The following is a 567,878-nucleotide window of genomic DNA, read 5'->3' on the forward strand; positions in this document are numbered from 1 at the left end:
AGGCACCACTGTAGTTTCTGGTTGTCGCCTGTCTGGAAACGCTGCAGAGCTTTTCCTTGGCTGATCTGACCCGTCTTCCATCCCCTCCAAAGACCTCACAGAGGAGACGAAGCCTGTTTTCTTGTAAACTAAACCAGCATCAGCTCCTCTGCTTGGATCCTCATGGCTCTTAAAGCCCTTTCAAAGACCTAATCAGCCTTTAAGATGCAATAATATTTTCCTTCTCCTTGAAACCAAACAAAAATAAAAGGGGAGAGGGGGATAACGCTTCGTAGCTGGTGGTGTGCGCTCTTTATGGAGGCTCTCCAGCCACGGAAGGTTAATAATCAGAGGGAATGGAGGCGGATGGCTGCGGGAAAGGGGGGAAGGAGCAAAAAGAAATTGAGAGAGTGAGACTTTTATTGTGAAGCAGGCTGTGCTTGGCAGTTGGCTTTTGTTGGGACTGCTGCAAGAGCAGACATTTCTCGGCGGGGAGGGTGGGTATAGGATTTCCCTGCCAATCGGGAGCCGAGGGATGGGGGCATGGGCAGTGTGAGCAGAGGGAAGTTTGCTCTGAATTGAAGGCAGGGGAGGTGGGAGAGGGGAACCAAACCCAAACAAAATCCAAAACACACACAAAAAATGGAGGTATTGACACTTGTGGTGGAGTTGCTGCTAAGTTGGCCGGGTGGAGCCGTGGGCTGGTGGGAATGAATGGGCAGCGGTGGGTGCCCGTTGGTGCCGGGTGGTGATGGAGCAAGGTGGGGGGAAGAGGCTTCGAGTGCTTTGCTGGGGTTTCCTGTAGCTTCCTTTTGATCAAAATCCACAGTTTATTTGTTGTTGTGGTGTGTTGTTGCTTTTTTTTTTTTTTAATATTTAATTTCATCTCTTGATGCTGAGTTTTTGTTGCAGAGCAAGGCATGGAAGTTGTAAACCCGCTGCCGCTGCTAGGGAGGGATGTGGTTCTGAGATAGGGACCAGGAGAGCCCATCAAGTGCCACCTCGGTTAGTCTTGTCTTAGCACCCAGCTTTGTGTTATCTCACAGGAAGAAGGTGATAGTTTCTCTCTGGCCTCTCTTGGCATTGGCAATTCTGCTTGCCCCAAGCTCCTGCTAATTGCCGTGAGGAGGGAGGGTCCTGATTGATCTTGATTGATCTGATTGACTCCAGGGTTCCTACAGTGACTTTTCTTGTCGGTGGCAGGGAGAGCCTGGGTGATTTGGGGAGTGGGGTTGCTGCTTCTAAAGTCAAGAAAAACTGAGCATCGAATGGGTAAAAATGACCTGCTGAAAATCCTGAGGTTTCCAGTGTGAGTTAGATTAATAGCAGGAATACCAAGGCCTTTCCTTGTTGCAACACAAGGTGGGCAAACAATAGTCCCTGTTAGACTGAGGCTCTTTCTGTTCTGTTGGTGTCTGTGGTGAGGGCCGGGGAGTCCCTTCCCATGGTGGCAGCTGTGGGGCTGTGCTGGAGCCCCGGCTCCCTGCACTTCTCTTCGCATCAGGCTTGCAGCAGGGTAAGTCCATGAGAAAAATGAAGTTATTCCCAGTTTACAAGGAGTCTGGGTAGAGGAGAGGTAGGGTTTACAAGCAGATGTTTGCAGCAAGGATATGTATTATTGGCTTAGCAAATAAGTGAAAAAGAAAAGCTGATCTGTGTTCAAACTTCAGGGTGTGTTTTGATGATCACGTCTTGCTGGAAGCTGTTGGCCAGTGGCTGCTGGAGGTATGTTCCATTTCAGGCGACCTGATGGGTTGGCTGAGCTGAGGTTTCGAACGCTTTCGGCTTGCTTTTTGGTGTGTGTCTGAAGATCTGCAGGTGGTGCGCTTGGGACACGAGTTCCCTTTGCTGAGAGCATCCAGATGTGGTGTTTGGTGTTTGCTCGGGGCCGCGCAGCCCCTCATTGCCAGAGGAGCCATCCTTGGGGTGCCCTGAGCTGCGTGCGGGCAGGTTTGGCCGGTGGTGGGGGCTTTCCCAGCCACTGTCCCTTGTTCCCTCGGTCCCGTCAGCTGTGAGCAGCTCTGCAGACGGTGATGGCATCGAGGTGCAGGGGCTGCTGAGATCGGGGTGAAAACCCCGCACTGCGTTACCTGCGCTGCAGCTGAGCCCACCGTGAAGACAAAAACGATTGGGTGGCTGGAGACAGCAACACTCAACCTCATCTCCCCTGCCAGCTTTGGAGAGACACCAATGTGGGGAAGGGCGAGCTGCTGGAGGTGGTTTTGGAGCTGATACACCAGGCTGTGTGTGTGTGTCTTATCTCTTCTGCTTGCTTTATGGGAGATGGGCAGGTTGTTTTTAGTCTTTATCGCTCGGTGTGCTTTAAAGCGGGTGAACCGCGTGGCTCAGGCGCCAGCTGCTCTCCGTGCTGCCCCACAACAGCTGGTTTGACCTGGGCTTATTCTTCTCCTGCAACACGGCCGGCGTGCGCTGAACCCTTCACCCGGCCCGGCCTTGGACATGCACATCACTCTTTCCATGATCACACAGCAGCTTTGCAAGGCTTCTGAAACACAGAGCCATGTCAAAGGACCCCTTCCCTTGTGCGTGTTTGTGTTCTTTTAATACCTTTTTCCTTTTGCTTTAGTAGCATTTGGGGTTTTTTTTTGTGTGTCTTGCCACTTCAAACAAAAAGAGAAAGAGAAGTTATGAAGGCTGCAAAGCTGATGTAGCAATGTGACTCCAGGCGTGTGAAAGGCAGAGGAGATGAGCAGGTGTTCCCTTTTTAAAAAAAATAGATTAAAAAAGGGGAAAAGAAACATTATTTTCTATAGAATTAAAAATAGAGCTCATTAACTTTAATAAAAGGGGTGTTGGCTGTTGTGCACTGATGGTTTGCATTTTGTAAGTTACATTTGAATGAACTACCAGAAAAACCAAAAACCAACACTCAAAGCGTTTTTGGGCTGTAAACGTTGCTAAATGATGTGTAATGAGCAGTTTGATAGATCTGCCTTCTCCAGCCCAAAACCGACGAAGTTTTGGGGGAGCAGGGGTCACCTCCTCCACTTGACTTTCCTGACCATTTTAACCTGTTTGGACACACTCAGCTGGATTCCCAAACATGTTACACTTGGAAATTCCTGTCTGGCCACATCTCAAGCCAAATCTGCACCATGTCAGCCCTGGGCACAGTTCAAAGCTGCCCCTTGCTGCTCTTTATCTTTGACCGGCTCCCTGGCAGCAGTTTCCTTGCGGCGTTATTTCGCAGAACGAGGTTTGCCCGAGATGTAAACAGGATGTGTCCATGATTGTCTCTTGTTTTAAATGCAACATGTGCATGAGCATTGAGCTAAACTGTGGCGTTTCTCTTCCCCACCCCTAGCGAGCAGTGCTGAGTAAGGGAGAGCCAAGGAGGGACGCCTGCATGAAGACGGAGCTGCTTAAAGATATCACCAACAACAAAGAGGAAGGTGAGCACCGTATGGGAACACAGCTGGGGTTTGGAGATGAGCTCTGTCCCCTGAGGGTCTCAGGTGTGCTCCCATGAGCAGAGCGGCTCCGTTCGCCTCCTGTGTTTATTCTCAGCAGGGCTCTTCCCCAGAAGATGCAAATTTGGTTTTCAGTCCATCCATCTCCACCTGCCTAAAGAACAGAGATCTAATTTTCACTTCTGCTTTGGTGTGGCTGCGAAGTGCAAAGGATTCACTTTGAGCTGCCTGTGTGTGACTGGGTCTGACTGAACTCTGATCCCCGCCACGTGATGACCCGGAGCCCTTTTCCTCCCTCTGTTTTCCTGTGGGTTCTCTCTTGCTCCAGAGCAGGCAGCGATGGCCGCTGGGGTGAGACACCCCACACCTCGTGCCGTTGTGGGATTGCCTTGCGGCTTCTCTGTTGGCTCTGCTTGCTGTTACTTGGCAGGGTGCAGCACGAGGTACTTTCAAGTCTTTCCTGCGTGGTTGTCTGTGAGCTGCATGCACACAAATCTGAAGCTTTAATAAATGTGTCGGTAGGATTAGGAAAAACCCCACTGCCCTCTATCTCACCACCCCCCTCCTTTTTTTTCCATGGCTTTATTATTCCTTGACTAGCTACTTCCGTAGCTCTGCAGGGATTTGCTGTATTTTTGTTCTCCTCTCCATTATAGAGCATTAGAAAAGCACTGAACTGGCCCCATCAAAGTACCTCATGTTAGCTAGAAACAAAATTTTGGACTTAATTCAGATGTGTGTGAGTACAGCATTGCTTTTTCTTTCTCTTCTGGCCTGCATAATGTTTTGTCAAGCTGCTCTGGTTAGAAAGTAAAGCTCAGAACAGGCGAAATACAGAGTGCTGTGTTATATGTGGCCACTGTGCTTGCACATTAACCGGGGACACGTGAGTGCTGCTGCTGACACGGGTCGTGTATGGACCTCTGGTCTGGGCAGAGCAGAGACGATGTCTGAGATGTCCCTGGGAGGAGACTCTCACTTTGATCCCTTGTTGCTGGGCTCAGGACTGTAGAGCTGGTTTATTTAGTGCTGGGTTGAGCTTAAGGTAAGTGTCAAGAGTCTGTGGAGGTAAAAATCCAGGAGGAGGGTGGTAAGAGAGAGAGTTGAGCCAGGGAGCGTTCAGATTAGGAAACATTTCTTCCCCAGAAGGGTTGTGAAGCATTGGAACAGGCTGCCCAAGGGCAGCAGTGGAGTCACCATCCCTGGAGGCGTTGAACAGCCGGAGATGAGGCTCTCAGGGACATGGATTAGAGCAAGATTGAGGCTGTGGTTGGATTCGATGATCTTGAGGGTCTCTTCCAACCAAAATGGTTCTATGAATTCTGCGCCTTGGATGTCTTGCCTGATTTTGACTTGAGTGCTGTGTGTCCAAAGGAAGCCGAGACCCTTCCCTGTGCCGTGTGGAGCCTTCATGGGGTGCTCAGCTCCCCACAGCTCCAGCTTGTTGTCCAGTTCTGTTACTGAGGAAAGAAGGGTCCTAAAACGTGAACTGCATAGTCTCCATTCTTGTGGTAGCATTCAAGCTGTGTCCTGCTCTTCCCAAACATACCACGTGTGCAGAAGACAATGGTTTGTGTGGGCGTTGTGCTGTGGGCGTTGTTCTTCACTGACCTTCATCACCCAGCTGTGATCATTATAGGAACTGAATGAACGTCCCTAAATTCTGTTAATAGTAGTGTTTAGCGTTGGCAAAGAACTTACATTTTTGAGTCTTGCGTGATCATGAAATCATTACAGCAAACGTCTAAGATTGCACGAAATAGTTTCTTTGAGCCCTGTTTCCTCACTCAGGGGTGGGTGGCAACGTGTGGAACAGGGGACATGAGGGCTGGAAGAGCACCCTGAAGTCTGAGGTTTCTCTAAGGTTGCTTGAACAGTCATTTCCTTTTAGTGAGGAGGATGATCCCGGTACTCCTTAATATCCTGGGGTTGAGTCCCTGCCTGTGTAAAGCCCGGTGTAAGTTGCTCACTGTCCCCTTCTGTGTAAAGTTGCTCAATACAGATAGAAAAACAGCTGTGGGTGAGACTGTGCTTTGTTGGCTGTGGGGAAATGTTCCAGTTCAGTTCCACATGTGGGTGTGGGTTCAGGTCCATCTTTCCCTTTGACAGAGAGGGGATGAGGGCAAAAAAGTTACTGTCGTGCTTTATTAGGCCATATTGTCTTTAGTCTGACTCAGAGAGAAACTAATTACAAAGTGGTTTCTTTGCAAGAATTGCAAGTCATTTCAGTTATTCTCTGTGCTGCATCTTGCTTGACCTTTCAAAGCGAACCGCTCCTTTTTGATTCCCCAGCCCCAGAGATGGAAAGTTCCAGCACAAAGGAGCAGGAAGGGGAGTCGATAACAAAGTTCTCCATTAGTTCTCGATTAGCCTCTGTGTTCCTGAGACTTCACCTGAGGCAGCTGTTTACAAGAGCAGCTGTGCTGAATGAGACATGCACAGTCACTTTGCTCTCAAATAAACCTTAAAGGGCTTTTAGAGAGCGTCAGGGTTTGAGATTCCCGGAGGGGCTTTTTTTTGTCTATTTTTTGGTGGGTTTTTGCCCTGTTGCTGTAGATGGGAAGCTGATGCCGGTGAGGACGGTGCTGCTTTCCAACCTTTGCGTTCCCAGGTGCAGAGATGGCTGCGTTAAAAGGAGAAACAGAATAATCTCCTCGCCTCTCTGTCCTCAGCACTGGGATCCCCTGCTGGGAGTCAGAGCCAGGAGAGCAGAGCCGAACGGTGCTCAGGTGGTTCAGATGTGCACCCCATCCCATGGCAAAGGAACAGATTAATTTCCCGCAGGACGCTAAACTGCTGTGAGTCATGGCCGGTGTTCACAGAGGAGATGCCGAACCCCATTTACCTGACCTGTGTAATCTCAGGTTTGAGCATTCACAGGAGAAGTCGTTCTTGGTTTTCCTTGGCTTTTTCTTTCCTCCTTTTCCAGTGTCGACTCTCGGTGTGTGTGACGGGAGCTGGATGCGGTGGCACCGCGATGGTGTTTCAGGGGGCTGGGAGAGGTGGCACTTGAGTTTTTGGGTGGATATCGCCCACCTTCATGGATTTAAAAGGGAGTGGGGCGAAGATGACACCATCAATAACTCACCCCAGAGGGGAACTTTGCCCTGAAACAATTCCCTTCACTTCTCAGCATCAAAATGCTCCATTTTTTGGCTTCAGTGGTAGAGGTGTTGCTTTCCAATGGATACACGGTCTCCAGCCACCGGTTCTCCCCAGGCTGTAGTTTCAGCCCGTGTCCCTTTGTGATCCTTTTATGTCAGCCGGGCTTCTCTCTGCTTTACAATGTGTTTTATTTTCACTTTGAGGACGAAGGGGGAGTGAACTGTTGTAACACAAGGACTATAAGCAGGTGCATTTCTCCCTTTTAAAAGTCTATCCAGCAGGACAGCTGGGTATTGAATAAATGACTGTGGTATCCGTGGTGTTTTAAAGATGATCTGCAAAGCCCTTAAGGTAAAAAATCTGCAAAATGTGTGTGTGTATATAAATATAAATATAAATATGCAGTACTCGTACTGCTGTTCAAAATCATGAGCTTTTCATCTAAGCTCCGTCTTTCCTTAGTTCGGAGTTCGATGCTGAGCCCTCGTGGCTGAGCTGCCGTCGCTGCAAAATGATGGAAGATACCCACTCTACTGGTGCTCAGCACTGAGGTGATCAGAAAGATGTTTAAAAGTTCCACGTAGTGCATTTGCTTGTAAGATTTTGTATGACCGAATTTTGAGCTGATCATCTGGCTGTGCCTGCACGTGGAAAGTTTCTGGTGGCTTCTCCAGTCTCCGCAGGGACAATTTGGTTCCGTCTGTCCGGGGTGGCTGGTGGGGACCATCCTGCATCTGTTAGACAGGTTTTGGCAGGCTGAGCTGAGCTCTGTGGGCTGCAGGGCAGGACTAAAGCCAGACCTGGCTCTACTGGAAGGACTGGAACCCACCAGGCCAGGATGGTGCAGAGGAACCAGCCCTGCTGGGGTCAGGCCTGGGGGAGCAGAGCTGGGTTTAGTTTTGCCTAATTTAGGGGTTTGTTTTGAAGTTCTCATTCTAATTCTGAACTGGTCCAGCTCATTTCTGCTTACACGTGGTAGACATGTCCAGGCGGTGATTAGTTTATCCAAAGATAGATGTGCTTTTGAGCTGTCGTCTTCTCTCCGTGGGTTGCAAAGGTGGCTTAGGGGCACCCTGGATTTCGAGACGCCTTTTAGACACCTGAAATGAAATCAGTTGTCCTCATCTTGACTGACTTAGCTTTTCCTCTCCTTTCTTAAGATTCTGGTCTCCTTATGGGAATTTTAATTCAATTTTGCATGACTGTGATGCTGAGGAAAAAGCTTAAGACTGAAGCACTGCAGAGGGTCTGCCTGTGGAGCGGTGGGAACTCTGCATCGCTCTCCATGAGTCGTTAATTTAAATATGTTACTGGTTATTCTTTGCCACATGGAGTCACAAGCATAATTTTCTGGGTCTTCAGTTCCTTGTGTTACTAAAATGTAGCCAGCTCACAGAAGATGGACCTTTACTCAGGTTTGTTTCAACTTGGTATCAACTTCAGACACCTGCTTGGGAGAACGGGCAGCAGAAGGGAAAATAAATCCCATAGGCAGATTCCCCATCTTACATGTTGCTGGATTTTAAATTAATACTGAATACCTGGATCAGGTAATACCAGATGCTTGGATCGGGATGCGGACAGGTTGTGGTCAATGGGACAAGGTTTTTATTGCTGCATGTGGCATAGGGGATGCAGAAGGGAGCTCTGAGAACAACGGGGTGTTTCTAATAAATGAGGTTACGCTGCTGTGGACACAGGTGATATCTTTCTACCTTTCAATTTTTGCAATTAAGGAAGGAATAGTTGTAGATTAAGGACCAATGGAGAGAAAAGTGAATACGATTTTTACTCACTTGCAGCACAAGAGCAGAAAAGCTGTGGAACAGCACTTTCAGGAAGAAAACGTATTGCCATGAGGTGGACTTGAAAACAAGATTTTAGGGGGTTCGCAGTGAAGCTTTTTGTTTTCTGGTGATGAAAAGGTGAGATGAAAAGGTTGCGTCAGGAGCAAGTGTTTCTCTGGCTGTCTGGTGCTGTCAAAGAGCTTCTGTTGGCTGTTTTATTCAGTATTTCTCCATGGTGAGGTTCCTGCTGTCTCCAGTTTGCATTCCCATCCCCATCTATAGGCCATATTTCAACAAAAGTGTAAATATCTATTGAATTACGCCTATTCAGCAATGCTTGTGAGCGTGCACCTGGGACTTGGTGAACATGGTCAGACTCGCAGATGTGTCCTGTTGCACGAGGACGGAGCATCGAGTCAGAGGCAGAGCCTGCGATCCAGCTCCTATTTTCCCATTACCATACCAGGTATTTTGGTTGTGAAAAGCAGCCACAGGACTTTGCTTCACCCCGCGATGTCTGCAGTCATTGACAGCGGGGCAGAGCGGGTGCATAACCCCGTTAAATCAAAACCGTACCCCCGACAACAGCTGTCAAGTTCTGTGCGACTTCACAGACAGCGGGATTTCATATCTATGGTGTGTCAAACCTCAAGTCCTACAGATTTGGAAGCCGGTGCCTGTTTATAGGGGATTGACGGTGCTTCCGCAGTCAATCAGGTTGCACTTTGAAGAGTATGGGTGGGGGAAAACTGTATGTGGGGTTTTTAATTTTAGCCTCATGGATTTTTTGCCAAGTCCGTGACGTTTTCTGGAGTAACGCAGTTATTCTTTCCCCTAGGGCGGTGCTCTAATTTACCTTATTTTGGTTACCTTCGTGGCAGGTAGAGCAATTCTTGCCCTTTGCTTATTCAGTTTATCTAATAGTCAGCCATTGAAGTTATTTGACTGTTCTGCTGGGAGTGTGCGGTATTTAAATCAACAAATATTGAAGGTTTCATTCAGCCAGATGCCTATTGCCGAGCACTATAAACCTCCATCTGTGGGTAGGGATCTCGATTTTTGTTTTCTTCTGGCTCTGACTTTGTTGGAATAATTGTTCAAATGGCCACAGCACCGTCTTGTAAAGGCACTAAATGCAGGAAGAGAAACAAGGATTGAAAGAATGAGAGTGTAGCTGTTGGCTCCCGCTGCCCAAGGCTTTTCAAATAGTTAAATAACAGTGAAAAAAATAGCGCTTTATCTTCTCCCGGAGTCTTTGGTATCTGAAGCAAACCCTTGTGTGTCTTATCAGAGCTTTCAGTGCACAGGGAGTGGTCTGGATGGTGAGAGGGCAGCAGAGGGAGGTGGTGACTTTGGGTCGTGCTCAATTCCAGCCGACTGAGGTGGGGTTTGCGCCTCGACCCTCCTGCGTGTGCTCCAGCCAGCACCGCTTGGCTCGTTTTGGAGGTTGTTTTGGAATCTCTGAGCTGGCAGAGCCCATGTGGGACACAATTCCAGGCTGAGCTGCCCAGGTTTGGGGGGAACGGACGGTTTAGTGCAGGACAATCCTCGGGGAAAATGCCCCCAGTTGAACCCCAGGGAGGAGTTACCGCTTGTCATCAGGGTTTGAAGATACTTTCCAGTAAGGTGCTTCGTACCCAACATCTGTGGCTTTCATTTGAAAACACAGGGCAGGACCAGCTGTCCCTTTTGTAACTTCTAGTAAGGGCTGGAACAAGCCGAGCGCTGCGTCGCGTCTGGAGACCCCGACCAACCTGCTCGGAACTGAGCACTGGCCACGCGTCAGGGTGGAGGAGGGGTTGGGTGGTAGAAGTGCATAGACCAGTTCTAATGGGCCTTTCAGGTCTATGCAATAAATGTTTCTCTTATAAATCCCAGATGAGCGCCAAAAAATGGGGATTTTGGAGAGTAAAATGGTTGTTGCAGGAACTAGACTGCGTTGGTTTTAGAGATTAGATCTGCAAATGCTGTTTGTGCAGAAATCTGGATTGAAGTAGATCTTCAGATCAACCCAATGGTAAGGAGATGGGCTGAATAAATGCATTAAAAACGGGGTAGAAAGAAGCGGGTGGGTAGGCCCTCAAATAGTTGAGGGGGGAGATTTTTCTCCCAGTTGCCACAAACTAGAGAGGGAATTTGGTGCTTTCTGTGCAGAGCTGTCCCGGTGAGCTGTGCAGTGCTTGGGGACGCCAGCCAAGCCCTGCAGAGCTCGGCTTGGAATCGCTAACCCGGGGATGTTGGACTTGACATCTGGTGATGGGGATCTTGGTTCTTCTTCGTGCTTTACCCTTGTGTCAGCAGAGACGTTCAGAATATTGGGTTTTTGGGCTTCAAGAGCGGCGTGAGGTGAGATGCTGCACCCAGCGTGCGGCTCTGGTTTGGAGAGCGTCCTCCCGTTTGACTCCAGGCCCTTCTGAACACCGTAGGTGGAAATTGCTTTGATTCGAGGTGGTTGTAAATCAGCCCTACGTGCTTTGACAAAGCTTTTGCTGGTACTTCTTGGGATGCTTTTCATAACTGTCTGGCCCCTGGAAGGAAGATGATACAAGGAATCCCTAAGAGCGGGTTGATTTAATCGTTTTACTGAATGTGCCGGTGAATTGTTATCGCTCCTGGTTGCCCGGGGAGCTGCTAGTTTGTCATGTCAGAAACCTTTCTGCGCATCCCTGGTGTTCATCCTTGGATGTTTTTCCAGCTCGGGTCTGGAATCTCTCGTGGGACAAATTCATTGACGGGGGGAGCATGGAAATGTTTGTAAGGGAAGAAAAACCACCCTTTATACACAGACACTCCTGTTTTATCTGTGCGTGAGCTTTTAGTCAGTCTGCAAAAATCTTGCTGCATTTGCATCGTGTAATTATGTTAACCTAGAATTGCATCTAACGTGCTTCACCCTTGTGTTTACCTGGGCTGTTGCCTCTGAGATGACGCCGTGAATCCTGCTCCTGGGCGGCTTCATCCTGGGGAAAGGTCCCATCTCCACCAGACAGCGTTGGCAGGAGAGCTGGGATTGCCAGGGAGTTATTCCTCATGGTGTTTGGTGTAGCAGCAGAGTCCCGGTGTAGAAATGTGGCTGCCGAGCTGTGTCGGTGCCACAGCAACTCACCCACCCCAGCAGCTTTTCTCCTGTGTGTGGCATTGCGAAGGGCTTTGCCACAGACCTGAGCGTAAGATTGGGGCAGCCTTTTGTTTGATATGCGAGTTGTTGACATACGGTCCAATAAATGTAGTTATTGGAAAAGCTAAAGATAATATTTACCTTGAAAAATCCATAGTTGGGAATAAATGGCCACATCTGCAGCTGAGCCAAGTGACAATGAGTGCGCTGCTTTCATCTCACCCACCCTGATTCTCACCATCCGAGGATCCAGGCGAGCCGGTCAGGTAGGTGAGTGAGCAACCTAAATGGCAATAAATAGATGGAGAGAGAGAGCGAGAGAGCAGTTTTGCTCTTCGTTAGTTGCTGTAAGTAGCTGTACCTTCTCTTTGGAGTTTTGGTAACGCTTGTGACCCTTTTCTTTCTCCTCTCTTCCTCCTTATCCTCCCTCTTTCTCCAGGATTTAATGCCATGGCTGCAGATGAAAGTGCTACGGAAAAGCAAGTGGGGGAACCAAAAATGGCAGTAGACGGTGAAACCAACGGTTCCTGTGAGCACAGCGAAGCTGGCGGCCACCCAAACCCAGCGAAAAACACTCAGGACAATACGAAAGTGAGCCAGCAGGACTCTAGCGCTAAATTAAATAGGATAGCAGAAAATGGCATTTCTGAACGAGATGGCGAGACTGGGAAGCAAAACCACGTGAAAGCCAACGACTTCACACAGACTTCTGTCACGGGGAGCAATGGATATATTCTCACCAAGCAGATGGCACAGGAGCAGCCTCTAAGGACTACCAGCACCTTTGCTTCTCTCACCGGCCATGCTGCAAAAACCCTGCCAGGAGGAGCGAGCAAAGGCAGAACTGTGGGCTCCTTTTCTCAGATGCAAGCCACGATGCCGCCCAAGCTCGGAGAGGGCAGTAAGGACATGGATGCTAAAAAAGCCGCCGCTGCTAACACTGAAATCAAGGTCCACAGAGCACGGAAGACAATGCCCAAACCCATCCCTAGCCTGGTAATGTATCTACCCGGCAGTCGGTGCTGCCACGGTTGCTCTTGGCTTTCTTTGAGTGCGTGACAGGGATACCTTGGTGCACACGGAATTCGGAGCTGCCCGCTGAGTGGATTGAATTTTTATTTTTATGTATATATATATTTCTTTGTATTTTTTTCTCTTCCTATGGAAAGTTAAAATAGAGTCACATGGGTGCCATCAGCTCTCTTCCCCAATGTGTTTCTAAATATATAATTGATCGATTGCCTTCTCCGACAGATCTATGCGAGACACTAAACGGCCTTTCTCTCTTGGCTGTATTGCTCATCAGCCGTCTGCTCAAATCCAGAGCTGCTTGTGAAACAAATTAGATTTCTTATAAGTTCGACCCGAAGGAAATTAAGCATAGCGTGTTAACTTGAGGCTTCTCCTAAGCTTGGAAGCTGTCAAGAAGCTGATGTGTTAGGCAACTTGATTGCATTGCCATATCATTATAGTAGTAAACCAGATGATGTTTTCTCTCTCTCTCTGTGTTGCCTGCAGTAATACAACTTGTTCAGAAATCTTCACTCCAGAATCCTTAGGGTGGATTTAGCGTCACTTAGTAAAACAGAGCTCTGCAATTTTTTTAGGAGGCAGAAAGAGATGTGAAGTCCTCGGGTGCATTCATGTTATAGTAGGATGAACAAGAACGGGCCTTTCTTTGTCATCACCTGAGTTCGGTTCTTTCGGTTTTTATTTTGGTTCTTTTGCCAGAGGAAGGGAATAGACAGTGGAACAGGCAGATCTCCACTACGAGCACTTGCTGTCCAGCCTTGTGCCACTTTATATTTAGCTACAATGAGCTAGATCCTCTCGTTGTGCTGTGTCTAATGAGAGAGACTGGCTTTGAGATACCCTGCCCCTGGGTCAAGGACAGGACTGCGAGTCTCGCTTGGCACCGTGAGTCACGCACAGAAACACAGGGGAGGCTGCTGCAGCTTTGTAAAGCTCGGTGCGATGGATTGCTGGGAGACCAGCGAACGCAGAGCCATCCTCCGGTGTCACCCGTATGTTGCCGCTCAGCAGTAAGGTCTCAAAGCTGTGAATCGCTGTGGTCTGGAGCAGGGGAAGAGAGAGGAAAGAGAGGAAAAATAAAAGAAGGTGAGTGGCAGCTCGCCAGCTGCAGATGGGGAAAGGTGCCCTTGGCTGCGGCACCACCTGCGCCTGCGGAAGCAGGTGGGAGTCCAAGGAGCACGTCGAGATTACAGACCTCGCGGGCTCTCAGACACTGTGCCTGCCGCGGTTCCCCTGCCCTGCTCCCAAACCGCTCGTTTCCCCTCTGCCTTCCCCCGCTTGCGTTTGAATCCTCTCGTGCCCCTGCTGTGTTTTCTGGCTCGCGAGCAGGGGAAAGCCCAGATGCAGACGTGCAGCCTGATGAAAATCCCACGTAAGGCTGTGTCGTACTCAAACAAGGCTTTGCAACCAGAGCTGCCTCCTGGGTCTCTCCATCTGCCTGCCGTGCACCTAAATGAGGCCACGAAACCCCTGGACCCTTGGGGAATTTGACAGGGAGGGATCCCTTGGGCTGAGCAATTCAAAGACGCAATTCCCTTCTAAAACACGACTTGTAGGTTAGGGAGGGAGCGTTTTCCTCGTTCATATTTTATGAGACATCAAAAGAATATTTTTACGCAACCCCGTGGACTTCAAGGTCTGTGTCTAGAAAGCCGCGTGCAATGCTTGCGGATGCTGCAGCGCTCGGTTCCACGAGTCGCAGCGATGGTGCTGTTGGTGGTTACTTGCTCACACAGTAACAGCGGCTTCAAAAACCAAACCCTACGGTTGTCGGGCTGCTCCAGAAGGTGCATATCCTGTCCTCAGCACCGCCGGCCTTCTCCCTTGGGCTTGAAATAGGGAGAGAAACAAAATCCAGGAGCAGGGTGGTAGGAAGAGGCTGTTCCCGCGTTCTGCGCTCAGGCATCTGAATGTGACCCACGGTTTGATCTGATTTCTGCAAGACAATAAACCATCTGTTTTGTTCAGCCTTCCTGATAATTACTACCTAATTGTTCCCCATTGTCTTTCGAATTTACATGCTATTTTCTTTTGAGTAGCAGCTTCTTGCTCTAGTTGTCATTTTTCTGTCCTGATCATTTCTTTGTTGAGCTGCTCATACGAGACTCATCAACGCAACATTACGGTGACTTTTCGTGCACCAGCCTTTGCGTTCACTCCTTTTCCCCTTCAAAACTGCCATAATAGCAGGTGCTGTATTCCTGGAAATAAACTGTGGAAATCTCCCAGAAACTGATGTTACAGGACACAGTCATTTGCTTTGCTGATGTTTTTTAGAGCATTGTTGTTTTTTTGGTAACTTGTTCCTCGTGCTGCCTGGGAGATGGAGGGGAGGAAGGGGTTTTGTTGCCTGCAAAGTGTAACCGTTTGTTCCCCCCCCCGGCCCACTGGGGCCAAAAAATGATTGCCTGTAGTGCAATAGCTGTCAGGGGACCTTGGTGGCCTTTTCCTGCACATGTGGATTGGGCTTTGAAAGCAAGAAAATAATTTTCTCACAAATGTAATCAGCTTTTTTTCTATTTAGGAGTTGCTTCCTGAATTGGGATCGAAGCTGAATCTGAAACAGGTGACAATTTTAATTGATGTTGTCTCGGGTGAAGGTGGTTTTTGAACAGAGGCCTTGGAGAAATTTCTGGCAGCGTCATTTCTACTCCGCTTCTAATTAGTCAGCACAGTAAAACAAGTGCTGCACCTTCTGGAACAATGTCTTCATTTCCTTCTTAATCCATTTACAACCCTCTTAAGAACCCAGAAATTTCCAGGGCTGGGTAACAGACTGAAAGGCGAGTGCGTGTGTGTGTCCTGTGCGTGGAGAAGGCCCCTCCTAGAACTGGAGCTGCTGGTTTTAGCTTCACTAAGATGCATCTGGAAGGAAAAAAGGATGATAAAGGCAGTGAAAGCATCCCATAGCTATTGTATCTCTTGAGATAGGAGCGGATGGCTGTGTCGGGAACCCCAGGTTATGTTTCCCTTCATTCCGTGGTGACCACGAGGTTGTAGTTGGTGGTCTGTGGTGGTATTTCTTATGCTGCGCGGAGCAGCGGGTCAGGGGAACTGAACTGTCAGAAATAGTGCAAAGATGTGTGAAATCAGTATGTCAGGCTGCTTCACAGCGGGAGCCGAAAACGTAGGGTACCAGTTTACCTGGGGGAGACAAAGCCTGGCAGAAATGAGGAGCTTGGAGCAGAAGACTCATTGCTTATGTTGGTATTTCTACCAATAATCATCGCAATAAACCTTTAGGCAGCATTGCCAGTGCATGTCTGATCCCAGGACCAGTAAGCTGGTTGCTTTGTCTGAGCTTTTCCTTAGGCAGCCTTTGCCCAGCAGGAAACTCGCTGGGGCTGAACGGATAACGCACGGTTTTGAGAAGATGGTGCTGGGCGCTTGCAGGCGGGTCTGGGAACTTTAAATGCATCGCGGTAGTTGTCTCCATTTTTGCTTTGATAGGAGTGTTGCGCCCCAAATAGCCTCATGGTCCCAAATGCATGGTCCATCTTTTACCTTTGCTTCTTGTGTTTGAACGTGCCCGCTCTGCTGTGGGGTGTCGTTGTGACCTGGGCAGCGAAGATGCAGAAGATCTGTGCAAGGAAGGGCCCAGGTTTGCTGGAACCAGCTCTTAGCCAGTGCGATGAGGTTTCTAAGGAAAAATACATTTCCCAGTGATCAGCAAAGCCTCTGTGCTGGGGGGGGTTGGATCGGGAGCAGACAGAGCAGAGATGAGAGCTCGGTGTAGAACAGGGCAGGCTGTGCCTACAGGCTGCGCTTAAGGAGCTGGCAGAATTCAGAGACATTAGACATGGGAAAAGAATGAAGTTCCATCCACTAAACACTCTTACTTGCTGGAAAGGTAAAATGGAACAAGAACAGCAAAGATCAAACTGTTTTGTCTAGCTCAGCATGAAGAAAGATGGTGAGAAAGCAAGTGCTTTCAAATCTTTGCTGATCCTTTTTATTATAATCCTTAGATTAAGTATTTTATATATATGTGTGTGTGTGTATATGTATGTGTATGTACACACACATGTGAGAGAGATACAGGTGTTTCACTGCTGGCCTGCTCAGCCTCCCATGCCATCAGGGTTCCTGAGGGATCTGGTCACCTCTCTGCAGGAATTCTTGCCTTTAACATTCTATTCTATCTTTAACATTCTATTCTATCTCTAACATTGCTGCGTATGCCCCCAAGTAATCATCCAGATCTCGCACGGCTTCATTTGATTTAAAGAACTGTTTTACCGGAATTGCCATGCAAAACACGCAACAGTTGTCACGCAGCCCTATTGAAGGTTTTAAGTTTATTTCCACGTTGTAATTACAGGGGGAGAGAAAAACCCCAAGCTAATAACATACTATTCATTTAAAATTTGATTATGTTCTTCCGAATAGTCTGGCATGATCTGAATGTGAATTCTTCATGTTTGGGAGTAACGGCACATTTTACCACAGACCCGTTGCAAGAACCTGCACTTAAAGGCAAAACCGCAGCCCTGTGTCCCCTTGCTGCAGGCAGCCCTGCGTCACATCGGCTTCTCTCAAGCTTATTTTTCCAGTTTTAAGTTAAAAATGGAAAGCAGCGGATGTTCCAGGGGACTTGGGAGTTCTCAGAATAATCCTGTAGCCAAGAGTTACCGTTAACCTTTACATCTATAAACTAGGGACTTTTAAGAGGTATAAATAGTATTGGTGAGACTGTTCTTGGCATATTGTGCCCAGCACTCCTGATGTACATTTTTTAAGGCTAGAACCACCGGGAGCTGTCTCAAGAGTGATCCAATGTCTGGAGAATCGTCCTATGGACACTTAATTTGCTCATTCTGTTAAACTTAGTGAAGAGAAAGTTGTGGGGTTTTTTTAGATAAAGAACTTGGTCATAGTCCATCAGTATCTACTTGGAGCGAGAGTTCCTGATGATACAAGGCTTTTTAATTTAGTTGAAAAAGCGTAATGCATTTAATTATTTGACAGCGCGAGCAATTAAGCATTGGAACAACATATCAAAGGATATATGGTAGATTTGTCATCTTTGAAATCGTTAATCCAAGACTTGACGCCTTTTAAGAAAAGATGTGGCAATTCAGCCATAAGTTACGGGCTTGATGCGGGAATCATTGCCAATTCGATGGCCCTTTTATGCAGGTCATTTTTGATTATCATTACAGCTTTTCTGTCTGTGCCGGAGTCCTCATCCTGCCAGCAGCAGGCACATGGCACAGCCCTGATTAGGAGAACCAGCCGCTTCCCCATTTGTTCACAAGGTCACGTTTCTTGAAAGAGAGCCTGTCCATACCTGGACTTTAAACACTGTTTTTACTGCGTGCTTCTTTTTATTCCTTTCTTCCTTTTGCCTGGATTCCTCTTTCTGTTTTGCTATTTCAGCTGTTGCTTTAACAGTCCCGTAAGAAGTGTTTTCCTGCAAGCAGAGCAGCACTAAAACATCACCCCTGCAAAGCTCGTCATCGGTGCTCGCGGTTTTCTGCAGCATCTCTGCCAAACCTGCCTGGTAGCTGGACAGACAGATGTACGGAGAGGTGTGGGTGCAGCCAGATCATCTGTTAAATACATCAGAGAGCAAATCCAATGTAAAATGGCAAATCAGAGGGGCAGCGTTTTACCTTGCTTGCTGTTAATACAGTGGTTGCTGCACAAGGCTGGAGAGAGTCCAACACAGCCACGAAGAGTGGAGCATCTCTCGTGTGGGGAAAGGCTGAGGGAGCTGGACAGGAGGAGACTGAGGGGGGACTCATTCCTGGGGATCAATATGGAAAGGGGGAGTGTCAGGAGGATGGAGCCAGGCTCTTCTGGTGACAACCAGTGACAGGACAAGGGGCAATGGGTGCAAACTGGAACACAAGAGGTTCCACTGAAAGATGAGAAGAAAGTTGTTGGGGATGAGGGTGTCAGAGCCTGGCCCAGGCTGCCCAGGGGGGTTGTGGAGTCTCCTTCTGTGCAGACATTCCAACCCGCCTGGACACCTTCCTGTGTAACCTCATCTGGGTGTTCCTGCTCCATGGGGGGATTGCACTGGATGAGCTTTCCAGGGCCCTTCAACCCCTGACGTTCTGTGTGGAGCTGCAGGAACCCCGCTGAGGTGCTGGGTGACACTTTGCATTGAGTACAGGCTCAAATCGGAGCGGGTCCAAGCTGCCGTGGGGCCTGGGAGCCTGGCTCCTATGACAGGGAGTGCAGGAGCAACTACCAAATCCTCTTGGTTTTCAGTGGGAACTTGCAGCCTGCCCCATGTTCTGTGTTGGAACCACCAGATCGGCAGCACCTGCATTACCCGGCCTCAAGTGAGCTCGGACGGGTCTTTGCTGTGACAGCACTGTAGATGAACCTGCAATGTCAGGCAAATCCCTTCTTTGCTGGTGTTTTGTGGCACGCTAGGCTAGAGGTGGGAGCCTTTGCTAAGACTCGGTTGTGCCAAATACTGTCCAAAGGGAAGGATCCCTTCTCTTCCGAAAGGTCTCTGCAAGACCGTTCTCATGCATGCTTGATACGATGCCCGCGCTCAGGGCGTAGCTCCGGGAGCAGGTGTATTTGTTGCATTTATTCATCTTCTCCAGAGCCAGCAAAATGCCTGTGTAAATAGTACCTGATCCTTTCCGCTGCCTGTGGGTGCTCTGGCTCTCTGCCTTTCCCGTGCAGAGGCAGCAGCCGGCTGGGAGCGTCCTGCAGTCCTCAGGCAGAGTCACTTGTTGTGCTAGAGGAGGGGCCGTGTGCTTTTGCTTTGAGTGTGTGGTCCAGTCTTCCAGTGAAAGGAATTAAATATATTTTCTGTTTGTTGTTCTTTTTCAATACAGAGGCTCAATTCAACTGCATTTTGTTTTCCAGCATGCAAGTAAAGACCCCAAAGATGGGAGAGACAGCAGAGATCAAAAAGAATCCAAGGAGGAAGGCAACAAAACCGTCCTGGAGTTTGGGAAGCCGTTGCCGTTGCCCTCTCTCCCAGGCCTTCACCAGTCACTACCTCAGAACCAGAGCTATGTGGCCACCACGAAGTCACAGACAGGTAAAAAAAGACAAGAGTTCAAACCCCTAGAGCACCCACCTCCCAAACGTGTGCCTATGTGTGGCTGAGCTGGAGATAAGACAGCTCAACAAGGACTGAAACCTCTCTTAGTACCTTTTCCACATGGAATCTTCAGGGTTTCCTTTCCTGCATCAATAGGTGGCTGCTCTACACCTTGTTTGTCAGGTGCCGTTTCATCCAGCCCCTTCTCTGCAAGTGGCCATTGCGGTGCAGGTGTGATGCTTGTGTCCTCTGCATTCCCCTCTGGTCACCTCTGATGTTGTACAGGGCACGTTCTTGCAGTTCCCTCTTAAAGGAGCCTCCCAAGTGAAGTCCACTAGTTTTTGTTTTGTAGGGAACATGCTCCATCCAGCAGTGTGAACCCAGGTGGCCAAAAAGGCCACCAGCATCCCGGCATGCGTCAGGAATAGTGTGGCCAGCAGGACCAGCACAGTGACCGTCCTCTGTCCGGGGCACTGGGGAGGCCAAACCTCAAATCCTGGGGTCTGTTTTGGGCCCCTCATGCCAAGAAAGGCCTTGAGGTGCTGGAGCAAGTTGAGAGAAGGGAACGGAGCTGGTGAGGGGCTGGAGCACAAGTGTGATGGAGCGGCTGAGGGACCTGGGGGGTTCAGCTGGAGAACAGGAGCTGAGGGGAGACCTTCTGATCTCTGAACTGCCTGAAAGGAGCTTGGAGCCAGGGGGGTCGGGCTCTGCTCCCCAGGAACAAGCGCCAGGAGCAGAGGAAACGGCCTCAAGTTGCGCCAGGGGAGGTTGAGGTTGGATGTGGGGAACAATTTCTTCCCCAAAGGGCTGTGGGGCATTGGAACAGGCTGCCCAGGGCAGTGCTGGAGTCACCATCCCTGGAGGGCTGGACAGACGGACATGAGGTTCTCAGGACATGGGGCAGTGCCAGGGGTGGGTTATGGTTGGACTTGATGATCTTGAGGATCTTTTCCAGCCAAAATGATTCTATGATTCTATCAGGCACAACCACACTGAGGATCAGTCTTCTGCTAAAAATTGTTACTAGAGGAGACACTCTCTTCCTGTGTCGCACCCTGAAGATGTTTCTATGAATTCTGAGGGACTTCGCGTATCACCGCAACAGCTGGTTACCATAAACTGCATCCTTGTAAATAAATTTAATAGGATTAACAGATGTTTGGAGAGGTCTCTTCATAGGTTTTTGGTGAAATTTCATCATAGTGGGAGATGAAGAAATGCTTTCAAGGAACAGGCTGTACAGCTGCAAACGTGCTGACGTTGCCTGTTCCCTGCTGTGCTCTGTTCGTAAAGGAACCTGCACTGAGCATCCGTCTGATACGTGTTCACCAAAGGCAGCATCAGGCAGTGAGGTGTGATGACTGATTTGATTAGAAGGCCAAGCGGGAGACTTAACAAATTAAGATCAAATCAAAGGAATGAAAGAAATCAAACTTCCCTAGTAGGTGTGAAATGAGGTTAAATGGCAAAAGGCTCTTTATTTAAGGTACCATTTCCCTGTGTGCTCTGTGTTATTGTATGATCACTTTCATTGAAGCTGGTGTTATTAACCTTGCAGTATCTATTTGAGCAAGTTGTGTTCAGCCTCCGATGGCATAAGTGATACTACCAAACGCAGGCTAATTTAAGGACTTGATGTTCTGGGTGGTGATGCTGGGGCCAGAAGGATTGTGGAGAGGATTCTCAGAATTTGGATGGGTTTTCGACTCTGGCAGAAAGCTCGTTGTATGTTTGCACTGATGCGTGCATCATCTTTTGGTTGACTTGTAAATAAATCATTTGAGGTGGGAAGCCTTTTTCTCAGATTGTGCCCTCAGATGTGATTCCCCCACAGTACAGCCTCTGCTCTCCATCCTGAGCAAACTTTGGGTTTCCTTTGCTTCTCTTTTCCAGCTGCTGCAGTATCTCGGAAGAAAAAGCGGAGGATGGGAACCTATAGCCTGGTTCCCAAGAAAAAGACCAAAGTGTTAAAACAGAGAACAATGATCGAGATGTTTAAGAGCATAACTCATTCCTCTGTGGGTGCCAAGGTAAGGGGAGTGCTGAGCCCACTGGATGTGTTTGGTGTCACCACACTTGTCCCTTGTCCTGGCGCACCAACCGCATGGATGGGCACAGGAATACACTTGCTTGTTGCCATGAGCATCTTCTGTTCTGAGTCTGCATCTCTCTGGCAGCAGCGTTCTGCCCGTAGCAGCCTTCCTGCTTTGAAAATGGCTTTTTGAGACAAAAGTTTTCCAGTGAATGTTCCCCTTCTGTCCCGTGAGTCCTGAGGAGCTGGAGGGTTTTCAAGCATATCCCCTGTGGTAACCGTTTTGTTTTGATATCCTCAAGGTAACTGTCTAGTGTTGCTGCTTGAGGCTTTATGGCAAAACAACTGATTAATTAACTGATGCAGTTCTGCTTTTGCTGCAGCCCGTGCCCTGAAGTTTTGATCTTTGAATTCAAGGAGAACATTGTTAGGCTTTCATGGAGGGGAGTGAACATCCCTCTGTGATTTAACTTCCCTTTCCATTCCCTAGAAACCTTCTTGCACCTTTGGAGCTGCCTGTGTTTGAATTAGACCGCAGGGGTCTGGCTGAAGGCTCCTGCCCAGCCACGCTCCTCCCCTCAATGCTTTGTACAACCACCTGAGTCCAGAATGACCCCTCGTGGCTCCTCGGACCCCACATCAGCAAGGTTTGGTGACACATGGCAGGCTCTCAGCTCATTGAAGAGCTCTGGGTGGACACATAGCCAGCTTTCCCCAGCATTTTTAGGGTTCCTTGCACGGAGGTGTTCTGGGATGAATGGGTTCAGCTGCTCTGTCCTATGAATTGCTGTTGCCTTTGTGGCTCATGTGCTTGGATGACTTTTCAGAGCGACAAGGACCTGGGTGACGCCAGCCCTCACGTCAATGGGGAAAGCATAGATGTAGACTCCGAAGAGGAAGACTCAGATGAGTTGGAAGAGGAGGATGATCATGGAGCAGAACAGGCAGCTCTGTTTCCTGCAGATGACAACAGGACCTCTAAAGACAGCGCTTCCGATGCAGACAACGCCAGAAAGGTACTCGCGTGCCCTGTGCAGGGCTTGAGGGAGCAGATGGGTCTCTGCTTGTGCACGTGGGATGGGAGTGGTGGGAGTTGAGGCCATTTCTAGGTTTTTTTAGCCTGCAGGGTGGCAGAAAGAGCAGCAGGGGTAGTGAGGCTATTTGCTGACCATTTCCTGCTCCTCAGTGCACCTGTGAGCGTTACCCCACCTGCTCCCCAGTTTCAGCCTTGCTACATCAGCTGTGATCCACAGAACCCCCACCACATTTAGTTATGAGATTCACTGAACCAGCAAGAGGTGTCTTCCTAATCTTGTAACATCTGCTAAAGCACTAAAATGGATTTAGTTCATTTTTTTTTTCCCAAATCATGATACATAGCGTAGACATAAGGCTGCTTTTGTATAACCAAGGGAGTTAAGATTTGGTTGGAAAACTTTATTCTGGGGTTGAATTTTTTCCCCTTTACTGTCCCCATGCATGTACCATGATGTGCATCGACAGCCTTGGAGTTCTTGTCCTGGAAGGGAAATTGTGCTAGTGCATGTGCAGCTTGGAGCTGGGTGGGGACACAGCAGGACGATGTGGGGATGCTCTGCTGGGTGGGGGCACAGCAGGACGATGGGGGGATGTTCTGCTGGGTGGGGGCACAGCAGAACGATGGGGGGATGTTCTGCTGGGTGGGGGCACAGCAGGACGATGGGGGGATGCTCTGCTGGATAAGGACACAGCAGGATAATGAGGGGATGCTCTGCTGGGTGGGGGCACAGCAGGACGATGGGGGGATGTTCTGCTGGGTGGGGGCACAGCAGGACGATGGGGGGATGCTCTGCTGGATAAGGACACAGCAGGATAATGAGGGGATGCTCTGCTGGGTGGGGGCACAGCAGGATAATGGGGGGATGCTCTGCTGGATGAGGGCACAGCAGGATAATGGGGGGATACTTTGCTGGATGAGGGCACAGCAGGACGATGCGGGGATGCTCTGCTGGGTGAGGACACAGCAGGACAATGGAGGGGGATGCTCTGCTGGATGAGGACACAGCAGGATAATGGGGGGATGCTCTGCTGGGTGGGGACACAGCAGGATGATGGGGGGATGCTCTGCTGGATGAGGACACAGCAGGATGATGGGGGGATGCTCTGCTGGGTGGGGACACAGCAGGACAATGGGGGGATGCTCTGCTCTGAGTGACCTGACCTGACTGACTCACTCTGTTCTTGGGCAAATGGTGGCTGCAGATTGACGATGGCGAGTCTGAGGAGGAACAAGAGTCTGTGGAGTCTGGGGAGGAGGAGGAAGACGGAGATGAGTCTGACTTGGTAAGCCTGGCTGCTAAATGTGTCTTTCACCCTTTGTCGTGTTGATCATAATTTCCCCTTCGCGCTGCTGCCAGAGACAGAGCGGCAGCGCAAAGCGGTGCAGTTTCATGTCTCTCTGACAAAACTCGCTCTTTGAAACCACCCACACACAGAACATTATTTTCCACGAGGTGCTTAACCCTGATCTGTGATACAGTTAATTGCTTTCTGATGCTAATTAATGGGCTTTTGTTGTTTTCGACAAGGTGTTGACTGCTTGTAATCATTTGAATGTTAGAAATATTTAAGGGTGCTTAAATTCTTCAGAGTCAGCAGACTTGGGGAGTGGTAGGAGCCCAAGTTGTTCACAAACCCATGCCCATGTTGTTTTGACATGTCACCTCATGGCACCAGGTGAACCAGCAGCTCTTATCAGGGAAGCATACAAAGAACAGACAGACAGACGCTTTCCCTAGGATGTTGTCAGTTTAGTGCTAGGGCAAGACTTTCACCAGCTGTCGGTGATTTTTAGATGGCTGGTGAAGAGAACCTGTTTTGTTTTCAATTTAAATTGTTGTTCATTGATTGTCTCGACCCTCCGCCCTCCACTTTGTTTTAAAATTTTGCTCCCTTTCCACAGCACCTCAAGTTGAGGAGCCAGCATTTAAGGCACCCCAACTCTTCAGTCACCTTGAGAAAATTCTTGGCTTCATTTTCTTGATGTTTTGAGCTGAAGGTAGAAATTACTATAATACCAAGTGAATCGTTGGAGCTCTTCAGGGTCTTGTTCCTTGTGCTCTGACACGACAGGAGCCAGAGGGGCTGCCCCTTTCTTTGTGTAGCTGAGGCCAGTCTGTAGCGTTAGCTCAAACCAAGGCTTGAGCTTGCACTCAAGTCCAAACTCCCAGGTCGTATCTCCACATCCTAGACGGTGGTTTTTGCTCTGGTGAGTCAGTCGGTTCCCCAGACAGAAACTGGCTCAGACACAAACCTCTCCCCCACCAGCGGTGTCATGCAATTGTGTTAAAGCCACGTGGTGGGGCACAACTGAGCCCACGCTGGGGACGGTTATAGGGGCAGCGTAGCCACCTCGTAGAGCTGCCCTGGAGAGCTGGGGCTCAGCACCGCCTGCTCCCGGCTTCACCACTGTGATCACTTGGTGCAGCGTCAGCTCCTGATGAAGGTAGGGCCTGGTCCAGCACTGTGATGGTATCAGGAGTGTTTTCACAGGTGGCTGTGGGAGATGATGAGCACCAGGAGCTGGTGGTTTCAGCTGGAACGTGGGTTTTATGATGGGTGCTTTGAAGGCTGCCTTATGGGGGTGGGGTGCCCCCCATTCCCATGTTGATTTTGAGAACCCACCACAGACAACTGCATGTTTTTAAACCCAAACTCTGTTTAGATCCATATACATGTCTGAATATTTGCTACCCTGTACCTTGGTGAGGGAAGGGGCTGCTCTGCTGCTGTAGAGTTCAATTCTGCCCGGGTCCATTCCAACCCTGTAAGGTGGCTCTTCAGGTGCAAGGTGGGGGTTTTGTTGGCGTTTTCTAGCACGACTGTGAAGCGATGTCAATACTTACACCATTTTTTGGGGGAGAAGCTAAAAGTGTGCGTGTGCCTGTGTACTTGCGTTGCTGCACAGAGGTGCTCGGCTGCTGCCATGAGCGTGGTGGAAGAGAAAGTGAAGCGTGCGCTACTGAAATGGCAGGAAATACACCCACACGTGGGCTTGTGCTTCCTTTTTGGCACTATAAAAGGCATCTTAGCGCCCCTTGATTTCGAACCCCCGTCCTTAAGGCCTTTTCGCATCACTTAAGCCGCGAGAAGGCTCTTTCTCATGGGCGCAAAGGCCACTGATGCCAACATGCCTGACACGCACGTGGCCTCTCTGGTTCTTCAGAGCTCTGAGTCCAGCATCAAGAAGAAGCTGCTGAAGAGGAAAGGAAAGATGGACAGTCCGTGGCTGAAACCCACCCGCAAGAGGAGACGGAGGAATAAAAAGAAACAAGCCAGTGTGCTAGGTAACTAATTATGTTTCTTCATTACACAGAAATTAGCCTCCTAGGTGGGAGGGGTAAGGACCCAGGGCCCATAAGGTGTTGGCTGTCTGCGGAGCTCACTCTTCCTTGGCCAGGATGGGCTGTATATATGATCAGCCAGGGTGTGAACTTGCATCTCATGGGCAGTAACTGCTGGTGTGCACACTCTAACAGCAGAATAAATAGATATGAGGTGGCTTTATACTTGGCATGCTGGAGGAACATTTTGTTTTTCATGAACTCCATTTATTTTAGAGTATGCAAAAAAAAGACCTCATGGATATGTGTTCATGTGGATTCATGTCTCGTGAATTCAGGGAGTGGGAATAGATGCAGAAGAGAAAGGCAGAACCACCTCACAGTGATGCTTGGTTGCTTTTATATGGATGTTTGTCTATCTGAATGGAATGTGCGGGTTGTCTTTGGTTGTGTTTTTAATGACCTACCTCCAGGCCATCAAATGGTGTGGGTGTTGTTCACGTGGTCATTCTTGTTTGACCTAAGTTACCCAGCACTCTAAAGAAGGTTTCAGTGTCCTTTGTCCCCTGAAAGCTGTGGGGTGGGGAGGGCTGGGAGCACAGACTGGATCTGATTCTTCTTCAGGAAATGTAACAAGATGGGTATTAAAAAAAAGTGGGTACTCTGTGGAGTGAAGCTGTGCTTTCAGCTTCATTATTGAGGTTTCACATGTCCATTGCCGTCAAAGGGTTTATCCTCCTTTGTTTGCTGATTCTTTGCAAACAGGCGACTTGCTCATCAGCAGATTTATGGCTGCTTCTGAGCTAAATGACCATGTTTCAGCCTCTGGTGTGTGCCTGGAGTTTGTCAGGGGTTGTCATATGCAGGAACAGGAGTTGGACTCTATGATCTTCATGGGTCCCTTCCAGCTAAGGACATTCTATGATCTCGTTTGCTCCTCTTCTTCACAAGTCAGCTGCTTTCTCAAGAAGAGTTGGGGACCATTGATCAGAACAAATAGCTAATTCTTAATTTTAGAGGCAGACTGGTTTTCCACTTCCTCGATGAAGGTGGCAGCCAGTCCTTCAGGCTAACACAAGTCTCTTGGCCAAGCCCCAGTGGGAGAAGCAAACCAGGAGAGAAAGCGAAGCCAAGGGAGTGCAAAGAGACTGACAATTCCCACAAAGGCTCCGAGGGGTCCCCACGCAGCCTCCTCCCGGGGGGTATCCCTGCGCGATCTCTTCCCAGCAGCAGCTTTGTTCATTTAGAGCCAGAACTTGGCTTTTATGTTTTTCCCCTCCCATTAAGCTGAATGTCACCTGCCTTGTCCTCTTTGTGATGTACATGATGAGCTGGTTCTCCCTGCCTGGCTGGAGTGTTCAGGGAGCCCTTTGCAGCAGGTTGGAGACAGGAGGGTGCGCTGAGCCCGGGTTTCATCCCTTCCTTGTGCCATTTAAGCACAGCAGCAGGCAGACGCGCCTTTCAGAGGCAGAACTTGCCTTATTTGTTCTTTTTCTTTAATTGTTACCTGCATAAGTGGAAGTGAAAATTCTGTCTGATCAGACAGGGAAGGAAATAAGAGATCCATCATGCCATATATGCCCAGATGTTGTATATTCATAATTCTGCGTGCATCTCTACTTGTGGCTTCTCTGAAGAGCCTGCATACAGCCTGCTTGCTTAAATATGGCCTTTACACATGCTTGCATGCAATTCATTTATTGTATTATTATTATTTTTTTAGCTGTGTAAATACCCGTGTGTTTCCATGCAGGTGCTGAAGCTTATAAATCATCTTTGGGAAGCAGAGAAGGCCCTGGCCAGGAGAACAGCATGGAATACATGGAGGTGTCCCTGGATTCCCTGGATCTCCGGGTCAAGGGGATCCTCTCCTCACCGGCCGCAGGTCAGTGGGTACTGCCTGACCACCGAGCTTTATGGGGACCAAGACCCGGAAATGGGGGCTTTGTTCTACCGGTGACAATCGGGGTCCCGGCTGCCCCCTGGTGGCTGTGGGGACCAGACTGGCCACAGAGTGACCGGGACCCTTGGAGATGGGGAACCGAGTGGGACAGGCAAGCTGGGACATCTCCTTGGACCCCTCAACAGCTCACCCACAACTGCTGAGGGTCAGGATGGGCAAGAGTTACCAAATACCACAAGGACTTTCCCTCTGCTCGGATGTCTTGAAACAGCCCTTCTCTAGGCTTGGTTTTTGGAATCGGTTGGCTAAGGGAAACTCCTTGCAGGGTTTGTAGCCCTGGGCAGGATGCTGTGGGGAGGAGTGATGCCGTTGCTAAAGAGGATGAAGTTAATCGTTGAAACTTTGCGGCGAAATAACTCTCCTTTCAAAATACTTGAAAAATAGCAGCATGGTTCCTTCTCACTGGGACTCAATCCCGTAGCAGGTTTGGGTAGGGAAAGCTTGGGACACCAATGTGAAGAAAAATGTTGGAGGGTTTGCTTCTGTGATGAAAACATTGCAAAGAGTTGACTGTGTAGGATTAGAATATGAGCACAGGACTAAAAGCAACCGCTTTGTCGTTAGGCCAGCGTTTAGCAGTCGTGGGTAACGTAGTGATTGAGCTGAGTCCAGAGGCGGCACAAGAACATTCATGCTGGGCCCCCATACCTGGCGGTGAGCCCCCTCAAAAGCCATTATCCACCTTTAAATAGGTTTGAAAATGTTAAATATCTGAGAGAAAGGGATGAGGAGAAGGCAAGAGCGTCTCAACATCGTACTGCTGTCTTTTCCCTGGTTTGTTCGCTTTCCAAAATAAATATTTCTTGGTTGGCTGAGACCGAATAGTCCCAGGAATTTTGTTTTCCCATCTGTATAATAAGCCTCTGCAAATAGAAGTTTGTGCTTTCCTGGTATTCTCTATTTATCACTCCACTAACTATTCAAATTTCCAACTCCAGGTGGTTTCCTACAAATCTTCTGATGCCAGAACACAGTGTTGTGGGGCGGGTGGGGAGGAGAGACCGGGTGATAAAAATCTGTACGTCATCGTTGTTCTTCCTTGTTGAGGTTTTCGCAGAGTAAACTGTTCTCAACTTCTTATTCTTGATTTCAGCACAGTCATCTGTAGCGTGGCTGGACTTAGAAAGTACAGGATCCATTTGCAAACCCCAACTGTTATAAGAAACGGGTCTCTTTTACAGGGTGCAGATAATGCCTTGAAAGCAGGAAGATGCCCCAGGGCACAGGTGGTGTTTGATGGACTGATCCTTTTCTCCTGGAAGAGAATTACAGAGTTGATTTACTGGTCTTATCTACTCCAGGTCTTTCCAATGGTCCTGAAGCAATGGAAGTGGATGGGCTCCAAGAAGTTCCCCTCTGTAGCTGTCGAATGGAAACCCCCAAAAGCAGAGAGATCACCACACTCGCCAACAACCAGTGCATGGCCACCGAGAGTGTGGACAACGAGGTAGGAGCCTGTCTTTTCAGCTTCTCGCAGACTTTCCTGCTGAAGACAAAGACATAAAGACTAAAAAGCTGTGCTGGAAACATGTGCTGGGTCACACGGAGGTCTTTGCATCCTGCTAGGCTGGGCATGGCAAAGGGAACCGTCTCGCTCGCTAAGCTGGGGGCTGCAGCGCGCTGTGTGCTTTGCACCATCGCGAGGTGGTGCGCTCTGCGCTGGGTGGATCCCTCTGCTTGTCCTGGCCTGCGCGGCTGGATCGAGTTGATCTCACTGACGCACTTCAGGCCGGGTGGGCTAAAATACAATAGCATGAGCATATCCGATCAGAGGAGGCTCGGAGCTAGTTTCCCCTGAGTATGATGGTGATGATACAAACATTTCCGTAGCCAGCTCTTGAGTTTTGGGAACGTGGCATGCCCTCCACCTGCCCTGGCCTTCCTCTCTCCTGCTCTTCCCCAAGCATCTTCTGTTACAAATCTTCCTCTGTCTTGGCAACCCTGTGCAGCCCCCAGGTCTGGCTCACTGAAAATCACAGGATCCCAGAATGTCAGGGGTTGAAGGGACCTGGAAAGCTCATCCAGTGCAATCCCCCCATGGAGCAGGAACACCCAGATGAGATTACACAGGAAGGTGTCCAGGCGGATTGGAATGTCTGCAGAGAAGGAGACTCCACAACCCCCCTGGGCAGCCTGGGCCAGGCTCTGCCACCCTCATCAGGAACAAGTTTCTTCTCATATTGAAGTGGAACCTCCTGTGTTCCAGTTTGAACCCGTTACCCCTTGTGATGGCACTCGGTGCCTTTCAGTCCATCACAGCTGAGCGAGTTGGGCTCTGCTGGTTCCGGAAGGGTGGAAGTGGCAGGAGCGACTCCCTCCCAGTCTGGGAAGTGAGGCTGCAGGACAGGAACACGCTCAGTTGATCCTCCTTTTGCATTTGGATTTCTTTTACAATCTGAGCTGTGCTCACACTGCAGTGTGCTGATACTCGCTGGGAGTAGGACAAGGAGTGAAAACATCCCTAGTTCTGTAGGATCGCAGGAGAAGGGTGGATGGAGGGAGAGAGGGATAATCAGATTTGCAGCCCATCTCTGCTTCTGTTCGTACATGCTGGTACCTGTACAGAAGGGAATTTCCAAAGCATGGCAAAATCAATTCATTGAAGAGAGAATGCCCCGGAGACTTATAGGAGAGAGGGGGACCCCAGGATTTCTAAATAAACAAAAAGTATATGAAAGAGTTTCTTCTGGTGTACATGGTGGCTTGATAGTTCTGTCCCTGGATAAATCAGAGAGAGAGGTAGCAAAGGCCACGCTTTCTGTTAGATTCCTTTTCGTAATAGGATAAGTGACTCATAGGTGTTGTAAGAATATTATATGTGTGAATAGTGGCTTCTCCAGACTGTCTTGTCCTCGGAGAATGTTATAAATAATTATGAGCACCCCGCTGCACTCTCTAATGGTTGGAAATTAGCAGTTCCTCATTTCATACTTCTTTTATAGTTTCTAACAAACAATATAGTGTGACATAATAATGCAGGGACTTCCTCACCTGGACAGTGCAGCTTTTCATGTGTTAATCAAATTTCCTTAGCTCATAAGTAAAGTCAAGTCAATGGTCCCCTCCTGCCACCCCCGCAGCCCCTGGGCTCTGTGTGTCACCAGTGTCACAGCCACAGATAGACTTTGCAGCTGGAATTTGGGTAAGTTGGATCAGAGATGATGAGCCCAGGTTCAAATCCATTCTCTTTTGCTGTAGGGGTGTTCATTCTGCAGGAGAAGTGGAGTTAAACAGACTTAGAGAGGAAGTCTAGTTTTGTTGAGGAAAAGCAGCAAAGCAAACCTCTGCTAGCCCAGAGGGACAGTCGGTGGGCGACGAGCAGGCTCCGCGCTCCTGACTTCTGCTCGTGGTGGCAGCGCGCAGTAAACCAGGCGCAGATTTCGGTAGAGATGTTTCCTTGTAGCAGCCTTTCATGTTTATATTTCTGGATTATAATTGTCCTTTTCCAAGCACCTGGGGAGAGCCAAGGTTATGATCAAGAGGAGCTAACGGAACCCAAAGAGCGTCACGTCATGCTCACAGGTGGCAGCTGGGATGTGAAAACGTCATCGACGTGCGAAGCGTTGATCCTTGTAACGCTCACTGGGGAAAAGCGAACCCAAATTATGGAGCCTGCTGTCATTAACAGAGCAAAGCAAGGTGGTGCACGAGGAGGCAGCTTTTTAAGCCCAGAGCTGTACATTGGTGAAATCCTTCGGAAAACATGCTCAAAATATGACTTCAGGCGAGCTCTCGTGAACGCCTGGCTGTTCATTGCTGTGGTCTGGGCAGGGGCCAGTGCTGGAACCAGTACAGACGATAACTTTGCTGGCAGCAAAGAGCAATTATTTTTCGCTTTATCTTCCTGTGACTTCTACTTCTGAACAGTAACAAGATTTAGTGCGTATGGTCTTGTTCTCTTGGTCACCACCACCCGCTCTTCCTGGCAAAAGGCGAGCGTGTGTTGTGTGAGTCAGGCCCCTGGGACTGCCCCTGCTGCCGCTGCTTGGCTGCTGCCTATTTCCAGTTACAAGCAACTCGGGGTCCACATGCATGCTAGTTAGTAAATGATACGTTTCTTCCTGAAAGAGCATCTTTCACAGCTTCCTGCCGCACCGCTAATGCTATCTGGCACGCGTTTGAATTACTGTGACAAAACCAGGGCTCGTCGAGGCAGCGTGCAAAAAGAATCGTCTTCCGCACAAGCACAGAGAGTGTTCTTGGTCTCCAGTGATTTCATTTCCTTTAATTTCTCCTATTCCAGCTGGGCCGATGCACAAACAGTGTGGTTAAGTATGAACTGATGCGCCCGTCTAACAAAGTCCAGCTTTTGGTGCTGTGTGAGGACCATAGAGGGAGGATGGTGAAACACCAGTGTTGCCCTGGCTGTGGATACTTTTGCACTGCAGTAAGTCCCTGCTCTCAATCTAGGGAAGGGGGGACCTGGCGCAGGAGCTGGAAGAGCTGACGGTGGAGATGGTACCTAAAGGGGTTTACTGGCTGCCTGGCATCAGCTCCACCTCGTTCCACAGCACGTCAGGTGGTATTTTCAATAGGAATGTGTGTGAGGGTAGCTGCCATTGTCACCTTTACCATCCTGGAGACCCCAAGGGGTGTTACTGGAGGGTTTTCACTGGGATTGCACACAATGGAAGTCTTCCATTAGGGATTTCTTTGGAACGAGGGTGATTGGGTTTTTTTTTGTTTCTCTGGGCATATGAATCACATCAAAAAATGTATTACCTGGGTTTGTAAATGAATCTGTGTGCACAAGAGTGGTTCTGTCCCCGTCTGCTAATGAGGGTTTAGATGGGGAACTCGAGTGATGGTGCTGGGACAGGCAGTGTTGGAGATGTGCTGCTGCTTCTTCTACCTCTGCCACCGAGGATTTTAATAGCGTGGTTCGGTCCTTTAAGTTGTCAGCATCCTGGTAAAGCTGAAAAGCACCAGTCGAGGGCCTCACAGGGTGATGGGGAGGCTTAATTGTCTGATGCGAGTGTTTGTCAATGAAAGATGCTACGGTAGTTTCAAGCATTATTATAAATGTAATAAATGGAGCCATCCTGGGTTTTCCTGCTGAGTCAAAGATCATCTAAAAGATAAAATCCTCAAAACCCATGAAGGCTGAAATAGAGTTGATCAGATTGCTTGGGAGTACCGTGAATTAAGAAGAGTGGGTTTTAACTGACCTTTCCTTACACAGTCTTAGATCTCTGAGCGACATCTCATAGTTCATGCAGATGAAGCTGGGAGTGTTTGTCCATCACTAACAACACAGAGCACAGCAGGGCTTCAGGTAGCACTGATATCACAGGGCAGCCAATGCTGGGGTACCTTCAGTTCAGTTCGGAGGAGTTGCCCCAGTCTGAATGAGCAGTCGGCCACATTATTGGGGTTAAACAGCATACGGGGCTGGTCCAAGCAGAAAAGTCTCATGCTTTAGGTTATATTGGGGTTTGGTCCTTGAATATTTGTGCACAGCTTGGTTAGGTAGTTTTAATGCTGGCTGAGAATGCAGGTCTGAAGTTTTCTCTTCCAGTTTTGAGGGCACCCTTACAGTACACTGGCACTTCTGGAAATGTAAGAACTTCACGTGTTCGAGGAAAGAGCTGAAAATTGGGACTTATTGGTTCTGTTTCCCAAATGCAATTAAAAAACTTGCTTTGCAGTCCCTAACCAAGTGAGTTTTTTCCCCGTGACCTTGGTTTTGTTCTCTTCTAAAGAAGTGGCAGTGCTCGCTTACTGTATTGGAAGCGCCAGGGACGAGAGTGGTGCTGAATGAAGTATTTGGGAGATCTGCGGATGAGCATGTGCAAGGGTAAGGCACGTGCTGACCCAGGTGTGAACTTCTCCTCTGTGGTTTCTTTAGGGCACTTTCATGGAGTGTCAGCCCGAGAGCAGCATCTCCCACCGTTTCCACAAGAACTGTGCCTCCCAGGTCAACGACATGAGCTACTGCCCACACTGCGGGGAAGATGCCTCCAAGGCCAAGGAGGTGACAATAGCAAAAGCTGACACGACCTCAACGGTGTCACTGACCTACGAGCAGCAGAAACCAGCGACTGTGGAAGGAAGAGCTGACACCACAACGGGGAGGTGAGCCTGGGAGCAGCCGGAGATCCCAAACCTTGCACCAAACCGGGCTTTGCATTTGGACACTTGCGCTTCTCCTGGTGGAGCGAAGTGCTTGCTGGTCCTGCTCTGACAAGCCAAACTCAGCTGCAGGAATCTGCAAGCGTGTTTTGTTGTGCTCACTGTCACACAGAATCACACAGAATGTCAGGGGTTGGAAGGGCCCTGGAAAGCTCATCCAGTGCAATCCCCCCATGGAGCAGGAACACCCAGATGAGGTTACACAGGAAGGTGTCCAGGCGGGTTGGAATGTCTGCAGAGAAGGAGACTCCACAACCTCCCTGGGCAGCCTGGGCCAGGCTCTGCCACCCTCACCAGGAAGAAGTTTCTTGTGTGTTGGAGAGAGCACAACGTAGAACCATAGAATGTGCTGAGTTGAAAGGGACCCACAAGGCTCATCGAGTCACAATATCACAGTATGTTTGGGATTGGAAGGGACCTCAAAAGATCATCTAGTCCAATCCCCCGAGTCCATCTCCTGTCACTGCACAGGACAACCCCACAGTTCACACTGTGTGTCTGAGGGTGTTGTCCAAATGCTTCTTGAATCCTGGTGTCCAAATGCTGTCTAAAAGCAGCCACATGATGAGCTGGGGCAGAGGCCATGAAGATACGGGGGGTTTAGGAACTAGACCCATTCCTGCCTCTTATTCCTAGGAATGGAATAACAGTGGAATGAGTTGATGTTGCCAGGTCTGCTAAGTGACAGGGAAATTGGTGCAGTACCAAGCCACAGCGTTGGTGGGCACAGGTATAAAGCGAGGATCAAAATGTGGAGAAAAGCACATATCAAGCCATCCCTGTGTTGAACAGTGCTCTGACTTCCCGTCTGATCTGATCTTGTTCTGGTGGCTTTTATGACTGGCCCCATTTTCCTGGGTTTCATGTAGCACTAAGTACGTCAAAATGTAATCATAGGGCAGTGCAACTCCTTTTTGGGGCAAGTTCTTTTGGAAAAGGCTGTAAAATATGTTGGCTTGATGTTTCAATTTCACTTAAGCTTATGTGTATTTAAAATCCATTTCCTTTCCTTCTTTGGCATAAGATACACACTGTTGTGTGGTTTTAATGCTTGTGCTTTGGCTGTCTTTGATTTCTTCTCCTCAGTGGCACTGGGACGCGGTTATCAGAAGAAGACAAGCCAGAAAGTTCGGCTGCTGAGGGGTTTGACATGGCTGGGTCTTCGGTTTTCCCAAAGCCCACTACTAGCCTGACCCAGGGACCAGTTAAAGAAACTCTGGAAAGTGCCCTGATTGCCCTGGACTCCGAAAAGTAAGAAGAAAACCACTAGGTCTCTCCAGTTCAAGTTGCTTCACCTAGAGAAAATTGAGATTTAGCTTCTCTGCACTTTCGCTCCACTCAGACCTCCTTTTTGTTCACTTCGGTCACTTGTCACCCCCAACAGATTCAAGAGAACAGTCATTGCTCTACATGTCTGGAGGATTTAGTTTTTCACTGGCCCTCCAACCCCAGGTGTAACTACTGGGAGTTCCGATTTACAGTCCTAAGACCAGAATTTGTTGCTGTGTGGCACCATGTGGCCCTCATGAGAACAAGGCTGGCTGTGGTTCCAGCTGGAAGTTTCCAGATCTCCTTCTGGAGCGCAGTTCTTGGGTTTTGTTGGGACTCTGGAGCTGTACCGTAGGAGCAGACTTTGTCATGCACACGGGGTAGTGGTGGGGTAGGGTGAAATGTTCTTCCATTAGTATTCATTACACCTCTTTTCCCCTGTCCTGCAGACCCAAGAAGCTACGGTTCCATCCAAAGCAGTTGTACTTCTCTGCAAGGCAAGGAGAGCTGCAGAAAGTCCTGCTGATGTTGGGTAGGTGTCTCCTTCCCAGGTCGTGGTGTGTCTGGCAGCGCTGACAGCTCCTGCCAGAGCCCGGTTCCCTGCTTGACACGTTCCCCACCGCCCCTCGGGAGAGGAGCTGGAGGAGAAAGTCGCTTTTGCAAGGGATGCGTCATTGGAAATGGCTTCATCTTTCTGTGAAATGTGGAGCTGCTTCCCACCTGTTTCTGCATTTGGGCACGGTTTTAGCCAGAGAAGCTGTTTCTGTCCCCAAATGACCTATGTGTGATTTTTCCAGTCCGACAGAACTTTTCCTTTCCATGGAATGGGATAGTGAGGTATTTACATGCAGGAGAGAGGTAAAAAGATGGGAAGCAGCTTAAACTGAGACTTGTCAGCAAGAGAGCAGAAAGGAACAGCCCTTCAATACCCTGGGTTTGTTCTGGGGTATGTAGCCGTGTCACCAGATGACTTTGAGCTGCTGAGCTTGTTTATACCAACAAATATTCCGGAGGAATCTCCCCCTTTGAGGGACACAGTGTTTCCTTGGGATCATTTCCTTTCCAGTCCATACTTTGCAGTACATTTTTGGACGCTTTCTGTTCTTTTCGTTCATCAGATTCTACTTTTTTCTTCTAGCAAGTGTTAGCTTCATTGTTCGTGTCTTCAATAGCACAAAAACGTTATTCATTGATATTTAACTACGGCCTCATCATATGCAACATGTTATCACGTCCAGACATCTTTGTCTGGCTGTCATCACCACTGTCAGTCTTTGCACAGCTGTGAGAATCTCTGGGCAGATCCGGAGCTCGTGGTAGTTGGAGAAGCTCCATCCACTTTGCAGCCCTGTGTTTGCTGAATGCAACAAGGATCGCTGATATTAATTGCAGTTAATAGTGCTGAGACAGAAAGGCCAGGTGGTGCTGACTTTCTGTTGTTTCCAGCTTGTGTCGCTTCAAACAAAGCAGCATTTCATTTTCTTTTTATCCTTGTATAGTGTTTGTTGGTTTTGTTACGCTGAGATGGCCTGTGTAGAAATTGTAATGCCTTAAGGGTATTAAATTCCATGGTGTCTCTGAACCTCTGGGTTTGGGGGCTGCTGTGTATTGAATGTCCTGGGACTGCCCCGAGGTCTTTCTGGCTTGAATGTGCAGTGAGTCATGAGGAAGGCTGAGGATGGACTGGGAACCCGTCCTTAAAAAGCCTTTTAGTTGAGACCTGGTTCTCCTGTTATATTTTAATCTCTGAATTGTGCTTGAAAGCATCTCTGCTCTGTTTTCCAGTGGATGGAATTGACCCTAATTTTAAAATGGAGCATCAGAGTAAGAGAACCCCTCTCCATGCTGCCGCTGAGTCTGGCCACGTGGACATCTGCCATATGCTGATTCAGGTTTGTCTACACTTACGTTCTCCTGTACAAGCGGTTTTCCGTGGTTTTTTGTCTCCTGCCCCGCATGACTAAAGCACACTTGGAAATCAGCACTGAAATGTCCCTCCTATTAAAAAAAACCCCTATTTATTCTCAGGATTTGCTTAGGGAGGAGTAACGGAGGGTAACATGAGGTCTTAGAGGCTGTATTTCTAGCTGGTTCTCCAAGCAAGCGTTGCTGTTTGGATAATGAGCATGTGGGGCACAGGGAGCACATGGGGACATACACACCTGAGCGTGCCCTGCCCTGGGTGCTCTGCCAGGGTGCTCTGTGGAACCAGGATGGGTGGGACCTAGCGCACCCTGTCTTCCCTTCTGCCAAAACCTCAGTAACCCCAGCAGGACTTTCCTCTGCGGTGTAAATGTCCCGCACGTGAAAAGGAGAGAAGGAAAGATGCAAGTATGGCTTATTGTCTGAGATTTGGATTCAAACTGAGAGAGGATGATCAAAGACAGAGGTGCTCTCATTGGACCCGCTACAAACTGACGTCAAGAAAAGCATTTTAAAAGCGATATTTTTTTTCTTTTTTGTACTGGCATACATTGTCTGGAGTGACTGGAAGCGTGTTCTGTTTACCCTGTGAGACTGGAAAACCTTAAAGGGCTTTGAAGGAAGCAGCAATTCCACATCTTTGAAAATGAACCTGCTGGGATGTTGCATTTCAGCATCTGGAGTCAGAGGCTTTCAAAGTGCTGTTTGAAGATACAGCTCCAGGCCTACCCTGCTGCTCTCACTCACTTAACTAAGGGAAGACAACGGAATGAGCAAAAGGAGCAAAATTTGCGAAATATTACAAACAATTTGAACTGAGTATCAGTAGGGTTGGTTGGTTTCCAAAATCTTTCATCTTCTTGTCTCTTCCCTCATGTCTGGCTACTGCAGTAGCACAGTATTTGGCTGGGAATGTACCCAGCTTGTTAAACTTGAAATGCCTCTTCTCTGGTCTGGTTTAAATAGCTGTAGCTATTTAAAAGTAATCAAAACAAAGGCATTCAGTGGGAGGCACCTGGATGCGAAGGAGCCAACTTCTCGTGCCAGGTGAGCCTGAGTCAGCGCGTGGCTGCTGTAAACAGGTCTGCGCTTCACATGGATATATGCACGCGTGGCCTGCCAAGAATTGTGCTGTTTCTGAGATTTTTCTTTTGGTTTCAAGTATTGGGTGGGTTACTGAGCTAAGCAAAGAGGTTTTTTTACAGCTCCCACCTCTGTTGCTATCAGCAAGTTGTTCCTGTTGCTTGTGATGTTGGGAAGAGCTTGTTTTCTTCATTATGTCCGTAGAAATGATAGACCAGGGGAAACAAAGCCGCCGGAAAAAGGAGGCGGATTTTTTCCAAATTGTTACACAAACACTATCTAGAAAGTAGCAGTCCAAAATACATTAATAATTAGGAGTTATTTAATACCAGCTGTTGTATGCCCTGGCTGTAGAAGGCAGGAGAGCGGGCAGGCAGTGTGTGCTCATTCTCAAAACAGGCGAAGTTGGCCTGTCTGCTTTCCTGGTTTTATTTAATTTCCACCCCCCTACTTAATATGCCTAAATTTCAGGAAAAACCTTGCTACTAAGCCTTTACTCCCACACCCTTCCTCTGCTAACCAGGAATTATTATAACTGTCCTTATATTTGCCTCGGCCTCTCAACAGGCTGGTGCTAATATAGACACCTGCTCTGAAGACCAGAGGACCCCACTGATGGAAGCAGCAGAAAACAACCATCTGGAAACTGTGAAATACCTTATCAAGGCTGGAGCACTAGTAGATCCTAAGGTAGCTGTTTATTCCTTATATCTTTCTCCTGGAAAAGCCTCTCTGCACCATTTCTTTCTCGATAGGTTTGAAGTGCCCAGGCAGAGGGGATGTGGGCTTGCTGGTCTTGGCAAGGCTGTGGTTGTTGGCCGTACCATTGTAACGGTGCAGTGTCCTGGCTGGGAGCAGTTTGGGGCAATTGCTGCCGCTTTCTACATTAGTTTCTGCCACCAAATGTAGGGTGTATTTAATTTGACATGAGGCTGCTGAGTATTAGTGTCACAAATCCATTGTAGTGAATTTTGGAGTTTGATTTCAGAGTTTCTTTCTCTTTAGACTCTAATAATGAGAATTTTGGGGTGACATTTTAAAATGGGCTGGTAATTAGGTGCTTGCCAAGCCAGCAAAAATGACAGAGGAAGCTTTGCTTTCCAAAGGACTGACGTGCGGTTACTTGCAGTCAAGCTGCACTGGCAAAATCAGACCCCATCTTTAAACTCTACCCTTTAATTTAAACAATTACAATAAAGCGCAGCTGTCTGTTTGCCTTTAGCATGCTCTGCTTGCTTCATGATCTTGGAAAATGTACAGATCGTTTATTAGTCCCATAAATCAGACGCTATTTGGAGTAGAGGAACCCTTCCCATGTTAAGTTCTTATTGTTACAATAAGTTACAATACTGCTGCTGTTGGCGTGATCCTCGGCTGTCGCCGGGGAGTACGGCAGGACCAGGACACGCTTGTCGTGAAGGAGCCGGCAGGTCAGGAGCATTGCACAAGGTACCAAGTGCTGCCCAACCCAAGCCTAAAACAGATCCTTGTAAGCCTGGTTCCGACCTGGAAAGGGGAAAGGGCAGGACAGGTGGATTTGGGTTCATGCCAAGCACTGTCCTGAGTGTCTTGGAGCAATCCAGACACCTCTCACCTGATTTATTCCTGTGGAAGATAAAAGACAAGCTTTTATTTTGCTTCTAAAGGTAAAGGGAAGGAAAAAAATCCTGAGCTTGCAAAAGCAAATTAGAAGCCTGAGATCACGTCTGAAGTCTAGACTGGTTTATTATGTTAATTAATTTCTTGCACCAAATTAGTCATCTTTTCGAAAGCAGCAACACTGCAGTTTATTGAGAAATGGGGGCGTTTGCTGCTGCCGAGGCTGCCCAGCCCTGCGGGGCCATGCTGGGGACCCTGGGGTGAAGCTGTTGATCCTGTTAATAGGATGTAAAAGCCCCGCTCAAAACCTCCAGGAACTTTGTATTAAAATACGTCTGCTCTCTGTGGCGTTGAGAACCTGCCCTTGGCTCGTGCTCGGGGAGAGCTGTGGGGTTATTCAGACATGGCAGGAACTTCTAGGGGTGTAGAACCCCCTTTGTTAACCCAGGGAGCCCTCTCAGTGTAATCCTGACCCGAGGTGTCCCATCCTTGGTCAGAGCGTGTCCCCAGCCCTGTGCTATACTGTCCCTCACTCTGATGCTGCTTCTAGGGGCTTAGAAGGAAGGAGTAATTTTGGTTTTCGGTCTCATTCCCTGGTCTCTGGGCCTTTCTATGTGCTACGCTCTTGGGATATAAACACCTGATACCAATCAGGCTCCAGCCAGGATCTTTCGTGTGGCGTGTGAGTGTCTCTGTCATGAATCACTGCCTGTCCATCTCTACCAGATCCTGTATTCTCAGCTCCCAAAGGCGTTTTCCTTTCAGGCTTTGCAGTTTTTATCCCCCATCTCAGCAGGGATGGGCACGCTGGGGGTTGCTCTCTCGAGAGGCTCCTGGCCCCTTGTGCAGGACATCCCTCTGCCCTGCTGCCAGGTGCTGGGATCAGGCCTTGTGCTAATAAAACGCAGGAAAAAAAATGTATAAACAGAGCATTTCAGGTTGAGCCGAGCCCACTTCTCTGTTGTAAAGTGCAAGCTCTGCCTCTGTAAGGGGTTTCTGCCTCCCTTTGGCTCTCCAGCACATGGAGGAGAGTTGGAGAGCATCTGTTAGGGAAGGGGAGCGTTAATCTGCCAGGATTTGGGCTGGTACCTTCCCTTGGCTTTGCAAAGGTGTCACTTCCCATAGCCTTTGCATGTTCCTACTCTGCACAAGTTGCACCTCTGAGCTTTGCGTGAAGCTCCCTCTGCTCCCCACTGGTGTTGGTTGCTGCTACTCGCTCCCTTCCTGGCAGTGACCTGGGGGCTTTTGGAGTCCTCTGCTCCATCCATGAACTTCTCCGCTGGTTTTTGAGCATTGCTGGTGTCGTCAGATGTGGGAAAGGCTGGGAAGGGCTGTCCCTGAGTGCTTGTTCTCTGGTTGTGTCCAGGACGCGGAGGGCTCCACGTGTCTGCACTTGGCTGCCAAGAAGGGGCACTACGACGTTGTTCAGTACCTGCTCTCCAATGGGAAGATGGACGTCAACTGCCAGGTGAGGCCTTTTTGCGAGGGGCAGAAGCTGCTTTTCTCTGCGACCTGGGTCTCAGCAGCACGCTGTCTGTGCAGTGATTACTCAAATACAGTCCTGCTGCTGGCAGGGACCTAAACATAAGGTGACAGTGCCTTGGCATGGCGGGGAGGTGATCCCCTCCCCTGACCTAGTGGAAACTTGAATTCTGTGTGCCTCAATTTGCAGTTTCTCCTTGACCAAACTTTGCTGGTGGAGCCTGTTTCCAAGGCTGTCACCGTGCTCCTCATAGCAGGGGGTGGTGGGATCACAAATGAGCTGTGGGATGGGTCAAGCCTGACCCATCATCATAGAATTTACCTATTACTATGGGGTGAGGCCACACAGCATTGGGGTTCCTCATCCTGGGGTAAACCTGGCTCCCCCAGGCTGCTCAGGGAGCTTTTCTAAGAGCTTTTTACATGAGCTGGATGCTTGTTGTGCCTTTTGGACAGTCAGCTGTATCTGAACACCCTGGAGGTCTATTGCCAGTCTGCTGAGCTGCAAATACACTCCGGCCTGCTGAGGCGAGTTGGCTCGAATCACGCTGGGCTCTGCAGGTCCTGGGGGACCTCTGCCTGCAGTGGCGTGACAGAAGGAGAGTGATGAGACAGAAGTGGGGAGGGAAAGGATCTGGGGCTCCCAGGCAAGGTGCACACGGCTGTGGCTGCCAAGAGGCTTGTAAATCCAGCAGGAAAACGTCTTGTCGGCTCTGCGTGTCTCACCCTTTCCTTTTGCTCCCTAGGACGATGGAGGCTGGACGCCAATGATCTGGGCCACCGAGTACAAGCATATCGAGCTGGTGAAGCTGCTGCTTGCAAAGGGGTCAGATGTCAACATCCGTGACAATGTGAGGTTCTTCCTGGAATCTGTTTTGAAAGTTATCCACAGTTTCTCTTTGAAAACTGAACAAGCCTGAGAAGGCAGATTGCTGGGCTGAGCGTGGGGAGATGCGGTGGTGCCTTGACAAGGGTGGTTTGGAGCAGCGAGTGAACAGTGTCTGCTGGGAGAATTTTCCTCCATACTCTTTACAAGCTGGCAAGAAATTCTTTTCCTCCATCTCTTCTGACATAGCCCGTAGAGACGCTGTTCATAACGCTGTGGTTGTGGTCAGCTCTGCCTTGCTGCTCCCGTTCCAACTGGGTCTGCACTGCTGTCACTTGGACACTGCACTGGGCAGATCCCCCTGAGTCCAGACTTACCTGCTCCATGGTGATCATGGTCCCGTGTGCGTTGGGCACGGGTCAAGGTTGGGGGCATCTCTTGTGCCTTTGCGGGGCACAAGCTCATACTCGATGATCCTCATGGGTCCCTTCCAACTCAGGACACTATATGACACATTATATCAACACTGCTCCTCTTCTTTTTAGTTAATAGTGTGTTTCTAATTTTTTCCTGTCTGTCTCTAAGAATTAGAAACCCCAGCAGTACCTGCAAGGCAAGCCAGGGTGTGAACTGGCGTCCTTTGGCCTGTAGATGTGAGAGAGTTTTTTAGATGAAGAGCAATTGGCTTCCCCGCATTCTGCACAGAGTTGTTCCAGCAAAGCACCTACCCCGCCATCAGTTTCCCCTCTAGTATAGCTCATGGCAATGTATTTTTTTATGCGAGGCTGTGAGTGCATTTCTGACTTCAAGGGATACAAGCAGCTGGTTTGTATTTGTCTCCCTAAATGCTTCGGTTTGTGTGTCGGGTGCTGACAGGGGCAGGTGTTGGCACATTTGTCTGAGAAATGCTCCAGCAGTTCCCAAGGAGTCACTGTCCCCAGTGTGACAGCCCCTTCTTGGTACAAACCTCTGTTTCCTTAGGAGCTTGGATAGTTCACAGGCAGCTCCAGGTCTGATACTGTTGCTAAAAGCAAAAGTCAAGACAGGAGAGAATGATTTTTGGGTTGTGATGGCACTGACTGAACACAACTGACTTCTTTGATCTGTCGCCAAAGCCTTTGGCTACTGGTTACACGATCACACAGTAAAGATGAAAATCAAAATCAGCTCAGTCAACAACTTGCTCAGAAGCAAAAGATCCTCTTAGCAGATGTATGTATGGCACATCCGTTACCGTACCTGCCTCCTGATTGCAGCCACTAAGAAGCGATGTCAGTCGTGCTGGGGAACATCACGCTCTGGGAGAAATGGTTTTGATTGTAATTATGCTGCTGTTAGGCCGTGGCCGATTCGAGGCAAAGTAGCGAGTGTCGCTGTCTGACCTGTGTGTGCAGCAGCGCGTGGTGTGCGATCGACAGGATGATTTTATTCTGTAGATTGGTACGTGATGCTCATTAGGTTTTTTTCTAGATGTTGCCATAATGGGATACAGAAGCCGTATAGAAAGAGGTCTCCCCCCTCCCTGCTATATGTCAATACCTCCCCTATTTAAGGAAGGATCTAAGTTAAGTTGCAATGACTAAACAGTGTGCTTTATTTTTGCTTTCAAGAAAAAAAGAGAAAAGTTAGGTGATCATCACTATCATCTCACTGTTGTAATTGATGTCTGTAGAGCTTGTCATGGGGAAGGGTTGGAAGTGTGCTGCAAATTGCACTGTAACAGAAAACAGAGTATCATCGCTTAAAATACCGCCATCAAAAAGATGAGTGTTCAGCTATTTCTAGTGCCGCTAATGAGACATGAGTCCATACAGTATTTAAGAGATGCCTGAAGTCGGATTGATTGCTCTCCCTGTGGCTTGTGGTTCTTTCTAGCACCTTCGCATACCCTATAGCTTGTGCTGTGCTCTTCTCTCTAATTCTGCAGCGCTGGGAGACGAGCTGGCTTCGCTGTGTGTCTGGGCTGGGGAAGCGCAGCTTCTAGCCTCTTCCAGCACATTTGCTCGTGTCTGTCACCCCTCTTGTGGATTGATCCGGATTGTTTTGTGGCTCCGAGATGTGATTTGCCTGCGTGTCAGGCAGGCGATGGACCCGTTTGTGTGCAGCCTCCCCATCTTCGGTGTGCGGAGGCGGCTGGAGTGAGAACTCCCTGCTTGTCTGCACGGAGATTTCCCTGGCAGTCCCAGCCAGGAGGAGCAATGTAGAGAGGGAGACTGCAAGCCACATGTTGAATGCTGCAGGTGTAGCACTAAGGGTGGTGAAGTCCCAAAGCGATAGGATTTTAATGCACTAAACAGCCTCTGTTCTGTTTTCTTTCCCTCCAGGAGGAAAACATTTGTTTGCACTGGGCCGCTTTTTCTGGCTGTGTTGACATAGCAGAGATCCTGCTGGCTGCAAAGTGTGATTTACATGCAGTGAATATTCACGGGGACTCGCCCCTGCATATTGCAGCCAGAGAGAACCGCTACGAGTGCGTCGTGTAAGTTCAGCCCCGGTCCCGCCGCTTCTCTCCTTCCCCTGCTCGCTCCTTCTACCCAGCGCTGGCTGGAAGGCTCAGGAGGTCGTCGGAAATGCCTTTGGCATTTAAGCGCAAACCAAAATCGGGACAGAGGGTTTGTTTTCTCCATCACCCTGTTCCTAGGGAAAGTGGGTCTGAAATACTGGGTGCTGCCAGAGCTGGTGTAAAACAAGATCACAAAACATGGGGTGATCCTGATGCTTGGGCAGGGGGCTTGAGGGGCTGCGTTCAGCCTGGGCTTCCCAGCAGAAAAGTGTCCGGCATCCTTGATTGAAGCCTTTTCTTTCCACATATGATGACGTATTGCTTCATTACTGCTCTGGATAAAGCCATCGTGTGTACTCACCAAAAGCTGGTAAATATAAACAGGGGCCATGTCCAATACCAGTTTCCCATGGGACTCTTTCATTTCCAGCCTACTCTCCCCATGCGTTATCTTTACCCACCAGAGAGTTTCAAGCCTGTCTCAAGTTAGGCTGGTACCAGGTACTTGTCGTGCCTGAAGCAAGGTGCGGTTTGCCCAGAGCTCTTGTGAGTGCCTAGAGCTCCAGTCTGTGGCTTCTGCCGGTGCCCTCATGTAGAAGGATCCACTGAACTGTGTTTAATAAAGAAAACTCAGGTGATTATTCACTACTCTAGATTCTTCCTTCTCCCCTACGGGCTGGCTGGAGGATGTGATTCAGCTCATTTTCCCCTTGTGCGGTTCCTTATCCTCTCTTGCTGTTTTGCAGTCTCTTTCTTTCCCGTGGCTCGGATGTCACTTTAAAGAACAAGGAGGGTGAGACTCCACTCCAGTGCTCCAGCCTTAACTCTCAGGTCTGGGTGGCCCTACAGATGAACAAGACTCTCCGAGAATCATCTGCTGAGAAGCCTCCCCAGATAGAGAAGGTCGTGAGCAGGTGAGAATAGGCCTGGCTTTGCTTGTGCGTCATGAAATAGAGCCCTTGCACAGGGCAGGCTCGGGGCCTGGATTAAGAAAGGACTCTTAAGTGCATACTTAGCTTTTTAAACTGGTGTGAAGGTCAGTTTGAGCTTAGCAAGAACTAAGCGCATGCTGATTCAGACCACGGTTTGTAAATTCATCCTCCAAATGGAAATATTCTCAAGCACAAAGCACAATCTCTAAGGCAGAGTGGAAAAAGATGAACTCTGTTCTAGTCTGAATTGCTTTCAGGCTTTGAATACTCAGTGATCAAAGACAGTAATTCTGTCTCTGGATGGTGTTTGAATGGCCCCTTGTTCGGGGCAGCTTTTCTTCCATGACAGTTCTGTTTCTCCCACTGACAGAGACATCGCCCGGGGTTATGAGCGGATCCCGATTCCCTGCATCAATTCAGTGGACAGTGAGCCTTGTCCTAGCAACTACAAATATGTTTCGCAGAACTGCGTCACCTCCCCGATGGACATTGATAGAAACATCACTCATTTACAGGTGAGGGATCATGTCTGTCCATGAGGTTTTTCCTGTCCTGGTGAGTGCATTCAGGGATGTAGCAGTGCACTGCAACTCGGAACAGGTTTTGCATTCAGAGTGGGAATGTCTAGTCCTAAGATTGCCTTCACATCCCAGCTAAGGCTGTGTCCCGAAACTCCACCTCTTGCTGTAGATGTGATTATGCATCTCTTTCTTTCCAAGACTTGAGCTAAGCTTTGTGTTTGCTCTAGCATCAGCTGTCTGGTGCTTCCTGATGTGGCTCCCATTTATGCTTTTTCTCTGTTCTGTATCTGCAAAGTTACAGAGTTTTTGGGAGACCTTCCCTGTGCTGTGCTCCTGCTGATGGCAGCGTCCAGGCTGAGGTCTTGTGATATCTGAAGTCCTCAAAGGGCCGGGTTGTGAAACCAGAGGTGGGGAAGCACAGAATCATTTTGGTTGGAAGAGACACTCAAAATCATCAAGTCCAACCGTTCCCCCACCCCTGGCACTGCCCCATGTCCCTGGGAACCTCATCTCCACATCTATTCAACCCCTCCAGGGATGGTGACTCCAGCACTGCCCTGGGCAGCCTGTTCCAATGCCCCACAGCCCTTTGGGGAAGAAATTGTTCCCAAATCCAACCTCAACCTCCCCTGGCGCAACTTGAGGCCGTTTCCTCTGCTCCTGGCGCTTGTTCCTGGGGAGCAGAGCCCGACCCCCCTGGCTCCAAGCTCCTTTCAGGCAGTTCAGAGATCAGAAGGTCTCCCCTCAGCTCCTGTTCTCCAGCTGAACCCCCCAGGTCCCTCAGCCGCTCCCATCACACTTGTGCTCCAGCCCCTCACCAGCTCCGTTCCCTTCTCTAGGGTGAGGTGACCCCTCTCTGGGTGCAGCTCTCAGGTGGCTGAAGTGACACTCCCGTGCCCCAGCCTGGCTGTGCAGCAGCTGGTGGTGGGACTGTGGTGGCTTTGGGAGCACTGGGGACACAGCCAGCTGGAGCACATGTGGGGAGGAGCAGCCAGGGGGACTGAGACATTGTGGAACATCATCTCCCAGCTCTGGTCCCTCTTTGGAGCTTTCCTTGTCCTCCAGTGGGGAGTACAGCTCCTAGGGCATGGAGGAGGGTTAGGAACACAGGGGGACATGAAGGTGGGTCAGAATGGGATCCATTCCTGCAAGCTGAATTCTTTGACGTTCATTGCACAGAGAAATAAACAACGGAGTAAAAATGCCACTGAACCAATGGGGCTGGTTGATCTTTCTGGCTAATGAGCAGGAGGAGGCTCAGACGTGTGTTTTCTTCTCTGGCCCACTCACAGAAGTTGCTCTTTGAGTTGTGAGAGTGGTGTGGAGTTAACCCGCTGTCTTCTCTTCCAGTATTGCGTGTGTATAGACGACTGCTCCTCCAGTAACTGCATGTGCGGCCAGCTCAGTATGCGCTGCTGGTATGACAAGGTGAGGACACAGAACCTCCTTTGGGTCAGACCAGGGTCTGTGAGCTGAACTTTGTACACTTCAGGGTTTGTAATTGTACCTTATAACCAGTTCCTTGCACAACTCCTCTACTTTTTGTTTTAAAATGCCTAAAGTTGTAGTTTCAGTTTTGAGATAATACCAAAATGCACACTCAGGGAAGCTTTTCTAGTGTTATTATTTGTGTTACTGTCATGCCAACTGAGCCATTAATTATACCCATGTGATAGAGAGCATTCAATAATCCATGCGTGAAATCAGCTTCCATTTCAGAGCAACATAGAAAATGCTGTAATATGTAAACAAGAGAAGGGTAGTAGGGAGATTTTTTTGCCTGCCTTTATTTATTGTGATCCTTCCAGATGAAGGCAAAGTAAAGATGTCTTAACTGCAACATTGCCAGGAGCCTGATTTGTTTTGGATAAGTCTGCTTCAATCCTCCAGGGGGGTTTTGAGGTTAATATTTGGACAGGTTCTGCTAAGATCAGAAGTTCTGTGGATCTCTGCAAGTTTCTCCCAGGGGAAATATTGGCATCTTTCTTTGCTTTGTAGCCATTTTATTTACATGTTAATAGGTGATTACATCTTTCAAGCCTTAAAAGCCAAATTTGTTAAATATGATGAACAGTGCCTATCGCTTCTTTAATCCTATATGGTTGGTAAATAATTGGATTGTAGTTTTTTGGGGAGTGTTATTTAGGAAGATAATGTGGTTCAGAGAACTTGAGTCTATTTGCCTTGTAATGTGAAGTTTCGACTTTATTCCAGAGGCAAACTAAGCATCTGCTTCCCCCTCCAGCACTGCAAAATGATAATAATGATGATGCACACTGGGGTTTGTTTTGCATAGGACTGTAAGATTTGTGTGTGTGTGTGTGTGATGGCACGTGGGGTGATGCCAGGCAGCAAAAATCTAGATGTTCTCTTGCTGTTTGTCAGCTGTTGGTGATAGTGGTAAGTTTGTCACTTGCCAGGGCAGAGCAAAACCATGACAGAATTTGAGGTCTGATGCTGGTTTTGGGGAGGACAGGGAATGTCTCTACCTTGGGGTTCTCTGGCCTGTTTTGACACTCTTGGAATTTCTGCTCTCGCCCTGCCTCTGGTTTGTTGGGGTCACAGGAATAGACAACTAACCCAGTCTTGAATGCTTCTCCTCTTCAGGACGGCCGACTCCTGCCCGAGTTCAACATGGCTGAGCCGCCGCTGATCTTTGAGTGTAACCACGCGTGTTCGTGCTGGAGAACCTGCAGGAACCGGGTGGTGCAGAACGGGCTCAGGTGAGGAGAAGGATCCAAATGCAGCTTGTCTTGGAATCATTGAACAGTTTGGGTTGACGGGCCCTTCCCAGCTCCCCCAGTGCCCCCCCTGCCACGAGCAGGGACATCTGCACCAGCTCAGAGTGCTCAGAGCCCCGTCCAGCCTGGCCTGGGATGTCTCCAGGGATGGTTCAGCCACCACCTCTCTGGCCAACCTGGGCCAGGCTCTCACCACCCTCAGGGCCAACAATTCCTTCCTCTTGTCCAGCCTGAATCTCCCTCCTTTAGTTTAAACCATCACCCCTTGTCCTATCGCAACAGGCCCTGCTAAAAGATCTGTCCCCATCTTTCTTCTTGGCCCCTTTTAAGCATGGAAAGGCCGCACTAAGGTCTCCCCAGAGCTTCTCTTCTCCAGCTGAACACCCCAGCTCTCTCAGCCTGTCCCCAGCAGAGCTGTTTCAGCCTCGGGTCATTCCTGTGGCTCCTCTGGCCCTTCTCCAGCAGGTCCATGTGTGTCCTGTGCTGAGGACCCAGAGCTGGACACGGAACTCCGTAAGACAAGTACTACTTACCTTGGTAATACCAACAGCAAACTCCTGAGCTTTCCAGCTCTCTAGTCTCAGCTCACTCATAAACCCACAAAACCCAGGACTTCCCGAGATGATACAGAAGTTGGGGCAGGTGCCACCACGCAGCGGTGGGCTGCCACCGGGTCCCTGTGTGCTGCCGGTGGAAATGAAGCAGCAGCAGGTTTGATGAGCTCAATTAATATTTGCATCCTGCCCCTGCTGCCATCACGTGGGAACTGCGGCATTCTTTCATCAGCCTGACCATAAAACACATAAATGGCTTGTGGGTTTGTGTGAACAGCCTAGATGTAAATTCTCCTGTGGAGATCGGTGAAGAAAACAAGAGCAGCAGAAACTGCAAAGCTTTAATGCAGAAGATCTTTTAAGTTAGCAGTGTGTATTAGAAATATAGGCCAGCATGCCCAAACTTGGCTGCTTAAAATATCCCAACTCCCCCTGAACTGGATACCTGAATACCTGTGGGCCTTGGTGCTGCAGATTAGACCATTAGGATTTTGGTGCCAGACTAAAAATGCAAATGCTTTGGTTTGGACCTTTGCTATGGAGAAGTTTGCCACCGCGTGAAATGGATCAGGACAAACTTCAAAGGAATCCCACTGGAAAAAACGACTTCTGCACATTTTTGGTAGTACTGACGACACTTCTTTTTGCAAGCGTTGTAGTTTTCAATGACATTTTGCAACGTTAAAAATAAGTAAGGAAAAGGCTCGATGTGTTTCAACAGAACTTTACCCCTCTCTGGTTTTCCCTGCCAAGCTCCGCTGTCTATGTGGGTGTTTGCTTAGGAGCTGTACAGCTAGAGCCGTTGCTTTGGCATTTTTGCCGTGCTGAAGTGTTTTTCTGCAAAAAACCAGTCCTGCTGCTGTTGGCCCCCATGGCAGAGCCTGAACCTGAGCTTGGCTCTCTGCTCTGATGGATGAGGCAAAACATGAGGGAGCTTCCGTAAGCCTGAGATAGAGTCAGAACCAGTTTAACGTGAAGTCGCGCTTTGCCCCAGTGAAGGCTCCAGGAGCTGCGAGCAAATACAAAATGCACCGCCCCTGGTTTGAGCTGATGGTGCAAGGAGGGGATGGGTGGGGGAAGAGAAATACTGGGAAAAGCAACAGGGTGAAGTTAAGGTGAGCATCAGATTTCTCTTTATTCCGATAACAGCGCTGCCGAGTGTGGGCTTTGTTTCCCTGGGGGGCAGTGCGAGCCTTCCCCAGCCCTGGAGACTGTTCAGCCTGCACTTAACTCAAGTTCTGGCTGAGCAGGAGGCAGAATGACTTACAGGATGGTTTCTGTGCCTATAAACTCCATCAGTAAAATTCCACAGAGCAGCTATTACACCAAGAAGTTTCAAGTTGCAGCCAGGGAGCTGGATATGATGGAGTCGCTAAATGCACCGGCCTCAGCAGAGGGCAAAGGGATCAGAGCACTTAGCTCAAAGTGTTCTTGGTTCACTGTATGCTTGTGATGGGATTCTGGTACCCTAGGTGTAAATAATCACACAGAGCATTCAGTCCTATACGCTTATTTCGAATATTGAAATCATCCTGCTGCTGATGGAAGGTTCTTGCTTTTTTTGCTCATCTCTCTATGAAAATTCACTGTCTTTCAGTGGAGTGCTGCCATCAATGTGGCTTTGTTTCCTCTTTTCCAGGACTCGATTGCAGCTTTATCGGACACAAAAGATGGGCTGGGGTGTGCGAACAATGCAAGACATTCCACTGGGAACCTTTGTGTGCGAGTAAGTTATTCCGCTTTCTTTAGCTCACATGAATGCATCGCTTCCCAAGGGCCGGGAATCACAGAATCACAGAATCGACTGGGTTGGAAAAGACCTCAGAGATCATCCAGTCCAACCCTTGGTCCAACTCCAGCCCATTGACTAGATCATGGCACTAAGTGCCATGTCCAATCTCAGTTTAAAAGCCTCCAGGGCCGGTGAGTCCAGCACCTCCCTGGGCAGCCATTCCAATGCCTGACCACTCTCTCTGCACAGAATTGCTTTCTAATCTCCAGCCTCAATTTCCTCTGGCAGAGTTAAAGCCCATGGCCCCTTGTCCTATTGCTGATGCCTGGGAGAAGAGCCCAATCCCCCCCTGGCTAGAACTGCCCTTCAGGTAGTTCTAGAGAGTGCTGAGCTCAGCTCTGAGCCTCCTCTTCTCCAGACTAAACAAGCCCAGCTCCCTCAGCCTCTCCCCATAGGGCTTGTGTTCAAGTCCCTTCCCCAGCCTTGTTGCTCTTCTCTGGACCCGCTCCAGCACTTCAATCTCTTTCCTGACCTGAGGGGCCCAGAACTGAACACAATACTCCAGGTGTGGCCTCCCCAGTGCAGAGCACAGGGGAAGGATCACTGCCCTTGGCCTGCTGACCACGCTAGTTTGAATACAGGAAGGTTTGCTCGTCTTCACAGAGAGGTTTTCATGCAAATCAAATGGGCATCGAGCTGAGCGGAGGTTTCCTGACACCATTTCCTAATCTGTTTCATTTTTTTCCTCATCACATGGAGCTTTTTTTACCCCTCTGTATTTTGCTGGCATCTGTCTCAGCTCCCTTATCCCTCTTAATCACAGGTGATGGGGAAAATACTCTTGCGTTGTGCTGCAAATGTGCTCAGCTCCCATGTTCACCGTGGGCATGGGACGCTTAAGGCCAAGGCAACTTAGAACAACTTTTTTATATCAGATCTTTTTTCTTTTTCAATACTGACCTCTCAAGAGGTTTTGCAATGTCCCAGCTCTGGCTTTAGTCTGATTCAGCAAAACAGTAAAGCACTTGGCCTTAAGCGCATGTTTCGGCCCTGATTCAATAAGGTACTTAAGAACAAAAATGTTCAGATTTATGTCAAGTGAAAAAACTGCTGTTGAACCCCGTAGTTTTTAGACTTCAGACTTTTAGACTTTAAAATCTGCAGTGGATCGGCCAAGTATTTCTTCCATGTTAGGAGCTGCCAGACGATAAGGTGGTTTTTTCAGAGGTAAAGCTTAAAACTTTGCTGTTTGTAGGAGTATCTCAAGTCTGCCTTGAGGCTCAGAGGTCCCTGTGTCCGGGTTTGGTGTCCAGAGATGAGCCAGAGCCTGAACATAAACAGCTCCCAAAGACATTAACTTCAGCAAATCCTACTGGAACACGAACAGGAGGAATAAGTGGTGAACAGGGAAACGGGGCAGCTCTGCGTGATGGTGTAATTAACACAGATGGTGGTGTAATTAACACAGGGTGCATTGTAGAGCTGATGGGGTGCAGAGACCACAGTTGTGCTCAGCTCTTCCCCCCACTGCTGACACTGTTTCAATGGCAAGCGCTCTCTTCTTCGTTACCTAAATGAGCTGCATACTAAAGAGCTGAACTAAGTTATGTCTTGCCCATGCACTCTCCTCCTTGTCCCCATCACTTTCATACACACACGCTATTTACTCAACTCACCAACTCGCTGTCCTCAATCCAGCTGCACTGATGTCCCTGCTGTGATTCTTTATGGGCAACTTATAGACTTGGTTTCTTGTCCTCGTCTCTGGCAAGCAGCCCTGGTGCTGGTGATGCTCTGCTCGGGGGCCACTTGCACGCAGCAGCTCCATGGAAGCGCGTTTTGTATTAAACACCTGGATTAGAGCCCTTAGTGGGTGGTCGCTTTGTACGGAGGTTATTGCTCTGCTTTGGAAGGATGATAATTGCGTTAGCGTTAAGGATGGCTTTTATTCTGTAGTTTTTCACGTATGCGTGAGAGACAAATCCAAGATAGTTCTCACAACACTTTTATTTTGCAAAACTCTGCTGGTCCGGACCGTTTCTGTGTGTAAATGCCTTTCTTACACACATAGCGCTTTGCAGCCGGCTCCGTACTTCAGATACCTTTCAGTTTTTCTCTGTAGTCACTCCAAAACTGGTTTCCCTTTCCATTCTGTGTGTGCTTTTCCTCCAGCAGCTTCTGCAGGAAGCTTTTAGCAGCACTCAGAGCAGTTTGGCAGCCAGGAGCGTGGTTCCAGCAGCATGGTGGCCGGACAGACCCCCCACCATCATCTCCAGGGCTCCCCAAACCCTTCATCTGCTCCAGACCCTCCTACTAACGACCTCTGGTACCCTCAGCACCATCCTGGAAGCAGCAGCTCAGTGCCAGGAGGTGCAGCCGCATGGTCCCCCCTGCCCCACTGGGCTTCCCTGGCGATTTTGGGCTCTTGCGCTGGCAGATGCTCAGGACTTTGCTTGTGTGCAGGTTTCTCCCTGGCATCTGAATGTGTCTCTGCTCAGAAGTTGCTGTTGCTCCCCCTGTGCTGACGTTGCTGGGGGTTGTTTTCAGGCTGCTCCGTTCACGCTGGCTTGTCAGACGGTGTAGCTGTTCCTTCTGGAAATGACACAGCTGGTTAAAGGCTTCTATTGGAGAGGACTTGAATTAGCAGGACGCAGAAAACAGAGGTTTGTGAGGGTCTGGTCTGTTCTTTCCATGCACATCCATTATGTGGTTTCAGAATATTTGATTTCTGTACGGAACAGCGATGCTCTACTAAGATACCATCTGCATCCAGCCGGGTACTTTAGCCACAGAATTTCAACAGGTATTTTAGCCACGGGAGATCACAGAGCCGGGTATTTTAGCCCCACCATCAGTCAGAGGAGCCTCAGACGTCCCGTCTCCCACTCCACATGGAAAATACTGGAGCCTGTGCTGGGGACTTCTTGTTGCTCTTGATTTTTGCACGGGGCGCACTCTGATCTCATGGTGATGAGAGGCAGTGTAAAGCTCTGAGATTTCACTTGCCATTAGTGTGCTGAGCATCTTGCTGGGAAGAAGGGTACTGGCTTGACTTCAGGAGTCCTCCAATGAAGGGGCTGATGCTCCAGCTCTTTTTTGTGTGGGAACATTTGCCTCTTGCACATCCTTCCCTAACTTTGGACCTGGGAAATTAGGCAACTGTTTGTATCAGTAAGCAGTCCTGGAAAGAAAACGCGTTACGGGAATAGTCTTTAAAGGAGCATTGAAATAATAAAGTGTAATGAGGTGGTGTTTTTCAGTGAGTTGTTAAGCCTGCAGCGCTTGTCCCCGAGCAGGGGCCTCTGCGTGTGGCGTCACTCAGCCGTGTGTCAGCTGCCGCTGCTGCTGTGCCGTGCTACAGCCATTCCCTCCCTCTCTGGCCATCATCTTCCTATTGCTTTAGGTCACCAACCAGCCTGTGATTTCCAGTAACACCGCAGCCTTACGGGAGCCCTTCATAAATAACAAGAAGATGCGGTGGGGGCGAACGGGAGCATCACCCGCGGTGGCGGCTCCTGCTCTGGCAGAGGGACTTGGCCGGGTCGCTGGGCTTGGGGAACCACAGCCAAACGATCCCTCGTCCCAGAGTCCTCTCCAGGTTCATGTTTCGTGTGTCTCCTCTTCCGCAGCCCCGGAGTTAAATGCTGCCTGGAGTCACAGGGGGAAATGGATACAGTTGGTTAACACTGAGAATGCTTGGAGAGCTGCAGGGGGATGCTGGCGTAACGGCTGCTGATCATGGAAGTCTCTGATGATGCGAAGAATATTTATTTGTATCGCGAATCCATTGCTTATAATTAAAAAGCGTTACATTAAAAGCCAGGAAGACTTACATACTTACCTGCTGCGCTGTTGCTTCTCTCTGGTGTCCTCCCTCTGGCTCCATCCCTCAGGGCCAGAAATGTTGGACTTCGACAGCCTTAAACTGTTCAGGATGGAGATTGGGAGACACATGTGAGGACATCAGTGCAGCAGGGACTCCTGCAACAAGGGTTTGTGTTGAAACCAGCATCTGTCTGGGCTATGAAAGGTGCTGTATATGTTTATTTCTTCCCAGCAGGCCAGGCCAAGCAGCACATCCTTCATGGTGCTTGGAGGACCTGGTTGGAATCTGCCTTGCACCAGGTTTTACAGCAAGGAGGTTGTTACTCACATCGCAGCTCCAATTTATTCTGGTTTGAGAGAGACTGAGAAAGAAACCTGGATCCTTCCAGGGATCCTGCTGGGTTAGGTTAGACCTAAGAATTTTAAAACAAAACTTTTAAAGGTATGTAGTGTATGTCATTGGGCAAAACACCCTGGAAAATACAAGAAGGACAGACACAAACGTTTTGTTTTGGGATGTAAACAGCACAAGCATTGCAGTGGTGTATAGGAGAGCCAAGATGTGAGTCTGACCCTGAACATAAGGAGAATTGGATTAATGTGTTAATCTTGGCCAACAAAGCGATTTGCAAAAGGAAACATACTCCTCGGGAAAAAGTAAATCTTGTTGGAAGCAAGACTCCACTTTTAATATTAAAAGTGTTGCCCTGAAAAGATGGAGTTTGGAGCCAGGTTTTAGCTGCTGTAGGTTGGCAAAGCTGAGCTTGCTGGGTGGCTCTGAGCTGACCCGCGCTGCCGCGGCTGTGATCGCCGTCTGTGGCTGCGCCGTGTCCCTTTCTGTCCCTTGTCACCAGAAGAAATGGTTAAACCCAAGCTCGTGATTCTATGAACATCTTATTTCTGCCTTTCCCGTGTGTCCGCAGGTACGTCGGTGAGCTGATATCGGATTCCGAGGCAGACGTCCGTGAAGAGGACTCCTACCTCTTTGACCTTGACAACAAGGTACTGTACATGTCTCCATCCCGATGTACAGCGCCATCTGAAAGCCTGCGGAGAGAAGAACTGCATCCTCGCTGCCTTTTGGTCAAAATGAAGAGCTGTTTAGGTCAGGCTTAGGGTTTGTTAAAACGGGAACAGAGCCTAGTGGCGCTGGGCCACTGCGGTACGTGCAGCCCACAGCAGTTTGAATGCAAGATGCTCTGATAGCAAAACCATCTGGCAATCCTGAGTTCGGTTGTTCAGGTGTGGGTGCTCAGGTGTGTGTGTACGCAGGCTCGCAGCTCTGTTGATTGGCAGCTTTTTGAGTTCTTCATAAAAAGATGAGCTGGAAGACTGAAAAATAACCTCATTCAATTATAAAGGGATCCATCAGACACCCTGGCAGGGACCTGAAGCTTGTTGGGCGGGTGGTTGTCCCGCGCTGCTCTGCGGAGGGCTGTCTCAGAGCACAAACCTTACTTTGAAAAGTGCCATCTAAAGCTTTTTAAGCAAGGCCATCACTTCAGCCTTTTCCTTTGGAAAGGAGGGGAGAGGTGAGCTGGGGACTCAGAAGTGGGGCGGCTTCCAAGGAAAGCTGTAAAGCAGCCTGTATTTTGTTTCTGCCAAAAGCAAGATGCAAAGAAGCTTTGCTTTTTTGGTTTTGTCTTTTTTTAGTTTAAAGCAAAATGCATTCAGCACGTGAAAATGATAAATAATGAGTCTGTCTGAAAACAGAGGGGTCAAACGGTACGTAAGAAGTTGAAAAGCAGTAGGGAATTCAGCCTGGTTTGTGTTGAGGATGCTCATAATAGGGGTTGGACTTTGATGAGCTTTGAGGCTCCTTCCAACCCAAACCATTCTATGGATTCTATGGTTTCTCCTCTTCCTCTCTGGTTGCCCCTGTGTGGCTGAGTTTCCGATACCCTCGTAGCGAGGTGGGATGCAGTTTGTGCAGGTTGCTTTGGGACTTCGAGCGAGATGCTGCCCGTGGTAGTTTCTCCTTCCTGGAGAAACACATCTTGACTCTCATGGTGGAGACCTCACATCTCTCCAGATGGTCCCTAGATGTGGTGCTGGGTGATGTTGTCCTCACCAGCCACAGTGTTTCCGTGGATGGAAGTGAGGGGGCAATGGGAGTCGCTTATCATTAAAATCAGAGCTGGTGACGCTGTGTGTGACACAGGAGCGTGTGTGGTGGCACCTCCCCAGCCGCTGGGACATCTTCCCCTCCCGCACCGGTCGGTGTGCGATGGGCACAGCTCGTCCATTAACGATGGTGAGGTGCGTGCCCAAAAGGGACCTGGAGCACCGCTAATGGATCCTTTTGCTTTTGGCCTCTTTGCAACCGAAATTAGCTGCTGTAATTAAGCTCTCTGCTTTGCACAGTCATTCTCTGCTGGAATAAAAAAGCCCTGAAGGGGGTTCTTTTATTTTCAAGGAAGACAAAATATTACTGCTCTCTGGAAAGGGAATTTCAGTGTTCTCACTTTTATCTGCAAAAACCTGTGTTTTCTCGAGGCTCTGGCTTTGTGTTTTCTCACTGTCATGTTCAATTAGGGGACAGAACAGATGCCTGTTCTCCTATCCAGTGCCTTTTACCCATTAGATGCCTGTCTGCGCCAAACATCAATCCTGCTCTGCCAAACGGGCTGGGGGAGCTGCTGTGCGGTTGACAAGGTCCCTGTGCTGGTGGGGGCGCAGTGCTGTGCAGAGAACTGTGTTTGCAGGGTACTGTTGAATTTAGAACTGCGTGTGTGTTTAGTCCTTTTAAACCACAGCGGGTGTCCCGCTCTGGTTCTCCTTGAAACTCTCTGGAGTATCAGTGGAATAGTTTGGTCATCTGTTCTATTTAAACAAGTATTATTAATAATACCGAAGGCAAGCTTGTCTCATGAAGGATGCACCGTTTCTCCCGCAGGATGGAGAGGTGTACTGCATAGACGCTCGTTTCTACGGCAACATCAGCCGCTTTATAAACCACCTCTGCGAGCCAAACCTCATCCCGGTGCGAGTCTTCATGTCACATCAGGACCTCCGCTTCCCCAGGATCGCCTTCTTCAGCACCAGGCACATAGAAGCTGGAGAGGAAATCGGGTACGTGCCGTCCCCGGGGCTGGCGCCACCTCGCTCTGCCGCTCCAGGCTGGTTCCTCCTGTCCCTTCGCTCTCAGGCTGCGTCCCCACGTGCTCCATGCAGGAAACAGTCACCTTGCCAATACAATAGGCCCAGGGAGGATCGCTCAGCAAAGCAGATGTTATTAATGGTTTTGCAAGACCGGGTGTTCTACCTAAAGGTGGGCACACCTAATAGGGCAAAAAGCCCCTGCTTATATCCCCCCAAATTCCAGCTGCAAATTCCCTCCCCTATTCCCCACTGGTTGGTACTTCAGGGTTTACAGACTGCCCAACGCCTGCCTCAGTTTACCTGTCTCATTCATCTAATTCTAACACCCCTCTCCCCATATTGGTTAATTTAAAATCTGGTTTTCTGGCTCTTTGGCTACCCTTCCCCCAGCTCAACTTTTTAAATAGACTAATCAGTTTGCATTCCGGGATTAGTTCGAAGATACTTTGTTTTACATTAAGGATTCGTAGTCTGATGTGTCTTAGTCCTTCCCTGCCTGGGGTCGGGTGCCAGGTCAGTTGTAAAAACAACATTCCTCCTTACACTCCATCCCCTGAGGCTTTGCAGGAAACCAAACTGAGGACCGTGGTCTTGTGCTCCTTTTGCCCCTTGCTTTGCGCTGACCCCGTCTCTTGTCTCTCTGTTGCAGTTTTGACTACGGAGACAGGTTCTGGGACATCAAAGGCAAATACTTCAGCTGTCAGTGCGGTTCACCCAAGTGCAAACACTCGAGCTCGGCGCTGGCCCAGCGGCAGGCGAGCACTTCGGCCCAGGACACGCAGGAAAACGGGCTCCCCGACACCAGCTCTGCCACGGCATCCGGCCCCTTTTGAGGCTCCGCTCCCCAGAGACTGACTCGTTTTAACCCTATAGATCCACATACTGTCTCAATTTCCATTTAAAGAGAGAAAAAAAAAAAAAAGAAAAAAGGAAAATTAAAAAAAATAACACCCGCTCAAGGAAAGTCAAGGGTTGTGACACTTAGGGCTGTGCCGCCGACTGTTACTCGAGGAATGAGTAAAAGCAAATCCGCCTCCGTGATGTTGTTGTCCCCTCCGCGGTCCTGGAAAGCCGCTGGTTTCCCCAGTTGTGTGTGGAGGGGGCGGCCGTTGCGGTTTGATCCAGGGGAGCTGCCCTGGCCGCCGTCTCCCAACGCGCCGAGTGTTGTGGGAGCCAAGGGAGCCGCCCGCCCGCTGTTCGCTGAGCGCATCGCTCGGGCCACGTCATCTCCAGCTCACTCCTAATGAACTTGGAATACTTGATGGGACTTTCTCTCTAGGAGCCGAGGCGGGGGGAGCGGGGCGGGTGTGCCGTTGGGGTTCTCTTGGCACAGCCCCGGGGGCGGGTTCTGCTGGTTGGTTTTGGTTGGTTTGGTTGGATTTTCGGTGTTTTTTTCAATCATAATATCTCCAGGATGGGGCCTTTCCCCAGGAGCCACAGGGTGTTTTTAACAATACCCTCCTCGTTACCAAATCCACCCCCTATTTTCTCTTCCGATGAGAAGAAACCCATGAGTCCTTACAACCCCTTCGCTCCCTCCCGGGCTTTCTCGGTCCCAAACCAGCTCCTCGGCCGTTCAGTGTTCAGTCCCTGGAAGGATTTCCCCCCTCCCCATCTCATCAAGCGGTTTGAAGGGGATTGTACAAGACACTAACTTCTTCAGAACACCAGTTTTCCTTTTGTTCTTTGAAAAGCGATGATATATATAATATAGAGAACCTCGACTGGCATCCGCCGGCTGGGGCGGGCAGCACACAGGACATCACGGCGAGAAGATCCCAGATGCCACCAGCTCATCTGCTCCCATCACTTCTCAACGCTGGGCACCTTAGAGAAATTTTTAAGCCACACGCCATGAGGTTTCGATGAACTGATGTATTTTTTACCATGACCGAAGCATTGGGGACTAGCGTTAAAAACACACAGAAAACCCCTCAAACGTACAAAACGTCGACAAAAAAGAAACCACAGAAAAAAAACAAAACGGTGCTGATTCTGGTGTGATTTTTTGCTCACCACGTGAATATAAACTATCAATTGTATAAAAAGAACAAAGTGATTTTAGTATAAAAACGCAGGAAAAAAAAAACACAAAACCTTTTTTAAATGGTTAGTATTGTAGTGTGAATAAATTCGCCATCACCTTTTGTGTGGTGGCTGGGCAGGTCATCTTAATTTTGTTTTGCATATATCTTTAAATACTGTAATTAGTGCAGTAACAGGTTTTTTTTTGTTCATCTCTTCTAGAACATTCATAATGCCGTCATGTTTATTATTATTATTATTTTGTTTTCTGTTAATGTTTTTGGCAGTTTTGGAGGAGTTTTGGCTCCCATCATTTTCTTGTTCTGTTTTCAATGAAATCAATAAAAAAAAAAAAGGAAAAAAAAGAAAAAAGTGCTTTAAAAGGAGTTTGGTCTCTTTGTCTGTGGGGATGGGGCGAGCGCCTGCGGCATCCTTGGCCTTTAAAAGAAGATTAAGAGCGCAAAATAAGACTTTCAAGCAACAAGAAGCGGCGTCACTGGCTGTTTTGTTCTGGTTAGGGTTTGGTTTATCAATCTTGCCTAATTTAAAGTCATCCTGCTTGGGAGCCTGGGCTGGTGGTGCTGGTCCCCAGCGCTGCGCAGAGCTCTGAAGGAGCCCCGATCCCACCCCATCACCTGCGTGGAGGCAATTAACTGGAGTTCATTTAAAGAAGGGGTGAGGGGAACATCTCCCGCTTGCGATGAAACCCCGGAGGTGTTCCTGTCGTGGGAGGAACCGCAGGGCTCGGGGGGGTTTGGGCAGGGGTTGGGGCTGCTGCGGGGTGTGGGTCCCAGGGGAGCAGTTTTGGGGTGTCCTCTGGGGTGCAGGTCCCAGGGGAGAAGTTTTGGGGCATCTCCTGCAGTACAGGTCCCAGGGAGCAGTGTCGGGGTGTCCCCTGCAGTACAGGTCCCAGGGAGCAGTGTTGGGGCGTCTCCTGGGGTACAGGTCCTGGGGAAGCAATTTTGGGGTGTCCCCTGGCATGCAGGTCCTGAGGGGACGGTTTTGGGGCATCCCTTGGGGTGCAGGTCGCAGTGGAGCAGTTTGGGGGCATCTCCTGCGGTACAGGTCCCAGGGAGCAGTGTTGGGGCATCCCCTTGGGTACAGGTCCTGGGGATGCAATTTTGGGGCATTCATTCCCTGGGGTGCAGGTCCTGGGGGGAGCAGTTTTGGGGCATCCCTTGGGCTGCAGGTCCCAGGGGAGCAGTTTGGGGGCATCTCCTGCGGTACAGGTCCCAGGGAGCAATGTTGGGGCATCCCCTGTGGTACAGGTCCCGGGGAAGCAGTTTTGGGGCTTCCATTGTGGTCCAGGTGCCAGAGAGCAGTTTTGGGGTGTCCCCCAGGGTGCAGGTCCTGAGGAAGCAATTTTGGGGTGTCCCCTGGGGTGCAGGTCCCAGTTGGGGGCTGCCAAGGTCCAGGTACCGCGCACCCTCCCCATCAACCTGCATCGGAAAGACAAGCAGCCCTGAGTCACTGCTGGGGGCAGCTGATAAAAATGCTCATAAAAGGGAGGAAAAGCCCTGATTGATGCCAGTGGGGGGGTGGGAGGAGTAGGGGTGACTCTGTCCCCATCCCTGTCCCCTTCCTCATACCACCGGCAGCTTCAGGACCTCTCACGTGGATTTTTTCCCAGTGTCACACCAAAATCTTGGGGACATTCCCACCATCTTCAGCCTCAGCTCACCCAGCGCTCCTGCTCTGCCATCATCCTCCTTCCCCTGGGCGGTTTTATTGGTTGTGGAGAAGGTAAGATGTCCCAAAACAGCTGAGTCTGGCGGCCTGAGAGCAGTTGGTCAATAAAACACAGTGGCTGTAGGCTATGTTTGAGGAAAAATCATGGGTTTTGCTGCTGGAATTGCAAAGGGCGCAGCTGGAAGAGCTGGAGCTGCTGGGGAAAGCGAGCGGGACCCTGGAAGACACCCACATGCCCTCGCACGTCAAGATCATTTAACTACAGGCTAACGCTAATTATAACAGCGCCTTCCAATATTGTATAATTAAACATTATAATGAAAATAATATGCTTTAATTGAAGGTGAGAAGTGGAAAACCCCCAGAGAAATCTAATCTGAGAGCGTACCTTGCCCAAAATGAGCTCTGCTCCTGGCGGGGAGGCGGAAAACACCCGTGGGTTTGGCAGCGCTCGGGCTCCCGCGGTGCTGGTCTGGGTGCAGGGAGGATCTGAGGCTGCGGTGATGGGCAGAGGTGGAGCACGCACGGTCACACGAAACTCCCAGCACCGCTGGGCGATGCTTTTGGTTTTCTGTGCAAATGACCGCAGAACACGTATAGACATTTAATGTCCCACCGCATTTCCGCACGTGAGGGTGAGCCGGAGAGGGGCTGTTTGTTTCACCAGTGGGCCCTGGCTCTGCGGCTGTTCCTGGGATGGGGGGGACAAAGGAGCCATTGCTGCTCCCCCAAAACAGCCGGTTTGGAGCTGGGGGCGCAGGTTTGGGATGACGGCTGCTCTGCCGATCCCGCTCGACTGGGCCAGCGGCTTGTTCACGTGCTTCATTTCAAAGGACGCAGCGATTTTAATGTTCCTATTTTGCCCTGAATCCACAGCTGCTCTGTTGCTAATTGAAGGCTGCCCATGAGCCGCTGCTGCCCAACCCGCACTGTGCACAGCCCAGGTCTGCAGCTCTGGTTTTGCTTTTGTTTGAGAGAGACGTTTCTTTTAATGCAGCAAGAGCATCCGCTCCGGCCTTTGCTCTCGAGCAGCCAGTTGTCCCTTTGCTCATGGCAGGGAAGGGTTTTCTTTCCCTTTTCGCCCATTGCCCAGGGAGCCGCGAGGCCTCACAGCCGCGCTGGCTGGGACCGTCCCTTCGGCTCTGCTGAAGGTTCAAAGAAACATTCAATTGTTCGTTTGCCTTTTCCTGGGGATTCTGGCTCTCATCATGCGATGCTTTGGGGCATCCCCATGGTCGCACGGCAGGACCGCGGCTGGATGTGGGTGCTGAGCTCAGATAGGGGCTGGGGCTGAGCTGGGGGGATGTTGTGCATCCTGCAGCATCCTATGCTCACCCACATGGCTGGGAGGAGGGTGACAGGGCAAAACCCCCAATTTCAGGGACCTGGGGGAGACACCGCTCCCCTTCCACGTGTGGGACATCCCTGCTCCCTTTCTTCTTCCCACTGGGCCTCCTGCAGTGAAGCTCAGGGAGCTGCCGGCTTGTCTCTTGGGGGCTGCTGGGCACGGGTGGTGTTAGAAAGGCACCCGAAATGCCCCATCCACCGCCCTGCGCTGAACTGGCCCAGCAGAACCACAAAATGACCCTGAAATACCAGCGCTGATCTGGCTTCTCCTCTTTATCGACTCCCTCTCTCCATCGGGCAGCGCTGACCCCCCCCGCCGAGGAGCCGTGAGCGAGGGCGATGGGTATCCCGCGGCCCAGCAGCGGCAGCTGAGAGTTATAAAATCTCTATAAACATATATAGTTTCACCCCACGTCTCATTCCTGAGCCTTTGCCAGAGCTGGAAGAAATATTAGTTTATCTCGCCGATAGCACAGAATATTCCCTCGACTGCCGAAAGGGCTCCCTTATCGCCCTTTTAATTTCCTTTCTAGTGCTACGGGGCAGGATGAAAAGCCATGGGCACCATTGCTGCCGGCCACAAGAGCCTCGCACCGGGCTGAGCTCGGAGCTGGAAGTCTGTGGTGGGGACGGTGTCAATGGCAGGGGAGGTTGGGTTCAATCCCCTCATCCCCTCCCCAGGGAATAGAAATAATGGACTAAATCCCCAGAAAAAAGCAAATGTTACTCCACACTGCCTGCGAGCAGGGGTGCGGTGCTGCTGTGTTCATTGCACGGGGGAGGCTGAACAAGGTTGGACCCACACCTGAGCTCTCCTGCTCGACTCTGCCTTTTGATTTCTGTTCAACTGAAATGAGAGTCATTAAAGAGGACTCGGCACCTGACGACCACATTAAGAAGCTGCTGGGGCTCCCATTTTGCTGTTTATACTGGGCAGAAGACACAGTGGGATGACACCACCAGCAATCTTGGCTTGTACCAGCACTTGTGTGGCCAGCAGGACCGGGGCAGTGTCCAAACTGGGCAACAGAGCTGGTGAGGGGCTGGAGCACAAGTGTGATGGGAGCGGCTGAGGGACCTGGGGGGTTCAGCTGGAGAACAGGAGCTGAGGGGAGACCTTCTGATCTCTGAACTGCCTGAAAGGAGCTTGGAGCCAGGGGGGTCGGGCTCTGCTCCCCAGGAACAAGCGCCAGGAGCAGAGGAAATGGCTTCAAGTTGCGCCAGGGGAGGTTGAGGTTGGGTCTGGGAACAATTTCTTCCCCAAAGGGCTGTGGGGCATTGGAACAGGCTGCCCAGGGCAGTGCTGGAGTCACCAGCCCTGGAGGGGTTTAAAAGCTGAATAGATGAGGTTCTTAGGGACACAGGGCTGGGTTAATGGTTGGACAAGATGATCTTAAAGGTCTTTTCCAACCACAATAATCCTATGATTCCATGACATCTTGCTGGGCTATATCTGTGTGCCGTAGAAGGTGGGGAACAGCACTGCAGGGCCAAGAGAAATCGCAGCCACTGGCCCCGTGGCGAGGAACTCAGTACAACCTGCTGCTCCTTGCCAGGATGGGGCTCATCCCCTTGGCCCCAGCTGCCCGCTGCCCCACGCGCAGCCCGGCGAGCATCGCTCCTCCGGAGCTCAGCATCCAAGGGCCCTCAGCAGCACTTGCAGCAGGGAAATGCCCCTTGCGTGGAAAGCTTGTATTTGTGAGGAATAAATGCCCCCCAGACCCTCTGCGAGGGGCGGGGAAGTGGAAGGAAATTTGGGGAATAAAGGAGTCCCGACCATGTTACCCCTGATCAGCTCATGCTCAGCACTAGCAAAGGTGTCCAAAACACTTGGGGTTTATTGAGCAGCTCTTCACCATCCTTGGACGCCTGAAAGGTTTGCAGGTACCTAAAATGAATGCCCTTGTCCCCTCTAGACCTTTTGGGATCAGAGGGCTCACACCCTGAGGCTGCCAATGTTGTTTTTAAGCCATTACAACCTGATGTTTGGCTGGGATTAAATTGGTCACCACAGCAAACTTCCCCAGCTGACCTGGTAGGAACAGGGCACCAGCACGGTACGCCAAGACTTTGTTTAAATATTTGGAGCTCTGCTATCTAACAATAACATCCAGAGGTTACATTTGGAAAAGGGCTGGTTATTTTAAGAGGGATTAATTAGCCAACTTTCCCATCTTTAATAGTGTTGCAGGAATAGAAAGTGTCATACACATATGGATCCTACGCGCCCAGTGATCCACTGAGGGTGGGTTTGCAAAGGGCATAAGATGCTTCCAAGCTCAGGCAGAGCCAAGTGTGTTTTGGGCTGAGTGAGTTTTACTGGGGTGGCTGGGGAGTGGGACAGGGACACCAAAGGAACCACAGGTGCATTTTGGATGGTTTTCTCTTCCCCATGGAAAGGGGAGAAAGTGTGCATCTGTGCCTCTTTACACACTCATTAAGTCCCATCCCACACTGCTGCTGCCATTTGGGGATGATATAGAACAGCGGTGCTGGTGTTTGCTCTGGGCTCTGCTGCATTGGTACAGGGTCAGCAGGATGTAGCTGAATAAGCTGGAGCAGAGGTAATGTGGTAAGGTGAGGTTTGTGGTGTTGATAAGGTGGAAAATATAAAGGTGTTTTGGGCTAGAAGTTGTCACTGGGGGGTCACATTGTGCTCATCACTTGGGAGCCCAGGGAGGCATCTGGAGCCCATCGTGTTGGGGATGTAAAGCACCTGATGATCCTCTGAAGGAGCCTCCATCTGTGTTTTCAGGGCGAGGCTGATGGAAATGGTGATGTATTTGTGATTTGTAATGAGCTTTTAAAAGAAATCAGCAATCCCCGTTTGAAAAGCAGAACAACATGCAAGAAATCATTGAGGTTTTTCTTCCTTATTTCAGAAAATATAGTTGTAATGGAACAGCAGTGATGGGTAAATAATAAAAGCCTTTTGTGTGCCTTGCTCATACTAGATAAAGTATAAAGCCCCTCTGATGCAGGGCTCAGAGTGGGCAGAAAATATTCCACCTGAGCGACAGCAATTAATGCACTTGGTTTTGTCTTTGTTGTGCTCTGTAAATATAATTCTGAGCGGCAAATAAGCAGATAAGCTTCACCCAGACATAATAAGACGAATATCCTTTTCTTCTGGCTCTGCTGGGAAGAGAATTGTGCAGCTAGTTGTGCAGCTGTTGGAGGAAAATAGCTGGAATAAATTGCTTGGGAATTTGCAAACAGCAAACATGGTCTGCAACATTAACAAAATGACTGTATAAATGAGTAAAGAAGCACTGGGGAGAATATTCTTGTTTATATCATGAGCATCCCTTTGACAGAGTTTTGAGCTGGAAGAACTTTAGGAACTTTTGTGGCACGAAAGCGTTTTGTTCTGCTGGTGAGTGTCTGTTTTCCCTTCTGCTGCGCCCGGAGCTGCTTTTCTGCCCATGGTGCAAATCTCCTGGAGCAGACGCGTTTTTTCCGGGGAGAACGGGTCGAATTGGGTACTGGTACAGGATGCTGGAGCTTTACACCTCATGGTGGAGAAAGAGCAGGAATTGCTGACTCAGCGGATAGGTGATGCTCAGCATCAGCACCCAGCGTGTGCGCAGGGGCTGGAGCGGGGAGAGGTGCTGAGCTGCTGGTTTTAAATGGGAGCAAAACATGGGTTTTAGCAACTTTGTGCGGATGCGCTCTCTGCCTCAGCCATCCCTGAATTTAATCTGGGTATAAATCCTCTTCTTGAACTCAAATGTGGCTGAATTGCTCGGCTGTGAGACCTGATGCTGCTCTGCCCCAGGGCTGGTTGCATTTGGTGGTGGATAAGCAAACCCCCCCTGTCTCTTAATCACCTCCATACAAGGATGCTAATGAATAAGTAGTGCCATGAATCCTCTTACCCACTCTGTGCAAAGCATCCTCTCAGTAGCTGGAACTTCTCTCTTTGCCTTCATTTCTTACCCATAAAATGGGAACAAAACTTCCCAGCAGATTGTGCGGACCTTTGTGCTCCAGACTTGCCTCCAAGCAAGTTCATCACCCCTCCATGGTGCCTCCATCACCCCAAGTGACGAAAAGCTGAGGGTACAGCTGCTCCGGCTGGCCTGGGAGGGACCCTCCTGCTCCAAGGTGAAGAATAGAACAGGGATTTGAGGTCCATCTTGCAGAGATATTGGGTGAGATGAAGACCTGGTATAATGTTGGGTTTTAAGAGGCCTGAGCTGCTCCTATAAAACTAGCCTAGAAAACATCCTTCACTGTTTGGGCAGGGCTGTCTGGTGGTTGGTCTGGTGTGTGGGGGCCGGTTGTGTTGTGTGCTATTAGCTTTGTGTTTTTTGTGAAAGTCCTATTGCAAACTTCATTAACCTACTGCAGAGAAGGGAAGAGAATCCCAAACGGCCTGTGGACTCTGTGCAACGTCTCTGCTGGTAAAGCTGGTGTTAAACTCACAGGTTATGTGCTGAATTCAGTGGTGTGGCTGAAGAATCCTTGTTTCTCTGTGATAACGAGCAGCTCTCCAGTTCTCCCACAGCAGCACAGCGTCCGCTATTACAGATGAGTGACCTCCCCAAATACAGTGACCTCCCCAAATACAGTGACCTCCGCTTTGGGGCACGATACTTTACATGGTTTCTCTGTGCAAAACGTCAATTTTATGCAAACGAGCGCATTTTGCTTTCTGAGGGCTGTGTTTCTGGGTGCCTGGTGGGCGATCATCCCCATGCAGGTGCTGAGAGCTGCTTCTGTTTCTTGGCAGAGCGCTTGCCAGACCCTTTGCGGCTGCACGAACGTGCGGTTTGCTGCCTCTGCATTTGCCCTGCCTGCAGAAACCTGCCCTGCGGGTACAAGTGCACGTTGTTTCAGATGGTGCCTGGATCTCAATGCAAAATCAGGTTTTTCCATTTATTTGCAATGTCACCACAATTCTTCACAGATTGCATGCAGAAACAAGTCAGAGCAGGGGTGTGTGGCTTGGCTAAGCGCAGCTTTCCCTGCCCTTCCTGCATGGGAAGGAAGATGCAGCTGCCTAAGGGAAGGTCTCAGTGGAGAATCTTCCTCACAGCCCTGCCGAGGACACGCTGGGACATGGGGTGTTCAGCTGGAGAAGAGGAGCTCCAGGGAGACCTTATTGCAGCCTTTCTGTACTTAAAAGGGGCTGATAAGAAAGATGGGGACAGACTACAGCAGGGTCTGATAGTTTTAAACTAAAAGAGGGAGATTCAGGTGGACGGGAGGAAGAAATTGTTGCCCTGAGGGTGGTGAGAGCCTGGCCCAGGTTGGCCAGAGAGGTGGTGGATGAACCATCCCTGGAGACATCCCAGGCCAGGCTGGACGGGGTCTGAGCAACCTGAGCTGGTGAAGATGTCCCTGCTCATGGCAGGGGTGGCACTGGGGAGCTAGGAAGGGCCCTTCAACACAGACCACCCTGTGATTCTATCCTGGTGCCACCCCTGCCCTGCAGACCTGGACCAAGGGAACCTCGGTGCTGTGGTGTCCATCTCCTGCTGATGCTGGGCAGAGGATGAGGATGAGAGCACAAAAGGGGTCACTGGGAGCTGCTGCCCCACAAGCTGTGGGGGAGATGATCAGCCAGACCTGAGCTGTTCCATTTCTCTGGAACAACAGTTTTGCTGCATATTGGGTTCTGTTAAAGGAATTCAATTTAGAAAACATTATGCTGGGTAAAGGATGAGAAGAGCAAAACATTATGGCTAAATAATTTCAATTAACCATTCCAGACCTTTCTTGCTAATTCAGTTGAAATAAGTGCCGCCTGGTCTACAGACCTTCAGAACTGAGATCCCTGTGCAAACGCAGCTTCAACGTCCACAACAACTTCATCCAGCTGAGAGCTGGACCTAAGAACGCGCTGTTTTGATGTTATCAAGCCTTATTTCTTGAAGCAAAACAGAGAAAGAAAAATCTGGACTGTGAAATAGAGCTCAGATACCTCTTCTGCAGTCAGTCCTTGCTGCCACTTAACTTGGCACATGTGACAATTTTCAAGCTGTTTTTTTAAATCGGTGTAAACATCCAAGTAGTGCCTAGAACTAGACAAATTGTCTAACTCAGTTCTACTCTGGAAAAACAACCCAGCTCCAAATGCGAAGCTTTACCAGAAGTCTTTGGCAATCGATCATGCTTTTGAAAGCTAGCAGGTATTCATGCTAGAGGAAGTTAATTCACTGTTCAGATTAGTTATTCTTTTTCTTTGACCTTTTAAGTTGTTGCCCTTGGTATTAAGAAACCAAGTGGTGTCGGGATGTTCGCCTTACCCAGCTGCACTTCAGGCTGATTTTCAGATTTGGATGACAGAAATATTTACTCATGTTTGAGTGCTAGAAATTCCTGGGGTTTCAGCTCAAAAATCAAAGGGAGCCGCAACACAGGGAGGTTGGGAATTGTTGTAGGGCCCTGACCAGCCTGGCTGGGCTTCATCCTCACTGTATCTCTGCCAGCTTTAATTTCTGCAGGGAACGTCTTCCCTGAGCTTCCCAGCCAGCTCTGATTCCTCCAGTCCCCTTCTCTGGCATCGTAAGGAATCAACAATGAAGCATTGAAAATAGCTTTTTTTCCCAAGGTGTTTACATGCCTCCCCTATTCACTTGTCTAAACGTGTCTTCCTTCTGGTTGTTTTCCTTTCTTGTGTGAAGTCCTAATTTGGATTACAAATTCCTTGGGTCAAAGAGCATGTGGCGGCAGAAGTTCACGGACTGTGTGGTTATGGGCACAAATAACCTCAGAAGGCACAGTATAAACTCTCAGATCTTTCAGTGCCTTTCTTTTCTAGCATGGTAGAAAATCCTGCTTGCTCTCCTCAATCTAGCATCTTTCTATTCTTTCCCATTTTTCCCTGTTTTCACTCTCTAACTTCACATTTCTCTTGCTGCTCTCTCTGATGTGTCTTTCACCCATATCTGCTTGTGCAGGGGGGGGAAACAAAAAAGCTTTGATTATTTTTCCTCTTAGCAGGAAAAGCAGCTCTCACACGGGGCGACCTGAGCTTGTGCTGCTCGGACTCTGTTTGAGGACAAACTGTTGCTACTGCATGAGCTCTGGGGATTTTGCTTTTCCGACCCCCCCGGCTCCCATCACCTGCCCCACACTGCATGTGTCAGGTTACCCAGAAGATCGTGGGTTTTGATGGGCTCTGTGGGGTTGTTTTCTCTTCTCTTTCAAGAATAGCAGAGCTCTTGATGATGCTGGTTTGTGCATCTTTGCTCTGCTGGAGAGACGCAGGCCTGGGAGCTGTCAAGGAGCCTCTTTTATGAGCACTTTAAAGCAAAAAAAATGAAACTGGTGCCTGAGGAGTAGATAGAACTAATGAAGCTGTTTTATCTTTGCTGTTTGTCTGTACATGGGGTGGGGGCAAGGAGGATCCTACAGAGTGTTGCAGACACATGTAGGGTAAAGCAGTTAATAGGATGAAAATGAGATCAACACCCAGGACTTAATTAAGAAGCTGTTTTTATTCATGTCCCAGGAGAAAAGTCCCCCCAGATCAGAGATGCCAAACCCCTGCTGATCACAGGCTCGCACAGGCTGTGTCCTGCAGGCCACCGACAGCCCAGCAGCCTTATTCAATGTTATTTTCAACCGCGACCTCAGTAGATAACAAGAGAAGGCAACGAGGGAAGAAATGAGGATTCAGCCCAGTGGTCCTTCAGCTTTGGGAGCTGCTGCTCGGAGTTGTGTGGATATTTGGGGTTAGTCTGTGCAGCCCCCAAAATCCCATACATGGTTTCTTCTGTGCATGAGCGGATCACCTTCTGAGCACCGAGAGGGTTGATAGGGCTCCAAGGTGGGATGAGGAGGGAATGCAAAGAGTGCCTAATGCTTCTCTTGGGAAGTACTGAGCTCTTCTGCTTTTATGCCTCTTGCAAAGCAAAATGAGCTTGATGTGTTTATTTCTCAGTGAAGTGAAAAATGCAGCCGTTCCCAAGAACTAATCCTTTATTAAACTGTCTGAAGTAGGAACAGTAAAGACCTCGGTAAAGAGAAATATTCCAAACAGTGGACTGGGCTGCTCAGTGTGGTGTTGGATGTTTTAGGACTAAAGCAAACAACCAATTTTTGATTAAAGTCTTGAACTTTTATCTTGGTTACATATCAGATGAGGCACTTGGAAAGGCTGGAAAATGGATGGTGCAGAGCACACCTGGCAGTGTGAGCTCGGTGCTGGACCCGGTGTCTGCAGGGGAGGATGGACCTGGGAGGAAGCTGAAGAGCAGAGCTGTGCACAACCACCCCGGCAGGGAGGAGAGGCCTCAAACTGGGATAAAAGGCTACGCTCCTTTCAGGCTTTTCTATTCCCAGATAGTGTAAATCAGTCGCAGTGAGGCTTGCTGGTTTATATGGGATTGGTTTTGCTGGTAACTATTCCCCTGTTTGTGCCCTCTGCTGCTGTTGGTATCTGAGCAAAAGCCAGGTTTTATTAACGCACCTCTGGACTCCCCTTTGTTTTGAGAACTATCTTTTCTACAAATCATACTACTTTTTTATTTGGATGGAATTATCAACCTGTGTGGTTGTAGCTACCTGCTCGAGTCCTGTGCTCTACTCTCCCTCCCTAGAAATGGCTGCTGGCCCTGTCTCTGCTGTGTCCATGGTGGTTCAATGGGGTTCATCTGGGCTGTTGTCCCCTCCAGCTCTGTTGCCTCTGATGGCTGTTTAGAGCAGGGAGTGTTTCTGGCAGCTTTGTGAGCACAAGGATGTACCATTCCCCATGGTTCCCACTCAGCTCAGGCCACCAAAGCAACTGGTGTTCCTGTCAGGAATGCTCTGAAGCCATTGCCACAACCTTGCTGCCCATCCAGGAGATGCCATCAACCTTACTCGGCTCATACCTGATGAGTCAAGTCCCGCTCTCACTACAGCTCCTGGTGCTCTTAACTCTGTCCTTATTGTTCAAAAGTGTAAAGAGCTCAGTGTGCTGTACACCAACCACTTCTGCCCATCGACCTACTCCTGGTCCTGGTGGTCTTGACCTTCAGCCCTCATGGGGCTGCTCTGCAGCCTCAAGTGAATGTTCCCATGAGGACGAAGGGTGGCAATGGTGTTGGGAGCTGAGCTGACCACCCTCCTCACCAGCATTAACGCACATTTCTGTTCTACCCAAGTGATGATCCCTCTAATTTCCATGTTCCAGGAGATGATGTCAAGTGGATACTGAATGCCCCATTCACTGGCAGAGAAACGTATCCCTCCCCTGAACGCTTGCGAGCCGTAATTACTGTGTTTAACTTGTAGAGATGCCAGTATTTAAAATGCTGGCTGTACATTTGTATTTTGCCAAGGAGTAACTTGAATAGCGAACACCATAATTTGATGGGAACATGGGGACTCACCTCTTCCCTGGGAGGGTGGGGGACGAGGCCGTCACACCACTGTGCTCATGGAAGAAAACTGGCCTGGGGAGAGGAGCAGTCCTGGTCACATCTAAAGGTCTTTGAGCTCACTGAAGAAGCATTTAGAAGCAGCATTTGATCACGCAGTCTTGTTAGATGTCAAAAACAACATCAAACAGCTGGACATGAAAGGCAGGCTGCTCCTGGGACGTGGCCTTGCCTTCCTCGGCTGGGTGTTGAGTACCAGCCCTCCCTGAGTTCTTCTTTCTCCATGAAAGGTCCAAGTCTTGCAGCATATTGAGATGGGATAAATTCCAAGGAGAGAGAGAGATGTGGGGTCTGGATTTTTTTTTGATCCAGATCAGGAAATATTCTATTTTAAGACCATAAACAATTTCCTGATCCAAGAAAACCAAGTGATGGCACAGGAGTGTTTTCTCACTAGCAATAATGCAATCATGGGCTTGAAGAATTTTTTTTAAATACTTGTGACCTCCCTTTGGTTTCCCAAAGGTTTTCTTAATAAGGCTAGATTTTGTCTTGCAAAACACTTTAACTGCAGCCAGGGTGAAAAAGACCTGGAGCTGCATGTTAGTCTAACCAGTGAGGTCCTGGGGAAGGAAGCAACCAGCAGCACTTGAGGGGGTATTGTCACCTTTGGGCGTTGTGTTGTGTGTTTAGTGGTGGGACAACACCTTCTGAACGGTCCCAGCCTGGAAATAGTAGACATGGTCCCTGTGTGAGCTGGATGGTGCCCCTCACCACATCTTTGGTGTCACTGTCACCTTTGGGGGCTACAGCCCCATCAGCAGGCGTGTCCCACCACACTCTCAGTTGCTGTTGGGGATGAAAAACACGTTGCAGTAAGTCCTGACTTCATTAGGAACTGGGTGCCTGTTGCTGAGGCGCTTATGAGAATCCCACTGGGCCATAAATGCTTTTTGAAACTTTGCCTTAAAGTAGTTTTTTAAAATTGAAATGCTTTAGAGATGTTTACAGTGTGCTTGTTTTCCACAAGCTGGCAATAGGTTTAGTGCTTGTAAAGAGTTGCCAGATACCTTCAAGGCCCCTCTTCTGACCAGTGGATTCCGCTTGCTGCCAAAACTCAGACAAGAAAATGGGTGTTCTAGTCCTAAATCTGCTTTGCTTTATTGTATTTATTATTTGGAGTCCCTGTTCTTGCCAGTTCTTGCAACGTGGCATTATTAGCTCCAGTTTCTTCCTCTAATTTCCCACTTTTTGGCACTGCTGGGCCTCTTCTGTAGCACTACCTGCTGAAAAGTTTCTCAGCTTTGCTATGTTTAGACAGTTTCTTCTGTTTATGGGTCAGGCAGGCACATGCAGTTATATACAGCAAGGGTTTGAAATATGAACTCTTCAGCCATCTGACTTCTCTTGCAGTAAATGTTTAGGTTTGACACGTGCTCTGTTTGCTGATTAAAATTATTTTCTTGGTAATAGAAGCTCTCAGTATCTTCTCTAATGTGAGGAGGAATCATTAAGTCCTCTCAGTAATGCAAATAAATAACGCCTTTGGAGAGTCCTGAGTGCATCATAAATCATCAGAGTTGTGTTCCTGAGGTGCCACCTCCTCATGTCCTGGTGCTGAATGATTGCAGCAGGGTTTTAGCATGTGCTGGATACAGATCACCTGCTGGCCCCTAATGCCACCTGTAATGTCACCACCTGAAGAGCCTGGTGACGCTGTGGTGTCCCTGATACCTGGTTATGGGCTCTTATTGTTTTATGTAACCACTTTATAACAGGGATGGAGCATCTTGGGATTTTTGACTCTTTCCTCCAAGTAGCCCAATCATAGATAGAAATGCTGCCATTCCTCCATCTGTACTGAGGTCAAAGCACATAAGACCTGGCCTGACAGAATCCAGTGCTATGCTATAATCATATATATATACACATTTATGTATGTTTATTTTTAAATATATATCTTCATGCAGGTAGCAACATTTTGTTTGTTTGCTCTGGTGCTGTTAGAGCTTTGGGAGCCCATACTGAGCATCTGGGCACCTACCAGGGCAGCTGGGGCAAATATCATGGAGAAAGGTGTAACTTTTCCACTAATTACCCAACAGGACATAACTGTTGGGTTCTGAACAGGTCCTGTCATGCTCACTCCTCAAGTTGTAGCCTGTGTGCTCTGTCCTTGAGGTTTGTCTTCTAAGAAGACTGAGAGGAGCTGGAGGAACCTCTGCGCATTACCCCAGTGATGAGACCATCAAGAGCACTGGTGAGGGTGCATCACACTGGGAGTGCCTGATCCATGACGCCTGCTGGTTGTGTGAGCGTGTGGCTTATTGACTTGGTTTTGTAAAGGGCTGGATAGTGTCAGGTATGATCAGAGGTGGGTGTTTAGAGAGAGGAAAAGTTTCTGGTGGAAACTTGGAGCCTTAAAGACTTGAGGTGCTACCAAGGTTAGGGAGCAGCTGGGCAGGGAGGTTGCAGCTTTGGGTGGAGGTTCTTCAACAGCAAGGGGCAGAACAGGTGTCCCCAGGTAAGTGGCTTCACTTGTGTGTTTTTGAGAGCTGCTCTAGGAAGAGCTAGAATCCTAAAGATTTTTAGAAATGACTCATGTTGCGTATGATGTCCCCAGTTACCTACAGCAGATTCCAGTGCTGGAAAACAGCACATGGACAAAAATTCTGCCTTCATCCCTGCAAGTGACTGAATGGACCCACCATGGGCCAAAGTTGCTGTTCCCATCTTTTGAGAGGAAACTTGTCTTGTGCAGAGCAGAGGTGACTTGTCACTTCGGGAGGCTCAGCTGAAAGCTTTTCAGAATGCAGCTTCCCTCTGCTGAGACAGACTGGCTTGTTTAGTCTGGCCCATTTACAGAGTGGCATATGAGCATGGAGAGGAGCTGCAGCAGCAGCTCTGTGCTCTGAGAGCATCAGTCTGTGCACGGACCAGTGTCTCACGTTGCTTGACTCCAGAGGAGGAGGAGAAGGATCTGGACCCCTCTGCAGGGATGAGAGCCTTGGCTTCCCCAGGGTCTACATCCCAGGAGGAAGAGCTGGTGGTGGGCAGGGGGTGCTCTCCTCCCACCTGCTCCCAGAGCTTGTGGGAATTGGCAAGGAGTGGCCAAGTATCTGTATAAATATCTGAAGAAGCCATACACGGCCATGCTGAGGATGGACGAGCTGTGTAGCTCAGCACTGGCAACTGCCTAAAATCCGATGCCAGCCCTGAGGCTGTGTCTTGTGCTCCTGAGGGAGCCATAAGCAGAGCGGCTGCAGAGATGCTGCTGATGCTGATATCCCTGTGCCGGGCAGGAGGTTGTAAACCTCCTCAGGCAATTTCTCTTGCAAATCATTAGTGTTTCAAAAGTGTTGTATAAGCCAGAAACCTGCTTAAGGTTTCTTAAGCGTGGCTTAAGGCCACGCTTCTGCATGCCAGGGGTTGTGCTGTCTGGTGAGCGCAGGCAGAGCCAAAGGCAGAGGTGACAGCTGGGGCGATATGTGCCTGCAGAAGAGCTGCCTGCTGTCTGGGGGTGCAGGTCGGTGGTACCCACAGCCATGGCTGGGATGGGGTGAGAGGATTTTCATAGAATCCTAGAATCATTTTGGTTGGAAAAGACCTTTAAGATCGAGTCCAACCATTAACCCACCCCTGGCACTGACCCACGTCCCTGAGAACCTCACCTCTGCATTTGTTCAAGCCCTCCAGGGATGGTGACTCCAGCACTGCCCTGGGCAGCCTGTTCCAATGCCCCACAGCCCTTTCAATTCTGGCCGTGCTGGAACAGAGGGCGCTGGAGCCTGATAAAAATCCCGAGGCTGCAGCAAGCGGCTGCCACATCCCCCAGCTCCCACCTGCACCAGGGCTGAGGGACCCATTGGGAAGGGGAACCCACGGGGTGCTGGGTTGGTTGGGTGTGTGGCTGCAGAATGGCTTCTGCAGTGTAATAAATAATGGTCAAGGTTGTTGAACAAATCAAGTAGGGTTCAATCATATTATGCATATCGTTGTAAGAAGTAATTGCGTTTGTGCAAGTTTCATTATATTTTGTAAAAAAAATAGTAGTTAAGCCAATGGCCGGATGCCGGGCCCCAACCAAGCCAACGGCCGGATGCCGGACCCCAACCAAGCCAATGGCCGGATGGTGCAACAGATAACAGAGTGGCCGGATGGTGCAACAGATAACAGAGCTCCCAGATGGTGTAACAGATAACAGAACTCCAGAGGCAGAAACACCAAGCGACACCCAGCAACATCTTTCACTGTCGACTAGCCAACCAGGAGCTAACTCGTCAGGGTGTCCCAGCGCGTGAACAAGTGTATAACATATATAAGCACATACGAAAAGTTGAGTTTTGTGCCGTGGCGGAACTGAGCTTCCCCCGGTCACCCAGCGCTGTTTTGCCTAATTACCGCTTGCTTTAAATTCGCTTGCTCAATAAAATTAATTAATTGGCTCAAAGACTTGTCTTCATTTATAACATGCAGGATTCATCTGCTCCTTGACATTTGTGACGATGACGAGCAGTTTTCCCCTTTGCTCGCTGTCCCTGGTCTCAGCAGCGTGGGGCCGGGCTGGGGAAGCAGCTGGAGCTGCAGTGAACGGGTTTCCTCCGAGGCAGCTTCCAACCTTCTCCCCAGCAGCCCTGGGCACTCTGAGGGGTCCAGACCTTCGCTGGGGCTTCTGTCCCTTGTGCACCGGCTCAGGAGCAGCCTGTGCTCTGGTTCTTCCTCCCCAGGGTTTCCAGCCTCTCTCCATCGGCACCGGGAATCACCTCCCAGCGGCTGGTACTTATTGACAAAGGCAGAAGCACCTTAAAACGCTGGTGATCGTCTGCTTTTGTATTTGGGATTGACACTAATTCACACCCTTTTAACCCTTCTGTGCTGGCTTTATTACCTGAAAAAAAAAGCTTCAGATTGCTCGCTTACCTCTTTAGTGTGGTAATATTTGTCCAGTGACCGGGTTTCCCCTGTCCTGTGACCCCGAGGGTTGATTTTCAGCCTTTACCACCTTTCTGTTTGGCTGCAAACTGTGTGGCGCCCATCTTAATGAGGTGCTCAGATTCCTTTGCTCCCCCATCTGCAGTGAGCAGAATTGTGCCCCTGTGTCTGTTGCTCCTGGCCAGGACATGGCACTGCCAGGGATGGGGCACCCAGCTCCCTTCCGTGGGCTTGTGGCCAGGAGGAGCCGTAGCCCTGTTAGCACCTCTCAAGCCCAAGGTGTAGCAGCTCCCTCTATCCCATTGCCAAGGAGCGAGTCCCAGCGGGTTTTGCTTTACCCCATCTGTAGGTGTGACGGGTCTCCTGGGCAATGAGCTCATGTTCCGGGTGGTTTTGCTGGCTCATAACTCAGATTTTCTGCCACCATTGAGGGATAGCAGACCCCCTGCTTCATGTAATGTTTGTGCAATGAGGGTAAGTGATGTGCTTAAAGGATTAACTCCTCATTTTCCTCAGCCTCTCTTCACTTTACCATATAATCCAACAGAGAGAGGTAGAGATTGCTGTATCTTGTGTGTGACCACAAGAGATTAATTAAACAGTAAGCCCTAATTACTGAAGCTAAGGCTGACCGACTTACTGTGCCTTGTAAAATAGCTGGATACTTAATTTACACTAGAGTGTGGACATAACTTTCACCATTAGCTGAATAAACAACGAGCACTGAAGCTAAACGGATTGGTTGCCTGATAGGTGTACCATTATAAATGTGTACCATTATATAGGTGTACCATTATAAATGGAGGTATCTCCTGGCACAGGCGCCTGGCTCTTGTCTGCCTCACTCAGGCTGGCCAACAGATACAAAAGAGCGCTTTTTCTTTTGTAAGGGGGAGCAGCTTTACAATGCATCAACCTGCCTTAAGCCTGGGGAATTCCCCACCTGTCAATATTATTCAGCTTTCAGGCTGCTTATCAAAGCCGTTGGTGTTTGCATTTCACTGCAGGTTGGGGAAAAAAATGGGGAAGCTATTGAAAGGCATAAACCAAAACCCCAACTCCCAGTGCAAGGCAGTGGAAGTAGGGCATCTTAGCTCCTATTTCTGCCTTTCAATATCTTCCTTAATAACAACAATAGATTCTGAGAAGTGAAAGTTAATCTGTAGCTCCAGAGCTTTTTATTGTGTTTCTCCCTTTTTGCGTGCATTAACCTTTCAGATCATAGAAGGCTGTGGATTGTGCGGTGCTTTTTTTAAATTGCTATTATTCTTGCTTGCCACATAGTTCCTGATCTGGTCCTAGGCAGAGTAACAGCACAGCCACCCATTAACTGCAGCTCGTTGAGCACTTCATCAGACCTTCAGTCTGTCTTTTATATTTATATATGAGACGGATTAAAGGTTCTGAGTGGGTCTGAAGCTTTGCTGAACTGAGCACTCTGCAGAGGAGAAGTGGGATCATGGAGGGAATAACTGAAACAGGGAAAAGGTAAGCAAAGGGCATCTTGATGCCTGTTTCAAGATGGGAGAAATATAGAGATTTAAAGACCTCAGGTGTATCCAGGTGCCCAGGATTGTTAAGTGTCCCCATAGCAAAACCTGGTGAATCTCTGTGGCAGTAGCACTCGCTGCATGTTGGTCCAAGTAACTCCTGTGTCTGCAGGATTTTGGGAAGGGGGAGAAGTTCCCACTGCACTGACTTTGCTTCTGCCTATGTACCCAATGTGTGGCTGAATACGTATCTGCAATCTAATTCAGTCGAAACGAGTTAAATGCCCAATTTTTGAGACAGCTTCTGCCCACTTTTTAGTATGCTTTGTCTCTTTTGTTTTGTGCCATGTGAACTGAAGACCCCATACAGAAAACAAATCCTTGTTTTCTGTCATCTCAGCTCATCACTAAAATCTATTCCTTTTCCTAGCCTCAACAGACTAAAACCATCCTGAAACTGGGAAGACTTGGGATGTGCTAGTGAAAGGATTCAAAGATGGTTCGAGGAACATTTCCCTGCAACTGTGTTCTGCAAGAGGACACGATGTGTGAGTGCCACTAAGCTGGTTCTGTCTCCACCAGGATTTCCTAAGCCTGTATTAAAAGATGAAGGTGAGGTCTCCTATTGCAGCTGCAGCACCTTCGCTACTGCCATTACTCTATTTTGCTTCTTTGCATCACAGTGTTGCCTTTTGGGAGATAAGCTTGCCCAGACAGCTGTTTCCAGCTGTTCCAGAGAAAAGCCTCCTCTTCTAGTACATGAAAATACTGTGGAGGTTACCTGTTCCCCGACATGTCCTCCCTCAGACACATGGCATATGCAAGTGTGTAATTAATGATGTTGCATACATGAGAGACCAATTTTGCAAATGTTAGGTGCAGAAACACCCACTGAAGCTGCAGATATCTGGAAATCAAACCATCATCTTCCTTAGTTTTAGAAAATGAACTGCCACGGCAACAACCATCCTACAAGTGAGGAAGAAAACTGCTTTGCAGTATGTTATTGTTGTTGCATAATATTGTTCTTCAAAACTTTAGAGGACCTTGGGAGTCTGGGCCTTTGTCATTGGGCATCTCACACCAAAACCTGGCAGCTGTAAACATGGAACCATTTCCCTGTGTGTTTATTTCCCTGTATTTCATCTCTTTGTGTCTGAATAGCTTCTCTTGTCCATCACTAAGATGACAGGCCCTTGCTCCTTGATCAATCTGTATTCAATAATAATGGTGAAAGTAATCTAGTCAAAGTGGGATTCCTTTTGCGGTGTGATTTGACATGCACCTGGTGTGCTGGGAGCTCTGCATAATATACAGCAGATGTCTGCAGGGGACAAGTCCAGGCACTGCTGGGTGTACGTGAAAGGAACCTGGACACAGGCTGTCCTCAGCTTGTGTTGACCTTTGGGCAAGTGACTGATAAATGCTCAAACTTGTCTGACTTTCCTTTGCCAGCCCGTCTAACTCCTGCTCTGGACCAGAATAATCTTGATGCTCTATCAGTTTGTATGATGCTTCACACTCTTGGATTTCAAGAGTGATGCTCACCCAGAGCTCGGTCTGTACATCAGTTTGTCTAAAGTCAGATTTGAAAAAGTGTTTTGACATCTGCATGTTGAGAAGCATCTAGGCAGATTTTCAGAAGAGCCTCAGCAGAGGACAGACCTGAATCTTAATGAGGATTAGATGTCTAATCATTTTTGTACCACAGACGGATATGTACTGAAAGACAGGCTAAGGGTCACCACATTCCCCTCTCTGGTGATCAAGTCCTCGGTTGAGTAGAGGTCCACAGCAATGGAAGAGAAGATGTGAACTTGTTGCCTTGCCCCACTGTCTGGTTGGTCTTGGAGAGCGATGGTGTAGAAATAATCTTAGAAATGCCAAAGAGAATAAAAATATTAAGCCTGACATAAACCCAGCATTTTTTACCCCCCACCCTATCACAGTTCCCATGCCATGAGCAGCGGGTATGTGCAGCCAGGTTGCTTTCCACAGAGCAGAAACTGTGATGGTGCTGCTGGGGCTGGGATACCATAAGTGTGACGCTGGGCACCAGACAGAAGGCTTCCTGTCTGTCTGTACCATGTGGACAGCCTTGCTTCACTATGTCTTGTGGGTTTTTTTGGTAGTTACCCTTTGCTGTGAATTTTCTAGCATGTTGTTATTCAGCCATGGGTCCTGCTTGTTGAAGGACTTTCTGAGCTGACTGCCTGGTTATTCAGCTACCTGGGATGTGAAGCAAAGATGCCAGCAGACTTAACACAGTTGACTTCTACCACCAACAAGGAATGGCTGCTGGGTTTTGTGTCATGCTCCATCTACAAAGGAATTAAGTTCAAAGAACCAGAACAAGTGCAACTGCTCTTGGTCTCCTTGGGTTCACTCACAGCGGAGAGGTGATGTGGAGAAGACGCTGAGCTGGGACTCATGGTACTTGATTTTCCTTCCTGACCTGCTCTGTGACTGTGAGCACTGTGCCTCAGTTTCCCTTTCCTTCACTTGGACTGTTTAGCCTAAACTCTTGTAAATAGTAAGCTGGGTCTGCTCTCCTGGGCTGGGAGAACTGTGTGGTGCTGTGGACTTGGGATGGTGCTGGTCTGGAGGTTTGGGCACCCCTTGTGTAGAGATGGAATTGCTGTGCCAGCCGAATCCAACCCGGGGGCTTTGCCATCAATATTCTCAGCCCAACCAAGGAGCTCTTGGGGACAGGGTCTCTTACTCTCCATTTGTACAGCAGCTAATGGTAATTGGTCCCACTGGTTTAGGATGCTGTTTGTATTACAGATGATACCACAATCATGACACAGGAGTAAGAGCTGTATCTCCCTGAAGCTTCTCTTTTCCTTTGTTCATGCTTTTGTGCTTTTATTCTTGATAAAAAGTAACAGAGCACCTTTGTCACTGCCCTCCCCTTGCTGCCTCTTGCATAATGCTGTTCTGCAATTGTCTGCCAGACTCAAGCATGATCTTTAACAAATTTCTCTACCTGCATCACAGCAGGATTTTCCTCTAGCACAGCTGGTGCAAAATACCAGCATGTGAAGGAGGAGAGCAGGAATTGCTGGCCAGGAATGCCTCAGTAAGCTGCTTTTCTTGGTCTGGACTTTGCTGTGGGCTGGAAGGTGATGTGCAGTCTGGGTCTGTTTGTTTTTTAAGGAAATATGCTCTTGGGAGCTTCTCTCTTTGGCGATAGCCTTGGTCTACAGATTCAAGATGTGTGGGATTAAAGCGGCTGCTCTATTCCTCAACTTTGTGAATTTCGTGAGGCAAATAGCAGCCCAACTAGAGCTCTGTGAGCCCTGAGCTCACCTGGACACAGCTGTGCCAGGAAACCTTGTCCTTCCCTCTAAGCGGCACAAGGACCCAGGGGAGTCAGTCTGGTGGGCATCTTCCTCTATTAAAGGATACAATATTTTACTCCCCTGCTGCTGTTTCTGCAAATGTCCCTCTTAAGCTGCTTGCTGGGGGAGGCCAGCTGAGATGTTGGGGTTGTGTCCCCAAATTTTAGCCACCATCCCTCATATAGGACACCTGTGCTCATGTCTCCAGAGCAGAGCAAGCTGCAAGTCCAGTTCTTTGTGGTTCAACCAGAAACCTCCCCCAGGGATGGATCCAGACCGTCTCAGGACTCCCTGTGAGCTGCCTTGCTGGGTGAAATGAATGTTGCGCTTTAACAAATGCCCCTGGGTCATGTGCTTGCCGTGATCCAAGTGTCCCGGACATCCGACACACACAGACCTGTAATACTGTACCCTTTTCTCAGCAAGGCAGGCTGCTGCTTTCCAGATGGATGTGCTGCTCCATTAAACCCAGTCACCTGCCTCAGGCTTGGTGCTTGGGCTGGAGGTGAAAGTCCAGGGTGATGCTGGGTAGCCTGGCAAAACTGCTGGTGGGGGCAAAAAGGCTCCTGGTTGAAGCCAAGACAGCCAGTGCTGGTGAGCAGCGTGATTTATTCACCTCTCTCTTTGGGGCTTATGAGGAGGAACTGCTCATGACTACATCCACTTTTAGAATTTGCCATGAAATGCTCTTTGCCCTCCTGTAGTGGTAGATTATAGATGTCTGACCTGTTTCAGTGCTCTACATTTTTTGCTTTCTCTTAACTCCCCTGCTCTTTCTGTAATCTTAGAAAGCCCAAGTAAATCTTGATGCTTCCACTCTCAAAGCTAAATAATCCTTGCAATTGCAGTCTCTGTCTTTAAGGCTTTCAATGCTTAAGGTATGTGTGATCTTCTCTATGGTGGTGGTGGGGTAAAAAAACTCAAACCCCAAGCATGCAGATTGAGAAAAGAGCAACCTGTGGTTTAACAGAACATGCCCATGACATGCTCGCATCGTTTTCTCGCTGTCACAAACGCCCCCACCACCCTGCCTGCTGACTCGGCTGCTGTGTCGTGATGGGGAGTTTGTTCTGGGAGAGGTGGATGCTTGGGTGGCTCTGGGAGGAGAGAAGGGGATGTGAGGATCGGAGTTTGACTTGATTCTCAATACCATCTGATGCAAAATACAGCACTTTAGTCTTGTATCTTTTTTTGACTTTTCAGAACTGTTCTTCCCCAGCATGCATGGGGGAGGATGCAGACATGAAGATTTGTGGAAACCATTGTATTTATCTTTTCCAGATGCTGATTTCCATCAGAAGAGCTGGAGGATTATGGAAAATGGCATTTCCCCTTCTAGTGGCTAAAGAACCATATTTTTCCACTGAAAAACATCAGACCATAACATATACTAGTTTTAGTGACCAAAAACAAAGTGAAAAAACTGGACAACTAAATAAATCAGGTTTTCAGTTGAAACAAGAAATTAATTGCAGAAACGTTGAAATGAAAATGTCTTTAGGGGAAAGTTTAAAGAGAAAGAGCATTCTCCTGCCCTGTTCAGCCCAGGAGCTGTGAGCTCCCTGCACCCTCCTGCTAACTCGGTAAATAAATAAACTTTCCCTGATGATCCAGTTGTGTGAATCAGCTCAGCAGCTCTCAGGGGTGAAGGCTCATAGGAGGAAACACTCTCATTTTAATCTCTGCCCAGGGACAGGAATCCCAAGCCAGTGGGAGCTGGAACAACCTTGTGGTGGCCAAAGTGTGAGGCCTCGTTTCCCAAAGACTTAGAATCACAGAACAGTTTGGGTGGAAGGGACCTTCCCACCTCCCCAGTGCCCCCCCTGCCATGAGCAGGGACATCTTCACCAGCTCAGGGTGCTCAGAGCCCGGTCCAGCCTGGCCTGGGATGTCTCCAGGGATAGTTCAGCCACCACCTCTCTGGGCTTCAGCTTCCTTCTTCAGGCAAAGTTTTTTCCTTTCGGTTTCCTCTAGAAAATTATCTAAAATTGGGATTGAGGGGAAAGTTCTTTCATCATTCATGCACGTGCATGGGAAGGGAACTTCGAGACTGGAGATTTTTCTTGCTGACCTTGTTCCCAGGGCTTGCAGAAGCTGGGTGGCCATGGCTGTGTCAGGGTGGTTGGTGGCTCTGACTGTGTCTGACCCCCAAGGCAGCCGGGTGTGATGCACCTTCCTCCCTTGCTGCTTCCCTCTGTGGCTCTTTGAGTTCATGCTGCTCCAGGCTCGCCTTGGCAGCCTCTGGGGTTATCTTCTGGCTGTGCTGCAGCATGAGAAAGCCCTTCAGGTACAAATCTCTTGGGTAAAAAGCCAGTTTCTCCTGGAGAGTCACCCTTTGGATATTGCTAGCCCTTATTTGTGCCATTTGCAGATATTGCCAGCCCTCTCACTGCCTACTGAAGCCAGCAGATGTTACTGGTACAGAATTGCCTAGTTGGTGGGTTGGTTTTGAACTGAGGTGGCTTGGATGACTAAGTCAAAAACACATTCACAGTGGAGTCCAGGGTTTCCTTACTATGGGGGAAGTGAAAATGTCTCCCTGTTGAAAGCCCTGACTTCTCTGGAGAGTCCCTTCTAAAAGTTAAATGTTTGTATTCCAGATTTAGCCTAAATGCAGCAGCATATCCTCACCAGCTACTGCAGTGACTGGAACAAGGGGGAGTCAGCTTTCTGACTTGTGGTGGATGGAAGCAACAGAGGCTGTCGGAATAAACAGGATTAAAGGCTTTCATCCATAAATACGGGATTAAAGGTAACCAGTGCTCTGCAGGAGTCATTCAAACCAAGGAGAAACAAAGTAAGTTGTCCAGAAGGGCGCAGCTCTCTGTTCGAACGCAGCCCGTGTACACACAGCCCTGCACCACCTTCTCTGTGTGTGCTAGCATGTGCATTCCCCCTTCACCTGCATCCGCCGGCCTCGTGGTCACAGGGTCTGCCCCCCAAGTCCCCACCTTGGGCCCCCATTTCACACTGTTCCCCCCGCATTGCCTCCATCCTTCCCTGAGGCTCCTGATGGCACAGCTGGGGGGGACAGGAGCTCCGATGCTTGGCGCTGTCGGAGCCCGCGGCTGGGGGCACCCATGGGTGCAGCAGCTGGGCAGCGCACATCTGGGCAGCGGCGCGCAGGCGCGGGGGCCGCCTCGCCCGTTCCCCCCAGCCGGCGGCACCTCCGGCCGGGGCTTTGCGCGCCCGCGGAGCCCTGCGCAGCGTGCGGACCGGGGAGGGGGGCCGGTCCCTCCTTCCCCGGGGAGTGGCCGCGATTCTGCCGTATTTATCGGGCTTGGGCGGTGGCGGCCGGGCCGGGCCGGCTCCATCCTTCCCTCCCTCCCTGCCCGCCTCCCGGTGCCGGTGACTAGAGCGGGCGGAGCCGCCGCGGCCGATTGGCTCCGGGCATCACATGCGGCGGGGCCGGGCCGGGGCCGGGGCCGGGCTGGGCTGGGCTGGGCACGGCGGAGCGCTCCCGCGGCGGGCACAAGGCAGCAGCGCAGCCCCTTCCCAGCCCAGAGCCCCGCCGGACACCGCGGAAGGGACCGCGCCCGCCCTGCCGGCCACAACCCCCGCCGCCCCGGCCATGAGGTCCAGCCGGAGAGCCGGCACCTGTGCGGGGAGGTGAGCGGAGCCCGGCGCCTTCCTCCGACCCCCGGCGGGGGAGAGAAGGGGGTGGAGGAAGGGGAAGAGAATTTTTTTATTATTATTATTATTTTTTTTTTTTTAAATTTTTAATCTGTATATTTGGCTGCTATCAATCCCGATCCCGCAACTGAAGCCCCCGGAGGGAGAAGTGCTGCACGCTGTGATGCGTCTTCCTCTCGCCTCGGCTGCCAGTTTGGATTGTAGCGCCCGGCTCCGTGCACTGAGAGAATGGCTCGGTTTGGGGATGATCTGCCGACCCGCTATGGAGGTGGAGGGCCGGCCGGGGCTGGAAGAGGGAGCAGCCGGCAAGGTGGCCCCCAGGCCGGCCAAAGGATGTATAAGCAGTCGATGGCTCAGAGGGCCAGGACTATGGCTCTCTACAACCCCATCCCTGTCAAACAGAACTGCTTCACAGTCAACAGATCCCTCTTCATCTTCAGTGAAGATAATGTTATACGGAAATACGCCAAGAGAATAACAGAATGGCCATATCCTTTCAGGGAGGGTGTGTGGGCACCGTGGGGAAGGTGGGGAGGGGGAGAAGGAGACTGGGGGAAAGAGAACCCAGGCAGCTGAGAATGAGTGTGTGGTGCTAATGTAGATGTACATGTGTGATCCTGGGTGTGTAATGGGTGTGTGTGACATGGATGCGTGTGTCTGACATAACGTACGGCCATGTAGCTGGGTATCATAGGAAATTGCTTCTGTGGGAACAGCAGAGTGTGCTTTTGACTATGCCAGGGGTGTGTAAGACATAGTGCATTTTGGTGTCTGTTTAGGTGTGAGATGTACAGTTGCATAGATTTACATTTCCTGCAATATAAGTAAAATGCAAAGGATTCTCTGAGGTTTGTGCTAATGAATCCTGATTCTTATTTCCACCTTAGAACCTTTCAACTCTTCTTTCTCACTCTGAATAGAACATAGGTTAAAAATGGTGACACCTTAGCATTAAAGCTGCATTGGTAGTAGGGACTTTGATAGCTGAGGTACGTTGTGAAATCCCATTAATACAATCTTTGCCGCTAGGTTTTTAGTACATCACCCCCTGAATCCATTAGAATCAACATGAATCTTGTCACTTTGATTAGATGCGTAGCCTAGGCTTAGGCTGTGCTAAAATAAAAATAAACCAGAAAAGCTTTGTGGCAGAGGGAGGCAGTAAGTGGAGAGAGGGATCATCTGCTATATTGGAAAGGGGCAGATGCTTTCTGTCTCAGAACCAGCTCCCAGGCCAAGTGAGCTGCAGCGATCTTCCTCAGAAGGGGGCTTTGCTTGTAATGATGCACACAGTGGGGTTGTAAGCTGTGAGAAAAGGGAAGCAGACTATTTGAGGTTACCAGGGAGCAGACACAGTGTTTGTGTGTGTGTGTGTGTATGTGTACAGGAGTGCATTACACTGGTGATCTCAAGGGAGCTGGTTATTTTATTTTCATTTGATATCACACACCTATTAATCCTCAGCTAACAACAGCAAGGCCTCCTCCCAGCCTCCTAGCAACACTTCCAATTGCCACAGAGGCCAGATCCCCGTCAGGCTTCCCCAGTTTTTACTTCTTGAGGGGCTAACAGGAAAAAAAAATCAGTAGAGTGAATGCACCTCCTTTCCCCTGAACATACAGATGTATTTATCTTTCTGTCTGTATCACAGAATCACAGGGATTGCTCTACTTCCTCATCCATTTCTCCTTCCCTGCATTCAAGTCTGAATAAACAAGCTCCAAAGCCCTGGTGGCAGCCAGCGCATGGCGCTTCCTGCAAGGCTAGACGCAGTCTATCCCTCGCCTGTCTCTTGGGCCACTCGTCTGCGTCTTTCTTATGAAGTGTGGGGACAGGACACCCCACATCGCTGCGTGTCTGTGGGTTCGGCAGAGCCACCAGCCGATCGGCCCGGGTGGGGCGGGGCGCTGTCTGCCGTGCTGAGTGGAGCTGTCCAGGGTGCTTAGTGGAGCTGTCCAGGGTGCTGAGCGGCGCTCCCCGCGGTGCTGAGCCGAGCTCTCCACTGCCCTTGGGCCCCGCTGCCACCCGCGGCTCTGCCCAGGGAGCGCAGGAGCTGGGCACGGCTCAGCGCTGGAGATGGTGGCACAAGGTGAGGTGGTACCTAGTGCTGGCTTTGCCTTCTTTCCCGTGAGATCGCTTCCCTCCTACATCCCGATAGGACGCTGATGATTTGATTGTCACCAGGAGCGGGCATTGCAATCTAGCAGTAATTCATGTTTTGGACCTGCGTAGATGCTCTAAATCAAACTTTTCCAGCCCATTGCTTATTTACACTATGCACTCAAGTTAAACGACAGAATTTCTGAAGAACAAATCGGCAGATGGCATTCAGCTGTGTAATCTATTTTGGGGCACTTTAGCTTATCAATCTCATCTAAAAGTAATAATTATTAGTAGCTTTTGTTTCCTTTAGACCTTTTGCTTTCTTGCTTCCACATTCCTTGAGGAGGTCAGATTCTAAATCACTAACTCGCTCAAAGAAGAGAGACAGTTTCCTACTTTTCTTCCAAATATACCCCAGAAAGACCTGAGGAAGTCAAGGAGACTAAATGTCTTCAAAAAACATGAGAGATGCTAGAATGCTCAACTAATGTAACTGTTGAGGTAGAAACAGGATTTGAATGAGGTTCTCCTTGTGTTACACTGGTTTCTTCTTTAACTTCTGGTCCTCACTCCATTTGAATACATGATTTTAGCTACAATCATAGCCAATTGTATTGTGCTGGCTCTGGAACAACATTTGCCGGATGGAGACAAGACACCTATGTCAGAGAGATTGGTGAGTTTTATTTATTTGTTCACTTTTTATTTTGTTTCTGGTTTAATACAAAAAGCAGTCAGCCACCCAGTGTTGTGAGGGCTCATATCTTGTGTTGAAGATCCACATGTAAACAAATGGATATCGACCTTACAATCAGGAAAAATAAGTCAGTGACAACAAATATAACTCTAACCTCCTGATCCCATCTTCACAAGAATGCTTCATCACTCTAGTCAGCCCTGCCCAATTGCAGAAGAGATGGATCTCACATTATGATCAAAAGAGCAGCAAACTTAGGTTGTCTGTAAACCAAGATAGGAAGGGAAAGCCAAATGCTCGGAATTATCTGTAGGATCAAATGAACTTCTGTGATATTTTCCCAGGAAGCGGTAGAACAGCGTAACCTTTTAGGATCATATGTCTTTTAGCTATTTTCCTGCTACAGTGTATACCAAGGACCCCACAAAGCAAACTTTGAATTTAGATGATTACCGTTCCCTTTTAAAAAAAGAAACCAACTTAGAGAGGAAAATAATTTACCCACAGGCTTTATGGTAATGAGCCCAATTACCTTATTTCAAAAGAAAATATAAGAAGAGCTTCAAAATCATTCTTCCATTTATCATCTCTGTAGGAGAAATGGGTAATATTTGGTTCGATTTTGCTCCTGCTGCTAATGATCTGGAACATCTTTCATGCCTAAACACATTTATCCTGGTGCATGTTCAAAGGATAAATAAATATGGATACATATGTGTTTTACATGTAGATATTAAATTATGCAAACAAAGACAATATTAAGCTTACTGCCAGAAGCTAGAGCCTCTGAACGCTGGTTGCTACAGTTCCCAAGGTTGGTCCATACCAGTGGGCAGCTCTCACAACCTCATTCTTCAGAAATAGGAAAAAGTGTATAAGTGGTAGATCTAGAAAGGGCTTCAGGGTCTGCAAGTTGATACTGCTTGGAAACGTATCTGCTGATGCTTGCTGCCCACTTACATTGTGTTTGCTTAGTCTCTTTCTGCTTGAACTACTCCTAAGATCAAGAGATGAGGAAAAATTGAAGAAAATGCATGTATGTTGATCATCCTGATCTTAAACACGCCTTTGTATGTTTTGGGATTGGCGAGCAAGGGAAGCCTGGGTTTTTAAGCAAAGCATAGGTTTAGACCCAGGGTAATGATCGATTTGGGGAACATTTGTGTTAGTAAAGGGGAAAAGTAGTTTTGTGGATGTTCTGGCTTGGTAACCTTTGGGTGACATAATAAAATTAAAGCAGCAGTAAGTATGGTTAGCACATTGTTTCTATGTTCCTCTACCTTCAGTTCCTGCCCAAATCATTCCAAAGGGGGGCACTGGTATTACCTCCAAATTGTGTAAGACAACTGAACGAGTTAAATGCACGCACGGTCTCCACCTTGTTGGTGCTGCCTCGGTGGTGAAGGAAGAATTAACCCCTTTTTTTTTTGCCCTGGCCACCGCTGTGCAGTATTGTCTTTGATCAAGATATTATGAAGCCATTTTAACTACAGTACACTTGTAACTCTGAAGTATAAAGGCATTTATCATAAAATAACACCGTGAATCTTTACAAGTCATGAAGTATTTTCTGTGTTCAATGTAAGCTGAGAAGAGTAAGCATTGTGAATATGAAAAGCTGTTTGCTGGTTTTCAAAGTGAAACCTCAGACTGCTCCTGCTGCTTCCGCAACCTGTAAGTTGTTTCATTGAAAATGTTACGAATCTGTGCTAAACCAGAATGGCTACACATTCTCATACGTTTACATTTATAGGTTTGTTGAGTCAAATGATAAGTCCATGCAGAACAGCAGGTGCTTTATTACTGTATTTGGCAGGAATGAAATTGGCCTTTTTTTGGTTAATGATTTATGGATATACCTTTTCTTCGCTTGGGTTAATTAAAATCTTGTTCAAGGAAAACCAAATCTGCCCAAATACTTTGTGCCACAGATACAGAGACAAAAATCTTAAGACTGCCTGAGGGAGGAGTCCATATGAATGTTTTCATGATTTTTCTCTTCTGATCAAAGTTTTACTCTACATGACTCCCCAGAGACCCAAGATACGAACCTGCAGCGTGATCTGCACTGTTTTCTGCACTCATTTTACTTGTCAAGCAGAGTTAATTAAGCACATGGGAAGAGCAAGTGATGTCTCAGTATATGCAATATTTCAAGATTTGGAATGGTTGAGTTATAAGTAACATTTCTCTGTCCATTTTCTGTATGTAGGTTTTTTTGCATGGAAAGGCATTACTTGGCTCTAGGTTGGAAATTCTGGCCTAAAGTACCAGTCCGACGGTCGAAGCATTTAGTGGTGAACTAGAGCATTGGCTTCAATTCCTCCAGACAAGACAAATAAGATCATTCTTGCCCTAGCAGGAGAATGAGCTACCCCCCTAGGTTCTTGGCTGCTTTGAGCTGAGGGTGTCTCATGCTTTGGCTGCTGGGAGTGTTTACTTCATGTTAGTAACTATCCAATGGAACACAGATGCTGCAAACTTGCTACTGTCCATCTCAGCTGAGTGCCTTAGCCAATAGATTGTAGAGCCAGCCTCTCTCTGTCCTAATAAATATTGCATTTTTTTGTACACACTGGAGAGATGCCAACTGAAAAGATGCTGAGGGAGTTGTACTGAGTGACCCAGAGCCTTGCAGTGACAACTCCAAATGTGGGAATGTGAGCTTCACTTCTGAGCCCTGGATGGCCTTGCGGGTGGATGCCTTGCTCACGATGCTCTTGGCTGTCCAGGCTGAGCCACACTCATTCTCTCCCTGTCTCATTCCTAATTTCTCACTTTTTCATGAGAACCTTCAGTAGACCATGGGTTTATCCCAGCTGACAGAGACGATATCAGAACTTGCGGTACAGAATATCTATTTTCTGCCCCACCCCAGGGCACACCTGGTTTAAGACACAAGCAGGTCTGCAGGGTGATCATCCGTGTGCCGCTGTTGGGCTCTGAGTGTCTGGCTCCCCTGGGTGGTTTTGATGTGAGGACAGAACATAACTGTTTTCTCAGATATTCAGCACGACAGCTCTTGCATTTCACTAATGGATTTAATTCTCTATCCTATCCTCAGGCGCTTTGTGCAATCGTATGTGGCCTGTTCATGTTAACCTTTGCATGAACAAAGCCTTACACACCCAAACCTATCAAGGCTGTCACATCCAAAGGCCAAGGAAAGACATTAGGACTTAGACTGAGAATAGTAATGACTTTCCAGACTCAGAAGTTGTTTCTGATCTGAAACATATTGATTAAATGTGTGTTTGGCCCAGTCGCAAGCTTTGCTGTGTCCACAGCAGACAACCTGCTGGCACAGCTCTGGCTGCTGCCCAGATTCTCCACCATCCTTCCAAACACACACACACACCGATACTCATCGTCACCTGCTTTCCCACTCATGAACCCAAGGAGCAGCACAGTCTGAAGGGGCTGAGCGATGCCCTGGCAGCAGGATTTTGGAGGTGACAGCAGTGCCATTTCAGTGCATATCACCCATGTCCTTGCCTGCCAGCTCATTCCATCAGATGGTCATGCAAATCCCTTTTTCCAGCAGCAGGCACCACTACCTAATGGGGCATAAACTTTATTTTTCATCTAATTGTTGTTACTGCCCTGATTCCTAGACTAAATTAGCATACATTTAGATAGGCTTTAGATCCTCTTTCTATCCCCTTTTACTTCCTTGGCTATTCACTGCCAACCCTACAGATAACAGTTTTCCTTTGTAATAAATACCCAAGCCCATCTGTGAGCCTTCCTGCTTCCTTAGAAGATGACAAGAGCTTCTTTGACCCACTTCCTAGGAGCTCTGTGTAGTCTTAGCTTTGGGAAGAGCATTTTCTATCAAACCCTTGAGCACCTGAAGCCTGGCTCTTTAAGGCTGGCAGCTGTAATCGCAAGACACCTGACCTAGATTGAGCAAACGAGGGGTAGCAGAGTAGATATAAGGCTTCCACCAAGTAAGGAGGAGTGTATGTGGGTAAAGGTACTTTTTTTTTTTAATGTTAGAAGAGTTATTTTTAGAGGTGTACTAGTAGTTGTGGGATAGAAATATAGAAAGGGCTAGGAGGCCTTTGTTTGCAAAGGTTTTTTTTTATATTTGTTGAATTAGAAGGTGTTGTAAGGTTGAAGGGCAGGCGGTCTAGGCTGTTAGAAGGCTCCTGTGTGCATAAGGGAAAGCAGAGGAGCAGTAAGGTAATTTCTCCTCAAATCACACATGATGATTTCTGACCCTTCTCTTATTTTTCCCCTTGTTTTCTGTACTGGGTTGAAATCCTGGAGTTTCTTTAGCTCTTGCTGTGGGCAAACTGCTGGAAGAGGACTCTTACTGTAGGATTTCTGTTGAAGGTCCTAGAAGGTCTGATGGCCTTGCCTTGTTCCTTTTTCTCTGTGGGTAAACGGCGCTGAGATGGGGAGCTGGAGTTTCTCAGTTTGGTACTGATACCTTCTGTGTTTTTTGAGCAGTGCCAGTAAGGCTCTGGGAAGGGGCAGAGGGCTTGGAGCTGCTGCTGTTAGTGGAAACAGCTTCTTGGCTGCAGGAGGAGCTAGTTTTGGGTTGTAGGTGTGATTTTGGTGTGTAGTTTTATATTTTTTAAATTTTCCTGTTCAGCAAAAGGGTCTCTTGCTTTGTTTTGCCATCTGGCCACTCAGTGTGTGTGTGTGACCCACAGGTGACTGGTCATCTTGCCCAGCTGTAGAAGAAAGGGAGGTGGAATTGCTGGGGCTGTGAGGCTGGGAGAGGTGGAGGGGAGTATAGATATCACATAGGATGAAAGACAAGGTATATGGAGGAGCTGGGTTCAATGAGGTGTGTAGGGATATGATGTCTAAGTGTGTAAGCCTCTCTCGGAGGGCTGTGCTCTTATGTTGGTGTGGAAACCTGACTCTCTGTAACAGGTACCGTGCCTAAATCACAGGTCTGTGTGCTAGGGCTGGGTCAGTTGAGCAAGAGTTGCCATGTTTGTAAAATAAATTGCTGTACCCCAACTGATTGTTTCCTTGTTCTGTGGCCATGAGGCTTGACATTTATATTCTTCCTGCATTAGAGAAGTAAAATCACCTTCTGTCATTAGTAGAATTGCCAAATGTAAAGAACTGTGCGTCAAACAGCAACTCTATTCTTTAATGGTCAGAAATGCCGAAGTCACTGGAACAAAGATTTCTAGTCTCTTAATTTGGGTATTTTTTTCTGTTTTGGGTAGGCTGTTTTACTTCATTGACTTCAGCTGAAACCATGGATCTAACGCACATTTGAAAACTGGCTACAGGTGCCAAAGCTAATTAACATATTCTTGAAACTAATGCTCATTGCTTTCACCTCTTGCTTTGTTCCAGTTTCTTGCTCACATCTTCCAAATGTGAATGCTTCCATTTGGCACTGAATTTGTGTTGAAACTCTTATCAGTAAAGTAGAATACTGAGAGATCTGCTGCCACAGACAGAAAAAACAGGTTTAGTAAAACTGTGGAAATTAAGCTTGATTTTTCTCTCTAGTGTCTAGGACACAAAGCTGTGATCCCATAGCATACTGTGAGCCTGAGACACAAACCTTACTACTTCTGCTGTGAACTGAAGGGAATGGGTCTTTATTCCTGAACCAGATATACAGTGCAAGGAAAATAAATGCAGCTGCAGCTGTGGAAATAGTGGAGAAAGAGTGAAGGAAGAACTGGTGGAATAAATGAGAAATAAATCATTTCCTGCCAGTGTTTGCAAGGTTGCTGTGCTGTTACACTCCAGGATACCCTCTTGTTCCAGTTTCCCGGATGAAGTGGAAATCACGTGTTTTTTCCATGTCAATAACTATGGAAATATGTGTTCTTGAGTTTATATATACCCTTAGAGCAAAATTGCAGTGTTAAAATTCCCTCTAGAATCTTGAGTAAAGGTGGAAAGTGTGGGGTGAAATGATGAGAATCAGGGCAAATGGAATATTCTAGTGTGGAAAAAAAACCAGAACAAAACCCACACAAAATAAAAACAAACAAAAACCCAAAACCCCAAACAAATTTACCTTCAGGGAAATAATAATGAAGTTCTTCTTTGTGCTTAGTTCCAATAAGCTTAAACCTTTTGGTTTCGGCTCTGTCTGGAGAGCTGGGAAGGGTGGGAAGTTGGTGCATGTAGTAGTTTGTGACTCTTGCTGTGGAAGCACATGTATCTCCTTAATGTCTTTGATTTTTATCCTTTTCTAGGATGACACTGAGCCGTATTTTATTGGAATATTTTGTTTTGAAGCCGGTATAAAAATCATCGCTCTGGGGTTTGTTTTTCATAAAGGCTCTTACCTCCGGAATGGTTGGAACGTGATGGATTTTGTCGTGGTCCTCACAGGGTAAGTGACCTCTTGCCATAAGTTTAATGGGGACTCTTGCTTTGCTTTGATTTGTGTTGTTTTTTAATTGTAGGCTGGGGTGGGAGCAATTTTAGTGAAATAGTACTAGAAAACGGCATTTCTGACTTTACTGTCTTTGAATAATGGCTGTTGTGCTGAATGAGTTGCTTTAGAAGTGTTGTTTGAACCAACTGAAAAGAGGTTTTTGAGATATTTATTGATATGTATGCTGACACATGTCTTATCCAGGTGCTTACTGACATTTCTCAGACTTTGCAGGTTCTAATTGCCACTGGGTACTTGAACCTGATTTAAATCAATCTATCCTTCTGACATTACAGGATGACTTGAAAAGTCAGCATGAAGTGGGCTAACAAATTAGATTTATCCCATTTTTAAGCTATTACAACTCTAAAATCAGTGATATTTCTGCAGGAATGAATTTGGTCTTGCTAGAAAATAACTTTTCCAAAAGTAATTCAGAGGGGGTGCATGTCTTATAAAGGACGGAACTGCCAATGTTACCTGTGTGTTTTGTACCTGGTTTGAAATGATATCACTGATTTATTTATTGGAAATGCTTACAGTATTTTTGTTACACAGTTTCTATCTCTGTTTATGCAGATGAATGTAATGCTAGTGGGTTATGAAATGCAAACGTTGAGTCCGACAAATTGTGCTTTAAAACTCCAACTGAAATGTTCCAAAGGTCCACGTGAGGTCCTGATCTTGCAGCCTTCATCTTGGAAGGATTTCAGTTAGTTTTCCCCCCAGAAGGCTGCAGTCTGGCTCTTGTTATAAATATGCACTCATTTTGTACACCTTCTCTACTGCTGTGTGGCAAACATATATATTCTTTGCTCTGGTTAGTGGTGTAGAGTAGGATGCTGTTAGGAAGATGCTTGTGTACATATACAAATGTATTCATTAGGTACATTATCACTGTAATTCTATTTGCATTCCGTGTATCATGTGATAGAGCAATTGAGAGGCCAAAGGGAATTCTTTATGTATGGTGAAGAAGAAAATACATATTCAGGGCTTGATTCTCCTGCTGCTGGGGCTGGGTATTTAATCAATAGAAACATCAGTGGAGCTAAAAGGAGATTCAGATTTACATACTTGGAAGCAGAGGGGGCAGCAGGATGAAAAAGAATTAGCACAGATGCTACAATTATTCACACTGATGGTACGTTCTGATTCCTAGTTAGCACTGTGGCCTTTTGTGTGTTTTAAAAAAATAAATATATAGATATAAAATCAAGGCCTTGATTCTGGAAAGGACTTGGGCGTGTGGTTTAATTTATCCTTCAGCAAGGAATTCAAGTACATGTTTAATTCAGCTGACTCTGGCGTTTCTCTACTTAAGATTATACATAAAAGCCTTCCTGAATTACAGCCATATTGCTATTTGTTTAGGCGTGTTTTAGGTTTGTTTTTGTCATAAACACAGGCCAAAAATCAAAATAGAATATTTTATTTAAAGCTGCCTAGCCGTGACTGAGATGCTCGGAGTTTTGCAGCAGTAGCTGAGATATTGTGTGTGTGTGTCTCGTGCTCGTGGCATCGCAACCCAATTGGCGATGCTCTAGGCGTGACCCCCGCGTCTTTCTGGTGCCGGTTTTATTGTGAGCGCTGTTTTCAGCGCTCTTTGATCTGAGCGTAATTCTGGAATATCGGCTTGATTAGACAGCTGTAATAAGGAACCCTGTTGCCATCTGCAAACACGCGTGTTCTTTTGAAGTACAATCCCGTTAACGTCAAAGCTGCTGGTTTCCAATGGTGATGCTGGCTGGGCTCTATTGAAATTGTCTTGTACATGGACTTCCCACCAGGCAGGCGATGCAGGGGAGGCAAAGCGTAAACCCATTGACATCCAGTCCAAGAGTCATCTCCACTGGGGAAACCCACAGACCTCTAATTCTGTAATTCGAGGGCTGGATTCAGCCAGGCGCTTGAGCTCAGGCCTGGTTTTTGGTGTCTGGGGGGCCCTACTGAAAATAACAGGGTTACTCATGTGCTTGGTTAGTGCTTTCCTGAATCTGGGGCTGTATTTCCAAACCCAATAATGAGGCGGAGGGACCTATAGCAGAGAAATAACACTGAAAGATCTGCAGCTTCACACAGGGGATTGATTTAGTGTTTTCTCTGTAGCCTGTTGTTTTGCTCTGAATTTCTTAGCTCCTTATTATGTTCTCTCTGTGTTGCTGTGGGTCTGTGCTAGAAAGCAGGAGCTCCTCTTCCTTGGGCTCCCTTTGCTGGCCAGAAACCCTTTTGCCTGTCCTAACTCGGCTAACGGGGAATTCTGAGCAAGGCTGTTTATTGGGAGCATCATCCTGGCATTTCTGCATTGAGACTTCAAAGGCAGGTTGCTGAGGAAAAGCATTTACTGCTGACAAACCTGGCTCGTTCTCCAGAGAGGGGCTGGGAGGTGATGACTAAAGTAGGACCTTAATTCTTGTTTGTGTGGAAGGTGGTCTTGGATATGTGCGTTTCGAAAAAATGATCAAGGAGGTCCTGTAATTTATTAGAGAATAACAAAAAGGGTGGTGCTAAGCTTGTACTTTGTGTTCTTATAGATAGGTATGACATCGGTTTTTGAAATATCATTTTACTACTCTATCAAAAGCTTTTCTTTGCCATATGTGCAAGATACCTACTTGAAAATGTTGCTTCATGTCTCCCAGGCAGTGATCAGTGTTTGGTTTCTAAGCTCGGTTTCACATTGATCTTCAATATTATAGAGGGATTTTGATTTCTCTCTTTATTCTTGTGTAAGCATGAAAGACGATGAAAATGCGCTTCATGATACCACACACAGAGTTTGTATACCTGCTAATCCTGTTGAGTGCATGTTCTTAGGATGGTAAATGTTGAATGTCAGAAAATCTGATCTGATTTTCAGCTTTCAGCTAAAACCCAGGAAAGCCAAGAGCAGCTTGGCTCCCGTTAGCTGTTTCCATAGGAAGAAGGGCAGCCAGTGTCTGGGTGTGTTTCGGAGGAGGCTGAGGGGGAAGGCTCTGCATTTATTGAACTTACCCGGATGTAAATATTCAAGTGATCATGCAGTAACCCTTTCCACCTGTTTTTTCCAACTCCTTTTTCTGCTACTCAATGCCTGCACACTGGGATTATTGATAAATATGTATTTATTTTTATTTGCCTGCAATGATGGACATTTTGTTTGTCAAAAGGAGACAGCAGAACTTGTTAATCAGAAAATAAATCGGGGCTGTGTTACGTGCAGCCAGGATCAATATCCTATTGAGCTCAACTGGAATCTAACAGATAGGGGACCAAAATGGCTTGGTTTGTTCTAGAAAACACTCTCTCTCTGTTCCTTGCCACAGCAATGCTGTGGTGCCACCTTCTCATTTGCTTTCAAGGATTTGCTGTTAAGAAAGTCCTAGGAAAATAATGGATTGCTGCTCCTTCCAAGATTTTGTTTGCTCTGTCATTTTTTTTAGTTATTTCTTGTACACTCCTCCAGTTGTAGATGGGAATTGAGGGAAGCTGCCCTGCTGTGATGTGCCTGTTGCTGTTGTGGAGAGACACATATTTTATAGCTCCTGCTCATTTCATTTTCACGTTTTTATGGAACTGCATTTGCTCCTGTGATGACATCACCCATTAGCAGCTCTAAATCGCACAGAAATGCGATTTATCAACTGACCTGAGACTATATGATCTTAATGCACTTTTCCGAAGGGAGGAACAAAGGGACATTTTCCTTTATTGCCGTAAGCTGTCTTGGGGTGGAAACCTCAGAAAGCCACAGCTGTCTTGGGAACAAAGTTGTCCCAACATCCAAACCCCTTGGATGACAATGGATGGAGCTATGAGCCTGGATTCAAGACCTCGAGGTTTGAGATCTGTTCTTGTTGGAGTTCATGGAAAGATTTGTTTCTCCTGGTGTCCTGGATGCAATAGCCTGAAGAACTGCTGGACTGGGCTAAACTATAAACACCCTCTCTGGCTGGAGCTGTGAAGGGGAATAATGGAGAACAAGGCATGGATAAAGTGATCCTTACCTTCCTGATTCCCAAAATTCAGCTATCTAGGGATTTTTGAGGAGAATGTGTCTGATGCCTTTGAAACTATGTGGTCTAAGGGGACGGTTCTTCTTGGCTGTGTTTTGGAGCCTGTTTGTACTTTTGGCTTCATCATATCCTGGGTAATGGGTGTCATGGCTTAATTACATACCACAAGGTGCTGCTTATCCTTTTTTTTTATCACTAGCTGCCTGAGGTTTCCATTGGGGCTTTCTAGATTTTGCATAGTAAGGTCTGGACAGTAATAATTCTTTTTTTGCTGCATGTTTTATGAATCTCCAGCATTTCCCTGGTCAGAGATTTATTCTGCCCAACCTCCCTTGACCTGAGAGCTTGTCAGTGCACCACTGACATGTACTATTGTTTGGTCCTTTCCTAGTTCTATTGTGTCATCTTGGATGCAGTGACCACAATCATGTGCATTGTTTATTCAACACAAAGAGTTGCTAAAGGCTAGTAAAAATAAATGGAGCACTTGAAAGTATCATGCTCTGTCCTTTATGAGCAGAGTTAATTTTCTTGGCTCTCAGTCACCCTGGGGTGAACACTCTCGAAGAGTCCTGGTAGGTTCTTGAGCCAGTTGGATCAGCTGCCTGGATCTCTGGGTGGGATTGGCAGAGACAGCGTGTGCCAGGCCTGGAGCTGCCAAATGATGTGCACAGAGTCTCTTGTGCTGTTACTGATGTCTCAGGCTGTCGGGAACAAATTAAAAAAGCTCAAATTATCTTGATTGTCTGGAGGACTGAGAAATGTGCTCCTAGCTCCGGGTGATGCTAATCATTTGGAAGGTAACTCATTTAGTAGCATAATAAAGACCTGTTCATCCTTGATGTTAGCTTCACAGTTACGGGATCATCTTAGTATGTGGGCAGCCTGAGATGCTATTCCTGGTGCAGCGTATGAGGAGCAGCGGCAGCCTTGGTTGCAGTGATGGTTGTCAAAGGGGGAGGCATCAAAACCATCAAACCTGGTCTGTGCAGCAGGCTACAGACCTCTGATCTTTCAGTTCAAGGTGGACGTACCTCCTAGACAGGGTGTGGGGTGTGATGTGGCCATGAAAGGATTTGAGAAGTGAATGTCTGGTTTAGGGCTGGGATTCTGAAAGCTGTCAAATACACAGAAATAACTGTAGTTTCTTTTTTCTCCATATGCATGTTCCTGTGCATTCAAAGCCTTTGGACTAGGATGTCTGAATTATGGGATCCAATGTGGCTGGCTCTTGTGTGCTCCTCAAAACACCTCAATCTTCCCACCCACAAATAACCACAGAATATAACAGTATGAAAAGCAAAAGTAAAATGAAATTAAAACCCTTGGATGCCCTTCCAGCATTGCTTTAGACAGTGTGCTCGGTGCTTTGTCTATAAGCTTTAGATCTAGACACTTGGGGAATAAAGAGGCCAGGAGCAGGGAAACATGGATTTCTCTCAGCTTTTCCGATATGGAACTTTTGGCACTTGTGTGCTAGAAAGCAAAGCTGAGCAGCAACAGGAGTTGGGAAAACGGATACTTTAAGAGCGACAAGCTTCATCTTGATTAGTTATCACAAGGAAAACGAGTAAGCCTCTTTGCATGGTTACACAGTCTGGGTGGTGATGGACTAAGGCTGATTGCTATTAGCACTGTGCATGAGTCATGCTAAGAGCGAAGCCTCTACAGATTTTAATGGACCTGATCCTTGTTTTCAATTGTTTTTATGCTCTAATGATGGATGGATACTTGCTGGCTCAGAAAAGCTAAGGGTACCTTCTGAAATTAAAAAATTGGTCAAGGCAAAGGGAATTTACCTGTTTTCCTGAATGCAAAGCATTAAATGCCAATCTGGCTGGTGTATGGGGGTGGTAATGGAGGGAGAAAAGTAACCTTTTTTTTTGTTTGTTTTGGAGGCAGAGAAAATGAGTGGTTAGTAACTGGAAGGGAAAAGGGCACGCGAGGTCTCAGTCTGAGCAGTCTAAAGTAGTTTGGAGTTCTGTTTTCTGTCCTTTTGTCATCTGGGCTCTTGGGGAGCTGCAGAAGCAGTTTCCTTCAAAGGAGAAGATGCTCGGCAGGGAGGAAGGATTTGTGGGCTCTAAACCCACCTTGGCAAATGCCCCTATTTCCTTTTATGCATTTTTACAGCCAGTTTTGCTCAGTGTGGCAGCAGGTTCCTTCAGACTGGATCTTGCTTTCCCTCTGGGCTTGTTTCATGGAGCAAAGGGGGTCCCAGGCCATGCTGAGCCTGTTGGAGTGTTAATTAGGGCTTGTGTCTTTTTATGTGAGTTCTAGTGGCTTTTGCGCATTGATTTTGGTGGGGGTGGGTAGAAGCAGGTTGGGTTAAGCAGGTGGATGTGTAATTGTGTAGCTGGCTGGTAAATTAACAGGAGATTCTCCTGAGCGGAGGAGGACTCAGGGCTGTGCTTGGAGGAAGGCTGCAGATGGTCACAGGCTCTCAGGGGACCCGCGGGTGGGGACAGCCATTCCTCGGCAGAAGCCACCCTTGAAGCGCGGCTCTGCTCTGGTTGTGGCAAATGGGATCTTTCAGGTCAGAGCACTTCTCAAGGGCAAATAGGTAATGAGATTGACGTGCTTCTCTCTTGTTTTATTAGAAGTGACTGCAAGGTATTGAATATCTGGTCTGTGAACTGATAAATGATGGTGCTGCACAACAAGAAGGCAGAAAGTTGAGGCACGGACAAATAACTTGTATCTAAAGAGAGAGAAAACAAAAGCATTTCTTCAGGTTTCCATCTTGTGCTGCTTACCGTGTTTTGTGCCTGTTTATGCTGCTTTGAAGCTTTTTGTCCACAAAGAGGGGAGTATTGGATGTACTCTGAGGATGTGAATGTCTCCTTGGCCTTGATGCTGGGCAGCTGTACAGTAAAAGTGGCCATCGCAGGCGAAAGGGCAGTGTGCTTTCTCAACAAATCCAGGCAGGATCACTAGTCTGGAGTCCAGACAGCATTTTCAGCTTTTTATGGCTCTCAAAGGGAGGCTGGTGGCAGGGAAATATTCTCTCTTACAAGTGGACCAGCTGTACCATGTAAAGGCAATTGTGGAGACTGCAGGTGGGAAGAGGACTCTGAACATTGTGATCTGCTCCTAAAATCTGACCCTGCTCTGGCAATCATGTGGTGTGGGAATCTGCTTGACTGCTTGCTCTTCTCTATAGGTGGAAATCATTGCATACCCAGGTGATATTATAGCTGGATGTGAATACTAGGAATTCAAAACAAAAACAACAAATAAAATTGCAGTTATGAAGTGCTCTAATGTTCCATTTCTTAATGCTTCCCTGCTTAAAAACAAAACAAGAAACCCCAAGCCACCCAAGTCCTGTGTGTGATGTTGAGTGCTGTCTCATGATGAGATGAGGAGGAGTGTTCAGGATTTCTCAGGCTCGTGTTTCTCAAATGGTGCTTTTGCTGCTGTGTCCTGGTTCCCCAGCAGCAAAGTGCCTGCTCGTCTGAGATGGTAAGAGCTGGGCTTTGACTGTTGAAAAGAATGAGGATTTAGCAAATCAGCCTAGTTTTAATTGTAATCTAATACTGAATGCTAGGAGCAAGAGCATCATATTTGCACATGCATCCTTGCGTCCACAACTTAATCCAAAGGTTTTGGGTGTTTTGGGACGACTGCCTTTCTCAGGGCTCTCTGAAAACATGAGGGAAACTTAGTAGAGGAGGAAAACTCATCTTTCGTGTTGTTCTTGAACCACTAACAAGATGTGTGGGTTGTTCTGGCCAGGGCTTCTCTGCTGGAAGCTAGAACCAGGAGGATGAGTGACTCCATGTCTCTTCACAGGTAACTCAAGCTCTAGGCTCAGCATTTGGGTACCTGGAGGTGCTTTTCAATGCCAAGGCTAGGCTCTTGGCTTAACTTCAGCTCTCTTGGATCTTCTGTGCTGAAGGATCTGACTAATTCTGGATAGAGGGAAGTGATCTGCTCTGAATGAGTTCATATTACCAGTGGCTGCAGGATGGATGGGGCAGGGTGCATCGCAGGAGCTCCTGGCTGCATGGTGAGGCCACTTTTGTGCCATGGGGAAGCCTGGCACCTTAGGCTGAGAAAGAAACCCCGCTTCCTCTGTTTGGCACATGTCAAACCTGTAGCGTGAGCTACAGGATTTGGAAAGTTGTCTGATCTTCACTAAGGAGTATGGCCGCCTAAACAGTGCTCTTCAGCTACAAATGAGAAATCTTTCCTTGCTGGCATGGTCAGCAAGAGCTAAATCAATGGCTGACAATAAATATAAGGTTTTGTTTCCTTCTCTCTCCTCTATTTTCCCATATGATTGTGGTCAGGAAAACCACCTTTCATTGTCTTGATTAATAAATGAAACAAACTTATTTCTTTGGTGGAATATTGAGGAACAGGTTTCTCCAGTGGAAGTTCTTATTGTGTAAGTGCTGATGTCTTGGTTTAAAGAGCTGGCTACAGGGGTGTGTGTGTGTAGGTGGTTCTTGTGATCAGCTGTAGACTTTTAAAAGCATCCCTCTGGAGCAAGAAGTTCAGGTCACTCCTAAGTTAAACTCCAGGTTTTAGCTGGTAATGGGTTTAGCTGTTGGCTCAGTTCAAGTCAGTTCATGTTGGACTGTGTAAGATTTAAGCGAGGAAAAGATCAGAAGTAGAGATTGGAGCAGTGCTGTGGTTCAGTGGGAATAGAAATTGTACCTAGGGCTCTCCAAAGAGGAGAGGGCTGGTCTCAGCGTGTTGTCCTTATACCATAAATCTGTTTGGAGATGCTGTAAATGTTGTTCCTTATGGATATTTCTGGAGAGAGGCTAAAGTTGACTCCCCTGCTTTGCCTCGTTAAATGTGTAAAAAGTCTCTGTGAGGGTCTGCAAAAGAGACCCTTTAGAAATGTGTTGATGATCCATGGGGTGACGTAGAGAGAAAGGAATGAAGGACAGAAATTAACTCCTTAGAGGAGATGAAGACTTTTTCAGCTACAGAATGTCCCTGTGCTGAAGAGCTCTCAAACTACACTGGGAACCAGAAATACTTAGTTGGATGTAGCTCAGTTCTAGACTTAAAATAACTTAAATTTAAGCTCTCAATTTATTTTCTGGTTAAAAAAAGAAATAAAAGATGAAAAAGTGAAGACTAAAAGACTGAACTGTCTTTTTGGCTTAGTTCCCCATCTAAAACATCCTAACCAGCACCCTTGAATACAGTTTAGGCATGTGAGTTTTGGAGGAGGGCTGTGAAAATGATCAAAGGGCTGAAGAAACATCCATTTAAGGAGAAATGAAAAGGCTAAGAGAGTTAAAATTAGGAGGAAAGTCTGATAAGGGTGAGATAGATAAAGAAAAAGAGAGAGAAAATCATGTTTCCCTATCTATTTTGGCAAGATTAAAAAAGCATCAGTAAAGAAACTGAAGTTTTAGAACTTCTTTACTAGTGGAAATGTAATTAACTCATGGAACTCATCACAAGAACTTGCTTCAGCTGAAATGGTCTGTTTTGAGTCCTGGGACCAAAGGAGCCCAGAGATCATCTAGAAATTCACCAGAGGGGAAATGGGTTTTTGAAGGAGGGTAATTAGGCCCTTTTGCTTCCCGGTGCTCCCTGAAATAAGTTAGGTGGAAATGTGAACAGGCTGTTTCATAATTGTCCTTTTCTTTGTCTTGTAATTTCTTCTGAATCATACCAGAGACACGACTCCCGAGCAGCAATCCAGTCTGTTCCAGCATGACCTGTGAAATACAGCAATATATGTCAAGGCTAAACTTTGTCTTTTTGTACATGAAACAATATCGATAGGAGTAGTGGTATTCCATCACTTAATGTCTGATTTAAAGATCAAATGTCTTTTTGCAAGCTGTGCTACAGCTTAGAGAGAAACTTCAATACTCCAATGCTGCGTTAAGGTTGCCCTCAAAACCTGCAAGCCAAAGCTCCGGTGAAAGATCAGTGTTTGAAAATTGTCACTCATTTAAAATGAATCCAAGGTTGTTTCTAATAATGCAGATGTCACTTCGAAGATGTTCTGGTTTTGTAGGGGAGTGAGGCCTGGCACCATCAGGCCAGGTGCTACCGAAATGGTACCGCTCTCCTTCCGTGGTGACACGTGGCCTTGTCCTTGTTTGGTTGGAGAGGGCTCTCCCTGTCTGCGGTATCCAACCTCTGCAGAATTTGGACCATGGAAGAAGACTCTGCAGGTGAAATTATCACATCAGAGGGTGACCTAGGCCTGAAGGAGGCTTCGGTCAGACCTAAAAACACATCCAGCTGCCAGAAGTTGGGCACCGAAGCTCTCACGCTGGGTAGGAGTGTTAACAAACCTCCCTCCCAATGCCAAAGACAAATCTCTGCTGCTTTTCTGGCCTCCAGTGTTGGGTGAAGGGTGGTAGCCAACAGCTGTATGAAGTGGTAGTGACCTATTTCTGCACAGTGAAGAAGTGTGCAGTGTTGCCTGGTTCATTTGGTGGTGGATGGGTAGCACCTCTCTTGATGGTGGTCATATGTGGGTTTGGGGAAAAGATGAGATGGAAGCTCCAAGTCTTGGCTTGGTAAAGACATGAACCACTGTATCCTGGCTTACATGGCTACAGGACAAAGATCAAAGTGCTGAAAACTCCTTGAATGTGCATTCTTCTTTTTAAATTCCATTATCTTCAAAACCTCATAACCACATGCTTCAAGCCAATGATACTGCAACAGTCCAAAAACATTTAGCTGTTAACATTTATATGCTCATCACTGACCTATGCAGATTATCTCTACCTGGAGAGATATGTGTTAAAATTATCTTTGCTTCCAATGCCAAATCCCAGTCTTGTTTACCTGCTTCCTGGGCAGGGGCACTAGGAATTCCTGAAGTCCTGTGGTCAGACATATTAATATCTCCTGGCCTGGACTGCCTGGTGAATCCTGAACTTGTTCCATAGTTTAAATTTGTTTTTTGTGTAGTAATGAATAAAGTACTCAAGCAGGCTAGGTACAGTGTAGGTGGATTTGGAAATACTAAACTTGGCTACCAGTTGTGGACAATAAGACCACTCCATGATCCTCTAAGTGTTTTATTAAGAGAATACTAATTTTTTTCCATCCCAGGTTATAACATCAAAGCTAATTATAACAGGTGTAAAATGATGGTAACCCCTGACTTTCACAAAGGGTAAAAAGGACAAAGGAAGCTCAGCATGATCCCATTTCCTTGATTTAATTAGGAGGCTTGAAAGAACATGAGACTATAGCAGCTGATAATGCTGTGTCTGAGGCAGATCCAGGATAATACAGTTTCAATTCTCTTGCCCAGCAGATGGAACATTTGAGTGGGATTTTGGGTGTCCTGTTTTTCTTTTTTGCCCATGTCATTGGCTAATAAAGGATTTTAGGCCATTGCTTTTTTGTGTCCACATTTCTACTTCTAAAAATGAAGGTAATAATGGTACCTGAATTCGTAATGTACTAGTGAAAAATGCTGGTTGACAGTGTTGAAAAGAAGTGAATTTAAAATGTCTCAAAAGAAGTAAAAATAAGTCTTTAAAAATGTTGAAATCAAGTGAGGAGAATTTGAATCAGAAGTAAAATAGATGGTAACAGCATAATCTTCTAGAAATGCAGATGCTCACTCACAGTGAGTGGGAGAATTTTGCATGGAGCTCAGTGTTCGTGTACCACGGGGAATGTGTTAAAAGGATGGTGTGCCACACAGGGGAAATTGCAAATGTGGGTGTCTGTCAGATTTTAACCTGAGGAAAGATTGGACCTTTGAGGGAGGCGACATGCTTTGAGTCAAGATGTCCAGAAGTATTGTCACCAATTTGCTAGAGAATAAAAAAGAGTTGCTTCACTTTTGCCAGAGCAGAAGTGACTGAATGGAGAAAGAGGAATGTCATCTGTGGCAAAGTTAGCATTCAGGGTCATGTCTTGGCTTTAAATTGCTTGAACTATGGGTGGATTTTGAAGAGATGGCTCATGGTGCATATGGAGAGTGTATAAAAGAGACAAATTGGAAGTCCTTCCTGGTGCCTCTTTCCCCAGGAGGAGGACAGAGGCCGTTATGGTTTCCTGCAGCACAAGCCTCCCTGGGTAAGCTGGTGCTGCTGAAGCCACGGGCTATATAACACTTGCCAGGTTCAGCTGTTTGGCTTTCAAAGATCTGAGAAATCAACTAATGCCTCCTTGGCATGAAGGAGCCCAGAGAACAAAAGCAAGCAGGACATATGTTTTATTTTTCTTCTTTTTGAAATCTGGAAGACCTCCAGCTCATCAAATGGTATTTCTGCTTCTGATGCCCTGTAGGGCTGCCCTCTGGTCTTGCTTGTGTGGGCAGGATAAGAAAAACTTCTCTTGCAATTGCCAACCTCTGGTCCATAGCACTGGTGGGATCAATGTCATGTGAGATGGAATATGGGGAATTAGTGTCCCTTTTCCCCAGGTCACTGTGCAACCTCCTTGCCCATTAGCAGGAATGGAATAGCCCCCCTGCATCTTTGGAAGCCTTTGTTCCTAGGGAGAAAGGTTTGGGTGAGGCTTAATTTCAGTCTAATAGCCTGTTAAAATCTTCACATAGTTTCTTTGAGAATGTCATTAAAAATCAATTACATTAATGGGGCTCAGTTGGAGATGTTCTGAAATATGGATAGGATCAAGAAAAGTGACTTTGCAAAACAGGGCCCTTGGTGCTGCAGATATTTGCTCTGCTTCATCTTCTCACTTATATGTACGGACCAAACCTGATCTTTGTTGTTGTCAGCTCTGCAGCAGCCAGCCTGTTCAGGACCAAGCAGTAGATGTCAGGAACCACTGTGCAAAGCCATTGCCAGTGTGGCCAGGAGGAGGGAATTCTCCTTCACTGTTGCAGATGATGTCCCAACAGCACACTTGGGCTGCTTGCCTGAAGTTACCCCAGCATCACTGTCAGCTCAAGGAGCTCCTTCAGGCCTTAATCATAGAATCGCAGAATAGTTTGGGTTGAAGGGACCTTCAAAGCTCATCCAGTCCAACTCCTGCCATGAGCAGAGACATCTTCACCCAGACCAGGTTGTTCAAAGCCAACTGTAACTGTACAGTAGATGTCTGGTAGTCCTTGCTGTTGGTGTTCCAGCGTATCTATGACCTTACCATGTCATGGTGTGGCAAATGGTCCATGTTCTCACTCTGGTCCCAAACAGAAGGACTATCCAGTGGCTGGGCAGTGACACTGGGATGGATGGATTGAGGCAAGGCTGGGAAGGAACCTGTAGTAGCCACAGTGATTTGGGGTAAAGAAAGCACAGGAGAGGGACAGAGCATCTTCAGCAGGACAGAGATGAGGCCTTGTGTATGTCCCTGCTGGGCTCCTTCTGTCTCACTTTGAGACTCCCAGCTCTTTGCAGGGATGTTTGTAGGGTGGGAGGAGATGTGTGAAATCCAGCTGCCTTATGCCAGTGCTTCCAAATGGTGTGTGGGCAGCTTAGCTGCAAGCAAATGGTCGGAGGGACTCAGCCATGAGGCAAAGTCCCGTGGTGTTTGCAGCCAAGTGTCAGGCAGCGTGTGGGCATCTGTGTGAGATGCAGGGAGAGCCTATGAGTCTTGAGTGCTGCCTCTTGTCCATGAGAAGTTTTGTCTGCTAGTGAGTGCTCATCTTCACCAGGATCCATGGGTCATACTTACATTTGCTCTTACTGTACTCTACTGTACAGTTAGAGTTGGCTTTGAACAACCTGGTCTGGGTGAAGATGTCTCTGCTCATGGCAGGAGTTGGACTGGATGAGCTTTGAAGGTCCCTTCAACCCAAACTATTCTGCGATTCTATGATTAAGGCCTGAAGGAGCTCCTTGAGCTGACAGTGATGCTAGGATAACTTCAGGCAAATTTGCTCTTACATTTACTCTTGGGGATGAGAGACTTGAGCAAAACCAAAACAACCAATACATTCTTTAAAACACTGGCAGCAATGGTTTGAGGACCCATGTGGTTGCTCTGTGTGCCTTGATTGAAGGACTTACAAGGTGTGGCTAAAAAGAGCAGTCTGTTGCCTTAGCTAAAGTGTTGACGCAAGGTGACAGGTAGAAAACTGCTGATCTGGTCCCCTTCAACAGAGCTGCATCCTGTGCGAGGGCTTCAGTTGGAATGTTATCACCTTTATTATCTCGGGGCTGACATCTAAGAGGGCACGTGAGCTCCTCGGGCTCCCTGCCCTCCCTTGGCACTGCTGCTGCGTCCAGCCTGCTGGATGTGCTTAAGATGCTGCAGGCCCTGGGAAGGTGGCGTGGTGGAAATGGCTACCCAAATATCCAGGCTGTTTTGGCCACCTGAGGCTGGATAGCCGTGGTCTGTCTTTTGTGAGACACAGAATGAGTGTTGTTAAAGCTTGGGCATTAAGTAGTTGGCTCCTGCAGCATGGAGCTCAGCTGCAGTCTGTGCTGCATGCAGATCCTCTTCTCTTGTGCTATGATTAAAGCAAATTCAGCAGCATAAAACCCACCTCTTGCCACTTCCCACCTCATCCGGCCCCAAGTCTGGTTTGTGTGAGAGGAGGATCATGAAATCCATGAGCTCAATATGAGTGTAACATCGTGGCAGAGAGATGAAAAGGGCATTGCTTAGACTAACCCCAGCCAGATTGACGTTCATGGAGACGAGCCGTGTTTAAGGCAAATATCTGGGAACGAGAGATTTTTTTTTTAGCTTGTCTCTTGTTCATTTTCTCCCTGGCACCAGAACTGCAATTCCAGGAACCTTGGATATACTTGAGATCATTTCTCAAACATGGATAAAAGTAATTAAACATCTCAGCTTTCTCCTTTTTAGACTCTTCAAACCTAGATTTAAGATAGGGACAAAATGTACAAGCTGAGATCTGACATCCTGTTTCAGCATCAAGAAGGGAAATGAAAGGAGGACAAGACTACACAGAGGCTCCCGCGCTGCTCCTGAAGCAAGGAGAGGTGGTTGGTTGCTGCCAGGTGCAGCTGTTCTTACTGTTCCCCTCTTCCCCCCCATAATTAAGCAGTTAAATTTAGCTGTCTGATAGGTATGGAAATGTATGTAGCGCAACCACTTTGGCTGTGCAAATAGCTGGTGTTTTGGCTTGCTTGTAGCTCTGAAAATCAAGACAATTGTTTCATGCCATGAACAAGCACTGAAAGAATCGAGTTTCAGATGAAAAGCAGACTAAAAGGACAAGATGACTGGGGAAAATGAGGAGTAACTTTTTTGTCTAATCTAGATTAAGTCAACTTGTTGAGCTTTGAATATACTCAATAACTTCAGTTTTATTTGTGAAATTGAAATGCAACATCATTCCAAGCAGAAAAGACCAAACTCTAGAGGTTTCAGTTTATCAATGTTAACATACAAAATGTTCTCCATGTTCCTTTCCTTCAAGGAAATGTTTTGGCAAACTTAGTTTGAGTTACTGAACTGTTGTGGTTGACCTAAATCTGTGGTGGGGGGAATCTAACAAAAATTATCTGGCAAAAAATTTCTCTTTTGCTGCTGTAATACTCAGTTCCTGGGCAGACGGGTCCAGCAGGCAGAGTATCCTTAATGATGCAGCCTTTTGCTGAAATGTCTTTGTTAATGAGTCTTCCTGATTGCTCTGAGCTGGCTGGTGTGGAGTGATGGCCCAGCCTGCAGAAGCTGGACTTCCACCTGCTTGGGCTGACTTCAGGGTTGCACATCAGTGTTGGAGTCCTTGGAATCATTTTGATGTACTATGGGTCTCCATCTCCTTAGGAGCCACCCTGCTGTGCCCAGCCCTGATGGAATCAGCATTACAGGGTGGTCTGGGTTGGAAAGGACCATCCCAGCTCCCCCGGTGCCCCCCCTGCCATGAGCAGGGACATCTTCACCAGCTCAGGTTGCTCAGAGCCCCGTCCAGCCTGGTCTGGGATGTCTCCAGGGATGATTCATCCACCACCTCTCTGGCCAACCTGGGCCAGGCTCTCACCACCCTCAGGGCCGAACTTTTTTTCCTTATATATAGCCTGAATCTCCCCTCCTTTGGTTTAAAACCATCATCCCTTCTCCTGTTTCAACAGGCCCTGCTAAAAAGTCTGTCCCCATCTTTCTCATCGGCCCCTTTGAAGTCCAGAAAGGCCACCCTTAAGGTCTCCCCAGAGCTTCTGTTCTCCAGCTGAACACCCCAGCTCTCTCAGCCTGTCCCCAGCAGAGCTGTTCCAGCCTCGGATCATTCCTGTGGCTCCTCTGGCCCCTTTCCAGCAGGTCCATGTGTGTCCTGTGCTGAGGACCCAGAGCTGGACCAGCACTGCAGGGGGGTCTCACCAGAGCAGCAAAGCCATTGCTTGTGCTTGCTCCCATCACTTGCTCCCATCACTGCAGGCCTGAGATGCCTGCACTGAAGTGCACAGAGCAGGTGAGCATCCCATTGGGATGGTATGTGCTGTGCTACTGGGGTGCAGATGGTCTCCTTGCTCTGTTGAACATTAACTTGCATTCCTCTAGCACACCTGCCCTTGGAGCCTTTTACAGCCCCACGTGCGGCACACACGTGATGGGTGGTGGTGTAGCTCTGTTTGCTCTTGGTGCTTTGCTCCTGTGAGGTGCAGCACGGTAGGGAGGAAGGTTTGTGGTCTGCCTTGTCCTGGATGCACCCATGGCATGGCAGAGAGCAGATGCTCAGTGGGGATGCTCCTAGAAGCAGAGTTATCCTGCTGGGCACCTGGTCTATCTCCAGGCCGACTTGTACTGTCACAAAGCAAGCTCGATGCCCCAAAACCACGTTCTATTCAGTGAATACTTGGTCAGAAATGGGGAGATGTTGGAATTTATGCTATCTGGCAGCATGTCTGTACTGAGTTGGTCTTTGATCACCCCCATGCTTCTCTGCTGGGCTCCAGCTTTGTGTGAGGCTGCAGAAGGGACAGCGCTAATCCCATTTGCCGTCTTTGTTGTTTGCTGCACAACCCTAGGTCTTATTTGCAGCTCATGATCCAAACCATGGACTGAAGATGGGAATCTTCATTTCCTTCTAGGCCTTTTTTTTTACGGACCTCATTGCTATAGTATGAGTGCTTCACACAAACGTTAATTCACTTTTACAACACCCCTGTGAGATAGACTTTGATGTTCCTTATTTTACAGTGGAAAGGGAGGTGTAGGGATATGAAAGACAAAAGTAACCATTAATTTTCACTTAATACTTTCAAAGCATGTTTTTGGGAACAGTGATAGGCTCATTTCTCCTGTATGGGCTTGTTCCCTGTCAAGTTTCAGGGCATGAAGCCAAAATGAAAGATTTCTGGGGCTTTTCATAAGTCACTGGAGTTTTCGTACAGTCCTCTTTGATTTAGGAAGGGGTTCTGCCACTTCATCAGTCACTGAAGAACACTCAGACCTCTAGAAAACTTCACCTGAAAGCAGAAAACTATAAACAATAAAAAGAGGTGGGAGCGTTTGGCTTTAAGTCTACTGGTAACTTTATGTATTTCTTGTCTCATGATCCATAGATGCGTAGAGGAAGAAGAAAATCACGTAGGTGATGTGGTAAAGAACGTCTTAGTGGACGCTTTAGCTTAAAGATGACAGTTTATGCAACTTGCACTGAATGCTCATCTGAAACCTTCTACCACTCATCCCATCATTTAGCCTTGTTTGCCATCTGTTAGTGAAAAGTGACTTTTAAAGTTGTTGGTGATATAGCTGTATCGTGGAGGAAAAAAACCTTAGTGGTATTATTTCTTCACTTGGTATACTTGTACTTTAGGAGGAAGATGTCCAAGAATAATTGAGATGAATCAGTTTTCTATATGTGGCTTGTTTGAATATTTAACATCTGAGATCTTGTGAAGCGAAAGGGGCAAGGAACAAACTCTGTTTATTTTTAGGACTGGAAAATGGATGAAGCTGTTGGCCTAGTTCGTGTGCTCCTTCCAGGAGGAGCAAGGGAGAGAACAATCATAAAAGGAATGTGTATTTGTGTGGTGGGGAGTATTTTACATGGTTAATTAAGCTGACAAAACCAGTTAGTGTTCATATTGAATTTTTTCTGTTGCAGGGGGTGGGTGGAAGAAAGAAAGGCCTTGTGGAAACTTGGGATAAAATCTCTTCCTTCTTTTTGAAACTGATTTCATTGCAATTGTCAAAATTGAAAATTGTGTCAACTATATATACTGGGGAAAAAAAGGTAAATAAGGGAAGACCTTCTCTCTCTCTCTCCACCCCTTCACCATCTGGTTATAGTTGTTGCCTTAAAAGTTTACCCTTTTGACCAACTGGCTATAAGAAGAGGGGAGATGAATCTGTGAATAGAGCAGCTCTGAGAATTAACCCAGCACCTCACCACCTCCAGTCCATTTTCATTTGGGGAAACAAGGCTCAACTGTTCAAAGATAAAATACGTGGTATCTGTTTCCTTGGGCAGTAGGTGCTTCCTTGCTTTTCCAGCTGCCACAATATTAACATCTTGGGAGTTTTGTGAGCATTTTCCCCTCCTCTGTACCTTTTGTGGCTCTTCGCTCTGGTTACAGTGAATGATGCACCTTAATGCTACTGACCTGCAAACAAAAATTCAACTGATTGTCAAATGAGTTATAAATAGTAACTACAGCTTAATTTGGAGACAGGTCGGGAAGTCTGTGCTTTTGTTGCGCTTCTTCCAGTAAGATCTTGCTGTTACTTCAAAATTAAAAATAAGAGCAAGATACATAGAAAGGATGGAAATAAATGAGGAAAAAAATCTCCTTTCAGCTGAGACAGAATGGAAAATTTCTACCCAAAAGAAGAATATTTCTGGAAATGACAACTCAATGGCAATGTAATTCTCTAATGCATTCACTGTTAAGTGAGCATTATTTATATTGGAGAAAAGAAACACAATGTGGCATAAGTTTTGTTGCATGCTTGAAAAACAAAAAGAAAACCCATGAGCAGACATTCATAGTTTGCAAGTGGGGAGACTGGGATACAGATAAAGGATGAAGACTCCAGACTATTGCTCTTGTAATCTGCATTTTGTTGGTGTATATAAAATTAAATTACAATTACATTTGTTTCAAGCAGAAGTCCTTAGCAGGCATAGGAAAAGCTGTCTGAAACATTAAGCGTATATTCAAACTAGTTTTCTCGGAATGAAATCATTAGAAGTAAATAGCTACTGCTTTCTTGCTGAGGTGGGATCATGTTCTCCATGTCATTTTAACAGCAAATCTAACGCTGTTTTTGAGACTTTTTTTGGAGAGGCAACTCATTCTTAGCCATGTGATCCTGCAAACCGCTGTTGTTTTATGTTAATGCTTGGACGCTTTTTGCTCCAAAGGGGAGATGTAAACCCCAGCTGACTTGGTCTGGTTTGTGTGATTGACAGATGAATTCAATCCTGGTGCAAATCGAAGCATGAATTTTATTCTTCCTTCCCTTCCCTCAGCCCTTCTAAAGGTGTTAGCATGGTTTGGCCCCTATGGTTGTTTGCTACTGCTGTTCCTGTACTGTGGGCTCTGTGGTTGCTGGGACCTACATCTCCAAGGTCCCTTCCAACCAAAACGATTCTATGGTGTGGACCTGATATAGCTGCAGCCAGCATGGATAGTTGGGCCTGCAGGGTTCCTGTGTCCCATTGAATTATTCCCTCAGCGATAAAGGAGTTGGACTGGTAGCTAAAATATTTTCTCTCTTTGTAATGACTTTTTTGACTCAAAATTTATGGATATCTTTATGCTCATAAAACATAGAAAGTATATTCTCTGTCCTATTCCAGCATCTCTTGTGTAAATTGGAATCCATCACTTTGAAATGATATCATTGCAAATGGGGTGGAGGAGAAATAACGAAATATCTTGAACCCTAGTAACTTCAAATTAATGTCCTTTACTGCAGAGTAATTACTGTCCCATAAACTGATCCTTTGTACCTCTGAATTAGGCTTTCCAGCCCCTCATGCCACCAAGTCCTTCAAACTGTCCCTTTCAAGCTGATCAGAACCAAAAATATGCATAGACACCAGGTCCTGATAATTTTTCAGCCCTTTTAATTGGTTTTGCAGAACTGTTTGAGGTTGGGAGTGTGACTGGAGTGTCTCTCTAGGTGACTTTGTCTTGGGCACTGGCATGACTTGCAGTTACCCTGTTGCTTTTTAGGTTTCTCGAACAACATACCAATTTTGCAGCTCATTCTTGACCTTATTGGAGCAAATAACGTTGCAGTCATCCTTTGTTGCAAATATGTTCTACCCTGTTCTTACAACTGTGAACAGATGCTTCTAGGAACATCTCACAATAGGATTTTTGCTGATGAAAGGAGAGGAAAAACTCAAACCCTAGGTACAGGCCAACATAACTCCTGTCTTTATGTGTGTCAGGTTTGCTTCTGTTTCTCAGTGCCTGCAGCACAATGAAGGAGAATCTGGGCCCGATTATTTCATGTGCAGCTCAGAAACAACTGGTGTCATTGAGTGTCTGGAAATTTCTATCTGCTTTCTTCCAGGAAAGTCTCTTCTCCCACTTAACCAGATTGATCTTGTTGAATTCTAAAATTGCTCTCTTGGTTATAGATGGGGGACTGACTCTGGTGTCTGAAAGGAGCCTTAGCAACATGAATATCTCTCCACAATTTTTAGGATGATTACTCTGTCTTACAGGCTAACAATCAGATTTTTCTGTTTCTTTTGTGACTTGCACTGTTACGTTTTCAATTTGTCAATTCTTGTAGTATTATTCAATCTATTCTGTATAAATCTGAACCCTGTGACTGGTGTTTTTGCACCAGAAGAAGCCATGCAGACAAGTTCCCTCTTTCCTACCTCAAAATCTCTAAGGATGTGAAAGGTTGGGCAACAATTTGGAGAGACTTCAACCTGTTTGTGGGCTGATGAATCTGCTCCATAATTACCTCATTTTGTAATGACTAGTTGGTGCCAGAAGCTTCAGGAAAAATCAGATCCAACCCGAACTACCATCAGTCATTAACCAGGGACTGACCCAATCAACCAGAGCTATTTAAAAATTTAAATATAATCTCTTGGGCGTCTGTCTCCGCATGAATCTCTGGAGCCTGCAGATCCACACTGGGTGTTCTAAGAAAAGTTTTCAAAAAAGATTTAACTTATCCCTCTTATGCTTAGGATCACAAGCGAGATGACCCTGATGATCTAAGTAAATGAATGTGCTGCTGTTGGACCATTTCATCTTAATAAGGATCATTTAGCACTATTCTATTTTTTCCGCTAGTCCAAGGGAGTTCTTCAAAGGGTCAAGGAACTCGATGCAGACAACTGATGCCATCCTCCGAGCTGTCCTTGCCAGCCACCCAGCTTTAAATATCTCCGATGACACTGAAAGGCTCCCCGTGGGGCTGCGAGAATCCAGAATGAATGAGTATCCTTGGATTAAATGATGATTAAGTGGCTGACGAAACAGGATGAATGAGGTGCTGCAAGGCAAGAACTCCTTCATTATAACAGCTGACCTCGGGCCAGATTTCCTCTATTTCCCCATCTGTAAAAAAGAAAATCTGTTGCGTCATGAGTTAAGGCTGAATTTAATGCCTTATAAGCCAACTTGCTCTGGAGGACAGAGATCACCTTTCTGTTCGCAGCACCTACCCCAATATTTCTGCACTACCAATGATCCTTAGTAGAACCTTTCATACAATGGGCTGGGACATGAGGCAGGTTTCTCCAAGGTTGAAATCCTTTGTGTGAGCTGTGTACCAAGTCAAAATGGCTCCACAAAGATGTCCCCTGAGGAAGGTTTTCATGATCCTGATGGAGACGGTCATGCTTCCAGCTTCTGTGCATCTTTCATCAAGGAGCTTGCAGCAGCTGGCAAGCAGACAACTATCAAATATCTCACGAAAGATGAGAGAGAAACGTAACTATTACCCATCTTCTAGGAGAGGAAATGGAGGAGGGAGGTAGTAGAATAGTAACAAAGCAACACAGAACAAAAATGCAGCCGTCTTGATGTTTGATTTAGGCAGTTGCCTGCTTTTTTAGGAGCAGGGAGAGGAGTGGATACAGAACATGCTAAATTCCTCCTCCTCTAGAGCTGTGTGTGAAGATCATTACAGATCTTCCCAGTATAGATATAAAAGTGAGGCCCCAACCCAGCGAGGTCTCTGAGCCCACACGGCACTTCTAGCTGAACTGGGGTTTGTCGTTTGGGTGTTTTTTTTAGTCTTAGCCCCCTGGCAATGACACATCTTCGCATCTGCCTCCGTAAGCCTTCATTGCACCTTTAATTGCACATGGCTTCTTCTCAGCCTTCTGGCTGGGTCTTCAAAGTGCTGTTGTACGTTGTGAAACAGCTCCCTGCCATCCATCCCTGTGGTTGCATCTGTGTGCTACCTGAAGTGACTCTTACAACTTGTAAAACATCCTGGGATATTTTCCTAAGAGAGGTGCTGTACGCATTTAGGATCATAATTATTCAATCCAGATGTCTCACCTGCACAGTTTGGTTTTACATAAAACCAATTACTACCTGAATGATGAGAAAAATGACCCATTGCAGGCTGGATGAAGAATCCCTGGCTCTTAAAAAAGCTCAGCGTTGTGCCTAGGAGCTACTCGTTATAGAAATCTGACAAATGAAGTAAGGAAGTGGAAATGTGGTTTCTGATGGAAAACTCCTTTAATTCTTTACAGTCATTGTGCATTTGAACAATAGTGTTATCTGGGTATCTCAAACACAGCAGGAAGCATCTCTGATATTTCCCAAATGAACTTGCTGCCCCCTCCCAGCTTTTAAAAAGGAAAAAAAAAAAAAAAAGCATGCTTGAAATGGATAGATTACAATGACAAATACCAATGCTATTCTTTTGTATCAGTGCTGGAGATTTGTTTGCCTTTCTGGAAGTGACTGTTTCTTCCACAATCAGTTGATTGACTTATTCCTTCTGGATGATGCTATTTTCTTGAGCCTTGCATATATTTCTATCAGGCAGAAATAGCAGGTGTGATTCTGGTCTTGTTCCCTGGTATAAGTCATTGCCATCAAGAGAATCTTGTCACCCACCTGGATCAGTACAGAGTCACAGAGAGCCTTGTTTTCCTGTATTCCAACTTATTTTGGTTAGTTTGACCAAATATTTAATGATCCTTTTCTTCAAATGAAGTCAGAGGTCTCCCTGAGATTGTTCTAAACAAGCTCTACAAGCTTCTTCATTCAGATTTAAGGCTTTCGGCAGTTTTCCTTGCAGTCTAGGTGATACTTTCTGCCTCTTTGCACAGACCAGATGTCCAGCGAATCCATGGAAAAATCTGGGTTTGTTGAAGTGGTAACTGTTGACATGAAGCAACAAAAGGATGTGGCAATTTGGTGTATGGGACAGGGAAGGGCATATAGAGATGCTCAGAAGGGCTCAAGATGGTTGGGGCCAGCAGGTTTTCCTCAATACCGTGGAGCCTGATGGAGAACTCTGCAGTCCAGTTCATCCAGGCAGGCTGGAAGGGATGCAAACTGGGTATCAGAATTGCTTTTAATGTCAGATATATTTTGGTATAACTGAAAAATAACAGGATCTCTGCTTATGGGCAGTGTTACTGTCCTTTAATGTGTTCCTGGTGCTGGATAAATGTGGGTGGGCAAAGCTCTTCTGAGCTTTCTCAGCTGAAGCATCTTGTGAGAACAGGGGCTGTGTGGAGAAAGAAGAGATTGTCTTTGCCAGCTTCAGGAGAACTTGGTAGGAAAAGAGCTGTTGTTGCGAGCAACGATGTGTTTTCTAGGTTTGGGTGCTGGGTGAGTCTGACAAGAGGTGGTTACCAGGCTATTGGCCACCCAGACTCTTGCCTAGGAAAGGCAACACAAAGTCTTAGCTCTGGTTTAACTTCAGGGGCTGGTGCACATGAGGTCTCTTTCATTCTTGTTTTTAAACTCTGTTTCTGACATATTTATAAGAGCCGTTACAAATTTGTTGCGGTGCAAGCAACGTTCACCAGTTGTGCTGAACAAAGGGCCTTCCAGAAGGCCAAAGAGACTACAGACTTAGGGAAAGAAGCAATAACATAAGTGAGGAAAACATGAGATTTATTTTTTCATCTGTTAATACATTTGTTGAAAGATGGGAATTTTGACCCAGAAGTGGGGAAGAAAATTTAAAGTCTTTCATTTTGGGTGCCCCTAATTATATTGCCTTTTTGTATTTGAAGTGATACTCTTTGACTTTATGCTTTGAAGCAGCACTGATCTAAACTGTAAATAAAATTAATTAAATGACTCAGACATCATAAATCCATTACCTTCTGGTCAGGCTAAATATCTGGTTGACCTAACATGGCTTCTCTCAGATGCTTTTCCCTAGGAAAGCACTTTCTTGCAAACTTTTTTCTCAAGTTCTTCATTCGGATCATCAAACTGAAAAGTTCCCTTGTCCAACTCCAGGTGGCAATAATTATTTGTTTTTCTGTTGTTTCTACACTCAGAAATTTGATTTTTTTTTTTTTTTTTTTTTTCCCTTGGGGAATAGTCTGCAATCAGGATTTTCTGTTGCTGGTCTCCTGTGAAATGCATTCCTCTTGAATTAGAAGGGACCTGCCTGCTGGGAGGTACTTAAACCTGACAGGGAAACAAAGTCAATCTAGGAGAATGAGAGAACTAGGATAATGTTTGATTGCTTCCTTGGGCCAAGCCCTGTCAGGATGTTATGTAGAAATAAATGGTCCAGCATGATGAGAAAAACAGCTTTTATTTTGTTTATCTGGACTGATTTCACAGAATCCCAGAATGTCAGGGGTTGAAGGGCCCTGTAAAGCTCATCCAGTGCAATCCCCCCATGGAGCAGGAACACCCAGATGAGGTTACACAGGAAGGTGTCCAGGCGGGTTGGAATGTCTGCACAGAAGGAGACTCCACAAACCCCCTGGGCAGCCTGGGCCAGGCTCTGACACCCTCACCAGGGACAAGTTTCTTCTCATATTTAAGTGGAACCTCCTGTGTTCCATTTTGTACCCGTTGCCCCTTGTCCTGTCACTGGTTGTCACCAGCAGAGCCTGGCTCCATCCTCCTGACACTGCCCCTTTCCATATTGATCCCCAGGAATGAGTCCCCCCTCAGTGTCCTCTTGTCCAGCTCCAGAGCCCCAGCTCCCTCAGCCTTTCCTCACACGGGAGATGCTCCACTCCCTGCAGCATCTTGGTGGCTGCGCTGGACTCTCTCCAGCAGTTCCCTGTCCTGCTGGAACTGAGGGGCCACAGCTGGACACAAGATTCCAGGTGTGGTCTCCCCAGGGCAGAGCAGAGGGGCAGGAGAACCTCTCTGACCTACTGACCACCCCTTCTAACCCACCCCAGGTCCCATTGGCTTCCTGGCCACAAGGGCCCAGTGCTGGCTCATGGTCACCCTGCTGTCCCCAGGACCCCCAGGTCCCTTTCCCCTACATTTGAAACCTCTGTTGAGGAAGCATGTTGATAGGAAGAATATTCTGGTACATAAAGAAGTAGCATGTTTACAGTTTTCTGTAGTCTGTAATGCCAGAAGAAATACATGGAAAAAAAAATTCCTTCATGTGGCATTTGGGTGTTGCTGGTGGCAACTCCTGGCTGCTAAATTCAATTTAAAACATCTGAAGGTTCTACTGAAACAGTTCAGACCTCGGAGGGAAACAAAAAAGCAATGCTGAAAGGTTAAGGAGCTCCTATCAGTGTTTTCCTGGAAAACAGGTGGTGTTACAGGTGCTTTTGTGTAACAAAGAGAAGGTCGGGCAGTGTTCAAACGCTGGCGATCGGAAGGGGCTGCAGTCAAGCAGAAGATGCACCTAATCCAGGCAAGAGGCAGAAATGCATCTCTAAGCAAAGTTCCCTGGAGATGAAAGTGTAGGTGGCTCCTGCCCCATAGAGACCAAAGCCTTTTATTTTTTCTGTTTTCATTGGGAAAGTGTTTAAAAAAACCTGCACCAATTATTTCAAGTCTGTGAAGTTTAGAAGAAGGGACGTTTATATCGTTAAATCTCCCTGTTCCTACTAGGACAGGTGAATTGCTGAAGAATCATCTGAAGATTTCATTCCATTTTGTTTTTCCCTCATCACCTTCAGCCCCTGCATTGACGGGGAGGACATGGAGTCCCCAGTTTTCTCTGGATTTCGATGAAGCTGTTAGAAAGCAGCCTACTCTTCATCTTATTTTCCACAAAACGCTTTGAAGGTTTAATGCTCTTTGTGACAAGCTGCGTGCTCATCAAATGAGGCTCTGGTGAGGTAGGGGAGGAATGAGCTTCGAGGCAAAATACCACTCAATAGCCACCCCCTCCATCCAGCCAAGGATTCACGTGTCCCCTCTGCCCGAGAGTGAAATGGAGCTAAAGCCAAGTGAAAAATGATCGCACAGTTTCCAAAACAGATTCCTGGATGGAGTGTGTCGCCTGCCAATCACCGCCCTGAATGCGCCGTGTGCTTGTCGCCTTTTGTCTGGTCTTTTTTGGGCTGTGACTTGTGTGTGGTGATGGGATTGTCTTACAGCCTGTTTGTTATACAACAATTTGCCCAAGATGGCCCTGGGCCAGTTGTAGCTGGGCCTGGGATCCCTCGGGCAGGAGAGGAGCAGCTGAGCCCTCCAGCCTTTTCCAAATGCTTCTCTACCTGGGATTTTTTCTGAGCTCAAGTCTGTGTTAATATATATATATATTTACATGCCTTTTTTTTTCCCCCCCAAGTTGTGTTGAGCTGGGAGCTTTGACACATTAATACCCTTATTTTCACTTGTCCCACCAGTTTCACTCCTCAGCCCAGGCAGGAATGGAGCAGATTTCATCTGACTTATGATTTTAGGTTCCTCCTCCTATTGAGAATTTTTCAGTAACCCTGTTTTCAGGGTTTAGTCAGTTGTATACCCCACTGGGAATCAAGTTCTTCTTTCATTTCACATTAGATCTTCCAAAGAGGTACCATTTCTAGAGCTATTAAGGTGGAAAAGTAGGTTTTTATATATCTGTATCTAAATGCACACATGCAGTACTCCTCTCCCTGCCACCCTCACACACACAGATAGCTTTGAACTGAAATGCTTTCTTCCAGTGTTCCTAAATTCAAAGCACCTGAGGAGTGCTTTTAATTTAAGTGAATTCCTTGTTACAGAAGCGGGTCTCAATCACGGATAATCTTACCTTCCAATCATCGTGTCTGAAATATTTTAATTTAAGAAATTATTACATACCATTTAATTTTATTAACTTATATATCTGCATTTGCAAAGAGCCCATAGATGATCCAGGACTGCATTTTTACTAAGTCCTATACAAATATGAATTGGATCTGAAACCAATTAGAGGCTCAATTTCAACATGTAGGTCAGTCATTCATCTCTGGGTTGCCAGACAATATAGCTACTTTCTCCAGTACAATAGCTACACATCTGTATTATGGGAACGGGATTCAGAAGAAATTAAGCTTGCATGTAAGACTGTAATTGTTGCATCTCCGCTGGCAGGAAACACTAACAGCATCTGCTTTAGCACTGATGTATATTGTATTTGTTAATGGCCCAGAAAAGTGGGTTGTGAAGATGCAAGGGTCAAAGTCTCATGTAATTAGTGAGATCAGCCAAGACTGAAGGGTTTCAGCAGGCAGGCATCAAGCTGGCAGGATGATCTAATAGCAGGTGGAAGTCGGTGCTGACAGCCGCGGAGAGGCAGCTTATGCTACGGAAAGGATAATCTGAGCTTTTAGTTTGATAACAGCACCCTAAGTGAGTAGTAACCATGGGGAAGAGGGAGTGAGGTAGATCCAGGTGATGCTTTGGAGACTGAGTACAAAATCTACTCAATGCATGGCAACACTGAAATTAGTAATAAACATATTAGGATTAAAAATGTGTGTCATACTATCAACAAAAGACCCTTTCCTGAGCTACTCTCTCATCCTTGCATCTAATGGAGTATATGGAGCAGAAATAGATGTTGTCAAGATGAAAAACCAGTAGAACTAAGGCAATACTAATGAAAAGTCTAGAGTCAGTTAATGTAGAGAGATGACTAAATGGGGACATGAGAGAGGCAAAAAATAAATGATAGGCCAGTGAATCAGTGTCTCCTTTTCTTACTTATAAACCACAAGTAGAAATCGCATGTAACTATTGAAAATAGCAATAATAAAAGAACACGTGCAAGGAAGCACAGTGTTTGTGCAGAGGACACAAGCTGGAGAACTTAGTCTCTGGGTATTATCAACATTGAAGATCTGCATACGTGACATCTCAGGGCAGTCCAGCATTGCCAGTGCTGCATTAAAGACACAGACGTGGTTGTGTTTTGTGGCATTTGCAAGCCTGGGAGGCAGGGAAGGAGGAGAGTGGGAAACACTCTGGGCTTTCCTGCCTCTTCTCCAAAGCGGTTGGTCCAGGCTGCAGTCAAAGATGGATTCTCTGAGGCACCTCACTCTCCAGAACAGACCTTGCTGTGTGCAAGACTGTCTCCAGGCTGGGGTTGGATTTAAATGTGTTGTAGGCAGAAGGTTCAGCATCTCTGTGATCTGCTCCTGGGTGGTTCCTTTTCTCTAGCATTGAAATGTGCAAAAGAAAAGGTGAAGGGTGCTTTGTCCCCGCCGTGTGCTCTGTGACTGCTCTGGGTGGGTGCGGGCGGGCATGAGGGGGTGAGCAGGACCCAGCACAACGGCAGCATCCCGGGGGCTGCTGTGTCGCAGAGGGGCGGTGGGTGGCTGGGGAGGAAGCCTACCTGCACCTAAAAATAACGCCCAGGAGGCGGGTGGGGGATCTCCCCACCGGCACACATCTGTTCTCGGGCTGGCCCTGCTCCAGGCATCATTCTCATCTACCCCACCTCGATCCAAAGTGGCTGGGCTCTCTGGTTGCTGTCACGTTGAAATGAGCTGCGGGAGAGACACTTCACCCATTTCCTCGCCTAGTTTCTATGGTGATATTCCACTCAACTGTTTTCAGCAGGTCTGAGTTTATTTCCCTGCAGATAAGGCAGCCTATGCTCATATACCGCAGCCTGGGCTCTATGTCTTGGCAACAAGCCGAGGGTTTGTACCACTGAAATTAAATGGCTCTAGGTAGAAGGTATTTCATGCTGGCTGTGGTGATAGCTGGCATTATCTCATAAAATAATATTTTGATTGTTTATTGGTGCCGTTTGACATGCTAAGCTGGAAGGCTGGGAAGTACTCGAAAATGTGCATTCTCATGTTCTTCCTCTGTGCTCCCTGGTGCAGAAAGCCCGGTGACTGCCAGCTCTGGCTTGGTGATGGCTGAAATACAGTGCATGATGTGGGAGGGAGGAAAAATGTGTGAGAGAAGGTGTTGGAAGCAGTGGGAAAGGGGCTGTGCTGGGGATGTTCGGGCTGGTTAGATCTGTGTGGATTCCAGGTGAGTAATTCTCACCCTTTCCTTCCATGAAGAAGCTGCTGCTGTTCCCACCCCTGCTCCACCTAGAAGGTCTTGGGGAGTGGGCCCACCTGCATTTTTCTCCAGCATGGACTGAATGCTTTGGCTGCTGGCAAGGGAAGGGGATGAATGTCTTGCCACATGCAAGGGGATGATGGGCATCCCTCTCTTGGAGGCTGGTGTAGTCCCATCCAGGCTGCTTGCTGAACACCTTTCCTTATGTTGGCTGACAGGGCTACAGCTCATCCATCCCTGTAGAAACTGTCAGTTATCGAGATCCCCATGGCCCCTGTCCTTCACTCACATCCCAGAGAAGAAGGATTGGTGCCACTGCTCGGTGCACCACATACTGCAGAGGGATGTGCAGCAGCTCAGCTTTGACTGTGGTGTGATTTGGGAATGGAGACGTTCTCTTTAGCCTTCTCCAAAGAAAATATGGTTTCAGACTTGCCTTTGCACCAGCACTGTTGCTGTGACAGGAATATTCTCTCCCTTTTGTTGTGTGTAGTTGTTTGTTCCTGCCAGACAACATGACAAGTTTACTGAGGCTCATCTACCCTGGTCACACCAGCATGTTTGCTGCAGGAGGATGCAAATAAACTTGGGGGGAAAATGGAAACCCCCACCCCAGGAAGCCAGGCTGTGACCTTTGACAGGACCTCAAAAGTACAGACAATTATTTTAATGATTTAATATAACTTCCTAGAGGTGGGAGGGAAGAAGACATGGAATACTGCAGCAGAGCTCATGGCAGTGATGCTGATGATCGCGGTTTTGCTCTGAGCAGGAAAAAGGAGGACAGGCAGTTCCAAATGCCAGGGCTGTGCCCTGGGGACCAGGGACCCTGCAGTGCATCCTGGAGTTGGCAGTGCAGCCAAGACCTGGGAAAGTGATAATATCTCCAGAGCCACCTCACATTGCCCTGTGATCATTGGACTATCAGCTCACGTCTTCCTCATTCTCACTTCTTCACCTCCATGCCCTCGGGCTAAAGCCTGCTTCCAGTGCTGCCATCTTTACAAGTGTCTTGGAGCCTCAGTAATGCTGGCTTTTCCCGTGGTTTCTGTGTGAGCAGGCAAGAAAGCAGGTCTGTTGTGGGCTTAGACAGCATCTGTGCCTTCGCAGGAAATGTGGTGGCACCGTCAAGTCTCCTGCAATGTGACGCAGGTAGTTGGCTGCTTCCCTCATACGCTTCACACCTCTCAGAAGTATGACTGATCTCACTAGTGGCATTTGAACATACCCACCACCGAAGCTCTGGGCTGACGCTTCCAGCAAATTCTGTTCCCTTTCAAAGGGCTTAGAGAAGACCTGTGAAAACAAATGAAGATTTTGCTTAGTGAGTTGCAAAATTAAGCTCATCCCAGGCTCCCCCTGGAGATGCTGCCTGCCTCCCACAGCTGAGGTGACTGAGGATGGAGCATCTTCTAACCATGGGCTCAGCTCCCACTGTGTACGATCAACCCTCTGCTTCTTGGCCAACTTTGGCAGCCAGGGCCCCTGTGTGTGGAAGGGAGGAGGAAATCCTGCCCCAGGGTGAAGAAAGGATTTGGGGAAGATCACCGCTGTTTCTGGTGGGCTCAGAGCCCACTTGCAATGAATGTTGCGGGAAAAAACACAGCACACCTCAAACAGCCCTTGGCCCAGGGTTTCTCCCTGAAAGTCCTGACTCCATGGAGGCAAGATCTCATTCCTCTGTTTTTAAGCATAAAATATTTTCTTGGACCCAAATAGAAGATATTGATGTAGTGAGCAGGGTTGGGCAGTTCAGGAAACCTTCTAAATTTACTCCAGTCCTCCAGGACACTTATGGGCCCAGAGCACTCTCCAACTCCATGTTTTATAAGGAAAGTTTAGTACAGTTATGGTTATAGCCACTAAGCAACTATAGACAACTGACCTGTGTTGCAGTTAATTGTGCTGCTTTGGTTTATTTTTGTCCATCTCAGACTAACAGCTTGTATGTCTGACAGAAGCTTGCTTTTTCTTTTCCCCTTCCAGTGAAGGATTATTAATAGATGAGGCATCAACAAAGAAAAGACCATTTGAGAAATAAGATGGGACACTTGCTTTACAGTGGAAAAAAAACAACAGCACACACCCACATGAAACATTCTTTTCTTTTTAAAGAACATTGACAAGAAAGCACTTTTTCCTTCGGGAGGTGTTCGTATTCCCCAGAGTTCATGATTCAGCCAGCGTTTCTGCCCTCTTCAAATAGATTGAAATCTGAAGGACTTTTTTTTTTCCCCCCCTATCATACTTGAATGATTTTAACTTAGGCCAGATGCTGACTTGCAAAAGGCTGGGCTTGAGCATCATTTCCTTTTATCACTCGTATCTGAGACTTCTTGGTCTCTCTTCAGGCTCTAAATAAAATGGGACTAAACATAATCTTATACTTCAGGGCAAAATATAGTTACCTGAGGGGATCAGGAATAAATAGTTTTTCTTCTGCAAACAGCACTGATTAATGCAATGTGGGTTGAGGGTGGTGTTTTTCCAACAAGCAGTTATGGGCTGCCACTGGAAAAGGACTCCATGGGCCCAAGGTCTTTGCTTGTTATGTGCTGATGGCTCATTTCATGGGGCTTGGAAAGTGGATTCTGAGTAGCAAAGAAACTTTATCTTTAGGCTCTGGGATACTTTTGGAGTCAGAGCTGAAGTAGGACTTCACAGCAGGGTAGTACAGAGGAGTTACAAGTGTTTGTGGAGAAGGAACGTCCTGCCTCTGTGCGGGCGCCCAAAGGATGCCACCACTCATGGGATGCTGCTGCCCTGGCCAGGCTTTCTGTTTGGCCTCCTGCAAAACCCAAGTGATATATTTGTCCTCAAAACTTGGCCCCTGTGGTGCTGTAACGCACTTCCTCTCAGCTCAACAAGCAGATCCCAAATGCTCAAATGGTTTAGGAGGAGAATTTATTTTGTCAGTGCAGCACCTGCCCTATTTCCCTGTGGATCCTGTTGAAACATTCCTTTCATTAGACAAATGCTTGAGAGTATTGGGAGCACTGATGGGAAAAATGAAACATCACTGAGTTTAGCAGAAGAGGGTTTTTTTGAAGGCCTTGAGCCACCTTCATCTCAGCTACCAGGTGGGTAACAGCCTGGAGCTGATCTTTGCCAGGTGGCTCCAACACTAATTGTAGTCCTGGGACCAGCTGAGTGAGAAGGAGGATTAAAAAGGCAGAGGATCACTAGTTTCACCCCTGATGCCAAGGAGAGATGCTGAGGCTTGGGCACAGAAACCAGCTGAGCTGAGATCTGGGCTCTGGCATCACCTTTGGGGCTGAAGACGTGTTAGATGTGCAGCTGATGATGTGCTTGCTCCTCAATTCCTTCTTTCTATGAAAAGAAGGTAACAGTACATGTCTGATCTAAGTCTTGGTTGTGTCTCCTGAGAATACAGGTTTTGTGGGGCTAGATATGTGATTTTTGTGTGCAAAAGCCAGTGTCTGTGTGGGGTGTGATGGGGTGTTGACCCAGGTGAGTTTGGACCTCTTGTGGTGTTGCATGGTGTGACTGGTTTCTGAACCTCAGGCTGCAGTTCCTGTGCTTTAGCATCACTTGGATTCAGACTGCTGGCGGCATAGAAATGACTATTTATTTGATAGCTAAAGCTTATAAAGGCCTTATGGAAAGAGAACGAAGGCTCTGCTGATGTCCTTAATGGCAGGCTGTGGGAGCTGCGTGCTACGTGACGCAGGGAAGGCAGCGGTAGTGCCAGGTCTGCCTGCTGGAGAAGGTGGCTGAGTGTGAAACTGCTCTGTTAACCATCTCCCTTGGGTTAAACCAAACAAGAGCTGTGTTTCCTCATAGAACCAGAGTCTCACTCAAGCCAGGTCTCAGGTTCCCCCTAATTTGAGAGTGCATGTTGGAAAGGGGGAACACGCTCAGATCAGTGCCTGGTACTTCTTGATTTGCACTATAACTGCACATATAATAATTTAGTGATCTAGGGTCACCCAACCCTAGTGTTTTCAATTTTCCTGTTTACTGCATGTGAAAATAAAGTAGCCATAGGAGCAGCACATTTATATATCCCAGGACCTCCTGGCACGATGGGTTGTATGTATTAATAATATCATCTGTCCTGCTGGCCACAGAGAATTGGTGGCTCAAGTACCATTAACATTTTAAAAAGCCTCTAAGAAAGTGATATAAAAAGAAACATAAAAAGGCGTATTATACTTCTGGAACTGAAATGTGAATTACGCAGAAAACAAGAAGTATAAGAACTCCAAAAGTCCCGTTAGTTATGTATCTGAAAGGCGGAGATCTGCTGAGACTCCAGCCAGAAGTACGGGCACCAAAACTAATAGCTGGTGGCTATACCAGGACGTGCACAAACAAGGGCATGTAACAGTGACCATGGGATTCATAACTTTGCAAAATGTGGGGTTTTTTAATTGAACTTCAATCCTTAAGCTTATTAACAATTTTATTTCTAAAGTACCTTATTGGATGCTTAAGGTATTGCACAAGCTATAAAAACGCACTAATAAAGAAAATAGCTTCATAAAAAAGTACAGAAATGAAAAGAGCCACTAAAAAGGCGCTATCAGGAAGACAGCAGCTGTTATGAGCCATGTATTGATGTCAAAATTGTGTTGTCTTGTGCTGTAAAGACTAATACTCTGCTACTGGGAGCTCAGATACCATTGTGACAGTACCAGGGTAAGACTTTGGGTAGGACAAGACGGATGGAAAGGGTGACGTGAAAGCAAAAAATGCCTTGTCGAGGGACTTACAGAAGCTCTGCCCAGTGAACACAAAGCTGTCCTCTTGGTATTTGTCTTGAATTGGGGCTTTTGTGCTATTCTGCTTATTTAGAGGTAGAAAACCTGTGTTATGCACTCATCTGTCCCCATTCCAAGCCATTCCTGTCCTGCAAAGTTTCTGGTGCGAGGATTTCTGGAGCTAAGGCTCCCGAGCACCCGTGGTCTCCCAGGTTGTGATAAAGGTTGTGCTGTCCTCAATGTGCATTCCGTTACGTGTGATGGCAGGGATGTATGGATTCTGCAAGCTGGGCTGGGAGTGGAAAAGGTCAGGGACTGGGAAGATGTGCAAGAAAGTGGCTTATCCAGTTTCCTCTGCTGAGCCCAGAGACAGACTCGACTATTGCACAACACTGGTGGCACAGCAAATTGTGCCTTTTGTAAAAAAGTGGGTTTTTTTGATCAGTGGCAATTGCTATGTGATTTCTCAGAGAGAGGAGCAAAACATACCCCGCTTCCATCCCCACCTCCGTTTTCAGCCCCCAGTTTATTCTGCCTGGTCTATTTTTGACTTCCCAGAGTTACTGGGAGAACAAGATTAGTAACTGATCATTTATGCTGATTTTCTAAGTGCTGAAATGTCTTTCATTAAAGCTGTCATTCAAGGAAAAATGTTAAATTGTGTGTTCAGTTTCACCATGTGCTGCAACTACGGATGCAGCTTATATCCATGTCCCCGGGATGGAGAAATTTGGACGTTGCCGGTTGCGAAATTGCTTTGTCTTGAAAGGGAGGGGCAACAGAAGCAGCTGGAGGGGGTAATTGGTCCAGATTGTGTCTGATTTTATCCCTGAATGCTCTCCCGAAAGCTGTTGTATGCTGGAGGTAGTTGCGTGGAGCAGGACGTGGTGTGTTGGAGCGATGCTGTGTGTGTGATCCCTGCTTTTATGCAGCCACAGGTGAAGATGCTCTCACGGCCTGAAGAAAGCAAGGGCTTGTTTATCAGCACTGTTGACAAGAAGAGTCTACTTCTGCCTCCCAAGGCTGCTGAAAATGCTTCCCAGAGTCTGACTTAAAGGCATTTACGGTCTGAAGGTGGGGGTGTGCTGCTCTCCAGGATGGAGGTGGTGTGGAAAGATGCCAGCCCAGTAAAAGCTTTCAGCAGGGCTCCCCGGGGGCGTGCTGGGGATGGGAGGCTGAGAAGGGATCTAGCCTCCAGCTCATCCTGTTAACTCCTCCGTGCCCGATCCAGCATTCCTCTCCTTCTCCCTGGCGCTTTGGTGTTCTTTGAAGGCGTTTTCCTCTGTTTAGCTCCGGAGCCACGTGCGGCTTTGCCGATATCCCACCAGCTGCTCAGCCAACCTGCCTTGCCCTTCCAGACTCCAACAAGGGTGCTGGGGTTGTACATGGCAAATAATTGGGCCCAGCCTGTGATCATCTCCTTTATTCCCTTTGTAACAGCAGGCAGCATCTGCAGTGCTGAAAGGCTGCTGCAATTACCCACCTTGCCACCCGTAGCTTCTCTCCATAAGCTCCATTTTGATCCATGCTACTCCTGGCAACTTGTAGCATTACCTACCAGCGCTTTGATGTTCAGAGACTGAAGTATGTCGGAGGCAGCATAAAAATTGCATGTAATTATCTTTGGTCTGGGTCTATGGGAGCAAGGAAACATCAATATTGATGCGTGACAGCATTTATGTTTTATGTGCGAGCATATATATCTCCTCTCCTCCATATTCAGCAGGAGTTTTTGATCACTGCCTGTATGCTGCACCATTAGAGAGCTGCTCTGATACTGCTTCCTTTCCTCCTGGGGCTGGGGGCTGGATGCCGCGATGGCCCCCCGAGCTCTCTACAGCTGAAGGAGCCCGGTCCTGGGGGAACGGCAGTGGCCGCGCTGCCAGGAGGGAGCGTGGCAACAGCTTCCCAAAGTGTCTCTGAGCTGGTGTTTCTTCTCTGTCTGTACTTCTGCACCACCACGGGTATCGATGAATAATTCAGGCTGAAAGATGGGAGCGGGAGGATGAGTGCTCTTGTGGCTGGGAGAGGGGAGGTGGTGGGGAGAGGGGAGCAGCAGCGATCCTGCAATTGCTGTGGAGTGGGGAAGGGAGGGGGTCAGCAGCGGGGTCTGTTAGTGGGGTATATCCACTGGTTCCGGGACAAGAAGAGAGGGCATTGTGACTGTGGAGGGAGCTGGATCAACTCTCCTTCACCTGAGGATGCAGGGCACATGCTGTAGTTCCTATATACTATACATGAAGGGGTGGGTAGTGCAGGGAAGGGCTGGTTGTCCTTGGCAATGTTTGGGCACATACCACGCCACATGGGAGAAAATCCTTGGCAACTCTGGTTCTCCCTGATTTGGCCTTAAATCACAGCCAGGACCAGGCATTTCACACCTCACTGTTCTTCCTGCACCCAACCTGCAGTTCCTGCTCTGCCTTTTCTTTCCAGTGTTGGTTGTGTTTGGACCATGTTGTTTAATAAGCAGCTGAATCTCAGCAGGAATTTGTGCCCCGAATACCTTTGAAGGTCGTTCCCCTAAGAGGACCATGTGGGGCAAACCCTCCCAGCGCAAAGTGGTATGGGGGAGCACGGGGTAGTGTTTGTGCAGAAGAGAAACAGTGCATCCCTGACGGACCACACGTGGTGAGATGTGCCAGGGGAAGTACAGGGATGAGGTTCCAATGGGACCTTGTCACGTCCAGGTGGGATTTGCTCTGAACCAAAGCTTAGGAATGAGTTTAGACAAGTCTTTTTAGAAGATTAAATGACAAAGAGCCATGCACCAGAGGGAACCTGGGGGACAAGGGCATCATCCCCTTTGGGGCAGCGACATCATCCCCTTTGGGACAGAGTGTGTGCCAGGCAGAAAGCATCAGGGACGGTAGGATATCTCTGTCTGCTCACAGCAGCATCGGATGCTTGTAGTGCTGCAGTCTCAGCAGTACCATACCCAGCTCTGCCCCAAAGTAGAGGCACATTCAGGCTTCTAAACTCCCAACTTTTTGCAGCTTCAACAAACCTGGATCTTGAATTTTGTGCACTGGGGTCTTGCTGGCATCGCTCCAGTGTATGGAAAACAATCTGGTGCTTCTGAATGGGGCAAGGCTGGTAGGAGAGAGGCAGAAACTGATGGTGCTGCAGGACCAGAGACACAGACAGAGGCTCTGGTGGCTGTGGGTTGGTCTTCTGGTGTGTAATACTATGGATTGGGTTCCTCCTGGCATTTCATGATGCCTTGGGACAATGAAAGTATTTCTGTCCCTGTACTGGGCACTAATGAGGCCCAACCTCGAATCCTGGGGTCAGTTCTGGGCCCCTCATGACAAGAAAGACCTTGAGGTGCTGGAGCGAGTTGAGAGAAGGGAACGGAGCTGGTGAGGGGCTGGAGCACAAGTGTGATGGAGCGGCTGAGGGACCTGGGGGGTTCAGCTGGAGAACAGGAGCTGAGGGGAGACCTTCTGATCTCTGAACTGCCTGAAAGGAGCTTGGAGCCAGGGGGGTCGGGCTCTGCTCCCCAGGAACAAGCGCCAGGAGCAGAGGAAACAGCCTCAAGTTGTGCCAGGGGAGGTTGAGGTTGGATCTGGGAACAATTTCTTCCCCAAAGGGCTGTGGGGCATTGGAACAGGCTGCCCAGGGCAGTGCTGGAGTCACCATCCCTGGAGGGTTGGACAGACGGAGATGAGGTTCTCAGGACATGGGGCAGGGACAGGGCTGGGTTAAGGGTTGGATTTGATAGTTTTAAGGGTCTCTTCCAACCAAAATGATTCTGTGTTTATCTGATAAGCCATGCTGTGCATGGGTGTATACCCATGCAGAGGTCACGCTTACACCAGCTTCTCGCCCTTGAATATCCATCGTGGTGATTAAAGATCTGCCCTGGTCTCTGGGGAGCTGTGCCCATCTGCACGGATGTACCTGGGAGCAGCGTCTGGCCTGCCAAGCAAGCTTCACGCACAAGATTTCATCAGCTTCTTCCTCCTGCGCCTCGTTATTCCTATTCTCAATTCTCAGAGGAGTGATTTGATGAGAAATGCCACCGCTCTGGTATTTGTGACTGTGAATGGTTTCTCCTGGGGGAAGCTGCCATTTTGCTAATACCGCATCAAAATGGATTTCCTTCCCAGATATGGGGTAAACCACAGAAATAGCAAAAAAATAGACTCCCTCTTAGTTACTATGAAATTTATACTTCTCCATACATTCAGGAGGTGAATGACATTTCCTGTGTTTTTTTTCTCCTGTGGTCATTTTTAAAATGTCCTTTACTGAGATGGCTTCATGACTTTGTCCCTTTCAGTAAATACAGGGTGGTATCTATTGAACTAAAGCAGACGTGGCCAGGATACATCATCAGGTTGTTAGTGTCACCTCCTCTTTATTTTTAAAATTTTCCTAATTACAACTGAGATACCTGGAAACACTTTTTTAGCAGCTTTCTGCTCTTTGTTGAAACGATTTGCTTTGATGAGGATAATCCATTATGCTTCAAAGTGAGGTTGGGTTCTTGTAAGTAATCCTGTAAATTCAGTACCGCGGGGGCTTCTCACGCCGAACGAGAGCCGAGTGACTCAAAGGGGACAGAAATTTCTCTCAAGTTAAACACCAGTGGAGCTTCACAGGACGATCCTGACGGATTTCCTGGAGTATGTTGGTTCATTGTGACATTTCCAAGAAAAATCAATTAATTCACAAATTTTCTTAAAATGTAACAATTTTTAGTGTTAGACTCGATGGATTGTGTCCTCTCAGTTATCTCATGGGAGGATGATGGAGTTTGATGTAGCTGATCTCAAGAGCTTCTCTCTTTTGGTGGATTTATTCAGTTACTCATCAGTCCAATCTGATTGTGAACATTGACACTGAATAAGTATTGGTTTTGGTTTATTTAAAAAGCCTTTCTTCCCCAAGATGCATTGTTTTAAGGAAGATTACAGTTGATATTCATCTGGGTTGTTTAAATCTCTAAAGAAATAACCTTTTGCTTTTATTTTTTAAAAAAGAGACGGCTACCAACAGCTTTTATTTCCAACACATTGTAACCTACGTCTCCGCGCAGTTAAAAGCAGCCTCTGCTGCAAGGCGCTCATTGAAACTATGACCTAGGGCCCAGATTAAACAATCATTTTGCTAGTTTGTCCCCGTGTTGGCATATTTGATGTATTGCTGATCCAATTAAGTTTTCACACAGTGGTTGCATTGTTACTGCAGGACTTCTTTGTTTATTAACCTTTCTTAGTGAGAATTTCCTTCCATAACCCTCAGCAGATTGGACATATGTTAATCTCATGCAATAGAGAAGAAATGGTGTCAGGAGGAGGTGAAGGGGCTGCAGTTCTGCAGGAGCAGTAACCGGGGCTCCGGTTGAGGGATTCGGCAGTTTGTGGGCTCACAGCTGCTGTTACAAAATGAAACGTTCCTGATGGTAAAAGAAGTATATTTTTTCCATCTATCCTTCCATTAAAGCTTTCCAAGTTAGGCAGTTTGCAACCTTGAATCATCCGTATTTTTGTGGAAATAGATTTTTGCTCTCCATCTTGTCACTATTGGCATTTGGACTGAATTATGTTTGTTTGCTATTACTGTGGACTAATAAGTCACTGAAGACCTGGGATGTTGTTTCTGCTCCTTGACTGGCTGCTGTTTGATATGCCGGAGAAACTATATTGTGGGAGGGCACCTTGGCTCCCAGGGACACCCCGGTTGGTTTTTGCCTGTGCGTGCACCGCACCACGTTGTGAGGAATAGGAGCTTGTATTCCCCTGGGCGGAATTTGCAGGGTTGTAAAACAAGGGCCGGAGATGGGTGATGTGTTTCTCGTTGCGCGAGCGGCACGTTCGCTTACAGAGCCAGGAAGTGGATAGTGACTCGGGGCTCTCTGCTCCATGTCATTCAGGTGAGTGTGCTTAATAACACATCTGATTTACTCCTCCCTGGAGCCCGTACCTAGAACCTCTGGCTGGAGATGCACAAATCCCCAGGACTCGGGCTGCAGAGCCAGCAGCACCTCCATGAAGGGGAAAATCTCCCAAGTCTCTGTGCCTTTTCCAGCCCCACAGGGGAATAAATTTCCCCATGGAATCTGTGTGCACGGATCAGCTGCTCCTCACCGTCCCTGACTGTATTACCAGGACTTCGGCTGAGAGAATTTGAATCGCTGTGTTTGTGTGTTCTTGCTTTTAGTGTCCAGCAATGCTGCAATAATGGTCCCTCCAAGTGCAGGGGTCAAATGTTCTGGGTTTTGTTTCCTGGCACTGTTTTTCCTCTACAAATTCTGGCAGAATAAGGAGTAAAGCTGTTGTAAAATACTGGTGAAGCAAACCTTCCTCTTCAGGTGTACAGAACCTCAGGTAACCGGGCTCCTCTCTATCACAATTCACTATGCACCAAGCAAGGTGTTGGTATCAACTCCAAACCACATGCTCAACTCTGTCCCTAATCAGTGAAATCTTAGTAACGTACTTAAGCCAGTGGGATTTTCCTGTGGTTCAATGCAATGCTTACAGGCTTTGCTGGGTCGGGGCCTGCACCAATACTAACAGTGAAAATGAAAGTTGTTGATGCAGATTGCTTTCCATAACTTTAAACAAAACCCAGACTTATTTCCTCTTGGTTTTGTCTTGTAGCCAAAGTTTTTTGGCCTTTTTTGTTCTTCTGTTGCATCTACCCTGGAGCAACTTGCAACAGCCCAGGCTCTCTGCAGCTCATTTCCCCGCTTAGATATTTACTACCCTGCAACAACCCCTATAGGAATTCTTGCTTTAAGTAGCAACCAGAATCTTAGTAAGCTGTGAAGAGGGGGTGAAGGGTGTTTGACTTGCCGAGCGCTCTCTCTGACAAAGAACAAAAGTAAATAACTTCTTCAGGCTTTACTCCAGTGTTCTGCTTTGACTGCATTCTTTTTGAAGAACCTATGGCATCTATAGTATCGTTTGAGAGAGCAGACTTAACTTGCTGAAAGAAAAACATTGGGAGGGCCTGGAAAAGAGCAAGGCTGGCTCCCAAACTCAACACACAGCTCTGTTACATCACTTAAAGAGAATTTTCTTTTCTCTAGCTACCCCTAAAAATATGGATTAATAGTTCCAGCATACCAGGTATGTTGTTGCTTGGTTTGGGAAGCTGGTTAAGAGGGAAGATGCTTCAAACATCTTGGGCATTCTTGACAATTCAACATTCAACAGTTGTAACGTCAGACATGGAGCAGCATCCTGTTTCCTTCCCTTCAGCTGCTCAGCAGCTTTTCTGTACCAGCCCGATGCCGTAGGCAGCTGCCGGGGCACACTGAACCCCACGACACCTTGGGGGGGCTCTGTACCTATTAAGGACCTACAGTTCTGCCGGCACTGCCCTATTTTTTTTTTTTAATGCCTTAGATATTTTTAGATCTTGAGTGACAAATATAGTTAATGCATTCAGCACTGACGTCAAACCCAGAGCCAGTGGGTAGCTGGAATAGCTAACATTTTATTTAATCATCTTGGTAAGCAATTTTTTTCCCCCTTCCATTCTTTTTCGGTTAGAGAAAGAGGATCTAGAAAGGCAGTTCAAGCCAGGCCAGGACGTGAGTATAGGGAAAGGTTGGTTTGTTTTGGTCTCCAAGAGGAGCCTCATTCTCCACCTTGTTGCTCTTCAGGCAATAATTTATGCTGCAGAAGTGAGACTGAGATGCTGTCCTTTTGATCTGGCATCGTCAAGATGTTGCTCTTAATAACTGGATAGTTATGTTTGTTCCTTTTTGTGCCCAGTCCACTGAAGATATGAATTACAGAGCAGTTACAGAGCTCTCGTGTTTTGCTCTGAAAGTCTGTGGTTCAGACCCAGGTACATTGGTTGCTGGTATTTTAGCCGCCTGTCCCTACCTGATGCAGTGAGGGCTGGATGGAGCATAAGCTTTCCATAGGAACGATGGAGCTGTGACCTTTCCATGACATGAAGCACACGGAGAACTAGTGTGGGAATCAATCCAAGATATATTTGCACAAAAAGACAATGTCCACAGGCATCAACAGCAGCTGAGGTTGGCCCCAACCCTAGCTGTGGTTTATTTTTTGTATATAAAGTATTTGACTGTCTTTAGAGCTGGCCTTGGAGCTCAGCTCTGTGGGCTGACACTGAAGACTTGGCTGTTTCTGTGTGGACCATCCAGGCTTCATGGTTGACTTCTGCCTCTTTCTGGAACACATTCTTCCAAAAAGGTGTGGGAAGAAATAAATATTTAGGGGTATTATTATTTTGTCTGAATGCAAAAGTTCTTGTTGAAGTAGCACTCTTGATAAAAGAGATTGCCAGGAATGACGACTTCCAGTCATGCACCAGGGAGAACATAAGCACTGGCCTGCTTGATGCTCGAAATTTTCGTGTACAACCCCTCTTTTTAGTAAGTTCTGCTGTATCCAGTTCTCTCTTGGAAGGGCACATTGGGAGGAGCAGCGGATTCCGTTCAATTCTTCCGCGGGCTGGGTGGGAGCAGCAGCAACCTGTGTTTTGGCACTTGGCACCGCTGTTGCCGTAGCAAAGTGCTTGCTTTCCCTTTTCAAACACATCCACTGAGGGAAGGGGAATATGAGCCTCCCTTTGTAGGCAGCTGGAGGATTGAGCAGCTGTGATTGCAAGGTGTGCTGTGCTCAGACAGGATTAAATCACAAGTTCCATTGCATTAGCACTCAGCAGCAAGCTAAAGTATTGTAATACTGCATAATTAAAACTTGAAGACAGTGCAGGAGAGACACATTTCTACAGGTAGCTTTGGAGCTCACTTAATTGTTTTGTCTTAAAGCAGTCTGAGGATGTGCTAAAGCTTTGGCTGTGCTGAATGTATAGGTCTGTAAGTAAGGTTTTTTAAGTCATGTAGTACCATGAAATAACTGCTTGCAGAGCAGTGGGGTGATATCCATGGGGGTTCCAGTGGGAGTCCATTACCATTGAGCCAGGTGGTGAGAAGAACTCTCTGGTGGCTCCAGGTGCTGGTTTGTGCTTGGCTGGTCCTGGTTCCTGTTCTTCCTTGCTCAGCCTTTGCTTCTGGCTGTGCCACAGCCACTTGCTGTGAGCCGCTTTGTTATTCTGCTTGGGAACTGGAGGTTGTTTTACCTTGTGAGCCAGCGAAGCAGAGCTCTCTTGTACTTCTGGGGCACCCGCTGGCTAAATGCGAGGCTGACGAGCATCCCTGCATCCTCCTGGGAGATGGACCGTGTTTCCTGGCTCCCCCTGCTCTGCTGCTGCAGGGCAAAGCTGAGACACGCTGCACGCAGCCACTGCCACAGCTGGGTCCACAATGCTCTCTTATTATTGAAGGATATTGGTAAAAGTGACCCCTCACTGGCAGGTTCTGCCTGTGCCCAGGACTGTTTTTCCTTCTTTGAGCCATCCAGCATGTCCTTCCCCTCCCAGTGCCAGCAGCTCCCATTATTTCAGCCCTTTCTCTAGGCTCATTCTCCAGGTAACAATGTTCTTTCTCTGCAACAGTAAAACCAAGCTTGTTTTTGGTGCACAGGTATCTTTGTGCTATTATGTGCTTTTTTATCCTTTGGAAATCAACATCGCCGCAATCTGCATTCTAGAAGATTTTGTGGGGGATTTTTGACCATTAACAGACTGGGATCTGATCACTTTTTTATGGGGTACGTTGATCCAGAAATGAGGCAGTCTTATGATTTGTGTGTAGCTCAGACTGGATTTGGACCATAAACTGATGTTGATTCAGCCACAGAGCAATGACTTTCTACCCTAAATCAATTCTTAGGAAGGGTTCTGCTGGGACTCCTCTTTTCTCCCTGCCTAGTGAGCACATCAGGTAGGTGATCTCAACTGAAGCTTGCCAAATATTTTAATTTTGCCCTACTCTCGCTGTTGCAAAGCTCAGCACGTTCCATAGTGAAATGAAGGTCAATATCGAGCTGCATCAACTTTCTTCAGCTCAACTTAAATGGTTGAGGAAGGATTTGGGGTGCGGTGTTTTTGCACAGGGTCTTACAAGCAGAGTTTATAGTGCTATGAAATCTCCCCAGGGTTGGGGTGCCTGTAGGTGCCACCCTAGTATAATGGCAACTATTTGTCTGTCTCTAGGAAAAGGAATTGGGCTTGTTCATAGTCCTTCTGCTCTGCTGTGGGGCTGCATGGCCACTGCAGAACAGCCAGACCGATTCCCTTAGCTCAGACCTACGCAGCATGGCTCAACGTCTTCAGCAAAGTGCTCTACATGGTAATTAAGTCGCATATGCGGCTCTGTAAGCACGCCACGAAGTCAATACCTCCAGTTCCTCTGCAGACACCCCCTGCCAGGGTATTTATAGCACACCTGCTAGTGGGTGGTGTGATTCTTTCGTGTATTTTTTTTTTTTTTTAATATTTTCATTCATGAAGGATGAGGCTGCGCCGCCCACTCGGGAGCGATGCTGTCATCCTGCGCTGCTGCAGGCACCCAAGCTCCCATTCCTGCGCAGAGGTGCCCACTCTCTGCTGGGCATGGACCAGATCCCACTGCCCTGCATTGCTGAGGTGCCTCTTGGGGCTGTGGTTCTCACTCTGCTTGTACCCCCTTCTCCCACCTGAAAATCAGGGCTGCTTTGCTAAGTTCCAAGTTGTACACACAGAACCCCTTCTTGCTTAAATTTTTGTGACATTACTCCACCCCTTCAGCAGCTTCCCCAGCATCTCCAGCACCCACCCCTGCTTGCCTGCAGTCTCCCTCACTGGCATCTTCATCACCCCCTTCTCCTTGACAGCTTCTCTCCTGTTCCTGATGGACCCTGATGCTTTCCTTGATGCTTCAGGCCTACGCCACCTTCTTTCTCTTCCATGCTGTGGCCTTTCTAGGGAAAAATCCTTCCCTTTGCTTAAAAAGACCCACTCTCTGTAAGCCCTAACTGCTAGCTTTGCTTCTGAGCCCTCCACCACCTTCCCGAACCATGTGTGGGATGGGAGCTGGGACGGTTGTGGCTTTTGGGCTCTTTACTGTGCAGCTCAGGTATAGAATCATAGGATGGTTTGGGTAGAAGGGACCTTCCCAGCTCTCCCAGTGCCCCCCCTGCCATGAGCAGGGACATCTTCACCAGCTCAGGGTGCTCAGAGCCCCGTCCAGCCTGGCCTGGGATGTCTCCAGGGATGGTTCATCCACCACCTCTCTGGCCAACCTGGGCCAGGCTCTCACCACCCTCAGGGACAACAATTCCTTCCTCGTGTCCACTCTGAATCTCTCCTCCTTTAGTTTAAAAACATTACCCCTTGTGTTATCACAACAGGCCCTAAAAGGTCTGTCCCCATCTTTCTTATGGGCCCCTTTTAAGTATGGAAAGGCTGCAATAAGGTCTCCCTGGAGCTTCTCTTCTCCAAGCTGAACAACCTAACCTCCAACCTCAGCCTGGCCTCGTAGGAGAGATGTTCCATCCCTTTTATCTGGGTGGCCCATGGTGTCTCATGGGCCTGGTGAACATGGGAAAGGGATGCAATGGAGAAACTGCATCACCCAAAAGGGGTGCAAAGCTGTGGCTGTTCTCAGCGCAGGGTGCCAGACATGCCGTACAGTGTCTGACCATGAGCAGGTGCCCACATGCCTCCGCACCAACAGACCTCAGAGGAGCCCATCCCGCTTGTGCCTGGCGTCCACCCAGGCTTCTTCTCACAGTCTGAGACACGTGGATACCTGGACCAAACCCACTCCCTTCGCGCAAGCCACCAGCCCGCTGTCAGATGGTGGTTCTGCATCCCTGCTGCTCTGGGCTGGGCAAACGCCTGCCAGGCTGCGGTAGCCCTGAGCTGCTGGGAATACTGGAGACCTGCAGGTAGACGTGTGCTGGGCTGCTGCACGTGGACCTGCACAGCAGGAAAGCATCAGGGTGATATTTTTGGCCTTGCCCTTCCTTAGGGATAGGGAATGTCGATACAATAAAACTCACTTAAATGCCGAATGTGAGGTTAAGCATACTTGGAGGGCAGAGTTATTTTGTAGGCTTTGTAGACAGCTGCTGAGTGCACTGGAGGCTTTCAAGTGCAGTTTGGAGAAATAGATGAAATTTGTTGGAAGAATATGACCCCAATGCACAGGTGGCTTTGAAGGAGTAAACTTCTAGAATCACATACCAATAAACCCTCTAAATAAGGAAACCCAGGCATCAGTCTCTCTTTACTTTTTCTGGTGTCGCTGCAAACACTTCCCCACACCGCCCCGAATCTAATAAAAGAAAACATTTTGAAGAAATTAAGTCAATTTAAACAGTGTGTTGTAGAGTGAGCTCTTCTGATAGCTCTCCAGTCCGTCTATGTGCTATGGGAAGGGGGTTACTCAGAGCTGGTGACAAGTCTGAGCTGCTCTCCTGCTGACCCTCTGTGGTCCTGCTCCTGTTTCTGAAGCACTTTCTTCCATGTTTCTTCTATATTTCTTTACCTGGAGCCTCTGAGCACAAGGCGTTAGAATGGGAAGTGGGTACAAGGGACAGAGCTGCAGCAAGAGGGTTGAAGGGAAACTTTGAGCAGTTACAGAGCCAAGGCCCCTCTGGAAGATGTTTGGGTTTGGGTTAAAGGGTTTCAGGAACCGAGGGCAAATTCTCCCAAACACTAAGCAGAGCTTCAGCCATAGCAAGTGGTTTTAGGGTTATCAGGTCATGGCAGCTGCTTTCAACTTCTTTTAGTTCCTGATTCAGGAACATCTGGTGAGAAAGGTCCCTGTGTGTCACGAAAGCAGATTGAGCAGGATTTGGGTGCTCCAGAGCTCTGCTGAGCCAGATGAGTGAGTCTGGTGATATATGGACAGCGTGGGCTTTTTCTTTCTTTGTCCACATGTTTCTGGATCCCATCAACCAATCTCAAAGTGCTGCCAGCAGCTTTCTAGAAGAGAACGTGGGTTTTCTGTCTGTTAAGTGGCATCTTTCTGGGTCCCACTGACTGCAACCAAAAGAGATTTGTTTTCTTAAAATATTTTCAGGTTATGCCCAGCAGCCTAAGCTTATAGTTTATGCCTATTCTTGTGACTTGAAGAGTCATTTACTGTCGGTCAAAAGCAAGGAAAATGTTACGGCATCAGATGGGTAGCACTTTGCACCGGGGCAGTGACGGATTGAGCGAGCCCTGGGTTGTGTTTGATCTGGCACTTGCCGCCGCACGATCCTGGCTGGTTTTCAGCCCAGCACATATATGGTTTGCCATATTGCGCTGCAGTAAGTGGCAGCTCGGGTGAGACGTGGACGGGTTCCCAGTCCTGAACCTGCCCAAATGGGAACCGGTGAGCTCTGGCTGCTGGAACTCGGTCCAGCTACAAGGGGACGGTTGGGATGGAAAAATAAATCTGTGCCTACCCTCTTCCCATCCTCCAGAGGGTAATCGTCTTATGGGTCACTCCTGTGACACTGCTGAGAGAGCAAGTGGTTTTTGCTGGTCCAGAGGTTTGCAGAAGGAGGAGGAAGGAGATGGGCAGGCTCAGGAGTGGTCCTGGGAAAGCCGAGCCCTGAGCTGGCACCAAGGGCAGGGAGGTGAAGCTGCTGTCAGCTGGGCTTGTAGGTCTGGATGCTTCTGGATAATGTGACCCCCAATCTCTACAGTGTGGGCATCACCACTCAGCATCTCTCTGCTCCCTGGTTAGAACTGCAGCTGATCAAACTTCCTGTAGTTTTCCCTTCTCATTGTTTTGTTCAGACTTGCATGGATGCCCATGAGTTGCTTGTTTGGTTTTCTTTTTAAATAAAAGTCTCTTCTCTTTTAGTGCTCTTGTCTGCAGAGCAGGGTTTTAAATCAGGACTGTACTGGCTCAAAATCTAGAAGAAGAATCCCTTTTGGGACTCTTTTGGAATACTCTCTGGCTTCCTCAGCCTCGTCTCCAGGCTTGCGAGTGGGGCTGAGATGTGCGCACATGGCAATGGCAGCGAGGTTACGGGCACAGTCCCCGGCCGCTGAATTTCACTTCTGGTTTGATATCTCCAATGTAAGCTGTGAATTTCTGCCTGGAAGTGGCAGGCTGTCCTCCTGTATCAATATCATTCCGATCTGGTATTGCAAATCCCGTGCTATAAAAACATGATTAGGAGAGACACAATAAACAGAGCAGCCATCATTGAAGCCACATAATGCATTGTGTCCTTACCACACAAATTTTTCCATTTCCTTTTCTAATTTCTGGTAATTGAGCTCAATGAGCCTGTTTGGAGCTGATTTCTCCGTACAGTTTTCTTTACATCTATTTCTGATTTCTGGCCTCACTCCAGCTGCTTGCTTGATGGTGCATTTTATTTTAGCTTCTTAATTTGCTGTTAGAGTTGTCAACACCACGGGGCCCCCTTGCTGCTTTGCTTTGCTTAAGTAGAGTGCCTATATTTCTTAGATTAGTTAACCACTTGGTTGCTGCTAATATAATAAACCTTGCAGGTGTTATTAGAAGACACCTGCTGTGTTGGTGGCAGGTGAGTTTTAAGCAGGCAAAGTGGGTCTGCCAGGCTGTGCTGCTGGATGTGCCAGGTACAGAACAAGGCACGGATGCAGAGATAAATTCACTGGACTCATCCTCACGTGCTTTCAATTCTAGTGACGTCCTCGTGCAACTCGCAGCTGCCCAGCAACAGCCTCAAAGGACCAGCTGCAGATGCGGCTGTTGTCACTTCCCCCCATCCACATCCAGGTAATTGCATTTGAAAGGAATATTATGGGCTCACAAGCTAGCTGTTAAGTACAGATCGCTCCGATCGTGGATCTGAGGAGGTCAAAATCTCCCTCTTTCCAAGCCCGTGCAGTTGCGCCGATCACTGCAGAGCGACATTGACCTGCAGCTCCCGCGGAGCTGGCGCGCTGCCTTTGCACTTCTCTTTCGCTCTGGTTTTTGTTGATGCAACAGAAAGCGTTTCCATCTTCTCTTGATCCAAGTAACAGACATGATCAAATCAGGGTTGTGATGAGGCAAAATGAAAACATGAGGCACGAAACAGAAATGCAAACACTTTCTTTTGTGCTTTCCTTGTTCCCCTCTGTGGCTTTATAGGAGAACTTTTCCCAGCATGTTTTTCTTGCATTATCCATTTGCATTTTGCAGAGGTTGGCTATGCAGGCAAAAAGTAGCTGTTTTGCAGGTGTCCTCATACATTTTCACTTTTCCAGAAGATCTTTTTGACACAGTGCGTTCTCCTAGGCACTGCCGTGCTACTGCTGGTTGAAATGTCCCAGCTGGTCTGTGTTTGCTGCTGTCTGGATATAAAATACCGGTATTAGAATGTGTGAATCCCCTCTGGGCCTGATTTCTTTTGAGCATTCACGTTGGTCCTTTGGGTTGATGGTCATGCGACTAGCTCTTGACGGTGGGACCGTGCTGTTGCCTGGTGGCTGTATAAGACAGCTTATTCCATTGCTCACCGGAGAATCATCATTGAGAAAATAAAGCACATGTTTGTAGCTTGTTACTCAAATTCTGATCTGCTGCTTGGGCTGAATCATCACCCCTATGCATATAATCACTGTTTATTGTTTACCTTGCTTCCGAATTAATCAGTGAGTTGCTTTATAGAGAAGAAAGGAAGAAGCGGTTGTTTAACCTCGCTTGTGGCAAAATCTCTGGATTCCTCATTGCTGCAAAATTGCTTCTGCATCCTGGGCAAAATAACTTCCCTCACATTTCATACGTGGGGCTCATAGTCTAGCACACAGTTGTGACTATTACTGCACTGGAGAATGTCCAATTATGCTTATTTTTTGTGTTCTGTAGTAAGTAGGAATTAAAAAAAGCAGCTTAATCTCCTTGTGCTCTGTGATACACTAAGGAATGGGAAAGAATAACAATCTCTGCCATCATTATCTAGGTGTGGGGTGGACAAAACAGATGACCAAGGGAGATGTGGTTGCGCTGTGGGTAGGATTGAGCAGGAGAATGTAAAGCTAATGTACAAATTGCTGATACAAATTAGACACTCTCAGCCAATGCCATCAATAGCACAGTTTCTTTTGCAGCAAAGAAACCAACTGCGATTACTTTCTGTTTATTAGCCAAACGAGGATTTTGTAGCTGTTGTTTTTTTCTCCCTTGAACACAGACATCTGCAGAAGATGTACATCAGCCCACTTGTAGCTTGAATAGAAGAGGATTTTGAGCTTGATGATGATGGAAAAAAAGCAATGGGTAACAGTTTCTAGCTTTAGTTCTCTGCTGGGTGCTCGTATTGGCAAAGGCTGTCCACCCTTGGAGGCAAGTGGGTGTTGATTTGCATGGAAAGGAGGAAAGAAGATGAGGCTGGACTGCAAAGTAGAATAAAAGAATTGCCATTAATTGGAGAAAACCCTGGATTCATCCCAGTTAACTTGAAGCACTTGAAAGAGGTACCTACGTTAGAAGGTTGAGCGTCAGAGAGGAGTTCCACATATTGGAATTGCCCCAGGGGGCACCTCTGTGCATTGGGGGAGAGAAATCAGAGTGTGCGTGGGCAGCCGGTGTGCTGCGGGGTTATTCCGCCCCAATTTGTCTTTGCCAAACCCTCCCTAGTTCTGCTCTTCCCTTTCCCAGCCCTCCAGTGGGGTAACGACACTGGATGTGGCAGTAGAGGGACAGACCTCAGTGAGCTGGAGATCACAAAGCTAAATTAATTACTGCTTGGAAACAGCCTTGGCTTGTTAAGGTGGATTTTGCAGCTTGCAGCGCAGCCAGCGAGTCTCTGGCCATATGCAGGGAGTTGTAGACTTGTAGGGTTGGGGCTTCAGTTACCATCCCTACGCTTTTCCAGCCTGGTTTCCGAAATCTGAGGAGACTGCGGTGTGAAGCTCGGTGGCAGCGTGCCACGGAGCACGCCAGACGAGTGCATATTTACATCTTCTATGCAGAGCACACAAACCAGTTTTTACAGCCTGAGGTAAAACTTTAATAGTTGTTTGATGGTAAATTTCCATGTCAGCTGCTCAGGAATTTGGTTGCAGGGCCGAGCCAGGAGTAGCATATTGTAGCGGGGGGATTCCTGGTTATGTGAGAGCCACAAATGTGACCTGGTACGGCAGAGATCCAAGGGAAGAATGCGAAGTTTGAATGATAGCAGTTGCCTCATTCCAAGATGCAAATGAAACACCAAATGTTCAAGTTCAAGCTGGGGTGGCAGCTTTTTTTTTATCCCCTCTTAAAGGATCTGGCCACCCCCAGACTGGGTCTGATGTAGTTTCTTTCTTGAACATATTGAAGGCAGAATTCATCATCTTGGTAACTTTTTCCATATGGCTGTTATTCCTCATGGAAATAGTTTTGTGTTTGGCTTCCTGTTCCCTGGTCCTCCTTTCCCATGTCTGGTTTTTTTCTTTCCCCTGCTTCAATGTCATTGTGGTTCCTTTGCAATTCCTATCTTGAAAATGCGCCCGGGTTGAATTTAGGATGAAAAATTAGCAGTTAGGTACGCGCAGGGATGCTGTCGCAGCACACACGTCTCTAGCTCACTTGTTCGCTCAGACGTACTAGCTCCTCCACATGGTACCGGCACCGGGCTCAGTCATCCCAGCTTGCACACACTCATTTATGGCCTTTGCCAAGTCCTCAGCTCCACCTCGGTGTCAAAAAGCAGAATAATTAAATCCGCATCACCTCTGTGCCACTCTATTGTCTTTATACTAGCAGGTCTGTGTATGGATGCCTGTTGTCACTGGTCAGCTACTGAAAGGGAAAGAGGTTAGTGGGATTCTGTAGTTTTCTGAGAGCAAATCGAATCAGCAGCATGTTTTGTGCTCCTTTATTAGAGCACCGCCTCTGCCCTTGGTTGCTGGGCCTGGGTGGGGAGTTTTGATTCAGAGCTTGATTTTGATCCTTGACTGTGAATCCTGATTGAGGTCTTGCAGGTGTAACTGAAGCAGCCAAAGGAGGGGGGGAATTTTGGCAATTATGCTTTCACAGCCATCTCTTTTCCTTGATATTCTCAGGGACTAACACCTGATGCTGAAGTAGACTTGATCTTTGCTGGAGCAACCTCGACGTGCTATGTTGCTGGTGAAAGTTCTGCACGAGTGCCAAGGGCTGACTCCCAGTGAGCTGCTCAGGGCCAGCAGCTCTGGGCTCTGTTCAGCCTGCAGCATTGCAAAACGACGTTTAGTGGTGTAAATTGGTTGCCTGTGAAAGTTAGGAGCTGGTGCTAACTCTGGAAAGAAAGGAATAGAATACAGGCTGCCCTCCCACGCTCTGCTCTGCCCTACACCTGTATCTCAAACTACATTCATCTCGAAGGGAAGAGTTTGAGCGCTTGCTAAGCAGACTGAGAAACATCCATCTGAAAGCTCTGATGCTCATTTGATTTGTACTGTCGTGTTCATCACATCCCCTTCTCCAGTAGTGCTGGGCAGTGGCAGCACCCACTTGGTGCCAAACACTGACTTCATTGGGAAGTCTGGCAGATCGCAGGTCAAGCTCTGAATGACCAGATGGCAGCAAATTGCCTATTAGGTGAATAATTGTGTTTTCTGGAAGAGAACAGGACCTGTGGCTGACCTGTGTTCCCAAGAGGCACCACTTAGGAACCTTAGATATTGGTCCTGGAGCTGATGGCATTTGGGGAACGTAGAGTCCTCCTGGCTCTCCTGGATCCTGGATAAGCATGGTACCCCTGCACATATGTAACCCATTGCAGTAAAAGCACTAATTAATTATATTTTTTTTCTGTGAGGCAGCATTAGATGGGGCCTGGAGACCAAGGAAAGCTTTGCTTTTGGATTTGAACCTCTCCTGAGCTCCTGGCTTGTGGAGCCCTGAGGTTCGTAGGGGTTGTTGTGGGATACCAAGAAACACAGGAGGATACTGTATATGATGCTGAGCTCATTAGCACCACCTAGCAAATGAGAGTGAATAAAGTCCCTGAGAGAAGGCTGGAAAATATTTGAAGTAGATTAAAACCCCTGAAATGAGGAGGGAAGAATCACAAACTAAGTTGTCTTGGCCAGAAGCTGATTCATGTGGTAACTCCCAGATGGGGGACACTGAGAAACAGCCCAATTAGTGGCACAGGCTGATTGACAAATGCTCCAAGCCCAAGCAAGTGCTGCCAGGGCTGGGACAGAGCTGGGGTGCAGAAACCACTGGCTGGCCTGGAAAAACTGGGTTGGGTGGGTCTCTGAGGGATCCTCTCTTGACACCCAAGAGAAACCAAATGCATTTAGATCTTCTCTTAACACCTAAAAGGAATCAAATGCATTTAGAGCTTGTGTCATGTCCTCACCCAAAGCAGTTGATCTTTAAGAGATCAAAAAATAAATGGTTTATTTTGGTTTTTTCCTTGCTTTCTTGGCAGTCTGTTCCCATTGTAACCATGAAACCACCAGACTCTCCCACCATAGCTTTGACCAGCCAGTGCAGCCTATGTTTGTGTGTGGACATTTGCTGCCTTCTCAGCTGAGATGTGAAACGCCTGAGCAAGCCCAGTGCTATAGAAATTGAATATTCTTTAACACAAGGGAGAAGGGAATAAGGGGAATGGATGGCAGAAGCCTTTCCTGGGCTGTGCCAGCTGACATGCATTCAGCTTTTCCAGATAGAAGTGGCAGTTATATTGCCTTCTACCCAAGATGTGTTTAATCCATGGGAGGATAACACGGCTGCAGTGGCTATCTGGATATTTCGGAGCAACTTAGGGCGCTGCTGAGAAGGCAGCTGCATTACCTGTATCTTACAGACAATGTACTTGGTGTTATCCTTGATATTCAGCATTGTTCTATTAATTTCTCATATTAGCAGCTACTGCCCTTGTGCAGGAAGGAGAAGGGGTAAAGACAGATATGGGCTTTGCTGCTTTGCTGTGTGCTACCTTCCAACAGAGGGGCAATTCTCTCTAGATAGGGAGGAGAGCAGCTTTGTTTCCTACAAAATAGCGCTTCTTATGGCACCGGACCTACTTGGCAAATATCTTGAAGTGTTAATTGAACAATGCTATGTGCTTTTAACTTCCTTTACTGGAATATCTGATGATATTAATTCAGGCATGCAAGAATCCCTGGAAGTTGGATGAGTGTGATTGCTAATGCCTGTTTGTACACATGGGGAAACTGAGGCACACGCTGGCTAAATGCCTCCAAGAGCCTGTGCGTGGAGCTCCTTGCTCTAAATCACTGAACTCCTCTCAGATTTCCTTCCTTCCTCCTCTCTGCCCTGAAGTCAATAGTGGATTTTGCACTCCGGGGGATGGTAAATAATGGCTCCTGTCACTTGGTGTCATCCCCATGTGAGGACTGATGCCATATTATTGTGTTGCTGCGGCAGAGCCTGACACAAACAGAGGCAATGGACTGTCAAATATTAAAATGTGACCTGTGACTGTTATCTTGGTGTGCAGATGTGTTTGCAGACTAAGGTCCTAACTTTCTTTCCAGTCTTTACCTGGTACAGTAGAGCTTTCCCTGACTCTGCTAGCGCTTCCATTAGGAGCTTTTGTTTTAGGACATGCTCAGCTCTCACCCCATTCTTGTTAGCCAGACAAAAGTAATATTTCAGGAAGCTGTTAAGATCCCACGTTTCCTCCCTGAAGTGTCAGTCTCAGCCATCTGTACCCCTTCCCTCACCCAAACCTGACGCTCGTGCTTTTGTTTGCTTTGAATCTCCCACCCCAAGGCCAGAGCAAAAGCAGCCGGGTTCCTGCAGTGTGTACCCGCTGTGCATGGCCCATTCGCAGATACCATCCTGCGACCCACCGCACACACCAGCCTGACCGAGGGTTTGCTGTGGGGATGCACAAGGTGGGTCTGAGGCAGCTTGGCAAACCCCAGATCACTGCATCCCCCTGGGGCCGCCCGAAACACCAGCCTGACACCTACTGCAAGCATTTCTTGGCCTTCAGCAAGGACTAAAGGCCACTTTCACTGTTTCTAGTAACCACTGGAAGATTAGTTTAATGAAGAATAATGACGAGTGTGTGTTAATTGCTGGCTCTGTTTCAGCCTGGGTCAGTCCCTTGGTTCCTCGGGTTATTTGTGGTTGATCTGGCCGTTCCCTTCGCTGTGGCCTCCCCTTCCCTCCTGCTGCATCGGCTGGCAGCGGGGGGTCTCCCTAGAGCCCTCTGATGCTTCTCTCCTTGTGTGCCTCTAGTGAGCCAGCAGCACAGCACATTTCCCCCTTTAATTAGGTTAATGATGTGTAGGAGGCATCACGGCTGTTTGTTCAGCCCGGAAGCTCAGCCTGAGGCACCAGCGAGGGGACGTTTTGATGTTTGGATGTTGTGGGATGCGACGCTGTGCCAGAGGGACCCAAGCCGGCACGATGTGAGCCACGTACAACCACACAGGTGTGACACACTCCAGAGCCAATAGCCTGGGTGTCACCAGTGGGGACCATCCTGCCCTGGCTGAGGTGCCCCTGCTCCAAGCAAAGGTGACCAGTTCAACTACTTGAAAGGAGGTTGTAGCATGGAGGTGGTTGGTCTCCTTGAGTATCAAGTGACTGCACAAGAGGAAACGGCCTCAAGTTGCTCCAGGGGAGATTGAGGTTGCATCTGGGAAACAATTTCTTCTCCAAAGGGCTGTGGGGCATTGGAACAGGCTGCCCAGGGCAGTGCTGGAGTCATCATCCCCAGAAGGTTGGACAGACGGACATGAGGTTCTCAGGACATGGGGCAGTGCCAGGGGTGGGTTATGGTTGGCCTTGATGATCTTGAGGATCTCTTCCAAACAAATGTTTCTATAATTCTAAGAGAAGGGCTGTGCTCATGTGCTTTTGGCTCTGAAGCTACACTGAATAATGTGACACTGGTGGCATTGCACAGGGACGTGTCATTCGGCCCAAATAGGCACGGCTGCCCTCTTGCCTTGGTGTCCCATGCCACAGGGTGTACTGTGGTGACGTTGGAGAAATTTAGCTGCTCTCAGTTGTGTCATGACTAGAAGGTAAGTTTTAGGGTGTCTGTGCAGGTGTTCTGAGCCATGCTGGAGAAGCCTGACTCCTTGCAGATCCATCCAGTAGCTGCTTGATGCACCTACGAGTCTTGCTCCATTCGTGCTGAAGGTCAAGGTTAACAACAAGCTCCCAAGTGATGTGCCTTGATTGTCCCCTCTGGCCCCAAGATCATGATTATCGCAGGATGAACTCTTGTGGCATTTGGATTTGGAGTATTAACCAATTTCTCAAAGGTTAATATTAAGCGAGGATGATAAATAAGTAACGAGGCACACCGGTGGGGTGATGAGAGATGTCTGGGAAATGCCTGGGTCTTGGTGAATTATCCTTAGGAAGCACTGAACTGTGCTGTGCTTAACAAGCCCAGCTCTAACCACTGCTTAGTGTGTTAAGTGCCCCCGTCTCTGCAGGAGTTGTCTCTGGCTGGTAATTTATCCCATTTAGATTTATATGCTTTCCTCTGGAGACTTTATTTCAGTCCCTTGTGCTGGGCAAGGTGACAGATGATGTGGAAAGACAGATTGTTTCCCCTTCGCTGCTGGGCACCAGCTCACCCTCAGTTTGATCCCATGGCAAGATCCTGAGGGCAGGGCTGATGGATGTGAGGAAGGGCTTGGTGTTTTTATATAAATATATATATATAGATACTGTACCTGGGTTTGCGGTTTGCTTATAAGGACACAGATTTACAGTCTTGAGGGCTTCCACTAGCATGAGATTTATAAGAGTTTGTTGTTAAACGTGTCCTTCTCTTGCTGATTGACTGTGAATGGAGGAGCAGGCTGGATTCCTGAGACTTATCCCTACAAATACCTGCCACCCTGTCCTAAAAGACCCCAGGATTAAATTCCCATTGATGGCTGCCTTAGTTACCCTTATTGTTAATAGCTGAGATAGGAGACATGCAAAGAGTGCCTTAGAAAGCTAAATATGCTCTGGAAAGATAAGAAGATGAGGATTAGTTAACTTGGCTGTGTCACAGTGACTGCTTGACATCTGCTTTGTGTGGGATGTTGTGTCTTGTGACCAAAGTGGCTGTTTTGGGCCCAAAAAGCACCACCTGCTTGCACAGCCTCTGAAGGCCAGCTGACCAGGAGGGAGGAGATGCCCCCATCGGGTCCCTGAGTGGCCCCATGATAAACACCAGTCAGTGGTACTGAGGCCAGAAACCAGAATTTCTTGCCATCCCCTTCAATATAGGAGGTTGCAAATGATGCCATTTTCTGCCTTTTGCTTGCAGTTCTCCCTGCTTCCCAGCTGAGGGGTTGGGGAAAGCTGGGACTCCCAGTTCTCTGCACTGTATTCCTTTTTGGAGCCCAGATTATGCTAGTGGAGAAGAGCGATGTGTTATTCTTCAGTCTTTCTCACCATTGTCCCTGCATTGCAGCACGGTGTCTGCAGTGGGGACCAGCTCTGCCACCCCATGCCCAATGGTGCTACTGCCCTGCATGGGACATCTCCTCATACTCCTGGTGGCCACTGACATGTGGAGCTGGGCCAGGGGACCAGCCTGGCTCTGGACCACTTGTATAATGTGCAGAGCTTCGAAGTGGGATCTGCTGAGCCACAGCAGGGCTAAAATGTGGTCTCTTGCCTATAAATACAGTGAGTAGGCCCGTTTGCCTCGAGACAAGAATCTTCCCTCCCCTGGGAACATCCTAAACTTTCATGCCTGATGGAGCTGGAAGCACTAAAGAAACTAATTCCTCCCTATTAATTCCCCCTGGTCTTTCCTCTCCCCTTGCTGGGGTTTTTAACCTCAGCTGTAGTTTGAGTGCTCCTGTCCCAGCCAGCTCTCCCTGGGTGAGGATGCTCTGCTGAGGGATGCCCTGGTGGTGGATATTGGAGGATATTCCACAGATGGCTTCCTAGGAGAGAGGAAAATCTGAGGGTTCACTTGAAGAATGTTTTTTGCAGAGGTATCTGTGGGTGATTTCCTTCTGATAAAGACAGACAATGTGAAGGGCAAGTGGTTGAAAGACTCAGGCCAACCTGCCAGGCTCAGACCTTGTGTGTTAATTACCATCTGAGGGTCAGCTTGGAAGCAATAACCTCTCTGCATCACCCATTGCTGGAACCAAAACTGAACTGAATCTTTAAAAAATTATCATATATTCTCTCGATTTGGTGTTTGAAGTTCAATCCTTCTTTATATATATATATATATATTATTTTTTTCCCCCCCCTATCTCTCTCTCTCTCTAAATATATATATTTAGTTACTATTCTGTTAATCCAGCCCCCAAGAACTTGGTGGAGTTTTGGAGCTATGTCTCTCCCTTACCAGCTTGAAAGTATTTCTGTATTAAAGGCTCCAAGCTGCTAGTTCAATACTGATTCATTTTCATTCATTCCTGCTGCAAGGGATAAATGAAGTATGCTGAAGAGCTAATTATTTGGGGATGTTTTAAACTGTTTCTGTAGCCAGGTGTTCTGGTTCTTATTTCTCACTTGGCCCCAACTCTGCCTCCTGCCAGCTGCTCCCATCAGTGCTCTGTTCTCCTGCCGTAGGGTGAATGGTTTGGATTATGAAAGCAATGCTTTGATAATTGTTTTCCTGGATAACACGGCCTCAGTGGCTGAGGTAACATTTGCTGAGTCCTCGTGTTCTCCCCCCTGAGCAGCACGTCTGTCCAGGCCCTTTGCTGCCTTTCTGGTACCACGGTGCTCTCGCTGGGACCTCAAATTTCCTTCTTCTTTAGCAAATGATTATTTTTAGGAATGTCTAAATAGATTTTCGGCAGGAGGAGGCCTTTGTGGAGAGGAAGCGCTGTCTATCTGTAGCTCAGTATATCCGGCAGACCGGGTGTCGCTGAGCTCTGTGTTCACGTCGAACAGGGAAATGACTCAGAATAAAGAATAAACCTCCTGTTTTCTCCAGGTACTGAATGACAAGGGGCTGAGGTAAAAAATTATATGTGTGTGAGATGTATATAAAGATATATATATATATACACACACACATATAAAATCTGAGAAACTGGAAATATTGGTACTTCCCAGCACAGACATCACCTGAGGAGACCAGGGCATCACCATTTGGGTCAATTATAAATAAAGCTCCAGTCAAAGAAAGCAATTAAACCTTTTTTCCTTTTAGAAATGCTCTGAGACATGTTTCTGTATCTGCTTAACTCGTCATGCTTCTTTCTTGCTTTCATCCTCATTTCTTGTCTGTCTGGTAACAACAGCCTGGTTGTCTTTTAGGAGTTATTGCTTTTAGTTTGCAGGACAGTGCTTGGTGTCCTCCCAAGTATCTTAGGGATTAGAGGGGATATGTATTTATTGTGTGCCTCTTGCTCTCTGGCTTGCTGACTTTAACACCTTAGAATCCCCCTGAAACATGTGTCTTGTCCTGAGATTTGGAATTGATTCTTTTTCCTCCTGTTTCAGTGGCTTTCCTCGCCGGCTCATAAGTTTCACCAATAAATCTATGGGCAGCAGCTTTAATGTTGTCAGCTGAAAACAGGTTTAAAGAAAATATCTGTGTAAGGAGCCAGATCGTCCTTAGCTTTAATTCTGATATCCCAATCCTGAAATTATGTATTTTCAGTGGGAACAAAAAAAAAAGGAGTGATGAGATTGGTTTTGTGCTAGTTTTGCTCTGTCATCCCAAGGTGGATCTGCAGCAGTTACTAGAAGAATCCTCTGGAGATGGAGATGAATCATTTCCCAGCTGAGCGGGCGCTGGGAGAAGCCCGCAGAGCCGGGGGATGCTGTGCAGAAGGCTTTGCTGTCTTTGGTCTCCTCAGTAATAAGAACCCGTGGCTTCTTTTTGTGTTACTCCACACATGAAGATGCAGTTGCAACCCACTCAGGAGGCAAACGATCCAAGTAAACAACCCTTCCTATTTAGGCTTTACTAGCTGCATTCTTTCATTTGCTTTAAAAACCAGATTGAAATTTATGAGGCTGGTCCAAGCGCATGGTGGATTGTAAACTGTTCAGGGACAGTGTGTGTTGTTTGGGTTGAGTTTGCATGAAATCAACTCTAAGAGAGTCTGGAAAACCACAAGAATTCAGGAAATTCTGCTATAACTAATTTTCTGCTGAGTCTTTGCTGAAGGCTGCAGTGGACCCTGGAGGGTTATTGTTGCTCCCACTATTAGTCAGGCTGGACTTTGCTGCTCTTCTGGGGTATGTGGTGTCCTCCCCCACGGCCAGGAGAAAGGCAAGTGGTGCTTTGCCCTCTCTGTCTCTTATGAGGAGAGGCTGAGAGAGCTGGGGCTGTTCAGCTGGAGAAGAGAAGCTGAGAGGGATCTTCTCAGTGCTGATCAGTATCTCAGGGTGAGCATCAAGAGGATGGTCCAGACTCTGTTCAGTGGTGCCCAGCACCAGGGTGAGGGGCAACGGGCACAGACTGAAACACAGGAGGCTCCATGTGAACATGAGCAGAAACTTGTTTGCTGGGAGGTGCCAGAGCCTGGCCCAGGCTGCCCAGAGCGGGTGTGGAGTCTCCTGCTCTGAGACATTCAAACCCCCTGGACCCACCTGTGTGATCTGCTCTGTGACCCTGCGTGAGCAGGGCTGGGCTGGGGATCTGCAGAGGTCCCTCCATGCTAACCCCGAGAGTTGCCCGTGCCATTTGCTGGAGGATTTTGAGGATGGCCATATTACAGGGTGTTTCAAAAAGATGGACCCCATTTCAAAGCAGTATATATTAATATTTCAAATTGGGTCCATCTTTTTGAAGCACCCTGTCCTACAAGAGAAGAATTAGGCAGTGCCTTGGGGGTAAACAGAGAGACAGAGGAAGCCTGAGTGGGACAGCTATCTGCAGCTCACACACTTATTTAATGTGGTTGCTTTCCTTGCTTTTCTGCAGAACATTTGACCCCTTTGTAGCAGGTTGATTTCCTCCTTCCCCCTTATTTCATCCCAAGTGTTTCTGCTTTCACCCTATCACCTTCATTCCGGATAAAGCCTCCAAAGGCACTTACTGTTTCCTGCTCCTGATGCAGCTGTTACTGATCTTACTCATGGACCCACCTACATGGAAGTATTTTTTGGTGGCAGTAGGACCTGATTTCTGCTGTGGTCTTGCTGTGGGTGGGAAAGTAAGAGAGAAATCAGGGACTGTAACATTCACTTGGGAACAGCAGAGGGAGCTTGGAGATGGGTGCAGGATCCGGGCTGGGGGTTTGATGGATGTCTGGTTTGAAGGCTGCAGCTGGGGAGCTCTGCCATGGCCAGACAGCTTCACCCGTGTGGACGGCGAGGGAAGGGACAGGGGAGCTGAGCAGAGCTTTATTGCTCTCAGGGTGTGTGAAATCTCACAGGGGTTATACACTGCATTAACCTTTGTCTCCTCAGTGTTCTGGGAAGCTTTTGTACTTGGACCTCTCTGTTAAGCCCTAGAGCACAAGCTCAACTTAATGTCCTTAAGCACTTAGAGCAGAGCTCCTCTCCCAGGTCCCTCCGGGGGGACACAAGTGGATGTGGCACAGGCTGGGAGGGAACTGGGCACTGCAAGGGGGGAAATACAGGGAAAGGAGCCAAATGTCCCTGGGCTCCTTCTCCCAGGTTTCCATTGGCTGTGTTACATGGCCCTGAGCAAGGTAGTTAATGTCTGTCCAAGTTGGGAGAGAGGAGCTGACACCAAAACACCAGCAGTGATGCCAAGTGCTGTGGGATTCGGTGGAACCACAACCATGTGCTGGGGTTGGCACCTGGGGGAGACACGGGTACAACCCCGGGGCCCAGAAACGTCTGTTTGCTGCCCTCCATCCAGACCATGTTAACAAGAGGTTATCCTGCTTTATTTTTAATGATAAAAGTTTGTTGGTTGTTAGTGGAAACAGACCCTACACCAGCATGTTTTGCGTGTCAAATGGAGGAAATGATGTGTCTGAGGAACGGCTCCATGCCATGCTGAGGCTGATGAAAAGCTTTCTTTTCATACAGCTACCTTATATTGTTCCCAGCTCGTGTGTTTTGGGAGTTCATTTGTTGTTTTTCCTCTTTGTTAATCACTGCTGATAGCTCTTAGTCTAATGATTTAAGGTTTGGAGATTTTTTTTTTTTGGTTGGGTTCTTTTTCACTTCAGGATAAAGGCTGAAAAATACCCCGAATCCTAATCAGCCTGTAAAGCTGCTGGGACAAGCAAGGACCAAAGGGCTATGCAGCTTGTGTGTTAGTGCATGCACAAGGGAAATACCAGTGCTGAGCAATCCGAACAGCAAAAGCTGGCTGGGTTTATTGTATGTATAACATAGGTGCCGTCTGCTCCCCTGGAGATGTGCTAAGTCGGGTCTTACTCATGCCGCTACTCGCATTAACGTGGAATTCGCACTCAGCACTGATGAAGAAAGCAGGGCTTAGCGTGGGTTTAGCGTGGTGGTGCTTACATTGCTCAGATTATAAACCGCTTATGATGTTCGGCGTGCAAGTCCCTATGGTGGGGAGCCCCTGAGGCATGGGGGGATCCCTCCCTGGGGCTCGGCTCCATGGGATTTACTCACTGCAGAGCCTGGCTTTATGGCATAAGCTGTTTGAGGTGGTGGTGGATATGTTTGTTCTGTAAGACAGGGTGAGCTGCTGAGGCTGCATGTGTTGCTTTGTGGTTAAAGCATTGCGGATGTGCTTTTGCTGATTGGGGTGGGCTGGCATGAGAAATTACTGCCCTCGACTGCGGGTTCCTCTTCCCTCTTAGGAGGTAACATCAGGGGCAACCATAGGAAAATACACCAAGTTTTTTAAGAGGGAAAGGAGGGAGGTGAAACAAGGTCACCCAAACCCAGATCCAAAGCTTGCTCCTGGCTTGCTGTAGGCAAAGCAGAGCAGGTTGCTTAGTTCTATCTCAAGAGCGGGTTGAGCTGAGCTGCATTAAGAGCTGCATCCCCGAGGTGGGAGGATTGCTTCCAACTGGGTAGGAGTTTCCTACCTTGTCCTAGCGAGATCCATAAGAACGTTAGGGAAAATTAGGTGGTAGGCCAGTGTCACCTGGTTGAGATACAGCCCCACCCCATCTCCTCTGCTCTGGAAGCCCCTGGCTCCATCCTTCTTTAATATTTTAAATTTAAAAAATATAGTGCTAGAAAAAATTCATTGAAGACTTCACCACTCATGTCCACCTCCCAAAGCCACAGAGCAGCAGGGATGTGGTGTGAGCAGTGGGGTTTGGACCCCGTGGTGTGTCCTCTGCCTTCAGACCTTCAACTTGGAGTGTGGCTAATCAACAGGGCTATTTGAAAGGCAGCTGGTTTTCCCATTCTGTCTTAATATTAAATGAAGAACAGGTGTATAACGAGAGGAGGGTGGTGTTTTTTGAGTGCAGTGGAGTTTGATTCTGTGTGCTGAAGGCATCAGAATTAAAAAAGAAATGCTTTTAAGGTCTGAAAAATGGAAATGAAATGAAATGAATGTCTTCAGAGTACTGAGGGAACAAGGAAAAGGCAATGATGAATGAAATAAACTGTGTGGTGACAGGAGTGAGAGGAAAAAATGAGAAACAGGAAAAAGAACAGAGAGGACATAGCAAGTGTGAGAAATAATATCCCTGGCCTGGATCCGCGAAGGATTCGATTCCTGGCTTGATTTGAAATCAGTAGGAGTTGTGAGCATAAATATTGTTGTCATTCTGGCCCTCAGCTGTTTTGCTTAATTTTTGTTGCTATTAACGCTGCAGTTTTTTGCTCTGCTTCTGGCAACATCTGGAACACCAACACCCAAGAAAAGCTCTCGTGGCATGTCCCTGCTCAGAAAGGTCAGGGGACCCGCTGCTGCCCACCCATGGGGACACATCACACTCAGTGTCTCCAGCTGGCTCTGCTGGAAATGGGGGGATTTTACCAGTGCATTTCCAGCCTTCTTGGAACAGGATCTAACCATGATTTGTAGCCAATAATTAAAAAACCCCACCAGACAACAACAACAACCACCCAGAAACAACCAGAAAAATCACCCCCAACAGAACACCCCACATGATGAAAAAACATAACAAACAAAAAACCAACAACCCACCAAAGATGGGCAACAAAGATGCTGAAGGGAGTGGAGCATCTCCCATATGAGGAAAGGCTGAGGGAGCTGGGGCTCTTTAGCTTGGAGAAGAGGAGACTGAGGGGTGACCTCATTAATGTTAACGGGTATATAAAGGGTGAGTGTCAGGAGGATGGAGCCAGGCTCTTCTGGTGACAACCAGTGATAGGGCAAGGGGCAATGGGTTCAAACTGGAACACAGGAGGTTCCACTTAAATATGAGAAGAAACTTCTTCTCAGTGAGGGTGTCAGAGCCTGGCCCAGGCTGCCCAGGGGGTTGTGGAGTCTCCTTCTGTGCAGACATTCCAACCCGCCTGGACACCTTCCTGTGTAACCTCATCTGGGTGTTCCTGCTCCATAGGGGGATTGCACTGGATGAGCTTTCCAGGGCCCTTCAACCCCTGACATTCTGGGATTCTGTGAAATCCCAAACTACCAAATGAGAAGATGTTCCCATAAAGCACACCCAGACTAGCATCAGCCTCACTGCTTCTCATTGAGAAGTGCGATTACAGTTAATATAACTTTAAGAATTAAAACAACTGTTACAAGCATTCTAGAGAAATAGTTCATCCTGTTAACCCAGCCAGGCAACAAATATTTGTGCCAGTTCAAGGTCAGGCAGAATGTGGAGTTTCCATCATGGAAAAGTATTTTGCAATGTCAAAATCTATGTTTGGAAGGTGAAATGTGGATCTTCCAGCACAAGGAAAATGGTCTGTTTCAGATTCAATAAAAATACTTTTACTTTGTTTTCAGAATTTATTTTTGGTGTGACTCTTAATAAAATGAAAGTAAATGTGGTTTTAAAATAAGACTAAACATGTCCAACCCAATGATAAGACAGAGTGCAGCTATTTTCCTAAATGAAGTTCTTAGGAATTTGACCCATTCTAGCAGGAATTTTTTATATGATCAAATTGTCATTTTCTGTCAGAAAACTGTTCTTCCAGAAAATCTGCAGCCAGTTCTAATCAATATTTTCCTTTCTTGTGCCCTGGGCATCCTTGGAATCAAATGTTCTGGTACAGTTCATTGTAATGTTTTCCTGCTCTCTGTGACATAATTCAACTAAATTGCACCTGGAGCCAGAGGAAGCTCCTCATAACCCCTTCCTGCCTCCGAGCCGCTTCCACCGCAGCCTGCTGAGCTCAGCACAATCTGCATCCCTTGCTCGAAGCTGCTGGAAGCGCTGCTGTTCTCCAACCCTCGTCTGGTCCCCGCTGCTGCTCCCTGCCTGAACTTGAACCTTTTAATACATCCTGACACTGCAGATGGTGTTCTCAGGGACATGGGTTAGTGCCAGGGTTGGGTTAATGGTTGGGCTTGACGATCTTGAGGGTCTTTTCCAACCAAAATGGTTCTGTGATTCTGTCCTTCTTATCCAAACCCCTGTGGCATCTTGTTGCATGTGGTTGGCAGTTTGCAGGCTGGGTGCTGCCCATCGTGGTGGTGGCAACGTGAGGATAGTGGAGCACAAGGTTTGTGCTGGCCAGCAAGGCTTGCACCAGCATTTCTGTGCAAGGGGGAGCACTGACAAACTGTTGCTTTACTACAGAGGAGAGGATTGAGGTGGGAGCTGGGCTTGGGTCTTTGCATGTGGAAGCAGTTACAGGAGCGAATGGGAACTTTTGTGCTTGCTGAATTCCCTTCCTGCCTTTGATCCTTAATCCCAGCAATGGGGGTTTTTGATGCTGGTCTGGCAGCGTGAACACCCTGGCCCAGTTATAGGCATCTGGAGTCCAGCTCTGCATCTCCCCCGTGCTGCTGGAAGCCAAGCTGGGGAGTCCTGGAAGGCGATGCACAGTGTCTCCGGTGCTGGGAGAGCGGCTGCTGCAAGCCCCAAGGCATGTAGGCAGGGACAGGTGGGTGCGCGCCTCTACTGGCAGCCGTCCTTAAAGCCCTTTCAGTCCCCAGCTCCTTCTGCATGGAACAAACTCACCTGAGCGTGTTGGATTGTTGAGCCATACAGGAGATCTCAAAGGGTTGGGGTGAAATAAGCCCCAAATGGTGTGTGGCACCAGGCGCTGTGGTGGGGTCAAGGGGAGCATCTCTCTGGGGTGGTGATGTGGGCTAGAGTGACCTGGAAAGTGAGTAATTATTTGGCACCTATTGTTTTACCTGACATGTCTGCTGAAGACTTGTTCTGCACACATTTTCCTTATTACATCATTAGCTCCTGATGAACTTCAGCCACATGACAGGTGAGATGAATCAGGTCTGTGAAGAAAAGGGAAGGAGGATGTTGGGTAAATAACTTCTAGAACACACTTTCCTCTTCTCTGAGCCTTTGTAGCTCTGCTCATCCCCAGGAAGAGCAGAACCACGAGGATGGACCTACTGCCTGGTGGTGGAAGCCATGGGATTGGGAGAGATGGAGAGACAGGTCAGCAGCTCTGGGTCCAAAGCTCCCAGTGGAGCAGAGAGCGACTTTGCAGACTGGTCCCATCACTTGGGACATGGGGAAGCTTTGCCACCTTAGGTAAGACCAGCTCCTCATCCAGGTGGCAGCGAGGTCACCTCCTCCAGGGTGTCCATCACCTTGGAGCCTCTGCTACTGCAATGTAGCTCCCCTGGTGCGGAGCTCCAGGCGTGGGGTGGGCTGGGTCCAGGGGCCTCAGGGCATCCCTCTGAGCCTCATTTCTAGAGCTTGGCCTATTCTTTTCCATTTCTGCTGAACAATCTGAGAAAAATAAGCTCCAGCATGCTTGGTGGACCCTAGATACTCTTTTTTTTTCATGAGATGTGAAAATGTGTTGCTGCATTTTGCTAGTTTTATACATATTTTAAAGCTTGTTTCTGCTGACATACTGAGAATTACTGAAGTTAAAACACCATTTTGAACCACCTAATTTAGCAAACACCGAAAGGAAATGTTTGATTACTCCTTCAGCTCTTCATTTTTCCCGGCTGAGGCTATTTACTGTATTCAGCCCAAATTAGCCAGCACTTTTGGTTTCACTCCACATGCATTTTCCTTTGATAAAGTGTTTTTCAGAAGGAGTTCGCTCAGCTCTCTTCCATCCCCAATTTTTAAAATGAGAATGAAAATAATATTTCTCATCCTCAGAATGTGTTGAATGGGGAACTCATGTTATTTAGGATGCACACCAGTGCTTCTGTAAGGGAAACTGCGTGTGGGGGTTGAAGATGCTGTAATACATTCTATACAGATTTAATTTTCCTCAAGTGATATCTGTGTTCGTAGACAAACTAGGAATTTATGCATATGTGTGCTAGCAACATATTTATTTGTGTACCCCAAAAGGTGTTTTGTATGAAGACGACCTGTCTGGGGGTCTGAAAATCAGTAGCTGACTCTTAATTTTCCCTTGGGCAGCTGTAGAAGATGAGTTTCTCGTGTTGCTAATATCAAGGCTGAACCTTACCAAGAAATCTTATGTGTGTTTAAATTTTTATTAGGGTAATTACTGTAGAATAATTGAGAGTCTTGTACTGATTTGACCTGTATCAATTAATTTGGTTTTCCCTTCAGTGGAAGAGAATGGTGCTCTCCACCATCTGAGGTTTTAGTTTAAAAGTACGTTTTTCCGCTCCTTCTGATGTGCTGCTGTGATTGAGACAGAAAGAGAGGCGCTCTCTTTATGGATGGCTTTAATTGAAATCCACTTACCACACAAACGCTACAAATCTTCAAAGATGTTAGCAGCTACGAGTCTCTGCGTAGATTTTAGATATGTTTTTCTTTTGGTATGAAGTAGAAAACTGTGTGTTAGGCCGTTACCTGTCTCTGGGGTGAGCAGGGGGTTTGGGTTTGGCAGGGACATCTCTGCACTTCAGGCAGCTGGATCCGCTCTCCTGTTTAAATATGCAGCAGAAATATTCATGTGTCGCTTTGATTAGCCCTACTCCAGAATTAATTTGCCCCTTGTCAGTGCTCACAGGCGGCTGAGGCAGGTGTAGACAATTTTGGCATCTTCCCTGTTCCTCTTATCATTGCAGCCTGTGGCGTGTGAATGCCCTGACACGGGTCCCTGCGGGTCCCCAACACGTCACTGGTGCTGGGGAGGGGGTTGTGCGTCTCCCTCCCAAAATGTGCCCGGTCCCCTATGCAGGACATGTACCCCCAGCCATGTGAGGGTGTGCAGCCCTTGTCCCTCCTGCTCGGTCATTCCCAGTTCCCTTTATCAGCTTGTGGGGTTTCTTTGTGGGTCAGCCACAAACCTGGGGTGCTGCACGTGAATCCAGCTGCTCCTGAAACATATTGGCTTGCTTAGGGGTGAGGAATTTCAGAGTGATTTCAGTAATGCTGTGCTGGCTCGCAGGCACAGGAGCTGGTGTTCTTATTAGCCCTGTTATATATATATGTGTGCTATGTACATATATCTGCCTTTTGTTCTCCTTTATGCCTTTTAAAGATGAAAAAGCTCGCTTAGATCACCGCAGCTGCGTGCCAACCTGCTGTTTGGGGAAGCGAGGGGAAATGTTCGGTCACTGGCTGGGTGTGCAGGGTTTGTCTTGAAAGCTTTTATCCCGCTGGGTTACACGTTGTTTTTGCAAGAGAACTTGGAGGGGCTCAGGGTGGTGATGGGGTTCGTGTGAAGCTGGGCCATGTCTGGGATGGTGTGGGGATCAGATGTGCAGTGGGAAGGACAGTGGACCCTGGCGACTGGAGGGGACAAAAGCGAGTGGTAAGTTTAGGTTTTTCCCAGATGAAGCAGGGCTGTGACACAGTGGAACAAGCTGCCCAGGGCAGTGCTGGAGTCACCATCCCTGGAGGGTTGGACAGACGGACATGAGGTTCTCAGGGACATGGGGCAGTGCCAGGGGTGGGTTAACAGTTGGACTCTATGATCTTGAGGGTCTCTTCCAACCAAAGTGATTCTATGAAATGGCATCTGTGGGGCAATCTTCTTAGAAATGTTTGTGCTGGACTAGAAGAGATGGCAAATAGCAATCTACCTCTCCTCAGATTGCTCGGTGCCTCTTCCTAACCGCTAGTGTCTGATGAATGGGTTGTGCATTTTGCTGTGCTAAAGACCTCCTCCATCGTGGACAGGAGAGAGGGAGGGGTTTGGTTCCTCGTGGTGAGCAGGTCCTTGCCAAACCCAGAGCCTCTTAGCTATGTACTGCTTGGAAGCAAAATATGAACAGCTCCTCATTAAATGCCATTAATATCTAGAGCTGTAAGCTTTGGAGCAAAGGAAACCGCTCAAGCTGGTGTAACATAATTTATAAGGGACATTGGCACTTGTGGGCTGGATGGGGGAGACCAGCACATGGCTTTTAATGGGAATACTTGGCCTGGGCCACAGAGGGAACCTGGGGCGGTGTCCGACCCTCTGCATTGCTCCTCTGCTGAGTAAAACCTTGAGCAACAGTGTCCCCAGCCAGCACCGCTCTTCTCTGTGTGAATTATCACTGTTTCTTATTGCTGATGTTCTGTTAGTGGGGGAAGGCCCTCTCTTTGAGATGCTGTTGAGGTGCAGGGAGGGAAATGTGGTTCTGGCTCTGCAAGTCCCTTGCCCGTGTCCATCCGAGGTGTCTGGCTTGGCTTGCTGAGGAAGAGGAGCTGCTTTCCACGATGCTTCATCCCACCCTGCCCGGGTGCTTCTCTTCACAGTGTATCGGCTTTGGGAGGTGGCTGTAGAGGGACCATAAAGGATTAGCCTGTGTTTTGTGAGAGTTGAGGATCTTTAAGGTTGCAATACACGGTGTCAGGTTGGAGCTGTGCGGTGCTGTGCACAGTCTGAGAGCAATGGGAATGGTGTGAAAATCTCAAGTGCTGGTACTGGTGCCTGCGAAGGGCAAGCTTGTAGGCTGAGAGAACAAGGCACTGGGCTGTCCCATACTGGAGGGGTAGAAGGCTTCAGGTCAGGCAAACCAGAAATCCCTTAGGACAGGTGTCTCAGTCCCTGCACTCCCCGTGCTCGCAGGTCTCCAGCCCAGAGGGAATCCAGCAGGTTTGGTGCCTCTGTCCGTTTGTCCTCCAAGGCTGCCTGTGAACAGCACAACCTTGCAGACGTGGCTGGTCTTCAGTGATTTCTTTTTGGCAGGGAGAGAAGAGAAGGACAGGGTAAAGCTCTAATTATAAAGCTACTCTTGCCAGATATTTCATGCTCCTAATTGCTGACACAGGCTGGCCTGGGATGTTTTTCTCCATCCTTTCCTACTTAAATAAATAAGTAAAAGCAGGTTAAAGGATGCTCATGTTTCAGAGCAAGCTGCGTGACAGATGAGAGAGGAGATTTCTACAAGTGCTTTGGCCTGATCTTTTCATAGCTGCACTGAAAACCATGGGGTGAGGGTGGTAGGGATTTATTGACCAGCAAGAGTGGCAAGAGGCACCTTCAATTTTGAAGGTGCAATTTGACTTCACCTTCCCAGCCCAGGGAGGAGATGAAAGCCTGCAGATGAATCAATTATCTGAGCTGCAGGCGAACTCAGGCTGAGCGGCGGAGGAGGATTTGCTGACCTTGCACCCAACCGAGAGGCTGGGTATTGCGATGGAAGACGATCTGTCATTGAGGTGGGGGGCGCAGGAAAGTGCTGCTGCGGCTCGACCTGGCTGGAGGGAACAGCTTGCAGGGCCGGCGATGGGAGAGGAGAATCTGTCCCGGGAGAGACGGTGCAGTGAGGGGTTGTCACTTGTTTGCTGTTCCAAACTCACTCGTTGTGGTGGAGGTTCTGAGACAGGCTGTGCTGCAGGGAGGCACTGGCTCTCCTGGGCTTTTGCCTGGGTACCGAGCCAGGGGATAAGGATACTCGGAGAACTAATTTGATATATGCATTTTTAACTTGATGAAGTCTCATCAGCTCCATAGCCCTGGGCTTTTCAAGTGTCTGGCCCTGGTGTCAGTGCAGAATTCAATGAGACTGTGCCTGTGAGTTGGCAGCATCACACTGCCCGGTGAGGTCTGCATTGCCTGAATGAGAACCAGATAAATTCTGCTGGTTGATGATTCCTTTGCTACCGCCATTGCCCACCTGGAAATAACGAGCGGGACAGATCTCTGGGATAAATGAAGGGTTCGAGAGGTATTTCTGTAAGCACGTGGGGATCTAAACTGCCGCATTTGAAGGCAGAGGGGAAGCAGTGAGGGCAGGTGGAACATCACATTGGATTGCACAACTGATTTTATCTGCCTTTACTTCTCCCCCACTGCTTCATCCAGATTAATCCAGCTGCACTCAGCAACTACCTGGGCAGAGCTGTTTACAGCCTGAAAGTTTTAAACCTCAGAAAGCACTAAACCCAGCCAAATCCCGTCCCAGCTGCCCCATCTCTGTGCACAGCCGGTGGCCGGCTCCTCCCCACGCAGTTTCTGGAATGAGCTGGCTGGGTTTTTGGGAAGCGCACCCTGCGAAGCTGGAAAACGCTGTTTTGCTGGAGTCGTGTGCTGTCAGGAGATGCTGCTGGAAGGGCAGGTGTGGGATGCAGCAGCGCTTGCTTCCCACCCTGTCCTCCCGCAATGCGATCATCCTCCGTCCCTTCATCCTGGTGATGCTGTTTCGAAGCCCCGGCTCCCACACAACCCTTCATTAGGGAGCTATAACTCCCCCAAACACCCTCCTGCTGCATCAGGTGTCCTCAGGAGGGTCAGCGGTGCACGGGGAGGATGTTATGAGCTGTTTGGGATGGGGCCTGTGCCCTTGAAGGAGCTGGGAGGGGTGGTGCCAAGCTCTGATGCTGTGTGAGGACTCTGTGCATGGCTGTGAGGATGTAGGACAGTCTGAGGGGTTGAGGTTTGTGACAGCACAAGGGGAAAATGAAACACTGTGATGCTGGGTAGGTCATGAGTGCTATTGAGTGGAAAGAGACAGAGAAAGGTCACGAGGTTGTGCCAGGGGAGGTTGAGGTTGGATGTGGGGAACAATTTCTTCCCCAAAGGGCTGTGGGGCATTGGAACAGGCTGCCCAGGGCAGTGCTGGAGTCACCAGCCCTGGAGGGCTGGACAGACAGACATGAGGTTCTCAGGGACATGGGGCAGTGCCAGGGGTGGGGTAACAGTTGGACTTGATGATCTTGAGGATCTCTTCCAACCAAAATGATTCTGTGATTCTATGATCTGCTGGTGCCCAACAGAACACTGGTGTACAGCCGTGTCCATGATGGTTCTTCTGTGGTATCTAGAGATGTTGTCTGCTGGATGGTTTCTGAGGGCTGGGATCAAAGTCCTGGAACATTTTAAGTCTGTCTTAAAATGGGAAGTACTGGAGGTGTGGAGTAATGGCCCACAGACACTGAACTCTCAGTCCTAGGAAGATTAGTGCAAATTTTGATGTTGAGGAAACTCAGCTGAAATATGTTTTCACTTTGGGCTTTTTAGGAGAACTTTCTAAATCATTAGAGCAACATTAAGGGGAAAAAAAAAATCCTCTTCTGCAATGGCATCAGACAAACAGTGCAAGCTGTGGACACTGATCCGTCCGGGAGCTTTTGCAAAGTCCTGTCCTGCCTCTTAATTTGGTAAGAAGAAACTCTGGTGGTAATACTATAGAGGACACCATGTGGTCAGTTATGCATTGGTAAAAGACAGTAATTTTTCAAAATGTTCCCAAAAAGCTTATAATTAGTACAATTAAGTGTCTCAAGTGGTAATTTTATTCTACTCAGTAATCGTACGAAGCACAAAAAAGCCCTCTATGAAACAATGCACCCAACATATGTAAGCCGACATCTTGGTGTTGTGATCTGTACAACGTGTGCTTGTTTAAAATTATGTTTAGCTCATTCAATTCTGGGTAATTTATTGTCTCACAAAGAAGAGCCCTCGTGTTACTTCCACACTTAGAAACACGAGAGAGGATGGCTCATGGATCAAAAGTAGCTTTGGTCCAAATTCATGCACTGAGACCATTTGGGTGGAGTTGAAGGTGGGTGAGAGTTGGGACACCCATGGTCTTGCACTGAGGTCCCTCTTCCACTCTGTGCCTCAGTTTCCCTTTTCATTTGCAACCTGCCAGCAACACGGTGAGCTGGTGTGGTGATGCTGGCATGGCACTCTCCCTACTGCGTGAATCAGTGGGTTCACAAAATGAAAACATATTTTTATTTTCACATCCCCTTAGTCCTCCTGGTGGTTTGGAAACTGTCTGGAGAGCAGGATCCATGGCCCAGGTGCCTTGAAGCAAATCCTGGGGAGGTTTGGATTGTATATGAGGAAAAATTAATTAGTGGAGAGGGCTGTGGGGCATTGGAACAGGCTGCCCAGGGCAGTGCTGGAGTCACCATCCCTGGAGGGTTGGACAGACGGACATGAGGTTCTCAGGGACATGGGGCAGGGACAGGGGTGGGTTAATGGTTGGACTCTGATCTTGAGGGTCTTTTCCACAAAAATGATTTACAGTTCTATAAATACATATTTGAGACCGTGCTGCCGTGATTTGGGGTGCTCATGTCTGAAGCTGAACACCCGAGGTTGCCTCAACCAGCTCTGCAGTGGGACACGGGCACCAGCCGGGAGCTCTGACTTGTTCCAAAATCATGGCTCTGAGCTCCTTCCTCCTCAGCCTTGATCTGCTCAATCTCACACACTGAACAGGCAATTAATTTTTACATTTGCCAGTGATTTTTGTGGTGGTCGGCCTTGTCGTTGCAAACATTAGCTGGAAAAGTCGTTGTAGAAAGAAAGCACAAAGGTGGAAGAGGAGATAATTACCTTTCTAATATAATTACGGCTGGGCTGGTGAGCCTTTTATCTCTATCCATGTACTTCTGGTGGTAATACAATAACAGGCAAGGACTAAAATTTACTAGGTTATCGCTCGCCTAAGGCAGCCAGAGCTGTTTTCTCTCCACAGTGGGGAGGAGTTTGTTAGAGGAGATTTCACGTTAAATGACTGTGGAAGAGGATGATTTTGGAGGAGGAAAGAGCTGGGGGAGAAACCCTCTGTGCTGTTGAAGCAGCTGGGAGGGACATGCACCATCCCATGTGTGAGCTTGTGTCTGGGGATGGTCCTGTCCATGGCTGAGGTGCTGCAGTTCAATGCAAACTGGGCTCTGGATGTGGAGCACAGAGATGGTTTGGTCTGTTTGTGTGCTGGAAGCAGTTTCCCCATCAGGGCTGTTGTGTGTCCGTGCGTGTGGGTGCTCTGCTTTGAACCATCTCTTCTGCGGCTGCTGGAGGAGCAGGGACGGCAGCAGATGGGGATGTGAGCCTGAGGAGAAGCCAAGTGCCTGTGTTAGAGCAGCAAAGCAGAATTATAGAATCATAAAATTATAGAATCATTTGTTTGGAAGAGATCCTCAAGATCATCAAGGCCAACCATAACCAACCCCTGGCACTGACCCATATCCCTGAAAACCTCATCTCCGCATCTGTTCGACCCTCCAGGGATGGTGACTCCAGCACTGCCCTGGGCAGCCTTGTCCAATGCCCCACAGCCCTTTGGGGAACAAATTGTTCCCCAGATCCAATCTATCCTAATATCTCCCTTCTTCTCCCAACTTCTCTTCCTTTGGCTGATCCCATACAATGTGCCAATGCCATAGAAGACAACTCCTCAGTCCTCTCCCACCAGGAAAGCCCCGTAGCAGTTTTGCTCTGAGCAATGTGGTGCTGTCCCCTCCACCCGGCTCGCCCCAGTTGAGCACGGAGAAGGGGATGAGTGGGTTTGGACAGCTGATCAAATTACAGAGCACTGCAAAGGTCAGAGTGGTACCGTTTGCTGTTAGCTTTCACAGAACATAAGACACATTAAAATTCTGCTGTCTCATTTGTGTAACAAGAGAGGAAAATGAAAAGGGGGAAAAAAGTCTTCCCTTCTGTAATCAGGTCAGGGAAATGGAAATATTGTAAGTTTAATTATTGTACTTAGCGGTGGCTTCCAGGGGCTTGATGTAGCTGCGTGTGCAACTCCAGACTCTAATTTCTCTGCCAAGGAGTTAAAACAGTCACTGCCATAATGAATTCGGTCGCCTCAACTTTCTCCTCGTTTTAGGTTCACCACCTTGGGTTTGGGCGGAGCGTGCACTCAGAATCCAAGAGGTGATGGGGCTGGGGGGAGATCAGTCCTGGTAGGTCAGTTTGAAGTGATTTAAGATGGAATAAGATATGAGGATGAGTTTCTGGCTTAGGCAGAAGTGTGTGAGATGCTGAGGGCTGGGACAGCGATGACCAGGTTATACGTGGATTCAGTGCCTCCTCTAAAAGGGGTGACAGGGCTGCGTGGAACAAGGTGGGACAGCACTGATGTGCTCTAACTGGGGACCCGCTGCAGTGAAATGGCCTCAGTGGATGCACTGACCAAGCTGTCATTGAGTTGGGCTTTGCAGGAGGTGGGTTCAAACTCGTATATCTTTACCTGCACACTCAAATCACAGTGAAAAAGCTGTTGCCAGCAGTGAGCAGGTCTACCCAAGCAGAGCCTTGCTCTCCTTTCTAAAGCAAGATGCGTAAATATAAAGGGTGTAGCTGTGTGCCCCAGAGAACTGCCTGCTGATTCCATCTCCGTTGTTGGTTTTTGGAAACTTCTAGGCTAAAATGCTCTTTTTTTTCTGAAGAAGAGAAGGGCCTGAGATAAATTCCAAATGCTGACTTCTGCCACAGCCTGTAAATTTGGCATCTCCAGAACCCAGGTGCAAACTGTAGCACTCCAGCTCCTTCCTGTGCTCTTGGCAAAGACAAACTGATGTTGCTTGGCATCCTCCAGCCTCTCTCTCTTTACCTCCTTGCTTTTCTCTCCTTCCTACAACCTGACTTGTCCTCATTTGCTGGAAACTTTGCTGGAGATCTGCGTCCTGCACAGCCCTAAGACCTGTTCTTCAGGTGAAAGACACATCTTGCCAAGTATGATCCTTTGGAGGTGGATCTTGCTTGCCCCAGCATTGCATTCACTTCCCACCTCCTCTTTGAGCTGCAAAACCCACCTTGAACCTTCTGCTCTTCCTCAGCAACCTGTATTTGTGTTTAACTGAGCTCTCCTGCCCTCACCTCCATACATGTCAGGCTACTGGGCAATGTGACAAGTCAAGGGGCCACCATAAATCCATTGCTTCTCCACAAGTCACAAGAAACCAAGGGAGTTTCCTTGCCTGCCAGAAATGTGGTTTACTGTGACAAGCAGCACACTCATACAGATATCAAAGTGCCATCGGCAGCTGAAAAGGCGAGTGGATTTCCCTGAGGAATGGAGCTGGGAATGATGGGGGGACCTTGTGTCCCCTGGCGCACATGTGGCTCAGACCTCCATGGCGTGTCTTGATGGGCAGGAGCAATGAGCTCACTTGGGCAAGGGCCGATTCCCTCCGGGTTTTGATGGATGGCTGCCCATAAATGCAGATTTTTCCCCAACGAGTAACAGCAGAGGAAAAAAATCCTGGTTCCAAAAGTTTTATTTCAAAAGGTAGAGTTTCCCCTGGGAAGTTTCAACCTGGTTTTAAGTGGAAATGCCTTCTTTCAGCCAGTTTTATAGTATCTTTGCAGTTAAAAACAACCAAATAAAAATAAAGTCTGAAGTCATATTTGAAGTTAAAACAAAAGCAAAATGTTTTGTTTTTTTTCCCACTGGAAAACTGAAATTGATGTTTCCCTGAAAACAAACATTTTTAGTGGGAAAAAAGACATTCTTCAGCACAAAAACCTTCTTTGCTGAATGCTTTTTTCTAAGAACTAGCAATACTTCTTGATTTGCTTGAATTATTGCCACTATGATGCCACCTATTTGCATTTTGCCAGGGTGGCTCTTGAAGTACGAATTACACAGTGCAATGTCTTGTGCTGTTTCTGTTGCTTGAGGCAGCGCTTAGAGCCCTGAAACGTGATGGCGATGCCGTCGTGCTGGGCGCTGCAGAGCTGTTGGAGGCGTCTGCCCTGAGCTATGGACCAGTGCAATGAACCAGGGAAAGAATCAGAGCACGAAGAAAGCAAAAAGTTGCTAAAGACCCCCAAACAAGCTGGGGCTCTGATGGAAGACGATCTTTACATTTTTTAGGTGCTTCTCATGCTGGTGTCTCCCCAGACATCAGTGCCATGGGTGCATTTTATCCCCAGCCCTCTGTCAGCATCTGTTACCCCATCCTGAGTTTTTTGATGCAGGAATTACCAACTCAAGCTGTTACCTGTGTGCTTTGGGAAGATGGACCGAGTGGTGGCGAGGATGGCGGTGAGGGGGACAAAGCAGGAGCCCAGATTTCCGCCCCCCTGTGCCACCTAGCTGCCATATCCACAGCTGGAGCTGCCACGTCCACATCTGGAACTGCCTCCTCCTGCCGTTTCCAGGGCTACCAGAGGAAGGAATTGCTCATGGGTACGAAAACAGAGGGAAGGCAATGACTAAGCAAGTGTCAGAAACACTCTGGAAACTCGGCTGTGTCCTCCTTGCACCTCCCCTGGTCAGAGCTTAACGCGGTCTAGACAATGGTCTGCTCTGTGCAAACTCTCAGTTAACAGTGCTGATGGGCTGGAAATGTGCTCAGAGGTCCTTTCCTCCCTGTATGTTGGTGGGTGCAGCCCTAGAGCTGCATTTTTGGGGATTTTTTCTGCTTGGAGGGCATCGTATTAGGTCATTTAACGGAGAGGGATGTCATGGCCAGGAGAGGAACTGAATGGACAGAGACTTGAGCTGGGTGCTACAAGCCCTTTAGGGTTTAAACCAAATCAAATGCAAACCATCTCCTTCCTAAAAGTTGCAACTGAAGCAAGAGAGTTATATTATAAGGAGAAAACAGCAGCATGGAGTGAAACAGTAACTTGTTTTGCTCACTCGATGATTAAACTCAAGTCAGAGCTTAAAGCCGCTCTTGCTGCTCCTTGGTGGAGCTGACTCATGCGTTTTGAACACCAGGGATTGCCGGGCGCTGCTTCTGGTTTCTTTTTCTCTGCTTGTGCTTTTCTCTGTTGGCTCTAGAGGTAAGCCTGAGGTGATTTAGCTCCTAATGAAACACTTAACTCCAGTGCCGAAAAGCTAGGAGGGATTTCTGGACCATTTCACAGCAATAGGCTGCATCAACAAAAAGCATCTTGATGCTACTGGCCTCCATCCCAAAATCCTCGGTGCTGTATTCTCATGCGCTGCCTTGTCATTAAGCTGGGGTGGACCACAGGGTACTTCTCTCCTGCAGTGAAGAAATTCCCCACAGATCTCTCTTTCCTGACCCATAATTCAGGTCGACCTTCATGTCACCGGGAAAACTTGTCACAGCACATCAGCAGCTCCAGTGAACTTAGAGTCTTGTCTGCTGGGCTCTGCTGTCCGTCTGTATTTCAGGTGGCTGCAGCACATGGAGAAACTTGTCTATCTGGTCAGCAGAGTGAAATGAGGCTCCAAAACCCATGACTGATGCAAGGACAGCCCCCCCTGGAAAACTAATTTCCATCTCCTCCCTGTCGGCTTGTAACTGCCCGATGGGCCCGAATGGACAGCTCTGGAAATCTGGAAAACACAAACATTTGCTGCTGTGCTGGGACCTGGTATGTCAGGTTTTCAGCCCAGAGCATATATTTTTTAATGGCTGGATTACACAGCCCAGAAATGTTGAGCTTATGATGAAAACGCTGCCAGACTTTTATCTGCAGCAATTCCGGCGTTCTTAACGGCCCAGTGGAGAGCGAAAGCCTCTGTTATTCGAACTGTCGATTAATTTAAGCACATCCCCCTCTCCTGTGATAAAGATGTCACTTCCCTGCACCGGTGACATTGGTCTGAGGTCCTGCCAGCTCTGCTCAGGGGGACATGGCTGTGGTGCCATTGCTGGTTTGTAGGCGTCTGTGCACTCACGGTGGGTTTGGGAAGGGGATTTTCATGCTGGGGTGGGTGAAAAGGGATGGGGAAAGAGTGGGAAACCAGCGTGGGGAGGAGGGGGAGGAAAGCAGGACCATCAAACTGATGCTCAGAGACAGTGTGATCATGGGCATGTTTTGTATTGGTGTTGGGGATCCTCACAGTCATCGGCTGTTGTCTCCTGAGCGTGCTCTGTGTTCTCGGAACATCTTGACTCCAGGCCAGTGTGTACCTGGGTGTATCTAGTTAATTAGATTTTGTAGGCAACAAGTTGTTGTTTCTTCAGTCCCTTTATCCACGGACCTTGGTGGTTTTTGACTCTGGTGCAAATTAGCTGAGTGCTGCTGCTCTCTGACAGACACAGTCACATCCCACAGAGGGTAAGTTCAGGCAAACATACTCCTCTTGCTGCACGTCTGCTGTGCGGGGTCCTGGACGCTAGAGCTCGATCCCTATTTCCCCAGCTTTGCCAAGGAGGAGCTGCTGTGATTGCTCCTTTGGGGAAAAACAAGATTTAAGCATTATTAAAAAATGAGATTGTTCAAACAGTTGAATAGTTGTGGGCTCATTTTGGGTGGGGATGATCAGGTGAGTAACTCCCCAGCAAATCTGGGTGATGGTGACTTGGATGCCGAGGTTCTAGCAGCCAAGTGTAGCCAGAAGAGACTTTCTAATTAAGCCCTAAAGTTTCTGGGACTTCTCCCCTGGGATGGTTGTTCTCAGCAGGGCCCTGGTGTTGTGTATTCATTGCTGAAATATATTGTGTTGCTGCACGGTGCTGGGCAGAAACATGCTCTGAGGTTGCTGTGCTGCAAACAGAGCTCACCTGGGGCTGCTCTGAGCTGAGCTTTATGTAGGCAAGATAGGGGGAAAAAGGGAGTTTATCTGTCACCTGCATGAAATACTGTTCCCCAAGCACACATGCTGACATGGCTAAATGATCCTAACAAAGAGAAGGGGAGAAGTTATGATTTCTGTTTTAAGTATGGAAGGAATAAATTCTGACTTTCTTGTGTCCACAGCGCAGCTTGCAACAGGTTTAAAGCACGGTACAGATGGCTGTGTAATTATTGCCAACATCTACTCATTATATTAGATAAGGCCCTGGGTTTATTTAGCAGAAGCAGATGGAGGGAATACACAATATTTTAGATGTCTTGGCAAACTGTGTTTTCCTTAGAACAACATCGCATGTTTGCTGCGATAGTTCTGGCCAAAAGAAAAATTCTGAGAAAGAGTGCGAGTATCTTTGGGGAGTGACAATGAGGTGTGCATTAAATAAGAGATATTGTATTGCAATTCTTAAGATATCTAATGCCTTGTATGAATCTCATGTCAAGAGGAGAGTTTCAGCTTTCGTTTGGAAGTGTGTGTTTTTATTGTGTCTCATAGATTAAATATCACCCCAGCTGCCAATAGAAGCTGAGGAATCAAGACATATACAGAGCCTTCTTTTATAATGGTTTTATGGCTTTTAATCCAGCTGCCTACTTATTTCTAGAGTGTGACCACTGGCAATACTGCATCTCTGGGCAAGGGGCATGTACTGCAAGGTGGAAAATGCTTGGGGTTTGGGTCCTTCGAGGGCAGCACATTTGGATGGGATGTGTATGAGGAACATGTGAATCCCTCTGCCTGCTCAGAGCTCTCACGGGCAAACCCTCCTGCAGAGAGCAGTGACCTTGGTGACGAAGGGTCCCATGGCTGTGCTGTGGGTGGTGACCAGGCCCCTGGCCAGGCTTCAAGGGGAAGAGAATCTCTGTGCCCGCTTAAACAGGTACCTGATAGCTTTCCGGTCTTTGTCCTTCTCCAAACACTGGGCTATCAGAGGCATTTTGTGTGGGGACATTTGCCAGAGGTGGATGGGGTGCAGTTATCTTATGTGGTTGAACTCAACTCCAGCATCATCCAGCATGTCTGGGAAGGCAGAGATGAGGGAGTCAGCACTTGCCCAAGGGTCTAACGAAGTGGTGTAATGTGGTTGATACTTGGAGCCCATGATCTTGGGAAGCAGTCTGAGCCACTTAACATGCACGTGGGGAATAACAACAAACCCCGTTTCTGTCTAAGCCCCTCTGGAGTTCAGCGTTTGCTCTCATCCGCAGCTTAAGCAGTTTTCTGTGAACTAAATGCTCGGTGTATCATCTGCTTGTGATGGTTTTAAACTGGTGCAAAAACCAGGTGATTAAATGAACTTGTCACCCAGTGCCACCCCTGCCATGAGCAGGGACATCTTCACCAGCTCAGGTTGCTCAGAGCCCCGTCCAGCCTGGCCTGGGATGTCTCCAGGGATGGTTCATCCACCACCTCTCTGGCCAACCTGGGCCAGGCTCTCACCACCCTCAGGGGCAAAACAACTCTTCCTCATGTCTATCCTGAACCTCCCCTCCTTTAGTTTGAAACCATCACCCCTTGTCCTATCGCAACAGACCCTGCTAAAAAGTCTTCGAACCATTTTGTTTTGCTTTTCAAACACTAGTGTAATTTGATAGTGATGACATTTTCTGCTCAACTCCTGAACAACTACTTCTGGGGACTGGCCAAATGCAGAGGGTGATGTGGTTCTGGTTCCAAATAACACGGATTTCGTCAGCGCTCCCAGGGCAGTCTGGCAAGGAGGCTCTTGTTCGGTGGGTTCTGTAGGGAAGGAGGATTGGACACGTGCTTTTAGTAACTCAGATCTCTTCCCTCCCGCGGTGCCTGTGCTGCCCTGCTAGCCCACCTGGCAGGAAAACACATCCCCCATCCACCGACCAGCTGTCCTGTGCCCTTTGCCCACTTTCGAACCACCAGCTCTTAGAGAGCAGAGTCAAGCTCCTCCCGACTTTCTGGCAGAGAAATAACAAGTAGTGTCTAGTTCAAGGGGTATTTTTCATGCAGGCAGGATTTGAGGGTTTGTATTTCTCAGGGAAATGGCATCTTTAAATCAAGTAAAAAATATTTGCAGACTTGACATGAATTGCTTTTGCTAAAAACCAAAACACATTAAAAGTCAGAATACTTCATTTTCGAATTTGACAAATGATACAAACAATCCCAAATTATATTTTGTGTCTCTCTCTTCCTCCCCCACACCCTAAACGTAAAAATACTTGAAACATTTTGTTGACCCTGAAATTCCCCTCTCTTCCTTACAAATCTTGTTTGATACTTGAGCTAAAACCCTTCTTAGCTTGTCCATACGCAAGAGCCCATGGTGTGGGATGTGTGACCCCAGACATCTCCAGAAGAATGCTTTGGGCTCCTGGCTGCTGCTCTCCACACCCTCTGATACCAGGTACCAAATTCCGGGATGCCCATTTCTAAGAAGGAAAGCGATGTCTCTGTCTCTCCTTTGTGATGTTAATGGAGCGAGACTCAAGGTATGACCTACTTTCCAGCCACAACGAAGCACAGGATGGTTTTAACTCCTCTGTGCTCAGTTTTCCCAGTGTGAGCTCAATAAAATGTTTTGGACGTGTGCGTTTTCCTGCCAGCTGTCACCGCTTATTGCGGATGAGCCTCTTTGTCTACTCTGTGGTGTGGTATGTTCACATCTCTCCTGTGTAGAAGCAACAAGGACTTATTAGAGCAATTGCCTCATAGCTCAAATATCATCCTTCATCCTGACCAGAAGCCAAGCCCTCAACTCTCTGTAAAAGCACATTTATTTTGTTGCAGTGTCGCAGGCTGCATGTCTTGCTGTAGCAGGAGTGTGTGTCTGCAGATGCTCCTCTCCCTGTCTTCTCCCTGGAGCCCGGCTCAGGAATTAGAGTCAGGAAAGTAGGTTGCAGGTGGTTTGTGGGGAAGGAATCCTGCTCTCCTTTTGCTGTGTCTCCTCCCAGAACTCGGGAGCGTTTCTGCCATGTAAAGAGGATGAGAGAGTTCAGTTCACGTTCAGGCAGCTCGCTCTGTGCTGGGGCTGGTGGAAGGTTTAGTGCTGGTTATAAAAGGCTCAGAAATGTACATGTTTGGTGTGAGACCAAGGGATTAATTTGCTGTTTGTGCCTCTGAAGCAGAGCAACCCCTTATCATTGAATATTGTTATTAGTGTATTTTATTTTACCCTCTGTTCTCTTCATGTTATAGCTAAAGAGAGGTCTATTCTTCACCACAGTGAAGGTTGTTTTGATGGATACATTCAGGTTTGGGATGAACATGTTTATCTTGGCAAGGGGATCAGCCTGAATTGCTCTGAGTAAGCTGATGTTAGGGAAAAGGTTGGGACCTGATACACAGTGTTGTAGATGTGCTTTGAAGAGAAGGAGTAGGCTTAGGTGCAATATGCAGATACCAGCTTTGGTGGTTAGACTTGGTGTTTGTCATCTGAAGGAGAGGCAGGGAGCTGGCAAGTTGGGGCTTTTCATGTGGGAGGGACCAGGCACAGCTGGTGGGGAAGTCACTGATGTAGTGATGGAGCCAACAGATGAACCTCGTAGTGCCATAAATTAAACGGTGCAATTAGCATGCCAGATCCACTTATCAGCTCAGACCTGGCATCAGCTGTGTGTCTTTGGTAGTCAAGATAAAGCTCACACACCGTGAAATCAAACTGAGTGAAAAGGGGCATCTTTCCAACAGCTCCACTCATGTGCAGGTTTGTGCTGTGGCTGGGAGACCCAGGAGCAGCAGGACCGATGGCTGTTTTGCTGTGGTCCAACCATGAACCAGGCTTGCTGCGCTGAACAGAGCGGCTGCCGGTGTCCGAGGGGCTCCCGGCACCCCTTGGCTGGTTGCCTCTGCTGACCTGCCTTTGGGTCCTGGGCAAGGAAATCATTCAGACCACATCACCAGCTTTTACTGACCCATCTCTTCAGCGTGTGCTCTGGAGCTAAGGAAATGAAAAACACTCATTTTGATTTGGGGTGCCTCTCAGCAGAGAGATGCCCGCTCTCAGCACTTGCTGAATCCTTTTACAGTCTTTAGTGCGTGCAGCTGGTGTGGTTTCTCCCTGTGGGTCTTGCTCGTTGGCTTCAAGCGCTGCCAAGACTTTGTTGGTACATGACAGGAAAGGCAGGCAAGTCATGCCCAGTTGCCACAAGTTACCGGAGACCTTGGTGCCTCCTTCTCCACGGTGCTGCCTATTTGCTATTGATGCTTTGCTGGTCCTTGGGGGTCAGTGCCACAGGGCACCTAGATTTCTTACTGTGATGCCTCCAATAATACTCTATTTCTTGTTTTCCTTCCCTAAACCAGCATAACCTGGTGCCTTCCTCCTGCAGCTCCTCCACCTGCTGCCCCGGTGACTCCACCAGATCTCACCTTGCACAGGTGGAATCACAGAATCATTTTGGTTGGAAGAGACCCTCAAGATCATCAAGTCCAGCCAGGTTAGGGACCTTCTCCACTCCTGAGCAGCAGAGGAGGAATTGTAAGGAGTGGGTGGGCGAGGGTCACAGCACAGATAGAGACGATGGACCACCCCTAGATAGGGGAGATATCTTTAAACTAGTCAGCCAATACTTGTGAAGATATTTATTTTTCCCATTGGTTTCTGTTTCCTGGGGGTCACTGGGGCTTGTTAAAGGTTGGCAGCCTGTGCCCAAAGACTCTGGGAATGGGGTGATTTACTGGAGTTACCTAGATTTTGAGGTTGATGTTCCCAAGGTGTCTGCGTTTGGCAGGGTTGAATCTGTGGGTAAGAAGCAATGGTTACTGTCTCTTTTCATAAGACAGCTGCTGTACTGCTGGCTAGTTTTATCTTTTATTGGGGAAAGCTATCTGGTGGGTATTTAGCCTCTCTCCTAATCCCTCTGAAGAGATTGATTCGGTTCTTAGGAACGGGTGCTTGGGATAAAGTCTTTGAAAAAATTGCTGCTTCCACTTACTTTCTAGGACTAGGGTTTATAATAAATAGAAAAGCTACATTAAAATTGCCTGCAATTCATGCAACTTCTCCTCTGGCTGAACCTGCCCTGGCACCTGCGCTGTCCAGTAACGAGATCCCCTTGGAAGTGTTAATCGTTCCCGGTGATTAATCCCGCTGCTTTTTGCTGTGACTGTGTGTTATCGGCTCGCAAGCAGACGCGCTGAAGCTGTTGGACTTGCAGCCAGTCCCAGTTCCCTCCTGCACGTCTCCATTGTGATTTATAGACAGTGATGCCAGGAGATGATGGAAAACACGATCCATCACCTGCGGATACGTGTGTGCCGAGTGTGGCCTCCCCGGCTGCTCTTTGAGGCTGGACCCGCGTTGTGGCTGCTCCCACGAGTGCAGACACCTATAGAAACCCTGTATTTGCGCTCATCTATTCTTGGCTCTTGCTTGGGGTGTCTCCTGTATTTCTGTTCCTTCTCTTACTGCCTTGGGGGAGAAGCAAAAGCACCTCTGTCACCTGCTCCCCGAGAGACCATCTGGAAAACATTCAATAAATCCACTAAAAGGCCATTAAGGAGCAATGACAAGGTGGGGAGGATCCTGAGGAGCAGAGTTAGCTTTTCCCTGCTCTAGTCCCTGGGTTTAGAGATCTGGGGCTAAGTTTGAAGGAGTTTTGAGGCATTTTCCTTGGTCAGGGTTTCATCATCATGTAGCTCTGAAAAATGAAGCGTCGTACATCTTGCTGAACCGGCACACAGGAATCGTGAGCTCCGAGGTACTTTAAGAAACAGATTGCTCATTATTTATGTTAGCATAACGTTCAGAAAGGAACTTTCACTTCATTCTTTGCTTTCTTTTATACCCAAAGGAATAAGCTAGTTTTATAATTTATTCCAGGCTTTGCCAGAACACGAGTTATCAAGCACTTATCACAAATTTGGCCTCTGTCTCTGCAAACAGATGTCAGTCAGAGCTTGGTAGTGGAGGTGGTGATACAGAAAGCAGCATTGAATCAAATTATCATGAAAGTGGGGAAGAAGTGCAGCTGTCCTGAGCACAGCTGGGCTGGCAGGACCCGTGTCAGGTCCCCAGTGCCATGGGATCATGGGGGGTTTGATGGTCGGCCATCCTGCTCGCAGGAGGAGTTTATTTCATTGCACTTAAACACTTGAAGTGCTATCAAATACAACATCCTAAAGCTACCGGATCTCCATGTTACAATCCGTTAAGATGCAAAAAGGGCTGCAGATCAATTAATTTATTCTTCTTGGTGAGGTTATCTCCTAAAAATCTTCTCTTTTGCTATTTTTTCAGCTTTCACAGCTTTTCCAGCACCGGTTCGCCCATCACCTCTGTTTTGTTCTAGGCTGTTGGCTGTGCAGCTGGGGATGCTTCGTGCTTGTTAGACAGCTCCTTTGATCTCTCTATTTCTCTTATTTCTAATGATAATTCCCACCTTGTTCTGGCCTAACCCACAGCGGCTTCTGCAAGTTTTCAGCTGGAGTTGGGGGGAAAAGTAGAACAGAATAATAGTACCTAGCCAAAGGTTATCTAGGGGATCACAGCACTAATGATATGGGAATTAATGAATGATGGGGTGTTTGGCTGGGGGAAGGGCTGCCGTGGTTTGAGCAGACTGTTGGTAGCATCGAGCCTGTTACGAAGACAGGACTGGAACAAAGATTTCCAGCCACAGGAACATTTACCGGCGCCATAGAACTGATTGGTGGGGTCCCTCATTTCCTTCTATTTTGTCTTTGAATTTGGAAACAAAGCGATGAGTGTATCGAGCATCTCTTGTCTCAGCTTGTACCAGAAACCAGAGCTCCGCCTGATGACAGCACAAATCCATCTTAGCTCACTGGAGACTAATTGTGCTGTTAGTAGCAACATCCAACGTGGATGTTTGAGATTATCTTTTGACTTGAAGCGTGCGCTGCTCCCAGGCTGCCGAGGTTTATAAGTGAGCTATTAAGTTGTGAGGATGGAGAGAAAGAATGCAATCATTGCCATGGGTGCAAAAGATTAAATTAGAAGTCTCTGACTGCGATGGTTCTTAGTTTAAATTGTCTCCTGTTGCTTATGTTCAAACTGCTGATGTAATGTGAATTTTCTGGTCCTAAAAAATGTCGGAGCAGGTGTCTCAGATATAGATACTCTGCTCCTCAGGTCCTGGCTTGTGCTGCCTCTCTTGCCATCCAACACCTCAGCATGTTTTTTTCCTGATCTCCAGCACCTCCTGCTGATGGAGTCTGGCCCTTTCTGCACAGTGATGCTGCTCCCACTCCTCCCTAAGCCAGGCTTGGCAGCACTCAAGGACAGGGCTTATATCTGAGTGTATCTATGCCCTGAACGCTCCCTACACAACTGTGTCGCCCGCAGCTAAGTTTGCCAGACATCCTGCATAATACACATTACACAGTAAAACCATATGTTTCATTTGAAATACTCTCTTTTTGTAGTATTTTTTATGGCAGCCTGTTACCAGGCACTGAGAAAAAGGCTCCTGGGCAGGTGGAGGTAAATCACGGGTGCACACTGTGGGCGCTCAGCACCTCTGTGCGCCAGCGTGGGACACTTGCTGTGTCCCACTTGCTGTTTAATCCCCAGGGATTCAGTGCCCAGGTCTGGCAGCCTCCTCCCAGCTCTGGAATCCCAGGTTTCAGCTGGGTTTGCAAGTCCCTCTTGGGGAAGGGATGGAAAAGTGTTGGGTTTTGGTGGAGGTTGGGTCAGTCGTTGTGGTTAACAAAGCGCTGAGATCTTCTCCGGTGGGTACCAAGTGTCTGGGGGCTTGCAGACCCCATTGGTTGGCTGGGTGCTCAGCTGTTTCCACCTTGGTAAAACAACCTGGGGACAAACCTGGTAAAAACTCACAGCAATTGCTTAAACTCACTTTAAATGATGCTGTCGAGGAGGAGCTGAGAAGAGGGTTTTTAATCAGTACTGACTGTATGGCTGACTTGTGTTAGAAAAGCCCTGTCTCAAGTAAAGAATGTTTCAGTTGAAGCATCATAGGAAGTGCTGCAGTAACTCATGAACAGGGGTTTGCTCTGCTCTCTGTGTGCCTTGCAGGCTCTTTGCTTAAGGAGTTTGCATCATTGTGGCTTGTGGACATTGTGACAATAGCTTTTTCTTTTGCTGGAACACTAAAGGCATTTCATTTCCTCTGTATGCACTTGAATTTTTAAGAATCATTTGGTTTGAGGGCTCTATTCCTTATCAGGGTAACTGCAGGGTATCAGAGGAAGTATGTGCACCCGCTCGCTGGATATTCTCCTCAAATAAGATACTCTGAACAAAAGTTAATTTTGCACATACAGAGTAAACTGTTTACCTAGAAACTCCTTCAGCTATTAGGAAACACCAGTCATCAGTACGTGAATAATTTCTAGCATAAGTGAAGGGTTTATTTCCCTCTTACTGTACCCTGAGAAAGTGATATATGCTTTCCTGTAAGCACAGGGTACTGCTCTTCAGTGGCCAGACCCAGCCCTGTTCGCTATGTATAAATAGCCCCATAAACAGGCAGATATTTCACATTTTCTTATAAGCTAAGCAAGGCTCAGCAGCTCTGGAGGAGCATCTGTATTGACGATTTTCAGTGGATGCAATTTCTAATATAATCACAGGTACAAAGTTTAAAGCAGTTTGAACGTTTGCTGTTTTTACACAAGACTTGTCCATGGTTTGGATACAGGAATTTGCATTTAATCTCATCTTTTGCACCTCTCTTTGCTTTTACAATTAGGATTTTAGCAACTGCTGGGACCGATTTTGACCTGCGGACCCTGCGAGCCGTCCGGGTGTTACGACCTCTGAAGCTCGTGTCGGGAATCCCAAGTGAGTGTCATGATAATGTCATCTTCAGAGGAGCTCTATGGCTTTTGGGGTGTCACACGTTCTTTCTGAGCAACATTTTTTCCCTCTACTTCATCACGGTCTGTCGCTCCTGCCCTTGTGAGGTTCTGATTTTGGGTACAGCCTGCTAATTTCGCCACTACCTTCCCAAATTTTGCAGGTGGGCAGGAAGGGTTGGGGTTCAGCAGAGCCTTTAGGGCTGAATGGATTCTCTGGGATGTGAAGACCCAAATTCGTAACTTTCAGGCTCCCAACCCCAAGTGTGGATCTTCTAACAGCTTTTACCAGCTGAGCATCCTGCACTGGGGATTTTACCCCTTGGATAAGGTGAAATAATGAAGGGAAGGAGCAGGTAGGACTTGGTGCTGCCTACACAATGGGCAGCTTGATATATTAATATTTTAGATGCTAATGTGAAGGGTCTGAATGCTCCGGTGAGGAGCTACAACACATCCTTGCTGAGGCCCTGGAACCATCAATATCCCCACACTGTTGCTTACAACCTTGTTTTAAGCCATGCTGTGAAAGCTGAGCATGCTACGTTTTTTTCTTCCTGTACAACCTAGAGCTGCACTCATACACAAGCACGGTGTGTGCTTTTCTTCTACACTCTTAAGTATCTTTCCTCTCCAACAGATCTTCAGTCTTTATTTTTATGCACATACCAGATTGACCTTTGTAGTGCTGTGCAAGGTGGTGAGACAATGATGAGCATTCTCCATACATTAGGAGAGGTCACCGAGGTGTCTTTCAGCAGCTGCTTATCAATTAATTTTTTTGTTGTTATGTGCAACTGGACAATGTTATCTGACATTTCCATCTCTCCAGCCTTATCTCCCTTGGTTTTAATTGAAAATGAGTGTTGCTGCCAGTGGAAAAGCTGTGGATGGGTCGCCCTGGAGACAAGGGTTTGTTTCTGCAGAAATGGGGTGTGGAAGACACGGCAGCATCGTGGCTTTTTTGTGCCTTATGGAGGGGAGGCAGCTCCTGCACAGCTCAGTGCATCCTGCCCCCTGGACAGTGGGTACCGCAGCAGCGCCCAGCTCTGCTCCTGCATCCACGGAGCTGCCTTAAGGACCTGGCCCAGCTCCAGGATGAGTTTTAAGACTCCATCGGCTTCAGGAAAAGTCATTTTTTTGGTCTCTGAAGCTGGGGAGAGCTTTGAATCTGTGATTTCAACAAAAGGAGTCAGAAAAAGATAAATTTGCTTGTCTCTCTCACATCTTGAGTATATTATGGCTGTAGCATCTTCTTTATTGCACCCTGGGAAAAGCAGCATTGCTCGATATTGCCAATCCTTAGAACCCCCTCTCTCCTACCTCACCCCAAGCCCTTGTTCTCCTTCCCTCGCCATTTACGTGTTTTTCTTTGTCCCCACAGGCTTGCAGGTTGTCCTCAAGTCCATCATGAAGGCGATGGTGCCCTTGCTTCAGATCGGGCTGCTCCTCTTCTTCGCCATTGTGATGTTTGCCATCATCGGGCTGGAGTTCTACATGGGCAAGTTTCACAAAACCTGCTTCTCTAACGAGACGGGTGAGTGTCGAGCTTCACTCCCACCCCAACATATCATCTTGATGCTTCCAGCCCCCTCAGTTTGATCGGGATGCTTTCTATCCTGCTCTTATGTTGCTTTTCCTTTTCCTTGTCTATGTTGTTTGTATTTTTTCCCCTTTTTACCCACCTACATTCAGAGTTAACAAGCTTTTGTGCTCGGTCCACACAAGAGTGAGATGAAGGTTCTGAGGCCAGCCTCTCATGGGATTATTCTTTTCATAGCAGAAATGCAGAACCACATTCCTGTTGTTCCAGCTTGTTGAAGGGAGGGGGGTTTTGTTGTTATCTTTTTGATTCCTTGGTGTCCGTTTACATTTTCATCGGTTTTAGCTCTATAAACAGCTGCTGAACACTGAATTTCCTTGCAGGGTTTCTGGAGCAAGTTGCATGGGTATGAGAACATCGGGGTGAAACAGTGAGGTTGGGAAGACTGGGAGTGACAAAAAAAAGGGGGGGAACACACAATAGATGGAAGGCAAGAAGCCCTTTGATGGAGAAAGGGTTAAAGTGTCCTTCGAAGAGAGCAGGGCAAGGGAAATTGGGTAAATGTGTCTGCATGGGGATGAATGATTAACCCCAGAGATGGAGGTGGAGAGGAGTGATGCCCAGAGACCCTCGCTGGGACCCGCTGCTGTGTCTGCAGCTCAGAACGTATCCCAAATTTAAAAAAAAAACAAGCAAAAAACCCAGAACCCACCCATTTTTTAGTGTAATTTTAAAATATTCCTTTACAGCAGTGCTGATATTGGTTATCTGGACTATCCACAGACAAAAATGTTGGTTTTGTCTGCAAAAATTGCAACTTAAAGTACAATTGACCGTCTTTAAAAACACAGTCTTGTATTTTCAGTGATTATCACTAACAGGTGGTAATATCGATTTATTTGTATGCATTCAAATGATAATAAACCAGCATCCCAGCCAAATCTCTGGGAATCCTTCACAGCGCTTTCTAACAACAACATGGAAACAGTTCGTTATATTCAGTTCACACAGAGCTTTGCAAAATCACGGTGAATTTTTTTGCTTATGTAACATTAGAAAATCAGAACACAACTTGTAAAGGACAGTCAGGTGTTAGAGATGGCTTGTGAGTGGAGCACAACGATTCTTGACGAAAAAGAAGGAGTTTTCGGACTGGATTTGTAGGGGAGGAAGATCTTTTTGTGTGGGGGTGTGTTCATGGCGAGCAGAACAGGTCACAGCCCCCTGCGCTGCCTCAGCAATTACAGAGGACCAGTAGCAGTGACAATGCTTGTGTGCAGGGAGCACAAGTGCTCTTGGTGGGGTGGCGGGGAGAAAGCAATTGCCAACAGGTTTGTGTTTTCTAGGAGCACTTTCAGGTCTGTTAAATTGCAGCCTCAGAATGAGGTGGGTGATTTTTCTCTTTGCGTCCTTCATTTGCAGGGAGCAGCTGCAGGCTGAGCTATGAGGATCTTGCTACCCTCTTTCCCCAAAAATAAGACAGGGTCTTATACAATTTTTGCTTCAAAAGGTGCTTCCTTTTTTAACATGTATAGCGGCCTGGACACTATTCAAATTGATTGTTTTTTTTAATGAACTGTAACTAGGGCTTATTTTTGGAGTAGGGCTTATATTTTGAGCATCCTGAAAAATCATGCTAGGGCTTATTTTTTGGGGTAGTGTCTTATATTTGGGGAAACAGGGCAAGGCGCTGACTTTAGCCATTGGGCTAAAGAGAAGAAAGATTAAAATATGTGTGTGTGTGTATATATATATATTCCCCCCCGCCCCCTTCTCTGAAACTTAAATGGGAAAAGACAGCCCAAATCTGTTTGCATTCTCTGCAGACAAGGCTCTGACATCAGTGATGACTGAGAGATGGCTCTGCCAGGCTCGGGGACAGAGAACAGATTTTAGTCACGTGTAATGTCGTGTGTAGGTGACTCTCGCTTGCTGGGCGGCCCCCAGCTGGGAATCGGGAGTGCGGCCGAATAACCAGTGTGCACGTTGTGTATCTCTGCATCGCAGCACCTGGTATCTCGGTGGGGGGACACGGCGTGGCCGCGCTCATCCCCCCGAATCCCCTCGCTGGGCAGTGTGGGAAAGCGCCTGCGTTTACAGGCACCGGTCTCTGCTTTTCTCAAGGGCTGATGAGCTGGTTGTCGGATGAATTACAGGGATCGATTCCCCCCGCTCGGCGGGAAATGGGGCGATGGTGTTTCTGGAAAGGCAGAGAGCGGTGAGGTTTCCTGGCGCTGTGGTCCCTTGTGAGCGGAGCAGCAAGAGCATCCCGCAAAACCATCAGCCGAGCTTTTTAAAGCCTAAGTGCTCATCGTCTCCAAAGAGGTGCATTAATAAGGCCGGCACTGATACTGCGGGCTCCAAAGGCTGGCTTAGGGGTGGAAATGTGAACCTTGTTAAAGAGATGCCTCTACCAGAAGGTTGTATATTGGAGGATGATGCCCCAAATTGAGCAAACTCTTGGGATTTTTCCTGGAATCAGGAGCTGTACGAGAGGTACCAGCTGTTACTTCAGGACATCATGGAGGGAACCGAGTAGAGGTGTCAAACGCAAATATTGCTCAAGCCCTGGGTAGGACAGTAATAAACTGCAATCAAGAGGGATGTTGGGGACCAAAATATGGCAAAAGGGTCATTCAAGGCCTTTGCCACTCAGCCTGTTCTAAGCCAGTGAAAACTGTATTTGAATGAAAAATGGGTAAAAATGACTGGCAGTGCATGTTCCAGCAGATGCCTGACTTGTTTTCCTCACCTCACATCCTCCTCTTGCGCTGAGACATGATGATTTTGAAGCAGCTGAGCCAGCCCAAGTGCTCCAGGGTAGGAGGGCATCATGTTTGATTCCCAAATCCCTTGAGACTCTGTTTTTCTCTGTCATCTCCAGCCATGGGATAGGGGCACCAGTTCTGGTTTCTTTTACAGAAAGCAAAAAAAATTAAAAAAAGAAAAAGAAGAAAACAAACCCCCATAGTCCTACTTAGTAGACATGCATTGTATTTTCAAGAGCATTACCTGGCAACAAAAGGCCAAACAGAGATAAAACTGGACTCTCTTTCAAGGCACACTCTCAAACGGTCTGTGAGAGCCAGATTCAGTGTTTTCTTTTTGTAGGCTTGTCTTAGCAAGCCCTTGTGAAAGCCTGTGGTGACCCATATGGGAGCTGGAGAGAGATGCCCTGTATTAAGGTGTTGAGCCAACAGGAAAACATGTCACACAAACACACATAAATATATATATCCTGGAGCCATAGTGACAATTTTGTTTTCTCTCTGCAGACTTTGCTCTATGGAATGATTATTCCTAATTATTGTTAGTGCTGATCTTGTTTTCCCCCTGGTGAATCTGATTTTGTGCAGTTTGCCGCTCCGTTACCGTAACGTGTCACTTTTAAAACCCTTTAATATTCCCCAAATTGCATCTCTGTGTAAACAGGAATATTACTTGCTCTATTTATTTACTTTGAAAACCCAGCGCTTCAGTTTTCCGAACTGCTCTCTGTTGGTGCTCACAGCGTCTCTGGGGGGCTGCAACGCTCCAGACTTCACAGCTGACTCTGGAAGACGCTGACCACCCTTCTGGCCAGCCCTTGTGGTCCTTAGTGGTGACAGACCCTTCCTCCTTTGACTTCTTTGAGAAACCCCATCCCTGCTGCACACAAGGTTGCCAGCTGGACGCTTTCCCTGCCACGCGTACCTGCGCTCCATAGCTTTGCCCTTTTGAGCAAAAATATAAGGTTTACAGAGGAGCTGGAGCTCTTAGGCCACTCGCAGGCTGCTGTGGTGGCACCACGTTCTGCTGAAGCCAAGGGATCCTCATGCAGCTGTGGTCTCACATCTGTATCTGGGCAATTTTGGGCTGTCCACAAGCAGGTCTCACTTAAGCCACTGGTGTAAATTTGCCCTTTTGCTTTAATGTTATAGTGCCAGTAGTTAGCCCTTAGCTATGCTCTGTGAGGGTCTGTTGTTGGCTCATGTGTTTGGAGTGTGCACCATCCCTAAGGTCTTACTTTTAACATGCTGGTGTTTTTTTGTGCTATTTGTCATATATGACATGGCTGAACACTTGGACAAACTTTAAATTATAGGCACTGCAGGGATAGTTTTGCTCCACCCTGCCACTAAACCATCTCTTACAACATACAAAAGTGACTTTTACATGCCCATAGCAGCACGAGGAAGCCTGAACTGGAGCAGACGTCCCTGCAGTGGTGCAGGGAGGATGCAGCAGCACCAGCTGCTCGAATGGCTTCAGTCGGTGACTTTTTCCCGGTTGTTGTTCTCCGCAGGTGACGAGGTGGGAGATTTTCCGTGCGGAGAGGAGCCCCCTGCCCGGCAGTGCGAGAGCGGGACCACCTGCAGGGAGTACTGGCAAGGGCCCAACTACGGCATCACCAACTTCGACAACATCCTCTTCGCTGTGCTCACCGTCTTCCAGTGCATCACCATGGAGGGATGGACCGACATCCTCTACAATGTGAGTCTGATGGGGCATCTCCTGAGATGCTGTTACACAACGTGTTAGTTTGGAAATGATTGTTCTGGAGAGAAAAAGAACAATAAGTAATTTTGTTTGTGCGTTTTCCCCTTGTTGTTTAGCACCTCGCCCTGCTTTTTGGGAGGATTGTTCCTGTTTTCTTGAGGGTTGTTCTGCAGGTCCTGGAAAAGCCTTTGAACTACTGCTGTAGCCTGTGGTGATTTAAGGCTGCAGATTTGCTTACCTGCAACATGATGTCCTGTGTCAAGTGTGGTGTTAGCATCTGTAAGAATTGGTATGTGTCCCTCCAAGGTGCTGGTGTGCTCGGCTGTAGGATGGCTGGATGTGTAGGAGAAAGTTCTCACAATGTCTCATAGAAAATAACTTACTAAACTGCACAATATAGGGTGGCAAAGCCAGTGAACCAGTACCTAGAGGTTTCCTCTCCTGACAAGGTCTATCCTTCCTGACCAGACTTGTAGTCTACATCAATGAACAGCACCAGCTGGATGTGAGCACTGAGATCCAGTGTTGTTTTTGGAAACTTCAATACAATTTTACAAAGCCCTGTTGATCACCTTCACGCTTGGCATGACTCCATTGGCTGTAGAGAAGATACACCAGGCTGAATTTCCTCACCAGGGTCTTTGCTGGCTGTATCTCCTGCCAGCTGGGACCAGGACTGTCACAGCCGCTCGAGGTCAGAACCTCTTGATTGGCTTTACTGTTTCAAATTTTACAAAGAGTAGGGCAACCTCACCCAGTTAGCAAGATCTGAATTGGCTTCGCTGTCTTTCAGGCAGAGCGATGCTCTCATGTGTGTCTGTAATTTATACCTACCCTTTCGAGGCATCCTGTCTTGAGATGCAAGCACTAACCCTTGCTAACCAGCTGGGATTGGAGCCCTTCAGCTGGTTTCCAGTGTCTGTACCATATTCTGTTGCAAAATGTGGCAGCTGCTCTTTGGTTGCAGACCTGTTGTCCCCAGTTTTGTGATTTGCTTAGATCTTCACATGTTTCTGCAGTGGATGTAAAGTGTTATAACTCAGGTCTGGAGGATGGCCAAGCTGTTTTGTGCTTCTATTCTCTATGATAGTAAAGAACTTTATCAAGTACCTGAGCACGAAGGGGAGAGCGAGTCGTGTTGATAGCAATGTGTGGCTGCACCACCTTCTTCTGTCTGTTGACTGTAGAAGGAAGGATCATCTGACAGCCAAAGGAAGGACAAACTGACAGCCACACATAGATAGTCTGAATTACCCCCTGGTGTTCTAGTCAGAAGTGCCAATGTGGACAAATAACTAAGGTAGGTATTAATAATGTTTCCAGACCATTTCACTGGCTGGTAGGACTGCAGAGTGTTCAGTCTGCTTCATTATAGACTCTAGACCCATGCTGGGCTCTTTTGCAGGCTTTTCTGTGAGGGTTTCTGTAGCAACAGGAAAGTATTATTAATATCAACCACAGTAAATTGCAAGGTACAAATTAGCAGTGTTTGAAGTCAATATACCTGATATATTACCTTCTCTGTTTATTGCTCAGTTCCTCCAGTTCTTCCCAGTCTCTACCTGCTTGGAATAACGTCTAGAAGAGCCCATTTCCCACACTGACTGCTTGTCCTCCCCTTGCCCTGAAACTTCATCACACAACCAGTTACTCCCATTCTCATTCAGCAATCCTGCTCCATCCTTCTAGTGCCAATCGTTGTAAGAAAAGCCCATTAGCATCCTGGCTGGAATTGATTAATCAATATGTGGTGTATTAGATCATCTTCTCTCAAACTGCCTTTTGTACCACATGCAAAAACCAGAGCTTACTATTGGGATATCGATTTTGGGGGTTGATTTGAAGATTATTATAGCATCATTCTTGATACCCATTAATCTAATTGTAAAGAGATGACTGGATGAGATGCAGCTGGTATTTGTTGTACAATGTCAGGCCTTGCCCGAGACCCCAAGTTAGGGTTTAATGCTTGGCGGGTTCAGGTCTCTGGCAGGTATGAGGGTCTCTGCATGGTCTGTGTGTTGGGTGGGTGGTGAGGGTGTGTGTTGTGCTACAGAACCACTTGGCAGATGCTGCTCATGTAATTATTAGAGCAGACAGCTCTGCCCCCTCTCCCTGTCCCTGCCCCATGTGCTGTGTCACCCCCTGCCCGTGCTGCTCTGCTCTAGAGGAGCTGGCTGAGCTTTTGCAGGTTGGTAGCTGATAAAAGCCGTGAGTGGAGAAAATCACTCTGTGCAGCCCTTCACTTTTTCAGAGCTTCAGTTGTCTGCTCTTTTCTGGCTGCTCGGCTTTCGTCTTGGTTTCTTCTGTGCCCACTCTAAGTTCGACAAATTTAAAAATGAAGCAAAAGCCCAAACCACACTGGAGCAATGACGGAAAACCCAGCGTGGTGGGTGCTATAAAGATGCAGTTGTGAGGCTGTGCAGAGGCTGCAGCAATGCAATCAGCCCATCCTCACAGCACCAGTCAACCCAGCAACTGCACAGTAATGCTGCCCGGGTCAGTTGGGTCCTTACTGGACCCGTACTGGCAAGAAGCTGGAAGATGTTACATCTTGCCCCCAGAACTTGAACGGTCCAGTGAGCAAGCATGTGTGAGGGTCCTGTTCGTTGGTTTTGGAAGATCGATAAGTCAGGCAGAATATTTAGGCTCGGGCAACAGCTGAATGCCAGAGGTTATTGCTTGTTTAGGGAGCTTTGATTCACCACTTGGCTTTTCCACTGCTGAGGAGAATGGTTTTGGTGAGGAAACATTTGCAATGGTGGAGCTGGTTTCCCTCCTCAAGGAAACCAGCATTCCCTGGTGCAGGATACTCATCAGAGCTGAGCTATGAACCTACTTTCAATGTGTTGCTTAATTAAGATTTGCAAAAGGCTGTGGGACCACAAAAGGCAAGATATGGTCTATGTAAACTGTGATTATGCATCAGTAAAAAAAGAAAAGGCTGGTGCTTTTGTTCCACTAACTAGAAAGTGGGAAAAGCTGCTGCTCCTCAGGCTTAGCAGAGCCCTCCCTCATTCCTCCATTTGTGTGCCCGCTGTCTTGTGTTGGCTTGGTTTAGTTGGGGTAGGTTTTGTTGCCTTGCTTGTGCAGACCCTCTCCCTTCCTGCTGCTCAAGCAGACAGCCCCACATGGGGTCTATTCTTAGGGCTGAAATCCCTTTGATGCCAGGCAGTCTAGGACTGAGACTCATTACAGGGAAGCTGAGGTTAAGACCAGCTTCCTTAATGGGCCATTCATTTCCTTCTGGAAAATGGTGATTGTTTGTTTGATTGATTGATTGCTCTGCATCAATAGGGCTTTGTTATTGATTCTCTTTTCCTGCTACTCCATTTGCTGTGGGGTGTTCGGAAGAATTGGGTGTTTAGTTTGCAGTGGTGATGGCTGCGCTCAGCCGCAGGGTGAGGCGAACTTTGCCAGTTCAGCATTAATTTAACTCAGTCCTGAAAGCAGCTTGGAGAACAAAATGTGGGTCTGTGGTAGCACCAGGCAAGCTGAAGGGTTTGGTATAAACTGATGTTCAGGAAAGAGGGAGCTTGGGCTTGAGTGTGGCAGTTTGGCTCCGGTCTTTCCAAAGCAAGAGCTTTGTTGTGAAGGGTTGTTTAGTCGTTTCTAAAGGATTCAGATGACTTTATAGGCGGTCCAGATGCAGCCTTCCTACAGATTGAGAGAAAAATAGCATCAAAGGCTAGACTTTGCAGCAAGTAATCCACCTTGCAAATATTCACTCCTTCTCCTGTGATAAATGGAGGAATTATGAGGGAAGGGAGAATACAAGTTCACAAATCTCAGCCCAATTTTTCCTTGCTGATCCTCTGTTTATACTTTCACAGAGTTTTATTTTAATTAGGGCCAATGAAAGCTTTCTAGCAAGATTTTATCTGGAAAGTGATTTATGCTTAAAGCAAAAAGACTGAATCATCAGTCGGGTGAAGTGCTGTAAGAATAAGCTGGGGAAAACTCCTTCCTGAATCAGCAGCACGACAGCACCAGAGCAATTGCTCCAAACGAGCTCTCCTGGGGGCTGCAGATTTGTCAGCTGTGACCTGTTTCTACTCACAAAGCTTCAAGGGCCAACAAGTGATTTAGGAAAGTTGCTGTGTCCTGAGGACTGGGAAGCACCTTTTCTTCAGCAAATGAAATGCACTTACCTCTTGCGAATTCAAGGCTTCAGCATGATCTGAAACACATTGGTAGTCTTCAATGGGATAGTTTGGGCAGACCTAGCACTGCAGCTTGGAGCTCAGTGTTTTTTGTTGCATACTCAGTGGATTGGAAAGGTTTCTGAGCTCTTTGCTGTGGTTGTTACAGTTCAAACTAGCTGGTCTGTACCCCTCCATGAGGTGTAGTCACATCTCTGCAGTGAAGGTCCATTAGGAGCTTCCAGGGAGCTGAGGAATATGGCTTGTGGTCCCAGGTCTCCTGCAGAAAATCATGGGTCACACCTGGTTCATCTGAAGTTCACTGAAGTCTTGATGTTGGCTTTCAAAGAGCTGGGGTTTCACCTTTTATCTTTTCTTTACAGAAGTTCAAAGCTACATGGTGGAATTTGCTTTGCAAAATAGGGGCTCCTTGCAGGAAAGGAGAAATGTCAGAGTGTACGCTCACTCTCTTTTGATCTTAATGGCAAGAGATTTTCCTGTGTCTTCTATTTTTTGTTGTCAAATATTAGTGTCCAGTGGGTATTTCAAGACTGTGGATGAGGCCTAACCTAATATGCTTCTAAGTAGGAATGAGCAGTTCAAATAAAATGTAAGTTTACCCTAAATTGGATCCCAACTAGAACTTTATCTTCACTGAATTTAGAATAGCTTATGATTCACTTGGTATTTCTCTTTGAATTTCTTGATTGCTATAAAGGTACAGAAATGGAAGGCCATAATGTAACAGTTTTATTTCCAGCCCAGCACAGAGGTGGATGTGTTGGCGGGATGGCAAATGTGTTGGCGGGATGGTGAATGTGTTGGTGGGGATGAAGAGAACTTGTTTGACCCAATTGTTTGGAGACCAAAGACATATGCCTTTCTGGGGGCATTATTTACCTATAAAGTTGGAATCATTGACACTCGGTCTTCAGAAGTCAGAACTGTGAGCGGAAGAATCAAAGGTGATGCTCCTCAGCAGGACTTTGGGTGGGACTGGCACTGGCTGCCTGGACCACGAGTACAAAACCCTCCATGAAGGTGGAGGAGGATGGTGGGTGGGTGTGCAACAGAAAGCAGAAGGGAAATAACATAAAGCAGGATTCCCTCATCTTGGAGATTTGGATTAAGGTTTCTCTTGGCTCACTGCCTGCCTGTGCGATTCCTCCTAGGATCAAGACCCACCGTGCTTTCAGTCACCCTTAAACTTGCGAGTTAAGTCTTTGAAGGTGACTTAGGTGGCTTTTTGCTGGCCTTTTGCTCATGATTGTGCTTTCCTGTGAGGTTATGCACTTGGCTTTCCTGATGTGTGACTGTCACACCTGCTTTGGTACAGCAGTAAATGCAATAGCAAAGTCTGTGGAACTGCAGGAAGGTGGCTTTGAAATGGCTCTTCTCTCTTAACACAGCTAACATGCTGTTGTCTGCTGTCTGTTAGAAGTGACCTGAGGCCAGCCCACTAAGATACAAATCCAAAATTGTTTATAGTGATATTTGTGTGTCCTGGGGCTTGGCAGTCTGTGGCATCAGTGGCTGAGGAGGTTTGTGATGGGCTTGGTCTCCTGGGGTTAACTCTTTGTGCATGTGTGTGAGTATCAGCTCTCGTTCTGAGTTAACGTATTGAGGAGCAAAACTGTTTAGGCAGCAAAAGTGTGAGCAGATAGGAAAAGGGGAGGGGGAGGAAATGGCTGCTTTCCTTACAGTGTGTTAATAGGAAGAATAAGCACAAGGAAAGGTTGTGTTTTGCTGCTCTGAATCACACAAGAAGTTGGTGATGTGGTTTGTTTCTTTTACGCTGCGTTCTCTTTTGTGTCCAAAGGACAACCTTTGCTCCAGTTAAATGTGGGGTGCCAGGACTCAGGACTTGGAGAGCAGCATCTGCAAAACAAAGTTAGGGACGTGGTTTAGTGCTAGATCTAGGTTATGATTGGACTTGATGATCTTGAGGGTCTCTTCCAATCAAAATGATTCCATGATTGACTTATTATCTGTGATTTGCATTAGCAGCTGCACAAAAGCCCCATGAAAAGATGGACGCTCTGCCTTCACTTAGGCTTTCTGACACTGTGAGCTGGAACGCTCTCTGGGAGCATAGCATGTGGCCAAGGCTTCAAGATTTCCTGGGTCTTTAAAGAGGTGGCCATAGCCTTGGTGGAGATTTAATAATGCAGCACACAGTGGGAAGTGAGGAACAATAGCTGAAAATAATCAATAACTGCTTAGAGTGGTGTGAAGAAAAGTGCCACCACAGCCTTGTCTGTAGCAAGGAGCCTGTTCTGCTTTCCCTTTTTCTAAGAGCATTTCAGATCCAAGAGCGCGCAGCATCTGCCTCACAGCTGGTTTACACACAGAGTGTAAAATGTCCCCTAGGCCTGTCTGGGGGACAGATTACCCTTGGGACCTGGTGTTGAACTTTTCTTGTCACTGCGCGTTTGCTCTTGGAAATGCACCGAGTGCCAAGGGAGATGCCCAGGACCAGACGCTGTGTTATGGAGCCAGCAGAGCGTGTGTAACACGATGGAGACGGGAGCTGAGCTCCTCTGCTAACATGGATGTAATTGTGTGCTCTTTCTCCTGGCAGTTTCATAAAAGAGAAAAAAATCCCCTAATGTTGTTAGTGTTGAATTGCATTCACTATTGAGTTAGGATGACTTTAATCTGCTAATAAGAATCAGCCGTCTTCTACGTGCGCACAGAGGTGATGGATAACTCTCTGCTTCTCACTGCTGCTGCGGGGTTGGTGCTGGTTCTTGTGTTTTGGTACCATCAGTCTCTTAAAGGAAAGCTGGGCAGCGATGGCAGGACTGAGAATAGGCAGCCAGGAGCCTGGCAGCAGCTTTGAGTGCAGGATGGGTGCGATAGTGAATACCTGTGGGAGAAGAAAGGAGAAGATTAGACTGTGTATTGTTTGTGCAGAACGGGTGCTGGAAATCTGCAGAAGGCAGGGACTGACTTAAAGATCCTGGCAAGAGAAGCACAGAACTGATCAGCCGAACTATTAAGCACAAAACCATGTTTGGAAGCCCTATCTATATCCTTTCAGTGTGTGAAACCCATCCCGACAGAGCACACGGACTGCACACTGCCCACGTCCCATTTATACCTGTTCTGAGGTCTTGGATGGGTTGATGAATAGACCTTCTGCCAGCTGGTTATAGAGGCATGAATTTCACCCTTGTTTCCTGCTGATTTTAAGCCTGTTCCATCCCATTAACTTGTAACAACACATGTTTTGCCTGAATGGCAGGGATGATTGTTATTATGTAGAAAAATTAGTTGTCTTAGGTCAATGTTTCCTCATTTAGATTATCATTATCGCTTCTGTCTGATAGTCATCTAAGTCTCAGCATCTCTCTCAAGTCTCAAAAAGAATCACCTATTGCTTGTGCCCTGCTGCCAGGTAGAAACCTGGTGGCATAAGAGTAACAAAACATCTCTGTTCCCCAAAACCATCCCTAGAGCTCCGTGCCCAAACTGTCCTGAGCATCTTGCTCTTGCACAGAAAGTGGACTGGATTTCTTGTCTCCCTTTTCCCCAGAGAGAAACCTCACAACAGGCTTTAGAGTAAAATATTTGCTACTAATGAAACCTTGTCAGTTAATATAGACGAGATGGTGTATAATAAATCAGTGTGTTCATCAACACGCTTATAGTTCAGCTGAAAAATCCTTTGGAGATCACTGAGCAAGCAGCACAAGTTTCTCCTGCTTAACTGATCCTCTCTGCTGGCCCCTGTGAGGGGCAAAACACGTGGTAAATGGAGGAATCTGTACAAAGGTGCAGGATGATGAGCTGTCTGTACAACACTCTTGTACCAGTGTCAATCCTGCCTTGGCTGCTATCTATTTACTTATGCTTTGCTCCTGGATTTTGGAAGGTCATAAGACCTGTTTGCCAAAGGGCTGAACTCCCAGATTTTTTAGGGATGCAGTGTTACTGCATGGCAGGCTTTTGCATATTTCTGGAAGGTTTTGCAGCAATCCAAAGATATTGTAATAGAAGAAGTGGAGTATGTCTAAGGTTAATATGTCTTTGAAATATTTAGATACCAACATGGGTGCAATGCATGTCTCTGACCATGCTTGGGTCTCCATCTGTCTGTAAGCACAGACTGTCTGACCCTGTGCCCACATGGACGTTTTCTCTAAGACTAGAAGAACCGGGACATTTCAGACCCGATTCAGCAAATCACCTTGTTCAGAAAAGCACTCAAGCAAATGTGTAGAGCTGAGCAAGAGCTTAAGTGCCTTGCTGAATTTTCTGCATTTTATTTAATGTCTCAGTGAAGGTTTATTCAAAATGACTGTGGGGTTGCCACCTCCAGGTTTAATAGGAGACATTTGAGATATACAGCAGGAGAGTGACATATATCATAGAAACTTAAAGAGCCCCTTCAGCAGAGGAACTACTCTCTGAAAAGAAATGAACATCTCCAAACAACAGCTTAATCATCAGTGCTTGCCAAGAAGTGAAAACTCCAGCTGAAGAAATTCACTTGCAGCTTGACAGCGTTATAGCATCGAGGGTACAAGCAGCTCTCTTACATGCCCAACAATTGCTTTCCTACACAGGATGAAAACGGCAGCTGTGTGCTTTCAGAATGACACCAGTCTGCTTATGCCGTGACTGCTACATCTGTGCTAGGAGTGGAGCGGAATAACAAAACACTTCTAAGAAAACCAAAAGTGAAGACCTTACTTGCTCTTGTAGTTCCTACAGCAACTCAAAATACTGGCGGCGAGGTTCTCCTGCAGAAGGAGGGTGGTTGTGTGTGGGCTCTGGGAGAAAGTCTTTGTTCATTAATTCACAGACCATGTAGGAACAAAGGCAGGCTGCTGTAACGGGTCTAGTACCTGGTGCAACTGGCATCTTGGCTGTGGGATGAGCAGGATGCTCAGTGTGCAGGTGAAAGGCAGCTCAGGGGGTGTTGAGCTTAGGGAACCTCACAAATGGGGGGTATCAGGGCCATTTTTGGTGTTGTGTATACAGTAGAGAGGCAGAAAACAGTCTACTGGGGCAGGTATCCTCTGTGGTCAGTCCTACATGAGGGTATCATAAGGGTGCTACAACAAGGAGTAAGCTGAAGCTGTGCTTTGGCAGACGGTGCCATCATTCTCCTTTGCCTTCAGGGTCAGCACTAGGGACATTTGAGCCTGTTTTTGCTCTCCTTTTTATAGAATGGGTTGGAAGGGACCTTCCCAGCTCCCCCAGTGCCCCCCCTGCCATGAGCAGGGACATCTTCACCAGCTCAGGTTGCTCAGAGCCCCGTCCAGCCTGGCCTGGGATGTCTCCAGGGATGGTTTATCCACCACCTCTCTGGAAAACATGTTTTTTCTCCAACAGATCAAGTTCCCAGTGCTATATAGATTTTCAGATAGGAAATTTATAATCCAGGGTTTGTTTAGTTTGGTTTGTTTGTTTGTTTTCCAGCAACATTTTCATATTCTTGTGTTAACTTTTGCCAAAATCCAGCAAATCTTTTTGCGAGTCATCTGCAGAAGGAAAATTGCCCAGTAACTGTGGAAAGCAGGATAACTGCTCATGAAACAAGGTAAACTCTAGATCAAAGTCACCAGTCCAGACTGAAAAGTCATGCAAGACTGAGAGAGTTCATCTGCCTGGGTTCGTAGCCACGTAAGATCTCAGGATGCAGCCCAAGCAGCTGGAGAACTTGCATCAGTTGTTATGGTGGAGGCACCAGCTGTCATTCAGCTGGATTAAAAAACATATTTACTCATTTGTTTCCAGACAGAGAAGCGGGTAAATCTGGAGCAATTATTCTGTGCAGAGCTTGTAGTGCTGTAGCAATGGTGGTACCGGCCAGGGGTCAGCTCCTCACAGGGCTCCATCTCCATGGGAGGAACACAAGAGGACAAAACAGATGGTTCCATTTTAGTTTTGACCAGGTGTTTCCCAACGTGGCAGGTGTAACCTGAAGCATTTGCAACTGTGTTTTAATAATGGTTAAGTCACCTCCTCATCAACACAGCAAAAAAATCTCAATGTAGCTGCTTATTTTAGGGTTAACTTGTTTATAGCATGGCCTGGGGCAGAATTCTTGCTGTTCAGTAGGTCCTCTCCCAGCGAAGATTCTTAGAATGCGGAGGAGAGCAACGCTGGGCCAGCCTCATAATTTTCTGCAGACTTAATGAATTTACACTATAGTAAATATTTTCACACTTTAATTTGGAATTTCACAGTTTCTATTCAAATTTGGAACAATTTGGCAAGGCTTGTGGTTAAGAAAAAAAATAAATATCCCTTTTCCCTGTAGCAGACAATCCTTTTCTATTTAAAATCTCAACATAAAACCTCATCAGACATCTTTAGATAGAACTTACAGGATCATGACCAACTGTTTTTTGTTTTATCTGAAACAGGAAGACTGTAGTGATAAACTACAGTCCTGGGAAGTGGGGTTTGCATTGACAAAGGGCTGTTGGACTTGGGGATTGGGCATGTTCTGAAGTTTAATGTGACTGAGCTCTCAGCTCCAGCTGGTTCTGTGAGCTGTAGATATAGCTACAAGGAAGTTTTCTGCTTATAATTAACTGGAGGAGAGGCTGTACCACAGGAGGTAGTCTCGTTAGGAGACAAAATGAGAAGGTGGCCCAACCTAAATAGATCAACAGTCTGCGCAATCGCAATCCTCTGCTGAAGAACACACATGTGTAACAGCCTATCACTGAAATTTTATACAATGGAATCAAGACTTTAAATCATTTAAACAGTTTTCTGCTATTGAAAATTTCTTAGGAAACTTCTTGCCTGCAATGTTTAGAGTGAAAATCAGTGCTTGAGGTTTATAGGCTTTATTATTTCAGGAAGTATCTAGAGCTGCATTTAAGATAATGAGGAAGCCTGTGCACTATTCTTAGAACTGTCATTATCTGCAATGACTTTGGGCATTGACCCAATATTTCTTGTGTTCAAAGTCAGACAATGATTGAGTATTGGATTGTTTCAGTGTTCTGGGAATCAGTCCATGTGATTGCCTCTGTCTTGCTGACTTAGGGGCTGCAGAGCACAGGGGCTGCTGAGTGGCAGGAAAAGTTTGTTCTGCATCTGTTCACTAGACCAACAAAACCCATGTGTTGATCTGAATGCATCCGTATTCTTATCTAAATATCACATGGATCTATGAACAACCAAACCGAAGAGAACTCGAAATACATGTGTCTGTGTGTATACGTGTGTGTATTTCTCCCTCCTTACGACTTCAGGAGTACATTTGGGAATGGCTTTGACTCTTCAATGCAGGACAGACCTGAAGCCTTGTTGGTTGGCTTTGCAATGTAAGAAAAAGCACCAAGAGAGCAGTGAATTTATTCTAAGTGTAACTCATCTTACACAGGAGTCTTGTCGAGCAACGAATGACATGCAAAGCACCTTTGCTTTCCAAGAATTTCAAACTTAAAAGCAGTGCCTGTTTGTCAGGGAGCAACCCTTCCTCAGACTCCGCACAACCCAAGCACCTCTGTGCTAACCTGATGTGGGGCCCTGGCAGAACTCTCTTCTTGGAAAACAGAACTCTGTGTCCTCAGAGCAAAGAAACGTGAAGAAAACAGTGTGAGGCATCTGCGGTGCTGATTTGAATTGTAGAGTATCTTGGACTTTGGCTGGATGAATTGGCTGCCCCCTTAGCATCTTGGTTTGAGTCACATTTAGGTGAAACTATTTTAATTAATTGGGTTTACTGACTATTTGGCTTTTAGATTTATGATGAATATTGAATGCAGGTAGGGAAGGTTGCTCTTTGTTGGATGGTGCTTTTGAGGGCATTGAGATAAATGGGTCTGGCTTGGTGTGGGTGACCCTGTGGCACTGTTGGGTGACCTACTTTGGTGACCCTCATCAAGCAAAAGGATTTGCGGTTGCAAGTAGCCCATGAGATGCATTTGGGTGCCTCTGGTTATAGCTTTGATTTTTCTGGGCTCTGTTCATCATTGTGCCGTTAACTTGCCGTGTGACTTTGCAGAAGGTGCTCACGTACGTAAATTGCAGGTTCTAGATGGCTTCAGAGCCATAAGTGCCCAGAGGGGTTCACAGGGTGACCGGTTGTGTGGTTGGTGGGGAAATTCTTCCTCCTCCATAGGTCTGACCTTCCTCATCGTAAACATGCCGTTACCTTTTTCAAGCAGGAAATGCCTAGGCCAAATTTACATTCGTAATTAAAGTCCACAGCTATTTAAAAATAAATTAAAGGGGAGGAGTGATTAGGAAAAAAATGATTAAAAAAGAACCGTCCAGGCTGTAATTTTTGACAGCAAAAGAGCTTCCACGGAGCCAGGCAGGCACGCTCATGAATAAAGCAGCTCAGTGAGTCCACACCAGCAGGGGAAAGAATGAATTTTTTATCAAGAAATCCTGTTAGCATATTTATGTATTGATTTATTGGTGCCGTAAGCCTTTGGATCAAGGCATAAAACATCAGCGCTTTTGCCTTTTTGGTCTCCTCAGTACTGTAACGCTGGAGAAGGGGAGAAACAAAGGGAAGGATTTGCTTCTATTTAAACCTGGCTGAATTAACTTTATTACTACGTTCAATGACTGTATTTAAAACGTGTTCATACCCAGCTAGCAGTATCGTAGCAAAATCAAAATGCTGCCAGCTTCTAGGTTTTTACTTGCGAGTCTTCTGGTATTTGGGTTTATTTTATGCATCTGGATGCTGTCCACTGAAAGCCCAGCTCCTGGATTCGTGTGCTCGAGAGAACTATAGCTCCCTTCCTCTCTTATTTGGGACTTTCAAACCCCTGTCATTGGAAAGAAAAGCTAGAAAACTTGAATCCTAAAGTATAAAAAGCCAAAGGGCTATTTATCTAGGTGTTTGTACTTATTTTTCCTTTTGGAAAAAAGGAAAAGAAGCACCTTTCCCAATTATTCTTGCTGGAGTGATGATAATGTCAGTGACAATAAGACAGTGGCTTCTAAGAATACAGAGTGGTTACATGCATGCAAATTATGCTTTCAGAGTGATTTTCTGAAAAAATGCAGCTTACACCAACAATGCCAAAGGGATGCTTTAATTTTAGCACCCCAAGCTCGTTACAGGTTCGACTGGGCTCTTGGTTCAAGGGGATAAGACTTAGTGCCAGTCTTGGTGTCTCACTCCTCATCCATAACCGGTGCTGCCAAAGCTTTTAAAGTCTACAGCAGAGGCTCATTGTGTGTGGTCTCAGGCCAGGAGCGGTTTGGTTTTGTGAAATGCTCTGGATTTTGATCCTAGCAGGGAACAGCTCTGTGTTCTGCTTCTCTAAACAGCAAGTGGCTGTAGGGCTGGGTGCAAGTGACTTCTCTCTTTTGGGGGCAGAAGGATCATCCTTGTCTCAAACCAGCATCAATTTTGGTGTCTTGAGACTCAAAGGATTTTCAAATATTTTACATCTGATGCCCACTCGAGAACCAGGAATCATGAATGGAGCAGCTGGAGGAATTTAACAAGGTGGACTGTTACTACAGTAGTGCAGTAGACTAACCTCTATCCTGAAGGTAAAAAGGAAGAGTGGAGTGACTCAAAGATCTTCTGTGAAGGCAGAGGATCTTCTCAGAAACACCAATTAGAGTGTAAATGTGCTAGGAGTTTAGAGCATCTCTTCCCGGAGACTTCAGGTTGAGCAGGCATTGCACTCAGGACTTGATTGCCTTTGGCCAAGGTTTGATGTAGAAAGGAATGCAGAGGCTGGTGGGATCTCTGAATGCTTTTTGTACAACTGCTGGTCTTCAGGACAAGTACCCCATCCCACAGGGCCCCTAGAAAACACATCCTCTGCCATGAAATGCTTTCTAGTGTCCAAAACTCATTTGGGACCTACCCAAAAGGCACAGGAAGCACAATTGTAATGTGCTCTAGGAGAAGATCAGGGCATCCTTCGGTCTCCAGTTGTTGGCTGGACCTCAGATGGACCTTAGGCCTCCCTTATGCTTGTGTTCAGGAACTTCAGATGTAACATTTGGACTTGAACCTATTAAGTTTGTATGAAGCCTGTGTACCTCATCCTTCATCTGTGAAAGCACTTTGCATGTTCCAGAAGCAAAGTTCAACCCTTTGGGATATTTTGGTAACATGGACTATGCAGCATCCCAGAGAAGTGACTGGTTTAAATGTCATTTGAGTCTCTGACTATTTTGTGAGTACAGTAGGTTGTCATTGACTCCACAGACTGGACTTGGAATGGCTTTTCTCAGCAAATTTGGGTTTTCTGCCCTTATACCTTCTTGTACAAGGTCTGTCAGTCTCTGATGAATAGATCAGCAGGATTTACTCGGTGTCTAGAGAAAATGTGCTGGGTAAGGCAGGCTTCATGCCCTTATTGTATACGTTTTAAATATTTTTTGTTTTGTTCTTGGTAATTTCTGTGTTCACTTAATCCTAGGAATATGAAGAGAGAGAAATAAATCAACCTTAAATAACATTGCTAATTAACAGAAGTAGCAAGGAGAGAATGGTGAAAAATCGGATGAAGGGTAAATAGAGTTCATGTCTTGAAGACAGTTGAGAGTTTTCCCCAATGCAAAAGCACTTACCTAAGGGAAGATTACTCTTTAATTGCCCCAAATAAGTCAGGCTCTGCCGTTGATTAGATTAAAGTGAGTAAACTCTAGGTGTCCTATACATTTTGATTAAACATAGTAAAGAGCTAATGGTCTGTGGTGTTTCAGCTTTGGCTATATCTGTCAGATTAGATCCCTTCTTTATTGAACCCCTCTCTGGAAACATTTCCAAAGGATTATGTGTTAGCCTATTAATGGCTCGTTTTTCGCATAGATGGACAACGTGCTGAGCAACGTGATGGCAGAATTTCTTCCTTGGAGATCTGGGGCAATCGCCTGAGGGTTGCTACTCCCATCAAAAGTGGCTGAACGAAGAAACTCTTGTAAGCAGCAGAGACAAAGAGTGTAGTTTTGTTCCTCTACTGGTAGAAAAGTGGAGTGACTCTAAGCCTAAAGAAGTTTACAGTAGCTTGAGAGCCCAAAGCAGCATTTTTGCATGGCCAGGAAACCTAAGCTAGAGATCGACCAGTGTGGACCTTGTCCTGGGATTTGGTGCCCATGTTGGTGCTGGTACATGGTAGGATGGTCTGTGACTTTACATTCTTGTAGATGCTGCCCTTAAGGTCTCATTTAAAGCTCCAAAGTCAAGAGCTGAACACCTATAAAGGCATTTTGGGTGCTGGCAGAGGAGCTCTGGTGAAGGTTGCTATGCAGCTCTTCTCTTTGAGAGATGCCTGTCACCCATAGCAGTAGCTGAAGGGAATTTGTCCCTGAGCTATGAAGCCTGGAGTGTGTTGCTTAACTCTGTGTACAGGGGAGAGTTTTCATCATGTTAAGTGTATCACGGAGGTGCAGGTGATGAAGGGGGTTTGCCATGGAGGGTCAGTTGCCCCTGTGTGGGCAGTGCCTGGCAGCTGGCCCTGACATCCTACCCTGTGCAGCAGCTTTTTCAGTGCAAATTGAAGTCGTTAGGAAGTCTGTATAATTTATATTAATTATAGGTTTACCGTAAAATCAGTGTGTTCACACGTGTGTCTGTGGTGACCTGAGGTGACCTGGTATAGTCTTGTGTGTTGGACATTTCTTTTCCTCTGAGTACAGGAATCCAAGTGGAGACAGCAGTTGTTTTAGAAGAAGGCCAAAGAGAATGATGGTGTTTTGGTCAAAACCCCAGAAATTAGGAGCTGAAATGCAAGATTCTATTGTTTAGGTTTATTGCAGCACAGCAGTCTCCAAACAGGGTATCCAGCCCCTGTCACCTGCCATTTTCCTATGTCAAAGGTCTTTGCTCTGCTGCTTTTGTGTTGCCCAAGAGAATTCAATCAGGTTCAGCAGTGTTTAGTAATTATTTGAATAAGGTGTTTAAACACGTGCTGTCGCTGCCTGACTCACTCGGTCCTTGGCACAGCCTGGACGGGGTTGCTCGCAGTGCGGGGCGGTGGCACCAGCCAGGAGGAGCCATCAGCTCCAGGTTGCAGATCTGTGAGGTCTCGATTCACCCGTGGGGCATGGCCTTAGGGCTCAGTCTGCTGGCTGCTGGTCTGTGGCACACGTGCCTAGCTGCGTGGGAATCCCCCATCCCTCTCAACACATGAAATATAGATTTAGGTCATGTTGCATCAGCCAGAGGAGAGTGGGAGGTTGTGGGCAGTGGTGCTGTCTGCTTAAAGAAGGGCTTGTTGTGATAGGACAAGGGGTGATGGTTTTAAACTAAAGGAGGGGAGATTCAGGCTGGACATGAGGAAGAAATAATTGTCCCTGAGGGTGGTGAGAGACTGGCCCGGGTTGGCCAGAGAGGTGGTGGATGAACCATCCCTGGAGACATCCCAGGCCAGGCTGGACGGGGCTCTGAGCAACCTGAGCTGGTGAAGATGTCCCTCCTCATGGCAGGGGTGGCACTGGGGAGCTGGGAAGGTCCCTTCAACACAAACTATGCCATGAGTTTGGGGATTATGGGCTGTAGGTGCCCGAGGTACAGTTCTCTGGGTACCACCATGACCCCAGAAGTGTCCCGTAGACTTCTTGTGCCTCAGTTTCCCACTGTGAAGCACCTCTCCTGTGAGAGCCTTGTGCTGTCTGGTTTAATGGCCATGAGCCAGGGCACCCCTGGAGCAGGGGTTCAGCTCGATGTTGGCACTGATAGGTGCCGGTTGCAAGGAGCACTATGACTGTTGCTGACCAGTGGGTTCCTTGGCCCCTGAGCAGCAAAGAAGCCTTTCCGTAAGCCCTTATGTATTTGGATGTGATTCTGGCACATCATGACAAGTATTCAGTTTCTCCTTCTTCCCTGTCGGGTCAGACCTGTGGTTAGGATCAAGTAGCCCTGACAGTCAGCCAAGCGTTACACCAGTGAAATGTTGTAGCTGGAACATAAAAATTGATTTGATCTCTTGGCTCATCCTGCTTAATGAGCGAGCCTGGAGCTGGACCACAGCCCAAAGGCCGGTGTCTCCATAGGCAGAGCTGCCTTCTTGCTCAGCATGACCGAGGTGCCTGTGGGACTCGGGGGGTTTTCCCTGGAGGGCAGGAGTTCGGTTTTCCTGGCAGCCAACAGGTTTGGTTCATTAAAGCACCTCACCATGGCAGAGTTGGTGGCATAAACTGGGATTGGTTTCAAGTGTGTTTGGGAAAGATGCTGCATGCCTGTGAAGACTCTGCTTTCTCATAAGAGGTTTGCTGTCCATCCTCTTGCCCAGTGTTTTGCCCTTTAGTTTGTCCTGGATCCCTGTGTGCGAAGTGGAGCAAACAGAGCGAGTCCCTACCCTACATAAGGTAGTCTAGCAAACGTCCAGAGGAAAATGGTTAATTACTCGTATTTCAGCACATTTCATTTTTCAGGGCTTTGATCGCGGCATGGAATTGTGGATCTGTCGCCAAGTTTGGGCTTCAAATGAATAAATAAATGATAAACGATCATTTGGCAGCAATGAACCTACTGCACTCCCTTTGCATGTTTATGTGGTTTTTCCTTCTCCCATCTGTTCCCTTCCTCCAGCTCTTCTTTGCCGGTTGGCTCTCCAGCCCCTTGCCTGGCTGAATGGGATGCACTTGCTCCAACCAGAGACACGAGGTTCTGCCACCTTGGTTGACAAAATGAGAATTAAAACCAGCCTCTAAATACAAAAGCACAGGTTTTTCTCCGTAATCCCAGGAGAGCGGGCTGGGGTTGTACCCAACATTTTCCCTGTGTGCTGGGGAAGAAGCACTGAGGAAGAGTGTCCTTCTCTGAATGCATCTGTAGAGATGCGGTGCAGGACAACAGGGAAAGAAAACAGCTGAAAGCAGAGGGGAATGGAAAGATGAAGTAGCGAACAAAGACGTGGTGCTGCTGGGATGTGGTGACACGTGTTGCAAAAGGCATTAAACAATTGTGATGAGAGACTGGGCCGCACAGTTTCCCTTATCTTTCTGCTCTCATTTTACCAGCCTGTTTTCTCTTCAAATGAATTTGTCTGTCACGTGCTGGTTTTGCCTTTAGCAGGGGTGGTTAGTGGTGAGGTTAGTTAGTCCCTGTTCCTCTCGGGTGAGTCACTGATCAACTGACACAGATATTTCTGAAGATGTTTGCTATTTGGAGAGATGCTTGTCATGTGTTTGATCTGGAGTTCGTTCCTTGAGGAAGAATTTGTGCAGACATGCACCGTATTCAACATGTCTCGGAAGGTATTTACTTGTATTAAGTGAGATTGCCTGTAAGGAATGCTGTGACATCGGTCACCCACACGACACGTTGGTTTTGCTTGTTGGTCGGGTGACTTCTACTTAGGCAGAGACATTTTGAGGGGACATCAAGCACCTGCACAGCTGCAATGCTCATGGGTGCATTTAAAGCCCTTCCTCTCTTTGTAAACCCTTCTGCAAGCAAAATTACGCTTGTGAATCTGATGGGGAATAGTGACCAGAAAGCACCACAGATAATAAGTAAAAGGCATCGATATCAGCTAGAATTACTGCATTTTCTGCAAGCTGGTGTTTGAGAGTCTTTCTCTGTGATGTCTGCCAGCCTCTGTGGTTGGGCAGGTAAGGAGCTCTGTGTTTGTTATTCTTGTTATTCTTTACCCTCTGTTGTAGGAAGAGAATGTCTTTGAGTCTTTTCTTTCTGCTTCCCTTTTGCCCTCCCTTACACCCAACATCAGCTTCTCAAATGGCTGCATTCTGCACTCACAAGAAGAATTCACATTTTTCTCAGCATTTGGCTTCAGTAAATGGCCATGTGGCATTTTACTTTTCAGCAGTTCCTTAAAGAGCTCCCTTGTGGCTGCTGAACGCAGAAACTTTGTCATAAACTAAACCACCCTTCCCTCCCCTTAGTCCAGCCTGCTGCTGACTGGGGGAGCCTCAGATGGGTTTTGATGACAGAAGCCCCAAGTGCTGAGTTAGCAGATCTGGAAGCCAAATCTCTCTGAAGATGCCTCGTTTTCTTGCAGACTTCTTGTCTTCTCCCGCATTGTGTGCACACGAAAGGTTCTGGGCACGGTGCCACGCTCTGCCTTAATTGCAGCCCAGATTAATGGAAGGCTGTGGTTCCCTCATGTTGTGGGGTGTCTCGATACAGATGGAAATACGACGCTGATGCTCAACGCATGGGAAGGCAGAGCTGAGGTGGGGAGGGAGGAGGTTGGTGTAGGAAACCTGCACAGAGCAGGTCACTTAAAAGCGTGTTTTGGCCCCGCTGCAGGGTCAGCCTGGGGCTGTGGAATTAGGTGAATCTTCTCACTGAAGCCAATGACAAGTGTGTGGATGGTGGGACAATCAATTTGGTTCATCAGCTCTTTTGTTGACATTTCAACCTGGTCTGGTTCAAGATGTCTCTGCTTATCGCAGGGGGGTTTGACTAGATGACCTTTGAAGGTCCCTTCTGACCAAAACTCTTCTGTGATTCTGGTGAACATAAGAGGACAAACCAGTACATCAGTGGTGGACAGACCTGTGGAAATCTGAGGGCAATGTCTCCTGCCCTCTGCCCTGCTTTTCTGGATGGTATTTTGTTTCTGAGGCTGATTAATATTTGTTTTTTAAATCTCTCCCTTTCTTTTGTTTTTCAGACAAATGATGCTGCAGGAAACACCTGGAACTGGCTTTACTTCATCCCTCTCATCATCATTGGCTCCTTCTTCATGCTCAACTTGGTGCTGGGTGTCTTATCAGGGTAAGACACTCATGATTTTTTTGTCTCCAGCCGGATACGAAAACAGAAGATATGTTGGTTTTAGAACTGTGAGAGGATGTAGCTGGAAAAGAGAAGCTGGGGTGACACATCATGCTGTACATTGTCCCGTTTCACATGTCTCCTATCCTGTCCTTTCCTTGCAGTGGGGTGTTTCTGTAGGACTACAGAGCCATAGGATGGAGGATAGGCTGGTGAAAAATCATTAACTGAGATGATTCTGAATTCAGAGCCAAGAGCTAAGGGAGGCCCCTGGAATTATACTGACTTGGGTATGTGCAGCCAACACTCCTGTGTCATCTTGAAAACCCACCAGGAAACCAGCGATGCCAGTATAAATACTTCAGTGCTGGACATCAGTGTCCATAACACATTTGGTTCAACTGTGCAGCATGGAGAAACGTGACAATCAAGCAAAAGGCAATTTAAAGATGTCAGGTTTTGTTGTTGGTTGCGGATTTTGTTTGTTTGGTTGTTTTTCTCATCTCTAGCTGTTCAAGCCAGTGTCTGAATTTTGGGACACACTGGCCTCTTGATGTTCAAACCTCCGGGTTCAGCCAAGGTTTTGGTGTTTGTTGCATGTGAGTTTTGGGTTTGGGCCATTGTAGAGATCAAGGTGCCAAGTTTTGAACCCTAGTTGGAACATCACCAGCATCTGTGGAACTTTGATCTGGAATTAACAACTTGACTCATACTAATGACTTGCAAGCCCTCAGACTTGGGCACAGTTTCTTCTTAGCCCATCCAGGTGATCTAGATTATATAGATTTATCAAGATCTAGGTTTATTTCTGGCTCTTGGCAGCACAGGAAGAGAGAAAAGAGTTAATGTTGCTGAGTGGTGAAAGCCCTTCAGTGCTGCACCTTTGCTCTTTAATTACCAAGGAAAGAAAAATGTTTTCCAAAGAACAGATGAATGCTTCATTTCTTTTGTTTTGCGGAGGATACTTGTCCTCCAAACACACGCTGGGGCAGGGAGCAGCAGTTTTGTTAGACGACGGGGACATGTGCCGCTCCGGGTCATGGAGAAGGACAAGTCGTGCACTTTGCTTTTCCTCCGGTCCAGGAATAAGAGTCACGATCAATGACCGATCAAAGCCATTCAGCAGACATCCTGTTGTATCTGAGGCTTTGGAAAGGAGCACTTCATGACCATGCTTGTCTGACAGATGATTTAAAGCGAGGCCCAGAGCCAGGGCTGAGTGCGGTTCATTAGGTAGTTCATCTTCCTTGTTCCGCGGTGGGGTCAGCCCGCGTTGGCTGTAATGATACTTGTGATTTAAAACAAAACGCAGAAGCCTGCAGGCTCCCAGCCCTTAGTGCTGGATTCAAACATGCTTGGTGACCGAAAGATGGAGACCTCTCTCTGGCTCTGCTGAAAGCCTCTTGTTGCTTGGGGCAAAATATGAATATTATATAAATGTGCATCTTCTTTAAAAAAATGGAGCTCTGTGCATCAGGTTTCTCTTTGTTAGTGGCAAGGATGATAAAACATTCTTCACAGAGGAAAGTGTTTAATTTCTACTTTGCATAGTGGCTTGACGTACTTGGCTGGAATAATTCCTGGGGAGAAGCCAAAGAAAATAAACATCGTATAAGTGTTGACCACACTGCCCTGTGGGCTGCTGGGCTTGCAGCTATTGAGCAATGAAGGAAACTGGGTATATCTGAATGGACTGGTCGTGAGAAGGCACCAGAATGATGGGAAGACCCTCTGAAGGCAGAGACTGTTGGCATTATATGCTTTAGCCAAAAGCCCCAGACAGTATTGTAAAAATAATAATAATAATAAATTGCTGGAGATGATTATGCGCATGACTGTACATAGAGAAGGGGTCACCGGCAAATGGACATTGACTTCCATAGGGTAGAGACTCCTGGCAATATCCCACATTCCTAGTTCAGTAAAACCAAGTTGATTTAGGGTTAGGGGTTCTACAAATAGCCCATGAACAGGGTTAACTCAGCAATCACTCACCTGCTTCTTATTGTCATGACCTGTGCAGCTCACAGCCTTTGATATCGTCTTGGCTGTATCCCGGGGTGACGTGATGCTCTGCTCTCCTTCTCCACACATCACGAGAGGGAGCAGTGGGGTAGTGGGAGGGGATGTAATTCCCCCAGGAGTAATTGCAAAGCTGAGGTTGGGTCACTGGTTTCCTGGTCAGGTTGTATTTTATTTTCTGATACTTTGCCATATAGATCAGCAGCATTAGGGGGTTAAGTTTCATGGCACTATATCTCAGAAAGCCACAGAAAAAGCTTTTATCTGAGCAGTTTTCATTACTGTTAGTTTTGAGCTATTTCCTCTCGCGTATTTGCGTTCCTCAGTGGGCAGTAAGGAAGCTGCAAATTTCTGAAGTAGGTATGTAGGTGCTATCACAGATCATAGCAATATAAATAACCTAAAATGACAACAAGTTATTGAGCTTCCTATGACATTAGATTATACAGAGTTTTGCCAGAACTAGTGATGGAATTTTCTACCTTCCTGTAGTTATTTGTGAACACATGTCAAGACTGGGTGGATACTTAATGTGAGTGGGTTTAGCTCCTGGTTTATCTGCTGAGCAGCGCTGGCAGTCTGACCCGGTTGGGATCCTGAGCCTGATCTGCTAGCAAAATGTGGAATGCTACAGAAGAGATGATACCTGCTTTAAAATAAAGAGCAAACCACCTTTCCCCTCTGCTGATTCTTCTGGAATTATAATAAAAGCCAAGACAAGCAAGTGACAGGGAGATGTTGAAATCTGTAAGTGTTGGTGAAAACTTGCTATAAAAATAACTCCTAATCTTGGGCCACTGTTGATATGACAAAAATCTCTGAGTACCTGTCTAAAGATGTAATGAAAAGCATATTGACTCCATAATTCAGATTAAATGAGACTCTGCCTGCTGTACAGGGCGCCCTCCTCATGCATGGTGATCAAAGCGCTGCCAGCGCTCTTGTAATCACTTAATATTTAAAAACCCTCCCCAAATCATGTGCTCTGCCTTCCGCTCCTTTCCCCTCCCTAATGGGTCCCGCTGGGAACCAGGCTCTGCTTGTGCCATCAAGTATCCAGATTTCCCCAATGATCCTAAGACATCGAGTGTGGAATTAGTGCAAACATCTGATTTCTGATGGTGCGATAGGGATGTTGGGCTTTCCAAAGGTGGGTCTCCAACTGGGGAAACTGGTAGCAGCTCCACTTGCCAGGTTGAAAGACAGACTGTGCTGTTCTCCAGTGTGAGGATGGCAGGATTTAGAGTTTTCCTGGGGCGCTGCAGTGGTCAGAGTTGTACAGTGAACTGCAATTGAAACAGCTCTTAAAATCCAGGAGCTGCCTTTGGTTGTTCAAAGAAGATACAGGGCCCTCCAGCACAGCATCCCTTATACCGTGGAGTGGTGGTAAATGTGGGTTTGTTCCCTTGCTGGGGATTTTCCTCTCTGCTCCTTGCTGTGTATTACCCCCGCTTTCTGTTCTCCCGCTCTGGTGCTTGACCCCTCCATGAGCTGATAAAACTGAATAGCCCCACAGAAACTAATAGAGCAGAAAAACACAGATGATTTTCTTCTGGAGGAGCTTTTATGGAGCGCCATAGTGATTCAAGAGAAGATCGGGACTGTACAGAGCAGAAGCAAGAGGGAGATTTCTCTCCCCTTTGGTAGCATTAAGACATTTGGTTGGTTCATTTGCTTCTTCACTGTAGAGGTCTGTCTGCTTGATCAAGAAGGGCAAATGCAGGGTGTGTTCATGTTGGGGTCACTGTCCAAACCTGCTACCCCCCAGTCACAGACACACACAAAAAGAGGAAAATGATAGATTTAGAAGAAAAGAAAAAAAGATTAGACACCTGGTTGAAGTTCTACCAACCCATCCATCCACTCACAGGACAAAACAGGTTTCATTTGTACTAGAGAGCTGCCCTTGACTTAGTTTTAATCACGAGAAGCTATTCTAGCTGTGCTAACCTTGTTCCAGAAAGCCAAGGCACCTTGTTTCCCGGAAAGTAGAGAAGCATTTTGGAAGGTTTCCAGTGCAGAGTGGAACAACAGCAGCAGTGAAAATGTTTAGGAATTTGTATCCATAATGTATTTCTCTTGAAACATCTTTCTGTGTTGCCTGGGGTGGGTGGTTATTCTTACTTATTAGATTATTTGTAAACTTTTGGTGACTTAGGCAGCAATAAAGGCATCAATCACAGAGAATGCAAGCTTTCCATAGGAAAAGAGTTTGGCTGGCTCTGGTGGCACTGTGGGAATGTTCTGGCTCCAAGTCATGCTGAGAAGGGTTGACCCCAGATGCCTTTCAGTTTTCCCTAAACAGGGTTGTTTGCTGCTTGGGACATCATGGGATTTGGCTTCAGTTCTGACCAGAAAATGCCCTGTGATGATCCTGATGAATTATTGATTGAACTCTGCACAGGGTTCTGCAGTTTACAGTGAGGCAGGAAAAAATACCCCCCATTGAATTGAGAAATCCTGACCAGTGCTCTTTATCTTTTCTGCCTTTGCACTGTTTTCTTGCTGCAGTCCCCTGCCCCCCTGCTTTGGCAGCAGTTGCGACCAAGAGATGAGAACACATCTCCATGTACACCTTAGTTTCCTGGTGTTCCATCCCTTAGCAGTGATTTCCAGTGCTGCTTTTCTCCTCCTGCTGCCATTCAGCTGGTGGGAGTTTTCTACGCCCCGCCTGTTGAGCTGGGTATTAATTTTGCCTGGTAATGAGCAGGATGATTCTGTACAATACATTTGTGAGTGTTTTGATGCTTCGGATTACACAATGCAAAGTGGATAAACGTTATCATGGGGATGCTGTGGAGAAGATGATTTAACTTATTTCAAGGCTAAGTGCTTTTTGGCTCTGTTTCACGTGGCGGTGGGGAGCGGTGAGGGTGGAGACACAGCAGGAGCGCTGGCCAGAGAGGGCAGTGCACTGCGAATGATGCATTGGAACCCTGAGAGTGAAAAATGCTGCTCGGCAACTCCTCAAATATTTATGGTGAAGCCTGAGGTATTTCCAGACCAGCCGGTAAAGAGTAATGATCTTTCCTGAGGTTTACTCATCCAGTTGCAATAACCAAGCACCGCAATGGCCAGTTTGCATCTTTCCTGCTGAAGTGTTATTGTACCATAACATGGTCCAGAGCTCCTCTGTCCTGAGATTCTCTTATATGCCTTTTGTTGTATGAGACCACCTGGTGTAAGAACTGCAGGGAGACCTTTTCAGCGGATGCAGCATCTTTGCGGCAGCAGGAGCCTGGCAAGGGATGTAGCTACAGATCATGCTGGCGCCTTGCAGGTGAACAAGGCTCAGGGCAAAGAGAGATTTAATTCCTCCCTGCTGCACCCTGTTTTGAGCAGAATCCTATTAAACACTCTCCCTGTCGTGTGCTCCGATCTCCCCAGGGCATTTCTGAGGGTTGTACTTTGGGTCCAGGGGCTTTTGCAGCATTGGATCAGCTCCCTGGGGCAAAACACAGTCCCACCCGGAGCTCACTGAACTGGCCGTCTCGGTGACTTGCTCTGCTGAGTTTCATGACAGGTTTTCCCATCCCAAGGATTTTTGCCAGGTTGAGATCATAAAACTTCAGCCTGCAAGACGTGCAGAGGCTGGAGGAGAATCAGGCTGATTAATTTGTCATAATGGCAAAGTGTTCTTTTGTCCTCCTTCTCCCTCATTACAGAGACAATCATTCATTTTCCCTGCAAATTTGTTCCAAGTTCACCGCTACCTGCTGTGATCTGACTTTGGCTGGTGTTAATTATTTGCAGCAGAAGAGCTGCATCATGAAAAGATATGAGATTCTGCTGCGTTCTCATTGCTTTTAGTCTTTCCTCAGCCTGTGCTTAAAAAGGAGGGGAACCAAAGGGCAAAAGAAAGATGTTCTTTCCTGGTTTTCCTTGCTCATCACCCTTTTCAACAAAGCCATCGTTGCAAGCAAGAAATGCGGGAGCAGCACGTGTGTTTCTTGTAGAAGGAGTCAGGGAGCCACAACTTTCCACGTGAGCTTTGTCTCGCCGAGATAAATGTCCTATTGAATGTGGATCTTTTGCTCCCTTTGTGCCTTTGCTTAGTACAGGAGAGATGGACTACATTTATTTGCCCTTCTGTTAAGCTGCAATGGAAATTAAAGCCTATAATGCGGGAATGATACATAGGAGACCTAAATTTGAATTTCCTGGGGCTGCTGCTTTGACTCTGGGGTGGAGACTTGGTGAACGGAGCCAGACGTTCATCCAGGAATTGCAGCAGGTTGATACCGTGAGATAAATGGTGATTTTTAATTCTTCTTTTCTCTTTATTGTTGCCTCCTTCGGGCCAGGTTTGCCCAGCTGTGGCATCTGCAGCATTTCAAATTGGATTAGGTGGAATCAAAGCACAAGTCAAACGTAAAAACAAAAGGAAGGCAGATGCATTGAAGGCTTCACCTCTGCGCTGTTCCTCTTTCGAGAGATACAAGATGTAGCCCATATCTGGCTTGCATTTGAAGCATCTTCCTGTTATGTGCAGTGATAAAAGTGCCTGTGAAGCCTGGCTCGGTGCTGCGAGATCAATCTCACTGCGATACTTTCATCCTTTATCAGCTGGTTGAGGAGAGCTATATTTTTTGTCCTCTTTAGAGCAATGAGGAGCACACAGAAGCAGCTCTAGCTGTGCAGGATTGATTGAGCCAGCCCTTACTCTTAAACGGTGGATATGAGGATGGGTTAAGCAGCTCAGCCAGCTGGGTCTGTACATCTGGGCTCAGTCTGGGACAGATGGATGTGCCCCCTCAGATCATACCCAGCGTGATCTTGGCCAGCTGTAGCTCTAGGTGAGATAGCAACATATAACGCTGTGTGTATTTGAGATTTTGGGCAGCTGATGGGACAGGATGGGGAGGAGGAGGAGCCACAGAGCTCGGTCATCCTCAGCACTAAGAAATCTAAGTCCTCCTCTGGGCTTTCCTCATTTGGTAACAACATTCAAAACTCCAAGCTCTCAGCAAACCACCATTATGGGCAGGAAAATAGTATCTTAGAGGTACCAAATGTCATTAGCATAAAGAAATTCTTGGTGATGGTTTTGCTGGTAAATCAGTTGCTTGGGTTCATCATTGCAGCACTTTCCAGTAGGATCTCTCTGCACCCTGGGATGTGCTTTCTTGCACCTCCCTTGGGTTTGCTGCTCACCCAAATGAGGTACGTTTCTATACTTTTCCTTCTTGCTCCAGACAGGCTTTCTAATCAGCTTTGCCTGTGTTCAGTGCTGACCTGGGCCTGACTTTTAGAGGTATTTAAACCAAGTGATTTTACAATACTTTACATGTAAATTGAAGGGCAGAGTTATTTTTAGTTTTGCCCACACGTTTCTCCGCACATGAGGATTTTGTCTGTGAATAAGAATAACCATACCTTGGCTCAACCTGGAATCTTCCCGGGGCTTATTACAGTGAATATATCTGATGCTATAGTAAAGAAACCAAGGTCCTTGCTGATCCCCTCTTATTTTCCTTGCAGCCCTTCTGGGTGCAAGGTGCTGGCTATGAACACAGCCGAGCCACGTGCTGTTGGTTTTATAGCTTCCCAGCTACAGACCTCGACACCATGTCCAGGCAGCTGGAAATTGCGCTGCTTGTCTATTTACTCCTGGATTTATTGGGTTTGAAATCTTTCTTTCCTAAGCCAAATTTGATTCTAGCTTCCACGTGTGTTTCTAACTCAGCAGCACCCACCCAGGTTTGTGCACTGAAAGGGAATGATGCTCTTTCTCCTCTTGCTCATCCCTTTCCCTCTCCCTTTGCCTCCCGTGTGCTGCTGTGAATAATTCAGCCCCTGCTGTCACTGCTTTTCCTCCTCTCCCAGAGGAGCTTTTGTGAGAACACCAAAGGTTGGTGCCTTTGAGGTGGGTGTCCTGCGGGGCATCATCCCGGCAGGATTGCTGTTCTGGTGTCGCTGCCTCCCTGGCAGCCCCTTTCAGGCTCTCAGAGCTCCGTTGTGGGCTGTGGTGAGTCCTTTAATCTCTCAAAGAGTTCAAAGGGTTGCTGGTGCTGCTGTTGACATGGTTCCCTCGTGACAGTGCATCCCGCTGAAGCAAAATGCTTCAGGAACTGAGGGAACGTGGTCTCTGCTGTCCCTGCTCGGATTCTAAGCTTTGCTGTTGTGCTCTGGATACACAGTTTCCTACCTGGTGTCCTGTCCACCTCCCAAACCACCACAGCACCCACAGGAGCAGAGAGGATGCTCAGCAGGTCCCCAGGGCACTGATCACCTGCTTTTCTCTGCTTTCCCTCCCCACTGCCCATCTTGCTCCTGCTCCCCATGGGCTCATTCTATTTCTTTCTGTCAGGACTCGCTCGCTGCCTTTGTATCTGAAAGAAAAGGTTTGCAGAGGTAAAATAAATATTAAGCACAGCCAAGGCTTTGTGCCCTTAGTCGTATCAATGGTTACAGGCATCAAGGCATTAGGATTTTTTGTTGCATCCACCAGAGGCTTCCCCTTATAAAGGATTTACTGTTCTCCAGGAAGAGAAAAGACAGAGATATGAACCTGCAGAACAAATTCTTTCCCTGGAGCAAGAATCTGCCTTTCAATAAACAGGTGGATGCTGATGCGGTTAGCGAATGAAACGTTAGGAGTATTAACTGAACCAGACCCTGGTGAAGCAAACCATGCGGGGCTTTGCAAGGATGGTGTGTATGAGGTAGCAAAATCAATCACACAAGTAGTGCAGGAGCTGCAGGATGGCAGGAGCACGAGGAGGGGCTGGCCCAGCAGGGATGTGTTACCACGTTAAACTAACTTCACCCACGCTGTTGAGATTCGGTTGGATTAGGATAAGGTGGCAAACTCCAGCATCAGAAACAGAGACCTGAGAGGGAAAGGAAAAATTAACCGAAGGCTCTTTCTCTATTTCCTTCACACAGTTAATTAAACAAAATAAATGGTAAGAAATGGATTTCCACCCTTAAAATGCAATTCAGTGTTTCTGCTTGCATGTGGATGCTCTCAAGATGCTGGGAAGCTTGGATGTGTGTGTGTTCCCTGTGTTGGTAGGTTACTCTAAGGCACATCTGGAGCAACTACAGCCCCAAGCAAGTGGTCACAGCCTGCCAAGAGCACAAGAGACTTGGTTTTACTGAAAAATAGAGACAGTATTACGTTTATATTACCTCTCTTATCATCCAACACCTTCATACATCTGGGGTGTTACAAGTGTGTGTTCTTATCTCTCTGATCTCTTTGCAGCCTCTTGCAGAAATTCCTACCTCAGCTTGCTCTTGCAGGAGGATTACTGAACCTTTGGTGGATAATGCACACCGGGTTTCTTTTGAGGTTCTTTCCTTGCTGATTGTGAAAGGGGTGGACTGAAACCGAGAGGAATTTGTAACACTTTGCCCCTGAGTAGCACTACGCTGGTGATTTTGTACCGTCCTTCGGGCACGTTTCCTGCTCCGGTCCGCATGTCAGTGCGCTGGCCGGCCGACAGGGGGTTAATCCCCGGGTCGCTGCGGGTGGCACGGCCGGGGCAGGAGACCCCAAACGGGGCCGGGCCGGGCGGGCTCGATTGTCTCCGGGCCGGGCGGTTCGGGGCTGTCGTGCCCGGGCCGGGGGGGTTCGGCGGGGGCTGCGGTCCCAAGCGGCTTGTGCGGCGAGAGACGCGTCGGGTTCGCCACGTGGTGAGAGGTTGTGCCTTGTTGGTGTTGGTTTTGTTGTTTGGTTTTTGTGCCTCCCCCCCCCCCCCTTCTCCTTTTTTCTTCTCTTCTGTTAAACTGCTCTTACCCCAACCCACGAGTTTTGCCTTTGCTTCCCGATTCTCCTCCCCATCCCCCGCGGCAGGGCTGGGGAGCAGCGCATGTTCTTAGCTGCTGGGTGGGGGGGCTGGGGCTGGGCTGGGCCAGTCTGGCACCCAGAGGAGTCGGTGTTTTCCGTCTTTGTAGAATCACAGAATAGTTTGGGTTGAAGGGACCTTCCCAGTGCCCCCCCTGCCATGAGCAGGGACATCTGCACCAGCTCAGGTTGCTCAGAGCCCCGTCCAGCCTGGCCTGGGATGTCTCCAGGGATGGTTCAGCCACCACCTCTCTGGCCAACCTGGGCCAGGCTCTCAGCACCCTCAGGGACAACAGTTTCTTTCTTGTATCTAATACAAATCTCCCTCTTTCAGTTTAAAGCCATCAACCTTTGTCCTATCTGTACATGCCCTTGTAAAAAGTCCCTCTCCAGCTTTCCAGTAGGTCCCTTTAGGTACTGGATGGCTGTTCTAAGGTCTCCCTGGAGCGTTCTCTTCTGCAGGCTTAACAACCCCAACTCTCTGTCTCACTTGTGTTCATAGCAGAGGTGTTCCAGCCCTTTGAGCATCTTCATGGCCTCCTCTGAACTTCAAGAGCTTCTGTTGAGGGCTCAGAGCCAGATGCAGCACTGCAGCTCCCTTGGTTTCACATGCCATCCAGGCTGAACTTTGCTCATTGCTTTGACATACTTGGACTGGAGATGAAATAAATCCTAAAACTGTTTGTTTTGGGTTTTTGTTGTTGTTGTTTCTTGGTCTGGGCTCTTTTTTTAAAATAAAAAAATAGTTTTAGACTTAAAATTCTAGAAGTGCTTAACTGCTGCTTTCTGGGATTCCTTGGTGGAGTCCTTCTGGGATCTGCGCTGCTTTCTGCTCACTTTGAACAGTGCTTTAGATTCAGCAGATGAAGGCTTTTCTCCCGTGTTAATATCAGACATTTCATGAGCTCGTGTGTAGCACCGTGATACTGTTCTGAATGAGGAGCTGACTACCTGTGCTGCTGTCACGAGCACTTTTAGTAGCAGCAATGCTGTATCATCTCTCTCTGCCTGTTCCCCATGAGTGGGAAGTGTTTCTGTCTGCTTTCTAAGCAGAAAACACAAGCTGCAGAGGTTTAATGGTGTGATCAGTCTTGCAGCAGGCCGCTGTTGTGAGCCATGACCGTGCCATGAAACCCAGGACCGGGAGGCGCGTTACGTGATTCTCCATCTCAGCTCCCTGCTGTCCTATAGGAAAGTTAATCAGAGACTCGGGAGGTGAAGATTGTGGCTTGTTTTCCTCTTCTTTTTTTTTCCTCTTCTTTTTTTTTCCTCTTCTTTTTTTTTCCTCTTCTTTTTTTTCCTCTTCTTTTTTTTCCTCTTCTTTTTTTTTCCCTCTTCTTTTTTTTCCTCTTCTTTTTTTTCCTCTTCTTTTTTTTCCTCTTCTTTTTTTTCCTCTGACAGTGTTTGTAATTTAAGACCAACATGGATAAAGTACTTGAAAGAATTTAATTTGTTTATAATGTTTTACTGACCCTGGTGGTTACTCCTGAGTTGACCTTGGCCCTTTTGTGGCTGGGGAGGCTCTTGAATTTCCCTGAAGTGGCTATTCCAGTGTGTATGTACACTGAGATTTATTGTACTCTTCCACTTACCAAGGTGATAAGCAACAATCATCCATTTTCCTGCTGACTTTAAGCACTGACCACTCTTGAGAAGAAAAATGTGACGCATTGAGCTTGACTGGTATGGCATATGGTTTCCATAATGAATGCCCTTCCTTTGATTTGTTTGTTCCTGCTGTCTCTATAGAATCAGTTATTCACAAGTGTCATGTTGTAACTAAAATGCATTGTAGTCACCTACCCAGGCCGAGCTCGGCTTCCTCCAAAGCCACATCTCCTGTTGCTGTGCTGCGTGTAGGAGCAGAATCATAGAACCACAGAATGGTTTGGGCTGAAGGGACCTTCCCAGCTCCCCAGTGCCCCCCCTGCCATGAGCAGGGACATCTTTACCAGCTCAGGTTGCTCAGAGCCCCGTCCAGCCTGGCCTGGGATGTCTCCAGGGATGGTTCAGCCACCACCTCTCTGGCCAACCTGGGCCAGGCTCTCACCACCCTCAGGGGCAACAATTTCTTCCTCATGTCCGGTCTGAACCTCCCTCCTTTAGTTTAAACCATCACCTCTTGTCCTATCACGGCAGGCCCTGCTCAAAAGTCTGTCCGCATCCTTCTTATTGGCCCCTTTTAAGTACTGAAAACATTATGAGCTTTTAGCTTTCCTTCTTCTAATTCTGCCCCAAAAAGAGCTGAAATATCAATGTTTTGGGTGGCTTTTGGTGCACATGGTCGTTGATGAGAGCCTAGGATAAGGATGAGTGAACAGCTTTCAATATTCCTCATTCCAGAACTGGCCAAAGTGTGGAGGACCAGCTGGGAAGAAAGTCCTGGAGGTAAAGCTGGGTGAGAGGCAGCACATTTCCAGCTCAGGTTTCCTATCTGGTGATTTGGGAGATTTTTGCAAGTCAGTGGCACAAATAGAAATTATGCTGAATAAAAGAGGAAAATTTACTGCTACCAGACCTTCCCATGGGGCTTTCTGTGTTTTCATTTAGAACTGGCAGGAAAACTGCCATTTTGACAGAATTTTTCCCTTTTCTTTGAATCTGTTCTGAAATTTTGTTGAAGAGCTCTCAGACAGAAATTCTGGGAGTTTTCCAGTTGCTGCAGATGGGGAATGTTTCAGTTAGTGAATGGTGATGAACATAGTGGAAGAGAGACACATGCATGCTTTTATTAATGCATTTCATAAAGAAAACCAGTCTTTTCACAAGTTCCAGCTTCATCAATCCTCTCTTATCTCCTGGAAATAAGAGGCAGGAGATCTAGATGCAAGTGATACGTTCCTCTGCCAGACAGACTGTACATCAGGACACTCCAGTCTTCAACCTGGACTGTTTTGCTGCAGCTCAGTAGCTCTCAGAAGACGTGGGATGAGCTCAGACCCAAGGTACTGTCTTAGCCTTCCCAACTTCTACGGCAATGCCAAATCTGCTGGTTCCAGAGGACAGGAGGGTGCAGGCGGTTTAAACCTCAGCAGCGTTCCTCACTGGTGTCTTGAAAAGTGCGCACGGATGTAGAGAAACTACTGAAGGTTTGCAACTTAGCAAACTTTGTCTCCTCGTTTTATTACGTGTTTAAAGTTGAGATTAAAGGGACAAGTCCTAGGTAGCTTTTGGTTTCCTTAGGCCAGACAGCAGCTGGCGGAGGATGAAAGGCTTTGCAAGGAAAGCTCTCCCTTGCCTGCTCCAGAGGGGCGAGGGGTGGCTTAGAGCCCAGAAAGCCAAACGTATTTTGGGCGGCATCCCCAGCAGTGTGGGTAACAGGAGGAGAGAGGGGATTGTCCCCTCTGCCCCGCTCTGGTGAGACCTCCCTGCAGTGCTGGTCCAGCTCTGGGTCCTCAGCACAGGACACACATGGACCTGCTGGAGAGGGGCCAGAGGAGCCACAGGAATGACCTGAGGCTGGAACAGCTCTGCTGGGGACAGGCTGGGAGAACTGGGGTGTTCAGCTGGAGAAGAGAAGCTCCGAGGAGGCCTTAGTGCAGCCTTTCTGGACTTAAAAGGGGCCAATGAGAAGGATGGGGACAGACTTTTTAGCAGGGTCTGTTGCGATAGGACAAGGGGTGATGGTTTTAAACTAAAGGAGGGGCGATTCAGGCTGGACATGAGGAAGAAATTGTTGCCCTGAGGGTGGTGAGAGCCTGGCCCAGGTTGGCCAGAGGGGTGGTGGATGAACCATCCCTGGAGACATCCCAGGCCAGGCTGGACGGGGCTCTGAGCACCCTGAGCTGGTGAAGATGTCCCTGCTCATGGTAGGGGTTGGAATGGGTGAGCTGTGAAGGTCCCTTCAATCCAAACTGTTCTATGATTCTTTGATCTGCTGTCCCTCCTGCCTGCTGTGGTCCTTCATGACCCTACTTGTGGGATTTTACCTCCTGCTCCCATCCGGCACATCTGGGAAATTTGCGGTGACACAATCTTGTAATGCAGGAAATGTGGCCCCTCCACGTCTGGCAGTTTATAAATGCACGTTGTCACTTTGCGCTGTCTGATCTCATTCCTCCCCTTCCAGAGAGAAATCAAAACTGAGAGGAGGTCCCTGGCCTTGACCAGCAGGCACTGAACCAGAGATGAGAACATTAGAAAGGAAGAGGGGGAAATCGGCGATCCAGCTAACACATGCAGGATCCCAGCTCACCGGCAAACCTGTGCTGAATGCCAAAGAGGAGCTGTCGGTTCAGAGCGATGTTTCGGCTTCCTCCGTTTCAAGGATGGGGTCATGGGCTGTGCTGTCAGGTGGGGGATGGGAGAGGGGAGTCAAGAGCCTGGGATGCGCTGCTGAAATCAAGATAACGGCTCAGCCGATGGCAGCTCTCACATCAGTGGGTGGCACGAACGTGTGTCGTGGTACTGAGCAGAGTTCACCCTGCAGTCCCTTCTCTGTGGGTCAGACAGTCCTGTCAAATGAAGAATAAGTATCAGCTTTGAAGCGTAAAGTGTAGACTGTGGATATAAAGCTGGTCTGGGACCTTCAGCTCCTTTTTCCCTATTCTTCCACCTTCCTCCCATCTCCTCCTCCTTGCTGGCTTCTGAGGAGCACGTGTGGGTAATGAGTGGGTGATCAAGTAGGACTTTTACTGAAGAATAATGATTAACTAAGATTTGCAACAGTTAACTGAAGGTTTGAAAGACACAGCAAAGTTAAGACGCCAAATGAGCGAACCACTGGTGTACATGAAGGAGAAAAGCCTGATCCCACATCTAACTGTGCGGATGAAGCAATTGTGGGTCACTGCAGTGTGTCCTCAAAGAGAGGGGTTGCAGAGGGTGGTTCAGAGCTCCATAGTTATACATGGGCATGTACATCTCCAGGTGGGTCATCAGAAGCTTCCCAGTGATGTGAATTAGCCTGGGAAAGGCCCCAGTGCAGGTCTCTTGGGGCTGGTGGCTGCACTTTTGTCCCAGCATTGTTTCAGATGATGCAGTAGGATGTACTGGGACAAGATTTTTGCAATGGTTGTGTGAACTTTGCTTTCTGACTCCCCTCTACAGTCCTGTTCTAATGATTTGGTATCAAGGTTCTTGCTTTCGAGCAAATGGCAGGATCATTGTTACCCTCAACCCAGAGCATCTGGCCTATTTCACCTTCACCCGAGAGCACCCATCCTCACTTGTAACTCTCGTTTGACTTGTGTTTGTCAAAGTCGACTTAAGTCTGGGAAAACTCAGAGAGGGGTTAACGGGGAAGAGTAGATATCTTTTACAAGATAGAGACACTGCTGTGTGTCTGTGACATAATATTGTGCTTCTAGAGGAAATTCTGCTGTGGGGTGAGTGGTGTGGAGGGATGGAGGACAGTTTTTAGTGTTGAGGGTAGTAATTTGTATTGGGTGACTGGACAGGTTGTGCTTCAGGATCTTATTGTGACGGACACAGAACAAAAGTGTGTGCATGTGGCGCTTTGCAGTCCTCGTTCAGGATGGAAGAGGCAGAGAAACGACTGAGCTGCAATCAAAGTAGTAGTTAGTTGGACAACAACATAGTTTGCTGTCGTCTCCACTCACTACGGCTGTCATTGACTTCACAGGCTTCATGAACACAAGCCGAAAGATGAAAAGGGGCTGCGTGTTTTCCCTGACCGCTTGTGACATGTTCCCTTTCATTCTTCTCTCTCCATAGTGAATTTGCCAAAGAACGAGAAAGGGTAGAAAATCGTCGAGCTTTCCTGAAGCTCCGTAGGCAGCAGCAAATTGAACGGGAGCTCAATGGGTACTTGGAGTGGATCTTCAAAGCAGGTAAGGCCAGACATCTCCTGATCTTGGTTCAATATGTTTGTGGCAAGTGGAGTCTGGTGATGACAGAGGACAATGGCGACAGAACTAACTAGTCTTTGGTGTTGCTGGCCATTGAGATGGCCATTGAGATGTTGCTTTTGTTGGGCTTGTTTCTGAGCAGTCGCACTGAAGCTATTGCAAAAAATCTGAGTTTGGTTAAGCAAAAACAAAGGAGCTGGGCCAACTTTCTTTATTGCTGAGTTCAAAGCAATTGTCTTAATACAGTATAATATAAAAAGTGATACAGTGCCCAAAGTCTCCACAGTGGGGAAACTGTTCCCTTGTAAAAGTCATTTATATTTTATTTACTTTCCACCACAGCTGTTTTATAAGCCTCCCTTGCTGTGATGGTAAAATACACTGGAGTGTCATTTTTATGAGCTACAGAGATCACTTTCATGAAACTCACCCTAGCACATATTAACATTGCTTTATAACCATTATAACTGAGCATTGCACTTTATTGCAAGCCGTGAGCAACTTTAAAAAGGACCCAAATGCACTAATTTAACAAAAAATAGCCTGCTTTTCTTTTCCTTTTTATCAGACAGTAAAGATTACCAATAGACCTTCTGCATTTCAGAGTAGCTGATACATAGATTGACATGGCCATAGTGCAGTTCATTCACATAGCACCAGAAAAACTTCTGGGGCTGATTTGCTTCCTTGCTTGCTTTTCTGAGACGCTGAAACATCTGAAGGAAAGTGCCTTTTAAAACAATGATGGGCAGAAAAAGAAGCTGCTGTTTTTCAAATAGATTTTCAAGTGCCTTTCTATGCACATCAGCTTCATCCTTGCCCTTCACAGATGGGAAAACAGAGGCCCCACGTTATATAGTGACTGACCTGATGTCAGCCCAGAGATCAGTGGCAGAACTGGCCCCTGGTGCCCCTGAAATCCCTGTTGTGATTCCTCGTTTGGAAATCTGTGCTGATGCCAGAGGCCTAAGGAGCTAAAATGTGCCTGCGCGAGTAGTTTTGTGGTCATGACAACTCTTTGCAGTGTTGCACGAGCTGCGTCTGCGCCAGGGGCTGGAGCATCCCAGTGCTATTCTGTGTAGAGGTGGCTCTTTTTCAGGATTTATGGCTTTAGTTTCATGTGCATAACCCGGGTGTCAGCATTTTCAGGTGGATCCCACTGAAGCGCTGTGCCCGGGGCTCTGTGGGGTCCCCTGGGAGCACAGGGGTGGCTGCGGTACCTGCCCAGGGGACAGAGGTCTGGGCAGGACTTTCAACAACCTGGCCAGGGAGGAGAAACACTGAAGCACTGAAATGTAAAATAGGAAGACGGAACAGCAGTTTATGTGGTGGCTTGAACCCATTATTTCCCCTGGCGCTACACAGGGTGACAATTGATTGCCAGTTGTGTTGATGGGCTTTTATTCACTGTGACTGTTCCACAGCAACTGTCCCCAGTTAGGTAACCACACTTCATTCTGTGGTCATTCAATGAAGGAATCATTCACTTTCCATTCATCATTTGTTTTCCCATTTGTTTACAGCTTTTGTGCTGCCTCAAATTCAAATTAATTAACAGTTGATCCGGTGGCTGGACTAGAGTGCACCATGGTTCTTCCATCTTGCTTTTGTGACTCTCGTGATCTCTCAGTCTCTAAATCCTGGTCTCCTCTCAGTAAATTAAAGAGGAGAATTCCCTTGCAGGGATGGGGGTTGCTCCTTTTCATTTTGGTGACTGTTCTGCCAAGAAAAGCGATGCAGAGGTCATTAGCAGAACTTGGCTGAAAGTTGAGGTGGAGAAGTTATAAAACAAAGAGTCCCTGCTCTGATTTTACATCCTCTGGGAATGGCTGGTTTTTCTATTTCTGTGTTGCCAGTGCTGAATAAATGCCACATCAGTATGGAGTAAAACTGCTTTAAAATGCCCATCTTTTTATTTTGTCTAATAACCCAAAATTCAGAAGGTTTTCTAGAACAGGAAAGTGTGTGCAAAATAGCTGAATTAGGGAATAATAAAAATATGCTGTACAGGCATTGTTGAAAATACAATAGGAATATAAAAAAAGCTTCCTAGTACAGCTGAATAATAGCAATGATTAAAATCAACTTAGTAAATCTTTGAATACAAAAGGTAGTGTGAAGGCAAAGCAAAACAGATAACTGAGAGAATTCAGGCACTGACATTTGAGGCTGTGCTGTCGATGGGGTTTTCCCATTGGAGAGGCCAGGATTTCAGCTACAAAATGATAATGAATTTCCAAAGTAGATAATAAGTTTTTCTTGTCCAGGACCGTGTGTGGGACAGTGGCCAAAGCCAACTGCTCAGATGGGATCACAGTGATCACAGCCAGTCCAGCCTGGGCAGGGATCCGCACCAGCCCCGGGCAGTGGGGTGTGATGAGCTGTTTGCACAAAAGAGAGAGCAGAACTCATGGTGTTCTGCTCTAATGTAACTCCGGAGGATTTTGTTATTACTCATGCAAATATTTAATTGTTTTTAAATCCTTCTAGCATCCTTGACCTCATTGAATCTTGTAGCAAGGAGTTCCACATGTTAACAGCTAGTTTTCTTTTGAAAACACACCCAACAGTGTGTCCTGTCCTTGATTTTAAGTACATTACCTTTCCGCAGTGAGAGGAAGAGCGCAGGAGCGCACTTCATATTTCTTGTTATTGCTTTTCTCTCTACCTTGTTTCATGTTATTTTTTCTGCTCCAAAGCATGCAGAACCAATCTGCTCAACCCCCTCTCTTCCCATGGAGGTCTCTCCAGGCTTCTCATATTTATAATGTCCTCCCTGAGCGTTTTGTTTGTTCATTTTTTTCTCATTTATTTTTGATGCAAGGTAGGAAGAGTGGAAGGCTGCATTCTGGTGATTCACAAAGTGGCATCTTAATACTTAATCTGATTGGTTTCGCTCTGTAGTGTTTTACATATTTCGAGTAGTTGCTGGAGCTGGGAAGGAGGTTTCCTTGTTCTGGGTAGTGCTCAGGTTTTTATCACAAGGGCTGTAACTGGTTTAGGACCAAGGAAAGTATTTGAGTGACTAAATTCCCTCCTTCATCTGTTCACTCCCTCCCATTTGGCAACACTGATTTTAATTTGACGTTGTGCTCATCATTTATTGAACACTCTTGAGTGTCTTTAATGTTTTTCACAGCCTTTCTCTATTCATAATCTGGATTATGTTATATTATCTCTTGCATTAGAAAGGTGGTTCAGGTAAAATTTTGGAATTGTTTACTATCAACCATTTCTTATAGTGAAATTGTAGACTATTTAGTCCTCCAGAAGAAAACAACGGGTCTTTGTTTTCTACCTCTTAAGTGCTGAGTTGAGCGTGTTCCAGACCCGGTCTAACAACTTGTCTTACATTTGTGTTGTAAGAACGAAACTTCTTTAATAGCTGGTTCTTGAGTAATTGCCTTTTTTGCTTTTGGTGGTGCTTTATTTTTTTTCCAACTGGTAAAATAAAAGTATAAAAAGGAAGCAAATATAAATAAAAAGTGCTTATGAAGGTTTCAATGAGGTGCGTTGGTAGAGCTAAAAGATTTTGGTGCCAGCTCACTATGGATAAATCACCAAAAGTGCAGCTGTGGTCCAAACTGAAGCCAACACAGCTCAGACTATTTCAAACATGGACTGTTTAATATAGTCAGCAGCATATCTGCTTGAGGGATCTATACCAAGGTGTTTTAAGCAGTGACAACCTTAATGTGCAAATACTTGTCTGAGTTACACTTAATAGAGGAAGCCTTAATTGATGAAGTGCTTAATAAATGCCTTTTTAACAAAGGGTTGGGGAACAGAAGAGAAAATTATAACACTGTTAATGTGTTGAAGCATTGAACTTAGATTGCATGACTTGAAACAAAAAAATCGACCCACGGTCTGACCGATTTCCTTAGCGTTTGAATTGACTTTCTACACTTAGGATTATACAGAGGCCAGGTATATGAAGTTTCCGACTTTACTTATTTCTCAGATGCATGTTGAAGAATAAATACATAGAGTAGTCAGGAGGGTTTTAATATTCTCAAATGAGATAACAGGTGATTTCATGTAAAGTTCCCATATCATAAGGCCCAGACAAGGCAAGGAAGGTTGTAACTCAGTAGAGTCTTTTGGAGGCTGTCAAGACAAAATGTTGCACCACCTTAAATGACTTATAAATCTGAAAGTGTCTTCAAATCTGTAAGATTTTGAATGTTATAAAACTAGTGCGAGTTAGAGGGCAGAAATAATGATCAAATCCTATAATTTCTTTCACAGAATTTAGGCCAAAAATTCAAATTGTGATTGTCATGTCAGTCTCATAAACATTGAATATTATTTCAAAGTGAACTGTATTGATCAGTTAGAAACAGACATGTAATCTTAAATTTATATTGAAGAATAAAGTCAACTCTCTGGTGTTTTTTTTTTTTAGTAAATTCCTTAAAGGGACCAACTCTTCCCACCTCTAAAAAGGAGGTGATACAGGTGTAAAAATCAGTGCTTCACACTGTTGTTTCTCTGGGCATGAAAGGACAGTTTTCTTCCCCAAATAACTCTCTTCAGTTCAACCAATGTCAAATGAAGTCTTGTTGGTGCTGAGCGAACCCTGTCCTGTTCCACCACTCTGCTCTTTGGTTCGTATTTTCATTGGGCTCTGTGCAAAGCCAGTACCAAGTCAATTTGAAATTGTGCCTCCTAGAGGCAAAAAAATGGCAAAGCCAAGCAACGTAATCCATGCAAATGATTTTGCCCCTACTGCTTTCTCCATTAAACTCCTCAAAACTGCAGCAACTATTGGGCTGTCATGCTGCATTTCGAATGGAGAGCGGAGACCTAGAAGTTCTCTGCGCGGAGTAAAGCGCTTACAAGCCCACAAATATTCTTTTGAAGATGTTTCTCTTATCTTCCAAGGACATGCATCATTTTGAAAACATCTTGCTCAGAGACTGGAAGCCTTTCAGTTCAGAGCTAACCAAGCTTCATGTCTCTTTTATTTTACTTCTTTCTGAGTCCATGTCTTTCACACAGCACTGATTGCGAGTGTTTCTTTGCTCCTAGAGTAAGCAGGCTTTGGCAATGGGTTTAATCTCTCTCTTCCAGCTTATGGTGACTCAAATGCAATTCCTTGACATGACAAAGCTTTATGAACCTCAGGTTTCAGCTTTCTGTAGGAGAAACAGAGCAACAAGCTGCTTGATACAGCCTGAAAAAGCCACCTACATACCTACATCAGCGAGAAAGGGCAAGCAATGTGTGTGAGATGGCGAGAGAGATACTGCAAGAAGGACAAATCAGAGTTCCCCATGAGAGCATGATGCCTTCTTTCAAAGGATGCATTTTAATTAACTTTTTCTACTTAACAAGTCTGAAGCTTCAACAGTTAAATTCAGTTGTTCTTCCTTTTGTTCTGACTCCTGGTGTCTGTTGAACGTGAGTTATTTCCCGTAATCTGCTCTTCTTTTGAGCCCACAATATCCCATCTTCCCACGCCAAAGAGAAGGAGAAGGGGCACCCTGTTCTCTGCTGCTTTGCCTGGGTTGTTCAGCTTCCCAGTTCATCAATATAAGGTTTGCTTTTATTTCCAGTCCTGTAACATGCTGCGTCTTGTCTGTACTTAATGACCAGCAATTAATCTTAGTGCTGAGCTACCTCGCACTCTGATATCCTTGCAAAGCCCCCGTGGCTTCGTTTGGAGGCTAGAAATTGCAGTTTTGATACGGTCTCTTTGTCAAATATTTCTTCTAATGTATAGGGACTGTTGTTGGGGTTTTTTTCAGGCATCCTAATTATTTTCTTCCAGTCTCTGTGTTAGTGCTGACTAAAGGCAACACAACTTCCGATCTTCTGCTTAGGTGTATGGTTAAGAAAAAAGAGCAAAGTCCTAGCAATGATGACTAGCCTGCTGAGCTGTGGCGTTGCTCGGGTCTGAAGGAAGATTCTTGCTCTCCAGATAGCTGGGTAAAGAAACTGGAGTGGGTGGTTCGTTATGAAGAGGGGAATCATGGAGGAGGTGCTACAGTTTCCCAGTGGCCTTTCTGGCCTCCTCCCCCTGTGCAAGAGGGGCACAGGGTAAGAAACGCGGCTCTCTCAGCCATCCCGTCCTCCACAGGCTTGTAACTGGGAGATTCAGTGGGGTCAGGTTGGTGGCAGCCGGGACAGGTACCTGCTGCATCCAGCTCAGCTGCTTTAGAGCGGGGATGTGATAAATCCGAGGTTGAACCTTGCTGTTTTTTCGTTTTACAGAGGAGGTCATGCTGGCAGAGGAAGACAAGAATGCAGAAGAGAAATCTCCTCTGGACGGTAGGTCGTTTTGCTGTGCCGTTCTCCTCCTGTGACACGAGAGAGGCTCACGTGCTGCCCGCTGACATGGCTTTCTGTTGTCACCAGGAGGGTGTGAGGAACACGCTCTTGCATGCACTTGGCAGCAGTCGGGCTAAAGAGTCCCTTTGCCCGTACCGGGTCTTTTTGAGGTTGCAGGTGGATGATGAGCAGTTATGTGACACACCACACTGGGATGGGGGTCAGTCGGTCCCTACGCTGCCTGTGGGCCCACGGCGTGACGGGGATGCCCCGTCAGGCTCTGCCGAGCGTGGCTGGCCGCGTCTACCTGCAGGTCGTGGTAGGGTTAGGCTGCAGATCGGATGCCAGAAAAGAAACGCGTTGACCGAGAGAAGGCAGGGCTCTAAACAGAGGTTTCCAAAAGGATTTGGCCAAGAGACTAAGACCCCTGTTACTTGTAAGCAGTAAGACATAACAGGGTGTGGTGATCCTCTCTTCCGACGTGTGACCCTAGCGATGCAGGACGGCTGGAGCTCCAGACACAGCGAGGCCGCGGGGACCGCTCTCCCTGCGCCTCCAGACCCAGGAGCTCTTAGGGTGCGACAGCCAGTCAAAGTTCAGTTAAAGATTCTTCCCTCTCCCTTTTCTGACCATCTTTCGTCCTCCCATGTCTCCTCCTTTCCCCTCCCCTCCCTTTTCCCTCCTCTTTTTTTTTCTCCTCCCGTTCACTGTCAGGGAGGGCCGCCTCGGAAGGGCCGATTCAACAAGGCACGGCACCGGCAGAGACTAGCAGCGGCAGCAGCTACAACAGTGAGTGGATTGCAAATCACCAGGGGCTCAGGCGGGACAGGGCTTCCCCCCCGCCGCCCCACGCACCCAGGTCACCGGCGATGCTTCCCGGGTGGTTTTTTGCACCTCACTCCGAGCCACGCGGCTCCTTGGGGCATCAGGCGCCCACCTGCCAGCCCACGTTGGCCAACCTGGTGACCTGTGCTCGGGGAGGACTCGGGGATGGAAGAGCTGGGGCTGAAGGAGGTCAGGGCTGAGGTGTGCTTGGCAAATCTTGGTGCGTGTGTGTGGGTGTGTGTGCGCTGGGGAAGTTTGTCCAGCACGTGGGTGCAGCCAGGGCTGTTAGTCTCGAGCTTTCTGTACTTAAAAGGGACTGTTAAGAAAGATGGGGACAGACCTTTTAGCAGGGCTCGTTGAAACAGGAGAAGGGGTGATGGTTTTAAACTAAAGGAGGGGAGATTCAGGCTGGACATGAGGAAGAGATTCTTGACCTTGAGGGTGGTGAGAGCCTGTCCCAGGTTGGCCAGAGAGTTGGTGGATGAACCATCCCTGGAGACATCCCAGGCCAGGCTGGACGGGGCTCTGAGCAACCTGAGCTGGTGAAGATGTCCCTGCTCATGGCAGGGGGGGAGCTGGGAGAGTTTTGAAGGTCCCTTCAACCCAAACTACTCTATGATTCTATGAAATGAGTGTCTGGAAGAGTAGTCTGAAAAGCTGAGTGGTGTCAGTGAACTAGAGGTGGGTGCAGACTGTGGCATAAACACCCAGGTGTGCTAAACCTCCCTCTATACCAGTAAGCTAGAAGAGCATGGCAGTGTTTCCAGCCTTGAAGCCCACTGATATGAAGCAGCCTACATCTATGCTGGGAAATTGTCTTAATCTCAAAACCAGGGGGACATTGCATCCAAGGTGCCTGTAGAGATGGCACGACCTAACTGCTAAACATGTGCAGGATGTTTTGGAGGGAGAAGATAAAGGTATTCATTCCCTACCAGGGAGTGTTGTAAAACTTTAATCCCAGGGCTTGGTTGTGTTTCAGTACTGGGGATGGCCCTGGACATCCTGGAGTGTACTGGGACAGGTGCAGCCTGAAGGACCCAAAATCTGGTGTTGCTGGGAGTGAGAGTTCAGCCTGTTGCTGGGCGGGGAGGTGGTTATGTGTAAAAAATTGGATCCAGAGCACTTATTCAGAGCATCCTCTCCTCTTTGAGCCTCTCCAAACCTGAGTGATGCTCTGAGTGTTTCCTCAAGTGACAAAAGCACTAACACTTGCCTTAGCTGTGGAGGAAGAAGCGCATCCGTTTCTCTGCCAAGGAGGGGAAATTTGTGTAGGGTGGGGGGATCCTCTCGTATGACCCGACCCCCCGGGCAGTCGCTGCAGAGTGAGTGGGTTTGCTGTGTGTGCCTACTGAACAGAATGTATCACCACACCGTGGGGTGTCTTACTGCTGATAGCAAACGGTGCTTAGTTACTGTGTGTCTTGAAGCTGTTACCAAACTGTACCAACGTTATTTTTCTCCGCTAGTTCTCAAGGTTTTGCAGGTAGGTGGTCACGGGACCAGTGTCCGCTCCTGTGTTACCCCTGTGCACCGGGTGAGCGGTGCCGACCTCTCCGAGCCTTAAGCTGCAGTTCTCTTTCCCTGTCGAGTAGAACGGTGTAGAGACACTCTCCCTATAAACGATGCTGTTGGACAAAGCGTGTTTTCAAAGGGTTCTGACATCCCCAGAGGGAAGGAATTGTACAGTGGGTGCTGTTAAGAGTGCGTTCAGTGATTTGTGGCGGTTGCTTTCAACGTAGCGTTTCTGCTGCTTTAGGCATCGCTCTGTGGTGAGCTGTATCCGAGCACCGTAAACGCTCACTTCTTAATGGTGCACACTGTAAACAGCATTAATGTTTTTAGTGGCTAGAAGCACTCATCTCCTAACCCACTGGGGCTCAGGAAGATTCAGTGACCCTGCCCAGCAATTCTGCTGTGCTAAAAGGTCCAGTGGCTGCAGTGACCCCCCGCCACCCTCCTGCATCTGCTAGGGTGAAGTGTGAGCATGCAGACCTGTGCCTGGCAAGCCTTCAAGATCTCGAAGGTTAAATAAATCAACAACCCTGGCATCGAAGCATGCGGAGGCCCTGCAAGGTTGTAGGTTGACTGATTTGCTCCAGCTTAGCCTTGTGTGGGAGCTTTAAGCTGGCATTGGGAAGTAAATGCTGGCCCTGGAGAGCGAAGGGAGGGGGAGAGAGAATCCACTCTGAATGCTCACGGGGCATTTTCTCTTTAATTTGCACACAGTGTTGAAAAGAGCCGCAATAAAGAAGAGCAAAAATGACCTGATTCATGCTGAAGAAGGTGAGGACCATTTCACAGACATTTGCTCCGTTGGTGAGTACTGGCTTTGCATTCGCCGAGGTTTAGATCTCCGCCTAAACATGTTCACATCGCGTTTCCTCCGAGCATCTCCTTTGCTCCAGAAGTTGCAATTTTAAGAAGAATTATCCCTGCTCCTGCAGCAGTGCTCAACTTAGCAAAGCAAATGGCTTTGTGGCTTCACCCCAGTGCTGCCCTGCTCAGCTCTTGCATGCTGCATCCTTTAAAAGAGCCCTGCCGAAACGCTCGGAGAGCTCGTGCTGGGTTGGCCATACTGCGATTCTGCTTGGAACACGCTTATTTAAGCTAATGAAGCCCAAATACGTCAAACAATACCGCTAAGGCTCATCTGTTGCAGGAAGGAGAGGAAGTGGACACTTAGTCACATCTGTCACTAATGCACAGCGTGTGGTTTTTCAGCCTTTGCCGTGTGAATGGTTACTGGGAGGTGCTGAGCAGTGGCCCTGTTTGTCATATTCTTGCCTTAGAAGAGGGTCTTAAAGCAATTCTTCATGTTTTTAAAGCCAGATATGGAGATATGCACCTGTGTGCATGCAATTACCTGCATGCCTCCAGCGCAGGGTGTAGCATCACTGCAACGTGTAGCATCAATGGTGCAATTTTGGTACATTTAGCTCTGGAAAATGAGATGCTGTCAGGCGACAGAGGTGCTGCTCCTTCTGCAGTTAAGGGAGAATGACTTCCCTCCTGGGACGTGGCAGAGAGGCAGGTTTGAGGTTTGCAAGGGGAGGAAGGCTCTGAGCACACAGCATCACATTTGGACATGAGCAGAGAGACCTTTCAGTCGTGGGTTTTTACTTGCTGGCTGGGGAAACATCTTCCTGAGTGCTTTGCAGTTAGCTGTTTTGATTATTCCTGTCCCTGTTGTTTGAGTCTGTATTTCGCTTTGCTGCTGAAGCAGCAGATGTTCTCATTATCTTCCAAAGAAACGTCTTGGCACCCCAGTTACCACAAAGCAGCAAATCCTGGATGTATGAGAGTAGCAGCACAAATGGTACGTTTGAGAGTATGTTTCTGTATATGCTTGCAAGCATGAGTGCCTCAAAGGCTCTTTGGAAGTTGGGCATTAACATTTTAAGAGATTACAACTGCTGCTGGAGTTTTTTTTTCCCCCTTTAAGTGAAGACCTGGTTGCAGGAAATGAATGTTGCTCAGCATGTTACTGACACCATCACCCACTGTTGAGCTGCCGCAGTCCTCAGGCTGAGCAGGCTGCAGGTTTTGTGGCTAAACTGCCGACAATTCTGAGAGTTGCTGAAAGACGACAAAAATGCAGCAACCGTGTGCATTTTTGGTTGGTTTTATTCCGAGCAGCTTGGATCCCTGCATGGATAACAAGGAATGGACATTTTTGGAACATTTGTTCATGGTTGCAATAATTATGAGGTCTTTGCATTCACATCCAAGTCCCTCCAGGCTCTGGGCACCCATGCCACGCAAACAGATCTTTGAATTGAGCGTTTCAGGTGGCAACGGATGACGGAGCATCTGGACTTGTGGATAATCTGATGCAGAGCTGGGAACTGTCTCGGGAGCATATGGCCGGGAAAATAACAGCAGTGCTTTCCACCTTCTGCGAGTGGTTCACCCACTTGGGAAAAGCGTTTTTGATTCATGAAACAAGGCAGAAAAAGAAGAAATGGATAATGCAGATAGTTCTGCAGGCTCCTGAAAAGGCTGAAACTCTGCCTAACATAAACAATCAGATCATATGGGCAATTATGCATAAAGAATATGTTTTTGGGAAAAGGCTTTTTGGGATGGTTTTCTGTAATGCCTTGCTGATGGGAGCGTAAGGAGAGTGGAAGAACTAACAATATAATTACCAAGTGCAATGTGAAGATGCAGACCAGAGTGGTACAGACTTTGACAGGTCTCTTGCTGGCCATTGACTGAATGTGTTGCACTTTAATTCAAACACAAGTACCTCAATGAGCCTTATAATTGCATTATAAAGCTCTATAGTGGTAAACACTTCCCAGTGTGTTCTCTGGAGTTGTTCCTAACATTTATTCTTTTCTTTCCTCCTAACGCTCAGTCTTCCTTTCCGCACTAATCCACGTGCAGCAGGAGATGCTGCTCCTTCTGCCTTCTCACCCTCTATGCTGCACCAGACACAGGGCACTGTCTTGATCGCCAGATGGTGAAGCCTGGAGAAGTGGACGTTTTCTACATTAGATTAGTTTAAATACTGCTGCTTTTGTTTTCTGGAAGATCAGTAGAACCATTAGAGAGGGGGTGAAAGGGCAGCAGACTATTCCCATGCAAATCTGACAGCATAGGCTTGCTTGAATATCTGAGAAGTCTTTACCTGCTAAACAGTAATACGGTACGGTGCAGCCTGTTTCTTAACCTGCAGTTCATGTGGTTGTTTTAAAGCAATAGATGAGCACCATTTTCTTAAAATTGCTAAAGGAAAGATTATCAAACTAACATAGCAACAGCATACTAAGCTTTCTGCAAGGAGTTTGTTCAAAGCCTGGCCAGGGCCAGCTCTGCATTTGGTGTGTTGGTGGATGGCCAAAAGTGTGAAATGGAGCAGAGAGCTTGCTTTCTATTTGAGAGACAGCACAGCATGCTCTTATGTAGCTGTGAGGCTTGGAGAACCCATTGGTGTCACATCTGGATGCTTCATCCTTTCTGTGAGTGCTGTGTTTGATATTACTGAAGGATGAAACAGGGTGAGATTTCCACCCCTTCCAAGTATTGAAATGCAAGCAAGCACACTCAAAAATCTGGCTGCCTCAGCCAGAACACATTGTTCATGTAACTCAGCTGTCTCAAATGACAGCCCATGCAAGTCACGTGCTCTCATGGTGCTTGGTCCAAGACAGGATGATGTGTGTCCTGGTCAGCCCTACCTGCTGGGACGTTCTGGCCCATGACGGGGAAGGGCAATAGTGTATTATCTTGCCACAAACCATCTTAGAATCATAGAAACTTTTTGGTTAGAAGAGACCTTCAATCATCAAGTCCAGCTGTTAACCCACCCCTGGCACTGCCCCATGTCCCTGAGAACCTCATCTCCGTGTCTGTCCAACCCTCCAGGGATGGTGACTCCAGCACTGCCCTGGGCAGCCTGTTCAATGCCCCACAGCCCTTTGGGGAAGAAATTGTTCCCCACATCCAACCTCAACCTCCCCTGGCGCAACTTGAGGCCGTTTCCTCTGCTCCTGGCGCTTGTTCCTGGGGAGCAGAGCCCGACCCCCCTGGCTCCAAGCTCCTTTCAGGCAGTTCAGAGATCAGAAGGTCTCCCCTCAGCTCCTGTTCTCCAGCTGAACCCCCCAGGTCCCTCAGCCGCTCCATCACACTTGTGCTCCAAAAGCACAAAAGCCAAAGGTTCGGTAGCAGTTTCAGAGCGGAGCCGGCACAGTGGGAAACAGGTAGCGGGCAGCCTGCAGCAATCACCATTTTCCCGGCTTGCAACAGCGTCTGTGGCTGTTGCAGAGGAACTCCAAGGGATGTGTGTTTGGTATTAACGTGCGCTGATTTCTCCTGCCTCAGCACTGGCTGGAAATTTGCCTTTTCATCATGTGTTTCAACAGTGCCTGCGACCGCAGGGGGAGAGCTTACATTAGAAATAATTTCTTCTGTCAGCTTCCTATTGTTAAAACATTTGACTCTTTTCCAGGGTTTGAGGCCAGACTCGAAATGCAGCTGATATAGGCAGAATTGATACAAATGAGTAGCTGTGCCCAAAATATGATGCATGGAGGCAGATTGAGCCCTCTGCTGTAGAAATATATGAAGTAGTGGAGTAAAATAAGGAGACTTCAATCAATTCAGTAGTAAAGACTGGATCTTTGCCTGGTTCTTGGAGCAGGGGAAATAGGGACCAGCTGTTGCCAGCTACCCAGCTCCAAGGAGACATGACCAGAAATGCCACTGTGACTGGTACTTTCTGTCCTTCCAGTCAATCGGGAACCCAAAAGTTATGGGTTAAACTGGGACAGTCAAGAGTACTTAGAATCATAGAATCACTGTGGTCGGAAGAGACCCTCAAGACCATTGACTCCAACCATAACCTAAATCTAGCACTAAACCGTGTCCCTAAGAACCTCATGTCCGTCTGTCCAACCCTCCAGGGATGGTGACTCCAGCACTGCCCTGGGCAGCCTGTTCCAATGCCCCACAGCCCTTTGGGGAAGAAATTGTTCCCCACATCCAACCTCAACCTCCCCTGGCGCAACTTGAGGCCGTTTCCTCTGCTCCTGGCGCTTGTTCCTGGGGAGCAGAGCCCAACACCCTCCATGCTGCCCAGTTTCTTTAGATAGTGAGGCTGGGCATTCATTTATGAAGTTCTAAAATCTCAGCATTCACCCTCACGATGCCATTGCCAGCAAGATGCCCTTGCTCAGCCCATAGTCAGCACTCCAGCTTCTGCTCAGCCGTGTTTCTGGTGCTTGGGAGAGGGTCTGTGTGCCCGGGAACGTCCTCCAGCCTTTCACCTGCTGGGATGTGGGGTGGTGACTCTGCTTTCTGTCCTAGGGTCTCCTTTTGCCCGCGCCAGTTTGAAGAGTGGGAAGAACGAGAGCTCGTCCTACTTCAGGAGGAAAGAGAAAATGTTCCGGTTCTTCATCCGGCGCATGGTGAAAGCTCAGAGCTTCTACTGGATTGTCCTCTGCGTGGTGGCCCTCAACACGCTCTGTGTCGCGATGGTGCACTACGACCAGCCGGAGAAGCTCACCACTGCGCTATGTGAGTACCGGGGACTCCACCTGTCCTCTGATGAGGTCTGGTGTCTTTGATCACTCCAAGCACTGTTACATCCCATAAGGTTTGTTTTTTTGGGGGTCAGACATGCATCAATGAATGGTTGTAGTATCTCAAGATTTATTGAGTCATAAAAATTGGAAAAACATGGTACTGATTTGAGCTGAGAATGTCATCCCAAACATTATCTGAAACTTGAGATTCAACCACATTTAGATCTTGTAGCGCTGCAGGAGGATTTGTTCCGTAACCAGCTTTATGAAAGAAGGGGAATGACTCTGTGCTTGGGCAAAGGCCGGTTTCTCTGTCTGATCAGCATCTGCAGGATTCCTGCTGCTTTGCAGCTGATCTGATCCCATGGCTGGTTCCTGTTGTGAACACTCTTAAAGCTCTACTGGGGCTGATGTCCCTGGGCTGGCAGGATGTGCAGTGGCCACTGCTGCTCGGGAGATAAAAAGGTCTATTGGTGTTTAAGGAATCATAAAGTGATTTACTACAGTTGTAGCAGTTATTGTCTTATTCTTTAAAATGCCGCAACTTTACAGCAGAACTTTTTTTGATAATTGTTTCTTCCTTACTAATGGTGTGTGATCAGATGGGATAGAAGTCATGATGCCCTCCAGTGAAAATAGGTACAGTGGTGATAGACATAATACCATACAGGTTATACATATTAGTGCAAAAGCTTTTATTTTAGCTTGGTTCCTGTGGTCAGTTATCAGTTTAGGCTTCAGATGGTCTGTTTTAAGTGCTTTTGAAGCCTAATTTCATTATTTTTTTAAATTGCATCTTGTTCTGTCTTGTAATGAATAATCAGTGGAGGCAGCTGTCTGCAGTCAAAGCCTTTACACACCACAGTGTTACACTGAGGCTACAGACTTGCTCACAAAGCCTGTTTTAAAAACACAATGTGAAGGAGAGAGCTTTTTTCATTTATTTTAATTAAGATTGCAGGCTATGACTCCTAGAGCTCCAAAACCTGTAGGAATGTGGTGACACTGCAAGTTTTTCCTTCTGAGGGGAAGGGATGGAGAGTTTGTTTCTGGATGACAGAGCCATTGCGTTTGTCACTTCTGGATCTATACAATGGTCAGGAAGAAATCTTTTTGCAGTACTTGATATTCAGATGTCGCTGCTTCAGGGTTTAAGTAAAACTTCTGAAGCCACAGAAGACTAGGAAAAAAACCCCAAATATTTTAAACAGTCTGACTTAATAACTGTGGCTTAGATCATTAAAGATACTTACCTACCTAATTTTCATTGATTTCTTTATAAATTAGATACTTAAACATTTGTAGCCCTAGATCCTCAAGTCTTAGCTTATTACAAGGAATCAAAATTTGAAGCTTTTTTTATAGACCTAAAAGGTCAAGAAATACCAGCTGCTCTGGCTTCAAAACCTCCCTGTTAATCGTTGATGGAACATTTAATCCCACCAGGTAAATGGAGCTCTAACGACAGATGCAGAAGGACAGAAATTTCTTTCAACTCCTTTTTTTTTATTCCCCCAAGATTTAGACTGAAAAGAGGGACAGACTACACAGAGAAGTCAGTCTTGCTTATTCATTTCCTAAATTTAACAGATGAAATAATAAGCTGGATTGGCAGAGTAATTAGAAGTTTGAGGCTTAGGATTTCCTTTTGAATTAGGACTAAATGTCTAGAAAAGAACCAACGCTTGAGTCTTTCAGTTCAAAAAAGACGGCTTTAGATTTCCAAACTAAGCTTTAGGAACACCTTATGCAGTAACTTTTCTAAGAGAACATGAAGATATCTGTCAGCCAGCAACTTCTATTTAATAGAAGGGATGGAAGGGATTTTCTGTTGGTTAGAATTAAAGATGTGTTGCCATGTGGGAAACTTTTCTGGGACAGAGACCATCACTTATTTTCCCAACCTACCTTAGTTGAAGGAAAAAAGTAAGGACAGTTGAACTTGTGTTGTGCCTGGGATCAGGGACTGGGGTGGATCCTTCTTTTGGGAGCTCTGGGTATGTCTATAACACACAGTATTGTGAATTAGCTTCAGATAAGTGATTTGTTGTGTTATTTTTAATGGAAAAGTCAGAAAAATGCCAAGGAACCCTGTGTTCTTGGAAGTTATAATAAACCCTCAGCATCCTCCCAGCCATTGGTACTTTCCTGGGTCTCATCTGCCCTTGATGTACCTTTGGATCATTGTACTGTCTTTACTGCAAGACCTAAGTGTCTTTGGTCAATAAGGAAACACCTGGGCAGGTATTTCACAAATCAATCCCTTGGACTCACTAAACCCCATACCAGTAGCTACAGATAAATACTGTTAGAAACAACAGCGAGGGCACAGGTAAAGCCAGAATGTCTGAGCAGTCACAGGTTTTGTGGATGTTCTTGTAGAGGTGCGAGCATTGGGTCTTTAAATGGACTGGTACAAGATTAGCCACTGTGACACAGAGAATAAAAGCCAGAGATGCAGAATGAATGGTCATCATGGAAATTTAAGATACTATAGATAATCTTCTCCCTCTTTTTTTTTTTCTTTAAAGTTAGTTTTCTCCAAGACAAGAAGCAGAGGTGCCCTTGGTTCCTTGTCTCTGCCCTGTCTTATGGCACAGTGTAATAGAAACTCTGGGAAGAAACCTATTGTAGCACAATTTTACAATGGAGAGCGTGTCCCCCGAAAGGCTTACAAGTCCAAACTCTTAAACTACAGGAGTCCTGTACTTCTAAACCCTCCCAGCTTTTCAGGGTGATGAGCTGTACTACCATATTCATGCCTATCTTTGTGTTTAGTGTAACCTGAAAGTTTCTGCCTGTTTTCCTGGGGATGGTGTAGTTATCATAACATAATCTTTCCTATTATTCTAAAGCTTAATATTTAATACAGGAGATATTTTACACCTTAAGGTGCGTGGACTAACTGGTTGTTTTGTTACTGCACTCGGGGTAAGGCTGGACTTGGCCCCTCTTCTGCATGCACTAAACCACAACCAGCCTGATGAACCCTTCAGCAAATACATTTGTGAAGGAGCTCCTGGAAAGCCCCATTCTGCCCAAGATTTGTGCACAAATCCGCTAGATACAGCTAGAACAAGATATCACAAAGCCAGGGGATTTGAAGCAGCTCCTGGAAATACTTGGCAAAATCCTTTAAGTGTAAGAGTGACAGAGTTTAAAAATGGCTTTAAAGTTAAGCCACGAGGAGTGAACTGCACTAAGAGGAGCAGGACTTGGCTAGTCTGATGTAGAACAAGAGAGAAATGGCCAATTCTAATGATGTTGTTTCATGGAAGGTGCTTAGAAATGAATTGCCGAGGAGTTTTGTGAAGTGCAGCAGTGGGAGAGGAGCGTGGAAACAAGTCTGGCAGGATCTGCTAAACCCTGAAACTCTACCCAGGCACCTCTAATTCAATTATACCTGTCCCTCTGGGGAGAAGTTTAATTACATTACAAATTAATTTTACTTAAAGAATGGTTGGTAAAAGCCTACGGGTCTGCATTGATTTATTTTTCCCCTGGTCTTTTCTTTTAACTTTTGTGCTGTTGAATTGTTCTGATTAGCTTTCTCTGTTTGATATTCCACGTTGCTGCAACTGCTTTGAAAAAGGAACCGTAGGAGCTTTAGAAAGGGGCTTGGGATTTCTTTAGTCTTATTGAAAGAGCTGATGAGAAATTCTTTGAATTCTTGGGGTGTGGTGGGGAACAGGACATCCTTTATGCCCCTGTAATTATCCCCAAATTAGAGCGGATATTTTCCATCTCTGCATGGGAAGGACTCCAGTGCCACATTGCTACAGGAGTTTTCTCATACATGGACACATGGCATGTTCTGCCCACCAAAGCATGGGCCTTCAATTAAATAAGTTACAATTCTGTATAAAAGTATGTATTTCATGCAGCCACACATAATTGTCATCAGTCTGGTGGGGTAATTTCCACCATTGCAGGTATTCTCAGAAAAAAAGGGACTTTTGTTGAAAGACAACTCGCTAATCCAGCCTCGAAAAGCATCCCTGAGGTCTAGAGCAGTGATGGATATCCCTCTGGGTATGAATATGCAGCATTTGCAATTGCGAGTAAAGGCTTTTTGAACCAAGTCTATTTATTTATGTCTGCTGAGCATTTCTACATCTGCTTGGTCAAAGAGGAGGAAGTTTTACTTCACCGAGGTTCTACTCCCGGTTGGTTTAATGTATGGGGAGCATGAGCAGAGGAAATCAAAGCGGGAGGCTCAGCACCTGCTCCTGATGACATCGGGCTGGGAGATGGGGCAGAAATGGAATTAATCCACGGGTGATTGACAAAAAAGGGCCGCTAACTATCTAATTCAAACTTATAGGGCAAAAAAGATGCTAGCGCAGCCTTTGCCAATAGCACAAATTTGAAATTGAATCAGAGTACTTGTATCAAACTTTTTTTCTTTAAATCACATTACAAAATGCTTCTGCTTGAGGCAGATTAAATTACATGTGGGGTCTGAATACCAGGAGGTCCAAACAATGAAATTGCATTTTCAATTATATGGGCAGGGCCGTGTCAGGAGAAATGGTGTTTCTGATCCCTCCATTGGAGAAGCTGATTCGTTTTGACTCAATTGCTTCTGCCCAAGGAGTTCACTATGTCCACGTTTTCCTTCCCTCCACCCCTTGCCCTCATGGTGCTGGTTTGTAGCACCCGGTATCTACTGAAATACATGATATAAGAGATATTGCTGCCTATCTGGAACTCTGCTCTTGGTGCAAGTCACCAGCTGTGAAAGAACAAATTGAGTTGTTCTTTCAAGAGCTGCTAAAGGGAGTTGTTTCTTGGATGTTCTCAGTTTCGAACATTTTCTGGGCTTTGTTTGTGGTGGGTTTTGCTTGATTTTTGTTGGTTTTTTGTTGTTTTCAAATCAAATATTTCTCAATTCTGATTTGCTTACAGAGGGCATTGGACAGCTTTGTTTCTCCTCTGACGTTCTGATTTTGCAGGTGTGTTTGCAGGATGTGTCAGTCCATTGATGGAACGTTGCACTGGTTGATACCTGGGTTTTTTTGTTCATGCTCCTGCTGGATGGGCAACTGAGCATTAATCCTTGTTTCTTTCCTCCTTTTTCTTCTTTTGGAATGATGGTAACTTGGCAAAGTACACTGAGATCTCTTGGTGAAAATCATAATAAAACCCCTCCTACCTAGTATTCTTGTTATTCTGTGAAAGAATATGGAGTGGACCTGAAATGTAACTCTTAAAGGTGAGTTTGTGGATGGAGAAGGGGATAAGAATCCCCTGCCGGAGTGAGTTATGGTGGGGGTTGTGCAATGTTTTCTGTAGGACCCTCCTGACAGTTTTAGGTTTTGCCTGTTAACTAAGCCAGGCCTCCAGTTTCAAAGCACCAGTTTGGTATCAATCCTCGTGGTAGGGAGAATTGACTCTCAAGTCATTCCGATAAGCACCATCGAGCTTGCGGAGGGAGCAATTCCGGTCAGCACAAACTCTGGTCCAAGGTTTCCCTCCGGGCTAATGACTGAAACAGGTGACAACGGCAGCACAAATTCTTCCACACCCGGAGAAGATGCATCTGCTTTATTGGGGGAGTTTTGCCTTCTGGTTCTTACCGTTTCCAAAGTACATCAGGTACAGTATGGAAGTTCAAGATCTGGCTCAGAAGGTAGTTTAAGCTTCTGATTTACAGGGCCAGCTGCCAATAATTAAGGCTTTTAACATTCTTACTACTTCACAGTCGGAATTTTTTAAATTATGTGCAAGGAAATTCAATACCACCAAACATGTGTTTTTAAAAAATTCTCTATTTTTCTATTATTACACTTGTCAGTCACCTCGTTTTATGGCAGACATTGGTTCACCTGGTCCCTTTCCCTCACCCTCTGCCCCTGTACAGTCAGATGGATTGTCAGTGTAGCTGTAGGTGACTCCCTATTCCGGGCTCCCTTGTGTTGGAAACAGCTGTTTGCTCACTGCACTCTTGCCTCTGTTGTCAGAAAAGTCAATGTGGTACAAGTGTGAACAAGCTTGTCCTAGCAAGTTCTAAGCTCAAAGGGAGCTGGAGATGTGCTGCTCCTTGAGCACTGAGAGCCAGCGATGGAGCCTACATCTTGGTAAGAAAAAGGCTGAGAAGTCTGCAGACTTCATCATCTTATTCCTCAAACGTGAATGCTTTGCCCTTGAAAGTCATCTTTAATGATATTGCTCCTGTTTTCAAGGAGAGTAGGTTACATGATGTAATTAATACGCTCCTGGTATTTCCTCCCATATTGCAAATGTTGGCAGAAGTGTCCTTGCAGGCTCCTCACTGAAGCGTTAATAAAACCTTTCTCATCTAGTTAATGTTTCCTGGATTTCAGTTAACATTATGCCCATGATATTTCACGACTGCCTTTCGTTTAAAATTTAGAACTCCTTTTTTATTTTTGATAATTGAAGCCATATTTTTCAAGCATTTTCAAGAGACAAGCAGCAATTTGAGATGGACTTGGGCCAGCCACGTTCACTCAATTCTAAATGTGCAAGGCAGTGAATGGAGTGAAACCCAAGTAGTTTGAAAGGACCCATGTTCCCTCCCCTCTCTTTGCACACACTCATTAGCTGAAACCACGTATTGCAAGAGGTGTACAAAGCTCCCAGGATTCGAGATTATCCAGCTGGAATTTTTCATCTTGCAGCTTGTATCTGTTGCCCCTTGTCTGTCCGTGTGCACCTGTGAGACAAGTTTGGTGTCATCTCTTTATCTATCCTGGAATCATAAAACTGAAATTCCAAGAGGACTTTCCTGTAGCATATTGAAGTGCTGGAGCAGGTCCAGAGAAGAGCAACAAGCCTGGGGAAGGGACTTGAACACAAGCCCTATGGGGAGAGGCTGAGGGAGCTGGGCTTGTTCAGTCTGGAGAAGAGGAGGCTTAGAGCTGAGCTCAGCACTCTCTAGAACTACCTGAAGGGCAGTTCTAGCCAGGTGGGGATTGGGCTCTTCTCCCAGGCATCAGCAATAGGACAGGGGGCCATGGGCTTCAACTCTGCCAGGGGAAATTGAGGCTGGAGATTAGAAAGCAATTCTGTGCAGAGAGAGTGGTCAGGCATTGGAATGGCTGCCCAGGGAGGTGCTGGACTCACCGGCCCTGGAGGTTTTGAAAATGACATTGGCCATGGCACTTAGTGCCATGATCTAGTCAATGGGCTGGAGTTGGACCAAGGGCTGGACTGGATGATCTCTGAGGTCTTTTCCAACCCAGTCCATTCTGTGATCTGCACTGCTGCAGCATCCGAGAACCTTCTGTTGTGTGCGGAGCAATGGGGTTGATCTCTGCGCTTCGAAGTTTGATTCTGTTCCTCATCTTTTCTCCAGAGGGAGAGGTTTGCCTTCTGCTCTTTAGTTTGTTTTGGGAGTCTAGAGGTGTTTTGCCCTTTTTGTGTTTGTTTTTAGCGTTCCATTGTTTCTGTTGCTTGTTGGCCTCCAGATCCAAACTTGCATGACCTAAAATGCCAACAGCAGCGTTTTCTGTAGCTTTGAGTCCTAAAATCTCGATCTGGAAATTATAGTCCCAGCTATGTTCTTTCTGCCCTTTTTTTCATCATAGGTGATAAATTTTCCCATCAAAAGCTTCACAGCCTATTTGCCTGTGAAGCAGAAGGAAACAGAACTTGCTCTTCCATAATTATATGGTTATACAGACATAATAAAAATAAATGTGGCTATGTGCTAACAGTAGACACAACACCTCTGAACATGAGCTCTCAGAGGCATCAGTTCCATTGGGTATGAAGGTATTTTTATCATGAGAGGGTGTTACAAAATCTCACACCCCGCTCCCAAAAGTGACTGTTTTATGTAGGTATGAGAGTCCCAAATATACATTTGCAAAACATTATCTGTGCAATTAAATTAGACCTTTAGAAAAATTAGCTCCAGAGCTTTCTTTTGAAATTTCTTTACAAAGATGATGAGAATATTTAGTACTCATAGCAAGCATCCCACAGTACAGATGAAACATTGTGTTTATGGTTCTTGAAGGCTGAATACAACTCATGTGCATGTAGAAATAATGATGTGAAACTGTCCTTGGTGTCTTGTTTGGCATTGCAAAGGGATTTTCTTCTGGCAGGAGGCAGTCTGTGTTGTGGAAAAATACCATTGCTCCCCACATGAAGAGATGAGCCTACCAATGTCTTGTGGACTAATTAGATCTCTTTTCCTCTTTCCAGATTTTGCAGAGTTTGTTTTTCTGGGTCTGTTCCTTACGGAGATGTCACTGAAGATGTATGGGCTGGGGCCAAGAAATTACTTCCACTCTTCATTCAACTGCTTTGACTTTGGGGTGAGTAGGTTTCGGCTTCATGGATGGAGCATGTGGCTCTCCCGTTATCGGATGGTGTTGGGCATTGCAAGGTGAGTGTGGGAATCCATGGCAAGTGGTGCTGTGAGCAGTCGTTGGATAAATAGCTGCAGCGAAACACATTAAGCTCCCTCTCATTCTCATCCTTCTTGAAGAAATGTGGCAGCCAGGGGTTTTGTTTCCTCGGTGAGCTACAACATGTTCGCAGCATCAGCACCAGTAAATACTCTGATTACCGGGAGATTCCCTCTGCCTTTTAAATGAGGTGACTGAAAGACAAAAAACCCACACATCTTATGTGCTCATCTCCCCTATTGTCCATTGAATGGCCTTTACCTCAAGATACATAGGCAGCACTTTTCAAACATGAGTGCCCAGAAGTAGAAATCGAAACACACGATTAGGTGATGGAAAGGCAATAACTCACATCCGTTTATTGCAGGCTCTCCTCCTTGTACTAAAACTAAAGCTTAGAAGCGCGAGTAGTGGGGCCAGTTTTGACTCCATCTAACCAAGAGCATTGCATGCAAATGTTGATTTTAATTCACTAAAAGCTACTAGGTTGTAATCTGTCCTTACAGAGGTTAACTCAGCTTCTCTTATCTTCAGTGTAGGCTGAGCACTGCATCCCACAGCGTGAATCAGTCTGTAAGATTTCTGTAACAGAACAGATACAAAGCTTATGATGCAGCCCGGAGCAAGGGGAAAACATTCAGTTCATTGTACCCATCATCCAGCCCTTCTCTCCAAGATTTAGTCTGTTATTTCTAGCCTTTATCTGCCAAAGTACTGGGAGTAGTTCTTCTCCCCTATAAAGCTAAAATCTCTTCTTCAGCACTGCTCCCACAATGTAGGAAAAAGTATTTTTACCTTTAGCAAGTGGCCGCTAAATGCAGCTAAAGTCAACTTGTCCTGTTTTTGATCACGTCAAAAGGAAAACTCGGAGCTAAATAGACTAAATAGACATTGAGATTCAACCAGCCCATGAGTTCCCTGTGTCCGACAGACCGAGGTGTTGCACCCGTTGTGAGGATCTCCTCTCTGGGGTGTCCACTGAGCACTTGGTGTCTCAGAGCATGGAATTGCATCGTGCTGTTCTCCTGGCTGCATAGGATAATGCACAGAGTCTGTAGTCTGTCGTGAGAGGAAACCGGAGCACAAATAGCACCGATAATGTAAGACAGCTGGATGTTTGCACATTCAGAGTTGTGCCTGAACAAAGGGCCAGAGATTCCCTGCAACTAAAAGCAGCCAATTCATGGAAAGTTGAACTGCAAGTTGTCTTGCAATAGCTGGAATGAAGAGTGTGCCCACAGAATACAAAGGGGCTGACCCCTCTGCGTGCCTGATGACCCCAGCTTCTGTAAGCTGAGTCTAAGACGTTTGACAGCCAACAGTATTGCCTAGTTAGACTTTTAAGGGTGTCGTTGCCTCCTTTGCATTCCTAGTGACAGACGCTATATCGATGCATGTCACCAATGGATTAAACAGGCTCTTGGCTGCCAGTTTCCTTGGATTCTTGTATCCAGAATGCTCCTTCCACAGCAAGAAGAGCTTGTCATGGACGGGTGATTTAGGAGCCTGCATTATGCAAGACATAAACCTACCGTGTCTCTCTGTTTTGTGGCATGCTATAGTGAGTGCAGCACTGCCATAAGCTTTGCCGAGTGTTTCCCAGGAGGTAAAGCTGTTGGTCTGTTTCTAATTCTTCCTCCCTTATAGAATCCACTGGGATCCTGCTTCTAGCTGTGTTTCTTCCTCCTCACCCACCTTCCAGCCCCTAGAATTAATTCAGCTACTTCACCCCCACTGGAATATCCCACAGATCTGTAGTCAGTTTAGTTTGACAAACCATCAAGATGAAACCGCTCAAATGCAAAACAAGTGAAGCAACAAATCAGAGCAACATCAGCCTTGGGAGAAACGGTCCGGTGGGGTCTCATGTGAAACGACTCCCAGGGGGCCATGGTGAGATGCCAGGAAAATTAATTATCAGTGTAACATGTGGAGGATCTGAGGAAAGGTTTTTGCTGATTCATGAGGGGTTTCCAAGAGTGATAGATTGGAGGAGAGAAATTTTAGTTCCTTCTTTCTGTGATGGGAGAAACTGGATGAGCAGCTGCTGTAGATCTCCCTTTCCCACTACATTTTCTCAAGCAGAGCTGTGTTTTTCAAAGGACATCCAGGTTTCTGTTTATAAAGGGGTTTCTGAGCTGGTGTGCCCCCCAGCACTGTGCTCAGACACAGCTCTGCTGGCCCTGACTGCCCATTAACACTCCCCTTCACAACACAAACCGCTCATGGGATCCACTGATAATGTGTTCATGGTGTGCGTCACGCAACCGGGGACCACAGACCACGGGAGCTCCGAAATGCTTGGTTAATGCAAGTAATAACAGTAATTGGCAGCAAAATGCCTGCCTTCTCTTATTAACCGTGCGGCAACCTGTGTTGATATAATTGCCCTTTCCATTTGTGCTTAACCCATTACTATTTTGCCTTTTTTGTAATAAAGGTTGAAGAGATTTCTTCATTGCTTGAAGTTAATTCTCTGCCAGCCTTAAACAGACAAAACAAAACTTAAAAGACTACCTTAATTAGGGACATATTTTTCAATAACATAATCTAGGGGCCTGGCAGATGATTGGATGTGCATGCTAGAGGCTTTGCAGGGTCTCTTAATAGCGATTATCTTAATCGGTGTCCGAAAGACTCTCAGTTGCCAGAAATTTCGGGTAAGTCTTGCCCAGAGCTGAGCTTTGCTGTTCTGCAGCGCTGGCGCTGAAGCCTTTTGGTGCTTGTGATGGGAAGGGAGGACAAGGCAGCATCCCCCTGCTCCAGCTGTGTGGGGTGGGAAATGGAAGTCTTGACATTTGTTGTTTAGCCAATGTAGAGGAAAAAATACACTGTCCTTCAAAAAAGGTTATTTAAGGTAGTTTACTTGCTAGAGAAGAAAGCAACAAGTTTCTATATGTGATTCCCTGTGCTGCTTCCAGGTATTGCTCTTTCTTAGACTGGGCTGCAGAAAGTTGGAACAAGAGGTTTTAGTGCTGTTCACTAATTCATGAGTTTGCTGAAATGATCACAGCCCAAACTCTGATCCTTGTTCTCTCCAGAGCTAAGCAGAAGTTTTGCCTTGTGTAAAATGGATTCTTCTTGCAGGTCATCGTGGGAAGTATATTTGAAGTTATTTGGGCTGCGGTGAAACCTGGTACCTCGTTCGGCATCAGCGTGTTGAGAGCTCTTCGACTGCTGCGCATTTTCAAAGTAACAAAGTACGTCCAGCTCCCTTTCTGCTCATAGAAGGCTTTCAGTACCATATGAAATCTGTCTCAAAAAAAACCAAACAGATGAAGTCAACACAAACTACCCCCAAAAAACCCAGTGCCAGCTGACACAAAGGTCTCATCTGTCCTAACATCCCATGTGTGCATTGGCTCTAGTGGATGGGGAATGGAAGAAAATTGCAGGTGCAGATTTGCCCTTCCCTTGGGGCAATCTGGGTTTCTGGTAGTAGAAAATGTAGAGAATTCCTGAGCCAGAATTTGCACCCTCAAGTACTTTTAACAGCCCTTTCCCCAGGCTTGTGTACAGGTTTGGCTACCCTTGGGCTCCACAGTGCAGCAATGGGCTGCACAAGAGCATCCTGCTTTTCTTTGTTTCTAATCTTAAAACAAAAATCTTGTGAGATTTTATTTCTTATAGTAAGAGAAAAACATTCCTTATATAGTTTCTAAGCCCCATCACTGTCCTTATCTGCTGCGGATCTGGTGATAGTTCCGTAAGTATATTTGGAAAGTGTTAAACTGAGCTAACTTGATTATTGCTGGGTACTAAATCCCGGTGCCTGAACCAGCGTGTTGACACAAATATGAAGTGTCGTGTTGCTGCCTGTGCTGTATCTGCTCTGGGAATGTCTGAGATTTTCAATCTTGAGCCTGTGAAGTTGAATTTTCACTAGCGCTGGGTTGCCGCAGCTTTTCGGTTGTTTTCGTGCGTCGCGTTAACGTGTGCTGGCGTTGGCCAACAGCTACTGCACAATTTAGAAACCCATCCAGAGCAATTTCTGCAGGGTTTCAAAATGGGAGTGTGGAAATTGGTGACACATTTGGGTGCTCCTGCTGTTGTTTTCCACTTTATTTATTTATTCTTTTTCTTAATTTTTACACTATTTTACACCATTACCTCCTCAGATGTTCCCTCTTTCCATCACTCTCTTACTTGCTCTTGACTTGAAGTAACAAAAGGAGGAATGGCACCTCCCTCCAAAAAAACCCAACTGGATAAAGCATAGGTTGTCACACTTGAACAAAAAAGGAATTTGAAGTAATCAGGTACTTTTGCAGCTATTCAAAATCATGGGGTTTGTTAGCTCAGTAGGGTTTGCTAATTGATATCTGCTAATAATGATGGACATCCAAGATTTATAAGTGAAACTGTGTGGTTGAGCTGAACCATCCGCTCTTGTCATGTTGGAGTTAAGGTCCTGGATTTGTTTTCATCCTCTAAGGATGTTGCTTGGTCCTGGATGCTGAAACCCTGTGGTTGAACTGCCCCACACTGAAGGCATCACTGGGCATGAATGTGGGTGTTAAATGTCAGCAGGAATGTTTAAACGTGTGGGAGTTTAAGTGCACATGTGGATACTGGCATTGAGTAAGTTGGAAGGACACATTGCAAAGATGTACTGGTGGAAATGAGCTGTTTATTCCTGATTTGCATCTGATGAAGGGGAGAGTTCACCATCCCCGCATTCAGTCTCGCCTTGATGATATCGATAAATCTATGGTTTTGACACTCCTGCTGACTGCCATGCTGGATAAGAAGATGCAAAAGGTCGAAATCTATGCCAGGAAAGGGGTTAGTGAGGAATTGAACTGAACCTTTCACTGCAGACGACTGCTCTGCACGAGCACACATGCACTGGGGTGACCATCTCTGCCCTTGCAATACTACAACAGGTTTTGCTCCTCAGTGAGCTGTATTTTCCCATTATAGAGGGGAGTTCAAATATGCTGCTATTCCTTGCCATTCTTTTCATTTTTTTCTAATAAGAAAATAGATCATATTAATTTTTACCTAAGCCTTTTCTCCCACTCATGTTGTCTCTTGGCTGCTCTGGTCTCTAACGCAGGTACTGGAATTCCCTAAGGAATCTGGTGGTCTCCTTGCTCAACTCCATGAAGTCCATCATCAGTTTGCTTTTCCTACTGTTCCTGTTCATCGTGGTATTTGCTTTGCTGGGGATGCAGCTCTTTGGAGGACAGTAAGTCTGATAAATCCTTGTCCTGGCAGGGCTTATGTGAAAGCAAGCAGGACAAGGGGGACAATGGGGACAAGGATCAATCCGTCCAGCCTGGCCTGGGATGTCTCCAGGGATGGTTCATCCACCACCTCTCTGGCCAACCTGGGCCAGGCTCTCACCACCCTCAGCGCAACAATTCCTTCCTTTTATCTAGTCTGAATTTACCCTCTTTCAGTTTTAAAACATTACCCCTTGTCCTCTTGTAACAGGCCCTGCTATTTTATCTTAAAAAAAATAAAATTAAATGACTACTAAGAAGGCAACTTCAATTGACTTCCATACTTGAGAACAAAAACTTATTGGAATGGTTTGTTCCACAGAAAGCATTTGAGGTTTTTATTGTTCTTTTTAATTGCGGATGAAAATGAATTTCAAAGCATCAGAATTTTCTCCAGGAATAAAATTGAGTTTCTGCTAATAGTTCTGTTAAGTGTCTTCTCAGAGACGCTGTGTTTCCCACTGCGCTTGCCTGGGGTGTTTGTTATTGCCAGGTGGAACAAATGTTGCTCTCTGACTCAGGTTACAGGGTATTACAAACAACTTTCCTGCAGTCTGGTACCTTATTGCTCTTGTTTTTATTTCTCTATTTTCTCTAGATTCAACTTCCAAGATGAAACACCAACGACAAATTTCGATACCTTCCCTGCTGCCATCCTCACAGTATTCCAGGTAAAGTCATCGCTTGTCCTGAGTGAGCATAAGAAAATACTTTCCTGGGCATCCCTTCCTGCTTATGAGCTCCCCAAAAATCTGTGGAATTTAGGAAAGAGAGAGTCCTTCCTTCTCATGAATTTTGCCACATTTGACCAATCAGTGCATCATTAAAAATCAGTGCAATAGAATTAAGGAAAGTGGGAAATATAGAAATACATAGAAAGAAATATATGTATATTTGCTGTATTGATAATATAAAATGTATATTGATAAAGTAGACACTTCTGGGCTGAGCTTAAAGGCTGTGCGTGCCCAGGCTGTCGCCTGCTGTACCCCCAGGGCTGGATGCTGCGGTGACAGCACCGGCACGTGCTGCAGAAATCGTCCCGTCTGAAATCCCAACAGCCCCTGTGTGGTTGACCTGTTCCACTTTCTCCTCTGGTTGCCATAATTTAACAAGGAGAGAGCCCCGAGGCAGTAGGGAAATCATGTAGCATTTTCCACAGTAATAGCTCAAGACAAGATAATGCTGGATAAGAATTACAATCAGTGGGGGAGCATGGGAAGAGGCATCAGCCTTGGGCAAGTTGGCGTGATGGCAGGAAGGAGCTGTAATTCTGGCAGACGCGGTGCTCGGATTTAAGAGCCCAGTTTTGCAGCCGCTCCCTGTGTGCCTTTTTAAAAACAGTTATTTCAGGTGTTTCAGGAGAGAGCTGGGGATGCTGCATCCTGTGCCATGTGCAGGTAACACTCAGGTCTCTGGAAAACCACCTGGCTTTTATTTTTCTGTATTTATGAAGTTCTACTATATATATATATATATTGTCCTACACAAATTGTTGACGTGGGCTTGAGCTGAGACTTGACCTCAGCGAGGCTTAGATTATGTATTTCAATATCCCCTCCCAAAAAGGGTTAAAAACATTGAGCTGATGGCCATTTTTGGATTAAAACAGAAAAAGAGTCTAAAAGAAAATGTGTCCTGTGACCTCTGCATAAGCAGCTTCCTCTAGGCTTTGCTTCTCTCCAGATGTGAAGCAGGTTCAGTGGTACTTACCTCGCAGGATATTGCAAATCATGGTAGATTAATATTTGCATAGTATTTTAGTAGTCATCAAAGCAAGGGCTTACAGAAACCTAAAGGTATTGCCACGGAGCCGGATCTGAACCCTGGGCAGCCTCCGGATATGAGCATCTGAACATTTTGATGTTATTTTGCTTTGGGACTGTAGCTATCTCTTGAGAGTACTTAGCTGAAATACTTATTTTCTATTCCTGAGATAAATACTCCTGTAATGTAGTGGCTGTGGGATGAAGGAAAACACTGTTGGTTTTATGATGTATGTGTAAAACCTTCAGCACTGAATTAACTCAGTACATGCTTGCAGAGGGATTTTGGTAACCTCTGCTCCCAGTCCACCCCACTCCTCCCCTGAATTTCAAATATCGTGTCAACATTATTTCAATATGGGCTTTGGATGCTCTTCTAACCTCGTCTCCCACTAACTCAGGCGAGCCAGCAGGCTCGTTTGGTTGCCGCTCTAATGAGCAGAGCAGCATCGTTCAGTGAACGCATTCGATGTGTTGAACAAATATAATAAAGCCAGATACACCCTGTTTGTTCCTGATCTTAAACAAAGCCTTGTGCAGCCTGCCTAGCCCATTTTAGTTCAGCAGACCTCGCTGGATCACGATCCTCTGTCACGCGACTCCCGGGACACATTTTGTCACCCAGGAGCTGGGTGAACTCAACACTGGGTGCAATGAGCCCCGCCGTCCCCAAATTCTCTTTGAACAGCATCATGCGTTTTTCTCCAGCTCCTGGCTCCCAAGAAGGTCTCTGTGAGCTCATTGCCAAACTGTGTATATACAAAATAAAAACACAAACTATATATGTATTCATATATATCTCTTTAGGCCACAACAGCTCTTGAAAGCTGTTTTTATTCCATCACCTAGTGGCTTGTCAGCCAAGCCTAAGTATTAAAAGCTGAGTCGCACTGGACAAAATGTTCTGGGGTGACCAAAAGCAGCTTTGGGCCTGGGAGAAAAACAAAATGTTTGGGCTTTATCTTACTCCAGAGTCCTCAGTTCTTGCACCTCTCCCTCTGCAATGGTGTCCTTTCTTTCCTGTAGCAAGAAGTTCTTACAACATTCATAAATGGAGACTTTCTAGAGCAGGAAGGCTTATTGACTGCATGGGCTCTGCTTCTCAGTTGCTTAAGTAATTCCTCCAGCTAATGGGTGACAGCGCAAAGAGTGGGAGGGACACAGGTCCAAGTGTCTGTCCCCTTGCCAGGGCCTCAGAGCATCCTCGGCTCTGCCCGGGCAGGCTGGTTAGTTTAGACCATTTATCATTTGTTTTCCTTTAAGTTTTTGTTCCACTTCCAAAATAACACAGTTGGAATTTGGAGCCCAGACCCCAGCCTGCTGGACTTGTCTATGTATAGCCCATGATTTGTGATATGTTCAACTCCCAGTCTTCTGCAGGGCATAGGAGCGTTCCCAATGGTTCCCTTTCCACAAATGTTTGAGTGAATAGAAATTACGTTGTGGTTATTCCCAGAAAGCAGGAACAGTTGTGAATTCATGGAGATTACATGAATGCAAGTTTGCAAACAGTGTTTTCCATAACTGAATGACAGAGATGAAAGCCCAGTGCCCTGGTTCAAATTCTCCAGCGTAAACCTAGAGTAACTCCAATGGCGTGGGTCGGGCTTGGGCTGAATTAGTTGAGACTAAATACTGCATTTTGGAAACAGGTTTGTGTATGCACTGTATGTCCTTGTGTCTAAACTTGCTCTCAGCCTATTGCTGTCATCAGCAGCCACCCTGCAGCAAGAAATTTTCTCTCTGTCAGCAGATGACAACTAGTCTGGAATTTGCGATTGTTTTCAGCATGTTGTATGCACATGGGATTTGATTACTACAGCACACAGCACACGTTGACCTTTTTTTGTTGATTGCTTCTACTGAACACAAAGATAACGTACTGTTTAGGAATTTGAGCTCCGTATCTCATTGGGCAGGTTTTAATGTACTAAAAGTAACTGTTGTGTGACTCCGCCATGGTGGGCAGGTGAAGTGCTGAGTGTTGCTGTGTTGCGGTCACTGGTGAAGAACGGGAATGGCAGGCTGTTCAAATGAGTGCACAATTGGCATCTCGCCTACTGAGTCTTAGATCTTTTCACTTCTTATGATTGATTTTTCTATTATTCGTGTTCTTGCTGATTAGCCGTGACACCTCCCTGGGGAGCCTGTTCCAGTGTCCAGCACCCTCTGGGTGAAGAACCTTTTCCTAATGTCCAACCTGAACCTCACCTGGCACATCTTCCTGCCATTCCCTCCCATTTCTTAGCACCCCCAGACCTTCCCTGCTTTGTCTTTCCTTTGAGTCACTCTTTTTTCTTCTCTCTTGAATTTCGCTCTGCAGATCCTGACGGGAGAAGACTGGAACGCTGTGATGTACCATGGGATAGAGTCGCAGGGTGGTGTCCGCTCAGGGATGTTCTCCTCCATTTACTTCATCGTCCTGACGTTGTTTGGTAACTGTATCCTTACACGTTGCCTTGTGTTGGTGACACAGTGTGCCACGTGCCCTGCCTGGGGTGCTAGAAATATCTAGTTTTGTTTAAATTCTCACACCCACATTTATGCCTTTTAAAACCAAATCATTGGTATAGCTCCTTGGAACACTGGTGTGGCCAGCAGGACCAGCACAGTGACCATCCCCTGTCCTGGGCACTGGTGAGGCTGCACCTTGAATCCTGGGGTCAGTTTTGGGCCCCACATGACAAGAAAGGCCTTGAGGTGCTGGAGCGAGTTGAGAGAAGGGAACGGAGCTGGTGAGGGGCTGGAGCACAAGTGTGATGGAGCGGCTGAGGGACCTGGGGGGTTCAGCTGGAGAACAGGAGCTGAGGGGAGACCTTCTGATCTCTGAACTGCCTGAAAGGAGCTTGGAGCCAGGGGGGTCGGGCTCTGCTCCCCAGGAACAAGCGCCAGGAGCAGAGGAAACGGCCTCAAGTTGCGCCAGGGGAAGTTGAGGTTGGATCTGGGAACAATTTCTTCCCCAAAGGGCTGTGGGGCATTGGAACAGGCTGCCCAGGGCAGTGCTGGAGTCGCCATCCCTGGAGGGTTGGACAGATGGAGATGAGGTTGTTAGGACATGGGTCAGTGCCAAGGGTGGGAAATGGTTGGATTAAATGCTCTTGAGGGTCTCTTCCGACCAAAATGATTCTGTGATTCTCTGATCAGCACCCATGGACTGCCTGGTAGGGCTCTGGCTCTTTGTTTTGCATGAAATCTCCTCATTAGCATGAGGAACCGGGATGGGGACCAGCCGAGCACTCAGCGTGTGAGCTGTCCTAGACATACCAGTGTGTTTCTGTGGGATTTATCCTGTTAACAGCCACCGTCAGAGCCAGAGCAGCCGTGTCACTGGGGCTGACTCCATAGCTGTGCTCAGACATCGGCTCATGGGGGGCAATGTTCTCCCTTCTAGAAAACAGGAGGCCTTGGAAAACTGGGTCGATGGAGAGCTGGGAGGGAGGGAGATCTCAAAATCCTCAAGGCTTGGCATTTGGAAATGAGATTAAGCTATAATCAGGCTTGACGGGAGGGCTGGGAGACTTTCAACCTTAGAGCAGCCAAGTTTGAGCATTTTTGAGGAAAAGGATATAAATTCCCTTCTTCCACCTTTAATTCAAAGAGGGGACTTCTCCCTTATCCTTTAGTTTTCATGAAAAGGGAAAGAGTGGGGGATGTTGAGAGGAGGGAGTAAGGACCCGATTCACCTCCTGCCACTGCCATGAATTTGGGGTTTGCCCCCACTCGCTCTGGCTCAGTGATGAGTCAAAACCATGTCCATATTCTCCCCAAATATCACCCTGGCAGAGGACAGCTCTCGTGCTTTCCGTTCTGCTGTCCTAGAAGGCTTTTTCCACCAGCTTCTAGCAATCAGAGTTTGTATCTGTTAATTTATATGGAGATTTACATCCGTGTTGATGAATTAGAAGCTTGGCCCAGATAGTTTCTGTAGAAATTCAGTCTGAGAGCATCAACTGCTTTCACAGGGAGCCTGTAAGAGCCTTTCTGTATTGCACATGGACCCATTTGCTTTAAGGGAGAGAACTGAGGCTGGAGTGTGTGGTGGAGAACATGGGGTTAAATCTTTCCCTTGTCTCTTTACCGTGGGAATTGCAGCAGTAAACCCCCTAACGCTTGCGCTGGTATTTCACACAGTGTTGCAGTAAGGCCAGTGCTACCCCTGCTTGTCACCAGCTCTGGGTTTGATGCCGAGAGCAAGCAGCAGGCGGTCATTTATCTCTGAGGGACAGCTGAACTGTGTGACTTACCAGGGACTTATCATAAGCTGTCAAAACATAACCAGGAATGTCTGAAAATAAAGTGTCGTTTGCCAGTAAAGGGCCGTTTGGCATTTTTGCGGTTAGTTAAATAGTCATTAACGTCACTGATGTTGCGGTGCCCCAGCAATGTTAGGGACAGGTCGGTGTACGGGGTGCGGTACGTGGCTGAGTCTCAGGGTCATCTTCCCAAGGAGAGCCCCAGAGCACAGCAAATGTCAAGAGGCCACCCTATAGAGAGCAGTTGTTGATCCCATTAATTATAGATCAATGTGAACTGTCTTTTCTGCTCTAACTGGGGAATTCACAAAGATCTCCTTGCTCTGCCTTACAGAACGCCCTCCAAAAAGCTTTAAAAATGTACGTGTTTTATGTGATTTATTTTGTTTTATTGCATCTCAGGTGTGGATTTGTCACCAGCTCTCCCCACGCAGTTGTTCATTGTGACTGAATTTCCTAAGTGGATCTTTTTGTTTTCATTTTCTTATATCACTACAGTTGAAAATAGTCCAAGCCCCTTCTGGATGCTGATCAGCTTTTGAACTTTGTTTCCTCTGCTGGGAGGGGTTTTCAGTTTCTGAAGATTGGTGTTTGGTGGGGCCATTTTTGGGTTTACGAACACTGGATCAAATCATGTTAGGGAATTGGCATAGGTGGTTTTTGGTCAGCTTGCAAAATCTGCTCTTTTTAAACATGAGGGGTCTCCTTATTTTTCCCCCAGAGCTGCTGGGGGTATGGTGGTTGTTCTTTTTCATTAAGAAGAAAGGCGGGTGGGTGCCGACTTCCCCTGCTTCTCACTACAGCTCAGTTGTTTCTTTGAATCCATTTACTTTTGCAAGGGGCTATCACAGGAAAAGATCCAGAAACTTTCGTAGAATCATAGAATGATTTAGGTTGAAAGGGGTTGCCTCGACCCACGGACAGGACCTTGCACTTAGCCTTGTTGAACTTCATGACACTTTCATGGGTCCACCTTCCAAGCATGTTGAGGTCCCTCTGGATGGCATCCCTCCCACAGCACACAGCTTGGCGTCATCCATAAATGATGTTGTTTTTGGAAACTGGAAGTCTCTTGCGTTATGTTCCCAGTTCCAGAAAGTCTGCATGGAGCCAGACCTCCACATCTGAACTGGTTTAATTAAAGTAGTATGATTAGAGTAACAGCAGGATTTGGCCCATTTTCTAGGAAATTACACCATGCCTGCATTTATTGTTATCCAGTTAATTGATAAACTGAGGCATCTGTGGGCTGGGGGGACCTGGACCAGAGGCTGGAGTCTGGGTGATATTTGGGAGTCTCTGAGCTCTGCACAAAGGGTTGAGGGACCTTTTTGGGGGCAGAAACACTCTTGTCTACCAGACAGTGTCTGCTTGGAGATGGATCAAAACAGCATGATCTGTTAAAAAAAAAAAAAAGAGATTAATTATATTTCCAGTGGTTGATTATGTTACACAAGACATTTTCAGCATGTGTGTGTAGGAGGCAGGGGTAGGAAGACAGTTTTATTGCCGAGACATTTATTCCCAGAGCAGGAGGCTTGGAAGCATTTCCAACGTGTTGGAAACATCCCAGAGGAATAAAACCCAAACAGCCGGCACCCCAGCGGTGCCACGGGCAGCGGTGCCTGAGCCTCCCTGCCCGCACCCCATCTTCCCTGCCTGCACCCCCTGCCCACAAGTGATAGCACAACCCGTGGTTCAAATGAAATGGGGAAATTAGTATCTTTGCAGCTGAAAAGTTGATGGAGTTCTGACTTAAGCACAGGAGGGAGGTGATTGTTTCAGCGTCGTCTTTCCCTTTGTCTTATTCTTTATCTGCTTGGCTCAGTGGGATTAAGGTTCTCCAGCCCTGAGCTCCTCTCTGTCATGCTGGAACAGAGGAAGGAGAAGTTGATGGGCATCACAGTTCAAACCTCTGTAAACCTCCATTCCATGTTACATCACACAGAAAACCTGATGGGTGACCTGGTCTTTGCCTGGGAGAAATCCTGGAGTTCTGCATCCCCTCCCCTGCAAGGCTGGGTAATCTGGATGCAGATGCATCCTAAGAAATTAAAATCCAGCTCCTGCTTCCCCTGTCCCAAGCAAAGGCTCCGGTTTTGATAGACATCCGGGCTCTGGAGACGCTCATCTCAGTGGGGATTAGAGACATGAACATCTTGGCTGAGTTATGTTTGGTGAAAGCTCTTGGGAGAGAAAGCAAAGAGCCCTTGAGCTGGTTGTTTTGGGCTGGTTTTGGTCCCTGGGAAGTCTCTTGAAGCTGGGCCAATGTGGGGCAACGGCTCCCCAGCCAGCAGTGCCCGCAGGCTGCTGGAGCAGGAGGGTTTCTGGGCAGGCTCCTGTTCGACAGAGATGACGGTGGTGGATGAATCAGCCTCTTTTTATAGAGAAACCCCAGGTGCCTCCTTCAGGCATCCTTCTGGGAAATGGAAAGCAATCAGAGGGGCACTGAGGTGTCCCAAAATCCCTGTGTGGGCTTGCCAGCACTGCAGGAGCTCACATCTCACCTCTCCTCCCCTGCTGAAGCAATCGCCTGGCTCCCCTAGCACGCTGCCCTTGTCCCTCGGTCCTGCCCTTGTCCCTCGGTCCCGCCTTTGCCGCGGCATTGCTTTGGGCATTGTTTCCAACTCACAGCCCAAAACAGGGACAGGTTAACCCACCAGAAAATAACTGGATTAGTTGCCTAAAGCTGCTGCACTCAGCGTATGGGGATCTGCAGCTGGTCCCGGGCTGGAATGTGGCTCTGGTGAGGTCAGTACGATACAAACATGATATCACTCACTAGATCAACTTCATTCTCATGTACGGTCATTTTTAGACGGGCAGTCATAGCTTTACACTTTTATGGAGTAAGTAAGTCTCCTGTCACCAGGTAATGTGCAAGAGCAAAAGGCATTTTCTTCTTGCAGAGTAGTTTAGCCTTGGGTTTGCTTTGCTTGCTCTCCTTTCATATGCAAAGGTATCTGATTTACAGTTGTTCTGGGGCTGTTTTGCAGACGCATAGCTGGAATAACAACAATAAAATATATGAAGGGACAAGTAAGAACTGAAATCATTAAGTGGAGAAATGAAAATAAAAGATGAATAAATAATGATAGGGAAATGTTATGTCCTAGTGATAGAAGGCAGTGCTCTGCAGAGAGGCCCAGGCTCGCGTGGGCACTGGCGGTTGTTTCGCTGGGCTGTGTGCGATTTGGCCTGGACTAATGGCCCGTTTTAATGAGCAGAGCTCGTTAGCTGGGGCTGGCTGTCCTGCTAACAGGCTGCTGTAGCTGTGCTCTGCGGGATGCTGCAGCATTCAGGATAGAGGACGTCCATGGCGGTTTAATTGTCATATTGACTTGAGTGTGATAAGTCATGATAGTTTCCTCCCAACAGTATGCAATGCAGCAGTGACCTAAACTTAACTTTTTCATGGTTCCCAATGTCTTTATGTAGCTATATCTTTATATTGCACAAATGTTGGCTTTAAATTGTCTATTTTCCAGGAAATCTACCAGTTGTTCTTTTAAACAAACGGGAAATATGAAGATTAAACCTTCTGTGTGTGTATGGGTGGTAGCGTAGGTGTAGATTTTCTGTAATGAAAAAGCAGGGGCTGTTGATATTCTGGGACCCCCACGTGGTCCTGTCCCGGTTGCGCCCATGGTGCTGTAAATAAATCCCGTCTGCTCAGCTTGTGTGTGTGTGTCCTCACCAGGGATTTTTGTGGGCAAGAGCCAAATGGGTGTCCAGCACCCACAGAACTGGATTAAAAATTAAGACAAAGCAGTGATGCAGGGGGTCAATCCATAATATATTGATGATTGTACATGGGGAAAGAGGGGCAGTGGCAGCAGAAGGGGAGCAGTTTTTACTCTGTTTGCTGCATGAAGATTATTTTTCCTTAGCTGCTCCCCAAAAGATACGCTTCTCAATGTCTTCTTGGCCATTGCTGTCGACAATCTGGCGAATGCCCAAGAGCTGACCAAGGTATGTATGAGATTTCTGTTTCTTCTTCAAACCTAAACCACAGCTACTGGATCTAAAGCGCATGTTACCGACCCCTCCAGACAGCCCGAGAGTTCCTCCAGAGCCTGTTCATGCGCTCTCTATTTATCTGTTTATCTCTTTGCATTGCAGAGGGACCTGGAGGTTTATTCTTATTCAGGTTTGTTTCATTTCAGGCTTATTCCAGTGAACTATTTCATGTTCCTTAGTTTCGTTTTATGATGGAGTGGGCAGCGGGCATTGCTCATCCCGCTGCTGCAGGAGCATTCGTAGCATTTGCTGTTCTCAAGAGCAGAGGTGAAGCAATTAACAGGTTTTGGCTGATGTGAAGCTGAGGCGCGGGGAAGCGCAGGTGTTGTTTCGCTGCTTTCGCTGTCTCATACTAATGTTTTATACCTTGCTGAGTTTTGGGATGAATCAAAGCGTTAATGTTCTCCAGTCAGCTCCCTGGAAAACAGCTTGCAGAGGCTGCTGTCAATACATAGTGAAGATCTGCTTGCCCCTCACCAGGTGCAAGAGCAATCTGAGGCACAGGCAGGAAGGCAGGTCCTGGCAAGAGATGGAAATGGCACCAACGTAATTCTGTGTGCAGATTTACTACATATCGGAGCATTCCCTATGGAGAAAATCTTATAGCCTCACTATTGCGCAGGAAGGATTGCAAATGCAGCAGTTTGGGTTGGTATTATTACACACTTTTGATTTCTCGTTGCAGCATACTCAGTTGTATTTATGAGGCAGTATTAGGTTTTGTTTGCGCATTTCTAGCGCGTTCCCACTGAGCACATAAAACCACGCACAGCCCATCGCTGCACTGCTCCATCGCCGTAAGTCACAGTGACCCGCTGGTGGCAAAAAAAGCACCGTATCCACCTTTGCACTTGTATTTTATAAGCGTTATATACTCCATATAGGGCGAGAGGATCACTAACCATGTGCTTATGCAACAGTGGGCAAGGATGTTTTCTCTTTTTGGAGTTGTAGAAAGGTGCAGTAGTTGATGGATACGCAATGTAACTCTACAGTTGAGGGACACAAGAGATTTCTAGGAGTTTCCTACCCCGCTCCAGCTGCTGAAGACCAAAGCAGCCAAGCATTCCCAGTTTTTCCCTTAGAGCAGCTCAGCTGTTTCTGTTCTTTCCAAAGCCCACAGAAATCTCGCATCATGCATCCTCCCAGCCTTGTCAGGAGAGTTATGGGCATCCCGCGCGTGTTCTAAGAAAGACAATCAGCCCCAGCACAGTTCTTGGATAATAAAGCTCATCCTACTTCTTTCTTAATCCTTTTAGTGCTTTCTTGTGAATATTTCAGCAGCTGAGACGGTTAGAAACCTGACTTTGGAGGTGTTTATAAAGTATAATTAAATATTGATGGATTCAGCAGCACTGCCAAATCATAAAGCTTCTTGAGAAACTCTTTTTTTGCTGTAATTTTATTTATGATCCCCCAAAATCGCTAGGGCTTTCGAAAGAAGAGGAAAAAGATAAAAGTAATTCAATTATATAGCATACCTGGAGAATGAGGGATTTATTGCTAAGTAAATATGATCATGCAAAACCAAAAATGGCCTGGAGATATAATTAAGTTACTCAGGAGTCAGTTGATCTCAGGAGACTTTTCTTGACATTTATACTATAAAACTAATCAAGATCAGTGCTGCAGGTAATGTGGGAAAACCATAAGCAGTTTGCAACTGCCTCTGTTTTGGAAAGAATCTTTAGGGCTGAAGTGTTTAAACCAACATGGCCAATTCTGGATGCTAATTTGGACATGTTTTATTGTGGTATTTGAACATTACTCAGTAGCCTTAGCTGTGACCTGTAATAGAAGTTATCATAATTGTAGTTATATTTAACTTAAGCTTGATCATCCACTGTCTGTTACAAAACTCACCGGTACTTTGGAATGACTCATTTTGGGGAAAGAATAAAAAAGAAGAAAGAAGCACCTTCTTTGCTTTGAATATATAAAGAATCTGTTCTCCAGCCTCCACCTCTCTCTCCCCAGGTCTCTCTCCTCCTGTGCTGGCTCTTTCTTATCACTGACTTAAACTCTGCCAATTTAATTTCTAGTGATTTATCAGAACTATCCTGAATCTCTTTGATTACCTACCCTCTACTATTTTGTTTTCCGTATATTGGCAAGTTTTTCTTCTTGTTCACTTAGAGTGGAATGGAGTCTGGAGAAGAGGAGGCTCAGAGCTGAGCTCAGCACTCTCTAGAACTACCTGAAGGGCAGTTCTAGCCAGGGAGGGATTGGGCTCTTCTCCCAGGCATCAGCAATAGGACAGGAGGCCATGGGCTTCAACTCTGCCAGGGGAAATTGAGGCTGGAGATCAGAAAGCAATTCTGTGCAGAGAGAGTGGTCAGGCATTGGAATGGCTGCCCAGGGAGGTGCTGGAGTCACCGGCCCTGGAGGCTTTTAAACTGAGATTGGCCATGGCACTTAGTGCCATGATCTAGTGAATGGACTGGAGTTGGACCAAGGGTTGGATGATCTCTGAGGTCTTTTCCAACCCAGTCCGTTCTGTGATTCTGTGAAAGTTGCACCCCAAATTTGCTTTTAAAATCTTCACTGACCATCCCGTGATGTCTCTGGTGACACAGAGCAGTTCGTTTTTCATCCTCCTTGAACTGACATGTAAAGCTGCCACAAGCGACTATTTATTTCCTTAAATATCCTAAAGCACAAAGTCTGTTCCCTGATTTCTGCGCAATGCCAGCAATCCCTTAGAAAACAGTATAAAAACATGCCGTGTGGGATAGGAGGATTGTCTGAATTTTATATAAAAATACATTAAAATTTGAGGAATCCCCATAAATAATGGACTGAAGTGGCAAAAAACAGAGAGTCTAAAGGCCGTGAAGACCCCTCCGTATTATTCCCAGTGGAGAGGACTTTAACTGGGTGAACTTAATAATGATGGTAGTGGCAGTAGAGCTGGCAGAGTCGGACTGATGGATGGCTGGCTGGATGGACAGACATATGGATGTTGTCACAGCTCAGAGCTGGCCTCAGTCACCTGCTATCACACCCTTGTGTGCTTCCAGCAGAACAAGATGAGCCTGTGCCCCAGTGAGACCCCACAGGGTAAGGATCAGGTGAAACATTAATTAATTTTGTAGTGATCTGCAATCTCTGGGTAGAAGGAGCTGCAGAACTATCCCAAAGCAGTCACCTGCTAAAGAGTGTGCTTGTTCTGGCTTAGGAACAGCTGCAGTTATAATGACAACAGGTATTTTCTGCTCTTACTTTGAGATATCGACTCCAGCAGAATTACTGATGCACTGGGGAGAATGGAGTTGGAGCTACAAATTGTAAAGAGATGCTAAAAGCTGCACCTGGTGCTTTAGAAGCACAGAAGGAAAAATCAAGAGCCTTTGAATGTACGTGATTTTGACACTGGTAGGGTCCTCAAGAGAAGAAACAACATGAAGATACCTGCGGAATGAAAGGAAACCCTTAAAAGCCTTTTCATTTGGGACCTTGTTTCTCAAAAGATTCATATTCTGCAGATACTCTTGACTTACAGTAGGCTTCCAAATCATTGATAGATTTAATGGAAGTTGGCAGTGGAGAAACATTGGCTTTGTATATCTGTTTAGTGGGGCTTTTTTCATGACCTGTCTCAGGTTCTTCATTCACTACAGTAGGAATTTACTTGTTACGGGTTTGCTCATATTTGGAAACAAAAAAAAGCTTTACTGGTAGCAGATTTTTTTATCAGTTTCCTATAATTTGTTTTTTCTTTGAAATGAGAGATGGAAAACAGTTTCAAAATTAGTTCAGTTGAAGCAAATAACACTGAAGTCAGAGCCAGGCATCGTTTATGCATATGGTATTCAGGAAGGATAAATCTATATGACTTTTGATTTGAAAGCTCGCTATCTTCCTGTCTGCTTTCATTATTTTAAGCATCTCTTCACAGCATTACCTTTGAAGAGCAGAGGTACACCTGTGGCATTTCATACCGTTTGACAGAAGAGGCTGTGACTGCTCTTGTCTTGACATATGGTTATTCCTTGAATACGTGTGATGCTGATGTTGCCATCTCAGGGTCTGTGTTTATCCTGCCATGATTTTACTGTCAAATTTAACTGGCTAGAAAGTTCAAAAGAAGTTTAACCTAAATGACCGTTGAAGATGGACCAGGCTGTTCCTTTGCCTTTTGCCCTCATCTCATCGCTTAAGATCCTGTAGTGTGAATTTGAGCGTATTTCTCTTATCATTACACCAGGTAGGAGGAAATAAACCACAGTTATACTCTGCAGGAACTTGCGATGTCAATAGAGGTTAAAAACCCCATGATCTGGGGATATACAAAAAGCATGAACATAACAAGCTTCTGATCTATGCTTGAGTCAACAAACTACTCTTTAATATGGCTCTTCCTTTCACTTTTTGCCATGTAAGTCCCCAGAGATTCAACTGAAATAAGAGGAAATATCAGGGGTAAAACTGGTGTGAGCAGGACCAGCGAAATCTTGGAACTTATTGTAGCGGAAAAGTCCCATTTGCCAGGGGTCATTTTGTTAGGACTTTAGAATGTTTTACACGTGCAAGACAGAGATAAATGGGGCTCCTTCCCCCCCCGAAATGTCACATTCGTGGTCAGGTCTCTCCCTGCTCAGCCATAATCGCTTACTTGGATCTTAAGTGATAAGAGGAGACCCAAACAGGTAAGAAAACTTGGCGAGGGAGATGTGTTCTTGGTAAAAATGCAGTGAGCAATGGCCCAAACCTTACATTTCTCATCTTAATCATCTGTTGTTGGCACCAGGGCCATACCCAGGGGTCCTTGAAAGAGGTTAGGATGTTCTGCTTTACTTTTAACAAGTTTCCAGCATTCTTGCAGCGTGGCAGTGACATTCACGTTTGACCCGTGCCTGGGGAGCTCTGGTTGTTGTTGTGACATGATGCACGCTCTGATTTGTCTTGATTCTCTGCACCAGGACGAGGAGGAGATGGAAGAGGCCACCAACCAAAAGCTCGCCCTGCAAAAGGCCAAGGAGGTGGCCGAAGTCAGCCCCATGTCTGCAGCGAACATCTCCATAGCCGCGTAAGCATTCTTTTCTTATTTGGGAACTTTGTCGTTTGGTTTTCGTTTTTCAATGTCAAAATATGTCTGTTCAAGTGGAGCATCCCATAGTCCTCTGTGAGCCCTTTTATATCATCTGTGTTACTGACAGGGCTTCGGGTTGACTGAATATTTCAGCGCTGATCGCTTAACCATGAATTTAATTGAGTATTTTTTTTAGTTTGTTTTTTGTAATGTCTCATCTTTTTGTCTTGCTGTAAATAACTGTATTTTAGGAGGATTTTTTAAGCTGTCCTCGGATAGATTTCACCAGGTGAAGTGATTAACAATTCACTTTGAATTTTTAATTATGAGAGGTGTGTGCACATATAATGTATTAAGTAATTTTTAATCATCTCTGCTTTAAGAATTGAAGTGTGAAGGTATCCTCCTAAATATTGGACTGAAAAATGTGCTTGGGTGGTCTTTGCTGTTTGAAAAAGTGCTGGGTTGAATAAAATCGCATATGTGAACAGTCACTGGTTTGTAGCTAGAAACATCAGTTTGCATTTTCAGATGCAAGCTTTTCTGCAGGGACATGGACAATGCACAGATTCCAGGAGTTTAATCCACTACATCAAAGACAATAGGCCAAATGGAGTCAGTTCATTATATGTGAAGGAAAAAGTAATATTAATTTGACTGTGTTATTCTTCTTACAATTTTATTTTGCAATTACTGCTTTAATCAGCTCCTATTCATGCCGCGTCTGTTTGCTGGTTTGGAATATAATCCTTTTCTTACAATGATTTCCTGTCTAGTCTCGAAAAGAAGTCAAATGAGGATATTTGCTCTTGCTCTTTGATGGATTTCCTGGTACTGTTATTTTAAAATGCAAGAGAATAATGCTTATTTTCTCCTCCTTTAATCAGAAGCGTAGGGCCTGTGAAGATTTCCTGGAAATCAGGAAAAAAACCACCCTAATGAGGCTCAGATTTCACACCACATTGTTGGTTGCTTAAAATAACCTTATTCCACGATTTTTCACCAGGCGCTTTCACCTGTTTTTCAGTATCACAGGGCCAGTGTTGTGACAACAATAGCAAGCAAGTACAAAATTGTGGATTTCTACTTGTTTTGCTTCAAATTGTATCTGCCCAGATCTCTACCTGCCACATTTGTACTGGCGGATAATTAGTCTTGCAAATGAGCACATTTGAAAGTGCAGTTGTTCCTTCCATGTCTATTAACCACAACAGCATCGTGCACGCTGTGTGGGAGCATCATTTACCGGCCATCGCGTGACTCCTCGTTATCTCGGCTTAGTGCCAGCGAGGTGCTTAGAAAGCTCATGGGACTTTAATTTGGAAAAAAACCCATGACTTTAAGGTCAATAGGTTGACAACTCAATGGACAACGACATAGAGGAGAAGGCGAGCGAGAAATTAGATGTTTTATGAGCGAGAAATAGGTGTATGGATGGCTTGCTGGCCGACGATCCAAAAGATATTTAATGAATGCATGCCAAAGCAATTTGTTCAATATATAAATACATCCCTGGTGAGCTCCAAAGGGACATAGCAGCTACAGCTTTCAGGTTTGCAGTGCCCATGCCTTGGATATCTCTGTCTGGTGCAGTTGGGCTGATGATGGGGACCCATGGTTGACAGCCAGCTGGACCCTGTTATTGTTATTCTTTTTCTATTGTTATTCTTATGGCCTTAAGCTACACAGTGGTCTTGAAGATGGAGAAAATGCCGTGTTGATGGCAAGACCTGTCAGATCAAACCTCCGAGACAATTCAGAGCTGGACGCACCACGAATGAAAAAGCTCTGGGGATGCCTGGAAATGGGATTTTCGGCATATGGAAAAATCCCTGCAAAAAGCAAATATATCTGTAGAGCCTGGGTACCCCTGAGTGGGTGGTGAGCAGGGGCTACCAAAGGCCTGCTGCAAAGGTGGGTCTACCCTATCGGTTTATATTTTTATTTTCACCTAAGGAATAAGTTTTTAGTTTTAGAATCTGGTTTTCTTAACGTATGAAAATGAATTTCTATAACAACAGGCATCTATAGCATGGATCAGTGTTCTGAAAACATCCTTTTCTCTACCTGTGTCAATCAAAACAGGTCTCTCAGGTGTTAGCAGAGGGCACCACAACTTATGTTTCCTTTGTCATGATGTTCATGTTCCCAGCCTGCTTGTCCACAGAATCCCAGAATGTCAGGGGTTGAAGGGACCTGGAAAGCTCATCCAGTGCAATCCCCCCATGGAGCAGGAACACCCAGATGAGGTTACACAGGAAGGTGTCCAGGCGGGTTGGAATGTCTGCACAGAAGGAGACTCCACAACCCCCCTGGGCAGCCTGGGCCAGGCTCTGACACCCTCTCCAGGAACAAGTCTCTTCTCATATTCAAGTGGAACCTCTTGTGTTCCAGTTTGCACCCATTGCCCCTTGTCCAGTCCCTGGTTGTCACCAGAAGAGCCTGGCTCCATCCTCCTGACACTCCCCCTTTCCATATTGATCCCCAGGAATGAGTCCCCCCTCAGTGTCCTCTTGTCCAGCTCCAGAGCCCCAGCTCCCTCAGCCTTTCCTCACACGGGAGATGCTCCACTCCCTGCAGCATCTTGGTGGCTGCGCTGGACTCTCTGCAGCAGTTCCCTGTCCTACTGGAACTGAGGGGCCACAACTGGACACAAGATTCCAGGTGTGGTCTCCCCAGGGCAGAGCAGAGGGGCAGGAGAACCTCTCTGACCTACTGACCACCCCCTTCTAACCCACCCCAGGTACCATTGGCTTCCTGGCCACAAGGGCCCAGTGCTGGCTCATGGTCACCCTGCTGTCCCCAGGACCCCCAGGTCCCTTTCTCCTACACTCTCCCAACTGGAACCTGGGGTTGTTCCTACCCAGATGCAAGTGGGTCCAGCTCCCACAGAGGTGATAAAGCCGTCCTGGGGCTGAGTCTGGTGACAAGTCACATCGATTGTTCTGCTGTTTCACCGTCAAGGTGCTGTGCTTGCAGTTTGGCTTCTTGTCAGTCCTACATCAAGGACTAAGAACGTGTTTTCCTTCCCTTAAAACTCCTTCCAGGCCATCACGAACTCTGTAGTGTTGTATCTGCTCCTCCACCTCCAACATTTTCCTGTGCAGATGCTGTTTATCTGCACTAGTTCTTCTGCTCTCCTGTGCCATCCAGCCTCTCTTCATAACTGAGCTCCAGAATATTCAATTTATTGCCCAGTTGCAAAACATAATTTCCCAGGCTTAAGAAACTGGTTCTTATTTAGGGTGTCAGCCTGCTTGGAGGGTCCCACGAGATACCTTCACCCTGACACGTGCTGCTGTGGGAGCCCCTGCTGGTTTTTGCTTGATGGATGGTGAAGCACTACAGTGTCATGGGGATATGTTTTAATAATATACTCATTATTACAGCACCGTCGAGATATCATCTATCTTGCAACTGACTCCAAGTGCTTTATTACAATTTCTACTTGCATTCAGGTTTCAGCTTCTGCTTCATCGATCTCCCAGGATTTTTATGGTTTGTCTTCTGCTCCACCCAAGGGATTTGAAGTGACCAGACTTGTCTGACTGCACTTTGTTTTTTCACCTGGTGAACTCTATCCTGTTTGTTTTGTGTTTTTTCAGGATTAAGAGCTAGGATGGTACGTTGGTTTTGTCATTGTTGCAATGTTTGGTTTAAAGCAGAATACACGTTTAACATGTGTTTATTGCCTTTTGATTTCAGCCCATTGTTTCATTCCTATTTTTGTCATTTGTTTTTGTTTTCTGTTTAGCATTTTCCTTGCTTTGTTGTTTCTGGAGGTGAGTTTCTGGGTTTGTTCAGTTTGCCCAGCGTTGTCTTTAAGACCCTCTGTTTCGTACGACATTTAAACCACTCGGCCTCTCGAACTGAGCGACTGTACAGACCGACGGGTCTTTCGAGCAAACCATTGGTGCAGCTTCCTTGGTGGTGAGAATGGAGGAGGCAGGAATGGGAAATTATGCACATGATGGATGTGCAAAACATTTTGCGACCCCACTGGAAAAGTGCCGGCGGAAGGGAAGAGCCGTCAGGTCCGTTCCCATGTGTGGCACAAAGACCTCAGCGCAAACACAGTTTTATTTTCTGTATTTGCCTAATCCGAAGGCTGAACTCTCCGCATTTGGGTTCCTCCTCCTCCATCTTTTCTGTTCCAGCCAGAGATGCACCAATGGCCCGTACAAAAGGGGCTGCAGTAGTTTTGGGCCAGCAGACCAGCTGGAGAGGACACAAACTGGCTCACCCTGCCCCTGTATTTTCCAATGGCCCCTCTTCACCTTTTCTTGGGAAAAGTTCTAAAATATCAATCACAACAGCAATCAAATGCTAAATTTGTAGGAACTTGCTAAATAGTAATGCTGAAATCATGCTGAGTGAAGCTTTTTGCATTTTGTTACTCATGGGTTATGGGTTACAGTTGTAGCCAGACTCAAGGAAATTATTTAAGGATTAGTATAGGCTGTGAGTTCTGGATGGGAGAGTTTCCCAGATGTGGTGGCTGAGATTTAGTCAGAAGTGGCACAGACAGTTCAAGCAACATGGGCACAGACTTAAACCTGGTCTGTCGTACTGCCCATTACCGTTTTGCAAAGTGACATGTGTTTCCCAGGACAACCTTCCAACCTCTGGAGACCCCTTCCTCTCTCCAGGCTCTGACTAGTTTCTGCTGGTCCCCCACATGATTGTTCAAAGACGTTTACATTTTGATTGCATTGCCTGTTCATGTGTTGCCTGTTGATTACTCATTAGAAAAGTGCCAAGAGCAAATCCTGGTGGCACATCACTGCACAGTGGCTCCTCAGAGGTGTCTGTCCCTTTTGTACAGGTCTGGGGATGAAGTGGGGGGGAGTTGCTCTGTTTCTCCAGGACATTTTTCCATCTCAGAGGTTCCATATTTTCCTTTTGTCTTGGGAATACTGTGGTCTGTTTCCAAATCCCTGTTGGGCTGTGGGTACCCAACAGGACCCAGCAAGAAGCCTGTCTGAACACCCGGCCGGTGAAACGGCTCGTGTTGGGTGATGTGTAGACTAGAAGAGGTGTTCTTTTTCTCTTGCTGGCTTGTGATTTCTTCCCTTTCTTTTCCCCCCTAAGTGTGTTGCTGTGTGAGGTACTGTGATTCCTCCCATTAGCTTAGCTTTTTGCCCTTGCTGTTGGTGTATCGGTGACTCAGCTACACCTAAAGACACTCTCTTGTGCTCTGTCCCTCACGGATGGTAAGTAGCATCAAGCAAAACTCAAGTGCTTCTGTCATTTTGATTTGGAAAGGAGGTTGTCTCTGCTTTGTGACTTTACACCGTGCTCTTCCAGCACTGATTTAGTCAAGCTTACAGTTTCAAAACTCCAGCAATGGGAGCAGAGGAGTGAACTTGGAGCGCTGCAGGACTCGCATAGCCCTGGCTGGCCAAGGCGCAAGGACACTTGGCAGGATCAGAGCGTGGTCTCCGTCCTGCACTGCACCAAATGAGCCAGGGATAGATGCAAAGGTTCATTCCAGCCTCCTGCTGGGGGATGCTGAGATCTGCTTTCAGCAATCAAAAGCAAAATTTCCACAGGTATTACATAATGTCGGTGCCGACTCTCAGGTAAATTAGGGCAGTCCTGTACATTCTCCTCCATCGTTTTGCACCTGTTTCACCCAAGAAATTTCTTACCTATGCTTGAGGAATTTGTACAACCAAGAGCTTGTTCTCTGCAGGTTTTAGCTGATATTCTGGGGGTTCAGCATTAAGGGGTCCCCAGCTTGAGAAACCTGGAAACAATAATTTTCCTGGCAAGCAAGCAGGGCACAACAACCCCCCTTTGACTCCTGCTCCCGTTTCATCTGGCAAGGTACAAATGTAGAAATAATGAAGTTTAGGCAAAATACCTGACTGTTCAGGAGATTCTTGGCTGTAAGGAAGACTTTTATGATGCCTTTCACAATTTCACTTCTATTGGTTCCAGGTTTCTTGACTTCTGGATTATTGTGTTATATACTTCACCTGGGCCAACATTTCTGTGCAGAGTAATCCATTAATTTTAAGTAAATGTGTTTTTAAAACTGTGCTTATATGACATCCAAAGAACATTGGATTTTAACTTGACCTTCTGATTTGCTGGTGTCAATTGTTAACAGATTAAAACTTGAATGGAAACAGGAAAAAATATGCTGCAACTGAAAACTCAAATTCAGGAGGTGAAGGAATGTGCAGAGGATTCTTCATAGGATGTAGATTGATAAAAATAATTGTTTATAACTTTTACAAAATTAATGCCTCAAGCCAAGATCTATTAAGATATTTAGAATCCTGTTTTCCATATATTCTTTGGCAAAGGAAGAATAAGCTATTTTCCTGTGTAATTCAGTAATTTCTGTATTTAGAACCCCCTACGTATAACGGTGTTTAGACAAACACTGGATGGAGGAGAATCTACAAAAAGGCTTGTGAGCTGAAACAAGCTCCTTCCAATACTGCGTAATCCCCGCCTAAGCTGCAGCAGAGCTCTGGTTTTAGCCCCGGCGACCCGTATTTAGATGGGCTGAGCTCACAGAGGTAGGTGCCTCTGAACAGTAAACCTGAGGCAGGGACCAAGCAGAACCAGCCTGGCGCCAGCTGCTGGGGTCCAGCTGGATTTCGATTCTCTGGATGCAGCTCAGGGTCCTCCCTCCAGACCCCATTCATCTCCATGCTGAGGCTTCTTGCTCGAGCCCCAGGGAATTAACATCCTGCTCCCACTGGGATAGAATTATTTGCAGCACAGCTGTAAAAGCAATCACCACCTGTTTCTACAAAGACCTCCACCCCGAGGTCCTAAAGATGACTTCTGCGGAGGACTTGCGTTGTGTGAGTATAGCGGATGGAGGCATAAAGTCTTAATATCATTGTGTGGCTTTTGGTTCACTTTTTGTTTTTTCCCATTTTGGTTCCGTTTTTGGTTCTTTAGTTGTTTCCCTGTTAACTAGAAGGTGGCGTGTCTGTGGCTTCCACACTTTCTGAAGCTTGCCTGGTCTCCTACCAAGATGCACACTGCCGTCTGCATTCGATAGGACACAGCCTGTATGAGTCTCCTCCCAATGTCTTTTATGGTTTCTCTTCTCCTCCTTTTTTTTTATTTTCTCACTTTTTGTTTTCTTTGTTTGTTTTGTTTTTGCATGTGCAGTTTTGTAAAGCAAACTCGAGGTACTGTATCTCGCAGCTCGTCAGTCTCCAGCGTAAATTCACCGTGAGTTGCTCTCTGTTACGATATTCAGTAAATGGATTTATATCTATATTTATAAACCTCCCTCTTTCCCCATCCCTGATGCCTTCACTCCCCCCTTGTTTCTTCCAAAAATCATTCCCATCATTGTGGAAAGCCTCCAGACCAACATACGGTGGAAGGACTGGAAGGTGTGCGACATCGCCATATAATGCTTGTGATTTGATCGTGAGCAACTCTGTAGTATTTTGTACATTGACTGTGATTTATTTTCCCCCCATTCCTTCATTCTTCTACCATCTCCTTAATTATTTTCCTTTGTTCCCTCCTTAACTATTTTCCCTCACCTGCCCTCATTTGGTGGTTCGTCTTGTTCTCACTTGTATTTTTGTCCTTTGTGTTTATTATGTGCTGGGCTGATGGCTTTGATGTTCCACCAGTGTTTGCACTTCTGGTTCTATAGAACAGGGTCCTACCACGAGTGCGCTCTTTAATGAAAGCTGGAGGAGGCTTTTAAAGAAAAAATCTGGGAAACAGGGCCCAAGTGAGACCAAATTGGAAAATTCTTGGGAAACTTATACTCATGAGAGCACTGGTTATGCCTGAGCTCTCTAAACTTGTCAAACTGGAGATTAAAGCTACAGATATTGCAAAAATGAGGCACTCAGCAACCTCCTATGTACCTATGGGTGAGTGAACACAGTGGTAGACCTTCCATTCACTCCACGTACTTCCTAACAAACAAATCTTGCTGGCTTTGCTGTGAATCACGGGTGCGCTTTGACACCAGTGCAGGTTTGTAGAAAGTACCATTGTTTCCTGCCAAATAATACAGTGAAACTCGCCATCAGCTTCTCATCAACCCATCTTAGTGTCTTTGCTTTGGATTATACTGTTACTGTTAGACGTTGTCTTTCTTCTTTAATGCTTTTGGAGAGACGGAGAAGTGCAATTCACACACACATGGTTTTGTCCTTATGTGCACCATAGCAAGTACCAAAGGTGAAGCAAAGGTGGTTTTGGGGATCCTTGTCCACTGGTGGATCTTAGCCATGTTTGTATTAAAAATATGTTGCTACTGTGTGCATATTGAGCTTCTGTGACCAAGGCTGAACTTTTGCGACTGGCAAAAGTAGGTGTGACATGTCTGTGCTGACATCTGAGATCTTACAGGGTTGGGATGGTGAGAATTAAAGGAGTAGACAAGACCGAGGCAACTTTTGGCTCAGTTCTTCTGATGGATTTCCTGGCTGATGGGAGACTTGACAGGCAGAAAGGTATGGGGAGAGGTCTGGGGCTCTTTGGCTCTCTCTCAGCTGCCTTACCCCTGGCAGGAGAGAGGGGTGGTTAAAGGTGATTGTGGAGCAGAGGTGCTGCCGTCCCTCCCAGTGCTTGAATTCCCCCTGGCAGAAGGCCTCAAGTTGTGCCAATGGCCTCAAGTTGCACCAGAGAAGGTTCATATTGGATATTAGGAAATATTTCTTCCCAGAAAAGATTGTGAAGCACTGGAACAAGCTGCTCAGGGCAATGGTGGGAGTCACCATCCCTGGAGCCGTTGAACAGATGCGGAGATGAGGTTCTCAGGGACGTAGGGTAGTGCCAGAGGTGGGTTAACAGTTGGACTCGATGATCTTGAGGGTCTTTTCCAGCCCAAATGATTCTATGATTCTAAGTTGCATCAAACCAGTCCAAGGCAATGTTTGCATGAGTGGGAATAAAGCCTCGAAAGAATGAAAAATGTGGCCCCTTTTCCAGACTTCCAGAGACAGAGCTGCCTTCTCAAAGGATGAAATCGAACTACAGGTACTGAAATCTCCTTGGAAGGAGGATTTGCCCATGTTTGGAGGCGTTAGCCATCGAGGTTTGTTGCTGGCTCCCCACCAGCAATAGAGATGGTATAATAGAGGCTTCTTTTGCTGATATGACTCACATCTGTTCTCTGAACAGAATAAATTTTGACTGCAAAAAGCTCTAACTGAGGCTTCTCATCCTTTTTAACATTTCTATGCACCGTCTGGGCAGTAATTGTAATTTCATATGCAAACCAGGGCCGGTTTTGATGGGTAAGCTGAATGTGCATTTTCTTTCTGTGGGTTTATAAAGAGCATTTCCCCAGCAAAACCCCTTGTTTTGATTAAATAGATGACTGGACCCAGAACGGTCTGTGATGTATAGAAGTACCAGTCACCACAGTGCATCAGTCGAGCCCCCTGAAGTGCAAAGACATCTGAAAGTCTCATTTACTCGGTATAAATCTCATGGTTAGAAATGTTGTTTTTCTTTTAAATACAAATAGATGAACTGGAATAACTCCTCTTAGGGACATGCAGGTGGGGTGAACTCCTGGATGAACATTATTAAATGTTCAGGATGCCTTTATATCACTCACTGTGAGATCTATTGCTGTAATTATACTGAATAGATAAGTGGTCTAATTTTTGTGCACAGATGAAATTTGAACAGTAATCAACTAATCCAAAAGAGCTTTTTAAAAAGTGCAAAAAATCCCTGTTCCTTTTTCTCCCTTTAATATTAATCAGTAAGAACCAGGATCTGTGAAACCGTGGTCATCTGTTCTGAAGGAACAAAACTCATTCAACACTCTTTTGAGATACAGAGGGTTGGGTTTTCCCCCATATTCTTTCTTTGATTATTTTTCTAAAAACGTCTAAATTGGTAAGAGTCCGAGGACAAAATACTGGATCTAGCTGCTTAAAAAGAAATTTTAAAAATAAATTTTAAAAATACTACTAATAAAAAGATCAAGGTGAGTAATTTTCTTTGCTAATTCTAGGCTTTCATGCTATAACAAATTTATGAAAGAAGAGGTGCGAGCAGCGTGAAATCCATATTTAATTCACTGAGGAGAGGTAATTAAATACAGATATTCTCTGGTTCTTTAAGTAGATCAACCTTTATCTTAAATACATACTGAAACAGGCAACTAATTTCCGTGCGCATAGGTGATGACACACAGTTCCGTGAATAATTATGTTGGGTTTTTTCCAATAATATATATTCAAGAGTTATGGGATCTTGAATTTTCATATGAATCCTCATATTGCTGGTTAAATCCAAACCGTTGCATTTAGTAACTTGAGGTTTTTGTTGTATTGCTGTTGTTTAGTGCTTATTTCTAATAGGATCTAGAGGTATCAGTCGTTGCTTGAACATGAAAAGTGGGATGTTCTTAGGGCATTTTCTAGAATGGTAAATAAAGCAAAACACAGCGTTTCACAAGCTGGGGATTCTTTTGTTTTCCAGAAGTGCCGAACACCTGCATTTGCCATGATTTATTTATATTTTCCAGAATAAACTTGGTTTTCTTTGAGCAGTTTTTCCCACCCCAACCATCAGAGCACATCTCTGCAGCATCCGCCCGGCTTTAGACAGGCTGATAACACAGAGAGGGAAATGAAAAAGCTTCAATATCTCCTCCCCGGATGAATCTGTCATTGGCCATCCAAGAACCCAAATTGTTCTTGATCTCTATCGCTTGCTTGTGTATATTCACTGTCTGGGCCATCTGCTTTGTTTCCATCCTCACCGTGCAAAAAGGGGCTGTGACTTCATTCCCAGATGAGTTTTGTCTTGGTTTTTATCAAAAACCCGAAGCTCACAGTGGGACTTTGGCTGTAACAGATTCTGGTTGGGGCAGTGCAGTGCATGGGCGCTTCAGAAGAAAACAATGATTTAAAGTAAGTGTAATTTGACTGGATTTTAAGATAAATTAATGGTTCCACATATTTAGACTCAGTGTGCTTTTTTTAAATCAGGCCATAGTGATGTGGCTTTTAACTTTCATATTTTTATTTTACTTTTAACTCACCCTGTTGTTTATTGCAGAGGCTGCAATTACTTGGTCACAATTCATAACCGAAATACCAAACAAATCTTGACGTCTTAGAGCAATAGGGAGCAGCGTGCAGGGTGGTGAGTTATGGTTGAGCGAAATAATTCTGTTCTTCTGAAGAAACTCCAGCTGGTAGCGATATAACTTTTGCAATGTTAACACCAGGAAGCTTTGGCTTATTGAACTTCACAAAGCTTTACAAACCCAAGTGCTGCAGCCGCCTTCAAACCCAAAGCAGCAGCTTATAACGATTTTTCCTGCTCTTAGGTGGCCATGGACACCTCATGGGAGCAGCAGCGAAATGTGACTTTGGTTCTGTTACACACCTTGCTCTGAAAGGCATTTCCAATTTCAGTAGCAAGCTTCTGAACATAAGGACATGATGCGTGGCCAGTATTATTTTAGGCTTAGCCCACGTTCCAAATTTAGGGTCTCTAGCTAATAGACATCAGTGGAAATATGAAAGAAAGTGTTTTCGCTCTGAGAAACTGCAATAACAAAAATTCTGATGTATGAAAGCAAAATCTAATTCAAGAATAATACTGGAAGAGCGTGATGCACATGGTTGCGGCTCATCAAGAAGAAAAGGTGCTAAAGCAGCCGAGCAGCAGCTCCCGGGGTCACTGGCAAAGCAAATTTAAACAGTAGCGGTGAGTTCAGCTGAAAGAAAATTGGTTTATCAGATCAAACAGAGAGCAAACCTTCTGCTCTGTGTGTGCCCACTCCAGACTAGACTGCGGCTTTGTGTTTTCCAAGTGGAAAGTGGAGACGTGGAGAGAGCTTCTCTGAGTTTATGAACAGAAAACAGTGTTTTAGTGGGAAGGTTTTTGCACGGCGTTTTCTGTTGGCACCGTATTTTAACAAGAAATTCCCTTTCATCTGTAATCTTTCCGACCCATGACCTAACACGGAGGTGTTTTTAATGTCAAATTATTATGTTAAGAGTCAGCTTTCATTCATTATTTACTAAAGTAAAATTTGAAGGATTGCATGTACGTAGCTGATTAAACCGGTAGTTCTGGGAAGCAAAGTGCCATTAACTAAAGCAGTGTTTTCAAAGGTCATGGAAACAACATCTTTAATCATTAAGGAATACCCTATGATTAGAATATTACTAAAAATATTCTTTCCTTTCTTGAACAATCTAAGCAGTGACTGGTTGCATTTTTAATTCATACCAATATTAGTCACTGCTTCATTAATATGAATTTTATTTGATTCTGCATTAATTTAATGGGTTTGTTCTTAGCCACAGGCAGGAGTTGTTGGACTGCTGACTTCTTAATCCAAGCAGAAACACTGGAGCTACTTAGAAAAGCATATTAACAGTAATACATACTGCAACATTTCAGGCCCAGAGGACCTGAAAACCGAGTATATTGCCAGTACCCTTCAAAGAGCTCAAAGTATTCTGTAGACAGAAAATAGGGATGGGAGGTAATTGTAAAGCCAGTGAATTAATCTTTGTACCATGTCTGTAAATCAGAGGTGATAAATGCAATTTTCTTAATGGATTCAGAAGGATTTTAAGAAGCAAACAGCGAACAGAATTTCAGATAAGGAGTTGGCTTTGTAAAGAGATCGTTTTCTCTTGTGGAAAGAAATATTTGTTATCACAAAGGCTCGTTTTTATCAGTTTGGACAAGCCATGCTATGCTGCGGCGTATTGTGCAAACCGCAGACGGTTTGCGTTCATACAGCACCTAATGATTGAAATAATTAACTGGACCAAATGCTGGAGGAAGCGATTTTGTCCTGTGTTTTTCCATCTCTTCTGCAATTCTTTGTGTGTGCATCAGCACCGCATCCTCGCAGGCAGGGGGTTGTAATGAAACCGTTTTGCTTTAAGGTGACGTTCCTGTTGTGCCAGGAGTAAGTTGAAAAGCAACAGGAGAGGAGAAGCTGCCACGCGTGTCCCCATTCAGGTGCCGTGGGAACTTGTAGAAAGCAAGAGTCAGATAAATGTATTTGGACAAGCAGACAACACATTCCCTCCACTTGCTGCTGCTTTGGCTCTGAAAAGCCCTAAACACTGTCCCCGGAGGGACCGACCTGCTCGGTTGCTTTACTTCCAGTTTTCTCCAGCAGAATTGATTCGCGCTGTCACTTGCTCCTGGTGTTCTTGACTGGTTTGAATATGATAACGAGCTTGCAGGCAGGCTTCGCATTTTCCTGATTTTGTTTTCACTGCTCTTTATTTCCTGGTGATTTCTGTGGGTGCTGTATCTTTGCATGCAGAAAGAAGAAAGGATGCAGTTGTTACGTCTGAACCTCCTGCTCTTTGGCTTGCTAGTAAGCAAAGCCAGCGGGTGGCAATCACCTCCGCTAATTGTGTCGACGTTCAGGATGCATCTCATTTCTAGATGCAGAGACATTTGAGTCTGTAACTTCTGTGTCTGTTTAAGGAAGGGATTTTAGCAAAATAGGCTTAGTTAATATGTGCATCACTTGGCTTCTCCAGGTTCTCAGGGGTGTACAGAGCTGACAGCACCTTTCAGTTAGTTATGAGTCATGTACCGTGGAAGCTTTAGCACCTCAGAGATAATTTAAAGGCTGATTTGTGTTCTTGGCATAAAAGAAACACAACTAAAAAACCTTTCCTGAAGTGATGCATCTTGTGTCAGATCTAGCAGCAGGTCGTGAGTTTCTCCTCTGTGCTGTGTGATGAGCACCAGCCCTGCATCCTCATCCTCCTCACCACATCCAGGCTGAGTTAGATTTTCTTTATATCTTGGCTTTGGGCTCAGCTCAGGCACTGATGGAAGGTCTATGTCCATGGAAATTGGCGGATGGCTTGTTGTGTGTTTTACTTTGGAGAGTCTCTGCAGGGAGGCTGGGGCTTTGCATCCCACCCCTGCGTGGTGCCCGTGGAAATGAAGCACTGGGTGGTGCATGTGAAATAGGTGGTTGTGCTCTTCCCTGTGCTCGTGATTTGTAGATAAATTGAAGGTTTCAGTCAGCATAAGGGCAGCTCCCAACTCTTAACTCATTAGTACCAGTCATTACTTCACTGTTGACAGCTCGCTCTGGCTGTTCAAGGCACAAAACACAAGCTGGTCTCTGCCCCAAGGACTTTCATTACCAAGTGAGAAATGTCCGCTGTGAACAACAGTTTGGTGGCAGCTCAGACATGCACGTACACGTCCCTAAGCTGCCTTGTTTCCCTGAGCCTGTGGTGCTAAAGAGGAGGTTTATTTTTGCAGCCCAGCTCCGTTTAGCAGAGCTGGATCCAGAGCACCCTGTCCATCCTGGAGGATGTGCAGGACATCCCGGGACACCCGTCCCAGGCAGCTCTGTCCCTCTGAGCCCATCTCTGCTGACATGAAGAGCTGCGAACACACCTGTCCCAGGCAGCTCCGTCCCTCTATGTACATCTCTGCTGATGTGGAGAGCTGCAAACACACGCGGCTTCTCATGGGAAATCCTGGGCAGTCACAGGCTTTGCATGTTACTCATGAATTCTTTCTAAAATCAAGTAAATCTGCTGGTGAGTGACACCATTTCGATCTCTCTTAATGCTGAACTGAAAAGAAATGGCAAGTTATTGCCTGCAAGTTGTTGCCTGCTATGGTGTGGCCATTCATCTTTGTGCCAGGGTCACTGGGTTGGCTTGGGGATGCTCTCCGCTAAGGACTCTGCTTTTCCTTTGGTGTGGGATTTGTGGCGAGTGGGGCTCTAAGCTATGTTTCCAGTGCCTTCTGGTCTCATTTATGTTCAGAACTGTGATTTTTGTTACCTGTTCCTCTGCTGTGGTGTTAATGGGGCACTCAGCTGCTAGAAAATTGGTTCTCTTGGGCAGAGGGGTTGTAGGTTTTTAGTTTTGGTGATGAGCTCTGCTCACTCCCGATTTCTCGATTAAATCAGATTCCTTCACATCCGCCTGGGTTCCCTCATCCCATCTGCAGTGAGTGTTTAAGAAGTAGCTTTTTGTCTCTGTAGCGGAAGCAGGCAGCAGCGCCCTCCGTACAGATCCGACCCCAGCACAGCTCAGCCATGCAAAGCCTTTCCGACAGCTCCCCCCCGGGGTCCCCGCACGGTGACAGACCCTGACAGTCCGAATCAGCACATACACATGCAAAAGCCGCTTTTTTCTATTGTCAGGGGAGTCCAGAAAGTGTGTAAGGAAAAATGCATCTGCCTCCCTATTTCCACAGCCTGGTGTGTAGTGTGTGAAGTGCTGGAGGTGGGTGAACCCTCCGGCTGCAGAGATCGGCCCAAATGGTAAATGGAGACATCTGAGTAGGCTGGTGGAATGGAAATTATTTTCCTCTCTTTGTTAGAAGAAGTTTCATTAAGGAAGAAGATGGGTGCTGATCCTCCACCAGGCTAAATCCACAGCTCCACCCTGGAAGCCAGTGGGTTTGCTTTGACTTTATACAAAAGCAGAATTTGACTTGCAGGCTTTAGGAGGAAAGAAAAAAAGCCTTCCTTTCCTGCCCTCGCTAGCCAGGTGATCCGTTTGTGTGTGGTGGTCAGAAACCAAGTGCTGTGCTGAAAAATCAAAGCATGAAGGCAATGCCAACGGAGGCGTCTCCATCGTAATAGATGAGAGAGACAGAAAAGAGTGGTGTCTCCAGGGGATAAAGGTGCTGTCTTCACATCCGTGACCCTCCCAGTCCCTGGGGTCTCTTCATGGTACACAGAACAGTTTTATACTCTTGTACTTTTCTGGACTCGGGTGATGCTTGGGCTGGATGGTCCATCCTCACCTGGGAAGGATGTTGCAGGGTGAGAGCAACAGCTCTTCTGCGCCAGCGGCCAATGGGGTGTGCAGCCTGAAAAGGGCCCTCTCTGGATGGGGGGTGGTCACAGGGGGCTCAGATCCTCAGGGCCAGATTTCATTCCCCCTGCTCCTCCCACCAATCTAACTCGTCTTTCTTACTGCTAATTTTGCTCATCCAGATGTTTCCAGCTGGAGAGAAAGGTGCTGTTAACTGTGGGGAAGCTTTCTAGGCTGTTTAAAAGCTCTGGCTGTGCTATATGACTTTTGTGCACACAGACTTTAATCCTTTGGACTATACCTGAGGCTTCCAAGGGGGGATGGCCACATTTTAGAAATCAAGATAACTTCTTTCCAGAGGGCCTGTTTCATAGTGCCTAATGCGTGTGGGGGCAAACTAACACTGATGATCCTGCTGGCTTTCCCTGCTCATGTTCTCCGCCAGCCATTCTCTTTCCATTCCTTTAATTTCTTTGGCTCAACCCTCTAATCCCCTGTATCAGCTGAAAGTTTCCTCTTTCTTTTTTTGGTTGCTCTTTAGAGAACTGGTGCACCATTGGACACTAACTTTACATCTTCCTCCCCTCCTTTAGCAAGCAGCAGAATTCCTCCAAATCCAAGTCGGTTTGGGAACAGAGGACCAGCCAGATTCGGATGCACAATTTCCGAGCCAGCTGCGAGGCGCTGTACAACGAGCTGGACCCGGAGGAGCGGGTGCGTTACGCCACCACCCTTCACATTCGGCCCGACATGAAGACTCATTTGGACCGGCCACTGGTGGTAGAGCCGAGGGCCGAAGGGAGGAACAACATCAGCAAGCTGAGCCCTGTGGACGTGCAGGAGGTGGAGCAGAGCAAAGTTGGCTCTACCGATGGGGCAGAAGCTCCACGGAAGCACCACCGGCATCGGGAGAAGGACAAACTGGGCGAGCAGGAGAAGGGTGACGTGACTAAGGATGATAACGGGGAGTCCGGCGCCAACAATAAGGAGGAGCGGCACAGACAGCACAGGAGCCGCAGCAAGGAGGTGGAAGCGGGGGGTAAGGAAGGGAAAAGCGATCGCAGCAGGGGTCAGGATGGGGGAAAGAGGCACCATCGCCGAGGGTCGGTGGAAGAAGGTGCTGAGAAGGAGCACCGCAGGCATCGGACTCACCGGCACTCTGCCGAACGGCAGGGCAAGGAAGGCAACGGGACGGTCAACGGGGCCAGGGGCGAGCGGCGTTCCCGACACCGGGGAGGGTCGAGGGCTGCGAACCGGGAAGGGGAGCCCGGGTCCAAGGGCGAGAATGGAGAAGAGCCTCACAGACGGCACCGGTTCAGGAACAGGGCGCTGTCGACGTATGATTCGGTGGAGAAGGAGAGCGGGGAGAAGGAGGGGGAGGCTGGCGAGAAGGAGCACCGGAACCATCAGCCCAAGTAAGTGAGCGCTGCGTGGCCGGGCTCGTCCCTGGGACGGCTCGGGGGCACAAAACCCCAAACATGATTTGGGAAATGACTTATTCTAACCTGCGGTTCTGCTTTGCTTAAATTAATAATGACAGAGGCTCCCAAAGATGATTTTGGTCCACGATGGACCATAGCACAGCTCAAGTTTACAGAAGGAAATATTGATACAAATACCAACAGACCCTCTAGGACATAATGTGGAGCAGCAAATTTCACAGCCTCTGACAGAAGTTTTCAAGACATTTTTAAATGGCATCCAGTCTTGCTTATCAGCCCTTTGTGGTTTTTTTTTATGTTAAGCCCGTCAGCTGCATCACCAGTTGTTACAGCACGTGGCTTCTTCCATTAAGAGCAATGATGTACCCCATTTGGTTTAATTCTTATGTAAGTCAAGTGAGAAAAATAGTACTCGTGAAGCATTTAGAGTAGTTAATAAAGAAGGATAGATTGCCTTTTCAGCTTTATTAGTCTGATGGAAAAGAAATTTCACTGGGATTCTTTAGAACAGAGTTCATGTCACCATGGAGAGTTGTGAGTGGCACTGCGATAATAATTTTCCTATCTATATTATCTCCCTTTCAGACACATTTCAAAACACTTTGCATACGGTTTAGTTCCATCACGTGCACAAGCTCACTTTCCTCCTCATGGAAACAGAGATGCTGCTGCAGAGGAATGCAGAAGCTATTTAGCTGCTCACAGCAACACTACAGAGTGGTTTAGGGCTGGAAAAGACAATCAGCAATTTTAAATAATCCCGCAGGAGAACATTAAGAAGCAGCACGTCAGACTCCATTTAGAAACCAGCTGATGCTGGAAAGCTAATGTCACTGTTACAGGAAAGTGCCATGTGGTCCTTGCTTCTGAACCTCAGTTCTGAGTCTCGTTAAATTGAGTAGTGACGTTCATTGGCGCAGTTCCTCTCAGTATTGTACATGGATGTTGGTCCAGAAGGTCCCAGAGGAAAAGGTCATATACTGTGCTATTAGTAAGCTGTCCTGCAGTCTGTGGCTTTTCTGCAAAGGACTTTCATGAAGAAAACAGTCTATGAAACCCAGCAAGAGGTGCAGCATCAGGGGACATGTGTTCTCTGAGTCATTCTCAGGACATATTTACTAAAAATCTGTTTTTCGGCCTTAGGGAGAATCAGTGTGAGATTGAGGCCAGTGGGAGTGTGAGCGTCCCGGTGCACACCCTTCCCAGCACCTACCTGCAGAAAGTGCTGGAGCAGCCAGAAGATGCCGACAACCAGAAGAACGTGACGCGGATGATTCAGCCGCCTCTGGACAAAACCACCACTGTGAACATCCCCGTCACTATCACCGCCCCGCCGGGGGAAACCACCGTCATACCAAGTGAGTGTCTTGGGCCCTCTGCTTTTTGCTGTTGAAATTGCTAGAAAAGAGACAACTTTCCAAGGAGCTAGCAGCGCACCTTGGGTGATGGGGGCTCTCCTGGCCACCGCCATCCTTGCGATAAGTGGACAAGAGAGTTTGTTGGTGATCTGAGCTCTTATAGTTCATGCATTTTGCAGGAACCCAAAATGCAAGGGCCAGCTGTGGATCTGGAAAGCACCGTGTAAGGTTCCCCGGATGTGGTTCACCCTGAGCACATCCAAGATACAAAGAGCAAGAAAAACAACAAAATGTAGTAACAAAACTGGGCAGCAAAACTGCTGCAAACCAGTCAAGACCTTGTTGCGAGCACAGGAGTAGCTCCTCTGCATTATCACCTTCCTCTGCTGCTGTGCTGTAAACTCCCACCCCAGCAGCCCTGCGCTATTGTTCCTCTGGTGTCCTGGGGGCCTGACGGACCCCCCAGCAAGAGACAGTGGTGACAGTGGCATTGCATTTGAAGCCACCAACTCAATTCATGCTTCTTGGTTCATTAGCAGACCCGGCTGTGGAGCAGCAGGTCTCCCCTGGCTGCAGAGCTCTCACAGCATCCACGGTGTGACTCTGCTGCTTCAGATTCCTGCAGGCTGTGTAAATTCAGAGCTTTTTGCAAACCTCTGCATCTCAGTTTCAGCAGATCCACTGTAGCTTCTCCTCTCCCAGAGCTCTGTGCCTTGGATCTATCAGCACAGATCGATGCTGTTTTGCAGATAGTCCCAAGATCACCATCCCCACGCTCTGCTCTGCACCTCCAGCCTGTTCTGAGCAGCATGTGGCCCATCCCTGGCTGTGTAGGCTCAGCCTATAGAGAGGTCTTGAGATCTGAGGATGCCCAGAAGAGACACAGTATCACATCCAAGAAATCCTCAGGCTGCCAGGACAATGCTTTCCAAGAGCCACATCCATATCTACGCATTTTGTTGTTTGCTTGTTTGTTTTTTCACTGTGTTTTCAGCCACCCAAGACTTGTCTGTTTGTTGTCTGTCTCCTTTATTCTTAAATGGTAATTTTACTATATGGTAATACTGAGTTCCTGTCAATCACAATTTATCAGGCACTCTCTGGCCATTTCCTCTGTATCTGGTTTGAGATACTGTAGGGAGTTTATTGAACATGTCACTCACATATAATGAAATGTCATTCTGTTGCAAAATAAAACAAAAAGTAATAAAAAAAGGCACCTAACATGTAATAAGTGGGTGGGATTTCGGATTCTAAATCCTGTGAATTAATAGACAAGTGTATATACCTGTCTGAGAAGAGAATTTGCAGCATAAAATATTTTCAAGTTTGTATATTGGAAATTATCTTAGGTAAATTATCCTATAAATCCACTGCAAGGAGCCTTATGATCAGAATCAGAGTGTGTATTTCTACCCTTTGGGAGTGAGGTTTGGAACAATCTTCTAGAAGGGATCACATAAGTTAAAAACCTGATGTGAGATGGAGCTGGACACCTTTATACATGGGGTGCTGGGCCAAAACTGGGGTGCACTGTGCAGGCACAGAGCTGGGGGTTCCAAGAAGTCCCTTCCAAGTCTGTGTTCCTAATGTTGGGAAGTTCAGCAGCCTTAGCCCCAAAATTATTAAAGGTCATCTGTTAATTTGCACTTTTCCATGTTCCAAAGCCAGTTGTGCTACTGATCTCTATGGGAGAAGATACAGAATTATGAGGCTGGTTACACTTGCTGTCTTTTTCTTCTTTCCAAGGATCCCTAGCTGATCCTCTCTCTCTAATAATTTATGATATTTGAGATGGGATTTCCATCCCCCATTTGGCAGCTAATGTGAGATTTCTTTGTTTGTCTGCACTGGGCATCTTCATTTCCTCACCATTTCTGATGTATTGCTCATCAGCGCAGCAGTTAAGGAGTATAATTGCAGTGTATATCATACTGTAGTAAATAGCAGCAATAATAATCAAATGATTGTTCATCACATTTAATCATCGGATTCAAAGGCTGTTTGCTATCCCAGCTGCATTGTTTGCATATCCAGCTGTTGCAGGCAGCCTGCTGTAGGGAGACTGCAGATACATTTTTAACTCTCTCGTTTCTGTTTCCTTCAATTCACATTGCAGTGAACAGCGTGGAATTTGAAAGCAAAACAGAGGAGAAGAAAGACGTTGATGACTTGACAAAAGATGGGCCTAAACCAATCTTGCCTTACAGTTCCATGTTCATCTTAAGTCCTACAAATCCGTAAGTCCTCTGACTCTCTAATACCTCTTATGGGTTATTTGAAGCAATAACATTAGTTTGATCCTCGTCTCTGCCAATCAAACACGTTGGGAAATTAAATAAAAGCTTATATACACTGCGGACCAGATGTTGGGATATTTATTCCTAAGGGAATAAACTGCCAGTATAGGGAAATGATGATGCTTTGTGCAGAGACCCTTAGTGCCCTGCTGATGGTCAGGTGAGCTGTAGGCCATTGAAGAATGGGAGGATGGAATGTCCCTGGGAGAAGACACAACCAGGAGAAGCAACTTGGGGGGTGGTTTTGGTGTCATCTAAATCTTGCAGCTTCCTCAGCTGGAACTCACGTTCTTTCCATACTAGTAACCTCACATCACTGAAAACTTTGAACTTCTGGGAAAAACGTGAATATTTTTCATTTGCCAAGGCTGAGAGTACAGCTTGTGGGATCTGCTGGGATTACAGCGTTTCTTCCGCTTCAGGCATCTCTGCCTCATGGGGAGCTTTGTACTCAGAGCCTGTAAACACTAAATGTCTTGCTCCGAAGGGCTGCAGGACCAGACAAGAGCAGCAGGGGTTGTAATAATTGTAGCATGAAGGCCTGTGAGTCATTTCAAGCAGCAACTTAAGGTAACGGAGAGCGTTGGAAACTTCTGCCAACACAGAGATCTACTAGGAGCAGATGTGATATTTCCCTCTGGCTCTGGTAGACTTGTTGCAAATCCGCGATGTTGCCCTCTGAGGTTGTACCCTGCGTGCTCAGATAACCCCAAAAACTGGACTAAAAGGCCACTGAGAAAAAACAAAGCTCACTGGGAGAGAGAAGTTCTATAACACAGGGCTAAGGGGAAATAACGAGATGAAGATGGAGCTTGAGGAACATCAGCAACTTGTTCTTCCTCTGGACACGATGCAGGCCCAGTGGGATCTCAGGTGTTTTGGCTGTTGTTGACTTCTCCAGAGAGGTCTTCCTGCTTTTTAGGGTACAAAGGTTTTCCCCTTCTGGGAAGAATCAATGGAATGTATCACTTTCCAAGTGCCACCTGCCCTCCTAGAACAGACATGCATTTGAAATGATTTCTCAAGCACTGCTGGCAGTTTACAAATTCTCCCGCATCTCACTGCTGTTATAAACGATGAAGATTTAAAAATAGGCACTTGTTATTTCTTCGATGAATTGGGTTTGATGCATGAATTACAGTTACAAATGTTGTCTTTCGCTTCTATGGATTCACAGAGCACAAAGATGATAATCCTGTTCCATCAGATTGATAACCAGAGTTGAGGGTCCACAAAAGCACTTTTCTTCATGTTATTCTGTATCAAATCTGTTTGTAATTCTTTTTTGTTCTGAGCTTGTCAGCAATCCAGAGAAAATGAATGTATAAGTAGATGTGAAAATTTAATTGTATGTGTTCAGGTATTTGCTTAGAGAAAATGTGATATAGTAGCTGAATTACATTCTCAGATAGCAAGATTGTTGGCAAGTTACACCCATAATTTGATTCTCAGACAGAACCTAAGTCCTTTATTCAGCTGACAAATACGGTGCAAATGTAGAGTTGTACGTGCAGGTCAGTATTTGTGAATTGTGGTCAGATAGCGTTATGAACTGAAATTTGTGAATAGTTTCGCATTGCTTAGAACTCGAGCATTTGTCACTTTTCTTGGGCACAATTTGTGAACAAAAAGATTAGGTTAAAGTAATCAAATACATTACTGCAAAGCGTTTGCTTAGTTTATAAAGCATATCTTAGAATGAAGTACAGGCAGAAGTACTTGGCAAGAGAAATTGCTAGAAGTAATGTAATACTCATAGCTACCAAGCCGGTTTCAGCTAGGAGTCTCAAAGTGCATGGCTAATATCTCAATTTTAAAGGGATTAGTCGATATTACAAGAATTTCAAAACTAGTTTTGAGTTCACAGGACTTTTGCATGTGAGTTCAAAGTGAAAAGGATGGGAGAGGGGGGCGATATATAAACACAGTTTATAGAATTGATTCTCAGTGCTTGAAAGCTCTCAGTGCCCCCTTGATGGATGTCATTGCTTTGTAGAGGGGGCAGGGAGCAGTGCAGAGATGTTAAACATCTGTAAATCTCACCACAAACTGGAGTTTAAAGCCGTCGATCCTGGGTTTTGTTTTCTTATTATCATAACAGGAATCCAAAGGGTGATATTTCTGGTGAACTTTGTCCTTTTGCCACTCTTTCATACCACTGTGCTTGACTCGCACCCCCTGCAATCCCCTCCCCTGTGCTTCCCTTTGCAGAATTCGACGTCTGTTCCACTACATTGTCAACCTGCGCTATTTCGAGATGGTCATCCTCATCGTCATAGCTCTCAGCAGCATTGCCCTGGCTGCAGAAGACCCCGTCCAAGCCGAGTCACCAAGGAACGATGTGAGTACCAACCAACACAAACACAATGAAGTCGTTCTGCTTCTCCCAGCAGTTTTGCACATGGTGCGTCTGTTCCCATCTCCAAAGGTTAACAAGGTGCACTGGCAAGCAGAAAGCTGGAGCTTTCTCTAATAATGTATTCAACTAGCTTGTCCCACTGTCAAAACGCTCACAATTCCTGCCCCTTCCTGCTGTTTCAACCACATCTGATTATGAGAACCTAAAAATCATTGGTGGTTTAGCTGGTGTGAATTATGTGGATGAAGCTTGAAAAGCTTTTGCGTTGTTCAGCAATGGGAAGGTCGCAACCCAGGGCTGACGTTGTCCTAAGATCCCCAGCTTGCTAAAGCAGAGCATGAGGAAGTAAAACCAGCTATGACTTGTTATCTTGGTGGGGCATGGCAGCAGCCTCCTAGAACTAGTAGAAAATCTGCTTATCCATGGATGTCAAACCAAACTCGGAGACTTTGGGTGCTGTTATAGCAGGAGTAGGAGTCAGTCACCTTTCACATGAGAGTACGTGGCCCAGGAGTGTTCATGAGGCAGATAGCTGGGGGCTTTTTTCAACCACATTCATGTGAGGACATTGGCACAGAGCTGGTCACAGTTACATGGACCCCACAGAACTGAAGATTAAGTATAGAAACTGCAAGATGCAGTTGCCTAATTTTGCGCTCTTTAGGGTAGATAGTTGCAGTATGCAGATAGTATGTGATACTTGCATTGACTTAATATCCATTCGCTGTGTATAATCATGTGAATCTGACTGTGAATGGATGCTTCCCATCCACAGAATTATGTTAAAATATAGGAGATCTATAGATATTTAATGGACTGGTATTGCCTCCTGTGTCTCAACCTGCTCAGTATTGGCTTTTTCCAGACAAGGACCCACTAATCCCTGTATCGGTAATGAGCTGAAGTAGCTATGAGCCATCCCTCTTCATCCTTAATAACTGTGCAATCAGTTTTACCAGACTTTATCACTCTCTTACTCTCCTGAGGTCTTTAATGGTGCTATCATCCGCTACACCAGAAGAGAAGCCCAGGCTGCAACACACATGCTGCAAACAAGCTCTTTAGGAAAGGATATTCAAATATTTCCATTTGGAATATCCATTTTGCCTTAATAAACCTGCCAGATATGCAGGTGTGCTGAAGCAGCCCATGGGCAGGCATACTGCAGTCTAGCAAGGACTGGAAAAAGTGTTGCTGTTTGAATCAGACAATTCGAGTTTGTGCCTGAACTGTTTGAAAGCATCTCATGAGATGACATATGTGAGATGAGGATTGGGCTCTTCTCCCAGGCATCAGCAATAGGACAAGGGGCCACGGGCTTCAGCTCTGCCAGGGGAAATGGAGGCTGGAGATGAGAAAGCAATTCTGTGCAGAGAGAGTGGTCAGGCATTGGAATGGCTGCCCAGGGAGGTGCTGGACTCACCAGCCCTGGAGGTTGTTAAACTGAGATTGGACATGGCACTTAGTGCCATGATCTAGTGAATGGACTGGAGTTGGACCAAGAGTTGGACTGGATGATCTCTGAGATCTTTTCCAACCCAGTCGATTCTGTGATATACTTCTTGTATCAAATAGGCCATTGATAGAATAAACTTTTTACTCTTTGCAGATTATTTCAGTGTGTAGTCTCCCCTAATACACATTTCTCTTCCCCGTTTAGGCTCTGAAATACTTGGATTATATATTTACGGGTGTCTTTACCTTTGAGATGGTGATCAAGGTAAGTTGTTTTCTTTTCAAGCACAAAGGTTCGTCTCTCCTTTCAGTTTTACACTCATCTACTTCTGGGAAGCCAGATAAAGAGAGCGGAACATGACGGAGCTCCCTGAGGCAGCTGGGCAGGTGGTGGTGACGGAAAACTTTAACTCAGGAGCCGTGCTCAGAAGTAGCCAGTGCACAACAAATGCTTTTCTGTAGCGGCTCTTCTGGTTTCTTTAATCTCACATTTTATGGAGGAAAATCAGGCTAACTTTTGTAGCTGTGGTTGTGTAAGACAATAAGAAATGCGGGTGCCTGATGCAGAAATATCTGCGCGTGGATAAGGACACAGGAGCTGATAGGGCTTACTGAGACACATCTAATACATCCCTTTTCCTTTGCTGGTCAGAAATACTTATAGCAACTGATTCTTGGTTTGTCCTGTTTCAAAAGGTTAAGGGTTTATCATCTTTACTCAGCGGATTGATAGTTTTTGCTAAGATGATGGAGCAATAACTTTCCAGAAAGCACGACTCTAATAAGTCAGGATTTATTCTTGGGGTAATGATGGACTTATTTTTGCTGCCAGGGCAAGATGCAGAAGAGATGCAGGATTGTTTGTTCAGTAGAAGGATGTGAAGCTATATGAGGAAAGCAGCTTTACATGGGTAGTTATAGGGCTCTCAGAAAAGCAGATAGAATGTCTGGCATGGGCTTGGAAACTCAACTCTAGACGGTCTTTAGCAGCACTGTAAGGTGAGACTCATCTCACGCAGGAGCAGGTCAGGCTGCGCCAAGCAGCATCTTTCAGCACGTGCCCTGGAGCAAACATATTTCTCCATTGCATTTGACTGTGGATCTTCCCATCCTCTCTGTGTTTTATGGTGTAACATCCTGTGCCAGTTGTTAATTCCTATCTGTTAGCTGGGGGTAGAATAAAATTAAACTGTTTGGCTATTACATACGCAGACTGCTTTTCCCATAAACTAACGTGTGTCTGTGCAAAGAATCCCATGCAGCACTTGGCACTTGTGTCTCTCATGTTTCTGGTTACAGTTTGTTGACTTCAGCTTCAGTTTTGACAGAGCTCTTGGTGCCTGTTAGAGATAGATAGCTTGGCCGAGCATCTAGGGCAGGCCTGTAGGAGTAGTTACATTTATACAGTCCTAAAACTACATTCAGCCCTATGAAGGCAACCGCAAGGTTGATGTGGCCCCTGCTGAAAATGAGTTTGACGCCCCTGCTCTAGAGGTTACCCGGCTGCTGTGAAGCCCTGAAGAAGAGCTTGAGAAGGGTCATTTGATCAAGGACATTCCTCTGTACCTCGGTAGCGTTGATTTGGTACTTGTTTTAGTAAAACTCTTTCTTTTCCTGTGTTTTCTCCCAAGATGATTGACTTGGGGCTGTTACTCCACCCTGGCTCCTACTTCCGTGACCTGTGGAATATCCTGGACTTCATTGTGGTCAGTGGGGCCTTGGTGGCATTTGCCTTCTCGTAAGTACATTTTCCTTAACATCCCAGTTTCTAGGAATAGGTTGCAGAGGAGTCAGGACACTGGCCTGGGGCTGCTTGAAGTGTAGTGTTTGTGGCTCAATTTCTCAGCAAAATATTCAGTTTCTGCCCTTTATCATCTTGTAGCTGGGAGGAAGAAAAAGAAAATACCTAAATTTGTGTTGTAGAATCTCTTGAAAATTCTCCCACCTTTAGGGTAAGTCCATTCAAACACTGAACCAAGATTTTTGTGACCTTCTGGCTGACTCCTTTTCAAGGACACATTATAATAGTTTGTGGCAGTCTTTTGTCTTCAGGCAATTGTTTTAAAAGCTGTTCTTGCTTTGAAGAAATAGTTAATGAAATCAACTGATAACTCAGTGAACTCTACCAAACGTTATTCGTAGAGTCATGGGTATTTCTGGTTCATATAACTTGGTATTTCTCTCCTCCTCTCTCATTCAGGGCACTTGCATTTCCAGAGTTTCACTTCTAAGGCTGATTGCACCCTCCCTCTATCACAGCTCTCTATTTATGACAATAAATAATGTTCTTGTTTAATGTCATGGGGGATTTTGAGCAACAGACACAGAAGAACGTCTTTTAAAAACAAAGATTAGTGTTTAGTTTGAGCATTTTTTTCCGAAGAGACCAGAGGAAGAGCGATGTGGGTCCTTCAGAACCTGGGGAGCTCAAAGGTGGCTGGTGGAAAGAAATGTTCCACATGTAGTACCAGGCCAAGGAATAATGGTATTGCGAGTGTTTTCCCAATAAGCTCTTAGGAGATGACCTGAAAATAGGCTACAAGACTTGGCCAGTTCAATATTCTGCTAAATTAGCCTTGAGTAATTACTGTGAACATTTAGCAGCTCGTGCTTAAACTCCCCTCACGCGTTTTGTTGACGTGATGATTGGTGAAGGCGAAGAAATTATCGGTGTTTTACATGCTATTTAGAAACAGCATTCACCTTAGTCAAGGAACTGTGGAAGCATATCTTGTACCTTTTAGACTGACGGTAAATTTTAGGCAGGCAGCCACAGGTGATGAAAAAATATCGGCATGTCCCTCACAGCGCACAAAGTTACTGGGACCTTTCTGGTGAGGTTGGTCTGGAATATTGCTCAGGAGCTTCTCATCTTCTGAGGTGTCAAAATTCGTTTCACATTAAGATGGTGAGATTTGTATTTTAGATCTATTCTTCATAGCAAAGCTGGATTAAAAACAAAACAACTCTAAGCTACTTTGGCCAGGGAGTAGTCAGACACAAGATGGGATTGACATTTATGATTTTTGAGCCAGTTGAGGAGTGACACTTGGCAATATTGGGCTTTCTGTGCCCAATCCTACACCGAAGAATTGGTTAGATCTTGGAGCAAGTTGTATCTAATATAGACTTTTCGAAGGGACACTGCCCTCTCCTCTTTAAAGACTTTGTCACTATTCATTAAAATTCATTTTCTGAGGAGCCGAGTGCTCTGTTTTGAGCAAGATTATCTCAAGTTGGAATTGCTGGTCTAGTGAGTGTCTTGCTTACCTAAAATTTGGCATCCAAAATCAGGCTGCTTTTTAAGCTTGACCAAACGTGTGTGGCTTATTTTCCCCGCACATTAAATCTATTAGCATAAACCCTTTCTGAACTGGATGTGGTAGACTGAGTTAAGCAAAAACTTACTGTAAAAAAGTTTAGCAAGTTAACGAACCTCCTCTGAATTGGAGAGAGGTATAAAAGTAAAATAGCATTAGTCACAAGTATTAGTTTGCAAAACAATATTGCTCAAGTCTTCGGTTCACTGAGAATTTCCATTTTCCATTAAGAATTCAGATTTTCAAGGCAGACTGGTAGAAAAGGGGCATTTTGTGAGCCCTTCAGAACAGCTTTATGTGCTGTGAGAACAAACATCAGGGTTTGCCTTTAAAACATCAGCTCTTTGCACAGGATTTTCTTTTGGACAAGTTATGGATTAAAATGAATGCATTTTAATCCTTCTGAGTCTTTTTGTGCTCAGGTTTTATATTGGGCCATGAATATCTAGCAGCACCTCGTCAGCCTTTAAAGAAATTATAATACCTGCACATCCCCTGACTGTGCTTCATAATAGCGTGCCCCAAGCTGCTTCTATTTTACATGCTCCTTGAGTAAGTATTGAGCAGGGATTTACAGAAAATGAATGCATAAAACCTACCTGACTATTTGCTGTCTCGCAGATTAAAGCAAGTCAAACCTATTTCTGAGACTCGGAAAGATTTGCATTTCTTCTGTGATTTGTATGGTGGCCGCAACCTCTGCTGCGTGTCCACGTTTCAGCCGGCGGTGAGGGTGGGCATCCAGTTCAGAGAATGCTTGTAGTATCTCTGGTGTAATCTGAGAGCAGGAAATCCAGTCGTTAGTAGATGAGATGACATTTTCTCTGCTCCTGCTGGTCCCGTTACAAATAATAACCAGCCTGGGACTGCGGAGATGAAAATTGGGGAGATAATCATGTCCTTAGTTCAAGTGCGTTGTTTGGTTCAACCAGACGGGCACACTGAACCTGCTGAATTTTGATAATCCCCAAAACGAGCTTTTGGAAAATAAACAGAGTAATTTTCATTGTTTTGTTAGTGGGATTTTTCTAGCAAACACTGCAGTCCTGTCACCCATCGTCAGTATCACTGTACGACTGTATTTAACGTGGCTGTTCCCAGTTTGTGTTTGCAAGAATACACCATTGCCACTCGGTGGGTGTGATTTAACTCATGCACGTTCTTGACCTCGTTGGTGTCCAGCGAAAGTGACATCAATCAACTTCTTGCCGCATAGACATGTCACTGAAAACCTAGGAAAAGAAAAACAGAGCTCCTTGAAACGCTTCCATCTGCAATATTGCAGCAGCCCGTGTTTGTTTAGGCATCTGAGATGGTATAAGTCACTGCTGCAAGGTACATAAAATCCACCTCAGCCTCTCAAACCATTTTACCTTCTGCCTGTAGCTCTTTAGAAGCTATTCTGTACCTGATTCTGGTTCGAAAAATTCAAATCAAGGCCCCCAGTGAGATGCTAGAAATATTAATAATACTGCTGATGATAATGTCTTTCATTTAGCAATGTATTTCGAAGTGAAATTCATCTCTTTTTCTAGAGACAAACATGCCACAAACATACAGGCTTGTTTTAGTCTTTGGGGAAATAGAAGTAGAGAAGCTTAAAGCAGGCTATAGTAAATTTGCCATCAAAATTTACCAGCCCCAAGTGTAAAATCTCTGCATTCAATAGAAACAGCTGATGAATAGCAGCAAAGAGATTGCGTTTTTTTCCATTTTCAACAACAGGAAGGTGCCTGAGGTGCGCAGAATTTCACACAACTCTTTGAAAAAGCAAATAGCATTTGCGAAACAAATGAAGTTATTACCTCCCAAAGTGCCAGGAGGATGACGGTGTATTTGCCCTGTCTGTTTGCCAGTCGAAGGGCTGATGCACCACGGGGGGGTGTGTGGTATATGCTCTATAACCAACCTGTTGCTTCCTTGCTTGTTTATTTAGATGAATATTGAGTCGGTGGGTGTGGGACGGGATGGGATGATCCACCAGCATGGATCTGGATGTGCATGGGGTGCACTGTATCGCCTTTTGCTTCTGTTTGTCATTGACTCTGCTCTTTCTTTGTCTTCTTCTTGCTGGAATCTCTCTCTAGGAGTTTCATGGGGTAATATGTTATTCCTGTCTCTTGCTGCACTGTTATGCCTGTCAAACGTGTGTACACACACTTGCCACTGTGGAAACGACCCATGTTACACCCATCGCATCGACTCCTTTGTCCCTTTAATGCTCATTATTCAGTGAAATGTATTTTCCCTTAACAGTCCTCATTCATCCTAATTTTCTTTAAGTAGCAGATAGAAGCCAAATAGACCAGAGAGTCAGAAACTATAAGAAGCAGGTATTTTGTACCAAGAAGAATTGAGGGGATGACTTAGTGGGTACATCTTGAATGTGTGAGCTGCAAATCTTAATAACTAAGTTTAATGAAGCAGTTTTACTCTCATTCAGAGAATTACATGTCTAAACTGCATTAGCAGTGCTTGGAAGCTCCAGGCATCATTTTGTGCAGTTTGTGCTACGTGTCTCAGCCTGGATTCAGGATTCGGCACCTCAGAATGGAGAAAAACCTTTGACATGAAAACATAGCGTAGGGAGATTATCGAGAGGTTGGCAGGAGGGATTTGTAAAGGAGGAGGCAGCAAAAATTGCATTTAACCATTTGCAGGGAGGCGGCGGTTTTGTTGTCGGTGCCGTACAGAGCAGATAACCCAGAGATGCAATGAAAAGGATGGAGAAAAGGTCTTTGACGCGCTCCAGGAAATCAGGAGCTTGTTTCTTCCTTCTATCTAGGAAAGCAGGTCGCTTAGACCCTGGCAGAGGATGGCTCTGTGCTTGGGGGGAGTTGCGTGGCCTCATTTACCTGTCGGTGCAGGAATTCGCTTTCTGCTTTGGGGATTACAGGCGATGGCAAAAGGCGGCGACTCCACCCTGCTCTGAATATTTGATGATGTGACTCCGAGAGGCCCATGTTACGTGAAATCAGAGCTGCTGGCGGCGGCTGCAGAAACAAGAAGCTTCCATTTTAAAGGACTGTTAATTTTTTAAAGGATCTTTTATTTATTAAAGGAAAAAAAGGCCACACAAAGCTCTTTTCAAATATTTGAAATGTTTTAAATAAATGAGCAGCAAACTGCCCCAGAAAACAAACAGAACTGGCCTAATGCGACTAGAAGTGACCTAATGCTTTTATTTTTTTGTCCTTGTGATGTTCTTTTTTAAAGTCACTGGCCTTCTGTTTGCTGTCTGTCTTTATCCCGCTTGCTCTTTTGAATTTTGTGGCTGTTATTTTGAGGTCACCTAAGATCTTGTTCTTCCGTAGCAATCTCTTTTTGTTGTGAGAAATATTCTGGTCACGTGTGTGCTCGTATACACCTTTTGACTGAACCCCAGTTCCATCTGGACCTTCTATTTTGTGGGACATCTGGCTTTGTGCTAGAGTGGCATAGAAAACAATATTTGCGGAGGCGGCTCTTCCGAACGCCAAAACCGATTCTTAAGGTCTTATTTGACAGGCTGGAATATTTGCGGAAGATCCATTTAATTAAAATGCAATTTGCAGCACTGTAGTTCAGAGTACCAGTCTGTTGAAAAAGCTTTCATCTATAGCAGGAGCCTTGCTGTGATGAGAAATAAATGTGGTTTTTCAGGATTCTCTATATGACTTAGATCATAAATCCCATTAACATTTAATTGCCTCATGCTCTTTATTTGCTTAGGTCTGAAAAGAGGGGAAAAAAAAGCAATCAGCCCTTCTTAGTGTCCTTCATTCATGCAGAAGGAATTTTGCAGGAGTGGAGCTGCCTGCCTGTCACCTCCAAGCTCTCACCGCAGTCATCATCTTCCTCTCCCATACACCCAGGAGGAAGGATTTGCTCTTCCCCACCTCTTCACTGGTCCCCAGTAGGTCTGTTTAACCTTCCTGGAAATATTAAGTCCACAGAGGAGTCCTGAACTAGCTCATTCAGAGCCAAAAATTGTCTCTGTTCATGTCTTGAACTTCCCTTCCAGGACGCTAGTCGTTATTTAGCTCAAACACACGGCAGCACACTAAGCGGGTGCTCAGGTGTCCGTGATGAGGAGCACTGGAAGGTGCTGTGCAGAAATACTCTGTGGTTCTGCCTGATCCCAGGTGAGGGCTGCTGAGGTTTATCAGCTCAGTTCCTACCCGCCAGTGGCTGTGCTGCTAAGCCGGGCTTGTGTGTGTTAATCTACAAATCAGAAACGTGGCCACAAAGGATTGAAAATGGAATATATTTCTGGGTCAAAATGCCATGCCTCCTACATACCAATTTTTTTCTCTCCGGTTTCCCCAACCACATCTCTCAACCCTCTCACCTTCACTGTTCTTCTCTCATCTCTACTTTCCTCAGCTCCTGCCTCTTTCAGCCTGGACATGAGGATGAAATTGTTGTCCCTGAGGGTGGTGAGAGCCTGGCCCAGGTTGGCCAGAGAGGTGGTGGATGAACCATCCCTGGAGACATCCCAGGCCAGGCTGGAACGGGGTCTGAGCACCCTGAGCTGGTGAAGATGTCCCTGCTCATGGCAGGGGGGGCACTGGGGGAGCTGGGAAGGTCCCTTCAACCCAAACCGTTCTGTAATTTGGTGATTCGTCCTGCCCTTCTGCTCTGCCTTCTTCACCCAGTTAAACCCCAAATCACTGGGCTACCTGGAGCAAGTTGACTGCAAGGAGAGCCAAGGTGATGGACATGTGCTTGGTGACCATCAACCCTGGGGACAGGCTGGCTAAGCCAGGTGGTTTCTTGTTCCTGGCAACCTATTTCCCCTTCTGCTGTCCTCCCCAAGAGGCTGAATTAATTGTTCTGCAGGCAGGAAATTGCTAAGGACCAGCCAAAGCTGCCTGGGGAGCAGAATCATAGCATCAGAGAATAGTTCAGGTGAGTAGGGGAGCTCCAGTTGAGCTGTGGTGACAGAGAGGGCAGGGACTAGTGCTTGATAGGAGGTGATTTGAAAGCAAGTATGCAAAGCCAGATGTGGACCAGATCTTCAGATATGCTAAAACACAAAGAGAAAGCCAGAAAAAGTTATGTTGGTTGTGTCTGCTTCATCTGGACCAAATTTAAAGGGTCTCTAATGTGAATTGAAGATTATTTCTTCTAAATGTCTAATGGTTATTCTGCAATATTAAATCAGTCCTGTAACTCCATGAGTGTTAGCTCAGCTACCTGGGTTTACAGACATGTCAGATTCCAGCTGTGGCTGATTAAAATGGCCCTAAAACAGCCCTGAAAGACAAACCAGAGAGAGGAGGTAAATCTCTGCCTTCTTCCCCTTCTTTTCCATTTCTATTAAATCATGTGCAAAGGCAGCTTGTGTTCAATGTCTGTGTCGCTGGGTTAAAACCCATGGCCCTCCAAAAATCCCTGTGTCTGGCTGCTTATTGGATTTCAGGACACCTGCACTGCCTGTTAAATGGAGAAAAAGATCAGAGATGAGACAGGAATGCGTGTTTCTAGGTTGCAGATTCTAGTCCAGTGTTAACATTGAGTAGTACAGTATTAATATTGAGATATTAGTCTTTTAGAAGCGGATAGAGTGCAGAAAGTCACATCTGGCAGGGTGGGGGGAAGCTTTGCAGTCCACGGCATGCACATACATCTTGTGGGTGTCTTGGGTTAGTTATTTGTGTTTCTGTTGCTTTCCTGTTGGAGAAGATAAATGTTTAGGAATGTGTAGGAGTTCAGAATAGGTAGATCAGCATCTGCTCGACGTGTTGTTCATTCACACCTGTGTTACTCCAGTACCGTCTCAGACCCAAACCTAGAGTCATGAATAAAAACCCTGTAGAAGATTTTCATCCCATTTTTCACTTCATGAGAAATGAAGGGGAATGTCATTGTTTTGCTGTTGCGTTGGAAGAAGATGTAACTGTGTCTTGGAAGGGGGTAAAATACAACTTTTTTTTATTTATTTCGGAAGTGCACAAGGAAGTGAACGCTGTAAAAACTTCTTAATGGTAACAAGAGGAATGATCTCAAGTCTTGCACAAAGTTTTAATCAAAAACTGAAGCCTGCATGCTTAAGTGGGAAGTTGCCCTAGCACTGCTCTAGGCATGTAATATGCCGTCATATTACATGTTCCCGCATGGATTTGGTAGCATGTCTTCCGAGAGAGACCCAAGGATGAGGCTACGGGCATGGAGAGCAGGAGAGCAGCTCTGGTCCCTTGGAGATGGTCCAGTTCCCCCTGGGCATTAATGTCCCTGCCAGAGGAGTGCAAGAAGCTCACAGAGAAACGTCCTCCTGTCTCACCCAGGTGTCTGGGAGGGACAAGAGCCACGTGTGACTTGGGATGAAGGTACCGAGCCTCCTTTGCTGGTGGCCGCAGCCGGGGTGTGTTGCTGCCCTGGCTTGGACCCTTGTCTGGGTGGGGAGTTGGGGCAGGAAGGTCACCAGATCCTGGGTGACGCTTGGTGGCCTCAGCGAGGTGACCGAAGGCTGGAGAGCGTGAGTGGCTGAACACGAGGACCGTGTCCTGCTGCAGCCTTCCTCCCGCACACGGCTCAGGTGGGCATCCCTCTGCAGTCCTCACCAGTACTGAGCATCCCCGGGGAGAATGGCGCCCAAAAACTGGAAAAAAACAAAATCTCACACACACACACAAAAACCACCAAACCAAAAAACTCACCGAGCATCTACAGATGTTCCAGTGAATGACCTGAGGACCAAACTCTTCCCTCTGTTGTTCTTGTGCCTTTTGTCCCTTGCAGAGGAACCAAAGGCAAGGACATCAACACCATCAAGTCCCTGCGAGTTCTGCGGGTCCTGAGGCCGCTGAAGACCATTAAACGGCTGCCAAAACTCAAGGTTAGAGAATAACCACAAATCTTTCCTCTCTCGAGGTTTGTAAACTGATCTGACTGGAAGCTGATGGACTAAACTTAATCCAAGTTATTTTTGTTCCTTTTATTTTTTTTTTCTATTTATCTGTTTGCCAGATTTATAAAAATAGCTGTGCAGATGTTTAGTAAATGTCAAACACTTATTTCTTTTGCAAACACTGTGTGCAATATTATGAATTATTGTGAACCCACATTAAAATCAAACTTCTAAAAAAAGCAAAAAAACTGCAAATAAATTGAATTACAGTTTGTAAGTGTGATGCTTTTAATAGCGATCCAAGAGAAATAGGTTTTGAAGCGTTTGACTTTCCCTAGAGAAATTAATATGAATATTGCCAGATTTTCCACAGGCTAACAAGAAATGGCATTGCTGTATGAGGGTTTTTAATCTGTTCATCTTTTCTATTAAAGAATATACAGTGCAGGGTTTTATAGCAGTACCCTTTCATCTCTAGAATACTAAGTCATCTAGTAAAATAAACGTAATGGTGGTTACTTATACAACTCCGTTTCAAGAGCACTTTGAGATACAGCCAACCCTTGGAAGCAAAGAATGGAAGGAGTTACAAAATTTAATCATTTCTGAGTTTGGGGGACTCTTGGGTACCTGTTATAGAAGGTCTTTGTGTTGGCATCAGCGCTTGCAGGCTCTGTTCTGTGAGAGATGGAGAAAAAGCGATGGGGGTTTTTGCAATGGTGAAACTCTGGTAATTCCTGTTTTCACGTAGTGGCACGTAAAAATCAGGGCTAGCTGTTTTATAGATGTACTTTTGTCCTTACCCTCTATTCATCCTTAAATAATTTTGATTTTATGTGTATTTATGTGTGCTAAATTTACCTCAAAAGATAAGGAAGAGTAATGTTGAACAATGTAGAAAATGGTCTTTATTTGCTTAGAAATTTGAAATATACAGCTCTTAGGTCATAAAACAACAACCGTAGCTCAGTCCTACATTAGGACGCCGATCACTCGCTTTTCATTGAACATCTTCCTTATTTTCAAGCCTTTTTACAGAGTAATTTTACCTCTTCTAAAGATGTATTCAGAAATCCTTATGTGAAGCAGAAGACATATTCATATGGTTTGTCTTCAAAATTATTTCATTTTCTTTTTCCTAGATGTGGTCTTGTACGCAACAATCATCATGGTTAATTGGCTGATTAGGGATATTGCCAGTGTTTTAATTCAGGATTTCTGGGTTGTGTCAGGAGTGTAATTTTGTGAATTATTCACCTCTATTCAGAGGAACTGGAACACTATAGTACGAACCCCGTGCTTGGGCAGTAAGGCTGCTCAATTTCTATTTATTATGACAAACTTCTCAGACTAAAATTAAACTGCAAATTACTTGTAACAATGAATCAGTGACTAATAACCAAATAATAAATGTATTTGAGAAGTTCATTGCAGGGAGTTCAGAACTGACATATGCTGACTAGATTAGTCACATTTTCTTTTGATAGTACATTAGAAAGATATTATTCAAAGCATTTGGTTGGTTTGTATCTGGTATATTTTCTTTGTTATTCAAACAGTTCAAATAACGGTCAACGAGTGACACATTGGATGACTTTTTACCTGTGCACTGGGAACGAATTAAGCAGATGTAGGAAGCCAGCGTGATTTCTCACAGCTTGAATATGACTCTTGGTCAAACTCTTGGTGTGCAAGTCCATGGAACCATCCATGGGTTGTAGGTTGGGTTGTTACTCCCAAATGTAGTTAGATGTTCGATGCACTTTTCTCTCGACCCCTGACCCTTGTTCTCCTCCGTCCCCAGGCTGTCTTTGACTGCGTGGTGAATTCCCTGAAGAACGTCCTCAATATCCTCATAGTTTACATGCTCTTCATGTTCATTTTTGCTGTCATTGCTGTACAGCTCTTCAAAGGCAGATTCTTCTACTGCACGGATGAGTCGAAGGAGCTGGAGAAGGACTGCAGGTATGTGAGGAAGAGTGTGACCAGCGGGTCGAGGGAGGTTTATCCTCCCCCTGTACTCTGCCCTGGTGAGGCTGCATCTGCAGTTCTGTGTCCAGTTCTGGGCTCCCCAGTTTAAGAAGGACAAGGAATTACTGGAGGGATTCCAGGGGCAGGCTACAAAGATGATTAAGGGTCTGGAGCATCTTTCTTCCCACCAGCTGTCCCTCGTCTCTCCCACATTAAGTTGCTGAGGGGTCTGGAGCACCTTTCTGATGAGGAGAGGCTGAGAGAGCTGGGGCTGTTCAGCTGGAGAAGAGAAGTTGAGAGAGATCTTATCAGTGCTGATCAATATCTCAGGATGGGTGTCAAGAGGATGGACCAGACTCTGCTCAGTGGTGCCCAGCGCCAGGGTGAGGGGCAACGGGCACAGACTGAAACACAGGAGGCTCCATGTGAACATGAGCAGAAACTTGTTTGCTGGGAGGTGCCAGAGCCTGGCCCAGGCTGCCCAGAGCGGGTGTGGAGTCTCCTGCTCTGAGACATTCAAACCCCCTGGACCCACCCGTGTGATCTGCTCTGTGACCCTGCGTGAGCAGGGGTTGGGCTGAGGGATCTATAGAGGTCCCTTCAGCCACAACCAGCCTGTGATCCTGTACGGCCAGGGGCAAGGGTTGGTGAGGGGAGCTCAAACTTCCTCTGGCAGCAGCATCTCTCTTAACTGTCCCAAAACTGCGTCGGTTGCATATGTGCTGAGCTTGAGGCCTCTCCTGTAAATCCCAGCAATGCTTCAGCACAATTACCCTAGAGGTGAATTTTCACTTTTGTTGTTTTAATAGCTGCATTGTTCCCAGCTCTGATCTAGCAAATACTTACTCAAATGCTTAATGATACAGGGGAGAGGCTCCTTTTCCCAGGGAGGGCTAGGTGTGATTGTAAGATAAAGAGTTTTTGAAGGTATGGCGTGATTCATTTTTCTACCTGCTGCCTTGATTCTTAAGGCTTGTATGAATTAGAAAAACATAATGAATAAATAACCAGAAGTGAGTCGGGTAGGAAGTTAAAGAGCTCCCAATTAGCTAGAAAAGAGGTCAGTATTTGAATATATTAAAAGCCCTGTCATGCTTTGTCCTTTGCAGCAGGTTGTCAAGGTGTTTTACTCACTGCAATGTACTTCTTTCTCACTGCCCTTTTGTCTTGGCACCCAAACCGCATCCTCAGCACCAGCCAGGTCCTCCTGTGTCACCCCTTTCCTGCCACCTTGCAAGCACAGGACACGTGTCCGGTGGGATCACCTGCATGCAGCAGCCGTGGAGGCTGTCGCTGCAGTTCTTCCTTGCAATAAAACTGATATATTACAGAAAGAAATGTCAAACTATATAAGAACGTGGAGGGGAACTTTCCATATGCCAGGTTCCTTGGCCCATCAAAGCAGGATCCAGTTAGGAGCTGGATTCAACTCTGAAGTAGGAGCCAGAGACTTTTCTCCATCAAGCAGCAGAGTCTTCTGTAGGGTTAGATAATTTAAGGGCCAGCCTGCTGTTAATTGCCAACATTTTCCTAATGGATAAATGCCCTGATTATGATTCATTTAATTTCTAGACTTCGGGTCCAATTCCTGTGGCTCAAAATGTCTGAGAAAATGGTCTTTACTTCTCTTACAAACCTAGGGACTGTCTTTTTGTTTGTCTTTAATACATAGTGCTGTCAGACTCTGCTACTGGGGCTTTTCAGCGCTCCTCAGTGAGTCATACACAGTGGCTGATTTGGTTTAGTTGTCTCATTCATTCCAAATCTCTGTCTTTCCTAGGGGTCAGTACCTCGATTACGAAAAAAATGAGGTGGAGGCGCAGCCCAGGGAATGGAAAAAATACGAGTTCCACTACGACAACGTGCTCTGGGCTCTGCTGACGCTCTTCACCGTGTCCACGGGCGAAGGGTGGCCCACGTGAGTACCCGGGGCTGCAGGGTCAGTGATCGCGCAGGGAACAGCGGCTTCCACAGCTCTGGGGGACACGTGGACGGCAGGTGACCTGTGAAATAAGAATAGTCTTTTATCAGCTGAGCTTTTAGTTTCCCTTGTGTGATTATTGGGTGAATCAGCAGGCAGGGCTCTGCGTTTTTCTCGATGTTCTTCTAAGCTTGCACAGGGATGCTTAGGGAGTTTTCAGTACTTACTAGCTCACTTGCTGCGGTCTTTTGGACTTGCACATCTTTCTCAGGTGTAAAATTGATAATGGGAATGCAAGAAAATGTGGGGAAAAAGTATTGTGATCTATGCTGAAAGTATGCTGTTGTGACAGTCCCAAAATTATATTTACTGTTCAGTACATGACTTTATTTTGGCACGCTTCCCTGCTGGGACACATGGAGTACAATTCAGTCAGGGTTTCTCCATGGCAGGCCTTCCCTCTCCTCCACATTCAGCTATTTCATAAAATAAAGAATAAAACATGCAGCATCAGTCTTCCTTCTCTGGTCCCTCACTGTGTTCCCCTACTCAGAGATCATCAACGCCTTTATTTTCCCACCTTTACTTCATCCCTGTTGAGCTGAGAAGAGAAGCCAGATCTGACTGTATCCTCTCCCCTCGGCCAGGGGGATCGTTGGATCTGGACACAGCAAATCTCCATCATTCTGCAGAATGGTGAAAACAAGGGTTTCCCTAAAAATATCCTCAGGGAAGACTTCTTCCCAGCCATAGGGATGGGAGTGAGTTTGACCTGAGCATATATAGAAAACCCTCCATGTGAGTGAAGGCCAGTGAGCGACTATCAGGGTGTCATTGGTGCTTCACACGAATTTCATTGACTTGTTTTCTCTCTTTGCCCTTGATTGCAGCGTGCTGAAGCACTCGGTGGATGCCACCTACGAGGAACAGGGTCCCAGCCCTGGCTACCGAATGGAAATGTCTATCTTTTACGTGGTGTATTTTGTTGTCTTCCCTTTTTTCTTTGTCAACATCTTTGTGGCGTTAATCATCATCACCTTCCAAGAGCAAGGAGATAAAGTGATGTCAGAGTGCAGCCTTGAGAAAAATGAGGTACCCGCATCTTCTGAATCCAGAGTTGGGGGCTCAGAGCACCTTGATATGGTTGGAAGCCAAATCCTCATCCCTCCCGTGCCGTGGGGGCTTTAGAGCATTCGGTACCGGAGGGTGTGGAGACCAAACAAGTTACAGACCGTTCCAGCTTTTGCATAAAAACAAAACCGAGGAGAGCCCGTGAAAGCTGCACATTAATAAACACTGCCACACATCCCCATGGACTAAACCTCTGCTTCAAAGTGAATATAGACTTAGGTGTTAGATCAAGCATGTACATTTGAAAGGAGACAGATATATTTGGCTTTTTAGAGTCATCAGGAATCAAATGGAACTACAATTGCTGCTGCTCCCCGAAGGAACAGTCCTCTGGCCAGGCTGCTCTTGTGCCTGACTGAGATGATGTGCTCCTGATGGCAGCCAAAATTAAGACCAGGGCAAGTACATACGAGGCTTTTCTATAACGCCCTAGCAAAAAGACCCATCATTTTCAGCTCAGGAACCTCCTGAGTTGCACGTGGTTTGTCTTTAGTTAGCAACATCTGTGTATCTTCCTTTGTGGATGTACCCAGTTTCCCCCTGAGCTCATGCAGATTTTTAGCATCTGCAATATTCTTCCTCTGCGGTCCCACAGCCTCAGTGGCCTATTGTGCAAAGAACCATCTCTTTTCATTTCTTTTGAAACTGGAACCTGATTTTTGATGAAAAGAGATGACTTCTTACTCAATTCTTAATTAGTGCATTGTTTGCCTATATGAATAAAAAGTCCAAAATAAAGCAGAATATTTAGAGGTGTTTTATCCACATTATTTTTCAATAGAGCAGAAAATACTTTTGCACTAATCTAAGACTTTGAATTTTTATCTAAATCCAAGATGAGAAAATGCTTCACAATCAAAACTTCTTGTGGGTAGAAACCAATTTTTAATGCAATTTTATTCTCATAATGGTGTGAACAGAAATAGCCAACTAATGGAGTCTTTGAGATTTGACCTAGTAATGTCTATTGGATAATTTATTGGTTGAGTTCAGTTCACATTTTATGAGATGTTATTAGCTGGACAAGTTTGGCTGTGTGTGAGAGCATACCTGGGTTTCACAATACTTTATTTTAAACGTAGATAACATCTTTACATATCCTCCAGTTTCTACAATTACATATCAGGAGGAATTGGCAGAGGGTTTTCTGAGTGTGGGTTCCCCCTGCGTGGGAAGGGATGGGGCTGTCATGGAAGGCGCTCTGCTAGGATTGCAGGGGCCATAGGAGTGTTGTAGGGTTTAAAATATCAGTGAATACCCAAAATCGATTATAATTTAAGGATCCTGTGCTGCGTTTTACAGGGGGAGTCAGTGCTTGCATCATGTGTGAGAAACTCTTAAAGAACCATCCTCCACTACCACTTGTTCTCCCAATGATGTCCTGAGTGATAGAGACTGCCAGCCCTGTCCTTGTATTCTTTTCATCCCGTTTTTGTTTTGTAGAGGGCCTGCATAGACTTCGCCATAAGTGCCAAGCCGCTGACCCGCTACATGCCGCAGAACAAGCAATCCTTTCAGTACAAGATGTGGAAATTCGTGGTGTCCCCTCCCTTTGAGTATTTTATCATGGTCATGATTGCACTCAATACCATTGTCCTAATGATGAAGGTTAGTGGCATGTTACTGAATCTGTGCAATTTGGGTCTAGTGAATGTGGTGTCTGCTGGAGAGGCTTTGTACACTCGCCTCTTGTCATCTGCCTGATGTTTTTAAGATGCCTTGTGGGATTCCTTTGGTCTCCAAAGGGAGGTGGTTTAGTTGTGATTTTTACAGCGAGTTGTGGTTTTTACACTGAGGGTGGTGAGAGCCCAGCCCAGGTTGGCCAGAGAGGTGGTGGATGAACCATCCCTGGAGACATCCCAGGCCAGGCTGGACGGGGCTCTGAGCACCCTGAGCTGGTGAAGATGTCCCTGCTCATGGCAGGGGAGGCACTGGGGAGCTGGGAAGGTCCCTTCAACACAAACTGTTCCATGATTCTACGTGGTGAGATACTGTAAATGGAATTCCCCTGCACAAGGCTGGTTTGGCCCTCAGCCTGTTCAGCGTGTGGCCAGTGGGATGGGAACTGGGCTTTGCAGGTCTGGAGCTCCTGGCACAACCTGGGACTCCTGCCAAAGAACAGGGTCGCTTCTTGGGGATGCTCAAAATCCAGCCATCTCAGGGGAATTACTCACATTTGTGGCAGTGTCAAGCTGCTGGAACGTGATACACGGTGTTCAGGGGCGCAGGTGGCTGCGTGTTGTGGACAATCTCCCCTCCTGACTCCAGCCTCGAGTATCTTCACAGTCAAGTAGTCACCATGTGTTTAGGATCTGCGGGTATGAAACACCGTTCTGCACTCATGCTCAGGTTTCAAAAATGTCTTTCCTCCCTCCTGTTACATGTTGTGCTTGCACAGGGAGATGTACCCCAGCAATTCTCCCAGTCCTGGGGTTATCCCAGCAGCACCATTAAGACAGCATGTAAGCAATGGTGGGCTTCTGGAGTGGCATGAATAACTGTGGCGTAACCCCAAGTCTTGCTTAAAGTGAGCACCAAATCTGGACTAAAGTGGGCAGGAGTCTTGCAGTCAGGCAAGTCAGCTGGGAAGGTTTTATTCTGTAAGTGATCTTCCAGTAACAGCCTTTCTTCCATCCTGGTTTAGTTCTATGATGCTCCAGAAGCATATGAAGAAATGTTGAAATGCCTGAATATTGTGTTCACGTCCATGTTCTCAATGGAGTGTGTGCTGAAGATCATTGCCTTTGGTGTGCTGGTATGTGCCCTCCTTGTTCACTTTCAACTGTTTTCTCTCTACGTTAAATGCCTATATTTCATGACATGCATTTAAAAAGAAGCAAACAAAAAGAACCTGTCTTGCAAAACGAAAATAACCCCGTGATCCCTTTATCCCCCTTGTGTTTTCATTCGACAGAATTATTTCCGAGATGCCTGGAATGTCTTTGATTTTGTAACAGTGTTGGGAAGTATTACTGATATTTTAGTAACAGAGATTGCGGTAAGTACAGTTTACTCGATTTGCTTCATTTACTGATAAAGTTGTAGCTTGTCAAGATGTTACATCTTCTTTCTACCAGCCTTATTCCCTAGAGCTGCCTCTGGGACTCATGTGATGATGTCCGGGGTGACCTGGCAGCCTGGTTCCATCTCCTGCTCTGTCCATGGAGATGAGCAGGGCTGTCTGCGCCAAAAACTGTCCTGCAAATAGCTGTGGTGGGAACGACAGTGTGAGTGACTCTGCCGGGAAACAGTCTCTCTTTCTCATTCAGCAAAAGACTCTAACCCCGAGCTGGTTTTGTCTATTAATGGAAAAATCCTGTTGAATTTAAGAGAAGGAAAAGTTCAAAAGGGTTCTGTTGTGGACTGGTGTGAGGTGCTTTGCAGGGCACACACACGGGTCTGTGCCATGGGGCTCCCAACCAAAATTGGGCACGGGGCAGAGTGAAGGAGGGAGATGATGGAAACATAGGAACGGCCAGGAACTCATCAGCCTGTGCAGTCTGGGTTGGGGGAACACGGTGCTTTTCTGCTACTTGCACAAAACCTTTGCAGGGCAGTTATTACAACAAACAAAGACCAAACTTTGGAAGGACTGCTCTCTCCCTGCTGATGAGCCCCGTAGATTCCATGAAGTGTACAAACTTGCCATTAAATTATACAGGATTTTTCCATAAGGGCAGCAAATGTCTGACTCGAACCTTGGCAGCCTGCTATTATCTAATTCACAAATTGTACCTCTCTTCTCCCAATGCATGTTTTAGCTGATGATGCTTTATCTGTATGTGACGAATTTGAACTTTACCATAATTTTTTTCTCCCCAGTCCCTGGGATTTGCTTATAGATTTGTTTTATATGTGCTAGGAACTGTGCCCCCCAAACTTCTTTACAGGACATTGAGCTGGTGGTGAAGACCGTATTACTGTTTCTAACAAAACACATTATTACCTAACTTCCTTGGTAAAAAAGCACAGAAAAATAAAAGTAAGAGTAATATCCATTTAACAGTTGGTGAATCCTATCTTGTAGACTTTGGATTACCTTTAGTTTTTAATGCATGTCTTACAGCAAGGGTAAAGTCACATGGATCAAACACAAGGTCTGACTGCTGCTTCTCTGGGTGCTTAGGAGATCTATTGCGCTGCAGGCAGGCACCGGGCACCTCCGCTCCCTCTGCTGTGGGACACGCTTTCTTGTACTCAAACCTTTGCCTTGGTAGGAAAATTAGTGAAAACCTTTCCAAGTCAGCCACAAACAGGGCCTGACGCTTCTCTTGCCCCCATCCTTCAGCCACTTTTACCATGAGCAGCACAGCCAACTCCCACGTGGTAGGGGAGCCTGTGATCTCTCTGAGACTGGTGTCTTCTCCTTCACAACACTAAACGTATTCAAATCCTCCTTTGTATGGCTGTTTTGCAGGCAGAGAGAAGCCAGCGCTGTTGCCCATTCCCTGCCAGGCAGGCGCTGGTCCCTGTCTGGGGCTGTATGTGCATATCCCCAGGGTTTTGGAAGCAGCAGCTGTTAGGGGTAGGAGGGTCTGTGTGCAGGGAGAGGGTCCCCAACCCTCTCCTGGTCTTTGGGCTGGAAAGTAAACATGCTCCCAAACACCCTCGCCTGAGTTGGGAGGCACTGATGCAGTAACCTCCACTCTGCACTAATTTCCATGGTTTCCAGCATCAAAGACAGCAGCAATTTGGGGATGCCTTTGAAGTATGAATTACCTCTAAAAACAGTCAGTAAACTCCAGTAAGGTTGAGCTTCCAAGCACCTGTACATCTTTCCATTATCCTCCCAGATGGTAATTGAGAGGCTTTTGGTTTATCAGTAACTAGATTCCATTAAGTCAAAGCTTAGAGAGGACTTTCTAATGTGGTTTAACAGCTTTCCTAGCAGTGTCTCTAATACAGAGCTGCTCACAAATATGTCTTTAATATAAAAGCCATATGTCCCCCAGGAACTCTTGGTCCTCTGTCTCAGTCCATAGACCTGTTTCAAGGGTCACCCATGAGGGTGCTGAGACCCTGGAACAGGTTGCCCAGAGAAGCTGTGGATGTCCCGTCCCTGGAAGTGTTCAAGTTCAGGTTGGATGGGGCTTTGAGCAACCTGACATGATGGATATTGTCCCTGCTCATGCCAGAGGGGTTGGAGCTAGATGGTCTTTCCCTTCCAACCCAAACTATTCTCTGATCTATGCTTCTATGATTTGAGCTCTGCTCTCTTTAAATCTTCCCCTTATGCAGCATTTCTGTACAACCATCATCTCTCCTTCCCATGTGCTTTCCCCCCACAGAGAGTGCCCAGATGTCCCCCCAGTCTTCTTGTTAGACTTGGTTTTTCAAACCTTCTTTCATACAGCTCCTCTCTGATCTCTCCCCAGCCTGTGCTGGATGAACCTCCATTCTGCACAAAACGCCGTAGCTGATGCTCACTTAACCCATTTCAGCTTTTTGGCTCGGTGCACGACTAGAGGCGCAGCAGCTTGTTATGGAGCTGAGAATTACTAAAGAGAACAGGTTTTTACTCGTCACCACCCAGAGCTGTGTCCACAATGGGGGATGTCCCCTTCTCCATTTGCCTTCCCCAGCGCCAGGCTCTCCTTAGCCAATGGGCAGTCATGGGGACATTGAGTGGCAGTGCCCATTAGTCCTTCCCTGGGCATCCAGCCCTGTGATTACCAATAATAATAATAACAATAATAACACAGAGTTCCCACAGGAGGGTTTCTCAGGCTGAGAAGCCCAGGTGACAGCCACAACCTGACCATGACAGTCATTCCTCATCTGTCCCCTCAACAGCCGCCCATGAAGCCCCCAGCTCCTTGCAAAGGGGGGGATGCTCTTGGGTATGACATTGAGATCAGCCTTGCAAATAGTTTTCTCTATGAGCATCTTCCAGCTGTAAATGTTCTCCAAGGTAAATAAATCTGCTCACCTGGGCGGTCTCATCTTGAGAGACTTGGCTCCCACCGGCCTTGCTGCGTTGGTATTTTTAACCCACTTGAAAAGTAAAGATAAAAGGAAAAGAAATGTGTTGGTTAATTGCTTTATTTTAATTTTGTAGTCATGTCATATGTAATTTACTTTGTGAATGCAGTGGAATATATATATTTTTTTATTTCCTTAGGCAAAAAAACACGTATGTCAGTTTTTTTACCCTCCCAGCAATGGAAGTAAAATGGTAAAATAGGTGGCATTAAGGACAAGCTGTCCCTGTGGACACAGTGGCCTGAGGGGCTGAGTGGGTGTATGACAAACTGACATCTATTTCTATGCCTGGAAATACAAAAAAAAACATACTGAGAAGTGTTTGTGAATTGTCTCCCAATTTGCATTACAAAATGAAATGCAAATAACTACTGCACTGTCTGCGTTACCTTTAGGATCTCAGAATCTGTTTTGGTTTGAAGCATTTTTTTATTTATATAATTACCATAAAATAACACTCCCAAAAGCACAGAAGTTTTTTTCCAGTGAAATTTTCAGAGTTTCCTTTTTTGCTTGTCCTGATTACTCATTTTCTCTTTTGTTTCCTGTTTTGTTCTTTATTTTCCTTATCTACCTGCTGAATCACGCCATCCAATCAACATACAATGCGAAAACCATGTCTCCGTCTGTATGTTGTGCACCTGCTGCTCAAAAAACTAATAATTTGTAAATAATCTTGCAAATACCCATCCATGAAAACATCACATATAGGACACGGTTGGTTTCATTGAATTTAAACAATTATTTAAATTCTCTGCTTTTATTTTCTCTCGTTTTCCTTTAATTTAATTCGTTTTGATGAGATTTCCGATTGCACTGGTGAAAAAGCCTCACTGCAGCGTGCCTCAAAACTGGCTTCTGTTCTGCATCTCCTTCCCCTTGGCTAATTGGTGACGTGAGGCAAATGCAGTTACCAATAGCCTGTTCTCCGCTGTTTGTTACACCCGACAATGATAAAGGGGAGACTGACACTTGCTTTATTTTGGTGGAAAATTGAATGAGAATAGGAGGGAAGAACCCATCTGGATGACGTGGAGTAGAGCTTGCTGGGGAACCCTTCGTTTTGTAAGTGGTGCTACCCAATTTTGTTCTTTATTATTAGATGTATTGAGCTTTCTGCAAAGGGAAGCTGTACATTTAAGAGAACAGCCTTACAGGTGTTCTAAGCCCATGGGTTGCACTGTATTGTAAGGCAAAAAGAAATCAAAGTTATTACAGACTTGCTTCCCTCAAATCAAACAAGAATTCATAGGAAAGAGCGATTTCTATTCAACTTCAAAAACTCTTTGTGATACCAGCACATAGACGCGTTTTGCCACCACAGTGGACACAGAGTCCCTGGATCAAAAAGCAAACATCTCAAGTAAAATGCATAAGCCGTGTTATGAACAGGGCTGAAAAACACTGGGAACCAAATCCCGCTGGGAATTTAGTGCCTGATTCCAAAGACACCTTTGGAAATACTGGCCCCTGTCTTTGAAAATCATAAATTAAGCAATAGAGGACGAATAAAGAAAAATACAGTCTAAAAATACATATATTCTTCCATTCTTGGCTATGGTTAATAACACAAATGAGACCATAAGCTTATGAAAAATACTTGCTTGGCCACCTGACAACAGCTCTTGGAGCTGCATTGACATCTGGACTTTCTGTTGCACAGTTGCTGTTAAGAAACAAATCAGAGCAAATCTTCACGGCAGACGGCAAATGAGCTCCGGGTGTGCTCCACGGAGGGCATTTTCTGCTAGGAAAGAAGAAAATGACAATGTGTAAGTTAGAAGTTTGCCTAGCGCAGTCTGAGAAGGGAATTCTGTGTGCTTCTGGCAGCGTTACAGATGTGCGGGGGCTGTGAGGGTCGTCAGGGGATGTCTTTGGAGATATCGTCATGGGATGTCTTTGGAGATGTCATCATGAGCTGTCTTTGGAGATGTCACCTTCTGCCCCGTGGCCCAGGCAGCACAAATAAGTGCTCCGGCATCAGCTGCACACATGAAAATATACTGGAAAAAAATCAGCTTCTCTCCATTTGGCCAGATTTGGGCCTTGTTGCTGTTAATTTTACAGGTTAAAGATTTAAATGCTCATCCTGCAGTTTGTTCGGATTGCAGACTCTGGTCATGCATCCAAATCCAGGCTCCTCCTGTCACTCAGCATCCAAGCCAGACCTCTGAAGCACCAGGTTGTCCTTGGGAGCTGCCTCCTTCCTTCTGCTGCAGGCGGCAGGAGCCGACAGTGACTGCAGCAGCAGCACCAAAGCTGAAAGGTCGTGGGGAACAAGGAGAGATATGGGCATCACACACATAAAATCCTATTTCCAGTGTTCCTGGCTCAGGATGAAAGGACATGATGTGATACTGTGTAATGGCAGGGCCCCCAGGACTCAGTTAAGTGTGGTAAAAGTCTTCAACCTCTTAAATTTATCAAGGGTTCTCCTCGGGCTTCAGAGGAAGCGAAGACGGACATTTAAATGGGAACACAATCCTTTCCTTGATGGCAGTTCCTTAGCAGAACAGCTTCATTCTTGTTGATGCCAGATGAAGAGAGCTGCCAAAGCTGCCTGAGTGACCCTGTTCTTGGCTGGATCAGATTCCTCTGCCCACGATTCTTTGTAATTTTGGGTGAGACCTTCATTTTGAGGACAGAAATGTGAAGTTTCAAGTCTAGGGGTTGGTTATGTTCTGCAACCGGGCTGCAGGAAGAAACAGGGATGAGCAGCTCAACTTCTGCCAATTTGTTTGCTTTGTGGCAGCACAACGTAATACTCCTTCATTAAATCCTGCGGAACACGTCCAGCCATGCCATGAAAACCACATATTCCCACTGCGGATATAAAAATCCAAACCACCTATCCACAGAACTGGGATTTTTTTGTCACTGGTGTACAGGACAGAATTTGTTCTGCATCCCTGTGGACCGTGTTGGGGAGGAAACCACTCTGCTGCTGAAGGTGCTGGAGGAACAGATGCAGGCGATGGCTGCGCACCCTATTTTTCATGTCTTTTGTACTTTTTGGTGTGGAAAAACACCCTAAGAAAGAGTAAAAGAGCAGGCTGCACATGGCAGGACAAGAATCGGTGCCGGTTCTTTATCCGTGATGTCTGCTCTCTGTTTCTCTCTGGCTTTGCAGTTTACTCCAGAGATGCATCACTTGGCTGAGCTTTGGTCACACTCCTGGCGTGGGAAGCGGTGGCACAGACCCCTGGGGGTACCAGAGCCCCCTCTTTTAGGAAAATAGCGACAGGCCAGGGGGAAACATTTTTCCAACGTAATTTCTAGTCCTGAGGTGGATCATAAAGCTCCGGTGAGCGCCGGTCAGCCGTTAGCATCTGTGCAACAGAAAAGCGAACAACAACCTGGAAAGATCGATCTTGCTAAGGTGGCGAAGTGGGGGGAGAGTTGGTGCAAAACACTGTTATGCACAAGAAATATCGCAACGTGGAGTTTCCCCTTTAACTGCATGCAGTTCTAATTCCTGCCTGGGCGGTGGAGGTGTCGAAGGACTGGTTTTCTACGCGGTGTGCTGAGGGTTACACACGCCAAGCCCTTCCATCCATCACGGGCGTGTGTAACTTTGCCTCCCTATGAACAGCGCGGAGAACCGTCCTTCGAACAGTCTGGGGATGTGGGTGACGGGGGATTTTCCTGGGTTGCGAGTGATTCACCATGGAGTGGAGGCTTTTGCTGCCCTTTAGGAAATAGCAACGCATGAGTCAAATGGGGGTTTGGGGCTGGGAGGAGAAAGAAAAAGGTTATGGGCTGTTTGTCCCTCCAAATCCCGGGAAGTGGGGGGTTATAGACACAACTACACAGTTTTGAGCCCCCTGCTTCGTGCTGCATTCATACAGACCTTGTATAGAGCCTCATGTAGTGCGGGCATACCCTGTGCTAAGCGTCACCTTGCAGTCAGCCCAGACCAAAGCAGCTGTTTAGCATAATGTCAGCTGTGATTAAGAGATTAGAGCAAAGTCTGAGCAAAACAATGTTGCTGCTAAGCTACAGTAAGGTGGAAAGAGGGAGGTAAGGCAGGTTCATACATGGAGAGATGGATCCTACCTCTGCACCTGCTCCTTGGAGGTTCCTTAGGCTGGTGCATGGAAGAGACCTGGCTTGAGCCTTGCTCCAAACGTGATAACTTGTCAGACTTGCAGGCCTGATGCCCAAGTGCCATGATCATTTTGTATTAGGTCTGATCCAGGTCTTGCTGGTGGGGAGACTTTCTGTAGATTTAAATGGGCTCTGGGTTAAACCTCCGCCCTGCTCCGAACCCTGTGGAGATGCAGCAGCCTGCACAGCACGGGGGTTGCAAGGAACGGGTTGTTGATGGACCCATTATCCAGCCATGGTCCAGCTCTGCAACACAGGTCTTATAGATACATATTTATATTTATATATATTTATAAAGCACCTATCATCATATTGGTAAACATTCTTCGGAACCACTCTGATGTCCCTTACCTGCTCAGGTGAGTTCAGCCGGTGAAGGGAATGTAAACGGTGTGAAAAATAACACAGAAGCTGATGCTAAGAGACAAACGTTGAATTTTTAGCGCCTGTTTTACTGACCTTGAGCAACCCAGGGGAATCCTCGCTTGTGTTTTGCCTGCCAGAGCTGCTTTCTGTTGCTGGCTTGAATGAGCTCAGTGTTGTCCGCTCTTTCATTGAACATACCTATGCTTTTCTCTTTTCTCTTTATTTGAGGATTGAGTCTGATATATGGTCTGTGCCTAACTCTGAGCTGCTTGCGTTTTTAACGTGAGAGAAACCGAGTGCATGCCTGAGACTGATTTCTTGAACTCATTGATGGGATTGGTGGAATGCAATGCTAATGGCCCCAAAACTGAGCTGGCACTTGAATAAATGAATAGATCCAACAAGCCCCCCCAAATTCAGCGAGAGCTCTGTAGCTAAATGAGCAAGCAACGTGGGTCACTTCAATATGACTGGGTGTCTTTTGGTAAAACAATAATACAAGGGAAAGACTATTTTTGCTTATCTCTATCAACAAGATCTCCTTATGGTCATATTTTCCACTCCACTGCTTGATAGTTTCAAGTGGGATGCTTTCTCTCATTAGCTAACTCAGTCAAATAAGTGGCTGTGAACAGAGATTCACAAATAAGTGAATTGGAATCAGTACGGAAAGGGGGGATATTTTTGATCTCCTTAAAATAGGAGGGCAAGAGGGATCTGGCTTTTGCATGTTTTGTTTTGGAAAGAACCCTCTCTAGATTAGCTCATTGGGGCAAGCAACCTCTTTTCCCTGAAGGCAGGAAAAAAACGGGGTGCGGAGTGGGAAGAATCACACAAAACAAATGGAAATCAGAATCTGTCTCCAGCAGTTTTTTGATCCACCTGCGAAGGTACATTTTATACTGATTAAAAAACCCAGCAGGTTCCTAAGGCACCCTCCTGCTGTTGGACACTCAGCCTCCCCAATTGATTTGCTGCCATTGATCCGTCTTCCAAACAGTCTTTCTGGTGCCATTTCTCCTTGAAAAGCTTGTCCAGTCTCATGGTGTATAAACATTTAAAACCTCCAGGTTAGAAAACATCCTCATTCTTTCAAGGATGTTTTAATCTTCACTGGACAATGCCATTCTTTGTTATGGTAGAGGCTGCACACACAGTCCCTTGCAACTGTCTTGGCTTAAGTTCAATGCATTGTAGAAAGCAAGCTGACCAAGACTTCAAAACAACCTTATTCTTTATAAAATCATGATATGGCACCATTACCTCTCCCTGAGTCTTCAGAGGGAGAAAATCTGCCTTACTCAAAGAAAACCAGACCTCCATGGACAGCGTGAAAGGCCCTTTTCCTTTTCTATCGTTGACCCAGTAGCAGAGGGGAGGGCTCTTGTGGAGAGGGATTTTCTCATACTTGCTGCATGTGGAGTGATCTGCACTGACGAATGTTTCTTTTGGAAGGTTTTCTGGTGGCCGATTTGCTGCTTAGATCGTGAAGCTGGTAATTTTAATTTCTTTTTTGCGGGCTGTGGTTTCCAAGCGCGTTAATTGCTGAAGGACACAAACCCTTTACTTTCCGCAGGACAACTTCATCAACCTCAGCTTCCTGCGGCTCTTCAGGGCAGCCAGACTTATCAAGCTCCTTCGCCAGGGTTACACTATCCGCATCTTGCTCTGGACCTTCGTGCAGTCTTTTAAGGTGAGTTTTAGGCAGGTGGGAGGCAGGGAAGAGACATGGGGAGGTGATAACGCTTGGCACATCTGTAGCATCATCCATTGAGTGTCAAAGAGCTTCCCCTTGCCAAGGGAACGGCCTTTCTGCACCTCTACAAAGCAATTACAGGAATATTAATGCTGCATAAGAGTTTGCACTGAGCAACCCAGAGCACTATAGGTGCTGAGCATTTTGGGAGATGAGGCTGAAAGCCGGACAGCTGCTGATGCAGACTCGCGGCAAGTATGCAATGCTCAGTTTGCCCTTGAAACTACCACAAAATCCCTATGGCAAAGTCTTGGGATGCAGGTATTAGCATAATGCAACAGGAGTCTAGCCCTAGAACAAGACTTCTCATTTTTCTCAGCTATTTACTAATTAAGAGACATTAATTACCCATTCATTTAACCTGACTGGAAAGCAGCTATTACTCCCAGCTCGGGTGTCATAATTACATTTTAGCCTTCACTGATATCTTGCTAAAATTCCACATCTTTTTCTCTCCCTGGAGTTGCAGTCTGTGCCCATTTCAGAGCAGGAACTTGGATGAACATTTTTTCTCATACTAAATTTACAGCAAGGTCATTAAAAATTAATGTTTGTACAATTATGCATAGAAAGTGCCGGTGCCTGCCAGTAGCTCCAGCACTTGCTGCAGAGCTTCTTATTGTGTTTTCCCTGCTTATCTGCCTGTGAGGATGTATAGAAAGCCCAGACTGTTTTGTGATCAATGAAAACCTGGCTCCAGGGGTTTGTCTCCTGAAAGCTGCCAGAATTGTTCATATTCTCTTCCCAGTTCCTTCATCTGAAGGGCAAATATCACAAAACCGAGTGCTGACCATGAATTAAATGCTCCCAGCTGACATGCATTTGCTGTCACTAATGCCACCTTCTCCTTTTCCACAGGCCTTGCCTTATGTGTGTCTCCTCATTGCAATGCTCTTCTTCATCTATGCCATTATTGGCATGCAGGTAAAATTTTAGCTTTAATATTGACCATAAGTCACCTGGTTTTCTCCCACTGGTTCAGGGTGCAAATGGGTTCTTGCCTGCACAGCAGGATCAACACCTGACTTAGGACAAGGTGAAAGTCCCGTGTCAGGTAAATCAGAAGCACGAAAAATGCCATTTTTGCTACCCTTATTGCCAGAACTTGTGTTGAACGTGGCCCTGGGTGTACAGATATTTCTGGGGATGCCAAGGGAGAACATGGGCAGGCAAAGTGGCAGAACAGCATCTCTAGGGATAGCGGTGGGCAGCTGTGTCCCCACAGGCAGGGACAAACCTGGGTACAGCACAGCAAGATGCTGGGAGCAGCATCTCCCAGCACCTTTCTGAAATAAATAAGAGAGTTTTGTTGGCCTGGGATGGAGCTGAGCTGTGGTGTTGGAAAGGGTCTGCATGAAGACAAAGCACGTTAACCGATTCTTTTCTCCATTTGATCTCTACAACGTGTTTTTATCTCCCTCTTCAGCACAGAAATTATTCTGCCTTTTGAGATCCCTTGAACCAGACCCAATTATTTTCCTGCCTTTTTTTGTTTCCAACTCCCCTTGATCTGCCTTTGCTGACAAATTCAACGTGAGGGTGCATTTGGCCTGAATCCCTTCTGTTTCCTGCACAGGTGTTTGGTAACATCGCACTAGATGATGAAACCTCCATTAATCGGCACAATAACTTCCGTACCTTCCTCCAAGCCCTGATGCTTCTGTTCAGGTAAATAGAGAATAAAATACGATAAGACTTGCATGTGAGCAATAAATAAGTCCTTTTCTCCCCATGTGCCAGTTTAGCTACTGAGATTTAGGGGTGTGAAGTATCACTGAGTATGACAGATCTGATTCAACACACCAGCATCTCCACAAAGTGACACCCAGTGCTGCGGCACCCCATGTCAGCTCAGGTAGAAGATTAATGTAAAACAGGAACCCCCTAATTTAACTGATCAATGTGGTTCCTGTCGTGAAGCTTACTTTTTATTTTTTAAGGAATAATTCCTTTAATTGGTCATTTTTGCATTACGAACAAGTTAATGCTTCATACATCAATACCACCCCTGCTTCAGAGTGAAAGTGTTTCCATCTGGGTTCATTCTGCCTGGAAACAGAGAGTTTTCCAATGACAAGGAAGCAAGGAAATGACAAATTTTCATTTTCAGGCCCAGCAAAAATGAAATGTGGGCCCTGCTCCAAATGGGGACAGCTGGGGGAAGATTTCACTTACCCAGCCGTGTGGTGTGGAGAGCCAGCAGTTAATAACCACTCTGGCCCCACAAGGCTCAGTTCTGCGGATTGTGCAGCGCTTGTAACTGGATATCATGCCTGGGATTTGGTTTGCATGGTTTCTGTGAAGCCAGATGGAAATGCAATTAGCCCTCTCTAGCTCAGAATAATCACTCGACTCAAAACTCCGAGTTTTAATAAAACCGGATAATTATTCGGTCTGGTGTCCCAGACCTCCTAGTCCCGTTCCAGACCTGGGCGGCAGCCGCGGTGGGATGGAGAGGACAGAGGCAGCAGGAGCGGGTTCTGCACAAGGGAATGGGGCTTCTGCACTCATATTTGAGGGGATGGAATCTGCCATATAATTCAGAGTAGCCTGGAGTTTACATTGAGTACCAAGTTTTCTCCGAGAGCAGAGGGAAGGTTTGTGAGCCAGATCTGTGAACAGCCCTGCACAGGTCGGGCTGCTCGTAGGGCTGCAGAGAGACACCACTAAAAGCATCTCTGAGTGTGATGCAGAAATTATGGGGGGATAAATCTGAGGTTATGTAGGAAGTCAGAGTGAGGGAACATGGGGATGCCCTGCCTTCTGATCCATCTGTTTACAGTGCAGGGGATGATTTGTTTTGAGGACAGACCCTCTGGGACTGCAAAGTGTTTTCTTTTGGCTATTTTTCTCCCTTTAGTAGAAACAGAAGTTATAAAGGAAGGAGGGAAATGATGAAGAAAACCCAGGAGACTCATGAAAATAGGACCCAAGCCACTGTGACCAACCAGACCAACCTGGTGTTTCTGTATCTGCTTGATAAAGGAAATAAGAGATTGGGGTGGAAAATCCTGGCTTTGTTTCCCTTCATCTCCCTTGTGTTTGCAGCCAGCACCAGGGCAGAAGGGGAAACAATCTAAACTCTATTTACTCACGTTGGCACTTTGCACTTGCTGTGTTTAAATCAGTCTGGTTTTATTCTCTGCAAAACCAATGAAGCTCAGCCTGCGTGAGCCTGCTCAGGTTTTTTTACATCCTCTGTGACAGGGGGAAATGTTCCTTCTTTATTTTGTGTCAGCACTTCAGATTCCTAATGTAAAGACAGCCTCTCCACCTGAAGACAACCTTTCTTCTTGATTACTGTAGTTAATTGGGCACAGGGATGATGCGAGGAGGGTGTTGGGGTGGGCTGGCCGAGCTCACCCTCTGCCCTCCCGTCCCCAGGAGCGCCACGGGGGAAGCCTGGCACGAGATCATGCTGTCCTGCCTCAGCAACAGAGCCTGCGACCCGCTCTCCGGCCTCACCAAGAACGAATGCGGCAGCGATTTTGCCTATTTCTACTTCGTGTCGTTCATCTTCCTCTGCTCCTTCCTGGTAAGTCCACCCCCACCTCTCCCAAAGTGGAGTCTGCTGTGGTTCCCTCCCCACCCCTTTGCTTTCTCCTCCTCCTTAATTATGATTTATACAACATTACGAGGTGGGTTCGCTGAAAACCGTTTATCATCCTGGCGATAAAATCCCTTTAATCCCCAAAGAGATCATTTAGTCATTAGTTTAAAGGGAAGGTTTTTATCTTCCTTCCCACAGGAGGGATCTAATATTTGGAATTAAGCATTAATCGGTTTTGTCTTGATTTGTAGCACGGTCCTTTGAAGAAGGGCAATGGGGAGGGCAGGGTGAGAATGGCCAAGAAAACATTTGTTCAGAAGTGCTGGTGGCAAGCAGCTGGGAGCATCACACTTATTTGATGCCTTGTGTTTTGTTTTGCTTTGTTAAATAAATGCAATGATTATTTTCTTCTGCAATGGTGCCGGGAAAGCTTTAGACATGGAATTACACAGGGTTATTGTACTTGATCTGTGCCATCATACGGGGCTGGGTCTAAGCTTTAATAGGTGCCAGTGTCTTTCTGATCACTTCCATACATGAAAAGCTCTGCTCCCAGGGCTTGGTTCACTTCCCTGCACCCCTGGGACAGGGGAATGGAAAACCAGCAACAGGGACCCAATTAAACTTCAAGCAGGAAGAGATGAAAGTCCCGGCTCTGAAATGCAGCAAAAAGCAACATATCAAACCTACAATTCAGTTCTATGGCTTAGCTTTAAAATATAAGATTTAACTTTTTGTGTAGCCAGTTCCTCCTATCAATCAGAAACCTTTAACCAGGAGAAAGAGGTACACGTGGCAGTCTGATGCTGGGTATAGACAGACCAAGTTCAGTGCCCCCTATACTGAGATCCTTTGTCTGACTTCTGTTGCCCCTTTGACATCCCGTGGTTTATTTCTTCTGCATATATTAAAAAACACGGAGCCCTGAAAGCTTATACAAAGCTAATGCTCCTTGTACTGATTCCTTCAGCGCTCTGTATTTTAAAGCCAATTTTTTTTTCCTTGTACAAATCCTTAACCCAGCATCAGACATTCTCGTTGTTATTTTCAAGCGCATTATTGTTCCCAAAGCTTTTGCTGGCAGAGAGAGGGGAGAGCCCTGGTGAAAGGCAAAGGCAGGGAGGGCTCCAAAAACAGGCAGCAGAAAGCCAAGCAGCTGGGCTGCTACAGGGCAGGGCTGTAACTCATTTCTTAAAATGCATTTGGCACTTCATTGCAAGGAAACATGTGGTTCCCCACAAGTGGTTAAAGCATTACAGAGCCACAGCCTTGCCAGGAGGGCATGTTTTTATGGTTTGTTCAATGTTGTTACACTGTAGATTGGAGGGGAGATGGATAACGAATTGGTTTTTAAATGTTGTTTCTGGCTCTTTGTGGATGTCCAGCCTGGCATAATTTTCCTCCTGTAACTTACACTGTTGAAAAATATAAATTGAAATGTAAAAATATACAGGAACTTTAGAAACAGCTGTACAGAAGCAAGGGAAAACTGTACCAAGTCTTGGCCAGAGCTGGGAGCAATGGAAAGAGACTTGGGATCAAAGGGCAAAGTCTCAAAAGTTTTACTGTCTCGTGATGCTCTGGGGGTACCGATCTATGTGTGGGGTACTCACGGCACATAGGTGAGCCCTGCTGATGTGGTGATGGTGCTGCAGCCTTTGAGCAGCTCATCGAGAGCAGGTTGTTCATCCCTGTCCAGTACTGCATGGTGCGCTTCGACGGCATCCTTGGGCTTGTCCAGGCTGTGCTGCACTCAGACCTGCCAGCGTCCAGGGACCGGGGTGGCACGAGCTACTGGCCTCGTTCCCCAAACCCAGCACAGTTGTTTGATCATAGAATCACAGAACGATTTGTGTTGAAGGGCCCTCCCCAGCTCCCCCAGTGCCCCCCCTGCCATGAGCAGGGACATCTTCACCAGCTCAGGTTGCTCAGAGCCCCGTCCAGCCTGGCCTGGGATGTCTCCAGGGATGGTTCATCCACCACCTCTCTGGCCAACCTGGGCCAGTGTTTCACCAGCAGTGTAAATCTCCCCTCCTTGAGTTTAAAAGCATCACCCCTTGTCCTATCACAACAGGCAGTGTAGAGCTGTGTTTGAGCTGCCAGGCCCTGACACTCAGCCGCAGGAGTGAACCCACACGCGTTGCTGCAGGGGCAGGAGCCGTGTGTGCAGCTGAGGCACAGGCAGGGCTGTGTGCTCGGTGCTCTGCAGCTTGGCCTGAAGAAGACCCTTGGATGGTGTGAGACACCCGGTGCCTTGTGCCACCTGGGTTGTTATCCAGCACAGGAGCACCCATTTCCTCCTGCTCTTCCATTCTGCTGGCTGCAGCTTGATCTTTTCCCATTGAACTCCTCGTGCTGCTTCCGTTGGCTTTAATAAGAGAAGAATCTTTATATACCAGAAGCCTTTGCTGGGCTCTGTGTTAGACAACGGCCATTAGGGACAGGAGCCTTTTATGTGTCCTGGCCCTCATCTAGCTAGGGATCTTTGAAGGTTTGAATTGTTATGAGCCTAAAATAGGACATTCAGGCTGAAGAACGGGGTGTTTTTTCTAGCTGTTCTTTTCTTGATGTGCCTTGCTATGAAAGTGATGGAATGAGTTCCTATCAGCTGGTTCATTTAATGGTGAAGAGAAGCTGGGAGAGAATTCAGAGAAGGGAACGGAGCTGGTGAGGGGCTGGAGCACAAGTGTGATGGGAGCAGCTGAGGGACCTGGGGGGTTCAGCTGGAGAACAGGAGCTGAGGGGAGACCTTCTGATCTCTGAACTGCCTGAAAGGAGCTTGGAGCCAGGGGGGTCGGGCTCTGCTCCCCAGGAACAAGCGCCAGGAGCAGAGGAAACGGCCTCAAGTTGCGCCAGGGGAGGTTGAGGTTGGATGTGGGGAACAATTTCTTCCCCGAAGGGCTGTGGGGCATTGGAACAGGCTGCCCAGGGCAGTGCTGGAGTCACCATCCCTGGAGGGTTGGACAGACATGGAGGTTGGACTTGGTCATCTTGAGGGTCTTTTCCAACCAAAATGATTCTATGATTCTGTTCTCCAGGGTGCAGCTTCTTCTTATAGAACCCACACACCCTGCTGAGGCAATTGTACCCTCTCCCAGCTTCTTTTTCTTTTCTCCCTAACTGTGTCATTGCTCTATCTCTGCAGATGTTGAACCTCTTTGTGGCTGTGATTATGGACAACTTTGAATACCTGACAAGAGACTCTTCCATCCTTGGGCCCCATCATTTGGATGAGTTTGTTCGTGTCTGGGCTGAATATGACCCTGCTGCCTGGTATGTACGCTGTTAAACATGGAGAAATGGGTACACATTGTGTGTAAATACCATTCCTGTGCCCACTAACAGCCTGTTCTTAACGTTAGTCCAGCTCCAGAAGGAAAACTACTCCAAAGCTTGAGGTAATGTTGGAGGTAATTGCTCCAGCTTAACTCACAGTGTGATGGAGATGAACAAACCTGATGTCATTACAAGGGTGTTTCCTTCATATAGACACGAGATAGATATAAAGAAACAAACCAGGAAAGCAAAATGCACCGTCCTTCCCACACACATGGCCAAAAATTAATAGGTTAATTTCAAATTATCTTGGCTAAATGGCTGAGTAGAAAAGATGTTTTGCATTTCCAGAAGCTTTGATTGCCTTTTGTTTCTGCATCCCGGTTCGGAGACAAAAATATGCTGAATTTCTTACCATTGGCAGCACTTCAGGTAACTTGGGAGGCCAAGCCTTGCGATACCTCATTTGTGCAGCATTTCTCTCCCAGTTTAGAAGCACCTTAATGGTTTCACAAATCCTTTGCAAAGACCTGAGGGCACACACACATCAAAACTCCAGTTTTCAAGGTGCTGTCTCTCCTGTAGAAGGAGATGATGAGCCCCACTGCTTTGCAGATGACTCAGGTGCTGCAGACCCAGGTGTATCATCTGCTCTCACCCACCTGTGAGGCAGTGGGGACTGACCTGGTGTTTCTCAGCATTAGGGTGGTTTGCTGAAAATGTGATTTTTTAAAACAGACATTTCTCATCAAACCCGATATTTTGCTCTTGGAAGCCTCCTTGTAAAGACATCAAATTGGAGAGGGGAATTTTGTTCATATTTTAGCTTTTGGACTTGCAGCTGAAACATAAGACGTGCAAAATATAAGTAAGAAGAAAATGCGATAAGCCGAGCTCTGGAAGCATATCAGTTCTCAGGGAGCCTCTGATAATATTTTCCTGAAATATGAGTGTGCTAAAGGAGGAAATGGTTTTCTCCCAGCCAGACGGTGAGGTGTTTGGTTTTATGGTTTTATCTCTTTGGTTTTCGTTATTCAGGCTCTGGAGAAGGGGCACTGCTGGGGCCAACGTGAGTGCTGAAGCATTTTAAGGAATTTTTTAAAAATAAGGGGATAGCTTTGACCAGTGATCACTTGTAGACTGACTTCAATATATCGCTTGTCGAGGGTTTATGATTGCAGGGTGACAATAAAACCCTGGCAGATGTATTGTTAACCTCCTCTCCTCCCTCCCTTTCCCCCTTTTGTCCCTCCCTCTCCCCCTTCCCATTCAGGACAGGCCATTGGGAGGGAAAGAAGGACAGAGAGAAGAGAGTTGGAAAAATTAAAAATGTTTTACTAATGCTACTAATAAGAATAGAGAAAATAATACAAAATAATACAAAATATACAAAACCAATCTTGAAAGTCCCAGCAACTGCAGAGCCGGCAGCCGAAGTCCTGGACTGGACTCTGCAGCCAACCGGAGCTGGATTCAGTCTCTCTCTAGGCCTCAGTTCGCAGGGACGACTAGCAAGGTCCTCTCCTAATGTTTGCCATAAGGAAAAGGGAAAAAAAAGGATGAGATCCTCATGATCTCCCACTTTTATATGAAGTATTCACCTGAATGGAATGTTATGCACAGTTGGTCAGTTTCTTTGTTACCTGTTTCTTGTTGCCCCTCTCAGGAGATGCCCATCCATCCTTATCAATAACTTCCCATTCCATTGCTACGTTCACCAAAACATGTATCTGGTTCTCCAGGAAAATGCAGCTAATATGAAGCTTTAGCTGACAGGCAAATTCACTGAAAGAGAAACTTGTTTTTTAACAAAACCAGGACATCGCTTTTCTCCATTACCCAGAGAAAGCTACTGCACAACAGTCCTGCTTATTTTCATTTCTAGATGCTCCGAGATACAGGTCACAGCAATTTCCTTGATATTCTGCAGCTTTGGAATTTGCCTGATGGGAGACTGTTTCTTTTCATTTAAAGCTCTGCTGATTTCATATCCATTTTCCTCCCTACGAGCTGCTCTGCAATGAATCTCCTCTGTACTCGTAATGAAGCTGCCTCCAGCTCCTCCAATCTTTTCACTCTTTTGTTTCCCTTCAGTAGGGACAGATGCAGAAAGTGTTTGTATAATCAGCAGCTCAAACTCCCCACTAGGATGCAATTAAACTGCTTTAAAATCTCAGTTAAATTGATTTAGGCTAACTTTAAATGTAAACCTATTCCAAAATGCTTGCGTCTCTCTGAACTGTGTGTGATTTTAACTAGCTCAAAGCCACCCATACCACGAGCCTGCAAATATACAGCACATAGACTAGCAGCTTGTAATCTCCAAGCAGATTTTCATTACCACATGCTTTGTAACACAGACAAGTCCTTTGTGGGTATTTGGCAGGCAGTAAATAGCTTTTCTTTTTCCTTCCCTTTTTCAAATCCGGTCCTATCTCTTACCACTAGAAAATTCAATGAGACCCAAAACTTGGGGAGTGCCCCTTCTCCCCTTAAAAAATAATCTTGGCTCTGATTAGCGTCTGCGGGAGGAGTAACGCACCTGCAAGGGAAAAAATAGTATCAATGTGCTTTTTTAATGCTTATCTGTTCAGGAACTTTCCACCCGTAAGAGACGCAAACATTAAGTTTACAGAATGATTTGCTCGCTCTGTTAACTCTGAGCACAGAGGTTACGTTTGTGAGTCACTTGGGGCCCAAACCTTTTCACTTCTAGAGCTGTTAATACAGAATATGTCATATATTAAGATCCTAATTCTGTTTTTCTCTAATCTTATTCCCATTTTGCTCTGGTGTGAAGCTGTTGATGTTGGCAGAGTGACCAGGGGCAGAACTGTGAACCAAAGGACAGCCAAGACGTGATGCTCAAGGCTTGATCCTAAAACATGGGCACGTTCTGGATTTTCTGTGTGTGAATAGTCCCACTGAAATCACTTAGGTTTGCAGAAGTAGGACTAACATTTCCACAATTTAAAAGTAATCTGAAGTGCATTCACTTTTTAAGGCCAGAACAGATCTTTGATTATTTGGGCTGAACTCCTGTGAAGCTCTGGACATGGTATTTCACAATAGATACCCGTGGACTGAGCTTAATAATTTGGTTTTTAAGGAATGGCTCCCAGCAGTGCACCCCATTTTGATCCAGAGACAAAGGATCCAGTTCTTATTCAGCTGTTTGTTCCACTAGTTGCTCAAACTCATTGAAAGAAAACGTCGATCTAATTTTTGTTTCCCATGTCAGCCGTCTCCTTTTAGCATTTCAGCTCCCAGTATACGGATGTATAGGGGAATGATAAATAATCACCATCGCATGATTTGAAAGAAAGGCTTAGTGTTTGTCCACTTTCCGTAGCTTGACACCCTCGATGCAAGATGCTGCACGGCCAAAGAGTACAAGTATTGTTATACTTTTGTTATATAGATAATATTTTAAGCATAATGTGTGTGGCTGTTTCCAATGTCATCTTTGTTTCTGTTACAAAATCCAACTCACTCTAAAGTTTTGTGGGGAAAACCATTCAAAAGGAAGCAAAGCAAAGCAGCTAGCAGTTGTTGTTGTAGATGTGTGACACTCAGGAGGGGTAAGTATGTGGAAGTTGTTGGATTTAGAGCTGGCAGAAGCCTCAGACTCGGATAAAGAGAGAGCGAGAGAACTGGGACACACGCAGCGGTTTGGTCCAGGGCTGTGGTTAATGAGTGAAAACACTGAATTTAAGGATGAACAAGGAAAGAGAAGAAAATTGCATTTGTATCCACTGTTATTTTTTTCAAGATACGTAGAGTGAGTGCTTTAAGTCTTTTGTGTCCCCAGTGCACACTCCTTAGAGCTTCTGGAAACGCTGGTCCTGCCATCCCATTCCATCAGTTGCTCCCGGCAGCACCTTCAGTGGGCGGGAGTAGATGCAGGTGCTTCCAAACCAGAGCTTTTTTCACCACTTCCTGAGATAAAAAGGGTGCTGATAGAAAGGAAGAAAACTCAAAGAGATTTAAACAACCAGGGAAAGAATGCCTGTTTGTCATAATTTGCTGCCGTGACCTCCCGATGCAGTTTATCTGTTGGTTTTCAAGCCTTCCACGGACTCTCAGAGAGCTCGGAGAACTGCTGATTTATATTTTCTACACTCTGGTTTTACAAAACCATTCTAAAATGTCAGTAAACTTCTCAACTCAGTTAAACCAATATACTTTTTATAACCGCGATTAGGCCTGCAGCCAAGACTTGCACAGTTCCATTTGGTCTGTTTCTAAATTAATAGTTTTGAGTTGATTGCGAAGACTTTGAATAGACCTTAATTTTTCACGTCCAAAAAAGCAGTAATATTGAAGGAGACGTTCCAAAATATTCCAGCCTTCTTTATATAATGTACCAAAATAAACATAACGAAGCTCAATCATCTCATTTTTCTTTAGAGGTCACTTTGAAGTTCAGCGCAGCTCTTTTTGTACATGATTTGGTTACTTACAAAAGATTAAGAAATCTAATCCTGCTGTTAAATTAGCTGAAAATATTGTTGGGAGTTAATGAGGTTGACCATAAAGCTACCTCGAGGCGCCTAATTTCACCTCCTGGTAACGAAGGCTGGATTTTCCCGGTGCCGATGGCCAGGACAGCTCTCGAAATGGCAATTTCTGGACTTGCAGCTAATTATTTATTGTCTGTGCCACAAAGTACAGCTCTGCTGGAGTTACGTAGGTGGGAGCATTGGAAGGCAGAGGTGCCTGAGCTCTTTTTAACCAGCTCATTTGAATCTCAGGAATAATCCAGCAAATCGGCGATTTGTGTGCTGGGGGTCTGGTTTTGCTGGGCGGCTGCGGTTGCTGGGTAGGGGCTGTCTGGAGGCAAATGGGAATAAAACGTTAGTGATAAAGGTAACCAGATGCCATGTTTGGAAAGCCTGGCACATGGCACTGAAGGTTTAGCAGAAGAAAACCCAAGGATAGAGCTTTTTTTGAGCAGGTGGAAGTTCTCTCTCTCTCTCTCGGTCTGTGTTAAAGTGCCTCATTCATTGCAAACCCACTTGCTGTCAGACTAACTTTGCTTTTCAGCTCCTTTGGCCCTTCCAGCTTCTATTTGCCTGGGGAAAAACTGATTCCTCTCGGTTTTTGCTGTCATAACGTCTGATGTTTTCTTTCCAGTTGCCGGATTCATTATAAGGATATGTACAATTTGTTACGTGTAATTGCTCCACCCCTGGGCTTAGGAAAGAAGTGCCCGCATAGGGTGGCATACAAGGTTTGGAACTTGAGAGGCTCCCTCCAGCATTTTCAGTTCTGGTTTTCTTTCTTTTGACTCCTCCCGAGTGCAAACGCAAATGGTGCGGGAAAGAAACCGTAATATAACTAACCCCTTGCCTGAAAAAGGAATGATTGACTGACTGCCTCCTTTTTCCTCCGTGCATCGCGTCCCCGTCTCCTCCCACACCCCAGCTGGCTGGAGACAGGCAGCTTTATGAGACAGTGAACCCTCCAGCTCCCATCCTGCCGGCTCGAGGTGGGAAGTGTTGGGAAGAGCAGCACAAGCATCATCTCAGCACTTTATATATGCAAATCGGAGAGAAATGTCAGCCCAAGATTTCCAGGGAATAGCAAGTCCGTTTTGTTTGGGCTCCTTAGGATTGTCGCTCCAGTTGAATGACCAATGTTTGAAGCTTTTCCTGAGCTGGAAAGAACATTTGATCTGGGCACTGGTTACCTGGGCAGCAGAGTGGGATGGGAGAGATGAAGGGATGAACTTTTCACAGTGCAACAGACAGAGGTTGCTTGGGGAGCAACCTGAGATCCTGAGCTATGATGGCCATCTAGTGCAACCTCCTGCCCCATGGCCCAGGAGAAGTACACTGTGCTTGGGAGCCGGGGGGGCAGATTAGGACAGATCTGGCCAAGAAATCAGCCCAGGATGGCACTGGGCTTAGTGGGGTCCCAGTTACAGGCTGGGTTTTCTTCTAGCCGCTGCATGAAGAGGAGAAGGAGAGGATGAAGGAGGGACAAGGGGAAGCAGCAGCATGGAGTTGCCATGGCTTTTCTCTTTGACTCCAGTCCAGGTGTTTTTGACACCTGGTTGGGCGTTAAGAGTTAAAGAGTGTTGCAGAGGAGGCATAAGATCCTGTACCTGTAGCCAGGGAGCAGGGGCAGAAGAGAGAGGCCAGGGAGAAGCTATTGGCTGTAATTACAACTGGTGTCTCTCAGCAGCCTCTAAATTAGCTCAAGGCTATAAAAACCTGGGTGGTATTTTAACTGCATTAGTTACCAAGGACAGGAATAGATGTTTTTGGCTGGGTAAGTTCTCTCTTCCACCCACCCTCTCCTGCATCAATGCCTCACAAATTGAGACCCGTGTCAGGGCTGGTGTGCGGCTGCTGGAGCTGTCCTGATGGAGAAAGGGGTTTTACTTGACTGCTTAGGTCTCAGTTTCCCTCCTAGTATAGTGGAGATGCTAATATTGTCCTGCTTTTCCAGGGGTTAAACATTAATTACTAACAGGCCACAGTATACTCAGGTCTCCTCAGGTGACTGGTAGCACTGATTTGCACAGTATAATTAGCAGGCAGCTCACTCGGAAAACAGAATGAGATTGTCACCGTCATGTTCCCAGTTTCAGTAGTCAGAAAAGGGCAAAGCAGGAGAATTCCTTGTGGTTTCTGCATCCCTTGTTTTTCAGAGCAGGATTTTCTTTGTCCCCAGTGTGCTCTGAAGGTAGATGCCATCAGTATGGGCTGTTCTAAGGGCTGTTTCCCAAATCGCTGCAATTCCCAGTTCCCTCTAACATGTAGGACAGCCAGCTGCCCTCAGAGACAGCCAGGTGACATTGGCTTGATGAAGGAAGGACCTCATCAAATGTAAGGGAGAAACAGATGCCCCCTTCCACCACCTGCTTGCAAATCGAGTGCTGGGCTCTGATTTTGTTAAACCTGGATTCAAGCTGGCTGAGGTTTTGCAGAATTGCACCCTCAGCTTGGAGTCAGAGCAGTCCCAAACACACTAGGACTGGCTTTTTGCTTCTCTCACAGCCCGTAGGCTGAGCTGCAAACCCAACTCTTTATTCACTGTGGGAAAGCTGAATACTTTTTCGAAGCCCCGTCTCTCCCTGTCCCATAACTCTGCCTACCAGCCCTCCCTGGCATGGTGAAACAGCCCCTCCATCGACTGGTTTGGGGGGGCGAGAAGGGGCAGCGTCCCTCCGCCCCCGCAAAGAGCAAGCAGAACCCGAGCCCCCCACACCCCTCACCCCGGCAGGGACATCAGTGGTTCCCCGCAGGGACCCGGGGGCAGCTCTGGATGTCCCAGAGGATGCGTTGGGTGTTGGAACAGCAACGGCAGCCGAGAAACCTTCCTCTTCCCCCACCTCTTCCTTTTGCTTTCCTGAGAAATCTGATTAACCGGATCTCTGTTTTCTTGTCTGCTTCCCCTCTTCTCTCCTCCTTTTCCTTTGCTCCCTTGTGTTGCCCTTTTCCCCATCCCCTTCCTCTTTGATTTTTTGCCCCCTCCCACCCGGTCTGGTTTGATTTCTGTGTTCTCTTGCTTTTGCCTCCCTCCCTTTGGTTCCCAGCGGGCGCATCAGTTACACAGACATGTATGAGATGCTGAGACACATGTCCCCACCTCTAGGCCTTGGGAAGAAATGCCCGGCTCGCGTTGCCTATAAGGTAGACCAACCCCCTATAGAAACTCCTGCCAAACCACCAGCTTTTTGTGCCGTGGCTGAAGCGAGCGCTGGTTTTCTGTGACTTTAGTGTTGTTCTCCTGGACTTTTCTGGTGCTTTCTCTGCTTTCCAAGCAGATTGGATTTTGAATCTTCTGCTTTTCTTTTTTATAACCTTTTTTTGGTCTTTGAAACTATGGCACGTCAGTTTGTCTTTCTAACTATGTCTCCGCTATCTCTATCAATGTTTCTATCTCTCCTCTCTCATTCTGCTTCCATTCAGGCTAATTTGTGGAAGGAGGGTGCTAATGAGCAAATTACCCCACCAGTATGATCTCCATTTATCTTCCTACAGCTCTTTGACTATCCCTTTCACTAGCCCTTCAGTAGTATGCTGTTTTTTCCCCCCTCTCTTAATTAGATCAGAGTAATTAGAGTAGGCAGTACTGTGGGAGGTTGCAAGCTATTAAACAGAGGCAACACCAGAAGGGCTCCTTAAGCACCCTCATGAAAGAAATTATTTTAACCGAAAACATTTAAGACAGTAAGATGAAGAAATCACTCAAACTTATTGTTTATTGTGAAAAACTTTGCAATTGAGCCACAAAAACGTGTTGTATCCGAAAGGCTGCCAGCTGCTGCCTTTCAGACGCTGCCTGATGAATGCGGTGGAAACTCAGGGAGATGCGGAGTTAAATCACGGAGCAGACCCAGACTCCAGGGAAAGCCCATCTTGGTGCTTGGAAATTTGCATTTGCAGGGGCGATTCCTTGGAAGCTTTTAATATTCAACCTCATGGTTTTGGAGGGAAGAGGTTTCTCATAAGCATTTAGCACTGGTGTGATTGAACATCCATCAAACTCAACAGGGTTGGGTTTTTTTGCTGTTGGCCTCGTTGTACCCACCACCAAGCCTAATTATCACACTGTGCTTGGTGCAATGATGGATCCAGATCACAACATCCCCTCCAACAGTGCTTGTTCTTTCACTGAGGCCATGTGAAAACAAGATTTTGCAGAGAGACTCAAGCTAAACCCAAACCTAGGCCTTCCTTTGTGTAGGGCACTTAGAAGCAAGAAGAGCTTAAGATACAGATTCCTACAAGATCCATCCTCAGTTTGTTAGGATTTAAAATAAAAATTAAATGTATCCTCAAAGCTAGCCAGTTTGATCTCTTTTCTGTATTCCTTTTGATTTGTTTCTGGCCACTTTGGCAGCTGCTTTAAAAGAGCATCTTGGTTATGAGCAGTTTGTACCCACCATTCCCTAACTCAGCTTGAGAAACCCAACCACCTCCAAATGCCAACTCCCAGGTCTCAGCTGCTTCGGTTAGATGGGTGGATAGATAAACATTTATATGGAGATAGCAATTATCCACGGAAACCCAATGCTTTTAAAGCAATCAATGCCTCCTTTTAGCACCTCTGAGTTTCCACTGACTTCAAACGGAGCCGAGTCCCCGCGGAAAGGCCGGCAGGAGGTGTTGGCAGCCAGAGCTGCTCCGCGGTCACACCTGCGGACCAGAAACATAAAGCACTTTTTTTTAATCTTGTACAGTTAAAAAAGGAAGAAAATAAAAGGGGGAGAAAAAAGCTTATGTGTTAAAATAGACATTTTAAGCAAGCCTTTTGGCTGATTTTCTAGCGTGGTGTCTTCATGCCCCTATGCAGAGACACAGCAAATGTCCCTTCCCTGGTCTGTCTTCTCCCTGCAAGTTAGTTGGAATCTAGTTTAAGTCGTTTGCCTTTACAGAACAAATCCACAGAACATATATACATATGAATGATTTATTTTTAAAATACAGGCTCCTGATTTTTTTTTTTTAAAGACCTCTTTAATTTTTTACCCATCTACTAAGAAACCTCTAACAGGTGTCTGTTTATGGCTGAACCACAAGTAGAGATGGGTTCAAGTCAAACAGCTCCAGCCTGGGCTGAACATCACATTTCTCTGAGCTTGTAGGTGATCAGATTCATTTTCCACGTTATCAGCAAGCCCAAAACTACAGAAATACAGATTGAGACCAGATCTGAATTTTCCCCAGGCTGTAAGGCTGCAGCTTGGCCTGAGCCCCGCTCCAACTGCGGCTGCTGATAAATCTAAATGCTCGTGGGGACACAGGACCCATTTGTGCTCCCTCCCTCCTCCCCTGTGTGTGCAGCGCTAGGGACAGCACGTCCATGGGGACAGATCGGTGCTGAGCATCTCCTCACAGACAGCAGCTGCATGCGGGTCACAGCATCTGCTGGGTGTCCCCCCATCCCAGTGTCACTCTTGCTGTCCCCCCGCAGTTGATGGGACACTTGGGGAGGACAGTGCAGCCCCCCCAGCCTGAGCAGAGGAACAACGACCCCTCGTCCTGCAGCCGGGGCTCTGTCTCTGTTTCCGCTCTCTGCCTCTGAACCAAATACTTCTTTTAAAACGTCACTGTTCTGTCTGGCAAAAGGTCTTTTGCCCCATGCCCTTTTTCTTTCCATATACGTTTTTCCCAGTCCTTTCTGTTTTGTGTGTTTTTCCCTCTTTGTGTCGCCTTCTCAGTACGTGCACACTGTCGTTTCATTTGGAAGTTGCTCTCTTTGCAGCCTCCTCAGCTCCTGTCCTTCCTGTCTGCTGTTTTCTGCTTCCCCTCTCTCAACTCTTCTCCTTGCTCAGCATGACCAGCCTCTGCATTTGGGGCGCGTTGCTTGCTGCTCGCCTGGCGGTGCACGCGTGGGGTCCAGGAGAGCTCTGTCCTGCACTGGGGGGTGAGGAAAGGGGGTAAGAAATTAATCTTAAAACCACTTGTATCTAGGTTGATGAAAAGAGGGAAGAAAACCACTCTGACTTCGATTTGGTGTCTTGTTTGCTGGTCCATTTTCAGATGAGACTGGTGGTGTTTTTCCACTCTGTGGTCTATATTTTGTAGTGAAGGGTCCTGAGGTTTATATGCTATTCAGTAGTAGCAATAGAGCAGCAGCCAGCTTTGCCATCACCTGGAGTCAGTCCATCCTTTGCACACAGAGCTTTGGATGTGTCTTCAGAGCAAATGGCAGAAGGAGATGCCCGTGATGCTGCTAAATCCCTCTTTTTGGCAGTAAGATGCTGTTGAGATATCTTGGAGACATCTGCAAGAGTGGGCCTGAGGGTGTGATTCTTAGGAACAATATGATGCTAGGAGAGGTGATAACCCAAACCTTTCCCCTCTGCTCTCCAGAGTTATCTTTTTACCTTCTTCTCTGGGGACAGGAGAAGTCGGCATTACCAGCAGACACGTCTCCAGCTCTGTCCTAATTCCAGACAAAGCCCTGCTGGGATCTGCAGGGTGATGCTGGCAGCTAGAGGTGGCTCTTGACTTAATTTTGTGATTGTTAGTGCTGTCAAGCACGGTTTTGCACACTCTAATTCATTGCAGGGCTCAGGAGGGCTCTGGCTCTCCCTTTAGCACCTCCTGACATGGCCAAGATTCCTGGATACGTGGTGGGGCTGATCTTGGAGCTGGGCTGGCTCCCCATCCACACCAGGGCTGCACCTCACCTTGCCCATCACTGCTATGTGGATTTTAAAATCCAAATTAGGTCCCTGAAGGCTAAACAAGAGTTGGAATGGTCCATTTGCTATAGCTGCCCAGCCTTGGTTCCTCCTCTGCACGGAGATTGCTAGACAAGGAGCAAGATTGCACCTACTGCAGGTAGGATGGCAGGTCCAGGTGTGTGCCAGAGCCCACATTTTGGGGCACAAACGTGGCTCCTCTGCTGGCCAAGGGAGGGGGAAGGTCGTGGCCAACCTCTCTGAAGGCAACAAAAGAGTTAAATGAGAGTAGAATAATTACAACTAGGTCGGGGTGAATTATTCATATAATAGCAAATAATTTATTCACCCAACTCAGCCTCATTTCCCACAAGCAGTGCTCCACTGTCCTGGATTTATTCACGGTTGGGGATTATTCCCAGAGCAGTTGTTGTCCCAGGGGCTGCGCAGGAGCTGCTGATGGGGTGCTCTAAATAATTCACATCCACCGGGGTGACAGTTTTCCTGGCGTTCCTGGCATTCCTGGCTCCATCTGCTCCTCATCCTGCTAACGTTTGGACCAACAGCGAATAAAATCTACAGCGCAGATATTTCTGCTCAGCGCTCGCTTTCTGGGTCAGGCTGGGAACCAGCAGGAGACCTTTTATCCCGGCTTTTGACACCAGGATGGATTTTCCCCCAAGTTCCCTGCCTATTCGGACATTGTCCAAGAAGTTTCGAAGCAGAAGATCTGCAGAAACCAAATGCTGAAAGGGCATAAATTCTGCTTGACACAAAGATTTGCTTTCTCCTTAGCGATGTCTTTGTTATTTGCAATTGAATCGCTACTAGAAGCTGAGGGATGCCTGCACCCCTCCTGACCACACAAGTAACTGAAGCAAAAAGTGTTAACTAACCCCGGCTGTAATTGGTGACTACCTCGTTATCTGCACTGAGTTAATTAGGAGACTCTAGAGACAATATTGCAGCTCCTGCCTCTGGGGCCTTTTCCTGCAGAAACATTAACGAGCTCCCTTGGCCCTTGCTGGGGAGGGAGATGCCTCCAAATCAGCCTAATTAAAACCAAGGGCTGGAGGAGGGATCCCCCGGCGCTGTTGGGAATCAGGAGCGGGGACTCCATCTGCTGCTGGTGCTTCTCCTCAAACCCTCCCCAGGAAAACAGAGACGAAGGGAGGAAGAGGAGGATGAAGAGGAGCAGCACGGGGAGCCCTTTTTTGCCAGGTCTGAGAGCTCGAGAGGGATTTTTACCTTTATTTCCCTGCTCCTTAGTTATTATTCACCTGAATGCCCCTCATTTGGAATCGTCCCAGGGCACCCCAAGTGATGCTTTTTATTGGTGCAGGGAAGCGTTGGGTTCCCTGCCATCTGTATCGGCAGGCTCGTGTGTTTTCCATCTGGGGTTTAGAAAGATGGAAAATTATCCAAATTGGTTTTATTTTTTTTTTAATCAAATTTTTACATCATGTTCCAAAGCACAAGGAACTGCTAAGGAATGGCCTTGAAGTGCAAATCGAGCCAGAAGAAACAGTATAAATGGGGGAGATGTTAATTTTACTTTAAACTGTGTAAAGGCTAAACAAATGCTTGAGGGTTTTTTTAACCATGTTGTTGCCCATGCTGTATGAAAACATGGAGATTTTCTCTTATATCGTGATTAGGGATGTTCTTCACTAATTTTTCAATTAGCGGGTTTGGGTCAATCAGAATATTTGACTCTGATAAATTTTACCAGTTTCAATTGGATTCCACTTCCTATTAAATGGGTTGTAATGAAATGGAAGTTAATTAAAATATAGGTAATATTATAAAGTAGCCTTGAAAGGATTGAAATTTCTTGCTCTGCATATATTGGCAGGAGATTTTTTTTTACGTTAAAGTTGTTTTATAATATTAGAGGGGAAAAAGGAAGAATTCTTTTTCTTTGCCTTTTTAGTTGCATTTCCAGCACTAGGAAAATACACCAGGAATGTGCAGGAAGTTGAGGTGCTGAGTCCCTTCCTAGTTGGCTGTGCCAGTGTCCGGCCGCCTCCTCAGCTCCTCTGGGTGACAACGGCGTTGGGGACATAGCGTGAGCACGTCCCACCTCATCCCTCGCCTCCCACATGTGGCACTGGCAAAGCTGTTTTCAATCAATGAAAAATGAATCAATTCCTTTCTTCCAACTGCTGCTTGTTCAGCGGGAGCTCTCCCAGAAATGTGGTGTGTAGAATCATTTAGGTTGGAAGAGACTCTCAAGATCATTGAGTCCAACCATAACCTAGATCTAGTAGTAACCCATGCCCATAAGAACTTCATTTGTACATCTTTTGAAGATGTCCAGGGATGGTATCCATTTAAGCAGTATATTTTTTCAAGTCAGGGGCTTCCAAGAAAGTAGTTTTCACTGATATCCGGAGGGATCAAGGGTGGTTTGTAGCTGAGACTTGTTGGGCTGAGCTGCAGCAGGTTATAAGGCTCTTCTGACCCCTTTTATGGCTTTTTTTGCTAAGAAATGGGCAGCTGTTCTGCCCTGGTAGGTGCAACTTGCAGCCCACCTGCAGTTCAAGTGCTCCTCAGCTTGGCTACCTACAGCCCGTCCCAGGAGAGGATGGGGACATGCATCCCAGTTTGTCACCCTGATGAAAAGGAGAGAGTGAGACATCCCACCCAAGCCAGACCAAGCCTGTCCTCTCCTGATGGGACTGGAAGAGCAGCCATCCCCAGCTTGGGGCTGCGAGATAGGCAAGGAAGGACACAGCAATCTCATTTTCTGTTAGTTGGTGGTTTATCAGATTGGAAATTGTGATGACTTAAAGGTGTCTGGGTTGACTTGTTGGACCAGTTTGCATATTGGGATGGGAAAAATGCTGTAGACCAGGCAGTACAGACAGCAATGTGGTTTGGGGAGAGACTCTTCCATGGAGGCAGATGTTTGCAGCACTCCTACCCAGAACTTAAGCGTAGGTTTTGCTGAGCCAAGTGTGCAATTGCAAGTGTGTATCCCCTTGGGAAATTTCCTTCCTTCTAAGTCTTTTTAAAGAAGTTTTGCAGGAAGGACCTTCATACAGCATTGCAGCAGATACCTGTGATGTGGCCTGTGTTCAGCGTTCGTGTACTTTGGGAATTTGGTCTAGAAAGTCAGCTGAGGGACCCGGGATGTCTCAGTCACCAGAAGTATTTTGGCACTGTTTTTTGTGAGGATAGAGCTCTCCTGGGGAATTATTTCTCATCTGCTTGTTCTTCACTTCCATGCATCTTTCTCTCTCCATCCCTTAACTCTCTCCCACTGAACTGGGATTCAGTGGGACCCTGTGAGTGGTAACTGGGCTCTATTTGACATAATACTTGTGTTGCAACGTTTTGTGTGCTGAGGGCAAAAGTCTGAATTAAAATGCTGTTTCGTTTGATAAAAGTGAACAGAAAATATTGTTGTAGTGTTGCCAGCATTTGATACTGTCATTGAATTATAAAGGCAGGAGACCCTTGGCTTTGATTTCCCTATCTCTGAGGCCTGTCACACGTGGAAGGTGACCTCTGGGCATGCTTTAAGAAAGCTCTTGGAGCTTACAATGGTTTGCCTCAGACTTCAGGAGATGGGGCAGGTTGTTGCACGAGTCCCTGCAGCGTGCAACAAGTTCTGAAGAAGCATAATAAGATAAATAAGGAGGATTTGGCTCCTCTGAATGTCAGCTCACTTCAGAGGCAGATGTTTTGCACTGGACCAGTGCCCTGTGCCTTCTCTCTGCCCACCACATGTCCTCTCTTGGGGGAACATTTTCTCCTTGGCTCGGAGAAGATCCCAGGGCTGGAGTCTGTCTTCTCTCAGGGCACCAAAATCATAGAATCATTTTGGTTGGAAAAGACCCTCAAGATCATTGAGTCCAACCATTCCCCCACCCCTGGCACTGCCCCATGTCCTGAGAACCTCATGTCCGTCTGTCCAGCCCTCCAGGGATGGTGACTCCAGCACTGCCCTGGGCAGCCTGTTCCAATGCCCCACAGCCTTTTCCAGGAATAACTTGTTCCCAAGATCCAATCAGCCTAAGGCAGCTCAGTTCATAGTTCTGGGAAACTGTGTCTTGGAGGTTTCTCTAAGCAGGCTGTGTACAAAATACATCCTCATGGGACGACTCTGGAGCCTGCAGAGCTGTTGTACAGTGCACTCAGGTGCCTCCTGTTGTCATTGTCACCAACAGTGCCTTCCTCACATCCTGCTCACTGACAAGGCCACCTGCACAGCTGGAAGAGTCACTTCTTTGGTGGAGCTGAATCCTTGAATGCAGGATGCAAATCCCTCATCATCTTAAATGGTGCCAAGTCCCATTTATTTCTGTCGCTCCTGTTGCAGAGGCAGAATAGAGGTGAAGGAAGCATGTGTAGGAAGGGATGGCAGAGGTGGCTCCATGGTTTCTCTCTCCTGAGCGGGCTGCTTTGGCACCAGCCACATCTGGAGGCTGCGGATGTAATTGGAGGCTGTCAGGAGTAGGGTACCAGGCTGTGAAATGGGGTGAGAACATTCAAACCGACTTCTTTTAGAAGAACTGTCCGGGTAGGATTGCAGTACAAATGTTGGCAAATCAGTTGTTTAACCACTAAAACTCCTGAAAAGGAGCTGACGTTTATATGGAGAAGATGTGTTTTAGCTCAGCGCACAAAAAGTTCTCACATGTTTGTAATCTGGCTATTTCTAAGGGCTCCAGCGGGGGGAAGGGGAGGATGGGGGGGGAGCATCCTGACCCCCACTCACAGCCACCATGTTTCTCTCCCCAGCGCCTGGTGCGGATGAACATGCCGATCTCACCTGAAGATTTAACCGTCCACTTCACGTCCACGCTGATGGCCCTGATCCGCACTGCCCTGGAAATCAAACTGGCCTCAGGTGAGAGGGAGGTGACGTTTCACAGCACATGTGGGCTCAAACCCCAACTTGGCTGTTGGCTTGGTGTCCTCCCCAAACCCCAGAAATCCTGCTCCAGGTGGAAATCCTATTTTTCTATTGCTTGCCAGTCACCTGCCTGCACCCAAGGACCAGGGAGCTTTGGGGACAGGCAACAGAGGGGTCCTGAGCATCGCTCTGCCTTTGGGGTGACTGTAATCTGTTCGACCTGGTGATGAGATGTGGGGAGCCTTGGTTACAGAATCTCTGTGCTTGATGCTGTATAACAGAAACAGGAGTTTCCATACCTCTTTTCTAGACTATTCCAGCACAAGGAAGAAACAACAGCCCTTCCTCTCCAGTTGCTGTCTGCTGGCAGCAAAGCAGCGGCTCCAAGTGCCATGAACCGCCTTCTGCCATGAGATAAAGTTTAAGTGTTTAATCAGGCATATGCTTGTCTTCCCAATTAAACATTGCAATGTAATAATATACACTGGCCTTTTCTCTGGGTCATTACACTGTTTAATCAGGCTGGCTGGGGTCAGAATCAAGGCATGACCAGGCAAAGCACCCTTGTACCCAATTTAAAAGCTAGCAGGAGGTAACAGTGTTCTTATGAGGGAAGGATGAGCAGGGTTAGGATGTTGTTCTTTCTTAAGTGGTTTTAGGCCAGCCCTTCAACTTCTCTATATTGATACCTCCCTCATACGTTGCTTAAACTTTGCCCTTGAGATGCTTTGGGGAGGTGCTGCTGGAAGAAGACAAAACGTTGAGGTCACTGGGACTCCCCTGGGGAGCGACACCCAGTATCAGATACTCATTTCTAAGGGTGAATTTAGGACTGTCTGGAATTTTAGGGCACAGCCTCTTATTTTAGTAAAAACCTCTAGATAAGGACAGCGAGAGTTTGTATTATTTTAAGACTCTGGTTACCTGTCAGCAATGATAATCCAAACAGTTTTTCAGTTGAAAAAGGCTCCCCCCACCCTTTTGACTGCTCACTGGAAGGGAACCAGACATCAGAGCTCAGCTGACAGTGCTGGATTCTTTCTAAGGTTGATATGTGCTGTGGCTTGTGAATTTTTGACCTATTTTGTTGTTAGGTGTTCTGTTTGAATAGGTTTCGGGTGCTACATTTAATTGAGTCTTTAGTGGGACTGACAGGCCCTTAATAAACACTCCCTAATGAGCCTCCATGTGGGAGTTCAAACCATGATGTAGCAGAGTACCCGGAGCCTCCTTCCATTACTTTTCTCTTAGAAAAATAATCTCTGTCATTCAGACGAACTACTTAATTGCCTACTGTGCTGTGCATTCATTTGGGAGCTACCCTGTTGGCTTACATCCACTTTAATCACTTTCCACCTGTATATTGAGACCTCACTTTGGTCATTTTAATAACACCGCTGTATTCAGCTCTTTCTGGTTTATATTGGGATATAGCAGCTGTTTGATGCTGCTGATACAGGAGAGTGCACCTCGTTGCCAAAACTTCGGCGAGAGTTGTTGGTAGAAAGGGTTTATAATCAGTCATGGCATTGCTCATAGTCCAGCACCTCAGACCAGGTCCTGAGAGGTGCTGCTGCTTTCTGCTGACACTGTCCAGCACCTGCAGTCAGGTAGAATAAGTCTAAGCTTAAGTTTAGGCCCCAAGTAACAGCAGAGGATCAGCAGGTTGAAGTGATGATGGTCCTGATGAGTTCATGGAGGAGGTCACCAATTCCCTTTGCAATGTAGAGTCACAGAATAGTTTGGGTCGAAGGGACCTTCCCAGCTCCCCCAGTGCCCCCCCTGCCATGAGCAGGGACATCTTCACCAGCTCAGGGTGCTCAGAGCCCCGTCCAGCCTGGCCTGGGATGTCTCCAGGGATGGGGCATCTACCACCTCTCTGGGCAACCCGTAGCTGGTGCCGCCTTGGTGCTCTGGAGAAGTGGGAGTTGGGAAATGCGTCCCCTGTGCTTGCTGTGCGAGTTGTGGTGTGTGCTGACAGGACAAGGGGTTTTCACTTTTCTTAATGTGCTCCTTTCTCTCCCCTCCCTTTCTGCAGGGGGTGTTAAACAGCACCAGTGTGACGCTGAGTTGAGAAAGGAGATCTCGCTGGTTTGGCCCAATCTGTCCCAGAAGACTCTGGATTTGCTGGTGCCTCCTCACAAACGTAAGTGGTTCATGGGGAAGCACCTACCCCATCCCAGCCACCCGAGAAGCCCATGGGGGGTTTGTCCCTCTGTGTCTGCGGTGTCCCCAGTCCCATCTGGGTGCACAGAGCATGCAGCAAAGAAACCCAGTGCAGGTCAGCATTTAGGGATCCCCTGTTCCCAGCCCACACCTCCGTGCCACAGCCACATGAGGCACAGGGAAGCTGAGGCCACATTTAGGCCTGTATTTCATTATGCTACAGTAGATTAGGAAAAAAAAAAACCAAAAAACACCAGCTCCATGAAGGGACTGATGCCCTGTGTGGCCTCTTTCAGAGCTTTTTTGTAGCTTTGGCTGCCTCCAGCCTGTGCATTATGGGACAGGAGAGCAACGTCTACCATCTAGGCTCCAGAAATACAGGAGAATAAAAATAAAGGTTTCAGAGAACTTACAGCATCAGAAGTGAGGCATTTTGGGGCTAAAGGCCTTTGTGTTACTTGATGTCCTGGGTGAACGTGCTGAGAAAATGGGAAGTTATTATCTTGATTGGCCAAGACAAGGGCTCTGGATTTCTGATTAATGAGAAACTGCGCAGAGCAATAAAGGCATTGTTAATTAAGAAAAACGAGGGAGCTGAGGAGGTGCAAATCAGTGGGTAGTGACTGCTTAAGTATTTTCCTTCCCTTCTCTCTTGATGCCTCAATATGTGCTGCTTTAACTCTTCGCTCAGCTGCCATGCAGGGAAGGGCTGGTAGCAAAGCTGTGAGAAAAGACATCTGGAAAGGCGAAATACTCTTTAAATGTCTATTAGCCCACTATGACCGAGGCGACTGTAATTCAAAGAAAAAGGAATAAGGCTTCTTTGTTGATAAAAAGCTGGCCATGGATCTGGTATTAATTTAGCAATTGTTGTGTCAGCAATCCTTACAATGCCACAGAGTTTTCGTGCCTGTCTTTTTTCTACATGGTCTCTGTGAACGTTTGAGAGCTAGAGATGGGCCATCCTCCTCCAATGGGGACGGCAGCAACAGGCAAAGCTCTGCAGAAATCTGTTGTAACCATTTGTTTTCTTCCCCCTACTTCTCTGTGTCTGTTTTGCCTCCTTATTTTAACATCTCCTCTCCTTTCTCCTTGTTTTTTATGCCTCTTTGTTGTTATTTCTTGTGGTTTTTTGACTTATTCTTCTCTTCTCCTGATCCTTTCCCCTTCCTCACCCAAACGTCTCTGCTGCGTTTCGCCCTCCTCCGGCAGCCGATGAGATGACCGTGGGGAAGGTCTACGCGGCGCTGATGATATTCGACTTCTACAAGCAGAACAAGAATAGCAGGGAACAAGTCCACCAGCCTGCCGGGGGCCTGTGCCAGGTACTCCGCCAAAATATGTTCTTCCCGCTCCTCCCTCTTGGGTAGTTTCTTCTCCAGCCTTGGGCAGCATCTCTTGTGAGAGTCACCAGCACGTTTCCTATAGAAAGTCTGGATGCTCGTCCAGGCTGGATTTGAAAACACTGTCTCAAAAACACCCAGATATTAGTAAAAAAAATATCTTGCAGTTGCCTTTTCCAGTAGGTCTGGAAAGATGCTTTCCAAAAAATGTCAAGAGATATTCAGCAGGCTAAGTCCTATTTGCAGAAATGGCCTAGGGATTGCGACACACCAAAAGATTTCTTTGGAACACCAAAGAATGGGTGAAAGCTGGTGCTAGTTTGGCTATAATGTGTTGAAGTTACTTTAGAAAATGGGAATGATTCGAAATCGTTTTGGTTCCAATAGATTTGAAAATTTTTGCAATTTCTTGAAAATATTCTCACCCAACTGGCTTGGGATTGAAACCCCAATGGTTTCTGATAGGACAGATACCCACTGATTTCATGATCATCCAGCTGATCTCCAGCTTGGGCTGTCTGTCTGTTTGTCTCACAGACAGGAGGCTGGAGCAGACCCAGGGACACAGTGGGCTGGCTGAATCTGCCACATCAGTGTATGAAATCCCTGCTGTGCCCTGGTGGTGGGGGAATACTTGTTAGAGGGAAGGGGGATTGCAGCAGAGCTGAGTGCAGCACTTGTCCTTCAGAGCCTCTTCCAGCCATGGGAAGGTTGGGATGTCCTGTCCTGTCCTTTCCGCTGGGCTGATCTTTCGAAGTGACAAATGGGCATTTTATTAACTAGAAAACATACTGCAGACTGTCTTCTCCATACACAGCTCTGTCTCTGACAACCTTTCCTTGTGCTTGGCAGCCTGGACCGGTGTCGCTCTTCCACCCCCTGAAGGCCACTTTGGAGCAGACCCAGCCGGCAGCATTCAGCAACGCCAAGGCGTTCCTCCGCCAGAAGAGCTCAGCCTCGCTCAACAACGGGGGCGCCTTGTAAGTACCCCCCGACCTCCCCACCAAAACTGTAACGCCAAGGGGGGACACACTGGCCGTAGACACCAACCCCAACCGCTGCTGGTTCAGTAGCTCTGCAGGTGGGAGCCCACAGCTGGTGACACCAAGACCAGCAGCCCCTTCATGCCATGGCTGGGACAGTTTCCTACCAAAATGTCTCCATGTGGCTTTGCTTCCTGCTGTGCCTCATGGGCAGCTATTTTTGTGGTGGTAGTGTTGGGTTCTCCGGAGCTACGTGTTTTCTTAATGGTCTCCTCTGCATTTTAATTGGAGAACTTTCCGTTGTGGCTGGTCTTAAGCGTGAGTTTACTTAGAGGAATTTGGGATCGTTCCAAAACAACTAAGCAAACACCAGCCACCAATACAGTGAGTTTTTTGGAGTAAAAAGGTCGTTGTGAACAAAAAAGTCCCTCAAGCTCATGGCTCTTGGTAACACCAAGAGCTTCTTGGGACTTTCCAGGACAGAATCTGGTTGGACAAAACAATTCCTCCACAGAGAGCTTCCCAAACGCTTGCAGTAACAGTGATCCCTAATCAATTCTCCATTTCCTGCTCTTTTTCAGGTCACTTTCCTCTGGGTGACAAGTGCTGTGGACTTTTAGTGATAGATATCTGAGGTTTCAGTGTCCCAAATGACCCTGATGGGGAAACTGACACCAGACTCAAGAGTTAAACCCAAGGCCATTTGTATCACTGTATATTCAGAGAACATACTTCAGTATTTGTTGGGCCAATGCCATTCAGGGCTATTAATCTAATGAGTCTGGCGTACATAATTTGCCCAAACTCCAGAATTCTCAATTTTTCTTTGCAGAACTTAAGCTGTAGAATTTTGCTTTCCTTAGTTACTGAAAAACAACCAACCAACCAACCATGTGTTGCCTGGTTTAACTTCTCTGTCGCTTGTGGGATCTTCAGGCTATATAGAAAGTGGCCCTGGCAAAACCCGGGGGACCTCATAGCTTCACCAGCTGGTGTGCCTACCCTGCAGCCAGTTTCACAAGTAGAACCTCAAAGGGTATCTGAGCGGTTTAGCTTTGACACAATAAGGTCAGTAAAATCCCTCTTTTCTTTCTGACAGGCCAGCCCCAGAGGGGGGGATCAAAGAGTCCAGTTCTTGGGGGACCCAACGCACCCAGGATGTGTTTTATGAAACCAGAACACCAGCTTTTGAACGAGGCCACTCAGAAGAAATCCCCATTGAACGGGTGGGTAAACAGGTGAAGACAGACTGAAATGCAGTAAATTTTAATAGGTATCTGGTTACATGCTTCCCTGAGAGCTGGAGAGGTCTTTTGCCCCTTGAGTCAAACATTGTTCTCTCTTACAATCCAAAGTTTGCTTGAATGTTATGGAAAAAATCCAAACCTGACAGATGTGTATGTGGACACGCTTTCCCTGGAATTAGGTGCCTGCTGCGATAGGTTACTTAGGGTTAGCATCTCCAAGTTGTCCCTTTGTCTCAGTCTCATTGTCATTAGTGTACAAACTCAGAGGAGAGGTCTCACAGGTCAGAGATGTGGAAGAGCTTGGCCCGTTCATGTCCTTGTTGAAGACAGCACTGTAGATAAAGTAAGCTCTTTCTTAGAAGCATAGAATCATTCTGATTGGAAAAGACCTCCAAGATCAAGTCCAACCGTTAACCCACCCCTGGCACTACCACATGTCCCTGAGAACCTCATGTCCGTCTGTCCAACCCTCCAGGGATGGTGACTCCAGCACTGCCCTGGGCAGCCTGTTCCAATGCCCCACAGCCCTTTGGGGAAGAAATTGTTCCCAGATCCAACCTCAACCTCCCCTGGCGCAACTTGAGGCCGTTTCCTCTGCTCCTGGTGCTTGTTCCTGGGGAGCAGAGCCCGACCCCCCTGGCTCCAAGCTCCTTTCAGGCAGTTCAGAGATCAGAAGGTCTCCCCTCAGCTCCTGTTCTCCAGCTGAACCCCCCAGGTCCCTCAGCCGCTCCCATCACACTTGTGCTCCAGATGCTTCACCAGCTCCGTTGACCTTCTCTAAATTCTCTCCCAGCTTCTCTTCACAGTTGAATTGAACTTAGCAGAAGCTTGCTCAAATGATGGCTTCAAAGCTGGTGTTCACATTCTTGCTACTGAAACCATTTCTTCTTTCTATCAGGTGGTAGAAATGAGAGAAATCAGCCCCACGCTTGCCAATGGAGAGCACCAACCAGGCCTGGAGAGCCAGGGGCGAGCGGCTTCCATGCCGCGCCTGGCTGCCGAAACTCAGGTGAGTGAGGAGACTTTTCTGGTGGTGGGAGATGGAGAGTGGGTCAGGAACTCAGTCTCTTCTCTCTGCTTGCTGTGTTGCTAGAAGTTATTTGTGAATATTTGTTTTAGAATATATTTGCTGAACCTGGAGACAAGTAACAAGCCTTTGTACTTGGATGGCAGGTATTCATAGAATCACAGAATGGCTTGGGTTGAAGGGACCTTCCCAGCTCCCCAGTGCCCCCCCTGCCATGAGCAGGGACATCTGCACCAGCTCAGGGTGCTCAGAGCCCCGTCCAGCCTGGCCTGGGATGTCTCCAGGGATGGTTCATCCACCACCTCTCTGGGCTGTTCCAGTGTAATAGATCCATGTGTAGACACAGTGTTTCCTCCATTTTATTTCTCCCTGGTGGCAGCAAAAAGCGACCCAGAGAAATCCCTCTGGCTGGACACCTACCCAAGAGTGTCTGTTCTCATTAACCAGGGGCAATACTGTTTGCCAGCCTGTATTCCTGAAGGCATAATTTTCCACCATCTATCGGGACAGCCAGCCAGGGCATGTTCCTGTGCCCTGGCTGTCAAAAAAGCTGGAGAAGTGCTGTGATTCTCTGTGATGAATGTAGTAGGCACAGAAAACACCAGGCAGCCTGTGCCTGGAAGGCTTCACTGAGACACTAAGCAGCCTCTCTGTTTTTTATTCTCTTCCCATAGTATTTAGCATAGACCATATTGTGACTTTGGTCAGTAAAATCTCGTTGAGGATTTCCCTTCTTTCAATTCTTGTAAAGAAACCTCTCCATTAGATTTGACTTTTACAGCAACCTGTGGACGCTCCTGATTGCATAGGGTGTCGTGGTTTATCCCCGATCATTTTTGGGCATTTCACATGTTCATTGCTAGCTCATTGTCCCAGATACTCCCCGGTCACTGTCCTGTGTATCAGAACATCTCACCACTTGTAGCTGCGTCTCTCATTCCAAGGGCCTGATCCATACACTCAGGAGTGAGCAGCCCGTGGGCTGTTCCCATTGCTCTCCATGGGAAGGAGAATGTGAAAGATATGCTGCACCCCAAAACTAAAAGCCTGTGTGCTGCAGATGCAGCAATAGCTCCCGCAGGTATCATCTCTTTGCTCATGTGCTCAGGCTGGTACAAGCTGCGTTTCATCGGCCAACAAAATTCCCAGCTGGCTGCAGAACCTGCAGTCTTTGTATTGGAGCTGGATTCTCCGTGTTATCAGGAGCACCACTCAACATGCTTAATAAATGAAACAGACCCCAAAGCAGAGCCATAGCCCCTCCCTTCCCCCTTCCCAGAACAATGTTGTCTTTTATTCCAGACCACAAGCAGCATCTCTTCTCCCAAGGCATGAGCCTTTCCTGGGGAAACTCCTCTGCATTGCAGCCAGATATTTGCAGACATGAGTTCCCCAGGACGCGGCTGCCCCACGTGAAAGCTGCTTAATCTCGTTATGAATCAGGCCCGTAATACCCGAGCAGATCTAACCTCATTTAATAATGCAATGTTTTGGTGGTTGTAGCTTCAGCTGAATAACCGATGTACTTTCTGTGTGTGTCTCCCCCTCCATCCCCTCCACCCTCCTTCTCACATGCTGCTTCTGCTCCCCTAAACTCTGAATTCTTTATAACTCTTATTTGCAATGCTTTCTGTTTCTGGATGTCTTCTTTTCTGTTTGCTTGTCATTCCTCTATCTTTTTATGTTCCACTTTTTAAAAAACCCCTTCTAATCTCACCTCTTCCCCCCTCTTTGCTGTCCTTCCCTGTCACCTCCCCTCCCTGGTCGTCATCGTGTCTGCTGCACATCTGCCGTGATGTCTGACACTGGCTGTACTGTGGGGCTGCTTCAAATAATGTCTCTCATCTTGTCCGAATTGTTTGCAGAGGAGCAAAGCACGGTCACCTGGGAGTTACCTAGCAGTATGTAGTTTGCACTAAGTTGTATCCTATTAAATTCATATTAAGAAATAATTAACCTTCCTTAACCCTTTACTTTCTCCCCTTCTCATTTGGAGTCCAATCTTGCACCGACGCAGCCGCTATCTCTTTCCACTTTGCCGCAGTCCCCTCGATCCACAGTTGCACGCCGCACGCTGTAACAGCAGGGACTTTTTGTTTGGTTTGCTTATTTCTTTGGTTTTTTTGTATGCCTTGTTGCACAGGAATTTAGGAAGTGAAAACAATTGGTTTGGTAATGAAAAAGCAGTTAGTAACTCTCGGAAGGGTTATGGTGTAGTCTCCCAAGGCTCGTGGGGAGGCTGTGTGTGCCCCGTGAACGTGACGAGAGCATTGTCAGGATTGATGGTAAGGGTATTCATCACTTTGCCGCTTCTCATTAGTGTCAATAGGGACTTTTGTCTTTGGAATAAGCACAAAACCAGGTCCAAAGTCCGAAGAGAAATGTTAATTTCTTATCACTTTGGCTGGTTTTTTTGTTGGGAAATTTCTGTTGCCTTCTTCCTGGCACTCCTATGTGGATTTTTGAAATCCGGATAAGTGTTTTTAGTGGGAAGTATTCTCACTTTTCACTCTTTTGCCCATCACACCATTCAGTTTACAGAACCTCTCTGCCTTCCTCCATCTTCAGGCTCAACAATAAGCAAGGAGGACAAATGTATAATTTCTTGCCCACAGAGCAAGGGCCACCAGAAGAGACAAACGCAGGACACCATGAGCCCAGGGATGTCCCGATGTCCCTGTGCCCCCCAAAACCAGCAGCATCTGCCTTGTGCCCCTGACAAACCTTCCAGCTCCACCACTCCGCCTTGCTCTGTGCTGGGAAGCACCAAAATTTGGGTAACTGCCTAGCAGGAGAGCACCAGACAAAAATTTAGCCCAGACTGCACCTTTGCACGGATGATAATCCACCTGCACCAGCCCGATGGGAGGCAGAGCGGTTCTTTCCACTCAAAATAAGGAGCAGAGCTGCGAAACAACTGGCTTGACGTTGTGCAAATAGCACGGGGCACCAGAGATCTGAATTGCAGGATAAGCAAATAAAATAGCATAGACAGTAAAAATAATACAGGGCTCTTTGGAAAGGTTACAGTGAACAAAGTAAATGTTCTGCAAGAAGCGTTGTTGGAGGCATGTATTGGATTGTGAATGAAACACGTGTAGGAGATGAGGGACCTGGGGATATCCTGAGCTGCTTTCCCATCAGGCTGGACCACTGTGCTCCAAGGTTGGTCCTCTGCCACCAGTTTTGATGCTGTGATGGACCAGGGAAGGCTCCAGAGGATGGATGAAGCTCTGTCTCCACCACAGAGCCAGCTGGAGGCCAGCAGAATGACAGAGAAGGACATGTGGGGATTGTCCTCATGTTCTGAGCTTTACCCCTGGGCAGTAGGGAAGGGAAAGGCTGTGTGAATAGCTGTCCTGCAGTCTTGGTTTCTGCAGAGCATCTTTGTGAGGTTTTGAGCCAAAAGGGAAGGGAGAAGCGTCTGGAGCTGTTGCTGGCCCAGGGACAGGACCCAGCAGTGCCCGTGTGAGACGGTGTTACTGTGCTCAGTGTCCAGATGTTTGGCCATAAATGATTTGAAAACAGCATTAGCAAACACCGATAGTCATTTTAGAGAAGTCGTGGTAGAATTGCAGGACACACACACTATCCTACTTGGCCCAGGCACAAGGGCTTCAAGGAGTGATGGTGGTTTAAATGTTTGATGTGAATTGTCTTCGATTGCAGGGAGATAGAAGTAATAATCTCTTGGTGCCTTGGCCTGTCCCTTGCCCACTTATTCTTGATTTTTATTCCCTCTCCATGTGATACCCAGCAGCGCTTTCCCGCTTTCCTCTTTGGAGTTGCTTTGGGATGACCTTGTGCCCTGAAGCAGCTTTAGGCGACACTGGTCTTGGAGAATCACCTTTGAGATGCTTGGCTGTTGTGCTGCCCTGTGCCCCTGCTCACCTCCTGGTGACTCCTGTGCCGCTGTGTTTGGTGTGACACGTTGCACATCGCTCTGCGCCCGTGGCACCTGCGGGTTGGCGCTCTGCTAGAAGTAAAGCCCATTTCAGCAAACCGAGATCACATTCGCTCCTCCACCTTTAGCACCACTCAATCTACCATCCCACAAGTCCTTCTGCCCATTCTAGTTACACCCAATTAACTATTTTCCTCCTTCCCCTCCTTGCCCCTTCCTCTTGCTGTAAAACCCTCCCCATGGTGGGAAGCGAGAGCCGAGCAGGGCGCAGCGCCAGCCCTCACTCTGCTCCATGTCTCCATCTGCCTTGCAGCCCATCCCGGACACGAGCCCCATGAAACGCTCCGTCTCCACGCTGACCCCGCAGCGGCCTCACCCCATGCACCTCTATGAGTACTCTTTGGAGCGCATGCCGCCGGAGCAAGGGCATCACCACCACCACCACCGCTGCCACCGGCGGAAAGAGAAGAAGCAGAAGTCCTTGGACAGGTCCCCCCATCAGCTGGCCGACGGAGAAGCTGGTAAGTGCTTTGCAAACAAGGATTTGTCCATCGTCCTCCTCTCTTTGTGATGCACAGCGGTCATTGGATGGGCTTTGGGGTCCTGTCTGCACGGACCTCCCATGTCTGCATGGACCTCTGTTGGACAAGCCCAACAAGACCTCCCTGGCCCATACTTGGGAGTTCCTCCCATGTTGGTGACTCCCAACCAATGTTCTTCTTTCAGTGGCCCAGTCTGGTGAGTCTTCTTCCAAGGACAAGAAGCAGGAACGTGGCCGATCCCAAGAGAGGAAGCAACACTCTTCTTCCTCCTCCGAAAAGCAGCGTTTCTACTCCTGCGACCGCTACGGCAGCCGGGACCGTTCTCAGCCCAAGTCTGCAGATCAGAGCAGACCCACCTCACCCAATGGAGGCCCAGAGCAAGGTCCACACAGACAGGTGAGGAGGTGCAGGGTGGGAAGAGAGCCCTAAGGTCTTCCAGGGATGTATGCACCTTTTCTATGTTTTGCTTAAAATAAAGGAGGCAGAACGGGGAAGGAAGGCCAGGCACTAGGAGGTAAAGCCTTTGAGGTCCTGCTTGGTACTTCACATCCAAGACACGGATGCAAATGTCACTTGGTGGCTCTTTAGCAGCCACCTGTAGAGTGAGGGACCCCACTGCCAAGGACACCCTTGCTCCCCATTTGAGCAGAGCAGCCGGGGAGATGGGGCTATGGGTCTAGAGCAGTAAGGCTGAAATGTGGGGGAAACAGAGAAAGGAGAGGGTGAAAATGAAAGAAGAGAAAGGCCAAGTCTTGCTTTCCAGGCTGTGAAAGATGGGAGGTGTTGGCCCAGCAGCAAATGCCACATCGGTCCCTGATGCTTGCAGAGCGGGGACTGCAGTGAGGGACACCTCCACTGCTCCCCAAAAAACATGGGGTTTGCATCTTCTTCTGATAGATAGGACACGGCTCATGGCAACTGCTGCTGAAATAGCCTCTGCACCCAGCACTGCCCGGCTTAGCCTCAAAACTCTGCTGCAAAATCCCAGCAAAACAGCACAAGCGTTGACTGACAGCCCAACGAGCAACAACCTGATGGTTTTTATAGGAAGGAAAAGCCGCTCTTTAAAAATTAAAGGTCTGGCCTCAAAACGTTAGGTCACAATAGGCTGAGGGGTTTTTAAAACACACTCACAGGGCTATTCATGTGCTGCCCTGGGAGAATGGAAACAGAAATGCCAAAACAAGGGCCTGTCCCTCTCACTCACGGCATTTTTTAATTTGCTGTAGCTTAGCTCACTCCCACATGTTTCTATTAGTAACTCTGGAAGCTGCCAGACTTCTATAACATTCAAAAATCCAATGTCTGATATTAAAGAGAAAGTGAACAATTTTTCTTTAAGGAACCCTCTTGTTAAAGTTACAGCACACCCAAAAAGCTTGGGTTTTTTTTTCAGAAAGTGGCTATTTAATTAAAATACATTTCATTACCTAAAACTATCAAAAAATAGTCTGCCCCAAATCCTCCTTCAACATAACCCAATTTTGACTACAAAGATGCTCCCCAACATCAGCATTCACAACCATCGGGTGAAGTTCTGCCAAAATCCCCCCCAAAGCCAAGAGTGCTGTTTTGCAAAATTGTATTTGCAAAACAATAAAAGAAACCCCAAACATACCGTATGCTTTTGAGCTGCTCCCGCCTAGTTCAGGTAAGGCGCATGTCAAGCCCGTGTATGGTGTGGATGCCTTTCCTCCGGACAGTGTCCCCTTCTGTTGGAGTCCTACCAATGCTCTGATTGTTTCTGTTCTTATCTACTGCTTGCAGAACTTTAGTTCTCCAGCTCTTTACATCTCGTGTTGAATGACTTCTCAAGAACCTCCTCCCCCTAACTGTGCTTGTCTAAACTCTCTCTTTTTTGCTTTTCTTTCCTCTTGTGACTTGTCTCTCCCTCTTGTTGCTTCTCCTTCTGTTTGATACCTGCCTGCCTTTGTGTTTGTCTGGTGTTTCCCTTTTTTATTTTTTGATTTGCTTTGTTCCAATTTTTATGTAGGGCAGTGGTTCAGTTAATGGGAGCCCCTTGCTGTCGACATCTGGTGCTAGTACCCCATGCCGGGGCCGGAGGCAGCTCCCACAGACTCCACTGACCCCCCGCCCCAGCATCACTTACAAGACCGCTAACTCCTCGCCCGTGCACTTCACCAGTTTCCAAACCGGCCTCCCCACTTTCTCCCCGGGACGTCTGAGCCGTGGTTTATCCGAGCACAACGCGCTGCTGCGGGGGGACCAGCAGCCCACCCCGCCGGCGGTGGCCCGCATCAGCTCCGACCCCTACCTGGGCCACCGCGATGACGGTGACAGCCCCTACCGCGCCGTGCCGGAGGACACGCTCACCTTCGAGGAGGCGGTGGCCACCAACTCGGGACGCTCCTCAAGGACTTCTTATGTCTCCTCCTTGACCTCCCAGTCTCACCAGATCCGCAGGGTGCCCAACGGGTACCACTACACGCTGGGGCTCAACGCGGGCTCCGGGACTGGCACCAGAGGACGTAGCTACTACCACGAAGCCGACGAGGATGACTGGTGCTAGCGGCGTGGCGGAGCCCCTCGAGGTGTGCGCGTTTAAAATCGATGAGTTTTATCATCTGGAAGGCTGCGTGCTCCCACGCGCGCCGTGCCCGGGGCCGGAGGGACCCGCGGGGCAGCCCCCGATGCGAGAACTGCTCTGCCTCCGCTCCGGAGACGCTCCTGCAGCCCTTTTCCTTATTTTTCCCCTTTTCTTTTTCTTTTTTCTTTTTATTTTTCACTAGACAAACGGAGGAAGAAGGCTCCCTCCTTAGGGGGAGGGCAGCGGAGGGAGCGCATCTCTCTCCCCTCTCGCCCGCCTCCCGACTGCCTTGTCTAGTTCAAAGACACCAGATGCCAAATCCGCGACTCGTGCGAGAAGAGCGGTCCTGACCTTTGACGGCGGAAAAAACAACAGACTGTCGATCCTTTTCGCAGTTTTTGTTGGGCTATTTCTTAATTAATTTATTATTCTATTATTTTTTTCCCCGGTCAGGGTGGGAGTCGGGGGTTGCAAACACGCACGAACAAAGATCGCATCCGCGTTTTATCTCCTTCACCGCTAAGAGGAAAGAGAGAGGTACCCAAGAAACTGGAAGAGGAGAAACACCAACCAGAACAAAGGACGGTCCCTCGGGACTCGATGTTCAGCCCCAGCAAAGCTTTTCGGCGCAGCCAGGGACCCGTCTCCGCGCTGACCGAGGGCTCGGGCAGCCGGGACTCGGCTCGGACGCCGCTGCCGTGTTGAATCTGTTTTATTTAACTCACCACCACGTCGGGTCCTTCCCACTGACACACAATGAAGCCACAAGAGAGCTACTTTGTAAGGACTGTTTCCTTGCTGCTGAGACTTTTCTTTCTGTCCCCTCTCTCCTGTCGACCACCACACGCCCCTCACTGTTTTGTCTTGTTTACAATATAAGCTTGATTTAGCAAAAAACAACGAAAAAAAAATGAAAAAAAAATCCAGAAAAAGAAAAAAAAGGCGGAAAAAGTGTAGGGGTGAGAAGAGGGAATGTTATTGGTTTTATATCAAGCTATTAGATAGAACTTTAACTTTTCATTGTGTGCATTTTTGTAAATTGTACAGTAAAAAAAATAAGAAAAAAAAAAGAAAAAAAAATACTCTTTATGTAGAGAATTAGTCCAATTGTCATTCCAGGTCCCACCGTTTCTACCGAATGCTCCAGTTGTTCACTACTAAGTGCCTAACCTTTGAAATCTTTCACAGCGACGACGTGACCTCTCGCTCCGACGCATCAGAGCGCGGGGAGGGCGGGAGGGCAGAGCGGGGGGAGCCGCAGGTTCCGCGGGACACGCAGCAGCCCACGTCGCGTTACTGGACGGTGTATTCGAGTACCAGGGTGGAAGCTGACAGTGGGGAAGACGAACGTGCTTTGGGCTTTGGGTTTGGGTTTTGTTGGCCTTTTATTTTTTTTCTCTTTAATATATCTATTTACTAATGGGAGGAGAGCGACTGCAGCAAACAAAACCGGCCTTTTCTCATTGAGTAGCGTTGGAGATGCGGGTGGAAAAGGACAGAGATGCTCTGGCAGGAGCAGCAGCGTCTCTCGCACTGTGGGGCTGCGAGAGCTCTGGCCGCGCTCCATGGTGCATCATTTGTGCTGAGGGCAGTCGGGGAGAGTCTCATTTTTATTGCCCGCTAAGAGAAGGTTATGAAGAAAAATAATAATACTAAGCAAAACCTCTAATTCTGATTCTCAGGGATGAGATTTCTGTGTTCTTGCAACGACTCTTGCGTTGGATGGTTTCTTTAATTTGGGGCGCAGGATGGCCGGAGGATACGGTGTACACTGATAAAAGGTTAAGGGTGGGATGTGCCAGATGAGCCCATCACTAAAAATGCTGATAGGAAAGAGAAGAGGGTTGGGTGGATTCATTTTTAGAGCCCCAGAACTGTGACAGTTCCTGAGGTGATGCCTGAGGACGGGCAGAGATCCCGCTGGACCCTGGGGACGTGTTTTGTCGCTGGGGTGGTTGGAGGGTATCGGATGCTGCCGAAACGCTCAGGAGGTCTCTTGTGGTTCTCAGCAGAGAACAAGCTGCTCCAGGGTGGTTCTTCACGTCTCCTGTAGCTCTTCTGTTTGAGGAAATTCAACCTGGTTTTGTTTCTTTCTGTGTTTTAGGGTTTTTTTTTTTTGTTCTGTTACTTACTAATAATCTCTGGCCAATCTCATCCCTGGATTCTGCTAAAGGAAAAACCTCGTGTCTCTATCTTTGTCTCTGTATTTCTGTGCACTTTGAATAAAGGGAGTGCGGTGGGCAGAGATCCGCCATGGGTAACGGCTGTGATTTGCAACCAGAGGGCTATGCAACCAGACGACACGTTCGGAAACACATCCCAAAACCAGGCAGAAAGACCTTCATCCATCCTGTAGCTTTATCTGCTGGATTTCCCTGTTTCAGGCGTCAGCACGATTGTGACCAAACGTTTTCTACGTTTTCCTTACCTGAAGGCACAAACACGTTATTTGAGATTTTAAAGAAAACATTACCATTTTAGTCCAGGCAGGGGAGGGAAGACGCGATCTCTGGCAGCGCACACAGACATTGTACCCACAGTAGAAAGCAAAACAGACGTCTTTCTGTCCTGAAGAATTTTGGCTTTTCCCCACTCTGATTTCCCTTTCCTCTCCCATTTCAGATCCCCAAACCCCTCGTCCCACACTAACACACCGTTGGGAAGCGATGGCCAAACGGTGGCCAAATGGTGGCCTTGGGCCACTCCATTTTTTAGGCAGGACACGAAGAAGAATCTCAAGTTGTTTAACCCTTCACTCGTCTCGTAGGGCTCAATGACAGTGACAGACAAGCCTGACCACGATTGTTCATAACCCTTTTCCCACCTTTTTTTACAGCCTCTCTGCTGTCTCTTCAATGCATACATGATATTTCCAAGAACCCTCATAGTGAGTTGCCAAACTTGAATTGCACCGATCAGTTTTCTGCATCCAGAACCAGTCTCGTAGTGGCTGTACTTTGAATAAGTAATGTTTGCATGTAAAATATATACATATATACATATATATAAAAAGTATGTGCATGGAAAATGTTTATCTTCGTACTTTTTTGATACAATGTATTCATCAGTTGTTAATTTTTAATTATATTTGATATAAATTGGGGGTTTGTTGCAAAACTTTATATTTAAAAAAACAGTGTTAAAAATGATGAAAGTTCCAACCATGCAACACAAGCGGAACTTTACCCAAAAAAAAAAGGGGTGGGAAGATAAAACAAAAGGTTCTGTGATTGCATAGTTTGCTGCCTGAATAATATTTATCAGCCAAACTTTGAACTCTGCAGTTGTTTCTACAATTACATTTTGTATGAAGCAAAGTCCTTGAATTAAAATAAAAACTTAGCAAAAAAAAACCCGAACAACCCTTAGCAATTCAGAGCTGGTGTGTGCAGTGTGCCTAGTGACCGGAGCGCAGCCTGTGGCTACTGGAGAGTCATGGGGGGCAACCTGGCTCGAGCGCCACGCTGAGCGCCAGCCCCTGCGATCCGGTATAAAACCGGGTTTAGCTAAGCCTGAGTCGGGATGCTATAAGAAATTGGCCGTGTCTGTTGGTTTCTTTTGTGCGTAAGGTGTTAATTCCTGGAGCCCAACAGGCAGCAAAGTCGCATCATTTAGGTTGAGGGTTACAAAACATCCCAGCAGTGATTGATTCCTTCAGCGTTTTTAGCAAAGGGATGTTAGGCCAACGGTTGGACTCGATCTTAAAGGTCTTGTCCAACCAAAATGATTCTGTGATTCTCATGTTGATGTGCAAAAATATTTAGGACGCAGCTCCCTTTAGCATTAACCCTTATTAAACCTTAAACCTACTCCCAGCAAGTGTCGCTGGTGTTACCTCAGGCACGAGGGTGGAAATCGATGCCATGTGGGCCTGGTTTGGTGTCAGGAGTCTGGCACGTGTCCAGGGTGTCATATTGTACTTGTAGAGAATAATAATAATAATAATAATACTTGCTGAGTGTACCTTGAAGTTCTTACTCTCAAGGCTTGCACTGAGCAGAAGAAAAACCCAAAGTCTGTTGGTACACAAGGCAGGAACCTTTGATATCTTTGGATAACTGGAGAATCACCTTCATACCCTACCAGGGTGAAAAATGCACTGCATGCATCTCCTTCATTGGGGCGCAGTGTTGTGACACTTCTGGTAACATCAAGGACTCTCCGAAAAATTATTCAACTCTTCTTCTATTGTGTTGCATCATGTCTGTGATGAGACCATGCAAGGTCCCACCTGAGGTTTGGGTATTGTGGGAAATGCGATACATTCAAAGAAAAGGTCTTTCTCCTTCTTGATCACCAGTTCAGGCTGTAGCATGTGAAGAAAATTATTTTGCTTGAGGTCACACAGCAAATTGTTGGCAAAATTTGGAGCAGAGTAACTTCTCTTGGCTTGCAGGCTGTACAGGGGGTGGGTTTCTTTGGTTTCTTGGGTGGGACAACCCTGGAGCATAGGGGAGAAGAGTAGGATTTTTGTTGAAACGTTAAGATATCCCAAACAAACAGGACGAAGGGAGATTTCTGAATGTGTCTGAGCAGCACACAAGGAAAGGTTTGAAAAATAGTGCAGCGCCGAGTCCGCTGGAATCTGCCTGGAACACCAGATGAGCGACATCTCCCCTCCAGATGTGTGTCACAGAGCAGCTCCAGAACCAGCATACAATCCCAGCTGTGTTTTCAAATCCTAAAAGCCTTTAAGGGAATTTATTCTCTTATTTCTTCTTCCTCCTCTTCCTCCTCTTCCTCTTCTTCTTCCTCTTCTTCCTTTTCTTCCTCTTCTTCCTTCTTCTTCCCCCTGTTCTCTTCCCCCTGTTCTCTTCCCCCTGTTCTCTTCCCCCTTCTCTTCCCCCTTCCCTTCCCTTCCCTATCTTCTCCTCCCCTCTCTTTGTCTTTCTCCTTATTTCAGTTGTATTCTTCCCATCCTTTGCTTTTGAGTTCAGCTGAACTCCACAAAACAGCTCCGTTTTTGTACCTCGTCCCCAGCACGGCTGGTTTCTCATGTCGGGTGTCACACTGTCTCTGTGAAGCTGCCGGCAGCGGGTTTGCACGGGGTCTCTGCCCCGCAGGGACACGTCTTGCTGGCACAGGCCACTCCATCTCTGCTCCACACATCCCCATGGATAAATCTGGGCTTGGGATCACTATTTCTACATACGACACCCCCACGCCTCATTTTACCATTAGGGGGTAGCATTTTCAGACTTTTTCTACATTCTAGGGAAACCAAAAAAACCAACTGGATAAAGGCTGATACATCTCCCCTTGCCAATTTTTGAGAGTTATTCCCTGAAATATTTGCCTTAGGATGCAGAAAACTTGGGGTGAGACGCTGAATACACCTGAGTTTGAGCAGTGCAGGTAACTTGGCTTTTTGTACTTCCAGCATCGTCTGGCTGATTCCTCGGTCCAGCCACATCTGCAGAGGGTGCCCATAGACTCCTGCGTGCCCTCCGAACTGATTAATTACCTGTCCCGGTGGAATTCATCCCTTTCGATCAGCCCTAAGCAGATCTCCTGGTATTTCTAGGGCTGAGGAAAGCACTGTTTTCAGAAAGCACCATAACGAGCCTCAACTCAACACTGTCCCTCAGCAAAGTATTTCACAGATGAGGCTGGTTTTGCGTCTTCATGTAATTAAAAACAAATAAACCGAGACACCTCAAGGAGACTAAATTGCTCAGGGTCACCCCGCAAGTGAGCGCAGAAGCAAGGACAAGGTCTCCTGAGCTCCTGCAGGTTATTCTGTCTCTGTGTTTTAAACCACTGATGTGTGCATGATTGTTTATTTACATTTACAGGCTCCTAGTGGGGTGTCAGCGAGGTGACACCGGGATTTTGGCATCTCACTAGCAGACGCGTTGGTTCGCTGGAGGGAATTCAAAGCAAAGAGCAATGGCAAAAAATGCCGAAAGGCCGGGGACCGATGGCGGTAGCTGTGAGGAGCTCTGTTGGTGATACAGAGGGGGCTCTGATAAGGCTCTGCAAATGTTTATGGGGGTGAAGTCTTGAGGCGAGTGAGTCAGCACAAAGGAGCTGCTGAGGCTGTTTGGGGTCTGAACAAACTGATGGAAACACCGCAACGGAGCCTTTTGCCCACGGGGAGAGCATGGGAGCTGCTGGTGCAGCAGAGCTGCGTTAATTCAAAGAAAACAGTATCTATAACTGTAGTTTATTCATTTTATCCCCATCTCCACATTCTGTCACTGCTCTGAAACAGAATATCCCAGTTTTGCCTGTGTCTTTTTATAATTTCTCTGTTTCTGGCAGCATTTCGTCTGCCCAGCACGGCGCAAGCAGAGGAGGAGGAGTCGTCACGGTCCTTATCCAGCTGCTCCCGCACAAAAACCCGAAATACCATAGGGATGTAAAGCCTCGTTTTCTCTCAGAAGGCTGCAGAAGGGAGTGAATGTGCTTGTGTTACTGGATCCAGCAAAGTGACAGTGCATTTAAAAAGGTGCTGAGCTGAGCCAACAGGACTGTGGCAGAGTAAATGCCTTCTGCAAGGTTTTCTTTCTCCTCGTGGAGCAGAAAGCATTTTAAAGACCTGGTTCTGCAGGTGGCCCACCTAAGCCACTGGTCCTGCGGTGGGATGGTGGGATGTGGAAGGAGCGGAGGGCAGAGTTTCTGCGTGTCCCACAGCACAGACCGGCTGCAGGACAGAGCCCCGAGATGCGACAGATGTGCTGCTGGGACAGGTGGTGACAGCCGTGGAAATCAATGGGATTCAGCAACACCTCAGAAAGGAAAGCCGAGCCCGTGTCATGTGTTGTTGACAAATAAAGTCCTCTACACAGCAAAGCAAATGACTCCTGAGTGTGTCTGACCTTCATTTCCCTGACAAGCTGAGTCAATGTGTGGCAGAGTGAGGGGCAGAGAGGGGGGACCTGGTGAGATTTAACCCCTGTAATGCCAAGAAAGGGGTGAACTGTCCCAGGGTCTGGGTGAAGAGAGTGGGGATTAAACCCAGATGACTAGGAAAGCTGGGGTCCCCCCCTCACCCCAAAATGCCAGGTTGGGAGGCTGATCTGTTCCCATCACCCTGTGGACACAGGGTCAGGCACCCCACTGAGAGAAGCAGCGAGCTGGGAGACATCTTTGGGGGCAAAGCACCCGAAAAAAACCTATTTGCAGCAAGTTTTATTTGTGAGGGATGCATGTCTCATTTACCTATGGAGGCAAAACCAGCACATGATGGGGAGGTCATTAACCCTGCAGCCCCTGGTTGAGGTACAAGCATGTGTCTGTGTTACCCCCTGCTGCTCTGCACACATAGAAACATTGTGGTTGGAAAAGACCTTCAAGAGCATCGAGTCCAACCTTTAACCCACCCCTGGCACTGCCTCATGTCCTGAGAACCTCATGTCCGTCTGTCCAACCCTCCAGGGATGGTGACTCCAGCACTGCCCTGGGCAGCCTGTTCCAATGCCCCACAGCCCTTTGGGGAAGAAATTGTTCCCCAGATCCAACCTCAACCTCCCGTGGTGCAACTTGAGGCCGTTTCCTCTTGTTCTATCACTTACAACTTGGAAGAAAAGAGCGATCCCCCCGGTTCCAACCTCCTTCCAGGCAGCTGCAGAGGGCGAGCGGCTCTCCTCTCAGCTCCTGTTCTCCAGGGCACGCCGGGGCCACCCCCGCTCCGAGCCCTGCGTTGGAAGCGCCTCTGATTTTGGGGAGGGGGGCTGAGGGGGACATTAACCCCTGCAGCACCGGGCCCGCAGGAGCGTGTGCCAGCCCTCGCAGAGGTGCGTGTGGGGAAGGGGGCGGAGGGAAGGGGGTGTCCCCGGCGCGGGGCGGGGGCGGCGGGGCCGGGCGCACGATGCGCTGCGGGGCGCGGGCGCTGGCGCTGCTCTGCGCCCTGGCCCTGTCCCTGTGCCCGGCGGGGCTGGAGCTCCCCGAGCCGGGCTCGGGGCTGCACGCAGGTAGGAACGCGCCGGGGCTGGGGGGGGGTCACACTATCCCCCCCCCATGCATGCGGTCGGCGGGGGCATGGCGGCGGTCCCGGTGCTGGGCGCGGCGCTCCCCGCTAGGATGCACTGTCCGCCCGGGCTGCAGCCCCGCCGGTACCGGTGCCCCCGCAGCCGTGGCTCTGCGGGGTGCGACGGCAGTTCCCGGGGGGGGGACACCTTGGGGCTCCGGCCGCGGGGCAGCCTCGCTTGTTTTGCGTACAGAAAGGCTCCCCCCCACACCCCCAACGGCATCCCCATGGGAGCGTTTGGCGGTGTTAGGAAGGTCTCTCTTTGGGGGGGTTTCAGTGTGGTGTAAGGGTCTCGGTGGCAGGGACACGGTGTCCCTCTCCCTGCAGGAGCAGAGCGGTTGGGCTTGCCGGGGTTTGTGCATGGCTTCTCTGATGTGGAATAGAACGTAATGAGCCACTACTGGAGCTCTTGTACCTGGGGCACAGCAGCATCTCTCCATGTCCCTCATCTTTCCCCTCTATGGCTGATCACTGAGTCACCGTCCTGAAACTTTTCATGAAACTTTAGGGAATATTGAGTCCTGTTCCTCCCAGTGGCTGGAGCCCCTGAGCAGCTCCCACCTACGATGGACAGAATGGGGTTTGGGTCCCTCACGCTATAAAATGAGGTGCAGGACTGGTTTGTCTTACAAAAACTTCAAGCAATCAGTTCCCAAAGCTTGGCATGTGGGTCTGGGACTTTTCACTGGGAAGTGTTGGGCTGTGTGGGGGATGGCAAATATGTTAATAAAGTGACTATAAAAAAGGACGTTTATTTTGAAGGAAGCGCTGACTTGTTTCTAAGACACTCGTTTCTGCATTCACCTTGTGCTAACATGTACAGGTCCCAGTCAGAGGTGGTGACCCCGTGCCTCAGTTCACTGCACAAACCCCTGCCCAAAAACATGTATGTCTGAGTATGCCAGAGGGTTTGATACAGCCACATCGGTGGGAATGTGTTTCTGAGAGGGAAAGCATTGATTTATCTCAGTAGAGTTTAACTCCGCTTGGAAACGGCTGGAGCGCTGCAGTTCACAGCCTGGGAAACTGAGCTGGGAATCGCATTTCAGGGGCTGGAACTGGAGCAAAATCCAAGTGGGGATAAGGTGCAGGGGAACAGGGGCTTGGGAGGTGGTAACTCCAGTGAGGGCCTGGGCGGGGGTGGAACAGCAGAGAGGGGGCTTCTGCAGCCCAGTGTTTCTCTGGGCATGGAAGAGAAGAGCTGCAGGTGTCTCTTGGCTGTAGCAGCATTATGAAGCTTTATGTTTGTATGTTTTTATTCCCTTCGGGTCATGGAGCAGCCTTGAGGAGGGTTTGACTGAGCATCATCCAGGTGTGTGGCATTACCCATTGATCACTGCCCAGGCTGATAAAGGTTGTGATTTTCAGCAGGTTTTCAGGTTTTGTTGTAGAACCTGTTGGTGAATGGGGCACGGTCTTCTAGATGTGTGAGTTTCTCAAACTTTGGCATAAAACAAGGCAGTTCTTTGGGGCTGAGGCTCTTACTTTTCACCCAGTCCCTACCGATGGTGCATTTCTTCTCTGAGGAAGGCCTGTGCAGCACAGCTGCAATCAATATCCTTAAGTAGAGGGATGGGGAATGAGGAGCAGCTGCTCGCAGAGCTTGACTGGCCATCCTGACCTTGGAGCTGGGCTTAGCTTTGCAAGCTGGAGCAGTGACCTGTGGCACTCGTGCAGCCATGTGCTTTGCACACTGAGCCCGAGTCAAATGGAGAATAATTGAAATGGGGAGCGAGTGCCAGAGGAGAGCAGGTAATAACAGAGTTGGTGTGCAGAGCCGGTAGGACCTTGTTGAGGTTGTGTGTTCCCTCTGGTCCGTGCAGAGGAGAGGGCACGGTGTGCGGTGTTTGTGGCACCTCAGGGTTGGAAGGAAGTTAGGATCCATTTCTTAGATGGATCCACTAGGAAATGGGGATCCATTTCTTCTTTTTTCCTTGCTCAGACTCGGTTGGAATTAGATGATTTGTTGGTGCTTCCTGTGCCTTTGCTTAGGTTGGTGCTTCTGCAGCATCCCTGTTGTGGGGCTGGCATCGTCCCCTCTCCCCTGTCTGACTGGAACGGTGGTTCATGTGGCTCATGCTTGGGAGAGGCCAGTTTATAACTTCATAAGCCCCAGCTGGGGCTTTGGGTTGTAAAAGGAGGAGGTGAATCCATCTGGGAGAGAAACTGGGCTGTCACCACTTGCTGTGTTTGTAGCTGGTACCAAAGGATACTCGCTGATAATCTTGTGAGAGACAAGGATGCCAGGAGCAGGAGGGAACTGACTCTAGTGTGCTGGGAATGGGGATGCTCGGTGTGCTGTCCCCTATCAGCGCTGCTCCCTTGGAGCACACCCATAGCCTTTATAGCAAGTGACGTTTGCACTGGATCAAACCTGTCCCTTGAGCCCTAATACACACATCCCTGAAGCAGCAAACCGGCCTGGAAATGGTGGAGGGGTTGATTTTTAGGGGAGTATTTTAAGGCAGCAGGTGGGAGCTGCGTGTAAGCTGGTGTGGGCAAGGCAAAACCCCAAGTGCCTCCTTCCCAAGGCTGAATTCTTCAATTTGCACCTTTTTTTTGGTGCTTTGAGCTGTAACGATTCCTGAATGAGACCCCTGGCAGTGCTGTGGGTCTGTGCTGGTGGGGACTTAGTTGGGAAAGTGGCACTGACAACGTTTCTGTGATTTTTGGGGTGCTGGGGGGTTGCACAAGCCCCGGCTGCTGCTGAGAATTCCCCCTATTGTCCCAATGTGCTGGAACCAGTGGGAGCAACATGGGTGTTGGGGCTTTGCTGAGCTCACCCTGCTGTTCAGGGGATGCTCTGGTTAAAGAAGAGGAGGAAATTGGGAAACTTCCTTGATGTGGTGGGACTCCAGTTGCTTTGGGGCTCGTGGGAGCTGTTTTTTTCCCCATAAAGTGCAATAACTGCAATTGCAACCCAGCTCAGCAAAACACAAACTCCCTAAACCAACCCAGAAAAATCCCGTCTGGGAACGTGACCCAAAAATAAACGCTCACGGACAATTTGCCATTAATTAAAGCTTAGAGTCGCCCAATTAAAATCTGCTTAATTAGGGGATAAGTGGCATCTGAAAATGCAACGCTTGGCTCCTGCAGATGGTATTTCTTGCTTGAGGGTTGGTGAAAGCGGTCTGTGAGTAAATTATCCTCCCAGAGGTCTGGTGCTCTGAAATGCCCAGTATAGTGTTGTACAGCAAGGATCTGGTGTCTTATGCTATTGTGTGCCTGCAATTATGACGTGCACAGGGATTTTGCAAACTAAACATTTAACCCACTGTAAATACGCAAAATCACACATAAATTGCAATGCCTCAGTACCGTTTGTGTATGTGCAGTAGCATATGTTTAATATGATAGAGATCACGTTTGTGTGTGTGCATGTGTATATATAAAGTTTACAAAATTATGGTAATCTTAACTAGTTTGCAAGTCAGATTGCTTAAAAATCTAGAAATACCAGATTTGGACGCTTCATGTCGTCTCTATTTGACCCTCCAGTGCATGCACATTACTATGGAGTCCTCAATTAGGTGATTAAATGGTATTATGTTTTTCCCTCACGCAACCCTAAATTGTGCATGGGAAGTGGTGTGACTGCAGGGGTCACTGCCTCTGTCCCCAGCTGTGCCGCCTGCCCCTGTGCGTGTTTGCCCCTGCGAAGGCAGAGAATGAATGATTAAAACTTCAGGGTTTGCAGGAGTTACAAGAGCCCCCAGATAGAGCTCGCCAGTATATTTTTACAATGCAGCTTTTATCTCAGAGGTCACCTTAGCCAAGGTTTTCTGCACCAGAGGATGGAGGGGAGAGCCAGCCCGGGCTTGTGCTGCGGGTGCATCCGACGGGGGCTGGAAGGGTGGACGTGGGGATGCTGCAGGGGGTGGGATGTCCAGCCAAGGGGTTGGTCTGATCTCTCTCAAAAAGAAGGCTCAAAACATGGACAATTTGGTGCGGTGGTTTCTGCACCAGGCCTGACAGAGCACATCTGTTTTCCTGCATGATGTGCAAGCTGTCCTGTCATAGCGGGAAGACTCAGAAGCTGGTTTGTTCCTAATGGGCTGCAGTGAGCGATTGTCCTCGCAGCTGAAAAACTCACCCCCCACATCTGAAGTTTGCTGAGCGTCAGTTTCCAGATGTTATCTGCTGGATAAAAGAGCCTTTTTCTGCCCTAAAATAATCCTGTTCCTTTGTCCGTGAATTGGGAGGAGGTGGGTAGAGGCAGGAGCCCTTGCTGCCTTCCCTTGGACACAAGTGCCATCACTCATGTCACTTATAGCTTTTGGAGTTTTGGGTGTATTCCTGTTTGCACTGAACCCAATGTGGTTGGATACCCACTCATTTGGGTGCTTTGGGACCCCCAGCCGGGATGTGGCCCCAGTTTCTCCAGAGGAGAAGGCACTGACCGGGGACACGATGCTGCGGTTTGGGATGTGGCACGTGCTGGGTGTTTTCACGCTGCCCTCACCAAATGCTGCCATCCCAGCCAGCGCTGCCGCCTTCCCGAGGTGACAAGTGGCACGCGATGCTTATGGCAAAGCTGTAAGGGACGGGGACACTGGGGTGCAGGGACACTAGGTGAGTGTGTGCAGGCACAGAGCTGGTACCAATCCTAGTGCTGCCATATCCAGACAGCTGCTGTGATGTTTAACTTTGCTGAACTTGAGCTGTTTGCAATGAAAAGTCTTCCCGTTATATGTCTTCCTCATGCTGAATTATTTGAAATAATTCTGTCCAGCAGTTCCCAGGATCCCCGTCTTCAACATGTATTTGTATTGCTGTAAGCTGGAGCGCAGACCTGAAGTTTGGCAGCATCCCCACAATAAATTCTTCCAGATTAGACCCAGTTATAAAATGTTAAAACGTTCCACGAGCAATGGGCCATACGGAGCCTCATTTCCTAAAAATTCTCTCTCCCTGTTGATTATTGTGTCCACTCTGTGTGCCAGCAGGTCTGGACCCTGCCATGAGCCAGCTCTCATGTCCCCACATATGCCACCATGCCGAGCACATAAGGACTGGGATGCAGCCAGGGATGCTCGCACCGCTTACACCTCTATTTTTCACAGGTAGTAAGTGGAAATCATTACATGTAAATTCCAGTGTGCTGGGTTTTCAAGGGTGGATGAGTGCCTTTCCTTAAGGGAAGAATTTCTAGAGGAGAAGTGTAATGGATAGCCAGCACGCTGCAGGTTTATGATCATATAAACTTCTCCAGGGCATTGAGCTGGATGATACAAGCATCACACCCGTGGAAAAATAAACAGTTTGCACTGGGCTGTGCGCTGTTACGCCCAACCCGGTGCCTGTCCTTGTCGAATTATTGACAGAAGCGCCGCTGCTCTCGCAGCCAAGCAGCTCCAGCTCCTGGTGCTCAAGCCCAGGCTAAGCTGGGCTGGTTTGAGGTTAGATTCCAGTGAGGTGGAGGGGTTTGGGGCTGGGGACAGAGGGTTTGGTGTGAGAGGCAGCTGGGGGTGGCTGTCCCCACCCCTCTCCTCGGGCCAGGCTCCCAAAAGTCGCTCTGATTTCTTGCAGGGGCAGCCGCCATCTGCTCCTGGTTGAGGTCCCGGCTGCGCCGCGGGGGCTGATGTAACGTCATTCCACCCTGGCCAAGGCAGCCAGAGCTCTTTGTGTATGTTCACTATGTGCTATATATAAATATAACATTAATCTTGGCTCTCAGAAGCCTCGCAGTGATTGTGGGGCTGGTGCTAAGCCCCTGTGCTGGCTGTGGTGCCGCTGTCGGTAGCTGTGACTGGTTACGGCTCATCTCCTGAGGAGAGGAACTCGCTACCCGCATCCTTGCGGCATCTGGGATTGTTCCTTCCTCTGGGGCTTTGTTCTCTTTGGGTCTCGTTTGGGAAGGACCACTCAGGAGCCCCTTTGGAGAGATGGTGGGTACCAGGTGGCTCGTGGGGGCTCGGTCCTCATGGCCCTGGCTGGGTGCAGACTCAGGTTTGGCTCCGCAGGGTGTGAGGAAGGAGCCCTCTTCCTCAGGGATGCTCCAGCATCTGGGAGGGTCCATGCAGGTGTTGCAGCTCTTGCCCAGGCAGGGAAAGGCTTTTTCCCCCTGCTCCTACCTGTCAGCCCAGCAGCATTTCAGGGCAAAGACATGAGCACAGAAACTTCATTTCCTTCAGCTAAAAAGAGAGCGGAGGGCTGTTCACCCTGACCTGCCATCGCACAGCAAGATCATGATTCCCTTTTTGTGCTTTGCTCCCTATTTTTAAGCAAACCAGGCTGGCCAGGCAGGGTCTGTCCCCTTCCGTGACATTGCAGTGGCCATGGGAGAGCTCAGCCGAGCATCCTTGGCTGCACCAGCTGCATCCCAGGGTGCAGCGGCGTGGTGAGACCTGGTCCTGCCGGCACTGCCACGGGCTCTGCATGGCTGAGCAAACGGTGACGGTGGCAGAGGGAAGTGCTGCCTGGCTGCCAGCTGGTGGCAAAGAGACCCCTTGTCCCCGTAGTCACTTCACTGTGCGAAGGCTTAATTCAACCCACAGCCCCTGTGACGGAGCAGCTGGCTGAAAACCCATCAATTAAGGAAAAAAACCTCTCTAAGACTTCAAGACCCTCCTCCCCTGCCTTTTCTGCTCCACGAGCTCAGGAGAGCAACACAGTGACAAAAATCAGCTTCTGTTTAGGGCATGTCAACCTTGACACTGCATCTCCATCCCACCATGATGGCAATTAGTGCAGCACTGATTACCCACGTGGAGTTTTGCCGAGCTCCCCCATCCCTCCCAGCAGTGTAATTCCTGTGGGTTAAAGGCCACCTCAGGTCACATCGGGCCGATCCCAGTGCCGCTGGGGACAAGGGTGCCCCGGCACGTGGCTCTTGGTGCTGGGAGGGACGGATGGACAGAGAGATGCAGCAGCCCCTCAACCTGTGTCCAGGAGTCTCTTTATTTCATTGGATTTGCCACAGTGGTTTCATAGACATGTTGCAGCAGCTCTGTGGGAGGGGGCACCAGGATTTGCTGCGATAATGTGCATTTCTTTTCCCTAATTTCCTTTCCACCCAACCCCTGGTGCTCAGCGTTTCTGGGAGGGATGAGGAGATGTGTTGGCTCTCTGGGAGTAAGGTTGGCTCCAACATGTCCCCATCCCTGATACCCCCTGCACGTGTCCCCCTGGGATGCTGTGAGGTGTGGGTGCAGCAAGGCCAGTGTTGCTCATTCTGGGTGTTTAGAAGCCTGACCCCCTGTCCCCATCAAATCACAGAATCATAGAACAGCCCAGGCTGGAAGGGACCTCAAAAGATCATCTGCTCCAACATTTTGTGGGTAAGGGAGCCTGGATGAGATTTTCTAGCACCCTGTCCAATTGCACCTTGAAACTGGGAAGCACTGGGATGGGGTGGCTGTGACACAGAGCAGGGCTGTGGAGTGACACCAGACAGATGCTGCTTTTGCTCACTCTGCAATGGCTCTGAGCTGAGATCTCTTTGCCAGACAAACTGCAGCCGGGCAGTAGATCATGTTCCATTAGCTCCTCACTTTGTCTCTCTCTTTTTTTTAATATATATATATATGTTTTTTTTTTTTTTAAACCTGCTAGACATGATGTTTTGAAGAAGTGCTGTTATTCTGCTTGGTTGCTCTGTTTTATGCTTATCCGTTCCCTCTCTCACCCCTGGGGGTGCCAGTGTTTGTGCCGCTGCAGTTTCATCAGGGTGCTCTGGATCATAACAGAGAGAAGTGGGAATCGATGGGCTTGTGTGGAGCCAATCCCATAGCTGGGGAAAAATGCCGTGTTGCAGTGCGAGAGCTGAGGATGATGTGATTTCTCCTTGTAAGGTGTAAATCAGAAGAGATATTAGAAATAACCCCAGAAATGAAGACCATGAACTGTAGGGCGAGGAAGGAGGGTGAAGAGAATTTATTGGGATATTCTCTGTGTACAGCACCACGCGAGACCCAGATCCAGTGTGTTTTGGGGTGCTTGTATGTCTCTATACTCACAATAAAGTGTGTGTGTACTCAAGATTGAGTGTGAGTTTATGCTATAGGTGAAGCATAGGTTTTCAGAGTGGAAGATGTGCATTTTACTATGACTTTTTCTGCTTTCCTGCTGCTGAACCTTTCTTTCTAAGCCACATTTTCAACAGCAGCATCCACTGGGAGTGGGAAACATTGAACTGGAGAGGCAGGTTAAACGAGTTGCCATCCAACGAAGGCATCTGCTGCACAGGAGTGAAACCTTCAGTTTGACAGCGTTGCATTGTTAATACTTCCTGAAGTCCTTGAATAGACCAATTAACCAGCTGGGGTTTGCCTGTGGAAATGCTGCTCTGTGTTTTGGCAGGTGGCGATGTACCGGGGCTGAGTGAGATGTTCTGCAATGAGAGCCATTAAAAGGTCATTAGCGAAGCAGAGGGGTTTTGAAGTTGAATGAAGTTGAATCGCGCTTTCTGGCAGCGAGCTTTGCGTGAGCAGATTTTAAACAACTCCTATGCTATTTTTGTTTTTTCCCTTTATTATTTCCTTACTAGAGTATTTGGAATGTTTTAACTTTAAGGGTGGCATACTGAAAGATTTGGGTGAGAGATGAGAGAAGAGACAGAGGACCCGGTCTTCATCGTGCGGATGGGTCCTCCTCACCCTGGCCAGCGAGTAGAGGATGTGGGGTGTGGAAGTTAAACTGAGCTGCAAAAGAAGAGGGAGAAAGAGAGAAAAACCAGTGGACACACACTCTGCACATAGATTTTGAGTAACTTAAAGAGCAGGTTTTTGGCCCGGTGGCTTCGCTCTTCTATATCATTTGCCAACTCCTGCCTGTGTCCAACCAGCTCCTCGGTGCCTCGCTGGTGTTTTCCCCATGGATTCTCTACCAGAGGTTTAACCACAGCTGGCACCGTGCCACAGAGATGCTTTGTGGTGAGGCCGGCAGAGGTTTTGCAGGAGCTCGGTGGTTGCAATCAGCTGGCTGCAGGGTCTTATGTTCTTCCAGGACAGGGTGGATGGTGCATGGACCTTCATTCCTGGCAGCACCTGAAGGGAATCATAGAATCAGATTGATTTGATTTGGTTGCACAAAGACCGTGGTTCTGTCTTGTGGCCTCAGAGTGAACCCTGGCAGCCAAGCCCCGAGCTCTCTACCCCAACCTAAATGAAAAGATGTGCAATGAGTTCTGGTTTCATGTTGATAACTCCAAGGTTTTGTACCCATCTGGGAGGAGAGAAGGGCCTGAGTTCCTCAAGCAGGAGTGTTTGAGCAAGACTTCAGCTTGGGCAGATGACAGGTTCCGTGCTGGCCCCTCCATCTTCTGTAGGCAGCAAAAAAAAGGGCAGCTGGAAACCACCCATAGCCTTCCCATGACATGCTGCGTTGTGGGGACGGGGACATTGCAGGGACAATTTCTTCCCTAAAGAGCTGTCGGGCATTGGAACAGGCTGCCTAGGGCAGTGCTGGAGTCACCATCCCTGGAGGGGTTGGAGAGACGCAGAGATGAGGTTCTCCGTGACATGGGGCAGTGCCAGGGGTGGGTTGATGGACTCAATGGTCTTGAGGGTCTCTTCTAACCAAAATGATTCTATGGTCTCCCTGGGGCTCATGGAAGCAAAAGTCATCCTGCTCAGGCTGGACAGGTCTTGCAAAACCACATACTGTGTTTAACACTGGAGGTCCCCAGCGTTTCCCTCCTTGGCAGGGTGAACCTTTAAGCTGCTGAACTTGCTTTGAGCAAAAAGTCCTTCTGGTGGGTCTTTTTAAGGAGATCAAGCTCCTGCCTGGGGTAGGTGGTTTTCTAATTCCTTATTAATGGGTTTATTTTATAACACCTTGCTCATGGTTTTCCTCTCCAAATGAGTGGTCTTTTGGGAATCCTATACCTTCTGCACTTAAAGTGCTGTTAATTTTCTTCCACATGTCCGCTGCTTTTAATTGTAACCTCTCATGTTAACTGTAACAACCCATATGTTGATTGTATATATTATTTAGTTGGCTGCTTGCCCACCTCATGGTTGGGTTGTGGTGGAGTTTCAGTTACTGGGAAGACTTGAAGTCTAGATGAGCTGTTTTTCCAAATTCAGCCACAGCTGTTGGTCTTAAGCTGGAGATCTACTTCGGCATATTCTTTGTAGGACATCACATCGCAGTGGTGGGGCTTTTTCTAGCTTGAAAATGGATAAATAGGAGGAGATCCCACACTTAGCAACTGGTTGTGTACTACTTGATGGATGCCGTCTGAGCCCAAGTGACCCAAAATTAAACTAAAGCAGCAAAAAGCTGCACCTCACTGTGTTGCCTTAGAAGATAGTACTTAGAAGCCATATCTTTGGTTCCTGTGGTTTAGTTTTATAATTTTTAGTCTAAAATATACAAGACAATCATGATTTTGGGCAGGGAGTGACTGTGCCCCAGAAGCTGGTGTTACTGGGGTAACTGGTGTTACTGGGGTAGCTGCTTGTGGCTCTCTGGAAGAGCTGGGCTTGTGAGAAATTGGGGTTTATGGCTGTGGAGATACTGCAAGTCTTTTTAACATCACATGCAGTGGCAGGAGGCAGAGAGGGAGATTGTCGTAACATAATTCACGTTGGAAGAGACTTCTGGGGACCACGGAGAGCAGGTCCATTGATCCAGGCCATTGAAAGGGCCACCTGGAGGTGACCACTGCTGGGTGACTGTTTTCCTACACAGGCATAAGCGGCATTTTCAAGATTGTTCCTTTGTGTCTGGGCTCTTATTTCTGATACATGCAGTCTGGTGTAGTTTACCTTGGTCTTGAGCCCTGGAAAGAAGTGTCTGGGGTTACGTCAGAGCCTGCAGCTTTCTCCTTTCACGTACAGGGTGCCAACTGATACTTGAATGGGCAAGGGGAAGGGGAGATGGGGCTGACACACTCCAGGAGGTCCCACAGTGTGGAGGGAGCTCCAAGCCTTGTCCATGTGGGAATTGCAACTCCCAGTGCAGCATTTCATTCCCACAAAGACGGGAAGGAGGGGGAACATCGATAGCTGGAGGCTGATCCTAAACCGCCTGGTTGCAGCTCCCTCGGAGGCATTAAAGTGATGGAGGAAGGAGCATCCCAGGCTGTCCCGGCTCTGTTTCCTCCCCATCCTTTAATTTCAGCCCAGGGATCCTCCTACCTTGCAGCTTCCTGCCTCTCCTGAGCCAAACATGTGCAAATGTGACCATCAATCCCACCCTGGATGGTTTTTACACGCACAGGCTGGTATTTCCTCCCAGCTCCTTCTCCCCCTGCACGGCCCCTTCACAAAGAACAGAGTCAGGCATCGCTCCTGACCTTGACCTCTGCACCTCCTCCCAAAATAGGAAGCATCTGGCAGGCATGTGCTGCCTGGTGGAGCTGCAGGGACGTTACACGGGCTGCGCCTTGTCCTCAAGCTCCCTGCTGGACGTTGATGGGTGGTCACTCCCAGGAACCATGTAAAATCCCCCCAAATCTGCGACTTCTTGTGGGTATTTTACTTGCTGGCAGTAAGCTGCAAGCCTGGGTGGCAAGGATTGCTTTGCACAATCTGGGAATGTTTTAATATCTTAGAAAGAGAAACCTCGAAACCTTCCACCAGAAGAATTTCTCCTGTTGTGATATTTGATACAGTATACAGCTTAAAAAAATAATTCCTGGCGTTCGTGGAGCAGAATGTGATATAGTGTTTTAGTTTAGCAAACCCTTCTCTTTTGGTCTGGGAAGTGAGCCCATGGGTCAAGCTTTTCTTTTCAACCATCACCCAGAGGTGGCAGGGCAGCAGGATAATGTGCTGTGCACTTCGGTGAAGCTGGAGCGATAACAGGGTGGGTTATGGGTGAAACTCATACTAGAGGAGTTCTGGTGTTTTCCAGCATCTATGTGTCTATAAAGATGGTAAGTTGAGTGGTTCTCTTAACTGCTCCAGTATATGTAGCACTAGAGGTGATTTGCAAGTGTAGAGATGCAGCAAAGTATTTCCCATAGATGTCATCAGACATGGCCCTGAGGTGCTTAAACAGGAGATATGTCTACACAGAGGAAAAATATACTGGGGGATGTTCTTCAGGTTGGCTGCTTCAAGGTAAAGGTCCAGTGAAGTTGAGGGAGGGTGGGCTTGGGGAGCTGCTTTGATGGACCTTGGTGGAGCCCCTCCTGGGGGGTGGTGAAGTGGTACCTCCAGCACAGTTTGGAGTTCAACAACTTCTCTCCACACAAATCCTGGTTTATGTATTTGTCTGGAGCCTTCTGAGCTGTAGATCAAGCATTATGGGCTGAACGTGACCCATGAGGCTTGGCTGAAATGAGATTTTACAAGTAGAAGAGATCTTTTTGCTTGGGGGCATCTTGGGGTCCCTGGCCCCAATGCCATGAGCTGCTGCTATCCCAGGCATTGGGAAGTTTGCCATGAAACTTGAAGGTTCACAGGCACCCAGGAATACTTTGGGTTTAAAAATGCCAGTGGAGGGGGAGAGGTGGGAGATGATCAGCTCTGTGAAACACTGAGTGTAAAGAACTTGGAGAAGCATTCAGGAGTTGAGTAAAGGTTGAAACCACAACAATTCAAGAGTTTGTGCAGGGAAAATTGGCAGCTGCAAGTGTGGAATGAATCACAAATGCGCACATGTTTTGCCCGAGGTGAAAGTCAGAGTGCTTTTTGGCTGTGAAATATCAGCTTGTTAGTCTGGGAAACACTCATTTTTAATTTTTGCTTTATTCTTGTGAGCTGTGTTGAAGGGAAAAGTCGGTACTGCTCCTGCCCTGCTCTGCCCCTAGGCTGTGCTGCTGCATGAGGCTCTTGTGCTTCTTTCTTCCTTTCATTCCTGCTCCCTTTCTGCAGGTCTCCTGGGGCAGATGATGCGTGGTAGCTAGATACAGCCTCCAGAATGCTGTTCTTGATCAAATGAATGTTAACACCAGGTCAGAGCCTGAGCACTGACTCTCACAACAGCATATCTAAAAGCGAAGGAAGCAGACATCGATCCCTGCAAAACGCTGTGCACTTGCCTGCAATGGAAAACTTTCCCTTTGATTAAGTGCACTGGTACTTATTTAGGTTTGGACATTAGTCGTATGCTGAGTAACAGGAGCTGGTAGAGGCACTTGCAAGGCTCAATGGCTAAGCTCAGCTCAGGCAGGTCCAGCTCCTGCAGCCCGGGACTGTGGCAAACGTGGGCTCCTGGGGAGCAGCGTCTGTCTGTCCCCGCTCCCTTGACATGGGATGATTGCTGCTTTGCAGGGAATGCCAATATCTCCAGAGTGATTCATTGCAGCATGAAGTGGCTGTATATTAGCAAAGGTAAACAGTGTGCTGACCTGTAGCCATTCTTTTCAAGGGGGAAATTTGCCTTGCTGAAGGAAGGCATGGCTAAGAGAGTTTCACTGAGTTAGGGTGGGTTTGGACAGAGGTGGGAGGTTTGCCAGACACTTGTGAAACAGGGAGTCTCCTGCATTAAGTAGAATCACAGGATAGTTTGGGTTGGAGCGACCTTCCCAGCTCCCCCAGTGCCCCCCCTGCCATGAGCAGGGACATCTTCACCAGCTCAGGTTGCTCAGAGCCCTGTCCAGCCTGGCCTGGGATGTCTCCAGGGATGGTTCATCCACCACCTCTCTGGCCAACCTGGGCCAGGCTCTCACCACCCTCAGGGACAAGAATCTCTTCCTCATGTCCAGCCTGAATCTCCCTCCTTTAATTTAAAACCATCACCCCTTGTCCTATCACAACAGACCCTGCTGAAAAGTCTACCCCCAGTCTTTTGGGAAAAGCAGACTGGAGTTGCCTTTCCTTGCCAGCAGCCAGGACCTCGAGTCTCCAACAAGCTCCGCGAAGCATCCCCGGTCCCGTCCCTGCCCGGCAGCGGCTGGAGGAGCTGTCAGCACAGACACTGCTCAGGAGCCCGGACGTGGCTCCCTGCCCATCGTACCTGGCACAACACGGAGCGTGTCCCTGCCAGCCTTTTGTCTGGCCGCGTGTCCTGTGCATGTCCCCCAGCCTTTGCCCTCCAGCTCTCTTTCCCGAGTGCCGGCTCATCTCCAAAGCCAGCCTGGCGGGACGGGCAGCGCTGGTGAGCATCCAGCTTCCTCGCTGTAGCTGCTGTGTTTGCCCTGTGCTTTCCAGACCAGTGATTACTCCAGGGTCATGGTTTCAAAGTTTTCTCTGCAGACCGGCATGCTGGAACTACGAATTTAAATCACAGAATCATAGTATCGTTTTGGTTGGAAAAGACCCTCAAGATCATTGAGTCCAACCATTCCCCCCCGCCGGCACTGCCCCATGTCCTGAGAACCTCATGTCCATCTGTCCAACCCTCCAGGGATGGTGACTCCAGCACTGCCCTGGGCAACCTGTTCCAATGCCCCACAGCCCTTTGGGGAAGAAATTGTTCCCAAGATCCAATCTGTCTTTTCCAACCAAAACTATTCTGTGATTGTATATATTGTGTTCCATTGTCATTTTTCCTGGGGATCTCAGTCAGAAGGGACATGTGTTGGGACAGCACAAGCCCTGCTCCCGCACGGATGCCATGTGGATGCTCATTGGCACCATCTGCATGGGTTTGTTAACCTGAGGCTCCTTTTTGTTCCATCTGGGCAGATCTGCTGTTGTGACCACCAGAAACGAAGCTGCTTTTGTGGGTGCTGTTGTCTGACCCAATGGGGCAGCTCCGGTGTTCAAACATCAGGTTCCATGAGGCTGGAAGCTTTACTGCTGCTGCTTTCCCACAGTTTTTTTTCGATACTGTGATTATAACTTGGAGAACAGGAGTTGCAGAGGTCCTGAGCCAACGTGCGTGTTTTCACGGTGTGACAGATGGCTCTTGGCACGCGATCAGACCCTTTCTGATGCCTTTCACCGATGACTAACATCTGGGCGTATCGCCTTAGAGCTGGCTCGCCTTGCACATTGCCGATGATATCAGGTTTAAGCTTCAGTTTTTCAGCCTTGGATGATGTTACACGTACAGTTTAAAACCTCTGTTAGACTAAACCAAGCGAACCAATTCTTCACTAGCAGAAGGAGTAGGGTAGTTTGGAGGAAGGGTTTGGTTTTAGGGTACACCGAGCCCTTATTTGCTGAAATGAGAGGAATTCCCAGGATGGGCTCCCTGGACGTATTTATTTTTATTTTCTCAGGCTGTAATCTCTCCCAGATGTGTATGTCTGCAGCAGAAGATAATACCAACCCGACTGTTTCCCTTGTTACTCAAGACACTTTCAACATTGTTGAAATAATAGCTCGAGCTGAACTTTTGCCAGACTTTAAAATAACTCATCTAAGACAATGGGAGGTTTAGCTGGAGAAACATTTATGAAGATCAACTTGTAATGGAGAAAAAGGGGACGGAGGTATTTCAAAAGTAGATGTTTCCCATCAAACTGCTGCTTCATTCCAAAACTCTGAAATTGCATTTCCTTTTGTAGGAAATCTTTCTGCCTTTACCTCTGCATTTCACCTTTGTAGCTTCTGGTGTATATTTTGCGGATTCCTTCTGCCATTTGGTGAAGAAAGGGGAATTAAGAGGAAAAGCGAACCCTTCCACCTCCATCCTTTCCTATCGCTGCAAAGGGGACACTTTCATGCTGGCCCCCACAGCTGGCTTTCCTACCCCCACAATGTCTTGCTGAGATTTTAAAAATGCATCCCATTCTGCCTTAGGAGGTATCCAAGACTTCACAAAACATCATGAAATCTCAAAAATAAGAGAGAGAAAGAAAGTGGTATATGCCCAGGTATCTCTTGGGCAGCCCAGGCTCCCCAGGACAGGAAAGACTTGAGCTCAGGTCTCTGCTCACACAGACTCTGCCTTTGGCTCGGCAAATCCTGACACCGCAGGGAGCTGGGGGGAAGCAGCAGGAAAGACTCACTCGATTCCTGCCCTTTTCCTCTCCTCCAAGCATCTGCTGTTGGAGCCAAGGATGGGGGCTGGAGGGACCTCCTGGTGGTCCTGACCTTGAAGTCTGCCAGATCAAGAGAAGAGAAGCTCCAGGGAGACCTTATTGTGGCCTTTCTGAAAGATGGGGACAGACGTTTGAGCAGGGCCTGTTGTGATAGGACAAGGGGTGATGGTTTTAAATTAAAGGAAGGAGATTCAGGCTGGACATGAGGAAGAGATTCTTGACCCTGAGGGTGGTGAGAGCCTGGCCCAGATTGGCCAGAGAGGTGGTGGATGAACCATCCCTGGAGACATCTCAGGCCAGGCTGGACGGGGCTCTGAGCAACCTGAGCTGGTGAAGATGTCCCTGCTCATGGCAGGGGGGGCACTGGGGAGCTGGGAAGGTCCCTTCAACACAAACTGTTCTATGATTCTAAGCCTTGGCCATGGGAGCTTGGCAGGAGGAGGGGGGTGGTGTGCACACCAACATACGTGAGAGGATTCTGAAAATTAGGAGTTCAACCTCCGGCTGTGCCATGGGCTGCCCTCCATGGGGCTGAGCACCCACCCAGAGGAGGTTTTCATGGTAATCCCTTCACTGCATTTCTCTGGTGGATTTGTGCGTATTTACGTGGGTGTCTTCCAACCCTACAAAACAAAACAGCGGAGTGGGAGGGTCTTGGAAAGCTGGTGCAGGAAACAAGCCCCTGGAGTATGATAGTTTGTAGAATTTGCTATTAATTTATTTTGACAGCAGAGCAACAAAAGAAAGTTTATTTACTAACAACAGTGAGAGCCAATGTTGTTGGGACTTTTCCCCACTCAGTGGCGCACAAGTTTTACTAGTATGTTTTTTAGTTGTTTTAAATAAATCCCACAGAATCCTCTGCATACACAGTGTAGACCAATTCCAATCTGGTTTATGCTGATTCACTTTAATTCAGTAATTAAGTTTAATTGCCGTGAGGCGGACTTGAACAGATAGAAGAGTGACTGTGCAGGGATTTGCACAAGTTTAAATGAAATCCATTTAAAAATGCCCCCTAGCTAAACCTATCAAGCCCTGAATATAGATAAAGCATCAGGTCCACAGTGTTTTGTTTGAGCAAAGTGTGGGTTTGATCTCAACCCAATAACATTTGCTGTCGGTGCTCCAGGAGGGGACAGGACGTGGGTGCACAGAGCATAGGAGGGAGGAACAGGGGTGAATATGTGGAGAAGGGGGGATAGGAGACAGTCCAGGAATGGGCAAGGCTGGGGCAAAGTGTACTAGCCAGAGCATTTGCCCAGAGACCAGGAGCTTTGGGTTGAGGTTCATTCTCTTGGATGCTCAGGAAGGACATGGTTGAGGAGCAGTGTGAGATCTCACAGTACGTGTCTTGGGACGGTTAGGAGTGGCTTCTTTTTGGTTTTCTTATTAAAAACAAACAAGCAACAAACACAAAACCAACAAACCAAAACCAAAGCAACCCAAATGAGGCCACTCATGGGGTGAGATTTTTCACGCCATCCTATGACTGGGGCAGTTGGGATTTGCAGAGAGAAGACCTGGTGGGGATGGTGAAGCTGAAGGCTGAAGTGCCCACCAAGGCCACCTCCCTGCTCCCTTGGCCACTCTGGTTTCATCATCTTCATTGTGGGTTTAGCAAGTCCCAATTCTTAAACTCTTTACTTTCCTGCTCCCGTTGCTCTTCTCAGAAAATTCCTTTGCAGACTCTTCTTTTTCTGCCACTTGGCCTAATTTTTCTTGTAGCCAGCGTATCCTTATTTGGGGTCATTCCCGACTTCCAGCAGCTCTCCCTCCTCCCCAGGCTTTGTCCCCAAAAGCCCCGTCCCTGTCCCGCAGAGCCCCTCACGCTGGGCCCGTACAAAGGAGCGGCAGACACCTGCAGATCTGCGTCATGAGCTTGAAAAGAAACCTGTGCTCCGATTTTTCCTGTCCAAACAATGTGTACGGCTAGTTCTTTTCTTCTGAGAAGGTTTCGCTTCCCTGAAGCCTTCTGTCCTCTCTGTGGGTGGATGGTTGCATTCACTCTTCCACTAATAGGTACAACGTTCTCCGTGAGAAATGTACTTTTTCTTTTTTTCTTCCTGCTTTGGCTCTGTCCCCTTCAACTTCCAGCCAGTGGTCAAAACCAAATTATCTCTGCTCTCCAGAGCAGGGAGACGAAGGTTGAAATCCTGTTGCGTAACCTCTGAATGCGGGTCCGTCGCTGCGAGCTGGCTGCGCTTTGGCTTAAACCTGGTCTCATGTGGCTTGTGGTGTTGCCCTTAAAAAGAAATTATGAGATGTCAAGGGAAATGGGAACAGCAGGATGCAAACGTGGCACAGGAGGTGACACGGATGGCTGCCGTGGACATTATTTATGTTACAAGCAATGCTGGGGTAGAAAGAAAAGCAGGAAGAGCTGCTGGTGGGTTGATGTTCTGCAAACACAACACTACCGAGGTGTCCTTGACCTTGTCCACCCCATGTGCAGAGTCATCAGGCAAGTCCAAACAAGTATGAAGCTGCCACCTTGGATCCCCTTGGTTCAGAGAAGGTCAAGACACAACCTCCAAGCCTGAAAAGGTCTTTCAAGAGGCAAAGGGTGGAGGAGATTGAGATGTTGAGAGAGGGGTGGAGGAGCATCGGTGTTTTGGGAGGGCCTTCTTGTTTAGAGTGCTTGGTTATGGACCATGGCTGTGCTCATGTGGTGGTGTCAGAGGTGTGAGCTGCCAGGAAACACTTGTCCCTGTGTAAAAGCCTTTTTTCCATCACTTCATGCAGAGAGCCTTTATTATTAAATTCTAGCTTGTATGTATGAGCTTCTTTAATTCAGATCTTGCAAACACAGCTGAAGTGCATGGCCTGTTATCCTAAGCAGACTTTTACCAGGACATTTTCATAAGACGCTCAGAGATTAGAGGAACAAAGGACCTGTTAGGTCATATGCTCCATTCCCAGCCAGCAAGTGCCAGGGCTGTCCTCCCAGTTTGTCCCCAGGCCTTGGCCAGCCCAGTTGTTTCAGGTCCCAACCAGTGGTGCCACGTCCAAGGGAAGTGACTCAGTCTGACAAATCCTGTTACAAGCTCTCCCAGGGCTCCAATTATGCTTTATGCTTTTTAGTATCATTCCCTTTTCCCTCATTTCCCTCCTTTGGGGAGAACATAAAGCAGAGTATAAGCTTCACATGTGCAAGCATGAATGGTCACTTTTCTGTATTTGCAACCCCAGGGTGTCCCCCCAAGGAATATCTTCCAATGGGATGGGCTGGTAGGGGACCACAGCTGAACCCTGCCTGGGTCCTGAGAGCACTAATGAGCCTTAATGGCCCTGACCAGCCTGATCTGGAGCTTCCACCCACACTCTCAGCCCAGGAGCCCCATTTAAGCTCAGTCCTGTGCCCCCAGCTCTCCCCTGAGCTGTGATACAGGGTGCTGCTCTCCAGCCCTGCCTCTGACTTTGTCCCCTGGATGAACCAATGCTGGTTGTAACTTGTGTCCTGGTAGGTATGTTTGTCTCTTAGGTGGATTTTGCACCTACACTGTAGTCTTGTTTCCACCCCAGCTTCTGCCCATGGAGACATCCCAGGCCAGGCTGGATGGGCCTCTGAGCACCCTGAGCTGGTGAAGATGTCCCTGCTCATGGCAGGGGGGGCACTGGATGAACTAGGAAGGTCCCTTCAACCCAAACCATGCTATGATTCTGTGTCTCCCTTTGCACTTGACTGTACTTCATGGTGGACCCAGGACCTGGTTCACGTTCATGGTTAGCCTTGGCTGGGGGTGCCCAAGTACCCTGTTCCCAGGGCTTGGCTCTGCCCATTGTGTCCACCCTTTGGCACTGCCTGTTGGTGGCACTGCCCACGCTGGGGTCCCTCAGCTCCTGCCCGGCCAGCCCCTGGGGGGCAGCTGCCCCTTGGTGCTCACTGTCACCATCCCTCTCCACTGCCCAGGCCAGGCTGGTGGGTCCCTGTACACCCATCAGGTTCCCAGTTGGCCTCACAGAGTAACCAGAATCCCTCTCCACAATGTTCCCTGTCAAAGGATGTATTTACCTCTGGGGTTGTCCATCTGTGTCACCAGTCTGACCAATACGTGCTTCCTCTTTCTCTTCTTCTTCCTTTGGAATTTTAAGTCTGTATGGGACCAAAAGACTGATGAAGGCAGAAAAACCTATATTGAAAACGCAGTTGTGTGCTATGACCATACCCTGCCCAGCAAAACTTCCACGTACGTGTGTTATTTCTGGTACTGTCTCCAGCTGCAGCTTATGTAGGAAGACCTGATAGAATCCACTGAATTCACACTTGTCTGCCTGTGATCACCAGCAAAGCTGATTGGTGATGGGAGCTGCAGCCCCGGAGATGGACCATGTGGGTCTTGGCACATCCACTGGTGACAGCAGCTGGGAAATCACCTCCCAAAACTGCTTGGAAATGAGAAGGGACAATCATTCCTGTTTATTTTGGTTTTTTTTCCCCAACTCCATCAGCTATGTTTGGTCTCACATTAATTCCCCATGCTGTGCTCACACATCACTTGCAGCACTGATAAACTCTGCCAACTCGGTACCATTTCAGGGTTTATGACTGTTCAGGTCTCTGAGGGCTCAGCCCTGCACCCTGTCAGGCTTGGTACTATTTTTGGTTCCTGGTGCCGAAGGCTGTTGCACATTGACGTTGCTGAGCTGAGAGTTGCCTGGGAACATGTCGATGCTGTGACCATGTGGGAGTTTGGGAAACCCCAGGTGAAATCCCAGGTCCCTACAAATAGCCATGTGTCCTGCAGGACTGCATTCCCTGCCCTCCTCCCCAGCACAGGACTCTTTCCCTTGCAAAACCTTCGGAGGAGGTGGTGGCAGGACTGCTATGTTAGCATCTGAACTGGATCAAAGCAGCTTTCTGCTCAATTGACTTGTTATTTTCCAGAGCAGCAGATCTATACGGTGCGTATATCCCCTGTCAGGCTGCAGCACACTCGAGGCTGTTCATCTGCCCACCAATAAATCTCGCACCTCATCGGCAATGGGATTTAGAGTGAATATGGAGGTTGGATGCCTCCCAAGCGATGGCAGATGCGAGTGCAGATGGTACTGGCAGGGTTCCCATTGACAAGTCATCGAGTGGGCTTGTCCCGGCCCTCCCCGTAAAGGGGCTGTGGTGGATCTGGAGTGATCTCATGGGCCTGTCCCTTGTCCCCACCCCTTGCAGGTGGCAAGGTTGTTGCCCACTGCCCAGCGGTGTCAAGGCATGACAAGGAAGGAGAGACCTTGTTGGAGATGTCTTGGAGGTAGAAACTGTGTCTGGGTAGAGCCAGATGTCTGCAGGTTTGGGGTTTTTTTTGCTAATGGAGGGGAACAAAAAATGTTGTGGTTTTAAACGAATTTTTGTTCAGCTGTTTCTGTAGTTGAATGATTCTTTAGTTAAAGAATGAACCTGGAAAAGGAATATCTGTTCACCAAGAGAATAAAAAACTCCTCATGAGACTGAAGTGATGGTGCTGCCAAGTAACCCAGACCAGGATCTCTCACCCAATTCAAACCATCTTGCATGTTGAGAGTGTAGTTCTGAAGGTGGGACTTTGACGTGCTGGGAAAGGGTTATTGCATGATACACAGCTCCTGATGGAGCTCTTGACCTTGTCGTAGCAATGAGCCCTGTGCTGGGTGGAGGGGAGTGCTCCTGTCCTCTAGTCAGGACACAGTAACCTCAGCCCACTCCTTTGTTCATTTCTTCATTGAAACTGGACAGACTTCAACAAGGAAGCTTGGGAAAGGGCCAAGCAGGGTTTTCTGTACACATCTCATTCAGGACTTGTGTTTTAGGACATTTGTGTCCCAGGCTTTGCTTTATAGTCCTGAGCATCCTCACTATATAAAGGTACCACCACTGCTGGGGTAGGAATCACCTTTCATGTGTTTGGGACACTGGCCTTGAAGCATCCTCTGTTTCAAAAAATATCACCTGGCTGCCTCTGAAGTTATCTGAGTGCTTATTTTGGTCTGAGTTTGCTGAATTTGTGAGTTATTTTGCTTTCCCCTAATTGCATTCTTTCCTTCCTGAAGGTTTTGTCTGTCATGTAGTAGGAAGAACAAAGAGAGCAGAGCCCTGTAGTGAAGGTGTCTCAGCTGCTGAGCATCTCTTTTTTCTTCCCCAATGCAGATGAAGTGGACTTGCTGGACAAAATTACTTCCCACGCGCAGGACCTCAGCAATATTTCCTTCATCTATGATGAAGCCAACTGCAGCGTCCTGGAGATCGGGCAGTATGCGACCCTCAACATCCCGACCAGGGAGGCGTTTGGGGACAGGTGGGCTGGGCTGGACTGGGCTGGGGGAGTGGTGCTCAAAATCATCTCTTGCATGCTTGTTGGTTTGAGGGATTACTTTAAGACCTTATTCTGTAATAACACAAAGAGAACACATTCACTCTGGTGTTACGAGCTCGGTGCTGCTTCTTATTCTTCCATCTTTATTGGTTGCAGAATCATAGAATAGTTTGGGTTGAAGGGACCTCTCAAGTTCATCCAGTCCAACCCCTGCCATGAGCAGGGACATCTTCACCAGCTCAAGTTGCTCAGAGCCCTATCCAGCCTGGCCTGGGATGTCTCCAGGGATGGGGCATCCACCACCTCTCTGGTCATGCGCAGGAAGACACATTGGCACGGTGGTTGACTGACCATTTCCAGGAGGAAGACCTCTCTGCTCCAGTACAGAACTGGAGAGAGCAAGAGAGGCAGCACAGCCAGGTCCATCAGCATTGCTTGATGCTAAGCTCTGTGGAGACTTAGAGCAGGTCAGACCTTTGCTGTACTTGCTAAGGGGCTGTAGCTTGCTATGGACAAGGATGCTGTGAGAGAAGGCAGCGTTGAAGAGCTGCTTGTAACAGGGTCACCATCCAGTCTCAGAGGTGGGCAGGGCAGGTGTCCCATGGAAAGTCATGCACAGCCACACAAGCATGTGCTGAGATTGCACCTGGGATACATTAAGATTATATGGGGGATGCTAATTTTGCCTTTGCTGCATCTTTTCACATCCCTGACCTTACAACCTGAATGGCTGTTTGCTCTTGGCTTTTCATTTTTTGTCCTCACTGGGTTCATTTGTACTGAGACTTTTTTATGTCCTAAGAGGGCAGCTGGGGGTGATCCAGCAGCGGCTGCAGGACACCATGTGTTGCTTCTTTCTGCCAGGTTTGCGGATGAGCTGAGTGTGCTGATGAAGCTCAGGTACTTGTTGAAGGAGGACACTAGCCTGGTGACCATCCTTAGCCACCGGAGCCACGTGCTCTTCCAGATCAGGATTAACCCCTACGCCTTGGTCTTTGTCACCACCAGAAGGAGACACTATGAGTAAGTTCCAGCTCAGGTGCTTTTTTCTGCCTTTTCATGCTTCCTTTTCTACTCCCAAGTTAAGGTTCCTTACTATGGGCTTTGAGCAGTGCTGCTCTGACACCAACTCAACTGAATCAAGGTTGTGTCCCCGCTCCTGGATGATGGTCCCTCAGACCTGGTGCTGTGACTGCACAGGTAGTCACTGCCTAACTGAACTCTGTCAAAATGATGCAGATCTGGAAAACAGATCAAATAACAAAAAGATTCAAATCCCTGGGGGATAAATCAAGTGGGGAGAGACACAAATACAGGTAATTTTCAGGTGGCCTCAACTGCTTGTAGACATATCCAAATCTATTGAATAGAAATAGCATTCCTGTGCTGGAAGAGAAGTGATGGTGCTGACTTGTGACTTGATTTCTCTTGTACTGTCCTTGGCATCTGCACTAAGGATGGATATGTGAGGGACCCTGGGAGCTTGTAAGGGTGAATCCCAGTCCTACATAAGGTGTGGGACCAAAGTTTCATGTTGTGCCTCTTCCCTTCCCCTCCGGGGCATGCAGGTTCCCAGTTTCCCTTCTCGGCGACGGGCACTGGCACCAAGTTGCTCTCAGCATCTCCTTGGAGAGGCTGGAGCTGCACGTGGACTGTCGGCTGGTGGACAGAGTGAGCTGGTCCAACTACTTCGGGATGGGAGTGAACACTGACGGGCTGATCATCATTGGGGGCCTGATTGAGTCCTTTGAGATCCCCTTTAAGGTGAGAGCTGGGCAGACCTCGCAGGGCTGGGTTTGAGGACATGATCTGCTCTAGCTGCATGAAGCGAGGCTGCAGCACCCCTCTGAAGGAACCTTTTGGAAATAAAGAGTAAGGGCCTGATCCTGCAGTGTGATTAGCATAACTTGAATCCTCACTGTTACTTAATTCAAGAGTAGCTTGCACATTGCTGACTCTTAGCAACGTTCCCAGGATCTTTGCGTCCAGCTCTTGAGGATGGGGAGTAAATGCTGATTGCCTAAACCAGCCTGTTAATAAGTCCCTGGCTGTGAGAGGCTGGAGACCCTTGCTCAGACCTTTCCTGCTCCTCTGGAGGAAACATGTGATTAAACTGTGGTTTCTGTGTCTCTTCCTCCCCAGGGTGCTCTACAGCAACTGACTTTTGTGATGGGAGACCCAGCAGCCGCCGGCGAGCACTGCCGCAGCTACAATGCAACGTGCATAAACTCCTTCAACCTCAACCGCTCCGGTTACTTGCAGGAGCTTCCACCATCCTGGCCAGAGGTGTGTCTGGGAGCACATGACAAATTTGGGGGTTGCTGGTCCAAGCTCTTCTTTTGAATATTAGGAAAAAAATCTTCATGGAAAGGGTTGTCAGGCATTGGAACAGGCTGCCCAGGGCAGTGGTGGAGTCACCATCCCTGGAGGGGTTTAAAAGGCTTTTAGATGAGGTTCTTAGGAACATGGGTTAGTGTTAGAGTTAGGTTATGGTTGGATTTGATGATCCTGAGGGTCTCTTCCAACTGAAATGATTCTATGATTCAAATGAAAGGACCAACCCAAGGCATTAATGCAGCCTGGAATCACTTGGGTCTGCAGCTGGAGTTGAGATGCAAGGAGGTGATGGTGGCCAGCACATGGGGTGGTTCTTCTTTCACCATCCAAACCCTCCCTTCAAGTCATAGATGGGTTTGGTGCCATTGAAGAATGAGTTAGAGGGAGAGTTTCTGAGCCAAAGCAAGCCCGGGTATGTGTATGACTGTATGTGCTCATGTGTTGAACACAAGAAAGTTTTGAGTAGCTGTTGAGTAATGCTGCAGCTGCAGTTTTGCTTCTGGAAAGGGTGAAAGCAATGGGGAATGGTACAGCAATTTGAAATTCTTGCTCCCTGCCAGCAGGATTGCTGCATTGCACCCTTTGCATTGTCCTTTCGAAGGCTGTTTTGTTTGCTGGAAAGCGGAAGTTTTGTGGATTTTCCTTTTATTACACTGTCCAGCAGTTTTTCAAGAAATACATCTGGGCCAAAAAGCCCAGATCACACAATAAATCCCCAAAGACGCAGAGCACCCAGCTTTGTGTGGGAGCTGGAGCTGGCCCAGGGAGACACCTCATCTCTCCAGGCCAAGTGTGTGGAAGGGCCTCTGAGCTGCCCAGCAGAGGTTCGGGAATGTCCGTGTTTGGCACAAACCTCCCATGTGTCATCCCCTTTTCTGATGGTGTAGTGAGGAACTGGGAAAGGGCCATGTCATGGGAGGGAATTGGGCGTAGGATGGGGCATCTGCCCTCTCAGGGTCCTGCCCAAAGTTTCTTTCCCCGGGATCCTGGTGCTGGCAGGTCCAGGCAGCAAAGGGACTGGTGACACCACCCAGTGTCACCACAGCCCTACAGTAATGGCTCCATTCCCCAGCATGGGCTGCATCAGTTTCCGTGTTTATTATTTTAAGCGAGGATTTTAGGAAAAGCCCTGATCATAAGAGATTACCTGGAGCTGGCTTTTGCAGGGAGCAAATGCAGAGAAGGGCAAGTGTGTGGTGCAGAGGAGGGATGAGCAGCTCAGGCTGGTTATCCGCCTGCTCCAAGAGAGATCAATGTGTCTGAGCTACCAGAAAACACAACCCATGGTCATCCCCAAGATGCTGCCTGGCATTTCTCTTGCTGACAGCCCTTAGGTACCGTCTGTACCTCTGAGATAAGTTGGATTCGCTCCCTAGAGCTAAGAAGACAAGTCGCTGATTTAAAAGACACAAGATGTGTCCTCTGAGCCTGCAAGGTGATGGGCTCCTCTGAATCTGCTCTTAATATCTGTATTATCCTATGCTTTACAGGCCTGGAGCACTCACCTGAGTGATTCCAGTGTTTACCCAGCAGGGAAATGGTTTTATTTCAAGCATCAGTAAGTTGACTGCAAGTGGGAACCCACAGCATAATTCTGCCCCACATCACACCAGTTCCCGTCCCTTGTTGGCCTTTCTTGAGGCTGATAAGCTTCAGAAACAAAAGAAACCACAAAAACCACCCAAAGACTCGAGAGGTTTAGTGGGAAGCCGTTCCCTCCTGTTGCTATGAATGACTGGTTCCCAGTGTGCATTCCCAGGATGTTTGCCATGCTGGAGCCGGTAATGAGCACATGCTGAAGTCAACGCAGGTCCTTGGGCAGTGATATTTTTCCTCTTTCTCTCTCCAACTGTTTAGGTGCCAAATGAAACCAATGAAATCCAGGACTCTTCTGCTCAGGTACGTCTGTCCTGAATTGCTGCAGGGCGTATGTGCAGGGAACCCCCTCCCCAGGTCTCTCTGGTGTGTGTCACTGACTTCATGGCTCCTAGAGAAATGAGTTTCTCTAATGAGCAATCTGTTAAAAAGCTAAAATACCCAGGCAAGGCTACAAGATACAATTTTCTTTATTGCAACATCTCTCTTTAGTAGTTTAACTAAAGTTAACTACCTGAAAGGAGGTTGTAGTGAGGAGGTTGTTGGTCTCTTCTCCCAAGTAACAAACCACAGGATGAGAGGAAACAGCCTCAAGTTGCGCCAGGGGAGGTTGAGGTTGGATCTTGAGAGCAATTTCTTCCCCAAAGGGCTGTGGGGCCTTGGAACAGGCTGCCCAGGGCAGTGCTGGAGTCACCATCCCTGGAGGGTTGGACAGAGGGAGATGAGGTTCTCAGGACATGGGGCAGTGCCAGGGTGGGTTATGATTGGACTTGATGATCTTGAGGGTCTCTTCCAACCAAGATGATTCTATGTCTTTGAGCAGGTGAAGGACAGGTTGAGTTTAGGTGACCTTCCTGCGAGTTTGCATTGAGCCCAAGAGGGGTGGTGTAGTGCAGGTGATGATGAGATGGATCAGGCCACTGCCTGCAGCTTGGAGGGAAGGAAATGGTGAGGTGGGTGGGGGTGGCAGGTCTCTTGCATGGCGCAGGAAAAAGCAGGAGGCTGGATGACTGATGCTTCCACCCACACGTGGGATGTGAATGTCTGTCTGGGGAAGACCTGCTGCTGGCCGTGGGTGTGATTCTGGGGTTGCAGGGCATCACACTGCCTTGGCTCCCCAGGAGTCCAGTGATGGGAGGGAGGTGTGTGCTCCCAGGTCCCACTGGTGCTCGTGGGGCTGGGGGCTGCCTCCTCCTCCTCCTCGGAGCTGCTCTGGCATCTGGACAATATGTCTCCAGATCTTCCACATACATCAGGGAAAATGAGCGATTGCTCAGAGTGAGGCAGGCTGCAAGTCCTTTAAGTTTCTGCTTTATTTGCGATTTCCAGCCAAGGTTTGTTTTTGAAGTTGATGCAAACAGACATCCTGAAGGGGACACCTGCCAGCAAATGTGAACTGAGATTTTTGTGTGACTGAGAAGTAAGAAGTCCTTTCCCATTTCCCCTCGCGCTCCCAGGTGTCACCATTAACTATTTGAGGCTGCTCTCTGTTCTCACGCCTGGTTTAAACTGTCTGGCTACACCTTGCTAGCTGCTTCATGCAAACTACTCTTCACATATGGCCAAGTGGCCTTTCGCAACTGGTCCGTACTGGGCGCTCCGGGGTTTAATTGTGATACAGCAGCAGCCAGGCTCCCAGCTCATGGGTCAGGTTTGTAATGCTGATTATGAACCGAGATGGCAAAATCGCTCTTCCTGAGTGTGTCTGAAAGGTGATCCCTGCCTCCCTGAGATTAGTCTTAAGTCCCGATGGATCCAGTTTAGGATGTGCCCCCATCTGATGCTCATTCGGCAGCTGGTTTTGCTGGCAGTGGTTCTCTCAGCGACCGGTGTGAATTGGCGAGGTGTTGCCGTAATAAGAAAAACGGTGAAATTCATAGGTCTACAAGGGAAGACTAATGATATTGTGGATATGGGACAACTTTATTTTTCGAGCACTTAATCAGGACCAGAGACGCCTCAGGATCTTTGGCATTTGGATTTATTAAAAGACAAAAATGCGCTACTAACACGTTACAGTTTGAAAATAATGAAGAGCAGATCAGCTCTGCTGCAGAGACAATCCAAAGCTACATTTTGTAGTTAAGCTTTCTGTGCCCTTGTTCATTTAGAAGTATAATAATTTAGTATACTGATGAATTCCTTAATTGCTAATTAGAGCTAAATAATTATGGAGGGCTAGGGTGATGGTGGGGGAAGATGTAAGTTGATGAAGGCAATAGATTAGATGTTTGATACTGGTGAATTATACCTGAATTGAAGTCTCCTCCTTTGGTGATTGTTTATTTTTTTGAGAGGCTGATTGTAATTTATGAATAATCTTCAAGCGATGGATGGTATTGAGCCATTGCTGCCTTTTGTCTTCTATTTGTCTGCCTGTACTAAATGTGAGCAAGGGGGCTGAGCTGATGACTAAACTGAATGGCTTTTGCCAAAGCAATTTAATCTGGACTCCAAAAGCCATTCAACCAGAAGTCAAATAAAGCTTAAATCCTACTGATTTCCAAAATGTCACACATTTAATTATCTGGGCAGTTCAAGCTACTTCTGAGATTATTTCTTGATATGAAAATGCAGTGAAAGCTCTCTGAAAATGCTCGGTTTGTCCACGGCATGTCTATTCTTTCATGCTCAGGTTTGTTATTGAGCAAAATTGGTGTTGCAGCCACTCGTTCAGTCTCAATCAATCCTAAAACTGCTGGTAGCTCCTTAAGGAATTACAGCTCAGTAGTGACCAACACGTTCACTGAGCCCACAAATGCTGCATTTCAGCAGCGGGGGCTGCACGTTCCTCCTCCTTGCCATTGTTTTTGCTCTTCATAACTATAAAAACCCAAGGTAGGTCTCTTATTAATGTCTTAGTGCTTCCACAAGTATTCAAGATTTTCATCCTGGGCTCTGTTGTTAGAGTTTGGCGAGAGTCTTATTTGGCAGCGTGGCATTTTTCCAGTTAGCGGGTGGCCTGACTCCACGGTGATGGGCTGGGAGGAATAACGGGGTAGATCTTCAGCCCAAAAGGGGAGTTACGGAGTGAGGCTGATATCGCTGGTTTAGCTTTCTGACGTGTGTCAGCCGGCAGCCAGGGAGCTCCTTGCAAATGAGTTTTCAGAAGCGCTTCCAGGGAGCAGGAGGCCAAATAAACCAGAAGAGCATGTGGGCAAATACTTGTCTCTGCTCCTGGTTTTGCACATGCTTAAAGAGGAGGAGCTGCTCCTGTGCGGCACGATTCATGAGTGTGTATTTCAGCTGGGTCCAGTGGAGAATATGGACTACAATGAGCTTGGACATTGCTATGAACCGGATGTCAAAAAAAATTCATTGTGATGTTTTGTTGCTTGCTACCAAGTCTGAGTTTTAACTAAAAATTATTTTGTTGTTGTTGAGGTTTTAAAATATCCAATATACACAGTAAAAATGTTGCTGTACAGGATTGGATCATTAGTTTTTGATCCTATCAAGAAACATTCCAGTTGAATAAAGCAAATCACAATGTGGTGCTCTTGATGATGAAGAGCCTTGAAATAGGCTCTACCAAGCCTGACCTAACTGAAAACTACAGCAGCTCGTTACTCCAGTTGTCTGGGCTCCTGTAGAGATGTTCGGAGCTGGGTTTTCACCTTTTTGCTGGTTAGGAAGTCAGTTGAGTTTTTTGGATCATGATATTGAGCCCTACGAACTGAAAAGCCCTCCAGGAGTCTAGGATCGTTACATCAATGCTGTTATCTTTGTCAACAAACCGCTCTTAATCTCCTCAGCCAAGATACCAAGTTACACGGCAACTCTTTTCAAAACTGTGGCATTAATTGCATTATCTGTGGTTTATTTAATAATGAGCCTCATATCAGTTGCTCTGTTGTTTTGTTTGGGCTCAGCTTTGGGGGAGAGGTCTGTAATTACTCGAGGTCCCCTGTTTGCCCTTTTTTTTGCATATTGGCACAACATAAAGCTTTTTCCCAATCCCCTGGACTTGCTCCAGATTTCTGTGCCAAATAAGAAAAAAATATCAGTGTTTGTGTTTGGCAGAGCTTGCTATTTTAACGCTTTGTAGTTTGAATTATGGGGATGGGATTGAGACACCCCTCCTCCTCCTTGTCACTTCTGGAATGGAAAGTATTTTGTTGTCATCTGGATTTTCCCAAATGTGGACAGAAATGTGGCTCCTCCAGCTCCCTCTTCCCCGTGTGCTGCAAAGGGGGACGGCTGGGTCAGAGATTTGTTGCATCCTCCTTGCCCAAGTCAATTGTCTACAAATCACAGACTCTACATTGCTTGTCACATGCCAAATCTCGTTTTTGTTCTGTTTTATGACAGATCATCCATAATGGCTGCTTTCAATTTGTGCTCATTCCCCACTTCACGTATCTAATTTCTGGAGGGTTGTAAACCCCCATGCCTTCTGCCTCAACTCTCATGCTTTTGGGCAACTCCTGAGCTGTTTAAAACAGTTCCAAATTTGTCTTTCTCAGCTGGTTCTTCTCTAAATTTGGCCTATTTAAAGGAGCAGCCATGTGTGCTATTGATTTTGGCTTCTTATTCTGTTTACACAGAACCTATATAATTCGGTCGTGATTACTTATGCCGAAGAGACCAGTAACTTTTAGCTTAGAGACCCATTTCCCCTGAGCTCGTCAGATGAGAGATTCCAGTACAGACCTTTCCCATGCCAGATGTTGAAGTCAAATTAAAATAATGCGTGTCTGCAATGTGTAGAATTCAAGGCTGCAGTAAAAATAACATTTAAACCTGGTGTTTCAGGAAAGTGGGGACAGAGCTCAAGCCACCATACTCTTCCTTACCTGATGCCATCTGCCAACTGTGCATTAGATGTCTTATCCACGAGTGACCTTCCTTTGAAGAACTGGCTTTTAAATCTGTGGCTTTGCAGTGTTGTTTTCATGAGGCATCTTTTTAAAGCCAGGTCTCCCTTTGTCCTCCGCCTGTCAAATGATTTCTGGTTAATGATGCCCATGGGCTTAATCATCCAACCCTGTGGTGCCCAGTGGAGCAGAGAGGTACCGATATCTTTCATTAATTTCCCTCTTTAAGATGCACAGAGTGAAGCACCAAGTTCTCTTACAAGCGGCTGTGGCTGAAACTTTTCAATGCTGTGGTTTCATGTGTTGCAAAATGTGTTTTAAGGAAATTAGCACTTGGGTCAAAGCTGCCGAAGTTGTTGGTTGAGGGATAAATACAGGTCAGGTTGAAAAGCTGAAGTACTCTGTGTTTTTTTTTTTCCACCATTAAAGCTATATTTCAAGACTGGCTTTAATAAGAAAACTCCCAAAAGCAACAAAAGTGTGATATCAAATCCATACTACTTTAAATATTATTTTTTAAAAATAAAAACGGAATTCTTATTTCAACTTGTAAAGAAATGGTTGTGGTTTTGACCACCTCTGGAGATTGCTGCATAGAGAACAAGTATTCACGTTGCTCCCTTTGAGGAACCTGCTGTCGACAGTGACAGTCACCCAGGTGGTCATAGATCTCTGCTCACATTTGTGCTCCTCTTAGGGGCTCTTCTGGGTGTATAAATGAGGAACGGAGCTGTTGAGGTTCTCTCCAAAGGGGCTTCTCAGACCTGGCAGGGACCTGCTGTGGTCGTGCTGTCCTGGCCGGGCAGGGAGGACCATGGTGATGCTCGGGAGCACCTGCAGGGACTTGGGCTCCAAACCTCAAGCAGATCCTCCTTCTAGCTAAAAGAAGGTGGGGTGAAAGCCTGGCTTGTAGGATGGCAGGTGATGTCAGGACAGGATTGGTTGCATCAGGGACCCAATTTTGTTATGCCTTCAGGCAAACTTTTACAGGCACATGTCAGCATCTCTCTGAGGACATCTGCTACTGGTGATGTGTGATGGGGTCAAGGGAGGGGGCTTAGAAACCTCCCCTCTGCTTTCATGAGGGGTTTGATAGGACCCTTGCAGCTTCTCTGCTTGGGACTTTAAGGTATGTCTAGGTATCAGGTGGCTTCTCTTATTTTGGCAGTTTAACAGCAAAAATAATAATTTAAAAAAAAATACTCCTGTGTAACAACACATTGAGATCTTTCTTGCTACAGACATTCACATGGCAGCCCATAGAAATCCGAGCCCAGTCTCCATGACAGCAGCCAGTGCTGCAGATGAGAAAATGTCCTGAAAAACCCTCCAGCATCTCCTGGCCGGTGGGGCCTGGGGACCAAGGCAGGTCACTGCTCACCCTGGAGATCCTCCTTGTGCGTTGCCTTGGGGCTCCTCTTGGAGATGGATGCGCATGGCTGTGTGAGCAGGGAATGGGGAATCATCCAGTGAGGTTTTTCTGGAGGGAGTGTAGCAGAGGGCTACAAAGATGCTGAGGGGTCTGGAGCATCTTTCTTGTAAGGAAAGGCTGAGAGAGCTGGGGCTGTTCAGCTGGAGAAGCTGAGAGGGATCTTATTGATGCCAATAAACGTCTCCAGGCTGGGTGTCAAGAGGATGGACCAGACTCTGTTCAGTGGTGCCCAGTGACAGGGTGAGGGGCAACAGGCACAGACTGAGACACAGGAGGGTCCATCAGGACATGAGGAGAAACTTCTTTACTTTGAGGTGCCAGAGCCTGGCCCAGGCTGCCCAGAGTGGGTGTGGAGTCTCCTTCTCGGGAGACATTCAGACCTGCCTGGACCGACCTGTGTGATCTGCTCTGTGACCCTGCGTGAGCAGGGGTTGGACTGGGTCCTTATCTGCAGAATCACCAGCTCTGGCAGTGCAGCTGGTGTTTTTTGTGCTTGCTGTTCATACAAATCCAACTTGATGCTCCCAAGTGAACATGAGTCTTAGGTCCATGGTGCAACACTGAAGCAGAGCCAAGTAATGGGTTCAATCACCAGAAGATAGGATGGGAAGGATGCTCCATATCTCCTTGTGTGGCTCTGCTCCCCTTCTGCAACCCCGCAAGGCAAGCGTGGGCCTGCATCTCCCTCTAGTGACTTCTTGCAGACTATCTCTCCACCAGCTGAGTAGCACCAGCACCGCAGAGCCACCAGCACCAAGGAGTCACCAGCCAGGGCTGAAGTTCCACCAGCTCTTCTGGGTGCCATGCCCTGGGTTGTCTGTGCCCCATGGAGCTCAGTGGGAGTGTGGAGCAAGCTCTGAGTGGGGGTGGTGGCTGTGTGGGGCTGATGGAGAGGTGACGGTCCTTCACAGCTACCAACCAACCCAATCCTGGTCTGTGGCTCAGTGTGCAACCCAGTCTGAGGTGCTTAGACTGGTCCTGGGTATAAAACCAATGTATATTTTAGATGCAGGTAAACTCTTTATAATTTAACTCAGTCTCCATATTCAGCACTTTCATCTTGAGTGTAGATATTTTTATTGATATTGCTGTTTCTCTCCATCCATGGTGCCCAGGCTCTGCTGGTGGTTGTGGGGCTGACAGAGCTATTGTGACCTGGGACCATTTATCATGGCAGCTGAAGACAGAACGAGTCCCCTGCAAGCCATTGCCTTAAATTAATTTGCCACAAGCATCCAGGAGGTTCCACTTGTGTCTGCCTTCCCTTCCCAGCCCTCGGAGATCTGCCAGGAGCACCGTTGCAGCTGCTCAGCTGGGGATGAGATGTGTGCTGGGGGCTGCAGCTCCTGTGCTGTTTCCCTGAGACCACCAGGAGCCTCGAAATATATAGAAGCAGCAAAATCAAAGGCTGAAGGAATAGCCTGATCCCTAGTGTAACTCTATACATTTGCTTTAATGGTTTTAATAATTGCTCCCAAGCTTGGATTTCTGTCATTAAGCTTTTCTCCCGATGCCCCTCCAGCATAGAAAATTTGGGGGAGGACCATGGCAGTGGGAGGTTCGTGTGAGCATGGTCCATGCGGAGAACTGGCTTGTGTCCCTTGTGAAGGGTGAGTTTGGTTTTGCACGTGGCTGAACTAACCTGCCCATCACCGACCAGCTTCCCTGGGGCTCGCAAGCCCTGGGCTGCTCTATGTCCCCAGGGGCACTTGTGTCCGCAGGAAATTAAGAATTACAAAGTGTGTTGAGCGGGGAGGGTGGGAAAGTGAAAACTTAAAATTTCATTTTTTTCCTTTTTGTCTTTTCAGGACTCCAGACTCACTGATTCAGGTTTGACCCTGGGGCCACCTTGGGCATGGGATAACACCCAGGAGACCCTCAACTTCCAGCCTGATGGGAGCGACCTCACTTCACCCTCTGCCACCGAGATGCCATCAGCTGAGGAGGAGGAGGACGACAGCCTCTCTATTGAGGATGAAGGGTTTGAGCTGTTGAACTCCACCTATAATAAAATCACCGGCCCCGGCAGGCCAGGGCTTGGCAGGAGCATCCCGCGGGTCACTGGTAGTTCTGGTGAGTCCACAGTCATGGTTTTGTTTGTTTCTCCTGTGCACTGTCATGATGTCTGAGTACCTGATGGTGCTTTTATCCACCCAGGACCCTCCATGAAAATGCACAAAGCAGCCAAGAAGGAGCGTGCCTCCGAGCCCTGGGAGGAGAACGTCACCACGGAGAAGCTGAGGGGTGACACGGGCGCCTGGCGGCAGCTCTTGCCCGGCAAACCCAGTGATGCCATCACCGACCTGGATGTGCCGACCACCTTCACCAAGGTCTCCTCATCAGCACGTCAGGCAGCCACCCCCAAAGGAGATGTGCTTCAAGGTCCTCTGGGAGCGGGGTCCATGGCAGGTGTCCTGGAGCATCCTCTAGTAGCAACCAACCCTGATGTCCCAGGGCTTGGGGATCGTGCTGCCCACCCAGGACAGCCCATCTCACCGGTGGGACACAGGCAGCAGGGTCACGTTAAGCCGGGACCACCAGGGCTGCCAGGACCACCAGGGCTGCCGGTGAGTGGTGGAGGTGATGGCTGTGGGAGGGAGGGATGGGTGGTGGTGTGTCCTCTCCTTCAGGGCGGTGGTGGGCACCTTGCAATGGGAAACTGGGCAGGGAATACTCTGTGTGGGCAACATGTATCTGTGCACCAGCCCGGCCCTGCAAGAGGGTTTTGTGATGTCTGTGAAGATGGTTTTAAACTAAAGGAGGAAGATTCAGGCTGGACATGAGGAAGAAATTGTTGGCCCTGAGGGTGGTGAGAGCCTGGCCCAGGTTGGCCAGAGAGGTGGTGGATGAACCATCCCTGGAGACATCCCAGGCCAGGCTGGACGGGGCTCTGAGCACCCTGAGCTGGTGAAGATGTCCCTGCTCATGGCAGGGGGGGCACTGGGGAGCTGGGAAGGGCCCTTCAACCCAAACTATTCTGTGATTCTATGATTCCCTTGACCCCACTGCCCTAGAGATGGTCTCAAGTCATTTAGCCAGTTGTTGGTCTTTATTTCCCTCTGTCCTGCCCAGAGGCGGAGGGCTCAGGGCATCTCCTCCAGCCCTCGTCCCGACAGCAAACCCCAGGTGTCAGCCCACAGCCCCCCCTGGCATCACTGTCCTTTGCTCTCTACCATAGCAACACCCCAAAACTTGTTGTGGTTCAGAGCAGAGCATTGAATTTGTCGATAAATACAATGTTTTGATGTTTTTTCAGATTATTCATCCATTGTAGCAGATGAAAAAAAAAAAAGGAAATATAAAAAAATCAGTAAACTTAGAGTAGATAGTCAGCAGTCTTCATTGAGAAGTAACTGAAAAAATGTTTTTACATTTTTTTCCCATATTTATTTCATCTGCCAAAATTATTTCCCTGGTTTGCTAAATTTTCTTAACAATTCCTCTAGAAAATTACATTTTATTTACCCAGTGCCACTGCCAGAAGTGACCATGGGCATCTTCTCCTTCCCCCAGGCAGACACCCACACGAAAGGTGTCTGGGATATCCTGGGGTTCATCTGGGGGCTGCAGGGCAAGTCTCCATGCACAATTAATTTTATGGCTGTATTTGAGGGTCCTGGCACTAAATCCGTCATCAATGAGCCAGACTTTGCAGGATATTGGTTAAATTTAGGAACGCCAGCTTCCCCCTCGAGCCGTCTCCTTGCTCTTGCAGCCATTGCCTGCAAAATGTAGAAGAAAATAGCAAAAGGAGCAGATGCTGAAGGATGAAAAAATCCCGGGAGTGAAGGAAACATCACGACGTTTGACAGCCCTGCTGTCAGCCAGCGGGAGGGGACCCAGCCGCGAGGGAATTGCTTTTCCCTTCTGTAGAAAGCATTAAGATGGGGGTTTTTCTTGGTTGTGAGCATCCTGGATGGACATGCAGGTACAAACAGCTCCATCACAGCATTAGGAGTTTGGGTTTGTGATGCTGGTGCAAGTGGGTATAGGTTGAAGCTTTGTAGTGGCAGATGAGGTTCTTAGGGATGTGGGCTAGTGCCAGGGTTGGGTTAATGGCTGGACTTGATGAGCTTGAGCATCTCTTCCTACCAAAATGATTTTATGAATCTATGATCTAATTTGTATCTGCACCCAGGGTGGACATGATGAGCCTGTCCCCAGGCACCTTGCAACGGGCACCCAATGCTCATAGGAGAATCCCAGTGATTCCAAACTGGGCACCTTCCTGCAGAACTGGTCTCTTGGCAGCACATATCCAGCTACTTAAAGCAGGGGTGCTGGAGGAATAAATGGGGGGCTGCCTGTCACTGGGAGGGATCTCTGCCTGTTCTGGTGTGTGTTTTAACATTGAGTACATTGGCAGGAATTGTTTTATTTACCTCCTTCAGCAGCACCCAAGGTTTGAAAATCAGAGCAGAGCTGTCAGCATCACTGCTGCTGCCTGTGCCATTCGGCACGAACACACAGAATCACAGAATGATAGAACAGAAGGGACCTTCAAAGGTCACCTAGTCCATTCTGTACTCGAACCGAGCTCAGAGGGTCCCCAGCCCCTGTGTAAGAGGAACTGAGCAGTGAAGCATTTTAGATGATGATGTTCCCCTTGGCAAAGCATCCCTTGGTGCCAAAGCCGTTTCTGGACATGCAGCTTCACCTTTTACCCATCCCCATGGGCACAAGGCAGTGAGGTGGGGGCTGCCGAAGTGGCTGTGGGGATGCAGCCATGTCTGTAATTCGTGGGGATCGTCTGTTTGCAAGCTCAGAACAAAAGCAGCGGCTGTAATTGATGGCTCAGAGCCGCACCTCTGCGGCAGACAGACGCTGTGCTGCAGCCGGCGTGTTGTCAGTCTCTGCTGACATCTTCCAGGTAGATTTCTTCCATCGAGAAAAGCCAGGATCTCCCAAATGGCTTTGTTTATGTCAGGACGGATGTTTCGGGAAGCCTTGAAGTGGGGTCACCGCTTGGCCAAATTGTGCACTTTAGACTAGGGACGTGCTAGATCAGATCTCACACAAGGTCAAAGCTGCAGATGTTTGCAACCTTGTCCAAACTACTGTTTGAGCGGGTGGCCGTGATCCAGATTTATGGGATTTTCTTCCTAACATTCTGCCTTTCTTCACCAGGTGTCAGGAAATGTGCTCCTGCTCCCTGGCCTTATGGGCTGGGGTGTTTCTCGCGTGGATGCTGCAGGATTGCGCCGCTCAGCTGGCTGAGCAGAGCTGCATAAAATGGGGTGCACCCTCCTCCCTGCCTGTATAAATTGGGGTTTTTCTTTGAGACTCAATGCTGCCAGTTTGCTCTGAATCAGCTGTTTTCAGTTCCTGCTTCCCTGGGGCTGGGATGGCACTGGTCACCCACTTCCCTGGGTGGCTGTGGCACTGGTCACCCAGCCACCATGGGATGTCCCCTGTTTTGGGGGAGTCCTGCTTCGGGGTCACACAGCCCCCCTCCTTTGCTTTTCAGGGCTGTCCTGGGAGACGTGGACTGGTGGGACCCAAAGGAGACAAAGTGAGTATTGAGGAAAATGTGGGAAGGTATGGGATGTGGTGTAAGTTCTGGGGCAGACACCACAGATGATTTGGGTTAGTTTGGGTGTTTTTCATCAAGAGGGCAGTGTGAGTTTCTGAAGCTGCAGCCTGGTGACACTTTATTTGCATTTGTAAGAGGAAAGAACTCATTTTATGGGGTATTTTAAGCCCAGGCTCAGGACTGAGCGTGGACAAGCTGCTGTCTCTCATCTGAGCCATTTGATGGCTCTGCAGAGGTGACAGAGCTGGGAGATGAAGCAGCTTTAGCTCAGCTCACCTAGAAGAGGGACACTGGCATGTCCCAAAGTCCAGCTCCATGCTGTACCCACCAAGTCATCTTCGAGGGATGTCTGTCCCCCAGCACCACGTTGCTGCCCATCCTGCTCCAGAACCCAGCACAGAACAGTTCCACCTCGGACTGCAGGAACCCAGCACAGCCCAGTTCCATCTCGGGCTGCATGCAGCATTGCCTCATGTATCGACAGGCACTCGGACATGCTCTGGGTTAAGGGTGGTGCCTCAGTTTCCCCATCATTAAAACAGCAAGCATGCTCCTAACCACGTTGGCACAGCAGTTTCCATCTTTCCCAAGCCGTAGAGGGGCAAACTCGTTGCCTCATGAGTTGTGTAACTTCCGTGTGTGTTATAGCTTCAATACCTGTAGCATTTAGATAGGTCTGGGCATAGGTGTGTACCTGTGAACCTCATTCCTTTTGCTTTCTGTGGTGTCAGGGTTATTTAGATGTTAAGAGCTGTTTTGAACCCAGGAATTGTGAATGTGCCTACACCCAGACTTTGCTCAGATGCTGATTTGAGTCAGAACCTGTGTCCAGCCTGTGCTGGTTGGTTTTAAGGAGCTGCCCTTGTCTTCCTAGGGGTACCCTGGAGCCATGGGGCGGATGGGCCCCCCAGGAGACCCTGGCCCTATGGGCATACCTGGTGTCCCCACCGTTGTCCTCTGGAGGAACTCCAGAGAGGACTGGCAGATGTTCACGGTGAGTTACAGCACTCGGGGAGTTCTGCTTACACCTCCCCATCAGCTCCCATGCACACACCTCTGTGCTGCTGGAGGGGGAGCTGAGGGGAAGGATTTGTGATGGTTTGTGATTCCTGATCTGCTGGGTGGGAGGACAGAGGTGGAGAGGCAGGTGGGGACAGAGGAAGGATGCCACAGAGAGAGATGCTGCTGTCCTTGGGTGAGATGGGATCAGTGTGTGCCCTGTTCCAGCTGTGCTCACACAGCTGCCCATCCCTCTGTCCCCTGCCAGATCTTGGGTCCCCACGGTGCACACATGTCCATGACCTCCCAAGGGTTTTTCATGTCCTGTCTCTGTAACATGGGGGCTGAAGAAGATCCAAGCTGTGCAGAAAGCAGCCCCTCTCCTGCTTCGTGCTGCTTGTTACACAGCATTGCCCCTGTTTCCCACCACAACCCAGTTCGCTGCCGTCACCCAGCTGTGTGCTGTGCCTTTAGCTCACAGGGCTTGTGCCCATCAGGCTTCGTGCTGACATATTTTCTGACCCAAGCCTGGCTGCTGTGGGGAGCACAGGAGCAGGGATGGGAGCTGCGGGGGGACAGCAGTGCTGCAGCTGCTATCCTAATTCTAAAATTGTTCTGTGATTCTGAACCACTGGGTTTCTAGCTGCCTTGGGCACTTCACTGACCCAGGGCTGGAGGTCCCTGGAGGGGGGATGCTCTCTGTGTTGTGTGTCTGTGTTGTTGCTCTGATGGGACTGCAATCTGTCCAGATAATATGAGCTGCTTGAAGCAGAGCTGGGCAGAGCAGCTTGCAAGGGAAGCTGGTGGAACGGGCAGAGTAATGGGCTGGATGCTCTGGCTTTCTAAAAGCTTTAATGACCTTGTGCAGGACATTTGACTTCCGAACTTCAGCTCATTCATTTGTGAAGAGGCGTATAGCATGCTGTGCTCCAGGGCAAATGCCTTTAATGCTGGAAGAACAATACAGTGAGGAGGAGCTCTGCTCTGCCAGGGCAGCACATGCCGAGGAAGATATGATGCTGGCCAGAGGGGACAAGGCAGAGAGTGGCCTTATGCCGGTTGGGCTTTCAGCTCGTGTTGACCAACGAGTCCTTGGGCCAGACCTGCCCCTTGCAGTTTGTGTTGGAATGGATCAAAGCAGCCACAAAGGATAAATACCAGATTCCTTCTGGGAAACATAGGAGAGCAGATCATTGGGATGTACCTTAGCTGACCTGGTGGACCTCTGTGTTCTCCTGTCCTCCTGCTGCTCTTGACCAATGGCTGTGCCGGTGTCAGTGCTCACCAGACCCATTGCAGGTACACAGAGCAAACAGGAACAGGAGACAGTGAGCTGGAAGTGTTGTCCAAAGCAGCCTGCAGTGCCAGAAAGCATTTCCAGGGCAATCACCTTGCTCGCAGGGTGTCTGGGGTGGACATCTGCATAACCAATTCAAAGCACTACAGCATTTCACAGAGCTCCTGATGCTCCTTGCTTTGTACGCTCAGCCAGAATTGCATAATTTTGTTTTCCTGCTTGCATTTGGAAAAGGAGCTCAGGCTTCATTCTCCTGCAGGCAGGAACATTCGTACCTATGGATGTCGATACAGACCGTGATTTCTCTGGTGTGCTACCACCTTTGGGAACGCTGCGGGGAGCGGATGGTGTCGTGTTTGGGCAGCTGGAGGCTGCCGGGGCCCCTGCTGCAACTCCCAGGGGTTTGTGTGCTGGCGCTTGGCCCCGCACTTTTGGCAAAGCGCCGATCTGGAGAGGAAGGCGGCGTCTGGTGAGGATGACGTGGGGCACCCGAAAGCTGTGCTGGGCTATTGTGTCTGTGGCCGTATGACCCCGGCAGTGCTGGCGGCGGCGTTTTGCTTGGCAGCGGGATACAGGAGTGCAAAGCTCTAGGCTGGGTTTTGCTAATCTTTGTTGAGATAGCGCAGGGGTGAAAAGCTGAGAGCTGGCTGCTGTGAGGATGGGGGGGCTGGTTCTGCAGCGCACTTCAGTGTCCTGGGGGGCTGGAGAAATGCTGTGACTGGGGACAGGGCTGCTCTTGGGACCTGAGGGTTTGTGCTTTGGGGGCTGCAGGGGGGAATTGGGGGCTGCTGGGGTTTGTTATGGACTCAGCCTTTGGGAAGTGCAAGTCAGAGGAGCCACCTCTCAGCCCAGGGGATGTGACATAGTGCGACATACTGGGACACCAATGGATGTTGGTGACCATCCCTGGAGCAGTTATGGCCATTGAGGTGCTCCATAGCCTCTTTATGCTGAAACAAGCCTTTGATGTTCATGGGAATTGAGCAAAACCAGCCTGAAGCCACTGAGATTCTGCCTCAAGCCTTGTCCTGTGTTTTTACTGGCGACAGGGTGACAGACGTTGGATTTGCCAAGACGTTGTCTCGATGTAACTGGAAGGGCAGGAGCTGTCCCTGTCTTGTTCTGGCAGCCTTGACTTTGGAAGTGGTGGAGACCCTGGAGCCTGAGAAGGAGAACAGGAGCTCCTGCTGGGAAAGGAGGGCTGGGAACAGTACAGCGAAAGAAAATATTGCTCCATGCAAAAAAGAGGAAACCTCTAGGGATTTACTGCTTCTGTAATTAATTTCTCTCCTCTCTACTTGGCGCCTGGTGCTCCAAAATAAGAGTTCACATCTCCTGTGGGGTTTTTTTTCCCCCTCCTTTTTAAAAGGTTGGATTTTTTTTTTTGAAGCCTAATGAAATAATATCCTGTCCTGAGTGAACCCGAGTTCACCAGTTCCTAAGATAAGGCAAAAGCCTTGGCTGTGCTCCAACCTCGCCAAAAAGGTTTTGTGAGCAGTTTTTGAGGGAAATGAGCACTGGCCGGGCAGAGGAGCATTGCCAGGCCATGGCAGGCTGGCAAGGACTGCACACCTTGGGATGATTTGGGTGATCAGTTTGGGATCAGCTTGAAAGGAACCGCGACGCCTGGTGCAGCGTTTGAGCTGGTTAAATCCATTCATCCATCCATCACCTGCACCCCAAAGCCCCTCTCATTGTTAGAAATATTTCCACATGTTGAAAGGTCTGTGTTTATTTTCCTTAGTGAGCTGCTTGTTTTTTTCCCTTCTGTCTCTTCTGGTATCAGCGGATGGATCATTGGAGGGGGGGCAGGTGGGGGTTTCCAGCACAAAGCTGGGGAGGACATGGGGATCCTGCCCCTCCAGCCACTTGGGGTTGGGCTGAGGGGGGTTTCTCAGCCAGGATTATATGTTGCTATGATGGGATTAGCCCACCCTGAGGCTTTTGGGTGTTTTCTTTCCTCTTTGTGGTCATCTGGTCTTCTAAAACTATTGGAGGGGCATGAAAGCTTTGGCTGGATATCTCATCTGTGCCTTTGGATGGGGCTGGTAAGGACAAGGTTTCCCACCTGGGGCAAACTGCAGTGTCAAAACAGCTGCTTTTAGTCCAACCTGGGCTAAATATGGTGGTATCTGTGCTCACCGACAACACATTTCTGACCTCTCCACATGCAAAATATTTCCAGTGTCCCAAGGCTGCTGGGGCATCCATGGGGGAGCTGAATTTCAGCAAAAGTCAGAAGAAATGGGCTCTCTGTCTTAATTTGCTAATGAGACCAGTAGTGCATTATCTCCTGTACATTGTTCTCAGATTAAGCCTTCTCCTGTGACTTGCATAAACACAGTATATAAAAAACAATAATAAATGCATTCGAGGACTGGGTCATTGCTGTGTCTTCCCAAGCAACAGGAAAAAGACTTTGAAACTAGCAAAAAGGGATTTGAGTTATCTTAATTTTTGTTTATATTTTGCTTTTTTTCCCATTCTCCTTTCAGCAATCGTCATTTTACCAGCTTCTGCACGCGGGCTGGCCGGTGAGTATCGCTCATCAATAACTTTCCGTGGTTCATTTTTTCCCTCGGCTTGGTCAGCTGGGATTTTCTCTCTCCAGGGTCTTCAGCAGCGAGATCTATTTTACCTAAACTTCTCTTTTTCTGTTATCCAGAGAAAACCCGGAGCCCCTGGGCCCCCAGGACATCCAGGGAAAACAGGAGCACCTGTAAGTAAGAAAACCCCTGATGTCCACCCGCTGCCACCTCATTGTCACCCTGCTGCTACCCCTGGTCCATCCCCAGCCACTTCCACAGCCCCGGGCTGCCCAAAAAGCATCTCTGTAATTATGGCCTTGGGACTGGGTTTCAAAGAAGCCTAATGGTTTACTTGTCTACTTCCCACCAAAAACTGGGTGATGTTTGGTATCTAACTCCCTGGGTTTTGTTGGCAGACACGGCTGGTTTATCTTCCTAGGATATCAGATCCTTGAGCTGTCCCATGTCCCCCTCTCCAGGGTGACAGGCAGATGTGAATGTGAATCTTCCCACTCTGCCCTTCCCAAGGCCACCTCTGGGCATCGCTCATTGTCCTGTGACAGCCACTGCAGGGCTCTGGCTGCTTTCGCCACGGGCTGGGACAAGGGGGACACGTTTGGTGACTTGAGCCCTGTTTGTGCACAGGGACCCGATGGAGATCCAGGGGAACCAGGCGAGAAGGGCCAGCGGGGGTACACGGTGAGTGGGGGTGCTGGGGGACCCCCAGCTGTGGGGTGGGGAGGGGAGGCTTGGTTGTGGGGACAACCTGGTTTGGAGACGTTGGATAAGCCCTAAGGTCTGTCCTGGGGACCCTCTGAGACCCTATCCCTCTGGGACGGAACCCTGGAGTGCTGGACAAGGGACAACTGTGACAGGTTTGCTGCTGGTTTGGGAACTGTGCAAGGAGACGTGTGCCTGGTTTGAGGGGCATGGGAGGTGGTGCCCTGGACCCTTCTCACAGAATCCCAGCCTGGTTGGGTTGCAGGGACCTCTGTAGATCCCCAGCCCAGCCCTGCTCACGCAGGGTCACAGAGCAGATCACACAGGTGGATCCAGGGGGTTTGAATGTCTCAGAGCAGGAGACTCCACACCCGCTCTGGGCAGCCTGGGCCAGGCTCTGGCACCTCCCAGCAAACAAGTTTCTGCTCATGTTCACATGGAGCCTCCTGTGTTTCAGTCTGTGCCCGTTGCCCCTCACCCTGGCGCTGGGCACCACTGAGCAGATTCTGGTCCATCCTCTGACACCCACCCTGAGATATTGATCCCATTGATCAGATCCCTCTCAGCTTCTCCAGCTGAACAGCCCCAGCTCTCTCAGTGTCTCCTCATCACAAAGATGCTCCAGAGCCCTCAGCAACTTTGTGTCCCTCCACTGGATGCTCTCCAGTTATTCCTTGTCCTTCTTAAACCAGGAGCCCAGAACTGGACACAGTATTCCAGATTGAATTTATTAGTTTCATAATGATGTGGATTTCTTTTAATTTCCCGTGCTTGGCGTTTCTCCCCAGGGTGAGCCCGGGCTGCAGGGCTTGCCGGGACGTGCGGGTTATCCCGGCTCGGATGGTTTCCCTGGCCTGGATGGCAAACCTGGCCCGTGGGGGCTGCCAGGAGAGCAGGTGAGCTGCGGGCAGGGCCCTGGAATGGCCAGTGTTGGGGAGGGAACCGCAGCCCCAAGCGTTGAACAGGAGACAAGGGGCTCCTAATGCTGCTGCTCTTCATGTTCGCTTACCTCCTTTAACTAAAAGAAGCCTACAAATCCAGGCAGTCCCAAGATTAGTGCCTCAAGGTTCATGTTTCCCAAAAAAAAAAAAGAGGTGTAGAATATGACATGTGTGTGTTCAGGTGCAGCTGGGACAACCTGAGCGCTGCAGATCCTGAGCATCCCTGAGCATCCCTGAGCATGAGGGCTGGGATGCTCTTCTGCATCCGAACCTCCTCGTTACATTTACAGGAGAAAACGGGGGGGGAAAGAAAGAAAGAGAGAAAGAAAGAAAGAAGTGAGAGAATTACACACTCCCTGGGTAGTATTCAAGCTCTGAAGGATGTCACTTTGCTGTGTGGCAGTCCCTGCCCTTTTCCAGACCCACAGCAGCAGTCCCTGGGGAATATGGGCAATGCACCTGGGCTGGAAGGTTTCTCAGGGGGCTTTTGGAGGATGGTGACAAGGACTGGACCATGCTGAGAGCTTTGGGGTCTCAGCAGCCCCCCAGGAGTCCACACAGGGGTTGCTGTGGGCAGGAGGCGGCAGTGGGGAGGTGGGACGGGGCCGGGCAGGGGTGGGAGGTGGTGGGTGTCCCCCCAGCACCCACTGTGCTCCTTTCCCCAGGGACCACAAGGCTTCCAGGGTGACCAGGGAATGGCTGGCGAGAAGGGAGAAGAGGTAAGCTGCTCTCATCTGCTGTGGACACGATTCGCTGCCAGCCCCAGTCCAGCACACACACTTAATGCCAACCAGTAAGAGCTTTTTGTTACTGGTTTCACTGGTACTGCACCAGCAGTGCCCAGTACCCATGTCCCACCCCTCCAGCCTGTGACACGCACGTGCCAGCCTGATGTTGGGGGACAGCATGGGGTCTCCCTGTTGTCACCCTCCAGCTGTGCAGGGTCCAGCTGGCAAGTGCTCAGTGTCCCCATCTGCCCAGCCCAGGGGGGCCTGGGGGCTGCTGGTGCATAGCACTGCAGTCAGGGCTTTGTCACCCAGGGTATAAAATGTCCATAAAAAAGCAAATATTAGTGGTTTCTATTGCTTTTTTTCCCTTTCCCCCCACCAGTTTTTTTAAGCCAAAATGTTCACACCTAACCAAGAGATTCTGGCCCTGATCTTCTCTGAGGTTTGCTCAGCCTGGGGTGTTTGAAACCTGATTTCTTCTTTCTGAAACAGCAATCCCGCATCACTTATGATACAGGGAGATTCAAAAGGATGGACCCAATTTCAAAGCAGCATACAGGGTGTTTTAAAAAGGTGGACCTAATTTGGAATCACTGTATCCCTGCAACCACAAACCACCCATGAATGAAACTCTTGCCACGTGAAAGGGCAGGGCGTAGTGTTTCAAGTTATTATGGCTAGATAACTCATTAAACGGTTTGTAAATTTTTTGTGTAATTGTAATGTGTTGCCATCGTGAAATATATGGCTTTGAAATTGGGTCCATCTGTTTGAAACACCTTGTGTATCTTTTCTGACTCACACTTAAGACCTTCCTGCCCATGAGCATCATCCCAGCATCCAAGAGAATCTCTTGCCCTTGAGCTTGACCTCTCTGTTCTTGAGCCCTCAGCAGCTGTGGATGCATAAGCTTTGCCCCATGAAGCTCTTTTCCTTCCCCGGTGCCACCATGTGCAGCCCAGGGCACCGTGGTGTCCCCAAGACACTAGTGATGGCCGTGACCCTGCCACCCGGTGCCATGGAGAGCCCTGTCCCATTGCTGGCGGTGCTGGGACACCTCTATGTCACCGTCATGCATGGTGTGGTGCAACCCCAGCTTGGGACACAGGTGTGGGGTGGCCACAGTGCAGTGACACTGTGCTGAGGACAAGCAGCCAGGCTTTGCTTCTGGGGCTGCCTCATTTAGCACAAGTTTAAGGGTCCCTATCCCCAGTCTTGTGGGGCACAGCAGCCACGTTTTGGGTCCCGAGGGTCCAGCTGGGGCTCACATGTCCTTGTTGTTCCTGTTTCAGGGTTTTTTGGGAGACCCTGGAGCAGCTGGGGACAAAGGAGAGAAAGGAGCGAAGGTGAGGGTGTCTGTCCTTGCTCCTCCAGCCCTGCCTGTCTCGGGCAGGGGTTTGTTCCCTCCCTGCTGTCCCACCACCCCGAGCTCCATCCTCCATCGCTCAGGCTGCTCTTGGCTTTTCCAGGGAGTGAAGGGAGAAAATGGCCTGCCAGGTCCTGCTGGGCTTCACGTGAGTTAACGTGTCTTGTGGTGACTCCTTCCCTCCATCCCCTTTCCTGAGCTGTCCCTTTTTCTGCAGTGGCCTCAGCTCCATCCTTGGCTCCATCCCATGTACCCTCGAGGTCTCTGCTCCCCCTGACCCTTCTGCGATGGATGGGACAATGGCAGCTGCTGCCTCGGGGTGGGCACCTCGCTGATGCTTTTTTCCTGTCTTTTCTCCCAGGGGATGTCGGGTCTGAAGGGTGCGATGGGCTTCCAGGGCCCCGTGGGGCCGGAGGTGAGTGGGTTTGCTGGTGAGTTTTGCTTTCTCTGTGTTACTAACCCTACCCAAGGAGCCACGTTCTCCTGCTGCTCCCACTGGAAAGACGTGTCCCAGGAGGGAGGGCTTGGGCTTTGCAGGTCAGTGCCCCTACTTTGTGGTCTGATCTTACAAAACCCTTATTTTATTTTTAGCGTTCAGGGGGAAAAAAAAAAGCCCTACGTCTCCATAATCCTTTTGCATTTTTGCATCTGTGTGTCCTGGAAGTAGCTCTTATTAATTGGGAAATTGCTCTGGAGCAACCAGGCACATTGTCCCTCTGCATGTCTGCAGGAGCCTCCCTTTGCCTACAACATCTGCATGGACATTTGCATCCCAGCTCGTTCTCCTGGCTGGTGATAAGAGAAATGAGCCTTTGCAGATCACATTGCCTTGCGGTTTATTTTCGGTGACCACCTTCAGCTGAGATGACTCCCAGGCTGCCAGCACCTGGGTTTTTCCACGCTGCTGTCAGCATGCTGATAGCTTCACTGCTGCCGCAGCTGTGGGACAAATCTCAGCCAGGGGAGGGTTTGCAGAGGGTTTAAGAAGAAAATTGAAGTGGTTTGGTGGTGGTGGATGGAAACACCTTTCTAACATGAAGCAAGTGGGGGAGGTAGGGGCTGGCCAGGTAGAGACATCAAGTAGCTGGTGCTTGATGCAAAGAAAATGGAGGATTTGGGATGTGAAGACTAAAAAGAGAGAATCAAAGCAAAACAGGCTGGAACTGGGATCCTTTCTTTCCTGCTCTAGGGAGAAGGTGGCTCAGTGGGTGCCCCGGGTCCTGTTGGCCTCATGGTAAGTCACAGCTTTGGGGTTCAAAGTGCTGCTGAAACACAGGTGGGGGCTGCTGCCATCTGGGATGTGCCATGATGTCCTGCCCATCTTCATCGCTTCTGCTGGTACCCACCTGAAAAGGATGTGCCTGCTGAAAGTGCAGCCGCCTTATAGTGGAGGGTGGAAAATTGCAAAAGGACAAATGGTGTTACAAATGATGTTCAAACACACACCAGCAAAGCCCTTCCAGCACACCCACCAGCCTGGGGCTGCCCCACTGCCATGGGAGGTGCCGGGGGGCCCGTCCTGGTGCCCATGGCCATGGGGCTGAGCCTGCTCTGGCATTGCAGGGGGAGCCGGGCCAGCCGGGAGCAGTGGGGTGCCCAGGTGTCAATGGCTCTCAGGTGGGTCTGTCCTGCTGTTCCCCTTTTGCTGTTTGGGGTTCTCCAGCCACTGCACTCACCCCATCCCATCCCTCTCCTGCTCTCTCCCCAGGGAGAAATGGGTCCCCTCGGCTCACCTGGCCCCCGGGGCCCCCAGGTACGTGGGTATGTGACTGCACCTGAAGACTTGGGGTGTCTTGGGACAGATTGGGGGTGTCCTGAGGGTCACCCAGCTTGGAGGGGTCTGCTCCAGCTGGGTTGTGATCTCAACCCGCTCCAAAATTTGCAAAGAGGCTGAGATGGGGGGGTGGGAATCCCTTCCATACCCTTCACAGCGGTGGATGGGGGGGCTTCCCCGTGGACTCAGCAGGGTGATCTTTCCCAGGAGAAGTTTTACAAATGTGCATGGGGATTTAATTCTAATGGCAGCTCATCATCCCCCACTGTTTTTGCAGGGACCACAGGGCTTGCAGGGCAGACGTGGCCCCCCCGGCCCCAGGGGCTTGCAGGTAAGCAGGTGCTGTCCTGGCACAGAGCTCACCATGTCCCTGAGGTGTGGGTCCCCTCACCTGTGCACTTGCTGAGTGAGAACAGAGCTGCTGGGACTTGTCCCCACACTCTTGGCAAATGGGCACAAAGTCCTTGACCCTGCAGGTCTTTGTGGCCCCCCAGGAGGGGTGCGAAAGGCCATGACCCGTGGACAGGGTGTGCAGGAGGGGGGCAAGGGAAGGGTGAGCTGATGGGGACATGGTCCCTGAGGGGGACCTGGGGACACACAGCTCGTGGGGGGCCGGGCAGGGTTCCTCTGGGCTGGGAGCTCATCCACAGAGCAGGACAGTGAGCAGCATCCCTCTTCTTAGCCCTTGTAGGACAAGGGGTGATGGTGTAAACTAAAGGAGGGGAGATTCAGGGTGGACATGAGGAAGGAATTGTTGTCCCTGAGGGTGGTGAGAGCCTGGCCCAGGTTGGCCAGAGAGGTGGTGGATGAACCATCCCTGGAGACATCCCAGGCCAGGCTGGACGGGGCTCTGAGCAACCTGAGCTGGTGAAGATGTCCCTGCTCATGGCAGGGGGGGCACTGGGGGAGCTGGGAAGGGCCCTTCAACCCAAACTGTTCCATGATTCTCTCAACTCTCCCCCCACCTTTCTTTTCCTCAGGGTCCAGCTGGGATGGAGGGATCAGCTGGTCCCAAAGGAGACACTGTAAGAGCTTCTCATTGACTGGTTTTGACGTTATGGGGTGAAGCCCGAGGGCTTCCATGGAGGGACATGAGAGTTGGGGTGAGGGGTCCCTGTCTCTGCTTTTCAAGGGGAAAAGGGGGCAGCACTTGCAACAGACCTGACAAATGAAGCCAGAAGGTCCCTGGCAGCCCCATCGGGGAACACGGTGGAGTTGGATGCTCCCTGATCCTACACTGCTCTTGCAGGGCACAGACGGTGTCTCCGGGCTGAGGGGACAGCTGGGACAGGAGGGCCCTGCGGTAAGTCCATGGGAGCAGGTGGCCGGGTGTGGGGTACCCTTGTCTTCCGCCTCTCAGCACCCCAAAGCACCGGAGGGGATGCCCTGCTCCCTCTGCCATCCTAGCCTCCTGCAGGGCTGATGGGGCACAAGGGCTGCTGGGGGTGACAAGGGTGACAAGGCCAGGGCAGCCTGGACTCCCCCGTCACCCAGGTGTCCCAGCTGAGCATGGCCATCGGTGCATTTGCTTCTCATTGCTGCAACCCTGACACACAGAGCTGAAAACTGGTCCTTGCGAGAGGAACGAGGGATGCAGGGTGGGATGCAGGTTGTGCATTTTGGAGGCTAACAGGAATCTCATCCCCATGCTAGTGGCTGCTGTGTGGGTGGGGACAGCCTGGGGAGGGCTTTTGCATCCACTGGTCCCCATTGGGGAGCAAATCCCACTGTGGCATCAGCAGCAACAGCTCTGCAAAGCTGAACCTTGTCTCCAATTTATCAACATCTTCCCAGCCTGTGGGAGCATTGTCAGCCTCCATGAGTTCATGGCATGTGATATTTTGCTGTGGTTTTTGTTTTGTTTTTTAACTTGTGTTTTGTGTCTCCCTCTGAAGGGGTTTATTGGGCTGCCAGGTTCAAAAGGCACCCAAGGGGAGCAGGTGAGTGATGGAACCCACACCAATACTGGCTTGGGATGCAGGAGAGCTGCATTACAGTAGCCCAAAGCACCAGCTTTGTGTGTTATGCCCGTGTTAAGACTTGACATTTGAATAGGTGGCAAATGCCGTGCTTTGGGAAGGCAGAGCTGCCCTTGGCCTTGCCTGGCTTTGCTAAAAGGAGCTTTGAGACACCATGGTGCATCCTTAAGCTATTTTCTGCTTTGGGCAGGTGGCAAGGGAAGCAGGAATGCTTTAATGTGTGTCAAGGGGCACAGTGATGAAGACAAGGTGCTCGTCATCGTCCTGCAGCTGGGTGCTGGGGATGGGATTGGCATGGGGTGCTGTGGCACTAATGCTTTGGTAGGAGTGAACCCAAAAGTTCTGGATCTCCCCTGCCATGGGGAGCAGATCCTGCATGTAGTTACTTTCAGCTCCAAAAGGTCCATTGGGAGCAAAGCTGTGATCTAAATGGATCAAAACTAACTTTCTTTACATGCACTTGAATTGCAAGGAGAGGCATAGCATGGTTCCCTTAGCTTACCCTCTGCTCTTGCAGGGCTGTCGAGGTCCAGGTGGATCCAAGGGAGACCTGGGAGCCAAAGGAGACAAGGTACCATGTACTCAGGGTTGTGGGAATAGTTCCTCAAGCTGCTGCCCTTTCTGGTGTTCAAATGTGCTATTTCCCCACCAGTGGATGAGTTTGTGTGGATGTCCAGGTGCCATGGGGCATTTGCTTTGGAGAACTGTGAGAGCTGGTGCCCCTGATCCATCCTTCCCTGCTCCGTCTTGCTTTGGCTGTTTAAAAATGTTATACTGCCCCAGGGATGCTCTCCAAGCAGGGCTGTGGAGTGTTCACCCAGATCAACCTCCTGCCAAAATCTAGGGGTACAGAGAAGTGGGACAGCAAGCGAAGGGCTCTTGGGGGGCTCCTGTCCACAGGTGGGGGAGCCCCAGGCAGCAGCTCCTCCTCCTGTTTGCAGCTCATGCGAGGCGGGCCCCTGTGAGCCCCACTGTGACATTCTGCATCTTATTCCTCCCAGGGTCCCCGCGGAGCACAGGGAGCTGAAGGACCCCCGGGGATTCGGGGCCAGGTCGGCTCACAGGGCTTTCCCGGCCCCCGCGGTGCGGCAGGACCCCGGGGACCAGCGGTAAGTGCTGTGGCTGCTCTGGGGTGACGCGTAGTGGGACATACGTGCACCCAGTGTCACGCCATGGGGTGGGTGGTGTGGGGAGGGGCAGCCCTGCAGGATGTGGGCAGGGTGGGCGGCGCTGCCTTGTCCCAGCCCTGCCCAGCGATGGATGCCATGGCTCAGCGCCCATCCCAGGGCCATATCATGCAGTGCTGCTCTCTCCTGCTGCCTGATCCTGGCTCCCCTTCAGCATCCTGGGCATCTCCACCACCCTCTTCCTCCTTCCATGGGCTGAAGGCTCGCCCCAGTCAAAAGCCCACCTGGCAGTACTGGTGTTTCATAAAATCATTTTGGTTGGAAAAGACCCTCAAGATTGTTAACCCACCCCTGGCACTGCCCCGTGTCCCTGAGAACCTCATCTCCATCTGTTCAACCCTCCAGGGATGGTGACTCCAGCACTGCCCTGGGCAGCCTGTTCCAATGCCCCACAGCCCTTTGGGGAAGAAATTGTTCCCCACATCCAACCTCAACCTCCCCTGGCGCAACTTGAGGCCATTTCCTCTGCTCCTGGCGCTTGTTCCTGGGGAGCAGAGCCCGACCCCCCTGGCTCCAAGCTCCTTTCAGGCAGTTCAGAGATCAGAAGGTCTCCCCTCAGCTCCTGTTCTCCAGCTGAACCCCCCAGGTCCCTCAGCCGCTCCCATCACACTTGTGCTCCAGCCCCTCACCAGCTCCGTTCCCTTCTCTCAACCCGCTCCAGCACCTCTTGGTGTGAGGAGCTCAAATACAGGGAGGTTTTCTCTAGGCAGAGAGCGTCCCAGCAAAGGGAAAGGAAACAGCTCAAACCAAGGGCACGGTTGAATTGTGGCACCTGTAGGCACTTGGGTCAGATTGGGCTCCCGAGGAGTCTGACCGACTCTTCTCCTCTCTGCTTGCAGGGGCAGGAAGGCCAGATGGGCCTGGCAGGGCTGAACAGCAGCGAGGGACCCAAGGTCAGTGCCAGCCATTGTGTCCCCTGCTTCCCCATGGAGGGATGTGGCCACCCTGCCTGTGACCTCCTGCACGGTCCCAGCACCCAGGGGACAGCATCATGCTGCACCCACAGCCTCTTGTTCCCCCACCCCTCCGTGACATCCCTGTGCCTGCCACAGCCCCACACCACCCACCGAGGTGGTGGAGGCTGGATGAGTCCTGGGGTTGGGGGGTTTGGGAGGTGCTGCAGGGTGACCCAAGTGACCATGTGTCCCTCCCTGTGAATTTTAGGGAGGCCGAGGACCTGATGGCCCAAAGGGAACCCCAGGACCACGGGGAGCCCGGGTAACTAATGGGTGCTGGTACTTGTAGCTGAATGTTGGAGCATCTTTGGCTGTGAGAGATTGAAACAACCTGCAGCCCCCTTGCCGGGTGGCTTGGGGCAGAGATGGGGCACCTTGGGGGCAGCTTTGCCATGGGAAGGCCCCAAAATATGCAGTGTTATTGCTGGCAGAAGGATGCTTTTCCTAATGTTTGCTGTTTTGCAGGGCCGCGTGGGTCAGCGTGGGCTGGTTGGAGACCCCGGGCTGCCCGTGAGTAGATGTCCCATGTCCCTATGCTGGCACATGGTGCTGTCGGTGCTGGGACAGGGAAGCCAGTTCTCGGGGAGCATCATTCTCAAGTGTGGATAGATCACAGAGTCAGGCTCTGCTTAGGAATTCGCACAGGACAAGTTGGGGATGAGCAGCTTGGGCTTTTTCATGTTGCACACAGCATTTTGACAATCTACCTGCAACGACTTCCCTCCTACCGTTGGCATAGAAAATTCAGGAAATAACAACTTTATAAGAAAATCCTGTGAAGCTGTACTTGGTGAAGGAGCCAGGAATAAATAGCTGGGGCAAGAGGGGGTGAAATACACGGTCAGAGTGTTCACAGTAAGAGCGGTTTTCCTCCCACACTTCTGTTATTTCCCAGCAATCGCATCCTGAGGTGGGATGGAGCAGGAGGAGCTGTGCAGGGATGAGCTGTGTGCTAACGAACGCGGGGCTCAGTATAGACCAGATGAGCACCCAGGGGCCCATGTCATCGTCGATTCAGCACCTTTTAATACTGGAGGGGAGCTGTGGGGCTGGATGAACCCTTGGTGAGGGCACCCAGCTGTGGGACTCCCCTTTCTTGAGACCAGACTCTACTTGCAGGGCTTGCGGGGCATCCCAGGAGCAGAAGGCGCAGAAGGAAAGCCTGGTACCCAGGTTCCCATCCTCCACTCTGTACTTGGGTGAGGGCTGGGGCGGGGGGTTGTGTCGAGGGCTGACAAATCCCAGCGAGGGGGGGAACTTTCCAACTCCTCCATCCCTGTGGCCACACAGGTCAAGACCTTGAAACCATGTTGGACATTGCTATGTGTGTGGGCTGGCACAGTGGGACTGGGAGAGGTGGTTCTGCCTCCCCATCCTCATCATCACCTGCCTTGTGATACAGGGTCTCCCAGGAACCACGGGCAGCCCAGGGAGGAGGGGACCACCGGTGAGTAGAGTTGCACGACTGCCTGATTTCTGCCCTTCATCCCCTCTGCTCAGCTCTCTCCCCTTGGGGATGTGCGTCAAAAGCATGTCCATGGGATGGGGTGTGGGTGGTGGGTGCCCCAGGTGCTCCTCTGGCTGCGGCTGCAGGCAGGGACCTGCCAAGCACTGTGCTGAATGGGAACAGAGCAGCACGTTTAAGTACTGGCTATTGCAAAATGATTGCTTATCCCTGATGCTCCTATCCAAAACAGGCCCATCAGCAAGACCTGGGCTGGCAGCAAGTTTTCCCTTCTGTAGGGTTTGTTTATTCTTTCTCTGAGATGCGAAAGGGGAAAACAAAAACAAACAAAACAAAAAATCAAAAACAACCTGACGTTTCCATCAAAACAAAATATCAAAAATGTTCTGCTCTGGGTCAAAAGGATGCTCTGAATTTGCTGTGAGCTGTCTGGCTGTGCGTGTGGGTGTTTTCTGTGTGCACACAGCCGCTCTACTTCAGCAATAAGAACCAAAGAGCTGGTTTGAAGTGGGAAGCCCCAGCACTGCCTTTGATGGGCTGAGCTGTTCTCCTGGGCACTGGGCTTGGCTTTGGGTTGGTCTCGGACCACAAACTCCGAGGGAAAAGCCTTTCCATCCCTCCTGCCTTCCCTCCATTGCTCAACTTCTGCCCTTTCTCCCAGGGTTTTGCTGGCTCGCAGGGGGCTCGTGGACATGCAGGACCTCCTGGATCGATAGTAAGGAAAAACCTTCTTTCTGCATGAATCCTACTTTTTACTTAGTCTGCCAAGCAGTGTGGGTGGGAAGTCAGTGAGGTGTCCAGCAAGGATGGATGCCACTGGTGGGGGATACAGGATTGTCCCCTCTTTGTGGACCGACAGAGGATCTTTTCTTATTAAAAACCATAAAGAAGCCTCAGTGGCAGGAATAGCTGGGGATGGGGAAGAGCAGAATAGTTTCTGGAGAGAATCAGGCTGCACAAGAAGCTTTGCAGCTTCTCCAAGCCTAGTGAGGTCTCATGGGGGGCACCAGCCCCACAATGCAGTTTGGAGCAGGTCACACCTGTCTGTGAGCACAGAAGCAGCAGAGGGGTTCAGTGGGGCTTGTCTCATCTCAGCCTTTTGAGTGACACCTCCTTCCCGAATATTTCCAAAGGGTTCCCTGGGAAAACCTGGCCCTGACGGAGACCCGGGTTCCCTGGGCCCAAAGGTGAGAGCTGGGGCTTGGGGGGGCATGAATGTGCTGGGAGGGCTGGTTGGGGCAGTGATGAGGGTGAACAGCCCTGAGAGGCTCTGGGCAGCCATGGGGGAACCTGTGAGGTTGCACGAGCTCAGATGTGGACACCAAGGCTGGGAAGATGCCCGGGAGCGGAGCTTTGTTAATGCCCTTGTCTCGCCTGGCAGGGGCTGCCCGGGAAACCTGGCTTGGAGGGGCTGCAGGGACCTGTTGGCACCTACGTGAGTGACGGAGCTGCCCATGGAGGGGGGGACGGTCCTGCCTGCCCACGGGCAGCAGCTGGGTTGGGGGGACATGGTGCTGTCACCAGGCAGTGCTCCTGTGGTGCCAGGGTCCTGTCTGTCACCAGGACAGAGCTCAGCCTTGGCATCCACCTTCCCCCAAACCTTGGAGATGCCCTGGCTGCCTCCTAACACCATCCTCTCCACAGGGCTACCCAGGACTTGCTGGTGACCGCGGCAGGCCGGGGCGCAGGGGGGACAAGGTAGGGCTGGGAGGTCCAGCACAGGGGTGAGGGATGTGCCAGGGTGGAGGTCCAGGCTTCAGCAATGTTTCTGTGTTGGGCTGTTGAGTGCAGTGGATGGGTTTGGATGATGTTTGTGAATGGTCTCCATCAGCCATGCCAGGCAGGTGGCAGGAGGGGAACGGCTGCAGGTGGCTCCCACATTCTATAAGAAAGATGGGGACAGACTTTTTAGCAGGGCCTGTTATGATAGGATAAGGGGTGATGGTTTTAAACTAAAGGAGGGGAGATTCAGGCTGGACATGACGAGGAAATTGTTGGCCCTGAAGGTGGTGAGAGCCTGGCCCAGGTTGGCCAGAGAGGTGGTGGATGAACCATCCCTGGAGACATCCCAGGCCAGGCTGGACGGGGCTCTGAGCAACCTGAGCTGGTGAAGATGTCCCTGCTCATGGCAGCGGGGGCACTGGGGAGCTGGGAAGGTCCCTTCAACCCAAACTATTCTATGTTTCTATTAATGTATGTTGATGATTCACTTCGTCTGCCCAAACTCCCTTAGTTTGTTATAAGACATCAGGCAGCTGAATTGTTTTTTCTTTAAGACTTTACTGCATTAAAACATAACAGCAGAAAGGAAATCTTTCTTGCCTCCCAACAGGGGGAAAGGGGAGCCCAAGGCCCACCGGGATTTCCAGGAAAAGCTGGTCCCAAGGTGAGTGCTCTTTGCTGCCGCCCTGGGCAGCTCCATTCCCCCAGCACAGAGCGAGTGGCCTTTGCTGGGCTTCCTGTAGGAAAATGGGAAACCTCTGCTACAGGGATCAAGGGGCTGAACTGGGGAGGGGGGAGCAGTGGGGGCTGTGGTGTGGGGCTGTCATTGCCTTCTCCTTCCACAGGCCCTGCCAGGTCCCCCTGGTCCTCGAGGTGCTCCCGGCTCCCAGGTAGGGTTTGTGTGCTCCCATGTACCCAGCTCACTCCGCTCCCTCCCCTGCCATCCCGCATGGATGTGCAATATTCTACAATATATACTGTGTGCTTTAGCAACATAGACCCCAAACCCATTTGTAGGAGCAGGCAAGACCCTGGTCCTGCTCATTGCCAGCTGGGTTTTGTTGTGCTGCTGCATGGACACAGCTGAACTGGCCTGGGCACATGGGGTTTGTCCAAGCAAACCTTGACCCTGCCCGTGGTCCCCTGTGTCCCCACACTGTGACCATGCTGCTGAGCACCCTTCTTGTTTCAGGGCAGAGCAGGAGACCCAGGTCCTCGAGGGCTTCCAGGGCTGCCAGTAAGTGGGAGAGCTGTAGCTCACAGAGATGCTCTGTGGGCTGAAGATGGGTGATGGACCATCGGGTGAAAGATGGGTGCCCACACTGGTCTGGTCACGGGGCAGAGAATGACCCAAACCCTGCATGGGTAGCTGGGTGGTCACAAGTTGGGCAAGGGGACAGCAGTGGCCTCCTGCACACACAGTGATGAGCCACTGGTACCACAACTGCTTCAGGCACTGGGCTCCCACTGGCACTGACCTCCTTGGAGCTGCACCCCGCACTGTGTTTCCGGGTGCTAAGTCACCTTTTGGCCTTGCAGGGTGTCCCTGGCCCACGGGGGCTGGATGGTGTCCCTGGGAAACCTGGCTCAGCAGGAGAAATGGGGGCTCCTGGAGTGGCTGGTGCTGTTGGCCTGCCTGGGTACCCGGTGAGTGCGGATGTGGCTCCTTCAATTGATGCCCAGCATGATCTCCTGCCTCAGCCAGGTGCAACAATTTTGCTGGTGCAACACTTTTGGGGAGCTTCCAAAAGCACCTGCAGAAAGGGAAGGGAAAGGGCAGCTGGTGCAAGGGGTCTGGAGAAGCTGTGAGTGGTTTTTCTGTCCATGGGTATGTGATGGGATGCGGGATCCCAGCCTCTGCCACCCATGCTCAGGAGCTGCGAAGGCTTCATGATTGAAGGCGATACTTTGCTGCTGATGTGGACTGTTTGTTTTCAGGGACGGGAAGGTCCAAATGGACCTGAAGGGCCTTCAGGGATGAGAGGAGAGAAGGTAAGGACAGAGAATATGCTTTGGTTCCCCTTGCTGGCCCTGTGAGTCAGGAGCTGCCCAGCTCACTCTGGTTGCCCAAAGGGGATGTCTTCCTCCCAGTTTGGTCACTGGCTTTGCTCAGTGGGATGGGGATTTAAGTGCGAGGTGAGATAAGAGCCGTGCAAGCCCTCCTGTGGGGCTGGGGCGGTGGTTGTGTGTGGAGGGCCACCAGGGCTGCCTGTCCTCATGTCTGTGTGTCCTCTGGCAGGGTGACACGGGACATCCTGGGGAAGCGGGTGTCAGCGGGCTGGATGGTGAGCAGGTACGTCAGTGTGGGAGCCCTGTCCTCCCCTCACTCTAGAGCCTGCATCTCCCTGCGATCTACCCCGGGGATGGGAAATGAAGGGAGGGGGATGCTGATCCTCAACTAAAGCTGAAGGTTAAAGCTGTGTCTGCACTAGCTGAACCAGAAGCTTTGTGCAACGTGGGGTAAACGAGCCGTGCTGGGCTGTGTGTTTCCTCCCCAGGGACCACCAGGACCACCAGGACCCGAGGGTCAGCCGGGACCCAAAGGCGAGCAGGTGGGTTCCCACAGGGGCTGGTACCTAAATCCATGTGGGGCTTTTTGAAATCATCCCCCTCCAGCATGCTCATGCTTGGAGCTTGATGTTGCTGGGCAAGGGTCTGGGGTCCCCTCAAAGTTTGGGGACACCTGGTACAAGGAAAGCTGGGGTGTCTGTGTGGTGAGAAATGATAGAGACCAGAGCCAGGCTCAGCTGGAAAATCAGCCAAGAATAATGCTGGTTGTGTTCGTCCCATCCAGGGAGAGTCAGGAACCTGCGGAGCTCCAGGCGTTAGTGGGGATCCTGGAGAGCCGGGAGACGATGGCCCAGAGGGGCCACCAGGGAGGCCCGGGGAGCGAGGGAAGGAGGTAGGTGAGCCGGGTGGCACAAGAGTAGTCACCACTGCCCACCAGTGTCCCTGCCAGGGGATGGGATGGGGACAGCAGAGGTGTCAGTGCTCTGAACAGCTGCCCTGCTACGGCTTTGCCACAGGCAGGCTGGGGAAGGTGGGGGCTGATGCTTTGGGGTCTCCTTGCTGGGTAAGGTGCTGTGCTCAACATTTTGTTCTCACTTGCTTTTGGGCTGGCATGGGTCATGGCTGGGGGTGGCCTCCAGGGCAGGTGACACTGTGGGGCTGTCTCATACCCAGCACCAAAATCCCAGCCAGAGGAGCCGGGGGAAGCCTGTGGAAGTCAGAGCTCAGTTCTTAACCCTGCCGGGACAGGGCTGAGGAGCAGCGGCTGCATCTGATGCTGATATTTCCCCTCCGGACAGGGTGACACTGGTGATGCTGGAGACCCTGGTGAGCCAGGACCACAGGGACAGAAGGTGAGGAGTGCCCCTAATGCTGTCCCTCCTTGGGGACACCCATAGCTGCTTGGTTTGGTGTGATGGGGGCAGAGCAGGACAGGGGTGTCCCTGTGGCTGTGGACCGCTGGAGATGTGGGGCTCAGACCTGGCATCAGCACCTCTCCTGAGCACCCTCAGGTTTGCAGCACCCACTGGAAGGATGAAACACGTTGTCTCCATGCAGAGGCTCATTTAATTGCTATGTTTTTTTCTTCTGTGGTGACACCTCTGTCTCCATCCCCGAGCAGGGCGACACTGGCCCCAGGGGTCTTCCTGGAGCACCTGGTCCAGGAGCTGCTGCGGGAGAAATTGGAGAAAAAGGCCACAAAGGAGAGAAGGGCCAGGAAGGTTTGCTGGCAAGTACAGTGAGGAGCTGCCCCAGCCCCCAGGTTCCCTGTGTCCCCCCAGGTGGGTGGTTGGGTGCTGGGTGTCAAGGAGCGAGGTTCACCCCCAACGGGAAACCTTGGGCTGCAGAAAATACTGGGAGCTGGCAAATCTCTGTAAATATAGGGAGCTTCGTGGCTCACAGGCATGACACCAAAACTGGGTCTTGTTGGTACAAGGGAATGGTTTAAACTTAGTAGGCAGCTGGGGTTGGTGCTGCCTCCAGCCCCCTGGGGCTGGGACCCCGCTGAGCCTGGCTCTGCTCTGTCCCAGGGCCAGGTGGGTGTGACCGGAGCTGCGGGATCCGCTGGAGCCAGAGGATGGTTTGTAAGTCAGCTCAAGTCCCTCCTCCTGTTTCAGCTGATCACAGACCTGGCATGGCAGGTAGGGGGACATGGCTGTGACTGGGAGCACTGGGCAGGGTCGAGTCAATGTGGCTCCTTTGCTTGTGCCCTTAACAGGGTGTGACTGGTCTCCGAGGTCCTCCTGGGCACGACGGTCCCGAGGGAGTGAAGGTACAGCAGGGTGATGGCTCCGACCCTTCATCTCTGGGTGAAAAGCCTTTTTCTGGTCCTTTCCCGAGCTCTGCTTTGTGCCACGTGCTGGGGCTGGGTCAGGCCTGGGCGGGCTGCTGACCTGCGGGACCTGCCATGGGGACGCTCCCTGCTTTCTTGCCTGAGATCCAAAGTCAAAGAGGCAAGGAAGGGCTTTGCCAGGGACAGAACTGTATCTCCTCCTTCCCCAGGGAGATCCAGGGCCACGAGGCATGAATGGACCAGCTGGTGCTGCTGGATTCGAGGTATCGATGCCCAGGATCTTGTAGGACTCCCAAAAGCTTTCCCAGTGCTTCACTGTTACCAACACAAAAGCCCAAAGGATTTATTGCCCCTTAACTATCCAGGCCAGGGGGTTCAGCAGTGAGAAGGGGGTTTTAATGCCTCACAGCTTGGTACTGACTCCCAGGAGGTACTTACATGCCCTCACCCCAAAAGTGAGACCATTTCAGTTTAACACCCAGGGGTGCCTTGGGGAACAGCCGCTCTTGCTGTCACATCACATCCACTCCCATACGGAGCCAGGTGCTGCCTGGGCATGACCCTTGGGCAGCTGAATATGCTGCAAGGGAGATGATGCTTAAAATACTCACAGAGGGCCTGAGCACCACGCACATGGTGGTGAGAGGCTGATTCTAAATCCCCAACAACTCCGCAGGGACTCGCTGGAGATGATGGAGTCAAGGGAGACAGCGGCAAGCCTGGTCTGGTGGTGAGTACCAGCCCTGCTCTGGCAAAACATCCCTGGAAAAGAGGTTTGGTCGCACCTTGTGATGGAGCAGCAGAGCCTGGGGCTGGGTATCACCTGCTGGGGTGGCCACAAAGTGGCCTCTGCCAGCTGGAGTGCCGGGACACGTCTCCTGTGTCCTGCCCAGCAATGGCTTTAACTGAGTCATCGTTTCCTTGGCTTTCCTAGAGCCAAAGCTCCTTAAAGGCACTTTAATACAGCTATTAAAAACCATGCATAAGCGCCACGGCCATTATGCAATTAATGCTTGGCTGTTGCAGTCTGCCTGACGCAGGTCCAGGGCATTTGGATTCCCCCCGTTCTGCTTTCACAGAGTGAATCCGTGGGTGTCTGTAAGGTCAGGGGGCTGCAGGAACTGCCCTGTGCTCAGGAGCGCTTATGCTGCTCTGAGGTGCATTTAGTGGTTGGGGTCCTGATGTGTGCAGAGTCACAGGTGTCTTCTTGCTGCCCTGCTCTCAGCTGCAGGATGAATCCCATTTGCATCCCAGTTTTCCCGTGTTGCGATGCTGCTCTGCCTGGGTGCGACATGCCCTTAACTCGGGTGATTGTTTCTGCTGGGAGGGGTTGTGATGTGCCCTCAAGGGGCGACTGCTGGACGGGGGTGTCAGTGTCCCCTCATCTCTGTGCTCCACAGGGTGCAGCAGGTCCCCAGGGACGAGCCGGTGTCCCTGGGCTCCAGGGGTACACTGGGCATCAAGGAGTGAGAGGAGTAGCGGGTGGCAAGGGGGATCCAGGCCGGCAGGTAACTCCTTTCTCTGCCTGGGGACATGCAGGGGACATCCCTGTGGGATGGCCATCCCCTGCATAGCTCTATCCCCAGAGGTCCCTGGGGGGACAACCCAGTCCAGACCCTGGGGCAAGGCAGCTGGCTCTGTACTCACCCTCCTGCCTTCCCCTGAGTAACCTGGAGCTAATTCCAACCTTGTGTTTTGTCCTCAAATTAACCTCAGGGTCCTCTTGGGCCACCGGGTGAAGCTGGAGCCATGGGGCCAAGTGGCACTGAAGTGAGTAGGCTCCTCTGGCCCCTTCTCCGCTACGGCTGTTCTTGCAGCCCAGGATTTGGTTGAATAACCCCAGAAGTTGTTCTGTAGAGTTGGGTTGATCTTTGTTTTGCTTCCCAGGGCATGGCAGGTGCGAAAGGGGAGCCGGGCAAGCCAGGAAAACCAGGGCAAATGGTGAGGAAGGGGATGGCGATGTCCTGGTGCTCCTGGGTGTGGGTCACAGGGTACCAGAATCTCCCTCTACAGTGAGTTCCTATGTGGGCATCACCTCCTGCTCCTGTGAAACACCCCCACGGCCCCGCTCTGCCCAGCCTGCTATGGAAAAGGGGCAAAAATCCTAAATGGAGACGTCAGCTTAGAGCATCCTCCTGTGCACACTGTGGCGAGAGCGGGCGGGAGGCTGGAGGGGGCACATCCCTGGTGCATCATCCTTACAGATGGGTTTTCTTCTCCTTTGGGATTATTAGGGGTCTCCGGGACAAGCTGGTCCGAAAGGGCGGAAAGGTCGCAAAGGAGAAAAGGTACCTTTGAAATTGTCCTCTGCAGGTGGCACCTAAGGGGGACTGGCCATGGGGCATGGGTGGCTGAGCCTGGGCTGGTCAACCTTGCTGTGGTGCAGGGGGAATGACCTCAGGAGAACCTGTTTCTCCCTGCTATAAAGGCAGCTGCACATCCATGTCTGGCAAACACAGAGCCCTGAGATGCTCTTGGGCTGCCTTAGCTGTTTTTTGGGTGAGGGGCTGGCAAGTGTCCCCAGCTCAGCCCTCAGCCCCACAGAGCTGCCTCTGTCCCAGCTCAGATGTCCCTGGGGAGTGACAGGGGACCTCCCCTTTACATGCCAGCTCTGCACCATGGCCTTGGTGTCCATCCCTAGGGTCCCACAGTGCCTGGTAGCTCTGTCCCCCTCCCCAAGCAGGCAGCAGCCCCTTATCCCCAGTCCCAGCTGCTGGTGTCCCATGTCTCCCATCTCTTCTTCCACCCAGGGTGATGTGGGACGTGAAGGGGAAGAAGGGGCCCCTGGAGAAGCTGGCAGACGGGTAAATGGCACCGTTGTCCCCATGGGGGGTGGCGGGAGGCATGAAGCTGATGCTGGGGACCCGCAGAGGTCTTACAGAGCAGCCCCAGTTTGCTGGGGGTTCAGCATCCCTGGAGGGACAGCGAGGAGGATGTGGACAGATGGCTTAGTGCCTTTAACACACTTGAATTGCTCATGAGTCTTTAATCTGTTGTTCCCAGGGCAAGCGAGGCAGGGTGGGCCACCGGCCCCCGAGAGGTCCCCGGGGACCCAAGGTAGGTTGGCTTTGCCTTGCTGGGGTTGCAGCTTGGGGGTACTCCCACCTGCCTGAGCCCCTGGCTTAGAAAAGGATGGGTCAATATAGACAATATGTCAAAATAGAGGGTATATCAACATAGAGAATAGGTCAAGAAAGCCCTTGAGGTGCTGGAGTGAGTTCAGAGAAGGGAACGGAGCTGAGGAAGGGGCTAGAGCACAAGTGTGATGGGAGCAGCTGAGGGACCTGGCGGGTTCGGCTGGAGAACAGGAGCTGAGGGGAGACCTTCTGATCTCTGAACTGCCTGAAAGGAGCTTGGAGCCAGGGGGGTCGGGCTCTGCTCCCCAGGAACAAGTGCCAGGAGCAGAGGAAATGGCCTCAAGTTGCGCCAGGGGAGGTTGAGGTTGGATGTGGGAACAATTTCTTCCCCAAAGGGCTGTGGGGCATTGGAACAGGCTGCCCAGGGCAGTGCTGGAGTCACCAGCCCTGGAGGGTTGGACAGAGGTTCTCAGGACATGGGGCAGTGCCAGGGGTGGGTTAATGGTTGGGTTCAATGCTCTTGAGGGTCTCTTCCAACCAAAATGATTCTATGATTAGAGGCATCATGTCACTGGAGGGCTCTGTCCCCCCATCCCTTCCAGTCCATGGGGGAGTCTCCCACACCCCAGCTGCTCTCCCTGCAAGAGGCACTGGGATCACTCCTGCCCTGCTCTCACTGCACCACTGTGCCCCAGCCAGGCTCTCTTGGTTTTGCATTTCAGGGCTACCCAGGTGACGAGGGGCCAGAAGGACCCCAGGGCCCCCAAGGACTCTATGTGAGTATTAGCTCCAAGGTTTTGGGGTGCCAGTGCTCCCCATTTGGCTCCTGTGGGTCCCATGCAACCCTGCTCTGCAAACAACCGAAGCAGAGAGTTATTTAAAACAAATGAAGTTTTTGGGTGTTTCATCCATCCATTGCTCATCCATCTCATCTTGCCTTCTGCTCCCAAATGAGCATCGCAGCACTGTGTGTGCAGTCAGGCAAATCACATCCTTTCCAGTGTATTGTTCTAGAAGCCAAATCCTTCCAGTTAAGCATCTGATGCCTGGCAGAGAACTGGCTCGAGCCGGGACCTACCCAGGTTTGCATGGCTGGAGGGACCGGCTGCACTGCAGCAGCCAGCATGAGCCAACAAAACTACTGAAATCTTTTATTTTTATTTACTGGAAATGGCTTTTTCTGTATTTAAAATAAAAATCCCAGCTTTGGAAGCTTCACAAGACAAAGCTGGGGTGTTCTGTAACCAGCCAAGGCACCTGAACTGCATTTTTAATGGGGTTTGCTGAGGGATCCTCCTGAAAGCAAAAATCACAGATTTGATGAGAAATGCCTCAAAGTCTCTAAAACTGCCTGAAATCCTCAGAATCCCTGTGGCGATCTCAGCTGTGGTGAGGTCCCTCCTGGCTCAGCTGCAGCGTGATGCGGTGCTGTATCTTTTCTCTCTTAGGGCATCCCAGGGCTGAAGGGCATGAAGGGAGACCCTGGTCCCAAAGGACACAAGGTGGGTGACATGCCCTGGGCACAGCAGGAACTCTGGGCACAGTTTGCATTTAATTAGTGGGATGTGATCACTTATTCCCCTTTTCTTGAACCCCAATTGCTGCAGCATCCTTCTTTGGGGCTTGACCACGGCATCCCCTGATGCTGGGAGATGGGACCTTTAGATTTTCTCCAGACCCATGTTATTTTCCAGCCTCGTGGCATGGCAAGCAGCAGTGTGCAATCTTTTAATCCCCTGTTCTCGCACAGCTGCTGACTGATGAGCTGATGGGTCCAACCTTGGCCCCAGAAACCAAGCTCATCCTCACGGTCCCATCCGTCAGCCGCGAGGCTGTAAATAAGAGCGACAAGCAGTCCCTGGCGGCGGGTAGTTGCTCGTAGCCTTCAGGAAAATGAAACCCCAGTAATAAATAAAGCTTTCAATTTATTGCAAGCTAAATGAGCGATGGCAAAAGTTAAAAGCCATGGCGTTCAGCAAGGCCAGAGCTGGGAGAGCAGGTGGGGGGGCTGCAGGCAGCAGCTGCACGGGGGTTTCTGCTCCTGCTCCAAATTTTGGCACACAAGCAGTTTTCTGTATTTTTTCAGCATGTTTCCTAGGAACTTCCAAGGTCTTCTGGAATTATATTTTAGTCTGAAATAAAATACTTTCAGTTTTGCCTTCGCAGCTGAGCAGGGGAGGCAGACGCTCCATCACATCATCCTGCTGCCCCAGCAATATGGGCACAGTTAATTCTACCAAATGGAATGGTTGGGTTTGGTTTTTTTTCCAGATGCTTTGCAGCCAGCCATAACAGAATTTCCCATTTCCAGCTCCTTACTAGAGATGTTTGGCCAGGGAAAATGTGTCCCCACGCAGGTGCCTCTTGTCAGCGTCAGGCAGCAAAGCCCCATTGCCCACCCAAGGAGATGCCCCCGATGCAATAACCAGAGCAGGGGGCCCTGTGCTCACCCTTTGGGGCAGAGCCCCCTGACCAGGCTGGTGTCCCAGGGTGGTTCTAGTGTCCCCTTTGTCACCAATGCTCTCCCTGACTCTCTCCTAGGGCGAGAAGGGTAGTGGGGGTGACCCAGGCCAGCAAGGGGATGATGGCTTCAAGGTAAGTGAGGGGTTTTGCTCTTTTTCTCCCTCCCCTTGGTCCCTTGTCACCTTGTGTGACACCCTGTCACATCTCCTAGGGCAAGCCGGGACCCCATGGTGTCCCAGGGAGGCCAGGACCCAAGGGACAGCAGGTAAGGACAGGGTGGATGGCAGGAACCAAGACGAGTATTTGCGGTGATTTCCTGATTTTTCAATGGAAAATCCACCTGGGGAAGGGGCTGGGTTGCAGAAGGACGTAGGGCTGGGGCCTGACCTTTTCTGGTGTCTGCAGGGTGACAGTGGCCGCCCTGGCCCGCGGGGACACCCTGGCATCCCTGGGATGCCGGTGAGTCCTTCATCCTCCTGGCAGGTTTGGGGTTCACTCCTGGCCCTGTGGGGGTTACACTGGGATGGGGCTTTGGTCCCACCTGTCCCCCTTATCTGGGTCTTGTCCTTCTCTTCCAGGGCTTGTCTGGACCCAAAGTAAGTCAGGGGGAGCCCCTGGAGCTGGTGCTGTGGGGCACCCTCCCCTCCTGCCCTGTCCCTGGGGTGCAGAGTGGCCCTGTGGGGCACCCCAGGGTACAGCATCTCTCCATCTTGCTGTTCTTCCCTCCTTGGGCAGGGGCTGAAAGGCTTCCCAGGGCTGCCAGGACCCCAAGGCAGACCAGGCCTGCCGGTAAGTGGGGCTGATGACGTCCCTTCTGCCAAAATTTGGGTCCTTGCTCCCCAAAATGTGGCAGCGAGGTCCCACCGTGCCACAGCATGGGGACGGTTGGCTGCTGGCGCTGTTGGAGGAGCTGCGAGCCTGCCGGGGGGCTCGTGGGCAGCAGCCAGCATGACCAGCGTTGTCATTGTCACCCAGGGTCTGGCCGGCTCCCCTGGTCCCCGCGGACCCACCGTGATGCTGTCTGGGGAGGAGCTGCGGGTGAGTGCGTTGGCGAGGTGGGAGTGAGGGGTTTCCAGCCCCACTTCTGTGGGTGCCACCCTGGGGGGAAGGGGCTGACAGTGATGCTGTCCCATGTCCCACTGCTCCTGAGGTCCTCTCTGCACAAGGACCCTGCAGGAAGAGCAAGCAGATATGGTTGATCCCATTCCCACCACGCTTGGCCTTGTCCCCTGCATGTCTCATCCCCTCCCTGAGCACTTGGTGATGCTCCTGCCCAAAATAAGAAGTGGGGGGATAATATCAGCTTACTTCTATCTCCCTCATGTTTTTTCAGCACCTAATTTATCCATCCAGCCACCTGAATTACACTGCGGTCTGGGCTCTGCTGGACACCCTAAGCCGGGAGCTGCAAGCCCTCATAGAGCATCCCAATGGCACCAAAACCAACCCTGCAGCCACCTGCAAGGAGCTGCTGCTGGCTCATCCCAGCCTGCCTGACGGTACTGGGGTGCACATGGGATCCCCCCACATTGACTCCTGACCTGGAGAGCCCTCCCCACTCTGGGATGGCTCTCCAGATCCAGGGACAAGGTGGGGGGACAAGCAGCTCTTTGCAGTTAAGAGGGGATGAGGGTTTCACAGACATCCCGTAAGGATGGAGGTTGCAGCCAGGGATGTGGCACGAGCTGAGCTGGGATGGCACTATGTAGCACCCTCCCCGTGCCAAAAACTGGGTGCCAGGAGCTCCCCTCTGCCTCCCCCAGGGCAATACTACATCGACCCCAACCAGGGCAGCCCCCAGGACGCATTGGTGGCCTTCTGCAACTTCACGGCGGGTGGTGAGACCTGCATAGCCCCTGTCCACAACCAGGTATGGGGTGGCTTTCGTGGGGCAGCTTCAGCCCCGTGTTCCCCCTTGGGGCAGGTGAGGACGAGGGTTTGTAGGGCTGGGAAGGACAGTGTGGCCGGTCCCTTGCCGTGGTGACCGCTGCCAGCACAGGGAGCTGTTGGAGCAGTGTGCAGTGATGATCCTGGTGATGGTGTGTGACCAGGCTACATGGGCTAGTACGACTAGATCCTTGTTCTGGTGGTACCACCATCCCTGCTGGGACAGCATGACATGGTCCCTGCTCCCCACAGGTCCCTATCAAGGCTTGGCTGAGCACCTACACCTCTAAGAACACCTTTGAGTGGTTCAGCACCCTGCCCGGGGGTTTCCTGGTGAGTGTCCAGCGGGACAGCCAAGAGGACGCAAAGCTCATCTCATGGGGTTCGGGGTTTCCCAGTTTCTGTCCCACTGTGGTGAGTGATGCCTGGGCACAAGGTCCTGCTGGCCATGCATGGTGGGACACTACACCTTCTCTCTCTGCAAGAAACCCCAAACCAAGTGAATCTTGCTCAGTGTTCAATCAGGGGAGCACAAACCCCTCCAAGCCACCCCCGCTACTTCTTTTTGTCTCTGGTTGTCCCTGTAGCTGGAGTACGCAGGGGCCAGCCCGGTGCAGCTCCGCTTCCTCCGCCTGCACAGCCACCGGGCCAGCCAGAAGGTCTCCTACTCCTGCCGACCAGCCCCACAGCACGGCCAAGCCCAGCCCGAGAAGGAAATCCGCTTCCTGGCCGATTCCCAGGAGCAGAGCTATGCGGCCAGCCTGCAGGGCTGCCTGGTGAGCTTGGCCAGGACCAGACCCTTTGCTCTGCTTGGAAGAGCCCCCTGACATTTGCAGAGCCCCTTGGCACGTGTTTGCATCTCCAGGGTTTAGGATAGACCTGGTGGCTGAGGGTTCACAGGGTGGGATGGGGCTGAGGAGCATCTTCTCCACAGTTCCAAGGAGCTGCCCTAGTCCTGGGGATGGGGCAGGGGATGGGGTGGGCTCCAGGGGACATTGGGGAGGCCACATTGCTGCAGAAGCCATACAAGGCTGGGGATGGAGACCTGGCTCCTGGGGGGTGTTGGGTGGATGAAGTTCAGAGAAGGGAACGAAGCTGGTGAGGGGCTGGAGCACAAGTGTGATGGAGTGGCTGAGGGACCTGGGGGGTTCAACTGGAGAACAGGAGCTGAGGGGAGACCTTCTGATCTCTGAACTGCCTGAAAGGAGCTTGGAGCCAGGGGGGTGGGCTCTGCTCCCCAGGAACAAGCGCCAGGAGCAGAGGAAACGGCCTCAAGTTGCGCCGGGGAGGTTGAGGTTGGATCTTGGGAACAATTTCTTCCCCAAAGGGCTGTGGGGCATTGGAACAGGCTGCCCAGGGCAGTGCTGGAGTCACCATCCCTGGAGGGCTGGACAGACGGACATGAGGTTCTCAGGACATGGGGTAGTGCCAGGGTTAATGGTTGGACTCAAGGAGCTGGAGGGTCTCTTCCAACCAAAGTGGTTCTGTGGAGTAACCAGAGCGGTGCAGGGGACAGTGGGGGCTCCAGAAGGGTTTCAATGCTGCTCAGCTGCCCCCGGTGCTTATTTCAGCTGGACAATGACTCCTCCATCACCGACACCATCTTCCAGTTCAGCACGGAGGAGCTCTCCCTGCTGCCCCTGCGGGACCTGGCCGTCTTCCACAACGGCGACGCCTCCCACCAGTTTGGTTTCACAGTCGGACCAGTTTGCTTCAGCTGAAACCGGTGCCACCCAAACTGAGCCAGCCAGTTCCCTCCCCAGCCAAGAACTGGGGCCATGTTTGGAGGCTGAGGGTGGCACAGGGCTTCCTGGAGTTGCCAGTTCTGTTTTCGAGACGCCTGTTTGTAGCTGCATTATGCCACGGACTACACTTCCTTCTGGAGTAGGAGAATATTGTTTACAGAAGTCATTTCTCTATAAATTATATATATTATTGTATATATGAGAGAAGATGCTCATTTAATGACTGAGGGTCATATAACAGTGGGGCCCTATCTCCTAAAAAAAACCCAAAAACCACAACAAAACAAAAATACCCACCAAACCAAAAAAACCACCAAGAAGCAGCATGAACACCTCATGAAAAAAAAAAAAAAGGCAAAAAAAGGCTTGCATGGGGAGAAGGGGAAAGGAAAGGAAAGGAAAGGAAAGGAAAGGAAAGGAAAGGAAAGGAAAGGAAAGGAAAGGAGGAGGAAAGGAAAGGAAAGGAAAGGAGGAGGAAAGGAAAGGAGGAGGAAAGGAGGAGGAAAGGAAAGGAGGAGGAAAGGAAAGGAAAGGAGGAGGAAAGGAAAGGAGGAGGAAAGGAAAGGAGGAGGAAAGGAGAGGAAAGGAAAGGAGGAGGAAAGGGAAGGAGGAGGAAAGGAAAGGAGGAGGAAAGGAAAGGAGGAGGAAAGGAAAGGAGGAGGAAAGGAAAGGAGGAGGAAAGGGAAGGAGGAGGAAAGGGAAGGAGGAGGAAAGGGAAGGAGGAGGAAAGGAAAGGAGGAGGAAAGGAAAGGAGGAGGAAAGGAAAGGAGGAGGCAAGGAAAGGAGGAGGCAAGGAAAGGAAAGGAAAGGAGAAGGAAAGAAGGAGGAGGAAAGGAAAGGAAAGGAGGAGGAAAGGAAAGGGCTTTGGTCAAATGCACAAATGCTTGGAGCTGGCAGTTACACGCAAAGCCGCGGGCAGGCTCTGGGGCCATTGTGGGCATCAGCACCGGTTTGCGCTTGGGGAAACTGAGGCAGGGGCAGCCCCAGCGCTCCTTGGTGTCACGGGGATGTCACAAGGAGCGAGCAACTGCGTGCTGGGAAGGGCAGTTCCCTCCGCTCTGTCCCGCCTCTCTCAGCAAAAGGCTGGGGGAGGAAAAACAAACCGAAACAAACCTTTCAAAGCTTCCCCGTTTCGCAGCTGCCGGGTTGCGCAGCCGCGGCGCTGCCCCCCGGGAAAACGGCACAAAGACCCGCAACGCGCTGCGGAGCCTCGGGCGGGTCGGGGGCGAGAGGAAGCGAAGCCCCGGGGGATCCCGCTGCCCCTTCCCGGCGGGTGACGCGGAAAGGGGGTGCGGGAGGGGCGGGGACACGGGCAGCCCCGCCTGCCCCCCCCCCCCCGCACTACAACTCCCGGGGAGCCCTGCGCCCGCGTCACGCGCCCGCGCCGGGACGAGCTGAGCGGAGCTCGGTTAGACCGAGTCTGGCTGAGCCGCACCGGGACGGGCCCCGCGCCGGGACGGGCCCCGCACCGCCGCCATGCAGGTGAGACGCGCCGAGCCGAGCTGAGCCGAACCGAAGGGGTACTGGGCCGAAGGGGGCGTGACGGGCATAGCTCCAGTGTGAGGCTGGATGCAGCCCGGCTGCTCCCGTAAATCCCCCCCTGAAACCCCGCAGCTCCCTGGGGACGAGTTGCGGTATCGCTGTTCACTCTCCGGCACCGCGTCCTGCTGCTGGAGCTTCGGCCCGGTTCCCATTTCTCCCGCGTTCCCGTTTCTCCCCATGCTTCACCTCGTGTTTCCCCCCCGTGCTGTACCGGGGCTGCGCCAGAGCAGAGTGGGCTGTTTGTCTGTCTGTCTGCTCCTCGCACCCCTGGGCTGCTGTGTCCCCACCACCCATTCGCCCATCACCCGTGGAGGAGCTGTTGAGGGTGCAAACTTGCAGCAAAACTCTCAGCGTGGCTCAAGTCACAGCGCAGGGCTCAAACCATCCTGTTGGAGCGGGATTACCTCATGCTCTGAGCTCAGACATGGTGTTTAATGCTACCGGGTCCCCCCGGTTTGCTGGCACCAGCCCCCCCACAGCAGCATCCCTGCAAGTTCTGGGAGCAGCTCACACCAGCTCCAAGGACCATGCAGCTGTGGGGACACCTCCCCAGGCCACCATGTCCCCAGCGTGGGGCTGCAGGTTGGGCCGGCTGGGACAGTGTCCCACTTGTCATGTTTTTGTGCAGATCATGGGTTGGTGCAATGCAAACCAACAAGCTCATCCCGATGCATGAGACTGGGTGTGCCAGCCAGACTTGAGCAGCGGGTTGGGATGCACCGGGCAGCCCGACATGGCTCCACACAGGCACCGCTGGTTTTCCATTTGCCAGCAAAGAGTAACCCCCAAACTGCAGCAGATTCAGCCGCTAAATGCACATGTTGTGCACAGGATATTTTTCAGCAGCTTTGTTTGTGCGTGTGAGGTGCAGAGGAGGAGCTGGGTGCAGCTGTACCTGGACACAGCTGAATCACCTGCGTGGGCAGGTGGGTGAGGACAGGACCGCGTCCCTCCCACGAATATCCCAATCCTGTTGCATTACCCCAGAGCATAATTCCCCTTTTGCAAAGAACACAGAGATTTTTTTTAGGACTTGCCCTGTTGACCTTTGCAAATGCGTCTCACCCAGAGGGATGCTGTCTCTGGAGAAATCATCGCTGTAGCATCAGGGAAAGGATCAAAGGGCTGTTGACCCAAGAGACATCATTTTGGCCTCACAGTACCCAAAAACACGTGGTGTTACCCCAGGCTGGGAGACGTGGTGCATTGGGGGATCTTCTGCCCGTCGCTTCTGTTTGCCTGTGGGTAAAATAATGTTACCTCCTTCTTGCACAGCATTGCAGACTTGTGGGTGAAACCTGCAAAGGAGAAATAGCTCCATTTAAAGGCTAATTATCATTAATTTGTTGCCAAAAGAAGCTTGAAAGTTGGAGTCAATTAAGTGTGCTAATGTGTTTTGGGTAAGGAGCGGCCAAAGGGTGTAATTAGAGCCTGGCTGTGGTGTGGACATCTGGGTATCCAATGGTGTTTCTGGCCAAGGCCAGACCCATCAGCCGCATCTGCTGGTGTCAGTAACAGCGGGTACATGCAGCCAGGACCGGGTTGATGTGAAGGGGAAAAAAAAGCACAACTAAATTCTATTTTTGGTGGCAAAATGAGCTGTGGTATCAGTTCTGTAGGTGTGTTTGGTAAAGAAGAGCAATACTTGCTCCTCCTGTTTTACAGTGCTAAAGATCAGGCTTTGATGCCTTCGTAGGTTCTGACAGTCCCAGGTCAGACAGACAGTGCTTGTATTCATGCTCTTCTGCCAGGGAGGCATCCCTGGAGGAGCCTGTTTCGGCTCTGGGTGCTTTGGCCGGTCCCGGTGATGCCGGCAGAGAAATGCGGAGGCTGGCTGGGCTCTGATCTCCAGCTGGTTTCACTTCGGGGTACAGACGGTGGCCACCAGCCTCTGTCCCTCTCCCATGGGCCTTCCCTTCTCACATTTGGGCTAATGAAGCCCTGGGCTCATCTCTCTTTACCGCGGGGATAAACTCTGGCTTTTTCTCTCCAGCCCAGACACACACAGGAGCTGCTGCTAGAAGTGCCGATTGTCCTGCTAGAAGCAAAGGGAAGAGCTAAGCCTGGTCAGCGTGACTGTGATTTTTCAGTTCAAGTTCCTCTTCCTGTTTTAGGAATCAGGGAAAAAACAAATCGTACCATTTTGTAAAACCCCACTAAGCATCGATGTCAGGGCTCAGCCCTTCGGGGCGGTGGGTTCCTCTGACCCATCATCCCAAGCCCTAACACTGCCCTTTCCTTCCAGATGACCTTCTATTTCTCGGACACAGCTGTGCTGCTATTTGATTTCTGGAGCGTCCACACCCCTGCAGGTACACTACCAGCCCCCCCTCCCCCAGACACCCCTCTGTCTGTCTGTCTGTCCACCACTGACTGTGCTCTCTGCCTGGGGAAAGACTGCAGGGCAGAGAAACAAAGAGCGGCTTTGCATTTCCGCAGGAGCAGTTAGTGATGGGCTGGGAAGGGGAACCAGGGACCACCCACCATTAATGCTGGGCACTTGCTGCACGGGGGGGTCGGGACAGAGCTTTGAGGGCTCCACACACTGCTCACCCCAGAGCTGGGAGGGCAGTGCCTAGTTTGGGCAGAGCATCTCCTACCCCATGAGCAGTGCTGTGCCCTGGGAATGCCCCGGGCTGGAATCATGGATCATCAAATTGTTGTGGCTGGAAAAGGCCTTTAAGATCATCAAGTCCAACTGTTAACCCACCCCTGGCACTGCCCCATGTCCCTGAGAACCTCATGTCCGTCTGTCCAACCCTCCAGGGCTGGTGACTCCAGCACTGCCCTGGGCAGCCTGTTCCAATGCCCCACAGCCATTTGGGGAAGAAATTGTTCCCCAGATCCAACCTCAACCTCCCCTGGCGCAACTTGAGGCTGATCCCCCTGAGGTGACAGCAGTGGGAGGCAGGTGTGGGAGTCATCCCCCCCACATCCCTGGCAGCCCCCACAGCCACTCACTGACAGCTCAGCTTCCGTTTTGCTTGTATGCTCTTTCTTTTTTTCAGTTATTTTTCTAGCATCACATTTTAACTCCCACATTTTTGTGGAATCAACTCAAAGGTATTTATTTTTTTCAGAGCAACCCGCCACCAAAGTGCTCCCTAGAAATTTAGAGGGAGGATTGGGCTAAATACACCGTTTCTCAACACTCCCCAGACCTGTCGCTGCAACCCAACCCCTATCCCAGGAGAGATCCCTTCCCTCCACCCTATGGATGTTCCCAAGTGCTCCGCACCAGGACCCACCACCCTCTCCACTTGCCCCCATGTCCCCTCTCCCGCCATCAGATGACACTGGGCAGTGACATGGGGCAGTGACGGGTTGTTCCTGGCAGGGATGGCTCTCTCAGTGCTGGTGATCCTGCTGCTGTCCGTGCTCTACGAAGCCATCAAGATGGGCAAAGCCATGTTGCTGCGGCGGGCGCTGCTGGCGCTGCCCCGCAGCCTCAGCCGGGAGTCACTGGTGGAGCCGGAGGAGACGGACACCAACCCCCCCAACCCCCCCGAGGGCAGGTACACAGTGTCCCCTGTGTCCCCTGGGGCTGGCTGTTTGGAGGGGAGAAAGGTTATAAAGGGGCAGCTGGAGTGTGACAGGCTCCCAGGAAAGGGGATGTGTCCAGCTTTGGGGGATGGCCCTGGGGGCATCCTGGCCCCTCCAGGTATTCTGTGAGGTGTCCAAGGTGTTTTTCTGCTGTTTTAAATGCTCACATTGCCCCATTGTGGGCACAGGGGGGTCTCCGTGATTCAGGGATGGGTGCAAGCAGCAGCTTGGGCACCCCAGCAAGGCTGGCCCGGGTGTTTCCTTCCCAGCGCAACCCATTGGAGCCAAGCTGGGGGTTTTTGCTCTTGTATTAAATCCCAGATCATGCCTGAGGCTGCCAACTCCTTAATTATATCCTCCCTGTTCCTTTGGAATGGGATTTCCCCCTGTGCTGCTTTTTGCAGCCCCCATCCCTCTCCCTGCTCCCCAAACCCACCTCTGGCCACTCTGGGATGCTGGGCTGGGGCGGGGGGAAGATGCTGGGCTGCCCCAGTCCCTCACTGATGGGTTTCCCTTCTTCTTCCACAGGTGGTTTCAGTACCACGTTGCCCAGACGCTGTTCCACGTGGTGCAGGTGGTGCTGGGCTACATGGTGATGTTGGCCGTCATGTCCTACAATGCGTGGATCTTCCTGGGGGCCATCGTGGGCTCCACGCTGGGCTATTTCGTGGTGTACCCCCTGCTCGGCCGGGGCTAGGCAGCCCCCCCTGGGACAGTGGGCGATGTGCTCTGCACCTCCTGCTACTTTGTCTGGAATAGCTGCTGTGACTTTTGCTGGGTCTGTCCTTGTTCCCATGCTGTGCGGGACGCAGCAGCCCAGGGACTCGCTGTGGGGACGTTCGGTGCTGGCGCTGGGGAAGGGCAGTCCCATGGCCAGTGCTCTGTCACTGCCGCCGTCCTCGGCGGGTGGCTGTCCCCCACAGCTCTCAGGGAGCTTTATCTGGGTGATTCCCCGTCGCTGGAGACATCCCAGGCCAGGCTGGACGGGGCTCTGAGCACCCTGAGCTGGTGAAGATGTCCCTGCTCATGGCAGGGGTGGCACTGGATGAGCTGGGAAGGTCCCTTCAACCCATACTAACTATTATTTCCTTTGCCCCCCCACTTTTTTTACGGGGCTCATCCTGGCTGACACACTGGGGACAGGTGCCCCTGGCCAGAGCTGCCCTGCACCAAGCCCCTCTTCACACAGTGCCTTCTGGGGATAACGGGGGTCCTGCTGCCCCCCCTGGCCCCTTCTCCTGTGCAATGCTTCAGGGATGGGGTTGGAGAAGCCCCCCAGCCGTTGGCATGGCCATGCCGAGGAGAAGCTCCTGCTGCGAGTGCCTCTTGCTGCTTCCTCGGGACATCCCTTTTAATAAAAACATCTCGGTCGTTCGGCTCCTGGTGTGTGATGGTGCAGGGTGGTCCTAGGACGTGACGCCTCCCAGGTCCCCCAGCCCTACCCCCTTCAGGAGGGTGGTTCAGGAGTAAGAAGAGTCTCCTCTGGCTTTAAATAAAGCTTTTCCGTTTTATTAATTATTATAAGCATATTTTTAAACATTTGTATAACTTTCTTAATAAAATATCCTGGAAGAGACAGGTTTTAAGTTCCCAAAGCAAGGCACTGTGGGGGGGCTCCCCAAATGGGTTAGGCTGGGCACCCCCCTTCAGAGGCACCTAAAATACAGGCAGGTGTCGGGGTGCTGGTCCGTGCACACACATAAATCTCACACTTGTGAGTCTTGACAGTCCCCAGCAGCTCAGGGTCTTTTAGCATCTCTGCATGGGGCTGCGTGAGTCCTGTCCCCCCACCCTGGGTTGCCAGCAAACCACTATTAAAGCCCCAGCTCTTGGCCTGACCGTCACTGCAGGTGCCAAATCCTGCAGTGCCCAAGAGCCAGATAAATCGTCCGTGCACGGTGCTGGGGAGCTCCGGAGAGCAAGAGCCAGGATGGCATGGCCAGCCTGAGCCCAGGGGCTGCCCCGTCCTGCCCAGCAAAGCTGGAGATGTGTGAGTGCTGCCTCCCCAGAAGTTTTGTGCTTTGGACTTAAATAGCTGCTAGAAGACCCCGGCGTGAGGGCGGCCAGCGCGAGCAATGGGTACTCTGAGCCCAGCCTGGGTGCTGTGAGCCCAGCTTGGGTGTTCTAAGCCCAGCCTGGGTGCTGTTAGCCCTCTCCTGCTCCAGCTCTTACCCCATCAGCAGCAGTTTGAGCCACCTGGTATCACTGTATCCCCACCACCCACCATCACGTTTTTCCATCGTTCTCAGTGCCCCTGCTCCCACACCGGCATTCCCAGAGCTGTCTGGGTGGGATGGTGGGGGTCAGGCTGCCAGGAAACCCCCCCAGGGTGGGGCAGGGGACAAGCCACCCAGGGCAGGCAGGACCATCCCACACACCCATCCAGAGCGGGGTGCCAGCCCCCCCTGCCCCCAGCAGCCCCAGGCACTCCTGCTGGGGGGCAGATAAAGCATCTCTTCAGTAGAACATCAGAAAATAAGGCAGAAGGACAGAACAGAGTGCAGGGGGTGCCCCGTGTCAGGCTGGGGGCCTCCCCCAGTACGACCCAGTAGGACCAGTTGGCTGTGGCCAGCCCCGTGCAGCAACAGGGACCCCCCCCAGCCAGGCAATCAGGTCTCGGTGTTTCCCATCCCCTCCCTCTCCATCCCCAGCAGCACAGTGGGTCCTTTTCCCCTACCCCAAACCCCAGCCTCACTGGGGCCAGTCCATGACGGGGGGGGCCCGTGGCTAGAACTCAGTCTGCACCCCCTCGCTGCTCTCCGTCGTGCCCGTGAGCTGTGGGGAGCTGCAATCGCTGCCAGGTGGGGACACCTCACCCGTCTCCTTGTCACTGGGCTGGTGGCAAGGTGACCCAGTGGATGGTGATGGGGTCTCGGCTCCGAGTATGGGTGATGCTGGTGTGGCATGGGACACCCCGGCCTCTGATGGGACATCAGCTCTGGGTGCAGGTGATGCTGGTGTGGTGTGAGGCACCTCAGCTCCTGAGGGCAAATCAGCTCCGGATGCAGGGGATGCCTGTGCAGCATGTTGCACCCCAGCCCCTGATGGGACACTGGCTCTAGGTGCAGGTGACGGTGGTGTGGCATGTTGCACGCTGGCTTCTGATGGAACATCAGCTCCAGGCACAGGTGATACTGGTGCAGCGTGCGGCACCCTGGCCTCTGATGGGACACCAGCTCTGGGTTTGGGTGATGGCGGTGCGTGTTGCACGCTGGCTTCTGATGGGACATCGGCTCTGGGCACAGGTGACGCTGGCATGGGTGATGCTGGTGCAACATGTTGCACCACAGCCTCTGACAGGACGTCTGCTCCGGGTGCAGGCGATGCTGGTGTGGTGCAGTGTACCCCATCCCCTTGGCTGGCTGGGCCCTGGGAGGGGACATCACCTGGGACAGCCCCTGCCACTGCCACCTCCTTGGTGGCACTGCTCTCTCGTGTGGCATCGGTACCGTTCGTCAGCTGCTCCTCCACTTCGTCCCCAAGGCTCTCCTTGGCCAGCGCCTCCCGGATCTTCTCCACCCCATCTGGGGAGCTCGGCGGTGCCCCGGGATCCGGCTTGGGGGAGCCAGGCTGCAGCAGCACCTCAGCACCCACCTCATAGGGCAGGACCCCCTCGTCATCTTGGATCACTGACACCACTTGCTTGGCTCTGCGGCGTTTCTCGGTGGCCAGCTCGGCCTCGGGCTGTCCGCCGTGCTCCTCGGCCCAGTCGATGGGGACACCCTCGCCCAGGAGATGCAGGTTGGGATCGCTGTTGTGCATGACCATGCTGTCACGATACAGGTTGTGCTTCCGCTGCACGGCGGCCTCCTTCACAGCTGGAGCACCAAAAGAGACGTCAGACGGGCTGTGGGGACGGGGCAGCGCCCGCTGGGCTTGGGCAGTGCCCCCAGTCCTCTGCGTGGTGTGGGGTGCAGGGGGGGGCTGCAGCTGGGCAGGGGGTGCTCAGCCCTGCCAGTGGGAACAGTGGCTCCTGGTACAGCCCCAGCACTCTGCATGGGGCCATCCCCTCCTTGTACAACCCCCAGCATCCTACATCATGCCACCCAGTCCTTCTATGGTCCCCAGCACACTGCACAGGGTCACCCCTCCTCAAACAGCTCCCAGCACCCTGAATGGAGTCACCCCCTCTTCCTATGGTCCCCAGCACCCTACATGGAGTCATCCCTTCTCATATAGCCACCAGCACCCTGCACAGGGTTACCCCGTCCTCCTGCATTCTCCAGCACCCATCATAAGCCCTCCAGATGCTGCTAAGCCCAGGCTCAGCTCACCCTCACTCTACCCAGCACCCACCCCAGGGTGCTGGAGGCCCTCAAGGTTCAGAGCTCAGCAGGTCTATGCCCCCCCGGTGCGGCAGGACCCTACCTTGCATTATGTCCTTCATCACGGACTGCAGCACCACCTCCTCGTACGTGTTCTCCACCAGGATGAAGCTGGCAAAGTCCTCGAAGATCAGCTCCTGAAACTTGGCCAACTCCTGCCGTGGGGGAGAGGCCATTCAGTGTTGGGGGGACGGGGCGGGGGGATGCTGCAGCCTCTCCAAAGGGCTGGTCTTTCTCCCACTACCCCCAAAACTTTACCCTCTTACCCCCTTGCAGGTCGGCGCCAGCTTTTTCAGCAGGAAGGGGATGGTGATCTGCAGCAGGGCCTCCCTGAAGAACTTCTTCCGCACAGTGCTGCTGTCACAGTCGAATTTCTGCAGAATAAGAGGGCAGCCCCGGGTCAGTAAGGGCTGCAGTTTGTCCCCCCTCCAGCACATTTGCACAAGCAGGTTCCTCTGCTCCTCCCCCCCATCTTTCTCTCCAGCTGGTTCTCGGGCTGTCTGAGCCTGGGTAGGAACCCCATCCTGCACCACTGCTGGCAAAAGGGTTTTTGGGCCAGTCCGAACCCTGGGTGGCTTTTATAGAGATGTATGTGGTCAGAGGGACAAGGGGTAATGGGCTTAGACTGAATCATAGGAGCTTCCATCTGAACATGAGCAGAAACTTGTTTGCTGGGAGGTGCCAGAGCCTGGCCCAGGCTGCCCAGAGCGGGTGTGGAGTCTCCTGCTCTGAGACATTCAAACCCCCTGGACCCACCTGTGTGATCTGCTCTGTGACCCTGCGTGAGCAGGGCTGGGCTGGGGATCTGCAGAGGTCCTGCAACCTGTCTATGATTCTGTGGGGGGACACAGCTCTTCCAAGTGATTTCCCACTCACCCACCCACATCCCAGTAAAATGCATGAAAAATGTCAACATAAAGAAGTATTTCCCCACAAGACTTCTGTTAAAATCGGTAAGGTCACTTCTGGCCTCTTCCCCAAACTGCTGGCCCTTGGAACAAGGCCACTGAAAGTCACTGAAGCCCCTGACCCACCACCCCTCACCTTGAGCACCCTCTCGAGGATGCGCTGGATGGACTTGCAGGCGTCGTCTTTGCCCTGCAGCTTACCCAGGTCCTGATGGAGCAATGTCTCGAATGTGTAGACAGCATCGTCCATTTGCTGTGGGCAGAGGCAGATGGTCACCATGTGGGGGCACCCAGAGAGAGACCAACCATGGGGGTGGGCAAGGGGCTCTTTGGGGGCACTGCAACACTGAGATGAGCCTCCACACTGAGATGGTCCCTGGCAGCCCAGTCTGGCAATGGAGCTGGGGAAGGGGCTGGAGCACAAGTGTGATGGGAGCGGCTGAGGGACCTGGGGGGTTCAGCTGGAGAACAGGAGCTGAGGGGAGACCTTCTGATCTCTGAACTGCCTGAAAGGAGCTTGGAGCCAGGGGGGTCGCGCTCTGCTCCCCAGGAACAAGCGCCAGGAGCAGAGGAAACGGCCTCAAGTTGCGCCAGGGGAGGTTGAGGTTGGATGTGGGAACAATTTCTTCCCCAAAGGGCTGTGGGGCATTGGAACAGGCTGCCCAGGGCAGTGCTGGAGTCACCATCCCTGGAGGGTTGGACAGACGAACATGAAGTTCTCAGGACATGGGGCAGTGCCAGGTGTGGATGAATGATTGGACTCTATGATCTTGAAGGTCTCTTCCAACCAAAATGATTCTATGATTCTATGACCACACACCTTTAGCTGTTTGCCAATGACATTAAGGTCCCTGAGACAACACAGACATTCTGGCCAAACCCCTATCTGGGTTATCCCCTATCCCCTCTCTGCTCACACTCCCCAGCCCTCTGTGCTCAGCCCAGGGGGACATGGGAGGACCCCAGTCCCCGTCCCACCTGTCTCATGTGGATCTGGGCTCTCTGCTTGAAGACAGATGTGCTAGAGACATCAAACCGCTGCTGAAGGCCCTCCAGTTTCAGCTGGTCCATCTTCTCGTAACATGACTGCATCTTCACGGGGTGGAAGGCCAGGTGGGAAAGCTTCTCCATGTACTGAGGATAAAGTCAAGCTTAGCAGGGCAGGACATGCCACTCCACGTGGCCTTCATCCCCATGTATTTTCTCAGCCTGGAGTGCCCCAGCTCCATTCACACCAGCAATGCCAGCAGGACCGGTCCTAACACCCATAAGTCAGCAAGAAGCTCTCACCTCTGCCAGCTTCTCCATGCCACCTTCGTTGACGATGTTCATGTTCATGTCTGTCACCTCCTTGAAGAACACCTCCCGCGCCTCAGCAAAGCCCTGGCTTGTGGGGGTCATCAGGGCCTCCAGGATGGAGGAGATGTAGGGCTGGACGTGGTTACGGACGCAGACCTCCGCTTTGGGGAGGATGAATGCTGGGCAGAGAGCGGAGAGAAGCACGGTGAGGCTCCTCCTTCGCCCTTCCAGCTCTTCAGATCAGGTCCTAAACCAACCCTAGGGCCAGGGACCTGGCCCTCTCCCCAAGTCCCACCAGGAGTGGTGTCCCAGACTTGCAAAACAATGCAATTGGTTCTTGCAAAGGGCCCTTGGTCTGTATTGAACTGGTCCTGCCGCATTGCCTTATCCAGGGTATCACTGCCTACCTTGACCCCCACCTCCTGGGACAATGCATCACCCCACAGGGCTGTACCTCGGATCTTGCTGGCCAAGTGCTCCTTCGATGTGATGATCTGGTCCATGTCTGTGCGGATGGTGCTCTCCATCTGGGGCCGCTCCTGCTCGCACTTGGCCGTCACTGCATCGTACTGGGCCTTGGTCTGCTCATACACCATCCTATAGACGGCATCCGAGATCTGGCGAGAGACAGGTGGAGTGGTCAGCATCCTCCCACACCTCCTGCTGCCCCCGCTAACCATCTTGTCCAGCATCAAATGCCTTCTGAGCCTTCGCCCATGCCCTGACCAGACCTCTCCTCGCAACCTGGCACTAGGTTTTCCACACCAGGGTCGTCCCAGCTGGGTGAGATGAAGCCCCCATGGTGCAGAAGATACTTCAAAGTGGTGCCTGAGGGGCACAGAGCCAAGTGCTGCTCCAGGCAGGGTTGGGGATGCTGCAAGTCTGGGGATGCTGGTGGTCCAGCAATGCTGATGGTCCAGGGATGCAGGTGGTCCAGGGATGCTGGTGGGCCAGGCAGGAGAGCCCCTAACCCCATTTCAAAGCTGTACCCTGCCTGGGGTCTCAGGAACCAACCTCATGAGTGGGATGGAGCCACTCACTGAGGCTTCACACTCACTTTGCAGCCAAATGCTGTGATTTTGGGGTCAGCAGGAGGCAGAGCCTTCCCCCGTCTCCCTCCCTCGGGTTTCCCAGCTCAGCAGCTAAGACCGCAGCTACTGAAAAAGCAGAGTTTGTGCATTTTTAGGCTGCTCCAGCAGCATGTTATGAGCCTGGTGATAATTAACTATCAGCTTTTAAGGTTTTCACAGGCTGTTTTGAAGAGCCCTCGGTCTTTCGCAATGCTCCAGGCTGGATTTAGCCAGCGCTGCTCTAAAAATGGCTCTCACTAAATATAGCCAGGACGGGCTTTGCTCCAGGGCTGGGCTTCCTCCTGTTTGCTTCCCTGGCCCCAGGGACAGGCAGCGCAGGCAGGGACGGGCAGGGCTGCTGCACGGGGACAACAAGGAGCTTTAAAAAGCCGCAGCAGAGAATGAGGATGGACTCTTTAGTGGCTGGAGAGGGGGTAATGCGGCAGGTAGTGATCCCAGTGGCAGTGCAGTCCTCAAAGCAGAGGCAGCACAGGGGTGGGGGGGGAGATGACAATGTCCCCCCCAGCCCCACACCTGGATCCAGGTCCGCTGGCGCTCCGGAGCTTTGCCCTTCAGGCGGGGGCCGATGGTGGTCCGCAGCTCGGGGAGCAGCTCCTCCATCACCAGGTTGCTCAGGACCTGCAAAGGCAGGAGGAGGTTTTGGGGACCTTGCTCAGCCTGTACCCTTCACCCTCCAACCCGAGCCAGGGGGGCAGGTCCTCACCTGGGTTTCATTGCCACACAGCATGTCCCAGGTGCCGTACTGCTCCTTTGCCTGGCGGTACATGCGGATGGCATCCGTGAAGGCTGGAGCCTCCACTTTGGAATCCTCAGAGATCCCTGGGGTGGGGACAGGGGGACGAGTAAGAATTGGGAGTGAGGGGCAGCCCCAGCCCACCAGCACAGGGGATCCCCCATGTCCCCCACACCCCTGCAAGGAGTCCAGGGTTGTCACTAGGGGTGGGGCATCCCCTCCTGAGGCCCTGTCTGTAACTGGGTGCGGGGCAGCAGACCTCAGATATACCCATGGCTGGGGGGGTCCCACTCTGTCCACAGACTGACCTGCCCCCCAGAGCCAGACAAAGGGTAGGGAGGTAGAACGGGGGTGCTCAGGGACTTGATGATCACTCATGGCACGGCAGCAGCAGGGGCTCAGAAGGTTGGGGGCTTCAGTGACCCCCACCAGCACAGGAGGATGGGACAGGGGGGGATGGAGGAAGTGGGGGCCCTGCAAGGAATGGTGCAGCTGGAGAGGAAGAGGAAAGTGGCTGAGAGGCATTGGGATGAGTCAGGTCCCGTCCATGAGCCTGTGGGAGGGACATTAGACTGTCTCTGAGATGTCACTGCCATGAGTCACCACAGCCTGGCTCCCGGGGCCACTGGCACGAGGGGGGATCGGGCATACCCCCACCCTCTCGTGGCACCCATCATGGGGAGCGCAGGGTGCTGGGAGCCACGTGCCGCGGGGAGGAGAAGATGGGGACAGTGGGACGCTGCTGGCACGTGTCCCACACATGTCTCTGCCTTGTTCCAGGCTGCAGAGGCGCCTGCCAGTTGGAGAGGAACACTCCTGGGGGTGAACTGCCCCAAAACCCCCAGTCTCCCTCCTGGAACTCTGCCAGGAGGGAGGTGGGATGGGACCCAGCCCTGTGGCAAAGGGTCCTCTGGCACAGCGATGACAGCAGAGGGTCGTGGCATGTCCCCAGACCCGCCAGCAAGCCAGTGTCCTGGGGAGCCGCAGCCAGAGGTGGCTTCTCCCCTCCTGGGGTGGTGAGCGGATCTTTTCCAGCACACAGATTTTTCTAAGATGATTACATTTAACTCCAAGCCTAAGCAGCTTTTCCTAAGGGGCAGCTTAATATACAGGAGGGGAAAAAAACGCTGAGAAAGTCAAATCTGGCCCTTTCTCAGTGCTCAGAGTTGTGCTTCCAGGGACCAGTGCTTCTCCGTCCATGGAGCTCAGTGTCACCTCCCAGGTGGGACAACCTGATATGGGCTTCAGTCCCCTTCCAGAGCCACTACAGCCAATCCTTGTCCTCCAGACCACCCAGGATTCACCCCACAGAAAGCCACTGGGATCAGCCCCACCAGAGTCACTTGTCCCTGGCTGAGCAGCACCCCAGGGACACCCAGACAGGGTTGGCTGCACAAAGCCACCGTGCCGCCTCACAGGGCAAATTTCATGAATTGGCTTCATTAATGTGAGGCTAATTAAGCACTGATATGAGCTCTCCTTTGTTTGGGATGGGAAGCAACCACCCAAGCCTGGACCCTGTCCTGGAAAGGCTCCCGGGGTGACTGTGTCCCCAACACTGGAGAGTGATGCTGCACCTTGACTGTTGCAAAGTCTGCCCTACTCACAGCACAGGATCATCTCCTCTCACTGAGGGCACAGTGCTGAAGAAGAAATGGGTGTTTGAAAACGCTTTTTGCCCAAAACAACAGCCTGCCTGAAATAAAGGACAAAAGTCAGTGGGGTGGGCACTGCTCCAGCCCCACGTGTCACCATATTGAGCAAAGAGACAATCTTGGAGCAGCCAAGGGCACCCAGGGTCCAGGGAAACCAGGCTGGACACCTCCTGCGTGAGGAACGATGTTGCACGTCCCTCCCTGGTCCTTACAAAAGAGCTGGTGTTACAAAAACACAGTCTGAGAAAGGGAGGTGAAAATTCCCACACTAATCACAACCGGAGGCAGAGACAGAGCCTCTAATTTAGGGAAAAAAAAAAGTTAAAATTGCTTGACAACAACAAAAGAGCTTTCATGGGATTTGAAACAGTATCCTGGAGCTTGCAGGAGCAGCGAGGGGCAGAAATGGAGCTCGGGGGGGTGAAAGAACTATCTCACAGAGAAACCCAGGCTGCAGAAATGCAGGAACCCACCAGCACAGACTGTCCTGGGGCTGCTGCCCACCCTGGGAGGGTTTTTTATCACATGTGAGGAGGAGGAGGGGAGGCAATAGCACAGCCCTGGCTGGCAGCAGGGTCATATCTCTCCTTTCTCCTGCAGCAGCACCCGGGTGGGGGCCATTAAAGATAAATACGTTGGCTTGTTGTTAGTATGAGAAGTCAATTCCTCTTCTATCAGGAGCTGGTTTTGCTCACAGTGCCCTGGTTTTGTGGCAACGAGCACGGGGGTCCCTGGGTGCTGAACCACGCGTGGCAATGATGGTGCAGCAGCATGCCAGGATGACGAGGGGCAGGGGGGTCATTGCACCCCTAAAGGAGCCCAAACTCCTTCAGGACATGCTCATCCTGATGAGCTTGGACACCCCCGGCTCACCAACACTGCATGGATGTGTTTGGTAGCGAGGAGCACCAAAAGAAAGGGAAAGAGCCACATTTTCGGCTTAAATCTAACATAGGAGGATGGAAACCGCAATCGAAACCTGGACTCAGGATATAGCTCAATTCTTCTGCTCCCTAACCAGCAGCTCTGGCAAAATTGGGGCTACATGCAGTGAAAGAAGCACTAAAAAAATAGACAGCATCACCCTTTGCCCACTAAAAGACCCGATTTTGAGCTGGTTTCAGTGCTGGCACCTCCTTCCCCAGGAATCTTCTCGCCATTTGTGGCACCGCTGGGACCTGGGGCTCAGCCCAGGAGCACACGGGCCCCAGCTGAACAGGAAAATCGTGTTTTCCTGCCAGAGTATCGCTGACACGGGAGGCAGGTCCTGCCGCAGCCCCGCACCCCCAGGTCCTCCCGCACGGAGCTCGGGTGGTGCCAGTGGGTGGGGAGCGGGACGGTGGGGCTTGCAGGTTTGATGACTTTAATTACCAAATATTTTCTACCTCAGGGTGGAAAATAGGCACCAGGGTGACTCTCGAGCCAGGCTCCATGCTGGTTCCTGCAAATGCTGCCTGCCCTGGAGTTGGCGTTGTGTTCTGTATGGGATGAAGCTGGGCACAGGGATGCACCGGTTGTCTGGAGGCCCCCACAGCCCCCTTGCTCAGGGAAAGGATGAGATGCTTAATGATCTCAAATCTTGGGTTCACTTCTGGGCCTTTCATGACAAGAAAGAGGTGCTGGGGTGAGTTCAGAGAAGAGAACAGAGCTGGGGAAGGGGCTGGAGAACAAGTGTGATGGGAGCGGCTGAGGGACCTGGGGGGTTCAGCTGGAGAACAGGAGCTGAGGGGAGACCTTCTGATCTCTGAACTGCCTGAAAGGAGCTTGGAGCCAGGGGGGTCGCGCTCTGCTCCCCAGGAACAAGCGCCAGGAGCAGAGGAAACGGCCTCAAGTTGCACCAGGGGAGGTTGAGGTTGGATCTGGGAACAATTTCTTCCCCAAAGGGCTGTGGGGCATTGGAACAGGCTGCCCAGGGCAGTGCTGGAGTCACCATCCCTGGAGGATTGGACAGACAGACATGAGGTTCTCAGGACATGGGGTAGTGCCAGGGGTGGGTTAATGGTTGGACTCGATGATATTGAGTGTGTCTTCCAACCAAAATGATTCTGTGATGCTCAACATTTCCCAGTCAGTTCCTCTTCTTGAACCCCAAATCATCTCCTTAGGCCCCAAACTCAACCCAACCACCCCTCTGGAGCAGGAGTATGATGCTCTCCACACCCTGGAGCCTCCCTGCTTCCCCCCAGCATCACTCACCGTTATTGCAGTGCCGGACGCAGTCCTGGAAAACCGCCCGCCACTTCTCCTGCTCCTTGCCCGTCATCACACAGAAGTAATAGTGCCGGGCATAGGGGTGCCAGAGGATGAGGGGGAAATCTGTGGGGCACTTCAGGATGGGGGTTTGCCCCGATTTGGGTGTCACACCTGTGGAGGGGGGAAGGATGCTTTGAGGAGGGAATGGGGTAAGAGGACAGACTTTTGAGCAGGGTCTGTTGCAACAGGACAAGGGGCGATGATTTTAAACTAAAAGAGGGGAGATTCAGGCTGGACATGAGGAAGAAATTGTTGGCCCTGAGGGTGCTGAGAGCCTGGCCCAGGTTGGCCAGAGAGGTGGTGGATGAACCATCCCTGGGGACATCCCAGGCCAGGCTGGACGGGGCTCTGAGCAACCTGAGCTGGTGAAGATGTCCCTGCTCATGGCAGGGGGGCCACTGAGGGAGCTTCAAAGGTCCCTTCAACCCACACTTTTGTGTGATTCTATGACAGTGAGCGGGGTGATGGCTGGTCCTCCTGGAGGTCTGGATGGAAAAGTTGGAGCTGCTGCCTTCACTCAGCAATCCCCAGAACAGGGAGGTGGCAGCAGCTCAGGACATCTCTCGTGGAGCCACAGACACATTTTCCTTCCTTTCCTGTTTTCTGTGGCAGGACTTGAGCAGCAGAAACCTCACACAGCTTCCTACACCTTGTGGAGAGGATGGGGCTGTTCTCCTTCCCTACAGCCCTACACCCCAAAACCATCCATTCCTGAAGGTCTACAGGGATGTCCACACCCCCAAACCACCCCTTCCCAAAGGTCCTGAGAGATGCCCAGCAGAATGGGGATGGCAGGGGACCGTGAGCATCCCTCTTTGCCCCACAACCACCAGAACACTCACCAGGGAGGCTGCTGTTCACCAGCTCCAGGTACTGCTCCACAGAGGTGAGGATCTTGTAGCCAGCGCTGTTGACCAGCACGCGGGGCGGTAGGTCCCGCTCATAGGCCTGAGCAGAAAAAGATGGTCACGGATAACGGGGAGCACGGCCACACCACTGCAGTGATGGGGTGTCCCCCTCTGGAGCTGTCCCCACTGGAGATGGGTGGCAGGGTGATGTCCCTCACCAGTTTGTTCTCATAAAGGACCAAGCCGTAGTTGTGCGGGACCACGCAGAAGCGGTTCCTCCACTTCTTGTTCTCCTCGATGTACTGGAAGAGGTTGCCCGAGTAGATGACGTGGTCCTCCAGTGGGACCTGTGGGCAGGAGACACATAGTGGGTGGCACATGGGTGGTGGGGTTCCCAGCTGAGTAGTCCTTCATCCTAGGGTCACAGCCTGGGATGGGGAGCTCAGCAAGGTCAATTGATGGTGGTTTGGGTGGGGTTTTCTGCGTTAGGTCTATGCTGAGTGTCTCTATGTTCAGCACTTGATCGTCTCCTATAGCATTGCAAATTTAGATGCCTAAATCGGTGTGTCTACATGACAACCTGGGGGTTCCACATGTGCAGTCCCAGAAAACCCCAGAGTGGCTGTTCATACAGCAGCTAAGTTGCACATGGTCACCATGATAGTGGTCACATCTCTGTCCATGTCATCTCCTTCCTGGGAGATGACGCACCAAGCTCCACTGAGTGACCTGAGCTCGCTTGGCCAAGCGGCAGTTTAGGGCAGAGCTTCCATCAGCAATTCCCAACCTCAGCACTCAGAGAAGGGAACGGAGCTGGTGAGGGGCTGGAGCACAAGTGTGATGGGAGTGGCTGAGGGACCTGGGGGGTTCAGCTGGAGAACAGGAGCTGAGGGGAGACCTTCTGATCTCTGAACTGCCTGAAAGGAGCTTGGAGCCAGGGGAGGTCGGGCTCTGCTCCCCAGGAACAAGCGCCAGGAGCAGAGGAAACGGCCTCAAGTTGTGCCAGGGGAGGCTGAGGTTGGATCTGGGAACAATTTCTTCCCCAAAGGGCTGTGGGGCATTGGAACAGGCTGCCCAGGGCAGTGCTGGAGTCACCATCCCTGGAGGGTTGGACAGATGGACATGAGGTTCTCAGGGACATGGGGCAGTGCCCGGGGTGGGTTAATGGTTGGACTTGATGATTTTGAGTGTGTCTTCCCACCAAAATGATTTTGTGGTTCTATGATTCAACTACTGCCATTTCCCCAGCCTGGGGCGGACAGGACCATTCCTGGTGCTCCTCAGTAGTGGCCATCAACCAGAAGATCCTGCCAGGGTGCAGGTCAGAGGCAAGCTGCAAATGGCAGGAACCTTTGCATGGGCTCCCAATGGGACACGGAAGAGGAATTGCAAAAATCCACCGCACAGAGCTCAGCACCAGACGATGCTCGAATGCTCTGGGCTTCATGGAGGACCAGCAACAGAAACAGGCTGAGGACATCTCGTGTTCCTGAGCACCTCCTGTGATGAGCAGCCCGTCTCCAGCCCCTTTTGGCCCACATGCCGGCAGCCTTTACACCATTCCAAACACAGGCTGGCTAAGCAAGCCAAGAACTTGTCCCAAGAATTTTTATGATCCCAGGAACATAAACAAGAGCCAAGAGCTCTTGTGAGGGAGGGATCGTGCAGCAGCCGCCTCTCCTGCCGTGGCCACCCACCATCCACCATGGTGGCCATAAAGAGGGACCAGCCAGGCCATGGGTCCCACCATGCACCCAGCAGCACAACCTTTCCCTCTCTGCATCTCCTGGTTCACAGACACCCCATTGCCTCTTCCCAGCCCCCGTACACCCTTGACTTGCAGGGAGGTCTGAGAGCAGCTTGGCTCAGCAAACAGGCTGACAGCACCTCGCTGCTCCCTCCTGCTTTCCAAAGCCCTGGGAAGGGGGAGAAGAAGCACGAAGCCCTGTGGGGCTGTGGGACAGCGGGAGCGATGAGACCCTCAACTCCGAGGCCACCACCCAGGATAGGGACAGAAAGGTGGTGCCAGTTCTGGGAGTCCCCATCAGCATCTCACTGGAGTGGCTCATCCAAGGAGAAATCATTCCATATAAATGAGTTTCAAAAGTGCTGCCCAAGGCACATGAAGCCCTATGGACTGTTTGCTAATGACATAAAATCCAGGCTGAGCCCTGATGCAGGTCCAGGGGATGCTTGGATGGGGAATGGCTGCTCGTGGCCATGAGCATCACAGAGTGTCCGTCCCTTCCTTGCACACCCTCCTCGCCCGGGGGAGGCACCGAGGCAGCACCACCCAACCCCGGCAAATATTTGGGACAGGCAGGTATGTGCCAAATTGCCAGGCTGGGCAGGTCGGGGCTGGGGGGGATGGCACTGCCTGCATCCCTGCTGCGGGGAGGGGGAGCTAGGTGGGGAAAGACTGGGTACATTGGCTTTGGGGCTCAGTCAGGAGAAGCTGTTATGAGAAGAGACAATGCTTGGGGACAGTTTTCAGGGGTGCTGCTGAAGAAGCTAAAAGTAGAAACATTTATTCCTTGCTCTCATTGCTGCTGCTTCTTGCTGCCATTTCAGGTGACCAAGGCACACTGTGGACCCCAGTGCAGCTGGTCCCCTCCACCCAGGAGGGCCACCAACCCCTCTGAGCTGACCCCTCTGTCACCTCTGAGCACCATGTCCTCACAGAGATGGCAAGAAAACAAAGGTATGAAATAAATAAAATAAATAAAACAAATGTTAGATCCCAGCTAGACCTACTCGAGGCCTGGGAGAACACTTCCCTGCATCTTCTTGACTTTTTGGGCATATTTGGTGAGTGCGAAGCCCAGCTGGAGGAGATGCCGTCCCCAGCTCCTTGCAGAGCCACCTCACAGACATGCAGGTCCCAGGGTGTTTGGAGCCCCAGTACATTCCAGTGACAATGTGAGGACTCCAGCAGAGGACGGGCAGCAGATGGGACAAGAGGAATGTCCCATTTATACGCTGGTGTTTCCAAAGGCTTGCAGGGCGTCCCTGACCTCCCCGCCTTGCCGCCGTTCCCCAGACATTCCAGGGCTGCTTGATGGAGCTTTTAAATGAAGCAACCAACCTTGGGAGGGAGGTACACCCTGAGGGGGGGCTGAAGGCATCTGCCAAATTGCAAGGAACCCAAGGGATGCCTTGCCCAGGACACCAGGCTCCCGGATTCTGCCTGGGAACCTCCACACCTTTATTTTGCTCCCCACACCCAGAAGCTTCCCAAGGAAATGGGGCATGGCCAGGTGACACTTTCGTGGGTGAGCCAGCGAGACAACCATTGTGAGCACCCAGAGCTCCAATCTCATGGATGCAATTTCAAGATTTCTTAAGAAAACAACCCTTTAAGGCCCAGACAGAAGCAGAAGTCCATCCCCATGTGCAATCACATCTCCTCCCGCTTTCAAGGAGCACCCACAGGACAGCAGCTCCATCAGCCTGGCCAGGGAGGGACCCCAAACTCAAAGCTGATGTGCATCTGCCTTTGGAGGTGGGAGAGTAGGGCAGGATCCATCCCCAGGTGCTGGAAACCCCAGCAACAAGAGGGGATGCTTGGAGACCCTTTGCCAGGCAGAAGACAAATGACTGCTGGAGATCAGACTCACAGCCACCTCCTCTGCCCCCATGGGAACAAAGACACCTGCCAGGGGTTTCCTACCCCTCCCCAGGCATTTGCTTGGACCCAGAAGAAGGACAACAGCCTGGCACACCTTGCTCAGGGTGTCCGTGGGGACACGGGGGTCCCAGGAGCTCCTGTCAGCACTGTCACCAAGCACAGCCACCCCCGGGGGCTCCAGCCATGCCCCTGCTTGATGGGTGTGGAGTGTGCTCGTTGCATTGGTTGGGAAAGAAAACCAACCCAGGGAGCCACACAAATGGTGCCTGATGCCACAGGAATGGGCTGGACCAGTGGCACAGGGACATCCTCCTCCTGCAGGGTGGGACAGGGAGAGGGTTTGTGCCCGGGCTTTGGGGGGGACACCAGTCTGTGCTTGCTGGGCAGAGGAATGGAGCTCCCCACCGGCTCTTACCTTGCGGTGGAGTAGCTGGGCCTGTGGCCCCCCGTTGCCTTCGATCTCATAGCGGACGCTGTTGAAGAGCGCTACGCCATACTGCTCCTTGTAACACCGACAAAACTCCCCCAGCACCTTCCCCGTCCTCTCTGCAAGGGGAGAGCAGAGCCACGTCAGGCACAAGCTGGATTTGGGGGTCGTCTTGCTGCAGAACCCCCAACATCCCGCAAGGACACCTTTCCCCCACCCACCCTCCTGCCCATCAGAGTGCAGGGGCCACCCCCCTGTCCAGCCCAGGGATTCGTTTGGGGTCAGCACCATCTTTTTTTGGCCTTTCACGTTAATGCCATAGATTCCTCTCCCAGGCAGGAAATTCCTGACATTAAGCTGATTCCGGTGATGCTGACGGCTTCCCGTGCCCCTTGCGGCTCCCCGGCCCCCCTCCGACCGCCTTGGCTGGCTGAGATTGGGGGGAAAATCCACCCTTTCAGCCCCAAGCATCGTTCCCCCCAAACCCTGGTGTGCCCCCATTAGCACCATCCTCCAGCGTGGCTGGGCAGCTCCAGGCCCCTCAGCAGGAGGATTTGAAGGAGAAAGGACAGCCTGGCCCCCACCATGCTCCCCATGTCACCCCTCCAGGACCCTGACCTCCAGACTGGGGTGATCCCGAGGTGCTGGGAGAGCCTGAGATGCTGGGTGCCCCCCCTGCACCCCACACCAGAGGAGGTCCCGCTCCATCCTGAGGCAGAACCCTTCCCTGGCAGCACCTTGATAAAGGGGGGGCATTGCAAACCCACCCCCCCAGCAGCAGGGACGATGCTTTCCCAGCCCCAGGAAAGCCTTGCTCCTCCTGGGGCAACAGCCCCAGCCGGGGAATGGGGTCATCACCCTATCACCCCTATCGCCAGCACCCCAGCCCCATACACACCCCACCCCATACAGCACCCACTCTACCCTCACCCCAGCTCCAGATCCCTCCTACACCAATAGCCCCATCACAAAGCATCCCAGATCCAGGGACACAAACCCCCCCAGAGCTGCCTTTGGCACACGGAGCCTCAACTTTTGAATTTCACTCTCAACTTTGCTCCAGAGCCTGTGAAAAGGAAAGAATTTGAGTCGTCTCCAAGTATTTCTGAGGGCTCAGGCTCTGCCAGGGCGCAGGCGATGGGCGCAGGGAGGAACGGTGCTGGCTCGGCATCCCCAGAGCGGGAGCCAGCGCGATGCTGGGGGCATCGACCCAGACAAAACAGACCCTCGCGCCAGCCCCGGCACAGCTCGGCGGGAGCCAAAACCTCCCGCAGCGGCAGACCCAGACCCGTGATCGCAGCCAAACCCGAGCAGCTTGCTCCAGGGTGCTGCAAATCCCCGTGGGTTGAGCAGCTCCAGAGGAAAACGCCGCCTGAGGAGGGCGGCTGGGGGCAGAGAAACCCGTTCCCGAGGAGATGCTGGCACCGCGATGGGCCAAACACCACGCCGGGGCTGAAAATCCCTTTGCATTTAGGCAACCTTTTTTTCTCAGTGAGGAATGAGACGCCTGCACGTCCCAGCAGAGAATTCCTCACCCCCGATTTTGGCATTTTCTCCTGGAAAAGAGCTCGCTCGCAGTCACGCCGCGCTCGCCTCTGCGCCGCAGCTCCTGTCTGCACAACTGTGTGATCCTGGCCGGGGCGCTGGGCAGTGACGCTGACAGCTGAGATTTAAATGGACATTTTGCGGTTTCATTTCCTTTCAGCTCATGGGAAATAAAAAAAGAACCCCCAGTCCCCAGGGCGGGTGAGACGGCTTAGTCACTCATTCTTGCCTGATTAACAACGGGGCCAATTAGGAGGGCTTAAGTAAATGGAAAAGCAAAAGTCGATGACTTGCAAACATTGAAACAAAAGATTTGCAGTCAAATATCCAAGGTGACTAAAGCTCCCCCGGCCCAGCAGGCCCCTCTGGGGTGAAAAGGGGATGCTGGCGACACTGGGCTGGGATATATTTGTTATATCAATATATAATCTAAAAGAGAAAAAATAATCCACCCCATGGTTAATTTTTCCTATTTAATAAAATGCTGCAAGTGAAAACAATATTGTAAATGGTACAAATATACCAGATTGTACAATTTGATGACAGTTTTCTAAGAATATTTGTAGCGTGAAGAAAAGCTATAAACTAATATTTCTTGGCTAGTTTTTCATTGTCTTCAACAGTCTAAGCAGAGGTGACATTCCCCGAGCAGCCAGGGGACAGCACGGACTCCAGCACATCCCTCTGGTTCCTGGCAAGGGCAGGGGGAAGCCACCAGCTCCGTGGTGGCAGAGGGGTGACCACAACCACCGCCTGGCTCAGCAGGAGCCCCGGTGCCAGCACCTCTGGGCACAGGCTCCATCTCTCCCGCCGTCCCTCCCCATGACTAAGCCGCACGTGGCGGTTGCAGGCAGAGATAAAGGGGCTCTGTCTGCAGCAGCTGCACACAGAGGGGCAGAAAAAGGGTGCTGGGCAAACCCCTGAGGTCAGGCTGGACACAGGGCTGGGGGGATGCAGGGAGCAAGGAGAGTTATAGATATCTGGGTATCTCATAGAATCATGGAACGGTTTGGGTTGAAGGGACCTTCGAAGCTCCCCCAGTGCCCCCCCTGCCATGAGCAGGGACATCTGCACCAGCTCAAGTTGCTCAGAGCCCCGTCCAGCCTGGCCTGGGATGTCTCCAGGGATGGTTCATCCACCACCTCTCTGGCCAACCTGGGACAGGCTCTCACCACCCTCAACAACAATTTCATCCTCATGTCTCGCATGGTCTGGCTATGTCACATCCCTGCCAGATCCCCAGGGACCCACACAGCCACCCACCCAGCCAGCACCCCCACTACGAGGACACCCTGACAGTGGGATGGAACAGGCAGCACAGGTTTGTCCTTGTCCTGGGTGACGCCCAAGGATCATGGAGCCTGAGGCTTGTCTGGGCGAAACCAGCCTGGAGAGGCAGCTCCTGCTCCTGCCACCCCCTCAACCGGTCGTGCCACTGCAGCTGTCACCAGTCACAAAGCCGTGCACAATGGTATGGACTGGCCAGGAAGGTGACAACCCCTGGACCAGCCGGTGCTGCCAGTGTTGGGGTTTGCACCCCCAAAGGCATGTGCAGCCTTTGCATGTAGAGAGGTCAGAGCCCGGCCACAGCAGCCCTGGTCTGGTGTCAGTCCCTTTGAAGCAGGGCAGGAGGTGGATCTCACCCTCAGAAGGACTCCAAAAGCCGCCCGAGCTGGTCCAGCAGCCTGGGCTGCCTGCGTCCTGCCCTCAGAAGCATCCCCAGCCCCACACATGCACATCCCATGGCAGAACCCAGCTCTTATCCTGACCTCCCATATGACCAGGGCCAGCTCCAGCACCTCTTAGAGCAAAGCCAAGGGGAAAAATAAATGAGCTCCAGGTCTCACCCAGAGACCTTATCTCCTGGAGCACAGCACAGACAGCCCGACCGTGTTCTTCCCTTCAGCTGCCTGCATTTGCTGCCTGTGGTTTGTATCACCATGGTGGGGAGATCAGGGCTCCAGAAACACCATCCTGGCACCTCTGTCTTGCAGAGAGCCCTGTCAGCAGGAAGGCATGGCCAGAGCTCATTTTCCTCGTTACCCTCGAAATCATGTGAAAATGAGAGTGATGCTTTAAATAGTCCAGGCCACAGCCGGCAGAGTCAGCAGATCTGGCAGCGGGGATGTCAGATCTTGCACAGGTTTTGCTGCAAAGTTTTCTCGGCCCCCATTCAACAGCATTATCCTTCCTGCTCTCCATCCTCTCAATGCATCCATGACCTATGGAGGTATCTGCAGGATCAGGGCTGTTGCAGCATCACAGCATGTCCCAGGTGGGACAGAGCCCAGTAAGGACAGGGACGTGGCTCAGCACAGGTGGTTCCCCAGAGCTGGAGACCAGCTTGGGTTCCCCCAGCACTGGGCAGGCTCTGTCAGGGATGCTCGGCAAAGCTGCTCTTCAGATGAGCATCCCCCCGTATCCCTTCAAAGATGACTGATCAGCTGAGGTTGTTTCTAATGTAGCAGGATCTTGAGTGGGCAGCAAAGGCTTAACGCATAAGGGGAAAAGGTAGGGGAGGGTGCACTGCTCCTCTGCACCCAAAACAGCCAGCACCCCTCTGGGGACACAGAGCTGCCTCCTGTCCCTTGGGCTGTCCCCTGGGGCATGGCCACCACTTTTGTGTCCCCCCAAGGGCCAGGGAGCGGGTCCCCAAGCCCTGAGCAGGGTGACATCGCTGCAAGTGTGCATGGCCAGCGGGGAGCACCCAAGGGACGGGGTTCTCCCAAATGCACCCCACGGGGTACAGGGACAGTGAGCACAGGGTGCTACGGATGAAAAGCTTGTGCCTGAAGCAGCACATGTATCCATACACCCCCATGCACAAACACGCACATACATGCATACACACGCACATACATGCACACACACGCACACACACACCCCGCCATGCACACACCCATGCACACTTACACATACACCCCCATGCACACACTCATGCCCACACACGCCCTTGCACACTCCTACACACATATAACCCCCCAGGAGAGGCTGAAGGCCACGTCTGACAAATCCATGCAGGAAGAGTCATCCACAACCTCCCTTCAGCCCACATCCCGTTTTGCAAGCCCGAAGCCCCACATCCACACCCTCCAGAGACCGTGTCATCCCTCTGCTGCTGTTTAAATACAGTCAGAGGGGTGAGGGTGCCTTTGAAATCCCAACCCTCCCCAGGACCCCCTGGGTTTATGCAGCTGAGACGAGTGAGAGGGGAAGCAGCAGCTGGGAGGCGAGTGCCCAAGCCCTTGCGGGATGCCGCAGGGATGCCTCACCATGGCAGGGAATTTTCCCCTAATTCAGAAAAAAAGTAAGAAAATAAAGGACAAAAATGTCATTGAAGTAGAGCCCCCGGGCCAGCTGAGCCGTGGCCCCCGCACTCATGACAAAGCCTCTCCTGGCTCATTTCCCTGGCCGCCGTGGGACAGCCTGACTCAGAGGGGCTGCAGGAAACCCCCAGTTCGCCCGGTCACCATGCAGGTGTCCCTTGTCCCCTCGTTGCCGGCTCAGCAAGGGGTTAATGGCACAAGCAGATGCGTGGGGGACCATGCCTCTACCCCAGTGAAGGTCCCTCTGTGTCACAGTGGTGATGGCCTGTGCCATGGTGGCAATGGCCCATAGGACATCCCACTGGCAGGGGACGCGTGAGCAGCGTGTGCTGGCCCGGCCAAGCTTGCCAAGGCTGCGGGAAGGACTTAATCACTAATTTAGCCAGTAAATGATTAGCGAGCGGGGGCAGGTTGCTGGGGAGAGTGGAGGCTCTCAGCAGCCCCAAACCAGTGACACTGACAGGGACATCCATGGGTGGCACACAGTGCCACCAGCCCACACCTCGGGGAGGCAGGAATGGACAGAAGACAATTTCCACCCAGATAAGGGCAGAAGAAAAACCGAAGTGCCCCCCCTTACCCAGCCACTGGCTGCTGGGTGCAGGCAGGGGTGCTGGTGCAAGGTGGGGGGGCACTGCTCATGGGGACACCCTGTGGCATCCTTGGCTGTCCCCAGCGTCACAGGGAGCAGCCGCCAGGCTGCCGGTTCCCATGCCCACTGTGTGAGGGGGTAGCGGAGCCACCGGCATCCTGCCTGTGCCAGGCTGGTGGGATGGGAGCTGGGCAGGATGGGCAGTGCCACCGGGCATGTGATGCCTGGAATGTCACCCAAGCGCCGACTTTCCCACGCTGGCCCCCTGCCTGTGCCCCATCCCTCGCATCCCGTTCTCGGGCTCCTCCAGCTTTTCCCAGCAAGGGAAAATGGGGACAAGGACAACGCGGGGAGGTTAATGCCACCATCATCCCTCGCAGCGGGGCTGCTCCAGCAATTCTGCACTGCTGCCTGGTCTAAATGTGCCCAGGGGGGTTCCTCCCTGCCCCCGGCCACCCTTGTGTGCCCCAAATCCTGGCATTATGTGGACAACGAGTCCGGGCATCCCCAACCAAGGGTGCACAGCACAGCAGGAACAGGGTGCACACATAGATGGGGTGCACAATACACACAGATGGGGTGCACAGCACACATGGATGAGGTGCACAGCACACACAGATGGGGTGCTGAGCCAGACCTCAAACCAGCAGCACCCTATGAGCCCTGAGCACCACTGGAGCTGCTGAGCTGGCAGTTACCACAGACACAAGCTGTCCCCACCAGGCACACAGCCCCGCTGCTGTGTCACCCACCCTGCCCGCCCGCTTGTCCCTCCACAGTGCTGAGTGGGGCTTAGCGCAGGCTCATCCCTATGAGATTTTAGGAAAGGCAGTGTGACACGGCACGTGATGGCTCTGTGCAGGCTGAGCATCAGCAACGCAGTGACAGCCCGCAGAATGGACAGTGCAAGAGGTGCCACTGTCAGCCGAGCATACAGAAGAGCTGCGAGTTGCTGCATCTCCCTGCAGGAGCATCTCGCAGCAACAACGGGTGCACTCGAGGGGTTAAGCCCCAGCTGACATTTCAGGATTTTGAGAATCTGAATGAGTTCATTTCCACCCAGAAAACACAAACTCCTTCACATGGGCCTGACTCAGCCTGGCTGAGCATCCCCTGAGCATCCCCCCTGGGAGGGAGTTTCCAGCACAGGCTCTCAGGGCGATCCTGGGGCTGGAGGGGACAGGAACCAGCTCCCCAACTGGGGGGACACTGTGGCAGAAAAGGGGCTGAAGATGGGCTTGTTCCTGATAAAACCAAAACCCAGGTGCTGACCCAGTATCCCTTCATATTTTCCTCTCTCATACAGACTAGGCAAGATTGAAACAGGGAAAAACAAATTGCGGGGGGAGGAAACAAATACTAGGGACAGTTTCCCTCCCTGCACCCAAATGCACACTTCACAGAAACCCACCCAAAATCAGCGCGGGGTGTTGCTGCTCCAGCGTGCTATTGGGATTAGACTGAGCTTATCTGGAACAATCCGGGAGCAGCCTGCTTCCAGCGCCTGCCCCAGCTCTTTGCTCCTTCCTTTGATGCTGGCACCTGGGACATAGCTCAGCACCAGGGGATCTGGCAGGATGGGGATCACTGCCTGGCTCCAGCACCATCCCAAAACCCATAGGAATATTTTCAGCTAGAAATCAGCTCGGAGGCACAGGCTGGGCTGGGGCTGAGCCGAGCAGCCGGCTGGCCTCTGACTCACGCCTTTGCGGGGAAGGGTGGGCAGGATGGGGGCTGAGCAGCAGGAAGGGATGAGGCAGCGGAGCCTCAGAGGAGAAACCAGCTGGGTCCAGGCCTGAACCGGTTGATCCTCTCTCGCCCTGCCTTTGCCAGGCTCGGCTCTGCCCCTGGATGAGTCAGAAGCACCCATGGTGCCAGCTCAGGGCTGGGGCACCTGTTGGGGACATGGCACTGCGCTTTGCCGCCTGCAAGGTGCACCCCATCACCAGCGCCCAGCACCCTGAGGCATCCCCCATCCCGACTGCTGGCAGCACCCTGTGTCCCTGCGGATGTCCCTGGGGGTGTGTCCCCACCGTGGCAGCACCCACCCCGTGGCCCAGCACCGCACCCAGCCGTGGCGGTTGCACCATGGCTGCACCACGGTTGCACCACGCCGCTCCCCTCCCAGCCCCGAGCAAACAAACTTGCCGACACGGAGCCGCGCTCGGCGCGGCTGCGGCCAGATCTAAAGCAGTCCATGGAACCCACGGGGCCGAAAACGAAGCAGAACATTCAGCAGCGGCTCCTCAGCCTTAGAACAGAATAAAAATCCTCGACTGCGCTTCGGACACCTTTCACCCGCTGCTCCTGCGCCCCAGTCCCAACCACAAAGCTGGACTCAGCCCCCTGCATCAGCCCCACAGCTCGGGGCGCATCCAGCCCAGCAGACGAGGGATTAGCGCCTGGCTACGTGCCGGCGGGTGTTTGTGGATGCTGGTCTCCTGCTGCTCCCCGGGAACAAGGCTGCTGCGGGGCTGTGTGCAAGGAATGTCCATGTGAATAACAAACAGCGTTCGGAGCCTTTGAACGTCTCTGGAGAAGCCGGTCAGGGCTGGACTGAGCCCAGCGCGAGATGACTGCCCTGAACCTCCCTGCACAAACAGCCTCCGAGGAATGGGGGCAGGACAAGACCCCTCCCTGCCCACTCAGCCCTGCCTGGTCCCATCAATGCCCTCCTGCCCCATTCCTTCCCCTTTACCTTCAGGAGTGATGCTTCAAAGCCACGGGGCACAGGTGCCCACACAGCACCCCAGCTGGGCTAAACCCAGCCCATGTTAAAGTGCCACCTGCCTGGTGGGCACAGCAACCAGGTTCAAGGTCACCAGAAGAGGTGACTGCACGGGCAGCACAGTCAGGAGACATCCCACGGGCAGGGAGGTGGCTGTGGGGAGGTGAAGCATCCCCATGGAGCAGACTGGCTCAAGCTGGGTACCACCCCTAAACCCCACGCTGGACTAGGACCCACTGCCCTCATCCCAGCTGCAGTCGCATCATCCCACATGTCTCATGCCCCAGAGACCCATCAGTGTCTGGCCAGGCTGGAAAAGAGCTGCCAGCTCTTTGGCGCTCACCCCAGTCTGGTGCTGCCCCACAGCAGGGTGGGACGCACCATCACCCCTCCCCAGATAAGGCCCTGCTCATCTGCCAGCACCAGTGTGGCAGCATTGCACCCACTCCGGCATGGTGCCACCTCCACTGTGGCCGAGCCAACACCAGGGCACAGGCAGTGGCACTGTGGGGGTGCAGTGAGAGCTGCAGGAACAGGGGGGTCCCCAGGGCAAAGGGGTCAGATCAGACTTGGACATCCCTGGGTCTGTCATGTTCTGGGTGCCAGGGACAGCAGGGGGTGGGTGTTCCTTGCTCTGGGATGCCCCAGCAAATGCTCCTGCGCTCGGCAGGGGACAAGCAGCCGGTCCCCTCGTGTCCCTGTGCCCAGCGCAGGGAGAAGAGCTGATCCTGGCACACTCTCTCTCTGCTGAGCTGGCTGGTGACAGCGGGAAACCCAATCCAGCACGGCGGGAGGAGGCCAAACAAAGACTTTTATGTACATCCACAAAAAACAAAAACCAAGAGGTATTTGAACAAAACAGCCCCGAGACTGTGCTGGGCTCTGTCGCATGAGACAGAGCAGCCTGGTCTCCTGAAGCCATGGCAGGATAGAGGGGCTCCACCTGCCCCACAGCACCCATCCCACACCACGTCCCCACGCCTGTTCCCTCCGCCCCACAGAGGGCAATGCCTCAGCCCAGGGTGGCCATGGGATCAGTGTCTCCCAAAGCTGAGGATGCTCCAGAAGCACCAGGGTTCCTGGTGAACTGTGGATGTCTCTTGACGGTGGGCACCAGCCTAATAGGGTTGGCAACCAGTGCCACGCAGCACAGAGCATCACCAGTGTATTCCTCTCTGCTGGAGGATGGGCAGAGTAAAGCAGCTCCTAGGAGAGAGACAGACGCCCTTGACAGGATGTCCCCAAGGCAGGAATGTTCCCAATGTAGGGACACTCCCGAGGCAAGGCTCTGTCCTTGTCTCAGGTGATGCTCTGCATGTGTTGGAAGCAGAAGAAGGGGATCAGGATACTTCCCATGGCTGAGCTATCATCACTTTGGGTACCTGGGAGCTGGCAGCCCTGCTCTGCTGCCCCACGTAGTGGCACTGAGGTCACCCCAGCTTTGGGGCATGTCCCTTGATGCATATTGCTGAGCAGAGCTGGCAGAGGGAGCCAGGACAAGTGTTCCATGCCCCAGAGCCACCAATGCAGCAAGAAGGGAAGGAGGTCCTGCCCTGGGTCCCCTGCCAGCTCCAGGGCAGAGTGTCCCATCCATCCCTGCTGTGTGGGGACATCCCATCATGAGGACTCCTATAGCAAAGGGATCCAAGCCCCCCAGAGCAGGGTTGGGGACAGATCCTTGCCAGAGAAGGGCAGCAAGACACAGAGAAGGGCATCGCGCTCTACTAGCCGGAGCTGGGACCTGTGCTGAATGTGGCTGCCCTTTCCCTTTGAAAAAGGGGAAAAGGTGGAGTTTTACTCCTTCCTCCCCCTCCGCTCCGGGCAGGCTGGGAGGAAATCTGCTTGTTGTGAGCATCAGGCTCTGCTCTGCCCCTTCCTCCCCACTGGCCCCCCCAGCACTGGGCTCCCCACAGAGCTGCTGTGGGCACATCCAGGCACGGGGCAGGGCTCAGGGGCTGGGGGCACAGCCGCTGCCTGCAGGAAACGTGGGGTGATGCCTTTTGCAAACTAGGTGGTGGGACCAGACCTGGGTCCTGCAGGGGCAAAGCAGCTGCTCAGCCCCGTGCTGGGGCGCTCAGATGCCTTCAAACCTCACGCTGGCAAGCTCCTGTGGACAAGAATCCCTGGAGCCCTCCAGCCTCTCTGCCTGCTGAAAAGCTCCGAGACACTGAGCCCGGGGTCCTGGTGCTGTGGGAGGCAAGAGCCCTGTTCTGCAAGCAGACAGCTCTGGAGATTCCCCCCACCTCCCTGCCCATTGGAGCAGCTGCCTGCGGGGTTGTGAAATAAAGCCTGGTGGCAGGGTGCTGTAAGAGGGATGGAAATGGGGAGGGTGGGTCCGATGACACTCCCTCCCCATGGGCTGGGACCAGGCTCCTGGGTGTGTCCATAGGACCCACCACCCATTGCATCCCTATGGACCAGGGCTGTCTGCACACCTTCCCTGGGCTCTTACGGTGGGTGTTGCAGTGACAGTCCCCCACCCACACGGCACCTTTGCTGTTCCTAGTGTGGGGATGGACCTGGAGCACCACGGCTACAGCAGGGCTAGAGGTGGGAGCCAGCAGCTTGTTGCAACCTGCCATGGGGCTTGGGAGCCCCTCAGTCCTCAGGAGGGTGGGATAGAGCTGACAGGGGTGTGCTGAGCCTCCCTGGGCTCTCAGCCAGCCTCTGCTGCAATCTGAGGGTGGGGGGAGGCAAAGGCTTGGGAAACCCCAGCTCTTGGCTGTGCTTCCCTTGCAGGGTCCCTGCAATGGGAACGGGAATGTCTGACACTGCAGTGAGGGGGATTCTGCTCTATAGGGTGCTATTCTGTTCTGGGGATGACCCAGAAGAATGGCAGCAATGCCAGCTCTGCTCCTGCTCCCAGGCAGAACAGAGATGCCCTCCCTAAGTACCCCAGTATGCTCAAGGCAATGCTTTTGGATAAGCCCTTGCTGGAGGAGGCAGGAAAAGGCCCCCCAGGAGGGAAGGCAGCTTCTGCTCCAGGGCTGGAGGGTTCCTACTGCCTGCCCATGCGGGAGGGCCAGCGACACAAGAGGCCCCCACAGCGGGTGATGTCCCCTGCCCCGACACGCTGGCTCCGAGCGAGCCCCATGCCCTGACACGACGGCTGCAGGTAAGCCCTGGCTTGCCAGAACCAGCCCTTCCCCGCTGGCAGGGAGCCCTGACATGCCAGGGGAGTTATTTATTTCACGATGAAAGAAGACACACTCTTCTTTACGAGAAAGCACTCCACATCTCCAGCACATTGCAGTGCCGAGCCCTCGGAGCCTCCCTGCATCCGTCCCACCCCAGGGCAGGGTGAGGTTTTCAGCCTCAAGACCAACCCCAGAGCCCAACACCAGCAGCCACTGCCTCCCGTGCTGGTTGGAGCTGAGCTGTGGCCGTGGCAAGGAAACGAGTGCCGTGATCCAGGAAGCCACAGCAATCTCCCCCCCCAGCACACCACAGCCAGACACTTTTCTGTGTTTGCTGGGCACCCCCAGACCCGACCCCACAGCCCATCCTATTGGCACCCAGCTTCCTGGCAGGAGAAGGATGCTCCTCGGTGATGCTGGGGACAAGCAGCCACTGATGCTCCACAGGTGTCATTGGAGAGGAAAGGATGTGGGTTCAGCACCAGGGGTGAGGCTTCGTGTCACCTCTGCCACCATTGCGTGGGCTGGTGTCTGTAGGAATTCCCACCCCAATTAACAGCTGGTTTATTCACAAATTAACGGGCTGGTGACTCCCTGGAGATGCCAGAACAAGGTGTGAGTTCCCAGGAACCCTCCCTGCTCTGCCGCCCACCTTCCCATCCCTCTGGCTGCAGAAACATCCGGCAGCTCCTGCCACATCCCTGGGCTCTCCCATCCACCCAGAACCACCAGCCCCACGGGACAGAACCAACCAGCTCCTGCCACCCTCTAAAGAAGGTGACCATGGGGCTGGGACGCACCAGAGGAGGAGTTATTCCAGCATGGGGGAAGAACTTTACCCAGCCCCTTGCTCAGGGCACCTATTGCCCCAAACAAGAGGGGACACTGTGCAAAAACCTCAAGGCACCCGGTGACATCTTGGCTTTCCCAGGACCCCTGGCAGGACACCCTGCACCAGCCACCCTCATGTCCCCAGGCGATGGTGGCTGTGCTGGGCATCCTTGTGCACGGCAGGAGAGCCAGTCCCTGCTCCAGCCCACAGAGAACATCGGGAGCAACTCCCAACCCACATTTGGGAGGAAGAGGAGGAGGAAGCAACCAAAGGGTGTTGACAAACAAGCCGGGTGACTCACGCCAGGACAATGTCAGAAGCAGGGTGGCAGAAGGAAGCACTTACTGGCTGCCCCATCACAACTGCTCCTCAAGCCCATACATGGTCGTGGAGACCCCGGAGAAAGGGAGTCAGGAGCTGCTGGTAGCACTGCCTGACAACCACCCTGGTGTAAATCACATCCCCCAACTGCCCCATCAGCCCCAGCACAGTGGGACATCCCTGGTGCTGGCAGGGATGCTGCCCACACACCTGGTCCAGCAGCAGGAGGATGGTCCAGTCCCACCAGCGGGAAGAAAGACCATGATCCTGAGCCACCAACAAACAAGTCACGCGTGTGTGGCTTGTGACTTTTGAGAGATGTTGACATCAGCCTCACCGCAGCCACCACCACGTGGGCTGGCACAGAGCACGGGACCTTCGCAGCATGGCTGTGGTGGCAGAGGGGCCCACATCATGCATGGCATGGGAAGGCTCTTTTCATCTCCTTCCTGCCTTTAACCCTCCTGCAATGCTGACAGCTCTGCACCCAGCAGGGAGGAAAAGACCTTGCCCAGGCTCTCCCCATATCCCTGCAGCCCCAGGATTTGCTGTGTGTCCAGCCAGTGCAGTTCTGCTGCTGCATGGGGGCTGCGGCCATGGGGAGCATCACCAAGCCCAGAGAGTCTCCATCCTTCCTGTAATTAGGGGTCACATCAGCCTGGGCAGCTCCTCCAAACTCGCCAAAGCTGGGAGGACAACTGGGACAAGTTTCTTGGAGAAGGGATGGATCCCTCCCCGGGTGCCGGCAGGAGCAGCAGCGGTGGAGAACAGGCCAAGCGAGGCAGGAAAACCCGGAGTTTTCCCCGCCACGTTGCTTTGCATGCCTGACAGCAAGTCATGCCTTGCCTGTCGGGTTACGGCCCCTCCCAGCTCTGGGGGCTCTGCACCCAGCGAGAAGCCCGAGCAGAGAGGTGCTTAGTGAACCCAGTAGGCTCCAGTATCTCCCAAGGAGGTGTCCCAGTACAGCTGTGGGTCCCCCCTACTCACCCTGAGAGCTCAGAGCTGCAGCACGGCTCAGGACAGGTACCAACTTAATCTCCATAATCCTATTTCACAGCAATATTATTTCCCCCATGAAAACTTGTCTGCAGCCCACATGGGCTGAAACTCCCCTGTGTAACAGCTCAGTCCCTCCCAGGGTGCAGCTGTCCAGCCTGGCCTTGCAAACACCTCATTTCTGGCCCAGCAAGACAGATTCCTGCATAGGAAACCCAGCTGAGCCTCTCCTTGTTATTCTTCCCAGGCTCTTCAGGATTAAGACCACAGGGCTTGGACAGGGAGCAGCCTCTGTGCGGAGAACTAGTAAGTTAAAGGGAGATTCAGGATGTGCTTTGAACCCAACCATGCTGCAGAGAGCAAGACTCGCCACCGTGTCACGCACAGAGTGGATCAGCCGCGTTGAGCTTTAACTGTGCACCACGAAAACCCCACAGCGTGTTACAAGCTCGCCTTCAAAGTTCGCAAACCTGCTGGCGTCCTGCCGAGCCACATACCACGTAAGCATTCCTGCCAGCGTCCCAGGACAGCGGGGCCTGGCCAGCATCAGGTGGGCTCCACCATACACCATAAGACACCAAGCCTGTGTGCCGGTACCCCGGCAGCTGCACCCGCTGCTCCATCAGTGCCAGACCCACAGCAGCTTTTTCCCCAAAGACCTTGGGGAAAAAGGACTTCAAAGCCACTCCTGTGGCTTTATAGGGGAGACAGAGGAAAGATATTGCAGAACCACCTCCAAAATCCAGTGATCCCTGAGCCCTTGAGCTCCCAGCAAGGTGCACAAGGTCCAACATGAAGCTACTCGATGAGATGCAGCTTTACGGGGGGGTTGCTTAAGCCAGCGGACAGCAGGGTTTTTCAGCCTGAGGAGCTGAAACCGAAGCACAAAAGGGCTCAGAGGTCAAGTCTTGCCTGCTCAGGAGCCCCAGGGAACGAAGCGCCCGCATCACAAGTGACGCAAGGCGGCTCGGAGCGGGGGGGCACGGCACCCCGACGGAGGGGTGACCCCACTTATGGGGGTCAAGCATGTCACCGCAGGCGCTAATTAGCAGCCCTGCCCTCCCCAGCCATCGCTTCGCACAAAACCGTGCCTGTACAGACGCCGTAATCCCACGTTCCGTGATTCCGGGGCGGCACTGACCAGACATCCTGCGCCGGGCAGACGTCCCGGGACGTCTGGGATCTCAATAACCACATTGTCACCCTTCCCCATCCCACGGTGGCGGGGAAACTGCTGTGTCCTGCCCGTGCTGGGGGAGGACATGGGCATCCTGCGGTACCCCAGGGGTGCAGCCAGTCCTTTCCCCTACCCCAGAACTCTCCCCCAGCATTGCTAAGAGGGAGAAAGTTCATCTGCCGGCCCAACCCCAGCAAATCCCATGTTGACAGTGGTTTCCCTGCACAGGACTCGGCTTGCCGGCATCTCTTCGGAGCGCAGCTCCCCTCTTCCCTCCCCGCCGCCCGGGGAAGCTCAGCGCACGAACACGCTCCCCGGCCTCCGGAGCCAACACAAACACCTCCGGCACAACCCAGCCTTTCATATGGGAGGCAGACAGAAGGGTGCCTCCCTCACCGCCCCCCCCGCCCCGGGCTGTGCCCAGCCAAGGGGACAGGCAAAAACACAGGGAAACTGCAGCGTGGTGGAAAGAAAGAAAGAGAAAAAAAAAAGAAAAAGTTGAAAGTGAGGGAGAAAGGGGAAGAGCAGCCGGAGGACCCTCGGGGACACGGGGGGTGTGTCCCCTCCGCATGGACTGAGAAGAAGGATGGGGACAATCCGGGTGGGGATACGTGGGGAGCGCGCCCGGGGCTCACCCGCGATGTGCTGGCGGCGACCCTCGTCCAGGTGCGTGGAGACCACATCTCCCATGGCGAGCGAAGCCGGCCGGGCCGGGCGGCGGCAGGAGGAGGAGGAAGAGGAGAAGAAAGAGGAGGAGGAGGAGAAGGAGGAGGAAGGCCGCGCCCGGGGCGGTCAGGCAGCGCGGCGCCCCATGGCAGCCCCAGCCCGGCCACTCCTCCCGCACCGCCCCGCTGCAGCCGCGCCAGCACCCCCTGCCTCCTCCTGATAATTAGCCGCTCTAATTTGCTGTCTGGGGGATGGGGGTGGCTCAAGGAGAGCGGTTGTGTCACCTCCCCCCTCACCCGGGGTGCTGGGAAGCCCCCCCAGCTTATTGGCATCGCTGTGCCACGTCCCTCCCCACCGCACACAGCGGGGGGACCCTGCCAGCCCCCGCGGCTGCTGGCGCCAGGGAAACCATCCCTGTCTTGGCACCGGCCTCCTCCGCTCCTGACATTGCTTCACGGGGCGATTGCAACACCCGCTCCTCCCTTTCTACCTGCGCCCTCACGCCCAGGTCCTCAGCAGCTGCAACCTTGAGCTCTGCTCGATGCCAAGATGAAGGGCGGCCGAGGAGCAGAGCAGAGCGGGAGGCGGGCGAGGGTCCCCACTCCTCCCCGGTCCCCCGGCCAGCTCTCATCATATGGGAGAATGGCATGGGAAAACTCAAGTTGCCTTACAGCGCTCTCTGGCCATGGATTCTGGACCAGGAGCTGTTTGGTCCCACTCTCCCAGGGTGGGGCAAGCCAGGAGAAGGATGGCACGTCCCAGATCAACCAGCATCGCTGGTGAGCTGGAGGGTACACTCAAAATGCAATACTAGAACCAGTAATGAGGTACCAGTCTTGCAAAATTCCCTTAGCACACACACCGTTGGGGCTGAAAATCCCCTGCCCGGATCCGTAGGGTGCTGCTGGGTGGTGGGTGAGCACGCAGACCCGGGGCTGCTCCCCCAGGGAGGGAAGAAGCAGCCGGGGCTGGGCAGCTGGAGGAAGCGGTGGAAAAGCTCCTCCTTCCCCTGCTGTTGCTGTGGCTCCTTTCCCAGGAGCAACAGGCGGAAACAGCCCTCGTAGGATCCTCGGCGAGCTGCCTGTGCAGGATCCGGCCGGAGGAAAGGCCTTGGCTGTACCGATTCCAGAGCCCTGGGCACAGCGAGCAGCCGGGGTGTGACCAAGGGAGGAAGAGGAGGAGGAAGAGGGAGGACGTGGCAGCGTGGCCAGAAAGCTCAGGCTGTTCCCAGCTGCAGGGCGGCTCTGGGAACTCTGTGCTGAGGTGCTTCCCTGCCTTGGGATTGCTCTGGACCCTGGATGCCTCTGTGCCACTGGGAGCTCAGGCTGGTCTGGGCAAAGCTTGGCTTAACCGCGGCCAGGTTGCTTGGCTAGGTCTAGGCTAGCTGGGGTGGAAATGGCTCTGAGGTTGTGCCGTGAGTCTTTTCCTGGGCTGGACTGTTTACCCGGCGGTGGGAGGGAGGAGTGGAGGTGGCCAGCCCTGCAGTGAGGCATCCTGTTTATCCTGCCCAAAATAGCTCTTCTTGGCTGGCCACAGGCTGCTGGGCTGGGGAGGGGGCCAGGAGGCTGCTCACAGCTCTCTCTGCCAGCAGCCACCAGCCCTGTCCCGAAATGGTGCCCACCACCCGCCTGGCACTAACACCCATGCGGGGAAGGACCAGGGGCTCCTTCATCCCCACCGTGCCAGGATGTTGTCACCCTGGGGCCAAACATCCTCCTGCGTGGGGAGGGATGCGGATGCTCCCACTCCAGGCTGGGCTCTCCTGAAGCCAAACACTCAACACGAAGCCAAAGAACATCAGGACATCAGCCACCATCCAGATGCCACCCTGCATCTGGGGTATCCCCTGGACTGGGCTTACCCCACCAAGGATGCCCCCCACGCATTAACCCTTTCCATCTTAACATGTTTCTTACCCCTGAAGTCATTTCAAAGGGAAATGGCTTCAAAGCTGAAATATTTACCTTTTTCTCTTTGCAATGCTCCATAAGAAGCCTTTACCCTCAGCAGCAAGTTTGTTTGCTTGGCCAAAATGCTGTTGAAATCAAGAGATTCTCATGGGAAATTTAGCTATAGCGAAACCTCATTTCCAATAGAATATTGTTCCACTGAAGGCTTTTAAACACTTTCCCCAGCACTGATCCCTGAGGAGTCTGGTTCTGAATTCATTTGTAAGTCTGCCTTAGAAGGGTGATGGTATTTAAAAGAAATGCATCTCCCTCCCTCAAATAGAAAAAAGAAGTGAATATCTACCCATGATAATAACTTCATTATTAGAAACCAAGCTTCATTTCTTCAACAGAAGCAATGTATGGAATATAATTTAGGCAGAGCACACACAGACCTGCTAAATAGACCGCATAAGTAGTATAAACCCCTTATTTCTGAAAAATCAATCCATGTAAGCACTGGAGCACACGATGCTGAGCCATTACCTGTCTCTGCCTGCTGACGTATTTCTTAAATAAGAAAAAAAACCCCTAATTAAAAGGTATAAAAAAGAGAGCAGTGATATTGTTGATTTGCAAACAGGAAGGTTATATTTGTGGCACTCAAAAATAGAGTGTCAACAGAGACTGGAGATCATAACGCAGACACAGAGGCTGTTTCTGAGGCTTGAAAAACCACCTGAAGATGAGCACGGCATGCCAGCACCATTAGTCAGTGTTGAGCAGTGGCACAGTGACGAGCTTTTGCTGCACGCTGGCTGGTGGCAGAGACAGGCTCAGATGCTAGAACTTGGGAGGGGGGAAATAAAGGAGATACCAGAAGGGTTTTGTCGTGATGTGAGGCGTCTGGTGGCTCAAAGCTCAGCAGTGGTATCACGCTGAGCACTTCTCGATGTATTCCCATGTGGCTACGCACAGAGGATATTGTCCCCAACATGGTCCTGGTCAGCGTCTTCTCCATCCCCACCGCCCTGCTGGGTACCTGAGGAGGATGGGGACAGGGATGAGGATGGGGACAGGGATGGGGACAGTTTGTCCTTCCTCTCTTACTGCTAGTTTCTGGGAGCAGCGCCCATCCTTGCCCTGCTCAAGCACTGAGCCCCATCATGACAGGGCAGGGGTTACAGACAGAGCCCCCCACTGCTCTCCTGCTTCCTCTCCTCCCCCGGGATGTCTTTAAATTCAGTCCCCTTTGCAATACCTCTGTGCAAGGGAGGCTCATTCCTTCAGCACAGAGACTGGCAGCATCACCCCGCTCTCCTTCCCCGCATCCCTCTGCAAAGGCACCGGCTCTGGGTGATGCCTCTGCCAAAGCTGGAGCTGAGCACTGCTGGGGTCGGGAGCCCTCGGCAGCCCTGAGCAGCAAATGCAGCAGCTCCTGCACCGCAGATGATGCTCAAATGAGCTTATCAAGGCCAGCCCCACATCTTCCCCCCATGTCGGGGCTGCAAGTGAACCCAGCCCGGACATTCCTCCTATTAGACACTGTGCAGATATAGAGTTTTAAAAAATTACACTGTGATAAAGTCTAATCATCCCAGCTAATTACATCTCACTAAACAGATGGAAATAATACTTATCTGTCTGGAGCTGGCTGAATTACCCCAGCTTCAAAATGAAGGATTTCCCTCTCAATATAGCCTGGGAGGATAAAATGCTCTCATGGTTTCAGGCAGCTGCCTGGGACTGTGGTGATGGCAGCAGCGATCTGAGATAGTCCCCAAACCAGCAAAGCCCTCATGTGAAGCCTGAGGCTGGTGCAGAAGTCTGCCATGATGAGCAAAGTACTCCAAACCTCTTCTTCACCCTCCAGGGAGCCCAGTACATCTCCTGGATGATCCTGATGCCCCAATCCATGTTTGTGAGTGAGCATCTTTTTTAAAAAAGCTGATTATTTAGGATATTTTTATGCTCACAGCAGTCAAACCAAGCCTGGCAGGGTCTGTGTGCTCAGCTCCCTGCCCCTTCAGCTGGTTCCCCTGGATTTGGTACCCACGGGGAGGGTCACCCTGCCTTGCTCCCCTTGGATTTTCCATGTGGTCATTACCATGGTGTAAAATCTGACCTCTCAGCAGCAAAGGTGGTTGATGCACCTGCAGAGAGCCCAGAAACCGGCTGTCCCACATCACTTACTGCCACCAGGACCTGCTGAATTCCCGCAACCACAAAACACAGAGGTACATTGCGAAATAAAGCTTCCAGCCCAGTAAATATTTATTTCCCTTTCTCTGACACCAGGAGCAATCAGCGGAGTTTTCCTTTCATTTTCATTGACCCCAGGCCAAGGATCTGTTTCTACCACAGCCGGATCATCTGGAAACCTGATCACTTTGAGGGAAGAGCCTGGGGGTGCTTGCCGGCAGAAGGTGCAGCCCACGGGATTTCAGGGTGTCCCTTGCAAATACAGATGCATATGTTTCTCCAGTGGCCCTGGCAGCCAGCACAGCGCAGCTCAGGCCACCATCCATGGGGGGACAGCCACACACAAACCCACCCAGGGTCACCTCTAAGGCCTCGGAGCTGAACAAGCCTTGTCCTTGTCACAGGACGCTGTCGCAGCACAGGGTCTGAGCAAGCCAAGCTTGGGCAGGAGGGAAAAGCACCAGCAAACAAAGGTGTGAACGTGCCCTCCTGCAGGGGGCTGCTTGTCTTCACTGGAACCAGTCTTGGCACAATTAACAGCTATACAATTGCAGCAGTAAAACTTGTTTCTGCTGATAAAGCCGAGGGCGGCTCTGCCTGGCCCCACAGGGCTGTGGCTGCTGTGCCTGTGGCTCCAGGGACGGTCCCATGGGTTGTCGCACCCTCGGTCCCACTGATCCCAGAGGGATTTGCTGTGTCCGTGCAGCGCTCAGAGATATTATAACAAGGTGATTAAGCAGTGCTGAATCAGGCCTGTCACCACCCCGGGTTTTGCTGAATCAGGGCCAGAGCCTGGGCAGGATCAATAACCCCCAGCCCCAGCTCCAGCCTGTGAGCAGAGGGATGGAGAGGACCAGCTCCAGGCCTGGCCTTGGCTGGGGAGCAACTTGGGACCCTGCAAAAAACCACAAGGCAGTCCCACGGGGCTGTGGCAGGCAATGGAGGGGTCAGGGGCTGCCCGGGATAGTCACCCCCACCCACACACCCCCGTGGGTCAGCACCCACCCGCCTGCGAGCATCCACCCGTCTGCGAGCATCCCGAGGCAGGGCGGGGGGACCAGCAGGGCTGGTGGACCAGCAGAGCCGGGGGACCGCAGCCCCCTCGGGCTCGCAGAGGGCACGGATGGAGGAGGTGGCTCATGTGGATCACCATTCCCCTCTGCTGGTCGGGACTGGGATAACTGGTCGCCGCCAGCCAGGCTTTGGCAGTGCAGCCTGCGTAAGGTGCGACAGCCTGGCCGTTCAGGCATGGCGTGGTCATGGTGCATGGGGGCCAGCAGGTGGAGGGAGGGGATTGTCCCCTCTGCCACGCTCTGGTGAGACCCCCCTGCAGTGCTGGTCCAGCTCTGGGTCCTCAGCACAGGACACACATGGACCTGCTGGAGAGGGGCCAGAGGAGCCACAGGAATGACCCGAGGCTGGAACAGCTCTGCTGGGAGGACAGGATGGGAGAGCTGGGGTGTTCAGCTGGAGAAGAGAAGCTCCAGGGAGACCTTATTGTGGCCATTCCGTACTTAAAAGGGGCCAATAAGAAAGATGGGGACAAACTTCTGAGCGGGGCCTGTTGCAATAGGACAAGGGGTGATGGTTTTAAACTAAAGGAAGGAGATTCAGGCTGGACATGAGGAAGAAATTGTTGGCCCTGAGGGTGGTGAGAGCCTGGCCCAGGTTGGCCAGAGAGGTGGTGGATGAACCATCCCTGGAGACATCCCAGGCCAGGCTGGACGGGGCTCTGAGCAACCTGAGCTGGTGAAGATGTCCCTGCCCATGGCAGGGGGGGCACTGGGGGAGCTGGGAAGGTCCCTTCAACCCAAATTATTCTGTGATTCCATGATTCTATGATTCTGTGGGCACTGTGACTGCCATTAGCATGGGCAGGGCAGAGAGCCTGTCAGTGGGTCCTGGGGGAGTCCCAGGGCTGACCCTGGCATCGAGCCAGGGGGGTATTTGCTTGAGCCTGGGGTCATGTCAGCGGTGTCCCGGCGGATTCTTGTGACTGACCCTGACATCACACTGGGGAGTCTGGGCTTGACACTGGGGACCATGGCTCTGTCAGCAGCACCAACATGGGCAGGGTGTTTGGGAACAGGCACTGGCACCACTATGGGCACAGGCATCGGCAGCAGCACCGGCATGGCGTACTGTCACTGGCACGGGCACTGGGATGAGCACTAGCTATGGGCACCGAGAACAAGTATTTCTGCTCAGCTGTCACCCCTCACTGTCTCCAGTGGAAACACCGGACCCTTGGAGATTATTAACCCTGAGCAACTTCATCCCGGGCAGCTCATAGGGATGAAAGCAATAGGTGACATCATGCCCCCCTGCCGCAGCCACCTTCCTTTGGGACACATTCCCAGCCTCAGGGTGAAACATTTGGCTTCATCATTACCAGTTTGCCTCTGCCTGTTCTGAGGGTGGGGTGGAAGCAGCCCCAAGGATGGCTGCATCCCCCAGGAGGATGGAGACTGAGGGGCTTCCCCTCCCTGGAGTTCTAGAGTCTAGAGGAGGCTTTTCGAATGAAGCAAGTGTCACTCTTCCCCCCTCCCTTCCTTCCCCCCTTCCTTCCTTCCTTCCTTCCTTCCTTCCTTCCTTCCTTCCTTCCTTCCTTCCTTCCTTCCTCCCACATGGGATGGATGCAAGTGACCCATCCAATTGTTGGGGAGCTGAGTGTCCCTGAGGGCAGGGAGAGGGGGCACCACAAGCACCCCCAGCAGGTGGGTCGCAGCTCACCTGTGGCTCCATACACGTGCTGTGTTTTTGCCCACAGATGAGTGATGCTCGGCCTCGCGGGGCAGATTGACAGTGAGATGGGAAAGCAATATAAATACCTCGCTCTTAAATAGCCTGCTGGTATTTATAGCCTCTGGTTGGCAGAGAGTCCGGCGGCTCTGACAAATGCAACTCCAGCTTATTTTTAAGGAAGCATTGAAAATAACAGGTTTGAAAGCAGGTGATCGAGACGCATGTCTGCCTGGCCTGGGGTTGCTGGGAACCCAGGCATCCGGGCTGGAGCAGGGGCCCTTGTCATCCCATTGTCCCTTCTTCATTGTCCTGTGTCCCCAGGCACCCCCTGTCATGCCCTGTCTCTAGGTGATGGAGTGAGCCGTATATATGCCCATAAATATATATATCTATAAGTATACCTGTGTGCACAGCCTGCCCCTGGAGCACTCTGCCGTTAGCTCAGGTTCTGCACTAGCACTGCATCGTTTCCCACACCCTTTTCCATTTTTCTCCCATCGCCCCATTACCCCCTGCCCAGGCTGGGAAGGGGGGGCACAGAAACACTCTGATGCCCTCAGCACAGCCCTGGGGGCCAGCTCAGTGTCCCCCCACAGCAGCTGGCAGCCCTGGCACCCACCGTGCACCCAGCCCTGAGGGAAAGACACCTTCCTGCCGTGCCAGGTGCCGCGTGAACGTGCAGCCTTTGCCCCGAGGTTTATGAGATTTACAGCCCTGGCCATGCCCATTGTGAGTGGGTGGCCATGGGGTGTCTGCATTGTGGGGGGGGAATATTTTACTGCAAAATAAGCCTGATACACCATGGGGGACCCCTCCCCGATGCCCCAGGCAGGGTCTCTCCCCCAAAGTGGATGCTGCAGCCCTGGGGTGGGTGGGCAGGTTTCCTACAGCCCCATGGCCTGGGGAGAGTGGGTGCAGAGGTTTCCCTCGGTGCTGGCAAAATAAACCCAGAGGTGCAAAGCTCAGCCATGGGGGGTTTGAGGGGGGGTTGTGATGCCGAGTGCAAGGGGGTGATGCTGAGTGCAATGGGGGGAATGGTGGGTACCAGAGCAGGGTGGTGGTTGTGGAGGGGGGATGCTGTGTGAAAGGGGGTGATGCTAGAGTGGGGGGATGCAATGGGGGCGATGGTGAGTACCGGAATTGGGATGGTGGTTGTGGAGGGGAGATGCTGGGTGTTGGGAGCAGGATGGTGGGTACCAGGGGAGGTGGTAGCTGTGGAGAGGGGATGCAAGCGGGGAGATGCTGGGGGCGGGGATAGTGAGTACCCGAATTGGGATGGTGGTTGTGGAGGTTGTGCAGGGGAGATGCTGGGTGCTGGAGAAGGGGGTGGCACGCTGGGTACAATAGGGGGGGATGCTGTGTGCAGGGAGGGGATGCTGAGTGCCTGGCGGGGGGGATGCTGGATGCAATGGGCGGAGAAGCTTGGTGCAGGGGGGGATGCTGTGTGCAGGGGTGCGGGGTACGGGGGTGGACGCTGGGTGCAATGAGGGGGACGCTGGGTGCGAGGGGGCTCTGGGTGCCAGGGGGCGCTCCGCCGCGGTCGCTGCGCTGCGGCGCGGGGCGGGGCGGGGGCGGGCACAGTGACGCGCATCCCGTCGCCCCCCCCGGTCCCTCCCCCCGCGCGGTCAGCTGAGCCCCGCCGCGCCACCGGAGCCCGCTGCCCCCCCGCCCGCCCCGGCCCGCCCGTTCTTCCCCCCCCTTCCCTCCCGCCGCATCCCTGCGCCCGCCACCCGCAGCCTCGCCCGGCTGTGTGCGTGTGTGTGCCCCCCCCGGATCCTTCCCCAGCTGCTGCGGACCCCCCCGGCACGGCGACATGGCCCCTGTCGGACTCAAGGCTGTGGTGGGAGAAAGTAAGATCCGCGTCCGGCCGCGTTACTTGCGCACCCCGCGGGGGAAGGGGGAGTGAAGCTGCCCAGGCTCCCGCTCCCCTTTTCCGCGGGTGGGGGGATGCAGTGGATGCGCAATACGGACCCTCGGGGCGGCATCAGCCCCCGGCGGCGGTGGGGGGACGGGACCCCCGTGGGGCAGCGGGCAGGACGTGGGGAAAAGGCGTCTCCACGGTTTGGGGGGGTCGTGGTTTGCAGTCTCCTTCCGGGTTTTATTTATTTATATTTTTTAGGGGTGTGTGTTGAGGCTGTTGGGATTTTTCTGCAGTGCTGAGGGGAGGGGAGGAGAAGGGGGGGGCGGTGGAAAAAGCCGGGGGGGTAAAGAGGGAAGTGAGAGGTGCTGGAGTCTTCCCCGTATCCGGCTCCGGGCGGGGGGGGAGTCGCCCCATCAGACCATAATCAGCAAAACCAACCGGGACCCCCCATGAGGGGGTCTGGGGTCGCGGGGTGTGGGGGGCACAGGGATGTCCGGCAGTGCAGAAATCCCCCCCCGCGCCGCGGCGGTGACAGGCCGGGCGCCTCGGCTTTGTCTGCCGCAAATCCTGCTTTCATGGAGGTTTATTTTTTCAATTTTCCCGGACGTGACTTCGCTTCTCTGATCCCGGGGCAGCCGTGTCCCCCCCTCCAGACCCCTCCCGGACATTTCTGCGCCCTTCGGGGTCGCTATTTTTGGCGGCCGAGCCGCGGGGTGGGGGGAACGGAGCAGCCCCGGGTTCGCTTCCTCCTTCCCCGGCTGTTGCAAGATGATATTTTCAACGTCTTGATGGCGGAGGGGAAGGCGGGGGGGGGGGTGTTCTCCAAAACGCCCGAGGGTGGGGGGGTGGGGGTCGGCTCCTTTCCCTGTAGCAAAATTAAAGCGAAAAGCTCCACGTTATAGAAAAAATATATATATATATAAATAAACCAAGAACAGAAAGGGTAGGAAACGGTGGAAACTTCCCCCGGGCTCCCCGCAGCCATGAAAAGCCTTTTTCGTCCCTCCCCGCGCCTCTTGCATGATTTATTTCCGTGGCATCGTCACCAGCCGGGGCAGGATCTCTTTATTTATTTATTTATTTTGGATGGGGGGGCGGTTGATGTGTAATCCGGGGGGGGGGCGCGGGTACGTGGGTGAAAGCCCCGCGGGTGGGTTTGGCTCCGTTGTGCAGCGAAACCTCCCGCCCAGGCTGCAGATGGTGCGGCCGGGGCTGGTGGTGTGATCGGGTGGGTGGTGATGGGAGGGGAGGGGGGGGATATCCCCCTGGATTCATGTCCCTGCTTCCTTCCCAGTCGTCACCTACCCTGGGGATTGGGGGGGGGATCCACCATCCCTATGTCCCTTACCCGCCTCAGCACCCTGGGGTGCTGCATGGGGGGTGCGGTTTAGAACCGGCCAGCTGCAAAATGAAAGGGCAGGGAAACAGCCTGTTGTTGCTGTGCTGCAGGATCAGCTTTGGGGAGGGGGGAGGCTGGCTGTTGTGCTTTGCTGCTTTTTCTTTGGGGGGGGGTTGGTCCCCTCGCCTTAGCAGGAGGCAGGGGAGGGGGGCTGGAGCAGCCGCCCACGCACCCCCAGGCAGGGCCACATCCAGTGCCCTCGCTAAAGGGGGGACAGAGACCAGTGCCACTTATTTTCATTCATTGTCTGTGTGCTGAAATAGGTTGGGAGAGAGCGCGCACACACACACACACACACACAGAGGTTCAAGGCAGCATCATGGAAATCTGGCTCAGTCCTTCCCTTCAGGGTTTAATAACAAACCGCTCTGTTCTTCGCTGAAAAATGTATTCCGGCCTGAAAATGATAACTGGGAACTGGGCATTGATGCTGTAGCAGGGCTATCGGGAAGGTATGGGTGTCTGGCAGGAGAAAGCGAGGTTTGTGCAGGCAAAATGCTGCAGAGGAGCGAGGGACGGGGCCCTCGGAGGAGCACCCTGCGGGGTCCAGCCCTGCACTCCCACCCGGGCTCGAGCTGCTCTGCAGGCTGCTCTGGGAAGCTTTTGGTCTCGGTGGGCCGGTTCCTTGCCTTGGGATGCTGTTTGCAGCTGGAGCTGCTCCCTCAGAGTTAGGACCCATCGTCAGGGTCCCCAGTCTCCCCCTCCCCTGGCCACCAATGCGGCTAGCACAAGATTTGCCTGGCAGTCCCTCACTGCGCCAGTCTGATTGCAGACAGGGATTCCCCCGAGCTTTGCCTGCAGGAGAAGATGTTTGTTCATAAGGAGCAAGAGGTCCGAGCCTGGGGCTGACCCTGGGGCAGAGCATCTCTGCTGCGCTGCCTCCCGAGGAGGAGGGGAGGGAGGAAGGATGCTGCCGCGTTGCCATGGCTCGCTCTGCCACCCCCCCTCCGGAGCTGCATTCTACCCTGGCTTCCTTCCAGACCCGGATTATTCTTGTGACCAGCTGGTGCCATAACAAGGCAGGTTTTGACGGCCCCTGGAGAGGTGGGAGGAAGTGGGCAGGGGGATGAGGTGGGTGAGTGTTGCAGGAGATGGGCAGAACCGGATTGTCGCCCCCAGAGCCAGGGGGTGTGTGCTGGGGGGGCTGTCCCTGCGCCTCCTGCAGTCTCCAGCAGCGATGGCTGCATCCCTCCAGGACTCGCTTTCACCTGAGTGCACTCAGCCCCAGAGGCCATGCCTGAGGACGGGGTCCTCCTGGTGTGTCTTCTGCTCCCTCTGTGGTCACCTCCCAGTGAACCCACTGGAGAACGAGTCGCTTTGCTGTGGTTCTGGTTGGAAAAATCTGACCCACATCTGAGGACATACATCCCCAAATCTTCATCTAAACCCCCACCATGTGGGCATTCCTCCCATCGTCTTGCCCCAGGACCTCCTTGGATCTTCTCAGGGCAGCCTGCCCCGAGCTGCCCAGCCTGGTCCCCGCTCTCCTGCAGCAGCCTGCAGTGGAGAGGAGGAGGAGGAGGCTGGGTTACTTCACTGAGCCATCACCAGCGAGGCAAAACGGGCTGTGCTGCAGGAGTGACACCTGTGCAGTGCTTGCCACCACAGTGGGCTGCTGCAGGACACACAGCCGGAGCACATGGTGGTGGTACCAGTGCTGGATCTGAAAACCACTGGACCCCTTCACCTGCAAGAGGAGAGAGACCTCCCAAGGGCTTCCTTTTGCTCGTGTTGCTGTCACGGACAGATTGGTGCAGAGCAGACCCGGGATAAAGGAGCACCATGCTCGCTTCCAGAGACAGCAAGAAAACACCTTTCCCCCAGGACAGCAGCCAATTCTCCATGGAGCATCCCTGTCTATAGAGCCTCCCGCAGAGCAGACCTGTGCCTGGGTGCCTGCCACCGCCACACCGAGGAACCTCATGGTTAAATCCTTCCTGGACAAGGTCTGATGTGCCCTCCGCACCCATGCACAGCACTCAACTGCCGTATTGTGTCACTTGGTGTCCCCATCTGTACCTCTTGAGGGTCCTCCCGTCCCTGGCTGGGTGCTGGGATGCAATGGCTCTGGTTCAAGGCTCATGCTGTACTGCACCTTGCGGGGATAGGGAGGTGGCACAGGCGTCGGGGCACAGGCAGGGACCCTGGAGACCTGCAGCCGAGTGGCTGGTGACTGAGTCACCCAGGCTGCTGGGAGCACTTCCCCGCTGCCACCAACCCTGGGCTGAGGGCACAGGGGGACTTTGGGGGCCAGATGCTGCCCCTCAGGGATGCTCTGAGCCCATCTCAGAGTACAAGGCTTTTGTGCTAGCCCAGAGCCAGGTCTGACAAGTAGAGGAGGAAGAGGAGGCAACAAAGGGCCAGTGAGAACGTCGCAGGGATGCGTGTCGCATCCTCCTCCCTGCATGGGGGCAGAGCCTTCAGCCTCGCCATGCTCTTGGTGTGCTGGTGCAGTGGCTGGGGGAGGAGGAGAGGGTCTCCCATGGGTGATCCAGTCCCTTCCTGGGCATCCCACCCTCCCAGTCCCTTCCTTGGGGACTCCCCAGGGTGGTGCGGTGCTGCCTGCCCCGCGGGTGGGTACAGGAACGGGCCCTTGGCAAAGGCTCTGCTGGGGTCTGTATCACTTGCCCTTTTGAGATCCTGTCACCAGCATCTGTCGCATTTCCAGCATCAGCTCTGAGTTGGAAAAGCTTGGAAAAAAATATGTGCAAAATTCATGACTCACCTTCCCACACAGTGCAGAGCAATTTCAGTCTCCAAACCACGCTTTACACCAGGTGCTGAGGAAAACTTGCTGGTATGTGGCCATGGAAGGTTACCAAGAATGACAACCCTCACTTTGGCAGGTCTGCATCCACCTACTGGTGTCTGCATGTGCAAGAAGACTGAAAAAGCCACCAAAGTAGAGGACTTAGGCTTTTTCCCTCTTAAAACAAAATATATATATATATATATATGGCCTGGGTTTAATTCCCCTGCACCTCTCAGGAAGAACATCCCAGGAGTGATTTCCTCCCTCTTTCCACAAAATCAACACATTTTATAAGGAGAATCATCATCACATGGCTTTTGGTTGCACGCTGAGAAGCAGATGCTATGTCCACCAACTCACAGTGCGGGAAGGAACTTGACTCTGGTGTTTTGGAGAGCGCAGAAATAGATCAGGCTGAAGGTGCGTTAGTTTAGGGGCTTCTACATCATTCATACATACACATGAATGTGTACACATGCATGTGCATGTTGTAGGATCACAGATGGAGACCATCGGATGGTTTGACGTTGTGCCACCAAGAGAGCAGTAAAGACCATTCAGAGTTGGACCAGACTGGCTGCCTCCCATCCCATCCCCAACATCTGCATGGGCACAGAGGACCAGCCCAGCCTGGATTCCCAGTGAGCTGAGCCTGGAGTGCCCCAATCTGTTGGTGTTTTCCTCCCTTTTGGTTCAAGACCAAGAGAAGAACCAGCTCAGAAAGTCACAGCCACACGTGTAGGATGGAGTGACTTACCCCTGGGACAGGGTCACCTCCCCTCCAGGACGCTGTGACACCTTCCTGCTGCAAGAAAGCTCTTGGCTCCTCTTGGCACTGAAGCATCACCAGTGTTGGCTGCACCACCCCTGCAGCCACCACCAGCCAGGTCCAGCATCTCCGCTGGGGATGGAAACACCTGGTGGAAGAGGACAAGCGATAGTGAAGGGTGATGCCTTCAAAGGGGACGTGATGTGGTCTGTGGCACGTTGACCCTACCCAGATGAAGCAGCTCTGCTCAACTCCCAGATCCTCGAGCAGACCCACGGGAACCGGGCCAGGAGTGATCCCGCAGGGAAAACCTGTGTGAATTTTACCCCGTTTCTCTAGTGCAGTCAATGAGAGCGACTCATGGGCATGATCCTGCATCTCATTTCCCTTATTTCCTTTTGGGCATGTTATTAAATTTCTAAAGAGTTCAAGACCTCCAGATCTCTGTCCTCCTTCTCTCCAGGCTGTGCAGGTTTGCTCTGGCTTTGGCTGGCGGGTTTAAATACATATATCCTCCATGAGAGCAGTGCAAATAGGAAAAGGAGGAATTAATCACAGGTTACTATGATTACTGTGACTAATCCTTGAAGCTGGAGCCCCAGCAGCAACGCAGGGCTGCGCAGCTCCCCGGAGCAGTGCAAATGCTGCTCGGCGTGGCTTTGACATGTGGCGTGTTCCACCAGGGGACATGAGGGAGATGTGTGATGCTCTGGATGAGAAAATACCAAAGTTCTCATCCAGGGTTGGGGAGGAAAAGATGAAGCTGAATCTGGGCAATTCTGCCCATGCAGGACTTAGCGCAGCTGGACAGTGCCTGCGCTGCACCAAGAACAGGTTCCTACGTGAGGAACGTGTCCTTCAGAAAGGCTGAGGTCTTCCAGGTGGGCATCCGAAATAATCTAGTGAGAAAAATTGGTGTTCAGGGCATTGGCTGCTGGAGGGGAGATGTTTGAGACTTGCTTGGTTTATGGACACAGGGGTCTCCAGGCTCAAATAATCCTTGAGATGGTTCTTAGCCATGCTGAAGGACGTCAGCTGGGCCTTGCCTCCTATACATGAAATTATTCCCTATGTCAATGGGATTGACAGCCTTCCTACCATCCTCAGGTTCATAGGGCCTGGGATAGGATAGAATAGGATAGGATAGAATAGAATAGGATAGAATAGGATAGAATAGAATAGAATAGAATAGAATAGAATAGAATAGAATAGAATAGAATAGAATAGAAGTAATTTCAGATGGAATGGACCTACAATGATCATGTAATCCAAAAATTTCCTTGGGAACTGCTTGGGGATGGTGCACTGGCACCTAGAGAACCCTGACCAAGGATGTTCAGAGGTAGATAAGTGCTCCACTACATTTGAACGTGGTTGTATCTGTGTAACATTTACACTGTCTTAAGCAATTAGTTAATGAACCGGCAAAAAAGCAGTTGCCAAGCCAACCCAAAGCCAAACATGTTCGTCTTGGAGATGCATCGTGACAGCTTTTTAAGAGAAGTGGGTCTCGAGCAAACCTCCCTGTGGATTTCTGTGACCCAGCTCTCCAGAGCTGCTCCAGGATTTTGGATCCCAGACCAGAGGACATGTGGGGAGAGCGAAAGGACTGAGCCCTGCCTGTGACAGAGGGAAAAGCCCGTGTTTAAGACCACCTGTAGGACCTTGGGCAATTCTGCTGCCTATCCGTAAAGCATCCATAAAGCAACTCCAGCTTCCCTGACCACTTCAGACCAAGGTGTGCAGCCCATGAAGTCCTGGGATGTGCCAGCAAAGGAGCATTTCTGAGCAGCGGGACTTCGGCCTCCTCCATTGCTCCAGGAGGGACAGGCTTGGCCGTGCGTGCAGCATCCTTTACCCATCCTAGGGCTCCAGGATGCGGTGGTGGCCAGGACAAGGTTTTACTGCTCTTTCTGCAGCAGGATAATGGGCTTAGAGCATCCCAAAATGATGCACTTGGTCGCGGCTTTGTTGGCACATGCACAAGCAGTGGCAGGATTGGTTCCTCTTCCCCCAGAACCGGTTGGAGACGTGGGGCTGGTTGCTTTTGCCATGAGCAAGCAAGGCAAAGCTGGCTTGGAGAAAGGCTGCCTGCCCAGCTCAGTGTAAATAATGTGGGCTAAGCCTCTTGGAGTGACGTGTGGGCTCAAGTCCTACTAGGCCACCATGTCACCAGCACCTGGCTTTGCTTGAAAACAATGCAGTGGGTCATTCTCATGCCATGTGTCACCCTGAGAATGAGCCCAGCTGCAGGTGGTGGGCTGGGGGAGGTGGTTGCTCTCAACCATGTGATCGTTTTAAACTAAAGGAGGAGAGATTCAGGCTGGACATGAGGAAGAAATTGTTGACCCTGAGGGTGGTGAGAGCCTGGCCCAGGTTGGCCAGAGAGGTGGTGGCTGAACCATCCCTGGAGACATCCCAGGCCAGGCTGGACGGGGCTCTGAGCAACCTGAGCTGGTGAAGATGTCCCTGCTCATGGCAGGGGTGGCACTGGGGAGCTGGGAAGGGCCCTTCAACCCAAACCATCCTGTAATTCTGTGATCTCCATGATTGCACTTTTAGGACCATATTACTCAAGAGCACTGGAGGTCTCACTTTTGTAGGTGAGATGTGCTTCCCTGTCCACAGGCACCGGTATTGTCTCTGCATTGGGAGAAGTCTCTCTGTATTGTCTGCTCTTGGTAGAAATTGTGATTAAAATCCTTCCATCCTGAAGGAAACAGAAGCAACGTGGTAGGTCCTGGAACCTGGTTTATTTCCAAGATGAAAAGCTCGACTGTGAGCGTCACCCACTGACGTTCGAGCCCGAAAGCTCTGGCTGGCCAGACCATTTGGGGACACGGGCGGCAACATCTGACCTGCTAATGCGGGGACATGAGAGCTCTGCTTCCTGGGAGGCGTCCGGGCTTGACTTGAGGACCTCGGGGAATGGAAGAGCTGCTGTTTCCCCCGGGAGTCTCTTGCTCATTCTATAATGTTCCCTGAGTGTGGAATTGGCTCATCCTGGTGCCAGTGGGGACCCACCTCTGACCGGGGCACAGACGCCCTAAAACCACAAAGCCCAGAGCAGTCACAGGGCAATCACACTCCGAGGTGCCCAGTTTCCACTCTGGGAGCCCATTGTGGTGCCAGGATCAGGCCAGGGGACATGACACTTTTGTCACCAGGAGGTTCACAGCCAGGCAGGTGCTCCCTGCATCGCACACATCCAGCTCAACCCCTACACATGCAAAAGAGCGAGGGAGTCCCCAAAAAGCGAGGCTCTGAGGACAAAATGTCACCTGCAGCAGCTGCCACAGCAAGGACAAGCTCCTGGCTGGCCAAGGCTGCATTTTGAGGAGCCCCAAGCCCCTGTCACCCCATTTGCCGCAGCAAGCAGAGGGTGCTGGGAGCACCGTGGGAACCTTTGCACTGACAGCACCTTCCCCAGGCACCAGGATGCTTATTCCCAGCCTCCTTCCATCCTTCTCTCCTTCCACCCTTCCTTCCTCTCCCAGCCCCGGAGCAAAGCCGTATTTTCATGGCAGGGCAGGATTTCTTTCTGGCTGCTCACAGACCTGGACCCTTCCCGACCAGTATCGCTGCCTGGCACTGGTGCAGCGGCACCCACCGCGCTTTAGTCCCATGGTTTGGGATGGAGGTTGTGGGTGTGGGATGGAGGGCGCCTGCGTTCTGCCTTGTAAACAGCACAGTTATTCCTGGATCCTCGATCCGGGGAAGGAGCCAAATGTGAGTAATGAAAGGAAGAGGAGGAGAGTTGTGCTGGCATCCTGCCATCCTGACCCCACACAGGACCAGAGAGCAGGACCAGGGATGTGCTGTTAGGGTTAGGAAAACAATTCCTGGTTCAGTTTTTTGCACATGGGTGACCTGGTTTTGGGTGGGCAGCACACAGGGGCGCAGGCAGCATCCTTCCCCCTCCAGCAGCACCCCGCCAATGCACTTGGGGTACAGACCCAACCTCATCACCCTCCATCCCCTCTCCGTGGCCTAGAGATGCCCCACACCCCTTTTACTGATGGAGAGGCTAAGGGATGTGACCCAGGGCAGGCAGGACCAGCAGTTCGTGGCCAGCATCCTTCTGGGCTCCCCAAGGAGATGGATGTTCAGTGGCGGGAAATTTAGGTCCCAAACTGCTGCATGTAAACCCAGATCGTGGTTTACCTGGGGGACTGGTACCCATAGGGTCACTGCCACAGGGGAAGGGTCCCAAGGCTGGGCCAGGAAGGGTGAAACCCTCACTACCATCTCCCCACACCTCTGCCTTTTCTAATCTAGAAACATCTCTAAATTGGGTTTTAATTGGGCATTTCCATCCCAGTCCCTGGAATCAGAGAGTTGAAGCAAAACCCTCCCCGGGGTGGACACAGACTCTTCCCCTCGGGCTCAGCGGGGCAGTTCCCAGCATGTCCCTGCTCTGCGAGGGGTGGTGCTTCATACACTGGGGTAAAACGGGGACCTTTGGGGTCTTGGGAACACCTCATGTCCCCCAACACAGATGTTTAGGCAGCACGTTGGTCTGGCAGGAGGACAAGTCCCTATTCAAGCAAGGCTTGAAACCCCCTCCCTGCAACCCAGCCCCAAAAGGTGACGTCCCCGTCCCGCTGCTGGGGCCACCTCCTTGCATGGCCTTAACCTGCACCCCATGGGGAGCAGCCCCACAGCCTGGCCTGGGGTGTCTGTGCCTGGGAATATGGGTGCAGGGTGTCCCCAGCCCTGGGGGTCCCTGGGGCACAGGGGGACCCTCAGGTGCTGCTGTCCCGGCTGGTTGCATAAGCCCAGCAGCTGCGGGAGGCGAAATGAGATTGCGGGGGATTACAAGGAACAGGCTCAGGCCACTGGGTTCTTGTTTCTAAAAGGAGCTTTTAAGCTGCTGTTGTTTTCCTTTGGATTAGGGATGAGACATGTGGGGTGGCCCCCAGCTCCCCAGAGGGACCCCCCGACCCTCTGCCAGCCTGTGGCTCCTCACTGGCACAGGCCCCGTCTGTTAGTGCCAAACATGAGAGAAAAACAGGGCTGGGGGGTGACCACCCCTCCCTGGGTACCCCAAAACCCCCCATCTCCTCCCCACATCCCCAGGGGAGGCACTGGGGGAGCAGGGCTGGCTGTGACCCCACACATGGGGGTTCAGTGACCCCAGCGCAGACCCCACTGCTGCCAATGGGCCCCAGAGTGTTATGGGGGGGAACTTGGGGTGCTCACAGCCCCCCCTGTACTCCTTCTCTTGCAGAGATTATGCATGATGTGATCCGGAAAGTGAAGAAGAAGGGCGAATGGAAGGTAAGCGCCAAACCCTGGGGGGGTCAAGAGCTGAGGAGAGTGATGGGAAAGAAGCAGAGCAGGGGGTGGGGGTGGGCAGGGAGTCCCCAAAGCAGGCAGGGGGGTGGGATGGCAGTTCCCAGCTGTGCCCCCTGCTCACAGCCCCTCTGCGCAGGTGCTGGTGGTGGACCAGCTCAGCATGCGGATGCTCTCCTCCTGCTGCAAGATGACCGACATCATGACCGAGGGCATCACCAGTGAGTACTGGCTCCCAGCCACCTCTCCCAAACCTCGCTGTGGGAAAGGCAAAACCAGGGGACCCGCAAAGGCCCCTCCAGGCTGGCAGGAGCCAGTCGAGGCAGCGGCATGGCCCCCCCAGCCCCGTCCCATGTGGGATGGAGATGCGCTGCCTCCCATCACTCATGGCCAACTGTCTTGGAGCCAGGTTGATGTTTCACAGCGTCCCTCCTTGGCGGCGGGGGCTGGAGGAGCCTGAACGCCTTGTTTCCTGGCTGTATCTCAGTCCAAGGAGGAGGAGACCAGGTGTAATTTTATGTCAGCCCCATAAATAGCTCCCTGCAGCACCTGGGAAGGAGAAGGAAACCCCAGACAGTGCACTGGGAGGTGTTGGGGTGGTGGGGGTTTGCCCCAGCCTGGGTACCACCAGAGCATCACCCCAGCGTGGTACCCTCCCGTGCAGGGATGTGAGAATAAGGGTTGGACTCGATGATCTCTGAGGTCTTTTCCAAGCCAGTCGATTCTGTAATTCTGTAATAAACCAATAAACCAAAAACCGAATCCAGCAGCCCCCAGGACCTGCCAGGCACCCCCGCACATAGCCCATTGGGGCGCCACAGGGATGGGACAAGCTGGGGACATTCCCTGTCCCAGCTCCTGGGTGGGCAAGGTGAGTGACTGGGGACGTTTTGGACGTGGAGGGGTTGGCAGGGCTGGTCCTGTGCTGCTGTGGGGTACCTGACACCCAATGTGCCCCTGCCTGCACCCGTCCCTGCCACGGCCCCTGTTTTCTCCCCCAGTTGTTGAAGACATCAACAAGCGCCGGGAGCCGCTGCCCAGCCTGGAGGCCGTTTATCTCATCACCCCTTCTGAGAAGGTGAACATGGTGGGGTGCAGGGGCCTTTGGCGGGGGGTTGCCCACGCTGGGATGGGCATCTGCGCCCATGGGCAGCATCTTGGCCCCAGCAAGCCTGGGGGTGCAGAAGGGCAGAGTGTCCCCTGCACCAAGACGGGGGACATCGGGTGACCCTGTTGAGATGCCCACAGTGCCACCGTCCCCAGCCCAGGCGATCCCTTCTCTCTTGCAGTCCATCCACTCCCTCATCAACGACTTCAAGGATCCCCCCACCTCCAAGTACCGAGCTGCCCATGTCTTCTTCACTGACTGTGAGTACTGGGGGTCACGGCTCCCACCCTATTGCACCCTGGAACCCCAGCTGCCCCGATACACCTCCCGGGGCAGAGAGAAGGAGCAGGAGCAAACTGTGGGGTGGCAGCCCCATCCTGCCCATGGCACTGAGCGTCTCCGAGTGCAGATGGGTGATTTTCATCACCAAACGGATGGCTGGATCCCAGCACGCCGGGGCAGGCCACAGACAGCCAGGCCTCCTCCAAGACAGAAATGGGGGGCATGGAAAGTCCCTATCCCTAAAATACATCCGAGCGTGGATGGAGGGATGCTGGAATGCTGAGCGCTACCCTCCTCCTCCTCCCCTTGCAGCCTGCCCCGACGCCCTCTTCAATGAGCTGGTGAAATCCCGTGCTGCCAAGGTCATCAAAACCCTGACGGAGATCAACATCGCCTTCCTCCCCTCCGAGTCCCAGGTGAGGCTGGGGTGGGACCGTCCCTGCTGGGGTGGTCTGGGGATGGGGCAGTCGGGGGATGCTCCAGGTTCCTTCTCCAGCCCGTTGGGGTTTGTGTAGGAGCCCCTGAAGCCGCCACGCACCCTCTGTCCCAGCCGGCTCCCACCTCCCACTCCGTCCTTTCTCCCTGTCTCCTTTGATTACTTCTCAGGGCTGATCTGCTTGGGGGGGATTTAGCAGGTGCTGGGCCTTGGCCGGCTCTACGCCCCCCCAGCACAGCCCCCAGCCAGGGGACAAGGGGGACAGGGAGGGACAGATGGTGTGGGACCTGCTTAGTGCCGTTAACTCTTTGAGCTGCAGCATTTCTGGGGAGGTGACTTCTTGGCATCCCCACACATAGCCACATTGGCTTCTGGTCTTTACTGGTGGCATGGCGAGGAAGCAGCAGGTCCCCACTTGTCCCCAGGTCTCTGCTTCCCTGCAGGTGACTGCTGTGGGCAGGGGCTGCGGGGGCTCCTGCCTTCTCTGCTCATCCTGGGTGGCTACACGTGGGTAGGGAGCATGCCATGGAGCCAGGGCTGGCAGACCAAAGCCCAAGAGTTGCTCCGAGCATCGAGATCCAGCTGGGAGTTCAATCTGGAGTTAAATCCTCTTTCCAAAGCCACCAGGGTGTCCTGCGGGGCTGCTCTCCTCTGGACACCCCCCTCTAACCTCCCTCCTGCTGCACCTCCTAGGTTTATTCCCTGGATTCGGCTGACTCCTTCCAAAGCTTTTACAGCCCCCACAAGGCCCAGATGAAGAACCCGATCCTGGAGCGGCTGGCGGAGCAGATCGCCACGCTGTGCGCCACGCTGAAGGAGTACCCGGCTGTGCGGTACCGGGGGTAAGGGCACCCCGGGACCGGCCATCCCCCCACAGCACGGCAGAGCTGGGGCGATGCTGAGCATGGAGGAAACGGCCTCAAGTTGCGCCAGGGGAGGTTGAGGTTGGATCTGAGAACAATTTCTTCCCCAAAGGGCTGTGGGGCATTGGAACAGGCTGCCCAGGGCAGTGCTGGAGTCACCATCCCTGGAGGGGTTGGACAGATGGAGATGAGGTTCTCAGAATATGGGGTAGTGCCAGGGGTGAGGGAACAGCTGGACTTAGTGATCTTGAGGGTATTTTCCAACCAAAATGATTCTGTGAGGCCATGCTGTGTCCTGTGTGGATGTGGGGATGAAGGAGAGGATGGGATGGACAGACACCTACACTCAGCGTAAAAACAGACTTGAAAATGCTCTGGAGAGCATCTGAGTTGGGACCCTAAAATCCAAGTGGCACCAAGGCAAAGCAGAGCATGGCAAAGAGAGGTGGAAATGGGTAACAAAAGCTGCTTAGGTGCCTCCTCTCCCATGAGCCAAAGATGTCGCACAGGGAAACAGCAGCTCCTCCCCATCCCGTGCTGGTGAGAGCCACCCAGGGAGCTCACCCCTCCCTCTGCATCCCCCAGGGACTACAAGGACAACGCAATGCTGGCGCAGCTCATCCAGGACAAGCTGGACGCCTACAAGGCTGATGACCCCACCATGGGTGAGGTGAGTGGGGACAGCATTGCAGCCCTGGGGGGGATGCTGGGGTGGTGCTCCAGTCCTCAAGCCCCACTTGAGCTTGGCCATGCAGCAGTTGCAGACCTCAAGTGGGGACCCCGAAATGGCCCTGGCTTTCCCCAAGCGCATATGGGGCTGGAGGGGTCCCCAGCCCTGCTGTTGATGCCCCCCCCGGCTCTGCAGGGTCCGGACAAGGCTCGTTCCCAGCTCCTCATCCTGGACCGTGGCTTCGACCCTGCGTCCCCGGTGCTGCATGAACTGACCTTCCAGGCCATGAGCTATGACCTGCTGCCCATCGAGAACGATGTTTATAAGTGAGTGCAGTGCTGCTGTCCCTCCTTGACCCCCCCGAGCAGGATTTGGAAGCTCAGCCATGAAGCCTGAGCATCAGCATCCCTCCATCCATCACAAGTCATCGGGTGGGAGAAACCACTCCTGCCTGCAGCCTGGCAGGTGTGATGGGCAGGACTGATGCCCCATCCCTGGAGACATCCCAGGCCAGGCTGGATGGGGCTCTGAGCAACCTGAGCTGGTGAAGGTGTCCCTGCTCATGGCAGGGGTGGGACTTGATGAGCTTGGAAGGTCCCTTCAACCCAAACCATTCTGTGATTCTATGAAAAGGGGCTTTCCCAGCCTTCAGCCCTCCCATCATTTGGTACAAGAAGGCAAGATGTGAAACAGAGTTGAAATAATGTCACCTCACTGCTGGCAGAGCTAAGAATAATGTTGCCCCATGTCCCCCCAACTTACCTGGAGCCCCCACAGCAAGGGGACCATGTGCCCCCCAGCCCTGTCCCCGCTGTGACACTCCTGCCCTCTCCGCAGGTACGAGACGAGCGGCATCGGGGAAGCCCGGATCAAAGAGGTTCTCCTGGATGAGGATGATGACCTGTGGGTCACCTTGCGCCACAAACACATCGCTGAGGTGTCCCAGTGAGTGTCTCTGCGGATGGTTTGCTGGCTACGTGGGACATCGGCATTGCCACCCACCCTGCTGCTCAGGGTCCCCTCCCAACTAACGCTGTGTTCTCCTGTCCCCAGGGAGGTGACCCGGTCCCTGAAGGAGTTTTCTTCGAGCAAGAGGATGAACACAGGCGATAAGGTGACCTGACTGTGCCTGCTGAGCAGGTGACGGGCGCCTGGGGGCTCGGCTGTGTGCTGGCACATGGTGGGGTCTCCTGGGGACACCCGATGGGGACCTCTGCAAAGGGACAAGGGTGCTCAGGTCGCTGACAGCAGGCGATGGCTGTGGGGTGGCAGCTGGGGAAATGGAGTGCCTTGGGAGTGCCCTAACCCTAACTCGCAAGGTGGCAAGGGTGCTTGACACCACCATGGGGTCTGTGCCCCCCAGCAGCCTTTGTCCCCAGCCCATTCCCATCCTGAGACCCCCGAGCCGGTGGTAGTGAGGGTAACTTGGTGAAAATTGGGTGTAAAAATGGCCAGAAGCTGAAAGCACCACCTCAGCCTCAGCCAAGTGCCCAAGGGTCCTGGAGGAAGGTCCTGGGCGGGGTTTCTCCCCTCGATATTCTGATGTGTAGAGCTGCAGACCCCTCCAGGACCCACAGACCTGGCAATGCCACAACTGGTGTTACCAAACCCCTGCGAGGGGCTCTCACAGGGACAGAAGTCCATAGTCATCCCCTCCCTTCTCATAGTCCCTAAGTCCCTGAGAGTGACAATGTCTCCTTCCGTTGCAGACCACCATGAGGGACCTGTCCCAGATGCTGAAGAAGATGCCACAGTACCAAAAGGAGCTCAGCAAGGTATAAGGTGGGGGGATGCCCTTGCAGAGCCCACCTGGGGAGCAGGCGATGGCAGCTGCTCTGGAGGGTCCCCAGGTGGTGGCACAGGGACCTTGGGCTGCCACCAGCCCTGCCGGTGTAACCACATGGCTTGTGTGTCCCCAGTACTCGACCCACCTGCACCTGGCCGAGGACTGCATGAAGCACTACCAGGGCACGGTGGACAAGCTCTGCCGAGTTGAACAGGTACTGGCTCCCCCAGCCCCACATCCGCACGGGGACAAACTGGGACCACCAGCTCCTGCCCCACAGCTCAGCATGGAGCCGTGGGGTGATGAGTACCTGTGTTTTCTGCAGGACCTGGCCATGGGCACCGATGCTGAAGGCGAGAAGATCAAGGACCCCATGAGGGCCATTGTCCCCATCCTGCTGGATGGGAACGTCAGCACCTATGACAAGATCCGCATCATCTTGCTCTACATCTTCCTGAAGAACGGTGAGGAGGAGAGCTGGGCAGGGCTGGGTGAGACGTGCAGGCAGCTCCAGGTGACAAACAGCTCAGGGTTTGGCCAAGATAAGCGAGAGGGAAAAGCTCAACCCTGTCCCCACAACCACCACCAAGCCAGGTGTCCTAAGGTGACAATGGAGCAACCATGTCCCCACGGGAGGCATTTCTCAGGAGGATACCATCTCCCCATTGCATTTCCAGGTATCACTGAGGAGAACCTGAACAAGCTGATCCAGCACGCTCAGATCCCAGCAGAGGACAGCGAGATCATCACCAACATGGCCCACCTCGGGGTGCCCATCATCACAGACGTGAGTGCCCATCCCCAGCTTCCCACGGCCCACATCACCCCTTGGAAGGACCATGTCACCTATGGGAACTGTGTACCCACTGAGATGCCCCCATCTGCCCTCTGGGGTGTCCCCGGCCCCACAGCTGGAGCCCTCGTGTCTCAGGGTGTCCCCATCCATCTTCTCCCCAGTCCACCCTGCGCCGCCGGAGCAAGCCGGAGCGGAAGGAGCGGATCAGCGAGCAAACCTACCAGCTCTCCCGATGGACCCCGGTCATTAAGGACATCATGGAGGTGAGCCAGCACGCATGGGGACAGGGGACAGAGCAGGGACCCCAGCACCACCCAGGAAGGGACCTGCGGAGAGCTGGCTGCTGCCAGCCCAAACCTGGCACCTCTGCCAGCCCAAACCTGGCACCTCTGCCCAACACGTGCCCTCCAGGCTGCTCGCTGCCTGTCATTGAAACAAGAGTGGGATGTTTCGGCAGCTTTTCCTGTTCTCCATGCGCACACTGGCGCCAGGTGGGATGCACGGCATCCCCGCGATACAAAATGCAGTAACAAGCTGGTTGCTCCTTGTGACATGATGGACATGGTTGAGTGGCCTCATCACAGCATCACCCATGTCCCAGCTGAGCTGGGGGACAGGCACGGTGCCATTCACCGCTGCCTGTGCCTGCAGGAGCTGCCTCTGAGTTCTGTGCTCGGGTAGCACTGAGCAGAGCCAGAAAATGGTTTTCTCCAGGTGCTGCCATCCTCCTGACCCACTCTATCCTGGTCACCCCTTGGCTGGAGCAGCCTCTTGGGGTTTACCCGGAGCCGGGGAGGTCCCAGGCACCAAAACTACGCCCCAACACAGACATTTCCCACCTGCTCAGACAGACCCTGGAGTCACATTTTGGAGAGCAGGGATCTCACTGCAGCTCAGGGCCACCTGCTCCCAGGCACTGATGACAAGCAGAGCCCCAGCTCCCTCGATTTCCAAAAGCACACATAACACCAGCTCCCGCCTTTGTCTACCACAGCCCATGTAAACCCTCACTGGGGTGGCTCCATGCCCAGGGTACCCCTAAACCTCCTCCCCAGGACCAGAGGGGACCATACAGAGCAACAATATCTCACACTATAATATCAACCTTCCACCACTGAAAAAAGCAAAGAGCATGTCCCTTACCCCAGGGTTGGCTTTCAGATGTGAAGCCTCCAGCTCAGTGCATGCTCCTGAGCTTCCCAGAAAAATCACTGCACCCTGGCCACCCCTTACCCTACCTCCCCTGACACCCCCAGATTTGGGGTGAACCTCCCCTGTCCCCCCATGCTGCAGCCCCCTGCCACACAGCCGCCATGCACCGCCCTCCTTCCCCCAAGTGCATCCCCTTACACGAACACAGCCACATTGTTCTGAAAAGCAAGGCTATGCAAATATATGCAAATTAATCCTCACCCAATTGGGCCAGTCCTTCTGGGCAGGGGGGCTGGGGGCTGTGCCTGGCTCCTTGCTGACCCCGATGGGGACTCTGCCTGCAGGACGCCATCGATGACAAGCTGGACACCAAGCACTACCCGTACATCTCCACCCGTTCCTCTGCCTCCTTCAGCACCACCGCTGTCAGGTACGTCCCCCCACCCTCCCCTATATATCAGCACCTATAGCACCATGAGCATCCACCCCTTGCCTGCCTGGAGGGGCTGTATCCATCAGCAGGTCTGTGAGCTGCTCTGCCCTCATTTAGGCATTCTGTGCCTCAGTTTCCCTACCTGTAACAGCTGGCTGGAAAGCTGGACTTAACCTGCTCCAGCAGCAGTTTGGAAGTTGATTAATATGTGGTTTTAGTTAAGATGTGCGCTCAGTGCATAGTTTGTTGGTGAGTGTCCTCCTCCCTGTCCTTCATCCCTCTCCTCTCCCTCTCCAGCGCTCGCTATGGCCACTGGCACAAGAACAAGGCCCCCGGCGAGTACCGAAGCGGCCCCCGCCTCATCATCTTCATCCTGGGCGGTGTCAGCATGAACGAGATGCGCTGTGCCTACGAGGTGACACAAGCCAGCGGCAAGTGGGAAGTGCTAATAGGTGAGTGAGCGGGAGCCGGGCCGGACCCTGCGCCTCGTCGCGTGGCTGCTCATCCCACGCTCCCTCCTCCATCCCGCAACCTCCCGGCTCCAGATGGTTGAGGGAGCAGGAGCTCTGTGGAAAGGTCTTCTGCCACCCAGTGTCACCTCTGTGTCCCTGCTCCCCAGGGACAGGGCATGTCCCTCCATCAATCACCATTTTTGCTCCCATTTTTCCTCTCCCTGTCTGGTTTTCTTCAAGCAGAACTGGGTGAAAGAAGGGAGTTTTGCATCTTGTATCGCTCTTGTTGCATCCTCATCTTTGGGGTCATTTCAGGGAGAAAAAATAAAGAGCCGTGCAACGCTGCACAGCAAGCGCAGTATGCACTGTGTGTGCAACAGGGGATGTGTTTTCTTGTTGCACAAATGCTGCACGTCCTGTCGCATAGTGTGTGCAACTAGACGTGTTGTGGGCTCAATCTCAGCACCCTAAAGAGCTGTGTGGGATACGATGGAAGCCCTGCCAGATGTTAGCAAGGAGCTTTTAGCTCCACTGAAATTCCCCTGGGGAAGCACAGCTGGATACACACCTTGTAGGGCAGGAGCCCCTCACTGTCTCATCTGATCCCTGGATTCTCGCTTGAGGCAGCTGGTAGAGCCTCTTGCCAGCATCTCATCTACTCCTTGTGTTCCCCAGGGAGCAGCAGCCCCTTCTCCATCACCTCCTGGTGCCTCCAAATGTGTGCCCCCCCCACCAGACCCACTGCCACCCCCCAGCTCCATCCCGCCTCTCGCCCATCTCATCCTGCGTCTCTCCGGGGACCATCCCCTGCATGTGCCTACGATGCTCCGGGTGGCAACCGCGTCCTTCCTCACCCCAAATAAAAGGTGGTGGGGGGGGTCTTGGCGCAGCCGTCAGCCCCGCTCTGTTCTCCCGCAGGTTCTACTCACATTCTCACTCCCACCAAATTTCTCATGGACCTGAGGCACCCCGACTTCAGGGACTCTACTAGGGTGTCATTTGAGGATCAGGCTCCAGCAATGGAGTGAGCCAAAGAAACCAAGTAAAGGCAGCTTACTAATGAAAAAAGAAACTCTTCCTCCCCGAAGGGTTTTCTTTGATTCTTCCTTTCTTTAATTATTGTTTTGGGTTTCGTTTCCGTTTGGTTCTCCGATAAGAAAATGCTTGCGGTTCCTCCTACCAGGTGGAAAAGCATCCAGCGCCGCTCCATCATCCCTCTGCCATGTCTCTTGGCCGGACCTGGCCGGCTCCTTCATGCCATGAGTTCCCCCTTGACAGGGCCAGAGGGGCCAGGGCCAGCGGGTCGGGGTCCTGCCTGCCCGGTGAAGGTGTCCCGGGACCTGTGGGCAGCAGCGGGCACAGCCCCGGCGCTTGTCCCAGCTCTGGCCCCTCCATGTCCCCTATGGCAAAGTCTGGGTCCCCCAGCCTGGGGTGTGATGGGGCTGAAATCTTGAATCGATGGGTAACAAAAATGGTCTGAGGCTGGAACAGCTCTGCTGGGAGGACAGACTGAGAGAAAGGGAGCTCCAGGGAGACCTTATTGCAGCCTTTCTGTGCTTAAAAGGGACAGATTAGAAATATGGGGACAGACTTTTCAGCAGGAACTGTTGCGATAGGACAAGGGGTGATGGTTTAAACTAAAGGAGGGAGATTCAGGCTGGACATGAGGAAGAAAGTGTTGGCCCTGAGGGTGGTGAGAGACTGGCCCAGGTTGGCCAGAGAGGTGGTGGATGAACCATCCCTGGAGACATCCCAGGCCAGGCTGGACGGGGTCTGAGCAACCTGAGCTGGTGCAGATGTCCCTGCTCATGGCAGGGGTTGGAACTAGATGATCTATAAGGTCCTTTCCAACCCAAACCATTCTGTGATTCTACAACTCCCTGCCTTACTAGGCTGCCTTCACACTTCCTTCATCAAGCTCCAACCCAAACTATTCTATGGTTCTGATTCTATGACCTGCGGAGGGTCCCTCCCTGCCCACCTGCTCCCTGCCTGCACCTCTTGCCTTCTCACCCCCGTGGCTTTTTGGCCACCCCAACAAGCCCAGGAGCCACCCCACGGACCAGGCACCTCCCAGCTCCACCCATCCCCTTCATTCCTTCATTTCTCCTTTTCCGTTCCTTTCCCATTATCCGCCCCCTCCTCCCCCAGCCTCCCCCCACCCCACAGCCGTACATTTCCTCGCAAGCATTTCCACGGCGCGCGGGGCCATCGCCGCAGGTAAGGCCTCGCCGGGGGGGGACCGGGGACAGCGGCCGGGGCACAATGGGGAGAGGTCTCAAAACCATCACTGACACCCCCCCCCTCCTTTTCCTCTACCCCCGCAGGGTCCACACACATCCTCACCCCACAGAAACTGCTGGACACGCTGAAGAAACTCAATAAAACAGAGGAAGAAAGCAGCAGTTAAAAGGAAACGCCGCCACCGACTCGATGCTGAATTCACCCCCTCGCCGGGCGCGCAGCCCCGGGTGCGACCCCCCCGCACCCCCCCCAGCCCGGCCCCGCTTTCTTGTGTTGACCCCCCCGCCCCTCCCACCGCCTTCCCCATCTCATTTTATCCATAGGGAGGGGACAACAGCCAAAACCAAAATATATATATATATTAAGAAAACCGATGCATTGTGTTTAAAAGAGGAACAGGAAAGAATATCAATATATTTGTAGCTGCAGCTATCTGAAGCACCCAGGAGCGCATTGCTGAATAACCCATCTGCCCATTGCTAGTGAATGATGGTGACAAAAAAGCAACGGGAAAAATACCATTGTCCAAAAGTGTCGCTCCTCATTGGGGTCATGTATGGATGAACGTATGGACACGCCACCATCACTCCGGCCTCTGCTTTGGGGGGGGGGGGTCCCCGCCACCATCACCTGCCTCTTGTCTTTTGGGGTGGCAGGTGCTCCCACCAGATGTGCACGCCAACATCTGGCCTGGGGCGGGGAGGGGCTGCACCCAGGATGCTTCACGCTGCGGCAATTCCCATGCGAAAAAGGGACCAAAACGGTCAAAACCTGGAGATGGGGCCCATTTGCTCACACGGCCCCTCCTCCCCCCACCCCCAAACCCCTTCCCCAGGTGCTCCTTAGAATGCATATATATTTATATATATATATAAAATAAAAGTTTAATTTATATCTATCCCTCTCCATCCCACGGCAGCTCGGCCCCCCCGCGCCCGGCTCCGCTCGTGTCGTCCCGTGGTGAAGCGTTTCTGAGCGTGCTGTCGCCCCGAGACCCCCCCCCACCCCGGACTCTGTGTATATTAATGACTGTGTCTTGTGATGTTCTTACAAGCTTGGTGTATAGTGATTTAACCAAACCTCTGATTTTAGTTCTTTTGGTGTTTGTTTTTTTTTTTTAATGATTATTATTTTTACACCCCAGGATTGCCCCCCCTGCCCTCCCCCGCCATTAGGTGCACTGCAATATTTTGGGGTCCATTGTTTTGTTCTCTCCCTCTGAAGGCTGTGACCCTTTTCCTTCCTCCAAATCTCTTTCTTGCCTCGTTGGTGGTTAAGCCCCCCCTCTCCCTACCCGTCTGTTCCTTGCCCATAAAGTTAAATATATATTTTTAGGGCAAAGGCTGTATCATTGCACTGATATTTGTTGATTCCCCCTTGGTCCTCCCACCCTGTTTGAGTTCCTTCTCGGTTTAGCAGTGCAAATGCTTCAGGTTCTTGTATGTTGGACATTATCGTTTGGTTATTATTATTTTTTTTCTGTTACAGTTATTTATATAAAAAATAATTTATCAAAAAGGAAAAGTATAAAAAAAAACAAAAACAATCTAGTCTGTCTTGGAACTTGTTTACCTTGAAATTACTGGAATCTAAATGTTTGAAAGTGTTGAAGCACAAACGTATCATCTCTGTATATCTGTTCTTCTGTACTAAAGCACTTGAGTGATTCAATAAAAGCGATTTCCATCCCTAGTGCAACCGGGGCTCTGCTGTGCCGCTTGCTCGGGGCCAGGAGAGGGGAAATGTTCTCATCAAGCCCCCAAAATGCCTTCCTGGGAGAGATGCTGGTGCAGCGATGCTAAAACACACCCAAGAAATGGCTTTGGAAAGGAAGAAAAACCCCGCAAGCCAACCAACCGCGTTTATTTTGTTCAAAAATAGGCGATTATCTTTGTATAAAATACCATCCAAATGGCTCTGCTGGTTCTTACAAAATAGGAGATGCGGGAAAACAACATATTATTTCTTGGCTGTTGCGTTTGGGATAAAAGACACAGAAATCCTCTTTAAAATGCCCCCCAAACCCACACATCTCCCCCCGCAAAGTGGGGGGCAGCCCCATTGCTGTCCCCACTCACTGTGCTGGTTGCAGGATTGGGGCTCAGTGGCTATTGAGCTCTTGGGGAGGCTCTGGTCCTGAGTAACTCACCGGGGGTGTTAGCGACCCCCCCAAAATGAGGGTCTTCGTACAAAAAAGTATTACAAAAATAAATAAGTTTGACAGGGGCACTTTAGGTAGGTCCTACACATAAACACAGCTGCGTTTCAGTGTCACTGCAGGGGATGGACGGGGGGGGTTTGGCTGGACCCATCCTGCCCCTGCTTTGGTCTCATGGGGTGGTTTGTCCTCTATCAACCCAAATCCCCTGTGAATCCCAAGAAAAACCCCAAATCCTTCATTTTGCTGCGCGGATGACACTGAGTGGCCACATCCAGCGACAGACAAAAAAGTGAACAAACAAAACAAACCTCAAATGCCCTAAGGATTATGCTGGAAATTAAAAACAAAACATATGTGTCTATATATAGACACACACAAACACATATTATATATATTGTGGATCAACCCCAAAAGTGATTTAGCTGCTTGCTAGCTACCTTGAAGAAAAATAATTCACATGAAATCAGATAGAAAAAAGAGCTTTTCCCAGGGAGGACCCGGCTCAGTTCAAGTCCAAGGGGAGAGTGGAGGATGGAGGGGGGGACACGGGTTGCGCCCCGGGCATTGAGTCCTCAGCCTCAAGGCTGGGAAAAGGAATAATATAGAATAAAATAGGGAAATGCGGGTGTTTCTGCCCACACAGGCACAGAGGTAAACACAGCTGCCAACGGGGGTCCACCTGGGTTGCGGGAGGTCCTACACAAAGTAGGGGGTGGCACCTGCCTTGGGGGACACATCCAGGGGGCAGTGCCCTCCTGCCGGGGCGCTGCAGGTCTTAGGACATCTCTGCCCGTTCCCTGCAGCTTGGATGGTCCTGCAAACAGACGGACAGATGGACAAGTGATGCAGGTCTAGGGCAAGCGGGATGGGGCTGAGAGCAGAACCCCATGGAGATGCCTCCAGCCCTGCTGCTGCCCACAGATCCGGCAGGGATGCTGATGGGGGAACCGTCCTCCTCCTTATGGCCCCACCAAGGGCAGGGGGTTTCGGGAGGACCCTCAGAAGAGGCAGGAGCCCCGCAGGGCCCGTGCCCGGCTCAGCTCGGTGGCCAGCGCCCGGCCCATGCGGGTGGTGGTGACCCCGACGCTCCGCGCAGCCTCCAGAGCCCGGCTTAGGGACCGGTCCAGCTCCTCCAGCCCCCCCCAGGCTGGGCAGCGGTGGGGGGCAGCGGCGGGTGGCTGTTCTGTGGGGTGCTGGGGGGAGACCCCAGCTGGGGTTGGAGCTGAGGTAGGTACCGCTGGGGAGCAGAAGCTGGAGAGAAGAAGGAGACACATGCTTGGGTCTGCTCTGTGGGCTGTGACCCCCCCTCCCCAGGGCTCTGTGACCCCCCCATTGCCCAGGGCTCTGTGCTTTCCCCCCGCCTTGTTTCTCATCCCTCTCCCTGACCTCGTCCACCTCCAACCCCCAGCACCCATCTCCCTGTGCTCACCCCCATGTAGACCCCCCAAAAAGCAGCCAGGGGCTGTGTGATCCCTCTCCCCATCCCTGTGAGCTGCCACCCAGGCTCTGCGGGCAAAGCAGCAGGTCCCTGGGGGGGCACAGCCCCTCCTGGGTTCAGCCTCCTCCCCAGGGAGATGCTGAATCCCCATATCGCCCCCGCATCGCAGAGCATCCTTACAGCACAGAGGGGACATAAGGCACTAGGGGGACAGGTGCCAGGCAGCCGATGGCGGTGGTGGCAGCGGTGGCAGCTGGGCTGGTCATCAAGTACCACAGTCCGGGATGCTCCGGCTTCTCGGCGCGAGGACCAACACGGGAGCCCGGGGGGAATGTGCCACCGGGGACACGCTCTGCTGTGGGGACAAAGGTGGCCAAATGTCCTCGGGGTGTCAGATGTCCCCAGGGGTGTTAGATGTCCCCAGGGGGGTGCATCAAATGGCAACCCCAGGTGCACACCCCCATGCTATGCTGGGCTGTCACTGCTGGGTGGAAACACCCATGTCCCCTGGGAGCGGGTGGTGGCACCACCGGCTGTCACTTCTGTCCTCAAGCAGTGTGCCAGCACTGTGCCAGGTGTCTGAGGGTTGTTCCCTGTCCCCCCACACCAACCCCCATGAGGGGACAAGCCATGCCAAGCATGTGCCACCCCCGTCACCCACCGTGTGCAGCTCTGTCCCTGCCGTCAGGTGCTGGGGTACCCATGGGTGCCCGGCACGTGGCGCAGCGCGCCCTCCTTGGGGTGCTGTGCTGGGGCGGCCTCACAGCATCACCCGCCCAGGAGCCGGCTGCGGAGAGAGGAGCAAGGGTGTTGGGGACTGTCCCCGTGCAGGACGAGCAGGGGTGGTGTCGGGGGGCACAGCGGGGTGACCAAAGGGACACCCAGAAGGGGCTGGGGGTTGTTCCTGGGGTCACTCACCTGATGGTGTCCCGCTCCTGTGGCACTGGGGGCACTCCTGGGTGTTCGGCTCTTCTCGGGGTGCCGGGGCAGCCCGTGGTGTCACCGCCTGGTACCGTGTCCCTGTCAACACCCAGTGTCAGCACAGGGGGGACCCCAATGCAGGGGCAGCTCTCCTGAGCCCTAAGCACCCCCTGCTGCTGGCACCCACCTGTGTACTGTCCCCGAAATGTCACCACATCCGAGGGGCTCCCAGGGCTCTTGTGTGGGGAGGGGGTGGCCTGTGCCCCGGCGGAGGAGGGGTCCAACTTGGAGGCTGCGGCAGAGGAGGGAGGAGTAGCGGGGACCCGATGGGTTCCTGCCCCATATCCACAGGATCTGGCCTTGGGCTGAGTGCTGCTGTGTCCCACTGGGCCACCTGCCCTGTCCCATGGTCTCACAGCCCCCCAGCACCCCGCTCCATTTGGGGCAGCGGTGCTCAGGGAGGAGTGTGTCTCTGCTGTCCCCTCCATACCCACCGCAGGGGAGTCCCACTTACTGGTGTCCAGCTCCGACCTGTCCCGCGGCAGCGATGCCGACCTCCCCCTCCTCACAGGAAGGACTCCAAGGGCCACCCTGCCCCGCGCCAGGGGACTCGTCTCCCTGCAGAGGGGACAGAGCCATTGTCACCAACCAGACACCTCATTGCCACCTCATGCGTTTCCATCCTCACCACAGCCCAGCTGCCCATCCTCATGAGCCCAACCTCCACCCGGCCACTGCAGAAACAGGACAACCTGCGGCTGGGGGTGTCCCCACACCCATGGGAAATGGTGTTGTCCCCAACCAGTGGTGGCTGCTGCCATGTCCTCCACCCCAGGGTCCCTCCTGCCACCTACCCCAAAGGTGCTGCGTCCTTGGGGGATGATGAGCTGGGGGTCACTGGCTGCCTCCTGCCCGGGGGGGCACAGGGGGTGGCTTTTCCCTCGGGATGGCTGTGGGAATGGCGCAGACTCTCCTCCAGCCGCCGCCGCAGCCGCCGCACCTCGTCCCGCAGCGCCCGGATGGCCTGGCTGTGCAGGACAGAGGCCATGGTGAGGGGTGCTCGCGGCCAGCCAGGCTGGGGGAAGCAGCCCTGGACCACTGGACCCCACACCAGCCCCCCAGTCCCACTGGCCAAGACTGAACAGCTCAGGCTGTGATGCCCCCCAAAGCCAAGCCTGGGGCTCAGGCTCAGCCAGCCCACACGTGTCAGGAGTTCAGAGGACTCAGCCCCAGCCCAGAGCCAGCCCTGCGAGAAGGGAAAAATCTGCTGCTGCCCAATGGAAGATGCTGGTGCCTTAGAACCATAGAACCACAGAACAGTTTGGTTGAAGGGACCTTCCCAGCTCCCCAGTGCCCCCCCTGCCATGGGCAGGGACATCTTCACCAGCTCAGGTTGCTCAGAGCCCCGTCCAGCCTGGCCTGGGATGTCTCCAGGGATGGTTCATCCACCACCTCTCTGGCCAACCTGGGCCAGGCTCTCACCACCCTCAGGGACAACAATTTCTTCCTCATGTCCAGCCTGAATCTCCCTCCTTTAGATTAAAACCATCACCCCCTGTCCTATCACAACAGGCCCTGCTAAAAAGTCTGTCCCCATTTTTCTTATCGGCCCCTTTTAAGTACAGGAAGACTGCAATAAGGTCTTCCTGGAGCTTCTCTTCTCCAGGCTGAAATAAGCCCCCAAAGCCTTTGGAGACTTGGTCCCTGTGTCATCTGGGGGGACTCAGCCCAGCCTGAGACACATGGACACTCACTCACGCTCCAGGCGGGAGCCCAGCAGGTCACAGTGAGACGGGTCGAGGGATGGCAGTTCGGAGGACAGTGGTTCAGGGCACAGTGGCTCTGGGGACAGGGGGGTGGTCGCCAGGTCCCTGGCCGTGCTCAGGGGGTGGTCGCCAGCGCTGGCGCAGCTTCTGCCTTCCGAGTCCGTGTGAGCTGGGGAGAGGGGAGGACAGTCAGAAGAGGTCGGCAGTGTGGGACAGGGGAGTGTCACCCCCAGAACAGACTGGGAGAGCAGAGCCAGCAAGTGGGGGGCACCCCTAGACCAGCATCCCGAGGGGGTTGGGGCACCTCATACATCAGAGCTGGTATTCCCCCGAATTTCTCTCCCTGGGGACACATCTCCCCACAAACGCTCTCTACTCACTGCTGTTGCCGTCGGGTCTCCCCTCGCTGCCCCCACTCTCGGCCCAGCGGGGTGGGGAGCTGCTCCGTGAGGGGGTGCTGGGGGGCTGGTGGGGCCCCCCTGTGCCATCCGTGGGGTAGATGCCCATCAGCGCCGGCTTGGGGGGATGTGTGGGTGCCTCTCTCTTCCACAGAGGACGGAGGGTGGTGGGGATGGGGATGGAGGGTTCCAGCGAGCCAGGGGTCCTGGGGAAGGGACAGGTGATGCAGGCAGCCCCCACAGCTTGTCCCCCCAGCCATGTGCCACCCAGCACATCCCCAGCCCCAACAGCACCCCGTCCCTGCTTCCCACCTCTCCCCCATTCCTGCTCCCCTTTGATGCCCCAAATTCCCCCAGACAGCCCGCCCATGTCCCCAAACCGCCCCCCAGGGTGAGGGCAGGGACCCAGAGCCATACCCGGTGCCGGGGGGCCGGTGCTCGGGGGTGTGCACGGGGGGTGACACCCTGCTGGCCTCTGAGCCCATGAAGCCACTGTCCGTCTCTGGTGACACGATGCGCTGATCCTGCAGAGGCAGCGGGTGGGGCAGGATTGGTGCCTCACATCCCAGGACCCCCTGGCAGGGTCGGGGGTCCCCAGGACCCCCTGGCGAGGTCTGGGGGTGCTGGTGGATGGGGAACCTCAGTCTCAGGGGACTCACCTTGCGGGGACGGTGCTGGGTGACAGCGCTGCCCACCCTGCTGCTGCGGTGGGACAGGGACACCCGTGGTGCCTCTGGAAGCCCCAGGGGAGGCTTGGTTGTGGCTGGTGGTTCCTCAGCAGTGACTGGGGACAGGCGGCCCTGTGTGCCTCCTCGCCATGGGGGCTCCTTGGGGGACAGTGGTGCTGCTCTCTGCTCCAGGAGGTGCCTGTTGGGAGAGGATGGAGCAGGAATAACAGGGCAGAGCAGCCCCAAATGTGGGAAAACACTCTGATGCAGCCAGCTCTCCCATGGAGGCTGTTAACTCTGAAACCTATCAATGGCAGTGATGTAAAACCTGAGGCGTGACATAAAACCTCCTGCTCACCCTGCCTGGGAGACTTGTGCGTCCACAACACTTACAAGGGGGAGGTCTCGAGGTCGGCCCCCTCCTCTAGTGACCGTGTCCTGCAGGGGACGTTGCTGGGGTTACCGTCCCCTGCCCTGGGCCCATCCACCTCCTCCAGGGACCCGCTCTCTGCCAGGCTCAGCTGCTCCAGGCTCAGCGACTCCGGCAAGGACTTGAAGTGCTTGTACCTGGGGGAGACCCATAGGCAGGAGCTGGTGGGGTTTGGGGACCCACTCTTTGCCTGCTCCCCCCATCCCCATACAAGGGCACTCACTGCGCCAGCAGGTCACCAAAATCCTCCTCCACTCGGAGCTGCTTGCACCAGAGGGGCCGGGGCAGCCTCCCTGTCACCTCCTTGCTGTTCCCCACTGTCCCCTGGGGACCCTCCATCAGCACCGGGCTCTGCAGGGCACAGCAAAAGGGGGTCACAGAAGCACTCCCCCCCAGCTGCAGCAGGGTGCCCCCGCCCCAGCATCTTCACACCCCCCAGCTTGCCCAGCTCACCTCGGGACGTGGGGAGTGGGCGGCCGGCGGTGGGGAAGGGGCTGTGGGGGAGCGGGGCTTGGCTGGGCGCTGCAGGGGGGGCTGCCCCTCGGCCCCCGGCTCCAGCCGCTCCTTCAGCTCCTCCAGCCGCAGCCCCAGCCAGAAAATCTCTCCTTCCACCACCCTGCAAGACAGCGACCATCAGTGCTGGGGTGACACAGAACCCCGTAATGCAGAGGCTGGCAGCACTGTGGTTGGGGGCTCTGCCAGCGGGGAGGGGGACAAATACCAACCGATCAGGGTCGAAGTCCCCCGAGTCCCCCGGGTGCCGCTGTCGGGCTTGCAGGTACGCCCGCTCCAGCGCGTCCTGCGCCTCCTTCAGCTTCCTGAACCTCTGCAGCACAAGGGTGGTGATGTCCCAGCCTGGTCCCTGTCACCCCCCAGCCCCTGTCCCTGCCACCCCCCAGCCCCAGCGTGTGTCCCCAGTGCGGGATGTCGGGAAGAGGCTCACACACCTGGAGCTGCTCCGGGGATGGGGGGTTCCCTGCCCGGATCCAGTCTTCGAGGGCCTCAACCTATGTGGAGAAAAAGGGCTGAGCCCCCCGCCTGCTGCAGCCCCCCATCCCACATCCCCCCGTCTGGGACCTGCCTGTGCCTGCAGCTTATGGGTCTGTCCTGCCAGCCTCTGTGTCAGCGGGGTCCCTGGGGTCCCTGGGCAGCGACATGACCCTGGGCAGGTGGGGCAGCCCCCCCTGGGTGAAGAGGGGGAATGATTTTGGGGTGATGACCCCCCGTCTGATGATGCTGCTGCTGGAGCTGCAAGAAAACATGAGGACAAGGTGATGCTGAGGACCCACCCAGCACTAGTTCCCCCAGCGCGGGGAAGCAGTGACACCCCAAACCTGGGACAGGAGGGTGAGGAGCTGAAGCGGGGAACAGGGGCTGACCCACCTGCAGCTGGGGGGGCCGGGGTTGTGCTGAACGCCGCCGTGCTGGCCCGCGGGATGCTGAGGGACACGACGCGGCAGCTGGTGCCCACGGTGCCCATGGCAAGGGGGTGGCTGGGCCGCGGCGGGTCGGCGTACAGGCTCACCTGGGGAGGGACAGGGGATTTGGGGCACCCACCCTGCACCGCAAAGCACCCATCCCCATGGGGACAGCATGCAGGTGGGAGTGAAGATGGACACTGTCCGTGCTTCGGTTTCCCCACCCGCACAGTGGTGCAGGAGGCAGTGAGGGTGACAGCCCTGCCGTTTTGGGGCTGTTTTGGCTCAGCCCCCTGCCTGGTGCAGAGGGGAGCCCACTGCTTGTTGGGGGGGGCACAGCAGCCCCCCAGTTTTGCTGTGGGCTCTGTGGCAGCCTCACTCCCCCTCCCTGGGCTGGGGTGGCTACACCGCAGCTCCCCAAGAGGAAAAGTGGGGCGAGTGGGAGGAAGACACCCCTGGGGAGGAGGAGCAGAGCGGGGAGCCCCCCTGCAGCCATCCCAGCCCCAGCACCCACCCTGGCACCCAGGCGCAGCTGGTCGATGGTGTTCTCAGCCTCCGCATACTTGGTCAGCAGCTTGTGGTAGTCATCCTGTGGAGAGGGGACACACAGCAGGTGACGGCACCGGGTGCAGGGGACAGGGGTTCAGAGGAGGCTGGGCGGGGGTCCCATGGGTGGAGGGGCAGCCTGGGGTGCAGAAACCTGTTGCCCAAAGCACCCAGCTGGCGCAGATGTGGCCCCAGTTTCACTGAATGGGGGTGACCCTCTCCCCCAGGGGACAGAAGGGCAGCCCAGGGGACAAGCATCGCAGGTGAAGAGCACTGCTGGGGGGCACAGGCATCCTCGGAGGGTACATGAGCATCCCAAGCATCCCTGCCTCCAGCCTGAGCACTGCCTGCATCCCTGCCTGCTCACCAGCCCCTGCGCAGGATTGGGAAGGGGTGACCAGTCCCACACCCCTCCATGGGTGACACAGGGACAGCTCATGGGACTGGTAATCTGCAGCCCCTGGTCCCCACCAACCCCAGAGACCCTCCCAGTGAGGCCTCTCTGGCTGAACTGGGGGAGCTGGGTGTTACCTGGAGCTGCTGCACCAGCGCGGTGGCTTGTCGGGGGGACCTGAACTCCTGTGGCAGCCCGGCAGTGGCAGTGGGGGGCTCGGGGGGGACCCCCTCCCCACTGCTCAGCAGCACCTCCCGCACGATTTCGGCCGGGGACTTGAAGCCGACGGGGCCCCTCGGGGCCGCGGGGTTGGGGGGCAGCGCTCGGCCCCGTGGTGGCCGGTAGCTCTGGTCGATCTTCACCCGCGCCGCCACCTTGGAGAGGTCAGGCAGGGGGTGGTTGAGCCGCCCCCGGCCATACTGGGTGTACTGGGTGCCATTGGCTGTGCCGGTCCCCAGTCCTGAGGGACCTCTTGTCCCCTTGTCACCCACGTGCCGCTGTCGGGGGCTCAGGGACCGCGATGGCCGGCCAGGCTGGGGCAGCAGCACCGCGGGTGTCACTTTCTTGGGCACCTGTGACCTGTTGTGCAGTTGGGGTGCAGGGGGGGGACCAGCACCCAGGGGCTCCTTGGTGGGTGCTGAGCCAGGGGTGCCAGGGGCTGGCAGCCCTGTCCCAGTCAGCTGGGGCTTGGGGACAGGCTCGACGCCGGTGGCATCACAGAGGTCGTTGTCGGAGAGGTGCAGCTGGAGGCTCCGGCTTGGGGTCCAGCCCTGTCTGCGTCCCCTACCGGTGTCCCCAGACGTGTCCCAGCCCCGGTGCTGGCGGGAGGGGGTGGTGGGGCTGTGGCTGACATCTGACAGCCCCGAGATGTCACCACCGTCCGTGCTGCAGCCGTGGGGCTGGCAGAGAGCCCGGCCACCCCGCAGCACCTCGGGGCTGCCGCTGGACCCCGAGCCCCACCGGCCCTCGTAGGAGAGCTCAGCATAGGGGTCCCCATCGCTCTCTGCCCCCCAGGGCCCCTCATCCCCCCTGGAACTGCCCCGCTCCTCCTCCTCCAGGTGCTGTCGGGGGTGCCAGGGACTCTCCTCCACCAGGGATCCCTCCTCCAGGTCCTCGCTGTGTCCTGCAAAACACCCACGCAGCGGGGCTGCCACCAGCCGGCCGGTGTCCCCGGTCCCCTCACAGCCCCCCCGGCTCCAGCAGCTCCTGGGACACCCAGGTGCCCCCACGAAGCAGGAGGACTCACCCCACGGTGGGCTCCTGGCATCCTCCCCCAGGCCAATGACCCCGTCCTCATCCATCCGCCTTTCAAAGTCGTCGTCGTCTTCCTCCTCCTCCTCCTCCTCCTCCTCTCCCTCCCAGCGCGTCAGCTCTGTTTGTGTCCAGCGCAGCCATGGTGCCGGGCTGGCCATGGCCCGCGGGCACCGCGTCACTGTCACTTGTGCCGCTTCATGTCCCAGCAGCGGTGGTGGCGGGCTGGGGACCTCCTTGTTGCAAATGTAGGTCACATCATCGCTGCCTCGTCCTGGCGGGGCTGAGGGAGAGGGAGGGATGCTCAGTGGGACACGGTGGGCAAGTTTGAGGTCCCCCCACCCTGTTGCCAGGGCTTCACCTGTCCCCCAGGCCCTGGGGACAAGAACAACCGCTCACAATGGCAGGTGACACCCTCAAGACACCCTGCATCCCACTATCAGGACCAGGAAGCCAGAGCTGCCGCATCCCCCATGGCCACAATGGTTCCCAGAGCCCCCCAGGGCCACCCCAAAAGGCATTTCCCCCCAGAGACTGGGGGCACCCAGCCTGTGACAGCACCCTCCAGATGTCATCATGGCCAGGTAGCCATGGCCTGGGGACCATCAGCAGTGCCACCTCGGCACAGGACAGGGCTGGAGGGGCAGGAGCACCCCAAGGTCCCTTTGGCTCTGGGGGGCTGACAGTGAGAGGGATCACGGTCGAGGCCTCACACACTCACTACACCGATGACCTAAAAGCAGGAGCTCACCCTCGCTCTGCTCCCTGGGGTGCTGGGGTTCCCCGAGCCACAGCAGCGGATGGAGAGGCACCGGATGCTGAAAACCCAACCATGGGGCGGGTGATGAGAAACAGGGTTTTCCCAGCAACATTGTTGCGGCTGAATTTGAGCCCCTACACCTCAATTTTGGCCATGGGGTGCTGGAGGAGGCAGCTGCCAACGTGCTGGTACTGAACACCATGCTGGCATCACCAGCATCACCCCACAGCATCCCCACCCCAACGCCGGAGTGTGGCGGAGCAACCAGCCCCAGGAGGGATGCACTCACCCCGTACCAGCATCCCCCCAACATCCCCATCGCCACGACCCCATTGGGGGTCCCCAAGCACCCCAAAACCTCCCTGCGCCTGTGGGGTAGCTGAGCTGAGCTTTTGCAGAAGTAGGAAAACCACGCTCGGTGCTTCCTGCAAGTTTGCAGGCGGCCGCAAGATTTTTAACCCTATCACGCCCTGCGTGGCAGGGGCCCATCCCCCCTTCCGTGCTGCTTTTCATTAAAACCTTTACATTTTTAAGCCAGTTTGGAGCAAAACGCCAAAGTAAAACGGGGTGGATCCCTGAAACCAAAAGTCATTGGGATGAGGGTCCTCCAAGAGGACAAGCAGCCCCAAAATTCAGTCATATGGCCCCAGAATTCAGCTCATATCCTGAATTTCCAAGGGGGGTCCACCTGGCCCCCACCCCAAGATGCTCTCGGTGTCCCAGGAAACACTGCGGCTGTAACCAGGCACCCAGTGCGTCCTGGCACATTTGTAAGCGGGCAATTAATCCAGCTCGTTACTGTGTAATTAGTGGCACGCGGAGGAGAGCTTGCGCAAGCTCCGCCTGCTAATGAAACCACAGCTCGGTCGCTGGGGTGGCTGCATTTAGCTGAGGGGGTGCTGTGGTGATCTGGGGGTGCTGCTGGCACGAGGATGGTGGTGATGAGCAGCATGCTCCAGGAAAGTCCTCTAAGCCCCCCCAAAGCCTCAGATCCACAAGGCCCCTCGTTTAAATCCCGCTATTAGTGGGGTTTTGGGTTTTTATTCAGGTGCCAATTGGCATCAGGGTCCTCAGGCATTGTCATACTCCCAGCCCTGCCTGCATCCTTGGGGCTTTATGGGCAGGGAGCAAACCTTGAAGCATCCCTTAGGGTCTTGAAAACCTCCCGGAGAGTTTGCAGAAGGTTTTTCTTCCCTGTACGCTGGCCAGGCAACTGCACTTTCTGCACCTGGAGATGCTCCACAGCTTCTCTTGCCTCCAGGGAGGACGGGGTTGCCCATGGGATGCTTCAGGCTCTGCAGCTTCTCAACGCAGCTTAAAGCGCTATTTTGGCTTTAGCCCCTCTCTGAAGTGGGATGTTTCCAGCCCCAAGTCCTTTCCCACATCCCAGACCAGAGAAGCAGCACAACAACGTGCCCCCCAACCCACCTCAAGCCCCACAGCACCCCCAGGAGATGAGGAGCCCCAAATAGCAGCCCCAGCTGGGGGAACGGAGCCTGTGGGTCCCAGGGTTAAAACGTTTCCTACCCAGTTTGGCCAGGCTGGTGCCTGGATCATCCTAACACGTATGCCATAGGTTGTCACCCCCTTTCTAAGCAGCGTCCCAACACGTACGCCATAGGTTGTCACCCCCTTTCTAAGCAGCGTCCCCTCAGCTGCACTGCGCACAACAGCTGCAGTCCGCAGGGTCTTGCAAATCCAGCCACATCTATCACTTTCCCAGAAAGTCCCTCCACTGATGGTCACGGCGGTGAGAGACAAAAATCCAGGGTTTTATTTTCCCCTGTAAGTGCGTTGCTCGTTGTTATTGGTAGCGCAGAAGAGCTTGAAGAACCATGTGGTTACGCACTCGGGAACCACAAAGCAAATGCAAACAAAGGGCTAAAAAGAAACTTAAAAGCATCAGCTGGAAAATGCCTTTTACACTTGAACTCTTCTCTGCCCGAGACCCTCAGACTTGAATTCTGCCTTGGGGGGTGCTTGGGGTTGTGATGAGCGCTGCCAGGTCTCAGCTTGTCCATGTCCCCTCATCTATGATCCCCTCCACAGGCAGCTTCATACTCGGCCACCGCGCCCCTATTCAGTGCTATGGGACAGGGACGTGCGGGGCTGAGACCGCCAAACTCATTGCACGAGTGACGCAGAGGAACAGCGTTGAGGTCGAGGCCCCGTCACCACTTCTGGGTTTATCGGTGGTGACAGCAAAGGAGACGCCGCATCCACCGCCCCAGGGCTCGCTCGGTGACATTGGGGGGGGGGGTGACAGGGTTGCTGTCACTCTGCTTCATCAACCCTGCGCACAGCAGGCGGGTTGTGGGGGGCTCTAAGCCCCCATTTCCATCCCTGTGGCTTGAAGGCGACATCCCTTGAGTGATGGGGAATAACCCTCCCTGTGCCCCAAAAGAAAACTGCCATCCATCGCCCGGGAGGAGGGTTAAAGACCCCCCCGAGTCCCAGACGGGCACGAATGTGCCCGTCTGGGACTCGGGGGGGTCTTTAACCCCCCTCCCGGGCAGAAGATGGATATTCTATGTTCCTGAACCACCAGCTTATCTCCCAGAGGTGCTGGGCACCCCTATCCCTGTAGGGATCCACTAAAAAGACGTGGCTAAAAAGCTCTGCAGCCCGAGGCTCTGCAGGAGATGCTGTATAAAAACACACATCTTTTTCTGCTCGAGCGTCTAAAAAGCCCCTCGCAGGAGCGGCACGTTAGCGTTGTCACCCAAAACATCTCTTTCGGAGGGGTAAGGCGGCCAGAATGGCCTCTATTTGGAACTTGGCAAGGGGCGTCTGCACTCCAGGAGGGAGGAATTCCTAGTTTATAAACCCTTTTTTCTTTTTAAAGCCCACAGAGTCTCGTTTTTATGAGCGTGAAAGAGAGCAGAGAAGCGGAAACGCTGCTTTTTTAGTTTGCGCCGTTTCTAAGACAAGGGAGAAACCATCAGAGTGAGGAAGAGCTCGATAAACCCTCCTCATCCTCTGAAATCACACACGCCTGTTACTACACCATCGCTCACAAGCCAATTTGTCCCTCAAGTCACTCTGCCTGGAGGGGCCGTTTCCCCCCCAGCCCCCCTGAACCAGCATATCCCCACATATGGGAACCAAAACCCCACGGAAACGGCAAAACCAGCTTCTCTGCATCACTCACACCGGAGCGAAGCCTCATGGCGGGGCAGGGAGCTGCACCCACGGCCACTTTTCTACCTCCTGCCCAACACAGGGCCCTGTCCTCATTTGGGACAGTGTTGTCCCCAGGTCCTGTGGGTTTACATTCTGGGGTTGAACCCCAATCTGTATGCTGGAGCCGGGGGCTGCTGACGGCCATAATGCCTGTGAAGAGCAGCCTTAAGGATTAATCCCTGTCTGCAGAGAGCTGCCACCAAGCCGGTGGCACAAGATCCCTTCTTATCTCAGAGGTGGCAGGGGACACGGGAGGGCAGCCAGCCCTGAGCAGTGTGTGTTGGGGTTATAACCAGCAAACAGCATCATGCATCGACTGCTAAACCCTTCGGGGAGTCCATAAACCCCCCCTGCCTGAACCGTTCTGAACGGGTGCTGCAGAGCAAGGGAAACCCACGACACCCGCGGGCACCCGCTGACTTTAAGGAACGCAGCTGCCCTTTAAATAAAACAAGGAACTGAAGCTGAAGGTAGCTCTTGCAACTTCCTCGCAGGAGCCACAGGCAGCGACACGGCCTCGTGTCCCGCAACCTCCGCACTTGGCTTCGTGCCGCCCTTCGTGGCCACGGCCACGCCAGCCTGATGAAACCCTCCCGAAATCTGCGCACAAGGCGGGCGGCAGATTCGACCTTGGGCGGGGAGGAAGCACCGGAATAAGGAAAGTTATGACAAGTTTTGCCTTGGGCCATGAAGGCTCTGCTGGCGTGGGCAGGACACATGTTGGCGATGAGCGACACAGCAGCGTGTCCCGCGCCCTCCCGCTGCATCTCCGCAGCCACAGGGACCCTGGTGGGGCTGGGGGTTCCCCGTCTCCGTCCAGGGACCTCAACCACCTCCCAGCGGTGAGTCAGCCCTGCCAGAGCCGGGCTCAGCAGAGCCGGAGGGTGCTAGACGCGCACCCCAGGATGGGGCCAGCCCTGAGAGCCCCCAGCTGTGCATCCAGTGGTGCCCCCAGCGGTGCCCCCTCCTTCCCTCCAGCTGCAGCAGGCGCCTTGCAGGGAGCAGCCGCGCGGCGCTGGCCCCACGCCCCGAGCCAGCCCCGGCCCCCTGAATCACAGCTGGGGCGGCACATCTGGCCCGGGGGCACCGCTGGAGGGGAACCGCTGGAGGGGAACCGCTGGAGGGGAACCGCTGGAGGGGGCCCCCCGCCCCGCGCATGCAACAGCTGTCCCGCGGCCGCTCACCTGCAGGGTGGGCGCGGCTGGTCGCTCCTCGCCCGGCGCTGTGCGGCTCCGCACGGCGGCCCCGGCCCTGTTCCTGTTCCCGTTCCCGGCTCCGTTCCCGTTCTCGGCTCCGTTCGCCGCCGCCGCCGCCTCCCGGCCCGGCCCCGCCGGACAATAGCGGGTCCCGCCGGCGGCGGGGGTGGGCGGGGCCTGCGCCCTCATTAACATCCCTCCCGCTCCTAGCCAATCCGCGCACGTCGCCGAGCGGGGACCGGAAAGTCATTAGCATAAACCCGCCCCTCCCCTATATTTGCATAACGAGAAGCAGGCAGCCAATCAGAGCCGCGCCTTAAGGTTCTCATTGTCATAATTTATGCAGCGCGGGCACCCCCTGCTGGGGCGCGGCGGGGCCGGGGTTGCCCCATTCCCGGGGATGTCCCACAGGGACGGGAATGGAGTGTCCCCTCCCCGGGCCCGGGGCAGCTTTTCCCATCGCCACCTCATGGCGGTACTGGAGAATGCTTCACCTTCCTACCCGCCATGTCCCAGCCCCGAAGAAGCCCCCAAAACACAGCCTTTTTCTAACCCGATAGATTTATTGAAAAATTAAAAGCACAAGCTCTGTATATATAAATACGATGACATTGCCAGCAATATACAAGGCCTCCGGTTGCTCTCTCTGCATCCCCACCCATGGTCGGTGCCACTCACCTGGGTACAGGGGCAAACACCCAAGGGAGCAGCGGCCACCTGAAAACCCTCCAGCCTGAGCCACAGGCTCACCTTGCTCTGTGTGTGGCACTCGAATGACAGCGGGGACACCCAGACCCCCGCCATCCACCCACCCCACTCCCCAGGCTGGCCAAGGGGGAGAGGGTGTGTTCCTAAGGGCAGCCCCCCCCACCCCAGAGAGGACGGGCATGGAGACTTTAATGGACGTGCACTGATTTCTGCCCGTTCTCACCCACCCTACCCAGGCAGCGAGAGTCTGTGGTGGGTGAGGGGACATCTGGGGACAAGCTGGGGGTGTCTGCATGTGCGGGTGAGGGCTCTGCATGGTGGGATGCTGCTTTCACACCTCGGCGCTGCCTTTCATCGCCATTTGGGTGCTCCCTGCCCCAAGCCACGCTCCCAAACCCCACTCGGGTTCCTAAAGGGCGACGTTGAATTCTGTGACCAAGAAATCAATGTAGTCCTTTTCCTTCAGCTTAAAGGCTTCAGCGATGATGCGGGCGGCTTCCCGGTGCTCTTTGCCCCGTAGCCCCGTGCCGTTCACCTCCAAAATGACGTGGCCCACCTTCAGCTTCCCACAGTTGTGCGCCGAGCCCCCGCGCTGCAGGAGACAGGGGGTCAGCTCGTGCTCCTCCCACCCCCAACTCAACCCAGGGATAAAATACAGGTAAGCTGGAGAAAATGGGAAATATTTTGTTTCCATCACACTCAGCCTGATCCATTGAACACAGGGCCTGTTGTGATGGGACAAGCGTGATGGTTTTAAACTAAAGGAGAGGATATTGAGATTACACACAAGGAAGAAATTGTTGGCCCTGAGGGTGGTGAGAGCCTGGCCCAGGTTGACCAGAGGTGGATGAACCATCCCTGGAGACATCCCAGGCCAGGCTGGACGGGGCTCTGAGCAACCTGAGCTGGTGAAGATGTCCCTGCTCATGGCAGGGGGGGCACTGGGGGGGCTGGGAAGGACCCTCCTACCCAAACTATCCTGTGATTCTATGAAATGAAATATTTCACATTTTGGAAAGTGGGGATGAATTTGGCTTCCCCCCTGCTTGCTCCTGGAGCACAGCGCCAGCTGGGATGGCCAAGAATAACCAAGGCGCAGTCAGTTCTGCGGTAGTTTTGCTGTAAATAAGTTGAATTTTGCCCTAAGTAAACAGCAGAGGAAACAGTGTGGGGAGAGAGCTCTCCAGGGCTCAGTTCCCCAGCTCTCATCCACCATTCCCCCTCCCCGATCCCCTATCTGAGCAAGAAAAAGGGCGTTTCCAGACATATGGGGACACCAGCCAAGCCTTTGGGGCTGCCCGCACCCCTCTGAAATGTCTGCAGCAAATCCTTGGCTCCCAGGACGTGTTCTGTGGTACGGGATCATCCACACAGCACAAATGTAATCCTCAGCAACCCCCCAGCAGAATGAGGCCTGGGGCTATAGGAGGGGGAAGCTCATCTCTAAAATCCCCTCTAGGGCAGGGTTGTGGTCGAAGGGCTTTCCTGAGCCTGTCCAGGGAGGAGCGGGATGGGACGTGCATCGAGTTCTTCTCATTCTCAGCCCAGCCTACCTGGATGGTGACGATGCGGGGCAGCGGCTGCCGCGTGTTCGCTCCCCCCTCGATGGCGATCCCCAGGGTGGGTGCGCTCTTGGACACTCGGATCAGACACGATGTGGGCTCCAGGAGCCCCGGCTGAGAGGATTTACATATCTTTAGGTTAGAAATTGCAGACAGGATTCATTGTTTTAAGTGACGACAACACAGGGAGAGATGGCAGTGCTGCTGAGGAGGCCGGGCACGTTCACCAAGGGCTGGATTCCAGGGGAGAGGGTTGGACACAATGCCCACAGTTGCTCTCTGACTCTTGACATCCAAGATCCCAGCCATATGCAGGTCTGGAAGGGCTTGGGGAGTTGCAGAGCAGCTTTGCAACCGCCTGCCTACCCCCCTCAAACTTGCTACCATCAGAAACCCTCCACTTCGCTTCTGGTATCTGGTGTCACCTTCCCTTCCAGGTGACAGGAGACTTCACTGTACCCTGCGGATGTCCCCTCAGGGCCAGGAGCTCTGCCACATCCCAAGCAGCTGTTTGCTGGGGCTGGGAGGGACCAGATTTACTCAGGATGGGGTGAATCAGCCTACGTGCCCCTCTCAGCCGTTCCTGCTTCCCTTCCCCACAGCTCAGCCCACCAGCGAGCTGACTCAGCTCATCAAACCAGAGGCTAAATAACCCATCAAAGCATTAATGAGGAAGGAGTGGGGAGCAGTGCTGTCCCTTGGCACCCTTGGGTGCCCACCCCGGGGCCCCTGGGCACCCAGCCTCACCGGCTTGGAGGCCCCTTCTGCCATCCCCTCGCTCCTCGCCACCTCCTTGAGGCTTCGGCTTTTCCCAGGGACCGGCTGCCGGCTCTTGTCTTTGCCGCTCGTCTCCACCTCCCCGATGTCCACCCCGCTGTCCTCGCTGAGGGTCTGCCCGCTGTCCGACAGCTGGGAGAGCGTGGAGGCTGGGGAGAGACGGGGCGGTTAGAGGTCGGGCAGCGCGGCTCTGCGGCCGGCCGAGCACCCACGGCCCGGAGGGAGGATGTGTCACCCGCTCCCAGGGCTGGGCAGCACCCCTGGGATTTAGATCTGGACTTCAGAGCGGGGTTCCCAAGCGGATCCCTCCTCAAGAGCAAAGTTGAGCGCAGGGAGCATCACGGAACAAGTGGCTTCACACCCAGGTCCAGGATCCAACCCAGATCCCGAACTGGGATGGAAAGAGAGGGCAATGAGTTCAGAGATTCTGCTGGAGGCCAGTTGGAGCCAACTTGTGCTGGGAGGGTATGGGACAGATCTGAAAGGAGGTTGTAAAATGGAGGGTGTTGGGCTCTGTTCCCAAGTAACAAGTGATAGGACAAGAGGAAATGGCCTCAAGTTGCAGCAGGGGAGGTTTAGGTTGGATATTAGGAAAAAGTTCTTTGTGGAAAGGGCTGTGGGGCATTGGAACAGGCTGCCCAGGGCAGTGCTGGAGTCACCATCCCTGCAGGTGTTTAAAAGGCATTTAGACAACGTTCTCAGGGACATGGTTTAGTGCTACAGTTGGGTTATGGTTGGACTTAATAATCCTGAGGGTCTCTTCCAACTGAAATGATTCTATAACCTGACCCAGGAGGGGCTGGGGACAGAGCCGACCAGAGAGGAGCTGCATGGTAGGAGCTTTCTCCCCTTGGAGGATGAAAGCTCTGAGTGCAGATCGAGGTTCTGCCTCTGGAAACGGGGTGTGGCAGCATCTGCAGAGAGGGCTGAAGGTCCAGAAATCAGCCCTGAGGCTTGGAGGAACCGGGGTGACACTGCTGACACCCCTCGGGCAGGATCCGGCCTCTGTTCAGTGCCAGAAACACGCTCCACTCGATCATTATCCCGAGATGAAGCAACTAATTGCAGGGCGAGGATGGTACCACAGGAGGGCGACAAAGTCACTCGTAGCGCGTTCCAGGGAGCCTGGCTGCAAACAGGACATTTCGGGGGGGGGGGCTGACAGACGCTCCTCCCTCACTCCCACTTCTTTTTCCCGGGATATGCTCAGGACAAATCTGATTCTCAAGCTCAGTGCAGGCACAATTAGACTTCTTTTTTTTTTTTTTCCTCAAAAAATCCGGAGTTAATGGGAAAAATGAGAATTGCTTCTTTTAAAACTCCACTGGAAGCAGATTTCATGACCTAACGCAGCAAAGCCCACACAAGAGAGGAATTGCAATCAACAGCCTAACAGAGCTTGGTCTAAAGGTCAGCCTGAATTGCGCTGGGAACCCAGGGAGGCTTTGCAGAGCGAGCTGGTGCCGATGGGGAGCTGCTGGCTTCCCTGGGCCCCGCAGGTTTGCCAGCGTTGCCAAAACCCAGAGCCGAGGGCTTTGTCTCAGAGATTAACACCGCTACACTGCGGAAAGCTTTATGTGTTTCCTGGATTTTCACTTCTTCTGTTTTTTTTTTAAGCCACGATGCTGTCAAGCTGTTCTCTGCAACCGAAAATTCATTCCAGGGGAAAAAAAAGCAAATGAATACACGGCTACCAACCATCACATCGATCCAGGCTCTGTGGTTTTTACCCTGCCCTATTGACTTGGAGTTTGAACCAAAATCACAACGTTTGCCCCCGTGGCCCCTCCATGGCTCTCATCTCACGTCCCTGCTGGGAAAGGGGATGCTCTGCAAGCAAGGCTGGTGCTCAGGCAGGGACCTGTAGCCTGATGGAGGTATTTTCCAACTCCCTCCCCAGCTCCTTTTTCATCCTGTGGTTCATAACACGACACTCACCTCTGGCCTGGGGCAGGGGCCTCACTTCATTGACGTCGGGCTCGCTGTTGGGTTGGTGAACCTCCACCATGATGAAGTGCTGGTTGCCCACAGCCTGGGGGCTGCCCTTGTCTGGTGGAGGGGGGGCCGGGTGGGGTGGGGGGGGGCGGGGGGGACGGGGAAGGGGGGCTCTGAAGCCCACCGGCTGCAGCGCTGTCTGGGGACGGGCTCTTCAACCTCGTTGGGGACTGGACCCTGGGGAAGGGACCGATGGGGTGCTGGCTGACCAAGGAGAGCTGGGCATCCATCTGCCTCCTGGAGCTGCGCAGGGCTGGGGAGATGGTGGCGTAGATAGCGCCGGGGACAGACTCCTCGGTGGAGGTGGTGGCAGTGGAAGTCACGCTGACCGTGTCCTTCTCGGAGTAGCTAGGAGGGGGCGTGGGGTTTCGGGGGGCCACGAAGAAGAGGCCGGACTGTGAGGACTCGGAGGAAGGGCGCTTGGGCTTGTCCTGCCCTGGGTGCCTGTGCTGGGCAGCAGAGGGGTCCAGCATCTGAGGGGCTGAAGGAGGAGGCGGAGGCTTGAAGTTGGGTGGTTCATCTGGGAAGGAGGAGAGATCATCCTGCCAGAGCAAGGACAGAAGTTTTTAGGACACCAGACTCAGCTGCGAGAACTTCCCCAGGCTCAGTCACCCGCATCTGCCTTCTCATAGTGACCGCGGCGAAATGAGGCAATTTTGATAAAAACACCTTTCTGACCTTATTGGCAACAAGAATATGACTCACAAGTGAAGATGATTAGAGAACAAAATGCCCAATTTTTGCTTTGGTTAGCACAGACGCTACTCTTATTCAGACAGCTAATTCCTAATCAATATGATTAATTTACTTCAGTGACTGCCGTGACATACGTGGGGCATTGATGTAGCAAAAAGCTACAGAAGCTGAGGCAAAACCCCATATCATCAGTATCTCAGCTCCCACCCCAGGTGCAGCAGCACAGCGTGGTGTCTTACCAGGGAGATGTCTGGCAGGGTGTTGATGCTGCTTTGGTGGCCGTCTCCACCTCCCTCCAGCTCCGACGTGTTCTGATAAGGCAAAGAAAGAAAAGAAAACCAGGTCAGAGCAGCCAGGAGCAACCACCGCAGTGCCAGCACCACAGGGAACATGCAGAGTGGTGCAGGGCACTGCACAAACCCCCCTGACAAGGCCAGTCTTTCACCCAGAGGTTTTTGTTTCTTTGGACATTCTGGGCAGACTCACACATCACACAAGTAAAGCAGCTTTGGTGGGATGCGCTCTCCCAAGCTAAGCAGCGTGCTCAAAGCATGCTGTGAACCTGAGCTACCGGGGCAATTGCTGCTGCAGAGGAGTGTGCTCCTCTTAACCCAAATCCCAGCTCCTTCTGTTTAATTTGGGAGGGGAGAGACCAGCTCTGAGGGCTGCAGGTTCAATACCTGGATCTTTCCCAGGAAAAGGGCAATAGAAAAGTTTAAAAACCCCCCTCACTTGCAAACCAGAGCAGTTGGTCTCGGATGCAAACAGAAGCTGCTGCCACCGCTTTCCCTTTCTGAGTCAAAATGACATTAGAAAATGTCACAACACAGCTCTGAACACATCCCAGCTCCAGAAATCAAGGAGGGATTGTCAGATCCGTCAGTCTGTCTGCACAGGGGCAGCTGTCAGTCAGGATGGACCCAGGGTGAGGAGGTGGATACAGCCAAGCAGAGCAAACAGGCACCCTGGCTAAGGAACAGCAGGGCTGGCAAGGCCGGGGTGAGCGGCACAGGCTGGATGCACAGCTCTGTCTTGGTAAAGCCAAGCATGAACCCAGCCGGTCCTGAGTCTAGCCCAGAGCCGTGGCTCTGCTGCTGGCTTTGCCCCAGGTGGGTACCAGACACCTCCTGGGGGACGCTGTGACGATGGGACACATCCCCAGCTCCCTCTGATCTCCCTGCAAGAGCAAACCCAGACTCAGCGCCCACTTCCCACAGTAACTCCCGATCTGGAGGTGCCGCTGCTGCTCAGAAAGGGCGCAGTTCCTTTCTGTCACGTTCACAGGGATGTTTGTGCTGGAACAGGCAGGGTACAGTTTGTGTTTAACTGCGTGTTATTTATTGCAGGGTAAACAACTGATTAGTTGAAATGCTGGTGCATCTGCTTTTCCCCCATCTGCTGGAGGCTGCTGCTGTGCCTGTAAGACGTTAGCGTCCCAAAATAGACACGGGAGACATTAGAGAAGCTGCAAAAACATTGATGGAAAGTGCTTTTAGCTCTATGGTTTCAGAAGGAACGCTGGAGAATGAGAGCTAAAAGAAATGGCTTGTTCAGAGAGTGACAAGTAAAGTATTAGCTTGGGAAATCATTCCTTCCTCTGACAAGGGTTGATTTCATCATCAATTAATCCAACATAAAGGCAGGTGGCTTTTGAAAGGGAAACATCCCCTGCCCCTCCGTGGGTTGCTGACTATGTGGCCAAGTCAGGGCAGAATTGAGATTGGGCTGAAGCATTTGACAGCAGTAACAGAAAGAAAAGGCTTCAGTCAGACCTGACACGGCACAGGGCTGTGCAAATCCAAGCAGCAGCATGAAAGACATGGTGACACCACATCTGAGGCTGGAGGAGGAGGCAAGTAGGGCTATTTCAAAAGCAATCTGCCTTCGTATTGATTAAAATGACCATGAACTTTTCTGGGCTGTGCATGCATTAGCAACAGGTCTTCAGATTTGATTGAAGTGCCAATGAGTTTAAAAGCTCGAGTGCCATCGTGTCCCTGCGTGACGCCAAGGAGCAGGGATGCTCAGCCGGGCAAAAGGCAGTGCTGGGGAAACCGCACCAAACTGCGGCAGCGCGCTCGCCGCAGAGCTCCCTCCTTTTGCCATCGTTTCCTCTAACGAGAAAGCTGTTCTGCAGAAAGCTGCCCAAATATCACCCTCCCCCTGCACCAGCCCGTGCCCAGATGCTGCCCAAAGCCTTTAATCCAGCCAAATGGCTGCATGCAGGGGGACAGGAGCCATGGGGGAGATGGTGGCATTTCAGCTTGGCCACTTTTGGGAGGATCTCAGCTGCGTCCCTGACTCTCCACTCGCCAGCTTTGTGCCAGCCCCAGCCTGCCTCCAAGAGTTCACTGAGCTGCTGGCAAAGGCGTGAGGACCAGAGCCCTGTGTCATGACCAGGAGCAGCCTGCCATCAAATAAGCATAGTTACATCGCTATTAAAAGAGAAGAGTGCCCCATGTCCCCCCACAAAAATCTGGCAGCGTCTTTTCCCCTAGCCCTGCCACTGAACTCGGTGCCCATCCCCATGACATCAAGCCCATCCCATGTGCCATGTCGCAACCTCATAGGTGGGACCAGTCTGCTCCCAGACGTGAACCCTCCTGGCATAGGGAGGGGGCTCAGCCAGCTGCACCCCATGTCCCCCCACCAGACAGCCCTGAGCCCCTGCCCTCCCGAACAGGGACACCAACACTGCTCATCTTCTTCGGGGCACTTTTTTCTGCTGAAGTGTGCATGCAGGAGATTTGCCTTTGCCCAAGCTTAGTACTTCAGGGGCAAAAGCAATTAAATAGAAATTGCTCTGGGCTATAAAATGTAATGGCTTTTAAGCCGAGCACATTTGCTTTCAGGAATTGGATATTTTAAGACTCTGCTTTCTTGGATTTCCCTTGAAAGACCCACTGAAGCCACACGCCACTGCTCTGAAAAATGAGTATTTATCAAGGAGGCTGCTCCTCTTACCGACTATCCGCTTCTTCACCTCATCTATTTTCTAGTTACTTATAGAAACCGGAGGCCCCTCCGGCCCCTCTGCAGGGTGCAGCCGGGAGACTTTGGTCCTTCCTGCCTTACGCAGAGTCCACAGCAAGAGCGATGGAGCTGGAGAGCATCCTTCAGACAGGCAGCCAGTTTCTGTTCACAGATTAAGTGGTGGAGAAACCACCACCTCCCTGGGGAATACAACCCAACCTTTAATTAACCTCACAGCTCCAAATGAGTCCCTTCTTTTCCAGTTACTGCTAACGACTGCTTTGCAGAGCTACTCAGCCTGACTCCTGCAGGGTTTAGAGCTTTAACAACCATGCCAGTCTGAGAATAAGCCCAGCTTTCCTCCTCTCTCCCCTTCCCTCTCCCAGCCCACAGCTCCCATCCCTGCCTTCTCTGATTCTAGGAACTCTGAGGGTGACACAATGACCTCCCGGCAGTGGCTTCACACTGTCTCTGTCCTCATCACCTAAGAGGACTGTGCCAAGAACATGCGATCCCTCCACATGGGATGTCTGTGTCCATGCTGGAGAGGGTAAGAAGACAGCAGGGAGCTGGACCAGCTCCGTGACGGGGTACACAGGTGAGGACAATGTCCCGTTTCTCTGCTCTCTCTCTGGGGACAGAGATCAGTCACCAAAGAGGCATCCTCCTCGCAACCAAGAGCTCTGCTATGACAGAGGATTTCTGAGGCTCTCCCCACATCCATTTCTAGCCTCTCAAAAGCCTGCAGGAGGATTTCTCCAAGGCTGAACACTCACAAAGCTGAGTGCACCAACCCCTCCTGCACTGGAGCACAGATTTTTGCAGACCCAAAGCCCATAAGGAAAATTCTCCCCCATCCCTGAGGCTGGGTCATGGGATGTGACCAGACTACTGGTATTTAGCCAGGATGCCCATACAGGGAGACAGCAGCAGGCAGAGCAGGCAGGGAGGGCAGTCAAGGGTCCACCAGGCATTAATGCTGCTGATCCTTCTGAAAACTCAGCCCTGAGCTGTCCAGGCTTTCATGCAAGTGGTACCAGCTGGGTTTGGTTCAAGGCTGAGTCTTGTCCACAGCACCGAGGCCTGCAGCCGAGCTGGGGAAACAGCTCTGGAATGGCTCAGCAGAGCCACAGGATGAAAAAGCAGAGCTGGGTGAACGCAGACGGCCGTTCACGTGGCCGAGTCGCATGTGGGCCCTGGACAGCCTGTACCCGCCTCCCGCCCGACGCACATTCGCGCACTCAGCCCGTCTGCTATGGCAACCGCAGCACTCAAACTCCCCGTGTCAATGACGGCCCCTACCTCCATCAGGTCTATTAGCCACAAGAGCCGCTCCTGGGGACGTGCGAGGGGAAAAGCAGATTAAAACAACCATAAAAGCGAAAACGTAACGTCAGGGAGGATGCGGAACAAATGAGGGAGACGAGCAAATCCCGGCACCATGCAGCCCTCCTCCCCCAAACCCGCCCTGTAGAATCCACATCCAGCTGCACCCAGTGCTGAACGTGACGGCTGCAATGAGCTCCCCATGTGCTGGAGGGGCAACAGCAGCAGGGGCTTAGGGCAGAACAGTGTGGAGCAGTTTGGGAGCTCTGCCCCTCCCCTCTCCCCCCTGTTAGCTGAGATGAGCACTCATCCTACTCAAAAGTGGCCTATACAAAGATGGGGACAGACTTTTTAGCAGGGCCTGTTGTGATAGGACAAGGGGTGATGGTTTTAAACTAAAGGAGGGAGATTCAGGCTGGACATGAGGAAGAAATTGTTGGCCCTGAGGGTGGTGAGAGCCTGGCCCAGGTTGGCCAGAGAGGTGGTGGATGAATCATCCCTGGAGACACCCCAGGCCAGGCTGGACGGGGCTCTGAGCAACCTGAGCTGGTGAAGATGTCCCTGCTCATGGCAGGAGGGGCACTGGGGGAGCTGAGAAGGGCCCTTCAGCCCAAACTGTTCTGTGATTCTATGATCCACCACAAACCAGTGCTCTTTGCTTGGCAGCCCAGGCACAAGGGATAGCACAGGAACAGGGCATCACGCTCAGCAAGTCCTAGCAGACCCGTGCGAGCTCTCTGATACTTCAGACTTTCCCAGCAGGCCTTCAGAGAGCAGCACAAAACTCACTTTATTTATCCTGATCCAGAAAGGATCTCGCTCGAATCCATCCGGAACAGAGCAGATGGCTGTCCTATGGGTATTTGTGAAGTCAACAGGATAAAAACCACAGCTCTGATGTTCTGTAACTCTCTGAGGCCTCTTGGGAGGCTGGACTAAACTGGGTAGGCTGGACTAAACTGGGTGGGCAGGCAAAGTCCCAGGAAAGCCCCAGCCTCTCCCCCCAGGCTGTGTTGCCTGGGCTCTCCAGCACAGTCCTGCTCATCCCGGCCATGGGCTGGTTTGCTTGCTGACACATTAACAAAAAGCCCATTGTCATCCCTTCTTTTCATGAAGGTTTTAATTTCCAAGGTTGCTAATGCATTTATGATGAAAGGCATTTTATGGCCAGGAAATTAATTTCGGGGCTGTGTGCCTGCACACTCTGAGGTGATTACGATAAGTTAATTAGACGGTGCGTGCAATGAAGACCTGGCAGAGAGACGTGGGAGAGCTGATGCTTAACGCTGGAGAGTGGGCAGGGGCTGGGACACGATGCAGCTGGTCTGGTCGCTGTGGTCTCTGCTGGGACAGGGAGCAGGAACCAGCATCTTTAAGGAGGTGATTTAAAGCAATAGCCAGAGCTGGTGAATAGCAGCAGGCATGGTGTGGCAGTGACAAGTCACTGAGATTTGTGTGGATTTAGCTTGCATTGCACCATGGAGGTCCTGGAAATGAAGCAGACTTCATGCCTTGCTGGGGACAAAGGGACACTTAGCACCAGGCGCAGTCCCCATGCCGAGGACAGTGGCACATCAGTCTCAGGGGCACAGAGATATCAAGCACGTGTCACAAAATCACCTTATTGCACGTACAAATCACACTATTGCACCCAGACCGCAAGGAATAAAAAAAGCTTTGGGGGAACCCATTGGGGAAGCAGAGTGAACAGGGCTCCCCATGGGTGAAACGTCTCCAGAGCACTGCAGGGAAGTGCATTTGTTGTAAGGTGGCCAGGAGCAGGTGTTGAATGAAAAAGGAAGGGATGGACTCACCCGGGCTGAGCTGACGGTGGTGGCAGTGAAGTGACTGCTGGAGGAAGAGACGGTGTCGCTGTAGGACATCATGGAGTAGGAGTCGGTGCTGATGCTGGGCCCCGAGGGCTGCCGGGCCTTCATGGACTCGATCTCTCTCTTCAGCACCAGGTTGTCGAAGCGGTCGAGGTCTTGCGGGGAGATGACACCCCGCACCTCTGAAAGCAGTGAGAACTGCGCCAGGCAGACAGGCAACCAGAGAGAGGTTGGAGAATGATCATATTCCTAGGTAGGCGAAAACCCATCCTCCCATATTGCTCAACAGCGCTAATGAGATGTACTACCAGGTAACACATGAGGAGGTTTGGTCCTAAACTTTACCAGAAGCTCCCCTTTCGCTGCACACCAGCCTGTATCCCCCATAATGTCCCACATCTGGACTTTGCTTTCATACTCTCACCCTTGACACTGAGCAGATAACCTTGGAGGCACAAGCCACACTGTGACAATGGCTCAGTCCCATGGGTACAACAAACTGTCCCTGACTTTGGTGTGGGTCTCACCTTAGCATGTGTGTTGAGTAGCTCGAAGAGCGCCATGACCAGAGCATCCACAGAGATATTGCCCTCCTTATACTCGTCAAGGTAGTAGCCCATGGTCGCCCGCTCCTGTTCGTTCAGCAGGTGCCGTGCTTGCTCCTCCAGCATGACTCGGGTCTGGTTCACCATGGTGCTCAGCGTTACCTGCGAGCCGGCCAGGCCCCGGTAAAACACAGGCTGCAGAAGAAGACAAGAGGTAGGTTTTGGTCTGGGATGCTGAGGAATCAGCTGCTGAGAGGAGAGAGCTGTCTAAGAACTGTCCCCTTGCTCAGGTTTTGCCCACCAGCCCAGATGGCCATGTTCCAGCCCACCACCTTCACCCCATAACCTGTGGCAAAGCTGGAAAACGAGACTGGAAGGGGGATGCTGAGAGCAACTGGAGGCAGTTACCTCTGTGGATTCACCACCATGGCCACTCACTCAGTGCCACTACTTGTCTGGGTTAACTCCAGAGCTGTGATTATGCAGCACCAGTTGAATAAACAAAACTGCTTCTCAGCTCTGTACAGCAAGCATGGATGCCATTCCTTGACCAGCTATTGATTTAATAACAGCCAGTGTTCCTCTTGGCAGACCTGGGGCTTCCCATCTTCGTAAAAGGCATATGATTTAGTTCTAGGTAGCCCTGTGAGCAGCAGGGGTTTGGACTCGATCCTTATGGGTCCCTTCCAACTTGAGATATTCTAAGATTCAATGCTTTTGCCGCCGTTGCAAGCTCAAAGCAGACCCTGGTGAAGAAAGAGCCACTGGCAACCAAGGGAGTCCCACAGAGAGACATGTCTGGCTGCAGATGAAAGGCTTTTTTCCTCTGTGAGGGATTTCTAAGAGGAGGTCCTTGCTGTTTCCCACCCTGACAGTGCTGGCACAGTCAGCATAGGGACACAGAGCCAGACAAACCCCTGACTGTCGCAGGGACACTGAGGAGTTGAGGCTGGGGAGCACATTTTGCCAGCAAACAGTCAAAGCTGTTATCAGCGACAGCCACCTGTGAAACCTTCCTGCTTTATTTCCATTTAAAGGAAACACACTTTGCAAAGAGGTGTTTGGAGAAGACACGCTGGCATGGAGCTGCAGCCACAGCATGGGGTAAGTCCCTGCTGCTGTGCTGGGGAGGGCTGGCTCAGCCCTGCTTCGGGGTTGGGGACATCCCTGAGGCAGCCACCACAGTCACCTCTGAGGGTCCTCACGGTCCTTGCCCATGTATGATCATGGCCCCTTGCACATTAATGCGTTAATTCCCAGGCTTAGAGACACCAGATGTGCAGCAGAACTGCCCCACCAGCAGCACTGTTTGCAGAAATGCAGCTGGCAAAGCAAGATGGGCCGGAGAAAGGCTAAAGCCAGTTAAAACCTCATGGTCCTCATGGAACTAACGTCACTTTTACAATCAGGTGCACAAAGCACTCCCTCGCATAGAAAACTGGGGACAGCGATGGCAATTTTTTCACAAGGCATCGGGAAGGTCTGACGTCTCTTACCCGGGCTGTGGCCTCTGCAGCGTGATCACCCACCGCCCTGCAAGGAGGGAGAAGATCAGTCAGCACCGAGCACCCTGTGCTTGTCACCCACCACCTGCCACAAGATCTGTTCTGTCCTCTCTGTACCTGTAAGTTAAAAGCTGCTGGTCTGAAAGAACAAGGAAGGGGCAGCAGCACGTTGTCCAGACCTGACCCACCTTACAGCCCAGATATGCCATCTTCTAAGCACCAGATTTGGGGGCCACACACCACAGCACTGGGGTTTCTCCCATAGACCTGCTCCCGATGCACATCTCAGTGTGTCAGGCTGCCACCCCACACCTGTTCTGAGTGATGTATGTGCCCTACAGAGCTCTGGGTCAGCAGATCAACACAGCAACCTCACCTAAGTGTACCAAGCGCATACCCTGCCGAGCTGACGAAGGTCTCTCCGATCTGGGAGCTTGCTATCCACCTGGTCTCGTCCACAGTGGTGCGCGCATGGGGAAGCCTCCCGATGTCCTTCACTGTCATGATGAGGTGGCGGGAAGACTTGAGCAGCTTCACTGCCTCATCGTGGGGGATGCTGAGGAAGCTCCTGCCGTTCACCTCCAGGATCTGGTCTCCTACCTGCGGAGTCAGGATGGGGTGAGACTGGCAGGCCCTGGGGCTTTCCTGTTAGGAATATGCCTTCTTCTGCCTCCTTCTCCCACCAGGGAGGAGCTACTGAGTCTACCCCACCATCAAATTAGGACCACATCAAGAAAGACAAGGAAGAAGGGCCAAGTGCCAGTGGCTGGAGACCAAGCACTCAAGCTGACAGCCAGTTAATGACCAGTCTGGAGAAGCCTGTTTAGGACCCCAAGTCAGACCAATCTGCCCAGTCTTCTCGATTAACTAGATTTGCAGACCCACTTGGTTAGAAACAACCCCCAGAGAATATAAAGACTTCCAGCTCTGATCCCTCCTGCTGATCTGGAACACCAGGAACCATCTGGGGAAGCTTTGGATCTCTGTGCAGCAGGGAACATTCAGCTTGAGCATCTCACCAGCCTCCAGCTCTCTGTACATGGCGGGATCTGGGACAGCTGGATTCCATCTCTCCTCTCCTCCCATTTCCTCTCCAGCTGCCCCTTCAGAGCTTCCATTTGGTGGCCAGGGCCTTTGCTGTGATCAGGAGCTTCCCTGACAGCCTGGCAATGTTCAAGACCCAGTGCACATGTGGCATTTCCTCCTTTACCCCAGGTCCTCTCTCTTTGTTTCTAGGGCATTCAGAGCCACTCCTCCTCACCTCCGTATCACAGTTCACCCTGTTTCTGATAAGCCACGTCTTTGAAACTGCCTTTTCATATCTTTGCTTAACCACAGGCTCTGTCAAAACACAGTCTTATTTTCTTTATGCTGCAATGCCAGCAGAATGAGACACTCCTTTAAATAACTGGCCTCTATCTTGGAGAAGAGGAGAAAAGACGGAGTGAGAAGAATTTCTAAGGCTGAAGAAATAACCTGGAGAGTTAATATGATCCTTTCAGCTCAGGGCATCTCGTTCTGCCACTGGGTCAAAGAAGCCTCAGAGGACTGGGATTAATTCTCCAGATTCTTTAAATCATTTATTCAAGTGAGAAGCCATGATTAACCACTGCCAAGTCTACACAGTGGGCTGTGACACTGCTGTCACCCCAGTTTCCAGTGCTACCCTGAACTTTGCTGGGGTGAAACAGTGGACATCGGGACTATCACCAGCACAGCTCAGCTCAGTGTAAATCACGACAGCTGCTCTGGTGGGAAGGGAGGCAGCTGATGGTTCCAGGAAGCAGCAGCCAATCTGCAAACTGCAGTACAGCACTTGGACACATGGACATGGCCTCTGTGTCATGCTACAGCCACGCTGAGGCTCACAAGAGCGCAGGAGCAGGGTTTGCATCAGCTGGTCTGCAGGAACAGCACTACCAGCTGAGACAAAAGGTGGTTGGGGCTCTGGCAGTAGGGCTGACACACATATGGGCAGTTTGCACACTCAAATGCACATTCCCACTCGATTTCTGCCAGCCTGGGGCATCTACATGGTCGATCCAACAACCACCGAGGCTTCAAGGTGAACAAGATCACTGTCAAGGGACTCGCTGATCGCACTTTGTGTTCCCAGGACAACGTTTCCCTTCCTCTAGCGAAGGGCTGTTGGGAACTGAGAGCAGAGACACAGGGAGAAAAGTTCTAGAGAAGAGAAACAGAAATGATTAGTGGCAGATGCAGGTGCCTGCGAAAGGAGAGATTGAAAAGATTAGGCCTGTTAAATTTAGAGAGGAGATAATGTGTGGGGAGCTTGATGAGGCTGTACAAAATAATGCTAGCAATAATGAGAAGCCAGAGAAGGGCTCCTGTTCATCCTTCATCCTGATGAAAGGATGGAGGGTGCTCAGGGAGGCTGGAAGGACGCTCTGAGTAGCATCGATAGGAGAAAAGGACCTGGAGCAAACACACCAGATGCAGCAGAGCTCAGTTCTGCATTCCGCTCTGTCCAGTGACCTCAAGCAGATTTGCCTCGTTCTTTTGGGGACAGTTCCTTCCTCCATGACAAACAGAGAGGCTGGCGGACAGCCAGGGCTGTGACAGCACCAGAGAGCTCCATCCCCAACACCACTGTCAGGGCCCCTGAGGTTTGCCCTCACACGGGTCAGCCAATGCCCTCTGCTCATCTTCAAAACCGCTGTTAACGGGGCAGCAACACAGCTAATAAGGCAAAAAAGAAGGTGTAGGTAAGAGAAGCCCAAAGTCCTACAGCCAGCTGAGAAGCGAGCTGAATCCTTCAAGCTGGGCTGATGGCAGCCTGCAGCTCGAGGGGAAGAGGGAGCATATGACAGATCATAGAATCCTGGGTTGGAAGAGACCACAAAGATCATCTGGTCCAACCCTTCCTGGCAAAATTGCATCGCAGCAGCTGCCACGAGGCCCCGGTGCTGGCACAGGGCAGGTCCGGCTGCACCATCTTTCTCCTTTGGCTCCTGTAAGATGCTCAAATCAGGAGGTCCTGCAAACCGAGCTGCCTGCTCTTGGCTGGCCCTTCCCTCCTCAGCCTTCCCTGTGGAAGGACAGAGACAGCACTGGGCACAGGCTTTGCAGGTCACGACCAGGGGACAGTGGCCCTTTACACCATCTGGATGAAGAGGAGAGGGCACATAGCAAAGGTGGGATACACACAGATACTCACACCTACCCCAGATGATTGCGGAGTGGTCAAAATCATGTGCCAGGGATGTGAAACTTCCCTGGTTTGAAAGGAAGAGCCTGAGGCCAAGCTCAGCTCTGTGAACCAGCTCAAGGAACCAGGGACACGTGGCTCCACCTGAGCTAAGCCACCGAGACCGAGAAATGGGAAAGGAGGGAGCCCAAGGGAAGGCAAACGACACAAATGACCATAGTGCCAACAATCGGACCCCAGAAATAGCTCAGGTTCCCTCCAAGCTCTGTCAGCTTTAAACCAACAATCAGAAAATGTCTGACCACCAACGTAACAGGGAGGGAAAATTACACAAGTGCCTAAACTGCCAAGAGAAAGGCACATTCAGGTGCAATGAGCATCAGCTCCCAGGTCTCCCTAATCCACTGGAGCGGAATGTGCTGCTCATATAAGGAGCATCAGGCTCACTGCAGCACCGAAATGATGAAAATCCAAATTTGATTAGATAAGTTTTATTGCAAGTATGAATCTTTAATAGTTTTCCCTATCAGGGATTAAACTTTCATAACTTTTTTTGTTCAGGATAGTTATACAGATTTGATAACCTTTAATTTCTTAAGAGGGGACCAAAAGGAACCTGTCAAACCCTCGCTGTATTGGGGAGACCTGAGGGGCCCTGGAGAAGCTACTTGATCTCTCTGTGTCTGTCCTTCATCGCTGCCTCAACACTGATTCTGAGTTCTTCATGGCTCTCTGGTCTCCCATGCTCTGCTACTATAGTGCCCAATACAAAACCACTTCTATCTGGTGCTACCAGAGCATTAACACTGGGTGAGAACAACCAGCCACAAAACACTGGGGTGAGTTTCAGCACCTTGTGCATGGGGAAAAAAAACTTTGCAAAAATAATTGCTGGTGAAGGGCAGATAAGGGAATTGTCAGACAGCTCCACTGCCTGCAAATCAGCCTATCTTGATAGGCTCCTATTAGAGCTGGAAAGAATTTTTTGCTAATTAGCATAGATAATAATTATTTTTTTCCCCTTAAGTCAAGGACAACTGGGAAGGTAACAAAAGGCTGCAGAGATGCAAAAGAACCAGCTATTCAAACAAAAGTTGACCCCGGTGAATTATTTGCTGTGTGCATAGATCCAAACCAGCACAGAATTTAAAGGTAATAATAAGACACACAAAAAGTTGCAATAAATCACGGAAAAAATATTTTCCTGGATATTTCAGGAACAAGTTTTCAGTTGTGCTCAGCTAATGGTGGGTGGATATAATGGGACCTACTGAGGGCCTGACCACTCCTGAAAATGAGATTATTCTAATTTCCTAGGGAAAAATCTACCGTGAAATGCAGGGGCTGAACATAACATATAAAAGGTGATTGACCACAAACAAGGAGTTCACAAATAACACACCCCAATGAGGGGCTGGGCTCCTTTTTCTGGAGGCAGAGAATAACATGGGAAAGGGAGGTGCAGTCGAGAGATTTAATGACCTGAGACAAGGGTTCTGAGCACCTAAAGTCTCTTAAAGATAATCAAAATCAGCTCTGGGAGAAATTCAGTCACACAGAAAAATAGGTGAGGGATTTTAAACATGAGTTAACATTAAATGACACCAAATTGAGCTGGGACTAACAGGACTAATAGGATGCAAAATGGTTTGGCATCAGCACTAGGTCTTATTTAATGTCACTAATGTGCGAGAAGAGAGGTTAAATTACACTCGTGGATACCACTAAAGCAGAAGGAGTCTCTCCCTAGCACAAATAATTACCAAAAGCAGACCGTAGGAAATTAAAAATATGGGCTGGAAAAAATATGAGTCAATTTGGAAATGGTCAAATTAAGACTTGCAGAAAAATAAGGAGTTTCTCAACTTCCCCAGGAGAGAAACAAAATGTGGCAGATGATCCATGGCCACCAAGGTGAACACGGCGTGTTGGAAGGATGAGACCGATTTGGGAGCAAGGCAAGGGACCGGCAGGTGCCAAGTGTTGTCTGAAAACATGTTCCTGTCCCCAAACGTCTTGCAAAACAAACCTAAGGAACAAAGTCGGCAATGAAATTGGGCCAGAAGAAAAGAGTGCTCTTGGGGTAGGCAATTTAAGTAACGATTGTCCCCATGGAGGTGACATCGGGTGAGGGACCACTCCTCACTTTGTGTGCCACAACCACCCACCTCCTCAGTGAATTTCTCACCCTACAGCTCATTCCCCAGACTACGAGACAGCCAAGAGGCTCTTTTCTCATTCTTTTCAGTATCTTTGTCTACGTGCAGACCTCAAAATACAAGCCAGTGTTCAAGAGGCTTCATCACTGCCATCGATGACGTAAAAATCATTCATCTCTTCCTATTTACAGTCTCCCTTTTTCTCTTGTATATGGATATACATGGATTGTTGTGCCATTTTTTTTACTCCGGCCTTTATGCTGGGAACTCAATATTGAGTTGTTTATTCCAAGAAAACTACTTGAAATCTGCTATTTCTGATGTGAAGGTCAAGGAGAGGAGAAAAAAAATGGTCTTAAAAAAGAAACCTGACAAAATAAACCACCAGAAAAAATGATCAAGGAAGAAATTGGGATGAGCTGAGCCACAAACACCAGCAGAACAAGCTCAGCGCCTGCATCGCTGTGAATGTCACGTAGGAGACAGAAAGGACAAAAGCTGAAAGCAAACAAGACTGGTTCACGTTCCTCCTCTGCAGTTCTCTGCTAACCTGCACTTTTTCAGCCTGAGAACTTAAGAGCGAGGCAGCAGATTTTAAAATAAGTCCAAAGAACACGTTGTCAGAACTTTTATGAATGAATAAACATCAAGAAGGCCAAGGGTATGAATATTTAATTGTGGACGGACTGCTGCAGAGCGCTCTGCAGGGCTGTGGTACCAAACTGGCTCCAGCGGGGCCACATCTCCCCCAGGTCCCCATCTCAGGACCACGGCCCCTGTTTGTGTAGCAGGCAAATGCCAGCTTAGGTTTCAGGCCTGAGTGAAATGTCCTTGGGTTTGACTGGCTTTCAACACCATGCTGTTCATCCTTTCATCTAAATTGAAGGGAAATTTAAAATACACATTAAAACATTCAAGATCTGGTGTCACGGATGAAAGGTTTTCCCTAAAATGAAAAGTCTGGCAGAATCGACTCATAACCAATTCTGGTAACAGATTCAGTGGAAGAAGCAAAACCCACAGAAGCATCCACTGGCTGGGAAGTCTGGAGGATCCTTCCCATTGACTCCAGCAAGGCTGGGCTGAGCCCACATTAAAATAAAATAAATTGTGTGTTTGTTCACCGGGCAATGAATTATCTGGAAATCACATTTACCCATCGAGTTCTTCCCTCCTTGTGGTACCACCCAGAGCAGTGCAGGGAGCATGCGGATCCAGTCTAAACCCCAATGTCTAACAGCAGAACAAAGACCTTTCTTTATCTCCACATCTCCAGGCAGCTCTAAATTTGCAGCCTGCAGCACGCTCAAATCAGAGCGGGAAGTGTCCGTGCGTATCTGAAATCACATAAAGCTTGATGTTCAGAAAAGCATCAGCCTGCTGGCCCGCACAAATCAGCCACTAGAAAACAGAACAGCATGGAGAGAGATATAAGGAACTGATAGGCAAACAATCACCACTGCGTGGGGACGGTGCTCGGCGGGGACGGAGAGGAGCAGCAGACACCACACACGTGCTTCAAGTACAGCCTGAGGGTGATTTTCTCGCCTCCCTGGCAGGCGTGAAGTGAGAGCTGGTACAGAGGGAACGGTAGAGCAGCTCAGAGGTGATGTGTGTCCACAGTGGGATGAATGAGATGCAGGATCTCACTTTACAAGAGGTCCAAAGCAAAACTGCAGCGAGCTCCGGACCTGTGCAGCCTCAGACAGGCCCAGCCAACCCACAGAGCATCCTTTAGGAACCTGTTTGACCTGGATGTAGCTGGAGGTCCCACCAAGTGAGGCTGCTGATAGATCAGCTCTGCTCTAGCCCTGAGGCTGATCCTGCTGTTTCTGTTTTGTTAAGACATGATCTTTATGAATGCCAAAGCTGCGGTAGGAAACCAGCACGTGCCTGTCCTGCCGCAGCAAGCCCGGCCTCCTCTCATCACACGTTCCCTGCAGGCATAACGGGTTTGGGTGTGAGATGCAGGAGGAGGGCAGAGGACCAGGAGTTTTAATGGAAAACTCTTCTTCGCCAGCTCAGGAGTGAGTTCCTTCCCCTGCCGGCTCTGGGCTGAACACCCAGATATCTCCACCAAAAACATGCCCATCCCCAGGCTGCCTCAAGGGGGATAAATCAGGTGTGGGAGAGCACTAAGAAGGCAGGCACAACTTACTTCTGAAGTTGCAAGACACTATTTCTCTCTGCACAACCACCTTGCTCCCTCCAGGCTTGGTAGCCAAAATGTCCAAAGAACCCGCCTTGAAAAGCTGTGTTGAGAAATGCAATGCTCACCTCTCCAGTGGGGACACAGAGGCAGAATGGCAGCAGTGACACACTGATGTGTCCCCACAGCCACAGTGTGTGAAGCTTTACCAGCATCGCTCTTACCTTTAAGCCAGTGCTCTCTGCTTCGGAGCCCTTATCTACTCCGGTGATGTAGATGCCCAGGGAATATTCAGCCCCTCCTCGGATCATGAGGCCCAGGGATTTCCCTTCATTCAGGACCAGATTCACCTGCAGAGGAGGAGGAAGAGTCCTTCATGTGGTGTCAGCTCCGTGGTTCTGACAACAGCCACATCCCCCCACTGCCACCAGTTCTTCCACTTCTGTAGATGCCTCTGCACAGCCATATACCTTATTATCGCTAATTACTAACGCCAGGACAGATTTTTCCCATCTATCCTTCCCAGAGCGGGCAGCACATACTGCAACAGATGTTTAATATTTTCCACAAACCTCTGACAGGCTGAAGTACCAACGCAGCACCTGGACAGCTGTTTTCCCCACCAAATGCTGGCCGCGGGGCTGATTTTGCAAGGTATGGCCAAGCTATTAGCCAGCTTCCCATCTGCCTTCTTCCAGCCTCTCTTACTCTGAGGGCCTGATGATATATTAAAGTTCAGGTGAGAATTTAGAGTGAATGAGCAAGCTGGTATTTAGCTCCCTTGAGGACTCTCAATTTAAAATGGCCTTTGTTCACTCGCTGCACAACATTTTCTACATGAAAACCTCCAAGGTTTAGGGTTCTTTTTTTGCTTTTGTCCCAGGTCTTAAGCCAGTTCTGGAGAAAAGCAGCCAGCAGGAATAAAAACAAATGAGAAAGGCCAAAATGTGTTTCACACTGATAGGAAAAGACTGTTTGTGAATGGTTTTTATATTTAAAACTCTTCATCGCGGTCAAATCGAAAGCTTGTCCATTTACCTGGATGGGAAAGTCATTTCCAGCTTCAAGTCACTAATTAACCTGCCTTTCTGAAGGACGCGGCATTACACAGGGAATTCAGCCCAGCCTTAAGGAGGCTGCTATTGAAAACCCATTTTTTAATCTTGGTGGTGGTGCAGCAGCAAGACAGAAAGCAGCAGCAGGACATAAACCTACCTAAGGACAGAATACTGCAGAATTTTATACTTTAAGAAATGGATGCCAAAACAGCTCCTAATTTTCTATATCAGTATCACGCTGGCTGGCAATTGCAGGAAAGCCTCATCAGCTACGTGTGTTTTATGGATCTGCATCCCACAAATGCACTGGGGACACAGGCAGGGTCTCAGCTCCAGGAACAGCTGGAAAGCTGGAGAGAGAACTGGAAATATATTAACTACCTGTATCAGCATCCATGTCCAGGGCTGGACAAAACTGACGTTCCCTGGCTTAGTCCTTCCCCTGCTTTAAAGTGCTGGAAACAATTTTAGGATTGAAGTATTATAAAGGAACCGTAAAGAGACCTTCACGCTTCAGGCACAGAGGAGAGCGGGACATCGCACTCACCCAGCAGAGCGTTTGTCTGTCAAAATCAAGGGCAGTTTAACTTTATCTTTACATGAGAACATTGCTCTGGATAGAGACAGATTACTTTATGGAACATTTCACTGGGTTTTATTAAAACCAGAAAAATATTAAACTCTCCCAAAGTACTTCTGTTTTCTCCCCTTCTAATGACATTCAGCCTTTCCCTCCTACTGTAACTTCTTCACCACATCGTGGCCATGCCTCCCAAAAATTCTCCAACTTTGGGAAAAATACAAGTAGCAGAAACGCAGCAAAGTGCATGGAATCACAGAACAGGGTCTGGTAATGCAAATAACCCCTCTATGAGCCTCTGAACAGATACATGTGCCAGCACTTCACTGGAATTAGCAACAGGTGGGGTAGCTCCATACCAAGACATTTACATTTCCCTTTAACACTATCCCGACCGGCTGGTAAACTGAGAAGCTGCTCTCCCCACCACGATAACATCAGATCGAGTAAGAGATACTCCCTCTCCCTGTAAACCTGACTGCTGGGTGAGCTGGTTTGTTTACACACGTACCAGGCAAATCTATCCTTCAAGAAGCAGAAAGCAATGAATACAGCCTGGAGCAATAACGGGCTGAAAGACCTTCCTGCAAAGCCAAACTGCGTGAAAAAAGAAAAAAAACCTAAGCACTACTTAAGAATATGTCCCTGCTGGCAATCCCAGAAAGTTGGGTTGTTGAGGACTTAATTGCATTTCTTAATCAACTAATGTCTACGCCTCTCCAAATAAACCCCGCAGAAATTGCAATAGAAACCCAGGGTGCCGGGAAAAGCGTGGCAGGAGGGGAAATAACTGCTTTGGGAACATTTGGTTTATTGGCAAACTGCAGATTTAGGGAATAGCTGAGAAATAAAGCAGGTGCGCACAGGCAGGGGGCTCAGTTTGATCAGACTGGGGAGCGACAAGGGGGGCAGGAGGAGCAGAGAGAAAGCGCCCAGGAGCCAAACCGAGTAATAAGCCGATTACCAGGAGGAATCAAAGGCTGAGACACCCCATGTTAAGGGATAAGAAGGGAGATATTTTGCACACTGTTTCCCAAGGCTGCCCCAGTGATGGGGCACAGCACAGAGACAGCGGCAGGTGAGGTGACACCATCATGCCAGCTGCCCACAGTCCTGTCCCATCAGGGACACCTCTCTGGCACCATACGCCCACGGTCCTGGCACAGCTGTGGGGTGGGAAGGAGACTGTGGGGAGACAGCAAAGCACAGACCAAGCTCTGCTGTCCAAGGAGGGAGGTAAACGTGTCCAGTCCGACCAGGCTGTTGTTTCCAGCCATTCTCGCCACCGTGACTTGATCCTGTCACAATGGTCCCACTGGGGACAGACCTCAACACACCGTGTCCTGGACCAAGTGCTTCTGCTTGGCCTTTTCCACTCAGGTAAACGGGTTTGTCCATGTATGATTAACACTTCTGTGCAAGTCTTGCTTCATTTTGGTTACATTTCCACTTTGTTTCCTCCCTCCTTGACTCCCTCCCTGTTCTGCCGCCAGGCAGGAGTCCAGAGAAGCTGTAACATACCTCAGGGATCACTCCCAGCTGCTCTAACACCATCCTAAAGGAGAAACAGCAAGCAAAGCTGTGCAGGAATGCACCGATTCTGTGGGGGGAACCGAGGACATCCAGGTAAGGAACCCCCCAACGCCTTGCTGAGAAAGACCAGGTGTTCCCAGGCCCGCAGCAGCACAGACCCGCATGGTCCCCATCTCGTCCTCCATGCCGCATCAAGGCTGTGTCCAGCCCCGGGCTGCTCCTGTGCGTACAACACAGAAGCATTTGGAAGAGCAGGGTCACAATTTTAATTTCAATTTCAATACTGAAACATCTGCGGCCTCCTGTAGCAGGAAATGAAGGAAACAAATGCCATCATTGGTACGGCGTTTGCTCTGAGTTGATTCTTGCATGGGATTTCGTTTCTCCGCGTTTATGAAATTACCTGTTGACAGATTCAATTTTGCCATTGGAAAAAGCGCTTTCAAACAAGAATTACTCTGCATCAGTACGATGCAGCACACAGCTGAGTGGCTGAGAAGGTTTCACCCATGCTGACAGCTATTTCCACGCTATTACCGCTACCACACAACAAAAACAACACTTAAGGAGGCTCACAGGGCTCATTCTCCTCCTGCTTCCCAAGGAAACCCCCCGGATTATGTCTAGACACCCTGCAAATGTGGGAGCACAGTCCCAGGGACACAGAGCCAGCTCACAACCCATTCACTGGGGCACTGGGAGCAGCAGAGTCCCTGCTGCTCGGGGAGCTGGATCCATCAGAGCTGCCTCAACACCAACCACCACCCAGGCTGGGCTTGGTAAAGCCACACTGGGGACTTTGCTGTCACAGCTACCCTGGCAGCCACCTCCAAGGGTGTTTAATATGAACACAGCTGCAGTGCTGCCTCTGGCTACACAACAGACGTGTGGGGCAGGAGTTTGCAAAGAGGTTATTGCAGCAGGTGTGTGCATCTCCCACGGCTGAGAGGTGACACTCAGGGCAGAGGGACCAGCAGACAACAGCAGCAGTAGTGCAGGACAGTCTTTAAGCCAAGCCTTAGCCCAGCAGCACTGCCCAGCTCTTGGCCACACTGCTGTTGAGCCCAACAGCCACCTCTCCATGGGGCTGCTCGACTCCTGCAGCACATTAATTACCACTTTGCGGTGTTTGAAGTGCCTGAAACAACAAAAAGATGAGGTGAGGTCTGATCCAAGGCGCATTTTGGGGTCAGTCTGCTGGGACAGCGCTCCAGACCACCCAAGGCAGCAGGATACCTTTTGTCCCTGAGGAACTGGGGGACCAGGGGTTCATATCACATCCTCCAGTCACCACAGGGAACTAAACACATACCCCCGAGCAGCCTAGATACGGTTCTGGCTGTAAAGCAAACCAGCAAGGTCAGAGTGAGCAAACAGCGAGAGACACGGGGAGTTGTACCACTTCACACTGAAAATGTCATTACAATCTAATAGAAAGAAATCCTTCCTTATCTATCCTGCATCTCTTATCCTTCATGCTCAAGTAGTCACCATTAGCATCTCAATCGTTTAAGCCACACAATGTTATCACAGATATATTTTTTCTTTTTGTTTTTTGTAATGATTACAGCTACTTTTGAATACAGAACAGCCTGAAGGCAAGGAGACATTCACACTCTCTTCTTTACATATATTTTCTTTCTTCTGCTGCACCGAAAGCTTAAAGGAACAAGCAGCTCCCCTGGCAATAAGCACATTAGAGCAACGACTCAGCTGATGAAATGGCATATCTCAGAGAATTAGCAGTCCAACACTTGCCGAGCATTTTGCACAGTTCATCTTCCTCCTGGCTCAAGAGCACCTACGAGTTTCTGCTGGCTGATGGTTTCCAAAGTGCTTTTAATGAAATAAAGTTTTGATCCCAGAACTACATCAATGACAATTCACAGGCCAAATGGTCCTTGCGGTTGTGAAAAATCTAGAGGACTTAAGCCTGAACAGATCCTAAAAATCAAACTGCTCTGAAGCACAAGGTGAGCACTGGGAGCCAGTCTCATCTTTCCAGCATGGAGGGCACATCCTCTATTGCGATGGCACTGGGGACCGTCACCTGTCACCTGGAAACAGGTGGCTCTAAGAACGTTTCACCCGAGCTTTGCACTAGTGCAAGCCTTTCATTTCACATTTATTATTGACCACCATCGCTGGCTGCTTCACCTACAGGGAAGATGGGAACTGGGCCCTAATGAAACCCTGGATCCTCTGATTGCGACTCCAGGGAAAGCAAGAGATTAATAATAGCAAAACTTGGGAAATACAGCCACCTCTTCTACTTGCCACAGACACACAGATATGGAAAGTGTAAAGATACCTCCTTCATTCCTTCATTCACTTTAGTTCACACATCCCTTCTTGTGCCTTCTCATGAGAAGGCCTGTTAAGTCAGGTCTACACTGAATAACTGGCCCAGGTCTTACCATTCACCTCCGGCTCATCCACACAAAACAGCCTGTGCCCCAAGTTTGCTGCAAGATGGATTTTAGCCCAGAACCACTGAATGGAACAAGATCATAGAATCATTTTGGTTGGAAAAGACACTCAAGATCACTGTGTTCAACCATAACTCTGGCACTAAACCATGTCCCTAAGAGTCTCATCTCCGTGTTTAACCTCTCCAGGGACGATGACTCCACCACTGCCCTGGGCAGCCTGTTCCAATGCCCCACAGCCCTTTCCATGAAGAAATGTTTCCTAATATCTGATCTAAATCTCCCTGGCACAACTTGAGATGGTGAAGGCAAAGCCAGTGGACAGCTGACAATCCCCCAGTCACTTCCCAAAGCCCCATGGTGGCTTCTTCCACAGCTGAGAGTGAAGGAATCCCAGTGTCCACCCAAAACTACCATAGAAAGGCAAAGGCAAGGAATGTGTCAGCTCTAGGCCAGTAATGCTGGGTGCCTTCTGTCCTGATTCCATAGTAAAGCTGTGCAGGGAGGTCAGACTGACCCCACAGCTGGATGCCCAACCACCCCTGCTCCACAGCTCCACCCCAGCGCCCGGTGGGACCGTGCAGGGACACAGCCGTGCGCCAGGTCCCTCCTCCGCCAGACGGATCGGTTACGCTATCACACACGCCAACCGCAGCGGTTTCCATTTCAAGCCTTTTGATAATGAATGCTCCTGCCTCCAGATAAGCAAACTTGTTAAACTACGCTACAAAACCCATCCTTTCAGGCATACAGAACAGATGTGCTGGAGGGAAAGGTAGCCAGACAGGGATATCTCTGTTGCCTGATGAATGTCAGATGCCTCCACCAACCTTGAATTTAACCTTGGAAAAGCTGGAAATACCACCTGAACTACAGCGGCGTTGCAGGCTCACTGAACTGTAGCAATGCATTAGCAAACTTGCTGGTTTACATCACTTCTCCTGCTGTAGGGCTAAAGCCTGATCTCTGCTGTATTTTCCCAAACGGTGCCTGTTTGAAAGCTTTTGCATATGTATTCCAGGACGCTCAGATCAATGAGAAATAGGAGAGAAAGAGGGGAAAAAATAACCAGCTAATCCCCAGCCCTTCCCTCAGAATGTAAAACCATCCAGAAATCAAATAGCCCTTGGGGGTACCTGTCAATTCCGGTTGACTGGGCTGAATTAACCAGGGATATGTTGCATTTATTTGCATGATATTTGTGAACAGAATAACCCCACTTTCAACAGTTATATATATTTATCTCTACAGATACAAAAAAAAAAAAAAAAAAAAGGAGAAAAAAACTAGAGGCAGGCTGTTTCTGTGTTCTGGCACATGTTTCCATCTCTCAGCGGTGCACAGTATGCCAGGACAAAGCGACTCAGTAATTCGTGCCCTGAAGCATGCGTTCAGACAAATGACACAGGCAGTCACGCCAAATAACTCCTCTCCAATCTACCGGCCAGGTCAGGCTCTCCATGCTGCCATCCAGCCTCTGATCACAGTGGTGCCTTATTCCACCACCATCTGGCAGAGCAAGGCACCTCTGGACACAGAACTGTCCGGGTGGCTCGAGTCATTTAACAGCTGTGGCACCCAGTAATTTTCTTTTGCTGGTCTTACAGATGGGAATTCAAGAGGGCATGTTATTGCAACACGCACACCAAGCCTTGTGCATCAGCACCAATGAGCAGGAGCTGGGTTTGGACACAGGCTCAAGGCAGCGCAAGAAGTGGACGGGTCATGGTGGTATTCTGAGCAACCTTGGGTCCCACCAGAGCTGACAGCTACCGCTGAAAGCACTTCTGAACCACCAAGCAAAGGAGAACGGTGCATTGTGCTTGTGGCCAGCAAGGACAGAGGCCATTATTGGGGCAAGGAGAAGACCTCTGGCAGTGCCAGATAATTCCCAGGGCTGGAACAACACTGGGCTGAGAGTTTCTGTTAGAAGGGTGGCGCATGGCCAGCGCGGCACAGAGGGACAGGATAGGAACAGAGTGACCGACGTCACCAGTGACATGCCATGGAGGAAACAAGCCTGGAGGTTGAATACAGCCGGTTCTCACGATGCCAGCACTGTCCTCTGCGTCAGATCTTTGCACAATTGTTTCTGTGAGCTTCAAATATTTCCTGCAATGGTCACTGACTCTTCCCAGGTTAATAAAGGGGACTTCACCCCCTGCCCTGGGGTCAAAGCATGATCCTGCACTACAAGAAGGCAAAGGGCTGACTGTTCAATGCAGTACCAAGGAAAGGAAGAAGAAACTGAGAATTTGGAAGAGCCAGCTGGAGAATGAGGGTCATCACCACTCTGCACACCCGGGCAAAAGGTCCTGAAGCCAGCAAGCCACAGGCTGGTAGCACCATGAAGACTGCGCCTCCCACCCAAGGCTGGCAAATCTTCCCAGTGCTGCAAAGAGGCATCACAGCAATGGCACCAGAGAATCACAGCTCAGAACAAGGGTAGCTACTCTGTGTGCCAAGGTCCTACAGCCCAGCTCAGCTAGAATGGTGAGCAACTTGGACCTGAGGCCCCCCACACCTTGGGAGTGTATCCAACAGCAGCCAAGCCCAGCATGGATGCTCTTTGAAGTTTAACATGGCTTTCATTCAACTTGGCTTCATTCCCTTCCAAAGCAGATTAAGCTATGGTAATTAAAGCTCTTTTAACTTGCAAAGTTCAGTTGGATCCATTTTCCTGTGTACATCCTCTGGGAGCCAGCCCTGATGAGCTTGGGACCAGGAGCAGCAGAGGAAGGTGCTTTGGTGTGATGACCGGACCATGCAGCAGCCCGGGGACAACCAGGGCACCTGTGACTGCATCTCCATGGGGACTGAGGGGAAAGGGCTGCCTGGGGCTGTGTGGGGCCCAGGGATGTGAAGAGCTGCAGGATTCTGAGCATTTCACCTTGATACAGAGCAAGGAGTAAAGGAACACTGTGCAGAGAAACACCTCCTACCTACAGCTTCAAAGAGTCACTGCCGGCCCTGTCAAGGTGACACTGAGGGATAGGGGGTGGGGGACACCAGCACGCCAGCACTGCCTGCCTTTCTCTTCTCTTCAAAGTAAAAATAATGGGGCTTTCTCCCTTGTGGCCCACATGAATATTTCATTAGCAAAACACCTCATCCTCTATCAGATTTTCTGCACTCTGGCTGAGGTGGGAAGCCGCAGGTTACAGATTCCTCCACAGCCTTTCCAGGTGGAGCTGAGGACATTTTGGGCATACAAACTAAGTGCTGGGGACAGCCAGAGTGACTCAGGATAACAGGATGGAAATATGTCAAGGCTCCAAGCAACTCCGTGCCTTTGGGAAGCAAAGACCTCACTCGCTCACATGACAGTACTTTGATATCCCATGAATACTGGTGAGGAAAAACCATGTCCTGCTTGTACCAGACAAACTGGTTCCCTATCCATCACCACTGAGAGCATGAGCAGACTCTTCCCAGCCCAAGCTATTCTATGATTCCCCAGCCTATCCTTCAGTGCAAGGGCATTTGAACACTGATCCTCTGCATCTACAAGTCTCCAGGTCTGTTTGGGCATGAGAAGCACATGGGAGGAGAAACACTAAATCCCCGAGATCAGATACTGCAGCTTGAACTTATCCTCTGCTGGCTTCACTTATTATAAGGCTGATTTCTAAGGAGGGAAGGCTCACAGCAAGAGGACTGGAATTAGGTGTGCTGATAGGCTTTCCTTTCTGTCCAAGACCCAAGATGCAGGCTCTGCTGGAGTGGCCAGCACTGGCCAGACACCACCAGCTCCCCTGGGTACCGTTACAAAAGCCGTTTGTTACAAAAGCCATTTCCTTCCCTTCCCACTCCATTTTCACTTGCCGGGGGCTTTTGCACAGCACTGCTCAGGCCCTTCCCGGCTCAGCCTGCCTTTCCCCAAACAGAAAAGGAAAATCCTCCATTTTGCTTGATAGCATAACTGCCAAGAGACCCAAGAAAGCCTGATGAGAACACCTGAGGAAAGACCTGAAACACATGCAGAAGGGCAGTAATGCACTCTGAGATCCAGCCCTCCAAATCCATGAGAACATAACATCCACGTCAGCCTCTCAATGACCACATTGGCCACAGTTTTCAGCCAAAACCACCACCTGTTCAAGAAAAGCCTTAAAAGCAGCTTCCGGTCTGACCACTGTTCTGGCAGGACCCTCATAACCAGACAAGCTACATCTGTCTCCAGCTCAGGTTCTACTTGTGCCAAGTGGGAACAATGCCAACCCATCCTGTCCTGCAGGACTCCTCAGGGGAGACGAAGGGAGAGCTACAGACCTAAGGAGAAAACCGGGATGCAGAGTATCCCAGAGACAGACTATCCCAAGGGAGGCCGGAATCATATGAATGAAAAGCATAAAGGGAACAAGGAGGGTTGGTACCTACAGGTAACTGCAGACAGGTCCCTGTGGCTGTGGCTGTCCCCCTTGCTCACCTTTTTCTCATCTCCCTCTTGCAGGAGCTGGAGGTGGCTCCTCTTCTCGCTGTCCTTGCGGAGGGAGCTGTTCTGGTGGTGGGGCAGTCCCGTCGGCGGGGACACGCTCCGGCCCTGCGGGTCCACCCAGGTGTAGATGTGGTTGGTGACATAACCCCCAGGGATGCGTCCCACCGAATGTACAGACAGGTTCAGCTTCTTGCAGCCTTTCAGCACCTGGAAGACAAACCAAGGAGGGAGTTAATGCCTAAGGAGGAGGAAGGACAATCTTCCTTGGGACTCTAGGGTGACACGGCTTCGATCTTCCTTGAGGTTGAAAGATGTCAAGCTACTCTGCAACCGCCAGCTGAATGACTGAGCCACACAAACTAGTGAAAGAAGTGGGATTTCTTCTGTTCTCTCTCGAATAACAACAGTGTTATGGTGAAGCTGCTGCCGACAGTGAAAACATGCTCATCCCAACAGCCAGGGAAAGAGCCGGGTGAAGGAGAGCATGGGAGGCAAGGTGGGTAGTGACATGGCCAGAGGAACCTCAGTGTGGGCTGAACCTGAGACTGAGCAGCTTCTGCAGCTTTGGAGAGGAGTTGGAGCAGGACAGGGATCAATGCTGGAAGACAACAGCACTGCTGGTCCCCTCAGCTTACCCCGAGCTCTGCCACAGGAAACGCTCCACAACGCTCCCAGAAATTCAGCCTCTGTTGCCATTTCATTACCAGCTGCTTCCCCAGCACAGGCAGTCAATTAATGAGTACAAGAGTTAATAAATATATACATAGATTTGAAACAGCATGCACCGAGATGACCTTGCGATCCAGATAAGCCCATTTGCAATTGTTCCTCCATTCCTCCAGCCTCCACTGTGAGAAGCTGACATAAGCTTTATAATAAATTTAAATCAACATATAGGAGCTCTCTCTGGGGACAGTTGTACATGCTGATCCCTTCTGAGGCCTCAGGAACATCAATGCTCCAGATCTGCTCTCAGAAAGGAGATGCTTTGGATTCTGTATTTTTCCCCACATATATACGTCCTTTTGATGAGCTGCTCCTGCAAGGTCTCCTCTCCCCACTGAGCAGAGAAGCTGCCGAGCAAAGCTCGTGACCGGGAAGAACTAATACCAGCAGCTCTTCGGTAAAGAGTAATATCGCCAGTAATACTGGGCTGGCCGAGTCCCAGCTCTGACCTGGCAACGCTTCTGTCCTTCCCTGCCAGAGCCAGAGAGAATCCAGCTCGCCAATTCCCAGTTCAGCATCTCCATCACATACAGTAATTTGGCTGCAACTTTGTCACATGCTCCCAAGGTCATCACGTGCCTGGAGAGCTTAAACGAGAACTGCAAAACCAACAGCCCCATCAGAACAACCGCAGAGCACTTTGACATCCTGGGCTGCTCACTAACTCTGGTCCGTGTCCCCTCAAACCCATCCTCTGTGAGCGTGTGGAACCCAGCCTGGCCAGCAGACAGGAGAAGTGCTCACCACGCTCCAGTCTTGCTGGCATCAGCCCAAGTGTCACTGGGACAATGGAGCTATTCCCGAGCCCCCTGTCCACACCTGGGTACCACTCAAAGGGACACCACTGCGCAGGTGCCCAGCCACACTTCAGGGCACAGTTCAGCTTCCCAAGCCAAAGCCCCTTCATCAGCTGCCACACCGACACACTCAGGATGATCCGAACTCCACAGCAATGAGCTGGGGGTGGCAGGGAGGCTTCTCATCTGCTCTAGACCTACCAGCACAGAGTGACCCCTATTGTTTCTGTGGGGGCTGTACCCCACCTCAATCTCTCCCCCTGCTCCCTGCATTCGCTGCCATCCCATTCCCACACGAGTCTTTTTGGGACTGACACAGGGATCTCATCTCCTCCCTTCCTCAAAGCATCCATCCTGGTAGGGGAGGTGGGACCAAGAATAACCTCTGGGAGAAGGGACACCAGAAGAAGTGACAGGGACTCCCGCTCTGCGCTGGGAACTGGGAACAGGGCAGTGGTCGTTGCTCAAGGTGGCAGCAAGCAGAGCACTGGCTGTTCCCATCCTACCCCAGCTAAATGTCACTCCCTGAAAGTGCAGGAACAGCAGTAGAGCCGTTCTCTGGAGGCACAGGAAAATTTCCAGGGATGAGAGGCCAGAGATTTACAAGGGACTTTTTATGTCCCCCTGAAGCTCCCTTGACAAGGCCACCAGGAGATGGGATCTCAGTCAGAGGGAGATGTTTTATGCATGAAGGTGACAGCAGCGAACCGGGAGGCCAGGAGAGCAGCCGCCTGGCTCGAGGCACCAGCCTCAGCTCAAGAGGAGGGAGGGAAGCCGGGGGTGCCCATCGGGACATTGCTGGTGACAGCCTCTCCCAGCAGAAGGCTGGTGACATTCTGTATAGTCCTTTATACATTTACGGAGGCTTCTCAAGGACTCAGCAAGTGAAGCAGTTTCCTGCCCAGCGCAGTGTTTCTCCTCTGACATCCACACATCGAACTAGACTTTAACAAAGCACTTGGCTTGCAGAGCTGCAAAGCGATGAGGCAGCAGGTGAGCCAAACAGGAGAAGCTTCCATCATACATCCAAATAGAGACAAGAATCACTATCTGCAGCTGTGGTGAGCTTCAAGCAAGCAGAGCTACTCTCCATCTCCCTGCCCTGGAAGAAACACTGATGTTTCCCCCTCTGTGGTTTTGTTTCTGGCTTTACCAAGGCTGGTGCATCTGTTCATCCTCTGGTTTGTAGGAATGCCCCTCCTGGCATCTGGGGAGAAGTCTGTTGCCTTTGGGAGAAAGAGGAAAAACGTTGGTCCCAGCGGTATTAGAAGAGATCTCTGGAACAGGAGAAGTGGTGCAGTGCTCTGGAGAGAACACACTGGGTCAGCAGCCTATGCAGAGTGACCATCACTCACAGCCCATGACTCATCCTGCACACAAAACCAACCCCATGCTGATCTGGGGGGCTTCACCCCTGTCCCCACTGAGCCCCCAGCTCAGCCACAGGGACCCCCAGCACATCTGCCATGCCAGCAGGGCCAACCACTTCCACTGGTGTGTTTTTCCTGTTTATCATCCCTGTGCTTTGACCGGCTGTAGCCTTTAGATTGGGAGCCAAAAACCCTCCAGCTGTTACAGATCCTGACATAATAAGTGCCTCAGTTTCCATGTATTGAGGCTGACAAATCATTTGCTTTTGGAAATAAGGCTGAGACAACTCCAACAGCAAGTCCCCCCCCGAGCTTGTTCATCTGGATTTTCCACCCAGGCACAGAAGACAGACCCAGGATGACTTTCTCACCAAGCCTGGGGCATGAGGCAGGTGCCCTCTGCAGCTGCTCTCCACTCCACCCCATTTCACCCCTTCTGCTCTGCTAATACACATTTCCACCAGGCTCTCCACAGCTTTCGGAGTCTGGAGAAAACAAGGTTGATTTGATATCCCAAATAAGTTGGCAGTAATTTTCTCATCCACTGAGCATGATCATCCAGCACCTTTGGAAAGTTAGCAGCACATGATAACTACTCTCTCCTGCCAGCTGTTCTTCAGGTCATTACAAAGTGCTTTGGGAGAAGCCTCCCTCCAAAGGATGCTCTAGCCTCCTATGAGAAATCCAAGCGACCACCCAGAGGAGCATTTGCCATAAATTTCTTAACACCATCTTGGTCCTGACAGTTTTTATTGCTACATCACTGGGATACAGAGTAGATTTAATGGGGTCGTTTATGCCTGCGACTAAGGTAATGAGGTGCAGCCTACTGCTGCACTACCGCTGGGCCAGGATCTTACCGCCTGCTTTCCAAGAGATGCAAGGCCAAGCTTTGCTAAGCTTGAGGGCTGCAGGGGGCTTTGGGCAGCCCAACTCCCCTCCAGCTGTAGCTGAGGTACCCAAGGAATCCACTTCAGAATGAGAACTGAGGTACAAGCCTTGCATCTAATAGAAGAAAGTGCTTCGAGCATAGAGGTGCTGCAAAAATGGAAATCATTAATAGCCGTCCAAGGAGGCCGAGCTGGAGAGGCAGTGGGAGCCTCTGCAAGCCCTTGGGGACACCAGCGCTAGGGGACAATGACAACTGTGTTACAAATAGGCGACTCAGCAGCTTGGGCAGGATGGAAGGTTTTCAAGCCCAGGATGCAGAGGCAAAGCCGTTTGTCACAGGGGAGGAGGTGGCCATCAGGGACCATTTCTACTGCAGAAGGCAGGACCCATTTTCTAACTGGTCTCTCTGAACATCAAGCGATCAGCAGGAATCATTACCCAGCCCTATCACATCAGCTTCTCCCGCACTGTGCATCCACCATGGACCCTTGGAATGTATTTGCAGAGGGTCCCAAAGCCCACTTGAGCACAGGCTTTCAGCCAGCTGCATTGTCCCCTTGGTTAAGAGGGTTTTGTGACAGGTTTTCACCGCTGTCCCCTCCTCCCTCGCAAGCCTCCAGGCTGCTGGTCCCCGTGCTCATTGAGCGCTTTGCCTCTCCCGGTGAGGTGTCACAGCGTCAGCGAGCTGGCACGAGTCCACTGACCTCGATTTTGCTGTCAGCCCTATTTATAAAGCAACAACAGCAAGCGAGAGGGCCAGCACCTGCCCACACGAACAATACACTTCCCATGAAGCAGGTCACCCCAGCTCCCTGGGACAAAAGGACAAGCTCTTCAAGGCAGTTTTTATCTAACCTAAAAAGCATGGGGGCCATGGAGAGAAAGGATGGGGATACTACAAGAACTTCTTCCTCACAGACATGCAAGTTGTCTCGTGTTCAATGCCTGAAGAGATATCACCACAAAACCAACCAAAAAATTCATCCCACAAGCTTTTTGGGAAAGCGGATTATTTGATGGGCACACTGAACACAACTTATTTGCAGCAGACGACTAAATAAAATTATTCCACCTCCTTAATCCCCTCTGCAGAATTCAGGCAGCACAGACTGTGTCTCCATTTCTTTTCTCAAGCCATTTCAGGGACTTGTTACACGTTTTTCAGTGCTGCTGTGTTTTGCTCCAGACTCAGATGAAATTTGGCTTTGCCCCATTCATAATGCATTTGAAGACTGTGATAGGAAAGGTTTAACACTGGCACCACAGTGTGCAAGCACACCTGCTAGAAGACAAACTTAAGGAAATAATTTAGTTGAATTTGAGGATCGGTGCCAAAACATTTAGCAGGGAAACAGTCACCAACTGCCTAGAAATGTTATTAGAAGTGGTAAGTGCCAGAGATGGGCAGATTGATTCCAGGAGGCCACTGATCCCTTGACAACACACTATTTAATTATCTATTGAGTCCTTCGAGAGTGAAGTAGGTTATTTAAAATAATCAAAAATAGGAAACACACATCTCACGTACCCATAGTTCGCACCTTTTTAAACAACAAAATAAGCCAAACTGGCACTCAATGCAGCATGTTCTTTGCTACGATCAAGACTGATGGTTGCCACCCGTCCCTGACACCCACCCGTGCCAGGCCACTCTCGCCCAGCACGTCTTGCATTACTGAAGGTTTTCCTCTCCCGCCTTCCAAATTTTCCCCTTGTTCTTTCCACTTCTCGAGGGTGACGAAAGGTCGAAGGCTGCGTCAAAGCATCTCCCCGGCCTTCAAACCCACCCCCCCTTGTAGGAACGCAGATGTCAGAAATCAATGACAATTAATCACCAGTATTCTTCTGACAGCCTGAATAAAATATGCGTCTCGTACGGATACAGCCCACTCACCTTCGCCGCTAATGAAATGAGCAATCTATTCCAATTCATTCCGTTAGTGGGTAGATCACAGTTTGATACAAGAAGCATTAAGTATGAGCCATCCTCCCCCTTGCTGCAGACGCAAGCTGCTTTCTTCTGGCAATAAGAGACTCGCCAGAGCTGTTTGGCTCCTTGGGCAGCTCAAATAATGGGCAGCCAAGCGCTTGCTGCATTTGCGAGCTCCAAAGGTCAGTGCGGAGGTTATCAATCATCGAAGTACCACGCAATTTCGCACCAAGTCCCAAAAAAGTAAGGCACGGGCTTTTAAAAAATAGCTGCGAGGGGGAAAGAAATGCAGAGATACCACAGGAGGGAGGCAGAGGAAGCTTTTACAGCATGTTCCAGCACCGTGGAGGGAACAATTTGCAGAAGTTTGTCTAACCGCTATTTCCTGCCCTGTCCTGCGGTGCTCCTGCCAGACATAGGTGGACTCGGGCAGTTTTAAGCTGGTGGGCTCAGCTAGAATGAGCAAAGCCATCTTCGGTGGCAGTGGGAATGACAAGAGTCCCCATGTCTATGGAGCAGGGGGCTGCAGGGGCAGCACTGCCAGAGCTTCCGCAGAACCACCGGTTGAGCCACATCAGCTAAATGGTTTCTCTGCAGGTGGAAAGGCCAGAGCAGAAGACAACAAGCAGACAGACCGCCTGCCTGCCTGCCCCTAAAGCCTTGCTCCAGAGATCCACTGCAGGCAGGACAAATATAAGACTATTACAGCTCCCACTACACACCTTGGTTAAGGCCAAGTTTGCCAGATGACATGCAAACACACAGGGAGAGGTTGGCCCCTGCCCAAGACTTCAGCCGTAAATAAGATGCTTTAGATCAAGTATATCCTCCCCCCCATCTACAGATGAAGAGCAGGGAACTGCTTCTGTGCAGAGGAACTGGGAGATGCGTCTGCACTGACGTACACAAACAGTTCATCCCTGTGCTGCTGGGGAACGGGGAAAACTGGTCCAGGAAAACAGTGACACAGAGGCAGGTGGGGAGAAGGGGATAGGAGGACGGCTGGAGGGGAGAGGAGGTGCCACAGATAGAGTGCTGGGCAAGAGGAACCAGAGAGGGACGCACTAGGTAACAGCACAGGAGCTGGAGGGTGTGAAATGGCCTGTCAGGAAGATAAAAGGCAATTACAGGAGGCACAGTCCAACTTCCACACCTCTGCCAAGGCAAAGGTGACAGCACTTTGGCTTTCAAGTGGTGGTGTTTATGCAAATAAATGCAAATTGATGCATAATTGTGGTGATTGCACACATTTAGTCCCAAGGCACCAGGAAGCCCACGACCCTTTCACCTGGAAAGGTCAAATGCAATCTTAGCTCCAGGGCTTCTCCCTCACCCCTCCAATGACTGACACCCCCATCCCCGTGCACAGACAACAGCCTTGTCACCTCAAAGGTGGTCACTGCCCTGTGCATCCCTCAGGCAAGTCCAGGACAATGTAGAAAACCAGCAGAAAACTCTACAAAGCTTTATTTCAATGCCAGCCTGGAAAGCTGTTTGGGTGCTTCCTGGGGTGAGGGGGAGCACGAGGGGAATCCCTTCCTCTTGTCTTCTCATTCCACTCCACACCAAGTGATGCTGAAAAATATCACGAGAGCCAACAACAAACTCATATTGTCTAGATATAGTGTTTTCCACCAAATAACTAACTAACTTTGAAATGATCAACTAGGGGAAATGAGCCAGACACCCGATGATGCACCAAGGATGCACTGTCGGTGTCTTCACAAATCGGGGGCCTTTCCAGCCTCTCCTGCAGCACTTCCCACCCTGAAAGTGACAGACACATTTTCTGGGTCCAGCAGTGGGAAGCTGGCAGGAAAAGAGCTTCTCCAGGCTGCCCAGGTCTCTGCTTCACTTGTATTTACTTACTAAGCACTTGGTGGTCCGTGACAGGGAGAATTCACAGAGCACCCAGTCAAAAGAAACTAAGCCAAATCATTTTAGCAGACGCATTGTCAGTTCAGGCGAGGGGATTTAGAGCTGAATAATTCTCTGAGCAGACGTGGCATTGAGGAAGATGTCAAGAAAATCCATCATCTTCCCTAAGGACAGAGGAACCGAGTGAAAGAATTTTAACTCACCAGCTAAGCTGCACACTAATGCTTTTGTTTTCCTCTAACAGGCACTGGAAGGAAAGACAGGCTTTTCTGCTTTGGGTTATCTTACCAATTTCTCTACAGAGACAAAACTGTTTATTTACAAGGAGCCTACTAAATAATATTTATGCTTCAAGAACTCAAGAATGTCCTAACAGTACTAACCCTGATGAAAAAGCCAATACCCATTTCGAGTACTATCATCCTTGCATTATGGGGAGAGGAGATATTAAGGACTTCATTCTAATCTCTCACATCAGCATAATGTCATTTGATTTCATTAGAGCTGATTGTGATTTTCTAGTGTAGTGAAGGGAAGCAGATGACTAAGTAACTTGCCCACTGAGGGCCATCAATGGCAAAGCAGGAAATATAACCTGCTCCTAACTCCAGTGCAACAGCTAAAGCCACGTTCCCACAGGTGCTCTCTGTGTGTGCAAGTTCACCCCTCTCCAAGCTGCACATGGTATTAATTCGATTAGCTCAGAGGAGCTGACGGTGACAATGGCCATCGCTTCTCAGTACATGTCGGGCCCTCCGAACCGGCTGAGGTCCAGCGCTCGAGTCTGCTCCACCGGTGCCATCCGATCCGTCTGTGAAACCAGGAACGCCGCTTGACAGACCTAAAAACTAATTTAAAATGCAGATGCCTTCAAGTTCCAAAGTTCTCCCCTCCCCTTTTCCTAGAAGAAGATCCTGGTGACTTTACACTTGCCACCCTCAGTCTCTGAGCTCAGCTGGCTACACAAGTTAAAATGGAAACTCTTTGCAAGACAGAAAAGCAGAGGAGGAACCTGTGGTATCGACAGCACCTGCATTTTAAGCTGTAGGTGCTTTTTTTGTATGCAGTTCTTGGGTATTTTTGTTTTTAAGCAGAACGGAGTCCAACGAATAGGTTACTGCTGCAACTATTGGGGTAGATGCTGGTCACATCCTTCTCTTCCGTGCTCCAGCTCCCTGAGATCCCTTGGGAAGGCGAGAGGTTTGTAGCATCTGGATCAGTCACTGACTTCTAAAAATACACAGACAAAGAGAGAAGCAAGCAGGCATTTAAAGGAACAAGGCTGACATCCATGCGGGATCAGGGGATCGATGTATTGCTTTCATTCCTTCATCCTAGTCATGATTGGGTGTGATGGTCCGCAACTCCATGTACTTGGAAGGGTTAAAAACCAACCAAAGAACCAAGCTGTACTCCATCCTGCCAGCTTACAGTGCTTACTGACTACAGCAAGGAAGCAGTCTCAGACAATGATAATCAATTAATTGGGCATCACAAGAAAGAATGAAATGAGATTTGCTTTCTTCTAAGTTGCCTGGAAGGTAAAATTTCTCTAAATATGCTTCCAAGGCTGCACATATCTCTGGTCTTTTAGCAATATCACAAGTGCCCCCCAAGAACTAGCAGCTGTAGTCTGTTCTACCTCGTATGAAAAGTTACAGTCTCTGAAAAGATCACCTTGTTTGCCGTCATGAAAGTCCAAATGAATGGAATATAAAAAGAGTTTTAACCTCCTTTTAATTATTTGTCAATGTCCGCTTGACGCTATCAGTGTAGGAGATGGAAAAGCTGGTTTGGAAGGAGCCTTCCCAGAGAGCTGCTGCAGGAGCATCACAGGAGGGACAGTCGGCAGAGACCTTCGTCTTGTCCTTCATCTGCCTCATCACAAGCCTTCCCCTGACCCCACCGCGCCGGCAGCAGAACCCGCAGCTTGTCCCCAAAGCCACTCGGAAGGACCCAAGACTTGAACTTGAACTACCCCAGTTCCTTCAGAATAAACCCAACGCAAGTTCATTGACTCTGGCGAAGCTACTACAGATTTACACCAGGATAAAAGAATCATGTTTCCTAAGACCAATGCATACAAATTAGTCTAGTTTTGGTGATTTTGATCAAGCTCATCCAGATTTGCCCAGCTGTCAGCAGGAACAAAAAGACATGGCAGGGCAAACGGTGGCATAGGTGCAGCTCTTCTGAAGTTGGTGTAGCTCATTAAGCCAAATCCTCAATCAGGAGCGATCCAGAGTCATGATACTTCACACTTTCTCTTCTCCTTAAATGATGTAAAGGGCATAAAAACCTAATGCAACGCAACCAAAGTAAGGGATGTGGGGGGAAAGGGAGTGCGAGTTTCATGCAAACCCCAGAGCAGGGGAGAAATACCTCCCTGTGTAACGTTTTGATGGTTTAAAACGACAAGCTCCTCAATTTTAACCACTCTGGAAAAAATATTACAGCTTATCAATTCAGCCCAACTGCTACAATATGAACCATTTACTATATAGCAAGGCTGGTGAAAGCTAAGCGAGCTCTAAAAATATGACAGACAATACGAACTTCTCCACTTACACCATAATTCAAATTACAGTGATCTTTTGCAGAAGTGCACTCTTGAATGCCGGAATAATACAGCTATAATTGTAATGGAGTAATTTAATTTTGATTTGGATGAAATATGGAACACAAAGCAGACAAAGCATAAAGCTCTGCTATTCATATAAAGGTTAAGAAGCTGGTCATTAAGTGAAATGATTTGGAGCGCTTAGGTAATCTTGTCATTTAAGTCAGAATTCCACTTTCTAATCTAATTTCCACTAAAATATCTACAAACCCCATTGCACTGGTCACAGGTCACCAGTCAGTTTTCAGCTGGGACAGCATGTAGCTTATTACTTTTGTCTTCTTTGCCTAGTCTCGTGGCAGTTTTTATTGAGTGCCACGATCCCACTTTTGGTACGGCACAGCTCTGAACGACGCCGGAAAATACAAGGTAGGAGATAGAAATTGCTGGAGTGCTGGAAAACAGCTGGGTCACTCCTGCATGGCCAGACATGCACGAAAATACAGCAACCGAGCTATCGTGATTTGTTAAATGAATGCAGTAGCTGTGTGAATGCTTTTACAAGATCGCAAAACCAAGTTTAGGCCATGTGTGTATTCTCTGCTCCATCCAAACAGCTGCCTCACTGCCCATAGTCACAGCCGGGCACCCCTAAGCACCCCGACAGACAGAAAGTTGATTTCTGGTTCAGTAAGTTTGTCATCTTGCCCCGGAGAGCGTGATGTGCCAGCAGTGGAAGAGCCTTCCTGATCTCCGCAGTCGTCTTATACCCTGAAGAACAAGCTTTGACAACTTCTCTCACAACAACATCATTCTGCATATTATGAATAATAGAGCTGCCCTAGACAGACAGTTCCTTGCTGCAGGACAGGCGGGATGGAAGCGCAGCACGGGAACGTGCTCCCTTGCAGACAGATGGAGAGCCAGACCATCGCGCACACACAGAATGGGAGCTGTGCCTTCATCAGACAGATGAGAGAGCTCGGCACATCTCCTCCGCTAAGGCAGGCAGGCAGCGTTCGGGAGATCGAGCTGTACAGCGTGGGTTTGTATTAAGAAAGCCTCTCTCTGCTCACCTTTTCCCCCCCTCTCTGTATTTGATCCTGAGCACGGTGTACGCATAAATTCCACGAACAAACCCAGCTCTGGTACAAGCCTGTATCCAATATTTCTCTCTCCCATGATCCACTACAGAGCAGAGGAACAGACACAAGCGAGGATGTTGGGACAGAGTGAGGTTTAGTCTGCTTGAGGAGACCAGAGCACAGCCAGAGCCCTTCACAGAGCTGTTAACATGTCAAGACTGAGCCCGAGATCCTGGGTTTCAAGGAAAAGCAGAGAATATGGGGTCAAGTCACCCCGTCCATCATCGCCTCTTATCCCTGAAGCTTTGACACCCTGCACGACAGCCGAAACACGGTCTGATGTGTTTGTATCTTAACCCCAGGGAAATTCTCCTTTAGCATCACTAAATGCAATCTGCCCTTCATTCCCCTGCTCCCAAGTGTGGCGTGCAAGGACAAATTAGCACTTGCTTAACTTTGAAAACCTCCAGGGGAACTATTACAGCCGTAGGGTAAATCACTCTATGACTCTTCCCAAGGAAATAAGTGTTTCTACCACCACTACATGGGTCACAAAACCCTCCCCAGATGTAATACAAGTGCAGGAGCTCTCAAAGATGCCAGCACAGCTGGGTGAATGACGAAACTGTTGTTTAAAGGGGTTCAGCTCACAGGCTGACAATTTCCAAGATTCTCTTTCATTATTAACATCACACTAGCAAAATATAGCTCTTGTTCACCGAACAACCCCTTGGCAAACTGCATCCTACGAGAATTATTTCTGTGCAGGAAGCGCTTAGTTTCACTCAATAGTGTCTCAAAGACATCGTGTACGTTATATCAGAGAACAAACAGAAAGTGATGTGAATTACCCAGCAGAGCAGGTTGAGTTAGAGATGAAGTCATTTAACAGACCAGAGCATTTCTGACATCTGGTTTCTATCCATAGCCAAAATACAGGGTGGGTTTTTTTTGTTTGTTTAAATCTTCGGGTAAAAATTTCAGACTAACTTTCAAAAGCTTACACTGCTGTTGTTCTATCATTAGGAACAACAAAAGAGAAATGCCTACAAATCTTTTATCTGCTCTCGTGATTAGTAGGGACCCAATTCCAGCCTGGAAGACGTGCCCTTGCTTTGGGCACAGATTTAAAGATGGGTAGGGAGCACACAGGTTGGCTGTGAAGATGCTGTTCAAAGCTGTGTAAGATTAATTCACTGTCGGAGGAACACGCCACATGAAGCAATCTGCAAACAGGAGTGCTTCAGCTTATTCTCGAAGAATTAACACACAAACAACTGCAAAACAGTCTTGCCGCCCCAGATCCCTGTTCTCCATGTGCTGCATACAAATTGCTGCCCTAAAAGTCGATTCTCTGCGCTGCTGTCCCATGGGAACCTCCTGAGCTGAGCCCACCAGCCACAAGATCATCCCCGTGAATGATCTGTGTCACTCAAACATGGACGTTGCCTCAAAACACAGAGTTTCAAGCAAAAATCCCGCAGTTTATGAGGCTCCCGTGCTCAGCATTACATGAAAGCTTTCATTGATAGCATTCCTGCTGGCACGCGCTACAACAGGTCCCTGGGGCATATGGAAAGGTGTAGTGCTGCAGGAAAAGCTGGGGGCACTTCAGTTGTGTAACTGTTCTCCTTCTCCCCCTGACACAGCCAGAGGGGATCTGGGATCTGCTCTTGCTTTGGACACTCTGCAGTCCTGCAGTGGGTGTTCTGCTTCTCCGTGCCTCAGTTTCCCCACCTTTGGGAGGTGAAAACATGGTACAGCAGCTAGAGTACATGCCTTAAACCCGGCTCAAGCAGATTTCTAACTTTCACAAGACTCCCAGACTGAAAGGGAGACACAAACAACATCGTTATGTTTCAGAGACGTTGCAATAAAGAAAAGTATCTCTCGGCTCCGAGGGAACAAACCTGCCGTGCCAGAAACTGCAGACGATGCCAGGCTGACCCCCAGCAGTCTGTTCCCGCCCGTGCAATCAGCAGGAACCGTTATTTTCACCGTAAACTTCCCGTTTAGGCTTCACCCACGGCTGGTGCCCGCACGGCGGCGGGACGAGCCCGATGTCTCCGGCACGATGCGAACCCGGCGCCGCTCCGCTCCGCGCAGCCCAGGGGCTGCAGGTTCCCACCGCTACGTCCTGGAGAGCCGGGGGGGAACCGGGACGGAGCAGCGAGCGAAGCCGGGGATGAGGCTGGACGGGGCGCACAGAGACAACACCCGGGGAAAGCAGCGGGGCGGGAGGACACGCACAACCGGCAGCTCCGGGAGGGGCAGAGCGGGATGAAGCGAAGCCCGGGACGGGGGCACAGCAGCCGGAGCCCCCTTACCTTGACCGCCTCGGCGTGGGTCACCCTGTCCAAGGACTTGCCGTTGACACCCAGGATCTGGTCACCGACGCGCAGCCCCTCCCGCTCGGCCAGCGAGCCCGGCTCCACCAGGGACACGTAGATCCCCACGCCGTGCTCGGCCCCTCCGCGGATGCTGAAGCCCAGGCCCTCGTGGGCCTTGCTCCGCCGCAGGGTCACCTGCCGCAGCTCCCCGGGGACCACGGGCGGCGGGGCAGGGGCCGGCGGGGGGCGGCCAGGCGGCGGCAGGTAGGGCCCCTCGGCCGTGTACTGGTCGAAGAGCAGCTGGTCGGAGCGCGGCAGGACGAGGCGGAGCAGCGGCAGGAGCTGGCGGCGCCGGGGCCCGTCGAGGAGGGCGCGGAGGGAGCGCACCAGGTCGTAGACGTTGCGGCGGCCGTGGTAAGCGTTGAGGCAGAGGATGAAGCGCTCCCGCTCCGCCTCGCTCAGCAGCGCCGTCAGCGCCTGGTGCAGCCGCCGCACGTTGGCGGACAGCGGCCGCGGCACCGGTCCCGCCGCCGAGCCCAGGGAGCCCGACGACGAGGAGGACGAGTGCACCGACACGCCGTCCAGCTCCGCGCTCATGGCGCCGGGCGGGACCGGGCGGGACCGGCCCGAAGCGGGAGCGGAGCCCGGACGCTGCCGCCCCGCTCCACCTGCCGCCCGCTCGCCGGCGCCTCACGGCGGCTCCCCAGGAAGTGACGTGCCCGCCGTTGCCGGGAGACGGGTTATACAGAGCGGCCCCGGCGGCGGGACCGCGCCCCCCCTGCACACCCCCGGCCCGCCCAGCGCCCCGCCCCCGCGGCAATTAGCGCGGCCGCTCATTAGCGGGGGACACGGCGGTGTGACGGGGCGGGATCAGCCCTGCCCCGGGACCGCCCCCACCCGCCCGGGCTGAGGCCGGAGCGCAGCTCATCGCAGGGATGAGCCGCGCAGGGACAGCGGCACCTGAGCCGGGCACGGGGTGAGGAACGGCAGGTGGGGGCGGACAGCAGGGACACAGAGTCACTGAATCCTTCTGGTTGGAAAAGACCCTTAAGATCATCAAGTCCAACCCTTATTCCAACCCTGGCACTGCCTCATGTCTCTCAGAACCTCATCTCTGTGTCTGTCCAACCTTCCAGGGATGGTGACTCCAGCACTGCCCTGGGCAGCCTGTTCCAATGCCCCACAGCCCTTTGGGGAAGAAATTGTTCCCCACATCCAACCTCAACCTCCCCTGGCGCAACTTGAAGCCATTTCCTCTCCTCCTATCACTTGTTCCTTGGGAGAAGAGACCAACAGCTACCATACTACAGCCTCTTTCCAGGTAGTTGTAGAGCCCTTCCGCTGTCCCTCAGGTCACAGAACAGCAGCAAACACTGTTCCTGGCACCTCAGCCCGCAGTGCCGGGAGGGGACACACAGCAAAGCCACACTGGCGAGCAGGAGGAATCAGCTTACAGCCCAGGAGAACAGCCTGCACAGGGCACACGGCACCTGTCACTTGACCCACACAGCTGTTTTTCCATTGCCCAGTGTGTCAGATGATGGATTGTCATTAAGTTATAGCACTAGTGATTATAACTACTAAGTTATAATGCTGGTAATTCATCCATTCAGCTGCTATTCAGCAGAGAACTTCAGCGCAGGCTTCATTTTAATCACAACTGAATGGGATTCAGGCACGTGCATTATGGACAGGGCGTTGAAGCAACATAGGATAGAATAGAATCATTTTGGTTGGGAGAGACCTTTAAGATCATCGAGTCCAACCATAAACTAAATCTAGCACTAACCCATGTCCCTAAGAGCCTCATCTATACATCTTTTTAAAATTTATGATGTTTGGCTTGGAGTCAAACCCGAAGTCAGTGCAATTAACCGTCCTTCATTTACTAAATGCAGGGTGAGTTGGCTGCCCCAGAGAAGCCCCGCAATGAGGGATCCTGATGATCTGGATCCAGCAATCCAGGAGCCAGCAGGGTTGTAAGCAGCTGGAGTTGCCAACCAGAGCGTGGATCAGGGGGACTCGGGGTAGCACATTCTGGGCTGGGACGCTTCCAGAGGTCTGGGCACCTTCTTTTCTGCATTCACACCCCTAACTTGGGACTTCAGATCTGAAAGTGAAGCATCGAGACTAGAAGTCAGTGCAGAAATCCAGAGATTGCTTTTCCAGTTGCTGGATGAATTATTTCTTACTACAGGAGGTTTTAGTTTCTTTTACATCTCTGGAGCACTGAGCAAAGACCATTTTCCACCTCAGTCACTTCAAATCTTTCTGTCATCACTGAAGTGCCATCTATCCACTGCAGCAGAGGAAGATTAAACCTAATTTCTCAGATGCATGTTGATAGCAATAGAATTCATTTTGTTCGTGGATATGATGGAAGAGCTTTAACAGCTGCCTTACAAGTAGTTTTATATATTAAGGCTTTGTTGAAGCTTTCAATGCCTTGTTTGAAACAAAACTAAACAAAGCAGATTGCTAATTGAAATTCGGGTTATAACTGTGGGTGATAAATAAGCAGATGGATCAGTCAACATTACTGGAAAAAAAGGAACAACACAGGACTGAAAAGTGAGTAAAAACAAAAATACGCCTACATAAGCCAAACAAAATAAGAGGAGGGCAAACAAGGTATTGCACTCAAACACAACTTCAATGCCTAGTACCCCGCTCAAAGACTCCTCTATTTAAAGCACTACTCTTCCCACAAGCGCAATAGCTGAACGTTTCCAACCTTTTTTTTATCCTTTGAGAAGACGTTAACATGAGCAGATGCAGAAAGAGCTGCCCCTGTACTGCAGCTCCAGTTCTTCCCTGTTCAGCAGAGCATGGCAGTGCTCATTTAATGACCCAAGCTGCACATTCCATCCCTGGTATTTTGACCACTACTCCAGAAACTATCACAAAGCCCATTCGCCAAGCCTAAGACAACTTCCATCCAATGTTACCCAGCAGAAACACGGACAACATCCATACGTCTGAAAGTAATTCTGTTTTTCATTGCAGCTACAGCCCTGCCGGGGGAGGCTGTTCATGCTTGGGATGTCCCATCCAGTTGCCACTCGCCATGGATCACCCCATGGTGCCTCCCAGAGCAGGGCTGGATGTGATGCCTGTTCTAGTTTCTGCTCACAGAACACATGAAGTTTTGCTCCCCAGATTGTTCACACATTGCACAACTTAGATATTCATCATGCACTGTCCAGCCAGGGACACCCACTGCTTTTCCTTAGGAGAAGAAAGGGATTGAGATCTTCTCCTAGAACCTCAGCTTTTAAGTGAAGCTGATTAATTTCTAGGGGCTTTATCCTTTCCACAGCTTTAAGCACTTAAGCCACGCAGTTGAGAGAGCAGCACATGGCCTTGGGCCAGAGGGGGTTCATCTTGGGCACAGGAGTGTTCCCACCTCTGAATAAAACCTCTCGAAGCTTTCCCAGTACAAGTAACGCAGCTGAGCGAATAAAGCTGAGCTTGCGAGACCTGTGCAGGGCTGGGCAGCTCAATGGGCCAGATTCTCACTGCTGTAAATCAAAATAGTCCTTTGGGAAAGGGAGCTCTGCCAGCTAGGGAGCTGTCAGCAAGGGCTCGGGTTGGAAAGTCAGTGCCACACACAATGGCAATTACTCTGCAAACATCCAGGCGAACGGTCCTTGGGAGCTTAGACAGTGAACACTGAAGGTGCCAACATTATTTCCTGAGGCAAGTCCTGGCTGAATGGGACCTTTTGTAACCCAAGGAGCTGCACAGAAGGTGGCAATGGAACCCCAGGACCATCACACACAGCCAGGAGCTCAACTCTCAAACAGTATTTCAGAACCACCACCCAGCTTGCACAGCAGTGCCTTACGGCTAGCAAGAGCCAAGAAGGTGTTATTCATTTGTTTTTTAAAGTCATCTTTGCAGCACAAAAATAATCCCATGCATTTGCTGAGTGCCAGATGAATAAATTGCCTAACCTTTCCACTTTAATCCACTGCAATCACTTTCCAGAGCACTCTTTGAAAAGTGAGCTCCACGTTTCCAGAGCAGCTGCGCTCCTAATTAAAAGGCATTGTAGCAAGAAGACAACAAAACATAATTCTGGTTGGAAATGCCTCACTGCAGAGTTGGAGGACAGAGCTGAGCTGCGATGAGGGACGGAGAGGCAGCAGCTGCCTGTGCTGCTGGGCTCCTTAAGAGAGTATTAGGGGATGGCTGGCACTCGGGGCTGCCTCTTGGCTAAATCCCTGTTTAGCAGATTGGCTCCCAATCCCCCGGCCCTGGCCGGCTGCACCAATTTGTGCAGCTTGAACATGTGCTTTCCTCAGCATGGGCGAGAATCAGCTGAGCGCTGTGGTTGAGCAGGCTACAGAAATAGCCAACACAGAGGAAAAAGCATCATGAGGGTCTCGTGACAGAAATCCTGGGCCCCACAGGTCCCACCACCTCACCAGTTGCCTTGCGGTAAAGCTGGATCCAGCACAATTCAAACACAAGGTCCCCACTGCGCTTGGAGCTGCACAAACAGCCGAGATGCTCGTTCCATCTCTCCAGGTGTAACAGGCAGAAGTCGGATTTAAAGAAAAGCCCTGGGAGCATTGAGAAATCATCATTTCAAGGGGGATTTTCTGAGCTCTGAGTTACGAGTGTAAATGTAATCCACTCACAACAGGAATGTTTCCAATTTATTGGCCCTGCCGTGCTTAATCAGACCAAGTTCAATTTGACACGTCCCAGCAAACAGGCAGAGGTAGATGCTGAAGAGCATGGTTCAAGCAGGCAGAGGAGGCAGGGAACTCAGACACCACTTAAGTCCTTCTGTATCTACAAATCTTTATGCTCATATTGCTCAGGGCCACACTGAGCCTGTTAGTGAGCAAAGCCAGCTTGAAACAGGTTCAGCTGGGAGGGAATTTGTTGTTTTCCATTATGCAAGAGATCAAATTTTAGCTCCAAACCACTGAGACATAATGTTTCCATAGGGTGGACACCACAGGATTAAAGTTTATCAGTCATTTAGATACTGCTTGGATTAAAAAGTTGATAAAGTCATAGAACAATAGTTCCACTTATACTACCAGAAATATTTTAGTGCCACCGGAATACTTTGACACTTATTAAAACCCCCAAACCAAGGCAATTCAAATTAAAATCACATTTGGGAAAAGCATTTGCTTTAGATAAAGCTATGTTTTCTGGAGGAAAAAGAAACCCCTTTCCAAGTAGAAGTAGTTTTGCCCAGATTTGCCTGCAGTGATCTCTCCACTGTGCCAACACCACTGAGTGTAACCCTGCATCTCAGTGCCAGGCGGTTTAAAAGCTGCACTCCTCTTCCTCCCCTCTCCAGCAATTCCTTGCTCTCTCTAGTCCCTTTTGAAGTGCCTGAAAGAAAAAGCCACTTGTATTACCAGCTTTTTTTTTAATGCCCAGCACAAATCATCCATAAGTCACCATGTGGGCCTGGGTGTTACACACAGGCAAAGCAGAGCCTTGCTGAGGATTTGGACACCTTGGCCATTAAATTTCTGGGTGTATAAAGGACACAGAGCCTGTTCATGAGGGTTGGTTGTCCTAGGTGTGAGAGGTGAAGTCTCCAGAGCAGTGGTGTAGGCAGCCTTGAGGTGTGAATAACTTGCTCCACAGGACTGGGCTTATTAACAGTGGAAATTGTCAAGCAAGTGCAATATTCTCACTCGGATGAGCTGGGTGGCTGCATTTGCATGTGAAGTTGCAGGATGCTTCGAGAGGGAAGAGTATAGACTCTTCATCCTCAGTGTTGCCTTTATGCACAGCCTGGGGTCTACCTTGCACACGGACGGTGCTATGGTACAAATGTATGCCTCCAATGCTGAATTCTCCTGCTGGGTACATCATTTCCCCAGCCTCATGGCCTAATTAGCCTCCACCCTTCAGGCAAGGGCTGCCTGACACTGTCTGCACACCAGAGCTTGGACTTCTCTATTTGAGGCACCCAAACTGGTGCAGCAGCCCCTTTCAGCACAGAGATGCTCCCAATCCCATCACACACGAGCTGTGGTGCTTACAGCAGTCACTGCAGCTGGAGAACACCAAATGAATTTGGGGGAAGTACAGTCCCTTTCTGAGGAGCTCTAAACATATCCGACAATTTTGGAACAGGCGTGAGCATTGCAGAGCTCATTTGCACAAGTTGAGCCTCCCAGTAGGTGGGAAATTCAGGGGTTTCGCTCACACTGACAACTGACAAACCCACACAGAGCTAATATAATTTGAAGTTATTTATCTAATTTGAAGACATTTATCTAATTCAAATGAATTTATCTAAGTCTGCTACTAGTGGAAGCCTGTCAGTCTAGCAGGATTTATGAGCCGAACTCCCCACCACATTTTCTGCAGCGGTGGAAATCCCAGCTGCCTGCCTGCTGTGGTACACAGCATCCCCATGGGTTTGCATCAGGAGCACAGCTCAAGCCCAGCAAGCAGGATAATTCAGCTTCAATATCTCTTTGTGCAGATGCAGGGGAACAAACACATTGGGGGACAAAGCGGGGCTTACTCCTTCCAGCTACTCACTGAAGCCATCTCCTTTTCTGTGCATCTGTCACAATACAGACTGTCCTGTGTCTTAGGGACAAGTACAACACAAATGTCACCCAGGAGCCGCCAACTCCTGCTGTAGCAACGCCACCAGAGCACCTGGCAGGTCTTGTTTCCTTGGGCATATTCATCACACCAGAGGTTTTGCACGGCTCAGAGTTTTGCTCCCTATTCCACCATTGCCACAGAGTTACCAGGTTGGCAGCTGATGCCCTGGGAGCCTGGAGGTGAGTGAACCTTCCCATAAG

General features: G+C 49.7%; 8 protein-coding genes across 9 annotated transcripts; 5 read left to right on the forward strand and 3 right to left on the reverse strand.

The window, feature by feature from the left end:
* The first annotated feature begins 3,304 nt into the window (after positions 1 to 3,304).
* EHMT1 (euchromatic histone lysine methyltransferase 1) lies at positions 3,305 to 59,730 on the forward strand. Its single transcript, XM_080355980.1, has 26 exons — positions 3,305 to 3,392; positions 11,860 to 12,416; positions 19,287 to 19,464; positions 21,361 to 21,497; positions 22,327 to 22,515; positions 23,741 to 23,821; positions 25,704 to 25,824; positions 27,575 to 27,706; positions 29,086 to 29,231; positions 32,028 to 32,171; positions 33,633 to 33,859; positions 35,003 to 35,167; positions 35,635 to 35,717; positions 36,971 to 37,077; positions 38,759 to 38,881; positions 41,157 to 41,258; positions 42,019 to 42,123; positions 44,423 to 44,577; positions 45,348 to 45,515; positions 45,904 to 46,048; positions 47,405 to 47,482; positions 48,662 to 48,777; positions 50,989 to 51,075; positions 55,830 to 55,908; positions 57,803 to 57,978; positions 58,658 to 59,730. Exons 1-26 carry the CDS (start codon positions 3,347 to 3,349, stop codon positions 58,839 to 58,841), a joined length of 3,831 nt encoding a protein of 1,276 aa, XP_080212106.1. The 5' UTR covers positions 3,305 to 3,346; the 3' UTR covers positions 58,842 to 59,730.
* Positions 59,731 to 85,422: 25,692 nt separating this feature from the next.
* Positions 85,423 to 356,222, forward strand: LOC308047465 (voltage-dependent N-type calcium channel subunit alpha-1B-like). The gene is made up of 48 exons (XM_080355981.1): positions 85,423 to 86,291; positions 88,456 to 88,561; positions 94,768 to 94,907; positions 182,902 to 182,993; positions 184,392 to 184,544; positions 188,836 to 189,023; positions 208,711 to 208,814; positions 224,305 to 224,420; positions 230,658 to 230,714; positions 231,429 to 231,503; positions 233,769 to 233,858; positions 238,353 to 238,562; positions 246,749 to 246,861; positions 250,042 to 250,154; positions 252,014 to 252,145; positions 252,781 to 252,853; positions 256,272 to 256,389; positions 262,106 to 262,173; positions 267,144 to 267,250; positions 283,599 to 284,420; positions 285,591 to 285,805; positions 287,925 to 288,045; positions 290,317 to 290,446; positions 292,125 to 292,184; positions 293,551 to 293,657; positions 301,963 to 302,059; positions 303,876 to 304,036; positions 305,823 to 305,960; positions 306,854 to 307,055; positions 308,538 to 308,702; positions 309,739 to 309,849; positions 310,009 to 310,092; positions 319,126 to 319,242; positions 320,164 to 320,229; positions 320,882 to 320,973; positions 322,690 to 322,840; positions 326,001 to 326,128; positions 331,268 to 331,364; positions 342,027 to 342,135; positions 344,180 to 344,287; positions 345,520 to 345,632; positions 346,503 to 346,630; positions 347,733 to 347,859; positions 348,779 to 348,889; positions 350,773 to 350,808; positions 353,125 to 353,332; positions 353,538 to 353,749; positions 355,347 to 356,222. The coding sequence occupies exons 1-48, from the start codon at positions 86,011 to 86,013 to the stop codon at positions 355,881 to 355,883; spliced, it is 7,089 nt and encodes a 2,362-aa protein (XP_080212107.1). The 5' UTR covers positions 85,423 to 86,010; the 3' UTR covers positions 355,884 to 356,222.
* Positions 356,223 to 384,729: 28,507 nt separating this feature from the next.
* Positions 384,730 to 433,320, forward strand: LOC308047325 (uncharacterized protein; the record flags this gene model as incomplete). Its single annotated transcript, XM_080355740.1, has 69 exons — positions 384,730 to 384,784; positions 385,824 to 385,971; positions 386,854 to 387,012; positions 387,558 to 387,753; positions 388,132 to 388,275; positions 390,184 to 390,225; positions 397,980 to 398,244; positions 398,329 to 398,738; positions 401,639 to 401,683; positions 402,579 to 402,698; positions 406,496 to 406,534; positions 406,666 to 406,719; positions 407,174 to 407,227; positions 408,037 to 408,144; positions 408,855 to 408,908; positions 410,210 to 410,263; positions 410,387 to 410,431; positions 410,645 to 410,698; positions 411,473 to 411,517; positions 411,847 to 411,900; positions 411,992 to 412,036; positions 412,335 to 412,388; positions 413,038 to 413,082; positions 413,307 to 413,360; positions 413,953 to 413,997; positions 414,554 to 414,607; positions 415,038 to 415,145; positions 416,063 to 416,116; positions 416,388 to 416,441; positions 416,645 to 416,689; positions 417,299 to 417,352; positions 417,582 to 417,626; positions 418,306 to 418,359; positions 418,778 to 418,831; positions 419,026 to 419,079; positions 419,289 to 419,342; positions 419,977 to 420,030; positions 420,212 to 420,256; positions 420,559 to 420,603; positions 420,906 to 421,013; positions 421,305 to 421,358; positions 421,606 to 421,659; positions 421,865 to 421,918; positions 422,161 to 422,268; positions 422,675 to 422,728; positions 422,998 to 423,105; positions 423,407 to 423,460; positions 423,595 to 423,648; positions 423,879 to 423,932; positions 424,346 to 424,399; positions 425,070 to 425,177; positions 425,386 to 425,439; positions 425,557 to 425,610; positions 425,904 to 425,957; positions 426,420 to 426,473; positions 426,673 to 426,726; positions 427,469 to 427,522; positions 428,195 to 428,248; positions 429,288 to 429,341; positions 429,421 to 429,474; positions 429,615 to 429,668; positions 429,788 to 429,805; positions 429,945 to 429,998; positions 430,185 to 430,247; positions 430,543 to 430,708; positions 430,973 to 431,079; positions 431,349 to 431,429; positions 431,684 to 431,872; positions 432,668 to 433,320. 69 exons carry the CDS (start codon positions 384,730 to 384,732, stop codon positions 432,815 to 432,817), a joined length of 5,394 nt encoding a protein of 1,797 aa, XP_080211866.1. The 3' UTR covers positions 432,818 to 433,320.
* An 851-nt stretch (positions 433,321 to 434,171) lies between these two features.
* SLC31A2 (solute carrier family 31 member 2) lies at positions 434,172 to 439,366 on the forward strand. Of its 2 annotated transcripts, none has more exons than XM_080356156.1 (4): positions 434,172 to 434,323; positions 436,629 to 436,695; positions 437,721 to 437,898; positions 438,455 to 439,366. In XM_080356156.1, exons 1-4 carry the CDS (start codon positions 434,318 to 434,320, stop codon positions 438,621 to 438,623), a joined length of 420 nt encoding a protein of 139 aa, XP_080212282.1. In that variant the 5' UTR covers positions 434,172 to 434,317; the 3' UTR covers positions 438,624 to 439,366. The 2 variants fall into 2 exon arrangements, with proteins under 2 accessions (XP_080212282.1, XP_080212283.1); XM_080356157.1 differs by having other exon boundaries at positions 434,300 to 434,323; positions 437,701 to 437,898.
* A 1,287-nt stretch (positions 439,367 to 440,653) lies between these two features.
* On the reverse strand, positions 440,654 to 470,437 carry NIBAN2 (niban apoptosis regulator 2; the record flags this gene model as incomplete). The annotated part of the gene is made up of 14 exons (XM_080355790.1): positions 440,654 to 441,744; positions 442,295 to 442,406; positions 442,518 to 442,625; positions 443,296 to 443,412; positions 444,138 to 444,293; positions 444,450 to 444,637; positions 444,913 to 445,075; positions 446,063 to 446,167; positions 446,253 to 446,368; positions 450,134 to 450,301; positions 451,033 to 451,138; positions 451,257 to 451,385; positions 455,082 to 455,212; positions 470,383 to 470,437. 14 exons carry the CDS (start codon positions 470,435 to 470,437, stop codon positions 440,654 to 440,656), a joined length of 2,745 nt encoding a protein of 914 aa, XP_080211916.1.
* Positions 470,438 to 479,023: 8,586 nt separating this feature from the next.
* On the forward strand, positions 479,024 to 501,182 carry LOC308047446 (syntaxin-binding protein 1). Its single transcript, XM_080355949.1, has 19 exons — positions 479,024 to 479,099; positions 489,261 to 489,310; positions 489,465 to 489,546; positions 490,327 to 490,403; positions 490,615 to 490,693; positions 491,028 to 491,131; positions 491,845 to 491,993; positions 492,600 to 492,684; positions 492,880 to 493,010; positions 493,522 to 493,629; positions 493,738 to 493,798; positions 494,394 to 494,459; positions 494,604 to 494,684; positions 494,796 to 494,934; positions 495,148 to 495,257; positions 495,428 to 495,529; positions 496,763 to 496,848; positions 497,149 to 497,303; positions 499,631 to 501,182. Exons 1-19 carry the CDS (start codon positions 479,063 to 479,065, stop codon positions 499,711 to 499,713), a joined length of 1,785 nt encoding a protein of 594 aa, XP_080212075.1. The 5' UTR covers positions 479,024 to 479,062; the 3' UTR covers positions 499,714 to 501,182.
* A 1,524-nt stretch (positions 501,183 to 502,706) lies between these two features.
* Positions 502,707 to 516,272, reverse strand: AKNA (AT-hook transcription factor; the record flags this gene model as incomplete). Its single annotated transcript, XM_080355741.1, has 23 exons — positions 502,707 to 502,959; positions 503,327 to 503,501; positions 503,808 to 503,933; positions 504,065 to 504,166; positions 504,255 to 504,401; positions 504,582 to 504,685; positions 504,922 to 505,095; positions 505,822 to 506,002; positions 506,214 to 506,437; positions 506,649 to 506,755; positions 506,891 to 507,098; positions 507,293 to 507,466; positions 507,553 to 507,680; positions 507,783 to 507,945; positions 508,055 to 508,155; positions 508,277 to 508,336; positions 508,411 to 508,556; positions 508,671 to 508,854; positions 509,262 to 509,336; positions 509,825 to 510,810; positions 510,934 to 511,221; positions 515,421 to 515,481; positions 516,066 to 516,272. The coding sequence occupies 23 exons, from the start codon at positions 516,270 to 516,272 to the stop codon at positions 502,707 to 502,709; spliced, it is 4,374 nt and encodes a 1,457-aa protein (XP_080211867.1).
* Positions 516,273 to 516,965: 693 nt separating this feature from the next.
* On the reverse strand, positions 516,966 to 561,718 carry WHRN (whirlin). The gene is given in 13 exon segments (XM_080355689.1): positions 516,966 to 517,377; positions 518,339 to 518,461; positions 519,095 to 519,273; positions 521,063 to 521,195; positions 521,197 to 521,661; positions 522,055 to 522,126; positions 527,929 to 528,141; positions 528,471 to 528,683; positions 529,985 to 530,021; positions 530,391 to 530,593; positions 537,695 to 537,820; positions 547,500 to 547,715; positions 561,073 to 561,718. Coding segments are annotated over 13 exon segments (2,763 nt in total). The 5' UTR covers positions 561,673 to 561,718; the 3' UTR covers positions 516,966 to 517,194.
* Positions 561,719 to 567,878: the final 6,160 nt, after the last annotated feature.

The sequence above is a fragment of the Nesoenas mayeri genome, assembly GCF_963082525.1.
Source record: "Nesoenas mayeri genome assembly, chromosome: 18".
NCBI lineage: Eukaryota > Metazoa > Chordata > Aves > Columbiformes > Columbidae > Nesoenas > Nesoenas mayeri.

Excerpts from the sequence above, each read along its gene's own strand:
- EHMT1 (XM_080355980.1), top strand. The coding sequence starts at position 3,347 with ATGAAGACGGAGCTGCTTAAAGATATCACCAACAACAAAGAGGAAG. Across the intron at positions 35,168-35,634 it reads ATTGCCCTGGACTCCGAAAA|ACCCAAGAAGCTACGGTTCC; the intron begins GTAAGAAGAAAA and ends CCTGTCCTGCAG. Across the intron at positions 47,483-48,661 it reads TGCGCTGCTGGTATGACAAG|GACGGCCGACTCCTGCCCGA; the intron begins GTGAGGACACAG and ends TCTCCTCTTCAG.
- LOC308047465 (XM_080355981.1), top strand. The coding sequence starts at position 86,011 with ATGGCTCGGTTTGGGGATGATCTGCCGACCCGCTATGGAGGTGGAGGG. Across the intron at positions 250,155-252,013 it reads CGCATTTTCAAAGTAACAAA|GTACTGGAATTCCCTAAGGA; the intron begins GTACGTCCAGCT and ends TCTCTAACGCAG. Across the intron at positions 309,850-310,008 it reads TCATTGCCTTTGGTGTGCTG|AATTATTTCCGAGATGCCTG; the intron begins GTATGTGCCCTC and ends TTCATTCGACAG.
- SLC31A2 (XM_080356156.1), top strand. Across the intron at positions 436,696-437,720 it reads GAGCGTCCACACCCCTGCAG|GGATGGCTCTCTCAGTGCTG; the intron begins GTACACTACCAG and ends TGTTCCTGGCAG. Across the intron at positions 437,899-438,454 it reads CCCAACCCCCCCGAGGGCAG|GTGGTTTCAGTACCACGTTG; the intron begins GTACACAGTGTC and ends CTTCTTCCACAG.
- LOC308047446 (XM_080355949.1), top strand. The coding sequence starts at position 479,063 with ATGGCCCCTGTCGGACTCAAGGCTGTGGTGGGAGAAA. Across the intron at positions 489,547-490,326 it reads CATGACCGAGGGCATCACCA|TTGTTGAAGACATCAACAAG; the intron begins GTGAGTACTGGC and ends TTTCTCCCCCAG. Across the intron at positions 495,530-496,762 it reads TCATTAAGGACATCATGGAG|GACGCCATCGATGACAAGCT; the intron begins GTGAGCCAGCAC and ends CTCTGCCTGCAG.